Source organism: Myxocyprinus asiaticus, chromosome 25 (assembly GCF_019703515.2).
Source record: "Myxocyprinus asiaticus isolate MX2 ecotype Aquarium Trade chromosome 25, UBuf_Myxa_2, whole genome shotgun sequence".
NCBI lineage: Eukaryota > Metazoa > Chordata > Actinopteri > Cypriniformes > Catostomidae > Myxocyprinus > Myxocyprinus asiaticus.
In genome coordinates this window covers 24,289,924-24,866,639 of record NC_059368.1, presented here as the reverse complement: position 1 = coordinate 24,866,639, position 576,716 = coordinate 24,289,924, and the positions used below count along the sequence as shown (strand labels likewise).

Genomic DNA, 576,716 nt, shown 5'->3' with positions numbered 1-576,716 from the left:
AATTATCATTTTTACGAAGATGACACCCAGATTTACATCCATTCAAAACCTGGTGATTGTGTGGCTATCGCCTTTCTTGCACAATGTATTACTGAGATAAAAAAATAGATGTCTCTAAATTTTCTTTGTCTCAACAGTGACAAGACTGAGGTTATGCTCATTGGTTCACCCCACCAGCTTTGTAAAGCTGGTTCTTTAACCTTAAATATGGATGGCTCTGCTCTGGAGTTTCAAACAAAATTGAAAAATTTGGGGGTGATATTTGATGCAAATTTAACATTTGATCCTCATGTCAAGAATACTGTTAAAACATAATTTTTCCATCTCAGAAACATTGCAAGACACCATGTTATCTTTTTTGGTGGCTGAAAAACTGATCAATACTTTTGTATTTTCTCGTATTGATTATTGCAATGCTTTACTTGTTGGGGTCTCTAAATCTACCTTAAATAAGTTGCAGTATGTGCAAAACTCTGCTGCTAGAATCTTGACTAGGACCAGGACAAGTGATCACATCACTCCTATCTTGTAGTGCTTGCACTGGCCCCTGTCAAGTTTCGTGTAGACTTTAAAATTCTCATGCTTACCTACAAGGCTTTGCATGGTTTGGCCCCTCAATACTTGTCTGAACTTTTAACCCCCTACACTCCAATGCGTGATCTCCACTCCGACGAATCTGTTTTTTTAACTGTTCCTCCTACTCGTCTACGTTCTATGGGTGACAGGGCCTTGTCTTCTTTTGTTCCAAAACTGTGGAACTCACTTCCCTCTTTGGTTAGACATGCTGAATCTTTTAGTATTTTTAAATTTTCTCTTAAAACTCACTTTTTTAGGGTTGCTTTTCTGTGATTATTATATGATTATTATTGTATTCTTTTTAAACTGTTCTGATTGCATGTTTTCTTTTTCTTTTTTGTATTTCAATGTATTTGAATTTTTCTCTTGTAAAGCGCTTTGAGATGCAACTTTTAAAGGCGCTATAGAAAATAAAGTTTTATTATTATTACTATTATTATGGATATAAATAATCAGATGTTTATCGAGAATGGGTAATTGAACTTTAACCTTGAAACCGTCATTAAATCTAGTTTACATGAGGGAAATATTGCATGCCTGTTACCGCGTGGTTAACTTGCATCAAAACAACTTTTTTTATGTCAGTGAGTGAGTATGTCAGTACAGTAATTTATGCTGAGTCATAAAAGCCTTTATTGCAAAAGACTGTGTTGATAAATAGGTTTATAGTGCATTTTCAACATGTTGTCTGCTGAGTTCAGTGTGTACAGTGTGGTTAAAGAGCGCTTTCGGCACCTCATCTCATCTCTCACACCGGCTGCAGGCAGCACGGAGCACCGCTCACATAGCTCACGAGCCCAGGTTAAACTGTAACCTGAAGACACAAGCTATTTCTGAAAACTGGATAATTCTGCCTTCGGAGGCTGTATAAGGATCGATTAAGGTAGGATGAAATAAGGTGCCTTTTAAACTTTTCAGAGAGTTCCATTCATCCAAAAGCACTGTTGTTTAAACCATTAACTGATAAGGCATCTGCCTACATTTTCCGATGCAAACAAAGTTCCTATAAAACAGCCCTAAACAAACAAAAGTGTAGTCCAGATTCTGGCATCCTCCTTTGGTGCTGTTTATTCTGTTGTTTTTGCTATTGAAACGTGCGTGCAAATAACGTCAGAAAAAAATGGTCGCTACTAGATGACATCACTACGGTGGTTCCTTTTGTGAATGTGAATGCAACAGGGGAAAATTCTCCTCGGGTGTTCTGTTCCTTGTAAAAGTTCTCATCTAGAAAATTACTATGGGAAATGTACCAGGACTGTAGGTGGGTAAGTGCCTAGAACAGTATGATGTGTTGTTTATTGACTAACATTTGTATAGTCACATTAAATATAGGACTGTATATTGACATCATAGTGCTTTTTATTTATTTCAATGTGTTACAAATATGACATACCTTTATACAGTCTGGGTGTTAAGAATTTAACAACATCCTATGTGAATTTCCAGTTTGAATGTATCCAATTCAATAACTGACAAACCCCACAAGTGTTATATTCCTGCTCTACCCCTTCATCGCAGCTTGACTTTGGTGAAATGAAGCCATGTCACTTGAAGGATATAACTTTATTGAATGAAAAATAAAATTTTGGCAGTGGTAAGTGAACAGCAGTATAACTTTTTAAGATTTATAAATAGATATAAAAATGTTGCAGACTACTGTTTCATCCCACAGCACAGGACACTGAAGGTATATGGAATTTTGGTCCCAAACATGTAATCACGGTCATACAGTGACATCACACGAAACTATTTTATGCATCTATTTTATAGCTTTCTCACCATGTCAGAAATTCTATCATTTGCATCTATTTTCATTTATCCTAAGGAATTGTAGGAGAAACATCTGAGACAAAGTATATTCAGCTGTGAAAAAAACAACCTTTGAGCAATACCATGTTTCTTCTTGTAATCTAGTACACATACATACACTGTATATGCACACATAGAGTATTCTGAACTTTTAGAATAAAAGTCCTTATCCTTAAGATCCTTATCTTTTTGACCAGAGAAACCCTTTGGGATTTCATGATCTCCATCTCCCCCTCTCTCTTCTCAATACAGAGATAAGTCCACACTGTCCACTATCCCCTGATAGCCGTGTCTCCTTGGTGTCTATCTCCTTTAGATACATTTCTGCATGTCATTTAAAACTTTACCTTTGAACAAGCACTCACTTCTCACATGTCACATTTGACAGGTCAATCACAGGATAGCAACACTATTCATTAGAAAAGACAGCTCATTGCACTCCCTCCATCTACTTCCCTCACAGCTGTGTGGTCGCTGTGGAGACGAGGAGAGATGGTCTGGTCTGAAGTACCAGGGATGGGTGACGTACAACAGCCACAAACAAAACACCCAAGAGAGAAGATAAGAGAAGATGGCTCATTAACATGCTCACAAACAAAAAAAAAAACATTTGTAAAATTCCAAATGTAATCCCACCAATGAAAATGATATTTAACAGCTGCTTACCAAACTCTAATGGCAATTTTTCTGTCATCTCTCCACATTTCATCTTTATTTCTATAATTAAACAGGTCTATGAGGAATTTAAGGGTCAAGTCTCATGATTAGGCCCCTATTGAGGTCAGCAAGCTTTTTTCTGACTCTGGACAGGAGACCTTCCAAAGAAAGAGCATGGCAGGAGAGAAAACTATTCTTTTTTTCTTTTTCTTTTTTTTTTCAATTATACATTGTAAATTTGTATCTTTTTTTTCTTAATTTACAGTATATACATTGTCAGTTGTAGAGTTACTATTCTTCAATAAGGAAATTCTTGATATTGTGATGTTATTTTGTTTCTCTAAATAAACACTTCCTGTGCTTCCTGTAGATCTACATCTAAATTTCCATAACTTTCTTCCTGTATCCTTTCCTCTTTATTCCCTCTCTCTTTTAAATCACTGTGAAATTTTCTAATTTCTCTGGTCTCGTCTTGATTTTCAGTTCATATATTGCACTTATTTTCTTTGCCATTTCCTTTCTTACAATTCTCAATGGTCATGCTTTCCTTCTTTTGCCCATTTACCTCACAGTTTTAAATCTCCTATCAGAGAATCATACTCCTATTCTCTCTTTCTCACCTCTCTCTCAGTCTTATTGGTCTTGTTGAGATGAAATCCCCATGCTGGGGGGTCTGACCTGTTGGCTGGCCTGAAGAGAAACTGACTCCAGTCTGTGATATCCCACTGATTTATGATCAGTACTTCCTGCCCTGAGCTTAACCTGCAACATTAAAACCAAACAAGCAAAACTGTTGGCAGAAAACCAGCATTTAGATTTTTCTGGAGCCATTTTAAGATTTAGTAGAATGGCACAATGGATTTGGCACTCATTTCTACTTACATTTCCATTTATGTTGTCTTGCATTATCTTTCCTTCTCATGATCTCATAAAGTATGCCCTTTTCTTCCATACTTTCATTCATCACCTCCTTTCATTCAGTTAGTCACTTATCTAAGTAATTTTTCCACTCTCCCTTTATCTTTATTCTCTGGTTGGTCTGTCCGATGTCTTTGGCACAGTGGGCTTCAAGGTTAGTGTCCATGGTTGTTGCTCCATAAACTAACCTTACCCCGACCCTCCAGGGTCAGAGGTCAAGACAGCATAAACAGAGAGACATGTGGACCAGCCCATCAGTCATGCAGCATCCCATCACAGTTGAGCTGGAACACCCATCTTTCCACATCCTGCTAAACAGAAAGGCATATGACATTCTTCATGAGGGACCCATTAATGTTCCCTATAGGCTCCAAAGGATCTTGAAGTTGTGGAGCCGCCCAGTAAGATTGGGAAATACTGACACAACGACCATATTCATATCCCGTAAGGAGATTTGTACGCCCAGTTATTAATTTGGAAGCAGCCTGTTCTGTTTTCAGCATTCCAAACAAAGCATTTTTATAAATGTGCTGGCAGTCCACTGTCCTGGCTCAGAGAAAGAGGGGTCTGGTGCTCAGAGAAAGAGGGGTCTGGTAAAGTCATTGTTCATAACTGACGAGCTCTGAAACGTTCTACCATTACACAAGGGACATATGAGGAGATAGCAGGGCTAACACCAATACTAGAACCTGCCCACACAAGACCCTCTGGTGGACACATCTTTATCGCAGGACACACACACACACACACACATGCACACACACATACACACAGATTTGTTTCACTATGTTAGTGAGGACATCTCCTAGACGCAATGGGTTTAGTATGGAGGCAATGATATTTTCTATACATTAACCCTGCCCCTAAACCTAACCCTCAAACATGTCGTAGGAGCTCTTTATATTATTGCGACACCTGCTTTTCAGCACTCTCTCGTTATAGAGACGTGAGAACATTCGTTGTGCAAGAGAGCTACCGCTTGTGTGGAGTTTGACCACGTTTTGTGCACATGTGAGGACTGGGTATGTAAATTTAAAATTGATCATATCTTATTTTATTATTTATAGCCTAGAGTGTTTTCCAATTAAGTGAACACGTGTAATGAGAATTTTATTTATACATGTCTTTAACGCCTGATTAAAAATGCATAAAATGCTTTGAGTGTTTTAAGCAAGTACACTAAAGCATAAATGTGGGAATGTTCTAAGCATGTATTAAGGTGATGGATGCTGAAGCATATGGGTAGGCTAATGCCCTGTTTGTATTTTCATTTGGATATTAGCCTCTACTGTATTTCATTTCTGTATTTCATTTTTGTATTTCGTTGTACCATATTTATTATTATTTTTTATTTTCTTTATTTTATTTTTAATTTTTTTAAACAGCCATCAGATTAAACCCCCCCAGAATCATTTTGTATCCTGTGTTGATTATTCACAACCCACCGGCTACATTTTGAAAGTTTATTTTTATTTTTCCTTTTGCACCCGAGTTCAAATCATATCACTGTAATATGATTTATCTAGAGGTAAAATATGTTCTGAACTGTGTGTTCATTTTCCTAGCTATAGCCACTTCTACTCCAGAAAGAAAGAAAAAGGCATTGTTTTCTCTATTTATGAGCCACCTTTGACTTTGAATAGGGAAAGGTGGTTTTGTTCTGCAGACATTGTTCAGCAAATTTTCTCTATAAGACAACAGAGAGACTATAAAACATGTTCTTTCTAAACACAAGTTGCCTGTCAGACTTGGAGTCTGAAACAAATTCATGAAGGTCCATAGGGCACACATTTATTACTGCACACATAAAACCAGCCAGAACTTTGGGCTAGGTGTGAGTGTGTGCACACCATTCAGTGAAAATCCTATAAAACCCAATTTGTAAAATGAAATGCATCTTATAATCAGGTAGAAGGTGTTTCTACCCATCACACATAAATTGTCACTATTGTCTTCCTATTAGGCTCATAGTATTTGAAACGGAGCCCTTATCGCCTGGCTCTAGATGTTCTCGGGCTCTAATTGGCTAATGGGTATTTTACCCTGAGTTCAACTCTCATCCTGTGGCAGCGGGCTGATGTTCAATTACACCCATGTGGGACGACTCGGCAACAGCCCAGGGAGGTCACCGGGTCATTACCCTGACAACCAAAGATTAATGGGGTGTTTACCTCAGTTGGTGAATGACCAGTGTTCAAATCTGTCACCACAGAATCATATACAACACTCTCTTGCTCACTCTCTCTCTTTCTCTATCTCTCTTTTACTCACACGGACACTGAACACTTTAACAGAGGTGTCAGATCGACAATAGTCCTCCGGCAAAAGTAGCTATGTGAAATCTTGGGCAAACAATGATGACATAGGAAGCAACACAAGGTTTCACACACAGGGAACATACACGGAATATACATCTTTATCACATACCCCAAAACCACACATACACATTCCCTGAGTATAGTTTAAGTACCCTTACTAATAACAAACTGTAAAAAAACACTTGTACAACACTTGTAGTGCATTCACTAATGTTTATTTGTTTATGCATGTGATCTGTACTGTAGATGTGATCTGTTTGTGTAAATGTTAGGAACGTAGTAACATGCTGTTTTGTCTCCTTTCTCTGTCTGTATAAACGATGACCCTTACCCTCAGTGATGACTTTCTCCTTCTCAAGGCCTAATTCACGCTTACCATCAGTGGCTCCGTCCTACTGTAATTTAGAGCCAGACTGAAGCCATGGTTATCTACAACAAGGGTTTTCAAACTTCTGATGATAAAGACACCTAAATATAATTATACCCTTGTGAGGGATCCCCTTTCTAAAATATGCTCACTATTAGGGTAAGGTTAGATGTTAACCTGAAGAGAAACATTTGCAAACTAATTCAAATGTATCTGTATAGTGAATTTCACAATAAATTGTTCCATAGCAGATTTACAGAGAATGTTGCCTTACAACTAGTGAGTAACTGAAAGTGAGAGTGGTGAGGGAAAAATATGACTGTATAGAATAAAATAATCAAGATTAATCTCATAATTCACAACCAGTCTTTAGAAAGCAGAATGAAACACTAATGTCAAGTACAGTAAATTTTAACTTTCATACATTTTTTAAATACATTTTGGTAAAACTTTACAGTAATGTTCCCTTTGTTAACATTTGTCAACACAAATTTTTTTTTATGGCATATATTAATCTTGGTTAATTTTAGTTTATAAAAATACATTTGGCCATCGTAGTTCACGTTAGTTCATGGTGCATTAACTAATGTTACCATATACGAATTTTAATATAAACACTTTATTAGTATATGAGTATACTAATAAATAAAAAGTAATTTAACTTTTATTCAAGAACAATAAATGCTGTAAAAGTATTGTTCATTGTTAGTTCATATTAACTAATGTAGTTAACTAATGTTAATAAATTGTAAAGTTTTACCTAAATTTATTTCCTTCCCCCCTCCATCTGATATTTTCTGCAGACCACCTTATTTTGTGGCCTCCTAGGGGGTCTCTGGACCCCAGTTTGAAAACCCCTGGTGTAAAGATGCGCCACATCCATTAAAAGACTTTTGAGCCATGTATCTTTAATAGTTAAGTTGCATGATTATTTTAGGTAAAGAAAGTGTTTGTCTGAAGCACTGTGGTTGAAATTCACGTTTAAATTTGTTGCATATAATTTGCTTTAAATGGAAAATTATGATCATCTATAAAACCTCACGTTGCTTCAAACTCAAAATCACGATCACTAGACCAACTACAAATGGAATAAACTACTAAGTTTTAACTTCTCAAATGTATAATTTATTCTATATATTTATTTATTTTTTGCTTTAGTCACTTAGTAAGCCAGGATTACCACTAATGCACCTTCTTAAAAAAAAAAAAAAAAGGTGCATGACGCCCCTGATTCACTGTATATTAACCGAGGACATCAAAACTAAAACAAAGCCAACATCACTAATCAATGTTATCTAGCATCTCTGAAATCTTAGAGTAGTTTTGCCCCTTTAGTCAGTCAACCATGTAGCATAATATTCTAAGCATAATGGCAACTATCATATCTGTCTTTCTGAGGTGGCCAAGTCATGAATTTGTGACAAGTTTTTCCAGATACACTGAATGGAGCCTGGAGCCTCAACCCCACATCTAGACCATGCTGTGGGACATGTGGTCAGGGACTGTTGCCAGCATTGAGAAAAAACTAGAAGTGAGGTTTTAGGGGAAACCATTGTGAAGATATTGATTGCTAATCTGGCCCAGGGGATTTTTAGTTTTTATTAAGTATTTCACCATAAGACTCTGTACAACATCGTTACAGAACAACTGAACCTCTCAGAAGGAATTTATGACTTGATACTCCAGTTTCTCATATTAAACTTTAACATGCTTGATGTACAGTTGGCCATTTATTTAGTAATATCAGATTTATGGTGTCACAATAGTGTTAATTTAGGGTAAACTAACCAGTTACAACCAGTCTGGCCCTGTGGGGTTGGGTGTGGAAGCTTTGATGGATGATATTTCATGGTCGGTTTGTGTTTTTTCTCAAGGAAAATATGCAGATTTGTTCAGTTGCAATGAATGCTTATTTAATTAATCATGTGTGAAATGCCCCTCTAAAAGCAGGTCATGGCTAAATGTCAGTTTTTCATGGTAAAGGTTCATTTACCCAGTATATCTGATTAGCCAGACAATTGCCATTTGAGTTATTGTTTTATTACTGTAAACTTGCACACACTTACAATAAAACAGTGACTTCTTATTCAAAGTATGTGTTGCATGTCAGATTTTTTCCATCAAGGTACTCACACACATGCACACATTTCCACTATTCTTTTTTACAGGCATATTTGGGCTGTTCCATTTGCATAATGGACATTGGAGAATGTTTATACATTTGGTCTTGCTGAAACACTGACAGAGAATGAGAGACAGAATGGCTGAAAGGCAAACAGCAGAAAAACATGGAAAGACAGCATGGTATGGAGTAAAATAGAGAAATTAAAGGGGTTGGAGAGAGGTGAAGTGGTGGACGGATGGGGAGAGAAAGGTGGAGTGTGTTTTAACAGGCTCCAGATGGAGAAGTCTAAGCCACTCAGTGTTCTGAGTGATGGCTCTCCAGTGAGAGAACTGACCAGTGCCTGAGTCATAACCCATATCAGGGGCCCAATGAGCCTCACAGTCCAAACACATGCACATACTCATACACATACTCACACACACACTGTGATATACAAAGCAAATCAGTGTCAACACAGTATTTAGCACTCAATAATCCAGCAGTAAACTGCGAGGCTGTGGGTTACAGTCAGTACACATACACAGTTGTAATCAAGTTACAGCGGGTTTTTGTGTAGTCATGCTAGTCTTCATGTGTCTGTCCAAGTAGACAAGACACAATGCGGAATATTCCTTCAAATAAGATATTTGAAGGAAGGACATCAAATACGGCAGGTTAAATTCACGTCACACGTCACCTCTGTCCTTCGGAGCGTTTGCACAACGGCAAGGCTAATCGTGGTCTGATTAATGTGTATACATGCTGGACAAAGCCGAACTACAATTTTTATCTAGGTCTGTTAGTCCGACTTTGCAAAAATTGGACTGGTAATATTTTAGTTGGACTTCAGCGCTTACATGACATTTTAAAATTACGAATTATTGTTTCAGTCCCACTGAAATCAAACTTTCAGAGTGCATGCAAACGTACAGAGTGAGTTTACCACAGATAAGGGATGTTATTAGGCACAGTTCAAAGCATAGAATGTAAAACCCCCTTTCCTGTGGTAAAATCACTTATGCAAGGCCTCTAGTGGCTTATTGCATTTATAAACTTCAAAAGCAGCTCATCCAGAATCGGAACAATCCATTTTATCATGTGCATTTTATATTTGTGATTGGTAAATTTGTTTCTTTTTCCCCCTCCTCTTCCTCTTTTACAGAGGAAGTGTTCAAAGCACTAGATTGAGTCAAAAAGAATTTAGTTGAGAAGCCGAAAACCCACAAATCCATTCAATATTTCCCCAATTATAGTCCTTCTTTCAGCTGTCACTGATGCATATGAAAAATGGAGATGATTCGCCCTCTCATTAAAGAGGATTACAGCAGAAGTCTGTGTTGGTCTGTGTCTCATTTCAAAGCCCAGAATAAATCTCTGTCCATACTGAGATAAGGAACTCCCTTTCTCTCCTTCTGTCTCTCTCTCACACACCTTTGCAATCACTGTCATGCAAATTAGATTATAATTTTCTGCAAGCACAGATGGCATCGCCTAATTTTGCTTAATTAAAAATCGAAATAATACAAATACTATATGTCTGCTTGTGTTTGTGTTGCGTGAGAGAGTGTGTCTTTGTGTTTGCAAGATCTAAGTAGACTAAATCGTTGTCAACAGTTATTTGGGGAATGCATGGTATTTTCACAGGAAAAAGGGATCTTCTAAGTCGGGTCACCTCTTATCATGAGAGCCTGCGTGTACGAACACCCACTTCTTCAGGAGAGCAATGTTTGGGCCACATTACCATCTATGCAATCTCAACTTTGGGCCACACTGCCATCTACAGAAACACAGGTCTGTACTTGCTCTGCCTACTTTGACTTTACTAATTTTGTTCATCTCTATTTACTAGAATGATGATGATGATGATGATGATGATGATTATTATTATTATTATTATTATTATTATTATTATACAAGCGATATCACATGAGCAAGAATGGTGTTGTATTGAATATCAACACGGCATTTATCCGTCCACAGAGACTAGGCCACAGACAAAAATTTTGTTTCTGACCAAATCTGGACAGTTAGTTTATATATTTATTCTCTGCACAAATGAAAATAGTTCCAAAAGCCTTTTCAGTCTCTTTGACTCATATGTCTCTCTTTATTCCCATACCTCAACTGTGGATTGCCAATGACAAGGCACCATGTTAACTTTGAACTACCTGAGGCTTTCAGCATTCACAGAGGACAGAGACGCTGACATTTTTAGGATATCTTGGCTGAAATATCTGAAGTTAAAAGCTTCACAAAAAATCAAAACTGAAAGTTAATCACAGTCAGATAATAAGGGAAATACATAGGAGCTGTGTGAAATGGAATAAATGACTTTTTGAAGAAATTGCAAGCAAATGGATGAATGAATGAATGAGGTACACTCAACATGTCCATCTTTTAATATATATATATACATGCAATATGCTTCTCCTGCATAAACATATGTAATAGCTGTCAGCAGTTTACTGCAGGAGATTTCTGTGTAAGCATTACAACAACATGCAGAGCAGTAGTGGAGGTTTGTGTCTCCAGATGTGTGTGGGTGCTTGTGTATACGCACGTGTGGTACAATGACAAATATTAGTTTAACAAAAGGCACAAGGGTCTGAAATTCATACACAAAATGGAAAGAGACCTAGATAAAGAAACAAAGGAACATAATAATGGACAATTTTGACTATAATCTCTCTTTTCAGCAGAGGGGTTGTTCAAGTCCTAGTGTAATAACACAGTTGCTTTAGAATTCCCAGTATGACTTTTTTTCCCCCACACTTGTGCATTCACTATATCCAATATTTAAACATATGCAGATACAATATTTCATTATTCATAGCAGATTCTGGCCTGCCAAGCGTAAAATGTTAGAAATAAAAGTAGGCTGTGACATTACCTGCCTTGATGTCATATTCTGCATTAGGCTCACAAATGCCATTCTTGAATTATTTTTTCCATAAACAGTCATTCACAAACAAAACAGTAAGAAGCTCAGTCATAAATATAATATGACTCACTAAAAATAGACTACTTTCTGAGGCTATCTTACTCTACCTTGTGAATTATAAATGCATCCCTCATGTTTAAAGAGAAGGAGGTGTGTGTTTTTGGAATGGAGAATGTCTCTTTTTATCAAAGAATTGCAGAATTCAAGTCAGCAACGTTGCACCTTTTAGTAAGACTTGGAGCTACTGAAAACAGGAAACCAACTAAAAACACATTCTGTACTGTAAGTAAAGCTTTGTGCTATAAAGACTAGCACAACTTCCTTTGCCAAAAAGAGATTATAGTACAAAATACATTGTAATGAATGAACAAATGGATGAACAAATGAGTTGATCATGATCCTTTGATCACCTGTGAAACCTTAGATCACTCTGGAATATATTTGGGATACCATTACTCTTCCAGCTCACTGTTAAATGGTTAAACTACAGGTGATATCACAAGGTCCCACATACAGTGTGTGTGCAGGCTGGACTCAAACCTGAGCAAACATGGCTCAATGTACCATAATTCTTTTCTTTTTAAGGTTTTTATTTTTTTATTTTTTATTTTTTTGCTCTTTTGGATAGGGAAGGTAGAGAGATACAGAATAGAGAGGGAACAGGATCGGAACATGTTTCATGCTGGATTTAAACCTGTGTCACCTACATTAGAACCATGGCTAAAAGTGTTGTCACTCATTTATTTTGGAGGCTTTTTTTTCTTTTAATGGATAGAGACAGAATAGAAAAAGAAAAGAATCGAGAAAAGTCATAGACTGGTCTCAAACCTGCATCACCTATATTATCACCACAGCTGAATGTGTCACCCTTTTTCTTTTTTCTTTTTTTTTTTTTTTTGGATAGAAAAGACACAGAATAGAGAGGGAATACAGTAGAATTGGGAGATGTTGCATGCCGGATTCGAATCTGTGTCACCTACATGAGCACCATGGCTCAATGTGCTGTCACTCTTTTCTTTTGGGAGCTTTTTGGTTTTATTGGATAGAGACAGAAAAGATAGGGAATCGATTCGGGACATGTTGTAGACTGGACTCAAACATGTTAGCACCACAGCTTAATGTGTCTTCACTCTTTTCTTTTTACATTTTCTTCTCTACTTTTTTGATTAGAGACAGCAGAGAGATACAGAAAGGAGAGGGACTAGGATTGGGACATGTTGCATGTTGAATTCAAACTTGCATCACCTACATAAGCACCATGGTTCAAGGTGTAGTCACACTTTTCTTTTGAGGGCTTTTTTTGTTGTTGTTGCTTTTATTGGATAAAGACAGAAGAGAGAGAGACAGAACAGAGAGAGAATAGAGTCGGGAGACGTCATAGGCTGGATTCAAACCTGCACTACCTATATTATTACCACAGCTCAATGTGTAAGCTCTTTTCTTTAAAAAAAATATAGAGACAGTAAAGAGATAAAGAATAGAGAGGGAATAGAATCGGGACATATGCATGCTGGATTCAAACCTGCAATTAGGCCTCTGCAAATGATCCAAATTGCAGCAGCACACCTGGTCTTCAACGAACCCAAGAGAGCTCATGTTACACCCCTTCTTGTATCTCTACACTGTCTGCCGGTTGCTGCATGTATCAAGTTCAAGGCTCTGATGCTGGCATACAGAACAGTTACTGGGTCTGTGCCAGCTTACTTACAATCATTCCTGCTTAGCTACATTCCCACCAGAAAGCTTTGGTCTGCTAATGGGTGACGCCTTGTGGGACCAATGCAAAGAGGCACCAAATCACTTTTCTGGACTTTCGCCTTCACAGTATCGCAATGGTAATACGACCTTCCCAACTCCACCCGTAAAGCGGACAACCTCTCTGTCTTCAAAAAAGATTAAAGACTCAAATTTTTCATGAGCACTTGACCCTACACTCAAAAATTAAATAAATAATTAAAAAAAAAATTCTTGTTGCACTTTCATTTCTGTCTTGGCTAGTACTTTTCTAATGCAATGGGAACTTTGTAATGCAGCACTTTTCGTGTTACTGTCGCCTTAAGATGAATCCCTTATGTTGTATCCATCATCATTTTCTTAAGTCATTTGGATAAAAGTATCTGCTAAATGCATAAATGTAAATGTAAATGAACAAATTGATCAACTACATGAGCACCAAGGCTCAATATGTCATTAATCTTTTCTTTGGGGGGGCTTTTTACTTCTATTGGACATAGACATAATAGAAAGGGAATAGATTTGTGACATTTCATACACTGGACTCAAACTCAGACTAAGATCGGGACATGTTGCCTGCCGGATTTGAACCTTCATCACTTACATAGCACCATGGCACAATGTGTCGTCACTCTTTTCTTTTCAGGGCTATTTGCTTTTAGAGGATAAAGACAGATTTGAGAGACAGAACAGAAAGGGAATAGAATCCGGACACATTGTAGGCTGGACTCAAAACTGCATCACCTATATTATCACCACAGATCAATGTTTCGTCACCCCCTTTTCTTCTTGGGGGTGTTTTGCTTTATTAAATATAGACTGTACAGAGAGAGAGAGGATAGAGAGGAAATGGTATTGGAAATCGGGACAAGTTGCAAACTAAATTCAAACCTGCATCAACTACTGTACATGAGCACCACAGCTAAATGTGTCACAAGAATGTGTGCCAACCACTACTCCACAGCTCTAACCTCAGTCCCTTCTTATCCTGCTCTCCATCTCAATGATCTGATCATAGACAAAAAGGCTAATGCAGGGGCCTGGGTAGCTCAGCGAGTAAAGATGCTGACTACACCTGGAGTCGTGAGTTCGAATCCAGGGCATACTGAGTGACTCCAGCCAGGTCTCCTAAGCAACCAAATTGGCCCGGTTGCTAGGGAGGGTAGAGTCACATGGGGTAACCTCCTCGTGGTTGCTATAATGTGGTTCTTGCTCTCGGTGGGGCGCGTGGTGAGTTGTGTGTGGATGCCGCGGAGAATAGCATGAAGCCTCCACACGTGCTATGTCTCCGCGGTAATGCGCTCAACGAGCCACGTGATAAGATGCGTGGATTGACGGTCTCAGACGTGGAGGCAACTGAGATTTGTCCTCCGCCACCCGGATTGAGGCGAGTCACTACGCCACCACGAGGACTTAGAGAGCATTAGGAATTGGGCATTCCAAATTGGGGAGAAAAGGGGAGAAAAAAAAAGGCTAATGCAGTTCACAGTATTTCATGTAAGAAAGACAAAAAAAGGGAGAGATATAAATGAAAAGTATTTATCTTTTTCTGCATGGAAACTGTCCTAAAAACAGCATCCTGTTTTTCAGCACGAACATCCCCTTGAATATCTCTGTGCACTCTGGAGCCTCGGATAAATATTTTGGCTTCCTCTAAAATATCTAATAAAACAGTTTATAATGCTTCCCTTGTGTCTTACACAGGAAGGATCTAAAACATTTCAGCCCAAAAAAAAAAAGCAATAAAATACACAGAGGGAGAGGGTCAGAGCATACCTTGTGTAAATATTTGAGTCTCTGTAAATCCAGGATCATTTCTGTCCAAAAGATGATTTAGCGCTTCCTGTGATAAGCCTTCTGTCTCACCTCTTTCTGCTGTTTTGAGGCGACCGTTCACCTCTACGCCCAAACAAGAATAAAATACTCAAATGACCTTTCGCCAGTGTCATGCACTACAGCCAAGACATAATTTAGAATTTGTCTGCAATTTCAAACACCACTCAGCAATACATTTTTCACAGTCAAGGAACTATCAGGAAGTTCTTTTTTTTTTCTTTTTTTCTAAAGATGTTATTAAAAGCTAAACTTTCAGTGGAAAAACTGTTTAATTTAACTCAGAGAGACAGGTGATGCCTTCAATAAATGATAAAATGCCTTCAAATATCCTATCCTTGAAAAAGGGGAATAAGATATTGCACTTATGATGAATTGCATTTAGTGGGTTGACGATTTCTGTAAAACTTTCTTTTAAGAGTTACAGCTAGATGTCATATAAATATTGATCACATCAGAAAATTGTCCATCCACAAGCTCTATTAAATGTGACTGTCAAGGTTGCCAGTGTTCCAAAGCTTTTTGAGTGACTGACTCATGAGCATTTAGAAATATTATAATGAATGAGAGGATAGACAGATGGAGACACAGACACAAAGAATGTAGAGATAAAGGCAGAGAGAAGAGAGGGATGACAAAAGGGAGAAGAAGAAGAGATCTGGACTGATAGGGAGAAAAGGGGAAAGAGAGAGAGTCCTCTAGGCCACCTGCTGTCCTTTAGTGAGCCCTGTGCAAAATTTCTCCAAGACTCACTTAATAGAGAGAGAGAAAGAGAGGTGGAGAGGGAAACCTTCAAAGACATCAAGCGTCTCTCATCATCGCATGCACGTGCACAAACACACGCATCTATGAGGGTCGGGTGGCTTAGAGAGTCTTAAGTAAGCTGCATCAATGAATGAATATTTATGCTTTGTTTTGAGAGAACGATATTTATTTATTCATTTGACAGTGGGCCATGGTTATGAATCTGTATGAAGAGATATGTTACATAACACAGACCAGAGCTGAATTTAGGAGGGTGAATTCCTGTGACAATGGGGTTGGATACCTGCAACCTGCAACATGTGATTTGTATGTTGGGCACTGCTCGTGTTAAAGGAATAGTTCAACCAACAATGACAATTCTGTCATCATGTTGTTCCGCAATGACTTTCCTCTGAGGAACGCAAAAGGAAATGTTAGGCAGAATGTTCAGTCTCAGTAACAATTCACTTTCACGTGGATAAAAGATGCAATGAAAGTGAATGGTGACTGAGGCTAACATTCTGTCTCCTTTTGTGTTACATGGAAGAGGGGAAGTCATACAGGTTAGGAATAACATGAGGGTGAATATATTATGACAGAATAACATTTTTGTGTGAACTATCCCTTTAAAAGTTGTAATATAATATTTCCCTATAATAAGGGCTTATAATACCTATAATAAGAGAGCTCTTAATGTATTGACTTACAAGTCATGCACTATAGTAAAAGTGTTTAGATGTCATAAGACAGCATTGTTTGAGGAACAGTGTGGAAAGTGTCTCTGAACTGATAATCTGCCATTTTACTTGTGATTTGTGTAAAAGGGAATAAAAATCATTGTTGTTGTAGCACCTCAATTAGTGTTTATTTCACCAGGAAACTGTTGCGATACCTAAAATGAGCCACTTAAAAAAATATAGGTATAGCATATATAGGTTGTTGCTATGCTGTTGTTAAGTTGTTTTAACTCTGTTTTTAGCACATTGCTCTGCAGTTGCCAGGGTGTTCTAGGTGGCTGTCAGGTTGTTGCTATGCTGTTGTTAAGTTGTTTTAACTCTGTTTTTAGCACATTGCTATGCAGTTGCCAGGGTGTTCTGGGTGGTTGCTTATTGTGCCAAATGAAAAGAGCCCACCCCCACAAGTCTCTTTTCTGGTCACTAATATGACTCAACTCTCTCCTTCAGTGTTCCAATTTTTATGGACTGTGGTGTTCATTTACACTCATCCAATAAATATGATAATTCTGATGTGACCTGAATGTGCCATTAAAGGGATAGTTCATTTAAAAATGAAAATTCTCTCATAATTTTCTCACACTCATTCGATCCTAGATGTGTATGACTTTCATTTATTTTTGCAGAACACAAACAAAAAAAGATTTTCAGAAGAATATTGCTGTTATGTAGGTTAATTCAATGAAACTGACTAGTGGTCAGACCTTTAAATCTCCAAAAAGCATATAAATGCAGCATAAGAGTAATACAAAAGACTCCAGTGGTTTCATCAATGTCTTCTGAATGGATCCAGTTGGTTGAGAATAGACCAAAATATAACACCTTCTTCAACTATAAATCTTGACATTAGCAGTCTTCTTGGTGATCAGGATTTCAAGCTCGATTACACTTCCTATAGAACCATCTAGGGCTCTGCGCATGCAACAAGCACTAGAAAGTGAAATCAAGCTTGGAATCATGATCATGCCTAGAGATTGCAATGGCAAGATATACAGTGAAAATGAGTTACAATTTGGTTTGTTCTCACCCAAAATCGACTGAATCACTTCAGAGGACATGGATTTAACCACTGTAGTAGTATGGATAACTTTATGCTCCCTTAATGTGCTTTTTGTAGCTTGTCTGACCCCATTCACTTGCATTGAATTGACCAATAGAGCTGAAATGTTCTTCTAAAATCTTTGGTTTTGTTTTGCAGATGAAAGAGAGTCATACACATCTGGGATGGCATGAGGGTGAGTAAATGATGAGCACCACCAATCAAATAAGTTGCCATGGGTTTAATGAACTGTTCCATAATTTATGCAATTTACTTGCACTTTTGACACTTAAGTAAATTTAAAATCAGTTACTTTAATACTTTTACTTAAGTCATTTTCTCATGAGCTACTTTAACTTTCACTTGAGTCAATTTCCATGAAGGTATTTTTACTTTTACTCAAGTATGACAAATGGATACTTTATACAACACTGGATACACACAATGAAGCGTCTGAGTGTCTGAGTGCAGTACTCATGGAACGTCTCTCATCCAATCAGATTTGAGGTCCGGAACTAAATGTTGAATATACTGTACATATATATATATATATATATATATATATATATATATATATATATATATATATATATATATATATATATACCCATGAGGATTCCAATATGGAAATCAAATATGTGTTATTATGAAGTGCATCAGTTGCACCATTCATACACACTGCTCTCTGCACTTCATCTGATGTGGTCATGTGCTATGTATTGAGAAAATCCCTTGTTTATAGATTATGATTTACAGATTAATAATACCCACATAGTGCCATTTATTGCCATAATACACAATCACTACTGTTGTTGAATGTTTGTTTTTCTTGCTTGATTATGTACCCATTGTGCAACCTGTTATGCAACAATTAGAAAACAATCAAATTCTATGTTATGAATGGCGGTATGAATGTTTAAGGATTGTGTAAATGCCTGATTGCGTGAGTGTGTGTGTGTGTGCATGATTTTCTAAAGTTACTTAATTCTTGTGTTGAAACGGGTTTCCCGAACAATCTCCCCATCATCAATTGGTCGGACAAAAAGTTAGCCCCGCCCCACACTCACTTCATTGGTTAAATCATTGTCTCTGCGTCGGGGTGGTTGGGGTGCTCAAACAAACAGAGCATTGTTTTGATTAGGGACTAAAAACGGTAAAGGAACGAAAAAGAAAACCGAAAATGAACACTTTTTTTTGCCCTTTTAATTGTTCCGGAGTGAAAACATTTCTATATGCTGGTAACTGGTTAATAACCAGTTAATTTTGTTCCAATTTTTTTTTTTTTTTTTTTTTTTTTTTCATGAAACCAAAGACCAAGGGGTTTACCACCATACATTTTTGGAAATACAACACTTTCTGTTGCCTGGAAAAATAAAGCTTCTCTCTTTTTAGTAGAACATGAGCATGTGGTTTGATTACTAAAGGGCACTGCTAGTTTAAAAACCAAAGTTAAAATAAAAAAATATATATTTTTACCCACAAAAGGGGACGTTTAGTCCAAACGCGTCCACGCAGTGTGTTAGGCTATTAATTGATTTTGAGGCCAAATGAATATTATAGATATTTAAAATATTTTTGGAGGTAAGAATGCATTTATTGTGGGATGGTGTGAATGACACAGGATGAAAAAGAGGGATGATATAAGAAAGGTTTGGAGGGAAATGTCAAGTAAAAGAGAGATGTGGGTAGGAGAGATATGGGAAGTAATAGACGGATAGATGGATACTGTATACAGAGAGATAGGCAGAGGTTTCTCTCACTCTCTGGAGCATGTGGAATGCTCAGACAAGATCAATTATTGACCAGACATCAGGCTATTAGCTGTCAGATGCAAACTTTGCCCAGTGCACTCTAAAAAAAGAAAGAGAGAGGGTAAGAGAAAGCCAAAGAGGAATCACAGTTCTCTTGTGCTATTTTCTTCCATTAGTGGATATGAGGAATGAGTACTTAGACTAATTCCATAGAGTTCAGCAAATAACTTTATACCCCACTGGCATCTTACATCACTGAGCTTGATGACACACACAGTTTTCAGTCTAAACAAGTCCACACATACACACCAGCCTTTTCAAAATATTCTTATAATGCTCTCAGTCTCACACTGAGAAACAAGACTAATGCCTGAGGCACAAGAACACATCTGAGTTTGACTGGACTGACGTCAGTGAACGAATCCGTAGCTCTTAAGCAGAGCTTAATAGACTTACCCAAGTGCCAATAATATATATCTTTGTCTTCTGCTCAATTCTTGCCCTTCTCATTACTCTCTATAATAGTTTAAAAGGCATTTTATACAGAATCTAAATCAATCACAAACTACTGCTGCATCTGCCCTGAATCAAATGCTTTATCACCGCAGGGCGATGTTTAATCTTCATCTTGGAGGGCCTGTTCCCAGAAAATCTCAGCTGTAAATCAAAATGAGCAGGAGAAATTTGTCTAAAAGAGGAAAAAAAAAAAACTCTCCTCTCAAAGGTGTCCCTGATGGGTAAACACGAGCCATGCATGTGCTGTAGTGTTTCATTATTCCCACAATGCACCACAGTCTGTGTCTCTTAGGTATGCAGATCTATGCTGGAACAGGCAAAATATAGGCTACCAAAATATGCACATATGAAAGTTAGGTCATACAAAGAATTTGAGTCATGCTGATTTACGTTAAGGCAAGAGGAAAAGTCTCACCATGTATTCAGTCATTAAAAGAACATTTGGAAGTCAAAATGTCTAATGCCCTGACCAAATGCAACAAACATATAATTCATAGAAAGGTTCATAGAAAATATTCGCAAACACTTTCTCGAAACAAAATTATTCATACTGAACCTGATGTCAAATTTTTGTTATCACTGATTAAAAGTTTGGGTACATGAATAAAAGTAAAACGATTTTATTTATTATTTTTCCAATTATTTATTTTTTATTTATTAATTTATTTACTTTCCTTTATTTATTCTTTATTAATTTACTATTTATTTTTATTTATTGAGTATTTAGTTTTTTTTGTATTCAAACAGTTAAAGCAAAAATCGTTGCAGTATGATATTTCATGATATGTTGATTCCCCTGAAAATTGTAAAAACTGCAGCACTATCAACAAATTGCTCTGTTTGTTTGAGCATCCTGACCAGCCTGACTCAATAACACAGAGCTTATTCACAACAGCGACATCTTTGATTTTTGACGGGAATGACAACGAGGCTGTAAGGGATAGACATACAGTCTGTTCAATGGACTTTATTGTAGTTTAAAGTGGATTGTTCCATAAACAAAACATTGAAAAAATATTTTTTCAAGCGCACTCAGTAGACAAAAAACTCCAGACAACATGAGTTGTGGAAAAATCAGATGTCATCTAGGAGCTTTATACCATGTGTGCCATTGAAGAGATGGAAGTCTATCCCTCACAGCCTCGTTTTCAATGATGTAAAAAATCAAAGATGTTGCAACCGTGTATAAGGTCTATTCAACCAACAGCAAGACATGTGGGCGGGACTATCTGTTTTTCCGACCAATGTCAGATTGGGGGATTGTTCTGGAAACCTGTATGGAAAAAAAGGCATTATTTTATTTAGTATTTTTCAATATTTATACTTAGTGATGCTAGTGGCACAGAAATGACAATGTTTGGGTGTAATCTGATTACAAAGTAATTAGATGCTGCAATCTAATTACTTTTAAAGTCAAAAAGTAGTTTGACTTAAATTCTTCTAATCAGATTACAGTTTCTGACTTTCAATAAAGGTGATTACTTTCAAGAATATTACTTGGGTTAAACATATTTCTAAAATAATATTATTTATGTACTGTATAATACATTTAAAATATAAAATCGTAAGTGCATATGTATGTTTGCGTTTCTGTGACAGCTAAAGAGTGACTTTGTTGGGCTGACAAACAAACATTTCTGTGAAAACTAACTTGAAAAGTAACTTGTAAAGTAATTAGTGTAGCCGGTGGGTTGCAAGGAAAAAACATGGATACAAAAATATCTTTCAGGGATTTATTCTCATTCAGAGCATTTTATACATTTAACACATGCTTAAACATGCTTAAACACTCACTGTATTTTACTTATTTTTAAACAGGCTATATGAACCTGTATAGCAATTTCAAAAATACCACTCATTTTTCACATGTAACACGTATTACACCTATTCACTAAACTGGAAAACACTGTGGGCTATAAATCATTAAATAAGATATGATTAATACTAAATGTACATACCCAGTCCTTGCATGTGAACAAAAATGTGGTCAAACTCCACACTTGCAATCCATATGCATCCTTCAAAAATAATTCATAACACTCAATTTTAACATACAACTCTTCTGAGCACATATTTAATGCATTTTATAAGCATTTTTTGTCAAATTTGATATTTACCCAAGTACTGTCAAACAATAAACAAAACCTTTACCTCACTTGCACAACTTATGTTCTCAGGTCTCTAACATTAGAGAGTGCTGGAAAACAGGTGTCGCAAAACTCCGGTTCTTAAAGGGGCCACGTCCAGTTTATGATAATTTATAATTTCATGAAATTTCTCCACTTGGCTACATTAGTAATCTGATTATTTTTGATGAAGCTACCAGTAAAGTAATCTAATTTCATTTAGTAAAGTAATTAATAATTTGTCATGGATTACTTTTGAGTAACTTACCCAACACTGGAAATTACACATTTAGGCAGCAAGGGTTGCCAGTCTGTCCAGATAATGCATTCATAATGCAAAACATGAATCATGTCAATGTCTCAATTCTTTGTAACACTTTACAATAAAGTTCTATTCGTTTACATTAGTAAATGTATTAGGTATCATAAACTAACAATGAACAGTATTGTTTTACAGCATTTATATTAGTTAATTTATGAAAATACAACAGTTTGTTGTTAGTTCAAGTTAGTTCACAATGCATTAAATACTGTTAACATATAATTATTTTTATTTAAAAAGAATTATTAGTATATGGCAATATTAATATTAACCAAGATGAATAAATGCTGCAAACGTATTGTTCATTGTTATTTCATGTTAACTACTGTAGTTAAGTGAACCTTTTTGTATAAACAAATACAATCTAATTGTAACGTGAAACCCATTTTTCTTTAGAATTCTCTCTCTAACTCTCTCTTCTAAAATGTATTGTTATTACATCACAATTATGGACAGTATCATGCCATAATGTGACTGAAGGTAGAGTATGTTTTGAATGACACAGTGCCTGGAAATAAGGGGTGCCAGAGTTGTTCTAGGGTAGAATAACAATAAGTAGTTGCATGTCTGAATTCTGGAGTTGTCTAGAAGCTTCCACCTGGCCTATTGAGAGATAAGCAGCTGTTACTCACCAAGCAACTGATTGTGATGCTTGACTGGTGATAACAGATGTTCCAGTACCACAATATTTCACCACTATTCAGACCATAAAAGCACATTATATCACATATCAAACATTATAATACTGTATATCTGTCTGGAATAACTATATACACAAATTCATATGACTTCTGTTCGCATTCAGAGCATACACAAAAAAACATATCTTTACTATGCAGGACACTTAGTCCCTCTTTAATCTTACTCACATCAACTTTGTACTACTTTGTATCCTGTTATCTCTCTACTGTGTGTGTGTGTGTGTGTGTGTGTGTGTGTGTGTGTGTGTGTGTGTGTGTGTGTGTGTGTGTGAGTGTGTGTACCCACGGCCAGACAGTGCACATAAATCCTGTTGTCTGTCTGGAGCGATTGACCATTTTACACATTCTGGCTCAGTGCTACAGAGACAAGCTGTGAGGAACATTGTGCCCTTAAGGAGGTTAGAAAACTATCAATACATATTTAATAAGTTTGTTGGTAATGTGTCAGTTTGTGAATGTCCCAAATCTCACTCTATATCATAGTTATTTTAAAAAATGTCTATACTTTAGAGGGCCACATTTTTGAAAATGTTGTTACTACTACAGTGAAACATGATGAAAACAGGAAATATTCAGCGGCCTATACTAGTTAAAAATGCTCATAGATCATATAATAACACTGTGTATATGAGGTGTTCTTATTCTAATGTAGCCAAGTGGAGAAATTTAATGTAATTTAACTCTAGTCATTAATTGGATGTGGCCCCTTTAGTCCTGCTTTCCAGCACTCTATCTAGAGATATGACAAACATGTGTTGTGCAAGAGAGCTTCCGGTTTTGTTTGCCATTTGAGAATTCTTTGGGTAAATATTAAATTCTACACAAAATGTTGTTAAATTGCATTAAATATGTGTTCACAAGAGTTGTATTTTAAAACTGAGTGTTTGTTATGGGTTATTTTTTGAAGGATGCATACGTATTGCATGTGTGGAGTTTGACCACGTTTTACACATGCAAGACTGGGTATGTACATTTAGTATTAATCATCTATTTAATCAATCTTATTTAATGATTTATAGCCCAGAGTGTTTTCCAAATAAGTGTAATACGTGTTATATGTGAAAATATGAGAATTCTATTGTTTTAAACTGTTGTACATGTCCTTAAAGTCTGGTTAAAAATGCATAAAATACTGTGAGTGTTTAAGCATGTGTTAAATGCATAGAATGCTTAGAATGATTTCAGCAAGTACTTGAATGTATAAAATGCTGTGAATTATATAAGCATGTATTAAGGTGATGTATGCTGAAGTATATGGGTAGGCTAATGCCTTGTTTGTATTTTCCTTTTAAATTAGCTTCTACCATGTTTCATTGTATCTTATTTCATTTCCATATTCCATTTTTATATTTCAATTTTTGTATTTTCTTTATTCCTTTTTTTCTTCTCTTTTTATATAATACGGCCCCATCAACCGTATGTGACGATACTGCGGGATGAGAAAAAAGAGAGAGCACCTGATTCCATGGGGGTACAGTCACATATCCAGTGACTTTCTACAAGCAAGAAAAGAAGTATATTTGTCGAGCCGAGGAGGGTGGGGCCAGGCTGGAATGACGCACGCCCGGTCCCCAATCAGCCTGATGGGGCGCGCGAGGGATAAAGGCGGCCGGGGACAACAGTTCGAGAGAGAGAGAGAATTACAGGCAGCTGTACTGTGTGTTTATGGTTGTGTGTTTTCGTTTAAGTTGTTTAGTAAATTATTATTTAAGTTGTCAAGCCGGTTCTCGCCTCCTCCTTTCCACTGAACCCCCTTACAATATTATACAGACATTTGGCAACATATCTTTTGGTTTCAAAGACTGATTAAGAAACTTTGTTTTGCCCACAAGTGAACTGACACCATTGTTTTACTGAGTTGAACTGAGATCATTTGAACATTTCAAAATGTCTCAATCTGATGATGATTGTCCAGTATTACAAAACAGTGATGATGAACATGGCACAGGTAGTAGTATGCATGATGTTCAGGGTCAGATTCAAGAAATCATGATGAGACCATGGCAGCTATTGCCAATTTGAGTAGAGAGCCAATCAGGTCTTATGTAGGTATGCCAAGTGAGCATCACATTAAACCATTTAGTGGTGATTTCAGCAAAGATGGGAGACATGTTGATGAGTTCATTGAAGAAGTAGACAGGGTACTACATGCTAGAAATCAGACCACAGAGGAGCAGTTAGACCTCATACTCTCCCTCTTAAAGGGTGCAGCCTTAGAAGAGGTCAGATTATGGATGGGGAATGAACCAAAGCAACCATGTGACCTCACTGTGTGCCTGAAAGAAGCTTTTTGAGAAAATGCAGTGTTTACATTGTTTACATTCTATAGCTGTAAACAAATGGAAGGCGAGGATTTTCGTGCTTACTCTCATGCTTTGTCTCAAATTATTATTCTATCCTGAAACAATCATCAAATGCCATATCAAATGTGAATTTGGTAATCCGAGGTCAGTTCATTGAGGGGAAAAGGGACACAGCCCTTAGAAGGGAGCTCTTTAAGCTGGTGAGAGACAAGCCGCAGTCAACACTAAATGAAGTGCGATTTGAAGCCCTTATGTGGTCTCTGGAAGATCCTAAATCTCTTGTCGCAAAATTAGTCAGCAACAGAAGTGTTGTGTCGGAGACAGCAGAAGCTCAGTGCGCTGCTGTTGGTATACCTGAAAAAAACCCTGCTACACTTGAAGAAGTTTTAAAAATTCTAGAAGAACAAGGAAAAGCTATAGGAGAGCTAATAAAAGCTGTCAAGAAACTCACTTTGCAGTGCACTAAGTCAGAACCAATGGCTAGTAAACCCGAGATGCAGCCAAGGTTTACAGATGATGGCCAGCCAATATGTTTCCGGTGTAATGGTGTAGCTAAGAGGTGTGTGAAGAAAACAAACAGACTGTCACAGAGAATGCTAAATCGTCAGTGCAGCAGGGAAACTTGCACCCTCGCTTGCTGTGAGTCAGGCAGTGTGAGAGCAGTCCATGGGCAGCCTGGGAAGAGAAATCGGCCCTGGATTTTACATAGAAACCGGCCCAAAAGTTGTTGAGCGTGGGGTGTCGCTGACCAAAAAGTTGTTAAGGTGGGGGGGGTTGTTGCTGTAAACCTATTCTGCATATCACAGCCCCCTTCAGCATATCGCGATGCTATTTTGCGCCCCTCTTCAGCCAGTCGCGGCCCATTTGGCATTACGCGGCAGCCCGTTTCAGCTGATCACCGCCTGTTCGGCACCGTTTGGCCCCGTTTCGTGGCCAGCCCACCGGGAAAAGTCACGGTTCTCCCTATGGCTAGTCCACCCCTGGGGCAGTCCATAGACTCAGCCAATATCTATATTTGTTATGACGACAACTTAAGCATGCTGAAGGAAAATGTCCTGTAGCTAATCTACAGATCAGTAGAGTAATGGCCTCTTGTTTACTTGATACAGGAAGCCAAGTCAGTTGTATTTCTGAGAGTTTCTATAGAGAATACCTGTCTGGGGATGATGAAGATATACTGTCTACAACAGGCTGACTGAAGATTACAGCTGCCAACGGTTTAGACATACCTTACCAAAGTTATCTTGAGTTGGAGGTTGAAACCATGGGTATTACCCTACCAGAATGTGGTTTTATAGTAGTCAGAGACTCACAAACCTCTTCTGCTGTACCAGCCCTCATTGGCATGAACATCATTAGCAGATGTAGACAACTGGTTCATGCAGAGTTTGATACTATACCCTAGGTGGAAAATTGCTGTCTGATTGGAGGGAGGCATTTCAGCAGATGCAGAGTGCCTGCAGTCAACTTTATGCTAAGCTAAAATGCTATTTCTAGCCATTTTACATGCACATGTTACCAGGCACAATCATTTATTTATTTTTTTATCAAGAAAATTCATGTTGGTAATTCATTTTTCTAGTAAGACCTTTGATATTAGGGCAAAAATCATGTTATGTTAAAAAATCAAGTATATGTTCAAAATGTATAATGTGTTACAAAAAATAAAGGCTGCTAATTAGAGAAGTGAAGCGTGATTTGTTAGTGATTCACCAAGGCAGATTGAGAGAAGCTCAAAAAAAAAGCCAGGGAATACACCGAACACAAGGCTGCTGAGAGACTTGCACCTTTGACCTGTACTCCCACAACACCACAATTGAGGGGAGAATCTGTTTCTGAGCAGGCTGAGATTGTGCATTCTGATCCTGATTTTGTTGTGTTAGAAGAGGTCACATATCCTAGTCTGCAAGAGACAGAGAATTTGAACCCTGACAACCCTGTGTCAGCTGCCGAAGCCCTTATAGGTGAACCTGTACTGATTTCAGGGAACATTGAACAACAAGGTTTTGTACCAGACAGAGTTGAGTCTAGCAATGACACAGCTCCTAAAGTGTCTTGTCCAGAGAGAGTTGAGCCTGACACTGGCACAGCTCCTAGGGTGTCTGAACCAGAGATAAAAAAAAAAAAGCCAGTAACAGCACCAAGAAGAACAATAAGAGCCAATGCTGGTATACACTCAAACCCATTAAATGAGCCAAAATCAGCATGCGATATTGTTTCACTCAGTCCTGAAGTCTAATCTCAGGTGTAAACAAGTCTGGGAAGTGTGTTCTTTACAGAAGCTGTTAAAGAAGTGAAAATATGTATTAAGTCATCAGGGACAATGACTTTTAGCAGGGGAGAATGTAGCCAAGTAGAGAAATTTCATGTTATTTAACTCTAGTCATAAATTGGACGTGGCCCCTTTAATAGTGTTGCTACACCCACTTCCCAGCACTCTCTCCTGTTAGAGATGTGAGAAGCATGTGTTGTGCAAGAGAGCTCCCGGTTTTGTTCGTCATTTGAGAATTCTTTGGGTAAATATAAAATTCTACACAATTTTGTTAAATTGCAATAAATAAGTGTTCACAACAGTTGTATGTTAAAACTGAGTGTTTGTTACGGGTTATTTCTGAAGGACGAATATGGATTGCATGTGTGGAGTCTGACCACGTTTTACATGTGCAAGAACTGGGTATGTACATTTAGTATTAATCATATCCAGGTTTGGGGAGTAATGGAATACATGTAATGGGATTATGTATTTAAAATACAAAATATAAGTAACTGTATTCCACTACAGTTACAATTTAAATCATTGGTAATTAGAATACAGTTACATTCAAAAAGTATTTAGATTACTGAAGAAATTACTTTGCATTTTATTGTCATTTGTTTCATTTAATATTTAGTCCTTTCAGATGGAAAACATTTATACATATAAATGATGCGATCCAAAGATTTGAGCAGCAGTGAAACACTTTCTTATGAAGTGTTACATTCATACGAGCAGACAGAGAAGTACGTTTGAAGTAAGTTTGGAGCAGAAGAAATATAAATAAACCTTGTGTAAATTGTCAGCTTTACACTAAGCTAAAATGCTATTGTTACCAGGCATGATAATTTTTTTTATCAAGAAAATTCATGTTGCATCATAATTTCTTTTTTTCTAGTAAGACCTTGGATATTAGGGCAAAAATCATATTCTTGATAATAATTTTTGTACTGTTTTCCTGTAAAAATATCTAAAATCCTTAAAACAAGATCAGTTTGATTTATCTTGTTTTAGAAACAACACTGCATAAGATATTTTGTTTTTTTTATAGAATGTATTTTTAACATGTGTCTACCAGTGCTGAAGAAGCAATCCAAAGTATTTAGAATACGTTACTGACCTTGAGTAATCTAACGGAATATGTTACAAATTACATTTTACAGCATGTATTTTGTAATCTGTAGTGGAATACATTTCAAAAGTAACCCTCCCAACACTGATCATATCTTATTTAATGATTTATAGCCCAGAGTGTTTTCCAAATAAGTGTTATATACGTATTATATGTGAAAATACAAGAATTCTATTGTTTTAAACTGTTGTACATGTCCTTAAAGCCTGGTTAAAAATGCTTAAAGTGCTTTGAGTGATTTAAGTATGTATTAAAGTGATGTATGCTGAAGCATATGGGTAGGCTAATGCATTAGCCTCTACCATATTTCATTGCATCTTATTTAATTTCCATATTCCATTTTTGTATTTAATTTTTTGTATTTTCTTTATTCCTTTATTTTTTCTTTTTATAAAATATGGCCCCATCGACCACTGTTTTTTCTTTTTTCTTTTTAATAAACAGCTGTCAGAATAGGACCCCAAAAGATATTTGGTCACCAGGGCACCAGTGGCAGTCCTGGATTTGTTTGTGCACTAAGTGTGGTAGTACATGATCAAAGAAAAAAATACTACAAAAAGTGTTTTATATCTGTGAGCTCAGTGATGATTTTCGTTTAGAGTGTGAGTTGTCCTGGGGTTAAAATTCCAACCTAATATACAGTTTTTAAAAACACGGGAACATTACATGTTGTTACAGAATAATCTGGAATGTAACGTCTCGATTTTAGTTTTTTATACTACTTGTGCAGCTTAATTATCATCACTATTTAGATACAATTTATTAATTTGCTTTCGGGAATTTGCGCTCAAGATGGCATGAGTCATGCATGTTTGTTACCGATCAGAAATTATATTCCAGTAATTTTAATGTATGAAGTGCATGTTTGTGTGTCTTTTTAGCAGTACTGTATGATAATAGAATGTGTCTAGACTCTGGTTGTAATTAGTATTCTCAGCTGTGCTGTTAGCTTGTCACTAATTAAGGCCATCATTATCTAAGTAAGACAACTAACACCCCACAAACCCTCACTGTGCTTAGCGCTGTGCTAATACTGAATACCATACAGCCCACTGGACTGAAACAGAGGCTCAGCAAGCAAGATCCCATGGCAACAAGTGCCATGCTAGCAGGGATGTTGCTGTTCGTGTCTGTCTTTTTTCAGTTGTATTTCTGCCTGCCTGTCATCACTGAGCCGAGCTGCATTAGCATAGTAACCAGGGCATGAATAAAAACTCTAAAGAGTCATTTAACAATACACAGAAGGGCTGACTGTGGAAAATGCAACAGCATTATAGGTTAATACAAGACAAAAGGTTAATGAGGCATTCATTACACTGTTGTGCAGTGCAGTGGGAACAGTATATACAAGTTTATCCCTGAGGTGAAATCCCACTGCAACAGTTTGATTAGAGTGTTACTGAGCACAGATGCCAAAGGGTAGACTTACAGCTCCTTTTCTCATAGTGACAGAGGCAGTAGGTCATTGAAAGCATATCAGGGTGTTCTCTCTGTACTTGGTGATAATACATACTTTTGTTTTTGCATGCAGGCCTATGTGAGTGAGTGAGTGACCGAAGGAGAAATAATCCACTTTTTGCAGATGCGGGTCGAGGCTGTGAGGGATAGACTTACAGTCTCCACAATGGCACGAACGGTATAAAGCTGTAAACTCATGTTGTCTGGAGTTCTTTGTAAACTGAATGTTCTTGGACAGATTTTTTGTCAGTGTTTTGTCTGCGTTATAATCCAAAAACACTTTAAACTGCAGTACAGCCCACTGAAGAGACTGCAAGTCTATCCCTCACAGCCACATTGTCATTCCCATTAAAAATCCAAGATGGCGCTAGCATGAATAAGGTCTATTCATGAAGCAGTAAGTGAGAAATACCTGGATGACCTACCATTTCCGGTGACTTTCTGAAGTGTGGATCGACTGGACACTTAAGGTGCGTTTCAGTCCACTGTGTCCCTATGCAGTGTTCACTGCTCCCTACTGAGCATGGGATATCTGTTGAAGTTAACTTCTCTTGACAAAATTTGTTCATTTGAAATACCCTGATATGTCAAACACAGACGACGCTTGAGTCATGCTGATCACAGGGTTCAAGAAAGATGACACAATATACTGGTGTAAATACATATACAGTAAATGTACAATGAATAACCTTACATCCATATATACATTTGTATAATACATCCACGTGTATACTTATAAAAATATATTGTTATATATTTAAATTAATATATTTCTCCAGACTTGTAACCCATAAGTTTAATGACTGTTGCATATATATATATATAAATGCTTATTTAGCAGTACCTTTTCCGGTATACATATCTTGTCTGCTATTCACACATGCAATTGTTTTCCGTCTTTTATCCATATTGCTACTATTCACACATTAGCACCAAAATGCAGTTAAAAACTCTGTGATAAGAGAATCTCTAACTGTTCCAGTAATCTGTCAACTAATTTTTAATCCAGTCATTTCAAGAGTAATTTTTGTTTCAACATGTCAAATTTGGTGACATTTCTTTCCACAAGGTCGATAACCACGATTTTCAACTCCTGCATCCCAGGCTTACAACAAAATGTTGCAGATTAATTGGATCTGCTTATTCAGAAATTTTTGATTGTCTCAAACCTTTTAGACAGCTGACTTTTAATGTCAAAGTGTTAGAAGCATGCATGCTCAAATCATTATTTCATGGCTCTGTTCACACAGTGTCAGTTTACCAATTTTATAGTAATGTTACAACTTTTTATGATGGCAAATTGCTGCCAAAATCTGGGGGGAATCTGTCCCTCTCTCATTATATTAATCCTATATTCTTTGACCACTGAGCCCTCAAGTTATTGTTACCATAGGAACAGCAAATTTTGGATCATCCAGAATTTTGTTACACAAGCAAATAAACATGTAACTACCAATTTGGTCTGTCCTAGCCCTGCTAAGATTGGGGACTTCCTTTATGACCAGGGTTTAGGCCCTGGGGATTCATGAAGGCAATGCTAGGGTATTGTTGACTGATATACAGTATATTTCTAAATGTATTTAAATGTATCTTTATTTAAAAGCCATGTAAGAGGTGTTATATTGTCTTTGTTTCATTCAGTTGATTCTATAGGATGAAAATCCATCATTCAACATGGGAAAATGTCTCTCTAACAGACAATGGCGTGACAAATTCAGGACATTGAAATGGATGTAAAGGCAGTTGAAGGAATATTCCAGATTCAATACAAGTTAAGCTCAATTGACATCATTTGTGGCATATTGTTGATTACCACAAATTTTTTTTTTTACTTTTCCCACTTTTTCTTAAAAAAAAAAAAGAAAGAAAAAAACTAATTCCATTGTAAGTTAATGTGGATAATCCGTAACCATTAAAATACACACTGTTTTAAAAGTATGGCCACAAGACTTAAACAATATTAGCAAGTATGGCCATAAAACGTCCTGGTTACTTTCATATCCTCCATTCCCTGATGGAGGGAATGAGACGTTGTGTCGATGTAGTGACACTATGGGTCACTCTAGGGAGCCCCAAACACCTCTGCTTTTTGAAAAAAGGCCAATGGGAATTGGCGAGTGGAATTTGCATGCCACTCCCCCGGACATAGTGGTATAAAAGGAGCTGGTATGCAACCACTCATTCAGGTTTTGTGCTGAGGAGCCGAGACAAGGTCCCGGCCATTTCAGCGGGTAGTTCAGTGTTGTGGCAAGAGGGACACAATGTCTCTTCCCTCCATCAGGGAATGGAGGCTAAGAAAGTAACCAGGACGTTCTCTGTCTGTCACTCACTCGACATTGTGTCGATGTAGTGACACTAGGGGTCCCTATACAAAATGGCACAACTAGCTGAACTGTGTTATGTGGACTGGCGGTGCAAGACGGGCAGACAGCTGTGTGCCTTGTAGTCAGCACACCAGGCCATAACGTAACCTCCCCCAACGCTCTTATGAGCATCGAACGGTCCTTCGGGAACAAGTCGACCACCCAACAAATAGGGACAGGCTAGCCCAGCCGTGGCCTCTTTTCCTCTTTTTTCTCCCCAAAAAGAGTGGAATTTGTTAACCGACTGGGGTCCATAAGTGTCTACGTCGGGGGGTGTCACTCCCAAGGGGAAGACACCGCAGAGACCACACCCCACCCAGAGAAGGGGGGGGGACGTATTTGAGTGGAAATACATCACATGGTCTTACCGAGTCCTGTCGGAAGTATGTCATGTGGAGAAGTCCCATGGTAGGTCCTACCCGAGGAGGGGGGAGTTTCTACAAACATGGTGACCGGGGGCAGAGGGGCCTCTGCCCAAGGAAGTCGCAGTTTACCAACAGGGAAACGATTTAGCGGAAGATGTCACATGGGGTCACCTACGAGGAACCAGCACATGTGGAGCACCTACCCCAGTACAGGGCCTATTCAGCACACGTACTGGGCTGGCAGCGAGTTTCTCTGCAAACTCGTCTGCCACAGGGCTAAGGAGGAAAAATCATCCAGGGATCACAGCTTGTGAACATGACTGGGAGTCAAAAGCACACGTCTTTACCTCAAGGGAGGGGAAAGGCACTATGCGCAAGCAGTACACCCAGACAGCTTTCCCAGAACTTTCCTGCTCATACCTGAAAATACACAGGAAGAGACCAGCTCAACCTGGAGATTGTAGAACCTCGCAAAGGTGTTGGGTGTTGCCCAGCCGGCTGCTCTGCAAATGTCTGCCAAAGAGGCACCAATGGTCAGGGCCCAGGAGGCCGCTACACTCCTAGTAGAGTGGGCTTGTAACCCCACAGGGGGCGGCACATCCTGAGAATGATATGCCATCACGATGGTGTCAACGACCCAGTGAGGTCACCTGGAATGTGAGTGGCTCATAGCGACTTGAGGTGCTGCTTACTCCAGAGAAGGAACGGCGGGTGAGTTGTGACATGCAACGGGAGCATAGACCGCCTTGATGGTTGATGTATGCTACCATCGCCGTGTTATCCGTCCGGACCAACACATGCTTGCCCTGGATCAATGGCTGGAACCTCCGCAGTGCGAGCAGTACTGCCAACAACTCGAGGCAGTTGATGTGCCAACGCAGCCGCAAGCCAGTCCAGGAGCCGGCGGCTGTGTGTCCATTGCATACGGCACCCCAGCCCATCTTGGAGGCGTCCGTCGTAACCACGACGCACCTGGAGACCTGCTCTAGGGGAATCCCTGCCCGTAGAAATGCAAGGTCGGTCCAAGGGCTGAAGAGGTGGTGACAGATTGGCGTGACGACCACGCGATGTGTCCCACGGCACCATGCCCGTCATGGGACTTGAGTCTGAAGCCAGTGCTGAAGCAGTCTCATATGCATCAACCTGAGCGGTGTGGCGCTGAAGATGCCATATACCCCACGAGCCTCTGAAAAAGTTTCAGTGGAACCGCTTTCCACTTCAGTGGAACCGCTTTTGGAATCCAACTTCAAGCCGAGAAAAGAGATGCTATGAGCTGGGGAGAGCTTGCTCTTTTCCCAGTTGACCCGAAGCCCCAGTCAGCTGAGGTGCATGAGCACCAGGTCCCTGTGCGCACACAACTCATCCCGAGAGTGAGCTAGGATTAGCCAGTCGTCGAGATAGTTGAGGATGTGGATGCCCACTTCCCTTAGCAGGGTAAGGGTTGCCTCTGCGACCTTCGTGAAGACGTGAGGGGACAAGGACAGGCAGAAGGGGTTGTACTGGTACACACGGCCCTCGAAAGCAAACCGCAGGAAGGGTCTGTGTTGAGGTAAGATGCGTCCTTGAGGTTTACCGCCGCAAACCAATCTTGATGCCAGACGCTCGCTAGAATGCGTTTTTGCGTCAGCATCTTGAACGGGAGTCTGTGCAAAGCCCGGTTCAGTACTCGCAGGACCAGGATTGGTCACAACCCACCGCCTTTGGTACAATGAAGTAGGGGCTGTAAAACCCCCTCTTCATCTTGGCCGGAGGGACAGGCTCTATTGCACCCTTCCTTAGAAGGGTAGCGATCTCCGTACACAAGGTAGCAGCGTTCTCGCCCTTCCCCGAGGTGAAGCGGACACTGCTGAACCTGGGCAGGCGCTTGGCGAACTAAATCGCATAGCCGAGTCGGATGGTCCGGGTCAGCTATCGTGACGGGTTGGAAAGCGCAAGCCACGCGTCCAAACTCTGGGCGAGGGGGACCAAGGGGACAATCATATCACATGTTCCAGCGGGTGGGTCCTCGTGGCAGGGCAGAGCCTGAGGCGCCACGTCGAGGGGGCTCGAGCCTTGTGGACGTGCTGAGTCCAGGGACATTGAAGCACTCACCTGGACCCTGCCGCCCACCATATGATTGGCCGAGGAGGGGGGAGGAGGAATATTGTCCCCACAGTCTGTCGGAACCAACCCGGTGTGGGCATGTTTGTGCCACAGCTGGGCACGCAGGGGCAGGGGGTCCACCGCTGGAGCGTCAAACCTGCCGAAATGGGATGGTGACGGCGGTCATGACGACGGCTGTGCGCACCAGACATGTGACCCAGGAAACAAGAAAACCACTCTTTTGTCGAACTTTTGGGTACCGCAGCCTCTTGGGCATGCGGCAAAAAATGAAACAAAATATTCTCCTCCCGGCCCTCCACCGGGGGATGGAGTGGTCTGTTCACCAGCTCCAGAGAAGCGGGTCTCCTTGTCCCTGGGTCATCTCCTCGTCCCTGCCCGTCTCAGGGGCGCTTCGAAGCCTTCCTCGGGTTCTTGGCAGCTTGTCATGAGACGGGTGGCATCAGCTTCCTGCGGTGGGCTCCACGCCGGGGCCGGGCCACGGGGGTGAGCTGCGGCAGAGCCGGTATTGTTGCTGCAGGAGGACGCCCTTGGCGACGAGCAGACAGGGTGTGGGGTCTTGAGCCGCGCCGGGGCAAGATGTGTTGTATAGCCTCCGTCTGCTTCTTCACCACCGAGAACTGCTGGGAAAAGTCCTCGACTGTGTCGCCGAACAGGTCAACCTGGGAAATGGGGGCGTCAAGGATCCGTGCCTTGTCAGCCTCTCTCATCTCGACCAGGTTGAGCCAAAGGTGGCGCTCCTGGACCACCAGGGTGGACATCCGCGCCGTGACCTTCGTCGCCTGGAGAGCGAGGTCGGTCGCTGAGCGCAGTTCCTGCATCAATCCCGGGTCAGAATTACCCTCATGCAGCTCTTTTAGTGCCTTGGCTTGGTGTACCTGCAGGAGAGCCATGGTGTGCAGGGTGGAGGCAGCTTGTCCAGCGGCACCATAGGCCTTAGACGTCAGGGACAACATAAACCTACAGGCCCTGGACAGGAGCCTCGGGCGCCCATGCCAGGTGGCGGCGCTCTGCGGGCACAAGTGCACCGTGAGCGCCTTATCCACCTGGGGGATCACCGAATACCCCCTGGGCGCCCCACCATCGAGGGTAGTGAGAGCAGGGGAGCTGAAAGACCGGGATCGGGTAGTAAAAGGTGCCCCCCACGATCTTGTCAGTTCCTCATGCACCTCCGGGAAGAAAGGGACTGGGGCTGGGCAAGGCCGTGAGCGGCACTCTGGGCCCAGGAACCAATCATCGAGCCGCAAGGGTTCAGGGGAGAGTGGAGGGTTCCATTCTAGCCTGACGCTCGCACCCGCCCGGGAAAGCATGTCTATCAGCTCCGTGTCGGCCTGAGACTGGGCGACCATACCTGAAGGAGGAAGCCCAGCCGAAGCCTCCACATCAGACTGGATGAGCCCGCTCTCTGATGCTGCGCTCGATAACTCATCGTCTTCCCGGGCTCCGAATAAGAGGTCGAACTCACCCTGAGACAAGCCGGCGGACTAATCCGAGAGCCCGACTGGGGCAAGTGAGCGTGCTGAGGAATGGGAGGTCCGTGGGGGGTTACCCGGCAGAGGTGCTCCCATTGAAGTCCCCAAATCGCCCCCAGTGCTAACCAACGTGGCCTCATACCCATAGGTAGAAGGACCAAGGCAGGGAGCCGCTGGGGTGGCTTGCATTCTTACGAAGGCAAGCCACAACAGCAGCATTGCCATGGTCATGTTCTCGCAATGAGGACAAGACCCATCCACGAACGATGTCTCCACGTGGGCAGCGCCCAGACACGTAAGACAGCGATCGTGGCCGTCAGAAGCGGAGAGATATCGACCGCAACCAGGAATAACACACAAACAGAAAGGCATCTTTAAAAAGACGCTCCATGTGTGCTGCTCTTTTAGAGTTGAAAATATATTCCTTTAGAATATACTCTTTTCTTTTGTTCTGCCAAAGCGCCCAGGGGCATTCTCTGCACTCCACGGGTGCAGAGGGGGAGAAGCCACTGAAATGCACTGTAAATCCAGCAGTTTAAGGTGAATGGTAGAGAGAAATTGAATTCAGTGCACTGAATGCAACCATTCGGCTCCAAAGAGAAAATCTGAATAAGTGGTTGCATACCAGTTCCTTTTATACCCGTATGTCCGGGGTTGTGGCATGCAAATTCCAATTGCCAATTCCCATTGGACTTTTTTCAAAAAGCAGAGGTGTTCCCAAGGGTGACCCCATGTGTTACTACATCGACACAACTTCGAGCACAGATAGGGGACAATATTAGCATATTAGAAATGTTAGCATGATTTTAGTGTGACAAAATCGCTTACTAACCTTTTGTGTGAAGTTATATCCAATTTTACAACTTTATATATATATATATATATATATATATATATATATATATATATATATATATATATATATATATATAATTTGGCTTATGATATTAATTTAAGATATCACAATGTTACCAACATTTTTTATCAGGGTGTCCCCTGCTCAGTGGCATAATGTCAGATGATTTAAACTTATAGGCAGTTCACTCTTTCTCCCGCTCTCTCTCTCTCTCTCACTTTTTCTCACTCACTCAATCACTCGCTCATTCACTCACTCACTCTCTCACTCACTCACTCACTCTCTCACTCACTTTCTCTCTCAGTATTGGATATTTTCATTCAACACTGCACAAATGCCATTTAATTCTGACATTTCAGTCATTGATCAATGCTATTTCTCACAATGACAGAAAAGATCAGTAACTGTCAGCACAATGTCTTATTTTCTAAAGAAATATTAGGGACTTAGCATCATGTAAGCTAATAATTTCACTTTTGAAACCCTTCCAAGGACACATGCTCCCTGCCCCGTCATGCACTGTCCTGTCTATGTATGTGTTAAAAGGGGAATGATGACAGCATGTTCCCTAGAGACCCATCACTGCTGTCAGCAGAGAGCAACAGGAAATGCTCATTCTTTGACCTACCAGTGGAGCCTTTCAGAGTGAACAGAGCCAGACTGTTGGTAAAGAAGACAGAAAGTGATTCATGCACAAATCTCACTCTCTGTCTCTCTCTCTCTCACTCTCTCTCTCTCACACACACACACTCACACACACACACACACACACACACACACACACACACATACACACACACGCGCGCACACACACAAAAATTATGTTTTTGCGTCAACCTCCTTGCATGTTCATGACAGCTTAATGAGGTTAGATTTATGAGTATAGTTTTTTAAGGGAATGAGTTCAAATATTTCAACAAGTTTATGTGGTCCAGTAGGGACAGGTCTGCAGAACGATAGATTATTCTTTGACTTTAGTGAAGACTCACATGGACAGGAGAAGATCAGTCTGATCCAAGATCATTATACCTGGAAAGCACCCATCAAGTCTCACTGTAACAGCTTACTAGACCTATAAGAAAATCACTCAGGCAAATGAGGCTAATGATATTACATTTAGATTACATTTATGCATTTGGGAGATGCTCCCATCCAAAGCAACTTACAGTGCAAGGTATACATTTATCTTTTAGTGTATTCACTGGGTGTCGAACCCATGACCTTAGCATTGCATTTCGTCTCCTGATACAAGCTAACTGTGCAGGCCTTGTCAGTATAAATCTTGAGGTAATAATACAAGTAAAACATAGTACACAAACAAAACAAATGTAGAGTTAAGACACATAAATATTGCAAGGGGTAAACAAATACGTTTTTTATTTTTATTTTTTTTTATATGTACTATTATCTAATATATATATATATATACACCGATCAGCCACAACATTAAAACCACCTGCCTAATATTATGTAGGTCCCCCCTCGTGCCGCCAAAACCCACATCTCAGAACAGCATTCTGAGATGATATTCTTCTCACCGCAATTGTACAGATGGGTTATCTGAGTTACCATAGGCTTTTTCAGTTCAAACCAGTCTGGCCATTCTCTGTTGACCTCTCTCATCAACAAGGCATTTCTGTCCACAGAACTGCAGCTCACTGAATGTTTTATTTGTTTTTGGCACCATTCAGATTCAATTCTAGAGACTGTTGTGTGTGAAAATCCCAAGAGATCAGCAGTTACAGAAATACCCAAACCAGCCCTTCTGGCACCAACAATCATGCCACAGTGAAAATCACTGAGGTCAAATTGTTTCCTCATTCTGATGGTGGATGTGAACATTAACTGAAGCTCCTGACCCGTATCTGCATGATTTTATGCACTGCACTGCTGCCACACGATTGGCTGATTAAATAATTGTATGGTGCCAAAAACAAAAAACATCCAGTGAATGGCAGTTCTGTGGATGGAAATGCCTTTTTGATGAGAGAGGTCAACAGAGAATGGCCAGACTGGTTTGAACTGAAAAAGTCTAAGGTAACTCAGATAACCGCTCTGTACAATTGTGGTGAGATGAATATTTGTATTTGTATTTGTAAGATGAGTATTTGTGATGATAACGATCACATTGCTTTCATGTACTTACTTTTTTTAATCTCCATATATGATATAAGATCCATTTAAAAATTTTAAAATAAAGAAGCATTTCCATCCCAGAGTCCGATTACAGAAAATAACTGGTTTAATTGTGGCGTTATATCCTTGTGGTTTGAGTAGGATGATTGAAGCGTCCACTTGCGAGTCGTGACACAATGCAATGTAAATAAAACATAGAGATGGAACTGTCCCAGTGTCTACAACTGTATTACATTTACAAACAGAAGATGAGCATGCTGCAGTAGTGAAAACAATGACATTAAACACTTAAACACGGTCTCTTCGGACTTGAGTTGAGCACTTTCATCCTTTGGGATAGTGAACAGCGTGCGCAGCTCCTCATGAACTGGGAAAACTTGGTACTGATAACACACATGGTGAAGTGCTGTGTTAATCCAAAGAAACAATTAAATGGCTGATGTTTACTGCCAAGTGCATCCAAGTTGGCAAAATGTCTTTAGAAAAACTGCGATCATCCATAGACAGACCGATTGGCGGATGTTTGGTTACGCTACTATTCCGTGCCGGATGTGATGACATGCGGACTGTGATAAAGGCCTTTAGTGGAGTTTTCTCTATTACGTAAAACACCGGTATTCCCCCAATGCACGAGCGCTTATACGAAGAGGTAAGGGACAGTCAATAATTTACACTGGTGTTTATAAATGAGTATGGTTTATTGTGTATGTGCTTTCCCTACTGTACTCCCGGAAAGTCTATCTGATGTTTACTTCTTGTTCGGCTCCATCCGATGACGTGTGTTACCCCAGTCTGTTCACGGACATGTGCACTCTTCAAAAACCTGTGAGAACGCTGCTTATGTGTTTACATGGCCAGATAAGTTGCGTTCTCTGGGAGAAACCTAGGTGTGTTAAACCGCTTTCTCTTAATCCCTTAAGTGACGTAAGGAAACCCACATTCTCATTTACATGGCGTTTCAGAGCGCCGCTTTCTGCAAAAACCCTGAAACAGTTTTCTTAAGTGCATGTAAACAGGGTCAGTGCCACTTACAGGTACGGTACTTCACGTAATGTTCCATGTCTTGCACTGTCTGCCCTTTTGTCCCCACCTCTTGTAGGAAGATGAAAGACAAAGCACCCTGAAAAGCATCCATCGATAGCCTGTGGGGAAATGTGTAAGAGCACACTGTGGCAGAGAGTAATCACATCTCAGAGCCTGCTCAACTGACAACTTTGATAGATCTGCACCACTTAATATTACAGTGGAATTGACAGCAAAATGGACAGAGAGAGGGATTAGGAAAAAGAGAGTAGATAAAACAAACTGAAGGGAAATGGAGGAACAGAGGGAATAAGGCGAGGATGAGAATGTTTGAAACTGTAGGACTCTGCATATACCTATGCATGGAACATATTCATAGGGTGAGTAAATAATGACAGAATCTTCATTTTTCTGTGAACTTCTCTTTTAAACGTTGCACTCTAGTTTCCAGAACATATGTTTTGTCTATTGCTCTGCAATGTGTAAGTATTTCACAAAGCAGTCTACATTTAGTTGCCTTAGAAACAGTGATTTTATGAAATCACCAAGAGCCTAAATGCCCCCTGCATACTCTCAGACATGGCTATTTCACTCTGACTCACACCAATTAGGATGACTCATGCAGCCACATAAAAAGCTAAAGCTCTGGCACCGAACCTTTGCTTGCAACCATTTTGCAGTGAATCATGTAAAAATTGTGGTGTACTTAGGAGGTCTTTAGAAAGGCTCTGAATGAGAGGGGGCAGGACACAAACACTTACCAAGTGGATGATGAGCTCTGAAATCACTCAAGCTTGCTTCTTGTGATTAGTGGCTAATTAACAATAATATAATGCAATGTGCTGAGCTACTTTATGAAGAAAACAGGTGCAGAGTAATGAGTCCTCTTGCACCATATGTTTATTTAATCTCCATCCATAATGGAGTAGTTATGAAACCATTGAAAACAGTACTAAGTTTTAACATAATGAGTGTCGAGGATGTCAAGTTTGATGGTACGAGAAGAGTATTTGAGATTATCAAAATACACTACATGGCAGAAAGTATGTGGATACCCCCTTCTAATAAACGTATTTGGTTACTCCAGTAGTAACATTGTGGCACAGGTCCCTTCTCTGTTCCAGCATAACAATGTCCCTGTGCACAAAGTGAGGTCTGTAAAGAAATGGCTTCCTGAGTCTGGTGTAGAAGAACTTGACTGGCCTGCACAAAACCCAAACCTGAACCCCACTGAACACCTTTTGGATGAACTGGAATAGTAATAATCACTGATGCTTGTCTAAAATTAGGGCTAGGGGAAAAAATCTATTCTGTTACAAATCGCGATTCTTGAGCCAAACGATTTTAAAATCGGTTTCCTGATTAAAAATCTATATTATTTTTTTTATTTTTTATTTAATAATAATAAATACAAAAAAACAAAAAACAAAAAAAAAACATGTAATGTTTAGCTTAATGCTACAATGATTAATAGATAAAAATAGGAAGCTATATTTGTGCAGAGTTCCACACTAACAGGTTGAGTTCCACACTAACTCTGAAAAGTTTTGTCTCTTTAATTCTTTACGTTTAGTCCTTTAATGCACAGCTGCTACAGCCGTCAGGCACCGTTTGTTCACTGTCGGACGTCCAATCCTCCGCTGTGATCAATGTTCCTGTTATTATGCATTATAAAAAAGTTTATTTGAGAGGTGTTGTGGAGAGTAGTTGTCAGAAGTCATTCTGTAGATTCTTTCTGACACTGCTTTAATAAATATTTTAGTTGTAATAAGGCTTAAACTGTACGGCGTAAACTACATGCCACGCCCCCGCAATATTTATAATCTAACAGCCAGGGTATTTATGTGCAGTGGCGGGTAATTTTGCACATTTACCAGCCACTGTCGACAAGAAATACCATTAGACACAAAGACACGTGCTTGAGGAAACACACCTGATTATATTTCAAAGAACAGAAGAAAGAAATGCCGGTGATGAGCGTGTCTGATTTGCTTTTTTGTTCAGAAGTTTGGTGCCCACACGCGCAGCGCAACCGTGTGTTGCGGAATATGCGCAAATGGTGAGTTCTCTTTTTTTCTCTCTTTTTTTAAAAAATATTTTTAAATATTTAAGTTAAAATTAAATATTGTATATTTATTTGTTGAATACAAAAGGACACAATGCAGCATTATACATGGGTTCCTTTGCACTAACTAGCTCAGATAACGCACTGACTGGTTGACTGGTCGTTTTAAACTGGTAGTTTTACACTTTCCTTCCTTTTACTTGCAAATGATATATTACATTACAAATGAACAATTGTCATTTCAGACACAAATGTTCTTCAATAGTCATTTCTTTCTGAGAAAAATGAGTTAAAGTTTTTTTATTTGTTTATTTTTTTATTTTATTTTTTTTATCTTTTTAAGAAGTTTTTATATCAAAACATCAAGTCGCAATACTTACAGAATCGCAATATACATATTGAATCGGCTAGGAAATATCATTGTAATATAGATTCGGTAAGTCTATGGCAATTCCCAGCCCTAGTCTAAATGGTAGCAAGTTCCCAAATTCATGTTACAACGTTTAGTGAAAATAAAATAAACTAATGTTCACGTTTATTAAGACCTTTTAGTAAAACATAAAGGCCTCAGCATACTTCCTACGAAATTGAAGAATGAACGTGTGTGACATTTAGAACAAAACAAATGCGTTTTCTTTCAGGAAAACTTCTAATTGGCTGCTAAACACATTCTTACTACCATTGGTCCAGGTCAACGGTAGGTGTGACCTGGAGCTCCACCTACTTTGAGGTTGACAGCTAATTCCTGTTTAGTCAGTTAAGACCAGTCAACATGAACACAGTTCAAGGTGCAGTTCTTAGCGAGCTGGTGCGCACTTACCTACATCTCTTAGATCGTCCGCGTAGAGACATTTACCAAGAACATGTCATGCAATTTTCTTTAATTAGTCTACAAAAAAAAAAAAAATTAAATCTATTTAAATACTCAAGTGCCCATTCACTCTGCTATTTGATATGCTGCTTTACTCGTGTGCCGTCTGCAGCACATGTCTGCCTAAAGTAAGTTATGCCTATCATCATTCTTTTGTCTGTATTCTGCCCATTAACACTCTTTTATTCACCAATCTTTGCAGCAGCATCAGTGTCATTATATATTATATTATGGCTGCTTATAGGGTGTTAGCGCATTAGCACCATGAATTCAGAATTTGAACAAGGCAAATTATGCAGAACCTAAGGAACCTTCTTCTCAACATTAAATTACTGTAAAGGGGAGTAAAAACAATTATCTGTTGTTTTTAAACTTTGCCTCTGCCTTCCTCTAAACTGATCCCTCCACTGAAGATAATGATGTGAATCAGGCACAAGGTCATAGAGTTTAGGGGTCATGTGCATGTTGACAAGGTGACAGTACGCAGAAATGCACACTCTGCCTGCGATGTGGAAAAGTTTCTGAACTCTGACCCTGACTTTGTGCCATGCTGTGGTTGGCTGACCTGATGTCTCAGCTTGTTGTCTGATCACACATTGCCACATGTGCACACAAACACACATAAATATATTCAAGAGAAGCATTACTGTTAAAGCTGCACTACGTAACTTTGTGCTCTCTAGTGACAGCTGAGGTTGAAATTTTAAATTGCAAGCAATTTGCGGAAGAACACTTTACGCCCGTCGTGTTTCAACACTACAGCTCTGGCGGATTAATCTCATGATTTGAGCATATTGCCTGTGTGTGATCATGACTGGAAGATATTTAGAGCCGGAGTCATGATGTGCTATGATTATTGTCATGATTATTCAAGTGTTTTATTTACTATAAATGTTTGTATTGTAGTACATTTGTCACGGCTCCGGTGAGTTTGTCTGTTTGTTCTGTGTGTTTTGTTGTTTTCTCTCCCTCATGTCTCACAGGCGCTGCCAGCATGCATGATCAGTGTTTCCATGGGAACACTCCCCGCATGTCGGGAGTGTGGTTGCCTTCCAGTTTGCTGTACGCATGTTCTCTGCGCTCACGAGACTTCAACAGAGGACTCCTTATCTCTGCCCGCGTGTCGGGAGAGTGATTGCCTTCCAGTCTGCTGGCCGTTGTTCTCTGCACCTCACTACACTTCAATGGAGGATTCCTACGAATCTGCTCCTGACTTCCACAATGCACACACTCGCCTACAAACACACTATTCACAGATTTTTCCATTGCATGGCCATGGTGGGTATGCATCCTCATACTCCTCCCCGCAACTGCAGCCGGTGCCGGGATCCTCAGTCTTCGCCAACACAATGGAAGTTGATATTTATGTCACTCTCTGACAGCTGCTCATTGACCATTTATTTTCTCTTGATAGAGAATGTTTTGTTTTTGTGTTCAGTATAGAACTGTTCAGCCGTGACGTCAATTTGTAGGCAAACCCGGAAGTCTAATTCGCCATGGGTTTTTATAATGGGGTTTCTGAACTAGTGTAAAATAAGTTATGTGGTAAACATTACTTGACGATACGTGGACGTTTTTATTTTACAACATAAATTACACCCTGTCATACATTAAACATGAATTTTGAATCTGCCATTTGTTTTAAAATAAAAAGTGTGTAATTCAATAAGTCTTCAAAATTCACGTTTGAGGTATGACGGTGTGTAATTTATGTTGTAGAACAAAACATCCACTTTCATCAAGTAATGTTTACCACAGACCTTATTTTACTCATAAGTTCAAAAATTATTAAAAAAAAAAAAATCCCATAGGAAAATCTAGAGTAAACCCATGGCAAATTCTCTTCCGGGTTTTTTGGCCTACAAGCTGAACAGCTCTATTGTCAAATCCATGTTCCTTTTCTTGACTTCAAGCTCAATCTTGTCCCTTTCATGCTCTAGTGCAGCAGCATCCACACCAACAGGATGGGCCATATGCAGATGAGTTTTCAACACACCTGGTGTATTGAAAGTGCTGACACAAGTGCTTATGCCTGTAGTGTCTCAGCAGCAGATTTTCACTGGGGCAACTGTTTTTTCAGTACCTATAGTACACTTCATGAACAATACTCTCAAGGTAGATCTGTATAGAAAATACACAAATGTGAATGGTCAGGTTAATCAAAGGCCAAAAATTAATTAAAAATAAAACAAACAATGATTTAATTCATACATTTAAAAGAAAAACTGCTGCACAATTACAAAATGCCCTTATATTATCACTGATCCTTATCTCCTCAGCCTTTTTAAATAAAGCAATCCAACAATTGTTGGGTAATTCATCAAAATTCAACATTTTATATCCACTAATGCAGTGGTTCCCAACCCTGTTCCTGGAGGCCCCCCAACACTGCATGTTTTCTCCCTTATCTGACACACCCAGTTTAACCCTGCATCTGAATATCCATACTTCCCTACTATATAGTATGCCAAAAACAGTATGCCAGTGGAGTAGTATGTCCAAATCCACAGTATTCATAAGACAGTAAGCGAGAAATGCCCGGATGACCTACAACTTCCGGCGGGAATCCGAAGTGTGGATCGGATGAATACTTTCCTATCCCACAATTCATTGGGAGCTGGGAACCACTGCACTGTTGTTTTATCTAATTAACGTTTAATACTTTGCAATCAGTGGGCCACACTGTTGAGCAACTGCTCTTATACTGCACTATTTTTCAAGATCCCAATTATGATCATAAAAAGGACAAAGAAAGCACTCAGTACAGTATACATATTAGAGACCCAACAGATGCAACACAAGATATCCAAACACAATTTAGAAGTCCACCGAAAACAAGACAAATACCGCAATATTTAATGCAGGGTTAAAAAAATACGTTTTCTCCAGAAGAGTGAAGCTCGGGTTAAACATTGAGGAATGTGGATAACTTACAAATAAAATGCATCATTGTCTGTAGTTTTCTAAATAACCAACATATTAAGAAAAAGTGTCACTTAAAGAAAGAGCAACAATCAAACACACTCACCATAATTATTCCACTGGATTCTTGTTCATGTGCTGTCTCTTCTTTGCTGAACACTTCCAGTTCTTTCTCCCGCTTTAAACAAGTGAAGCTGAGGTTGAACTCCAGGCATTTGCAACCGTCCAGGCTGGGGGTGTGGCTTAGCGTGAAAGAAAATTATGTCCTCGCTCACCAGAATATAAAAATATGCTGATTTTTTTTATTTTTTTTTATGTATAATTTAGTTCAATAATAACAATTCAGTTATCTTGCGCAGCAGCTCTATTCTGTTTGTACTGTGAATTGATGAAAGTTCATTCAGAGGCTGTTAATGCAACTTCACAGTAAAGTTCTTCCTGCAGATTTGTACCAAAATAAAGGTTTGATGGTTAACCAGACCCCGTAGCAATGGTGTGTACAAGTTAAGAAATGATCAGGCCTACTGAAATATTACTTTTATAATAAGAATCATCATCATATACGTGCGCATAACAGGGTGAAAAGATGGCACCAGCATGTTTCTCTGCAAGCCATCATCTTCTGTCTGTGTGTTCCGTTAGTTTTAGCCAATTATCGTCCTATTTCTAAACCTCCTTTTCTCTCCAAGGTATTGTAGAAAGTTGTTTTCTATCAACTTTCTTCTTTTTTGAAGGAGAATTATAGTTTGAATAGGTACCAGTCTGGATTTAGAATACAACATTGAACAGAATCTTCTCTTCTGAAAGTATTGAATGATCTGTTGCTATTTGCTGACTCTGGGAATTGTGTTATTTTAGTTCTTATGGGTCTCAGTGCGGTGTTTGACACTATTGATCATTTAATTCTGTTGAAATGCCTTGAGCAGTGGGTTGGTATTAGGGGATCTGCATTAAATTGGTTCTCATCCTATCTCAAGGAAAGAACTTTCTCAGTAGACATTCGAAATTTCTCCTCTTCATCAGAAGCCATCAATTGTGGGGTGCCGCAAGGTTCTATTTTGGGCCATATTTAGCTTTTTTGCACATGCTTCCATGAGCCACCATTTTTCCAAAATATCAGATTTCCTACCATTGTTATGCAGATGACACCCAGCTTTATCTTCCATTAAAATCATGTATCACATGACCTGCAATCACTGTTCGACTGTCTTAGAAACGTCAAAAGTTGGATGGTGGACAATTTTTTTCGGTTGAATGATTCTAAGACAGAAGTCTTAGTTTTTAGTCCTCCAGAGTTCACTGATAACATCATCAGGAGCCTGGGTTTTCTAGCAAACACTGTATGTCCACAAGCAAGAAACTTAGGTGTCATCTTTGATTCAGCAAAGCTGGTTTCTTCCATCTTAGGTCTATTGCCAAGTTTAAATCGTTTTTGTCATTTAAGTAATTGGAAACTGTAGTTTATGCCTTCATTTCATCGAGGCTGGACTACTGTAATTCACTGTACCTAGGAGTGTCTCAATCTTGTCTATCACATCTTCAATTGGTTCAAAATGTTGCTGCTAGACTCCTTACAGGGACAAGGAAGAGAGACAGTATTTCTCTTGTTCTGGCCAGCCTGCCTTGGCTTCCTGTTGAATACAGAATTCAGTTTATGGTTTTATTGTTTGTTTTTAAGTCTTTGAATGGCTTTGCACCGCAGTATTTATCTGATCTCCTCTCCCATTATCAGACCCTTAGGTCTTTAAGGTCATCAAACAGATTCCTGCTGTCTGTTTCCAGGCCCCGCCTAAAACTCAAGGGTGACCGTGCATTTTCAGTTGCAGCCCCTCGCTTGTGGAATAATTTACCTCCTTGTGTAAAACTATCTCCTTCCATTTATGTTTTTAAATCCTCTCTTCAAACACATCTTTTTTCAGTATCTTACAGATCTGTGTAGGTGGATATGTGTTAGTGTTTCTTATTTATGTGTACTTGATTGTTTTATTGTTGTAATAATTTTGTTGTAATCTGTGATTGTTTTATCAATCTAATTGTACAGCACTTTGGTCAGTATTTGCTGTTTTTAAATGTGCTTTAGAAATAATTGATTGATTGATTGATTGATTGATCATCATATTGCTGTTGTTGTTATTATTCTTATTATACAATTGTAAGATTTTTCAATTGTATAACAATTATAAAGCAACTAACAATTATACAACTGCAGCAAAAGCTGAATTCTGTTGGAAATGTTTTAAGCACAGTAGGCACGTTTTTTAAATCTAAAAATCCCCAAAGAACACAAAGTTTCTCTTCAATGTCCTAGTAAATAAGTGGTTAGATTTTCATCCAAAACTGGGATTTGCTTTCTCCAATGGGAGGGCAGTTCCTCCCTTACTGGAACTATTTGCGGGAATAGTAAATAAGATTGACTTAAATTAATAGGTTTTGTTGAATTAACGTGCAAAGCATTGTTCACAAAACTCATCTTTTTAATTTTATGATAAAAATCTGTGGTTAGGTTGAATAAATCAATAAATGATTAAAAGTACTTGTACTGAATTTTTAATGGATTTTTGCTCAACCCAACACAAAAAAGATTTTCAAGTTGGGTTTTTTACAGTGTGTGAATATGTGGTTTCCATAAGAAACATGCTACATGCAATGTATACTTTCACAGAAAATTAATAAGTCTCTAAAGCATGAATAATTCAGAATACAAGCTAACTTCTAAAAAGTAGCTAATACTTCCGTCCATACATTATTATTTCATAAGCTCAAGTTTTTCACAACAAGGACAGTATACAGTATACATGTATACTATATGTTTGATACAAGTTTATATTAGAAAATGTTTATAAATTTTTTTTCTGAATGTTTGAAAGTTTGATTAAAGTTTGGTCTGTTACAATTTGACACATTTGTCCATTTTGCACATCATCAGGTAAAAGATATTATTTTTGTTGACTAAAACTGTACTAAAATGAATGAATATGACATGTCGAAATGTCACATTCAATGTCGATATTTTTAAAGGGCATTTTTATCAAAATACAAACTATATCTAAAATGAAAAACTCTGAAACAATTAACACTGGTACAGCCTCAGTTGATAAAGCAAGTGAAACGTCCTTGTTACTTGCGTAACCTCCGTTCCCTGATGGAGGGAACAAGATGTTGTGTCAATGTAGTGACACTAGGGGTCACTCTTGGGAGCCCAAAACACCTCTGGTCTTTGATTAAATGTCTACCGCCGCGAACAAATCTTGATGCCGGATGCTCGCTAGAACGCGTTTTTGCGTCAGCATCTTGAACGGGAGTCTGTGTAAAGCCCGGTTCAGTACTCGCAGGTCCAAGATTGGCCGCAACCCACTGCCTTTCTTCGGTACAGTGAAGTAGGGGCTGTAAAACCCCTTCTTCATCTCGGCCGGAGGGACAGGCTCTATCGCATCCTTCCGTAGGAGGGTAGCGATCTCCACGCGCAAGGTAGCAGCGTTCTTGCCCTTCACTGAGGTGAAGTGGCTGCCGCTGAACCTGAGCGGATGCCTGGCGAACTGAATCATGTAGCCGAGTCGGACGGTCTGGATCAGCCATCGCGATGGGTTGGAAAGTGCAAGCCACGCGTCCAAGCTCTGGGTGAGGGGGACCAAGGGGACAATCTTGTCAGACGTACTGGCGGGTGAGGCCTCGTGGTGGAGACCGCCGCTGGAGCGACAAACCTGCAAAAATGGAATGGTGGACGGTGGACATGATGACGGCCGTGCACACCGGGTATGTGCCCCAGGGAACAAGGAAACCGCTCTTTTGCTGAATTCTTGGGTACCGCAGCCTCTTGGGCATGCGGCGAAATTAAATGAAAAGGCAACAAAAGATTCTCCTCCCGGCCCTCCACCGGGGAATGGAATGGTCTGCTTACCAGCTCCAAAGCAGTTGGTTTCATCGTCCCTGGGTCGCCCGTCTCAGGGGCGCTTCGAAGCCTTTCGCGGGTTCTTGGCGGCTGACCATGAGACGGGTGGCATCTGCTTCCTGCGGTGGGCTCCACGCCAGGGCCGGGCCACAGGGGTGGGCTGCGGCGGAGCCAGTGCAGTCATCGCAGGGGGACGCCCTTGGTGAAAAGCAGGCGGACTGCGGGCTCTTGAGCCGTGCCGGGGCAGGATGTTCCAGATAGCCTCCGTCTGCTGCTTCACCACCGAGAACTGCTGGGCAAAGTCCTCGACGGTGTTGCCGAATAGGCCAACCTGGGAAATAGGGGCAGCAAGGAACAGTGCCTTGTTGGCCTCTCCCATCTCAACCAGGTTGAGCTAAAGGTGGCGCTCCTGGACCACCAAGGTGGACATCGCCCGCCCGAGAGACCACGCCGTGACCTTCGTCGCCCGGAGAGCGAGGTCGGTTGCTGAGCGCAGCTCCTGCATCAATCCCGGGGTGGATTTGATGCAGGAGCTGCATCAGCCATGGAGAGCCATGACGTGCAGGGCGGTGGCGGCTTGTCTAGCGGCAATGTAGGCTTTGGCCGTCAGCGACGACGTAAACCTACAGACCTTGGACGGGAGCTTTGGGTGCCCACAACAGGTGGCGGTGCTGTGCGGGCATAGGTGCACCACGAGTGCCTTATCCACCGGGGGAATCGCTGAATATCCCCTGGCCGCCCCACCATCGAGGGTAGTGAGGGAGGGGGAGCTGAAAGATCGGGACCGGGCAGTAAAAGGTGCCTCCCACGACCTTGTCAGCTCCTCGTGCACTTCTGGGAAGAAAGGAACTGGGGCGGGGCATGGCTGTGAGCGGCGCCACGAGCCCAGGAACCAATCATCGAGCCGCGAGGGTTCAGGGGAGAGCGGAGGGTTCCACTCTAGCCTGACGCTCGTGGCTGCCCGGGAAAGCATGTCCGTCATTTCTGCGTCAGCTTGTGACTGGGAAACCGTACCAGAGGAGGGGAGCCCAGCTGAGGCTTTCGCGTCCGACTGGACGAGCCCGCTCTCCGATGCTGCGCTCGAGAGCTCATCACCTTCGTGGGCTCCGAACAAGAGGTCGAACTCGCCGTGAGACGAGCCGGCGGACTCATCCGGAAGCCCAATCGGGGCAGACGAGCGTGCTGTGGAATGAGAGGTCTGTGGGGAGATACCCGGCGGAGGTGGTCCCATTGGGGTCCCCAAATTGCCCCCAGTGCTAGCCGCACTGGCCTCATACCCGTAGGTAGAGGGACCGAGGCGGGGAGCCGCTGGGGTGGCTTGCTTTCTTACGTAGGCAAGCCGCGACTGCAACGTTGCCATGGTCATGTTCTCGCAATGAGTACATGATCCATCCACGAATGTTGTCTCCGCATGGGTAGGGAGACATGAAAGACAGCGATCGTGACCATCAGAAGGCGAAAGATAATGACCACAACCAGGAATAACACACAAACGGAAAGGTATCTTTAAAAAGACGTTTCGTGTGTGCCGCTCTTTTAGAGAAATATACTCTTTTATTTCTGCCGAAGCACCCAGGGGCGTTCTCTGCAGTGCACCAGTGCAGAGGAGGGAGAAGCCACTGAAATGCGCCGTCAGATCCAGCAGAGGTGAATGAACAGTCAGCTCAGTGAACATCGACCGTTCGGCTCCGAAAAGAAAATCTGAATGAGTGGTTGCATACCAGCTCCTTTTATACCCGTATGTCCAGGGGAAGTGATATGCAAATACCACTCGCCAATTTTCATTGGCCTTTTATCAAAGACCAGAGGTGTTTCGGGCTCCCAAGAGTGACCCCTAGTGTCACTAGATCGACACAACGTCGAGTGAGTGACAGATAGGGAATTGTAATAACACTGTAATCTAAAGACATGAAACGAGGATTCAGTAATGATGGGGATAAAATATACTTTATTAAACATGAAAATAATATGCTTAAATATGCAATATAACAATGACAAGAAGTCAATTTCAGAAGTTGTAAACATGCACAGTATCTTCACAGCACAACGTAGATACATCACGATCGGTAAACACATGGGTAATATTTGATTCATAAAAGCATTACAACCCTACGAGACAACATACTGTATCCAAGCATTATAGCAGGTAAACAACTTCGCCAAACGGATAACAGATAAACATCCATCCAGAAAGCAGCGCTGCTCCCCTGGACTGTGTGATTGTGACTGAATGAACTGAACTGAACAATGGACATTACGTAATGACGCAAAGAGGAATAACATAAGCCAGCAATTTCGCGCCAATCCGACCCGACAGCTCAAAATACAAATCATTTTTATAGGCTTACTGTTGTAAATCAGGGGTAAGGTAAGGACATTGTTTTGGACACTGATTGCTGATGTACTTAATCAATACTGGCAATTTGTTCATTTTTAACCAAAAAATCTTACATAGTGCAGCTTTAACCATCTAGTGTGTAATAAACAGGATTCAGCTAATGTTTGTGTGTGAACAAACTTAAGCATGCAGGAATATGACATCAACTTACATTTAGAACTCTACACGTTTAGAAAAGATACATTTGAGAGCTTTCTGGAATGCTTGCTATGCAAATTTGCTTATCAAGTCTAGCAAAATATACTGTATGAAAATTGCCTTAAAATGCTATACTACCCACTATTCTCCATTTGCATTTTGTTTCTTTCTGTTTATGTGACTAGATTTCCAAATCCTCCAGACAGAATGAAATGTGAGAATGCCAACTGGGGAGACTAGGACCAAATCCCTGGATTTATTAGGAACCATTGCTTAGCAACAAGATAGAGGTAGAACTGAGCAACAATGACCAGGTTAGACAACTCATTACGGCTGGCAGACTGGATGTGTACGTGGTCTGGGTATCATTTTGTGTATGTGTGTCTAAGCTAGTGCAGGCATGCATACGTATCCGTCTATTGTGGTATTGTTTTTCTTTTTCTTTTTTTTTTTTTTTTAAAGCGTAGTCTTATTTAGATGACAAGGCTGATTTCCATTTCATTCCAACATTGCTATATTTGTTGAACTCCACCTGACACACACAGACTTCTACATTTGTTTTAGATGACCAAAATAGATTTGTTGATCTCACTTTCATTATAGTGCAATTCTTGTTGAAATTACTCAAATAGATTTCATGATCTCACATCCATTATAATACAATTCTGCTGTAAAATGAACCACTGCTACATTTTTACAAAATACATTTATAAATAGTCTCTTCTTTGGAGCTGAAATATATCAACCACTTAGTAGAATGTGGATGCACAAATATCGGCATGCTAATGGGACATACAATCTGAGTCTTTAAATGTCCATTACAATGATTTATGTGTGAATGTAAAAATGCATTTGGTGTGTGTGTTCATATACAGAGCAAAACAAATAATTTGATCACAATGTATGACGTATGAGCCTATAAATGTTTTAATTGGTTCTATCATGTACAGCATTTTCTAGACAGCCCCTAAAAAACAATACTTCTAAACTCAGACTTCTAGAATGTGTAAGTGTTTTATATATCTCAGACATAAAGTTTGACAACAGTACGGGTGCAAAATATGCATAAACCTGCTGCCACTTATTTCTCTCTTTCTCATCAAATTACTTACACTCAAATAAATGCCCTTCTTTCCTTGACTTTTGAGATATACACACATGCAGTATAGACAAACGCAAACACATAGACATGCACAGCATTGCACTGTTATGCAACCTTTAGAGGAAAGGTTGCACCAACACTGCTCACAATAAGCCCTTGATCAGCAGGAGAGCGGTTGAAGATCTCTCAATGGGAGTTCGGATAATCAGTGAGTGGAAGCTGAGAGTCCGAAGTGGATGGTTAAGCATATTAAGGAGGCAGCTCTGTTAATGAGGTGGTTGGATCCAGTCCTATCAGAGTAAATTGTTTGCTTTTAATAGATGACAATCCTTGATTAAAAACCAACGGGACAAATGACAAATGTGACGTCTTCCAGGAGCTAAATAAACCACCATCTGTTCAGCCATCTTTCTCTTCATCATAAGATGCTCGGTTTGACCACCGACTCACTCAGTATCAATGGCATGATCACTTATTCTCTTAATGAAAGTCAGGAAATGCAACAAAATTGTTCATGTTGTCTAAATGATCTCTTTAACATATTTTCTTTCTGTTGTTGTATGTATTGAATGACTAAAACAATGCACACTTTCATGCTGATGTAATTTGATCTGGCTGCTCGATGTTACTGTATACGGATTCCAATCCAAGGAGCCCAAACATCATGTTTGTAAACCTATGCAACATTTACCTTTTCCAAACTCATTAGAATTATGCAAACCAGACTGAAATTCCATATGAAAAAAAACAAAAAAAAAACAACAACCTTCAAATGCTTGAACCTTCTACAACCAACCTCATTCCAGAACACAATAATGGATACCCATGAGTCTTTAGGAAAGAAGTCAGAAAGAGCAGAGCTGATGGTTTGATATCTGGATATGCCATTTTTTAGATAGATTGTGAGTGCACAGGAGACGATTCAGCCAATAGGAGGTATGAACAGGCACCACATGGGACAGAGGGAAAGAGAGAGAGAGAGAGAGAGAGAGAGAGAGAGAGAGATGCTTGTTACAAAATGGGAAAAAGCTTTTAGTAGACCTAACTACCAGACCTCCCTTGATGTGTTTCCTGTTTCCCTGTTGTGTGGTTGTGCTTTATAAATAACCCATAAGACTCTCTCACAATGTCACACAAACTCTCTCAAAGCTCTTTTGTTGTTGTCAAATTATAAGATAAATGTGGTACATAATCATGACTAATACATGTAGTTCTAGGATCAATTTATTGCTTCTCAATACTTGAAGTAGTTAATATCTTCTAGAATCAGAATATTCATGAAACAGTGTGTCTTCCCTATGACCTTCAGCTGTTTGTAGTCTCAGTCTCTGGTTTACTTTTGCACCACAGTTACACTGTCAACCTGCTGTATAGTATTTTTTCCCCCACTGCATTTTTTGCAGACTGCATCTGCAAATGTGGTAAATCCAATACGTATGTAAAAACACATTTGAGATCAGAATTTATTTATTTATTTTTTACATTTGATTTTGGAAACTTACAAATGTGGAAAAATCCAATACGTAGGTAATATCTGATGGCCAGGGGGAACTAATTTGACCTCCCATACCTTGTCCTAACCTGGACCAATCAGCACTTAATTTTGCTTGTCTTTGCTCACCCTGCATGCTAATCAATCTGATGGGTGATACTGTTGTTCAAGAAAATGTGTTGTCGACCCCTTAAATGGGTCATGACATGCCTTTTATTATTATTTTAATATGTTCCTTGAGGTTCACTTATAATATCAGTAAAGTTTTTTGCACAAAAAAAGTCATATATTTGTAAAACATATTTTGCTCATTTTCCACCCTCAATCTGACCCTCAGTCAGAAACACTTGGTTTTGGTGCTGCTTCTCCTTTAAGACTTGACAGTAAACACCCACTGTTATGATTGGCTCTCTGCTCTTGACTGACCTGCTCTCTCTCTTTGCCATCTCACTGCTCACCACTACTGGGCGGGGCTCCAGAAGTGATCAGATATTGTAGGCGTTGTTGTGGAGGCGGTCAGATGCAAATGTCTGAAAGTATAGAACGAGTTGTTTTAGCTGCTTGGTTACAACAAATGCTCTTTTTGCAGTGAGGTGGAAGTTTTGAATTCTGAAACATACAGTATGTTTCCATAGTTCACTGACCCCTAATATGTCAAAAAATCAAGAAAAATGTTGTTCCTCATGTCATGACACCTTTAAAATATTTAAAAGCAAGGACATGCAAAATAATGTTGTATTTGGTGGCTAAGCAATATAAGAAGTACTACTAAATAGCTAATTAACAACGCAAGATGACTAGAGTGCTGTAAGCCTACTCTGTCTTGGCAGGGTATTAATGTAAACACAGTCGGTTATATCTCAATATAAACAGGCAGAACAAAAAATGGATGCATGAAAATATAGGACCTGTGCATTAGGACTTGCAGTGCAAATGCGCCCTTGGAGAGTCACAGAGTAACATAGGGGAGGCTTGAAATGGAAGTTGTCCTGAGAATGATGGAGAAAAGGGTGTCTGGAGCCAATTAAAACAGACTCTTATTCTCATTTATAAGCAGAAACAACAACTAAGTGCTCAAAAGGCGATAAAGTGGTGGACAGCATGGGCGGCCAGGGGCGTGGCCAAATGAGAGATGCACAAAAGGACATAAAAATGATGAAAAAATCAGGAACACCTTTCCTCATTTTTTAAAACTTTTTCAACTGCCCAGTCAAGATCTCACACACACACATCTTTCAGGGGTTTAGGAGGTGAAGGCTGGTGTCGAAGGTCACATATGTTGACTGACCCTGCTCTTTGACATCTTTGAGGAGATGTCATACATCAAGGGGATTCCTTCATGTCAAACTGAGACCTTCTTTCACACAATATCTTTTTAGTGTGTATTTGTGAGAGAGAGTTTCTCATAGCATGAAGACAGCACTCAGGGGCTAAGCCTTACTTACTGTATACAGTTGAAATCAGAAGCCATTAAAACTCCATTAAAACCAGTGGTTCAGAAGTTTACATACACTAAGTTAACTGTGCTTTTATGCAGCTTGGAAAAATCCAGAAAATGATGCCAAGCCTTTAGACAATTAGCCAATTAGCTTTTGATAGGAGGTGTACTGAATTGGAGGTGTACCTGTGGATGTATTTTAAGGCCTACCTTCAAACTCAGTGCCTATTTGCTTGACATCATGGGAAAATCAAAAGAAATTAGCCAAGACTTCAGAAAATAATTGTGAACCTCCACAAGTCTGGTTCATCCTTGGGAGCAATTTCCAAACATCTGAAATTACCACATTCATCTGTACAAACAATTGTACGCAAGTATAAACACCATGGGACCACACAGCCATCATTCTGCTCAGGAAGGAGACGCATTCTGCCCCTAGAGATGAACGTAGTTTGGTGCGAAAAGTGCAAATCAATCCCAGAACAACAGCAAAGGACCTTGTGAAGATGCTGGAGGAAACAGGGAGACAAGTATCTGTATCCACAGTAAAACAAGTCCTATATCGACATAACCTGAAAGGTTTGGAGCCACTGCTCCAAAACTGCCATAAAAAAGCCAGACTACAGTTTGCAAGTGCACATGGGGACAAAGATCTTACTTTTTGGATAAATGTCCTCTGGTCTGATGAAACAAAAATTTAACTGTTTGGCCAAAATGACCATCATTGTGTTTGGAGGAAAAAGGGTGAGGAAGAACACCATCCCAACCATGAAGCATGGGGGTGGCAGCATCATGTTGTGGGGGTGCTTTGCTGCTTGAGGGACTGGTGCACTTCACAAAATAGTTGGCATCATGAGGAAGGAAATTTAAGTGGATATAGTGAAGCAACGTCTCAAGACATCAGCCAGGAAGTTTAAGCTTAGTCACAAATGGGTCTTCCAAATGACCCCAAAAATGAACCCAAGCATACCTCCAAAGTTCTGGCAAAATGGCTTAAGGACAACAAAGTCAGGGTATTGGAGTGGCCATCACAAAGCCCTGACCTCAATCTGATAAAAAATTTGTGGGCAGAACTGAAAAAGCATGTGCAAGCAAGGAGACCTACAAACCTGACTCAGTTACACCAGTTCTGTCTGGAGGAATGGGCAAAATTCCAGCAACTTATTGTGAGAAGCTTGTGAAAGGCTACTGTAATGCTTTGGGAAAGGACAATGCGAGAACCGAATTAACAATCAACAAAACGTTAATGAGACACCAACATAAACTGGAAACACTGCAACATAAACACACACACACAGAGCGGCCACATCTCTCTCTCTCTCTCTCTCTCTCTCTCTCTCTCTCTCTCTCTCTCTCTCTCTCTCTCTCTGGCATCCCTGGCTTTTCCCTTATCTCCGTCCCACTGATTAGGCAACTCAGCACCGGGTGTGCATCCTCACGGCCCGGCCATGCCCTCCTCCTCGTTACACTCCTCCACCGTCCGATTCAGGCCAGGGCACCATCCGGAGGAGAGAGAGAGACAAGGAAATGCTCTTTTTTGGCTCCCGCGGGCACACCAACCACCCAGTCCTCAGCCGCTCCTCTGCCCCCTGGCAGACGACAGCCGGTCCTCCGTCCCCTGATGGATGACAATGGCTCCTCCGCTTCCTGGCAGATGGCACCGGTTCCTCCAGCTCCTGGCGGACAGCAATGGCTCCTTCTTCTCCTGGCGGATGGCAGCGGCAAGTTCACCTGGACAGCGTGCCCTTCCTCCTTTCCCGGGTTTCAGCACCAGGGTGGCAAATCATGTTCTCAATGTGGAAAGGAGGAAGCGGGGACTGGGTGAAAAATCCACGTCAGACATTTAATAAACACTTTTCAGCAATTCACAAAAGGTTTGCTTTTCAGCACACACACCACACTGACATGCAGACACACACAGACAGCTTTGTGCATCTCTCCCTCTCTCTCGAACTGCGGCTATAGCTCCACCTTATCCATCTCCCAGCTGATTGCAGTCATTCTCCCCTAGCCATCCCTCATCGCTCGGCCACGCCCCCAGCTCGTCACATACCCCTATCACCCGACTTAGGCCAGGGAGCCATCCGGCCTAACTTACTCCCCCCATTTCTGGAGGGGAAATATTGCCCTTTCTGCCCATCCCTCTGCCGGATGGTTTTCCCCGCTTCCTGGGAACAGGACAAGGGGGAAGAGAGAGCAAGATAGAGCGAGAAGGGGAGGGAGGAGGGAGAAGAGAGAAAGAAAGAGAGAGGGATAGAGAATGAGAGAGAGAGGAGAGAGAGAGAGAGAGAGAGAGAGAGAGAGGGGAAAAAAACAGGACAGTCCCCGTACACGCCACCAGACGGTCCTCAGTCCACTGTACTGCTTCCGTCCGCAATGCCGGGCGATGGCACTGGACCCCTCAGACATCCCTTTCGGTTGCCGGTTGACACAGTGCTCCAGCACCACCGGATCGAGCACTCCCTCAGCGTCACGATCCTCAGTCAGCAGTGAGGACTCCTTGACGGCGTATCTTCATCCAAATTCCTGGGTTTCGGCACCAGTGTAACAGTTCGGGAATGGACGATGCGGGAACCAAATTAACAATCAACAAAACTTTAATGAGACACCAACATAAACTGAAAGCACAGCAACATAAACACATACACACACACAGAGCGGCCACGTGTCTCTCTCTCTCTCTCTCTCTCTCTCTCTCTCTCTCTCTCTGGCATCCCCGGCTCTTCCCTTATCTCCCTTCCACTGATTAGGCAACCTAGCGCCGGGCGTGCATCCTAACGGCCACGCCCTCCTCCTTGTAACAGCTACCCAAAACGTTTGACCCAAGTTAAACAATTTAAAGGCAATGCTACCAAATACTAACAAAGTGTATGTCCACTTCTGACCCACTGGGAATGTGACGAAAGAAATAAAAGCTTAAATAAATAATTTTTACTGCTATTATTTTGACATTTCACTTTCTTAAAATACAGTAGTGATCCTAACTGACCTAAGACAGGGAATGTTTTCTAAGATTAAATGTCAGGAATTGTGAAAAACTGAGTTTAAATGTATTTGGCTAAGATGTATGTAAACTTCTGACTTCAACTGTATATACATTACATAAACACAGACTTGTCCAGACACAAACACAATATAGTTTCATAGAATCACGTTAATATAGCTACATTTTTGCTAAATAAATTTTATGTGGCTTGTTGTTCATTTCACAGCAGCTTCCTGGTGATATGAACACTAGAGGCATTTCAACAATGAATTTTATTTACTTTCACACAAATCACATGCCTAACGGCAGATTAACAGTTCATAAAAATGTATTTTTCACCCTTTTCCTTACACAATCTAGCTTACTGCATGACATCAAATCACTTTCACTATAGAACCTGACTTGTAATAAACTACACTTACAAGCTTATTTGAAAATGACCAAATGCAATGCGAAGGACCGGGATACGAGTCCAGAAAAGTCACAAGTCGACGTGTGAGCTGAAAGTGTCATAGAACAGCCTGATCTCATTAACATTCCATAAATTATGTGCTTCATTACTAGTTTTGCAACAGTTTCCCAGTGAAATGTCCAATGGGGGCCATCAAAAGCGAGTGAAATGGTGTCATAATCAGACAAGGCTTTTAAGATGAATATTAGATGGAGTAAAACATACCTCCCTAACCTAAAAATGTAACCTAAACCTAACCAATAGGGATCTAAAATTAAATAAGAGGTAGTCACAAAACAGACATCCTTACGGTTAACCAACATCTAAACCTTATCGATAGTGTCCAAAAACAAAAAGCAAATTTTCTGAAACAACCACGTCATCTCGTGTCGCTTTTTGACACTTTCGTTGCACGTGTCAGCTTGCTTGCTTGGCTGGGCTCGAACCATGTACTTTAGAGTCCAAAGTCCAACACAATCAGGTGAGCTACCACGGAACCTAATCACATTGGAATAAGTGTGTAAATGCAGGTGGGTCTGTAAAACAAGCATTAAAATATATAGTTTTTCTAATGATGTGTTATAGTAAAAGTGTTTTGATATCATAACATAGCAGTGTGCGAGTAATAGTGCAAAAAATAAATGTTTATAAAGTCATAATCAGCCATTGTCCTTGTGATTTCTGTGAAAAATAATAAAATGCAAAGTTGTTGTAGCATCTTTAGTGTTAATATCACCAGTAAACTGCGGTGAAACAGAATTCGACACGTAAAAGTCAGTTTGCTAAAATGTAGTTATAGTAATGTTCATTCTATGAGACTTGGTTGTCATAGAAGCACCGTTGCTTCGGCCATTGCATTTTTCATCTCACATTTGCTTTTTATGACACTATAGGTTAGGTTTAAGATTTTGGTAGGGAAGTATGTTTTGTTGATTTAAAACATGATAGAGCATTAACCTTTATAAAAGGAAGACCATTTTTTAGATTTGATTCTGGATAACAGTTCAAGATTAAAAACCACTTTTTGGTGAATAAACTGAATAAGAGCAATATACACCTGGATTGAAAAGGAATGAATCACTACACTGAAACAAAATTGTAAAAAACCACAGACAGGAAAAATCACCCATAAGATAATTAACCTTCCCTCTGAACACCATGTGTTCTCTTTCTCTTTCTGCATCTCTTCTTTATCTGTTACCTGTATGTCTGTGCTCCTCTGTTTATTATGATTTTTCTTTCTCCCTCTTATTCCACTTGTAAACATTCCTGATAAGTTTCCCTTTATCTCTTAGTCTTATACTCTCTCTCAACTTTTCCTTATTCACTACATTTCATTCCTTATTTCCTCCCTCGCTAAAGGAAGAAATGATGTGTTATTTTAGCTGCAGTGTATAAGTGTGTGTGTGTGTGTGTGTTACGTAATGTTGCTGAGCGAACATGTTTCTGTCCGTCAGAGTTGTCTCGTGGGATGCAACCAAAATGTCACTCGATCCCCTCACTGTTCCCTTCGGTGTCTATTCAGTATCCTTCAGTTCCTGACATTTACACTACATACTAGAACCTTTACCACATCTCACATGAGATACACACACAGAAAGGGAGGAGGTGAGGACTGAGGAGATGGAATCAGGTAAAAGAAAGCGAGAAGCAGGCAAACATCAGAGAATAAAAGATGCTTCTAAAAAAACTGGCTGCAGAGGAGAGGAAACCTACATAAAGAAAACACGGGTACGACTGATCAAGAAAGAAGTAAAACTGGGAAAGGTGTACGAAAGGGATAAAGAGACAGAGGAGGGATAGAAAAATATCCCTCCTCCCCAGGGACTCTATCACTCTCTCTTTGAGTCATTCATTTGACTGATAAAAGAGCCCACTACAAACATCAAAACAAAAATAGCATAATTTATGCAGCACCATAAACTTAAGGAACATAAATAAAAAAAAATAAAAAAAAACATCACCTCTGTGAGTAACAGAGCAAACATATGAAGAGTTTAAAAGGCTAGATTGTTAAAAGAAGCCATTTAGATTGTGCACGTACGTTGATATCCTTGCAGCCATGAGACATATTTATTGGTACAGATCTACTGAACAGTCACAGTCATTAAATAAAAAGCACTGTCTTAGATCAGTTACACTACACCCCCACGCACATGTACATACTTGATGAGTTATCTACGGTATAAGCTCTCATGATCTATATGGCAACTGGTAGGTCAAAGCTTGAAACTTGATGTACATAAACACGTACATAATAAGAAGCATGCAGTGGTGAACAGAGCAATACAAAAGAATCAGAAATTGAAAGTTTTTCCAACTGTAAATAACTCTAGAATTATTTGGGATCCAAATGTAAAACCAAAGGGTATATTAGGTGGACACCTAAATATATGAAGTTTAAAATCAAAAAGTGATCAGATAAATCATATATTATTAGAATCTAATTTAGACTTTCTCTGTTTATCGGAAACCTGGCTTCATGACAATTCTCCATCAGCTGCTTTAAATGTCCCGGGTTATGATAATTACAGGAAGGATCGAACCGAAAGGAAAGGAGGGGGAGTTATGATTGATGTGTGTAATGTCTATCCGTTGTAATGAGATTCTAGGGCAAAATCCTACTGATCTAGAATGTAGAGGTTTAAACATGATTTTATCACCTCAGATGTCCTTTAGACTTATAGTGATTTATTGACCACCTGCTTTAAATAATAGTTTTTATGATGAATTTAAGAAGGTATTATGTCAGTGTGATTTTAAGAAAGAAGTTATTGTTATGGGTGATTTTAATTTAAATTGGAAGACAAATCTTTGAGGAAGAAGCTTAAGTAAATCGCTGATGGTTTTAATTGGTCCAACTGATCAAAGGTCCAACACGAATAACAAGTAGCACTAGTTCTCAGATTGACCTAATATTTAGTATTAGACCGGAGAGAATTATAAAGTCATATAATATGATAATGGGGTTGTCATAATATGGTACTTATATCTAGAAAATTATCTAGCAAGCGATTTACGACACATGCCAGTAATAAGGAATTCTTCGGTATTCCAAAAAATAAGCAAGATGGTTTTAAAGTAGCAATAAAAAATACTAATTGGGAAGATTTATTATCTAATACAGATTTAGAAATAGCTAGTCAAACCTTTACAGAAAAGTTACAATCGTCATGGTTACTGGTGTAACCTCCATTCCCTGATGGAGGGAGCGAGACATTGGTGTCGATGTAGTGACACTAGGGGTCACTCTTGGGAGCCCGAGACACCTCTGGTCTTTGATAAAAGGCCAATGAAAATTGGCGAGTGGTATTTGCATGCCACTCCCCCGGACATACAGGTATAAAAGGAGCTGGTATCCATCAGGGAATGGAGGTTACACCAGTAACCATGACGTTCCCTATCTGTCACTCACTCAACGTTGGTGTCGATGTAGTGACACTAGGGGTCCCTATACAAAACGCCACAAGGCTGAACTGTGTTACGTGAACTGGCGGTGTGTGGTGGGCAGACTTGCTGTGTGCCTCATAGCCAGCACACCAGGTCGACACGTAACCTCCCCCAACACAGTTATGAGTGTCGAACGGCCCTTTTTGGGGACAAGTCGACTACCCAAGGATAGAGACAGGCTTAACCCAGCCATGGCCTCTTTTCCCCTTCTCTTTTTCCACTCCCTAAAAAAGAAGGGGGATTATACGACTGGGCCACCAGGTCTAGTCGGGGGGTGTCCCTCCCAAGGGGAGGGCACCGTGGAGACCACACCTCGCCCCAAGAGGGGGGTATTTAAGTGGAAGAATATGTCACATGGTCTTTCCAACCATGTGGAGAGCCTTCAAGATAGATCCTGCCCAATGGGGGAGGAGTTACTACAAACATGGAGACTGGGGCAGAGGGGCTCTGCCCAAGGAAGATGCAGTTTGCCAGCAGGGAAACGAAGTAGTGGAAGATATAGATCGCATGAGGTTAGCCTTACAGGGAACCGCCACATGCGAAGCACCTACCCCAGAACAGGGCTCTTAGCGCGTGTACTGAGCCGGCAATGAGTCTCTCCGAAAACTCGACTGCCACAGGGCTCGGAGGAAGTCAACCAGGGAACAAATTTTGTGAACACTACTGGGAATTAACGGCACATGTCTTCAGCTCAAAAGGAGGTTGGAGACGCTATGTGCAAGTGATACACCTGGCCAGCTATCCCGGGCTTATCCGCTTGTGTTGCGTGCCACTACCTGGGACGAAACCGGTTCCACCTGGAGGTTGTAGAACCTTGCAAAGGTGTTGGGTGTTTCCCAGCATGCTGCTCTGCAAATGTCTGTTAGAGAGGCACCTCTGGCCAGGGCCCAAGAAGCCGCTACATCACGGGTAGAATGGGCTCGTAGCCCTACCGGGGGTGGCATGTTTTGGGCGAGATATGCCATAGTTATGGCGTCAACGAGCCAGTGGGCGATCCTCTGCTTGGAGACAGCGCTTTCTTTCCGCTGTGCACCAAAGCAGACAAAGAGCTGCTCAGAGACTCTAAAGCACTGTGTGCGATCCAAATAGATGCGTAAAGCACGCACCGGACACAGCAACGACAGGGCTGGGACTGCCTCCTCCTGGGGCAGCGCTTGCAGGTTCACCACCTGGTCACTAAAAGGGGTGGTGGGAACCTTGGGCACATAGCCCAGTCGGGGTCTCAGGGTCACGTGAGAATAACCCGGACTGAACTCCAGGCACGTTTCGCTGACAGAGAACGCTTGCAGGTCACCTACCCTCTTGATGGATGTGAGCGCAGTCAGGAGGGCAGTCTTCAAGGAGAGTGCCTTAAGCTCAGTTGACTGCAAAGGCTCAAAGGGGGCTCTCTGTAGACCCTGAAGAACTACGGAGAGATCCCATGAGGGAACGAGGTGCGGTCTGGAGGGATTCAGCTTTTTCTTTTTATCTTTCGGGTGGCAGACCACTTAGGTCTTCCGCGTCCCGTCCAGGGACCAGACATGGAGATTCCAGAGGTCTGGGTGCGGGTGCCAGAGGGTGCCCCATCCCTGAGAAAGAAGGTCCTTCCTCAGGGGAATTCGCCAGGGGGGAGCTGTCGCGAGGAGCGTGAGGCCCGAGAACCACGTCTGGGTGGGCCAGTAGGGTGCTACCAGGATGACCTGCTCCTCGTCCTCCCTGACCTTGCACAGAGTCTGTGCAAGCAGGCTCACTGGGGGAAATGCATATTTGCATAGGCCAGGGGGCCAGCTGTGTGCCAGCGCGTCTATGCCGAGGGGAGCCTCGGTGAGGGCGTACCAGAGCGGGCAGTGGGAGGATTCTTGGGAGGCGAACAGGTCCACCTGTGCCCGTCCGAATCGACTCCAAATCAGCTGGACCACCTGAGGGTGGAGTCTCCACTCTCCCCTGAGGGAAACCCGCCATGATAGCACGTCCACTGTAGTGTTGAGGTCGCCCGGGATGTTAGTGGCTCACAGCGACTTGAAGTGCTGCTGACTCCGGAGGAGGAGACGGTGAGCGAGTTGTGACATACAGCGAGAGCGCGGACCACCTTGGTGGTTGACATATGCTACTGCTGCTGTGCTGTCCATCCAATCTAACACGTGCTTGCCCTGGATCAACGGCCGGAACCTCCGCAGGGTGAGCAGAATTGCCAGTAACTCGAGGCAGTTGATGTGCCAATGCAGTCACGGATCCGTCCAGAGGCTGGCAGCTGCATGCCCATTACAAACAGCACCCCAGCCCGTTTTGGAGGCGTCTGTCGTGACCACGACGTGCCTGAAGACCAGTTCTAGGGGAACACCTGCTCGTAGAAATGAGAGGTCAGTCCAAGGGCTGAAAAGACGGTCACAGACCGACATAATGGCCACGCGGTGTGTCCCATGGCACCATGCCTGTCTCGGGACTCGAGTCTGGAGCCAGTGCTGAAGCGGCCTCATATGCATCAACCCAAGCGGGGTGGCCACCTCCGAGGATGCCATATGCCCCAGGAGCCTCTGAAAAAGTTTCAGTGGAACCGCTGTTCCCTGTTTGAACGCCTTCAAACAGGCCAGCACCGACTGGGCGCGCTCATTCGTAAGGCGCGCCGTCAAGGAGACTGAGTCCAACTCCAAACCGAGAAAAGAGATGCTCTGAACTGGGAGGAGCTTGCTCTTTTCCCAGTTGACCCGAAGCCCTAGTCAGCTGAGGTGCGAGAGCACCAGGTCCCTGTGTGTGCATAACACGTCTCGAGAGTGAGCTAGGATTTGCCTTTCGTCAAGATAGTTGAGAATGTGAATGCCCACCTCCCTTAACGGGGCAAGGGCAGCCTCTGCGATCTTCATAAAGATGCGAGGAGACAGGGACAGGCCAAAAGGGAGGACTTTGTACTGATACGCCTGACCCTCGAACACGAACCACAGGAAGGGTCTGTGTCGAGGAAGGATCAAGACGTGAAAGTATGCATCCTTCAGGTCTACCGCCACGAACCAATCTTGATGCCGGACGCTCGCCAGAATGCGTCTTTACGCCAGCATCTTGAACGGGAGTCTGTGTAAAGCCCGGTTCAGTACTCGCAGGTCCAAGATTGGCCGCAACCCACCGCCTTTTCTCTGTACGGTCGCCGAGCACAGTTCCTGCATCAAATCTGGGGCGGAACTACCCTCGTACCCTCGCAGCGGGGCGGAGCGTGAGGTGCCACAGCACGTCGTTGCCGTGCTGAGTCTAGGGACATCAAAGCACTTACCTGGCTCCTTATGACCACCCCCCGAACAGCCTGGGACGGGGGAGGAAGAGGCTTGTCCTCGTAACCCGTGGAGGCTGCCACATTGGGGGCTGCTGTGTGCCACAAGAAAAAGCCCGTGGACGGTAGTCATGGTGACGACTGTACACACTGGGTATGTGACCCAGGGAGGAAGGAAGCCGCTCTTTTGCTGAACTGTTGGGTACCGCAGCCACTTGGGCGTGCGGCAAAATCAAACAAAAAGGCAACAAAAGATTTTCCACCCGGCCCTCCACCGGGGGATGGAGTGGTCTTCCTACCAGCTCCACGTGAGTGGGTTCCCTCGTCCCTGGGTTGCCCGTCTCAGGGGCGTTTCGAGGACCTCCGTGGGTTCTTCGGCGCCGGCTGTGAGACGGGTGGCGTCGGCTTCCTGCGGTGGGCTCCACACCGGAGCCGGGCCAAAGGGGTGGGCTGTGGTGGAGCCGGTGCAGTCACCGCAGGGGGACGCCCTTGGTGACGAGCAGACGGGGTGTGGGATCTTGAGCCATGCTGGGGCAGGATGTGCCGGATTGCCTCCGTCTGCTGCTTCACCGTCGAGAACTGCTGGGCAAAGTCCTCAATGGTGTTGCCGAATAGGCCCGCCTGGGAAATGGGGGCAGCAAGGAACCATGTCTTGTCGGCCTCGCCCATCTCAACCAGGTTGAGCCACAGGTGGCGCTCCTGGACCACTAGTGTGGCCATCGTCCACCCGAGAGACCACGCTGTGACCTTCGTCACCCGGAGGGCGAGGTCGGTCACCGAGCACAGTTCCTGCATCAAATCTGGGGTGGAACTACCCTCGTGCAGTTCTTTCAGCACCTTGGCTTGGTGGACCTGCAGGAGAGCCATGGCGTGCAGGGCAGAGGCGGCTTGTCCAGCAGCACTGTAGGCTTTAGCCGTCAGAGACGACGTGAGCCTACAGGGCTTGGACGGGAGCTTAGGGCGTCCACGCCAGGTGGCAGTGCTCTGCGGGCATAAGTGCACCGCAAGCGCCTTATCCACCGGGGGAATCGCCTTGGCCGCCCCGTCATCGAGGGTAGTGAGAGCGGGGGAACTACGGAGTCAGGGCCGGGCAGTGAAATGTGCCTCCAACGACTTCATCAGCTCCTCATGCACTTCCGGGAAGAATGGCACTGGAGCGGGGCGCGGCTGTTTTGAGTGGTGCCGCGAGCCCAGAAACCAATCATCGAGCCGCGAGGGTTCAGGGGAGAGCGGAGGGTTCCACTCTAGCCCGACGCTCGCGGCCACCCGGGAAAGCATGTCCGTCATTTCGGCATTGGCCTTTGACTGGGTGATCGTCCCCGAAGGGGGAAGCCCAGCTGAGGCTTCTGCGTCTGACTGGACAAGCCCGCTCTCCGATGCTGTGCTCAAGAGCTCATCATCTTCGCGAGCTCCGAACAAGAAGCCAGACTCGCCGTGCGACGAGCTGACAAACTCATCCGGAAGCCCGATTGGGGCAGACGAGCATGCTGGGGAATAAGGAGGTCCGCGGGGGGATACCCGGCCGAGACGATCCCATTGGGGTCCCCACATTGCCCCCAGTGCTAGCCATGCTGGCCTCATACCCGTAGGTAAAAGGACTGAGGCGGGGAGCCGCTGGGGTTCTTACGAAAGCAAGCCGCGACCGCAACGTTGCCATGGTCATGTTCTCGCAGTGAGAACATGAACCATTCACAAACGCTGCCTCCATGTGGGTCGCGCCCAGACACAAAAGACAGCGATCATGACCATCCGAAGTTGAGAGAAAACGACCGCAACCAGGAATAACACACAATCGGAAAGGGATCTTTAGAAAGACGCGTCTTTAAAAAGACGTTCCTCTTTTAGAGAAATATACTCTTTTAGAGGGGAAAAATGCTCTTTCAGAAAATATATTCTCTAGTTTTTCTGCCGAAGTGCCCAGGGGCGTTCTCTGCAGTGCACCAGTGACTGACGACTGAAATGCGCCGTCAGATCCAGCAGAGGTGAATGAACAGTGATATTCAGCTCAATGAGCATGACCGTCAATGATTGGTTGCATACCAGCTCCTTTTATACCCGTATGTCCGGGGGAGTGGCATGCAAATACCACTCGCCAATTTTCATTGGCCTTTTATCAAAGACCAGAGGTGTCTCGGGCTTCCAAGAGTGACCCCTAGTGTCACTACATTGACACCAACGTCGAGTGAGTGACAGATAGGGAACTACAATTAGTGATTTTTCAATGAAGATGAAATGTAATTACAAGAAGCAGTCCTCCCCTGGGTGAATGATAATATTAAAAAATGAATGAAGGAACGGGATACTGCTTTAAAATTAGCAACAAGATCAAAGATGGTCCATGATAAAAATAAATTTGTTATGTTAAGAAATAAGGTAGTAAGAGGATTAAGGAAAGCAAAGGCATATTTTATTTTTATTTTTTTATCACAATTATTTAAAATGCTCATGGTAACTCAAAAACTATATGGAGACAGCTTAAAAAACGAACTGTCAAAATAATGTTTAAAAAAGGCCAATTGAATTAAAGATTAATGATAAAATTTTACAGAGCCCGACTGATATTGGCACAGGCCCTTAATCACTATTTTATTGAGTCAGTGGATAAAATAGCTCAAAGTTTCACAGCACAACCTTATTTACAAACAATTAATGCTAGTGAGACAGCTTTGGTATTAAGAGCAGTAACTAAGTTAGAGGTTGAAAGAGTAGTCATGTCTCTTAAGTCCTCAAGGGCTAAGGATATTTATGGTATGGACACATTTTTACTGAAACAAATTAGTTCTTCAATAGTTAATCCTCTAACACACATCATAAATGTTTCATTAGATCAAGGGATATTCCCTAATTCTTAGAAGCCAGCGGTTGTGGCTCCTATATTTAAGGGAGGCAACCGTCGTTTAACTTGTAATTGTAGGCCCATTAGTGTCCTACCTACAATATCAAAGGTTTTTGAAAAACCGGTGGCCAAACAAATTATTGATCATCTTAATAATAGTTCTTTCCAATTACATCCGATGCAATTTGGTTTTAGGGTAAATAATTCAACAGAAACTGCTACATGTTACTTTATAGAAAAGGTGAAGGCATTAATGGATAAAGGTGGAGTGGTAGGGGCTGTATTTCTTGATTTAAGAAAGCTTTTGATACTGTAAACCATAATAACCTTTTGAATAAATTACTCAATTTTAATTTTTCGATAGATTTTGTAAATTTAATCAAATCTTACCTCTCTTCCCGTTCTCAGTTAGTAAAAATTGATAATTTTAAATCTAATTCATTATGTCTATCAACTGGTGTTCCACAAGGGTCTATACTGGGCCCAATTCTCTTTAGCATGTATATTAATGATTTACCCATGGTGTGTCAACAATGTAATATTCTAATGTATGCTGACGATACAGTAATTTTCACACATGGTAAAAATGCAGAAGAGATTGCAAATAAGTTGATAGATGTTATGGCAGAAGTTACATCCTGGCTCAATCAGTGTTATCTGAAATTAAATGTGTCAGAAACAGGCTGTATGTTCTTTTCTAAAGGATTTAGTGTTGATATAAAGCAGGAAATTTTTATTTCGGGAGAGAAATTAAAAGTTGTTTCAGAATGTAAATACCTAGGGGTTCATCTGGACTCCTGTCTTGGTTTTAAAACCCACATAAAAAGGTTTGTAAAAAGGTCAAATTTAACTTGGTTAAACTTTAGGTTTATTGGAAATTTTTTATCAAATGAGGCTGCAAAGATATATTTTCACTCCATGATTCTTTCTCATATCACATATTGTCTGACAATCTGGTCTAATACACATTTCATAGTTCTAAAACCATTGGAATTATTATACAAACAAACACTTAAAATTTGAGATAAAAAACAATTTAGTCTTCACCATTGTCACATTTTAAATAAGTCTAACTTGCTTAGCTGGAAAAACCTTATTAAGTTTTAAAATGTTTGTTTAGTTCATAAGATTATGTATGGTTTAGCTCCTCCTCCTCTGGCTGATTTTATTCATTTTAAATCTATTGAAAACAGAGTACTAGAGGTGCAGCTAGAGTGGACTGCATAATTCCACGTAGGAAATTTAATTTGGTCAAGCTGTTTTTTCATTCAGAGCATCACATCAGTGGAATTCCATACCACAATCAATTAGAGAATGCACATTGTTTAACTCATGTAAGTATAATTTTAAGAAATGGCTTCTTCATAATCAACAATGTGAACATTAATGTTGCTCCCTCTATTATTACTATTAATAATTTTATTATTATTATTTAACCCATAACAATACCTTGTCTTTTTTCTCTCTCTCTTTTTATATATATGTATATATATTGTCTTTTTGTATAACATGTTTAATTGTATTTTACAGAGTTGTTTACAAGTTCTGGCTCTATTATTGTTGTTATTGTTTTTCTCTCTTGTTTCTTTTCTTTTTTCTAGTTTTAGGCCTAAAAACATCTGGCAAAGGGACTACCAATGAAAACTAGCCTTCGGGCTAATTTGGGTGCATGAATGTTGCTTAATGTACACTGTCCCTTCTTGAAATACATTTTTAAAATAAATAAATGAATAAAAATAAGCTGTGCTTATTATTCTGCTTTAGGCAAGAAATATCTGTATGTAAGAGATCAACACAGAAATTGCCAAAGAGAAGGAGAAACAGAGAAAATGAACTGGAGGCAGTCTATGAGAGGAAGAAGCCAAAATATGCTGATCTGGCCACCGAGAGCAGGGAAAATGGATGGAGGGCTGACACTTACCCTGTGGAGGTTGGGTGTCGTGGGTTTATTGGAAAATCAATGCGGCACCTGTTGAAAGACATTGTTATCTTTTGATCAGCATTGAAGAAGTCTCTGATAGAAATGGCAGAGAAAGCAGAAAAACTGAGTTTCTGGCTATGGTTAAGAAGGAAGGATGAAAAGTGCGGTGTGCAGAATTGAGAAAGTAGGAATAGGGAACAGTTGTGATATGTGGTAAGGTAGTAAGTAGAAAAGGAACGGGGTAGGGATGAATTATTTCCGCTGACCCACTCTGTCCTTATCTGGGGAGGGATTGAGTGGGGAGCGAAACCATGCCAAGCTAGTCTCATGACTCACCTCTCACATCGCTCTCCTATTTAATCTGTTAGAGGAATGGTTTAAGGTAGGGGTGCACCGATCGATCGGCCACCGATCTAAATTGGCCGATTTTTGTCTTAAATCCATGATCAGTGATCGGGCCGACTGTGCCTAGATTTAGGGCCGATCTTTTTTGCAGCACGTATACACTGCTAGTCTAATGAATGAGCACTTGCTCATCCCTTGAAGCATACAGTGTGGCCACTGGAGGGTGAGTTGTTGGTAATTCTAAGCATTCACAAATGTAAACTTTCAGACATGCTGTAATTTAGATGAATATGCTTGAATATGCCCATCGTATATGTTTTAAAACGTGTAAAAAGTACTCTCAATATCTCATCAGTCACTCATCTCAGCGCTATTCCCAATTTAATTGAGGATCCCAATTTAAATCAGACTAATGTTGGTCGCAGTGCCACTAATAACAGATATAACTGTGTAACACTTCCCTGGTAGCACAGGAATGAGGAAGCGGCAGACAGCATAACAAAAACCGTCCACAGCGTATATTTATTTTAGATTTTTGCTTTTCAGCGATCTTTTCCAAAAACAACATAAACACACACAGGTCTGGGTCTCTCTCTCTCTCCCCTCCGGCGATCTGGACTGCCCTTTTATCTCTCTCCAGCTCTCACTGCAACGCAAAACAGCTGTTAGAGATAATTTCCCACAGGTGTCAATCCTTACCGCACTTCCTCTCATGGCCTTGCTCTCCACAGATGTCACTCAGCAACGCCCCCATCTCCACAAACTGTTTAACCTTAAATAATAGCACTGCCTCGTCACACATTTGCTTAATAATTAGTGATTTGTATTGCAACAAAATGCCAAAGGCGGTAAGCAAATCATAAATACTAATGATTTCTCACAGGAGCAGTTATGGAGCTAGTAATAGACAACTTTCTTATTTTTGAACATATCTCTGCTGTGTGTGATGATCTCATGGTTTTTACTGGTTGCCAGTATGTCACAATGATCTTTGATATTGACAGCAGAACTATTCATAACTGTTTTCAATACAAATAAATGTTGCAATTCACAATTAATGTAATTTTACTGTGTGGGGCATAAACATAACTGCAGAATATAACTTGCAAAAGTGTGGCTAAGGGCACTTTTTATTTTTAAATCAATATCGGCCGATCTTAGTGTTAAAAAATCGGTGATTGTATCACCCTCAAATTTCCTAATCGGTGCACCACTAGTCTAAGGATAGGCACTGGACAGGTGGTAGGCAGAGATTGATAGCTTGCTTTTTTTAACAGAGAAGAGGCTGTAGGAGGACATAGGGTATGTCTGCCCATGGGGGGAGGGGTGTGTAATGAACCCTAGTTGTATGGTATGTCTCGACGGGAAAGGAGCAATGTCTTGATGGGAAAGTAAGAACGAGAGGCAATCGAAAGGATCCGGTGTCCACCAGGGACCCACCACCAGGAGATATTCCGGGATTAATGGGACGAAACATCCATGATAGGTGGCTCCCGGCTGATGACCCCATAGTTGGACAACTGAAGGCACCGGCGGATATGTGGCAGCAGGTTTAGACATCTACTTTTGCATCTGACTCTCACTCACATACATGCGTGAACAGATGAGTTAGGGGACATTCACACTGAACGTGCTTTTTGCACGCATCTAATCTGTTTTCCCATTGTTTTCCTATGTAAACATATGCTGGACCAATGTTTTTGACTGTTGTATCGCATCTTGCTGTTTCTCCAGCGACTCATGGAGGATCTGCACTTTTTAAACACTGTGTCAAGTTAAAAAGAACATCACATTTTCAAAAACGCATGTCGAGACACCTGCGCTCTGTTTCATTCTTTGCGCTGCGTCTAGATTTTTTTAGCGAAGGTGTCGCATAGATTCAACGTTCCGAACAAGTTCAGGCTGCATAGAGGGGACTGTTGCATTGTTTCATATTATTCCAGATTGTTCTTCACCAAGTAAAGTTTCAGCACATAAATGGTAAGGCAATGCTTTTTTCCCTTCTGCTCTAATGTACTAAAGGACTGAGGAGTTTAGACCCATCTAGATGTCTTCATATTCCTTCAAACTAATGTGATGTACCCCCACAGCCCCATCATAAGGCTACACAATGTGTGCAAATATTTGTGTCTTTGTATGTTTATCGATTAGGTGAAATAAAAATATAGAAAAACATATACAGTTTCTAATGGATTGAACATGAAATGAGAGTGTACTGCAGATAAACTTTGCAAAAATTATGTAAGCATTCAATTAAGGTTCCATGTGTTAGGCTTAAAACAGTTTTCTGTTTCCAAGGTGCACTTCCCTTAATAAGGAAGTAGTTACAGGAAAGTGTACAGAAAGAGTAAGAGAAACCGGTAAAGAGAGTGAAAGAGATAATAAAATGTAGCTTAGTCTTCAGTAAACCTCAGTATATATAAAAGAGTAAGCGAGACATACCCGTATAACCAATGTTTCCGGCGTGATTCTGAAGTGTGGATTGACTGGAATATTTACTATCCCATAAGGCCTCAGGAGCTGATGAGACGTCACATTCAAATTGCTGGATTTAAAAGAAAGGCGGTAAATCCCAAGGCGGATGGCTTTTCGAGAAGTGTGTCCTTCATCAAATACAGTACATACTCTGACAGTGTACGATTTCAGATTCAGGGATCGATATGCCATGGTAATTTACATGTTTTTGTGTACTATTTTGATACTCTTTTGGTTGTAAAATGTACCTGCAGTACAGAGTCGTTCACAAGATGCACACACAGGTGTTGAAGATCTTCTTCATTGCTAACAAACGATAGAATGCATTTGTATGTTATCTCTCAACAGATTGTAGATAAATATTCACATAATCCAGCATTTTTTTTTTATTTATTTGTGTGTGTGCGTGTGTGTGTGCGTGTGTGCGCGTGTGTGTGCGCGTGTGTGTGTGCGTGTGTGTGCGCGTGTGTGTGCATGTGTGTGTATTTTTTGTTCTCTGTGTTCTAAAGTGCCCGTTACTGTTTTGCTGGGAGAAAAAATGTTCCAAACAATTTAGTACATCAGTATATTCGGACTGAATTCTGAACTGATTTAGACCATGTAGAGGTGTTTGGCTGATTCACTGAAAATAACAGACTCAAAGCATGTTTAATTTACGAATCGCGTTTGACAATATGCTTCGAAACAACAGATGGAAAATACTGGACAAACGACTTGATTGCTTTAATATTGTAAGGTAAATGTAATGTTAGCATTTGTCTACACTTGTCATATCTCGTTTTAATGTCAAAGTACCATTCTCTAGTACCATTGGTCTGGTTTTATTTAATATTATGCTATTCTGCACACTGTGAAGACCTCTGTATTAAACTATGTGTACAAAAGTACGAATCGCATCAGGCACTGATTCAATAAGGGACACATTATTTCATATTTCAATACATGACTCTCCCGTGTTATAAAGGACGAATGGCAACCTTAACCTATTCAAAAATGAAAGTATGTATTATCTGTTCATGTAGTGACAGTCGTGTGAATGCTAAGTGACTATAAGCATTACTCACCAGGTTTGCACCAGTGAAATGATGTTGATGTAGTTTTTTCCTCTTAGTCAGAGAGCTGTCTACATGCGTACCTGTCCCAGATGCATACCTGCTCCACCTCAACACCTGTTTCTGTTTGTCTCATTTGGAATTGCTCACACTTCACCCAGTCAGTGCAGAGGTTGAATTAAAGAGACTGTAAACAAAGGAATCTTAAAGCAACATGTATAGGATGATCATTTACCTTGAAAAATGTTCTCTCTCTCTCACTCTCTCTGGTGCATGCTGGGAGTTTAGGGAATGTGAGCGTCTCACAGGTCAGAAGAGCGTTTCTGGGGGTAGTTTTCTTTACTATTCTCGTTTATACATATATTATATATATATATATATATATATATATATATATATATATATATATATATATATACAGGTGCATCTCAATAAATTAGAATGTTGTGGAAAAGTTCATTTATTTCAGTAATTCAACTCAAATTGTGAAACTCGTGTATTAAATAAATTCAGTGCACACAGACTGAAGTAGTTTAAGTCTTTGGTTCTTTTAATTGTGATGATTTTGGCTCACATTTAACAAAAACCCACCAATTCACTATCTCAAAAAATTAGAATACATCATAAGACCAATAAAAAAAATATTTTTAGTGAATTGTTGGCCTTCTGGAAAGTATGTTCATTTACTGTATATGTACTCAATACTTGGTAGGGGCTCCTTTTGCTTTAATTACTGCCTCAATTCGGCGTGGCATGGAGGTGATCAGTTTGTGGCACTGCCGAGGTGGTATGGAAGCCCAGGTTTCTTTGACAGTGGCCTTCAGCTCATCTGCATTTTTTGGTCTCTTGTTTCTCATTTTCCTCTTGACAATACCCCATAGATTCTCTATGGGGTTCAGGTCTGGTGAGTTTGCTGGCCAGTCAAGCACACCAACACCATGGTCATTTAACCAACTTTTGGTGCTTTTGGCAGTGTGGGCAGGTGCCAAATCCTGCTGGAAAATGAAATCAGCATCTTTAAAAAGCTGGTCAGCAGAAGGAAGCATGAAATGCTCCAAAATTTCTTGGTAAACAGGTGCAGTGACTTTGGTTTTTTAAAAAACACAATGGACCAACACCAGCAGATGACATTGCACCCCAAATCATCACAGACTGTGGAAACTTAACACTGGACTTCAAGCAACTTGGGCTATGAGCTTCTCCACCCTTCCTCCAGACTCTAGGACCTTAGTTTCCAAATGAAATACAAAACTTGCTCTCATCTGAAAAGAGGACTTTGGACCACTGGGCAACAGTCCAGTTCTTCTTCTCCTTAGCCCAGGTAAGACGCCTCTGACATTGTCTGTGGTTCAGGAGTGGCTTAACAAGAGGAATATGACAACTGTAGCCAAATTCCTTGACACGTCTGTGTGTGGTGGCTCTTGATGCCTTGACCCCGGCCTCAGTCCATTCCTTGTGAAGTTCACCCAAATTCTTGAATCGATTTTGCTTGACAATCCTCAGAAGGCTGCGGTTCTCTCGGTTGGTTGTGCATCTTTTTCTTCCACACTTTTTCCTTCCATTCAACTTTCTGTTAACATGCTTGGATACAGCATTCTGTGAACAGCCAGCTTCTTTGGCAATGAATGTTTGTGGCTTACCCTCCTTGTGAAGGGTGTCAATGATTGTCTTCTGGACAACTATCAGATCAGCAGTCTTCCCCATGATTGTGTAGCCTAGTGAACCAAACTGAGAGACCATTTTGAAGGCTCAGGAAACCTTTGCAGGTGTTTTGAGTTGATTAGCTGATTGGCATGTCACCATATTCTAATTTTTTGAGATAGTGAATTGGTGGGTTTTTGTTAAATGTGAGCCAAAATCATCACAGTTAAAAGAACCAAAGACTTAAACTACTTCAGTCTGTGTGCATTGAATTTATTTAATACACGAGTTTCACAATTTGAGTTGAATTACTGAAATAAATTAACTTTTCCACGACATTCTAATTTATTGAGATGCACCTGTATATCTATATCACCTTGTTTTTTTCCCTTTTTCTTTCTAAATGTTTATGTATAGTTTTTAATACTTAATTAGATTTTTTTTATTATTTGAAGAGTAATAGTCACCAGGTGGAAGTTTTTCGGCCTCGTGGCGGAGGGCTGGGATGGAGTTTTCCTCTCTGTCATTCCGCCATGGAGTCAGGTGCATACCTGATGCTGGTGCGGCGATTGGAGGACAAATAGGATTTGAATACATTGTATCTGCATCCAGAATGAACAAGGTCATGGTGGTTTTCCTAAAGGACCAAAGTTTTGTTAGTAAACTCATTGTAAGCAGCGTTTGGGTAAGTGGAGCTTCTGTTACTGTTTCACCACTGGTATCGCAGTCGACTAGGGTAACAATATCTAATATTCCACCATTTATTCCTAATGCGTGCATTGAAAATGAACTACAGAGGTTTGGAAAAATGGCAAGTGGAATTAAATTGATTCCACTTAGGTGTAAAGATGAAGCGCTAAATACGTGTGTTGTCTTTTAGACGGCAGATGTTTATGTTTTTAGAAACACCGACGCTAGATATCTGGTTCCATGTTAAACACGAAGACAAATCGTACATGATCTATGCGAGCACCAATAATTTGAAATGCTTTGAGTGTGGTAATATCGGGCAAAAAAAAATGGCATGCCCACACAAAATACAAACAAAAGACAATACCAGCTAAACAAATTAAGGTGAACAGGCGGATGCTGGCGAAGCGGGGGATGCAGATAAAAGTAAAGAAACAGAGGCAGACAATGAAACTGAAAAAGACGAGAGTGTAAATAATAAACAGAGCACTCATGAACAAAGTGACTCTACTGAAGATATAGGACAGAAGGTATCGAGAGAAAAGAAATCAGGGGGAAAAAGGAGAAAAAAATAATTGTGATGAGGAAGATAAAAGGAAGAATTGTGAAGTGGCAGGGACGAGTGATGTGAAAAAATATCTTGAGAGTTCTGCTGGTACTGATGTAGGTACTGTTGAGAATCCAACTAAAAACATACCTCTGTCTCAGCTCTCTGAAAGCACTGATGTGACAGAAGAGATGGCTGATGATGTTTTTCTTTCTGAAATGTCAGATTCCCTCCAATTATGATGGGGATCAGTTATATACTTTGAACGAGATTAATAATTTCCTTGATGCAACCTTCGGAAGACAAGTAGAAGTTAAGCATTTTTTGTCTGACGTGAAAAGGTTTTTGGTTTCAGCGGTCAAGATACAAGAGATTGTTAGTTATGAAGAGTTAAGTAGAAGGAAAAGATTCCGATTTAAAAAAAATTGTAACAAAACTGAGAAAAGAAAAAGCTTTTGAGAATTCTTTATAATTTATTTATGAAGAAATCACAAGGGGTGAGCTATCTGTTTCTTTTTGTCTTGTCCTCTTTATTTTTCCTTTTTCTCTTCTTTCATGGAGAGCCTTAGAATAGGATCCATTAACATCTATAGGGGAAGAGATGGTAGGAAAAGAGCAAGTTTGAATGAATACATACAAAATAAGAATTTTTATGTAACATTTTTACAAGAGATGCACAGTGATGTGAAAAATTAAGTGGAATGGAGAATGGGGTTAAGAAGTGATTTATTTATGAGTCATGGTTCGAATGTTAGTGGAGGAGTTGCTATTTTATTTTCAAAGAAGATTAATATAACCACTGTGTCTGTCAATTAAATAGAAAGAGGACGAATTTTGGCTGTTCAAGCAAGTATAAATGGGTTTGTTTTTGTTTTTATTAATGTTTATGCACAAAATATTGGAGCTGAGAGGATACATTTTTTAAAAAAGCTACATGGGTTTAAAAAAAAAAAATGTGATGAAAATATTTGTTTGGTTTTAGGGGGTGATTGGAACTGTATGCTAAATTTTACTTTAGATTGAAATGGAGAAGAACCTCACCTCTCTTCTGCCAATGTTTTACATAATGTTATAAGTAATTCTAATTTGGTTGATGTATGGAGACTACAACACAGTATACATGGGTAAAGTTTTCTCATGATCATATTAGTACTGCCAGGTTAGACCATTTCTATATTAATAAGAATAATAGTAATATAATTTTAAAACATACAATTTGTCCAAATGGGTTCTCTGATCATCATTTATGTATAATTGAAATAAATGTAAAGAAGTCACAAAGTCATAGCTATTATTGGCATTTTAACGTGAAACTGTTACAAGATGTTCTTTATTGTGAAAAATGTTATGCTGAGTGGAAAAAAATAAAAAAAATAATTATGATGACATTGTTCAGTGGTGGGATGTATGAAAGACACAAATTATAATATTTTGTCAAAATTATACATATAATACAAATGGTAGGATCAAAAAAACTTTTTGAACTTGAAAAAGAGATAAAATAGATTGAAAGTGAGTTAATTGTTGGAGATACTGTGACAGTTGGGAAGTTGGAGAAAAAAAAAAGGCTTTAGCCACATTATTTCATGAGAAAGCAAAAGGAGCTTTAATTAGAGCTTGGTTTACATCTTTGGGAGAAATGGATGCACCAAGCTCCTCCTTTTTTAATCTGGAGCATAAAGAAAGAGAGAAAAAAATGATTTGAAAGATGTAAATGGGAATTTGACTTCAGGTCCTAATGAAATGGCTTTTGATTTTTATATGGACTTATTTGGAGAAGGACAATGTGATGTCAGATGCATGGAGGATTTACATAAAGACTTACTTAAACTTTCTGATGAACAGATTAAACAGCTTGACTCTGCCCTCCAGCTAAAAGAACTGTCTGAAGCAGTTAAAAAAACTTTCAACTGGAAAATCACCTGGTTTAGATGGACTTCCAGCTGAATTTTATAAACAATTCTGGAACCTACCGAAAGATGATCTTTATAAATATTTTAATTATTGCTATCAACAACATGAATTGCCTACTAGTTGTAAAAGAGCAGTTTTATCCTTATTACCCAAAAAAGGTGATCTTGGAATGCTGAAAACTGGAGACCTGTGGCTGTTTTATGCACAGACTATAAAATTTTGGCAAAGTGTCTTTCAAATAGGTTGAAACCTTTTTTAGAATATACTGTCAATGAAAATCAAACATATTGTATCCCTAACAGAACCATAATGGACAATTTGTTTCTTGTAAGAGACATAGTAGACATTGCAAGTATGAACTGTGAAATTGTTGGAATTTTTGCAATTGATCAAGAAAAAGCGTTTGACCGAGTTAGTCAATATTATTTGTTTAAAACGCTTGAAGCTTGTGGGTTTGGTCAAAGTTTTATTTCATGGATAAAAATGTTATATAATGATGCATCTGCAATGTTGATAGTGGGGGGTGGGCTTAGTAGGCCTATTCCAGTGTTAAGAGGAATTAGACAAGGATGCCCATTATCAGGGATGTTGTATTCATTGGCCATTGAACCCCTACTTTGTAAATTAGGGAAAACACTACAAGGGTTTTCAGTTGAAAGAAATGTGGATAGACCTATTAAGTTTGTTGCATATGCTGATGATGTTACAATTTTTATTAAGGATGAGAGAGATGTGTCTGTTTTAAAAGAAACATTGAATGTTTATGAAAATGCTTCAACAGCTAGAGTGAACTGGGAAAAGTGTGAAGGCTTTTTCTGTGGAGAAATGAAAAAAAAAAAAAAAAAAACACCAGTACTCCCAGGAGGTGTTAAGTGGAGTCAAGAGTGTCTGAAAGTTTTATTAGGGACTGAAACATTTGAAATGAAAAATTGGGAAGGAATGGTGGAGAAGATGTGTAGCCGGTTGTCTAGATGGTCGTGGGTGCTACCACAGCTTTCCTATAGAGGAAGAGTTTTGGTTACAAATAATCTAGCAGCTTCGGCACTGTGGCACAAAATGAATGTAATGGATCCCCCAAATTATATTGTTCATGAATTACAAAAAAGATAAGTGGATTTCTTTTGGACTGGAAAACACTGGACTAAAGCTGCCATTCTTTTCTTACCAGTAAATGAAGGTGGACAAGGATTAATAGACATCAAAAGCAGAATTAAGACTTTCAGGCTGCAGGCAGCACAAAAGTTGTTGTACTCAAATGGAAGGTGTTGGACTGACACCGCAAAAGCCCTGTTACACAAAGTTGATGTTTTTAAATATGATTTGCATTTGTTTCTAATTAATCTAACAGAAATGGACTTAAAAGACAGGTCTGCTTTTTATAAAACAATGTTAAGAACATGGACTTCAAACTTTCAAGTGAAGAGAGACCTGTCTTACTCTGAACACTGGAAAAACAATGAACCTCTTTTTAATATCCTTTACTTCAAGCAAAAGTGCTTAATACAAAAAGCCTTTAGAAAACAATGGCAAGAGCTGGATGCACAAGGATAATGGACTTAAAAAATTATGATGAGTGGAAAAGCCCTGAGGAAATGTGTAATCTGACAGGAAACAAGTCCGTCAGATTCATGAAACATGTAATGGATGAGATTTTCTCTTTTTTTCCTTCTGCTTATCGACAAAAGTCAGGAGAAGAGGATTTGAACAAAGAAGAGAATGAGATACAGGGGGAGATTTTTCTTGAACTCAATGTTTCAGCTTTGGTGGAAGAAGATGAAGAGGAGAAGCGATCTATCTACAGGGGTCTGTAGTTGCATGTAAGTGTGTTTATTTCATTGTTTTACTTTGTTGAAGAGTGGTATTCATTGCTAGACTTGTGCTGTTTGTTTACTGTTTTGAACTCGCTTTGCTTAAACATGATGGTGTGTGTGCTATATTGTTTTGACTTGTTCCAGGGTATTCACTGCTAGAGTTAGAGTTGTTTGTCCAGTGTGTGTGTAAAACTATTATTGTTTTTAGTGTCTATAAACAGTGCTTCACTTGTTTTAGAGTATTATTTATTGCTAAGTGCAGCATAACTTATTTGCGGTGTACTGAAGTCGCGTTTGTTCCCGTGCTTGTCACCTCACGCGACCCTTAGTTTCGGTTGCCCAAGTGACTAGCTTTGTTGTGCTAAGTAGCATTAAGGCGTGTCCTGCTTTTTTTCACTGAACGGCTCGTTAACATCGTGTATATATTTGACTTGAATGCTGACGCGGAAGTGGCAGCGGAAGTGGTAGCCCTCGTGTGAAGACCTACTTGTGTAAAGACCAGAGAGTCTTCCTGTGCGAGTCCACCGAGCAAGGACACCGACAAGGTGCCACTCACCATAGCACTTAAGTATCTTTTAATTTGATCTCTTTTGTTATTTTCCTTGTACATACTAAACATGTCTATTTCACGAATAACATATGCCTTCAAGCACATCCCTGTTATATGTTACAGACCATTTACACGTTATAGATGCAAGACAAAATGCAACCCACACAACCTATGGCCACTTTGCTCTTCAGCACCTGCTCCGCTCTCTTTCTCAGTGGGACTCTGGAACTGCCAGTCAGCTGTGAACAAAGCTGACTTCCTTCCAGCCTTTGCCACACAGTCCACCCTCAGCATCCTGGCACTGACAGAAACATGGATACGTCCAGATGATACAGCAACACCTGCTGCTCTCTCCAACAACTTCTTCTCTCACACCCCTACACACCCGACACACCGGTAGGGGTGGGGGAACAGGTTTGCTCATTCATAACAACTGGTTACACAAGTAACCATGACATTCCCTATCTGTCACTCACTCGACGTTGTGTTGATGTAGTGACACTAGGGGTCCCTATACAAAACGCCGCAACTGGCTGAACTGTGTTACGTGAACTGGCAGTGTGTGATGGGCAGACAACTGTGTGCCTCATAGCCAGCGCATCAGGCCGACACGTAACCTCCCCAAACATAGTTATGAGTGTCAAACGGCCCTTTGGGGACAAGTCGACTACCCAAAAGATAGAGACAGGCTAGCCCAGTCGTGGCCTCTTTTCCCATTCTTTTTTTCCACTCCCTACAAAAAGGGGGAATATCCGATTGGGTCGACCAGGTCTAGTCGGGGGTGTCCCTCCCAAGGTGGAGACCACATCTCACCCAGAGAGAGGGGGGATATTTAAGTGGAAAATACATCACATGGTCTTGCCAAACTATGTCGGAAGTATGTCATGTGGAGAAGTCTCATGGTAGGTCCTACCCAATGGGGAGGAATTACTACAAACATGGAGACTGTGGCAGAGGGGCCTCTGCCCAAGGAAGACGCAGTTTGCCAACAGGGAAACGAATTAGCGGAAGATATACATTGCATGGGGTTGCCTACAGGGAACCACCACATGCGGAGAACCTACCCCAGAATAGGGCTTTAAGTTAGCACATGTACTGGGCTGGGAGCGAGTCTCTCCGAAAACTCGACTGCCACAGGGCTCGGAGGAAGTCAACCAGGGAACATTTGTGAACACTACTGGGAGTTAATGGCGCACGTCTTCAGCTCAGAGGAGGTGAAAGGCGCTATGTGCAAGCGATACACCTGGCCGGCTATCCCGGGCTTTTCCGCTTGTATTGCGTGCCACTACCCGGGCTGAAACCGGTTCCACCCGGAGGTTGTAGAACCTTGTAAAGGTGTTGGGTGTTGCCCAGCCCGCTGCTCTGCAAATGTCTGTTAGAGAGGCACCCCTGGCCAGGGCCCAGGAGGCCGCTACACCCCTGGTAGAATGGGACTCATAGCCCTACCAGGGGCGGCACATCCTGGGCGTGATATGCCATAGCTATGGCGTCAATGAGCCAGTGGGCGATCCTCTGCTTGGAGACAGTGCTTCCTTTCCGCTGTGCACCAAAGCAGACAAAGAGCTGCTTAGAGATCCTAAAGCTTTGCGTGTGATCCAAATAGATGCATAAAGCACGCACCGGACACAGCAACGACAGGGCTGGGTCTGCCTCCTCCTTGGGCAGTGCTCGCAGGTTCCTAAAAGGGTTTGTGGGAACCTTGGGCACATAGCCCGGTCGGGGTCTCAAGATCATGTGAGAGTAGCCTGAACCGAACTCCAGGCACGTTTCGCTGATAGAGAATGCTTGCAGGTCTCCTACCCTCTTGATGGAGGTGAGCGCAGTCAGGAGGGCAATCTTCAAGGAGAGTGCCTTAAGTTCAGCTGACTGCAAAGGCTCAAAAGGGCTCTCTGTAGACCCTGAAGAACTACAGAGAGGTCCCATGAGAGAACGAGGCACGGTCTGGAGGGGTTCAGCCTCCTGGCACCTCTCAGGAACCTGATGATCAGGTCATGCTTCCCTAAGGACTTACCGTCCACTGTGTCGTGGTGTGCTGCTATAGCGGCAACGTACACCTTCAAGGTGGAAGGGGACAGCCACCCTACCAACCTCTCTTGCAGGAAGGAAAGCACCAATCCGACTGCGCAACTCTGGGGGTCTTCCCGTCGGGAAGAACACCACTTAGTGAACAGATGCCACTTAAAGGCATACAGGTGCCTCGTAGAGGGGGCCCTAGCCTGAGTGATCGTGTCTACCACCGCTGGTGGTAGACCGCTTAGTTCTTCTGCATCCCGTCCAGGGGCCAGACATGGAGATTCCAGAGGTCTGGTCACGGGTGCCAGATGGTGCCCCATCCATGAGAAAGAAGGTCCTTCCTCAGGGGAATTTGCCGGGGGGGGGGGGGCTGTCGTGAGGAGCGTGAGGTCCGAGAACCAGTAGTGGGCCAGTAGGGTGCTACCAGGACGACCTGCTCCTCGTCCTCCTTGACCTTGCACAGAGTCTGTGCAAGTAGGCTCACTGGGAGAAATGCATATTTGCGCGGGCCAGGGGGCCAGCTGTGTGCCAGCGCGTTTATACCAAGAAGTGCCTCGGTCAGGGTATACCAGAGCAGGCAGTGGGAGGATTCTTGGGAGGCAAACAGGTCTACCTGTGCCTGTCCGAATCGACTCCAGATCAGCTGGACCACCTGAGGGTGGAGTCTACACTCTCCCCTGAGGGTAACCTGCCATGACAGTGCATCCACTGCAGTGTTGAGGTCGCCCAGGATGTGAGTGGCTCGCAGCGACTTGAGGTGCTGCTGACTCCAGAGGAGGAGAAGGCGGGCAAGTTGTGACATATAATAAGAGCGCAGACCGCCTTGGCGGTTGACATATGCTACCGTTGCCGTGTTGTCTGTACAAACTAACACGTGCTTGCCTTGGATCAACAGCAGAACCTCCACAGGGCGAGCAGAATTGCCAGCAACTCGAGGCAGTTGATGTGCCAACACAGCCGTGGGCCCGTTCATAAGCCGGTGGCTGTGTTCCCATTGCAAACAGTGCCTCAGCCCATTTTGGAGGCATCTGTCATGACCATGACACGCCTGGAGACCTGCTCTAGGGGAACGCCTGCCCGTAGAAACATGACGTCGGTCCAAGGGCTGAAGAGGCAGTGACAGACCGGCGTGATGACCACGCGATGTGTCCCGCGGTGCCATGCCCATCTCGGGACTGGAGTCCGAAGCCAGTGCTGAAGTGGTCTCATATGCATCAACCTGAGTGGGGTGGCCACTGCTGAGGATGCCATATGCCCCAGGAGCCCTCATCGAGCCGCAAGTGTTCGGGGGAGAGTGGAGTATGTCATTTCCGCATCAGCCTGTGACTGGGAAATTGTCCCTGAAGGGGGGAGCCCAGCTGAGGATTCTGCGTCTGACTGGACAAGCCCGCTCTCCGATGCTGCGCTCAAGAGCTCATCAGCTTCGCAGGCTCTGAACAAGAGGTCGAACTCGCCGTGAGACGAGCCGGCGGACTCATCCGGAAGCCCAATCGGGGCAGACGAGCGTGCTGGGGAATGGGAGGTCTGCGGGGGTATACTTTTGAAAGCAAGCCGCGACCACAACGTTGCCATGGTCATGTTCTCGCAGTGAGTACATGAACCATCCATGAATGCTGTCTCCGCATGGGTCAAGCCCAGACACGAAAGACAGCGATCATGACTGTCTGAAGTTGAGAGGTAACGACCGCAACCAAGAATAACACACAAACGGAAAGGCATCTTTAAAAAGATGCGTCTTTAAAAAGACGTTCCGTGTGTGCCGCTCTTTTAGAGAAATATACTCTTTTGGGAAAATATACTCTCTTTTTTCTGCTGAAGTGCCCAGGGGCGTTCTCTGCAGTGCACCAGTGCAGAGGAGGGAGAAGCCACTGAAATGTGCCATCAGATCCAGCAGAGGTGAATGATCAGTCAGCTCAGTAAACATCGACCGTTCGGCTCCGAAGAGAAAATCTGAATGAGTGGTTGCACGCCAGCTCCTTTTATACCCGTATGTCCGGGGGAGTGATATGCAAATACCACTCGCCAATTTTCATTGGCCTTTTATCAAAGACCAGAGGTGTCTCGGGCTCCCCAAGAGTGACCCCTAGTGTCACTACATCGACACAACGTCGAGTGAGTGACAGATAGGGAACCTAATTTTACATTTTTTTGCAGTTGGTAATATATTAACTGTTATATATTCAATTATTTTATTTATTTATTTTTTTATTTTTATTTTTATTTTTATTTATTTATTTATTTATTTTGTACATTAATATGTTTGTATGTGATGATGGTTGTTAATTGCAAAATAATGTTTTAGAAGGAAATTTTTTTGTATAAATAAAGAAGTATAAACATTTCTCTCTCTCTTTCTCTCTCTCTCTCTCTCTCTCTCTCTCTCTCTCTCTCTCTCTCTCTCTCTCTGTCTCTGTATAAATGTCTAGTTTGTGTATATCATGAATAATGTATTTAATCAGTGCATTGTCCCTGCATGCTGCTACTCAGGGTTAAATTGCAGAATGCTTGATTGAGGATTATTCCTCTTGATGAAGGTTAAGAACCAGCTGTGAAGTGCTGAAGAAAGAGTCAAGTTCAAGTGTCCTAGCTCACATCAAAAGCAGTTGATCATACACCACAAGACTGCAGAATCACCCGTGCCCTGCCTCTGATCACTGTAAAAAAATATCCTGGAGCAATGTTTTAAACTGAAAAGCTCTCCCTTAAGTTTAAACTAAGTTTATGACTTAACTGTCTCTCTTCACAAGAGAGCTTCTGAACTTTTGAAATTTCTGAAACTATAACATGTTGTTTGCGATTTAAAACCATTGTAAACTGCTGCCAGATTAGCAGGTACATAGACTTTGTTCTGTTGACTTAAAGTGCTGTTCAGTGAGCTCTGACTGAAAATTCTCTCATTATTTTCTCACTCTTATGCCATTTATGTATGATTTTCTTTCTTCTGCAGAGCACAAACAAAGATTTTTAGAAGAATATCTCAGCTGTGTAAGTCCATTCAATGCAAGTAAATGGTGGCCAGAACTCTGAAGCTCCAAAAAGCAGATCAAATCAGCATAAACATAATCCATTAAACTCCAGTGGTTTAATCAATGTCTTCTGAAGTGATCTGGTTTAGGGTGAGAACAGACCAAAATGGATAACTGTTTTCACTGTACATCTTGACAGCAGTCTCCTTGGTGATCATGATTTCAAGCCCAATTACACTTCCTATAGTGCATCTAGCGCTCTGCGCATGCATCAAGCACTAGGAAGTGTAATCGAGCTTGAAATCATGACTGTGCCTAGAGACTGCAATGGCAAAATGTACAGTGAAAAAGGAATTATATTTTGGTCTGTTCTCACCCAAAACGGACTGGATCATTTAAGAAGACATTGATTAAACCACTGGAGTCTTATGGAATACATTTATGCTGAATGTATCTCCTTTTTGGAGCTTCAAAGGCCTGGTCACCATTCACTTGCATTGAATGGACCAACAGAGCTGAGATATTCTTCTAAAATTCTTCGTTTGTGTTCTGCAGAAGAAGAAAGTCATATACATCTAGGATGGCAAGAGGGTGAGTAAATGATGAGAAAATTTTCATTTTTGGGTGAACTATCACTTTTAACATCACTGTTTATGTGGGGTAATTAGTATTCATTCAACACACAGCATCCCATATACATGTGGCTCCATCAGTAAGCAGCTTTCTCCACAGCAACGTAATTTTCCCACGACGCTTGTGTAAATAACACAGATGGCATCCGAGGAAGACTTCACAGAGTTGCTGCTGTGCTTGTTTCCTTCACTTACTATTGTGACCTGCGGCTGAATTGCAATGCAGTATTGGGGGTTTCCCTTTTTAGGCCCTTTCCCACTGGTGGTACTAAAGCCTGTTTTAGGTACTTTCCCCAGAACTAGTGCTTTTCGTCGCTTTCACACATGAAGAACTATAGCTCCTTGAAGCTGTTTTAGGGTACATTTTTAGCTCCTACTCTGGGGTAGATACTTTTGGGGCGTATAGGGACTGTGGGAGGTGCTGTAGCCTGTAATTGTTCAAAAACCTATGATACATAAAGCATTGAGAAAGGAGAGGAGTTCACAGCTGACATTAGTAAACAAAATAGCTGCTAGCCTGCTACTCAGAGGATTGCTTTAATTTTACAATTCTCCTAATAGAAATAACATTAAATCAACACAGTATCTATAGAGAATCACCCATTTCACATATGTGTTTATGTGTGCGTGTGACTTCACGGGAGACACGCTTTGAGTTTTCATCTGTACTGTGTGACTAGACAGAAAATAAAGTGATTTCTGCATTACTGCATTGAACTTTTCTGGGATGACGGATATAAATAATCAGATGTTTATCGGGAGTGGGTAATTAAACTTTATTTTACACTTAACTGTCATTAATTCTAGTTTATGTGAGGGAGGTATTGCATCCCTGTTACTGCATGGTTAACTTGCATCAAGACGTCTTTTTTAAGTCAATGAGTGAGTATTTCAGTACAGTAATTAATGTTGAGTCATAAAAGCTATTATTGTAAAAGACTGTTGATTAAAGGTTTATAGTGCATTTTCAACATGTTGTCCGCTGAGTTCAGCATGTGCTGCGTGCTTAAAGAGCGCTTTTGCCACCTCATCTCTTCTCTCACTCCGTCTGAAGCACAGAACACCATATGCACCCTGTTTAAAGCTGGCTCTACACTTTTTCAGGTGTTCGCTTCATTAACATAATCACTGGCCAGGCAGAGGGAGACAGAGCGCCCATTAGCAACTCTCAGCGGGAGTTGTTAATCATTTGACTGTCTGGACTCCCAGATGAGTTAATGCCTTGAAACACTGAAAATACACATCCGGCTTGCTTGAAATGATCACTGGCTCTGGGTGGGGCAGGAACACGCCACCAAGGCAGTGACCATTGAGTGCAGTTCATGTATAAAGTGTTTTTTTGTTGGAGGACGGAAGCTATTTTTTTTCTGTAGAATATGCATGCCATCTGGAAAGCGCTCTTGGACGGTGCTTTTGGAGAAGTTAATTGCTCTTTGGAGTCAGTACGTACTGTATATTTGTATGACATATCTCATAAGTCATTTCATGACAGACCATTAAAAGAAAAAAGTGGTCAGAGATCGCTGCCAAACTCAATGTACATGGTAAGGAACCGTTTAAATATACAATAACGATTATGAGTAGCCAGGTTGTAATTAATATATATACTATTGCTGTAGTGATAAGGCACAGGACATTGTAAATGTTTATCGACCTGTTTCATTTTATTGTTTAGGGGTGCAAACTACTCTCCTTTCAGCTAAAGACACCTTTTCTGTGGCCAAATTGTCCCTATTGTTTGGTAAAATGTCTACATATTCCTTATTAAGCTTGAACACTTTACAGAACCTTTAAATATAACAACAAATCCATGGAAAATGTCATGGTTACTTGTGTAACCTCCGTTCCCTGATGGAGGGAATGAGACGTTGTGTCCATGTAGTGACACTAGGGGTCACTCTTGGGAGCCCGAGACACCTCTGGTCTTTGATAAAAGGCCAATGAAAATTGGCGAGTGGTATTTGCATGCCACTGCCCCGGACATACGAGTATAAAAGGAGCTGGTATACAACCACTCATTCAGGTTTTATGCTGAGCAGCCGATATAAGGTCCGGCCATTTCAGCAGGTTGTTCAGCGTTGTGGCAGGAGGGACACAACGTCTCGTTCCCTCCATCAGGGAACGGAGGTTACACAAGTAACCATGACGTTCCCTATCTGTCACTCACTCGACGTTGTGTCGATGTAGTGACACTAGGGGTCCCTATACGAAACACCACAATTGGCTGAACTGTGTTACGTGAACTGGCGGTGTGTGGTGGGCAGACTACTGTGTGCCTCCTAGCCAGCACACCAGGTCGACACGTAACCTTCCCCAACATAATTATGAGTGTCGAACGGGCCTTTTTGGGGACAAGTCAACTACCCAAAAGATAGAGACAGGCTTAACCCAGTCGTGGCCTCTTTTCCCCTTCTTTTTTTCCACTCCCTAAAAAAGAAGGGGGATTATCTGACTGGGCCGCCAGGTCTAGTCAGGGGGTGTCCCTCCCAAGGGGAAGACACCGCGGAGACCACACCTTGCCCAAAGAGAGGGGGGATATTTAAGTGGAAAAATATGTCACATGGTCTTTCCAACCATGTGGGGAGTCTTCAAGGTAGATCCTGCCTAATGGGGGAGGAGTTACTACAAACATGGAGACTGGGGCAGAGGGGCTCTGCCCAAGAAAGATGCAGTTTGCCAACAGGGAAACAAATTAGCGGAAGATATATAATCGCATGGGGTTAGCCTTACAGGGAACTGCCGCATGCGGAGCACCTACCCCAGAACAGGGCTCTTTGTTAGCATGTGTACTGGGCCGGCAGCGAGTCTCTCCGAAAACTCGACTGCCACAGGGCTCGGAGGAAGTCAACCAGGGAACAAAGTTTGTGAACACTACTGGGAATTAATGGCGCACGTCTTCAGCTCCAAGGGAGGTGGAAAGCACTGTGTGCAAGTGATACACCCGGCCAGCTATCCCGGGCTTATCTGCTTCTGTTGCGTGCCACTACCTGGGACGAAACCGGTTCCACCTGGAGGTTGTAGAACTTTGCACAGGTGTTGGGTGTTGCCCAGCCCACTGCTCTGCAAATGTCTGTTAGAGAGGCACCCCTGGCCAGGGCCCAGGGAGCTGCTACACCCCTGGTAGAATGGGCTTGTAGCCCTACTGGGGGCGGCATATCCTAGGCGACATATGCCATAGTTATGGCGTCAATGAGCCAGTGGGTGATCCTCTGTTTGGAGACAGCGCTTCCTTTCCGCTGTGCACCAAAGCAGACAAAGTGCTGCTCAGAGATTCTAAAGCTCTGCGTGCGATCCAAATAGATGCGTTAAGCACGCACCGGACACAGCGACGACAGGGCTGGGTCTGCCTCCTCCTGGGGCAGCGCTTGCAGGTTCACCACCTGGTCCCTAAAGGGGTGGTGGGAACCTTGGGCACATAGCCCTTGTCAGGGTCTCAGGATCACGTGAGAGTAACCTGGGCCGAACACCAGGCACGTTTCACTGACAGAGAACGCTTGCAGGTCACCTACCCTCTTGATGGAAGTGAGCGCAGTCAGGAGGGCAGTCTTCAAGGAGAGTGCCTTAAGCTTGGCTGACTGCAAAGGCTCAAAGGGGGCTCTCTGTAGACCCTGAAGAACTACAGAGAGGTCCGATGAGGGAACGAGGCGCGGTCTGGAGGGGTTCAGCCTCCTGGCGCCTCTTAGGAACCTGATGATCAGGTCGTGCTTCCCTAAGGACTTACCATCGACTGCGTCGTGGTGTGCTGCTATGGCGGCAACGTACACCTTCAAGGTGGAAGGGGACAGCCTCCCTTCGGCGCCACACCTCTGCTTTTTTGAAAAAAGGCCAATGAGAATTGGCGAGTGGAATTTGCATGCCACTTCCCCAGACATACGGTATAAAAGGAGCTGGTATGCAACCACACATTCAGGTTTTGTGCTAAGGAGCCGAGACCAGGTCCCGGCCATTTCAGTGGGTAGTTCTTGCGTTGTGGCAAAAGGGACACAATGTCTCGTTCCCTCCATCAGGGAACGGAGGTTACGAAAGTAACCAGGACATTCCCTATCTGTCACTCACTCGACATTGTGTCGATGTAGTGACACAAGGGGTCCCTAAACAAAATGCCACAACTATCTGAACTGTGTTACGTGAACTGGTGGTGTGTGACGGGCAGAACACTGTGTGCCTCGTAGCCAGCACACCAGGCCATCACGTAACCTCCCCCAACGCTCTTATGAGCGTTGAATGGTCCATCAGGAACAAGTCGACTGCCCAACTATAGGGACAGGCTAGTCCAGCCGAGGCCTCTTTCCTCTCTTTTCTCCCCAAAAAGAGTGGAATTTGTTAACTGACTGGGAGCCATAAGTGTCTGCATCGGGGGGTGTCCGCATTTCCCTTCATCGTCGAGTTGAGACAGAATGGCTCCTAATCCTACTGGGCTTGCATCAACTATGAGTTCAGTGCATTTTGCTGGGTCCAAATATGACATGGTGGTGTCAGAAGTAAGTGCTTTTGCATGATCCTCACCCCAATGCCATGAAGTTCCTTTCTTAGTCAGCTCACGAAGTGGTGCGGTATTGGTGAAGAAATTTTTGATAAATCATGAACAGTAGCTCGCCATACCGAGAAGACTTCTCACTTCTGCTGGATCTTGTGGGTTACTGGCTTGGTGAATGGCTGCGACTTTCTTTGGGTCTGCTGAAGTTCCGTCAGTTCTAAAATTACGTGCTCAGTAGCTTAGTCTCCGTATATACAGTACATCCGGTGAGTGTGTCACACAAACGTGGTCCCATCTTCACAAGAAAGGTTTATATGCACGCTTTGCAACCATTGTGCATCCTCATCGCCACTGTGGTATTTTCCATTACCTTGTGTGCTTGTATTTGTCTAGGAGAACATTTGATAAAAGAGAGATGCCCAGTATTTACATGGACTGTGTTTGTACTTAAGGGCTTAATGTCACAAATACATACATTGCACGTTGCATTCTACTGTCACGCCATCTACTTTCTCTTTTCACGTCATCTACATGCTTATATCACTTATGAAATTTAGCTCATCACAAACAACTCCAAACAGATTCTTCAAGAGTAAGCTAGAACCTAGTTCTATTGGAAAGTCCTCATCATCTTCTCCTTCATAAATCAATCAAGGTTCAATAAGCATTCTTTATATATATACCAATAAAACTGGTTCTAGATTGAATGGAGGAGAAAACTTTTATTTTCTGATTTCTGATTATTTGATAAGGTTTTCTTAACTGTTTGTTTGTTGCTGTCCTCCTCGTGTTGCATTTATCAGTGCAGGAGAAATGTTGAGATATCTCAGGTGATGTTTAGAGACAGTCGCCACACTCCGCTGCTAAAATGGGACATTTTAATGGAGGCTATTTCACATCTGCCACAGAGCTGTTCATCACACATCAGTGGAGAATAACACCGCAAAGAGATCCCTTTCTCTCGATTTCACTCACTTCTTCCCTCTCTCTCTCAGAATGTCTCTCCAACTCTTCCCCCCTTCTCTTTGTTGTAGGCACAAGTTTAAATTGGAATTCAGAAAGAGTTTTATCACCTTGACAATGAGCGTATTAAACTCATGCCGCATTAAATTTCAGGCTGAGTTGGAAAAACTTTCCCTCTCTCATATTCACCTGCCTGAATGTATTCAATCGTTGCTTTAGTTTGGCAGCTTCCTTAAGCTGGTGCTTGACAAAAATGCTCAGAGGGTTTGATGAGAGGGAAGCAGAAAAAGAGAGAGTTGCATGGGAGTGTTGGCTGCTCTGTGTCGCGTTCAGAGAAGGCAGTCAACCCTTTGTCGTCTTTGATTAAAGCTCATTTGGAATATGGCTAATGAGGAATGGTTTTAAACAGTGGGGTTGTGAAAATGGCAAAGGGAAGTGAATTGAATTTGCTCAATAGAAGATTTAAGCTCTACTGCAGTCTAATTGCTCTAATGAGTTCTATAGCTCTACGCGTGTATGTTTATAAACAGCTATATGAATATCAAAAGTCATACAGCAAACACAGAACTTTTCCCTATTGTTATCATGTGGTACCCATTTGGTTACTGTTTTGGAAACAGTTTCGAACGTTCTATGAGCCTTCTTTTTAGATTTTTTTTATTTTTTATGACCATAAACTAATTACTGTTAGCTGGGTGATCTGCAGAAGGTGAAACTCAGACTGATTTAGACTGATTTTCATGACTGGGTAATTTATTTTACAGTGTTTTAGACAACTCCTTTTTTAAACTTACAGTACATGTGCAACTTATCTAAATTATTAAGATACAAATTATTATATTTTGTTATTATTTTTCATTTTTGGGAGGTGGCTCTCAAAATCCACTCAAAAATATTTTGGGGGCACTTTGCACATGCCTTGATGTGCATATACCATGTTCTCAGCTTAGTTAATGACATAAACTGAAAATCTCTGTAAAAATTACAGTAGGTTTATGTATCTCACAACACCTTGGGGCCAACCACTGAAAAGACCACGTGGCTTCAATGACATCACTTGTGTTTCTCTCGATCGACTTATTGACCAGCTGTTTATTATGTTACAATTTCATTGTAAAAATAGCTGCTGCCCACAACCCATCACATCTGTCATTCATACTCAGTCAAATCAAAACCCCTTCAGCCCCTGCTCTAACATACAGGATTAGTCTCTAGACATTAGATTACAAACACATTGGGATCTGCAAGCTATATGTCTGAGTTTGACACTTACACTTAACCTTGTACACAGCTGTTGAATCACACAATCTCATGTCAAAACAGCTATTGCTACTTGCTTTTTTTATGCTAATGATAATCGTCAAGAAGACAGTGGTTGGGTGATTCTTGTGAAACCTATGAAGAAAATGTCCCCATCCTATTTTACCCAAAAATCTAAAGAAAGAAATAAGAAATTATATATTGTAAATAGAAAATGAAGCCTATTTTTAGGGGCATTAAGATTTTTACATTATTTTAATGACTGTTGCAGTATACACATTTTAACCCCCTCTCTCCACAAACACCTTTTAACACTAAGATATCAGCACAATACAATTTACTTATTGCATAATGTATGAGAAACAAATGTTATTCTATGATAAACATAATTTCTATTTTTTAAATACTACCTTTTCAGCGTACAGTGCTTGTTTTATCTCCTTTTGTATTGTATGCAATGTACAACACTTAAGTGTTTTGACAAACAAACACACATATATGTTTGTATGTATGTAATAGCAATCTTTTAATAGACTGCTGCATACTGGAAGTGCAAAAAGTTCCAGCCCACCAAAGTGAGTAGAAATTCGTTAAGCACATCAATGCGTGGTTGGTTCTTAGAAAGATCTCTTTGAATGGTGAATGTATCATTGAATATTTTGATAAGAGTTTTTTGCATAAATTTGGTTGATTCTTATTTTTGCTTTTATAGTTTTGTGTTGTTAATGGGTTTATGATTTAATTATACACTTTACATTAAGGTTATATACGTTAACACATGCACATGTAACGTATTACATTCCAAATTTGGTTTCAAGAAATAACAATGAATATTTTTTCACACATTCTTGGAATTCTTAGTTTATGTTAATTTATACATAAAATATTGTTCATTGTTAATTAATGTTAGTTCTTAATGATGTTGCGTTATTCATTTTTAATATTAAACTGTATTACTGTATGTAGAAATTGACATATACCATGATTAAAAATGGTGTTAATGTTAATTTTTCATGTTAATTAACTGTGTAATGTTAACGTATACACACGACACAACCTTATTGTAACAAGTTACCAATATATTTAATAAAAATGAATCAAACAATACTTCCATGAATAGACTATCTAAATGTTAATTTTATCATGTTCTTTCTCAACTACTCCTAAACTAACTTTTCTTCACTAAATAGTAAAAACCTTCCCTCTTTGTTCTCTTTATCTGGCTCTGTCTTCACTGGTGATTGAAATCTCAGTACAAAAAGCAGGATTTATTTATTTGTTGCAAATATTACTCCATGTTGCTGTAATTAGCTATCATTATAGGGCTTAATTGAACTTTTTCTTGGTTCAAACAGTGCATTTGTGAGTAAAGTTGTTTCTTACAACACTACCATCAGAATATTTAAAACAGAACAATTTGGTGATTTTATTTATTCATTATTCTTAATCATGTTATTCTGTATGACGTGAGAACATTTATCTTATTTTCATTTCAAATAGAGCAATAGAAGTTTTGTTTCATTCTTTTTCTTTCTACCGACCAATGATGATTCTGAGAAAAGCGCCCACAGCATATTGATGTTTATGTGGGATTCAAAGTTTAATATAAACCTAAAACTAAACAAAGTTTTAGGACTTTGAACGTTTTAAAACAAAGAAACTTTATGACATAAACTTAATCTGATATATAAATAACTAATCCAGTTAATTTGTGACATTGAGCATTTTCATTTACAAAAGGTCAGACTTCCTAGATTATAAATTCATTTAGATGTTTTAGTTCAAATTCTCACTCAAATTATTATGCTGATATAATTTGTAATGAAAAATATTTATACACATTAGAAAACTACAATATAGAAGCCTTTTCACGAGTGGTCTCTGATTTTTGGACCTCACCTTATGTCAACAAGATGGCTGGTACAATGTTACTGGAAAATATCTGCGACATCTGCAGTTTTGCAATATTATTGTTGTATAACTATTTCTAATATATAAACACTGAGTAATAGAGATGGAAGTCTTTTTTTTAGAAAATTAAGTCTTGTGGGGGAATTCATTATTAAGTAGATGAGTAGAACTGTTTATCCTACCGGGAAAATCCTCTATGTGATTATATATATCATTCCATATATCAGTCTCTGCTTGCAACTTTTTCAGATAACGTTAAATCTGCAAAAACCTCCTATTACCAGAACAAGATCAACAGCACCACAGACACTCGCAGCTTGTTTAGAACATTCAACACACTTCTCTGTCCTCCCCCTCCACCACCAGACACATCACTGACAGCAGATGTCCACATTTTTTACTAATAAGGTTACAACCATCAGCAATACATTCTCAGCACAACACCCTGTCAAACACCAGTCTCCTGTATGCAACTCTTCTGTCTCTATGTTCTCTCCTCTGACTGACACTGAGGTCTCTAAACTCCTCCTCTCCAAGCACCCCACCACCTGTTCCCTTGACCCGATTCCTTCTCACCTTCTCCAGGCCATTTCTCCATCCATCCTACCTGCACTCACACACATAATTAACACATCTCTACTTACAGGCACTTTTCCCAATACATTTAAGCAGGCTCGAGTAACCCCGCTGCTGAAGAAACCTGCACTTAATCACACACAAATAGAACACTACAGACCAGCCTCTCTCATCCCATTCATGGCAAAAACACTTGAAAGGGCAGTTTTCAATCAAGTCTCTGCCTATCTCTCACAGAACAAGCTGCTGGATGACAATCAGTCAGGCATCAAAAATGGACACTCCACCGAGACTACCCTGCTGTCTGTCACTGAGTCGCTGAGACGGGCGAAAGCTGAATCCAGATCATCCGTCCTGATTCTGCTGGACCTTTCTGCAGCCTTTGACACAGTCAACCATCAGATCTTACTCTCTACCCTCTCCTCGCTGGGCATCACAGGAACTGTGATTGACTGGTTTAATTCCTATCTCTCAGGTAGGTCCTTCAAGGTAGCCTGGAGAGGTGAGGTATCCAAGCCACATCAGCTACTTACTGGGGTACCTCAGGGATCAGTGCTTGGGCCACTTCTCTTCTCTATATACACAACATCACTGGGACCCATCATTCAGGCACATGGTTTCTCTTACCACTGCTACGCTGATGACACGCAACTCTACTTGTCTTTCCAGTCCAACGACACCACAGTGACTGTTCAAATTTCTGCCTGCCTGGCAGACATCTCGGCCTGGATGAAGGAGCACCACCTGCAACTCAACCCAGCCAAGACTGAACTCCTTGTCTTTCCAGCCAACCCTGCTGTTGAACACAACATCAACGTGCAGCTGGGTGCAACTACAGTAACGCCTTCCAAATCAGTCAGAAATCTAGGGGTAACCATCGACAACAGACAAAATTTCACAGACCACATCTCAAAGACCGCAAGATCATGTAGATTTACACTCTACAATATCAGGAAGATAAGACCCTTCTCTCTGAACATGCCACACAACTGCTTGTCCAGTCACTTGTCATAACTAGACTGGACTACTGTAACACTCTCATTACAGGCCTCCCTGCATGTGCAATAAGACCCCTGCAAATGATACAGAATGCAGCAGCACATCTGGTCTTTAATGAACCAAAGAGAGCACATTACACCACTCCTTGTCTCTCTCCACTGGCTGCCGGTTGATGCACATATCAAATTCAAGGCTCTGATGCTGGCATACAGAACAGTCACTGGGTCTGCTCCAGCATACCTAAAATCATTTATGCAGAGCTAAGCGCCCACTAGAAGCCTGCGGTTGGCTAAGGAACGTCGCCTTGTTGTACCAACACAAAGAGGCACCAAAACACTTTCACAGACTTTCAGCTTCATCACACCACGTTGGTGGAACGACCTTCCCAACTCCATCCGTGAAGCTGACTCTCTCTCTGTCTTCAAAAAATGACCAAAAACACATCTTTTCCATGAGCATTTAACCAGTCATTAAAAAAAAAAAAAAAAAAAAAAATTCCTGTTGCACTTTTTTTCTGTTTTGAATACTATTGTGATGCTAGTGAAACTTTGTAATACAGCACTTTTCATACCACTGTCTCCTTAAGATGATTCGCTTATGTTTTCCTCTTTTGTAAGTCATTTTGGATAAAAGCGTCTGCCAAATGAATAAATGTAAATGTAAATGATTAACGGGACAGCAGAGTTATGTCTGAGTTGACCTAGCACATTATTTACTATCATAATTATCATCATCTTTTTTCTTGAGGATAGTGTGTCTCAAAGGAATATTCCAGATTCAAAACAAGTTAAGCTCAATCAACAGCATTTGTTGATGCATAATGTTGATTATTAAGCATTTACAATGGAAGAGAATGGGGCCATTTTTGGAGGGTTTTAAGGCAGAAATTTGAAGCTTATAGGGTCAGAGATTAAGGGTGGCTCAGGGCAAAAATGCCACCAAAAGTAAAAAAAAATATATATATATATATGCCCCTGAAATTCAAATAGTGGGGGCAAAAGAAAAATTCCCCTTAATGGAAAAGACTCTTTTTTTGACTCTGAAAGCTTAGAATTAAAAAAAAAAAAAAAAAATGCACTAATTGTTCTGTAAAAAAAAATTATTATTTGAACTGTAAAGTTGTTTAAATTGTCGTTTATCAGAATTGGGTTGACAGCGTTACATCGTCATGGCAACAAAGTTGTAAAATTGGATATAAATTTACACAAAAAAGGTTTGTAAGCAATTTTATCGCTCTAAAATCATGTTAAAAAACATATTGTTTACATCTTGTGGCTACTTTTGAAACAGTCTGTATTTTAACTTTTACTGATTTGCCCCCATTCACTTCCATTGTAAGAGCCTCACTATAACCTCGATTTTTGCTTTTTTTAAAGAAATCAATCAACATTATGCCACAAGTGCTGTCGATTGAGTTTAACTTGAATTGATGCTGGAATATTGCTTTCAGACAGCTTGAGTGTGAGTGTGAGTGTGTGTGTGTATGTGTGTGGTGTGGGCGGGTTTAGGTGGTTTACGAGGACTTTACTTTAGGTTACAAACTGGTAATTAAAAGGGTATTATGCTATAAATGTGGTTTATGAGGACATTTCTAGTGTCCCCATAATTCAAATAGCTTAAAAAACATACGAAATGATGTTTTATTGAAAATGGAAATGTTTTTTGTGAGGGTTAGGTTTAGGGGTAGGGTTAGGGTTAGGGGATAGAATCTATAGTTCGTACAATATAAAAATCATTATGTCTATGGAGAGTCCTCATAAACCACAAATACCAACATGTGTGTGCGCGGATGTGTGTGTGTGTGTGTGTGATCGGCGATTGTGATTGTGTGACATGCGTGCATGGGTGGATTAGTTGTGTAATCAGGGGCACCACAACTACAGGGGTGCCAATTCAGGGCTGGCTAAAATAGAAATAGAATAGAAATTTTAACCCATTAAGTTTTGTTTCTAGCACTTTGAAAACTGACGCCTATTGCAACAAAGAACATGTAAAATGAGTCTGGTGTCTACTTGCGGCTGTGCTCAAGAGTCACGAAACACAATTTAATGCTCTTCTTGCTCATCAGCAATGAAATAAAACAGGTATTGTTTCAGTTTGCCCATACTGTAAGTCTGTGAGTGTTTGATGCTTGACTTATAGAATGAGCTTAAAGATGTTGAGTTTTTTTAATCAGAAACACTGAATTCATCATGATTCTTAGAGAAACACCATGTGATGTGTTCCTAATAGACTATTCATAGTGTTTTTCAGTGGTCTTTTATTGAACAGTACAATGAATTCAGTAAAATTAATGTTAAAAAACATTTAATAATGATATATATATATATATATATATATATATATATATATATATATATATATTACAAAGCAGGAAATAAAAAATCTTTTTTAGAAAAATCTTCTAAAAAAGTTTTAGAAATGGCAATATAATTAAAATAGCAATTTAAGATAATGAATCTTAACATGAATATTAGTAGTAATAAAGTTGTCATTATATGAAATGTATAATGGATATGGTATTGATTATTTGTACTCTCAGTACTCCTTTATGTTTTAGTAGCTGTATTTGTTAAACACTAAACAATTAAGATAAGGAAGTTTCAAAGCGATTTAAATTTTCACATGCTAAATATTAGTCTCAGTCTCAGACAGTATACCCATTGAATTCCCAGAGAGCATGGCAGCAAGCATGATGCGTATTGCATAAAAAATGGCAAGAGCTGGTAGAAAATCCATTCTGATTGGCTGGCTGCAATGTAAGTCTTTAGAGACAGGGGTGCACAGAATTTATCAATTTATCAGGTAACAAAGTCAACCTGGTCTCTGTAATGTATTGTGCATGTGAATCTATACCATGTATTACGGTAGTTTCTCTGTACGGAGAGGGTTGGCTATAGAAGTGATGAAGTGTAACAGGAGAGTGAGTTCAGAACGTACTCAGCAGTAAAAGAGTCTGCAGTGAAATGGATGTCCGTGTTGTTCCTCTGAACAGCAAAACATAACAGTGCGACGAGGTGGTTTTGTAATCCCCTATGCTTAGAAAGAGCAAGAAAACTCAGAAAACTAAGAAAATAGAGTAAAAAGGATTGTTGTTGCATAATTAACTGAGTACTGTAAAAAACAAAAAAACAAAAAAAAAACATAGAGAAAGAATAAAATACAAAGGAAATAAAAACAAGGAAAAGGAAAATGGCCACAATAGTACCTGAGTTTGACAATACTAAAGGGTATTTTGATACCTATTTAGAGAGAATTGAGCGATGGATTGCAGCAAATGAAATTGATAGTGACAAAAAAGCAGATGTGTTCCTGAGTGTTTTAGGACCTGTGGAATAAGGTCTCTTGAAAAGTCTTGTCAAGCCAGCAAAAGTAATCAACTTAACATACCGGGAAACCAGACCCTTTCTGATCATTTCAAGCCCAAGCCACTTCTGACTGCAGAACACTTTAGATTCTGCCAACGCAGCCAAAGTCCTGGGGAAACAATATTGGATTACATTCTGGCACTGAAACGTTTTGCAAGTTAATGTGAATTTGGAACATTTCTAGATGATGCTCTCAGGGACAAATTTGTCTGTGAACTCTCGGGAGAAGTTTATCACAGAAGGTTACTGTCAGAAAAGGACCTTACTTTTAAGAAAGCCTGCAATGTTGCCCTCGCATTAGAATTAGCGCGCAAGGACACCAAGGAACCATAAAAGGCACAAGTGTGCATAAGGTGCAGAATGTATGTTGAGGCAGAGAGAAATACAGAGGATGTGGAGGTTCTCAGTATAGTACCAAAAAAGGGGGCCAGCAGCAACCTTTTAACAAGCTTAAAAGCAACTGTTACTGTTGTGGTGGAGGCAACCACCATCCCACAGAATGCCATTACCGCAATGAGAAGTGCCACAACTTTGGGAAAATTGGACACTTACAGCGTGCATGTAAGAGTCACAAAACACAGCATTTAGCCAAAGCCTAATAAGTGTCAGGCGACATAGACACAGTGAGCAGGGGATGATGAACTGTTCAAGTTATTCACGGTCTACTCTGCACCAGACAAGGAGGATGGCATTTATATTCAGATAAATGGCAGAACAGTTAGCCTGCAACTAAACACAGGAGTGTCTTTGTCTTTGATCCCAGAGGATATCTATAAAGACAAATTGAAGGACTGTAGGTTGCACCTGACTTCCGTTCATCTGGCTTCATTCACTGGGGACAAAATCCCTGTGCTGGGTGAGCTCAAGGTTCCAGTCACATATGAGGGACAACAATGATCACTCCCATTGATTGTGTTCAAGGGAGACAAACCTCCATTGCTGGGGTGTAACTGGCTCCAGAAAATATCCTTAAACTGGAAGGAGATCTTCAGTTTGAGAAACGTGACACTGGTGAGTGTTCCTTCACTCTCTGACGTACTTGAAAAACACAAAAAGCTGTTTGGAGATGGATATGGCGAGATCAGTTGCTTCAAACCAAAAGTGAGGTGCAAGAAGGATCTCAACCTATCTTTCACAAACCAAGGCCGGTTCCGTATGCTCTTAAGGAAGCAGTAGAAAAGGAGGTTGATCGTTTGGAGAGGAATGGAATTATCTCTCAAATCAGAAGTAGTGATTGGGCGGCACCAGTAGTTGTTGTGCCAAAGAAAGACAAGACACTCAGACTGTGTGGTGATTATAAAGTCACAGTGAACAAATGCATTCTCGCAGAGAGATACCGCTACCCTATACAGAGGATCTTTTCGCCACTTTGGCTGGGGGAAAAGTCTTCCATAAACTTGATCTGTCCTTTGTATATCAGCAGCTTGTGTTGGACACTGAATCCGAGCTGTACCTTACCATAAACACACACAAAGGCCTGTTTAAATACCATTGTCTTGCTTATGGAATTTCCACAACACCTGCAATTTTCCAACACACAATGAGGCAAATCCTGCTGGACTTGAACATGTAGTGTGTTTTATGGATGATATTCTGGCCTCTGCGCCATCTTCTGAGGAACATCGGGTAGTACTGGACAAAGTGCTATCACGACTTGAACAACATGGAGTAAAAATGAAGAAATCAAAATGTGAATTCCTCTGTAACTCTGTGGAATACTTGGGATTTAGGATTGATGAAAAAGGGTTGCATCCAACTGAGAGCAAGGTGGAAGCATCGTGAAGGCCCCGCTCCAACAAATATCTCAGAATTAAGATCTTTTCTGGGTCGTTTGTACTACTACGGAAAGTTCGTGGCAAATCTTTCCACATGGTTGGACCCACTTCACAGATTGTTGCAAGCCAATGTAAAGTGGCAATGGTCTCTAGAGTGTGCCCAAGCTTTTAATGCCTGTAAACAGCACCTGTTGTCAAGTAAGTGGCTAGCCCAATATGATCCCAAGAAACCACTAAGACTCACCTGTGACACCTCTCCATATAGCGTCTGAGCAGTTATATCACGTGTTACCTTCGGGTGAGGAACACCCCATTGCATCTGTATCGAGGACTTTAACAGCAAGTGAGCAAAAATATGAGCAGATTGAAAAAGTGGCCCTGAGCATAGTCTTTGGTGTCAGAAAGTTTCACAAGTATCTGGACGTAAGTTCCATCTGCTGACTGATCATAAACCTCTTCTTGCTATCTTAGGTTCCAAGTCTGCCATCCCTACACTTGCTGCTCTCCATATGCAACATTGGGCTTTGATTTTGTTGGCCTATGATTATGATATACAGTACAGACACTCTTCTGATCATGCAAACATGGATGGGTTGTTACCATGTGTGAAAACCTCTACAGGAGGGAAGAGGAGACTGTGTTTTAATTTTCACGCTTACTGTAGATGAATTGCCCATCTGCACAAAGGACATCACCACAGAAACCAGGAGAAATCCTCTGCTATCAAAAGTGTTGGACCTAACTTTGTCTGGATGGCCCAGTCATGTCACAGATGAACACTTGAAACCTTTTCTTGTTAGGAAAGACCAGCTCTCACCAGACCAGGGCTGCATCCTGTGGGATTCGAGAGTAATTCCTCCGAAGTACAGGGAAAGACTGTTGTCTGAGCTGCATGAGATCCACCCAGGTATAATAGAATGAAAGCATTGGCAAGAGGATAACTCTGGTGGCCAGGGCTCGACCAAGACATCCAAAACTTCATAAGTAAGTGCACTCCATGCGAGTTGGGGTGAAACCAACACCCCAGCCACCTCTTTATCCATGGTCCTGGGCAACAACATCCTGGGAGTGCATTCACGTTGACTATGCAGAAATAGACAAGCAACACTTCTTAGTGATTGTGGATGTCCACTCAAAGTGCATGGGAATTTTCCTCACTCAGCTGACCAATGCAGAGAAGACCATAAACCTACTGCATCATCTCTGGGCTTCCTATGGATTCCCAAAAGAGCTGGTATCAGATAATGGCCAACCTTTCACTTCCAGGGAGTTTAAGGAGTTCCTAAGCAACAATAGTGTGCATCATGTTTTGTCACCTCCATATCATCCAGCCACAAACGGTCAAGTCGAAGGTGGTACAAACCTTCAAAAAGGCACAGGAAAGGTTATGAGTGCAGTCTGTAGCACCTCATCTGCTTCTGGCTCGTTTCCTGTTAACCTACCGAAACACTCTACCCACAGTAACAGAACCAACACCTGCTGAACTGTTTCTGAAAAGACAGCCTCATACTCGGCTCACACTGCTAAAGCCAGATATGTCTGCTGTAGTTGTCGAACACCAAATGCAGCAAAAGAGAGCTCATGATACACATACATGATACTGAGGTTGGCCAGAAAGTGATAGTGCGGAACAGTTGACACTCAGATTGTGCCTGGGTTCCAGGAGTGATCTTGTTCAAACATGGACCTCTCACATACCAAGTAAAAGTCGGAGATCTTAGTGTGAAGGTACATGTTGACCATTTACTGTCATCTAATATACAGGACAGAAAGGCTGAAGCGCTACAACAATTGTGTGTTTTATTGACTTTCACTCAAATCATGACTCTAATGGCTGATTATGATTTTATAAAGACTTATTTTCTCTCTATTACTCAGACACTGCTATGTTATAATATCGACACACCTTTTACTCTAATGCATCTTTTGAAAAACCATAAATTTTAATGCTTTACTACAGACCCACCTACGTATATACACTTATTCCAACATGGTTAGCTTGTACGTTAGCTCACCTGATAGGGCATCTGACTTGGAGTCGGAGAACCAAGGTTGAATTCCAGCCATGAGCTGAAGCTGATACGTGACACAAAATAGTCATAGAAGTGGCGCGAAATGAGGTGGTTGCTTCAGAAAATGTTATTTTTCATTTTGCTTCTGCATTTTAAAACACTAATGGTTAGGTTTAGGCATTGATTTGGTAAGGATGTCTTTTTAAAACATTAATTTATATTTTAAAACACTATTAGTTAGGTTCAGGCTTTTAGTTTAGGGAGGGTATGTTTTAAAAACATTCATCTAAAATTCGGCCCCGGCTCCACCTCCCCAGCCATAGCGTCACACATCACACACCGTGTTTTTGGTTTGCAGGACCCATCCACACACAATGCTTTTAATAATCTTTTAAATGGCCAATTGGTTCTCAGAATCAGTGGATGGGTGAGGCGGGAATGAACCGCAGCCTCCACTCTATGCTTTACTCCTCGAAATTGAATGACGGTAGTCACTACCGGATATTTGTAAACATCCCCATGCACACACCTCACCATCACCTTGTGTTTTGTACCCAAAGCCCCGTCATGAACCAAGCCGTGAAGGATTGAGGTTTGATTACAGCCCGAATACACCAGGGCTTGGTTTTTACCAGTATCCTGTATGTTCCTGCTCGACCGGGGGCAGACTGTGGCATGTCGGGGACCCGAATCCACATCTCCACCTCCATTACCAGTCGGCGGTCTTGGACGCGATCCGGCTTCCCGCCACTCTGATAGTCCGGTCCAGGCTTCCCGGCTGCACCCTGGCAGCAGAGACATCAACCTGGGAGGGATGATGGAGAAGGGTAGGGGAGGGGGCTGGTGCATGGTGCAGCCCACGAATACAGGGTGCCGGTTTCCGGGGAGTGGGTATAGGGTGAGAGGGAGGAAAAGGAGGGGCAAGAGGAGGGGGAGGATAAGCAAGAGAGAGAGGGAGAGAGATCTGGACTGTGGCTCGCCAGCTGGACGGCATCATCCACCGATGTGGGGCAATGGCACTGGACCCATTCCGCTGTTCTTCGGGGCAGGCAAACAGTTAGCTGCTCCAGCACCATCAGGTCAGCACCCATCTTCGGCAGGCATCACAGAGCCACTGGACAAAAGTGAACGGATGGCCGGCATTGCTCAAGGTGAGGGAGTGGAATCGCTGACAGTGTTGTTCAGGGCTATGGCCAACCCATTGCAGGACAGCTTGACATGGTCCAGGCAGTCCTCAGCTGGTTGTTTCTGCACCACGACTGCAGGTGGAGGGCCCATTGGGTTCGTGGCCAGCCTTAGGTGGTGGCCAACTGCGGTCCTGGGACATCTTTGGAGCAGCAGCTATGGCTTCATCACTGCTTCTGGGGCCACGGGGAGGAACTGCCTGGAGCTAACCAGCTCCGCAAGACCTGCTGATCCTCGGATTGGGCTTGGAGGAGCACCTGGAGGCAGCGTTCTTGCACGAGGAGGGCTTGGTGGTGGGTCTCCCAGGGTATGGATGACTTCATCCAGCAGTCACTATGGCGACCAGTCTTCTTCCTTATTCCTGGGTTTCGGCACCAGTGTAGATGGTCTGCACTTATATAGCACCTTTTAACCTTAGCGGTTCTACAACGTGCTTTATACTGTGTCTCATTCACCCATTCACACACACACACACTCACACACCAATGACAGCAGAGCTGCCATGCAAGGTGCTAGCCTGCCATTGGGAGCAACTTGGGGTTCAGTGTCTTGCCCAAGGACACTTCAGAATGTGGAGTCACGTGGGCCAGGAACTGAACCGCTAACCCTGCGATTAGTGGACAACCCGCTCTACCACCTGAGCCACAACCACCCGGAGGATTCAACAGTAAGGAAGCAGGAAGCGGGGTAGCAGTCCAGGTAAATCAAGCTTTAATAGGTTTTCCCAGTCTAACAAACAGTCTTTGGCTTTTCAGCTTCACAGCAGGGCATTTACTCTTCAGCTTCACAACAAAGTATCTACTTTAGCCTTAGTCATAAGAGACAACATAAACTCCTAAATATTTAAATTCAGCAGTTTTGCAGCATTTAGCTTCACGGAATGTCAGGTCTGTGTGACTGGGACTCTCTCTCCCTCACTGCCATTTCAAGCACATCTCCGTCGTCACTGTAATGAGACACAGGTGTTACGTATCATCAATCACCAGGTGATGGCCCTTACCGCTTCCTCTCTCCCCAGTGACAGACACGACCACGTCCCGCTCCACAAACATCCTTTTGTGTTCCGCAGAAGAAAGAAAGTCAAGCAGGTTTTGGAACAACATGAAGGTGTGTAAATTATTTTCAATTTTCTGTAAACTATTCCTTTAATATGCACGTGTGTGTGTGTGTGGGTGTGTGTGTGTGTTTGTGTGAGTGTGTGTGTGCATACGTTCTCCCTTGTGTCCATATATGTTAGTGTATTTGTGCTTTTTATTGGCTCTGGCAGATTTACATTACATTAAGTTCATTCGTTTTCATTTTCTTACTACCATGCTACATTGATACCTGTCTACTGTATATGGAAACACTCCACTAATTCTGAAAATGGAACAAGCAAGGGATAACTGCCCAACACACACACACACACACACACACACACACACACATTTTTATTCTTTTGTTTAACCTTGTTCATTTTACTTTCCTCATGCCTCACCATTTCTCTCCATCACTCATGTTTGCCTTGTCTTGTCTTTTGTATAAATTATCTTGTTAGAAACCCCCAGTGGTTCATATATCTCTATCTATTCATGTTTGCTTTCCATATTCAAATCAAGTCAAGTCAAATGTTTTTGTATAGCGCTTTTCACAACAGGATCTGTGAAAAGCAGCTGTACAGGAAATTAAGCTATAACAGAAAATTAATGAATATAATGCCTATATTAGTTATTTATGTTTGGAACTATTAGTGGTTAAAATTAGAAAACTAAGTGTTGTGGGTCAATGATTAAACAAAATGATTTCGTATGAACTATAAGTTTTAGTGTTAAAGTCCTTGAAGTCATCCCAAATTAACTGAGGAAATACACGTAGATGCATTGTCCTTTGACTTTGGCCGATGAAGGCTTTTGTTAGTGGTTAATTCATTTTCTATGTAGTTAAAGAGAGTGGATATAATTCTGAGGTTTAGACATGGAAAGAAATAGAATAAAATTAGCGTAGATGCCATTCACTTTAAAGCAGGGTGAAAGAATAAGAGAAGTGTTTTCGGTTCCAGCAGACCTAACTATGGCAGCATAATGATGAATTGAGGGATAAATTAGGTGTATGCCTGGCTGAATAGATAAGTCTCTAGTCTAGACTTAAACTGAGAGATTCTGTCTGAGTTTACGTACCCTGCTAGGAAGACTATTCCATAGTTTAGGAGCCAAATATGAAAATGATCTCCCTCCTTTTGTGGATTTTGATATTCTCTGTATTGTTAACAGGCCGGAGTTTTGCGATCGTAGTGAGCATGATGGATTATAGCATGATAAAAGTTCACTTAATTACTTTGGAGCTAGACCATTTAAAGCTTTTTAAGTAATTAACAGAATTTTAAAATTAATATGAAACTTAACAGTTAGCCAATGTAACACAGATAAAATGGGGCTGATATGATCATATTTCTTGGTTCTAGTTAGTACTCTCGCTGCTGCATTTTGAACCAACTGAAGTTTATATATTTGCAGGACATCCACCTGGTAATGCATTGCAATAATCTAGTCTTGATGTCAAGAATGCATGAATTAGCTTTTCGGCATCAGAAGAAGATAGCATGTGTCGTAACTTAGCAATATTTCTGAGGTGGAAGGATGCAGTTCTACAAATATTTGAAATTTGTTTTTCAAAGTTTAGATTAGATATTCCACTTTTGCTTTTATTTCTCACTCTCAAGTTCTCTTCATCCATTTTCCTTCTTTCACTCTTTCATATAAAATACATCTGCTGTCTCTTTCTTGTTTTGTGTCTACTCATGTTGTCATATGCTGAAGGTGTTTGGCTGTAGCTCAGTCTGAGCCTAGATCACTGAGAGCAGATACATCGATTAGCCTGAGCTTCTCTCTGTACTCTAGGTAAACGTAGAAACATCTCAGCCTTTACTTTCTATCCCTCTCTCCTGCTAATGTGTTATCATTAAATGTCATCATTAGGTCTTCATATTAATTTCTTCTGAAAAATGAGAATAGCTAATTTTCTCATGTTATCTCCTCTGCTGTCCCTACTGAAAAGTCCATCTTAGACCATCATGAATTTCAATCTTGGTCCAAGCTGGTTAATGTTGGTTAGTGCTGGTTTACTAGTCTAGCTAGTGGACCAGCATAGCTTAACTAAGTTGGTGTCACTGATGTCGCTTCAAAATGGCAACTCTCATTGAAAATGAAGGACTTCTGGTCGCTGCAATTGAGAGAGAGTTAAATAATGAGTTAGAATTGACAAATAGAAGTTTGTGCAATAGTTCTTCGCTGCATCACAAAATGCAGCAGGGCCATTCTTTTGCCCACTGTAAAAATGTGTATCTATTTGTGTGTGTGTGTGTGTGTGTGTGTTGGCTTCAGTATGAGTGATTGAAGTCCACACACCATTAGAGCAAGGAGAGCAAGGAGCCGTGAACCTCCACTCTGACTCATATGCCACTTCTCATTAAACCTAGACACACAGACACAGGAAGAAAGTCTCAGCCTTTTTTCCTTTCAAATGAAGGTAAAGAGAATGGGTTTGTTCCAGTACCTTGTGTGCTGCCTCACTGTTGACTACCTACATAGGCAGCTGCATTCTAGGATAGTCTACCTTGGGCATTGTAAGATGGAACCTGGTAAGTGACGGATTTGGATCTTTGAACATAGGCAACAGTGGCAGCTGGTGCTTTTCAAAAGAGGGGAAGTCAAATCTAAAAATATCCTTTCAGAACCAAAATAAAATACCCAAAAGCACGACTCCAATGGGGTTCTATGGGCCGTGCATACGCTAACTCCGACAGACATAACCATGCCGATACCATCAGCGGAAGGAACATTGTGAAAGTGTTGTATGCTATTGCACTTATTACCTAAAATATTGAACTCTAACAATAATTTTATAGCCAAGTGGAGAAACTTCATGGAATTTAACTCTAGTCATAAATTGGACGTGGCCCCTTTAAGAGTTTTGCGACACCCGCTTTCCAGCAATCTTATGTTACACATGTGTACTGGTTAGAGACGTAGACTATACGTAGTGCAAGAGAGCTCCCAGTTTTGTTCATCGGTTGAGATTTCTTAGGTAAATATCATATTTTACACAAAATGTTGATAAATTGCATTAAATATGTGTGCACAAGAGTCAAATGTTAAAATTGAGTGTTTGTTATGGGTTATTTTTGAAGGATGCATATGGATTGCATGTGTAGAGTTTTACCACGTTTTACATACAGGCGAGGACTGGGTATGTAAATTTAGAATTAATCATATCTTATTTAATGATTTATAACCCAGAGTGCTTATATATGTGTTATACTGTATGTGAAAATATGATAATTCTATTGCTTTAAACTGTTATACATGTCCATAACACCTGGTTAAAAATGCATAAAATGCTTTGAGTTATTTAAGCATGTGTGAAATACATAAAATACTGTGAGTGTTTAAGCATGTGTTAAATGCATAGAATGCTTTGAGTGATTTAAGCAAGTACTTACATGCATACAATTCTGTGAATGATATAAACATGTATTAATGTGATGTATGCTGAAGCATTTGGGTAGGCTAATGCCCTGTTTGTTTTTTCTTTTGACATTAGTCTCTCCCATATTTCATGAACCATATTTCATTTTTGTATTTTATTTCCATTTATATATATGTATACGGCCCCATCGACCGCTGTTTTCTTTTGTTATTTAGAATAAAGAATAAAACACTAAAATATATTTTTTTATCCTGTGGTGATTATTTTCAACCCACCGGCTACAATTATATGAATTATAAGAGATTATATGCAATGTGATAAACATGACATTGCACAATTTTATTGAAATTTTAAGGGAAGCCATGCGTCCCATGTAGTCTTAAAACAATCACAACTGATAGGCAGCAACTCCACATACAGTACCACACAAGTACTACTTCGGATGGTAGACTCGACTCACAATTGGTTATCCTCCCATATAATTGAATTATTACCTCAGTGAAGAGTGTCTGGAATAAATATACATCTTAAGCTCTTTATCAGCAGCGCGCAAGTGCTAGCAGACATATTACACACTACCAACCATCATACTGAGTGTACATTATTAATATCATTATATATGGCTGCCTAGAGCAGCAAAAGACTATAAAAAGCCTGGATAAATGCATTCACATAATAATAGAATAATTACAGCTTCTTCACAGCATAGTGTATAATAACACAGGGCATGTACTGTAGGGATGTGTGGGTGAGTGGGATACGTCAAGAAGAGACTGCATTCATGGTTCAAAGATGTCAGCTCTGTGATGATGGGAGTGCAACATGAAGGGTTCCCTGCCCTGATTACATCATTTATCACCTCTACACACCACCAAATGTGTGTAAAAATCACCTTTCAGCATGACAATCTTCACGTGTGAATGTGTATAGGGGTTGAAGTGAATGGAAGAGACGTACATAGAGGAAAAGAAAAAGAGAGAGATTTTCACTCTGTGACAAATGGTAGTGAGCTGCCTTGCTACTTACTGCCTACATAGGCAGCTGTCATTTAAGGCAGCATGCTAAATGTCAGAAGTAACTGTTTTGGAACACTCAACACAAGCAGTAACATAAAAATAGTACCCCTCACTCGAAGTGCACATTGGCAACGTGAAAGGAACAGTATTCTATTATACTCTAAATTGCACACATATTTGGGGTAAAATCATCATTTTTAATTATTTTAAACTGTTTTTGTCAATACTTTTCATTTTTTAATGAATTATAAGTCTAATGATATTCAACATTTCTCATGCTTCGTCTGCCTTCTTGGATATTTTTTTTTTTTCACAGAGCTTGTCGCAATTCTCGGATTGCCTTGGAAGGATACATGCGATGCTTCCTTAGAATTTGGTAAAAAAAAAAAAGGAAAAAAAGTATCTTCGGAAGCATGCAGCATGATTTAGTTGGAAATGAAGTGCGCCTATGATGCCTTAAAAAATCTGCCTAAATATGCAGCTCACTAGGTTTTGGAATAGAGCAACAGCGTAACAGTCAGGGTCTGGAAGAAAAAAAATCTAACTAATTATATATTTGAAGACTATATATCTGGATATTTTCCAATAAAATGTAAATATATTGTTTCTATACTTACAGTATAATCAACAACATAAAATCAGTAGGTTTATATACAGTATTTCTATAATTTTCAATTCAGTTATGTCATTTACAATGCTTCAATGGATCGCAGTTCCCTCATTAAAGACGTTAAGTACATAGTCTTGTACCTTTGTCTTTACAACTGATTTTCAAATAATTTTTTGCTTCAAATCAAATTTTGAAATGTTGTGATTTTACCTTGGAACTGTTTGGTTTAGTTCATGGCTTAGAACTCTTTTCATGAAGGATTTTATGAAATCCCTACTGAAAAAAAATAATGAGAAAACACCAAGACCACCAAGAACCAAGACCTCTGAAAAATTGGGTGGGCACTGATATGCTCTATTGTTGGATTTTTTTGAGTTCCCATTTACATCTGTTCCATTCCCATAAGGCATCTCTGGTACCCTGTGGTCAGTCTATGCTGTTTTAGCTTATCTATCATGGTGATAGACTGCTTGATTGCTCAGTGTTTGAGCATGTACGTACCATCTGATGGATTGTGGTGTACTGTGTTCCCATGGGCTTTTCAACAGTGCAGAGTCTCCCTTTCCTTCACACTGAATGCTGGAGTTCCAATATGACTGGAAGCTTATTGGTGGAGGTGGAAATGGCTATGATCTCTGATTGGCTATGATTGAAGAATGAAAAGATACGGTTGCGTGGATGGTTGCGTCTTTTGATCAGGAAACTTCCCGGGCCAAAGATCAAGAGAGAACTTGGGTTATGCTAAGGTAACAGGTCATTATGTTTAAATAATTCAAGCAAGACCCATTTGCCTATTCAAGCAATGCATAACCTACTCCCAGTCAGAGCAGAGTAGTACCCATACCTCCTGTGGATTTTCATAAGAAGTACTCTCTCAAACACAGAAACAACAAGACAAACTCACAATTTTGGGCTAAATTACTCTATTTTACGAGTGGCTTGTCTCACCACCATGTTCTGTTTGTTCGATGACTTTCTTCCCGAAGTGTTCCTCATGCATATTCATATGCAAAGCATCATTAGCATTGCAGCTATGAAATATGTATGCTGCATAAAGCAGAGAGCAATGGCTGCCCTTTCACATCCAGAGTCACTGGGGAGGGAGGTGAGGTAGTGTTTCTTGAAAAGTTCGGAGACACTTTATAAGGCTTTTGTGTCAGAGCTATAGTGGGACAGCCAAGTAGTTCCAGACTTCATAAGAGAAAAAGTGGGGGAGAAGGATGGAGGGTAGCTAAGGGCAGACTGCACTGTCTCTGTTTCTGGTAAGACTTTAAAATGTAGCCATGTAAGTTCCAAACTTGTATAGGGATTTTTAGACTAGATTAGACTGAAACAGCACTAGATCTACCCAGACTGATTTACTTTTCATATTGACTCGAAAGTCTGATATGAATCAGATTTGTAATCTGATCTGCATCAAACCCATTCTGACAGCTTAGTGGATACTAAACTACTTTGAACGTAGTGATTTAGGTGCTAATCTAAATCAAAACTGTTTATATTGGCACAGACAATTATTAGAATAGGACACTTTGAAAGGAATAGTTCACCCCCCAAAAAATTATTTACTCACCCTCATGTCATTCCAAACCTGTATGACTTTCTTTCTTCATGGAACTCAACAGGAGTAATTTTCAGTAATTTATTTGTCGCTCTTTTCCATGCACTTTCAATGAATAGGAACTGAAGTTTTCACGCTTTTAAAAGCCAAAGTCCCAGAATTAAAAAGAATGTAGAAGTGAGGGAAGAGAGGGTTGAGAAAATTGACTGTGAGTGAGTAAACATATAAAAAGAGGAGAATTTATGCATAAGAGACAATAGTGGAATAAAATTAAATGATTGAATTAAAAAAAAGCAGACTGCAAACTGCAAACTACTTCATTTGAGTAAGGCAGCAGGGAAGATTGAATATTAGAGTAAAACAGAAAGGAAAGGTGCCTCCTGTCTCCTGTCGAAGATCTTATAGGAGGCTCTCAGTGTGTGTGTGTCATTCTCTGCAGGGGGGTCAGTGAGGGAATGATGAGGGTGACAGCGGGTCACCACACTGCATCATGGGAAGGTGGGGAGTTTTTCATTGTGCTACCACATAAAGTCACCTTGAGTGTGTGTATATGTGTGTGTCATACAGTAAAAGATCAGCTGCATCATTTTTCACCATTGGAATATACTGATACATACAGGCACATAGCAATGTGTGCAGACACACAGTTGGTTTCAGTAACCATGCTATCACATAAAGATTTAAAAGTTAGAGGATGAATTGATACTCAAAAGTCTTATCTAACTGCTTTTGTTGATTTAGAGTCAGACAGTTGAGTTTACCCCTAAAGAACACAGAAATCTGCAGCGGTTTATCCTTAAAAGTGGATTTTGTGATGCACACACACACAAACACACACTAAGGACATTTTAATGGGATATAATAGCATACCAAAGCATGAGGGTTAAGTGGGCCTGGATGTACTTTCAAGTATGCAGTTACGTGTGTGTGTGTGTGTGTGTGTGTGTGTGTGTGTGTGTGTGTGTGTGTGTGTGTGTGTGTGTGTGTGTGTGTGTGTGTGTGTTTGTTGATGCAGGATTAGGGATTGGCATGTTGTAATAAACTGGGTTTCTGTGACAGTTATGTCCAACTTGCACTCACTTATGATCTAACGACTCAATGATTCAAGTTTCCACAAACATACAAATACAATACAAAAACAGCAGCATTAATGAGCAAAATACAAATATAGTATTCATACAAGCTGCATCATAATTATTACAAAGCCCTGAATGAAATTTCAGAATGAAAACATTCAAGTACTCCATTTCACATTAATCAAACCAGACAGTTATAAAACTGTTTTTTGTAACATCTGTTCAGTTATAGCTTCCTTTCTAACTGTCAAATTTGATTGATTACTTGCTTTTTCTAATACCTCTCACACTCTTCTGTAACACTCAAAATCAGCTATTTTCATATTATTTCAGTGCATTATTTGATGTATGGTGGAATAACCACAATCCTTCCCAACCCTTGATTCTTCCTCTGCTTTCTCTGGTTCCAAATAAAATAAAGTAAATATACAAAATATTTTTCTATAGTTTCTGTACATTTTGACATTAGGAATTTTGCTTAGTTACATATAGGCTATTATCAAATATTTTTTAACACAAAATATGCTTAACATTAGAACTTATACAATTAAACTGTTTGTATTATCTAAAAAGTACAGTTTGTGTTTGCTGGCAACTATACATTGCAATGAAAATATGAATGAAAGTTTCGGCATAGCAACTTGCAATGGTAAAGGAAGAGCTTTCTTCTCTGCAATGTCATCCTATTGAAAACCATAAAAAATACCAGAGATGGTAGCTAGAAGGATATTGGGGAGACTTGATTAAATGAGTGAACCTGAAAACGGCTAATAATTTTCCTTTTTTATGAATGTTCAGGACATCTTATGAAACCGGAATGGCAGCCACATGTGCCCTTCAAGTGGAGTCAGAAATATCATAATTATGTGTTCTGAACACATGAATGACCCAGCGAAGTCGTATTTACAAGTGAGAAACTCAGAATTCTAGATGATACACGAGTTGCCGAATTGTGACTGTGGAAGGAGCTTGTTGGAAGCAACGGTTCGGAAAGTTATTTTGATTTCAGTCCTTTCTTTTTAAATAATATTAATATGTTATATGTGACAGTGAACTAATGACTCACCCTTCATGATTTGTTTTAAGAAAATTAATTAATAATTTGAGATAACATGGATTAATACATCATACAGGTTGTGTAAAAGTGATGCAGGTGTGTTCGGTTATTCTTATCCACTTGTACAATAGAAAAAAAGAGCTTTTGCCATTGTTCATTGTGTATTTGTTTAAGTCTGGCATCTTCCGTATTTTGTTGCTCTCTTAGACGTGTGACATGTCATAGTAAATATAATGGTAAATAAATCGGAGAGCTGCTAGAAAAAACATCCAGGCCTACCTTGCATGGTCAAGCCTATAGACGATTGAGAATTTTCTCTGGTACGGTTCCTACTCCAGCTGGGGAGGAGACCAGTGAAAACAGGATAGTCAAGCAAGACTAATGGTTGCTGAGTGTTATTGCTCTGACAAGGAGAAACACAAAAGGGTAATAGAAAGTGTTAAAGGACCCACTTTGGAGATTGTCAAAGCTGTGAGATCTTCCAGTCCCAATGCTTCTGCACTGGACTGTATTGAAGCACTTGAAAGTGCTTTTGGCATGTCTGAGTCCGGGGAGGACTTGTACTTTGCATTCTGCTTGCTTCAGCAGGAGCCTGGAGAGGCCTTGTCTGATTTTCTCCTTAGGATGGAGCAGTCGTTATCTTTGGTAGTGAAATGCAGACAGAGCTCAAGTACAGCAGTTGCTTAGGGGTGCAGCTGAATCTGATCTGATGTTGCTGAAATTGAGACTGCCTGAGCGAAAAGAGGACTTGCCCACCTTTCTGAGACTTCTCAATGAGATACGTGAGGAAGAAGAAAACGAAGCAGCTAGGCACAAGCTTAGTATTAACAAGCTGGAGAGACCCTCCAAAGATAAATTGAAATCGGCCCATACTGAAATGACGGGTCTTAAAGCCAAAGTAAGAGAGCTGCGGCTGATGCTTGGTGATGAGTGTAATCCCCAGGTGCCGGCGAAGGTAGTAGAGACTACCAGAAAGCCTGAGGTGAAAACCGTCGATCAACACCTAGATACAGAGGTGCAGGCTCTTAAAGCTCAAGTGCAACAACTACAACAGCAGTTATCCGTGTTGAGCGTGGGATATAATGTCTCATATATCCCCGAGCAATGATGGATAAGTGCTGTCCCACTAGCATGACAAAGGTCGACAAGCAAGAATAGTGGGGTTTTTTTCTGCTATAGGTGCAGGGAAGATGGGCACATAGCCCTGAGATGTCAGGCCCCGGAAAATCATGTGCTGGTGATTCAGAAATTGCTTCACCTTTTGCACAGATCCAAAGAAGGAAGAGCCGTAGCAAGCCAGAAAGTATCTGATGCTAGGGAGAATGTTGGGTTTGACAAGAAAAGCCAAGTTGAATCTGTTGAGGCCAGTTACCTTCCAAGGGGCCTGGTGGGTCCATTGTCCACCATAGATGTCAAGGTGAATGGTCAGCCATGTGCCGCGCTACTCGATAGTGGGTCACAAGTGACCATTGTCTTTGAAAAATGGTATCTGAGACACCTACCTGACGTGCCCATACAACCTATTGAAGGGCTGGCTATCTGAGGGTTGAGTTCATCCAGCTACCCCTATAGGAGCTAAATAGTGGTGGAAATGGGGTTCCCTGCTACCCTTGTGGGGGCAGCAGAGACTATATCCGTCCTTGCTTTGGTTTGTCCTGAACCAAGTGGGCCTAACCAAGTACTGGTGATGGCGGGAACCAATGCAAGTCTTTTTTGCTAGAGATTAGCTGAGATCTGTAAAGGGGCAAGGAAGGTGAAGTTAAGGGAAAAAACTACTGACCCCTCTGACAAGCCAGTTGGGGAAGTTAAGTGGGTAGTATCGACTCCCCTTGTCAATCCCCAGAACAGAAAGATGTGTAGTTGGGCACTTTGAGTTTTTGAAGCCCCTAGGGAAGGATATCTACCTAGTGGAGGCTCTCTCTGATGATGTTTTTACTAACATCATCAGTTAGTTGCTAGTTACTCCGGTAGTGGTCCCATTTTCTGCTGTGGAGGCAACCAATTTCAGACTGCTGGTGAAAAATGAGGTGAAAGAGAAGTTGATAACTTCAGGGACTGTGTTAGCTCGAATCTTTGCTACTGACATGGTGACTGAGGCACAGAAAGTTCTGGAGTCAAGCATGATTGTTGACCCTGCCATTTTTTACTTTGGAAATTCACCCATTCCTGAAATGTGAAAGATGAGACTTAGACGAAAGTTGTTGGAAAGAGGATCTGTGTTTTCGCTGAATGAACTAGATGTAGTTTCACATTCGCCTATGTGACTCCAGGCCTTTCCAGGAAAGGTCGCGGCGTATTGCGTCAGCTGACATAGACAATGTTAGACAGCATTTGAAGGACTTGTTGGCAGCAGGGATCTTGAAAGAGTCGAGGAGTCAGTATGGGATGTGAGAATGTGCATAGATTACTGCACTCTCAATAATAGAACCATCCCTGACCAGTACACCACTCCTAGAATAAATGACCTATTGGACTGTTTGGTGGGAAGTCAATGGTGGCTATTATCAGATTGCCATGGTGGAAGAGGACAAAGAGAAGACTGCTTTCATTTGTCCTTTAGGGTTATTCAGTTCGAGCGTATGCCCCAAGAGATTACGGGAGCCCCTGCCATGTTTCAGCAGCTCATGGAGAATGCAGTGGGTGACATGCATCTATTGGAAGCCCTTGTTTATCTGGATAATATTATTGTGTTTGGACGGACCCTGGAACAACATGAGGAATGCCTCCTTAAGATCCTTGACCATCTAGAGGAATGTGGTCTAAAGGTTTCTCTTGAGAAATGCCAATTTTGTCGACCGCAAGTAAAGTATGAGGGTCACATAGTGTCTGCAGCAGGTATAGCCACTGACCCCGCTAAAGTGGCGGCCGTCACCCACTGGAAAAGGCCCAGTGATTTAAAGTCACTTCGTTCCTTCTTGGGCTTTTACTGGGCCCAGACAATCAGTTCAAAACAATAAAGCACTTTCTGTAGCGCAGCAATCAAACCACCATATTTTCGAAACATTAAAGGAAATGAATCGGCAACATGATCGCCAAATAAAAATAAATTACATCCCTACAAAATACCCTCCCTATAAACAAAACAACACTGAGTATCCTTATTTAAACTGCGATAATCCCTGCTTAATTTAAAGAATGAAAGAAACATCCATGCCCGTCACTGACGAAATGCTACCCGACTGCGTGATCTGCTCTCTCAACTACAGATTTACAAGCGCTCAAATTCAAACGCGGGACACTAGCCCCATCTAAGGTAAGAATTGCAAGCACCACAACTATAAAAACAAGCCCTAGTAGTTCGAGTTGTGGCCGAGGCAACGCTCAAGCCGCGACCCTCTGTCATACGACCGGCAGCATAACCTGGGATATCTTTACGCCCCGACAACAAAGGAGAGACCGCAACCGCATTCATGCTTCCTAAAATTACTTCCTCCCTAGTATCCCGTATGCATGCTCAACAGTGCCCTACTGGGAAAACAATTGATCATAGAAAAAAAAGCAATCGCTGACAACTGTCACACTCTCCCTCCCATGGAGAAAGGGTCCATAGGGTTTCTGAGATATTACAAACTACAGATGATCATGAACAGAATAGTAGCTTCACATTGTGCACAAGTACATTGACTACAAAAAATGGAAAATAAGACAACCAAGGGCAGAATTTTCTCAAAACTATTAAAACCTTACAAAATCTTCATCTTCTGCAAAAATTCTCAAGACCCTTTCCTTTTCCCTGTAGCCTAATTCTGCAGCTGAGGGGAAGGAAGGCTTCAAATTGCAGACATGCACTGTACGCAAGTCTTCTCCATTGTCCTCACAAACAATGCAATAGTTTACCGGACCTAGTTTTTCTACAATTCGATATGGTCCAATCCACTTTTCAGCAAATTTGGCTGCAAATGCATGAGAGGCCTTGGAGAGGGGATGTGCTCTCATCCAAACCCTGTCATTCCTCATATAGTTCACATTCCGACGACCAGTATCATAGAAATGTTTCTGTTTCTCCTTAGCTCTACAGAGTTTTTTTTTTTTTTACCATCTATTGTAAATCCTTAAGGACTCTAAGACAATCTATGTTGGAGGCATACCACTCCAACCCACTAAGTGGGCACTTTGGCCATTATAAGACACAAAAAAGGCTAATGGAAGTTGCGTTTTGGCCAGATATGTGGAGGGATATATCAGAATTTGTAAGGAATAAGGGTTAAAGCTGTGTGCCAACACACTCGACTTGAGGAGGGTGTAAATTTGCCTCATAGACTGGTAGACCAGTTAGGGGTCCCTCCAGATGGGATTCCTGTGGCGTATGCATGTCCTACCAGTTTGGAGCTGGGTCCTTTGGAATAACTGAGTAATTTTGACTTACGGCGAGCACAGGACAATGATCCTGTCATCAGTGTTGTAAAGCGAGAGGTGGCAGGAAAAATAACACTCTCTGGTGAAGAGTTCTGATCCAGAGGTAGCATTGTTGTAGAGGCAAGGACCAAAATTGGTTGTTTCTAATAATCTGCTGTTGTGGGCCATCTAAACTCACTAGTTGTGGCCCGTTAGACTTGGTTTGTATAGATTTCCTCTCCCTAGAGCCTGATTCTACTGGTATTGCTAATGTCTTGGTAGTTACGGATCATTTCACTTGCTATGCACAGGCATTTCCCACAAGAGATCAGCAAGGTATGACAGTGACTAAAGTTTGATATTTTTTGTTCATTATGGTTTACCTGCTAGGATCCACTTGGTTCAAGGGCGTGATTTTGAGTGTAGGCTCATTCGGGAGTTTCTCAAAATTTTGGGCATTCAAAAATCCAAGACAACTCCCTACCATCCACAGGGTGACCCGCAGCCAGAGTGGTTCAACCGGATCCTCCTTTCAATGCTGGGAACCCTGGATCCGGTAAAGAAAAATCGGTGGAGTCAGCATATCAGCCTGTTAGTTCATGCGTGCAATTGTACACAAAATGAAGCGACAGGTTACTCACCTTATTTCCTCCTTTTCGGTAGGGAAGCATGCCTGCCGGTGGACATTTGCTTTGACCTTTCTCCTCATGGCCAAGATACAATCAGTTGTTTCCAATACATGGAAAGAATGAAAGCTGAGTCCGGCTTGCGTCCAAAACTGCCTTCAGAAATCATCTGAAAAATAAGAAGCTCTATGATAAGAGAGTAAAGCACCAAGTTTTAGAAGAGGGAGATCGGGTGCTGATCAAAAACTTGGGGTTTCAGGGTAAACATAAGCTTCAAGACCGGTGGAACTCTGTTCCCTATGTTGTGGTCAGACAGCTTCCTAATTTGCCTGTGTATCAGTTGAAACCAGAGAGTGGAACAGGCAGGGAGCGAACCTTACATAGAGATAATTTATTACCGATTGGTGAGTTTGTCAGGCTTTCCAACTTTTAAGAGACCCCGAAAGCACCTCACAAGCCGGTTACATGGTTTGAGTGGGTTGGGAGGAGACAGCAAGGAGGGTGGCGAGATGAGTTGGACGTTCAACCTGGTGAATGGGGTGAGAGAAATATGAAGAACCCTCTAGTTCTGAGGAAGAGGGGTATTATTTCTACCTCGAGAATAGGAGGGATGGTGAGCATCCTGTGAGTAGTCGGTCAGATCTGAACGAGTCTGCACACTGTAGTAGTGAGGAGGATGATTTACCCAGTGAGGGGGACTTAAAATCTGTCACTGAGGAAGGAAAAGTGGAGCAGGTGGAGATAATTAAATCTGAGCATGGGGAATCAGAATTTGAAGGCGGAGAAAATCCTGCTTCAAATGGATGACAAGGAAACTTTCAGTCCACGTAGGCTTAGGCGAAAAGTGAAGCCCGTTCTTAGGCTAAGCTATGATGAACCGGGGAGATCCATGGACCACCACATTACAGTAGTCCATCGTGGTTTGGTCATTGAGATTAGTTCAGGAACTCAGTGGAGTGAAAAACCTGTATCTGGTGGTAGGGGCAGAACAGTTTCTGGTACGGTCAGTAAAGAAACTCAAAGACTGCCTGAGGGTAGATCTCATGTGGACATGAAGACCGTTAGAAGGGGGAGAGTGTAACCCCTAAAAATTATTTTGAGCATATTTATTTTTTTATAATAAGGAGTTAAAGTTGTATAGAGGGTCGTGAGGAAACGGGTGTTTTATCTCTTTATGAAATTCCTCTTCCTGAGGAGTTTGGTGGAAGTGTACAGGGGAAAAATTTGGTTTATGTCTAGCAAGTTAGGTTGCTGTCCAGTGATTGGATGAGTTATTGACAGACAAGTGCCTTTGTCGTATCTCTTTGGAGGAGGGGTGGGGGAGAAGGAGTGTGGGAGAGCCTGAGAGGGTAAGATGGGGAGAGAGACTGAATGAGGAGAGGAGATAAAATATTGCTGTAAAAAGAGAACGAGGTTTTAATGGTGTTTTGGGCCATGAAACACCTGTGCTTGATATTTAACGCACATTGACATAATTGTACAACCCGTGCTTTTATTAGTGACGAGTGTTGAGTGTGGTGATGTATATGAAGACTTGGTGAAGAGAGTGAGAGACTGTTTGAAGCAGAAGAGTTGAGTATTTGAGAGACTTTAACTTGTGACAGTTAGTGTTCACATCTGTGCTAAGAATCTACAGTACAACTGAATCAACTCGATCAGAGAGAGACTTGCTGATTTCTCACGGACCACGGATCTGAACAACACAAGATAGCCCATTGAGCACCGTGAGCTCAGTCGGTCCTCTGGCAGCGAGGGAGTGAAATCAATGGCAATTTCACCACTGTTTGCTGGACACTGGTTCAACCCTGGACATTGAGGTAACTGATAACTTTAATTTTGTTTGCTTTCAGAGCGAAGGGGCCAGTTTGTGTTTTTTCAAGGCCACACCGATCCTGAGCAACGTTCAGGCCAGCTCCAAACGGGTGGGGTGTGTGAGTGAGTGTGTGTTTGGGCCAATGTCTGTTTAAGTTTGTATGTTTTGACTGTTTAGTTTAAATTTGAATGTATTCAGGGGTATTCTCCATTTTGACCTGTAAAGTGTGGGGTAAATATAGGGAGTTAGTTTATCATTTGTGAAAATGTGAGATGGAATTAATCTGTTTGAGATTCAAATGGCTGTTCATTTGACAGTACCCAGAGTATGTGAAGAGAAAACAAAAGGCTTTTGGCATTTGATTTAATGTCCTTTATTTGTTTTTGAACATAGTACATATACAGTATTGTTTTCTGTTTCATTTATTTATTTATTTGTTTTATTTTCATCCATCCTGTGTTTTTTGTTAAAAGCCTGTTTATTTTAATAAAAAATGTTCCTGGTTAAATCCCTGTGTCTGGTATTGGTTATTTTAGAGCAAATAATTAATTGGCTACACTAACCACACAGGAGACAGTACAGGATCAAATATAGTAGGTAAAAGAATCCAGGACCTTTCTCAGGGCCAAGCTTACTGTGAGGTCAACCGGTAAGCGAGAAGGGGGCTACATAAAAAATGCCCAACTCAGGGGGCCTGGGTAGCTCAGTGGTTAAAGACGCTGGCTACCACCCCTGGAGTTCGCTAGTTCGAATCCCAGGGCATGCTGAGTGACTCCATCCAGGTCTCCTAAGCAACCAAATTGGCCCGGTTGCTAGGGAGGGTAGAGTCACATGGGGTAGCCTCCTCGTGGTCGCTATAATGTGGTTCGTTCTCAGTGGGGCGCGTGGTGAGTTGGGCGTGGGTGGCGTGAAGCCTCCACATGCGCTATGTCTCCGTGTCAATGTGCTCAAAATGCCACGTGATAAGATTCGCGGGTTGACGGTCTCAGACCCGGGGGCAGCTGGGATTCGTCCTCCGCCACCCGGATTGAGGCGAATCACTACGCGACCACAAGGACTTAAAAGCACATTGGGAATTGGGCATTCCAAATTGGGTGAAAAAAAAAGAAAAAAAAAAGAATGCCCAACTCAAAGGTACGAGACTAACGGCATCCACCTATGACAATAAAACAGGATCTAGAACAGAATTTCAACTTGTAAACTCCCTTATGAGTCATATACCTGCAGTACAGGCTAATCTGTTACACTGATTGCATTGTCTCTGGGATCAGTCTCACACAAAGCTGATTTTAGATTAATTTTACTTGTTTACAGCACTAGCAAAGTCATTTGAGAGCTGATTCCAGATTGGAGGCTTAGCAGATTGGCTATAAACAAAGAGTGTTAGCACTGAGCTCCTTTCAAAGAGAAGAATTTCTACTGGAAGTTCTTAAAGGTCTTAACAAACACGTCTCAGCAGTATAATTTGACGATATGTTTACTGATATACTGCTTTTTTTCAAGGACACTTAGAGTGTACTTGACATTATAAAACATAGTTTAGTATATTGTAATTTATGGATTTTTAAATGAAAATCCAGGAAGAGAAAGTTCATCTAATCGTGTCTATCACAATGCAAGGGTATATAAACTTGCACTTCCCTCATTCATTAATGAAGTAGACGATTCAGGGCGGTATTAAGAGATTGAGTCGAGTCTCATGCTCTTCATCATGGGCATTAAGCCAAATAATGTATGTTTACTATTATCTCACTCAGTGATTAAATAAAAATTTGGTTTTCAGTGAATTAAACTTACACGATTCTACTGTTCAACTTACTGATAAGCACTCTGGAAACCTTCTGAAATGGAGCCATGTACAGGTCTTAACATGTAGTGCATTCCACTCCAAACAAGCATATTCAATCCAAGCAAAAAACATTTGACAATAGACTTTTTTGACGATGACTAACATAGTCTCTCTTATTCCGTCATATATTAAGTCTGTCTAGTGCAGGCACCCCACCAAACAAAACATATCCAAATCATCAAATGAAGCATGCAATGGCAAGATCAACCGTTTCTCTCTATCAGGTGTCGTTGGATGGGTGTAGGCTTCTAGATAGTGAAAACAGGCATTAGTGGAGTATTTAGGGTGCTTAGAAAACTTGTTAAGGTTATGTTCAGGGATTTTACAAGGTCATGTCCTAACTTGCAAAAAGCAAGTGCATACTTTTGTGATGTTACCATTGAATTTGACAATGTGTGTCATGTGTGTGCGTGCACACATACACAGAATCATTTTCATATTTACTGTAATTCCTTTAAAAATGTATTGTGTGCTAATAGGTTGTAGTACTTAAGTGACTTTTGGGCAAAGTGACTGCTGTCCTCCTCCCTGCCGGGTTTGGGTGGTTTACAAGGACATTTTTTTAGGTTACAAACTAGTAATTACAAGGGATTATGCTATAAGTGTGGTTTATGAGGACATTTCTAGTGTCCCCATAATTAAAAAACATACTAAACGATGTTTTTTTTATTTTTTATTTATTTATTTTTTTGAAAATGTACAAATGCAGAATGTTTTTTGTGAGGGTTAGGTTTAGGGGTAGGGTTAGGGGATAGAATATATAGTTCGTACATTATAAAAATCATTATGTCTATGGAGAGTCCTCATAAGGATAGCCACACCAACATGTGTGTGTGTGTGTGTGTGTGTGTGTGTGTGTGTGTGTGTGTGCGTGTGTGTGTGTGTCTGTATCTGTGTCTGTGTGAGTGTCTCTGTGTGTAAACCATTTCCCGGCCCCACCAAAGCAGGTTTGGGCAGTTCTCGTATTTACCTGCCAACTGCTTTAGCTCTGCCTTTTCCCTGTCATTTCCTGTATCAGGTGTGCTTATGTGTGCGTCAGTAGCTGGCATTCCAGAGCATGTAAGGAAGGCTGGGGGGCCTCTGGATTAAAATATTCACTGGGCGACTACGAGGATAACTTTAACACCATACTGGACCCTATTTACCAGCACACACCAGGCAATTTTAAACACATCGCCCCTGGGACAAAGTCCTCTTTCTTTTTCTTTTACTTTCTCTCACTCTTCCTCTCCCCCTCTCGTTTTCCATCTGTCGGAGCAGTTGGATCACCTGTTCAGGTAAGCGAGAGGAATTGACTAGTCTGCGTATTTTTACTGAAGCAATTTTCCCCTCAATACCAAAATACTGATCTATGTATGATAACCTTTTACTTGTTGACTCAGCACAGCTGTGGAGAAATGTTCTTTGTGTAGACAGCAACATGAGCCATTTGCAGTCATAATGCCAGTGAAAATGTGTGTGTGTCTGTGCACATGCATGCATGGATATATGTGTGTGAGTGTGGCAAGTGGTGTATATATTCATATAATTACAGTATCACATACTGCACATATTGATCAGTGTCATAATTTTTTTCGATGTTTAGCCGGCAAACCCAATTGCAAGTCACCTGTCAGTGTTCGTGTAGTGTTTTTGTGCCCTTTTTTTATTTTATTTTTTATTTTTTATTTTTTTATTTTTTTTTTGCTGTATTTGCTGTTAGCTCATATCTTTATTGAATTATACCGCATATTTGGCTTTTCTTATTGCTATCTGTGATTCTATCAGTGATAGAACATTATATAGTGTCAAACATAATGAGTCTTTTCAACATGCCATTTATCTATATAAAGGAAGTGAAGTTTTAATAAAAGGAGATGATATAACTAATAGGTGATTTTTCAATTAGCTGATTTTCCATAAACTGACTCCATGGATGACTTTTCTTTCCCCAAAACTAATTGGACACTATAGCCATACAACAAAAATTATAAGGATTCCTTTGCATTAGATAATAAAATATTACACCAAGTTGCATTCATTTTAAAGAAAGAGATTATACCCTTAAAAGCTACAGTATGCATTTCACAAAAATAATTTTGCTAGGTTTCACATTAAAAAAAAAAAAAAATACATGATTCATAATTACATTTTCTGGTTGTGAAACATTAGTAGATTATGTTCATAGTTAATGTGATGAACAACACCTGCTAGAACACCTGTGTGAACTTGTGTGAAACTGACTTGATACCTCATACCAGATGCCACTTGTCTCGATATTTTGTTATGTAATGCAATAAAATTCGTACATTTTAATTGTTCAGTTGTGTTAAAATACATTTTGGGGCCATTTTATGTTATTCAGATGTAAAATCAGTGGAACAAATTGAAAGGAGAAAGAGAGCGAAAGAGAAAGAGAAGGTGACTGAGAGAACAACCTCAAAGAAAACAAAAACAAAAAAACAAAGGTGGGCTGAGGAGGAAGAAGATGCAGAGAAGAGGCTAGGTAATCAGAAAGGAGAGGGGTTGCTAGATAAAGAGGGAAAAAACGGAGGGCTATGTATATTTAAATATAAGAACTTATGTAACTCTCCACACGCTACCATGGAGACTCTTTGGTGTGAAGTTGTGGTGTGCAGTTCAGTTTCCTTCTACTACATAGAAATATACTGCCTCTTTTCTCAAATTGGTGTTTGTCTAAAAAGTCTCTTTAGAGATATATGTTTAATTGTTTGTTGTTATTGGCCTTATTTTCTTGTCTGAAATTCTCTCACGCTCTGAAATGCACAGAACGCCCTCTCATGCTTGCACTCCTGTCAACTCTCTGTGAGTGTTATTTCTGGATGTAGCTATGCTCATTAATAACCATAATTTCCACTATATAGTCATTATATTTGTGTTAATCATTTGCTTTATTATAGTGCATTTTTCATAAGCTATAGGACTGAAAAGTTGAATGGTTAAATAAAAAGGGAGCCCCAAGGCTCCTTGTTAGGTCCGATTATTCTTTATTCTGGGTTCAAGCTGTAAACAGTGGGCATCCAGAGACTCAGTAATGCTGTGGAACGTATTTCTAAAACATGTCTGAACAAAGCATGGTGAAGTCAAAGACAGATCCACAGCAGGATTGAGAGCAAAAGATCCACCCTGAGCTTTTTCTCTAAGTGTTGCCTGTTTAAAGAATGTAAATATTACCAGAAACACTTGTGGTTCCTCAATGAGATGTCTTATACTATTACTGAATATAGTTGCTGTAACTGTTTTTTTCTTTTTTTTTTTTTCTTTTTTCCTTAAGTAATCCAGAACTGGTGTAAGTACAATACCAAGGAGGTCTTTAATACCTGGAGAAAGCCAAATTTAATGAAATATACAAGTATATATACATATATACAGAATATACAGTATATATTGTATATGCATTAATTTCTTCATTATTGCATTGCTGTGCAATTGTTTGATGGGAAAGTGTGTTTGTCTATGCTGAAAGATATAAAAGTGCTGACCCATACACACACAGAAGACCATTTTTAACTGAAGCTGTTAAGGAAAGGGCTGATTAGGCAGAGAGTTATACCATTATTAAACTGTTAACACACACTACATTCCATTACTTATACACATCCCAGGTGTGTGTATGTATTTATTCAAGAATTTTTTTTTTTCAGTATGTCATTAAATATTGAATCCACTGGATCTGAGATCAAAAAGCTGAACTTCGTACATGCAGTGTGTGTGCGGGTGTGTGAAGCTTTCCTTTGATTGTGCAGTTGAATGTCATTAACACTCACTACGCTTGGAACACATTTACCACCGTTTTCCTCTGGGCTAAAGGCCACTTCAGAAACAATTTTATCTCCCCAGTGAGAGTATGAGAAAAGGAGGGGGAGAGAAAGAAAGAAAGAGAGTGTGAGAGAGAGAGAGATTTTTCGCTAGAACTGCCTTTGTACAATATACAGGAAGACAAAAGAAAATGGAAAATTCAGATAAAATGAGAGCCTCAGGGGAAAAGTGTGTGTGTGTGTGTGTGTCCAGGTATTCCCTACGTTGTAGGGACCAAATGTCCCCACAAGGATAGTAAAACTTGAAATTTCTGACACTGTGGGGACAATCAGTTGGTCCCCATGAGGAAAACGGCTTATAAATCATACTAAATTATGTTTTTTAAAATTAAAAAATGCAGAAAGTTTTCTGTGAGGGTTAGATTTAGGGGTAGGGTTAGGGGATTGAATATAAAGTTTGTACAGTATAAAAACCATTATTTCTATGGAGAGTCCTCATAAAATATGAAAACCCAACGCGTGTGTGTGTGTGTGTGTGTGTGTGTGTTATAACACAATAGCATACTCAAGCCATATCGTCAGTCTGAAGGATCATTAAGGAGATGATGATTTAGGGAGAATGAAGGGTTGCCAGGTATATAACTGTGTCCTTGGGAACATTCTTTATGGGTGTGTGTGTGCTCCTCTATTGTGGTTAAGCTCTGATCAGATTACAAAGTGGAGGACTGTAAAACTATTCTCATATATTCACCTGCAATGAACTGTGATTCAAGGGTTTCCTCTTCAAATTAACAACAAAAATGGAGGAGTCATTTTTAAACATTAATACACAGAGATGGAAAGAGACAGTGTGTACATACTATGTCAGTAGCTGTGATTGTCCTTTGCGAGACTGAGTGCAGACAGATTTTTATGGCTGTAATAACACAACACTCTAATTGTGCCTATACACACTCATGCTCACATTTGATTGTGCTCTGTGTAATACAACATGTGTGGAGATTCACTTTGGTCTTCCTTATGAGCACCCTGACCACTGGACTTTATTGACCAGATAAACTTTAAGCTGTCTATAAGGAGTGCACTTGTACATTCATAAATACACACTCATGATTCTTTTTTCTTTAATTTGACTTTTGTTGTTTTTATACAGTATATGCTATTTGATACATATATAATGTCTTATCCCCTAACCCTGTCCCTCAACCTAATCCTCACACAAGCTTTTTGCATTTTTAAATTTTCATTAAAACACTATATAATATGTTTGACAAATGTACAGTACATCATGTTGGCAGGACCTCACAATGCAGGTGATTACATGTTTTACTGGTCCCCACAATGAAGTCACACAATTGTTTACTTGACTATCTCTGACTATCTATGAGGACTTTTTGTTGTTTTTACAGTATATAAAGCTAATTATAAATACTACAGAATGGACAAACCCAACCATACCGCTAAAAGAAAACTCCAAAACGACATCCTCAAATTAAGCCAAGCAGAATTTTATGACTGAGATTGTTATTGACAAAACTAAATTACTAAATTTTTTGAAGAAAGTTTGAATAGTGCTTGCCATGGCAAAACTTGCTGCCACAATGTCCCACCAAGGGCCTCAGAACACTGTGACAAGTCAAAAGAGTCCACCCCCATGTCTCTATGATGTTCTGGTGCCAAGATAATGCTGGGGCCCCTAGGACCCCCTGGGGCCAACAAAAAGCCTTTTGTATATGTCAAAAAGTGTCATAAGAGTGCATCCATATATGTCTATGATATTCTGGAGCTGAGTTATTGCAGTTTTTGAGTTATTGTTACATGAAATGCTTCAGTACACTGTCCCGAGTCAAAAGAATCCACCCCAATGTCTGTAGAATGTATGGTGCCGAGAGATGATGTTTTGGGTGGTTGATATGGCATTACTTGGTGGCTGCCAGGGTGTTGTTGGTGGTAACTTGCTAGGGTGTCACTAAACTTGCCTTACTGCCCCAAGTGAGAAAAGGTCACCCCATGTCTCTACAATGTTCTGGAGCAGATATATGGCATTTTGGGTGGTTGCTAGGATGTCACTAAACTTGCCTTACTGCGCAATGTGAAAAGAGGCCATCCCCATATCTCTTTATTTCTTTTTCAGAAATACGAGTACTCTGGTCTCTTTTTAATTTTATTAATTTTTTGCCCACTTGTCAAATATCATACAAGTCAAAGTTTTGGCGGAAGAAGAAGAATTGGGTTAGGGATTTTGCAAAATCCCTAAACGAAGATCATAGAAATAGTAATAGTGGTGCTTTGCTAAACAAGCAATACTAATTGTGGTTCGAAACAGCTACTGAACGCTAACCTGAGCCTCTGGAAAACTTCGAGAAAAATGCTAGCTAGATGCTCATCTCTGTAACCATGCTAAAAAAAATCATTGACTTTATGACATGATAAAATTTCAGTCTCTTTATTTTTTTTTTTTTAATGCCAATCACTGTTTTAAATGACTGATTTATTTTATTATGAATCTCAGGTGCTTTATTATTATTTCTGTTGGCAGTGGAAAATAAGTTCAGTCTAATATTAATTTGTCTGCCAACTCAGGAGAATAAAGAAAGAATAAACGCAATGAGGAATTGGCAGAAAATATAAATCATTTGTGCCATCCTCATTTTCCTAAACTGTATGCATGTGCCTTTGGGTGTGTGCAACTCACCCTTCCAGCAAACACAGCTAACAAGATTATCATGTGGACACACCTACTGGCCATAAATGACTCTCAGATCCTTTTCTTTTTGTGTGTGCTCCTCCCATGCAGGTGGATGGCTCAAAATGCAACCTGATACAACAAAGCCCTCCTACCACAAAGAATCACCACCTCTGTAGTAGTGCTACAACCATCTTCACCATATCTACCATTAAGCAATGAGTGATCAGGAAGAGTCGGGTGCCATGGCAATGCCCATTTGTGGTGCCACAGGGGGCACTCCCACCTCCCCTCCTCCAGACCTATGTCACATATGTGGACAGCGCCATCTACAGGAGGAGAACCATGAATACACCTATAAGGAAGAGGTAGACGATGACCTCATGTGCCACATCTGCCTTCAGCCATTAATCCGACCCCTGGACACACCCTGCGGACACACCTACTGTCAAGAGTGTCTGACAAACTTCCTGCTAGAGAGTGACTTCTGCCCTGTGGACCGCACCCCACTGATGCTGCAGACCTGCCGTAAGTCCAGTCTGCTGGTCCACAAACTGCTGGACAAACTGAAGGTGTCCTGCCCATTTACAGAGCACTGCACTGAAGAGCTTTCCCGTGGAGAACTAGAGGGACACATCAGGAGCAGGTGACAAAATCACTCTCAGAGCCGTCTTTGATGTGATATTAGTGAGCTTAACAATTGAGCTTCTGTTAATGACATTTGGGCTGGTCATAAACAGATTTAGAGGATGACAGCTTGAGACGCACAATGTGATTTAGCCAAGTAGAACATATTTCTGGACCAGCCTCCTATGTTGGTCCTTGAACAACATTCCCTGCTGAAAAGGTCACCTTTGGCCAGTATGAGTGCTGGTTTGGTGCAGGTTTAGTGGGTGGACAAGTATCACCATGCAATATTTTACGACCAGCAATACTTTGCTGCCGAAGGTGGTCACCAAGGATATCTTGCTGGTTCAGGTAGTTAAGAAACCTAGTGTGGACACCAGCACACTAGCATCCCATGCTGGTGTTCAGAATCCACAACAGAATATATGCTGGTGACCAGCAATTTTCAGCAGCGTTGCTATCCAACAATTATACCCCTAACTGAACCTTAACCCATGCCTGCAATCAGAGGAAAATGATAAGTTGAATAAATTTTGTTCAAACCCCTATCCCCATCAACCAAATCTTAAAAATGTATTGGTTTATAGGAATGTTGCTTCCGGGACCAACAAGAATGTTTATCCAGATCACACTACGCAGCTTGCAACACAATACTGTAATTGTTGCCAGAGGACTGTAATAGAGTCACCAGGTCTGTGGTTTTTAAGAAGGTTTTACAGTCAAAAATCAATTGATTTGTTTTGAATCACATTTTCAGTAAATAGCCATCTGTAAACCCTGCTAAAAAGACCAACATAGCTGGTGACCAGCAAACTGAATGTTGCATTTTGGATGCTGGTGTGGTTGTTTCCCCACCATGCTTTTGAAAGGTGCTGTAAATGATTTTTTATGAAATTGCATCATCCCTATTACCTGTCAGATATCACTGAAATAGGTGCCATGAAATATCACATCTGTCTCTGTAACAGCACTAGGCTAGGTAAACAGCGCGGTAAAAGATGTCTGCAGGCTGGGGTCAGATCCTTTGTTAAGCAAAAGGAAACTTTCTGCCTGTCAATCATTGTATGCTTGCAGGGCATTCCATATACATATGCTCGTATAAGTGTTGATACAGTGTCCTGCTCCCGTGAAATACTCAGGGTTCCACAGCTAAATACTCAGGGGTACCCATCGCCCTCCATCTGCTCCAACTCAACGGTCTCTTTTGTGTCTGTGGGCATGCACGTGTCTTTAAAGTGCCGGGTCTGGTGGATGTTCAACTATGGCTAAAACTGCTTACAGCACCTTTAACTCGATTAACCAGCTAGATTAGCCAGCTCTATAATAAAAGGCATGCTGGTTGACCAGCCTCACCAGCTAAGTCTTGTTTGTAAACCTCGTGACTATGCTGGTCCACCAGCTAGACCAGCAACAAACCAGCATCAACCAGACTGGACCAGCATGTTTTGGGGGAACATGATGGTTTGGTACAGGAAAGTTTAAGGTTTTTAATTTTATAAGCAAGTTTGATTTGTCTGCTTGCACAGAAATTGTTTAAAATGACTCCTGTGCTGATGAATTGAATTCAGACTTCAGTATCTCATCGGCATTCATAAGACAATGTTGATTCATTGTCATTCATAGAAGACTCTTGTCAGTGATTCTCCACAATAGAAGACATGTGTCAAGCACATTTCCACCTGTGTGCACTTGTTTGTTTATTTCAGAATATTCTTTGTTCTCTGCTCCTCAGAGGTAGAAACCTCAAAGTGACCTCTATTTAACAGATTAAGATATCTTCCACCTCAGTGCCTTTAGGGACTATATGCTAACTAATGCTTTTCATTGGAACGCTCTCTCACTCTCTCCATTTTCAGGATGGTAGAGTCTCTCTCGTTACTGTGGACTGTGTCTGAGTCATTAGCACACCATAGGCCTGAGGGCCTCAGTTGAAATTAATTGCATTTTGTTACTTACGTTAATGGAAAGTTTCCCTCTCATTTAAAATTCCACTTACGGAAACATAATCAACTTGCCCTTTTCTCAACCAAAAAAAAAAAAAACACACACACACACACAAAAAAAAACAAAAAACACTCACTCCTTTCCATTCTATTCCTCCTCTCCCCTCCCACATCCCTTCTTTCTCCTTTTAAAGCTGGGCTCTTGGGTTGTCAGTTAATCTTTCTTTGTCTTTCTTTTCTGCTTCCTTCTTTCTCATTTGTGGTTTGGAAGCTGGTGGTAATAGTTGGTCCAGGACTTTAAAGTGGGATATCATTCAGAATGGGACGGGACTTAAGAAGAACCAGCACTTATGAGGACCAGCCAAACACTCTCTCTATGTAAGAATTACCTTACTTGCCTTTATATATATATATATATATATATATATATATATATATATATATATATATATATATATATGCTGTTGGCTCATGTTATCTGGCTTTTTACTGCTTACAGAATGCCACTTGAATTCATGCATATAAATTCCATAACTGAAGAGCGTCTTTCAGTGCCAGCTGCTACTGTGTTTGTCACAGCATTTGTGGTCATGTAATGTTAAAGCGTGAGGCTTCCTTCACACTGGTGACTTATAACAGTGTGGTGAGAGGATATGGTGTGTTTAGTAGGCTTTTGATGGCTGCTTGTGGATGCTTTGATGTTTTTTGTAGTTCTGAGTGTTATTTGTGTTGAAGCTGTTTGTGACTTTGAGTTTTGTACAATATCTAGAGGTTTGTGTCTTGCTTGTTGTCTCTGCCAGCTTACGTTTGTGTTTGCAATTAAGCATGTCTAAATGCACGCTGTCTGCTTGTGTCTGCATGTCTTTGGTGGTGCATGAACTTTCCTGGAATCATGGTTTTAATCAGGGTGGAGAGGAGAATGTTCTGCCTCAGGCTGTCCTTGGGCTCTCTTACAAGTACATGCAGCATTGATGGTGCCACATTCTTTACTCTCGTCAGATCATATTGTTTGATTGAAATGCTGTAAAATTTGGGGACCTATGAACTCAACCATTTTTGTTTGATTATGAGACTGATTTATTATCTGTTTAGAGAATGATTGAAAGATATGGTTGGAACTATAATAATTCTGTAATTGGACAGCAGAGTGTGGTTGCTAAAGTAGATACTCCTTACCAAGCAACCAAATTGTGAGACAAGACTATCTATCTATCTATCTATCCTACTAATCAACTAATCCATCCATCCATCCATCCAACTGACCATCCACCATCCATCCATCCATCCATCCATCCCACCAACCAACTCACCATCCATCCATCTGTTCAGTCAACTGGCCATCCATCCAATCAACCAACTCAACATACTTTCATCCATCCATCCCATCAACCAACTGGCCATCCATCCATCCATCCATCTGACCAAGCAACTCACCATCCATCCATCTGTTCAATCAACTGGCATTCCATCATCCATCCATCCATCCATCCATCTATCTATCTATCTGTCTATCTATCTATCTATCTAACCAACTCCATTCATCCATCCATCCCATCAACCAATTGACCATCCATCCATCCATCCATCTGACCAAGCAACTCACCATCCATCCATCTGTTCAATCAACTGGCATTCCATCCATCCATCCATCCATCCATCCATCCATCCATTCCATCAACCAACTGACCCTCAATCCATCCATCCATCCATCCATCCCACCAACCAACTCACCATCCATCCATCTGTTCAATCAATCATCTATCTATCTATCTATCTATCTATCTATCTATCTATCTATCTATCTATCTATCTATCTATCTATCTATCAACTAATCCATCTGTCCCATCAACCAACTGACCATCCACCATCCATCCATCCATCCATCCCACCAACCAACTCACCATCCATCCATCTGTTCAGTCAACTGGCCATCCATCCAATCAACCAACTCAACATACTTTCATCCATCCATCCCATCAACCAACTGGCCATCCATCCATCCATCCATCTGACCAAGCAACTCACCATCCATCCATCTGTTCAATCAACTGGCATTCCATCATCCATCCATCCATCCATCCATCTATCTATCTATCTGTCTATCTATCTATCTATCTAACCAACTCCATTCATCCATCCATCCCATCAACCAATTGACCATCCATCCATCCATCCATCCATCTGACCAAGCAACTCACCATCCATCCATCTGTTCAATCAACTGGCATTCCATCATCCATCCATCCATCCATCCATCTATCTATCTATCTGTCTATCTATCTATCTATCTAACCAACTCCATTCATCCATCCATCCCATCAACCAATTGACCATCCATCCATCCATCCATCCATCTGACCAAGCAACTCACCATCCATCCATCTGTTCAATCAACTGGCATTCCATCCATCCATCATCCATCCATCCATTCCATCAACCAACTGACCCTCAATCCATCCATCCATCCATCCATTCCACCAACCAACTCACCATCCATCCATCTGTTCAATCAATCATCTATCTATCTATCTATCTATCTATCTATCTATCTATCTATCTATCTATCTATCTATCTATCAACTAATCCATCTGTCCCATCAACCAACTCACCATCCATTCATCCATCCATCCCATCAACCAACTGTCCATCCATCCATCCATCCATCCATCCCACCAACCAACTCACCATTCATCCATCTGTTTAATCAACTGGCGTTCCATCCATCCATCCATCCATCCATCTATCTATCTATCTATCTATCTATCTATCTATCTATCTATCTATCTATCTAATCAACTAATCCATCTATCCATCCATCCATCCATCACTTGCACACCCCTCTTCATGGCTGAATGAACTGTTAATCTGGAGGGGGTGGTCATTGCCACATGCTCTACCATTGAGGCATAAGAACAATGATAGATGGACCACCCAAGCCTATATCTCCCCCTCTCTCCCATCCCCGATGGTTTGCCCCAGCTCTCTCTCTCTTTCTGTAGAGCATGCTGCAGTATAAGTTAGAGGCTGTGTTGCTGTACTCACATATACTCTCTCTCTATCTCTCTCTCTCTCTCTCACATTCACAGCAGTGTGTGTGCTCATGAGCGTAAATCCTCTTACTCTTGGATGATGCCCAGGACAGATTAGACGGCGACGCAACCATTTTATCTGACCAGTGTGCCAGAAAATGCTGCTCTATGTCTCCTCTTCTTCCTCTACCTCACCACTCTCTTTTCTTCTCTACCTTGGCTGCCATCACTCCAGTGCACCTGCCTCCTCATCTTCTTGAGTCTTTCTTCATCCTGCACTCTGCTCTCCTCCACTGGCAACGCTCCCAGTCCTACCTCTCTACTCTCTCTCTGCTGCTGGTGTTCTCACTGTCTATTGATGAGATGACCGGGCTAAAAGCCTGAGGGAGGCAAGAACAAAAAGACAACAAAAGAAAGGAAAGTGGAGGGACAGAGGAACAAGAAGAAGAAGAAGAATAGATTCTTTACATGAAGATAAGGGGGGGGTCGGTACAGTCGTAAAAGTGGATGAGAAAGGGACAGAGAGGAAGAGTGATAGGTTGAACTGCACTCAGCCCAGAGAAAGCGAGAGAAAGCCAAAGAAAGAGAGAGGGAACAGTGGGAGCCCTGGAGAGAGGGGGTCATGAAGGCTCTGCTACTGTTGGTTCTGCCCTGGCTAAGTCCAGCAAACTACACTGACAATGTGGGCAACCTGCACATCCTCTACTCCGAACTGTGAGTAACACACACATCAGCTCACCGCAGTGTGTGTGTGTGTGTGTGTGTGTGTGTGTGTGTGGGTGGGTGGGTGGGTGGGTGGGTGGATTTGTTTGGTTTACAAACTGGTTACAAACTGGTAATTACAAGGGTGTTATGCTATAAATGTGGATTATGAGGACATTTCTAGTGTCCCCATTATTCAAATTGCTTTAAAAAACATACTAAACAATGTTTTTTTGAAAATGTAAAAATGCATAAAGTTTTTTGTGAGGGTTAGGTTAAGGGGTAGGGTTAGGGGATAGAATCTATAGTTCGTACAATATAAAAATCATTATGTCTATGGAGAGTCCTCATAAGGATAGCTGTACCAACATGTTTCTGTGTGTGTGCATGTGTGTGTGTGTGTGTGTGTGTGTGTGTGTGTGTGTGTGAGAGAGAGAGAGAGAGAGAGAGAGAGAGAGGCCATACATCATTATCAATGACCTGCATAAATCCCATTTTCTTAATCTCTGTCTCATCTTTTTATCTAAAAAGATACATGCATTTGTGCATGCATGCCTCTGTTTGTACATGCATAACTGTATTCATTTGTATGTTTTAATTGTCTAGAAGGTTCTAAATATATTATCGATGTCTAGTGTGTTGTTTTGGAAGGAAAGATGCTTGCCCTGGTTCTTTGTAGTGGTTGTGCAACTTTAGACAGTGGTTAGGTGGTTAGGGTTGTGTTATGTAGGTTTTGTTTTGATGCGACCAAGCAGTGAGGGAGACTGCAACATGACTAAGATGACCTAGTGTGTCTCTGTGTGTGCACAGGTGTGTTTTTGCAGTAAATAGGAAAAACTGGATTTTAAAAGTGTAATAAAAATGTTCTGGGTGTTTTTATTATCACATACTGTATACATATGTTGCTATGGAATTTTCTTTTTCACTGCACACATACTGCACACTCATTAATTTGCAAAAAGGACTGAATGTACAGAAAGACACACACACACACAGCTTTATTGCCACTAGCCACGCCATTCAGAAAATCCAAGCACAGTAACTCAAACATGCACTGCATATTTGACAACAGCACATCCAATTGATCTTAGAGCTTCACGCTACAATATTCAATCACAGGATTCTCTTTGAAAGAGTAATATACACACATACATTGCAATAAACACATTGCAATTCTCACATACTTTATTGTGCATTGCACTATTTAGAAAAGCCTTCTGCATTCACTGTGAAGGTGCTGCGGTTGTGTGTTTGGGTGAAAGCTGGTTATATTGATCCTGAGTTGTTGGCTGGAATGCAATTGTGCCCTGTAAGTGTGAGTGTATGAAAGCCTGAGAATAGTACAAAAGACTACATTACAAATCCCCTCTCCTTTAGAGTCTAGACAATACACACACAGCACAAACACACACATATTGGTGTATACAGAACTGAACATAAAGGAAATAAGAGAGGGTTGGAGAGGAAAAGGACAGTGAGGTGTTTTCAGAGCAAAAAATTAGGGATGAATGGTGAGGAGACAGGGAAAGAGAAGGTAATTTCCTGGACCATCTGTCCATGCATTTGTTTGGCTGTGATCTCAGTGGATGAGGACTTTCACCTCTTTCGCCTCCTGTGTATGTGGGTCACCGTGTGAGCTGTGTTGTGTGATTTATGTCCATGTGTTTGTGTATCTGGGTGCCATCGGTTGCTATGCCATCTCGGATGCATTAAAAAAGGGAAAAGAAATGGAATGGATAGGAAATATGCGGTGTGTAGTCTGTTTTTTGTTTGGTTTGCAGAAGAACGGAAGCATGGTTATTCATCTTCGTCCTATTTAATGACAGAAACCTATTCTCATTTCTTCCTCACACTCACAGGCTCTTTTTTTTTTCGGCCAGTTGTCTGTTGCTTTGCCAGAATGTCTCTCTTCATTTTTTTTTTTATATCATTATCTATTCTCTGTCTCTGTCTCTCTGTTACTAGCAGTTGTCTTACTTGTTTTCTGTAGTGCTTGGTTGAACATTCACTCATCGATAAAAGTATCTTACTACACTGACCCTATAATCAATTAAACACAAAAGCAAAAACACACTTTATTTTTCAATCATAGCAAGGACTTTCCATTGACTTTGATTAATTTAAAATTTTCTATTAAATCTAATGACATTTCTTAACCTTAACCCTGTCTAACTTTGCCCCTAAATTTTACTCTAAACTTGCAAAACCTTTTTGCATTTTTACATTTTCATTTTCACAGACACTATTTAGTATGTTTATTAAACTCTTAGGAACTGTTAGCTGGTCTGCACAATGTAGGTGAATTTAGGTTTTACTATCACACACACACACACACACACACACACACACACACACACACACACACACACATATGGGTTCTCTCTCTGTGCTTGAGTGTGTAGGCTCTGAAAAGTTTAGTTTCCATTCTGCCAGCACCGATATCCTAAATGTTTGATCTTTGCTGAGGCTGTGCTTTCTCCCTTTGACTGCACAAACACACACACACACACTCACACACACACACACACACACACACACCTGGAGTTGGACACACTTGGTTCGACGCCCTTTGACTTGATTAGCTCTACCAGTCGACACCTCAATCTGTCTAAGACCCAGTTTACACCTAGTATTACAGTTTTTCTCAGTCGTTTTGGCTAATTTTTTTAAACAGTCTTAACATTCTCTAAACTGTAAGTGCAATTGTCACAACTGTTTTATGGGACATCACAACTCTATTGCATGTCTGCAAAATGTAGTAACTTACCCAAAACATTTCATTCATGCTTCAAAACCTAGTTATTGTGTCAGTACATTGACCAATGCCACCAAAATGAAAAGATATTTTTTGTCATCATGTGAGCCGTAATGGTCAATATGATTAGATATTTTTTCACCGTGGCAGTCAACCCTGGAAATGTTTGTTATATACAAATTTAATTTTTGTTCTACTTTTTTTGTTGACACTAACTTCTTACTTATACAAGAATATCAGTTTTGTGTAGCTGAATGGTATTATCACACTGAGCTTTTTAGAGACCGATTTCAACAGTAGGTAAAAGTTTACTGGGAAAATTCAATACTGTACAGTACACAGAAAAATGATATGCAAATTTGTATGTATTTTTGTAGCAATGTGTTACATGTAAATAGAAAATTCACATTTGCATGTCCATTTTTACACATTTCTTACATGTAAAGCCATATATAGTAAACAGAAAATTGACACAAAATGACATCCATGCAAAAAAAACAAAAAACAAAAAACAAAAAACCTGCAACAATGAAAAAACCTGCAGTAGTTCTGTAAAAAAACAATAAATTCTCTTTTACCAGTAAGGTGGGACTTCCTTTCTACATCCATTGACTGTTGGGCACTAGAGCTCCTTGGTTGGGCGTTCCAATCTCTCCCATTCATTTTAATAGAGGTGGCCCCTCTCTCATAAATAAATAGTCTCTGCTTAAATGCGTATCCTGTGACAACTTGAGCTCAGATTTTGTGGGGAGGGTCTATGATATTATGACAACATGCATCAATCACTATGTTATTGTGTTAATGCATGATATTAAAGCACAACAATGTCACAGAAGACAAAGAAAGCAAAAAAAAAAAAAAAAAACAGTGCACAGTTTCCCCCAGATACATCTGAAATTTAATCTTTGCACAAACGCAACATTTCATAAGATCTTGTAGCTCTTCGGGGTTCCTGTAGCTCAAATGGTCATGGGTTTGATTCCCAGGGAATGCACAAAACTGATAAAAAATGTATACCTAGAATGCACTGTAATTCACTTTGGATAAAAGCATATGCCAAATGCATAAATGTATATATATATATATATATATATATATATATATATATATATATATATATATATATATATATATATAGATGACATTGATTTAACCACTGGAGTTTGATGGATTACATTTATGCTGACTTGTTTTGCATTTTGAAGCTTCAAAGGCCTGGCCACATTTTTGGGTGAACTAACCCTTTAAAGGAGCTTCAGAAGTTCATGCTTCTCAATTGTGTCCCTGCATGCTTTTTAAAATTTTCCAATAAGATGGTTATTTCCTTTTAAAGCTGCTCATAAACGGCAAAATTTTAACTCTTGTTTTAGCTCAGTGGTTGCACAGGTGAGGGGTCACACTTCACTGCCGTCTGGGACTCATTCAGGTCAGATAACCGTTAACACATAAAATATGATATGGTCATATGCGTTTTTGACTACCTTTGTATGTGGTTTCTGTGATCCGATCATAAAACTTTTTAGACCCTGTTTACACCTGTATTTAGCGCTGACCCCATGTAAATGGATTACCCGAAATGCATCTTAATGCCAGGTGCAAACAGGGTCTAAAAAATACAATCTTCCCTTTCTTTCTCTCTCTCTCTCTCTCTCTCTCTCTCTCTCTCTCTCTCTCTCTCTCTCACTCTTTTTCTGTCTATATATATATATATTTATCTCTCGATTATTGCCGTTCTCTCATATGCTTTCAGATGGTTAATTAGACTTTAAATTAAACACTAATCCCCTCTTTGCACTGTTGCAGATGTTCTGTATGTGTTCTCAGAGGCAAAATACCTGATGAATATTAGGCTATTGCTAACACTGCAGGCAATTTAAATATAGCCAACCTCTCACTCTCTTCCTATCTGATAATATGTGCTGCTGTCTCCCTTCGAAAGTGTTTTGGTTTCAAATGCTTTTATGCAATGATGTGTTGATGTATCTTGTGCATTACAAGAGTGTACAGGTATGGGGAGATGTGCCTTTATGTGTTTGAGTACTGTTGGATAGGTCTGTACATGCTTTATCAGGTGGTATGTGAGGAAAATACACTGATACACCATTTCCAAAGGCAAGGTTAAGCACTATTAAACTCTATTAAACATTTCACACTGACTTTTTAGCCATTTAAAGGAGTGTGATGAACCTCTGATATCATGAATGCTCTGTTAAGTTACCCACCTCAAACAGAAAGTGTGAAAGTGTTTAGATTAGTACTTTAGAGGTAGGACATCACACTTCTTAAGGGCTCGTCTCAAAGTTATGAGTTCTCATGCCCCTTTTCACCATCAATATGCCGGTGCTGATTCTGGAGCAAAATGGCAAACTAGCCGCAAACTTGCCACACATTTTCAGCAAACTGATGAAAATTAATTAAATTAATCAGTGGTGAATTTGCAGCAAGGTTGCAGCAAATTTGCAATGAACTCTCGATTTTTGTAAGGGTGGTATCCAATCTGGAACCACTGATGTACAGGACAATGTCTGCACCAAGTAAAGTTTTCAGGGCAACAACAACTCAGTCTGGCATGACTAACACAAATCAAAACTAGATTGCACAAAACTACATCACTCCCTTTACAATCAACAAATCTGATTACAATGGAAACAGCCAATGCAACGTTGCGACATTCTAATTTATGCATTTATGAATTTATTTACAAATATATGTGTGAATTGATTGTTAGGAGGTTAAAATATGTTCTCAAAAATCATAAGACTTGTAAACAAAGACCTTGATGTGGAATGTTTATTTGTTGGCATGTCATGTTGGAACAGTCATTTACAGTACTGACTTGTTTTGAAAATGAAGGCCAGCTTGTTGAATTCTTTGTGCTCTGACTCATGTGAATTTGAATGAGAGAGGCTGGAAGGCTGATTGCTGTCAGTGCTAGATGATCATGATTATGATTTGCTTACTTCTATCAGGTTCATATTCTGTTTAAGCAGGGAAAAATCATTGACTGGGGGTGGGAGATGGTATCAGATTCTGTACTTGCATTTGTGTGTGTTTGTGTGCAGAGGATGCCTCTGGTAAGACATCAGCATGTCGTCATCAGGGTGACACATACATAGTGAGAAAAAGGGCCATTGCTGGGGGCCCACGTGTTGCCGTACTGACCTTATTTTCATGAATAATGAGCTGATGACAGATGAACATGCACGTAAGTGGTTTGTCCTGCGGCATCCACTGGCTCATTCAGTGTCCACATAACCCATCTACTCATCTATGCCAAGGTACATAAAAACAACACGCTGCACAGAGAGAAGCAAAGAATTGTGCATTGTAAAGAACTATATTCACTGAAATTGACGTTACACTGGTATGTACTGTAACTTTATTGTCACTGGAAGTTAAAAAAAATGCAACCTTCATGTTGTTCCAAACTCGTATGGCTTAATTTTTTCTGTGGAACACAAAAATAATTCTCTATATATTATCTAGGCTGCTCTTTTCCATACAATAAAAGTGTATGGTGACACAGCTGCCGAGCAAGATTTTCAGTGAAGAACGACATAAATTTTAGTCTGTTCCTCATACAAAGGTATCATATGGCTTTAGAAGACTCTGAATACAGTGCGTGAGTCACATGGATAACTTTTATGATGCTTTCTGGAGCTTGACAGAAACTGGTACCCATCCACTTTCATTGTATGGAAGAGAGCAGAATGAACATTCCCTAAAACTTCTCCTTTTGTGTTCCATGCAATAAAGAAAGCCATATGGGTTGTAATGACACAAGGTAACTAAGTGATGACAGAATGTTAATTGTCGGGCAAATTAACCCTTTACAATTAGCTCTCACATGCACATACACTTTTAACTGGTGCAAGACTGCAAAATCAAAGCCATTTTTAGCAAATGAAAATAATGACCTATATGTGACGGCCATATTCTGCTCTGCAGAGTTAAATTCTGCCTCTGAGCACTTTCCCTAGAGAGCAAGAGTTCAACAGATTGTTGTACGTTAACTGTCTGTTCTGCGGTCGCTCTGCAGTTGTTTTGCATCCTTCTCATCAAGTTAATAATGATGAGGAGCAGGGAGAGCAAAAACTGTGTTGCTAATTCGACAGTTTAGTTGCATCTGAGACAGAGAGTTGGCAGTGTCCTTTTTCCTGCTCAGCACCTGAGCTCAGGACCGGATCTGCACCTGGGATGTGTGCTCGGAATGAGACAGGAAGTGAAATGTGTTTTTCTTTCCTGCATGGTCAGGAAATACATATGCTGTGTCCAAATTAACATACTTTTTGAGGATGTAGTTTGATGTATAGTTTACGGTGCCTTGAAGTGCTATCGAAATCATAAATACAAGTTTACTACTTGGAAGCTGCAAATGAACACCTCTTCAAGTCGTACTTAAGACTGGGAAACTCTGAGACAATTTTGATATCTGATTTTCTGAATTGGGAGGAGACATAAACTTTCAACGTGGCAGAGGACAGTACGGTTTCTGTAAGATTATTTTTTTCTTTTCAAAATGCACCATATCACTTGCCTTTTAAGTCTAATACATTTACGTATTAAAGTAAGCAGGTGTGTAGTATAAATACATTCCTGGATATACTACACTGACCATGTTGGCATTGTCCTTTGACCCGTATGTTATTCGACCTGTGACGTAACAACAATGACTGCAAAAACAATTAAAATTTAACCACGAGGAACAACTATCTTGGTACCTATAGTGCACATACACTTGAAAAGAGCTGCCTGCTTTACAGTTCTCCATCTTTTTTATTTTTGCAACTTTTCGAATCTGATGGCTCCTTGGCTCATTTTGCTTAATGGAATAGCTATGTTTCCACAGTGCAGAATCTCCGCAAATGCAGTATGTCATCTTGGTATTGCTCGCCTACTGTATCATTATACTGAGTATAGACAAATCCCATTATTTACAAAAATTTCAGCACATGCGCAGTATGTGGTGGCTGAAAGCCGGTAGACTGTTGTGTTAGATTTGACACATTAGACGATTAAACTAAAGTATGATACAAAATCATCATAAAAACAGACATATTCTTTGCTATACAATTATTATAATGATAAGAGTTAATAACAAACATTTAATAATATTCACTATAAATGTTTGCAGCAAAGCCGTGACTTGAAATGATCTCCTCAGTCCAGTCAGCACTGTTGATGGCTTAAAGCCACAGCCATCTACGAGAGCCCTCTAAATCATTTTTCAACAACGGAATCCGAATAAAGTTTACTGCTTGCGCACAGTTTTTGCCACCATTTTTATTCCATGAGTGATGTAAGCAGTGATATTGCTAAAGGATTGGTCTATAGGAACCAAGTTAAGAGTATAGGGTTGTAGCTCTCTAATGACCAAATTGTGAATAGAAGTGGCACTGTTGGATGGTGTCACTTGTCCGATATAGTTTTTCAATAAGGGAATTTTTGGTTAAAGTGTCACTTACTTTTTGTTCCTGAAAATTTCATTTACTTCATATGGATTATTGGGGCATCATATTGACTTTTTTCATACTGTGTAGCAGGGAAGTAAGCATGGACATAGGGGGTGATGTTCAGGAAAAAGATTATGGGATATGGGATATGAAACTCATCCCACAACACACAGCAAAAATACACACGCAAAAAACTAATGTGCGCTATAGTGTAACAGGCAATGCCCGATGCCTTGTCGTCACCGTGGCACACTCTGAAAAGGACAGCATATGAGAAGATATCTTGAAAACTGGGCCAAGCAGAGCTGCTCAGTTTAGCTAAAGTGTGAATAAACAGGAGATTGCAAGTCACACGGAGACACACACACATAAACCAAGTGACCCGCAGCTTTAAAGCATCTTTTGCACTCTTCGAGTAGATAGGCTATGTATATTTTAAACCCGCACTTAAGCACACACTCATTCACCAGCATACAAGTGCACACAACCACACACACTTCACACACATCCTCTGGGGAACAAAGGCATCTATAATTTACTTTAACCATTGAGGTTTCTGTACTGTCCTTGGCTAGTTGTGACTAAATTTGTGCATGCAAAGAGCACACTCTCACCTCTTTCCACAGTAAGCAAAAAGCATTATGTCAAATGAGTAGGATGTCCAAGTCATAGTCTAAAGAACATAAGACACAATGCCAAAATGGTGGATGTAATACAGTGATTCTCGACCTTTTTTGACCCAAAGGCCCAAACTGTCCAAGACAGTACTCAGTCTACTATGTATTGACAAAAAAAGTTTGATTGTGAATTGTGAAAACAAAAAACAAAAAACAAAAACAATTCTCTCAGTAGTGCATATGACAAATAAGATAACAGTTTATCTTTTCTAGGCCTAATTGTGATATAAATTAAATAATGTTTAAATAAATACCATTTTAAATAATTTTAAATCATCTTGCGGCTCACTTAGAAGTATTTCAGCACTGATTTATGACTGTATGTATGCTACACACCTGTATGCAGTATCTACAGAGCGCACTTCATTAATTGTCAAGAAGTATTTTCTTCTTGAATTCAGTACATACTCTGAAAGTACAGGAATTCGGATGCACTCTTAGTCTAAAAAAAAATTTCCCCCATGAAATGCATGCTTTGTGCACACCAGAGACCAGATCAGGTGAATCTAACGACTCAGACTGAGCACAGGTCTCTATGTTAACTGCTCATAGGAAAACACATTCCAGTACTATCTCCTCCTGCTGCCTTACACACATTAGAGATCGTGAGGAATAAAGTCAATGCGGTCGCTCAGGTGGTGGTGGGGTGGGGGGCAGGGTTGTAGAGGGATGAACATAAATCTGCTGCTGTCTTCATCCTGCTGTTCTAATCAGAGAGAAGAAGAGAGAGATATGGGAGGGTTAGGGAGGAGTGAAAAAAGGTCTAGAAAGAAGGTATAGACAGGAGGAGAAGGGGAGACACCACAGCAGATAAACAAACAAAGAGAGATCACGTGAGATAGGGAGGTCTGCTAACTGTCCTTGCAGACTGCGGGTGTGACATCATTGGTTGGCTGAGTGGGTCACATGATACAGTTTTATAGGACATGGGGAGAAGGAACCTGTTCACAGTGTCAATGTATGTGTTGGTGTGTATATCGGTGTGTTTAGTACCCAACAAGTGATGTCAGCATTCACATGGGAGGGCTAAAAGTTTTTTTTTCCAATGCCTACATGTTTTTTTTGTTGCACTGTACTGGTCTTACTCTATCTTCCTTCTTTTGTTAATGTATTATCTTTCATTTTTGTTTGAATCATGTGTCTCTATTTATGTCTATGTTGCACACTCAGGGATGCAATAATATGTCTAATTAACAATAACTTGTTAAAGGAATAGTTCACCCAAAACACAAACAAAGATTTTTATAAGAATATCTCAGCTCTGTTGGTCCATGCAACGCAAGTGGATGGTGACCAGAACTATGAGTCTCCAGAAAGTACAAAGGCAGCATAAAGGTCAAGTCAATTCAGTCAAATGTATTTGTACAGCACTTTTCACAACAGGCATTGATTCAAAGCAGCTGTACATGAAATTATGGTATAACAGAAAATGAATGAATATAATGCCAACATTAGTTATTTATGTTTAGAACTATTAATGGTTAAAATGACTAAACTTAGTAAGGGTTGTGGGTCAATGGTTAAAGAAAATGATTTTGTATGAACTATAAGTTTTAGTGTTAAAGTCCTTGAAGTAATCCCGAATTAACTGAGGAAATACACGTAGATGCATTGTCCTTTGATTTTGGCTGATGAAGGCTTTTGTTAGTGGTTAATTCATTTTCTATGTAGTAATTTTTTTTAATTATTATTATTATTTTTTAAAGAGAGTGTTGTCTATCCTTTGACCAAGTTGATATAGGTAACATTCAGTGAGGAGCATCACAGACCGAATAGAAGCTTGTGGCAGGTAATTTTGGTGAATTCCATCCTGAGCCCATGCTTCAGACAGAGGCTCATGAAGAATACCATGTCTTTGAGTTTGCTTCAATTCATCCTCTGTCAAGTCTGTCTTAGTAGACTGAAGTGAAGTATGGCTGGCACATGCTGCAGTTGGTCATCATCTCTCAGTGACACAGTGGGAGTCGGACAAAAGGCAGGATCAGAGATGGATCTGGCAGGCTCTGGTAACCTCGGGATATAATCACGAGGTTTAGACAGGGAAAGAAATAGAATAAAATTAGCGTAGATGCCATTCACTTTAAAGCAGGGTTAAAAAATAAGAGAAGTGTTTTCGGTTCCGGCAGACCTAACTATAGCAGCATAACTGTGAATTGAGGGATAAAAATTAGGTGTGTGCCTGGCTGAATAGGTTAGTCTTTAGTCTACACTTAAACTGAGAGAGTGTGTCTGAGTTCCGAACACAGTTTGGAAGACTGTTCCATAGTTTAGGAGCCAAATATGAAAAAGATCTCCCTCCTTTTGTGGATTTTGATATTCTCTGTATTGTTAACAGGCCGGAGTTTTGCATTTGTAGTGAGTGTGATGGATAGCGTGATAGAAGGTCACTTAAGTGCTTTGGAGCTAAACCATTCAAAGATTTGTAAGTAATTAACAGAATTTTAAAATTAATACAAAACTTAACAGGTAGCCAATGTAACGCCGATAAAATGGGGCTGATATGATCAAATTTCTTGGTTTTAGTTAGCACTCTGGCTACTGCATTTTGAACCAAATGAAGTTTATTTATTAAACCTGCAGGACATCCACTTAGTAATGCATTACAATAATCTAGTCTTGAGTTCATGAATGCATGAATTAGTTTTTCGGCATCAGAACAGATAGCATGTGTCATAACTCGGCAGATCTACAAATATTAGGTTAGACATCAAATATAACACCTACATTTTTGGTTGACATTACAGTACATCCATCAAGAGTCAGATTATATTTTAGGGTCTTATTTTTTTAGGTTTTTGTTCCAATAATTAGTACTTCTGAACTGTAGAAGGAAATTTCTAGCCATCAACTTTCTGATATAACTTATACACTGTTAATTTGGAAAATTGTGAAATTTCATCGGGTTTCGAAGAATTATAAGGTTGGGTATTGTCGGCACAACAGTGAAAACTAATTCCATGGTTCCTGATAATGTCTCCCAGAGGGAGCATATATAGGGAGAAAAGCAGAGGGCCTAAAACTGATCCCTGTGGCACTCCATACTTAACTTTAATTTGATCTGACAGTTCCTCATTTACACAGACAAAGTGGTAGCGGTCAGAAAGATAGGACCTAAACCATGCTAATGCAAGTCCACTAATGCCAACATAATTCTCCAGCCTATTCAAGAGAATGTTGTGATCTATCATGTCAAAGGCAGCACTAAAATCTAAGAGCACTAGAAGAGAAATGCAGCCACGATCAGATGATAAGAGCAAGTCATTTGTAACTCTGATAAGTGCAGTCTCTGTACTATGATGGGGCCTAAATTCTGACTGAAATTCTTCATATATACCATTTCTCTGTAAAAAATTAACATAGTTGGGAGGACACTACCTTTCCCGTTTTTTTTTTTTTTTTTTTTTTTTTTTGGCATAAATGGGAGATTTGAAATCGGTCTATAATTCTCCAGGATCAATCTGTGGTTTCTAGATAAGCGGTTTGCTAGTTTCACTTGCACATCTACATACACCATTCTGTTATATGTCCTATTATTTGTATGTCTGTTTATATTCTTACCTTGTTTTATATTCTGTGTCTCACTGTAATGTCCTGTGTGCACTTTTTTCTCCTATGACCAAAAAAAAAATAAAAAATTATTGTGTATGTGAGTACACTTGGCAGTAAAGCTCATTCTGATTGTGATTCTGATAACTGCCAGTTTAAAGTTTCTTGGGACATGCCCTAAGGAATGAGGAATTAATAATATTATTAATTAATATTAAACTAATAATTAATAATATGTGAATGGAGAGTGAGATCAGGAGATGAGAATGGTAAGGATCATCACCTGGAAATGATTATCTCTAACAGCTGTTTGTCATTGCTGTGAGAGTTAGAGACGGATTTAAGAGTGGCCAGACGCCAGTGAGGAGAGAGAGAGCTACCACGCACCCACAGAGACTAAAGTGTTTAAAGAAGGGAAGTTTTCTGTTAAAAATAAAATACCTTTTTGTGTTGGAACTTGCCGACTCCCGCTTTCCAGTCTAAGATTTATTCCTAACCAATTTAGCCACAGTACTGAATAAACATCTAGAATTGTTGTGGTTATTTTCTATGATTTTCCTCAAATATGTAGACCTGGCAGTTTTAGAGCCTGTCTGTAGTTAGAGACACTATCCTTTTATGCACCGCAAAATACCTCTCATTTTGTATTCTTCCAATTACACTCCATTTTCTGAGTATTGAGACAAATCTGGAAGATTATTAGTGAAGCTATCTTTAGTAGTTGAAAGAATAGTTCTACCTGAACGATAACATTGTGTAGATTGAGTGACCTTTGCTAAGCGCAGCATACAAGAGATGAGGTAATGATCTGAGCTATCATCGCTCTGCAGCAGAATTTCTATATTATCAACATCAATTCCATATGACAAAATTAGATCTAGCCTATGATTTTTGGAGATGGGTTGGACCTGTCATATTTTGTCTAACCCCAACAGAGTTGAGAATATCGATAAATGCTAATCCCAGTGTAAAATTTTGTTATCTATGTGGATGTTGAAGTCACCAATCTCTATCCACAGCAACTACTAGATCTGACAGAAAATCAGAAAATTCTCAAAGGAATTCAGAATATGGCCCTGGGGGTCTATATACTATTGCAAGAACAAAAGATTAAAAGATGTTTTTAGTTATATCTGACGATGTCACATTAATCATTATCAGTTCAAAAGAATTAAACTTATATCCAGACCTTTGAGTAACACAAAATATCACTGTAAATTGTAGCAACACATCCTCCTCGACCTTTCAGATGAGGCTCATGTTTATAACAATAATCTGAGGGAGTAGACTCATTTAAACTAATATATTCATCTGTTTTAATCCAGGTTTCAGTCAAACAGAGCAAATCCAAACTATGATCTGTAATAATTTCATTTACAATTAGTAATTTGGATGAATGCGATCTAATATTTAGTAGCCCTACCTTTATATGATGTTTATCTTAATTTTTTTTTGTTATTTTCAAGTTTGACATCAATCATAATTTTCTAAGTGACTTAATGAGGGTTTTGTGTTTGGTAGTTTGGGGAACAGACACAGTCTCTATATGATATATTAGTGATTCATAATGTGATGCCATGACTTACAGAAATTGTTTGTTGTTGTGGTGGTGGTGGTTTTTGATCATCAGGGATTTGAGATCGATGTAAATCCCTCATGTAATTGTTGTTGTGGTGGTTCCTGATCACCAGTGGTTTGAGATCGATGTAAAGAGGTGTAAAAAATGCATGCGGTAAAGCAAGCAGTTTATGCTCAATAAAAGTTGAAAGGCAGGTATGCGCTGTAAATTGCACGTTGTTGTATTGCGTTAAAGGTATAAAAGCTGAAAAAATGGAAGAGATTAAAGATTAAATGCTGAAAATAGAAGGATAAGCAATGCTGAGCAGGCTAGCAGGCTACAAACACGAGCACTAGCAGCAACAGGAACAGGAAACAGCGTCACCACAGGAAACAGCGTCACAGCCCATGAAAAGTCATTCACAAGACTCTAGTGGTTAAATCCATATCTTCTGAAGCGTTCTGATAAGTGTGGGTGAGAAACAGATAAATGTTTAAGTCCTTTTTTTTTTTTACTATAAATCTCCACCTTTGACCAGCCAGGACCAGTAGGTGGTGATATGCACAAAACATTTTAATTACCAAAACAGAAAAGAAGAAGAATGTGAGAGTGAAAGTGCAGATTTTTTTAGTTAAAAAAAGGACTTAAATACTGATCTGTTTCTCACTCACATTTATCATATTGCTTCAGAAAATATGGATTTAACCACTGGAGTCTTATGGATTACTTTTATGCTTTTAATTTTTTTGGAGATTAAAAGTTCTGGCCACCATTCACTTGCACTGAATGGACCTACAGAGCTGAGATATTCTTCTAAAAAACGTTCTACATTCCTTCTTTGTTTTAGACATAGCAACATTAGCCCAAGCAGTGGCGTAAGTTTGGTGCAAAACTACCTGTTTAACTGAACATAGGAAATGGGGCAGTGTCTGAGGAAACCTTTTTTCGGAAACTCATTATTTTTGCATATTTTTCCATTTGATGCAGAAATGAAACACTGCACCTTTAACATATTCACATTATACATTAATTTGCCCTGGAATGTAGACTGTGAGTGAGGCTTTGGATATAGGTTTCATTTTTAAAAGGTCAAAGGCCACAGAGTTCACAAAAGGATAATGGGGGAAAAAAACAGGTTGTGTACTTAAAGAAATTCGAGGGGATTAAAAAATGCTCTATATAAATGAGTATTCCAGCTATTCATTCGTCTCCCTGTCTCTCCCCTCCTCTGGTCTCGAGAGTTTACCATGAGTGTGTAATCCCCAGACAATGAATTACTTGACGAGAGTACATCACTACTCCAAAAAATCCCAAGAAAAAGATTTGTCTCCTTCTCCCTCTTCCTTCCAGTCTTTTGCTTCCTGAAATTTTTACTTTTCTTAATCCAATCGTCTCTTCTACCCACTGTACTGATGCTCTGATCTTCAGGCCCATCAGCAGATTCACTACAGATAAGGAGGAAGACACCTCCTTTGATAAACTTCACAAAGACTGATTAAAGTGTATTTATGTGTGTGTGGATCTGTGAGAATGGCTTTCAAGAAAAGCATGGTAGTGTAATTAGAGAGATCAGAAAGACCCACCATCATCAATTTCCCATGCGCCAGCTGAACAACTGCCATTGGTATAAGTGAGAATGCTAATGGTGTGCAGTATCACATCCACTTTGTCAAATGCAAGCTGGGTGCAGGGATACCCGCAATATCCCGCAGTGCTCTGAGATTTCGGGAGTCAATCAGTACTGAATGTGCTGTAGTTTTGTTAGGAAACGATTTTGTGCTGGTGCAGCGTTGCGTTGCAATGCTGTCTGTCAGACAACAAAACTCTCTGCCTCCGAAAAAGCTCTACCTCTGTAACTGCTGCAGTGTGCGAGTTTGTGTGTGTGCAGTGTTGCTACTTAAAAAAGCACTGATTGCATGTGGTGATGGCATGATTTAGTGTCTCTCTCTTGCTGCTTCTCCGTGGTCCAACAATGAGCAATGATGATGGCATTTCTGTCCTCCTCTCCTCTGTGGTGTGTTTGTGTGTGTCAGTCGAACACTGAGCTCTGATTATCTTGCTGCTTGGGTCTGGATTAGCAGGCTTGCAGTGGAGGAAACCAAGGGGGAAGGGATAGAGGACTACATATTTTTATGATACCACTGCTTCCCTTAAGATGAACAGACTTGAACATGTATGAATACACTAGACATGACGTGCATTTGACATGACGTGCTTCTTAACATATCCAGGGTGTTGTACATAGATGGAAAGTAGTATTAATAGGTATTAACACAGCATTGTGTACACCTGGACACAGTTTTTCTTGGTTGTTGGCAGACAGGATGTTCCAAGCTTCTTGGAGTACTTGCTACATTTCTTCTATCTATTTAGGCTGTCTCAGTTACTTCTGTCTCTTCATGTAATCTCAGACTGACTCATTGATGTTGAGATCCGGGCTCTGTGAGGACCATACCATCTGTTTTAGGGCTTCTTGTTCTGCTGCTATTAAATTCTATTTGCAAAGGGAATGTTGAAATCTAAAATTTATATTTTCTACTGATACATTAAAAGCAGAATATATATAACAACCATTTTAAGACAAATGTTTTTGTGAAAAATATATTGCACCTAAGACTTTTGCATAAAAAATAAAAAAATGTATTAAAGCACTATTTAATAGTTTAGACTAGACCATGTCTAAAAATGTGTTTGAGTCATTTAAACAATAGATATATGTAATTTTAATTTCTTGTTTTATTTTCTCAAAGTTTTATGCTGTCATAGAAGTTGATCAGTAGTGGATTTTGACAATACCGATAACTAAGCTGGTGGAAAGGGCTGATGACCAAACAAGCAGCTTAATCAAAAACATTTCTCACAGTAAAGCCTTTCCTTACTGTGACAGGCACAGTTATAGAGGCTACAAGAGTACAAAACAAATAAAATCCCAGATGCAGTTTATTTTGCAACCAAAATCCCAATAATAACCATAAAATCTAAAATTAAGATTTGGTTCATACCTCAGGACTTTTAACTGTAAACAAGCCAGAAACACACTGAGTTCTTTTATTTTGAAAAGTCTGTGCTCACACAAACACAGATGGGAAACAAAACATGTAACCTTAATGTCTATAATGTATTACAATATAAACACTTTAAAGTACATTGTCACAGGAAGCAATTCATCAACAGCAGATAATTATTCATCAATAGTATATCAACAGCGATCAGGAAACAAAAACAGAATTTTCCCCTTTTCTCTAGTGACACGGTCAGTCAAAATAAACATTAACATGAATTTATGATTAATATATCTATGTACCAACAAAACCTCTTCAGAGCATGATTTTTTTTTGTAACCTTATAATGAAATGAATTATAATTGAAAAACATTTTTACTACCAGTAATTATCGCTTAGATTTGTGCCAATAACCAAATAGCAACTATCGGCGATATAAAACTGATATATTGATCAGCCTCAAATAACTTACATTTACATATTTGGCAGACACTTTATCCAAAGCAACTTACAGTGCCCTTATTACAGTGACAATCCTCCTGGAGCAATCTGGAGTTAAGTGCCTTGCTCAAGGACACAATGGTGGTGGTTGTGGGAATTGAACCAACAACCTTTTGCTTATCAGTTCAGTGCTTTAGTCCACTACACCATCTTATCACCCAGAGGTATGTCACCATATGTGTCTGTCACTGTGACTGTGTGATGAATGACAGAAATCTCACTGACAGAAATTACTGATTGTCAAGTCAAGTCATTTTTATTTGTATAGCACTTTTCACAACACACATCGTTTCAAAGAAGCTTTACAGAAAATAATGCAGAAAATGAAATTGTAATATCTATAAAGTCTTAGAGTCATAATTTTGTAGTTTGATTAAAATATGACTGTAAATTGTGTATAAAAATAAATAATAAAGTAAATAGGTCAATAATAATTGTATTTAGAACCACAGTGAGCACATGAAGCATCCCATGTCTTACGGTTGGAGTTGGCATCAGATCGTCCTCTGAAGTCCATAGTAGTAGACTGAAGTGATGTATGGGTGGCACAGGGTGCAGTTAGTCATCATCACTCAGCGACACGTAGCAGTGGAGTCTGACATCAAGCAGGAACAGAGCTGGATCCAGCCAGCTCTGGTATATGAATCCTGAGGTTGAAACAAAGAAACAAATAAAATAATATTGGTATAGATGCCATTTAATTTTTTGCTGAGTTATAGATTATGAGAAGTGTTTCTGGTTCCGGCAGACCTAACTAAAGCAGCCTAATTTTGAGTTTATGGATAAATTAGGTGTATGCCCAGCTAAACAGATGAGTCTTTAGTCTAGACTTAAACTGAGTGAGTGTGTCTGAGTCATGAACAGTGTTAGGAAGACTATTCCATAATTTAGGAGACAAATAGGAAAAGGATCTACCTCCTTTAGTGGATTTTGATATTCCAGGAACTATTAACAGGCCAGAATTTTGCAATCGTAATGAGCGTGATGGAATATAGCATGGTAGAAGGTCACTTAAGTACTGTGGAGCTAAACCATTCAAAGCTTTATATTTAGTTAACAGAATTTTAAAATTAATATGAAATTTAACAGGTAGCCAATGCAACAACAATAAAATGGGGCTGATATATGATCATATTTCTTGGTTATAGTCATTCTGGCTGCTGCATTTTGAACCAACTGAAGTTTATTTATTGAACTTGCAGGAGTAATGATTACAATAATCGAGCATTGAGGTCATGAACGCATTAATTAGTTTTTCGGCATCAGCAACAGAAAGCATGTGTCATAACTTAGCAATATGTCTGAGGTGGAAGAATGCTGTTCTACAAACATTGGAAATTTGATTTTCAAAGAACAGATTGGTATTAAATATAAAACCAAAGTTCTTTGCTGTAAAAGACGACGTAACAGTACATCCATCAACTGTTGAACAGGAAAGCCAAACTCAAACAAACAGTCAGTCCTCTGCAATATTACTAGTCTTAAAATATGGTTGACACGTAATGTGACACACATACATAAACATAAGTCTCTATAGATCTTCTTCAGTTCAGGAATAGAGCCTAGCTTCTTGTTCTGATGGAAATATATTTGTTTGTGTACATGTATACTAGTAATGTGTACTGTAATACTAGTGCATCCCAGACTTAGAGCTGTGCTATTTGGGTTGGTTCAGGATAATCCATTCACTCAAAAAAGGATTGGAACATTGATCTGGTTTTGATGAGTTGGATGTGTTTTTATGTCTGTAGTTGAAGATGTGTTCTGGATTTAGTGAGGGTGTAAGCTGTAAGTAGCCAGTGGAATTTTCTAGAGATTAATTATATTATTGTTGAAGAGGAGTGGTGCAACATATTATTTTTGTCAGTTCATTATGAGGTCAAGCTGGCCAATGGTTTACATTTTCACTGTCAGAATAGTTTTGCAACTGCAACTGAATTTGACAGCCAGCGATCACTATAATGTATATTTTTGTTGTATGTAAAAGAGATGCTGTAACATTTTCATCAGCATATGTACTGTATTGTATGTTTCATAGGGGGAAAAGTCATACAAATTTCGAGTGTACATGACAACAGGAACTTTTTTATTTGGCTACAATAAACTTACTTATTAAAGATACAAATACTTTTATATAAAGGTTGCTTTCAAAGTCCACTTGACATCAGTTTAAATGGGCATTCTGCTTATTTTAGATTAAGAGAGGGTCCCATAGAGATGCAATCAAGGAAAAGAAATATGATTGAGTGAGGAAGGAAAATAATAAACAAAAAGAAAGGCAGATAGCAGAAACTGAAGGCTGGACAACAGAGAAGCGTGAAGAATGCATTAGAGTAGGAGTTGGGGGTCGAGTCCAGGAAAGATCGAAAGAACGAGACAAGTGTGAGTGAGTGAAAGAAGGACTGGAACATGGGGAGAGAGGGATGGAAATGTTCATGAGAGTTGTTAATCTCTCACTACGTGCTGCTGTGTGCCCTGCTGCCCATCCATATGGCTGTGTGTATGTGTGTGAGAGAGAATGAGAGCAAGAGACAGAAAATGAAAGAGGAAATTGGGGGCAATAGGAGTGAATGACACATTCCAACATTCATATAACAGGATGGTTTGATTAAACAAAAACCTCTGCATTGCTATTATAGTGGCTGGATGTTGTAAGTGCGGTTTCAGATTCAGTGTGTGATGGCAGCACTGTCAGGAAGACAAAGATATGGCTTATGGCTTTAGACCACAGATTGCTGCTTTATCTCTACCAGGAAAGCCTATTTTAATTAATATCAGCCCTAAGCCACTTAATGAAGGAACAGATAAGACCACTGTGTCTCCCTCTTTCTCTCTACACATACAGTATATACACACTGCACAGCACTGTTGTTGTGATGTCAAAGGTATAGTTCAGCCAAAAGTGAAAATTCTGTCATTTTTTACTCATGTAGTTTACTCATGTAGTTCCAAACACGTGTGACCCGTTATCTAGCAGAATGTCCAAACTCCGCTTTGCCATACAATGAAAGTGAATGGGGACCAGAAACAGTCATGATCACATTTCACTTTCATTGTATGGAAATGAGCAGATCTTGGACATTCTGCTAGATAGAAGGTCATGTGGTTTTGGAAAAGCGTGACGGAGAGTAAATGATGACAGAATTTTCCTTTTTCGGTTGATACCTGTACCTTTAACACAAATATAACACAGAATTTGTATCTCTTTTCATTATTCATTTCATCATTTCATTTCTTTCAATTTTCTTTAATGATACATTCAAAAAACCCTTCATTCTCTCATCTTTTCATGACTTAATTTCAGTGAGGTTTCTCTTTGGTCCTCTGCTGGAGATTTGTAACACTGCTGTGCATAAATTCAGTTCTGTGCAGTTAGCACAGCTTTGGGGCTAGTTCAAACAGATGCCGCCTCAACTCTACCAACCTATTACATTTAAGCAGAGATGTTAGTACAGCCAGCTTAGGTTATGCATTCAAATAATGAAATATGGATATTGAAAATGACATAAAACAATACATAGAAATGGTATTTCAGCTGAGTTCTTGACAATTCTTACTCTGGAGGAATGAGTGAACTTGTTTCATTATCAAATTAGATTTAGAAGTGTTTGAACGGCTGCCATTGATGAACCCAGGTACACTTACCCTTCATTTCATTTGAGAAAGTTTTTACACACAATTTAATTTCATTCATTCAAATCAAGTCAGTCTCATTGAGCCACTTTAATTTTGTTAAAATAGGTCAGTTCAATGTACTCAGTGTTTTAACTCAATTTTCCTATATAAACATAATTAATTATACTACTCATTACTACATGCCAGGCGAGCGAGTGTGAGGCGAGTCAAATGGTTGCGCTGTCAATTTGATAGCAACTGCTTATAGCATTATGCAGTACTTGATTCACTAAGCACTTGAAAGTGAAAGTCCATCCTCAACCTAAGCATAAACGCCAATCTTCACCGCAATGGTAACTCACAATATTCCAGCCTAACAGAAGCTCTTTTTAAATACCAATAAAATATAACATTAACAAATCTCCTCCTGTTCTCATCTTGCTCAACCATGCATAAAATAACACTTTATTTTAATATTTGTTCACCCCATCCAGTCCCATGCAAAGCATGCTGGGAAATGGAAATCCCCTGCCCAGTTTCATTAATGCTACAAAATGTATTCATGAAATTGATTTTTAAAAATTTAATTGGATTTAATGCAATGAAATCAAGTTGAGACAAAATGTTCTAGAATTGTGTTACTTTAGTTCATTTTAATTAAGTAAATTGAACAACCTCCTAAAATCCATACAAAATACATTTCATTGAATATTGACCACCTGGGAGACTACACTGTCTGTCTGTCTGTCTATCTATCTATTCTTTAGTCTGCACATAGTTAGTTTTTATTTAAGTTTTATTTTTAGTATGTTTTGGCTTCCAAAACTAAAACGTTTGCTGATATCATTTAAATATGCGTCATTAATTTTCTCAGGGCAGTCTTGTGATACCGCTCTCCAGTAGCTTTTCATGTCTAATGAAGGCAGATTGTAAAATGTTATAATATGCTGTGTATCAAAAACTAATATTAGTAAGATTAATTTGAGGTCATTTTTTATTTTATTTGAGTTGTTTTGGAGTTGTGAAAAGTATTTTAGTTTAGTTAGTTTAGTTTTTTCAACCATGTTCTACTTTTATTTCAGTCAATGAAAAAGATTTCAATTACATTTAGTTTTTGTTAACGAAATTAACACTTTCACCAAAACAGGATTTTATGTCTGCCACCAGCCCTGTAACAGAATCAGGGTGTAGGTAGCCCTTGTTCCTCTAGAGCGGTTATTGAGTTTGCATACCTGAGAAACTCCAATCAGTGGTCAGTAGTAAGTGAGATATACGGCCACTGTCAAGATGAAGCTCTCTCTCTGTCCCCCTTCCTCTCTCTCTCTGATATAGGTTGTAAGGGTGTAGACAGGCATGGATACTGAAACAAAATGCTTTATTTTTAACCAAGTCTCCAAGGCATGGCATCTCTCTGGTGTTGTACATACAATATTTTTGTCTGTATGTGTCCATCCATTGATTTATCTCTTCACAGATGGCCCTCAGAGACATTTCTGCTCCAATAGCGGCTGTAATGGTAGTACCATTCACAGTAGAATCATTGGAGCTGATTTTAACTTTTCTTGTTACCTTTTGCCCACCTTTTTGTGTTATTTCTGAGCCACTAGTCTCACCAAACAGATTTGCAAATAGAATGGCTACCTTTGATCACCCAAACAGATAGTTATGCCCTAAGTTTACACCACTGGTTGAGGCAATGGTGCTGTGTTGGTCTGTGGCCTTTATTCGAACAAACATAGTGCCACAGAGCCACAGTGTTTACACTTTTTAGGGAAATTAACTTACAGATAGCTTACTCATTATAGTTGTCTCTGCATATTGAGCTGGGATAGGAGAAATGAAGATATCAAAATATTACACACTTCACCTTTAAATAACGTAATTCGGAAGATTACTTTGATTTTATCTTTTCAATGCAATGAGGTCTCTTCAGACATACTGTGTACCGCTATGTTTCTAGAGCTCAGACATTCAAAATGGAGAATGCACCTGTGACCTTGTATGAGGGTTTGCACGTGTTTGACTAATCATGAACTGATGGTTTATTGGTTTGTCAATATAAATCTGTGTGTGCACATAGTGGCATTTGAGGAATGCTCTTGAGTACAAATACTGCATAAGCTGCCAGTCTATTTCTGGTTCCAGTCATGCTGTATGTAATTTACCCTAGCGCCTGCCTGTGTAGCGTGTTTGTTTGAGTGCAGTTAGGTCATAAAGAGATAGCTTTAGCGCATGATTAGTTTTGTAAGGCAGAGCATCTCATTTCAAAGGTGAGCTGTTTTATAGTCTTTTATGTTTGTTTTCCATGCTTCCTAGGGTGAAATGTGTTTGTTTGTTTGTCGGCTTCCAAATCTGGTCTCCTCTATGACAATGTAGCATAATACAGTATATCAGCACCGCAACAGTATACACATGCACAGATAATGTAGCAGCAGATGCAATACTGAATAAACGAAAAAACGTCAGGGCCTCGGTCCAAATACACTCTTTTTTTTTATCAAAGTGATTATTCAGTCTCCTCTACATGACTTTGCTTTCCTAATTGGCATGCAGATGATGACATATTCATTGTAAGGTACTGTATCTTGCTGACCTAGTTGTTGGTACATGTGTATGTGCTCTTACAGGTGTAAAGGAGCATCACACTACGGCCTCTCCGCTGAGAGAAAGCGGCGCTCTCAAGAGGGGGATTGCACAGACAGCACCTCGGAGCTCACTTTGGCAGCATTGCCTGGGGACGGCTGCCCCTCCTCTGCTATCACCCTCCTATCAGATGAGCATGGCCTGGTTAACCCCGCCTATGAGCCCAGTGTGGAAGACAACAGCCAGTCAGGGAGCACCACCAGCCTGGCAGCACGCAGTTGTTCAAGGAAGAGTGAGTGTGAGTGCGCACATTATGTATGTGTGTGGGTGTCTTTGTCTGTGTATTAGTGTGTTTTGTGAGCCTGAATTAAAGTTCTACGGTAATAAAAAAGAAAAATGCCCAAACACACACGTTTTTTGAGGTTTTGTCAGATTTAGCAAATGTAAGAATTTTGTCTCCAAAGTAAAGCTAAGTAAACTGACTCACATTTACACTTTTGCACACACATATGCATTTTAACTATCAGTCTTTCTCTTTCTCTCCCTCACACATACTGGAACAATTAATCAGATAAATGCCATTTGTGCAGTCACCCTTCAAGCACCATTTATGTCATTTATACAAAAATCAATTCAAATTGCTTGTCTGAAAAGTCTCAGATGAGACACTCAATTGACATTGCAGTTAAAGAAACAAAGCATAGATAAAGTAAAACAGTTCAAATATGCCTTATGAATACTTTATGAGGCCTTTTCCTGACCTCCACAAAGTAGTTCAGATGTGTTTCATTGTCTTACGTCCCCTCAAGAAACTTGAAGCCCTCAGAATGGGTACAATAAATGCAGCTGCACCAGCATTTCTGGCTTTGGGACTAGAAACAGTATGACACTGCTGCTGAACAAGCTGTCTGTCTCCAGCCCAGGCAATGCCACTGTCAGAGCTTTGTCCATCAGAGATAGAGAGAGTGAAAAAAGAGTGAGAGACATATAGAAATAGATGTATCGAAATGTTAAAGAGGGCAAAACAATGCGTAAATAAGATTTAGGCAAGCATTACGTTTTTTGTTGCACTGACGTAAGGTTAGGGATTTAACAAATGTCTTAAACTTCAGTATGTATATTTGGTAGGAATGATACCTCAAATTATATAGCTTATTTAGGCATTTTTACCTGTTGTAAATACCGACACTTCCTTTTTTACTCCCGCCATATTGAGTGTTCCAATTTCTCCCATTCATTCTAATTCGAGTGGTCTGTTTTAGTTAAACTGTCTCTACCCTAACACAGAAAACCTTACACTAAAACCTAAACGTAACCTTAAAAGTAGAGACCACAACAAAGTTTTTTACTTCTTTGCAAATGTAGCATCTCAGATGTGATGTCAAAGACACAGCATGGACAATTTCTGGGGCATAATCATTCGCACTCTCAGCATGGGGGAAGGGGGAGTGTCTAGGGTGGGCACACACCCCCTTGATTTGCCCTTGACTTCCGATCAACGTTGTCCTGTCAGCCCATCCCCACCCCAAACCTACAAGTACCCCACAAAGATTGCACCCTAGTACCAGCCCAGATTGCAACACATTAAAAACTACTCAAAACACCCTTGAAACTGGATAGCAATGCATGACAACCACCCACACCTGAGCATTGTGGCTGCAAGTTATGGACGTGTAAGCACCACTCATACTTTCTAGTTCTATTTTAATTGTCTGAAACTTTCTTCTGCAATATTTGAAGTTGCACAGACATGCAGAAAAAGTGGTCTGCACTGTTCTATGCTGATTCAGGTCTGACCTAAAGGAAAGAGCACTGGCGAAAAAGACGTTTTGATCTTACTGCAGTGTCCACAATACAGCAAAGCTGCCTGTGAAATCACCAGGTGCTTCTTTCTCAGGTTCATCGCTTGAACTGCAGGTGCAATATATTTTCATGCTCAACAGCAACCACTAACAAAAAGGAGACCGCTTGATTGGCTAATGTGTGATGACATTGTAATGTATGTCCAAAAATCTGATTGGCTGATGAGGGACATGTCCAGACATGTTTATGCAGAGAAGTGTGTCTCCACTTCTTTTTCTCTCAGTTCCTTCATCTCTCTGTTTCTTTCACTCACAGATCGTAACTTTGATCGAACATCGGTGCGCAGTCGGTCTTTTCGCCGCTTGAATAGAGCGTTCAGTGTCCTGAGGAGGACCAAGAGTGGGACAGCAGTGGCCAATGAGACCACAGAGGAAAGAGACAACCTTAGAAATACCAACATACCACCAGAGGGTGAGTGTGTGTCTTTCAATTGCTAGCCTGTTTAACTTTTTCATTGTAAAATTGGCATGACACTGTATTTTGTAGATATTTACTGTAAGTGATCCTGTAGCTCAACTGGTAGAACATGGTGCTAGCAATGCCTAGATTGTGGGTTCTATTCCCAGGGAAAACACATACTGATAAAGCATGTAACTGAAATTGAATAGCCAGTTAGTATAAATGCAAATGTACTTTAGTACAGTGGTTCTCAACCAGGGGGTTGGGACCTACTAGGGGGCCTCAGCATGCTTCCAGGGAGGCCTCAAGATCTCTTAAAATATGATAGATTATAATTCAACCTACTGAAAATGCTAAAAAAAAAAAAAAAATGTATTAACTCCCTTCAACAGCTTGCTTTTATGAAGAATATACTGTTCTAGACATTTCTGGAATCACAAGTTTTAAGGAAATATATTATAATATAAATATCTAACATGGGGGGCCTTCGAATATTTTCTCTGATAATGGGGGGCTTTGGATTCAAAAAGGTTGAGAGCCACTGCTTTAGTAGGCATGTATATAGATTGACCAAACAAATTAATTTAAAGTGTACAAGGCATTATATACAGGCATTTCATACTTTATTGTGTTGTAATTATGAGCACAAGGACCTTAAATGTTCATAAATATTTAAATATCACACTGGTACTGTTATATCTCACAAAACACAAAATCAAAGCATGTTCTTGGCCTCTGGGAATGGACTTTGAATGTCCTGACATCTATTATCATTCAGTAACATACAAAAAAATATCCGTGGATAATAAAGGAGAAAGAGAGCGTGTCAGAAGGTGACAGTCTGGTTTGGGTCCGCTCAGCGCCGCAGTAGCATATGGTCCTTTAATAATGCAGATGGAGCCTGAGGAGACTTGACAGAGAGAGAGAGAAAGACAGAAAGTAAATGAGACAGTGTGTTGTTGGGGCAGAGGGACTGGACAGAGGAACTTAGTGACGATAAAAAGTGAGTTCGAGGAATGCTTGCTCCTTGATAAAACATAGAAAAAGATAATGGGGCGAATTCACTTTCAATTCACATTTGTGTGTGGTATTTTAGCACAAACAATCTGAGAGCCCTATTTTAAGAGTGCTAGTGCTAAGTGCAGTGCTATGCCATAAGTTTTCAGCTCAAATTCAGTGGGTATGGCCATGAACTTTTGGTATTTTCATGCAAGCATGTACTAAGTCTAGGCAAAAGTGGGTTTGGCAAATCGTGCATTCAGTGCGCTAATGGGCTGGGTCAAGTGCAATTTATTTCTTACAGTAGGTTCTTCTCCAGTTATTGAACCGCCTGCGTACTGTATAGTCCATTCCCTCAAGCACCAGTGATATAAACAAAGACAGCACATTCATAAGAAGTTGGTAGTGTAAATGAACTGTATGCAATAAATTAGAATAATATGCTTAGAAAATGTTGTTATTATCAGGATTTGGATGGATGTTCCGTTAAATTATAGGGAATGTAAGTATTATTCATAATTTGTATCTACTGACACAAAAATCATGGCTAGTATTAAAAGTGATTGTGTCTGCATGAACATTTAAATTCATTTATTGAAACATGAAAAAATTAAACCAAATATATTTCAAACGAACCGAAAACATAATCAAAATAAAGAAGTGGTCAAAAAAATCATACCAAATCCAAAATTTTACTCTCTCCAACTTTTTTCACCGGCACCTTTTTCAGTGAATTAAAAATCATTCAATGACAACAAGTGGAAAAATACCAATGCAAATTAGATCATAAATAGAATTGAAAAATATAAACAATAATAATTGAAAAATAAACCATGACCAATAAATAGTTTAACACAAATCTCATACATTTTGTTTCATAAGAAGGCTACAACTGTAATTGTCAGGGACTTAATTAGATGTTCCACAATATTTTCAGAGTTTGGACATGAACTTTATTACCACCTGCTGGTGGAATATCCAAATTGCAAATGCAGGAACTGAATTTAGACTTTGCGCTGAAAACAGACCTGCTTTTAAAACATCTTAGTGCAATTTACCTATTTCTAAGGAAAATAGCAAATTGCTCTTCACGGCACTTCATTAACATACAATACACCCACAGTTTTCGTGCATACACCCACAGAAAATTGTGCTAAGGATTAGTGCTCTCATGCTGTGCTTTGCACACTCCCGAAAATAGAGTGCTGAGTCTTATTCACTAAACACCCGCGATCTAGCTTAAGCAGGCACAATTAACATTACGCTTTTACTGCCCGAGGAAAGCAGGCGATAAACTGAATTTTATTTAAAATAAATGTTTGTGTATGTTTTCTACCGAACATGGCAGAAGTAATTAATCAAATAATGGAAAAGAGTGTAATAATCTGGCATATATCCGTAGTCAATAGCACTTTCAGCATCTTGATATGATTCAGGTGTCTGGATCACAGTAGTGGAGTGATGCTGTACAGTCGCAGCAAAGTGTGCCAGATCGCAGTGGTCTGCTCCATCCTCCACTATATAGCGCTCAGAACAGACACACAAGATCAGGAATTGTGCTGTGTAAATTGTGTTCAACACAGATTTGTGTGCACGTTTGCAGCACTGCCTGATCTGCATAATGTTTTTAGTGAATCGGCACAAAATCAATGCAGACAGTGTATGCAAATAAATGGCACATTTACTGGATGCAATTCATTTTTAGTGAATTCACCCCGATCAGTTTTATCAACCATTATGCAATTTTTGCCATTTAACTATCAAAGTTATATTCAGTTTATGAATTACAATGCCGAGTGTGCCTCATAAATTTAGAACAAAAGTCTGTATTTGCGGTGGACATTTTAAAGCTAATAAGTGTGTGCAAGAGATAAAGAATGTTGCAAAACTCTTTACAGATTCATTCCTCATTAAAGCTAAATGAAAAGTGAGCCCCTTAAAAAGACTTTATTGAAAAAGGTGACATTACAGTGGTACAGTGTTCCTGGCACTGACAATGTCAAGGTCATGGGTTTGACTCCCAGGAAATATGTATACTGATAAAATGTATAATATGAATGTAAGCTGTTTTGGATAAATGCATTCCAAGTGTAGAAATGTAAACATTACACTGCTGTTCCACCTTCAAAATCTATATACATATATTTTATTATATTATACATATAGTATATACAAGTATGTATATCTGTTTGAGGCCAAATAACAACTCAAATTAAATTTGCAGAAGCCAACTCAAAATTGTAATTGTAACCAGTCACTAAACTTTTTTAGTTGGCTTTTTTTTTTTTTTAAGTGTGTGTGTTCGTTATGTAATACCCCCAGGTTGCTGTAGTAATGAGCTTCACATTCTCTCTCACTGCAAGCAATCAGAAGAGGAGAAAATATTGACTTTGAAAGTGAGGAACTACAGATTGATTGTGGAGAACAGGGGATACGAGAGAGAGAGAGAGAGAGAGAGAGAGAGAGAGAGAGAGAGAGAGAGAGAGAAAGTTATGGAGAAAGGAGGGAAAGACAAAGATAAGGAGAGACAAATCACTGGGATCATTACCAAATCCAGTTGTAGTTCATAGTCTTTAGCACAATGAGTAGAGGCACAGGTGCAGTACAATTCTGTCACCCATAACAAATACAGCACAAACATTTATAATATTAAATTTCCATAACTCTAGTTCTGTGGCTACATTTTTGTTTTAGATTTTTGTCTATTTCCTCAGGCACAGATTAAAACCAGTCTGACATTTGATTTCACCCTTTCAAGTGATTTCTTTAGCCCTATTCAGACGGAACTAGTTTTCTAAATGACGTTTGAGTTACAATTATTATAAAACAATGTCTGTGATTTCATGTACTGATTCGGACAGTCCATGTTATTACAGAGGTGGGAGTGTCTGTTTTCTAGATGTGGGTGTTACAGAAGGTTGAACACATCAACTTAGGTGTTAAAATTAATGTATCTTTTAAACGTTATCTGTTTAAATAAAAAATTACTTGTCATTTAAAAATGAATTTCAAATAACTATTTAATTGATAGATTTAATTTTAATTTATTAATTATGCATTATACATTACTTATTTTAAAAAGCCTATTAAAATGAACTTCATATGAGTTTATAAAAGTGGCTGCTTATCATAAACCCACTGAAATATACAAGACTTATCAGTGACTTATCTAATTATAACATTACGTAATTGATCGGAGAAATTAAGATGAGTATCTTGTCTGACGCTGATTTTACAGTGGCCAGTCTGAGCAATTTTTGTGATTTGGCTCTCATTGTTGATTTTATTTTCTTATTTTTTCGTCAGATGGCAAAAAATCTATATCCATATTGAAAGGCGCTGCAGGCAGAAGATTGCCATGCATAAATACAATCTTAACGGTAGTTCATGCAGGTCAAAATACATGAGGAGATGCATTGTGAAAATTCAATATCAGCCATCACAGACATTCGCATTCGGGATATTGAATTTCTCAGAGGACCCTTGACTTAACCGAAAAACAGTAGGTAATTTACTATGCAATTTTTACAGAGGTTGTGAGAGAAAAACAGACTTTCGGATGAGATTAAAAGCACAAAGAATGTCTGTGAAACACGAATTTCCCTGACCTCCTCAGGGAAAACTAGTCCTGTCCGAATTGGGCTTTTGCTGAAAATCCTCTTTAGTTTAGGACCGCACAGCCTCTACAAGTAGGAAATGAGCCCTCTGTGTTTTGTTTGTGAGGCTCTGATGAAATTAATTCATTGCTTGTTTGCTACAGATGTTTTTTTCCTCTTTTTACAGTATGAAGTAATGTTTGGATCGATTTTTGTCTGGAGAGATGCCCTGTTTACCACCCACTCAGAAAATGATGATCATAGATACTGATCGTAGATACTCTCTCTCTCTCTCTCTTAGTATTTGCATTACCTCAGCTGCATCATCTCATCCCCGATGGAGAGGTTACCAGTATTAAGATCACCAGGGTGGATCCTTGTGAACCACTGGCTATCAGCATTGTCGGGGGCAACGAGACCCCTCTTGTCCGAATCCTCATTCAGGACATCTACAGAGAGGGGGTCATTGCTCGTGATGGAAGACTGCTGCCTGGAGATATGATCCTCAAGGTGTGTATGTGTTAGGCAAGGGTATAGCTTGACATTTTATCCAGAGGGGGCTTTTTTATTGTCTGTAATAAATGGCATGTTATATTGCAGAAATATATTCAAAATATGTCCTCTTCAAAATATGTTAAAAATCAATGTAATTCACCCAGCGCTTATCAGAAATTCAATCTACTTACCTGGCTGCTAGTAGAAGAGATCACCTTTTACTGGAGACTATGTCATAACTAAAAGATTTATGATTGATTAGATTGATTGATTACAATAGATTAAAAAAAAAATAAATAAAAAAAAAAAAAAAAAGGATGCCATAAGGCTTTACACAGACTACAACAGAGCACACACTGAAAACATAAACTAATTTTAATTGTGGTAAAATACTACACTGCCCATAATTCTGAAGTGAGATCCACCAATCAGAGAACATGCTGTTGGTTATATTGGAAACATATTTACCCCTGGCTTCCCAGCTTTCACACCCATGGTGTTAGGCTGAGAAAAGAATGACATAGAGAGAGGAGACAGATCTGACTTTACGTCATTGTACAGTAGGAGTGAATTGTCCTGGTCATGATAGCACATGTTGTCATGGGCTCTACCATCTGTTGTGTGCAGTGGGTATTGTGAGGATTTTTTTTTAAAGCTCAAACCTCAGAACTGGAGAAAGTATCTACTACCAGAGCCATGACCTAGCATCTAATGCATGTCCCAACACATTGAGCTCTTGTGCCAATATAGGCAACACAAGTTTGAATCCGACTCGCAACATTTCCAGATCCCTTTCCCCTTCTAACATTCCCATAATTTTTTGTCCTCTCTTTACTATCCTCTAAAAGTTAAAAAGGCTTAAAAAAATTTAATAGCTCTTTTTTTTCTATTGTTTCCTCCACCTCTCTTTGTCTCACTCTATATCTCTCATCACATCTCATCTCATCCCATCTCCACCTCCACCCCCCTCTCTCTCTCTCAGGTGAATGGTATAGACATCAGTAATGTGCCTCACTGTTATGCCGTGGCAGCTCTTAAGCAGCCCTGCACACTGTTGCGGTTGACTGTACTGCGGGAGCAGCGCCACCGTTACCGAACCCACCACCACTCCCCCACCGAGGCCTTCCCCACCCATACCACCACCATCCGAGATGACAGCCTACACGTGGTCCTCGTTAAGAGGGCCCCAGACGAGCAGCTGGGCATCAAGCTGGTGCGCAGGCCAGAGGAGCATGGCGTCTTCATCTTCCATCTACTAGAGGGGGGGCTAGCCGCCCTTGACGGAAGACTGAGGGTGGATGACCGCGTGCTGGCTATCAACGGGCATGACCTGAGATATGGTGCCCCTGAGCATGCCGCGCTGCTTATACAGGTGAATAGCATTGTTGGAGAGGTTAAAGGTAAAAAAATTTTTATTAAAACTATTCACACCGAGTGCAATGCAAATTTTCATCAGACCTGAATGAAACTGAATGCAATCAGGTCATTCAGGCTTAAAGCAATATTTTACCTAAAAATAAACATTATGTCATCATTTTGTCACCCTCATGTTGATTCAAACTTTCTTTCTTCCATGGAACACAAAGGGAGATGTTAGGCAAAATGTTATGGTGACTGAAGGTAACATTTAGCCTAACTTCTCCTTTTGTTTCCTACAGAAGAATAAAAGTTGGAATTGGGCTTAGGAAAGATAACAGATTTTTTTTTTTTTTTTAAGGTGAACTATCCAATTAAATAGTGGTTTCATGTGTGAGATAGTATAGCAAATGCATGGTTTGATATGTATATCATTGTGGTGGGTCTTGCTGGTCTGATGGTTGTTATTCAGCTTGCTGCTTCCTGTCTTGTTCAGATTGGTCTCGAAGGAGCCAAGATGGCCACTCACAGCAAGCAGTTTCTGACATAGATTAACTACGGGCAGGAAACTGATTAAATTAGTCCAATTAGTGCAATAACAAGCTAGACCTACTCATTTAAGAGATAGCGACAGAGCACTGAACTCCCAAGAACTCCATGGGCCCACAACGTGAGTGTGTGGGTATGTGCTTGAGAGTTACACAAGCAACAGAGTTGTCAGATTTTTCAAAGCTGTGGTTCACTCAAATAGAACAACAGGAATGGATGAGAAAGAACAGGAAAAGAGAAATCAATCTAAAAGAGAAAAACTTAAGACCATTCCCTTTTTACAGCATACAGTTCCCAAATCTCCATATATATTAGTTCTCCTTTAATAAGTACACACTTCTTCTTAGACATAATTACACATTCACACTGAGTTGGAGCTGTAGGGCATTAGCAGTCATCACAACATCTGGTAATTGTGGTTCCTAGATTTCCAGAGAGTAATGAGACATTACACTCACACACACACACACACACACACACACACACACACACACTTGTCTCTTGGGTATGAACAATCTATTTTGAATTTTAAATGTTTTAGTGCTGCTCAGTCCTTTGGGAAGTTGTTGTCCTCTGTTTGCTCTCTGGTGGAGTCGAAAGATTTAGCAGTAGATGGCTAATGTTAGCCTAGCATTCACCCACTGTAGCATTGTGCCAGTTTAAAAACACCACATGAAATTGCATGGCGAGTGCACTTTTCTGTCCTGTGTTGCTGTATTTCCAATTGAAAGAAAGTTTTGGGTGGGAAATATTGAAGGGCTCGTCCATTTGTTTTTACATAGCCAATAGGCTTTAGTTACATCAGAGACATGAACCATGAACCATGATTTGCTACGTACTTGCGGCAGACATCTTTGACCAATGCACAACAGTTTCTAGATGTTGTGTCAAGTTAAAAAGAATGTAAGCAAGCTGCATTCTCTTCTATTCAATGTCCTGCTCCTAGCCTTTTTTTAGTGCAAGGATGCATTCGGTGTGAACAGCCCAAAGACTGTTCATTTTAAATGTGTATCTCTCTCTCTCTCTCTCTCTCTCTCTCTCTCTCTCTCTCTCTCTCTCTCTCTCTCTCTCTATATATATATATATATATATATATATATATATATATATATATATATATATACTGTATATCATCGCTGTATGATGAAAAACACATATCTCCAAAAATAAATAAATAAATAATTCTGGAGCATGGAAGAATGTTTTCTTTATAAATGAATCGAAAATAACATAATTAGTCATCCTTAGAACCATAAATCGAATTTTATCATTACGCATCTGTTAGTGAAATGTTTTATATTTTAATTGGACTTTTTGTTTTTGTTTTTTAATTTTGTTAGCGAACGTGGACAGACATGGTTTTCTCATCGTAAATTCCAATGGCGCATGTTCAGTGACAGACTCGAGTCTTACTGTTCTTGTTCCCAGAACTCAGTTGGTGGGTTATCAATTGCTAGAGAATTTATTTTTGGATATAATCTGAGATTTCACTTACTATTTTAGATCTAAATCAGTTTTATGACTAGGGTTTCTATTCCAGTTGTTGAGTGGGCAGTTCGGTCTCGAGACGCGTTTTCCGAGTCCAACGCATAAATTGCGTCAGCTTTCACTCGCGGTTTTGCAAAGATGTAACTCTGGCAACCGAATATGGCTGTTTTCAAAGAACTCTCATAGATTTGGAGGAAGGACCTAAACACAGGTGGTGAAATAGAAAACTCTCATAAGGGAGAACAGAACAAAAAGCTTGACAAAAAAAACAAAACAATAGCAAACCAAATATAAACTGGAGCTCACTGGAACAGACTAACTAGACAGGGAAACAAGCAAAACACAACGATCTGGCAGGGCAGACGAGACAAAGGAGAAATGAAATAGAAAAAAGAACACTGAAGACAAGTACTAACTTATTGAAGACAATAATACTAATGAGCAGTGCAAATTAGCGCTGCCATGACAACGCTGATTGTGCTGCTAAGTGGCACCTGTGAGAAACACGTGGGAGACACAAACACATGGGACAACCTGACAGATGGGCGGAGGAGACTGTCACAATCCTGCCACAACAAAAATAAAACGAGACCAAAGTGTCAGGATCATGACAGTCCCCCCCCCCCAAGGGACAACCCTCAGGTGTTCCAAGATCAAGAAAGAACAAAACTAGACAAAAGACCAGACAACGGGATGGGAGGGTGGGGGAAACAGGTGGATGGCACAAAATAACACAGGACAGACAAGAAAAAACTTGAGACCAAGCAAAATATACAGGGAATAAAGTAAATTCCAGGGAAGAACCGGCGGAACGGACCAGGGTGGCACCAGCAGGACGGACCAAGGCAGTGCAGGCAGAACAGAACAGGGCTGCACCAGCGGGACAGACCAGGTAGACACCGGCAGGACTGACCAGGACAGAGCCGGTGATATGAACCAGGGAGGAGCCGGTGGGTCTGACCAGTGCGGCGCCAGCGGGATGGACCAAGGCGGTACCGGTGGAACAGACCAGGACAGTACCAGCGTGACAGACCAGGACAGTACCAGTGTGACAGACCAGGGAGACACTGGCAAGACAAACCAGGACAGCGCCGGCAAGATGGACCAGGGAGGAGCCGGCGGGTCAGACCAATGCGGCGCCAGTGGGACAGACCAAGGTGGTGCCAGCGGAACAGACCAGTGAATAGCAATTTGGCTAGGTGTGACTGCTAGACTTGGATTGGCTGCTAGATTTGGCTTGGCTGCTTGACTTGGCTTGGTGGCTTGACATGGCTTGGCTTGGTGGCTTGACTTGGCTTGGTGACTTAACTTGGTTTGGTGACTTAACTCAACGTGAAAGCTTGACTGGACGAGAAGACTTGACTGGACATGGGAGCTTGAACAGGCTCGTCGATGGTCACATGGAACTGGACAGACACATCAACGGCCACAGGAAACTGGACAGGCTCATTGATGGCCACAGGGAACAGGACAGGCTCATCAATGGCGTCAGGAAACTGGACAGACTTGATGACCACAGGGAACTGGACAGGGTTGTCGATGGCCACAGGGAACAGAAAAGGTTTGTCAATGGCCTCAGGGAACTGGACAGACTTGGTGACCACAGGGAAATGGACAGACTCATCAACAGCCACAGGGAAATAGACAGGCTGTGCAGCAACCGCTGTGGTTGGGAGCGCTGGTAGTGACTGGGAAACAGCCTCTGTGGCTGGGAATGCTGGCAGCAACTGTGGAATGACCTCCGTTGTCGTGAGCACTAACAGGGGCAGGGGAATCTTTCTCCTACTCCTCCTCCGGAACTTGGAGCAAATGGATGAGATGTCCGCCTCCGGTGGGGGAATGACATCGTCCTCAGACTGGAATGAAGAATGGAAATCTCCCGAGACACAGGCTGTAACGACCGCATCCCATCTCATGGCCAGCCTGATAGTCTCGAGAAGATCTCCACCCTCACCCTCATATGGGACAGAGGACCTAATGGGCTCATTAAGACCTTCCCTAAAATGCTCAATCAGGCAGACCTGATTGTATCCCAGACCCGAGGACAATGGCAAAAGCTCAAAAGCATACCCCCACACAGACTTATCCTCGTGCTGTAGCCCGTAGAGCTTCTCGACCTGCGCCACTCTCTAACGTGCAGGAAAACCAGACCTGGGGGAAAAACAAAAACTCATCTCTGCTGGGTCCAAGGTTAGCCAGATCATTCTGTCACGGATTTGGAGGAAGGACCCAAACGCAGGAGGCGAATTGATGTTTTATTAAACAAAGAAAAACAAAATACAAACAGAAAACTCTCACGAGGGAGAACAGAACAAAAAGCTAGACAAAAATAAAACAATAGCAAACCAAATATAAACTGGAGCTCACTGGAATAGACTAACTAGACAGGGAAACAAGCACAACGATCTGGCAGGGTTGATGAGACAAAGTATAAACTAAATAGAAAAAAGAACACTGAAGACAGGTACCGCTGATAAGCGCGAAACAGCGTTGCCATGACAATGCTGACTATGCTGCTGAAGCAGCTGTGAGAAACACGAGGGAGAGAAGAAAACACAAGCACATGGAACAACCTCACAGATGGGTGGAGGAGACTGTCACAATCCTACCACAACAAAAATAAAACGAGACTAAAGTAGCAGGATCATGATAAGAACAAGAGGAGATATTTTACCTTGGTGGTGGTGTTATAGATAAGCTGACTGACTCTGGCTTCAAGTGACAGCCGGACAGCTGAGGTAGTTGACGCTCTTCAAAACATAATGGCGGAACATATGCGGTTTTGATGGACACTTCTGAAAGCCAATGGAGATACTTGTTAAACAGATAGCCTGATTAAACATCTTTTCATTGGTCTTTCGATGCACAATTCAAACAGTAGGCATGAATCGTCATTCACCGCATTCCATCTATGGTAAAATGTCAAAATTGGCAAAAGTGGAGAAACGTGTTTTTCATCGGCAGCGACGATATATATACTCTCTCTCTCTCTCTCTCTCTCTCTCGCTATATATATATATATATAGTACAGTTGTGCTCAAAAGTTTGCTTACCCTGGAAGAAATTGTGAAATTTTGGCATTGATTTTGAAAATATGAAATCTTTTATTTAAGGATAGTGATCATACACTATATTGCCAAAAGTATTCGCTCATCTGCCTTTAGATGCATATGAACTTAAGTGACATCCCATTCTTAATCCATAGGGTTTAATATGACGTCGGCCCACCCTTTGCAGCTATAGTTGTTTATGGGAATTTTTGACCATTCTTCCAGAAGCGCATTTGTGAGGTCAGACACTGATGTTGGACGAGAAGGCCTGGCTCGCAGTCTTCGCTCTAATTCATCCCAAAGGTGCTCTATCGGGTTGAGGTCAGGACTCTGTGGGCCATGGGGCCATCCCCAAACTGTTCCCACAAAGTTGGGATCATGGAATTGTCCAAAATCTCTTGGTATGCTGAAGCATTCAGAGTTCCTTTCACTGGAACTAAGGGGCCAAGCCCAGCTCCTGAAAAACAACCCCACACCATAATCCCCCCTCCACCAAACTTCACAGTTGGCACAATGCAGTCAGACAAGTACCGTTCTCCTGGCAACCGCCAAACCCAGACTCGTCCATCAGATTGCCAGATGGAGAAGCGTGATTCGTCACTCCAGAGAACACATCTCCACTGCTCTAGAGTCCAGTGGCGGCATGCTTTACACCACTGCATCCGACACTTTGCATTGCACTTTGTGATGTATGGCTTGGATGCAGCTGCTTGGCCATGGAAACCCAGTCCATGAAGCTCTCTACGCACTGCTCTTGAGCTAATCTGAAGGCCACATGAACTTTGGAGGTCTGTAGCGATTGACTCTGCAGAAAGTTGGCGACCTCTGCGCACTATGCGCCTCAGCATCCACCGACCCTGCTCTGTCATTTTACGTGGCCTACCACTTCGTGGCTGAGTTGCTGTCATTCCCAATCGCTTGCACTTTGTTATAATACCACTGACAGTTGACTGTGGAATATTTAGTAGCGAGGAAATTTCACGACTGGACTTGTTGCACAGGTGGCATCCTATCACAGTACCACGCTGGAATTCACTGAGCTCCTGAGAGCGGCCCATTCTTTCACAAATGTTTGTAGAAGCAGTCTGCATGCCTAGGTGCTTCATTTTATACACCTGTGGCCATGGAAGTGATTGGAACACCTGAATTCAATTATTTGGATGGGTGAGCGAATACTTTTGGCAATATAGTGTATGAAGCCATTTATTATCACATAGTTGTTTGGCTCCTTTTTAAATCATAATGATAACAGAAATCACCCAAATGGCCCTGATCAAAAGTTTACATACCCTTGAATGTTTGGCCTTGTTACAAACACACAAGGTGACACACACAGGTTTAAATGACAATTAAAGGTTAATTTCCCACACCTGTGGCTTTTTAAATTGCAATTAGTCTCTGTGTATAAATAGTCAATGAGTTTGTTAGCTCTCACGTGGATGCACTGAGCAGACTAGATACTGAGCCATGGGGAGCAGAAAATTACTGTCAAAGACCTGTGTAACAAGGTAACTGAACTTAGATGAACTTATAGATGGAAAAGGACATAAAAAGATATCCAAAGCCTTGAAAATGCCAGTCAGTACTGTTCAATCACTTATTAAGAAGCGGTAAATTCGGGGATCTCTTGATACCAAGCCAAGGTCAGGTAGACCAAGAAAGATTTCATTCACAACTGCCAGAAAAATTGTTCGGGATACAAAGAAAAACCCACAGGTAACCACAGGAGAAATACAGGCTGCTCTGGAAAAAGACGGTGTGGTTGTTTCAAGAAGCACAATAAGACGATACTTGAACAAAAATTAGCTGCATGGTCGAGCTGCCAGAAAGAAGCCTTTACTGCGCCAATGCCACAAAAAAGCCTGGTTACAACATGCCCGACAAAAACCTTGACACGTCTCACAGCTTCTAGCACACTGTAATTTGGAGTGACGAGACCAAAATAGAGCTTTATGGTCACAACCATAAGTGCTATGTTTGGAGAGGGGTCAACAAGGCCTATAGTGAAAAGAATACCATCCACACTGTGAAGCATGGTGGTGGCTCACTGATGTTTTGGTGGGGTGTGAGCTCTAAAGGCATGGGGAATCTTGTGAAAATTGATGGCAAGATGAATGCAGCATGTTATCAGAAAATACTGGCAGACAATTTGCATTCTTCTGCATGAAAGCTACACATGGGATGCTCTTGGACTTTCCAGCATGACAATGACCCTAAGCACAAGGCCAAGTTGACCCTCCAGTGGTTACAGCAGAAAAAGGTGAAGGCTCTGGAGTGGCATCACAGTCTCCTGACCTTAATATCATCGAGCCACTCTGGGGAGGTCTTAAATGTGCAGTTCATGCAAGATGACCAAAGACTTTGCATGAGCTGGGGCATTTTGCCAAGACGAATGGGCAGCTATACCACCTGCAAGAATTTGGGGCCTCATAGACAACTATTAGAAAAGACTGCACACTGTCATTGATGCTAAATGGGGCAATACACATAATTAAGAACTAAGGGTATGCAGACTTTTGAACAAGGGTTATTTAATATTTTTATTTATTTTTTGCTATGTTTTGTTTTATGATTGTGCCATTCTGTTATAACCTACAGTTGAATATGAATCCCATAAGAAATAAAAGAAATGTGTTTTGCCTGCTCACTCAGTTTTTCTTTAAAAATGGTACATATATTACCAATTCTCCAAGGGTATGCAAACTTTTGAGCACAACTGTATATATAATGTGTATAATTACTCATTTCAGCTTTTAAAAATATGGACTCTAATGGTACATGCTATGGATTCTGTAGGCAAGTGAGGACCGTGTCCACTTCATTGTGTCCCGTCAGACTCACATCCCTACTCCAGACATCCTGCAGGAGGCACCGTGGAACATGGAGGGACCACCACCCTACTCACCTGTGGATATTGAGCAATCATTATTGGTGGGTTTCAAACATAGATTCATAAACATTAGCAGCACACTCTCTTTATTTCCCATCCCTCTACACCACTTTACTAAAGATTCTCTTATTGGGGGAAAAAAGATCTGAAAGCCTGTTACTTCCACATCAAAGAATCGAGCAATCAGACAGCTTACACACACTCACACACTCCACTGAGACAGCCGTCTCCAAACCTATTAACGGAAGAAAACCCAGTAGGAGAAAACACAGCCATGGCAGGGTGGATTTCAGTGCGTCCTCTAAATAGGATTTTCTGCTTCTCAATATTTGTGCTGACAACTTTCCTTGTTCTACTAAAACTCAAATTCACAGCTATTAATTTCTCTTTCATTTTTTCCCTTCCCTTTTCTTTCTTCTTTATCTCTCCACCACTCTCTCTATCACTTTTTAACCTCTCAGTAAGTCTTGTTAATTCTCATTTACACACTTTGATAGGTGGAAACACACTGGCTTCACATTGTCAGAAGTTTTTCACTCTGTATTAGACATGGCCTAATACACACTTTCCCCAGCGATAAGCCCCATACAGTAACTACAGATCTGATTTGCTGTAGCCCAAGGCTCAGACTAAATATAAACAGCCCTTTTATTGAACTTTAATAACGCCTTTTAGTAAGTTAGAGCTTAGTGACTGTGCTTGTTGTTTTTGGAAGGGATCCAAGGCTGAATTTGTCCATGGTCAGTAATATCACAGCATCCTGTGCAAGCTCACCAGTTATTACAAACACACCCACAAACAGATGCTTCGGGATGTCATGTTTTCAGATGCTGTCCGCTTAGTTGGAGCGTCAGAAAAGTGTGACTCCAAAAAATTGGAACTACAGGTCACAGATAACCAAACCTCACAAATACACACATATACATACACTCTATTTAGTTTTTGTGTCTCCACTCCAGGACTCATGCCAGAAGCCTGCATGTTACGAGAAGACAGTGACTCTGTTGAAGGAGCCGCATGATTCGCTGGGTATGACGGTTGCTGGTGGGATGAGCAGCAGGGGGTGGGACCTGCCTGTTTACATCACCAATGTCGACCCCAACGGAGTGGTGGGACAGGAGGGCTCAATCCGCAAAGGTAAAATCGCATATAGTGTGTTTAACTAATTCAGACACAGCTAAAGGGGCGTTACCCACATACAGGGATCTGCAGCGGCAAAGCGTCGGAAGTCATTCATTCTCAATGAGATTTGGCGATTTCCGGCAACATGAGCGACAGTGTCCATTGCTGATGCAATCTGGGTGTGTCCAGCAATGCAACAAATTTGAGAAAAATGTAACTGTATGCAAATGAGCAGTAATGCGATGCAGTAACTATCAACTACCATCAGACTACCATTCGTCTTCTGTGAAGTAAAGGAGCTGAGTGCAGACAAGATGCATGAAAGGTTTATGTTACTGTGTGATTTCACAAAGTTAATGAAAAGTTCAAGTGACTGAGTAATTTCACTGTCTTATTTGATTTGTCTCTGCCCACATGCAGGGAAATAATAAAAATTAAAAAAATGATGCAGGAATTGTTGCCATTCCAAGTGAGTTTGATTCATTCATTGATATATTGTTCGTCTTGTTCTTGAAATGATGCGTAGAGCACTGCTGCAATTTACATACAAATACTGTCCCCTCTAAAATGTAAATTTTTAGCAGCAATAAACTTTGTCAAAGTAGAATGACTTCGGATCGTTCACACCAAACATGTTATTGTGTCAGCTGATTTGGATAGACATAGATTTTTTTTTGTTTCGCTACATCTTGCCTTTTTTCAGTGTCTCGCATAGGAGCGCCACTTTTAGACTTGTTAATATAGAATGACTTACAGGACAATTAAAAATTCACACAGAATGCTTTTCACACCAAATGCGTCCATTTGGGCTGTTTTTCTACGTTAACATGCACTACACCCGTGTTTCCCAACCCTGTTCCTAGAGAGCCCCAAACACTATCCATTTTAATTTTCTCCCTAATATAACATCACATCTGATTCAACTCATTAGTCAAGTACTCCAAGACCTGAAATGGGTGTGTTAGATAAGGGAGACATCTAAATAAAATATGTACTGTTAGAGGGCCTCTAGGATGAGGACTGGGAAAAACTGCACTAGACGGACTTATTTGACCGTTGCACCGTGTCTCACAAAACTTTTGGAAGATGACGTGTGGAGTTCGAAAAACATTTTGAGACACCTGCAATCTGTTCTATTCATTGCACTGTGCATCTTATTTAATGCGAATGCATTCAGTCTGAACGCCCATTTAGAATGTAATAAGAATGAAAATAGAATCTTATGTTTTACCAGCAATACATCTGATAAACATTTGTGATCAAATAACATTTCAGCGACCAGCAATAGGAATGTTTACTAGCGACCCACAGAACAGCAACCTGGCAACCTCCAGCAATAAAATTGTTGTATGTGTGAATGGGACACAACAATGCCACACACACCTGTTTCCAAGGTGCCCCTCTGATCTTATCTCCCTTACACACTTTGAATGCGAGTACACACACAAACAAAGACACCTGCTAATACATATGTATAACTATCATCAGTTCTGCAAATATATGCATATAACACTAGAAAATAACAGACTTGTACAACAACACACTCCTACTCATACACACTGCCATATCCTTCTTTCTATCATACACACTTGATACCAGCCCCCAGTTGAGCATATGGAAATTTTATCCTTTTTATTTCTGTCATATGTGACATGCATGTAGGCGTGTGAAGGCACAGGAGTGATCATGTGCAGGCAGGTATATGGAGGCCTGTGTGTGTGTTTAAATTGTGTCTATCAAATAAAGACACACACACACACACACACACACAAACCAAGGGGTTTAGTCTTTATTTGCTGTATTAAGATAGATAATGGTGTGGTTTGTATGTTTTTATGAGACTCATATGGGCAAGAGAGAGAGAGTGTGTGTGTTTGTGTGAGTACCGTGTCTTCCACTGTATTTCAGTATGTGATCTCTCTCCCAGTTCTGAGTCTCTCACACACATCTCTCATCTCAACCTCAGAGGTGTGTCCGATTCTGTCTCTTTTCTTTCACTTTTTCTCATCTTCAATTGCTTCCATCACCACACACTGTACTTCAGAAAAATAACAATTCTGTATTCCAAAAGAAAAGAACAAATAATTTGAGAGAGACAATTCTTGTTAGTTTAAAGGGATAGAAAATTCTCTCATTGTTTACTCACCCTAATGCCATCCCAGATGAGTATGAATTTGTCTTCTGCAGAACACAAATTATGATTATTAGAAGAATATTTCAGCTCTGTAGGTCCATACAATACAATGGGTGCCAAAATTTGTATGATCTAAAAAGCACATAAAGACATTATAAAAGTAATTCATATGACTCCAGTGTTTTAATCCATATCTTCAGAAGTGATATGATAGGTCATCATCTTCAAAACACCTCTGCAGTGCAACAACCAATCAGTAACAATCTTTTGATCTCTCTATAGTAACGTCGCTATCCCCGTCTCCTAGGTGACATCCTGCTGAATGTGAATGGGGTTGACCTGACGGGTGTTACTCGGAGCGAGGCTGTGGCTAACCTGAAGAACACCTCATCCCCGGTGGTCCTGCAGGTGCTGGAAATGAGACCCCCGAATGAGAGCTCACTGGACTGTATGCCCCCACTGCATTCCCCCTGTGCTCTTTCACCCTCATCTCCAGGAGACATCAAACTACCCCCGCCTAATGATGATTACGCTCCCCTCTGGGTGTCGTGGCTCCAGCTGCCCAGGTACAATGAGAGGAATACACATCCTTTCCAACATAAAAAGAAATGATAGATTCACCATATTTACACAGGGTGTGATGCACTTTATATTGCTCTCGACTTTTGAGTAAACATAATATTTAATTTGACACAAAGGTAAACAAAATGGTGAGGGATAGAAGTACCGGCTGTTCAATATGTAAGGGATAAGCCAGTCAGCAGCACAAAATAGCTAAACCCCGACAACATAAAACTTGTAGCATCAAGGTGTTTATTTAGCAATAATGACCAGCTAACTGTACATTATTCCCCTTATTACATGACTACTAACCAAATAAGTAAATAAAGGGGCAGGAAATATTGATTTAAGTTGAAATTATTTTATTATATGTGAAGAAAGAGTGCAGATTGATACAAGAGACCAGAACCTAGCACACTGGAGATTGATTGCCATGGAATATACGGTCAAATTTACAGTCAATTTTAGCAGTCATTATACAGTTATATTTGACTGCAGAATCCCACAATTGACCAATCACAATCAAGTATTTCAGAGAGCCCTGTAATAAGCACTCCTAGTTATTTAATTTTAATAGCCCAGTTAGTACCATTGAAAATTTGCAGAAAGGCACCCAGGTAGACAACAGTACTACAATGAACTGATTGTACTTTTGTCCTTGATAGCCTTGTTTTATTAATGTCAAACTCAATGTGTCTTCACTCATGGTTTCCCACTCATGTCCTCCTTCCCTTGTCTTATTTAGTATATTCTTCTCCCTTCCCTGTATTTAATAAATGTATAAGGACTTATTTGCTCTGATGGAGTGTGACAGTTTTTAACAACTTGCCAAATTATTGCGTATGCATAACAATTCAAAGTTTTGGGTGGGGAAAAAGAAAGAGAGACAGGATAGGAAAAAAAGAGAAGGATTAAGAAAAGAAAAGAGAGGTCTTCTCTCTTTTCTGAAAGAGGTTTAGACATTTCAAAGCGTGACAGCTTTAAAAAGACCCTTGAAATAGACCTTTGCACATTCTTTCTACCCCATTCCCTGAACTTTTCCTTCATCTCTTTCTTTCCCATCTCTTTCGTTTATGTTCCATCTCCCTTTTGACATCATCTCATTTCTCCATCTCAAGTCCACTCACAAACTGAGCTCTGAGCTTTCATGCTGTTAGCTCTCAGACATGGTTGATATACAGCCTTCAATATTTAAAAAATCCCCACATAGCAATATAGGTATTTGCAAGTTTTTCAGTGTTGCTCACCACATAAAAGTCACTTTTACCACCACAGGATATCCATAATCTCCTTAAAAGTGTATTTATGGTGAATTTTCTGTCCATTCCAGGCATCTATATGGCTGTAAGGACATTGTCCTCCGCAGGAGCACGTCTGGCAGCCTGGGTTTCAGTATTGTGGGTGGACAGGAAGAACTCAACTGTAACCAGTCCTTTTTCATACGCTCCATAGTAGAGGGCACGCCCGCCTACAATGATGGCAGGATACGGTATGGATACCTGGAATATCTAGTATCTAATTTTTAAAGGGATAGTTCACCCCCAAATGAAAATTCTGGTTTTCACCCTCATTTTGTTTCTAACTCATTGTGGAACATAAAAGGAGAAATAAAGTTGCAATGAATGAGGACTGGAGCTTCCAAGCTTCAAAAAAGCACCATAAAAGTATCAAAAAAGTAGTCCATGTGACTTGTGCTATATTCAAGTCCCACCAAGATTTTGCAGCACTTTTTCCCCGATTATCGTGGCCAAAAATGACTGAATTTACTGCGGCTTTGCTCAAAAATGTCGATGCCACTTAAGCCGTTATTTTATTTGTATTTTTTTGCATGTGTTATTTTGCAGTGAAAACTCACAAATAATCAAATTATACTTGTATAATTTGTGTCAATAATGGTATAAGTGCAATTGCTTATAATTATATAAGTGCATATTATATGCAGCTAGCAAACAAAAAATAATAGACACACACAATACATTTAGGATGTGACACCAGTGATGTGGCTAATATGAGTTCAATGGAAAACACTTAATTATTTGTATATATAATTTTAAGCCTCAGACAATGCAAGTAAACATTTGTAAAGTTAAAACAATAGACTTGCAATAAAACTGTAAACTAAAATAAGAAATGAAGATTCAATATTAGGTCTGTTGCATCTCAAGTTCACAATCATTTAATTTTACAGCGATTATCTGAGAAAACTGTGATTATTGAGCACTTCAAATTTGATTTGCATTGTACTATTCAAATAAATGATGTTTAAGCATATAGAAATGCCAATCATGAGCACGCTTCATGAATGTTGAGTCTCATTTTTCTCATGCAACAGTACACTATGTGAGCACTACAAATTAATTGAGGCCTTCACCAACCCACACCTCAGACCATTTATAGCAGCTGCTAAAGAGCACGTGAAGATTAAACCATAGCTGAGATGTACGCGCACCATTTAAAAGTTTAGAAAAGCCTTTCCACAGTGAACGCAAAACTTTCAGTTTTCACTTTAACATTCATAGAAATGTTCTTGGTTGTTGTGGGTTCATTTACACAGGGTTAATGACACGCATTGACACAGAGGAAGAGATGCTTACTCAGTTCATGTGGATATGATAAAATGGTGGCTGTGCAGTTGGACATGTCTTGACTGCTTAAACCTTTTCGAGCACTTGTTTTGCTGCTGTCCATATGGAGAAAAGCAATCGAAAATCAGACAAAACGGCAAGCTACCGCAAATAATGCGGAGACTGGTTGAATTAGCATAAATCGCAAATTCCTGGAGGGACTGATATTCCAAGTCTTCTGAGGCCACACAATTTGTGTAATAAACAGACCAGAATTCATCATATTTGTCATATGGACCACTTTTACAATGCTTTTGTGTCCTATTTGAAGTGTATAAGTTCCAGTCCCCATTCACTGTTACTGCATGGAAAAGAGTTTTCCACAGTACAAAGTCACACGAGTTCAGAACAACATGAGGTTGAGTAAATAATGACAGAAGTTTCACTTCGGGTGAACTATACCTTTAATGATGAAACATAGGCTTTATGTAGAACACCTATAAATAACGGCCTAGTACATAGCTAGTGCAATTTATTAAATGCTATTTTTGATCTTTTGTTCTTTATTCTTTCCCTCTCATACTTGTCATGACTCCATGTTCTGAAACTTCATCCTTCTGGCTCTTTCCTCTTCTCATATCAGATGTGGGGATATACTGCTGGAGGTGAACGGGACGAGTACCTGGGGAATGACACACACGTCTCTGGTGCGCCTTCTCAAAGAGCTTAGGGGCCGGATCACTCTCACCATTGTTTCATGGCCTGGAAGCCTGTTATAGGACAACTCTGCATGGGGGAGGGGCTTAAAACTCAGGGGTGGAGCTTATAATACAGACCGTATAATGACAACAAATGGTGTATTTGAGTATAAAAGACTTCATTGATAGGCGGGGCTTATTAAATGAACTGCCCCAGGAAGCGAGAAATGACAAATGGACCTCAACCAGCTACTAGGAGCTTGCACAAACTCTACAGATGAAGGCTGAGCTAATGATATGACTCCAGCCCCAAGAGGCATGTTTATCAAACAGACTCCAAAATCAAGAGTCGCTTTAATGATTTCCCAAGGCATAGAGATGATAGCTGGCAATGAGAAAAGTGCATGACAGGAACAACCTGTCCAGTTTTTTGTGGAAAGTGGAGCTACTAAAAGGCTGGGAGGGTCTAAAACACAAAATAAGGATAAAGGAGTTGGAGAATCACTCTGATGATACATTGAGGAGTGTGTCTGTCAATAAATGAGTCAGAAATAGTTGTATAAACATTATGGGCACTGTGCTATAGGTAGTCATATTGTGTGACTCTTATATTGTTTCTTCAAGGCAGGGATAGGGGAGAGAAGTTTGTGAGGAGTTGGACGATAGGTGTGTGGTATATATAGAGTCTGGGTGGAGGACACACACGTTGCCAATCCCATTAGTTTTACATGTTAGAAAATGCATTGAAGTGGATGCACATTTCTTAAATATAAATGTTGGTATCTATAAAAAGATAACGAAACAAACTCAAGCACTTGTTCTGTGACTAATATAACTTTGGTTTCTTTTTCTCTCCGTTCCTATGGCTTTCGGATTTCAGCTTCGTTTCGTTTGTTCTGACACATTTGCCAAGTCTATGTTGGTACGTTTCAGATGCTGTTGCGAAAGAAAATAAACTATAGTGAATAATAATAAAAAAGAATAGCAACTGAAATAAGAAGACAAAGCAATGTTCATAATCTATTTTAAAAATGGAAGATAAATTATAATGCTTATAAAAACGTGATATTTTGGCAGCCTTGCTGATTTTTTTTTACTTTTATGTAAAGGAGAAAGTGATGTATGAATGGCACACTGTGTGTTTCTGAGAGAGAGAGAGAGAGAGCGAGAGAGATAGTGAGTGTGTGTCGGTATCATTGTGGGCATCTCATGCTTTGGCTTGTGCAGTATACTGTACATGTTGTTACCTTTGGTTCAATGATCAATAAAGTCATTCTACAAGGAGACTTTTAGTGTGAGAGTTCTTTGCGTACACTGTGTATGTGTGTAAATAAGAGTGTGCAAGGCAACCTTGACTGAAGGTCATTACAGCTGCAAGCGTTCTCTGCAGTGAATCATGGTTCACACACATTTACATTCTCTTAATCATGTTTATAATGTTTTTGCTTCAACAAAATTAACATTTGGCACAACAAAAATATCATCTTGTATTATCAAAACAACCTTAATGTTGTTCAGTTCATTTTAAATTAATAAATAAATGTATAAATTAAAAACAGTGTACCATTTGGACCACTTTTTTCTATTTCATAAATTATATTTTCAAGAAAAAAAATCTTAAATTGCTAAAAATGTAACATAAATTGGCAAATCAAGTTTTTGGCATCTGATTAGGCAAAATTCACTTTCAGTTGGTCATTCCTCAGGCTCTGACTGGTGAATGGACTCATTGGTCAGCAAACAGGTTCACCAGCAAGTTATTCTGTCACCTCTGACTGGTTCTCCTGGTCTGCACTGCACTCCTCGCTGGGCTCCCTGCTCTCTCGGTGATGTCTGGAGCGTTTGTGCCTGTTTCTCCTGTGGCTATCTGTGTCACCACTTTCATGACGCCTCCTACTGTGGCCACTAATGAAAAAGACAGAAGGAAGGCGGTGGGGGCACATTCACATGATACATATAATAGTTATTTATGCCCTCTTTAAGGGTACGAAGCATGCTTGTATGTGTGTATTGAGTGTACGCGTTACCAGTGTCAAAAACTTTTTGTTTTTATTTAAAGAGCAATATCTTCCTCCCCGGCATTGAATTTATGTGGTATTTTTTTGCCTTTTTGAGGGCATATTTTTCTATCTAACTATATAAAACACACAGTATGTCGTATTTGTATGTAAAATTGATTTCTGTGTGTTACCTGCGTGAGGATCTGTGTTGTTCATGCCTGTCTCCGTGTCTTCTCTCTCGACGTCTGTCACTCTCTCCATCTCTTCCGGAGTTTTCTCGATACCTGTCACTCCCGTAATGACTGTGATCCCTGTGCCGAGACGGGCGCTCCTCTTCACTGCACACAAATGCATATGCACACACTCATTAGTAATGACAGAAAATAGCACACCTTGTCAAACAGACAGGCTAATTAATAATCTGAGAATTCACAGATTCAATGTATTCTCCCCTCTCATGTTTATATAAATATACTTGTGTTTTCATTAACCCTAATCAATCAATGCTGCCTTATTTTATATTCCTTTATGTCTCTCACACACAGTTTGCTCCCAATCTCTCTTACTTACTCACCTGACCATATTTACATGCACAATAATTTCCAATTTAGGTCCATGTTTTGATTGTCTTTATTCTGAAAAAGTGGTTTCCATTCTCTAACAATGGAATTTTCCTGAATATATTGTATTCAGCATTTTCCTAAGGTCACGTCCACACTGATTAGTTTTTGTTCAAAAACGTATTGATTTTTTCTACGTTTACACCTCTCATTCACACTGAATGGCATTTTCCTCCACCAAAAACAGTGTGTTTTGAAAACGCTCTCCATAACTACATACTTTGGAAACCGATGATGATATGAAACTGAAAATGGAGGTTTCAAAATGAAAAAGATTAGTGTGGATGTGGACTAATATGCTACGAAGAGATATGCTCTGTTCTCAGAAATTCTCTTGCCAATTATTACGCTGTATTTTTTTGTTAATTCTGCATAGTAATTTAACTCTTTTATTTTCATTAATGTCCTCAAAAATAGCACACAACAGCAAAATAATTGCTAAATGTATGTCATAAGCCTCCTACAGTGTTTTTACCCATCTGAATATTGTTGCTTTCTTTTAATGCTTGTTAAAAATAACTGTCTCTTCCTCACTCAAGAAATGTGTTTCTTCAATAGCTTGATTTTCACAACTGTCTTTATCTAATTTCACCCAGAACCCTTGCTTGGACATGCAGAGATATAAGTAAATGCACAGTTACAGGGGATATTCCAAATAAAGTATTCAGTGGTTACTGATCTAAAATTTTGATTACAGGCCAATGCCTGCTGTCTTATTCGGATTTCCAGAAACCGGAATATTGGCTTTATAGTTATGGCAATCAGGTAAATGCATTTACATGATGTTTACATATAATACAATTCTGATAAATACCTAAATATTCTTGTGTGTGTGTAAGCGCAGTCAATGGCCTCTGGCTTTCACACTGAAACGATTCAAGCTGCAGCCATAATGATGTGTCCTAATGAAAGTAAGTGCATAAATACTTACTACATGTTACACAGTAAATGAGAGACAGAGAAAGGCAGGGAGACAGACTCAATAATGTGATCAGTCCCTCTGTAATTAGCAGAGACATTTGAAATCTGCGTCCCTCAGGTGCTATGTTATGGATTAGTCTTGGAACCACTAATTAAATGACAGGGGACAAAAGAGCTCGTGGGGACAGTGGTATGTGTGAGGGAGTCGAGAGGCTGTGTGTGTGTGTGTGTGTGTGCGCGTGTGTTCGTCGTGATTGCTCCAGAAAGCAAAATGCTTTTGTTACAATTAAGTAACTGCTACATTTTCTCACTCATTGTTGGCTGTGCTGAAAGGCCAGCATGCATCTGTGCTGGTAAGTCGCATGCTGTTGCAAATCCCTCTTCATGCTATAAATACTGATAAGAACCATGCACATGGTCCTTTGGGACTTTGTGAATAAATGCACCATGAGCAACACATTATATGACTGAGTGTTCGTGAGTATGTGTAGGTGTCCTGCCAGCTGGACTGAAGACAGGCCTGTCCTCTCTCTAAGCCACAGGAATGAGATCATATCTAGGAGACAAGTGTTCGCCAAATGTCCAACCAGTTGCTGAGAGTATTACCAGCCAGATAGAGAGAGGAAATAAAACATGAGCAAGTGAGAGAAAGGGGAAAGTGAGAAAGTGTAGCAATTTGTCTCTCTCTCTTTCTCAGTCTCGGTTTGGCCCCATTTACACTTAGTACTAACATCCATCTCAGGTGAACTGATTACAAGTAGACAGCATTAAATGCAACTGTAAATGTGGTCCAAAGCGTTTTGTGATCCTATGATCCTAGTTAAAAATTCATGTTTGTAGTGTAAAAACTACAAACATCCCAGACAACAGTAAAAGGACCATCTACTCACTTGTCAATCAACCATTGCACTAATACAAGGGTTTTAAACATATATTATCAGTAATCAGGTTTGGGGAGTAACGGAATACGTGTAACGGGTTTACGTATTTAAAATACAAAATATAAGTAACTGTATTCCACTACAGTTTCAATTTAAATAATTGGTCATTAGAATACAGTTACATTCAAAAAGTATTTTGATTACTGAAGAGATTACTTTGCATTTTATTGTCATTTGTTTCATTTAATATTTAATCCTTTCAGACGGAAAACATTTATACATATAAATGATTTGATCAAAAGTGCATTTGAACAGCGGTGAAACACTTTCTTATGAAGCATTACATTCATACGAGCAGACAGAGAAGTAAATTTGAAGTAAGTTTGGAGCAGAAGAAATTGAAATAAACCTTGTGTAAACTGTCAGCTTTACGCTAAGCTAAAATGCTATTTCTAGCCATTTTACATGCACATGTTACCAGGCACGATCATTTTTTTTTATCAAGAAAATTCACATTGGATCATAATTTCATTTTTTCTAGTCAGACCTTTGATATTAGGCCACAAATCTTATTCTTGATAATAATTTTTGTATTGTTTTCCTGTAAAAATATCTAAAAATGCTTAAAACAAGATCAATTTGATTTATCTTGTTTTAGAAACAACACTGCATAAGATATTTAGGTTTTAAGAGAATGTATTTTTAACATGTGTATTTTGTCTTACTGTACTGGCAGAGTTTTTATAGTCAAAACAAGTGAAAAATCTACCAGTGCTGAAGAAGTAATCCAAAGTATTTAGAATACGTTACTGACCTTGAGTAGTAGTGGAATACATTTAAAAAGTAACCTTCCCACCCTGTCAGTAATATAGGAGCTTGACTAAAATGACAAATGAGAATTCAGCTCAAAATGCCATGTCTGCAGTAAATTATTTTTTTGAATATATGGAAGCAACAGTAGGCCAAGTTGTGTTTTTTTTTTTTCCTTTTGTGCACAACATGCAGTAACACACTGAAAAAAAAAAAAAAAGAAAAAGAAAAAAAACTCACAGTGGATTGTTGTCAGGAAATCACAGACGGACACCAACAAATCTGATCACAAGTGGTCTGAAAGGCATGTTACTAGGTGTAAATGCCCTAAAAATGCATCTCCCGTGTCCACATATGACTGGATTTTGTCAAGGGCAGAGTCTTGGATTTCATGACAGCATAAATCACTTACTATCTCACTGTGTTACTGCATGTTGAAGTTTAGAAAAGTTAGCACTCTGTTGCTCTCAAATGTACCTGAATGTTAAGCTAAATCTACACAAGTCTGTTTTCATTTTAAAACCTTTTCATTTTCCTAACATCATTGTTGTCCAAAGTATTCAGTTATGGAGAGTGCTTTTGAAAGGCTCTTTTTTCTATGGAGGAAAACGTCATCCTAGTGTGGATGAGATAAATAAACGTAGCTAAATCAATGCATTTTCTAAAAGATATTAGTGTGGCTCTGGCCTTAATCTTGCCACGAACCACGAATCTTGCCACAGTCGAAATTCTCAAAGATATTTTAGTATTAAACCTTATGGTAAATGCATAATTCAGGTCTTTAGTGACCCGGAACCTCATTCCATGCCCTTTACCTCATCCATTTTTTGGAGTTATGCCCCAAAATCTTAAGTGTTCCTCAACCTCTCTCATGAATAGTGTAACAATAAAAAAAATAAAAAAAAGACATTGATAAGCCAAAACATTATGACCACCTGCCTATTATGATGTTGGTCCTCCGCGTGCCAACAAAACAGCGCCGATCCGCCAAGGCATGGACTCTACAAGACCCCTGAAGGTGTCCTGTGGTATCTGGCACCAAGTCGTTAGCAGCAGATCCTTCAAGTCCTGTGAGTTGCCAGGTGGAGCCACCGTGGATTGGACTTGTTGGTCCAACACATTCTTCAGATGCTCAATCGGATTGAGATCTGGGGAATTTGGAGGCCATGGCAACACCTTGAACTCTTCATCATGTTCCTCAAACCATTCCTGAACAATGTGTGCAGTGTGGCAGGGTGCATTATCCTGCTGAAAGAGGCCTCTGCCATTAGGGAATAAAACTGCCATGAAGGGGTGTACCTGGTTTGCAATGATGTTTAGGTAGGTAGCAAGTGCCAAATTGACGTCCACATGAATGGCTGGACCCAGGTTTCCCAGCAGAACATTTTCTGCTTTAACAGTTTACCCAAAGCATCACACTGCCTCCACCGACTTGTTGTCTTCCCACAGTGCATCCTGGTGCATCACTCCCCAAGGTAAACGGCGCACACATACATGGCCGTCCACATGATGTAAAAGAAAACGGGACTCATCGGACCAGGCAACCTTCTTCCACTGCTCCAAGGTCCAGTTCCGACACTTGTGTGCCCATTGTAGGCGCTTTTGATGGTAGACAGGGGTCATCATGGGCACTCTGACCGGTATGCGTCTACGTAGCCCCATACGCAGCAGGTGCTATGCACTGTGTGTTGTGACACATTCCTCCCGTACCATGATTAAAATTTTCTGTGACTTGTGCCACAGTTTGGACCAGATGGGATAGCCTTCGTTGCCCTCGCGCATCGTTGAGCCTTGGCCGTCCAACACCCTGTCGCCAGTTTGTCCCTCCTCGGACCACTATTTGTAGGTACTCACCACTGCTGACCTGGAGCACCCCACAAGCCTTGCTGTTTCAGAGAAGCTCTGACCCAGTCGTTTGGCCATAACATTTTGGCCCTTGTCAAAGTCGCTCAGGTCTTTACTCCTGCCCATTTCTCCTGCATTCAACACGTTGACTACGAGAACTGATTGTTCGCTTACCATCTAATCTACCTAGACCTTGACATGTAGCCTTGTTAGGAGATGATCAATGTTATTCACTTCACCTGTGAGTGGTTATAATGTTTTGGCTCAACAGTGTAGGGTTATTAGAATAGGGTAGGGTTATCAGAGACCCCGGATATGTAAGTGTCATAATATATAGTATATATTTTTGCTTCCACAAATCTTTTTATTCATACAGTATCAAGTTTAATGTCGCAGGATATCTATTTCTTTGTTTATTACAAGACAAATGAGTATTATATGCATAAAAATGACCACTATATTACGTAAATTGTCTGTACAACAGTGGTGAACTATCAGTATTCCATATGCATGTAGCCGTGTACACATACATATTATACATGCTATTTGTTCCTCAAGGTGTTGTTTCAGTGTTTGACTTGATTTACCTTTGACGAAGCCATTTGACAAAGAAGCAACATGGAGCTTATAAGTAATGTGTAGCTTGATATCTGTTTTACAGCCGTCTCAAACAATTTTAGTGCGATGAATAGTGTTCTATCATTTGCTGCATCATCTCTTTGATATATGAACAATAAAACATTAAAATATAACAGAATATATTCTATTACATTATTTTCTAATTGTCATGAAAATGCTTTGAAATCGTTACACTATCTGGGCATTTTATAGATCCATTTGTGATAGATATACAATGTACGCACTAGGTCACTAAAGACGCGAGGTTTGTAATAATGTTTGGTGAAACACCAATGTATTTAAGAGTTAAATGAACAGAGGTGTGCTTCAAATGATCTATCTTTATTTATTTACATGTTAATTTATGTGTTAATTTAGCAGATGCTTATATCCAAAGCAAATTATCTGTGCTAATATATATATATATATATATATATATATATATATATATATATATATATACACACACATATATATAAATAAAATCTGTATATGCCTTGTTTTTGCACAATGGTTAACTGACAGTTTAGTAGGCGGTTCTGCACTGCTATCCGGAATGCATCAGAGCGGATTAGCATTTAAATAACAAATACGATGTGGCCACATGCGTTTTCAACTACCTCTAAATGGTTTGAGCGATCCCATCAGAAAACGTTTTGGACCCCGTTTAAACCTGTAGTTATAACTTTTTCATGGTTACTGTAGTAAAACCATGGTTATTTTTCATATAACCATGACACGCTAAGCACTAGAGAACAATCTCCCGAAACTGGAGTTAATACCAGGTTTAACGTAGCCATTGATGTGCAGGTTCTCTCTGTGTATGGTGGAACATTAAATCATGAGTATGGCAGAGAGTGCTGCAGTTCACTCAGCATGTGCTGGACAGATTGATTGTGCAGGTTCTGTGTGGATGTTGTATAAAACAGTGATGGAGAACACAGTTGTTTTGTCATATATAGCAAAGAGAGAGATGGTTTGAGGGCTCTAATGAATATGTTGGTCAGTATGCTCTCTGCTTTCTCAGAGCAACAGCACAGGCGCTAAGCTGATAACACATTTTCAAAGCATTGGCATGTGTGGGAGTGTGTGACAACTTCGGTCCTAGTTTATGTGGTGCCAGGCCAAACATGCGTGTGTCCTTGCACAGCCCCAGCAGTGAGTCAAAGAACTCATGTTGAAATTTGGCAGTCATTTTATTCAGCATGCTGTCAAAATCAAAAACACTCTTTGATTAAAAAACCAACCCTTAAGGCATGAGAGAGGATATTCCCATCCAGAGTCCAGATACTGAGATATACCCAGATTCTTTCTGAATCTCTCCGTCCCAAACACATTATCCAACACAGCAAATACAATCCTTCATGGACAAACACAAACAACTAAATCATTAACATAAGATTTCTTTGTGTCTACAGTACATTCAGAAAGTATTCAGACCCGTTCATTTTGTTTTACATTTTATGTTGCAGCCTTATGCTAAAATGCTATTATTATTATTTTCACATCAATCTACACTCCATACCTCATAATGACAAAGCAAAAAACAGATTTTTGATAACTTTGCAAATGTATAAAAAATAAAATAGAAAAAAAATGAAATAATCACATTGATAAAAGTATTCAGAGACTTGAAAACTTGAAATTTAGCTCAGGTGCATCCCATTTATCTGGATCATCTTTGAGATGTTTCTACACTTTGATTGGAGTCCACTTGTGTCAAATTCAATCGATTGGACATGATTTGGACACACCTGTTTATATAAGGTCTCACAGCTTAAAATGCATATCAAAGCAAAAACCAAGCCATGAGGTCAAAGGAACTGCCTGCAGAGCTCAGAGACAGGATTGTGTCGAGGCACAGATTTGGGGAAGGCTACAAAAAATTTCCGCTGCATTGAAGGTTCCTAAGAGCACAATGGCCTCCATAATTCTTTAATGGAAGAAGTTTGGAACAACCAGGACTCTTCCTAGAGCTGGCTGCCTGGCCAAACTGAGCAATCGGGGGAGAAGGTCCTTGGTAAGAGAGGTGACCAAGAACCCGATGGTCACTCTGGTTGAGCTCCAGCGATCATATGTGGAGATGGGAGAAACTTGCATTTTAATTCAAGTAAGACAGGTTTATTTTAATTCATCAAGAGAAATAAAATGGTTGGATACAAAACAGGTTTGAACCGTTGTCACAGCTGCTGACAGGTTGAAAATCACTAGCTGCAAATCCAACATTACTGACGTGATATTTGCAGTGAAATCGTGAAATTTATCTTCACATATATCGAACCGTTTGTCTGTACAATCAGAAAACCCTGCAGATACAGTGCAGACATTTGGAAAAGTTCAGTCTAGACACATTTTTCCCGTTTAGATCGGAAAATGAACTTGGGTTACAGATGTAATAAAAATGAGTTTTTGGGAGACCACTCTCTGTAAAAACTCTGTGAATTTAAATGCACCATTTCACAGTAATGTGGAAAAATCAGCGTGACAGTTGTAAAAGCAGCACAGGAACAGTACATGTTGAGGGAAATCTCTTTCAATTTTGCAAACGTTGACCTCTGAGACATTGGTATATGACATGCTACCCGCAGAATTAAGGAGTGAATTCAAATTGAAACTGAGCTGTAGCCTTGCATGCCATATCCGCGTTTAACAGCCTGCATTAACTGCTTCAGTCAGCACTGCACGAGCTAGTGGCGCCATCTAGCAGCTGTGTGTGGGAAAACACTGAGATGACCCAATGTTTATCATTTTACAATCCAAATCCCGAAGCTTGATTCCTGCCCCCCACTTTGCTCGGTACATTTTCCTGCGTTTTTGTGCTTAGCCAATCACATTCCTGCTTGCAGAAGGACAACCATTACTGCAACACTCAACCGATATGGGCTCTATGGCAGAGTGGCCTCCCCTCAGTGCAAGGACACTAAAGGACTCTCAGACTGTGAGAAACAAGATTCTCTAATCTGATGAAACAAAGATTGAACTGTTTGGTCTCAATTTCAAGCGTCATATCTGGAGGAAACCAGGCACTGCTCATCACCTGCGCAATACTATCCCAACGGTGAAGCATATTGGTGGGTAGCATCATGCTGTGGGGGTGTTTTCCAGCAGCAGGGACTAGGGGACTGGTCAGGGTTGAAGGAAAGCTGAACACAGCAAAATACAGAGATATCCTTAATGAAAACCTGGTCCAGAGCGCTCAGGACCTCAGACTGGGCCGAAGGTTCACCTTCCAACAGGACAATGACCCTAAGCACACAGCCAAGATAACAAAGGAGTGGCTTAGGGACAACTCTGTGAATGTCCATGAGTGGCCCAGCAGCAGCCCGGACTTGAACCCAATCGAACATCTCTGGAGAGACCTGAAAATGGCTGTCCACCGACTGTCCTCATCCAACCTGACAGAGCTTGAGAGGATCTTCAGAGAAGAATGGCAGAAAATCCCCAAATCCAGTGGTGCAAAGCTTGTAACATCATACCCAAAAAGACTTGATGCTGTAATCGCTGGCAAAGGTGTGTCAACTAAATACTGAGTTAAGGGTCTGAATACTTATGTCAATGTGAAATTTCATTTTTTTCTTTTTAATAAATTTGCAGTTACCAAAAAATCTGGTTTTTACTTTGTCATTATGGGGTATGGAGTGTAGACTGATGTGGAAAAGCATTTTAGCATAAGGCTGCAACACAAAATGTGAAAAAAAACGAAGGGGTCTGAATACTTTCTGAATGCACTGTGTGTGCATGAGAGAGGATGGAAGTGAAGAAAAAGAAAGAAAGGGATATCTGGTCTCTAAGAGAGAGCATGTGTGCCATCGTAAGTGTGACAGACCAGTGTGGTACCCAGCAGTTCTACTGCCCTGCTTTAATCTCAGCTCTCTACTCATGTGACCTGCTCACACTGTATCTGCTGCCACCACAGCACTGATTTGGTCAGAATGCTTGCATGTGTGCACAGATAAGTGTGAGGTTAAAGGGAGTAAAATATGGATCTCATATGATTCAAGTTAACTTACCGACTCTGTAATTGGTCAAGGTAGATGTGTGTTTGATTGGTCCTTGACTAGGTTTACATGGACATCAGAAAGCGACTTATTGCAGGAAAGTTGCTTGTTGCGAAAAAGTGCCATTCCCATTTACATGCATTGTATAAGCGGCGTACTTCCATATACATGCAGCATAGTCAATAAGCAGATTTCTCCACAGCAATGTAATTTACCTGCGATGCTTGTGTAAATAACAAACATGGCATCAGAGGAAGACTTCGCTATTTTATTCTCCATTGCTTTGCTTTATTTCCAGATATTTCAGATTTGTTGCTATGTTTCTGGGATTGTAAATGTGCAATACTGGGTATTCATGCTTACGTAAAACTCTGGGATTCCCCCCCATGTGTGTGTGTATGTGCGAACATGAGGGACAGTCGATATTTTACATGAGTATGTATAAATGGATATAGATTATAGTGTATGTGCTTTTTCCACTGTAATCCCAGAAATGCTGAATACTTTCCGCTGTGTTGATTTGTTGTTGTACTCCATCCTATGATGATTATTATTCAGTCTGTTAACGCATATGCAAACTTCTCAAAAACCTGTATGAACGCTGCTTACGCATTTACATGGCCACATAAGCCGCGCTCTCCAGGAGAAACCCAGGTGTGTTAAATCGCTTTATTTTTATCCCTTAAGCGGAGTAAGGAAAATGGTGTTCTCGTTTACATGACGTTTCAGAACACCACTTTCTGCAAAAACCCTGGAATAAACCGTTATTTTTGTTATTTATTTTTTAGTGCATGTAAACGTAGTCACTGTGGTTTGATATTATGGCTCCATTTTTAAGGTCTATACATCTTAATGACCCTCTGCAATTAAAACTGAACTTTTGTGTCTTTTAGTCCATGCTTGTCAGCTCTGAGTCCATTTATATTCTAGTGTACTGCTAAAAGTTGACAAATTACTTTTAGCATATGTACACATTAAAAATGTACAGTCTTTCTCTTCTAGGAAAATATTGGATTCATTCTGCACTCAAGGGTGCAGTGTATATCTCGCCAATGAAATTACTGATGAAAATGTTCGTTGGCAAAGAATATTTTGATTTTGCCAATGATAACAAAGATGCATCATGACAATAATTAAAACAAACTGTTGATGAAAATATAAAAAAATGTATTAAAATAATCCAATCATAGTATGTTGGCGATTTCCCCGTTTGAGCTGCGTAAACTGAAAAAGCTCAACACCAGTAAACTGCTTAACAAACGGGTTAAGTAGCTCACTAAAACATATTTTATTTAGGCTGGAACACATCCAACATACAGTATGTACCCACTCTTTCCTTCTTTCATGTTTAGCTGACTCTTACCTTTTGTGGTCTTGTGAGGAGGGACTATGCTCACGATCCATTTCTCTGTACCTCTCTCTCTCCCTCTCCCTCTCTCTGTCTTTCCTGTGCCCTCGCTCTCTGGTTTTCTCTTTCTCCTTTTCTCTGTTCCTTTGTTTGCGGGCATAATACTCCCATGCCTTGCCATTGTCGATCATGCCAGGCCAGGAAGACATGCCCACTGCAGGTGAGTACACACCTGGAAAAAACAGGAAAGACTGCAATGAGATGATTTAAGATGCAAGTATAAATCCATATCCACTGATGCCCTTGATGTGTGTGTATAAGTATAGGCCAGGGGGTTTAGCCCCTGCTGGTTGATGTCATAAGTACACCATATCAAAAACATCTTTTTCCATTGATGACAACTCAAAAGTTGATTTGTTTGTATCCTGAGAATATTTATATATACATATATAATATATTTAGCATGTTAATACATCTAAAAGGGTCTGATATTTTACAGTACACTAATTGCATGCCAATTTCCAAAAGACTTTGTCAGTTGAGCTGAAAAAAAAAAAAAAAAAAAAGAAAAAAAGTACAGCAGGTACTGGTCTGAAGGTACAGCATTTCCTTTTTTTTCTTCTTTTTTTTTTAGAGCACATTTTTGCTGAATTTTCAAACAGCAAATCTGAGACAGGTGGCAGGACAACAGCTTACTAATACTGTAACAACTATTGCTTTTTCTCACTTTCCCTCACGCTCTCACAAACACACATACACCAATTCTGACAATCACAAAAAGCTCACAGTGACAATAGTTGCTTCAGCCTCTTGAGTAAGCCCAAATCATTACTACATGCAGAGGTTAACAAGGCCACAGCAGACTGTCTGACAAGCTCATTTTTCCAAATTGTGTGTGTGTCCTTGTTAACCTCTACCTGCAATAATGATGTGTGCTGGACTGCATTGAAAATGCTTGCAGTGCATTTCTATGTTCAGTGGCTGTAACCATATCCCTCCACAGTTCTATGGGATGTACGTGTGTGTGTGTAGTGTTGATGAGAGAGTTGAGAACGTTAATGCTTTGTATGCAGTTCCACCCGCTGTAGCCGAAACACTGACACTAACCAACCCCCAACCTACACTCAAATCAAATCACTTTTATTGTCACACAACCATATACACAAGTGCAATAGTGTGTGAAATTCTTAGGTGCAGTTCCGAGCAACATAGTAGTCGTGACAGTGAGACATGTACAGAGTGCTGTGATTTGTGAAAAAATTGTTTGTATGTGGCTGTCTGACTGTGGGTAACTGTGTTTGTGTGAGCAGAAATGGTTGTTTTCACTCTTTTGATAGGTGGCCCAGGGTGTTTGATGCTCCAATTAAGATGGTTCGAGTGCATGGGCCAAATTCAATATTTTCTCACTGTTCCCAACAAGACTTATGGAAAATCCACTAGGAAATGTTCCTCAAACACAGACATAAACACATACACAACAGCATTAAGAGGTTTCCCTTCCCACACACTCACATTATTCAGGGGCCAATGAAAATTCTAAATGTGCCATTATAAAGTTTATTTCATTTTCCATTAGTCCCAGCAATAGGGCTGCTCGATTATGGCAAAAATCATAATCAAGATTATTTTGGTCAATACTGAGATCACGATTATTTAACACGATTACTCATTGACTTTGGAAACATCATGCATTTACTGAACAAAAAAACTTGTCTTTTTAACAGTGGATTTCCTTGAACTTGAAATGTAAACTGCACTGGGTAGGGGAGGAGGCTATTGTCAAATGATAATTATTTTATGTTACGTATGGTAGTCAAAATAAAGGAAAGCCTCCATCGCTACCATTAACAGCATAAGAGATCAACTTTTTCATTGCAGCAAGATCTACCATGTACAATAAAGGCTATACATTATCAAAATACCAAAATGTCAGTAATCGGTAGTGCAATTTAAATAATATTTTGGAAAACAAGCCAAAAAAACAACTTATTTTGTTCCAGTGTATAATTGGCTAAGACTACACTCTCACTTCGAGCCATCTTTAACTCACAAAAAACAACCTTTCTCTTCTTAATAGAGCTGTGTATCACCAGTGAACACGACACATATATTATGATTCACTATGTCGCGAGCCATCACGTTATAATCTAGCTGCAGCAAACGCATGCGAGTGATTGAAGATTCAATCTCTTCCCCGGTCAATTCAAGCAACTCATAGACGCAGCGCTGACCGCACAGTGAAATGCCAATTTCTGAGTTTATTTTCATAACCAGCTTCCTTATTATTATGCTTTAAAGATATAATGCCGGGGTGTTTCATTGCGAAAAGGAATGCGGCACAATAATCATTTTATCTCCATTATCTTGTTTTCATAATCGTTGGAAGCCAAAATCGTAATTGTAAATAAAATTTGATTAATCACCCAGCCCTACCCAGCAATGCTTCAAATTGTGACCTTAAACTTTCAAATCACAAAAACTATGTAAAAAGGATACTGATTAGGTTATAACTGGAATAACACCAAAGGTGATGAGGTTCTTTAAAACATATGTAGCCAAGTGGAGACATTTCATGTAATTTAACTCTAGCCATAAATTGGACGCGGCCCATTTAAGAACCGTTTTGCCACACCAGTTTTCCGGCACTCTCTCATGTTGCGCATGTGTGCTGGTTAGATACGTGATAACATACGTTGTGCAAGAGAGCTCCTTGTTTTTTTTCATAGTTTGAGAATTCTTTGGGATGCATACGGATTGCATGTGTGAAGTTTGACCATGTTTTGCACACATGCGAGGACTGGCCTCTACCGCATTTCATTTTCGTGTTTCATTGTACCGTATTTCAGTTTTTGTATTTTCCTTATTTATTTTTTTTAAATACAATACGGCCCCATCGACCACTGTCAATTTAACTCAAGATTGAAAGTGTGGTGCTTTCACAGACTGAGTTGAGGTGAATGAGGTCTTATAGAGAACAGCAGCTCTGGAGGCAGGCAGTAAATAAACTGGTTCTGAAGGTCAGAAGTGTACTGTGCGATATTCATACCTGCAGGGAAGGGGTAAGGTGGGGCTGAGCGTCCATCATAGCCTCCAGCCAAACGTCCACTGCTGTGATGTAAAATGCCAAGTCAGAATTTATCAGTTAAACATCAATAATATATATTCATGCAGGGATAACATGGATTGTCAGGTTTTGCTAAAACTTGTGGAGATCATGGCAGCTTCTGTGCATATAAATAATTGTAAATTCTAAGAAATACTTGTTGAAATTCTCAAATTCAAGTACATTTTTCAATGTAACTTTTCACTGAAATAAATATGCTGAAAATTAATTTGTAAATAAATATATATAAAATTCAAACACAAACAAACATAAATCACATTCATATTGCATGTCACCTGATGACCTTTGACATTTCTTTTTGGGGGGGGGGGGGGTAGTGGTGAGGCATGCAGTATGACTTGGTACATTTAGCCCAAGTTGACCCAGGACAATCAGTTAATAAATGAAAGAAGAATGTTTAATGAAAAAAAAAAAGAAAAAAGATTACATTTACATCTGAATTAAAAGGGTATAGAGCACCCAGAGCAGCATGACCCCATTACTTTTAACATACAACAAAGAGAAAGGAATAAATAGAGCATAAAAAAAGAGGCGAAAAGTATGGGATAATAAAGGGGTAGACAGAACTTTTTCAATGATCAAAAGACTTCCCTCAGTTTCAGACCTCAATTTCCTTATTGTTTGATGTTACTGGCATCAACTCAAAGTGCAGCATGTGCCCGGTAACCTGCCAGGAGTGTGACTACTGTAAGTGTGTGTGTATCTGTGTGTAATAGCAGATACAACTCTGGCAATCGAGCCATTGATGATCCATAAACCCTGGCTCTCCACCCTGCTTCCAGGGCGTTCTGCAGGAGTTAACGTAGAGTGTGTGTGCGCGAGTGTGTGCTTAAGAGAGAAATCGAATCCAACAGGACTCCTTGTGGTCAGGTGTTAGTTAAGATAAGTGCACTGATTCCATAAATATCTCTGGAAGAGATGCTGCTGCTGTTCTGGATTCTCTTTCCTTCTGTCTCTCTCCCTTCCTGTATCCCACTTCCTCTACCTCACTCTCTCTTCTCACATGCTAAGCCTTTCTACATTTCAAATTCAACCAGCTTCAAAATACTGTATCTTTCCTTTATTACTCTCTCATACTTTCCATCCATCTACGCTTTGCAGAGTAGAACAGACAAACGGAAAAGAGAGGAAGGCATTTTTGATAATCAGTGTTAGATGATCTGGCAGTTGCAGTCTCATCTCACCCCAGAGGCAAGCCTTAATTAGCGTCTGCCTCATCAAGACAGCTAATCACTGTAGAGTTTGGCCATAGTGGCCTTGCAGTAATGGCTGCGCATAGACCCTGCCCCTCCAGTAGGCTGTACCAAATAACTCTGGTGAGTAAATGCATCAACAATACAATTATTACTGATATTCCAGAATATTTGCTGAGGGAATCGTTGACATATTTCCATAAAGTAATAAAACTATACTGGATGTGGATGCCAAGCCTCATGACATCTAATCAAACAAAGCACTGAATGCAATCTGCTTTCAATATAAAATGATCTTCTCTTGTTTAAAATGTTTGGGCTGCGAATACTTTTTGATGACTAGAGAGCAAGGCACGATGCAATTAGTGCTGACGGATAGGTGGTGTGTAGCTGAAACAATCTCCCAGAGAGCCTTGTGGGCCATGGGACTCCCTCCATTTAAGGGGTGTCCCTCAGGGCTATGTATTAGGACCTTTTATGTTTACAACATACCCTACGCATGTGAAGTGTATGTGTGAAAACAAGTGTGCACATAAAAGAAAGAAAAAGGAAAAAGTTTTTGGAGTGTTCGCACAAGAGGAAGTGATTCATGAATTATGCAGTCATTGGTTGGCAGGGCTCAGACGAACGGAAACTCCTCCAAGGATGTTTGGACTTGGCAGAGAGAGTGAGATGTGAGGAGAACCATTCTTTAAACAACAGAAAAAAGGGACCAGGAAAATGGAGGGAGCTGGGTCAAGTGAAGGTGAAAAAAGTCAGGATAGAGATAGAGAAAAAGAAAACAAAAATAGAACTGGTTAACTTCTACAACCAAGTATAAGACACCAAGATAAATTTGAAATTAAAAAAAAAATGGAAATGTGTTATTTTTGTGCCACCACCATCACCAAATGGAATTGCAAAAAAAATAATAATAATAGTAGTAATAGTAAACAGTTTTAAAAAACAGGATTCCTGAACAATCTCCATGTCTGCAAATAGTTGGTCAAATATATAGTCATGACTCAAACTCATGGCATTGGTTGAGCCTAAGTTTGCGATTACGAGCTGGTCGAGATGCGCAAATTAACAGTAATGATTTGAAGTGCCACAGAGCCACAGTGTTTGCACTTTTCAGGGAAATCAACCTACAATTTACTTACTAATAGTAGTCTCTGTATATTAACCGCTCTACAAAGGCAAAACACAGTAACCACACCAAACACTGAGAAAAATGACTTCAACGTTACTTGTTTTTAGTGTAGATTTTCTAGTTACTGCAATGTTCACACTCTGTTTTCTCTGAATCTGCGCCTGGTTGCACCAAACCTCTCTGTCGCAAAGAGACCCAATTTCCCTCATAACTCAATTTTAGTATTGTAGTTGCTGCATTTTACTTGGTTTCTGCAGATGAAGATGCCTGTCAAACTGTGAGCTGGAGGGAATCTAGTAGCAAAGTGAGTGGGGGGAGACAGACAGACCGAGATTCTGCTGTTTGTCTTGGGGAGAAAGTGAAGACAGTGAGCACAAAGGGAGGAAGAGTAAGATGCAAAGATGGATGGGGAGTCCTGGATGCCTGTAAACAGGAGGCCAGAGGCACAAACAGGGCCACCCTGTCTTTTTCTCTCTCTGCCTTATTTGGCCTTTGACTGGATCGGTGACAGCTTTTATACCATATTTTAGTCCTAAGAAGATAAGATGTGGCGTCAGAGAGCTGAAAGGCAAATAAGTACATGTACAAAGAGACAGATACACAAACACACAGACACACACTAAACCACCTTCAAGACATGTTTGCTAACTCCCAAGCACAAGGATGAACTGAATAATCAGGATCAAACTGAATAAGTAATTCTGTGTGTATGGAAGATAGGCAGTCACAGTGGATTAACCGAAGCAGATGGGAGTTTAGTGCTTTTGTCTTGATATCTCTTCTTCTAAAGTCTGGGGCGAAACTTTAATGAGCTGGCCTACATACTGCACGTATAGTAACAGAGACAAAAGTAACGACTTTGACAGAGAGAAAAAACCTTTTGTAGTTGCAGCCTAGTTTTACTGTCCCATAATGTCAATGTAAGCTGCCAATCACAGTTTTAGGAAGTGTCCATCGTCTCTGTCGTGAGGGACAACAGATGACTTTTTAAAACTTACTTTAAAATATACTTGAACTCTCTTTTTTTGATCTCATGGGCATCTTTTTGTCCTCAGACCTTGTTTAAGTGATACTTGCTTTTAGTACAGACTTCTTTCTTCTGTGAAACACAAAAGATGTTAAGCAGAATGTTAGCCTCAGTCACCATTTACTATCACGGCATCATTCCATACAATGAAAGCAAATGTGGACTGAGGCTAACATTCTGCCAAGCATCTCCTTTTGTGTTCCACAGAGAAATAAAATAATACAGGTTTGGAACAACATGAGGGTAAATTAATGATAACAGAATTTTCATTTTTGGGTGAACTATCCCTTTAATGATTAATAATGATTAATAATTAGTCTCTATCCCTCTTTTGCTTGCTCTACCTCTTTGTCTCTCTCTTTCTTTCACTGTTTTTGTCTCTCTTTCTCTCCCTCTCTTGCCTGTGTAGTGACCAGTGTTTTCGTTCACACTGTCTGCTACATCTGCTCTGTCTCCAGCCTCTATATGGCACCAACCTAGACACATACACACAAACATGGTCCATATATCATATACAAACCCTGCTATCCTGCTATGATGCTGACCAATCAATCAACAAGAAAAAACACTTTAAAATAAAAACACTTACCTATCTGTTGTTGGTCTTATAGGTGGAGGAGCCCCAGGAAGTAGAGGAAAACCTGAAAAGGCAGGCATAAACAGATATAATGTGCATAATGATACTGTGTAATCAAAACTATCAAAATCAGAATCATAGCACTATCACTTCCTCTATTGTTTAAAGGGATAGTTCACCCAAAAATGAAAATTCTCTCATAATTTACTCACCCTAATGCCATCCCAGATGTATATGAATTTATTTCTTCTGCAGAACACAAAAGACGATTTTTAGAAGAATATTGCAGCTCTGTTGGTCCATACAATGCAAGTGAATGGTGACCAGAACTTTGAAGGCCCAGAAGACAGTATAAAAGTAATCCATACGACTCCAGTGGATTAATTAATGTCTTCTGAAGCAATACGATAGGTGTGGGTGAGAAACTGATCAATATTTAAGTCCTTTTTTTAACTGTAAATCTACACTTTCACTTGTACATTCTGGTGTGGAAGTGACTTTCACTTTCACATTCAGCCACCTACTGGTTTAATTAATAGTAGTGAGATGAATAGTAAAAAAGGACTTGAATATTGATCTGTTTCTCACCCACACCTATCATGTTGCTTCAGAAGATGTTGATTTATTCACTGGATTTTATGGATTACTTTTATGCCTTCTTTTTGTAATTTTTGGACCTTCTGAGTCCTGGTCACCATTCACTTACATTGTATGGACCTACAGAACTGAGATATTCTTCTAAAAATCTTTGTTTGTGTTCTGCTGAAAAAAAAAAAAAAAAAAAAGAGGGATTGCATGAGGGTGAGTAAATAGAGCCTTTCCCACTGGCGGTACTAAAGCCTGTTTTAGGTACTTTTCCCTGGGACTAGTACTTTTCATTGCTTTCGCACCCAAAGAACTATAGTTCTTCAAAGCCATTTGAGGGGACATTTTTAGCTCCTACTCCGGGGTAGATACTTTTGGGTCGTATAGGACTGTGGGACTGTGGGATGTGCTGCAGCATATGATCGGACAAAACCCTGCATTGAGAAACGAGAGGAGCTCCACAGCTGCCATAGTAAACAAACTAGCTGCTAGCCTGCTACTGAGAGGATTGTGTTAATTTTACAATTCCCTTAACAGAAATAACATATAAACAAAGCATCCGAAGAGAATCGCCTGTTTCACATGTGTATGTGTGTGTGACTTCATCAGGAAATACGCTTTGAGTTTTCATCGCATCTGTACTGTGTGACTTTACAGAAAATAAAGTGAATTCTGGATTACTACATTGACTTTTTCCTGGGATGATGGACATGAATAATCCGATGTTTATCTAGAGTGGGTAACTGAACTTTATTAAACACTAAACTGTCATTAAATCTAGTTTACATGAAGGAAGTATTACATGCCTGTTACTGCGTGGTTGACTTGCATCAAGACATCTTTTTTTTAAGTCAATGAGTGATTATTTCAGTACAGTAATTAGTGTTGAGTCAAAAAAGTTATTGTAAAAGATTGTGTTGATAAATAAGTCTATAGTGCATTTTCAACATGTTGTTCACTGAGTTCTGTGTGCGCAGCATGGTTAAAGAGCGGAGCCCCGCATGCGTGGCTCAGGCGCCCTGTTTAAACTGAAGACACAGGCTATGTCTGAAAACTGGAAAATGCTGCCTTTGGAGGTTGTATAAGGATGGATGAAGGTAGGATGAATTAAGGTGCTTTTAAAACTATTCAGAGAGTTCCATTCAACCAAATGCACTGTTATTTAAACCATTAACTGATAAAGCAGCTGCCTACATTTTCCGATGCAGCCAAAGTTTGTATATAACAGCCCTAAACAAACAAAAGTGTAGCACCAATCCTGGCGTCCTCTGTCTGTGTTGTTGATTTTGTTGTTGTTATTGTTGCTATTGAAACGCTCATGCAAATAACGTCAGAATAAAAATGGCCGATACTAGATGACATCACTACGATGGCACTTTATGAATGCCAATGCAACAGGGGTAATGTCTCCTCAGTGTTCCGTTCCTTGTAAGAGTTCTCATCTAGAAAGTTACTAAGAGAAAAGCACCTGGACTGTAGGTGGGAAATGGCCTATTGATAAGATAATTTTTATTTTTGGGGGAACAATCCCTTTAACTATGGCCCTGTGCCTATGGCTGAATCACAGCTATGCTGATATTTGGTACAACAGCACTCTTGCTTGTGTGATATTGTGTACATCAGTCACATGCAAGGCAGTAACAAGGATAAAACATTTTTTACTGTCATTACAACAATGTGGGTTTGTGTTTGGGGGGGGGGGGGGCTTTTCATTCATATGAATTAATTTATTCTAGCATGTGTGTTTGTGTCTATGGTGAGATGTCTTGACTTCAAATGACTCAACACTGTTTATGGCTGAACTGAACAAACCCAGTGGCGTCCAACTTTTACTGCCCTTGCTAACTGAGATGTTCCCCCCTTAAAAATATTTGTGGAACAAATGGGCCTTCACAGCAAACCAGAAAACACACTCTCCCTCGCACTGAAGACACACTTATCTGCTTTGATCGCACTCAGCAACAGACACACAAAATTTAGTGCACATCTGGGCACCATCCCCCTTTTGCTTTTCTACAGACCCCTGATGGGAACCAGCTCCAAAGGAAAGCTTTCAACAACAACAAAAATGACGGAAAAAAGGCTGAAAGAATAACAGTCATTTGAGAAACACAGAAATCATGCAGCTCTGGTTAACACAGAACGAGGCAGAGTTGCGACGTCCCCTCCAACACATGCATACGTGCACACAGAGCCTTGCAAATCATCTGTGTAGTCCTTGAAACTTCAGAATCTTCTAAGGAAGTATGTACTTTGCCCTAAATTACTCTTTTTATTTTTAAAGTCTGCCTGTGGATGCTATGCTAATTTATTTCAGAGATCTGTTACAAGCGCTAAACAATAGTAGTGAACTTTAATAAGATCACAATCTGCCTCTCAAACTACTGCACACAAAGAGATGCATCCACAAACACAGTTTCTGTGTCATCTGAGTTTATCAGTGTTCATTACTATGTACAGTATGTCTTTTTGTGTTAAGGTGACCATTTGTACTCTTTTTCCCAGACATGCCCATTTTTTCGTACCTTAAAAAAAAAAAAAAAAAGCGTAAAAGTTACATCTCTACAGTTAGGCCTATCACTCTGTGTATTTGATACTGCACATCAGTTTTCAGTTTAACCATCTTTACGAGTCCTAACCTGATTTTTCTGATGGAAGAGCTCTCTCTCTGCTCGCGCGCTGTATGTATGTGTGTGAGAGGGCCGGAAAAATCAATAACGCAACAATGTAAGTACACTTTTAAAAGTATGTTTCCCAACACTTGCTTCATCAGACTCTTGCAACACTTTGGTATTTTTAATAACTGAAACATTTTTAATAAATTATTTTTAATAAACTGAAATAACTGTTGACTATATAAAGTCGATATCAAATAAACAATGTATCAGGCAAATTAGAACTAATATGACCTGTGTCTCTATTCACATACTATCCATACTAAATATTATGTAACATGCACAAAACATCAGCCAAAAAATTCTTCAGTGAAGTACACTTTGGAACAGCAAGAGGACAGAAAAGTGTGAAGTGTAGTGGTGTTGCAATGATTTTTTTATGGCACCTTATCATGCTGATGTATTAAAGGGATAGTTCACTCAAATGTTAAAATTCTCTCATCATTTACTCACCCTCATGCCATGCCAGATGTGTTTGGCTTTCTTTCTCCAGCGGAACACACACAAAGATTTTTAGAAGAATATCTCAGCTCTGTGGGTCCATACAATGCAAGTGAATGGTGATCAGACCTTTGTAGCTCCAAAAATCACATAAAAGAAACATAAAAGTAATGCATATGACTCCAGTGTTTAAATTCATATCTTCAGAAGAAATATAATAGGTGTGGGATTTGGAGCACCCCCACTCCCCGGTCCATAGTGTCCTCTTTTTGGACAACCACAATATGGTCACCCTATTTTGTGTGTGCATGGAAACTAGTCTTGTTTGATATGTTTGTGGCTGTATACTTGGCAGGCTATGAGAAGACTAATGAATTGAGGGCTAAATGCACAAGTGTGCTTGTGTATGTCTTCTATAGTTGTTATCTCCATCTTTTCTTTTTCAAAAAAAGAGGTTGGGAATTGTTTCATTTCGGGAGGATAGAGCTTTTACTGAAAAGATATATCATGTAAGTTTACAACCATTAATGTCCTCTAAAATAATCAAAAAGTGGATTACTGGACCCTTTTTGTACAAAAAATATTTAGACTATCAGTACAAAAATGTAAAGTACAAATTTAAAAGAGTGATCCATAATTATTATTTTTTTTAATGATGACTGGAACGAGAGAAAAAAAGCCTTCTCTTTTTTTCTATCAAAACATTCCTTTCCTAACAACTGTCTCTCTCTCCATCTCTCTCAACAGCTGGGTCATTCAGCACATTTCCAGTGTCACAATTCTGCTGGCATAGCATTTTTTCTTTCTTCCCACCCTGAGCTATTTTTAGCTGCACACAGCACATTAGCAACACAAAAGGAACAGCATGGCCGTAACGGGACTGCGATATCCGCAGGGGGAGAGAGCCAGAAAGAGAGGTCTATAACTTAAAGACCAAAAGGTGGAGTTCTATAATAAAATGAAAATGGCTGGTTTTGAATTAAAGGCTAAACTTCAAAGACTGGGCCTTTCCGGGAAGTTTGAAATTTTGACTGTATTAAAAGGATGAGAGGGTCCTGAAAATGGGGTGGAGGGTGAGTGAGTCTATCTATGAGAGGTCTGAGCATGCCAGAGGAGGGGTGGCAGGATTTGGCAGAAGGAGATTTCTGATAAGGCTTTGAAGAAGAAGAGCAGCAGAGTTAAGAGATTTCAGCTATGGACTTCCTGTTTAAAGTGTGGCTGAGGAGCATCTGATCAGGAAGTTGGAGGAGCAGACAGCCAGCAAGCCTGTGCCGCAGAGAAAAACCTGGAGAGAATCACACACACCTGGATTCAGATGCTCCTGCTCAAGCACATGTGCTGTCAAACTCCCACAGAGACACATGCACACTCAGTATTTACTTGTTGTCAAATGAAACATACACAGCTGGTTTAGCACCTGAACTCTCACCTTGAACCTTCACATAGAGTCACCTAGGATGTGTCACAAAACCGTGTGAGGCACCTACCTAAACAGCATTTTTGGACATCACAGGGCATTTCAAATGTACTTATGATGCTTCAAAATGCTAATTAGGTAAGGTCACTAAGTTTTATGAAACAGTCTTAGAGTGCTTTATATGTAACACTAACACAAACAAAAACTCAAACACTAGAGATGTTCCAAGTTCAAGTCAAGTAGGTGTGGGTGAGAAACAGATCAATATTTAAATCATTTTTTATCATAAATTCTCCTCCCTGCCCAGTAGAGGCAATATGCATGAAGAATGTGAATCACCAAAAACAGAAAAAGGAGAAAGTGAAAGTGAAGGAAAAAGGACTTGTATATTAATCTGTCTTTCACCCACAACTATCATATAATTTCAGAAGATATGGATTTAACCACCAGAGTCATCTGGAGTACTTTTATGTTGCCCTTATGTGGATTTTGGAGCTTCAAAATTTTAGGGCCCATTCACTTGCATTATATGGACCTCCAGAGCTGAGATATTCTTCTAAAAATCCTCATTTGTGTTCAGCAGATGAAACAAAGTCATACACATCTGGGATGGCATGAGGGTGAGTAAATTATGAGTGAATTTTCATTTTTGGGTGAACAAACCCTTTATGATACCTACCTTTTGGAGCAGCCTTCGCATCGGGAGCGCACCTATAGTGTCTTAAAATACTGCCTCCGAAGGACACTCACTAGGTTTTGGAACAGACTCTTTCATTTGGAGTACAAATCAAGTCTCAAGGCATTTGCTGAAAAGTATAAGAGGCCGTTCAAATGAAGGCATTCCTGCGCTAAACAAAGCTAGATGCAGCAAAACGAATACAACAGAATTCAGGAGTCTAAAACTTGATTTTAAAAGTTGACGTACAACGTGGTGCTCCTGTGTGAGACACTGAAAAAAAATCAGTGAGATGTGGCGCAGCAGTCAAAGACGTCCATATAGCGCATGTTAAATAAATAAATAAATAAAGCATAGATCGGAGCAAAAACATGCTCAGTGTCAAATTAGTACAGTCTCAAGTCACAGGATAACAGATGTGTGTGCTGATTCAGTGCAGTTTGCTACAGTATAACTTCCAAAAATAACCTTTATGCTTCAAGTGGACCAATAGCACATTTGTCAAACAGGAGATTAAGGTTTTCTTCAACCAACGGACCATGACAAAACAGCAGGTTGCGCAACATGGGTGTGAATCGATCACGTCCTGGTTACACGTCACCATGGCAACCACAGATTCCCTACGGATGGCCATATGTACAGTGCAGTGCAATGAAAACACATCAATATAACCTTTGACCTCCCTTGGACTCTTTGAAAGTGTACTGCTCTAAGGTCCAGCAAGGTCCAGCTTTATCGACCACATGGAACACAAACTTCTCCATGAAATAAATTCACAAAAGCTCTTATATTATTTGTACATTATACATGTGTGTAAAATGTATTACAATACTAAAATAATAAACAAATATTCAGAAATAGCATGAAAATGTGACTTATGTGATTTATCTGTTAATACTATGAAGGTTATAAGATTAATCTGATATGCATTTAATACACTGGTTACTTATTAAATTACAAATCTGTGACCATGCTTTTGTCTATTGTGTGCTGGGTGTTTTTGGAATTATTCTAATTGAGAGTTTTGCTCAAGGACAAGCTGAAGAAAAACCCACAATGTTGTAGCATGTACACGCTTATACGTCACTACAGAGCACGGGCCAGCCGCTTTTCTGCTGACATAGTGAGTGTGAATGAAGATTGTTGCAATCACTTACCAGGTGGTGGTATGAGGGGGGGTGGAGGGAAAGGTGGAGGTGGAATATTTGAAGGAAAAAAGGGCGACAGCTTTGGCGAGGATAACTCTGTGTCCGAAGAATGCTCCGAAACAACCTAAAATATATCAAATCATGTTGTGTCCATAATCCACACACTGCCAAAAATTATTTTCATACTAATCTTTTAATAATAATAAAAAAAAAAATATATATATATATATATATATATATATATATATATATATATATATATATATATATATATATATATATATATAATTCTGTCAATCATCCACATCTTCCTCTCAAAGGAGATGATAGGCCAAATGTTCAGTCACAGTCACCCCTCAGTTTCTTTGACCACGTTTACATGCACTTAAGAAAATGTTTTATTCCAGGGTTTTTGCAGAAAATGGTGTTCTGAAAGGACATTTAAACAGGAACGCCATTTCCTTACGCCATTTAAGGGATTAAGAGAAAGTGGTTTAACACACCTGGGTTTCCCCCGGAGAATGCAGCTTATTGTGGCCATGTAAATGCATAATGTGGCATTGTAACAAATGTGGTGTTGTTACAAGTTTTTGAGATGTGCGCATGTGCGTGAACAGACCGGATAACAAACGTCATAGGATGGAGCCCAACAGCAAGTCAACACAGTAGAAAGAATTCAAGATTTTTAGGAGTACAGTAGGAAAAGCACATACACTATAAACTATCCCCATTTATACACACCAATGTAAAATATCGACTGTCCCTCATGTTCGCGTATATGCGCTTGTACTTTGGGGGAATCCCAAAGTTTTACATAAGAGGGAAGCCCCACTATTGCAGCGCAATGCCCCTACAAGTCCTGATAGCAATGACAGCAACAACTCTGGAATTTCTGTAAATGAACCGAAGCAATGGAGAATAAAATAGCGAAGTCTTCCTCGAATGCCATGTTTGTTATTTACACAAGCGTCGCAGGGAGATTACATTTCTGTGGAGAAAGCTGCTTAATGACCGAGCCACATGTATACGGGAGTAAAGAGAAAGCCGCTAACACAGCTCATGAAAATGCATACACCGATTTCGAGCCATAAGCAGCTTTCTCGCAATAAACGGCTTTCTGGTGTCTATGTAAACATGGTCACTGTATGGAACAAAGATGCAATGAAAGTGTATGGTGACTGTACTTGCAAAAATTGGGAGTTTATTGCAAATTTGCCTCAAACTTGCTGCAAATTCACCAAACTATAAAATGTATTTTTTTAGCAAAATTTTCCAAATAGTTACCCGAGTTTATTTTTCTTGATACACTGGCAAATATAATAAAAAATAATAATCAGGATACATTCTCTGAAAACATATGATATAACATAATATAATACAATACAATATGATTAGATATAATATAATATATAATTCTCTCATTATATTATGCAAATTTGCTTCTCAAGTAAATGTGTCTTGTTTTAAAGATGTTTAGATATTTTTACTGGAAAACAAGACAAAAAACACTTCATGACACACAAAATGATTTTATGCAGTGCACAGAACACACCTGGATGTTATTTTCATCTGCACTGTGACGTCTTCTGCCTTCCACTCGACTGATGGTCCCTGTCTGTCCTTCGATAACATTGATCGAACCGCTTGACTTGCTGCACAGACACATACACATCAGAGCTGAATCATTACCATGTCGAGTCCATATGTGTGAGCAAAGAGGATGATATGTGCTTTGCACACTAAGACATTTCACTGCCAGCCATTTAATGAACACAGAAACTATACTGGTCCTTTAGCATTATATGACACTTGGCACACACACAAACATATGCAACCTCAGTCGACACCATTTTCCTGCTGATCTGGGAAATCTCCTCTCATGTGTGCAACACAAATATTTTTAGCTCATGTACACGCAGCAGTTACACATTTACATGAATGTGTGCCATGCTAGTCGTCACCATTCATAAATGTTCAAGTCCCCTGAAACAAGGCTTCAAACACATACACTTAAACAGTCACGCACAAATGAGCAAGGCAATAACCTATTTCAGTCACAAAAAAATCATCAAATAAAAGAGAGTGCATTACTACTGCAAAAAAACAAGCGTTAGCAACACGGTCAGCCTGTCTGTCTATCTCTTGCTCTCTCACTTCCTCTGTCCTGTTGTTGAAGTTTGGGAGGGCATTAAAGCTAGAAGTTGACACACTTCCAGTGTTTCACCTACTTTTAGCAGACACAACATCAAATTTAAATGACTTTCCCCATCCACTCTCTTAACCCCATGGGCTGAACTCATACTAAACACACACACACACACAGAATAAGTGCTACCCTCTTATGATTTTATGATGAAAAGGAACAGATAAAAAATGTACACACCGCAGCCCTGGGGCCGGATTCATGAAAATGTTCTTACGAAAAAAATTACCAAAGTTCTTAGGATAAATGATAAGAAGTTCGTAAGAACGTTCCTAAGTGCAATTCTTGAAAAATTCACAAGTTCTCAAATATTTTCTTAAGAACATCTTAATTTTATTCTTAATAAAAAGACAGGCTTTGACATTGTCTGATCAGCCTGCTAATGGGCTTGCCTTGTCTAATAGCCTACAACAAATTCAATACTTCAACACTGGTAAATTGTAACGATAAATGTATCTATTAACTTTCTTCTTTTTCTTTTTTTTAAGTACCTCACAATTTTTTGAATGTAAAGTGCATGAGATGCGTTAGTTTAAGGACATTAACTGTCAAAGGAGAATTTACTTGCTGCTAACCATTTGATAACCTTCAATTTGAAATGGAAGAAAAGAAAAGAAACAAAAACTTCAGACAAGAGCTGAGGAAATTACTGTAAGGAAAAAGTTCTCCTTGGGAAGCTTGATAATAATATCACTTCGGAAAGTACGAGGCGGGTAAATGGGAAAGGGTGGCGGAGGCTGTATCCGCTGTGCCCGACTCTGATAGGAATGTGGATGGGACATGAAAAAGAAAGTCTCAGTTTTCTAATGTTATAATTATTATGTTTCTATGAACTCTAAGTCATGCTGGGGGTTCCCCGAACTGAGGCAAAGGAGGGAGGAGTGTGATGAGGAGGAGGGTGGGGCCCGGCCCCCAATTGGGCTAATCAGCCGAGAATAGAGATAAGTGTAGCAGAACATGGCAGTTCGAGAGAGAGAGAGCCACACACAGCTGCAGTGTGTGCGTTTATGTTTTGTGTCTTTTTGTTGAAATTAAATATTATTTTGACGGTTCAGCCAGTTCCCGCCACCTTTCCCAACCTTAACCTTGTTACAGACATCTGAGCAAAAAAAAAATTCTCTTGATTCTGAGATAACCTTGGAGGAGATTGGCAAGGTAATTAAGGCCTTGCCTACACTTTTTTGTCTCCACTTTTGCTAGAAGTTTATACGGAATCAATAAAGAATGGAACGCTTCCGCCAACCATGACACAAGCCCGGATCAGTCCGATTCATAAAAGGACAAAGATCCAAGCGAGTGTAAGAGTTACCGTCCAATTTCCCTTATCCAGCAACACGTTCAAATATTCTCAAAAATTTTGGCTAACCGATTAAGTAAAGTTATGACATCTCTTATACATATAGATCAGGTGGGGTTTATTCGGGGCCGCTGCTCTTCTGATAACATTAGTCGTTTCATCAATATCATGTGGTCAGTGGTGAATTATCAGACTCCAGTCGCTTTGACGCCGAAAAGGCGTTTGAAATGGTAGAATGGGATTATCTTTTTAAGATTTTGGAAATGAATGGGTTCGGGAATACTTTTATTGGATGGATTAATGGATTAATTTCAGATTATTTTACTCTGGATAGGGGCACCGGCAGGGTTGCCCTCTTTCCCTATTATTGTTCTGTCTTGCCCTGGAACCATTAGCAGCCGTGATAAGAAAGGAGGATGATTTTCCAGGGGTGGTGGCAGGAGGTGTGGCACATATGCTTTTGCTTTACGCAGTTGATATTTTATTATTTGTCTCTGACCCTACTAGATCTGTGCCTTGCCTCCACGCCCAGTAACGGCTTTTCAGCGGGGCGCCTTCCAGTGGCCCAAACAGGGCATTATGTATTTGGGTATTTTTTATTTCCTGTAAATTTGTGCGATTTAGTTAAGAGTTAATTTTGACCCTTTAATAAAAAGACTATCGAGCGATGTGGGCAGGTGGGCTTCATTACATTTATCTATGATTGGGAAGGTTAATATTATTAAAATGAATTGTATTCCAAAATACCTGCTACAATCTCTCCCTATAGATGTCCCCCTCTCTTATTTCAAGCAATTTGATAGCATAATAAAGTCCTTCATTTGGAATGGTAAACATCCCAGATTACATTTCAGTAAGTTGCATAGGCCGATTGACAAAGATGGGCTAAGCCTACTCTATCAAAGAGGCCTTTCTATCAAACTAATCAGAGAAGTTACACCCTGTTATCTCACATTTGCACTTGGTATGGACAAAAGTGTCCAGAGTGTTTAATTCAGACATTTATTTAAATGTAGCCTCAAGCATATGTCTGAACCCAAAATTATGTATTAATAACTCACCTTTCTGCTGGACAGAGTGGATTGAGAGGGAGGTTAATATGCTCGGTGACCTATATGAGAGTGGAGTGTTGAGATCCTTTGAAAATATGGTTCAACATTTTGGGATTCCCATATCTCAGTTCTTTAGGTATTTACAGCTGCGCCACCTGCTCTGTATTGTTTTTGGGAGTAGCATACACCGCTCTAAAGAGGCAGATACTCTGAGAGTGGTGATTACTGCTTTTGGAAAAGGCCATGAGGCATGAGTGTATTACTCCCTGCTAATTCATAGTCTGGGGGACAGAGCTTCAGCTTCTCTCAAAAGATTATGGGAGAAAGATTTATACTTGGTATTGGAGGAGGGAGTGAGAATTCTAAAAAACATAAAGTCTGCATCTAGAGATGCAAGGGTGTATCTTATGCAATTTAAGATTTTACATTGATTCTATTGGACCCCCTCTAGATTGTATAGGCTTGGTCTGAAAGACACACCCACCTGCTGGTGATGCCAATCAGAAGATGGGGACACAACCCATGTTTTTTTGGTGGTGTGTTAAGATCCAAGAATTTTGGTTGAGGGTTCAGAGTTTTATGTTTGACGTATTGGGCACTCAAATTTCATTTTGCCCCAGACTCTGTATTTTAGGCGATGGGGCGGTCATTAATATAGGGGATAAATATGTAAAAAAATTGGGTGCTAGCCAGTGTTATGATCGGCAGACAGATTGTTTTAAGGGGATGGAAGTCGGCTGGAGTGTCCTCATTTCAAGAGTGGTGCATAGAGATGGGGAGGGTGGCGGCCTTCGAGGAAATGTCATGTAGAAGGCTGGGAAACTTAGATTTATTTGATAGGAAATGGGGCAGCTATTTGGCCTCTTGGAAGCTCAGGGAGGGGCAGTGGAGAGAGAAGTATAGTTTTAAATGTGTGTGATTATTTATTTATATATATATTTTTTTGTGTGTATACTCATGTGTGACCACAGGGATGTTTGTTGAGGGTCAGGGTGGGGTTGGAGATTGGGAGAGGTAATAGTGGGGGGTTAAATGTTGATTCTGTGAATATACAGTATGTTTTGCTTTTCTTTGTCAATTTTGTGAATCAATAAAAAGTGTTAATCAGAAAAAAAAAAATGTCTTGGTCTAAAATAATATTTCTACGTAAACAGCCCACTGCGACTTCAGACTCAACATGAAAAACCCAGTAAATTCATAAAACATCTTACCTTTTAGGATTTAAGAAAACTGTGAAGTTATCCTAACTTTAAGATGTTATTTACGACGAATTTTAAGAAAAATATTTTTGAGAATTTGAATGCTTTTGAATTTGAAATAAAGAACTTTCTTAAGAAGTTTATTCAGGAATACAAAATATTCTTAACTTTTTTCTTAAGTTATCAATTAAGAAGGGGCCTGGGTAGTTCAGCGAGTAAAGACGCTGACTACCACCTCTGGAGTTTGCGAGTTCGAATCCCAGGGTGTGCTGAATGACTCCAGCCAGGTCTCCTAAGCAACCAAATTGGCCTGGTTGCTAGGGAGGGTAAAGTCACATGGGGTAACCTCCTAGTGGTCGCTATAATGTGGTTCGCTCTTGGTGGGGCGCGTTGTGAGTTGAGTGTGGATGCCGCAGTGGAGGCGTGAAGCCTCCACACACACTTTGTCTCCGCCATAATGCGCTCAACAAGCCACGTGATAAGATGCGTGGGTTGATGGTCTCAGACACAGAGGCAACTGAGGTTCATCCTCCACCACCCGGATTGAGGCGAGTCACTATGCCACCACAAGGACTTAGAATGCATTGAGAACTGGGAATTCCAAATTGGGGATAAAAAGGGGAGAAAATGTGTTAAGAAATAAATTAAATAATAAGAAATTTCTTCTTAAGAACGTTTCGTGAATCCGGCCCCTGGTTCTGTAGTCTGAGCTCATTACACACTTTGCATATTTATCACTCTACATCATCATTGCAATACAAATTGTAAGCAGACTTCTCTATTTAGAGGAATATTTTGGGTTCAATTTAAGTTAAGCTCAATTGACAGCATTTGTGGCACAATATTGATTACCACATAGATTAATTTTGACCTGCCCCTCCTTGCATGTTAATATGATTTTAGTCTAACAAAATCACTTACTAACCTTTTCTGTGTAAATTTGTATCCAATTTTACAACTTCATTGCCATGACGATGTAATGTCAACAAACCCTAAAACCCTAAAATGACTGTAAAATTACAATTTAAACAACTTTACAGCTAAAATAATACATGAGTTCTAACAGAAGAATTAATGTAAGTAAGTGCTTTTAAAAAATATTATAAGCTTCACATTTCTGCCTTTAAACCCTCCAAAAATGTGCCCCATTTACTTACATTGTAAGTGACTCACTGTAACCTCGATTTTTGCTTTTTTTTTTTTTTTTTTTTTTTTTAAAAAGTAAATAAGAGGCAAAATGTTAGTGTGTGACTGACAGCCTCAGTCATCATTCACTTTCATTGTATGGGAATAAGATGCAATGAACGTAAATGGTGACTGAGGCTAACATTCTGCCTTTTTGTGTTCCACAGGTTTGGAACAACATGGGGGTGAGTAAGTGATGGCAAAATTTTCATTTTTGGGTGAACTATCCCTTTAAGTCTGTCTCATTAACACATTATGCAGACAAGCTGTATCAGAAAACTCAATATACAAAGTCACTTGAACTGAATTATGGTGCAAAAACACTGAATTTTGATGCAGCACGACAATCCTTTTCCATGCAAGATAGAATGACAATTTGCTAAGGCTTGTTTCATTCTGAAAATGCCACCTCATGCTCTGTGTTTTTGAACTGGTTGTACTGTGACTGACTCCTGCATCCTGTCTGTGTGTCAAAGTGTAATATTAAAAAGCTGGAGTGTTGCTTTACCCTTGAATGCTCCAGTTCATACGCATCCCCCAGAGCGAGGCATAACCTTCAACTGATCGAGGAGAAGTTCAAGGAACAGTTGATTAAAAGTCACCCCCACTAACTCCTGCCCAGGACCAAAGGCAGTCTGGACCACCAGGCCTGAACCATGGGGTGTGTGTTTTATTTGTGTCGCCTCAAATATAGAAAAGTAACAGAGAATTATCAGGATGTTTCAACAGTCAGGATGTTTTCTTCAGGGAAGAATGGAAAATAAGAGCTGATAGAAATCAAGAGCTGAGAAAAAAAAAAGGTGAAAGAATTAGGGAAAACAGGGATGATGATGATATGCATATGGAGGGTTTGGGACAATCCAGCAGAAAGCCATTATGACCGTAATCATGCAGTTACATGTAAAAGGGCTGGCACGAACGATAAACAAAACTGCAGTTAAGAGCCAAACACCGCCTGTATGCCAAACAATTCAATTGCACGTGATGCTAAAAGATAAAAAAATAAAAATAAAAAAATACAGAAAACAACAAAGGAAAAAACAAAAACAACATTGTTAAGCTTCTTGCCATGCTACAAATGTACAACACCTGACAAACAAGGTTGGTCTACAGATGGTGATATCTGAAAGACAACATTTTCACTAATGAGGCAAAGACTGACAAGGACATAGAGGTATTGAAAGCATTCCTGTAGCTCAACTGGTAGAGCATAGAGCTGACAACACCAAAGTCCTAGGTTTGATTCCCAGGGAACACAAATAGTGATACAATGGCCTACTTTGGATAACAACAATCTGCTGAATACATACAGTAAAAGGGCATACTTGTGTATATTAGATTCATGCATTTATAGGATTTTTACTTCCTTTCGAACATGACAGTAGACAGATAAACAGGAAATTATGGCAGAGAAAGAGGGGGAATGGGATCCAGACATGACAACAGCTTCACTCAAACTTACATCCTTACAAGAGCACCACATGCAGTCGACTACAGTGTCTATTATGGTTATATAAGTTAATGTGGGGGTGAGATGATTTGATTGGTTAATGTAGGCCTGTGACTTTGTAATAGGGTATAAGGCAGGGGTCGGCAACCTTTTTGACATGGAGTGCCATTTTTTTTCTGGTCAATGGCTGTGCTCGCGTGATTAACTGAAAGTGAAGGGCTGGCGGATCGTGATGTGCGGATGGCTTGCAGGCGCTGTTGGGTAGCCTGTACTGCAGTCTCGTCACATTTTTACTTTTTGTTTAGCCTCCCATTCAGCTCATGAAAACATGCTGCCTGATCATGAGGAAGGATTACATCAAGATGTAGATTGGAATGCAGGTGCAGAATTTATATAAATAAAATAGTCTACTCCTCTCTCGCCGTTGCTGGCGTGCCAGTGATTACCCCTCTGTGTATCAATGCTGGCACACGTGCCATAGGTTGCCAACCCCTGGTATAAGGGGTGGTTTGATGGGTTAAGATGGGTGTATTTGATGCAGGGGTGAGGCACTCACCTGGATGAGTATTCTAACAGATCATTAGACTTCTGATGCACCTGAAGGAGAGAGAGAAAGAAAGAGGATTAGCTATGTCCCAAATGACACACTGTACACCAGGGCTACTTAACTTCGGAAAGGTCAGGGGCTGCAAAGCTGGATCCTTGTACCCTCAAGGGCCGCACACTTATTTTTTATGATTTTATATATGTTTTTATACTTTTTTATACTAAGAATGTTGGAATGTTAGTTAACGTGATATTTCACCTAAAAATTTAAATTCTCTCATCATTTACTCACCTTCATGCCATACCAGATGTGTATAACTTTCTTTTGCTGAGGGGGTCTGGGTAGCTCAGCAAGTAAAGACGCTGACTACCACACCTGGAGTTGCAAGTTCGAATCCAGGACGTGCTGAGTGACTCCAGTCAGGCTTCCTAAGCAACCAAATGGCCCGGTTGCTAGGGTGGGTAGAGTCATGTTGGGTTAACCTCCTTGTGGTTGCTATAATGTGGTTCTCGCTCTCAGTGGGGCGTGTGGTGAGTTGTGCATGGATGCCACGGGGAATAGCATGAGGCCTCCACACGTGTTAGGTCTCCGCGGTAATGCGCTCAACAAGCCACGTAATAAGATGCGCGGATTTACAGTCGCAGACGCGGAGGCAACTGAGATTCGTCCGCCGCCACCTGGATTTAGGTGAGTCACTACGCCACAACGAGGACTTAGAGCGCATTGGGAATTGGGCATGCCAAACTGGGGAGAATAGGGTAGAAGAACCCCACCCCCCAAGGCAAAATGATTTGTTTTTTTAAGAAAAAAATATATCAGCTCTATAGATGAAAGACAGATCAATATTTAAGTCCTTGGCTTTTTTTTTTCTATAAATCTCCACTTTCACTTTCAGATGTGAAAGTGAAACTAAACAGGCGCAGCATGTGACTTACAGACGTGACAGTGAAAGTGGAGATTTATGGTAAAGAAGTACTTAAATATTGATCTGTTTCTCACCCACACCTACCATATAACTTCTGAAGACATGGATTTAACCACTGGATTATGGATTACTTTTATGCTGCATTTATGAGCTTCAAAGTTCTGGCTATCATTCACTTGCATTGTATCGACCAACAGAGCTGAGATATTCTTCTAAAAATCTTAATTTGTTTTCTGCAGAAGAAAGAAAGTCACACATCTGGGATGGCATGAGGGTGAGGAAATTATGAGAGAATTTTCATTTTTGGGTGAACTTTCCCTTTTATTAATTATTTTAAACATAAGAGGTGTAATAGTTCGATTTTCTGATAAAGATCAGTTCTGTTGTCACTGTGACTGTCAAATTACAAAGACCATAGGTGTGCAACATCACATACACCAGAGATGTGTTCAAAAACAAGATCGATATATCCAATATTAGCACCAAAGCTCCTTCAGTGACAAGTCATAAAGATTTCATCCCCCATAGAGTTTTGCGCCGAAGTAGATCACTCAAAAAGAATTTGCGTGAAGGCTTCTCAACGCTGTCACTGCAGGAAAAACTGCAACTTGAGTTGAGAACTCAGTGACATCAGCCATTCTCAGATAATATTTGTTGTTTTTTTTGTTTTTTTTAATTAATGTATTTGTAACATCCTCTTGCAGTTGAATTCCATCTCTAACGTGATTCAGCAATGTAGAGAACTAGCTTAAATTCTCATGAAAATGGACACCTCACAATTCATACAGATTTGATAGGCTGCTGATAAATATGATGATGATAACGTGGGCCGCAAAAGATCGCTCGAGGGCCGCATGTGACCCGTGGGCCGTGTGCTGAGTAGCGCTGCTGTACACTATGCACTTACAATATACACTGTGCACTCAGCCATGTAGTGTATGAATTTGAAAAGTGTAGTATTGTCCCAAATGGAACACTTAAAATTTTTAGTACACGGAAGCATTCGCCATTTAACAGCTGACAGAAATTATGTTTCAAACACATGTAATGTGTTGCTGCTAGCTTTAGGGCATTATGTCCCCTTCAAGTGGAGTAGGAAATATCATAATTACAGGGTACTAACAAGTTAGAAACTCGGAATTATAGATGATACACGAATTGCCGCATGGGATGTTGGAAGAGGGGTGTCGACAGGAAAGATGATGGAAATGAATGATTTTGCAAAAATATTTAAACTTCTGTACTTTATTTTAATAATATTAATTTGTTATATGTGACAGTCAACTAATGACTCACATTTCGCGGTTTATTTTAAGCAAATTAATGAATTAATCTGTTAGATACCATGCATTTATAAATCACATATGTCGTGAATAAGTGATGCAAGTTTATTCTTTTATGTCAATTCACTGGCACAACAGGAAAAGAGCTTTTGCCTTCATCAGTTGTGTATTTCTATAAGTTTGGCTTCTTCCATATTTTGTTTTCAACTTGAATGCGTGACATGTCATTGTAACAAATTCCCAACTCGGAGGAACGAGCTTCCCAGGTCCACTTGAAGGCAGCATTAGCAAACCTCAGTCCAACACTTGTATCTTAAACAATGTACATATTCAGTGTGTGGTGATGGTAAAGCATTCAACTTACATTTGTGCTGTCTTCACTGAAGTGTCTCCATTATTTACAATTGTTTTGTCAGAGTAGCAAGGTAGGTAACAGGTAACTCCGCCCCTTCTGCTATATACAGCAAGCCGCAAGCTCTAAATGCATTAAATGTCCAACATTCCACACTCCGTTTTGAGGGTTAAATAAGTGCATCATCCGAGAACTTGTAGTACACTTCTTTTGTTGCATTTTCAGTGAAAACATACTGTACTACTCGCACTACTTAAGACTTTATAATGTAGAATAGTGCAGAAGTGTGCGGTTTGGGACACATGTATTGAAATTTATACACCAGAAGCATCATGCACAAAGCAAAGTGGAAACAGAAAGCTGAGAGCGTGGTAGGTGAAGTGGCTCAAGTTAAAAGGAATAGTTCACCCAAAAATGAAAATTCTGACACAATTTCTCACCATCATGTCATTCCAAATGCTCCTGACTTTCTTTCTTGGAAAAATGTGAAACTCAAAAGGAGATGTTTTAATGAATGTCACAGACAGTCTTCTCAATACAATGGCAGTGCTTACTTTAAACTAAAGTGTTCACGTGAGAACTGGTATTGTTTTTAGTGCTAAAGTCACTGAAAAATGACTTAAAGGGATAGTTCACCCAAAAATGAAAATTCTCTCATTATTTACTCACACTCATGTCATCCCAGATGTGTATGACTTTCTTTCTTCAGAAGAACACAAATGAAGATTTTTTGAAAAATATCTCAGGTCCATACAATGCAAGTGAATGGTGATCAGACCTTTGTAGCTCCAAAAATTACATAAAGGAAACCATATGACTCCAGTGTTTAAATCCATAATGTAATAGGTTTGGGTGAGAAACAAAACAATTTGAAAGTCCTTATTTACTTACCACCCACACCTATCATATAACTTCTGAAGACATGGATTTAACCACTGGATTATGGATTACTTTTATGCTGCCTTTATGTGCTTTTTGGAGCTTCAGAGTTCTGGCCATCATTCACTTGCATTGTATGGACCTCCAGAGCTGAGATATTTTTCTAAAAATATTCATTTGTGTTCAGCAGAAGAAAGAAAGTCATAGACATCTGGGATGGCATGAGAGAATGATGAGAGAATTTTCATTTTTGGGTGAACCATCCCTGTAAATTTCAGGTTATTTTTCATCAAAATCTATCGTATGCCTTCAGAAGACTAGGTATATGAAGCATGGGCTGCATGGACTTAGTTTATTAAACTTTTGTGTCCTTTAATAAGCTTTAAAGTGATGCACTATCCACTGCCATTGTATTGAGAAGATACAATACTCATTAAAACTGCAGGTAAATTATGACAGAATTTTCATTTTGGGTGAACTATACTTTTAATGCCATATTCAGCTTCATAACCAGTTGTCAGTTGTTAGTGTCTTGTGCAAGAATGGTATTGTGCTAATGTTGCTTTTGACAACTCTTGACAACACTGAGAAAATGTGCAGTTGCTCTCCTGGTCCATCTCTGATTACAACGGTCTTAACGGTACCACACTGTCTTTGTAGGGCGTGGTTTTAAAAGAAGGACAGTGTTTCATTTAGTGGCTAAGCCTGGCGGGAGTTTTAGAATGGATAAGATCACTTACAGCACTTTTAAATAATTATAATAATTAGCACTAGACTAACTTACCTTTTGCTTATAAAGACTTTTTATTGTTAAAAAGAGTTTTTAGTTTTTCTTTGATCATATCTTATCTTGCCTATAGCACCAAGTGAGCCTGGACTGCCACTGGTGCCCCCCCCCCAAAAAAAAAATAATTTAACACCCATTCTATTAAAACAGGAAATCTGAAACAGCACCAAAAACTCTGTCACAGTTCACAATTAACATTTCAAAATGAACCATCGTGAGATGGGAGACAGAGTATTTCAGATAAGTTAAATGTACCATTATTTTGCTGGATGACCCCAGGCTCAAGATCTCTAGACTCATGCGCAGCCGTCTCTGTTTGTCACAGTATGCCTTCCAGGTGTCCTCGTTAAAACCATAGTTAAAGTAATCAGACAGATCTGCCCCTGCGTTTATGCACAACACGAACTGTAAAAGTGTGTACTTGAGAAAAATATAATCAAATTTAAGTTACACTAACACACTTCACTTGTAATGTTAATGCAATGAACTGAACCTGGCTTCCTCCATGGCTTCTCCTCAAAGGACTCTACATCCACCTCCAGGAGATTGCCCTCAGCATTCAGATCCAGCCCTCTGGACTTAGAGCCTGACTCACAGTAGATAAGACATTAGAGGATGGAGTCCCACACACAGATCAAACAAAGCCTTGAAAGATGTCCTAAAAAGGATTCTCTGCAGTACATTTCAGTCAGGCTTACACTGACAAAGTTTTTCTTCAGGAATGCATTATGGTGATTTAAGAAACATATATTTACATGTAATATGTCTGTGTGGGTACTTTTTGAATTTGATTTCTTGATTTTCTAACCAAATAATAAAACAAAATGAATTAAATAATAAATGTTATTTGCTGCACAATTTTTTATGTATTTTAATTACTGTAAGTTCCTCTAAATGTTAAATGTTCAAAAAGAAATGAAAAAAAAAAGAGACAAAGTGGGTATGGTGCTACATTACCTGATACAGAGGTCTTTATGTTCAGACTGATGGAACTGGATTCAAATGACCTACAGATAAAGCCACATAATGACCATTAAGTATAACTTCAGCAATGAGTCAGCCACAGTACTTACCTTAAGGTTTAATCAGTATCTCTGTGTGATGTGAAAAGACTTGACATAATGAAACACATAACTAAAGCTTTCTAAAATAGTTGCCTGTCTTAAAGCCTGTGACTGGATTACTCACGAGCCCTGGGATCCGCCCATTTTAATGCCACCGATGGTCACACAGACATCATCATCACTGTCTGATTCACTCTCCTTTGTGAAAGAAAAACAAAATGGTTGTGATGAAGTTTAAAAATAAATGCCCAACATTTTCACTAGCATGAATTAAATAAAACAAAAAAAGCTTTTTTTTCTTCTTTTTTTTTTTTTAAGACATACTTGGTAACTGAGTCCAATCACACCATCCACATCACCAATCAGGGCACTGAGGAAGTGAGACATATGTTTAAATCGATAGATCACCAAAAAGAAAATTCTGTCATCATTTACTCACCTTCAAGTTGTTCCAAACCTGCATGACTTTCTGTCTTCCATGCAACACAAAAGGAAACTGGGACTGACAGCGTCAGACACCATTTACTAACTTTGCATATTTTTTACATACAATAAAAGAGAATGGTGATTTAGGTTGCCATTCTGTCTACCATCTGTTTTTGTGTATCACGGAAGAAAGTCAAATGGGTTTGTAAAGACATGAGTGAGTAAATGATGAAAGAATTTACATTTTTAGGTGAACTATCTCTTTTACCAATTACATTTTAAACATACACACTGAAAAAAGTTATTTTGTGGTGAAATATATATAGCAGAAAAGATTAAGTACTTTCTACATTAAACAAGTTAAAGCATGAACTTGAAAATATTAAGTAAATTCAGAATTTATACTCAGTTCAAACATGAAAAAAATAATGCTCTAGCTTGTAATTAAATATTATTTATGATTGTTTATCTTTACAATGTGTAATCATGTACTGTATCAATCTTAAAGTAGAAAACCTTGTCATATTTATTCGAGTAAATTTTACTGGTAAATAAAATAAGTTAATTATACTTAACTTTTCAATGCTGGTTTTCACAGCATGCACCCGGCTTGAATAATTAATGAGCTTAGATGGTTTCACTGTTTGCAAGTTTATTTACACAGTTTTTATTGTTGATTTTGCTGTTATATTCGTTAACTTCTTGTGTTAAGAAGTCTGAAGTTTGTTTTCTACTCAAAATTAACTGTACATGATAAAATAAATAAATATCTGTTGATTGTTACCATCATCGTGTTTTGAGCACCAAGTGTTGAGGTCTGCCTGCGCAACTCTGGATCTTGTTTCTATTGCCAGTAATGCAAGTTGATGTTGTCTAATTGACTACATACTGAGCATACTTTAAGTTTTCCTGTAGAAGGCTTCTGGATGTCATGTGGTACTTAATGAAATGTGTGTTGATAAGGAAAGTTCAAAATGAGAAATGCTCTAATGAAATGTTCATTTAAATTTTAGAAAGTTTAAGTACCATGTATATCAGATTTGTAAGTTAAAGTTACTGTATTGACTTAAATTACTATATTAATTAAAATGTATTCACTCACTTTATTCAACATTATGTCAAAGTAGACTTTACTTCATTTTCTTCCATTAAAATGTACTTAGAAAAACTGTGCAAAATTTTGCTAAATAAAAATTAAGTAAATCTTACAAGTAATTTTTTCAGTGTAGTTTCCTGACAACATAAATTTACTTTAGTAAATAAATAAATATTCAGTTATAGCTTCAAAATAGAGAAAGCTAAATTGAGATATGGATTTTTTTTTCTTTCCGGATTTTATTAAATAGCAGTTTGGGAAGAAGTTATATATTAATATTTTATTCTTACAGTAAAACATGAATTCTTAATGAGTTTTTGAAGGTTTATTTTTAGCATTGGCTAAGGTCAGTGTTGGGTCAGGTGTGAGATCTGCAGGAAAAACTTTTTTTTTTTTTTTTTTGGATGCACAGGCTATTTCATCTTCAACTGTCTGATTTAATCACTTGCACTAATTGATGCTACAAAACAATAAAAAGGCTTTTACACTCAGCAAATATGGGCAATGAGGGGGATCAATTTACAAGCACATCTTTAGCTGCAGGCCTACATTAGTTTAAGTGAGGCCTATATCACTGTGGCCTCATCAGGCTTATTTAAGGCCAGTGCAACGTGAGGGAAAAAAACTCGCTTGGGTTTGAGTTTTCCTCTGACTCTAATGAAGGTGAAGCAATCCAACCGATGAAAAACGCTGCGTTGACTCCAAGAAACAGCTAACGTGTCACTACACTATGCTAGGAAGTTGAGAAATAAAACAATGGTTAATATTCCTTTTCGTTCCTACTCGAATGAGCACATAAGAGGAGCTTATATCAGCCTTGTGCACATACAATGCTTCATGTACTGCTGAATTTAACAAGCATCCAAAGAGTTCCATCAGACACGCATGGCTTGATGTGCTTTCTTAGCCTTTTTCTGAAGAGGTGTATTGGCACAGGCGTGCCATATAACACTAATGTGCATGCACGGTCATTACTAAGCGGTGAAACGGGCATTAAATGTACACGCTTCATTTGTGTCAGCCTCTCTTTCTGAATCGGCAAGCAACTCAGTCTTGTACACACTCATTTTAAATGCAAAATGGCCATGCACATTGTGAGGGGCAAAGTGACCTGAAAGTGGCAATACTGACATTGCCAGCAGCAGAAAATACCACCAAAACTGTGGAGAGATTGAATGGAAACTTGTGTGTGTGTTTGTACTACGGACATGTTTCAGATTACATGATTATGTGGCACATTTGTAAATGAAAATCAAATCAAATGTGACCATTTCATTAGTCTAATAAAATGCAAGCAGACATGCTTGAGATAATTAACAAATCAGCAGCCTGATTAAGGCTAGGCATAAGATGCTTCATACTACAGTGAGCCAATAAAACATTGCAATAATGAATCCAGAGGTCTTTGCCCCAGTACAGCTTCTTATTTATACATCTGTTCACCTGGTGTCAAACCAGTACTCTCTGGGCCACAGCAACCATTCGAAAACTTTCGAAAAAATGTATCACATTTTGGGGGATGATGAATACTTTTTAGGGACTATTAATGTGTCTCTGATGACACTAAAAGGGCTTTTCCACCATCGGGCTGAATGGTTCTGACCACGGTGAGGAACGCTTCCAGTAGCATTTCCACGGTTCGGCAAGGTACACTGTAAAAAAATATCTGTAATTTTAATGGTAAAAGACTGTAAAAATGCTGCACTGCAAAAGACCCCACTGTCAAGCTCCTGAAGACACCATGGTCATTGGCCTCATCCACGACAGTGACAAGTCTGCATACAGACGGGAGGTTGATCAGCTGGCTGTCTGGTGCGGTCACAACAACCTTGAGCTGAACACACTTGTGACGTGGAGGAGGGCATGCCCGGCCCCCAATCGGGCTAATCAGCCGAGGACAGGGATAAGTGCAGCGAAATGCGGCAGTTCAGGAGAGAGAGAGAGCCACATGCAGCTGCCATGTGTGCGTTTAGGTTTTTGGGTCTTTTTGTTTAAGTTCCTATTAAAATATTACTTTGATTGTTCAGCCAGTTCCCACCTCCTCCTTTCCCCATTTGAACCTTGTTACAGTATTCAAAACAGTGGAGATGATAGTGGACTTTAGGAGAAATCCCCCGCACTCTCACTCCACTGATTTGGTTCAGCCACCAAATCATACAGAAGGAAACTACAATGGACAGTAAGGGCTGCTGAGAGGATTATTGGTGCCCACCTGCCCACCCTCCAAGACCTGTACATCTCCAGATTGAGGAAACGTGCAGGTAGAATCTCTCTGGACCCCACACACCCTGCCCACTCCCTCTTTGAACTGTTGCCCTCTGGCCAGCGCTACAGAGCACTGAGCACCAGAACATCCAGGCACAAGAAGGGCAGTGGTAGCTCAGCGAGGGCAGTGGTAGCTCAGCGGTTAAGGCTCTGGGTTACTGATCAGAAGGTCGGGGGTTCAAGCCCCAGCACCGCCAAGATGCCACTGTTGGGCCCTTGAGCAAGGCCCTTAACCCTATCTGCTCCAGGGGCGCCGTATCATGGCTGACCCTGCACTCTGACCCCAGCCTAGCTGGGATATGTGAAAAAGACGAATTTCACCGTATATGTGCAAATGTATAATGTGTGATAAATAAAGAAAATTATAAATTAATTATAAAATTATTAATTAATTATAAAATTATAAGAACAGTTTTTACCCTCAGGCCATTTTCCTCATGAACAATTAAACTGCCTCAAGACTCCCCCACAGTGCAATGATGTAAATACATATCTCATGTACATATGTAAATTCACATATTTAATTCAATAACTGTACATACCTCTACCTACACATACATTACCACTTGCACATGTACGTATGTCATTCTGTTATATGTTCTGTTATTTGTAGGTCTATGTATACTCTTACCTTGTTTTATGTTCTGTGTCTAACTGTAATGTTCAGTGTGCACGTTTCTCCTATCACCCCAAAAATATTCCTTGTGTACATGAGAACACTTGGCAATAAAGCTCATTCTGTTTCTGATTCTGTAATTACTATGGTGATTAACAATACATTATAAAGTGAAAAGCAGATTTTTACAGTTTCATAAGGTTAATATATTAAGTTTATAATTAAATAATATAAACGACGGTACTGCACAGTAAAATATACCGTAAAACATCAGTTTTAAATTGTAAATTTTACAGGTTGTTCTGTAACGATGTTTACATTTTTACTGTATTTTTTTGCATAATAATTCAGGCAACCACAGCTGCCAGTTTTTTTTTTTTATTTATTTTTTTTTTTTAAATAACATGATTTTTTTTTTTTTTTTTGTGTATGATTACAAACTGTTCTCGGCCCAGATTTAAAGGAATAGTTCACCCAAAAATGAAAATTCTCTCATCATTTACTCACCCTCATGCCATCACAGATGTGTATGACTTTCTTTCTTCTGCTGAACACAAACAAAGATTTTTAGAAAAATATCTCAGCTCAGTTGGTCCATTCAATGCGAGTGAATGGTGGCCAGAACATTGAAGTGCAAAAAAAGCACATAAAGGCAGCATAAAGTAATCCATATGACTCCAGTCGTTAAATGGGTGAAAAATAGGTCAATATTTAAGTCCTTTTTTTCCTATAAAATGTCCTCCTTGCCCAGTAGGTGGAGATATGCATGAAGAATGTGAATCACCAAAAACAAAAGAAGAACTATTTGGAGAGAAGAGCACTTAGGTGGGCTGTTTCCTTTCTTGGCACGGTTAGCTTGCTGTGCTCAACCACGCTGGTGGCATGGTTTTAGTATGTGTCGACTAACGATTGTCAATTTGCCAATGCCAAAGTAACTCAGTTGTTTCTAGTTAGCTGGCCAAGTTCACTTATATTTGGGTAAAGTTAATAAAAGTTCATAAAAATTAGTGTATGTTTATTGTTTCCTCATGATTTTATGATGATGGTTGTCAGGGAGGTAGATTACACTAGCAAGCTCATTAAAATAATATAACAATAAATGTCCTTTTTAGCTAGTCTGGGAACTTTTACCTTTCTGTGTGTTCGTGTCTGGTGGCATACACATTTTCTGGACATTAAATGTAGTTGTGAACGGTGTAACAAAAGAAGGACAGTGGGTGCTGCTTCGATAAAAGGCCAATGAGAATAAAATATCAGAAACCATCTACCATGTGTATACCTCACTAAGTTGCTTTACAAGATTCTCATTGGTAACTCATCTGGACACATGAAGACATTTATTTGGGCACACTCACCTGAAGACTTCCTTTTCTGTACTCTCTCCTTCTTCAAAATTATCATCTATTTGTGATAAAGAGGTAGAAATCAGCACACAGCACAAAACTTGTGTTTTAACAGAAACAGACAAAAACAATCTCAGTTTTTTTAGTGTGATTGAATGTTAGACAAAAGTTTAGGAAGTGCATAGTTATGGTTATAGTTGTTTTTAAGGACTTTATATGAATAATGTCAGATTCAAAAACCAAAACAACTGTGGTTAGGTGTTGTCTTCATTTAAAATGCTGCCAGTTTAAAACTGAATTAACCCATCAATCAACTCAGTACAACAAAATTGAAATGTAGGTACTCTGTGTTATTATTTTAGTTGATGTTTCTTCTCACTAGGTCTTTATTGATCATGTTACTTGTCATTTTCTTTGTAATCAAGCATTTGACATTTATGAGATCACAAATTGGCACATAACACCACTGAAAATGTTTAGATCACTATAATTCACATAGCTGAAGTTAAAGTCACATGTCTAGCTTTGCTTAGTTTGAAAGTGTAACATTAGGTACATGGTGTTATTATGTTAGGTGTGTGAAAATGTATTCATGCCATATGCTCCCAGCAAGGGTTGATTTGAAAGTAAATGTTATGAAACGCGTGCAGCTGGAAAAATAACGGTCTTCTCACTCTAATGTCATTAACGTAGGGTCAGACCCCTGCTTAACGTGTGCTTTTGGTTTGTTAGATGATGGACAGGTGCTTATTTAGCTTATTCATCACGACAGTTTTGAAAGTTTCACCACCACCAGTGTATTTATTTCTCACCTCCATACAGCCAGTCCGTCTCATCATCAGCACTATCATCAGCTGTTTTCTCTACTTCTTTTGTGGACATGGTAATCACGACCGGTTTTTACGCCTTGCTTTAAGAAAAGAGGCTCAGTTGCAATCGGCGATTTACCGATTTTATTACTCACGTAGTGCAAGAATAGTATTTTCGCTGTCACAGCTGTCACAGTGACACGCTGCGTGCTGGTGCGGCAGGTGCGCGTAACCAAAAAGACACATCTCACTTCACGCGCACGTGTGGGGAACACGCAGGAAGTTTCAATATCATCACAGATTATGATATTATTTTCTGTATTTATTTATTTGGTTAATTATTTAATTGAGACTGATATGTGTACATTTGATCAGCAACAAAATAAGCAACATTTAACGAAAAAAAATTATACAAATGCTGTCATATTTTTTATGTTATTGTAAACATCGGCATGCAAACGTCAAATAAAAACAACAAAAACAACATATTCTGACAAGAACTAATTGTGTGAGTTAAACGCAATGAATGGACATTGCGTTTTTTTTTTTTTTTTCACGTTTCAAAACTCCCAGCTTAGAGTTATACTATGACGTCTAATAATCGCGACGCCCCTGGCCACGTCACCTTTGAGAGACTCACATAGTGGGTTTGTTTTGACAGTGAATGACAGTTTTGCTGTTAATGGTGCTGCGATTCGTTTGACAACACCGGTTTTGTGAAAATATGTTGCCTACAGATGCCTTTGCGTGTTTCCCCGGTCAGACGTGGGAAAAGGTGCTGTCAAAAGTGAAAAAGTCCGTTGTTTTCATGGATGACCGGTGCTCGGAGAGTCTGCACTGGAACGGTGGAGCTGCTCTTCTCTTTGAGGCTGGAGCTCGAAACATCAAACAGTTCTCCAGCTTTGAAGCAGGCGGACAGAACGAGCCCAAAGCTGTGTTTGTGGTCAGCACCGTGCTGAAAGGTAGAACCGCAGACATTATCAAAGACATCATTTCCCTCAGTCACTTCCAGTACTGTGTGGTTTTCACAGCTGTTCCTCACTCCATTCACCTGCTTGCAAATAGTGTGACCAGTGATCTGGAGGGGAACCCGGTGTTTGAGCAGTTTGAAGAAAAACTGTGCGAGTGGATGGGTGATATGAACTATACAGCTGAGGTCATGTATGCTCCTGTGGTCTTTGCCCCCCTGACACAGCAGCTCCACCTCTTGCCTGCTTTTTCTGACATCTTCCCCTTACTGGAAGTTGACCTTGATGCCATCAATGAGAAGAGGCCGGAGAAAAGACGATTTGGGAGTCTGATGGATGTGGATATGCACTCTCTCCCACCTGAGCTGCAGATACAGATTAAAACTCTTGCATCGGTACTCAATGCCCTGTTTGAGTTCATCAATACCCGTGAGGAGAGCTTTTCAGTGGGCCCGATGAGCCGTCTGATTGCAGGGGAGCTGGCCAGTCATCCACTGGCAAAAAACCGGAGGAAGGCAGCCCCCAACAAAGCATCAATAGTGTTTGTTGACAGAACTCTTGATCTTACAGGTGTGGTGCAATCTGTCAATATATAGTCAGTAATTAGTACCTAAAAGGATAGTTAACCAAAAAATGAAAATTATGTCATCATTTACTCATTCAGCCCTCATATTGTTCCAAACCCATGTTACTTTTTTCTTCCGTGGAGCACAAAAATAGATGTTAGTGCAGTATTTTAATCCTGAGCTCCAAAGGTTGCACAGAAGCTGCATCTGAAGTGGCAGTTAGGTGTATTTACATAGACTATTTAATGCTACTCAGAGCAGGCATAAATGCATTTACACAGCAGGTACAATTGTATCAATAATGTTACGAGATTTTTTTTTTTTTTTGATATACAATTATGAAAATATAAATATGTAACAAATTAAAATATGAAGCTACATTATGAAATATATGCTCTATTATGACACAGAACCAAAGCAGCATTAGAACTGCCTTTGATAATACGACTGAAGTGGGTCAGAGCAGGCTTAATATAGTCTGGCTTTTATGCACCATTGCATCTTTACACAGAATTTTGAGAAGGCTTAAAGGGTTAGTTCATCCAAAAATGAAAATTCTCTCATCATTAACTCACACTTATGCCATCCCAGATGTGTATGGCTTACTTTCTTCTTCAGAACACAAATTAAGATTTTTAGAAGAATATTTCAGCTCTGTAGGTCCATACAATGCAAGTGAATGGGTGCCAACATTTAGAAGTTCCAAAATGCACATAAACACAGCATTAAAAATAATCCATAAGACTCCAGTGGTTAAATCCATGTCTTTTGAAGTGATATGAAAGGTGTGGGTGAGAAACTGATCAGATGTTAGTTAACCTTGAACTCTGTCTTTCTTTCTACCTATAGGGGCCGTGGGCCACCATGGTGACAATCTGGTTGAGAAAATATTAGCCGTGTTGCCACAGTTGCCAGGTCATGTGACTGACATTCAGGTGGACATGCTTGAGCTCACACACCTGAAGCATGCAGCTAATACACAGGGTGTCCTGGCACCTGGCTCCTTGGCACAGAACCAGTAAGAGCATGTACACTGACATATACAACACATTATTATGAGGCTACTGTACTGGGTCAGTCCATCTCAAGTGGTCCAATACAGGTTGCTTGACCATTTTTAATTGTCCACATTTTTTTTCTTCTTTTTTTTTAGTGATTATGTCTATGTATTGGTATTGCAAAACCACCAGATTTTTATTTTTATTTTACTTGGTTTAACCACGACGGCCATCTTTGTGTCATGGCACAAAGTTATACAGCCGTTTATGGAAACCTCAATATCTCGGCTCAGGATGGTCCAAGCTCCTTGGAACACATTACAAGGTACATGGACATATATAAACAATTTGCAAATTATTGTTCCTTAGACTTGGAACTTAAGTCCTAATGTAATGCTCAAGATTGCTCAAAGTTATAAATAGGAAAATTAAAAATGGTCAGCAACCAACTTTACAAATATTGGACCACTTGAGATGGACTGACCCTACTGTGAGTGTCAATAGGCAGCCAATGGCTCCCTGAGAGCAAAATGTTCAGGATACAGAAGGATATTGTCACGAATCATTCACTCACTATCATATTGTTTCAGACCTGTATGGCTGTCTTTGTTCTGTGCATCATGAAAGGAGATGCTGGGCGGAATGTTAGGATCAGTCACCGTTCACATTAATTGCACCCCCCCCCCCCCCCCAATACAATGACAGTGAATGGTGACTGAGTCTAACATTCTGCCTAACATTACCGTTGTAATCAACAGAAGATAGAAAGTCATATGAGTTTGGAAGAACATGAGGGTGAGTTTTCATCTTTGGGTGAACTATCTCTTTAAGCAGGGCAATGCACTCAGCGACCTCTTGGTAACGTCCCGGGTCAGGTTTTACTTGAATTGGGAAAGTCCAAAATATCCAAAGCCAAATTAAGTGATTAAATGTTAGAGCTGGGGTGGTTGTGTGTCTAATATTTACTGATTTATGATGTGAACTCAAAATTTGCAGGATCATGCCTAAGTAGGTTTTATCTTGAAACTGAAGACTCTATTGGAATTGTACCTAAAGGGAAATGTCCCTACAATTAGTGTACTGTAGTTTGGTTTGGATCAAAAACCTCACTACTGGTAAATGAAGGATTACAAAAATACATTGCATAATCGCTGTTTTTTTCAAAGTCTGTCTGCTCACAGGAGGAAAGATCCAAAAGAACCTTGGGTCTTGGTTACACACATGTTGGCACAGGAACAATGCCAAGCTGAGCATTTTTAATGGTGGACCACCAATTCTTTAGTCATCATAAATGTGTTTATTTGAATTTGAATAAAAAAATGGGTTTGCTGGAGCTTTTGCCGATTTCATTTCCTATGGGGCAGGATGTGGTAATGAATGACCCTGTGTTTCTGCTGTTCTGTGTGATTTTGTCCCGCTGCTCAATTGTTTACTTTATTTTTGGTGAACTCGTTCACTGTCTGAATGGAAAATGTTGTTATTAAATTAGCCCAGTCATGCGTTTGAGAGTTTTTGCTGTGTATACTGAAATATTGCCTTTTTTTATTTTTTGACATTAGTGAAACCTTGGGCAACTATCATAATAACAATATCAAATAGTATTTTTTTGTTGTTGTGATAATTCATGCCATATAATCTAATTTGTGGTGCAGTATCCTCTGACTGTGTTGTAATCTCCTCTCATCTCATATTGGCACCAGATTCTCTTGATAGAGGATTATGTTTGAGATTTTTTGAGGCAAGTTGTGTAAGCGACAACGTCAAAACTGAACCTACTCCAGCTGGAAGTCAAACATGGAAACCCATACTCTGTTTACAACCTATTAGGTCTAAACCACTTGATAGACTTTAGGGTTTGTTTAAGGAGGAACTTGTTTCGTATGACTGTTTCTTTTCCAGACAGGGATTCATAAAGCACATTTGCCTGTGGGAATATTCCAGATTCAGTTAATGGGTTAGGAAAGGACTAGACGATATGGCTGCAAAAATTATATCTTGATCTTTTTCAGCTTATTGACGATTTTCTCTCTCTCTCTCTCTCTCTCTCTCTCTATATCTATATATATATATATATATATATATATATATATATATATATATATATATATATATATATATATATATATATATATATAATCTATATATATATATATATATATATATATATATATATATATATATATAATCTATATATATATATATATATATTATACACACACACACCGTACTGTGCAAAAGTCTTAGGCACAAGATGTTTCACAAAATTATTTGTCTTAAGATGGTTATTTATAGCTTCAGCTTTAGTGTGTCAATAGGTAATATAAATGTTAGACTCACAAACATTACATTTGCAAATAGAAAAGATTTGAATAGAAGAACAGGGAGCCCTGCAACAGATGTCATGGCCCCCACAAAGCCCCCATTGAACAATGTGTCAGTCTGAGATTACATAAAGAGACAGACGTAATTGAGACAGCCTAAATAGATAGAAGAACTGTGGCGAATTCTCCAAGAAGCTTGGAACATCCTATCTGCCAACAACCAAGAAAAACTGTGTCTAGCTGTACCTAGGAGAATTGGTGCTGTTTTAAAGGCAAAGGTGGTCACACCGAATATTGATGTAGCTTTTTTATGTTTAATGGACTTTGTATGACATTAAGTGATAAATGAAAACTATTTATTTCATTATTTTTGAAGACATCCTCATTATGCAACATTTTTCACAAGTGCCTAAAACTTTTGCACAGTACCATATATATATATATATATATATATATATATATATATATATATATATATATAAATACACACACACACACCAACCCCTAACCATACCTTACAAAAATTAACCATGGTTTTACTATGGTAACCATAGGATCGCCATGGTATTTTCCTAGTAGAATCATAGTAACCACAAAATTAAACATGGTTATTATTATCTACTATTAGCAACATATTACTGTAGTAACACTGTGGTTAGGACATCTTAACTATAGTTTCCACCAAAAAAACATGGTTACTACAATATTACTGCAGTAAAACCATGGTTAATTTTATCCGGATCAAATCCTTCTCTCAACTGCTTGACCTTGCTGTGTCCAAATCACTGCAAGGAGTTGCTTTTGTTTATTACTCTAAGTAGTATTACAGGAAATATTAAGAGTAGAGGCATGGGAACATTTTTGAAAAGAGGTGGGATTCGAACCCGGATCTCCAGCGTGACAATACATACACATACCGTGGTTACACCCAGAGCAACTACAGCAGCATATGGAGGTGCAATTTGTCGTAAAATGATATGTTACCACCAGACTATTGGATAGCAAATAGTCACTTAGTTATCAAATCACTTAATCCATTTAATGTCTAACCTGTTAACCAGTTTAAAGTCTCTGCGAAAAATTCAAATATGCCCGCCTTCATTTGACATTTGATCGGCAGTTGACCCCAAATAAATCTGTCCTAACTGTCTTGAGTTTGGTCTGAGCAGTGGTGGGCGGAGTTAGTGTAAATAGCCTCTGCCAACAAGATGGGCTATTTGCACTTAGTGTAAATAGACATATAAATATATATATGACACTGCTGGTCAAAAGTTTTGAAACACTTGACTGAAATGTTTCCCATGATCTTAAAAATCTTTTGATCTGAAGGCGTATGCTTAAATGTTTGAAATTAGTTTTGTAGACAAAAATATAATTGTGCCACCATATTAATTTATTTAATTATAAATCTAAAATGTAATAAAAAAATTATTTTTTTTTTTAAATTGATGACTTGGACCAAATAATAAAGAAAAGCAGCCAATAAGTGCCCGATATAGATGGGAACTCCTTCAATACTGTTTAAAAACCATCCCAGGGTGATACCTCAAGAAGTTGGTTGAGAAAATGTCAAGAGTACATGTCTGCAACTTCTAGGCAAAGGGTGACTACTTTGAAGATGCTAAAATATAACACAGTTTTGATTTATTATGGATTTTGTGTAGTCACAACATAATTCCCATAGTTCCATTTAGGTTATTCCATAGTTTTAATGACTTTACTATTATTCTAAAATGTGATATATACAGTATATATATAGTATATATAAATATATGATAATTAAGTATTTATCCTAAAATGACATTCAAAATGTTTTGTTTTGTTTTTTATCAAAGGAACCATTATTTCAACCAAACCATTTTAGACAAGTATACTGAAAATGTATAATGCATGAAATAAAAATCTAAAAATAATTTTTCCTTATATTCTCACTAAATGAACACAAGGAAGAACTATATTTAATCATTTTCATTTAGATGCACCAGTTGAACAATACAGTAACAAAAATCAATATTTACCTACATGTATTTTTAAGGTGTGCAGAAACTACAATTTCACTCACTTTTTAGAGCCATTTGCATTTTATAAAAACACAATATAATACTGAATTATTATTATAATGAGGATTATATATTTTTTGTACAGTAGTAAAATATTTTTGTCATATTTACTTCACCTGTTGCTTTATTTTGCCGTAACACTGAAAGTGCAGTGTGTATTTGACAGTTTGCAATGTTGCTCATTACAAATCTGGTGAAACACTATCACCACCTCCTTTTCTGTGATACTGTGCCCCATTTTTCAGATTTTAATAAAAACTTGTAGCGGTTACAACAGTTTGGAATTGCATGAATGTGTGAACCTGCAACGCTTTGCTTTCACAATGCACGTGAACCGTACAGAAAGTGCTAAAAACACTGTCATGATCCCCAATACTTAGATTTTGATGTTATTTTGATGAGTTGTGCAGCCCTGAAGGATCATGAAATGAGTATAATGACACACTCTTTAGGAAACGTTGTTGCGAAATAAAAAGCACACTACAATCTTCACAATGTTTACGATATTGCTAAAGCTTCACCTGCAAAATCATGAATATTCAATATATCGCCCAGCCGTAGTTAACTTGGGAACCCATATATAAGCTATGCCATTGATTGAACTGCAAATTCCAGACCCATGCTGCCCAGTTGATCATGTCTGCATTGTGGGCTCTTATAAAAACCAGCATTCTATTTATTTGCCATTTTGGCTGTCTCATTCTTGTTGATCAGTCACTGCAGTTGGAGGGCTTTGAAGTTATTGTTTTACCTTCACAGATGCAGACACATTTACAGAACCACACATGCTGTATTCCAAGCCCACATCCTTTCACAGCCATTAGCTGGTTACAGTAGCACCGCAGTGCTGAGTACAAACACACTCTTGAGGCCTCCAAGTAAATATACATGAGTTCGCCATTAGCTAGATGGTGTGGAGGCAACTCTCCATTTGGAGAGATTTTTGTTACTGCACATGTATGTAAAGGTGCATTTACCATGGTTAAGAGATGGTTTCCATTGTTTTTGGCTTAAAGGGGCCATATTTCACACTTATGCTGCATTTTTTTTTTGCTTGTGATCCACCTATAATGATGTGCAGGGCAACACCCATTCTATATTGTAAAGACTATGTACGTCAATTACCAGATCATTCTCCTCTTAGACTGTAGTCACAAGTTGTTTCTTGACAGAATGTCAACAAACAACATGAAGGAAGGTCTTGCGGTCATTTTTTGCCATGATTTGCACAGAATTGGGGAAAAAGCATTAAAAAAAACAAAAACGGAGGAGACAGTGGTTGGGGAGACGTGGGCAGCAGTTTAATAGGGTTGTTTTGGATCCAGCATCCCTCTGCATTTCCTCCTTGTGCTCTTATGCTCTCGCATTTTCATTTGCTGTTAGTCAGTGCTGCTCTCTCGGTAGTCAGGACGGTGCGCACACCTCATGACTTGTCGGCCAGAATTCAAACCCTAGATATAGGCTGTTGTTAGGCACAGTGTGCAGTATGGGTGTTGCACAGTCATATGGTGTACAGCATCTTTGCTGTTACTGTATTGTGTATTTTGACTGGCACACTGTGTTTACCAATCAGCATTTAAGACTGGAAATATCCATTTTACAATAATTATCATTTAATGTGACAAACTTTTCTCTCACTTCTCTCTCGATATCTTATTTTTTATCCTTTATTTTGGTTTTTAGAGTGTTCGTTATTGCAGTGTGGGCTGCATTGAGATAATAGATTTTGTCTTGTAATGCTGTTTTCAGTTATCTGTTATTACTTGTGTAGGCGTGTGCGCAAATCACCTCAGTATGTGCACATTCTGTCATTCTGGCATGACTTGATGTGCACATTAATGGATGTTTGTTCATGTTTGAGTGTATTGCAGTGTCACTACATGTATGTGCTGGCAGTTTTAATCTTCCTTAGAATTTTTTCTCCTTTCTGTTACTCAAAAAAAAAAAAAAATAATAATAATAATAAAATAATTATATATATATATATATGTGCGTGTGTGTTTTTTTTTGCCTAATTTTTCCATTTCTAAACTGGCTCACTCTTTAAGGCCCAGTTTATTCTCTGCTGAAGCTGCCGCACTCAGTGGAGGAGAACCGGTCCAGTACTTGCCACTCAGCCAAGTCTTTTCAATGAGATTGTGTGTATTTCTAGCTTGAGCTCAGCGGGGAAGCCAGTCACAAGCCTGGGGTTTGTTTAGAGAGTCTAGACAGGCTCCAGGCAAAAAAAAAAAATGAAGCTTTTGATGCATTCTGACAGAGCCCATCTGATCCTCAAGAGAAGAACTCAACTCCCCAGACTCATAATGTCCTTAAATGGATGGATGTTGGCTCTGCTGGATAACACCAGCGTCATTCATTTCTGACTGAGTTTTGCCAGCCCAATATTAACAGTTCAAAGAACATGCACAAGATCAGGCTGCATATATCAGACAAATCATCCAAACAGATTTTTAATGCTTTTTTTCCTCATTACTCCACTGTTGGAGAGACCTAGCTAATTGTTTGTTTGTTTGTTTTTAACATTTTCTGAAGAAAATAAGAATGGTGCTTGCCCATGCAAAACTTGCCTCTACAATGCAAGGATGTTGTGAGTGATTGCCAGGGTGATTACTTACTAGCCAAAGTCAATAGAGCATACCCCAAGTCTCTTTTGATATTCTGGTTCCTTTTTGTGGCTTGGTTCTCTCCTTCAATGTAAGTTTAGGGGAATTTTTTTTTCTTCTATCTTCTGCTAGGAAAAATTCACAAGTCCAATTGTTTAGAAAAGTAATAACACACCTCTCCTCAATAAGCTGCACAATTTATGGTACCATTCATGTCTGTAGCACAAACGGTTTGGGAAGAGTTAGGGGCTGTTCAGACCAAACACGTCATTGCGCTCAAAAAGCTAGATGCTGTGCAACCAACAGGGCAAAACACAGGTGTCTCAAAAAGTTATTTTTAATTTGACACGCAGTCTATAAAACAGTGCGACATTGCGCAATAGTCAAAAGAGCACGGTCTATCATGTTTACATAGTGCAGATGGATGCAAAAATGTGTTTGGTGTGTACGGCTCCTTGCATAACGGAGTAGTCTTTTTTTTTTTTTTTTTCTCCCCTTTCCTCCCCAGTTTGGAATGCCCAATTCCCAATGCACTCTAGGTCCTCGTGGTGGCGTAGTGACTCGCCTCAATCCGGGTGGCAGAGGACGAATCTCAGTTGCCTCCATGTCTGAGACCATCAATCCGCGCGTTACCATGGAGACGTAGCGCGTATGGAGGCCCACACCCCATCGAGAGAGAGAACCACACATTATAGCGACCATGAGTAGGATAACCCAACGTGACTCAACCCTTCCTAGCAACTGGGCCAATTTGGTCGCCAAGGAGACTTGGCTGGAGTCACTCAGCACGCCCTGGATTCGAACTCGTGACTCCAGGGGTGGTAGTCAGCGTCAATACTCACTGAGCTACACAGGCCCCACGGAGGAGTCTTTAATAATTAGGCTTAGGTGTTGGGTCAGATTCCTAACCTTGAGTGTGAGAAATGGTAATAGTGGTGCTTGCCTTAGCAAACACCAGAAGTTATAATGGTTCTGACTTGGTTTTTATGGCCCTGCCCAGCAGTGTTGATGCTGGCATTGTTCCTGTCAGCTCAGGTGAATTTAATTGGCATTGTGTTATTCTAGCCTAGCTTAGGCTCTGAAAAATATTTACGAAAGGTTTTATTTTAAGTTCCTAATGGTGGGTTGTGTGTCTAATTTTGCCTTCTTTATTGTACAATGTTTCCCTTTGTAATTGTAGGCTCTGTTTCAGGGTCGTTGGATTTGGTGTTGTTACGGGTGGAGGTTTCAGGCGTTGCGACCAGCGTGGGCTGCTGATAGGAGACTTTCTCTTTCTCGGCTGTGAGAACCCTGGCTCTAATAACAGTCTGGTTTTACACTGTGCCTATTCAGGTCTGACTCCAGAAGCTTCCAGATCTCTGTGTTTTTAGTGTGGTTGTGGGAGAAATGTGAGTGTCTAATGGAAGCCTTGTCTGCTTATGTTTTGGTAGGTTAGGTTTGAAATCCGTTCTTCATGAGGACTTGAATGTTCTTTTGAAATGGTAGCGTGTGCAGTCTCTGGTGGGATTGATTGTGCTGTGTGTGAAATTTCGGTTATTGAGGATTTCAGTATTTCATGTCTGATTAGCTATAGGAGAGCTGTTTCTTGCCCTGATTTAATACAGCAATCAAACAACCTGTCTCTTTGCATTATTTTCCGCTCATACATATAGACAGTTGCAGTTGGGCAAAGATTTTGTTTTTTGACTTGTAGATATTGTTTGTGTGTGTTGGTGTACATACTGTACATGTGCATAAAAGTAAGCGAAGTGTTTGAGGACATTTTGTTAGGTTACAAACTGGTAATTACAAGGGTATTATGCTATAAATGTGGTTTATGAGGACATTTCTAGTGTCCCCATTATTCAAATCGCTTAAAACATACTAAATTATGTTTTTTTGAAATGTAAAAATGCAGATAGTTTTTTGTGAGGGTTAGGTTTGTACAGTATAAACATGTGTAATAGGTTGTTCTTGGTATTGCAGTAGAGCCGTACTGCTTTGATTTTTGTGTGTGGGACACTTAAACTATGTATATCCTGGCACAAAGTGGTGTGTGCTTATGTGAGGGTGTGTAATGCACCCTTCTTCTCGCTTCTACCCTATGTTTTACAGATGTGTACACCACTGTGTTCCCTATCCTTCCACCATTAAACCCTTAAGTTTTACTAAAACTGCTCAGCATATCGCCATAAAGGTGCTGTGTGGGAGAGGGCAGTCACAGAGAAATGGACCACACCCCACTGTAAGGAAACATCATCAACTGCGAATGTGCACATTTGTTTCTCCCTTCCACTACAGAGAAAAGCCATATATCTCGCACACAAAAGAGAGAACTTTGACATCTGTCACTCATTTTGACAGATTTGAACAATGACCACAGTAGCATGTCAAGGTGAGAGTCTGCACTGTATCATAGGTTATCATGAGAGACAAAAAAGAGATTAATACATGCAATACAGTCCCCAGTGGACTGTGTGTGGGGCAGTAATGATCTTTGAGTGTGCCCTCATTCATTGTGTGTTAAAGGTTAGCACATGATCTCTGGGATTTATATTCTGCTCAGGGAGTCTCACATGAAATAAAATGAGTCACAGATGAGAAAGATTTGTGATGTGTGTTTTTGTTCTCTTTTGTATGGTAATCAGTTTGTGTGCCTTTTTTAGATTTACATCTCATATATTTTTAGCTTTATTTTAAGATTTGTCAGAATGAATTTTATCTTTATGGAGATGATAGACACTAAAAATGGCTGTAAACTTTAATTGAATTATTCAAAATGCCAATCAAACAGTGAGCATGGTTACATTTCAGAGTCCCATCATGTCCTTTTAGCCATAATGCCGATGCATGTTTGTATGTGCAGTCTGGCATTTATAAGGACAGACAACCACAAAATTGACTAAGCTACATCACACTAAAATAAATGGTGATGCCCTTTTAGAGACCTTTAACAACATTTGCAACAAAGAAGCAGTTTTATTGCTAGATCACACAGAGCCAACTTTAAATACCTGTTAACTCAAAGCACTTGCAAAAGCACATCAAACAAATCCAACAGAGACAGCTGCAGTTATCAATAAAAACCGCCAATTGCATAATCTAAAAGCCGGAACAAACCAATTTATGAAAGTACAGACTTCCTTCGCATTCCATCTCCTGTATTTCTCCAAATGATGCTTACATAATAGTCGGTGTCCAATCTCTTTGAGACGGGTGACATTTGTCTTTGAAGTGAAATGGCAATCTTACTTTGGAGAGATGGAGATACTTTTCAGAATTATGAAACTTTTAGCGCTCTTTTTTTTTTTTCAATTTCCTCTGCTCTTTTGAATCAGATATGAAAGGTGAAAGATATGTCATTTCTGCACCACTAGAGTCACCAAATGGATTTGCAAAAATAATGTCATCTGAAATTGTTCGATCTAAACGAATGCTATTAGTTGTGCCATCCCTCACCTGTCAATCAACCCTGCGCTTAAACGAGAGTTTAAACTTTGCCGGTAGCATGAGGCTTTTAAAGAAGGTGGAAAAGCAGATGCAGTACATACACAAGCATGAGAACTTCACAGATGATCTTATGTGTGTCTGATATCAACATACAGAGACACTGATGACAAGCACACACATCTGAAGCCCAGTTTCTCCACTAAAGCAATGGAAAATTCTGCTTGAAATGTTGTGTTTGTGCTTAGATTCAATTTCAGCTGCATCTGAGAGGAACAGCACAGTGGTTTTGTTTGGGTTTTTCTTGTCTTTTCTGACTTTTAAACAGTGTATTACCATGCAGTAAAACACTGACAAAGTGATATCAGAGACCGTCCCCTTGAAATCCAAACACAAGTGGTCACAGGAGGCTCATTTAAACAACCAGGTGTAAACAGTAATATGTCTCGCCTGACCACATTTGATCGGATCACCTGAGACATACTGTATCTTAAGACTAGGTGTAAACGGGGTCATAGTTGCGTCTGCATATTACACTGAGATAGTATTTTAACATTGAAAAATTACACACATCACCTTTTAACAGGAGATACTTAGATTTTATATGGGTGTTTCGGGCACTTTTAGTTTAGCTTTTGCATCAAAAGCTTTTCTACTTCTAGAAAGTGAAGTATCATTAAAACATTTTTCACACTCTTTTTTTTCTTTAATTTGTCTACTAACAATGTCCAAAATTTTATGTACATGCACCACATAAAATTTGTCAATTTTGGCTTTTTTTTTAAACATTTTTTACCATTTCTTTCTTATGTAAATTCCCACCACAGTGTCATTTCCACCATTTTCCAAATTCTGTATTGTGTTTCATACAATTTAGTGGTGTAAATGAAGTGATGGAAAGGACGTTTACATTTGTCTTACCATTGTCTTGTTATGGCTAGTTTCATAGCTAGCATTTTCTGTGTCCTAAATGCATAAAATAAAATACAAAAATCATACTTTTTGCATTCAATAAAAAAAAAAAAATCTTCTCAAGCATGATCTTTGCTGACACCTGTCGACTGGGTAAACAAGTACACTAACTTTTAAAAAACTGTTATGGGCCAAAATTGTTTGGTGTGATGGAAATGACAGCACAACTGCAACATTTAAGAAACATTAGAAATCGGTTTCAAACAAAATTTAAATAGTTTGTTTATTTCACTCTTTAGATTATTTTTAGATTATCATAGTTTTAAACATGTAATAATTTGTATTTTTATAATGGATTTTCATAATTTAATATTGAAAGTCTGGGTAGAAAAAAGTAAAAAAAAAAAAAAAATCAGCACCTGGGATATGAAAGTGCCCGAAGTTGAAGAAACAACTTCAGGATGTGTTCACACTCCCATGTGCATGCATCCATGTGTACTTGTTTGTATTTCTGGTGATAAATTAAGTTTTTTTTTTTTTTTTTTTGGTTGCTTTGTATTTTTTCTTAGTTTATTTGTATCTTATTATTGAGTTTATTTTTATCAATGTTATGTTACAGATTCTAATGAGCACGTGGAGCATCTGGCAGGTCTCCATGTGCATGTGTAAGCATATGTGTGTGGAAATGTAGTGTCATTAGTCCTGGAAGTGGGTGTAATGGAGAAGAACTGACCTAGTTTGCATGCTGCAAATGATTGAGATTTTCGTAATGGTGTCTGGAGGTTGTTTGTTTCCCATTGTTAATAAACACGGACCCACCACCCACTAAATCAGTCTGCCCATCACAAGAATTATAGCATTTTAATGGCACATCTGCATACAACAGCGGGTATAAGATTGGATCCATATTTATTTGGGATTTTCTGTTTCTTTAAAGTATGAACACGTTTGGTCGCTTTTTGAGTCTGTGCGTGTATGTAGACAGATTTTAAGGCATTCAAGAATACTTACTCAGTTGAAGACCATTCTAAACTGCTCAGTCATGTTTCCAGGAACCCTCAACTTCCCCTACCACACATGCACACACTGGACAGTACAGGGAGGTCATAGGGGGAATGGGTAATAAGTATTAAGTCTCAAATAATCTTTGCAAAGCAACACTGCCCTCCATAGGTTAGAGGACTAATGCAGCACACATGCATTCACACAAACACATATATACAAACTCACTGAACCCCCTTGTCAGGACATATAGCCTGGGGAACACTGCAAAAGAGAAGAGGAGAGGGGGGAGGCAGAGTAAAGAGGAGGAGGGAGATTTGGTGCTAAATTGGAACCATACTGCCCCTCCAATGCATTCCAAGCGGACCCCTCGTCTTCCTGGAATACATGCCGAGTCGACATACACACACATGCACACACAGGGTCCAGTCTTAACTCTGGCATGTAAACCATGCTTACCATGTGTGCATCTGTTTACGACATGCAAAAGCAGATCAGCCCCATTGCTCTGGACACTACTTACCGACATACAGCATACTTGACTGCATTTCAAAGATTTGTAGATGCTGAAGTTTGCTGGAGTTGTCTAAACCCCTGGACGTCTACTGGCTCATTAAAGATCTTTTAATAGGTGCACGCAGTAAGTTTTTGCTCGTGACGTGGATGCAGCATTATTCAAAATCCATAGTTTTCAGTGACGAATGCCACTGTAGAAATTCACTATTCACAATCAACCATGATTATTTTAATCCAAGAGTAAAAGTGACCAAAAATTTGATTAAGCGAGTAGTACTCAGGGGTCGGTTGCACCAGCTATACGTATGTTAGAACTTAGCCTAGTTGTGGCGTAAATGGGCACTAAGTCACAGTTTATGCACAACTAAATATTTGAGCATTTCACCATTAAACCTAGGTAGAACGTAACCCTAAATATTAATGGCAGACTCCGACCAGGAGTAACGGTTGGAATAAAAAAGCAGAATGATATTTAATGACATCAATGAGCTCATGTTTTGCATGACAGGCTTCAGTCCTTTCGACATATATGATGGTGTTGGCATTTACACTCGTTTACGTTTACGAGAGAGAAAAAACAAAAGTACTTTTAAGCGGCTCTTCAGCATGAAAGTGTTCTAACGGTGCAGTTTTCAGGGTGCATCGCCCAGTGTCAAGTTTCAACACATTCAAAATATATATAGGATATTAAAATGAATAAATGTCTATTTTCCAGCCTGTTGTATTAGTATTTATTTATCACCCCTCATTTTTTTTAGATACAGTTCCTATATATTGTTATTTATACAGTGCAAATATACTATTTATTAAATCTACTTTTATTACGTATCATATTTAAAATGGGCATATAATTTATAACAGCTGACAGTTACGTGAGCAGACAAGGTTTGAACATCAACCGTAGCGAGAGAAACTGAATTTCACGGCTTTTTAACACTTCTGTGTTCAAATTTGAAGGCTGCTTATTGGATAAATACGGGTAAACGTCATATTATGCGACTACGCATTACTTTACGGAGAGCTTATGACCTACTAGTTAAGTCTTGCCTTAAGAACAGGTGGTGCAACTGAATTAAGCACTGACTTAGTTACAAACTAACTAGTAGTTACTGAGCACTTAGTGTGAACTTTACGTCCCAACTTACGTGAGAATTTACGCACAGCTGGTGCAACCCTACCCAGATGGTCATGTGATTCTAAAATTGCAGCCCCCATGAGGACGCCCCTGCCCCATGTAGAATAAAACAGCTTTTATAAGGTTACTTATATGACTAGAGTCCTCATCTCATGTGAGTGCTCATGAGTTTATACATATGTTTCAAAATTACAATTCATTTCTTTAGGAGTAAAAATGTTTTAATGAGTTTTTAATGAAAAAATAAAAATAAATGACTGAGTGCACCTTTAAAGAAGTCTGGAAGTTCACAAATGCAAGTATGGGAATTGTGCAGTGACCAAAAAATGTATCTTATATTTTAGGTTCTTGAAAGTTGGCATCTTTTGCCAGATTACAGCTCTGCACATTTACAACTTCATGAGGTATCCTCCTTGGATGCTTTTTTAACCGTATTAAAGGAGTTGCCATGCATGTTGGACACTTGATCCCTGCTTTTGTAGTCTGTCCAAAAAAATCTGTTTTCTTCTTTTTTTTTTTTTTTTTTTTTTGCAAGAGTCTGCAAGCAAGTGTGACCAGCCATCATGTGATTTTATTTTTCTTCTATTTTACCTCATTTTTTTTTTCCGTTGCTCTCTCGCTGTCGCCTTTCTCATTTTCGCAGATGACCGAGAATAGAACACTATTGAGTTATCTGCAACTCTCTCCACTCATGATTCCCGACTCAAGTCTGCACTTTAGAACAACAACCCTCATGTTTATTGTGCTGGCTTTTGCCCTCCTTTGACTTGTTCCCCCTCTTTTTGTCTCATTTTTGGAGTAATGGAGTCAGGCCTCTCTCTAGCACTGCCAAAACTCTGTCTGGAACACATTACAGCTGTGATCCAACACATGGCAACTGTTAGAGAGAGAGAGAGAGAGAGAGAGAGAGAGAGGAAAGCAAAAAGAGCAAAAGGAAAAACAGAGCAAGTTTAACATTTGGTTTCAGTGTCAGTAAAACACCCCCACCCTCCGTCGCTCGCCATCATTTGTCTGCCCTCTCCCTCGCTCTTGTGATTTCTGCTCCTTTGTTTCATGTCCTGTACCGTCACTTTCTCCATCTCCTAACCTTCATCTCCTCCTCTCATCTTTTCAAGAATGATCTGCTTATTTTTTCTGCTTTATTCTGCAATGCTCATTTAGCCTGCTATCCTGCTTGTGCAACCTCAGTCAACCTTTTTGAATGATCCAGAAATCCTGCGGCATGTTTGGTCTTCAGTGAACCCAAAGAATGCATGTCACTTCTTTGTTGTTCTCACAGTACATCATGTTAGCATGTCGAACAGTCACTGGATGTGCACCTTCTTACCTCTGATCGCTTCTACAAAGCTGTATTCTTTCCAGAAATCTGCGAGTCTCGTGAGTGGAGTCTCGGTACCAACACAAAGAGGCACAAAATCACTCTTTCGAACCTTTACTGTATATTCACTGTAATTCAATGGTGGAAGGATCTACAGTACACAATTCGGTTAGAGATGCTGAATCACTCTTCAAAAATGGCTAAAGACTCAATTCTTCCATGAGCTCTTTCTACTCTCTACAAAAAAAAAAAAAACAACAAAAAAAAAACATTTCTTCTCATTCTATTGTCTCACAGTGCATCATCTGAACTTTTGTAGTAGCTTGTTCTTTTTGTTCTATTCTGAGCAATTCTGGAACTTTGAGCACTACTGTGCCCCTATAGGGTGAATCGCTTTTGTTGTATTATTCCTCATTTGTAAATAAAAAAACATCTGTTAAATGAAATGAAAATGTAAATACACTATATTGCCAAAAGTATTCGCTCATCTGCCTTTAGACGCATATGAACTTAAGTGACATCCCATTCTTAATCCATAGGGTTTAATATGACGTCGGCCCACCCTTTGCAGCTATAACAGCTTCAACTCTTCTGGGAAGGCGTTCCACAAGGTTTAGGAGTGTGTTTATGGGAATTTTTGACCATTCTTCCAGAAGCGCATTTGTGAGGTCAGACACTGATGTTGGACGAGAAGGCCTGGCTCGCAGTCTTCGCTCTAATTCATCCCAAAGGTGCTCTATCGGGTTGAGGTCAGGACTCTGTGCAGGCCAGTCAAGTTCTTCCACACGAAACTCGCTCATCCATGTCTTTATGGACCTTGCTTTGTGCACTGGTGCGCAGTCATGTTGGAACAGGAAGGGGCCATCCCCAAACTGTTCCCACAAAGTTGGGAGCATGGAATTGTCCAAAATCTCTTGGTATGCTGAAGCATTCAGAGTTCCTTTCACTGGAACTAAGGGGCCAAGCCCAGCTCTTGAAAAACAACCCCACACCATAATCCCCCCTCCACCAAACTTCACAGTTGGCACAATGCAGTCAGACAAGTACCGTTCTCCTGGCAACCGCCAAACACAGACTCGTCCATCAGATTGCCAGATGGAGAAGCGTGATTCGTCACTCCAGAGAATGCGTCTCCACTGCTCTAGAGTCCAGTGGCGGCGTGCTTTACACCACTGCATCCAACGCTTTGCATTGCACTTGGTGATGTATGGCTTGGATGCAGCTGCTCGGCCATGGAAACCCATTCCATGAAGCTCTCTACGTACTGTTCTTGAGCTAATCTGAAGGCCACATGAACTTTGGAGGTCTGTAGCGATCGACTCTGCAGAAAGTTGGCGACGTCTGCGCACTATGCACCTCAGCATCCACTTACCCCGCTCTGTCATTTACGTGGCCTACCACTTCGTGGCTGAGTTGCTGTCATTCCCAATCACTTCCACTTTGTTATAATACCACTGACAGTTGACTTTGGAATATTTAGTAGCGAGAAAATTTCATGACTGGACTTGTTGCACAGGTGGCATCCTATCACAGTACTACGCTGGAATTCACTGAGCTCCTGAGAGCGGCCCATTCTTTCACAAATGTTTGTAGAAGCAGTCTGCATGCCTAGGTGCTTCATTTTATACACCTGTGGCCATGGAAGTGATTGGAACACCTGAATTCAATTATTTGGATGGGTGAGCGAATACTTTTGGCAATATAGTGTATATTTACATGAAGTATTTCCTTAGGCTGCCCACCCCCTGCAATGGAGAATAAAGTAGTACATTTTGTCACTATCCTCATCAAGAGTGTTTCTGAAGTTTCTACTGCTTTATTAACATGACAAGCAGCATTTAAGCTGGAACACACACACAATCCAGGAGCTGATTAAAGGTAGGAAGAGGAGGAGCCAGTGATGATAAACAGAATGATGATGCATGATTAGGACATGTCATAAGGGTAGTTCATTTGGTGAATGAGGAAAGCTTGCTGAAAAATTATTGTAAAGTTGCTTTAGTTCAGAGCTGTTTATTACTTATAGATGGTTTGGAGATTGAAAATGATAAACAGTCAGCAGAGAGTGAAGAGATGAAGGGGCCGTTCACACAAGAAGTGTTTTTGTGTTCAGAAACAGCTAGATGCAGCACAGTGGAACAGAATGCAGGGGTCTCGACAAGAGCACATGTTCTAGCACACGTTATCATTGACCAACAATTAAAAAGTAGGGACCAAAAGAATGTATCTTGAGTGAAAAGCCTCTAACGTGCAATCAAACCAATTCCACCAATCATGGTCATTTATGGATTTGATTTCAGTAGACATGGATTTCTTGAACATAGTGTTCATGGAGTGAGTAAACTGACAGTTGCTTCTACATTTAGTTTATCAGTAAACCTCTGGTCTCATATTCCCATAAACATTGGCTTTTGGTTTGTTTGTTTGTTTGTTTGTTTTTCCCCTTTGTGGCCTAGCAGTAGTGGTACATTCTAGGAGAGAGCTTTTGAAAGTTCTTGTTCTGTTGGCTGTATCATTTTTGCCACCCCATTGAGACAAATAATCACAACCACAACTCACCCTGTGTGTTTAGTTGTGAAATAATGTGGGTTGATTTGTGTTAGTTGAAACATATTTATATCTTATGAAAGTTTGTTATTCTCTATCTGTGAGTGATGCATCAGGATTATGTTGCAAGGAGTAGCCTACCATAAAACTAATTTAACTGAGCACACACAATGATTGCCGTAAATACGCAAATAAACAGGTACCAGATAATTAATTAAAGTGTATTGTCATTTAATTCTCATTCAAATCAGCATCACTGATATATAATATAGAACTGGATTGCTGATGATGTCAAAACAGTGAAGCCACTGCGCCGCCATATTGCTATGCCCAAACATTCAATGTCCCTACTGACTTAATATGAAAATATCTCATTTCAGTGAGTAAACATTAGTCATTCAATCACCGATTTTATATCTGAAATCTGCATGTACATCCCTACAATGCAAATGTTCTACACATGTAATTATTTATTTATTTAAAGTCTGAATTTTTCCTGTTTCTTGAAAGCCCGAGTGAGTTATGTGTATCTGTATCAGACAGTATCCACCGCTAACAAACTTCAGTGGCGAACAGATCAGCTGAATGTAAACAAGTTCACTGAAACTGAGGTAAGAGACAAACAGACATTTTCAGACTTGTTTATTGTGAACATTGAAGTGTTTGTTTGAGTTACTTGTTTTATGTTTTCATCAAAAAGTGCCTTTTTCTCACGGTCACTTGAGTAAGAGCACCACTCTCTCTCCCTCTGTCACACGTGCAGCGGGCACGCAGAGGGTGAGGGAGACACACAAAGCTGGTTAAAATTAAAATGATACGCTAGGTTTAAATGGCAAATGAACACGTATTTATGACATGTATCCATGTATGACTACAGGGAGCACTTCAATATGAAAACAAGCAAATCCCAGGCATTTAAGGCGATTTAGAAATCCTGGTCTGACTTTTTTAAAGCCCCTTTTGGGGTAAGGACGTATTGTCACCCTAAACAAGCAGATATTACACCTTTTCCTACTTGCATTTAAACTTGTGAACAGTTTTGTCGCTTCCTTTGGTGATTGTTGTGCTGCACTGATAGACTGAACACCAGGGCAGGTGAATGCTCTGACGTCGCGATCCTCGTATATCTTCTCCCTCGTAACGAATATTATCTAGAAAGAGCAAATTAAACATTAAACATGATTGTCACTAGAGGGCGAAATGCAACTGTCGTATCCGCAGGTTGGAAATGGTGAAATGGGATTTTTTTCATCTGTCAGTCACTGATGCTCTATGAGAGTTTGGGCATACATGCCCAAATGCGCGAACACTTCCGGTGGCTTCACCTCCAGCTGGCAGTTTACCGTTGCATCAACGATCCATTTCTATATATATATATATATATATATATATATATATATATATATATATATATATATATATATATATATATCAGTGATCAACATACATCTGTAATACAGGCACATTTCTGGTTCATATTACATTTGATAAACTTAAATAGCATCAGTTAATAGTTTCCAAAAGTTTTTCAAATGAGTAGCTTTTAATTAATTAGCTAACAGTTCCAAGTTAAAGATAATAAAATAAATAAAAAAAATAAACTTTTTTGTTTATTATTATTTTTAAATTATCATTATCAGTAATGGGCGCAATGAGCTGTGAATTATTGGTTATCGGTATCTGCCCAGAAATCTCATATCAGTGCATCCCTAATTTCATTGTGTATGGATTGATGACTTGTTTCTAAATCACTGTGATGTTAGATGTTTATTATTATGAGTATTATGGATAATCATACAAAAGTGTCATTTTATTATTATTTTTTCCCAATTTGATTTTGACAGACATATTCTTGGCTCTTAAAGTTACATTGCATTTACATTTATGATGTTTATCAGTGACAGAGGCTGACCGCCAGCTCACTTGCCTGTTTTCCACATGCAGGTCTGCCACAGCAAGGTTGCTATGGGAGACAATGTTGGTTGCTAAGCAAAAAGAAGCAGTAATGGAGGTGAGGAGACAACTGGTGGATGCAGCAAGCAAAGAGAACCTGCCAATCAAAATGAGTCTGGGTAAGACCACTGTCATTTCTAAAGCTGGTAGCCACACAAAGACACTAAGCAAACATCAGTAATTACTCACTGATTATTGATATTCAACAATGAGCAGAAATCCAGAATGTTCTGAGCTGCAACAGAGTTTGGTTAATTAGTTAAGGTTCATTAACCCCAAGCACACTGTGATGTGATGAACTTTTAATTGTTTTTTGATAAAAAACTGACAAAGAGTATGAATGCAGTGTTACCAGTCTGTACTTTAGCTTTACTATAGTTTTATTAAACCTTTACAGGAGGTTTACTCACAGTGTGTGTGTGTCTTTGTGGTTATTATTATACAGAATACACTACAACAATCCAAGAGAACGCTGTGTATTCTAAAACTTTTTCTTTTTCTTTTTTAAATCTATGGCCATGACAAGTATGATGAACAATAGAGAGAGAGAGAGAGAGATAGAAAAGAAAAGATAAGATGAGAATGAGAATGAGATGAAAAGTGACATTCAGTGGTTTTGAGTCAAAGACCCACAGCGCACCCTACAGACAGCAAGCAGCCCTTCTGCTATGGAGATTGCCCATGTGGCCTCTGAGGAAATATGAACCACATGCGGGATCACAAGCTCACACACACATATGTTCTAGAGGTGATCTGCTGCTCAAAATTTCAGCAATTGAGTCCGAAATGAGGGGTAAAAATACGCACCAGCATGTAAGAAGTTCACCACCCTCTTAAGTACACACAGACACACACACAATAACAATAATTAGTGTGAATAGCTGTAGTGTGTTAGAGAGAATTTAAGAGTAGTAGGGTAACAGAATTGTGAGGAAAAGCTAAAGGTTTGGAACACGTACTGTGCAGTCTGCATGTTGTGTATAGTTTTAGTTAGTTCAGTTTTAGTGTAACAGTTTTTCACCAGTTTTAATTAGTTTATCAGTGTGCTAACACTTTACAATTAGGTTCCATTCCTTAACATTATTTAATGCATTACATATCATTAACTGACAATGAAAATTTTGACAGCATTATTTTTTATTAATCTTGGTTAATGTTAGTTTACAAAAATACAATTGTTTATTGTTAGTTCATAGTGCATCTACTATGTTAACAATTCCAACGTTTGATTTTAACAGTGTATTAGTACATGTTGAAATGAATTTTATTCAAGATTTTAAAAATGCTGTAAAAGTAGCTATTATACATTGTTAGTTCATGTTAACTAATGTAGTTAACTAATATTAACAAATGGAACTTTATTGTAAAGTGTCACTGGCAGTTTGTATTGAACAGTTTTTAATCAGTTTTGAATAGTTTAGTTCAACACTTTTAGTGTAACAAATTTTCTACAGTTTTAATTTTGAAACTAAATTCTACAGTTTACTTCAGTCAAGTAACTCCCAATTAACTAGTTGAACATCTGGTGGAAGCGCATGCACACGCTCTCAGTGACGGTTCGTTTGACCGCAACCCTGATCTGACTCGCACATTCATTGCAGGTCATCTCATTAATGCTGAAACATATGCAAACAAGAAAAACCATTAGCTGTTTCTCTGTGTATTTAAACATTTATGTCAAAACCTATAAGCAATTGTCCTTCTGGTTGTTTAAGAGGGAGGGAGGGGGAGGGAGAGAGAGAGAATGAATATATTAAGATGCCAATATGGGTTTGTGTAGCTAAACACTGTTCTGGTTCACCAACAGGCAAGGCTGTTCTCACAAAGCACACACTCTCTTACAATAAAGAAACTTCAGCCAACCATTCGCATTTGATCACAGTTATTTCCTGGGTCCCCAAGCCAACAGAACTTTTACAGCACCAGAACAATCATACTGCATATCATACAGAACAAGGTTCACACACACAAACTCGTGCTTACACACTTTGTTCAAGTTATTTCCTTGTAATGCAGTCACAGCTGTTGTAGATTTTGTTTTGGTTTATCATGTAGCATCAGATTGCCTTATTCTGATGGGCTGTGTCGTAAAATATGAGTATATGCTCTGGTGGTCTTTATTTTTGCATTTACAGTATGTGAACTCTGGTGGTCTTTTTTTCGCTTTGTGAATATGAGTGTGCTGGTCTCCTTGTGCATACTCTGGGTCATTGCTTCCCTGTATGTGTTTATGTATGTTCAGCCCTAGTTTCATGGCCATGTGACGGTTAGTCCTCCGTGGTTTTTCCCATTTCTCTTTTGCTCCTTCAGTTTAAGGTCTGGTTGGAGAATACAAGACAGATCTTGCTTGAGGGTTATCCCATCTCTCTCTCTCTCTCTCTCTCTCTCTCTCTCTCTCTCTCTGTCTGTCTGTCTGTCTGTCTGTCTGTCTGTCTGTCTGTGTGTGTCTTGGTGAAGTTATGCCCAGCATATTGTGCTGAGTGATTCCTGGGTATTTTGCCAGAGATTTCTTAAGCTGACTCAGTCTACAATAGCCCTTTTCAGTGTTTGGACATTTCTGGAACAAAATCAATTTTCTCAACATTTTTTATGAGCTGGCAAAATCCGATTGGTCTTTCTAAACAGTGCCACCATTTTTCCTAACCCAGCCACACACAGAATGTGGCTGTATAAATCAGAAAGACTACAGTTCCCCTGATTCATTGCATACAAATGAGCTTTCAAAGAGTTCATTATTGAGCAAAAGGCTTTATGGGATTAATGGTTATGCCTTTTTGGATTAACCCGACTGTCTGAAATAAAGTTTTTCATTTCGCCAGTTGTCAAACTGTTTTAATATTCAGCTACTCTCTGCCCTTCAGAGATTTTTTGGCAATTCGTTTGTTGCAGTTGGAGAAGGTTCTAGATCTAGACTAATAAAACCAAACCATCACCTGACTTGCACAGCAGATTTTATTGCAGTTCTGGAGGTCAGTCATCCCCCTTCACCTCCTAGAGTTTAACTTGTATGTGCAACAGCACTGTCCAGAGAGAGTTTCCTAATTCTAAACCCAGCTCTGTTCCAAAACCTAGTAAACTGCCTCACTGCCTACTGCCTACATAGGCAGCTGCCTCTGGCGCCACACTAGCGTCTGCCAGCGGGAGGTTGTTAATCACTTGACTGTCGGGACACCCGGCTGAGTTAAGGGCTTAAAAAACTGAAAAAGCACATCAGGCTTCCTTGAAAAAAATGTTGTGTCGCCAGGGCGGCTCTTGTGTTCTCTTCAAGTGACCAATGACCTTCCTCTTTCACTGAAGAACTGACATCTTCACTGACAACTGACATGATCGCACTCAGATGTATATCATCACAAATGCTGATTGTAATCCACAGGGATTCTGTCACCAGGCGTTTTTTCCTTTGTTTATCTAAACAAACACTAAAACGACTAATGAAATCAGAAAGTGCAGGCACTAAAGTCTGTTTTTATTGAACATAATTTCTTTACTCATTGAAAGCTGCATACGGACATACTGTACACAATCTACAGCAAGCCTTGAGGGAATAAATACACAACCACACACTTTCACAAGAGAAATTTACATCATGAATTGCTTCCTAAATCACTCGATTACAATTGTTTATGCTCACGTGTTACTCTTGTTGTTATTTTGGTGAGCTCCATGTTACAGGGGTTCAGAGAGAGAGAGAGCGTGACAGTGAGTCGGTATGTTTGTCACCCCTCCACTATTTTGTATCGGTAAGTGTGTCATACCTCCGACTGAAGAGAGCGAGATCTCTGCAAAACAGTCCGCATCTGTGAAACCCTTGGCCAAAATCGTGTTGTTTTGAGTCTGCTAGTGTGACTCCAGCTTAAGGCAAAATCCTAAACCTCATATAACCTCATACAGCAAGTGTCTGATTTGGGAACGGTTTAGATGTGCACCAAAACACACCATACAAATGGCATTCTGCACGGGAGACTTAAAGGGATAGTTTACCCAAAAATGAAATTCTCTCATCATTTACTCACCCTTATGCCATCCCAGATGTATATGCCATTCTTTCATCTGCTGAACTCAAATGAAGATTTTTAACAGAATTTCTCAATAAAAAAATTGCATAAGTCAGCATCAAAGTAATCCATAAGACTCCAGTGGTTAAATCAATGTCTTCAGAAGTGATATGAGAGGTGTGGGTGAGAAACAGATCACTTTCACATTCTTCTTCTTGTGTTTTTGGTGATTCACATTCTTCATGCATACTGCCCCATATTGGGCAGGGAGAAGTATTTCTAGCAAAAAATTACTTAAATATTGATCTGTTTCTCACCCACACCTATCATATCACTTCTGAAGATATGGATTAAACCACAGGAGTTATATTGATTACTTTTATGATGACTTTATGTGCTTTTTGGAGTGTCTAAATTTTGGCACCCATTCACTTGCATTGTATGGACATATAGAGCTGAAATATTCTTCTAAAAATCATTATTTGTGTTCTGCACAAATTATTTGTATTCTCTATTGATGTCAAATAAGTATGTGCACACAACACGCACATTGGACAAGCCAGTAAGAATGCCGGTAAAAGTATTAAAATGCAGTATGAAGTCAGGTTAATGGACAAAAATCTATGTGTGCTGATCTGTTTTTGCTTAAACAGTTTATGACCATAACCCTAATAAAAGAACACAGTTTAAGGTGTTAACATGACCTTACAAGTTGCTGGCTTATTAAGTACAGTTGTGCTCAAATGTTTGCATACCCTTGGAGAATTGGTAATATATGTACAGAAAACATGAGTGAGCAGGCAAAACACATTTATTTTATTTCTAATGGGATTCATATTCAGCTGTAGGTTATAACAGAATGGCACAATCATAAAACAAAACATGGCAACAATGAAAAAAATGAAATGACCCCTGTTCAAAAGTCTGCATACCCTTAGTTCTTAATACTGTGTATTGCCCCCTTTAGCATCAATTACAGCATGCAGTCTTTTGTAATAGTTTTCTATGAGGCCCCAAATTCTTGCAGGTGGTATAGCTGCCCATTAGTCTTGGCAAAATGCCTCCAGGTCATGCAAAGTCTTTGGTTGTCTTGCATGAACTGCACGTTTGAGATCTCCCCAGAGTGGCTCGGTGATATTAAGGTCAGGAATCTGTGATGGCCACTCCAGAACCTTCACCTTTTTCTGCTGTAACCACTGGAGGGTCAACTTGGCTTTGTGCTTAGGGTCATTGTCGTGCTGGAAAGTCCAAGAGCGTACAGAAGAATGTAAATTGTCTGCCAGTATTTTCTGATAACATGCTGCATTCATCTTGCCATCAATTTTCACAAGATTCCCCGTGCCTTTAGTGCTCACACACCCACAAAACATCAGTGAGCCACCACCATGCTTCACAGTGGAGATGGAATTCTTTTCACTATAGGCCTTGTTGACCCCTCTCCAAACATAGCGCTTATGGTTGTGACCATAAAGCTCTATTTTGGCCTCGTCACTCCAAATTACAGTGTGCCAGAAGCTGTGAGGCATGTCAAGGTGTTGTCGGGCATATTGTAACTGGACTTTTTTTGTGGCATTGGTGCAGTAAAGGCTTCTTTCTGGCAACTCGACCATGCAGCTCATTTTTGTTGAAGTATCATCATATTGTGCTCCTTGAAACAACCACACCGTCTTTTTCCAGAGCAGCCTGTATTTCTCCTGAGGTTACCTGAGGGTTTTTCTTTGTATCCCGAACAATTCTTCTGACAGTTGTGGCTGAAATTTTTCTTGGTCTACCTGACCTTGGCTTGGTATCAAGAGATCCCCGAATTATCCACTTCTTAATAAGTGATTGAACAGTACTGACTGGCATTTTCAAGGCTTTGGATATCTTTTTATATCCTTTTCCATCTTTATAAAGTTCCATTACCTTGTTACGCAGGTCTTTTGACAGTTCTATTCTGCTCCCCATGGCTCAGTATCTAGCCTGCTCAGTGCATCCATGTGAGAGCTAACAAACTTATTGACTAATAAATGGCTTCATATGATCACTATCCTTAAATAAAAGACATTGCATGATCAGTCATATTTTCAAAATCAATGCCAAAATGTCACAATTTCTGCCAGGGTATGCAAACTTTTGAGCACAACTGTATTATCAGTGTAAGATTGCTCATAAACGCGCTCAGTCATTGTTTCTGCATTTTAAGTGTTATATACAGCAGTGACAGACCATGCATTTAAGTCTTGGCCTTCAGTGCGATTCATGCCATTAAGAAAACACCGTTTCATAATTAATAAGACCATATGCCTATGAACATCATACATTACATCACAGTCAACTAATAATACCAATTGACATTACACGTCCACACACGAAAGCCAAAACCAAGGAGGTCTAATAACAGGAAAAAGCTATCTAAAAATATTTGTGATTTAAATGTTGCTTGTAATAAATCTAGTTTCGAAAAGGTACACATTTACTTTTCAAAACTTGAACCGATACTGAATGCTCCAGCCAGCCTAATTTACACTTAGAAAACTCCTGATGTTGCTAGAAAAATGCAAAAAGCAGTTACCAATTTAAATCAGCCTTCCTTTCCTGTTTCATCTCGGGTTTTTAAATCCATAAGGATCTCTTTTTCAATGGCGATAGCAACAGATATACTTGACCTCAGCTGGATCTTGCACTCTCTTCCCTTACAAATGATGTACATCGCTTAAAGCATGATTGTCTCAACAGCTAGAAGACCTCAATTGGGACATATCCTAAAGATCGCACCCACCAAGAACAAATAAATCAGTCTGATTGGCTGATGAATCTCAAAATCTTACTTTAGATTCCTATTCATTTGCACTGTTGAGGGATTCAGTGGAAATTCTGAAGGCCTAACGAGATGGAGCTCAGACTCATGCGCTTCTTCGGTTAACAAGCTCGGCTTCAAGCATGCGATGTGAAACAGCCATCATGCTTCGCTTGTAAGCATCAAGAAATAAATTCTGATTGGATCAACTTGAATTAAAGGTCAAGATGAATTAGGATTGGAAAGCGATTGAAAATACATGGGCAAAAAGGTGAATGAGAATGAAAGGATGAAAACATATTTATTTACGAGGCATGTTAGGCCAGCAGAGAAGGCTTTGCTGGCCCTGAGAATTCACCACTGATATATGGAATTCCCATTGGATTGGATGCTTCCCAAGAAGTATGGTTAGAAAATACTAAAGAATTATGTGATTGTGAAATCTGGACCATAATGAGGTTGGAGTCATCTTGTGATCTTGTCATCTTAAGAAAATTACCCTCAGGAGAACCACAGGGCTCTGTGCTCGGCCCACTAATGATTTTATCTCTGACTGTAGTCTGTGTGTACTGTATGTGTATTTGGCTGGGCAAAAGCAAAGATTGGCTGCATTGAAGCACAGGATATACTCCCACATCTGGTGCTGGTTCAGAGCATCAACATGGAGAAGTGGCTATATGCGTTAATGTAAAAAAAAAAAAAACTCACCCGCAAACCCTCTGGGTCCCTCAACCCCCTATGACTCTTTCAAACCCCACCTTTTTTAATTCTTGCTTGTCTGTCTTTTCCAATCATTTGTCTTCACAAATTTGAGTGAGTTATAATGTTACAGTATAGGACACAGTTGTTAATCATTTTCTTTGTTTTGGATTGAAGATTCAATTGTTATCATCTGCTGTTACACTTACAGTATGTTATTAGACCAGTATTACATGGCAGCATATTTAGTCATTTACTTTATTGGCTTATAATTTTAATGCATATTAATGAATATGTTTGTTAAAGAGGCATCTTGACGTCTGTTCTCTCATTCACTCGTTAACACGCACATAAGGGTGAATACATTTTGATATAATTTTAATTTTTTGTGTGAACTATTCCTTTAAGAGAACTGCAGGGTCAGTGAGGATGTGTTTCTGTGTTGGAGTGTTTTCGTCTGAACCGTGACAACTTTATAAATGAGCTCAAAAGAGACTGACCACATACAAACACATCAGCCTAAATCAAACACACACTTAAATTTTTGGCTTGTATCTTGTACATGAGGTTACATTACCAAACAACGTGCACATATCATTCTCCCAGACGCACTGTCTCAACACCCACAGAGAAAGTACCCCACTTTTTCCACCAATAGGCATGGATTGGTGGAATGGTGTGGTTTGGTTGTTCGTTTGTACAGCAGTGTCTGCTAATAGTGTTCATTTTCCGAAGATAAAATTCTATCCTCTACCTCTAACCGTGTGCCTGTCTTAGTTCAGGTTACAATGTATTTAAGTGAAACTTACTAAAAATCCATGCAGTATTTGATAAGTTTTGGGAAATTCGAATAATTTTAGTGAATCAGTTCGTTTGGACCATTTATTTCAATGAACCTGTTCAAAAGAACAATTTGCAGATTTGTATTTACTTCGAAGTGTTGCCAGAAATCAAGTTTTATGACATGGTTCTAATGCGGTATTTGATGTGTTCTCGTGCAAAAAATTTTGACCGCATTACTTAAAAGAAAAATTTGTTTGCAATGTGAACATATTTTTTTACCCATTGAAATTTCACATAGGAAACAAAAGTTTTAAATAGTGGTACATAATATACTGTATAGTTTTTTAAAATTATTTATTTAAATTGCAACAACTAAACATTTGCACACATTCACAAATAGATTTGACACTCATTCTCAATGTCATTCTGGATGTAATATTGAGTCATATCCTCGTAATAATATTATGGTCTTCTATGGTATCACAAGTGGGATTGAGTTTATGACAGACACACACAAACATTACATTTATGTAAATGTTGTTTCTTATTTAGTTTCTTATTAGTTCTTAATGGTAGGACATAGGCTGATTTGAAATTTACTTTGACCTAAGTCCCTTTCATGGCAAGTCAGTCCACTCGGTAGCCATCTTTGGAATGGGTATTTTCAATGGATACAAGCGGAATGAAAGTACAGCTCCTATCTACTTGAATGGGGAAAGACCGAAATCTCCAAAATGGTTGGTCAAGATTGCGATCAAAGAACATATATAAAATCAGCAGTAAAATCTGACAACAGTGGTATTATAAATTGCGCTTCTTTATATCAGATCATGTAAAAAAAAAAAAACAACAAAAAAAAAAACGCTATTTCTCAGGCTGGTCCAGCTAATGCACCTTCGCAATATTGAGTCGAATGATATCTGTATCTAAAAGGTGATTGGCTCTTTTACCTAAAAGGTGGGTCTTCCTGCACTGTATCCACCATACTGAGTGTTCCATTTTCTCCAATTTATTTTAATACAGATGATCCTTATCGGGCTAAATAGTCACTGCTTTGACGCCAAAGAAATACAGTAATTGAACATAAACACTGAATTAAGAATGACTTATGAGCTGTATGTTGTTTTGTGTATCTGTAGAATCCACATAACTTGAAAACTGTAAGATACCGATGTTTTTCTCTCTCTTTTAGGGCGGGTCACAGCCGAACAGCTCAGTTCATACGTGCAGTTGTTTCGGGACAGTGTTGGAGTGCTAGAAAGTCACAGTGGAGTTCTTCAGCTGGGACTGGCTGCTGCTCAAACCCTCCGTCACCCTGCCCTCTCACGCTGGGATGCCTGCCTTGCATTTGAGAGACTCCTTTTGCAGGTTAGCCAGTCATATATCTTGCTGAACTGTCAATAACAGGCTATAGAGCTCTGATATATGACATCCTAAATGCAATATGTCACACATCTCTGTTGCCAGCGATCTCTGTGGATCTTTCTCTCACTGTCTTTCTCTTTGTCTATATCTCTGTCTATGCCTTTAAAGGACAATCGATACTTGTTGAAACAGCACCTTGAACCCCAATAGAGCATTAGAAGTCATCTTAAATCAGTTTTCACAATAGAAGTGTACAGGTCAATTATATATAGTTTAAAGATATTTGTTATAGCACTCTTCTCTGTTCTTCACTGTTCTGTCAGAAATTGCGTAAAGCTCATTGACTTTTAAAAGATTTCAGAGAATGTATTCCAGCCATTCTATACATCTCCAGTTCATCCATCCATTCATGCATGCATCCATCCGTCCCTCACACCAATCAATTAATCCATCCATCCAACTCATCCATCCAATCAACCCATCCATCCATCCATCCATCCAATCAATTAATCCATCCATCTGTCCAATCAACTAATCCATCCATCCGTCCATATTTCCATCCATACATCCATTCATCCTTTTATCCATCCATTGCCGAAGCAGTATTTGCCTGATGAATGTTTATAGGGGTATTATGTTGCTTTAAATATCAGAATATCATGAGAGTACTATGAGCATCACTGTATATGTAGTATTTTATTAATGTGATATGCAGGTCTATCCAAGTATAGAGGACTTTCATCTTAATGATTGTATTTTGCAGTTTGTTTGTTTTTTTGGCACTCTGCTTTCTATAGTTTACGCCAGTGTGTACAGGTGCAGACTGAGTGAGTGGGCTGATGCCGTAAACAGCCTAACCGGCAAAATAACAGGCCACCACTCTCAGTAAACACACTGTGTTTGTCTTTGGGGAAAAAGAGAAATTATTTTAAGCATCTGTACACATACACACAGACTCACCGGACATGCAACACATACACACACACGTTTAGTGTTGCGTGGCAGCTTGGATTAGAGTACTCCAGTGGGTGTTTAGTTCTCTTAGGGTGCAAAAGTGAAAAGGAAATGCTTTCAGTGAGGCCTGTCTGGGGCGGATACATGCGTGTGTGCATCACATCTCAGGTCAGAGGTCAAATATGCAGAGGACAGTGGGAGTGAGTGACACAGGGGTGGAGAGAAAGGACAGAGACCTTAATAGGAAATGTAGAAAATAGTGAGCCGATCAAGAGAGAGATGTGAAGAAGAAAGAGCTAAATTTAAATTTTTAGAGAGATTTTGAATGTATACTGTAGATACGTATACTGTATAAACGTATTGTAATGGTATCCTTAAAGGTGCAATATGTAACAATTTTCATGTAATATTTGTCTTTTTTTTGCCAATGTGTGAATGGCTTGTAATGCAACTTAAAAAATGAGCCCTTCCCGGACTTCCTAGGTTGCCAAATAAAGCCTGTAGGCTGATTTTCATGCGAAGGGAGCGGGTCGCTTTTGCCGGAAAAATCCAAAGGATGTGACGTTTATGCGTGCTCCCGAGAGCCTTGTCTCAGTGCTTCTCTTCTGCTATTCAACAGCGACAACAAACTGCAACACTAGGTAACGTTATCTTAGAGATGGAATCCAGTAAACGTCCGGCTCCCAGCACAACATCGACTCCTACACAAAAAAAAAACATTTATCTACTGAATCCCATCTGGCTAAGTGGGAACGTGATCGTGGTCGAGCGAAAACTAGAGTGAACATCGGCAGGGCATTTGATTCCTGGGGGGACCTTCGTTCGGCTTTGTGGATCAAAACCGACCCTGAATTGGCGTTCTTCTTATTGGACAGGTAAGCTTACATAACTGCAAAGCATGTGAAATATAGTGCCATAAGGATTGATCTGTGTAATTTTAGCTAACTTGATCTTGCCTGCTAACGCTGACAAATTGTAAGCTACCTTGCTTCGTAACTTTCAAATAATTTAAACGATCTTCTCTTTATGCTAAAGTCAGGTATGCTGATTCACAGTAACTGACATAAACAATGTTAATCTGTAATTATTCATCAAGGTAAACTACAATAACACATGAAATGAATGCTAGACAATGTTCAAGATAATGCAAAAAGACCCATTCATTAGTGTAACGTAACTTGGTTATACAGAAAATATATACATTCTATTATTATAAAACAATAGAGCATCGATATATCAAGATGTCAGTTGTGATGGAATCACATCAATATTGAATTGTGTCAACATATTTATATTGTACAGTCTATTTTATAAACAGCTACTGTCATCCACCAAATTTAGCTAACAGCTATCGATAAAGCTGGCTAGCTAGCTAATGCCGACATAGGCTATCGTATAAATGCAGTCAGTGTATCATTCAAAGAAAAGTGATCACATCAAACTACAGTCTCGCATAGTCAGACCTATGTCCACACTTTGTTTTAGTCTTGTTCCAGCACTGGAGAGTCAAATATAATATACAGTCTCAAAGTTTGTAGTAAAACAATCATAACTGTGTAATTTTAATTATGCTACCTCATCTGTCAGCATGATGCCGGTGAATCACGTTCAGTCACTTTGTGCGTTATGTCATTGTTTTGGCTGATGCTCACTCGCTTGCGTCCCTATAGAGTGTGTGCACAAGCAACAGGTAGCTGGCTGCAGTTCACTTAATGGCCACAGGTGTCATTAATAACAAGGGTTTCTGAATCTTACATACTACACCTTTAATTATATGTCACGAAACGAGGTGTTTGAGGGAAGGACCCATACACAGATTAGAAACAATGAGCTTTTATTTAAATAAAATGAAAACAAACGTAACCAAAAAACTCCCAAAATGGAGTTTGTGAAAACCAAACTAAAAACTTGAACTGACAGGGAAAGTAGACAGAAGACACGAGCACTCAACGACAGGAGAGAACGAAACATTCCAGCACAGGACAGCATACACGAGGAGCAACAATGAGCTTTTATTCAAATAAAAAGACAACAAACATAACCAAAAAAAAACTCCCACAATGGAGAAAAACTTGAACTGACAGGGAAGGTGGACAGAAAACACGAGCACTCGACGACAGGAGAGAATGAAACAATCCAGCACAGGACAGCATACACAAGGAGCTAATATAGGAAGAGAAATAAAACAGGTTAACAAGGGGCAGTTGAAACAAATTAACTAATAATGAGCAGACAAGGAGGCGGGGTATGACTCAAGATTTAGAGACATGTGGCAATACGGAAACAAAACAAAGCCACACGCTCTCACAGACACAAAAACATGAATGGCACGAGCGCATATCACCAGAGGCTACAAGGCAACATGCGGCCATGCCAAACGACAGACGAGACACGACATTTGTGTGAGGGTTCAGCCACAAATAAACAGGCACCAAGACAGAAGCGGCCAAACCCCAGCACAACATGACAACGGACCACGTCCCGGACGCGCAGCGCAAAGCGAGCACAACGCGAAACGCGCACCGAGGTCGCGAGAGACAGACACAAACAATTGACACAAGTGCATGCCACAAAGATGACATAAGAACAATGCACTCGTGCCAATAAACAACAAGACAAGAGAATGCATAACAATGCCAAAAGGGCGAGCCATGCATTCTCACACAGTCTAGACAAGACACTAAACATGAGTGTAAGAGTTCAGCCACAAAGACAATAAAAACATAATCAACAGAAGTGGCTGAACCCTGACATTATTTTGGCAAATAATACACCTTATAAAAGGTGGGATGTTCTTGTGAATACCACTATTGTAATCATTTTAACACATACCTTTTAATAGTCATTCCTTTATCCAGTATAAAAGATTAAAACACATGATCAACATCGTCACCATGGAAAAAGGCCTTATCATTTATTATAACATCCATGAAATGAAAAATCATTGCAATGTATAAGGAATTCTGAATATTTCTAGAATGTACTGTATTAACAATGTGTTCATAATGCATTATACTGTACAACCCCAATTCCAAAAAAGTTGTGACACGCTATTGAATAATGCTAATAAAAATTTAAGTGATTGATTTGTAAATTATATTCACCCTTTGCTATACTGAAAGCACTACAACTACACATTATATGATGATTTACCTTGTGAATTTCATTTTTTTTCTTTTTTTTTTTTTAATGTACAGTAATTTCAAATCAGTTGATTGCAACACGCTCCAAAAAAGTTGGGACAGTCGAGTGTTTACCACTGTGAAACATCACCATGTCTTCTAATAACACTTATTAGCATTTGGGCACTGAAGACACAAGTTTAGTTTAGAAAGTGGAATTTTCCCTCATTCATCCATTATGCAGGTCTTCACTGCACAATTGTACGGGGTCTTCATTGCCGTATGGGGTGCTTCATAATGCACCACACATTCTCAATTGGAGACCGGTCAGGACTGCAGGCAGGCCAATCTATCATCCACACTCTCTGCTTACACAGCCATCCACTTGAAATCCGGGCAGTATGTGGTTTGAAGCTATCCTGCTGTAAAATGCAGGGATGTCCCTTGAAAAGACTGTGCTGAATGGCAGTATATGTTGCACCAATATTTTTACATTTCTGTCTGCATTCATGGTGTCACAGATGTGCGAGTTACCCATGCCATGGGCACTGACACACCCCTGGCCCTTACAGACACTGGCTTTTGGACCTGATGCTAATAACAGCTTCGATGGCCCTTTTCCTCTTTGGCCCAGATAACACGACAGATTTGTTTTTCAAAAACGTTTTTGAAATGTAGACTCTTCAGACCAAAAAACACAGTTCCACTGTTCTACTTTCCGTCTAAGATGAGACCGAGCCCAGAGAAGTCGACAGTGCTTCTGGACAGTGTTGATGTATGGCTTCTGCTTTGCATAGTAAAGTCCTAACTTGCATCTGTGGATGCAGCGGTGAGTGATGTTGACTAACAAAGGTTTACTAAAGTAATCTCAAGCCCATGTTCATGATATCCATTAAAGATGAATGCCGTTTTTTAAGACCGTGACATCTGAGGGATCAGAGATCACGCGCATTCAGAAATGGGTTTTTTTACGCACTGAGATTTGACAAGATTCCTTCAATCTTTAAATATGTTGTGCACTTTAGAGGGTGAAATGCCCAAAATCCTTCCAATTTGTCTTTGTGGAAAATTGTTCTCAAAGTGCTGGATTATTTGCTGAAGCATCTGGTGGCAAATTGACAAGTCTTGAATGATCCTTGCTCTTGAAGGAATAGGCTGTTTTTGGAGTCTCCTTATATACTATGACACAATTGCCTCACCTGTTTAACACCTCCTGTTTCACATCGCCTTGATATTTCAACTTGGTAAATTGTTATTAGTCTTAAATTGCCAAAAAAAATAGTCTCAACTTTTTTGGAGCTTTTTTTTTATTTGAAATTACTGTACATTTAAAAAAAATAAATAAAAAAAATAAAAATAAAATTTAAATTCACAAGGTAAAACATCATATAATGTGTAGTTGTAGTGCTTTCAGTATAGCAAAGGGTGAATGCAATTTACAAATCACTCCTTTTTGTATTTATTGTCATTTTGCATACTGTCACAACTTTTTTGGAATTGGGGTTGATTGTACAGACACCAAGTAATGTGTTATCCAGTTTTTTTTAGAGAGTTTTCATAATATCTTAATAAAAATTCTAGAAAACACAGAAAAGAATGTTCCAGACTAATATCCTCCCACTCCGTTATTAGTTTTCACAGACTTTTTTGATGGACTTTCTGGTTCCTGTGGCTGTAAAGAGATCAGTGGGAAAGCTCAGCCCCATAGGAACTCATTAAATCGAATCAGGAAAAACATTAGGCAGAAACAGGCGAGAGGGGCCGCATCAGCCAAACCGCCAAAGAGCTAAACAGCAATCAGCGCACAAGCTTATAAACCGCCATCTTTCTAGTGGGAATCATTGCTCTGTGGAGAAAAGTGGGGGAAAGGTGTTTACCAACATATAAAACATTATGCTAATCACTTGTTTGGGACCAAACTATATAAAATGAGGCAGCACAAATGCATGCTCTATTTTTTTATTTTTTTTATTTTAAAGAACATCAGGCTTCTGTTTAAATTAACTGGAAGTGTTTGGAAAAGAGATGAATTAGAACTTGCAGTGGATTGTGGAAAAGTTGTAGGAACAATCTAAAAAGTGGCAGGCGGTGAAGGGGGACATTATATACATTATTATCTTGAGTATTAATTAGGTGACATATTGTTTGGTTAATGGTTGCAAAGTCTTTTAAAGTAATTTATGTGGCCAACTGCAATTATCTTTCTTCACACAACAGCCAAGCATAACGAAACTCTCAAAATACAACTCTGCAAATGAGGTATTATGTATAAAAACTAAACTAAAACCTAAACTTTTATGTATTTTATAAATATATGAAGCTTTAAATATATTTATATATATGAAAAATAAAAATATACTGTATATTTAGCCCTCAATGTCATTTAGAAAGCTCTATGAGTATGATTGTTTCTGCATGTTAACTACCCTCTGTGTGTCTGTATGTGTGTGTGCATCCTTCAACCCTTAATATTCTGTAATCATAAGGCTGTCTCTGGGACATCAAATATCTGCATTCAGCCTGGAGCGTATCGTGCTAGATTCTGTTTGCACTCTAAACACCGGCTGTAATGGGATTCCTGATTTTCCTGAGGTAATAAATAAAATGAGCTCTCTCAGCCTTGTTTATTATGTTTCTTTTTATTTTCCATTTGATGTTGTTTTTTTTGTTTTTGTTTTTTTGCTTATATTTGCATGCTGGATTTCTGAAACCAGAGGGTGAAATCGTGTTATTGAAAATGGTGGCATGAAACAGGCTCATTCTTCAGGTCTGCGGCTACCCCCTCTTTCCCTCCTGGGGTGCAGTACGGGAAAGCTGGTATATTGCTTTGCTCTGGTTAATAAAGGCACCCATCCAACCAGACCAGTCGTGGCTCAGCCTAATACTGCTGCACTGAGATTTCCCCATAATGACAGACTATGGAGGGAAGATGGAATTGTGCCAACAGATAGCGCTATTTATTTCCACATTCAAAGACGGCAAAAAAAAAATCTGTGCTGAACACAATTTGCAAACCGCAATTTGAAGGCCGGTTCTAAGTGCTAGGTTGTGGAGGATGTTGAGAATTAATAGTTTTAAAGGAATAGTTCACCCAAAATGAAAATTCTGTCATAATTTACTCAGCTTCGTGTTGTTCCAAACACATATCACTTTCTTCTGTGGAACACAAAAGGAGATGTTTTAATGAATATCACAGCCCATCTTTTCAATACAATGGTAATGGATAGTTTTTCACTTTAAAGCTAAATGAAAGGACCCAAAAGTATCATAAATGTAGTCCATACAATTCCTGCATCATATTCCAAGTCTTTCTTGGTGAGAAAGAACCCGAAATTTCAGTGAAAATCTTGACGTCCATTGCACGTTCATGAGTGTTATGAGAGAAGCTGGTTTACAGTATGGCTGGGTATTGCCAGCCACCTCATGATACGATACATATTGCGATGCACATGTCACGATCCAATATATCGTGATACTTCACAATATTTTGATTTGATTTGATTTTAATCACAATTTTTCAATTCTAATTCATTTGGGTTTATTTCAGTTATAATACCAATTTTGCTTACATACAGTATCCTTCTGGTACTCGAGCGCGACTGCTGTGTGCATTTTATATTTCCCTTTTTGATTTGTTACTATGCAAAAAAACAAAAGAAAGAAAAAAGGAAAAAATATTTTGAAGAGCAAATAGTTTTCCTAAAAATGTATGGTCTCATATGTGGACAGTGGGACTAAGTTGTGAAATTTTAAATTACACCAAGCTATAGAAAGTCAGATTGTTTCTAATTAAATTGTTTATTATGGTTCCAGGAGTGTTGGCTGTTCATGTTTTTGAGACGTTACAGAAATTACAGTTGATTTTCTGTAAAGCTGCTTTGGGACATTGTGTACTGGGAAAAGCACAAATGTAAAACTATACAAATAAAAATTATTTGACTTTATTTGTCTTTTATGTTACAATATTTTCTACTTTGGCAACAAAATCTCAGACCCCGTTTACACCTGGTATTAAGATGCGTCTCGGGTGATCCAATCACATGTGGTCAGGTGAGACACATCGCTGTTTACACCTGGTCACTTAAATGTGCCTCCTGTGACCACTTGTGATTGGATTTTGAGGGGAGGGTTTCATGACGACATACTATACATCAATTACTATGTCAGTGTTCCTGCATGACATTAAAGTGCAACAATGTCAGAAGAGACAAAGAAAACGCAAAAAAAAAAAAATGGTGCGCTATTTCTCCCAGATGCAGCTGAAAATTAATCTAACCACAAAAGCAACATTTCGAACAGAAATATCCATTATTTTAGTGAATTACCTATATTAACCTGAGCTGCAGATGTTTGTGCTTCTCATAAGTGTCCCTGCATGTTGATATCTGACACACTGAAGAAGATCCGTGAAGTTCTCGTGTTTGTGTTTGTATCCGCTTTTTTACATTTTCCAATCTGACGTTTATTTCCTTTTAAGCCGCTCATAACCGGCAAAGTTTAAACTCTTGTTTTAGCACAGCGGTTGATTGAGAGGTGAGGGGAGGCACTTTGCTGCTGCTGGGATGCATTCAGGACGGATCACTGTTTACACATTAAATGTGATGCGGTCAAATGTGTTTTTCACCACATTCATATGTGGTTTTTGTGATCCGATCACAAAACGTTTTAGACCCGTTTAGACCTGTATTTAGCACTGACCACATGTGATCCGATCACCAAAAGCGAATCTTAATACCAGGTGGAAATGGGGTCTCAATGTTCTCACTTTGCACTGTCAAACAAAAAGTGATAGCCAGTGCTGAAGCATTTTACTGATCAGAAATTAGCATAATTAATTTGATTCAATGTAATGGCCAGCATTGTCCAATCACTGTCAACAATGTTAAAATAAAGTGATACATTATAAATTCTGAATCTATGTACTGATTACCATTGTCCCATGTCTGCCAAACATGTTGAGTGGTCCAAACATCATCTGCAGACTGAAACTGAACTTTTTATTGGAAGTTTGGTGCGTATGCACTTACTGCATAGAAAGTTTTAGGATGCTCCCTTGCTCCCTATTAAGTGAACGACTTAACCTCCAGTGTGCTGTTTGTCTGCACTGGTCTCAGAACAGTTTGAAATGCACCTTATTTTCATCCTAATGCCGTATACAGCCTCTGAAAGCAAAATTTTTCAGCTTTAGGATAAACCCATTGATTCTCAGTTTGATAATGCACCGTGGATATAGGATTTCTAAGGGAAAAAATAGTCCTATAGTCCTCGCCTGCATTCAGTGTGAATAACAGCATACCATTTCGTGATAAATCAGTGATATTTTCAAAATGGCATTAGATGAAACTAGAGACTCTAGTCTTTTGACTCAAACAGGTTTCTTACTATACAGTATGTAGTTTTGTTGCCGTTTCTCCCAAAGACAAGCTCTGCTGTGATCGGCGGCATTTATATATTTTTTGTCACATGACTCGGTGCGCTGAAAGTTTAACCCTTTAATGACAGCCCAGAGTGTCCTGAATTGAGATCAGTCAGTTTGAATTATGTATAGCGAAGACAAAACAATGTACGCACATCAGAACGCGGGGTTGCACGATGGTATGAAAGAAAATCTCTATCAGCTTATGCTGTTATTATTTATACAGGAGACCTTCTAACTTGCTAAATTAAGGAAATATTAAGTTTACACATTTTATTTTATCATTAGTTTTTTCATCATTTTTTTCACATTTGAACTTTTTACTAATATTCACATTCCATGTATTCTATCAATAAATATGAAATTGCATATACTGTATTACATTGCATATTTATATTTTGTTCCATATTTGTTGTTAACATGCATCATTTGTACTATTTGCAAGTATTTACATTGATATGTAGAACAAGTGCTAAAACGATACTGTCTCTACTAAAACACTGAGTGAAAAATTACCAGCCAGTGGCTAATCACAGACATTTTAGTCCAATATGCGAGTGATTTACTTGCATTCTTCTTTATTAAAACACTGGACATGATTTGAATACCAAATAACAAATAGTTTAATATAAATATCAATACATGAATCTAAAGTATCGATACAATATCATGAGAAATAGTATTGTGATATATCGATATTTGATTGAATCAACACAGCCCTAGTGGGTCGCGTTTTTATGCAAGAACTTGTTGTTTAGTGCTAAAAACCCAGATTCTCTTTATCCAAAATTCATTAGACTGCATGTTCACATTCATTAGGGTCTATTTATTTGTTTTAAGCTTTTTACTCATGCATCCCATGTGGGGTGGAGAATTTACAAGTGCTACAGACTGGCTAATATATAATTTAAAAACAGGAGTTGGCAGGTGGCTGTGTCCTTGCAAAAGCTGTGGCCTTGCCTGTATTTAATGACAGTAATGCTCTGATATGTTGACTGTTGCTATGAATTTTGACAGCTTGGGTTTCTTTGGTTGCTGCTTTCTCACTAGGATGTTTTAGGGGACAGCTAGAGTAAATATCCCTGAAACAAAGCCATTGCCTGAGGAAAGGTGGACATCGTGCCCTTGGGTCTAGCATGGCTGGTGGACAGCATACACACTGAGCCCTTGCAGGGGGAATGTGTGTGTGTGTTGCTGGGTAATGTGGTGTGGTCAAGGTGAGCTGTCAACAAGTACTCTCTTTCACCCATTCCCGTTACCTCACAGCCCAGTATACTCTATGTGTGTGTGTTTGTGTGTAATTCTATTCGTACTAAATGTCAGTATCTTTCAAAACACTTGCATTATGCTGTCAAACATGCAATTTAAGTGATATAAGTAGTTTTTGGTATATAAGTGTAACTATATATAAAACCAATTAAATTTTCTGAAGAAAATTGTCCCTTGATATGGCTTAAGTCGAATGATTTTAAGGATCATAACATAAGCTTGAACTGTGCAGGACAAGTTAAGCATCCAAGTTTAATAATTGGTGTTAGGGGTTTGTTCAAAATAAGTATGATGAGTAATACGTAGTAATACTAGTGCTTGCTAATGCGCCACTAATAATTAATCGCATCAAGTATATGCAGCCCTGTCTTGACACATTTGTTTTGTGAAAGTCAAAAACTGTGTTTTTGAAAGTGTATGTTGATACAGCAAGGCTTAGTTATTGGTTATTGACTGACTCAGATGTTTTTTAGATGGTTTATGTCACTAAGGTCCTTCAGAGGGCAGTGGTATGGGTGGCTTACTGAAGATTTGATTAATTGTGTGGTAAATGTGTTCTTAATACCACAGTAGTGGACCTGTGACCTTTGACCTACTCCACCCCCCACAGACTCATGAATTCATTCAGACTCTTTTAAAATGCTTGAGTTCAGTTTGAGGCCAGTTTACTTATCAGAATTCTGTAAAAGCTTCTGCTCTGATCTCTGTAAGCTCTTTCTGTCTTTCTTTTTCTGAGGTCTGAATCCTTCTGTCCTCTAGGACTGCATTGAAACATAAGTGTTGATAATTTTCCTTTGATATTGTAATTATGATATTAATTTAAGTTAAAATGCTTAATTTGTTTGGGACAACTCCTTGCAATATTGTATATGTTGGCTACACATCCAAAAACTGAATTTATTTTATTGCTATTTTATCTCTGTAAATCACAGTATGACCATACTATAATGATCCCATTCCATTTTAATCACTAAAGCTATGTAGTCGGCAAGTTTCATGCGACTGTTTAAGCCCACAATTCAGCAGTCTAGCTTTGTTGCGTCGCTCGCTTGCAGTAGGTATTAAATCGCACACATTATATTTCAAGTTTGTGGCGCAACATCTTGCAAGTCCAAAATAATATCCAAATTACTGACAATGCTTTTCGCTTTGGTACTATAGCTTATTTTCATCTCTTGTCCTCTCTTTCATCCTCCAGTATAAATGCCTACACTCACATATACTGTACACACTCACATTATTTGTATTTCAGGTCACTTACAGTATTTTCATGTGCCACTGTGAACTGAAGTAATTGCTCATTAGGACCATCTGTCGTTTTTCAGACTCTAGACTAAATTAAACACCTCTGATTCACCATTTCATTCATGCGCACAAGTATGTCTGTGATTGTTTACAACGAACATGTCTAAGATTGGTTCAACTGCTGTAAAAAAATAAATAAATAAATACATGTTCTAAATAGGAGAGTGCGACACAATAGAAGTAGACTCTTTTAACGATTAGGTAGGCTAATTGCGTCAACCATATTTTAATACATCGTGAAGCCTTTTCATCCTCAATATGTAATCTTGACTGGTATTCTATTGGCTCACTCCTGGACAATAAAGAAAAATTAAGCTCTCAATCTCATGTTTCCAGAGACAGTCTTTGTACAGACACGTCAGGTGCCGAAGACATCTTTTTGTTTTCAGAGAGAGATGGATAACACATTTATGCTCACAGTTAATCTGCATCAGTGGCTCCAGGCCATCATTAACATGCACGCAGACAAAGTTATGGCCCTCACCTTTGTCCTCTGAACACTTAACCCACCCTCAGGTCAACCTGCTCCCCATTGAGCGGAGCCTACTGCCTCATCCTGGACAATATCTGACTATCCACACAGAGTTTCTGGACAGTTTCTGGGCTTTGTGACTTTTCTAACACAACAAGCATGTTTTTCCTCCCACGCATATGCATGCAATGATCGCTGTGGGAGTAAACCACGTGCCGTTATTCTGGTATAAATGTGCATCTGGCTCTGATGTTTACGTGGGTGCGAGTGTATTTTTGACCCAGTGTCCAAACACCCTTGTTTTTTATACTTCCCGGTCTGAAAGTCCATATAGAACCCTAAAAACATTCCTTAGATCTACTCACCCTCTCCACAAACCCGCCCCCTCTGGAGCCGATGGAGCCCTGGAGCCAATCCCAGCTTGTAAGGGGTTTGGCCAGAAACCTTACGCAACTAGGCGAATGCAAACGCAGATGCCTGGCCAATAGTCCAGTTGAACATACTTAAAGGAATAGTTCACCCAAAAATGAAAATTTGCTGATAATTTACTCACCCTCAGGCCATCCAAGATGTATCTGAGTTTCTTTCTTCATCAAACAGAATTTAAGACTTTTAGGATTTCATTTAACGCCTCCTCCTTTAAACAGTGCAAGTGAATGTACTCCATTTTTTGACGGTCCAAAATGCATATTTAGGGTGCATCAAAATAATCCACACAACTCCAGTCGACAAATAAAGTTCTTCTGAACGCAAACGATTGATTATTTTGAGAAACAAAACAATACTTATATACTTTTTAACAAAAAATTTTAGCTTCCGTACATCTCTGTGACGTGCGCTCATGAGAGGGATGACGTAAGCTCGTTGGTAAGGTCACGCGTCACATGGAGGAGGAGTCAGGAAGTGCGTCATTGTTTACAATAGAAACTTGCACAGAGCACAGACCAAGCACCGTTCACAAACCAAAACAGTCCAAAACAATTTCAAAACAATATAAAATAAAATAAAAAATCATTTCCAAATAATAATAAAAAAAATTTAAAAAATTAAACAGTGACACGCTTCCTGACTCCTCCTTTTCTTTTTGTTTTTCTGTTTCAAAAGTGGCTTTTTCTTTGCAATTCTTCCCATAAGGCCTGCACCTCTGAGTCTTCTCTTTACTGTTGTACATGAAACTGTTGTTGAGCGGGTAGAATTCAGTGAAGCTGTCAGGACATGTGAGGCGTCTATTTCTCAATCTAGTACTTATCCTCTTGTTTAGTTGTACATCTGGCCTTCCACATCTCTTTCTATTCTTGTTAGTTGCCCTTTGTCTTTGGAGACTGTAGTGTACACCTTTGTATGAAATCTTCAGTTTTTTGGCAATTTCAAGCAATGTATAGCCTTCATTCCTCAAAACAATGATTGACTGACGAGTTTCTAGAGAAAGCTGTTTCTTTTTTGCCATTATTCACCTAATATTGACCTTAAGACATGCCAGTCTACTGCATACTGCGGAAACTCAAAAACAGACACAAAGACAATGTTAAGCTTCATTTAACTAACCAAATAGCTTTCAGCTGTGCTTGATATAATGGCAAGTGATTTTCTAGTACCAAGTTAGCAATTTAACATGATTATTCAAGGATAAGGTGTTGGAGTGATGGCTGCTGGAAATGGGGCTTGTCTAGATTTGATCAAAAATGACTTGTTTCAAATAGTGATGGTGCTGTTTTTTACATCAGTTATATCCTGACTATACGTTGTGATCAGTTGAATGTCACTTTGGTGAATTAAAGTACCAATTTTCTTCCGAAACAGCAAAATCTGTTCATTATTCCAAACTTTTGTCTGCCAGTGTATATATAGAACTGGATCACTGATGCAACGGTAAACTGTCAGCTGGAGGTGAAGCCACCAGAAATGTTCGAGCAGTTATCTTGGTATGCCCAAACTCTCATAGAGCGACAGACGAAAACACCCCTGTTCCAACTTGAAGAGCTTTTCTAAAATTATGCCGAATCGTGTTCTTTTAGGAGCGATAAGTAACCAGTTCAGATGCCCCAACATACAAATTTGTGGCTATCATATTGAAAATCATTAACGTCAGCGAGTGCCTTTTTAAATGATTATGCATGTCACTAGTAGTTCTGTTATATTTGAAGGCCACTTTGCATATACTGGAGGTTACTCAAGCATTTGTGTCATCTTTATCAAAGTACATTTTAGCCACTTTGCCCTTTCTGTGCAGAGTCATTGGTGAGTTTCAGTGGCAGGAGTAATTTATCTTAATTAATAAAGCGATAACTGATTGAACGATTCAGTAGTATTCATCAGGAAAGAGCTGCCTGATTGGTCAGCGAAACTATAACTCAACCCTTGAAACTAACCCTAACAAATCAGGTAGAGCTTTTCTTTTGAAAATGTATGAGTTTTCCCCTGCTATTCTACGATTTGGAAATCCGCCACCCGCTGTATGTTCTACAGACACGTTTTATAAATCACATGAGAAGTGATAAGTCGACTTGGCTGGCTAGTAGAGTCCTCGCCATCCACCCCAATGGAGCAGCCGCGGCCATCCGCCGGGGGACGGAGGAGCCCGGCCGCCTGAGAGCGGAGGAACGGCCGCCGACCGCGAGGGGAGGAGGGGCTCCTAGCCGACTGCCTTGAGCAGTCAGGGCCGCTGCCAGGGGCGGAGGAGACCCCTACCGGCCGTTAAAACGTGGCAGGGTCAAGAGAGGACCGCCGAATGCGAGCGGGGAGGGGCTCCTGGCCGACTGCCTGGAGCAGGAGAACCACTGCCAGGGGCATGGGGAGGCCCCTACAGTCCACCGAAAACACGGCGGGGCATTCCGTCTGCCAGGGGCTGGAGGACTGCCTCCAATCCGCCCAGGGAGGTGCGGCTGTCGTCCACTAGAGGGTGGAGGAGTGGCTGAGGACCAGGCTATGGTGTATCGGAGATCCGGCGAGTAAATTTTTTTTTTCCTCTCTCTCTCTCGTCTTTCTGCCGCTGTCGCTCCGTGTTGGCCTTTCCCTCTCATTTTTTGTTTTTTTTTTTGTTATTGTTGGTTTTTCCCTCCCCTTGTAATCCTCCCAGGTCCGAAGAGGTGGGGATGACCTGCCGGCAGGAAAGGAGGGGATGAACGTCATGCCAGGGGCTCCCCGGCCTGAAAGAATGGAGGGAGGAGTGTGGCAGGGAGGAGGGCGGGGGGCGGGGCTGGGTCATGATGCTGCACACCCGGCCCCTAATCACTACGAGGGACAGAGCTCTTGGTATGGGTACTTTGGCGGGAGCATGGCATAACAGTTTGAATGTACCCTTCACTAAAAGTCTTGTAAAAGGGCCCTTTGTGAAAAAATTCACTTTCTTTTGTTTGGAACGACCCTTCGAATGGCGTCCCCTTCCTGAAGTGCCCTTTAAGGTTGCAAAAACTTGTGTTTATGGAGAACGGATTACTGCCAGAAACAAGGCACAACCCGTTTACTCATTACAGGAAGCTCTGATATCTCTTGTCCTCCCTCTCGCTGTCCCGTATAAATGCCTACACTCACATATACACCCTATATATTCTGTACACATACATCTACTTGTATTTCTAAAATGAAGAGGACATATTTAAGATGCTGCACTATTTCTAGGTCACTAAGCAAATCTGTGGCATTGACCATGTTAGCTCTTTTATACGAAAGGTCATATTTCCTAGCTTCCATTGAAGCACACAAGATGCTCTTTGGAACATTCTCAAATCATGTTGGAGAACATGGATCTTCAGGTTTTGCACAAACTAGTGGGGTCCATGGCAGATCAAGGACATACTGTCATTAAGGGTAACATACCAAATACTAAAATTCATGTTAATTTAATCAACTTTTCACTCAAATTATTATGCTGATCATTTTTACTGGAAAACAAACTACACTGAATTAGAAAATTGCAAAATAGCCAAATTTTCAGTGTTTTTAAAAGTCACTTTTAAACCCCACTGTACTTCAACTGACCACACACTGTCTGGCTTGACATCTTTATACTGTAAACTTCCATAAACACACAGATGCTTGCTCACAAGCACTCTCTCTCTCTGATGGACACTCAAAATTAACACACTTCTTCGCTCCCACACCTGACATTCACAGACAGCTGTGTTTGTGAATGTCACATTCTGTGTGCAAATGTTTTTTCTGTGTCTTTGTATATGACCTCTGCATATATGGCAATATATTTGTGTGTGTTTGTAACTAGGGCTGTGTTTAAATGTCTGCTAATGTAACGCAGCTCATTGTACAAAGTGTTTTAAACAGTCCCTAGCCATTAATGAAACATCTAAAGACACTTCTGATCCTAATATACTTATGCCTGCTTTCCTTAATCAAGTTCTCAAACCACAGTCCCTATTTTATCATTCCATTCCTTGTTTAACAGTGAACTCTGTCTGGATCACTAATCCCTCCTGCATTTCTTGGTAGTATTCAACCGATTGTTTTTTCAGTGTTAAAAACAAAGCAGAAAATGTGCATTACAGTATTTGTTGTTCGATGATTCTGACCATTTAAATAAAAAGACCAAATATCAACCAAAAAGCTTCTGCAACAAATATTAATAATAGTTAATGGTAATCAATTACATGATCCAGAATGATTACATCAAGAACAGTCATTTCATTGTTCTGGCCGATATACTATATAAGTCTTTCAGTATTTCTCAACACTCATTGGCTGTCAGACTGCTTTCTGCTGTATGTATGAGAGTCCAGCATATCTGCAATGAAAGAACTGACATGTCTCTGGGGCTCAAGGCTCATTGATTTGAAATGAAATGCCTCCTACAGGGTACTGAACTAAGACCTGATCAGAATGACATTTACTCAGACAAAGATGGAAAAAGTTCAGCTTTGAATGTCCAATAGAAACTACAGTTGTACATACATTATCATTTCTATTTGGGATGGGGATATAGTGTAGCTTTTACAGATATATTCATTATGGATTGGGTATGGTACTTTAGAAGATCTATTCTGAACTAATTTATTGTCAACACTTTCTATGAAGCCTGTACAATGCATTCTAAAGATATTCTTTATGCATTTATAAAGATTTTCATGCCCTATAATACACATTGTAATTTGTCATATATTTTCATAAAGAATTTTAATCACAATAAGGATACATTATAATGCATTATAGTATTTTCCTTCTCATTTTACAGCTTTGTACCCCTTAATCATAGTAAAGTCACTGTATCGCACAACCACAACCATGCCTTATTGCATTAATATAACTGCGGCAACATCAGTATGTGCAGTGTTTAAAATACTGTAGTTACTTTTATTAATAGTAATAATTACAATTAAGAAGTACTCTCCTGAGTCACATGATGCTATGCGAGTGGAAGCAGCCTAGTGGCGAGCTCAGCTACACTTTGCTGCAACTATCCTTTCAATCAATATTACTCAATGAGAACTGATTTAGTTTTGATTGATAAACTGCACTGGGAGTATAGGATGTCAAAGAATTCTAAATTGTCGGCCTGTGGAGACATTAAAAAGCATTTACTGTCACAAGCATCTGACGCCTCTCGAGCAAGATGGTGGGGATCCATTTGGTAATGACAGCACGCTTCGGGATGTCGGTCAAGATACTGCGAATATTTATGCAGCGCTTATGAAAATCTCGACCGACATGGAGGGCCTTGTGGAAATAAGCCGAATGACTGCATCTATGGATGCAAAAGTTTCCACCCTGATCACAAGAATGGACGAGGTTGAAAAGCAAATTGAGTTTCTGGAAGCAGCCGGAAAAGAGCCGCAGACTAACCCGCCAGCCACAAAACTGATGTGGATCAGGTATGGGAAAAACTAGAGGATATGCAAAATCGAATGTTCATTTCATTGGAATCCCCAGGGAAAAGGAAGGTCAAGATATGGTCAAGTTCTTGGACGGGCTTATTCCGAATTTGTTCAACACAGCGGCCATCATCTGGAAATAGAGTGTACGCACAGAGCTCTCGGTCAGCTTCCCAGAGCGGGTGACAGACCCCAATCCATACTGGCAAGATTCTTGCGGTTGGCAGACAGAGACTTTGTTTTACGTGCGGCAAGGAATAAAGGCAAGTTGTGCTGGGAGGATTTCAGCTTTATGGTTTTTCCGGACTCTGCCAGTGCTACACAAGCGAAATGGAAGAGGTTCAAAGAGTATAAGAAGTTACTTCATGCACATGTGATGTGAGCTTCACATTGCTTAACCTGGCAAAGCTGAGAATTGATGCAAAGAATGGACGTAAGACTTTCACATGCCAACGAGAAGCTTTGGCCTTCATTAAATCAATGGAGTGAGTGGGTGGCTTTGCCCTCACTGAATCAGCGATATGGACTACATATCGTGTATTTTGCTGATGCAGTCTGAGAGGGTTTGTTATTCGGTTGGTTGCCCACTGTCTCTCTCGCTCTCTCTCTCTCTCTCTCTCTCTCTCTCTCTCTCTCTCTCTCTCTCTCTCTCTCTCTCTCTCTACCTTAAAAAAAAATCCTTTATTGGCTTATTGTTGATTTGGCTTATTATTGTTTATTTGTTTATTTTGTGGCTTTGATGTTGTTATTTGCCGGGGCCTATTTTATTGAAAACTTTCATGTGCAGTTCAATTGTATTGTGTATGTAAAATAATAATAATAAAAAAAAACACCGGACTGAAGTAATCTTTTAGCAATGGTGTATCGTAGGGTCTCGTGAACATGAATGGACCGTCGGATTTCCGGGGGATGGACACCAGTTGACACTATGATGTGTGAGGTTTAAGTGCATTTTTTTCTTTTCTGTGGGTTATTAAGGATTTTATGGTTACATCAATGTTGAATTGTGGTCTATATAATTTAGCCTTGGGTAAACAATATTTTTTGTATGTCAGTATGTCACACTGTAGTATAGGTAAAATGTTTCTCTTTACGTGAAATGTTAATGGGCTGTGGAACCCTATAAAAAGAAGGAAGGTTATATCTTTTCTTAAGTGTAAAGGAAGCTGAAAAACTTGGTAGGACATGGGGTGGGCATGTGTTTTGCAGTGCTGGTTCGAGTAAGAGCAGGGGAGTCATCACATTGATTAGTAAGCATTTTCAATTTAATTGTCTCAAACAGATTGAAGATAATTTAGGAAGAGTCATTATTGTTTTGGCTGAAATACAGGGGCAAAATCTTATTTTTACTAATATGTATGCACCCAACGCTGATGATCAGAACTTTTTTATAGATCTCGAGGGAAAGTTACAAGCAGCTGGGATCCTCCATGATATGGTTTTAGCTGGAGACTATAATGTTTTAATGGATCCAGTCCCTGATCAAAGTGATGCAAAAGTGTATAGACCCAGTTTAGAGCAACATTGACACTACAGAGGATGTGTAAAAATCTTGGTCTCACAGACATTTGGAGACTTCTGAATCCATCTGGGAGGGACTACACCTTTTTTCATCAGTTTGTAAGATTTACTCTGGAATAGATTTTTATTTATTTAAGTCACTTATTCCATTTTCCACAGGCTAGAATCACGGTAATGTTTGTTGGGAGATGGGGTGGGGTTGGGGACTGGGAGGGGGATAGGTAATTAATGGGGGATAATGGTTGACTCTATGCATGTATATTTTTTGCTTTGTTCTGTTATGTCTGAGATTCAACCAATAAAAATTTTAATCTGAAGAAGTAGTCTCCGAAGTAATATAGTTTATTAGTTTACCTGTAGTATGGTTGCCAAGCAACATAACAACTTGACACATTAATTTAGAATTCAGCTGATGTGCAGGCTATTTGAATGTGGCTCATCCAATCAAAATTAGAATCAGAACTATCAATTTTATAAAAAATTTTAAGCGATTTTAGCATTCTGAAGCTTTCACATGACTGAGTTATTGAATTAGCCATTCCCCCTCATTCCATAACCCCACCCTCTAAAGATTATTTTGAGACCAAAACCAAGCAAAAGAGCAGCATTGTTTGTTCCTGTGGCTGCCAGATTCAACAGCCACAATAGCGCCCTCAACTGACAAACAGTATGAATCATAGTCTCAGTGATCCGCTTCAAATGCAACGCTGTGAGAATGAGCAAAATGACAGGTGAAAAGCGTTAATGTCCTCGGTCAGCGGACACATTTTTTTTGCTATTTACAAAGTCTACAGCTGTCACAGAGACAGTGAGATATCTCAGGACACTTATTTCAATAATATCTTTTAAGGGAGTAGGAACATTTTTTGCATACTTTTCCATGAAAAAATTGCTTACAGCACCTTTAAATGTATTGTGCCTGATTACAGTTATTACAGTAAGGCCAAACATTTAGACATAAGGTATTATTATTTATCATACATAAAGAATACGTACATAGTACATTTTATATAGTCTTCATAAACAGTGTTAGCAAACACATATGAATCTAATTCACAAAAAAATACACAACACTGAACACACAACTGTGCTGGAATATACATGCCAAACAGATAAAAGACATGTTAAAACAGAAAACACTCAGGCTTGAACAGAGACCTTGGGAAATATGGTTATATATTAGTATGCAAGTCTCACTAAATGCCGTTGTGCTTTAATAAAATGTAGTAAAGTTTAGCAGAAGGATCCTGTACGGTTGTGTGAACATGAGCAAATGCACTTCTGGTTGAAATGTGAAAAGGTGCTCAATTGTAAATCAGGTCAGTGTGTGTATAAATGTATTCAGTGGCTTGTCAATCTATACCACCACAACATCTATGTGGCTGAATTTGTCAAGGTGGTCTGTGTCTTTTCACCATTTTATGTGTCTGCGGACACGCTGGCGTCAGACTGAAGCAGGCCTGCTCTGGAGCTCCAGACGGACACGACTGATTCAAAGAAATCCGCCACAATGCCGTGCTTTCACTCTGAATTGTTAGTCTGTGAAGACAGAGAGCCTTCATATAAAGTGGGTTTCAAGTTCCTCAAAGGGATAGTTCGCCAAAAAATAAAAATTCTGTCATGTACTCACACTTATATTGCTCCAAACACATGATTTTTCTTCCATGGAACAAAAGGAGATGTTAGGCAGAATGTTAGGCCCAGTCACCATTCACTTTCATTCATCTTTTTTCCATAAAATGAAAGTGAATGGTGACTGGATCTAAATCTTTCTTAACATCTCCTTTTGTGTTCCATGAAAGAAATTCAATTATACAGGTTTTGAACAACATAAAATATTTTTTAATTTACATTTTTTTGATGTTCTATCCCATTTAAAGGGATAGTTCACCCAAAAAGAAAAATTCTCTCATCATTTACTCACCCCCATGCTATCTCAGATGTGAATGACTTTCTTCTGCAGAACACAAATGAAGATTTTTAGAAGAAGACTCCAGTGGTTAAATCAGTATCTTCAGAAGCAATATGATTGGTGTGTGTTAGAAACAGATCAATATTTAATCCTTTTTAACTATAAATACTCCTCCCTGCCCTGTAGGTGGTGATATGCATGAAGAATGTGAATGACCTGAAACAAAAGAAGAAGAATGTCAAAGTGAAAGTGGGGATTTATAGTAAAAAAAAGGACTTTAATATTGATCTGTTTCTCACCCACATCTATCATATCTCTTCAGAAGATATGGACTTAACCACTAGAGGCATATGGATTACCTTTATCCTCCATTTATATGCTTTTTGAGCTTCACATTTTTGGTCACCATTCATTTGCATTGTGAGGACCAACAGAGCTGAAACATTCTTCTATAAATGTTCATTTGTGTTCTGAAGAAAGAAAGTCATATGGGAATGACATGATGGAGAGTAAACAATGAAAGAATTTTCATTTTTGGGTTAACTATTGCTTGAATGTACATATTGTCTAATATTCAGTTTCTCTGGTGAGGGAAAAGCAACCCTGTGATTTTGGTGAATAATTATGGTTTTCTTTAAAAGCCCAGTTTTTTTTTTAGGTTCATCAGAGTCACAAATAGTTTGGTCAAATCATGCATGCACAAACGTACACACACATACTCTAAAATATTTAATTATTCCCAGATTCAGATACTGACATCCACCTTAAATAATTTGTCACCATTGAACACAACCCTTCTTTGTCCTGTCTCCACCTTCCACTAGTAATCAACAAGCCTTAGGCTGTGTGTGAGAGATAGAGAGATATTAGAGTGTTGTGTCATAGTAATGGGTTATCTAGGGTCAGTTGCGGTCAGTGAGACACAGGGTAATTTTTCCCATCACATAGATTAACTAGATTCGCGAGCATCCTGGTAATTTGCTCTTGAGCACTTTTAATTGGACCTGCAGTGCTTGAGTAATGTAATTAATTCTGATTAGTATATAGGGTACTGTGGCTTTAAATAAGAGGCTAAACAAATGGACTGGCTACTGGTTCTCAGAAGTCTGTACTTGCACATTTTCATAAGAGGAGCTTGCTTGCTTGTCTTGTGTGTTTGCATCTTTAAAGGGATAGTTCACCCCAAATTAAAATTATGTCATCATTTACTCACCCTCTTGTTAATCCAAACATATATGACTTTCTTCTGTGGAACACAAAATGAGATATTTTGAAGAATATTCAAGCTGTTGTTTTGCCTACAATTAAATCATATTAAGACCATGAGATTTCAAGCTCCATAAAGGACAAAAAACACTATTAATGTACCATAAAAGTAGTCCATACGACTTATACACTAAATTCAAAGTCTTCTAAAGCCACAGGATAGCTTTGTGTGAGGAATAGATTGAAGGAATAATAGATCAAAAACAAACATATGAAGTTTGAAAATGTGCATGCACACAAATGAGATTTGAGGGATATGGTGCAGGTCAAGATTGTTAGTCAATAACAATTTTATATGGCTTCAGAAGACTTGGAATAAAGCATACAAGTTTTCTAGACTACTTTCATGGTACTTTTATGGAACTTTTTGTCATTTTTGGAGCCTGTCTACCCTGGTCACCATATGCTTTTGTTACATGGGAAAGAAGCATGAACATTCTTCAGAATTTCTCCCTTTGTGTTTAACAGAACATACGATTTGGAGCGACATGAGGGCGAGTAAATGTCATGATGACAAAATATTAGATTTTTGAGTGACGTATTCCATTAAGAATGTTTGGCTATCTTTGTTCAAGTTTTGCTGCTTTAGAAGTGGCACTCATGTTGTATGTTTGTGCACTGTGATTAACATTTATGCTGTCTGGTTTTCAGCTTGGCGTGGCACTCATGGTTTCTGCGTTTGCGGAGAAACACAAGTGCCGGAGAATGAACGCCACTTTGATGTTGTTTCTCTTTCGTTTCAGTCTTTGTTTACTCATAAATTTGGACTGCCTTCTTTTGCTGAGGTGGGAGAAAATCAAACTCATCTGCTAAATAAGTTTTTGGCACTAGCTTTCAACCTCACTCCTCCCACTCTTTGGGCTCCACCCACACAAACACACACTAACTGTGATTGACAGCGAAACCCAGAGGAGGTGGAGAGGCCTCAGGCTCTGTGCTGGTGTGTCTGGAAGTATTTAAATATTCCTTCTTCACTGTTAGTCTGCACTGGTGAGCCCCTCTGCAGCATCCCTTAAAAAAACATCGCTTCATTTACTTATGAGAGACGTTTGTGGTTTTCATGTCATGTTTGCCTGATGTGCCTGTTCAAAAAGCCTGGGGTCAATATTTTATTCTCCATCTTCCGTTATTCTCCTCCTCTTCACTCTCGGACTCCTTAAAGACCCCATGAAATGGTTTAATGAGTGCAGTTTTCAGTGTTTACATATTTCCAATTGAAAAATTGTATGGGACATATAGAAGGCCTTGTCCTTTAAAAAAAATATATAGCCTGGAGTCTTGTTACGTCAATGTTAAGTAATGTAGTTAACTAATGTTAATGAATTCAACCTTATTTTAAAGTGTTACCACTCTATCTCACAAAAGACATTTCTGAAGGTATCTCTCTTCATTCTGAATTCCCTCTCTCATCTCATCCCTCTCTCTCTGTCATACTACATATCTATCTCACCCCCTCATTCCTTCCCACTTACCCATTATCTAATTGACCTCTGTAATTAGAGACACTCTTGCTCTTCCTATGTGGTTTGAGAGGCCCGGACAGCACGTCAAACGGCCAGCATCTCATTCTGAGATGTTTTCAGTCATAAACACAGATTTGATGCAGGGCTAAGCGTCAGTGCCACATGTGTCTGACATCAATTTGTTCTCCATTTGTGGGGCGTGGCTCCACAGCTAAACATGATTTCATGTTCATGTGTGTTTTTGATATCTGTTGATATCTGATATCTATTTTTTTCTTTCTTGCAACCCTCGTAAAGACCAGAAAAGGAAAGAGCGTACTAAGGAAATAATATAAAGTTAGATATGCATTGTGAGTTTCCCACACCCGAGATTGAGGAGAACTCAAGTTCCCTCTTGTTTCTCCTTTGTTCTCTCTCTCTCTTTTGTCATTTAGGGGTAGAACAGATGAATAGTGCCATGTGTGTTTGCATGTGCTGTTGTTTTCCATGGAAAAGAGGGGAAAATAAAATGAATGAAAGTAACCCAAACGAGGCCAACACACAACCGCTAATTATGAAGCTGTTTGAGGAGGGGGCGACGGGTCCAACAAACACTCTCCATATGCATGTCTTTCTTTATTTCTTTTCTTTATTTTCTTTTCTTTATTTTTCATTGGTTTGATCTGTTGTTTATATGTACGGTCACAATTTTAAGTTTATTTGACAAAAGCAAGACATCACAACTTGTTTGTCAAGGATAGCATAATAAAGTCTTATAATATAGACTTACTTCCATTGTGGTCCTTGTTATTAAACGGCATTGATGGCTCATAATACTCAGGCATTGACAGCTAATGGCACAATATAAAAAAAACAAATATACATATATAAAATATCACTACTATACATAAACATCAGATGTACTTCAGATGTAGTTCTACATTCTTGCTTTGGTCTGTTCTATTCATTTGTTTTCTTTTTGTTGATTTGTGTTCTTTCATGTTTGTATATGTATACATTTGTCACTGCGTATCATGGCCTGTTCAGTGATTACAAATGAGTCAACACTGCTAATCAAGTCCTTCAGTGGTCAGGATAAATGATCATTCCTTCACCTCTGTCCCTATTGAAGTTGATCTCATCCCCGTAAATTCTTACCAGCGACTGTGACAATGTTTGGACTCTGAAATTAAGTGTGTGCGCGTTTAAGAGTGAGAAAAAGACTTACTCGCACTCTTTTATGCAATCTGTGAGTTTGTTCAATCGTCAGTCATTTTTAGTGTGTGTGTGTGTGTGTGTGTGTGTGTGTGTGTGTGTGTATGTATGTGTATCTAAGTGTGCACATCATTTTAGTCTGGAATGGAGAACACATATACCCAAATTATATTAGGTTCATTCAGCACTTTTTTTTTTTTCTTTTTGAAGGTTTTGCTTCAGTCTCTTTCATAATGATATTTTACTGTAGATAACTTTATCTGTCTTTTCCTCTGTTCTGTCTGTTATATCAGTTCATTGGGTGTGGGACAGACAAGATATAGTGTGTGTTTACTGTGTTGTGGGACTTGCTGTCATTTTTCTCAAATGCCCAAGACCCCTTACCACACACACACACAGAGAGAGAGAGAAAGAGAAAGAGAGAAAAGAGTTCAGACAAAAGTCATTTATTTAATTTGTTTATGGTTTGATGAGCTGCTCAGAGTGGCTGCTAGACTTCAATTTAGAGTGAATTTTGGTTATTTTTTCTTAAATGATTACAACATTTCTTGTCAATTGAGCATTTAGAAATAACTGAAATTCGTAGTTATCCGAGAGAGGCGGGAGAAGGGATTACAGGAATATGTTGGCCAGAGCTCCAGTGAGGTTTGAATGAATTTTCTTTTTCTTTTCTTTTTTTTATTTTTTTTTTATGAGGATGAAGACTTTTAATGAAGTTATTACATCCTTTAAGAGTAACAAAAAGACCAGGAGAGCAATAGCGGACAGTTATTTATTTTCTTTCTTTCTTTCTTTCTTTCTTTCTTTCTTGTTTAAACAGAGCTAAAATCATACATTTATTTTTATTACAGTGTTGAGCAGTTTGAAGTGGCTGTTATACTTTTTATTGAGTTGATTTTAGTGATCTTTTCTAAAACTAATACACTAAATTCATGCTCGTATTGAGAAATGAGAAAGCAAAAGGTCATAAGGTATGCAATAGCGAGAGAGAGAAAGCTAAGTAAGGGATTAGAGAGCAGTTTGACGAGAAATGAAGACAAATAACTCTCTATTTCTCTTTAGCTGTTTAACTGGTGTTGTTTTTCGCTGAGCTGTTGTTTCTCATCTCATGGGAATGTTGGTTTGCGTATGGCTCTGTTGATTTTGTTTTAAGTGCTGTATTGTCCTGCTGTCCTGACCAGTACTCCCTCACCCTATCAACACTTCACTCACTCAACCTCTGTGACAAAAATCTCCCAGGAATATTTCCATAGCCTCTGGCCCCTCCCCCAGCTTACCTGGGCATGTTTTAATACCTGATAGGGCACCACAAATATAACAGAATGATAAATGATTCTCAAGTTAATCATAACACGTGTGTTGGTGTATTATTTGCAGTACATCTAAAGTAAAAAGCTTGGTTCCTCTGAGTCATCTTCCATGCCACGCTGAATTCCCACACCGTGCTTACCACAGCAGCTCCATGTGTCAGTCCAAATGCTGTACTGACTTTGCATATTGAGCAAATAGAGTGAGTGCAGAACACACACTAAACAGACTTTCTGCCCTTCATCAGCCCTGGAAAACACATCTCACTTTAATCAGCACAGACTCAGAGAGCTGATATAACCAAATATTTAAAGGGAAAGTTCACCCAAAACTGAAAATTCTGTCATCATTTACTTACCCTCATGCTGTTTCAAACTTGTATGACTTTTTTGGTTCACGTGCAGCCCATGAAAGCTTTAGGACACAGTTGCACAGGGATTTATTTATTGCTGTACTTGTGATACAGGGGCTATTGGCTCTATTTATTCTAATGCATCTCTTTTTTGCAATGTTTGTTTGTGTAAAGTCTACTTCTGCCTATGCAAATAAGAGCAACAGAGGTGTGGCTCAACAGTACTTTACACTTATGGCTAAAAAGGGCTGTCCCCTAAAAAAAAAAAAAAAAAATATATATATATATATATATATATATATATATATATATATATATATATATATATATATATATATATATATATTCTTAAACAGGGTCTTGTTTTCTAGTAAAATTTGCTAAACATTCTTAAAAGATACATTTTACCCAGAAGCAAAATTGCTTCAACTTGTTTTCTGAGACTGTTTCTTGAAGACAGAATTTTTTTTCTTGTATAAAGCTTTTTGTAAAGGTGATGTGTGTAATTTTTATAAGATAAAATACTTTTACTTTTCGAAGCTTATGCAGTCAACTAAAAGTAAGCCATTCCTAGGTTGTTTCCCTGAAAAGTGTTAACATTCTGAATCTGTGGTTTACAAAACATTGCTCTGTTTGTTTGAGTTGCCCGTCCAGCCCGACACAGCAATATTGGCTCAACCAATGATGTGAGTTTTGTGGGCAGGGCTAACTGTCTGGCTGACCGTTAACAAAATACGGGAAAACTGTTTGGAAAACCTGTTCAGGAGAACAGCCATCATTTTTGCAAGTCTGTTTAGTGATGCTAATGGCACAGAAATTGCACACTTAACCTTTCAGATATTGTTCCAAAAGATAACAAACCAAAGATACTCTTTAGGAATAGAATAATTGCAGTTCTTGAATCTGAATCTACAGTTTGGAAACAAATTGCGTTGTCTCCTGATCCCACACTCCAATCAAATAGAGGCCAAAAAAGGCCACTCTAGAACATTTCTCTCATTCATTGAACTCATATGTAACCAAAGTTGGACTCGTCTTGTTTTTGGAAGAGTAAAAAAAATGTCTGATGCAGAATGGGAGATGAGTGGGAGATGAAGAGAAAACAGACAGACTGATTCACCACGACATGCTGATTTTGGCTTCTGTTTTCAGCTGTTCTCTCACTTTGTCTCTCTCTATAAATGATAGCAGAAGATGTCTGTACTTGTTTAGCTAGCTGTGCCATGTGATAGTCATCATTTCAGCAGTTTGTCGTTGTTTACGCATACATGTGTTAGAGAGGGTTTGTGTTCCTCTGTTTGCCTTCCTTTTAGAATCTCGTACCTCCCTGGTCAGTTTGAACCGTATGGTGTTATGAAAAGAGTATTTAGCGCTCGTGAAGAGACAAATTCTGCTGTGACTCTTTATGACTCATCAGCCAACTGCAGATGCCGGGAACAACTGACCAAATTTCCCAACACCTCTCTACACCAGGAGGATGTATCCCCCTGAGCAGGGCCGTTTGTAGGCATAGGCGAACTAGGCAGTCACCTAGGGCGCCAGAATAGTCTGAAACGGCCCTGCCCCTGAGACATCCCTGTGATCATCACACTCTCTCCTGCTCTCTCCTTGAGTAAAGTCTTAATCATAAAGGTGCTTGTTGCTTTATTGCCCTAGGGACACAAATTACCAGGAAATCAGAATTACGTTTCAAAGAGTGAACTGTGTTTAACATGTTGACTCAGTAATACACTAATGCAAGACATGTTCCTGGATCAACATCCATGTTGGTTCTGATATAACATTTCTATCATCTTATCGGATTTTATGGATTAAGAGAGGAGTAGGTTTATGGTAGGCTTACCCTGTTGAAAAGACCAGAATTGCTGGACACATCATATGTTGTGTTTTGGATTCTGGTCCACTGCATTGGATGACGCTGGTATGCTGGTGTTTCTCCCGGCTTCTTAACTAACCAACCTGGTCTTGTAGAATCATGTTGGCTCGTAATGTTTTTTATTCCTTTGCACACAAATCATGAGTAAAAAGGCAGATTATCAGTTCATAAACACTTTTTGCCCTATACCTCACACAATGCTATCTTATGACATCTAAACACTCTAAATACTTGTAAGATCAAATTGCGCGGAAGATCAACTGATAGAGCGTTGCACTTGAAATGCAAAGGACCGGGGTACGAGTCCTTTGAGAGTAAGCTTATCGACATGTGAACCGATAGTGTCAGAGAAAACTCTATAAAGCATTAACCTAATTAACCTCATATGTTGGGAGAAAAATTTGACTTGCTTTTAGCTCCACACAGTGCACATTTCACCTGGAAATTGCTGCGATACGTGTCAGGAACCACGTAATAAAATTTTGAAAAAATTTGCCTCAGCCACTTAACTTTTTATGAGATCAGACTGTAACTAGATTTACCAACAAGCTTCCCTTTGTCAACCAGCTTTATCAGAAAGACCATACTTTGCCGGAGAACAAAGTGGCTATTTAACACTGACCAGCATAAACCAGCTTGGAGCAAAATGGGAATTCATGTTGGTCTAAGTTGGTCTTTTCAAGCTGGTTTGGTCTGGGGTTAAGGGGTTTTGAGCAGCATTCTTATGAACCAGTCACTTCTCTCTGATCTTAGCTATGGTTAATGGTTATAGTTAGTAATATGGTTAGAAGTCTGTTTCTTTGATAAGAATATTGTTCCAGGACCAACAAAATATGTTTATCCAGGAACACGTCCTTCTTGGCAGAATCACAGTGACTGGAAGGGTATGTATGAACTGTTGTATGGAAATTGTGTGTTTGAATGAGTTTTCAAAGTAATTTGATGTTTCCTGAATCCTGTGTATACCTGACCTGACTCAACTGATTGTAAATGTTTGGACATTTCAGTTTGTCTAGTTGGGTCTGAACACGTCAAACAAATGCAGACAAACAGACACATATTTCAAATTTTAATCCTCAGCACTGTTTTACTAACCCACAAAATATGCTCATATACACACACAAAGTACATGTTCAAACACACACACACACACACATATGGTGCAGAATGAATTTTAACTCTACGTGGTATGCCGCTGCCACCTACAGACCATTAGTATTTGAACCTCCAAAACCAATTCATTTCAAGTGCTTTACATACTTCTGCAAAAATGAAATTTTTCCATTTGTTTATTAATTTTTTTTAACTCATTTTTTTTTGTATTATTACTATCATTATTATTATAAATGGTCTCCATCCTCCTGCATCCATCCACTGGAAGAGTGATGCATTGGTTTAAAAACACTCAACAGCACTCTTATTTTGAAAACCGGTTTCCTCTCATTATGCACACACACACACCGGACTCAAGCCTCTGCCTGTGTGTTAAACACACAAACTGAAATCAGATGTTGAAGTTTAACCCCTCACATCATAGGCACATATATGTGTCTTTGTGTGTGTCTGTGTTTTAAAGAGTAATGTTTTGTTAGGTGTGTTTTGGTGTTCCAGTCTGTCATATTAGTTCATAGTCTGCTAGCAGCAATAGTATGTTTTAGCTGTGTGTGTGTTTGTGTGTGTATTTGTCAGATTTTGTGGATGCTGCTATGAAAGATGCTACAAATGAATGAAGCCAAAATGAATCACAAACCACTCAAAACACAAAAATCTGCAGGCACACTTATGTAAACGCAACACACTTAATTGACATTTTAAAAATGCAGAACGTTTATGTGCAAAATGTTCTCTGCTGTAGTTTTGAGCTTGTCTTCAATTTGGATTAACTGAAACTTGTTTTGGAAGCTTATTTAAAATGTTCTGCACTAAAACAGCTGTAAAAAAAACATTCTTTTTATCTTTAGATACAAACAAGTTTATGATATTTTATTTGCTTCACCTTATCTTTTCAGTTTTTTTTTTTTAAGAAATTAGAATATGTTAGCATTTTACTGTTTTAGCTATAAAACGGATCAAGTAAGCGAGTAGATGTATGTTTGAAAATGCACATGTGTGTTTGTTTGGATGTGGTTTCAGAGTCATGTAATAGCGACCATCTTATGGTCAGCGGTGACACTGCAGGGAATGTGGCCTGTCAACTCTATTCGTGTTTTTGCTTGTGTGTAATTTCTCTGTAAAAAACAGTATTAACTATATGATACTGTCAGCATAACCATAGAATTACAGGGAATAGAGAGGGGGTATTGTCTGGTATGAGAGTGTGAACTGTATTTATTTGTTCGGCTGTGTGAGAGAAAGAAAGCACAAGAGTGTATTTGCATACTGCAACAAAAACTACATTACGCTGCGTTGATTGTTTTTCATACTGCATTGTTCACAGCTAACGAGACATAGCACTTTCAGATCACAGCTGGTCTAGTCTGTCTTTATCAGATGGTCTGGACTTACAAACCTGTGTACCTGTGAAATGTACAAGACTTGGCAGTATGTTTATTTTTAATGTTCCAAACCCTAGTGAGCTGCCTCATTGCCTGCTGTCTACATAGGCAAGTGTACTCAATACTTCAGCAACTGAAAAAAAGACTACATAATCGTTTTTGAAATAATGACTGGTTTTATTACACGGAATATCTTAATTGCATGCTACAGCTTCATTGTTATGGAATAAGATAGTTAGGGACTAGTTGCTATGATGCACAAAGCACAATGTTTTCACAACAAGTGTTTTTCGCGCAGCGTACAAACAAGCAAATTCAGAAAGCCAAATTGCAAACATTAAAAAAGTATAAAGTGCGAAACTTACAACTTGCAAATCTGGTTACTGTTGTTGTGTGTTGTCAAGGTGCTGAATGAGAGAAGAAGATATCCAAAGAGATATTCAAAGTAGAGGATCTGCTTTTATGGTGGAGAAAAATGCTAAGCAGTACGAGAAACTCTGAAGTCCATCATTCCAGTATGTGTGCGTATGTGTCTCTGAATCTCTGAAAACCGATAAAGCACATTTCATAAAAAGCCACTTTTTTGGCCACTTTTATTTTCGGAATAATAACATGAAAAGATACAAATGTGGTGACCTTTATGTATACCCTAATGCTGGCAATATTGTTATCTATGTGAGCTCTGGGTGATTGCAAATGTGTTTTACTGTTATTTTTATTACAGATTTATATTAATGCATTGTTCATTTATTTTTTTTTCCCCAAAATAACAACAGTTTGTTCAAGTTAACTTATTTTGAAACTGTTCTTGGTAACATATGTGAATAAAACAAAATATGCATTTCATGTGCATGTCATACAATTTGTACATTATATTTTAATTTGCAAGTAATCGAGTACTTGTTTTTTTCTGAATTAGAGCCCACGACTACAAAATTACTCAAATGCCCATCTCTAGTTTTAGGTAGTGTTTTAATCAATGTTAACTCACTCATGTGATGTACATAAGAAACTCAAATTTTCAGTTTCGATTGAAATTGCACTCTACTCAGCTAATACTGACAGTTGATTACAACACAGTAAATCTGACGTTAGCATACTGCTAAGCTAGCAACACAAAACTTGAATAATCATAAAACATACATAGCTTATTGGATGAATTGGTGCATTTTTAATTAGAAGGAACTATTTTCATCGACAATTTTCAGATGTTAGCACAATATATTTGTAATCAGTATTACTGTCAACTCCATACACCCTCTTGGATAAAACTGTTCAATGAACACTTTAGGCTAATTTATACTTACTGGGCGAACAGGCTTCACTTGGTTCGCCTACAAATGATGACGAAGTGCACTGAATTTTTTGTTCTGCCAAGGTGTTAGTTTGGTGAGATTTCTCCTGTTCGGACTCATCTCTGAAATTCTTGACCAAAGAGAACTTGGCTGGTCGAAGAGCGCTGATGATTGGTTAAAACTTTTCGTGGGTGTGGTTTGGACGTGACACTTTTTATTTACAATCGCACGTGCCAGCTGAGGAGTTGTTACCTAGGTTACTAAAATGGATAACTTTGAAGCCCGTCTCTCAGAGATTGTGCAGAAATATACTTTTTTATATGATTCACAGCACAAACTTCACAAAGACCATGACAAATGCGTGGAGAGAGATTGGAGTTTTTATGAACTCAATACAAATAATGTCCGCCAGAAATGACAGCCTTCTGTGACGTCACCCTCAACGACCTAATTTTAATACGACGCCACGCTTAAGTATAAACGCCAGCTTTGTTCGCCGAGGGTGTGTTTGTTCGCCCAAGAGAAAAAAGTTTGGCCAAAGTATAAACCAGGCTTTTGTCACATGCTTACCTACCCTTACAAAAAATCTAGAGTTCTGGCAAACTTGCTGCGACTTGTCACTCATTATTTACACATGCAAATAAGCTTGTGATTCACCGCAAATGTTTGCCAGAAGTTTTCTATTCACCAGTAGCGGTGAACCTGCAGCAAACCTTTGGAAACAATAGACAATTTGCCGCAAGTTTGCCGCAAAGCTCATGTGCATGTGAAAATTATCAGTGGCGAATTTGCAACAAGTTTGCAGCAAATTTACAATGAACTCTCAATTTTTGTAAGGGTAGACAGCATTTTTCTGCATAGGTGTGGTTGAATAGCTCAGTAAGATTTGAAACACAGCCTATGTCTTTGTGTCTACAGTATCATTGCTGTGGCTCTGTGTTTCATTTCTTGTATGGGAATATAACTGTTTTGCATGTTAGTATATCAAGGTGACCCGGTCTATCCTGCGCTTACAACTCATGCGCACACACACGCTCACAAAGTGGAGGAGGGCTAGTGTTTAAAAGAAAAGATTCATGAGTGTGTTTTTACGTAAACTTCCCTGACATGGGCCAGACCATCTGCCTTTACCTTTAAGAGGACATCCATCAGCCGTATTATCTAACATTACCTTTAAGAGTGTCTCATTAACCGCACAGTTATCTCTCGCTCCGTTTAAACTGCCTACGTACACTCCATTCATCTCTTTCTTTCTTTCCCACTGCCCCTCTTTAATTCCTCCTCCACATCTTTTTGTCTTTTTATCCTTGTGCTTTACTGTATATTATACTTTTATTATCTTATTTCCACTCTCCTCTTGTGCATTAAGTTCTGTTTCCATTCATTCCTTCTTCATCTGTTCATCTGTTTTTCATGCCATCTTCTCATCTATCCTTCCGTATCAGTATTTCTCTGTAGATAGATTGAAATGTGTCTCAGTGTCTTTCACTGTTCTCCTCATTTTTAACCATGACAACCAAACACAACTGATGCAAACAACATCCTATTTTACATTCAATATTCAACAGTTCAGCAATCAAGGGTCTTTGTTTATTAGACTCAACTCAGCTGATTTTTGCTCATTGCATACAAACAGAATACAGGATAGTGGATTAATGCAAAAAAACGACAATATACATTCTTTCAATAATTTACATAAAAATACATTGAATAGGTGTAACATATTATTAATTTGCTTAACCTAATGCAGCTGGATCATGAATCATTCATTCTAGGGTTTGAACCAGTTTTGTAGTAGTGTCTGAAGAGGTGGGCATACTGTGAATTTATGAAAGACCCAAGAAAGAACAGGCTTCGCATGGTTCGCCTACAAATGATGACGAAGTACACTGACATTTTTGTTCTGCCAAGGTGTTATTTTGGTGAGATTTCTCCTGTTCGTGCTCATCTCTGAAATTCTTGATCAAAGAGAACTTGGCTGGTCGAAGAGTGCTGATGATTGGTTAAAACTATTCGTGGGTGTGGTTTGGATGTGACACTTTTTATTTACAATCGTACATGCCAACAGCTTTTTTACATTGTAGCTAAACTGAGTGTAGTATTGTCCACGTTAACACGTTATCTTATATTAACATACAGTTGAATTCAGAAGTTTACATACACTTAGGTTGAAGTCATTAAAACTAATTTTTTAACCACTCCACAGATTTAATATTAGCAAACTATAGTTTTGGCAGGTCATTTAGGACATCTACTTTGTGCATTACATGAGTCATTTTTCCAACAGTTGTTTACAGACAGATTGTTTCACTTTGAATCTACTTTATCACAATTCCAGTGGGTCAGAAGTTTACATACATTAAGTTAACTGTACCTTTAAGCAGCTTGAAAAATGATGTCAAGCCATTAGACAAATAGCCAAATAGCTTCTGAAAGGAGGTGTACTGAATTGGAGTTGTACCTGTGGATGTATTTTAAGGCCTACCTTCAAATTTAGTGCCTCTTTGCTTGACATAATGGGAAAATCTAAAGAAATCAGCCAAGACCTCAGAAAAAAAAAATTATGGACCTCCACAAGTCTGGTTCATCCTTAGGAGCAATTTCCAAATGCCTGAAAGTACCACGTTCATCTGTACAAACAATAGTAAGCAAGTATAAACACCATGGGACCACGCAGCCATCATATCGCTCAGGAAGGAGATGCATTCTGTCTCCTAGAGATGAATGCAGTTTGGTGTGAAAAGTGCAAATCAATCCCAGAAAAACAGCATAGAACCTTGTGAAGATGCTGGAGGAAACAGGTAGACAAGTATCTATATCCACAGTAAAACGAGTCCTATATCGACATAACCTGAAAGGCTACTCGGCAAGGAAGAAGCCACTGCTCCAAAACCAACATAAAAAAGCCAGACTATAGTTTGCAAGTGCACATGGGGACAAAGATCTTACTATCTGGAGAAATGTCCTCTGGTCTAATGAAACAAAAATTGAACTGTTTGGCCATAATGACCATTGTTATGTTTGGAGGAAAAAGGGTGAGGCTTGCAAGACAAAGAACACCATCCCAACCGTGAAGAATGGGGGTGGCAGCATCATGTTGTGGGGGTGCTTTGCTGCAGGAGGGACTGGTGCACTTCACAAAATAGATGGCATCATGAGGAAGGAAAATTATGTGGATATATTGAAGCAACATCTCAAGACATCAGCCAGGAAGTTAAAGCTCAGTCACAAAGGGGTCTTCCAAATGGACAGTGACCCCAAGCATACCTCCAAAGTTGTGGCAAAATGGCTTAAGGACAACAAAGTCAAGGTATTGGAGTGGCCATAACAAAGCCCTGACCTCAATCTGATAGAAAATATGTGGGCAGAACTGAAAAGGCATGTGCAAGGAAGCCTACAAACCTGACTCAATTACACCAGTTCTGTCTGGAGGAATGGGCCAAAATTCCAGCAACTTACTGTGAGAAGCCTGTGGAAGGCTACCCAAAACTTTTGACACAAGTTAAACAATTTAAAGGCAATTCTACCATATACTAACAAAGTGTATGTAAACTTCTTACCCACTGGGAAAGAAATAAATAAAAGCTGAATAAATCATTGTCTCTACTATTATCCTGACATTTCACATTATTAAAATAAAGTAGTGATCCTAACTGACCTAAGACAGGGAATGTATTCCACGATTAAATGTCAGGATGGTTATTTGTTTTATTTGTGTACTATTATGTGCTTTTCTGTGTATAGTGAAATTCAGAAATATAAATTGAAATTATTTGATTTCACGAGAAAAAGGCAACACAGACAGCAGTAAAAGGCAAAAAAAAAAAAAAAAAAAAAAAAGAGCATCAAAAACTAGCAGGGGTGCAATAACATGCAGTATTTTTACAAAGTTGAATTGCATGAGTTACATTTAAATGTATATATTTAAAAATTTACGTTTAGCAGGAAAATAAATTTACAATGCAAATTATGGTTATTCCAGAGATGTTTATGCATCAGACGCTGGAAATGTCCCACCCCTTACTGAAACGGAAAATATTATTGTTAGCAAATGAAAGCTGAATGAAATGACTTTGATCAGGTCTAAGGAGGCCTTTACAGCCTAATTGATGATATGAGTGCTACTCCCAGTCTGTAGTCCACTAAAATCACTTCACCAATTATGTCTTTCCCTCAGCTCCTCTGTATGTTCACCTATCACAGCTATTTGCTGCCTCTACAGGATAAGAGCAGGCCCTGTGGTCATAAAACCATATCAGATCTGAGATCTGCTTCAGCTCTGTATATAATCCTATTAATTAAGATAGGGAAGCCCAAAATTGGCCTTGATCTGGAGTCTTATGCGCTCAAAAAATATATATACTTTAACTCAATTCAATTATGGACAGTGGTTCCACACAACCAAATTAGTTTTTATATACATTAAAGGAATTGTTTTAATCTATGCAAACTCCTTGTGTTGTGACAACACAACTGATTGAGGAAGAATATATGTGAAATAGCAATGTCCTACCAAATCAATTTAATCACTTCCCTGTAACTTAAACTGGTTACGTTTCTGAACATGTTTTGGTCTATTAAAATCTCCAAATATTTTTCACTTAACCAAAATAAGAAGATTTCATTCAAACAATTCATTGAAATCATGGACAGTGGTTCCATCCAATTAGTTCAAGTTACTTTAACTCAATTGTTTCTATTTAAAGTTAGTCCATTCAACAAAGCAGTTTTTTTGTGATTGTCTTGTAATGAGTCATAAAAAGACAACAAAGATATGTAACAAATGCTCAAACTGTATTTGTTAAACATAAGTGCAATAAACAGTGTTTTTAGTCTGCCCAATCATTACATGCAAAAGAGTCATTAGACTTGTGCAAATGCATTAGCACTGAAGCTGAAAAACAATGTAATATTTTAGAAAAGTCAACAAATGTAAATAAGCTTTATCCTCTTAAAAAATGAAATCAAAAAACATGCTTGAGGTCAGAAATGACAGTTGTCAGACTCTAATTTAGGCTTGGAACTTGTGTCTAAAAAATAACATGAATCTTGTCAGAAATCACTTCTGGAATATACTAGACACCACTTCTACTGAAAAGTAAAGATACGCCAAGCACCCTCCAAGAAATAGGCAGCTTGCAGATCTACTTCCTCCAAAACCAAATTTGAACAAAGAACATGTTTGCTCAAAAATTACTTTTAGAGCCATCAGACTTCTTAAGAGTCAATACTTCTAGTGCAAACTCATCACTGAAGCTGAAAATGACTTTTTAATTTCTATAAAGGTAAATAATAGTTCTCAAAAATAATACTATTAATAAAAGCCAACACAAAATCCTACAAGTCAAAAAGTACAGATTGCAGAGTAGTATTTATGAACTGGCATCTGACAATTATCAAATGACAGGTATCACTGCTAGAATCTACTAATCTTTACTGAAAATTACAGATGCACTGAGCACCATTCAGGAAATAGGCAGCTTGCAACTGTAAGCTTCTTCAACAAATTTGAACATGGATAAAGTTGGACAATAGTGTAACCCACATTACAAAATTGCACAACAAAACGGCAGGAATGTCAAACTATTTCCATTTTCTAAAACTTGCCATTTAAAGGTAACTAATCAAAACTTATTCCAGGAACAGTCCTTACAATAGCACATCAGAGAAGAGCTTGGTCTTCAGTGTTTGCGCTATATTAGATAGCTTGTTGCCATCTTGCTCCAGAAATAACTTTTACAGTACTTCAAATGTGTACCTGAGTTCAGGAGGGTAGCTCAAGTTCAGTGCATGTATCAGTCTCAGCAACATGGCTGTGGCATATGGTACATTGTTGAGGTCCTGAAGAACTTACCACCAATACCACTCCAACATCCGCTGGGCTGTCTTCGTTGTCTGCACCTTCAACGTTTATCACATAGATTCCCAAGACAGTCTTCTGGATTGCCTCCTAAGTGCTGGCTACATCTGTATCCTACAGAGGATAAATAAAAGTATAAAGTACTCCTAAATTCCTATGTATTAACTTTACCACAGCATTTAACATCCTTGAAAATACAGCAACATGTAAAAGACACATGCACTCACCATATACTCCCTAATAAGGTAGACACAGAGAGATTCGAGTATGCATTCTCTCTTCTTATCAATGTCATCAGTTTAAAGATGCAAATACCAAATAATATTAAAGAATTATAGCCTTTCCCTTTTTTTTTCTTTTTTTTTTAAATCACAGGCACATATTTTAAAAATATGACATTTTACTCTTTGCCCATCTAGCCATTCATCTATCACTTATTACTTTGCCTGATCATTTCCTCTGTAATGGAAATACAGGCAAGTTGGAATTCTAACAGATATTGTAAATTGTATGTCAGTATGATGATCAATGAGATATTTAACAATAAATTTAATTATTCACATTTAGAGTTCAAAAAGGACCGAACTGAACTGAACACGAAAAAACATACCATTTTTTTACCTGGTGCTTCTCGCTCTGGCGCCACCTCCTTCGCACTGTCTTCATCAAAAGCGATGGAAATCGCCACATCCGTTTTTTTGAATGGCAAAATTAAACCCATTACGTTAGTTTAAAGACTGATAATCAAGTATAGTGGAGAGTTAAACAATTTAATTTAATGAAGCACAATACAATAGTGTTTTGGCGGAAAACGAAATATATGTGTGTTATTTTAACAAAACATATTTGGGTAAAAGAAACAGTTTCACAAAACCCATTTTTTGAGTGTGGGCTGGTCATACAGGATGCATTCAAAAAGCAACACAGGTGAATGAAATAGAATGCAGAAGGCCTTGAGATGTGTCTTTAAAAGTTTAACTTTTTTTAACTTGATACAATGTCTTTTTAATGACACTGAACAGCGAGACTCATCACCACTATGACATTAATCTAGCACATGTATACATCGGCCCCTTACTCTGAGAATGTGCACATTGAGTTATTTTTCATACATAATTTTTTATGGTAATATCCCAGCCTACTATGCTGACAACTATAAGTAAGCCATTTGTTGTTTGATTTCACCAAAAAGTGTAAACACTGCTCTGTTGTGTTATGAAAACATTGCTTTGTTAAGTATTCCAACCAGCCCAACACATCAATGTTGGCTCAGCCATGGGCATTAATATGGGGCGGGACTATCTGTATAGCTGGCTAATGGCTGACAGGTAGAGTGTTCAGGAAACCTGTTTAAAAACAATAATTTTCACCATTTTCTTTAGTGACATTATTGGCACAGAACTTACACAAGTATTAAATGCTTAGTAACTCAAATTAAGATATTTCTGTTTTGCAAGTTGTTCAATGACTCTTTTTTTTTTTTTTTTCAAAATGAATCCAATCCATTTGATGCACTGTTTCTCTCAATAGCCCTGACATCAACTTGAGGCAGGGATGGTTGTGTGACAGGATCAAACAGTGTTCCACATACCATCAAGCTTCAGGAATGTTGAGGTTGAGTGGCCACTCTTGACAACACACCATCTTTATTTTTCTTCCTTGCATGCCATTGTTTTTAGGATTTGTAATGCTTAAACGAGTGTGTTTTGTCTTTTTGAGACAAACGGTATTTTAATGCTAATGACTCACTAAGTAGTGACCTGTGACATTCTCAGTTAGGACATTTTTGTCCTGATGGATGATATCATAGTGTAATTTTTTTTTTCCAGATGTGTGGGTGGGTGTGTGAGTTTTTACTGCCTTCTGATTGTTTACACTCCTCCTTTCATTTGAGTCTAAATGGTCTCTGCAGACTGAAGGGATGACTGATTAACTTTTTCTATTTTATTTGGTGTTCCTAAGGTGTCTGTCTTTTTGCAAATTAGTGCATTGCAATATTTAATCTTAGTAGTATTTTTGTGTGCGTTAGTGTCATATAATTGCAAATCTGCTTGACTTTTTTTGTGAAACAAAAATAAAGGATTCTGAAGTCAAATGATAGCTTGGTGTGAGGAATAGACCAAATTACATTGGACAATATTCTCTTCCCCTCTTGTGAGCTGTTAACTCCAGAACCACTGCAACTGGATCAGTCATATTTGGGATTTCGAGTCATATGGACTGCTTTTCTGTGTTTGTGTTTTTTGTTTTTTAGCTATGAGCTGTCATTGTATGAAAAATATTGCATTAAGATTTTTCAAAATTCTCATGTGTTTGACAGAAAACTTTCATTTTTGGGTGAACTGTTCCTTTAAGGGGAGAAAGAGAAAAACCAAAGATCTTGAATGAGCTCAGCTCCTGACCTCTTTCAGTGGTGTCCAGTGTGGCTTTTAGAATCTCCCCTGACTTACTGACATCATGCTTTTATATGTGGACCTTATTTTTGGCCAGTTGTATCTTCTCAGTGAAGGTATTCTTAGGATATTTTGTTTTTACAGCTCTACCACATAAAAGGCTTCAAGCATCAAACCTACACACATCAACATCATTCCTTTAGCTCTATGCCTATAACAACAGTGCCCCCCCCCATAACAGGCCCCATCTCCCATTATTTTACCCCAGAGTCCCTGCTGCCCTGAGGGCCATAGAAGGGCTCCATTGTATGGACAAACTCACCTGGTTTTGGTTAGTGCCAAACTAGGTACACTCTCTCTCACACACTCACACAGCAGGGTCAGCACCCTCTAGAGGCCCATCTGGAGTTTATTTCCTGTCTGAGACAGCAAGACATTACAGGCGTGGTCCGACAGCCTCACGTGAATGAACGAGAAACAAAGGGTAGGGCTAAACTGCACAGTCAGTTTCAGTCACTAGCTGATGAGACCTTTATTTTTTCATTTTATTGATTTATTTATTTTCAGTTTAGAGAGTTTACATTGAACACATTTATTGGGCCTGATGTGCTGAGCAGGCTAGCTTCTATTCTAAAATGTTCCACTTCCCATTCAGAAATCTATGAATCTTTGCCCAAAAATGAGACAGAACACCCTTACTGTATACACCGAGCAGCCACAACATTAAAACCACATGCCTAATATTGTGTAGTTCCCCCTCGTGCCGCCAAAACAGCGCCAACCCGCATCTCAGAATAGCATGACAAAGATGAGATGCTATTTTTCTCACCACAATTATACAGAGCGGTTATCTGAGTTACCGTAGACTTTGTCAGTTCGAACCAGTCTGGCCATTCTCTGTTGACCTCTCTCAACAACAAAGCATTTCCATCCACAGAACTGCGGCTCACTGGATGTTTTTTGTTTCTGGCACCATTCTGAGTAAATTCTAGAGACTGTTGTGTGTGAAAATCCCAGGAGATCAGCAGAAATACTCAAACCAGCCCATCTAGCACCAACAATCATGCCACGGTCCAGATCACTGAGATCACACTTTTTTCCCCATTCTGGTGGTTGATGTGAACATTAACTGAAGCTCCTGACCCATATCTGCATGATTTTATGCACTGCACTGCTGCCACACAATTGGCTGATTAGATAATCGCATGAATGAATGTTGATGCCAGACGGGCTGGTTTGAGTATTTCTGTAACTGCTGATCTCCTGGGATTTTCACACACAACAGTCTCTAGAATTTACTCAGAATGGTGCCAAAAACATAAAACATCCAGTGAGCGGCAGTTCTGTGGATGAAAATGCCTTTTTGATGAGAGAGGTCAACAGAGAATGGCCAGACTGTTTCGAACTGGCAAAGTCTACTGTAACTCAAATAACCACTCTGTACAATTGTGGTGAGAAGAATAGTATCTCTGAATGCTATTCTGAGATGCAGGTTGGCGCTGTTTTGGTGGCACAAGGGGGAGCTACAAAATATTAGGCAGGTGGTTTTAATGTTGTGGCTTATCGGTGTATAGCATTCAGATACAGTAAGTGATAGTACAGCAGTATATTGAATAGAGTGTGTAATTTCTGTACCACTAGTTTCACCAAACGAAATTGCAAAAATAATGTTTCAAATTGGTTCTCTGATCACTTCCCCATGTTCCATTAATGGAACAAACAGAAACTCCCTGCCCAAACTCCCGCCAAAGACCTTTATCACACTTCCACTTTCGCAAAGCGGAATCTTCCGTTTGTAGCATTTGACAACTTCCGTCGCAGTCAGTGGCAGTGCCCATAGCACAGAGTGTATCTTAATTCATTAGATAAATGCAAGAATATTGTAAAAAAAAAAAAATTCTTATACACATTAAAGATCATTAGAATAAGTATTCACAAAAAACTTATAATATAAGTAAAGATTATACAAATTATGAGCAATGATAATGATTGCATTGCTTTCGTTTACTTTTTAATATAATCTTCAGGTATGTCAAATATTAGGGAATATTTCCATCCCATAGTCTGATTACAGAAAATAACTGGATTAAGTTACTTCCGAGCTAATGTATATCCTCATGGTTTGAGTGTGATAATTGGGGAAGCGTTCCCTGGCGACCAAATCCATTCATGAGATGTGAATGCAATGTAAATAAATATGTAATTAGATGAAAATGTCACAGTGTCTACAACTGTATTATTTTTAAAATTCAAATGGGACATTAACATTCTGCAATAGTGAAAACATGTTTATGTTTAACAATCTTAAATGCAAGATTGGTTTTCAATGTGGTCTGTTCGGACGTCAGTTGAGTACATTAATCCTCTGGGAGAACCTGGGTGAACCGCAAACACTTTGTCCTGATAATCGCCTCGCTCAGCTACTTTTGTACATTAAAATAAAAGTTGACACACATAGTGAAGAGCTGCGTTAAGCCAAAGAACATTTTTTTTTGGCAAGTGCATCTAAGTTAGTTTAATTCATTTATAAAAAACTAGCTATCACCCATTGACAGTACTAAAGGAGGAGGTTTCAATTATGCTACTATTCGGAGCCAGATGTGACAACACGCAGACTGTATGAAGGTCAGTTGGTTGAACAGATTTTGCTAAGTCAGGCTGGTCTGGACTCAAACAAACAGATCAATGCCCTAGTCTAGTGTTTACACTTTCTGGAAAGTCGTCCTACAAATGGCTTACTTGTTGTCTCTGTTGCCTCTGCATGTTAGGAGTAAGTATTGTAATATCGAAAAGATTGCACACTTCAGCTTTAAATTTAATCTTGTTTACATTGTTTACCAAGGCATTTATACCTAGTTTAGTGAAAAGAGTCATGTATAATAGCATTTATCAATAATTACAGATAATGGTTATAATAGCATAATGCCAATAGTGCTCCATTAGATAATTGTGGTTAATAGTGGCACTAATATGTAACGGCGGTGTCTGCTGTTGATAATTGTTTCCTATGATAGAGTTAGCACCATGCTTGCCTTTTTCTATAGAAACTAAGCCAAAGACTGCCATTACACTGATAGTTTCTCCTACTACACTAGGCGTTTTACAGAAATACCACACCACTTCTTGTTTTGGTTTATTTGATTTTGTTGATGAATTGCATTCTGCATGCTGTCTTTACTGAGAAATACTTTAACTGGTTTCTGTCCAACCATTTAACTTACCTGCATGTGTCCTGCAGATCTCATACTGCTGTTTTTGGGTGGTTATCTAATAGTGATTTAAATCTGCATTTTTATTCATGGACAATTTCAACAATCCAAACCAGACACTTAATTTCCTGTCCTGGTACAACTAACACCAAATTTTATACTGATCTTCAAGGTCGTTTTCATAAACATAGCCATTAACTGCGTATAACAATTAGTCTGACTAACTAAAGACGCCAGAGAAAGCCTGATGCATAAGACAAGTTCACAGCTGTCTTTAGTAAGACAGTCTAATTGACATTGCATTGTGGTAAAAGTAAGACACTAAAAATGGCCGATAGTGGGTGTTCAACACAGTTTTCCTTGGCTGAAAATATTTGCTTATTAGAAGAATGCAGTGCCTCAAAATTGATTGTAATAAACAAATTTAGTGAATTTAACCCAAATAATAATAATTAAAACAATTTAAAAAAAAAGTTTGTCACCATCATAGAAGTCAAAGTCTTCTACAAAGTCTCAACTCAAGCCCCTTTCAGCCCTCAACTGAAGCCCCCACCAGCTCAGCTCACAGTTATTTTCCATGGCAAAATAGAATGTAAACAAAAGTTAGCCTAGGGATCTGCTGTCTTTTTTTGTCTTAAATTAGACAGATCAAATTTTTTATGCAACTGACTGAAAAAGTTAAGAACAAAATTTTAGACAACTAACTTGTAAGACTAGTCTAAAAGCAGCTTTATGCAACCGGCCCTTTGTGATTTAAGTGTTGTGAAGTGTAGGGGTGGGAATCAACAGGAACCAGGTGATACAATATTATCTTTATTTCTGGGTCGCAATACAGTAATATTGCGATTATTTATGTACTGTATAGTGAATTGGGATTGTGTATTGGGATTCAGTCATTACCCTTACTTAATTGAATTGTAGAAAGTTTTACAAGTAATTTATTAGTCTAATTTATTTAGTCTTTCATTCAGATTAAGACAGTTTCATTGAGCCAACATAATTTAGTCGGATTAGGTCAAATTAATTTACTATAGTAGTTTTACTCAACTCCATTAGGTTCATCAAACTTGATTTACTAAGGTTTATTTGATACATTTTCTTATGTTGGACCAACTTAATTTATTTCATTAATAATTTGTATATGCCAGGTGAGCAAGTGTAAGGACAGTGAAAATGTTGTATTGTCAATACTGTTTATAGAGCTAAGCACTACTTGAATCAGGTATCACTTGAAACCTAAGCACATGTGCCATTCTTCACCACAGTGGTAAGCCCCAATACTCTAGCATAACAGACACTCTTTTAAAATACAAATATAACAGAACATTAAACATTAACAAATCTCTTCCTATTCTCATGTTGCTCAAAAATGCATAAAGTAACACTTAATTTCAACACTTGTTCTCCCTATCCAGTCCTATGCAAAGCATGCTGGGAAATGGAAATCCCCTGCCTAGTTTTATTAATGCTATATTAACACCACAAAAAGTATGCATGTTGTCCCAACTCAGATGGATTAAGTGAACTTCAGTTTTACAAATTTAAATGGATAGAACGCAATGCAATCAAGTTTTGACAAAATGTCCAAGAATTGTGTTGCTTTAGTTCATTTTAATTAAGTAAACAGAAGAAGCAGAAAAATACACACACACACACAATTGTGCTCAAAAGTTTGCATACCCTGGCAGAAATTGTGAAATTTTGGCCTTGATTTTGAAAATATGACTGATCATGCAAAAAAAATATTTTAAATTTTTAATCTTTTATTTAAGATTAGTGATCATATGAAGCCATTTATTATCACATAGTTGTTTGGCTCCTTTTTAAATCATAATGATAACAGAAATCACCCAAATGGCCCTGATCAAAAGTTTACATACCCTTGAATGTTTGGCCTTGTTACAGACACACAAGGTGACACACACAGGTTTAAATGGCAATTAAAGGTTAATTTCCCACACCTGTGGCTTTTAAAATTGCAATTAGTGTCTGTGTATAAATAGTCAATGAGTTTGTTAGCTCTCACGTGGATGCACTGAGCAGGCTAGATACTGAGCCATGGGGAGCAGAAAAGAACTGTCAAAGACCTGCGTAACAAGGTAATGGAACTTCATAAAGATGGAAAAGGATATAAAAAGATATCCAAAGCCTTGAAAATGCCAGTCAGTACTGTTCAATCACTTATTAAGAAGTGGAAAATTCGGGGATCTCTTGATACCAAGCCAAGGTCAGGTAGACCAAGAAAGATTTCAGCCACAACTGCCAGAAGAATTGTTCGGGATACAAAGAAAAACCCACAGGTAACCTCAGGAGAAATACAGGCTGCTCTGGAAAAAGACGGTGTGGTTGTTTCAAGGAGCACAATATGACGATACTTGAACAAAAATGAGCTGCATGGTCAAGTTGCCAGAAAGAAGCCTTTACTGCGCCAATGCCACAAAAAAGCCCGGTTACAATATGCCCGACAACACCTTGACACGCCGCACAGCCTCTGGCACACTGTAATTTGGAGCGACGAGACCAAAATAGAGCTTTATGGTCACAACCATAAGCGCTATGTTTGGAGAGGGGTCAACAAGGCCTATAGTGAAAAGAATACCATCCTCAATGTGAAGCATGGTGGTGGCTTACTGATGTTTTGTGGGTGTGTGAGCTCTAAAGGCACGGGGAATCTTGTGAAAACTGATGGCAAGATGAATGCAGCATGTTATCAGAAAATACTGGCAGACAATTTGCATTCTTCTGCACGAAAGCTGCGCATGGGACGCTCTTGGACTTTCCAGCACGACAATGACCCTAAGCACAAGGCCAAGTTGACCCTCCAGTGGTTAAAGCAGAAAAAGGTGAAGGTTCTGGAGTGGACATCACAGTCTCCTGACCTTAATATCATCGAGCCACTCTGGGGAGATCTCAAACGTGCAGTTCATGCAAGACAACCAAAGACTTTGCATGACCTGGAGGCATTCTGCCAAGACGAATGGGCAGCTATACCACCTGCAAGAATCTGGGGCCTCATAGACAACTATTACAAAAGACTGCACGCTGTCATTGATGCTAAAGGGGGGCAATACACAGGTTTAATAACTAAGGGTATGCAGACTTTTGAACAGGGGTCATTTCATTTTTTTCTTTGTTGCCATGTTTTGTTTTATGATTGTGCCATTCTGTTATAACCTACAGTTGAATATGAATCCCATAAGAAATAAAATAAATGTGTTTTGCCTGCTCACTCATGTTTTCTTGAAAAATGGTACATATATTACCAATTCTCCAAGGGTATGCAAACTTTTAAGCACAACTGTATATACAATACTGTGCAAAAGTCTTAGGCACTTAAGATGTTTCACAAAAACGTTTGTCTAAGATGGTTATTTATATCTTCAGCTTTCGTGTGTCAATAGGAAATATAAATTTTAGACTCCTAAACATTCCTTTTGCAAATAGAATAGAAAAGATTAGAAGAACAGGGAGCCCTGCAACAGATGACATGGCCCCCACATATAATTGTGCCAACACATTAATTTATTTCATTACAAAACTAAAATTTATTGAAAAAAAAAAAAAAGGTTTTTGAAATTGATGACTTGGACCGAATATTAAAGAAAAGCAGCTAATAAGTGCCCAACATAGATGGGAACTCCTTCAATACTGTTTAAAAAGCATCCCAGGGTGATACCTCAAGAAGCTGGTTGAGAAAATGTCAAGAGTACATGTCTGCAAATTCTAGGCAAAGGGTGACTACTTTGAAGATGCTAAAATATAACACAGTTTTGATTTATTTTGGATTTTGTTTAGTCACAACATAATTCTCACAGTTCCATTTCTGTTCTTCCATAGTTTTGATGACTTTGCTATTATCCTTAAATGTGAAAAATAATAACAATAAAGAATGAGTAACTGACCCTAAACTTTTGACCGGTGGTGTATTTAAAGTGAAAGGTAAGATTTTAAAGTGAAAAAATGACTTTTTCCTCACCCACACATATTGTATTGCTTCAGAAGATATGGATTTAAACACTGGAGTCTTATGGATTACTTTTATGTTTATGTGGTTTTTGGAGATTGTGGTTTCACTTGCATTGTATGGACCTACAGAGCTGAAATATTCTTCTAAAAATCTTCATTAGAGTTCAGCAGAAGTCATACACATCTGGGATGGCATGAGGGTGAGTAAATGAAGAGAGAATTTTCATTTTTGTGTTAATTATCCCTTTAAGTGCTGAAAGTCCTGCTGTACAGTACTTCATTGTAGAGCCATTGAAATAAATCATACCAGGCAAGTCAGTGTCAATAAGAAAATACAGTGTGGGGGAATAGTGTAATTTGATTTCAGCGTGTTTATCATTACACTTAAAACTTTCTTTTAGGATATGTGTGGACATCCTCTATACAAGTTATAGAGTTATAGACTTTAATACATAACTGCAGTGCAATATGTGCATCCAAGGTTTTTTAAGCCGCATGTTAACAAACCAATGTTTTATTTTTTTGTTCGTTTTTTTTAGCCAAGTGCTTCATTCAGCCAAGATCTCATTTGGTTTTCAAATATTTCTACATTCTTAATGAATTTATTAATCTGAAGACTTCTAATATTAGGAATTGACAGAGAGAGAGCGAGAGTGAGAGAGAGAGAGAGGAGCTCTCAAATGACTGAGAGATAAGTTGTGACAGGCTTTGTCTTTCCAACATTTCTCAATTCCTCACTCTTTTTTTTCCCCAAGCATAAGGAAAAACCCCTGGACACTGTTGGGGGAAATAATGGGCCAAATCACTATGTCAACAGCAGTAAATTTGATATTTCTGCCTATTTCTTCTGTGTGTATGTGGGTTCACATATGTGTGTCTCAGCAGGTTATTTTATGAACAACCCAATTGGCTGAACATGACCCACACATAGATGTCAGGTGCTCTTAAGAATACAAACACACACCATTAGATCCCTGAACACAGAGAAAGAGTTTTAAAAACACGTTACACACATACTTTACACTCAGACAAGTACAAACATGTTTGCACACTCACAATTCACTTAAATTACAAATGTTCACATAAATAATTAGCATGTAGGACTCCCGATCATCTTTTAAATGCAATCTTTGTTTAAAAAAAACACATTTCTATATAAACATGCACAAGACAGACATGTTTTGCCCATTACATCTCACTGTTTCTTCAGCATCTCCATGCCAAGTTTTTAAGACAGTGTATCACGTTATATGTACTGGAAAACTTTCATTCTGGGTCTGTAGCTCTTCCACCACTAAATGAAGCAGAAAAGAGAATGCCTAAGCTCTATTTCATAAATATTTGTGTCAAGGATTCTATGTGGTTTTGATTTCACAATGTAAACGGATAAAAATATGTTCAGTGGTTGACACTGATGTGAGTAAAGTGCCTTTGAGGGAGTTCTCTCTTGTTTCCCTTTAATTGCAGTCATCTTCGGACATGGATCAGGGCTATGATGCAGAAATTTTCAGAACAAGACCGGATGTGCTGTTTGCATGAATGTATGCCATGCTGTCACTGTGCCGACCGATCATACATTCGTCATACACACTCATTCGTCATGGTGCCAACATAGAGCTTGTTGCAATAAAGGCTTTCCTTTAACAGTTACTTTAACGTCTAACAGTGAGTAAATGATTTGATGATTGGAAATTTAAATCAAGAAATGTCATTTACTTTGAGAAATTCAGTTGATTATCCACTTTTTTTTTCTTTTGTTTTTCTTCAGTGGCCTTGGTTCCACAAGCATTTTAACCATTCATTTTCTCAACAAGCATTACAAAAAAAAAAAACAATCAGTAAAGACTTCTAAGCCATGAACCAAATCAACCAGCTCTGAAATGAATCACAACATTGCAAACTCTGATTTGAGGGGGAAAGAAAAATACAAAGATACAAAGAGACTGTGTACTTAATGTTTTTTATAAGGGAATGAACAACAATCTCAGGAATCATTGGCAATAATGTAATAAAAATATGTGAGTACAATAATATAAAACTATTGATTATATGCATTGATTATAATCATAAAAAATACAAATCCTGAATGTGGAAGTGTTCCACGATTCGCCTGTTTCAGTTTCCAGTGTTTTCACTCACATCTGCGTAAATTCTTAGTGGGTAATGTAATGTTTAAAGTATTATCTCATCAATTAAAGCAGGTAACGGTCTGAAATTACTTTTTATCCGAAAGAATAACACACTTCATAAATTCACTTCTATAATGGTTTGCTCAAAAACTGATTCAGGTGGGCTGCTCATGCTGGGAAGGAAAGATGGCACACGCGGGGGGCTGGTGTGGCTGAAACTCGTGGTTAAGTGTTTTGGAATGTATTGTTTGATGTCTCTTGTACTCTCTGGCTCAGAGGAAGGATTTTTGTAGTTTTCAGATATGGGATTCTGAGGCTAGGCCAGTTCAGCTCAGGGAGGGGAGAGACCGTGTTTGTGTTGGGCAGAACAACTCTGCTAAGCTCAATAGGGACATTTTTCATTGCAAATGAAATCCATCCTCAAGGTTATTTGATTTTGCTGGGTTTGAATACACACATACAGGCGAACACATGCTAACACAAGCAGAAATTCATCCTCACACTCACAAGTACACACAAAAACATGTTGCTCTTTATCTCCAGAGTCTGTCCTCATGTAAACTGAGCATTTTTTTTGTTTTTTTTTCCTGTTAAGAGTTGAATCTATTCTGATATCTTCCCCAATAGACAGATGGGCAGAGCACAACAAAACCATTATTTGTGGAAACTTTTCAGGGTCATCTGCAGTTCACTACACCTTGGTTGGGAATAAATACTTGACTCTAATAAACTGTGATAGAAGAAAATATTTTCACATAATATAAGTAAATACTTCACCTCACAATTTAAGATTATATTGGATATTGTAGCAGAACCCATCCATAAATGTGCTCATTAATCTGACATAGCTATTCGTTTATGGTCAGAATGAATTACTTCTCCCTTCAGGCCTGATTTGCTAAAGAATTGAACATATGTAAAAGAGGAAAATAACAAGTATGGGAGTGAGTGCAGTGAAGACGTGACAATGAACGATCATGTCATGGAAATGACTGAAGCAGAACTTTTTAATTCCTACTGGATAAATGTCAGCTGTGGTGTGATATAAGTGATATTACATTTTTAATAATCTCAATAGTGCTGATGAATGTCTTGTCTCTGTTCTTTAGGCCTTGGGGGACTCCGACCTGGCAGTGGTTCTGAAGCAACTTCTCCCCCTCGTAAAGTCCAGTGAATCTGGTACAGGTTCTGACTCTAGTTCTGGCTCTGGACTGGGTTTTGGTGAGCTGAGCGTGGATGATCTGCTGGTGCTGCTGGTTTATGTGTACTCTTTGGCCCAAGAAGCATGCCCAGGTGGCCCTGAAGAGGACAAGCATGTGGAACGGGTGGAGAAGGAGCTGATTGGAGCACTAACACTTCGCCTGACCCAGCAAACCAGTTTAAGCCCTCTGCTGCAGGAGATCACAGGTTAGTGGTGGAACACTGGTTCAGCATTGTCTCAATACCACTATGCTAAAGCAACAAGCCACAAGAAACTGTGTGAAACAGTGAACTAATTTGCATCATGCTTAACAACCCACCTATGTAGTATCATTGCAATGCAAGGCTTTGAGTGACTTATTGCTTTTATACATTGGCAGGAACAGCATTATTTTAAGGGGATATTTTTGTAATTTTGTTCTATGTTAAAAGACTCTATTCTATCCCATCTTAATGTGCAGAGACAACTATAATTATGCCATTCGTGGGTTGATTTTCCAGCAAAGTATCATCGCTATGGCTCTGTGTTGCTTTCAACTTTGCTCTGTTTGTTTAAGCCTGGCATAGCAACATTGACTCAACCAGTGGTTTGCTTTGTGACCGGACTACTTGTTTGTGTTTGCAGTGTTTGGGACCTGATTGCAAACAGTCATTATTTTTGCAATTTTGTTTTTTTATTGCCACAATTGGCACATAAATTACACACTTTGTTTATTAGTTTGTAGCAACATAAAGATGCACTCCAGATGTCATCTTGGACTTACACTGACAGCTTTCAAACACAATCATTTTCAGTTAAAGATGCCATTGTTGAAAGGCACTATTCACAGTCAGCCATGATTAATTTAAGCCTTAAGGGAAAGTGTTGAATAACAGAGCAGTTACTGAGATTAAGTGAGTAGTATACTGTTGGTTTTGTGATCGTAACAGAGCAGCCCCCATGAGGGGACCCTCTCCATGTAGAATAAAGCAGCTTTTATAAAGTTATTGATATGTCTTCAGTCCTCATTGCATGTGAGTCATCACGATTATATGCATATGTTTCAAAATTGCAATTAATTTCTTAAGAAGTACAAAGGTTTTATGAGGAAAAAATTACTGAGTGCACAATTAATATAGAATAAATTAAGTTAATATATTAGAGAATATAGAATTGAAATTAAAATATAGAATTGATTTAATGTATGGGTACAGTTGTGTGTGTGTGTGTGTGTGTGTGTGTGTGTCTGCTATTTTATGACTTAACTTCAAAAATGGCTTATCAAATCAGTTTTATGACACATCTACAGAACTACTTAATGTTGCTTGTAAAGTGCTGGCACATTATCATCACAGAGATTCCACAACATTGAGCAACATTTCATGAAGCTGCCATACCCAGGCCCTCAGTGCAGCACACCAGAGATTAGTGCTGTAACATTTAACCAACATTAAAACAACCACTGCCCCAACCACTGCACAGCTGTACTGACTTCCCCACTTCACAACAACATACATAAGCGAAAGATGAACACACAGACAGATAATTCAACTAATATCCTATAAATGGGGTTGTATAGCGTAAGTGTTTTTGTGGTTCTAGTTGAACTGGGCTGGTAACCAAAAGATTAGAGATTGCCCTTTTGAAAGACACCTAATCTCAGTTAGCTCTAATGGGATTGTTCCAGTAAGTGTACTTTGTCACAATGAATACAAGCACCAGCTAAAAATGGCAAAATTTCAAAGACTTTAAGGGTTCAGTAGAGATGGCCCCAGCACAGAGCATAAAAACAAGAGAAACTCAGCACCTTCTGTTAAACCAGTGTTTCTCAACTTTTTTTGCCCAATGTCCTACCCCTAAAACCCCATCAGTAAGGCTCAAGGACACACAAAATGTGTCCAAAATTGTGTTCCTTTTGACTGGTACTATGCTCTATATCATTTAACGTTATGATAAAGATACATAACCATTATTGCGATGGTTAACTTTTAAACTAAACAAAAGAAACATTGATGTTTTGAATAGAAGAAAACACCAAAAGTGCTTTCTAATCGACTGTTAGGGTCCTCTGAAGTGGACTTCACACAGTATTCAGCCATCTTAAGTGAGATTCTAATCTGAAGGGAGCATTTATGGTCAGTTGGAAGGGCACTCCAAATGGCATTGGGAATAAGTGTATATCGATACATCACTTCACAGGAAGTTCATTGCGAACCATCAGTGTAATTGGTGTGGCTTAAATTAACACAAAAATAAAAGAAACAAAAGGAGTTTGAGACAGTTGTGTTTTAATGAAGCCTAATTCACCTCAGGTGTGCTTTCTATGTGGATGTGTGCAAGTCTAACGATTATCATGACAATTGGTTTTATAACAGTTAAGAAGACACACATATTAAAACTTAACCACATAACATTTTTATGTACTGTATACAGTTGTGCTCAAACGTTTGCATACCCTTGGAGAATTGGTAATATATCTACCATTTTTAAAGAAAACATGAGTGAGCAGGCAAAACACATTTTTTTTAAATTTCTTATGGGATTCATATTCAACTGTAGGTTATAACAGAATGGCACAATCATAAAACAAAACATGGCAACAAAGAAAAAGATGAAATGACCCCTGTTCAAAAGTCTGCATACCCTTAGTTCTTAATACTGTGTATTGCCCCATTTTGCATCAATGACAGCGTGCAGTCTTTTGTAATAGTTTTCTATGAGGCCCCAAATTCTTGCAAGTGGTATAGCTGCCCATTCGTCTTGGCAAAATGCCTCCAGGTCATGCAAAGTCTTTGGTTGTCTTGCATGAACCGCACATTTGAGATCTCCCCAGAGTGGCTCGATGATATTAAGGTCAGGAGACTGTGATGGCCACTCCAGAACCTTCACCTTTTTCTGCTGTAACCACTGGAGGGTCAACTTGGCCTTGTGCTTAGGGTCATTGTCGTGCTGGAAAGTCCAAGAGCGTCCCATGCGCAGCTTTCGTGCAGAAGAATGCAAATTGTCTGCCAGTATTTTCTGATAACATGCTGCATTCATCTTGCCATCAATTTTCACAAAATTCCCGTGCCTTTAGAGCTCACACCCCCACAAAACATCAGTGAGCCACCACCATGCTTCACAGTGTGGATGGTATTCTTTTCACTATAGGCCTTGTTGACCCCTCTCCAAACATAGCGCTTATGGTTGTGACCATAAAGCTCTATTTTGGTCTCGTCACTCCAAATTACAGTGTGCCAGAGGCTGTGCGGCGTGTCAAGGTGTTGTCGGGCATATTGTAACCGGGCTTTTTTGTGGCATTGGCGCAATAAAGGCTTCTTTCTGGCAACTCGACCATGCAGCTCATTTTTGTTCAAGTATCGTCATATTGTGCTCCTTGAAACAACCACACCGCCTTTTTTCAGAGCAGCCTGTATTTCTCCTGAGGTTACCTGTGGGTTTTTCTTTGTATCCCGAACAATTCTTCTGGCAGTTGTGCAAACTTTTGAGCAAAGCTGTATATATATATATATATATATATATATATATATACAGTTGTGCTCAAAAGTTTGCATACCCTGGCAGAAATTGTGAAATTCTGGCATTGATTTTTGAAAATATGACTGATCATCAAAAAAAAAAAAAAAACTGTCAAGAAGCCATTTATTATCACATAGTTGTTTGGCTTCTTTTTAAATCATAATGATAACAGAAATCACCCAAATGGCCCTGATCAAAAGTTTACATACCCTTGAATGTTTGGCCTTGTTACAGACACACAGGGTGACACACACAGGTTTAAATGGCAATTAAAGGTTCATTTCCCACACCTGTGGCTTTTAAAATTGCAATTAGTGTCTGTGTATAAATAGCCAATGAGTTTGTTAGCTCTCACGTGGATGCACTGAGCAGGCTAGATACTGAGCCATGGGGAGCAGAAAAGAACTGTCAAAAGACCTGCGTAACAAGGTAATGGAACTTTATAAAGATAGAAATGGATATAAAAAGATATCCAAAGCCTTGAAAATGCCAGTCTGTACTGTCAGTACTGTGAAGCCAAGGTCAGGTAGACCAAGAAAGATTTCAGCCACAACTGCCAGAAGAATTGTTCGGGATACAAAGAAAAACCCACAGGTAACCTCAGGAGAAATACAGGCTGCTCTGGAAAAAGACGGTGTGGTTGTTTCAAGGAGCACAATACTTGTTGACCCCTCTCCAAACATAGCGCTTATGGTTGTTACCATAAAGCTCTATTTTGGTCTCGTCACTCCAAATTACAGTGTGCCAGAAGCTGTGAGGCGTGTCAAGGTGTTGTCGGGCATATTGTAACAAGGCTTTTTTGTGGCATTGGCTTCTTTCTGGCAACTCGAACATGCAGCTCATTTTTGTTCAAGTATCGTCGTATTGTGCTCCTGAATATATATATATAAATTAAACTATATAAATATAAGTTAATATATTAAACATGATTGCATGTGGCATGATTGTTGGTGCCAGACGGGCTGGTTTGAGTATTTCTGTAACTACTGATCTCCTGGGATTTTCACGCACAACAGTTTCTGGAGTGTATAGAGAATGGTGCTAAAGACAGAAAACATCCGGCAAATGGCAGTTCTGTGGACGAAATGCCTTGTTGATGAGAGAGGTCAATGGAGAATGGCCAGAATGGTTTGAGCTGGCAGAAAGGCTACTGTAAGTTAGATAAACCCTCTGTACAATTGTAGTGAGCAGAATAGCAGCTCAGAATGCACAACACATCGAACCTTAAGGCGGATGGGCTACAACAGCAGAAGACCACGTCAGGTTCCACTTATTTGTTTGTTTATTTGTTTAGGGACAATTCACAATAAATGTAACAGTATTAGCTGGAAGCTAAATTTCAACTGCAGTCCCTCGGCGGCAGTTGCAGTACTGCCCTGGAAAGCCATGTGTAATCACAATTGATCATTAATAATAATAACAAGAAGAAGAATTACCCTACACAAAGTTCTACAAATGCCACATGTACAGACAACATATACAACATAATGCAATCCACAATCACATCAATATACACAAATCATACCAGCTCAATCTAATGATCACATGACTGTTTTCTTTCAACCAATTTTTAACACCTAAGTATTTTTAAAGTACTACACTCTCTAATGTTTCTCGGCAGGGAATTCCAATATTCTACTGCTCTAACTGAAAAAACTGATCTACCAAATTTTGTTGATCTATATTTATAACAATCACCTCTAGAAGAGGACCTAGTCAACATTGTAGCAGTAGTGTGATGCGTTACAAAGTGTTTGAGAGGTGGTGGGGCAAGATCATGTAAAATCTTATATAGCAACATTACATTAGCCATAAACCAAAAATGATTAAAAGTCAGAGTTATGTTTTCTAATAATGTTGCAATGGTGGTAAGAATTCATGTTCTTGTCTAGTACTTTAAGTGTCTGTTTATACAATCTGTACAGAGGTTTCTTAATGGTACAGCTAGCCTGAGACCAGGTTGTGACACAATAAGACAAATGCGACTATATCATTGAATGCATGTATAATTTTGCTGCATCAGTGCTTATTTGATTCCTGATAAATTTATCTGATTAAGATTATATTTTACAATCCCTATGATTTTCTTAATGTTTTTAAAAGTTAAGTCATTATCAAGAATCACATCTTAATATTTAAAATGTTGTACCACTTCCACACTGTAAAATCTAATTAGTAAGACCTCGGTTTTGCATGCTTTTTCTAAGTAAACATACTTATTTGTCTCAAGTAAACTGAACTTAATTTTTAAAGTACCGTTAACTAGTTACAAGTAAACTTAACTCATCTGTGATTAAAATATCATTGTGTTGATTAAATTATTTAAATTGGGTTATAACATGTATTATACAGTGTAAAGGAATTTATGACTGGACTCTAGGTTAGCCACAAGGCACATAGAATTCTACTCCGTACTTCTCAGTGCATATAAATCTGAACTTTTGTAAAGTACATTTGAGTAAAGAAGAATGGCTTAAACTTAACAGGCTCCAAGCTCACCAGAGGTAATACTAATCACCCTCATGGTGATTTCACAAAAATCTCTATTATAAACCAGCTACAACAAAACAATAACAATAGTCATAAGAATTAAAACTATATACACTGTACATTTTTAAACAAAAAAAAGTATTCTTTTTCTGCATAAGTAAGTTCCCTTGTTTTAAACAAACATACATCATTTATTCAAGTGCAAGGGCTTATAGGTATTCCACACAGCCACAATTTTGTACTTGATCATTTTGAGTTAGTAGTAGTCGATGACAAAGTTTAAAGAATGTATATATTTGAGTAATGATTCCAAAATGTGACATTTCAAGTATTGTTTAATTTGGACCACTTCAATGTTTTTATTAATGACAACTTCAGGATTTAGAGAGTAATGGTAACTTAATTAAAACTAGTAAGAATAGTACAAACTTAAGCTCAAGTTGAGTAAACTATTAGTTTGCAATATAAGATTACTATTAGAATTTACAGTGCACTCGCTGACCTTTCACTATGATCTCAGGTGGAGTAATATAATTCTTCTTAAAAGATAAATACATGCAAACTGTGTTAGAGACATTCATTGTCAGACAAGAATAATTCATCCAGTCAACAATTTTTTCCATTGTTACTTTAAGTAAAGATGTAGCTTGATGTTTCGACTTTGCATGTACATAGATGACTGTATCATCTGTGTACATCTGCATTTAACCCTTGGAGCAACTGACAGTAAATCATTAATATTCTGTATATACTAAACAGTAAGGGGCCTAAAACTGAACCTTGTGGAGCCCCTATTGAACAATCTGAAAAAGAAGACAAAAGTCAATTGATGTTGTCTATTATCTAAATAAGAGTATATCCATTGTATTGTGTTTGGGGATATATTATTTGTTGATAATTTAGACAGCAATTGATCATGATTAACTGTATCAAATGCTTTCTTTAAATCGATAAATACAGCGCCAACCACTCCACCCTTGTCAAGCATGGTTTTAATTTCTTCCAAAAAATAACAGTTAGCTGATTCTGTGGAATGTTTTTCATGAAAACCAAACTGCATAGGGTGGAGAGGATGTTGGCCCGTATTTAAATGTGTTATTAATTGATTTGCTACCACCTTCTCTAATATTTTAGATAATATTGGAAGTATACTAATGGGTCTGTAATTAGATAGTTCACAAGTATCGGCAGTTTTATAAATAGGAGAAATAACGTCTGTTTTCAAACTATCAGGAAAAATTATTTATTAAATGTGTAATTGGAGCACAAAGGGATGTAACATTCCTCTTAATTAAATTAGAATCAATCCCATATATATCTTTAGCCTTGGAGTTATTAAGTGATGCAAGAATTTTCATAACGTCTTGTTCAGTGACTTCAACAAGATCTAAAACAGGACAGGTGTAATCTGGAATTGTAATCAATCTTTCTTTTTTTACCAGAATTGACAGCAAGTTCCCTAACTGAATTTTTAAATAAGTGGTTAAAAGATGTTGCAATTAGTTTTTCATCCAGTGTTGTGTTATTTATCATAAGTTCATATTTAAAACCTTATATTCTTTTTTTGTAAGTTTACTAATATGCTTCCATAGCAATTGACTATTTCCCTTAGACTGTTCCATAAAAGTTATTAAAAAAATTAGCCTTTGCCTTTCTAAGTTAATTTACCACTTTATTTCGCAGGTCTTTAAAGAGGCGCATTTCAGAATTAAGTTTAGATTTTAAAGCAATTTTTAATGCAAAATCTCTTCATAAGATTCCATATCTGGTTAGTTATCCATGGAAGATTTACTATTTTGCATCTATTAACAGATTTTATACTAAATTTATTTTTAGCATTGTTTATTACACTCATATCTAAACTATTCCAATCCACTTGTTTCAACCCCTCATCAAACTTAGGTAAATCTTACTTTGGTATTTAAAAAAAGCTTTTCCCTGTTACAAATGCCCACCTAATAGGCCTTTAGGTTTTGATCGCGGGTCCCATATGATTTTTGCGAGATTAAGTGTTTGTAATAAATTAAGATCATACCATCTTAGAATTTATTCTTGCCATTTTACTCTGCATATTTGATCAAGTTCATAAGTTTGTTTTTTCAACATTCCTCATTGTTGTCGATCTCGACCGTTGTTACTGCAAGTTCTCCTCTCCATGTCCACGTCAGCTACCAAAAACTTCACACTAACTGTTGTCTTCTGAACTCTGTTGTGCTCTTCTCCGGAACAACCATCCACATCCACACCACTGTTCCCCCGATTCATCGTGACCCAAGAATCTCTGCCCATCGTGAAGTTCAGAGACAGCAGGAGGATTAAAAAGATGCATAAACATGCACTCTGTAACATTTACATTGCATATGCATACCTGCACAGAAGAGATTTTCATCCCGCCATCATCATCGTCCTTGTTGTTAAAATTGCGTTCGATGTCCCACACTAGATCACAATTCTCCAGACTCAATGGGCTCTGACCAATAGTTGTAGAGTAATTAATATTGCCTTTATCGACACAGTCCATAAGATCTCTATTTAAAATATGGATTTGTACAGACAAGACTTCCTCCTTGTTTTTAATATATTTGGCCTTAATTTCATCAGAAGGACCAGGACAAGGGTGGATATCACTAGATAATAGTAAGTACAAAAAACAGTCAAAGTACTACTGTTAGTTTGATGCTTTGTCCCATAATGTGACCGTTTGATATGACTAAACAATGCAGGTTGAATAAAAATGGTGATGACAACGTTTTTCCCATATCCAAAATGTTTGCCTTCATTTGTTTGAACAATCAAACTGTTTAAATAAATATCCCATGCTTCAATATTCATCTTAAGATGATTATTTAGAGAATTCACTGGTTTGGCATTTAAAAATGTGCATATAAATATTTAACATAAAAGCGCAAAGCTAACACCACACCTGCCTCCATACCGGGCACACCTGCCTGCCGCCATGTTGTTGGTCTTGTCAGCCAAGAACAGAAAACTGAGGCTGCAGTGCGCCTACCATTTGTGTACCTCAGCAGAAATACAGATTTGTCAGACCAGGCGATGTTTTTCCAATCATCTACTGTCCAGTTTTGGTGAGCCTGTGCCCTCTACAGCCTCAGTTTCCTGTTCTAAGCTGACAGTAGTGGTACCCGGAGGGGTCTTCTGCTGCTCTAGCCCATCCGCCTCAATGTTCGACATGTTGTATTTTCAGAAATGCTTTTCTGCATAGAACTGTTGTAATGTGTGGTTATTTGGGTTACTGTCACCTTCCTGTCAGCTTGGACCAGTCTGGCCATCCTCCTCTGACCTCTGTCATTAACAAGCCGTTTTCGCCCACAGAACTGTCGCTCACTGGATGTTTTTTGTTTTTCGCACCATTCTTTTTACACCCTAGAGACTGTTGTGCGTGAAAATCCCAGGAGATCAGCAGTTACAGAAATACTCAAACCAGCCCGTCTAGCACCAACAATCATGCCACGGTCGAAATCACTGAGTTCACATTTTTTCCCCATTCTGATGGTTGATGTGAACATTAACTGAAGCTCCTGACCCATATCTGCATGAATAAATGCATGAATAAGTAGATGAACAGGTGTACCTAATAAAGTGGCCGGTGAGTGTATAAATTTACATATATACATGGAAGGTTATTTATTGTATGTATATTGTGTCATCTTACTTGAACCCTGTAATCTGCATGACTCAAGAGTTGTCTGTGTTTGATGATGCTGCAGGGTATAATTTATAATTTAATTAATTTATAATAATTTTATAATTATAATTATTTATAATTTATAATTATAAATTATAAATAAGGGTAATTATAAATAAGGGTAATCCAAATGAACTAATTTTGTCAAGTGAAGTGAACTTGTACTGATTTTCCATGCTCAGTGAGTAGGGAGCAGTGAATACAGCATAGGGACCTTGCGGATTGGAAAGCTCCTCAAGTAACTTCCATGTAGCTTCTACCTTTAAAGAGACACCTGAGTTTGTTTGTCTTTCACAAGTTTTAACAGTGGTGGAATTGTATCTGATGTTGTAAGAGAGAAATGTGATAGATTATTTGAGATACTTGTATTGACAGCACTTAATTTTATTATTAAGTCGATTTTTGTTTTCATTGGTTTAACAAAGCAAAAGCAAAATCTTTCAGTGTAACCCCTGGAACCTGCTTAAAAGGATAGTTCATCTAAAAATAAAATTATATTATTATTTACTCAACATTATGTTGTTGCAAACCCTTGTCATGTTGTTGTTTTTTCTTCCGTCGAACACAAAGGGAGATGTTAGGCATAATGTTAGGGACTGATAGCTTTTTACCTCTCCTTGTATGGAAAAAAAGCAGCTTCAACATTCTTCAAATTCTCTCTTGTATTTCATGGAATAAAGACAGTCATATGGTTTTGGAATGACCTGAGGGTGAGTAAATGATTGAGTTTTTATTTTGGGGTGAACTATACCTTTAAGTAGCCCCTGGGGCACACATACCCCTGGTTGGGAATCACTGCATTTAACTACAGCACATGGGTAAAGGGAGGATGAGAGGGAGGGTGAGGAAGATGATGAAAAGAGAACTGGTTAAGAGGCGAGCCAAGATGATGCAAAACGGATGGACACAGAGTAAAAGAGAAAGAGTTGAAATGAATGAAGGGAAACACCTCTGGCTTCTATCTTATTTTGTCCCCAGGAATGCTCATTCACCACCATCTCACACCATCAGTCACAGACTCACACACACACACACACACTTTGCATGGTGGAATTTGCTTCGAAAGTAAAAGATTAAAATCTTTGATTTACTTTCTCCCTCCCCCTTTCCTTTTTTCTTGCTCTCTACTGGTTTGGTGACAGCTGATAGAAGCCATCTGATTCTGTGGTCCACATGAGAGCCTTTAAACCTGATTTGTCTGCTTTGTGAATACAGGTATGAACTCGGTACACTCTGTGCACTTCAAGCCAACTCAGTCCTGAGGCTTTAGTTGCTTAGAGTCTTTTGCGCTTGGCGCCTACATAATGTTGTTTATTCAAGGTTACATGGAGGTTTCTTGAAACAGTGTGCGTTTGGCATAATTTGAAACATGACTCTTTCCAACCTTGAATGCTGCACAGCCCACACAACACACTGCTCTCTCTCTGTGTGGGTGTGGGTGTGGGTGTGGGTGTGTGTGTGTGTGTGTGTGTGTGTGTGTGTGTGTGTGTGTGTGTGTGTGTGTGTGTGTGTACTTGGCTGTAGTTAAGGGACAGATTTGTCCCCAGAAATATGCTAAATCTGACTAAACCTCCTCTTGGGGACATTTGAGTGTTTTGTTTTGTTTTGTTTTGTTTTTTGTTGATCTCTGCTCCTCCAATTCTGTTCTCTTAGCTTTCCCTCAGGCTCAGCTACACTCAATGGGGGCCAGGGCTTGTTCTTCTTATGCTCCAAAATTGTGGAACTCGCTAGCAGTTGATATTAGAGAAGCACAAATTCTTGCTTTATTTAAATCTGGCTTAAAACATATTATTTCAGGACAGCTTTTACTTAATCATTTTATTTTTTCTTTCTGTTTTATCATTAACTAATTTTGCTTGTTTATACAGCCTACTCTATTTGTTTTTATGCTTTTTATTCTTATATTCTTGTTCTTTTCCTATATAAAGTGCCTTGAGGAGCTACTTTTAAAGGTGCTATATAAATATACATTTTATTCTTATTATTCTTATTATTATTAGTAGTAGTAGTAGTAGTAGTAGTAGTAGTATTGGCTGTGTGAGAAAACAAGAAAACGCTGTATACAGAGGTAGGAAGGGATAGGGATGAAGGCATGTCCAAATCCAATGTTCGTGTCACATCCTATCTACTAAGTACCTTCATCTGATCGATTTTTGAAGGCAGCATAGATGTATCCTTCGCTGCCTGTGAAATCCCACAATCCTGTGTGTGCAGATCTTCAGCGGTTGAGCTCAAGATAGAAAATGGGGTCGAAGAGGCAGTTGATAGCCAGTTTGTCTATAAATGTATGATTATTTCCACTTTTTCCAACTTTTAATTCCATTGCTAGCAAGAAAGTAGTATTGTAGTTATTAAATATATGCTTGGTTAACGCCAAAACAATCTTGATTTTGATCTAGATTAATAGTCCTTTGTGGTTCAGTTGGACTGAATAAATGCTGGTATTCTAGCAACACTGTGACATAGTGTTTCCTCGGCAGCCTGTCCGAATCCAGGTACCTACCAGGTACACTGTCTGTTAAGTCATTGACTGATAGGTCAGCAAGGCAACAAGGCAGCTACCTTAGGATTCAGACGCAGCCCTTGTTTTTTTTTTTTTTTTTTTTTAATTATAAATAACTTTGTATGAAAACATTAGAAGTCTATGATTTGTCCCCTTTTAGATACCTTATAAATGTGTGTGATTTTTCTGTGTGCAAGTATGTGTATATATGCTTGCTTTACTTCTGTGATGGTTTGATGCTCTAGCTAAAGTGAAATGCAAAGTGCCTATTAGGTTTGGTGGACACACCCTGAGAGAGTCGCCATCAGCATGGCCTTCGCAAATGTATAATAGATGCTTTTGCAGCAGTGGTCAGACTGGCATGTGGTCCTCCATCTTTACTACACCATTTTAATTATGTGTGTGTGTCAGTGTGGTTGGAATCTATGGTGGAATCAGAGCTTTTAAATTTTACCGATGTTTCCATACCTGTGGGGTTACAGCATTACGATGGTTGGAAAATATGCCGTAACTTGAGTTATTGAGTGCTGATTTTGGAGCTGAAAGTAGCAATTGTGCACAGAATTCTGAGATCCTGTAGCTCTACTAGTAGAACATGCCACTAGGAACGCCATGGTCATTGGTTCGATTCCCAAGAGCATGCATATAGTGATACAAGTATAGCTTGAATGCACTGAATGCCGCTTACAATAAAAGCATCTGCCAAATGAAAAAGTGTTAATGACTCTCCAATTTTATTTTACTTGCATTCTGACAAGAAGGAACTTAAGTCCTAAAAGTTTATCACATGTACTCTTTTCTTTATCTCTTTCTGCTTTCTTTTTCATTCTTGCCTTTCTTTACTTTTCTTGCATTAATGAAGAATGCTTTGGCTCTTGCTAACTTCCTGTTCTGCTTGCCTGAGGGGCCCCTCTCACCCTCTCCCTGTCTTTCAAAGCATACAACTCTTTCATAATGTATACACTTGCCTACCAATTACAGTGCCAAAATACACCAGGTGTGTCCAGGAAAATGTATGACCTGTCTTTGACATTCATTTGTAGGAGTCTATGAATGTTTGTGCATGTGTGTGGTTGGTTGCACGTGTGATGAAGCTTGTGGCATATGTTTTCATCATCAGTTTAACAATGCAATTATTAAACAATGAAAGAGCATGCAGCTGTGGCTGGTGTTCTTGGACCAGCGCTGTGCATGTGTTCAATGAAACATACTGTATATTTATTTTTACATTCACCTCAGTTGAATTAGTTTAAATGGAAAGAAGTCTCAGTTTTAATTTTTTTTTTTTTTTTTTTTTTTTGGTGCCATGACACGGATCAGCTTGAAACTTGGTCACCATGGTCTCTTACACCACACACACACACATGCACATTTACATACCTGTCTAAATGAGAACATAACATAGACTTATAAAGCTAATTAAAATGTACATAGACAAGCCCTTACCCTAAAAGAAAACTTTTTGTGTTGTTAGATTTGTAAAAAAAAACAGTATTAACTTTAATTATGAATCAGTTTTCCAATTGAGGACATTCCCAAATGTCCCCAAAGGGAGGTTTCACAAATTGTAAATAAATTCACACACACACGTGCACACACACAAATACATGCTATCATGTATTCAGCCATGGTATGCATGGAAAATCCTTATTTCAGATCCAACCTATTAACAGAAAATCAGCAAAGAAAGAAACCCACACTCGAAGTTCAACATGCCTACACACACAATCGCACTTAAACGGAGAGCTTCAATAACAGGACGTGCATCCCAACACAAATACACACCATAACACCCTTTCTCAGAAAATAAACATACAGAGGGTGAGAGTTAAAACAATTCACATTCACACACAATCATATGGGCTCACACACAGGTCCTTCTCAGAGAAGGTGGATTACAGCGTGTCATTAGACAGCAGAATTATAGAGGGGCAAATGGTGTTAGTGGCACACTGCACAGCTGTCTTTCACTATGTCTGCAGTCCTGTTTACCAACATCAGCTGTCCAGTCAGTCAGTCACCTCAAACTGCTCCCTCTTGAGAAAAGGTGTGGCCAGATTAATCTTCAGCTCATATGTCCATCTATTAATCTTTTTGTCTGTCTGTTTATCTGTCCATCCATCTGTATTGAAGATCCGAGGTTCAAAATAGAATTTTTAAAACTTTAAAACAGAGACATTATGATGTCAAATTAATGAGAAATCATTAAGATTTTGCACAATGTTAAAGTCACTAATCTAATAAGCAAATGTCTGATACTGATGTAAACTCCTATCTAAGAAGTCAGATTTCCTTGCTTGCATTGAAGCACACAAGATGCTCTTTGGAACATTGTCAAACCAAGCTGGGGTAACATGGATCATTAGGTTTTGCACAAACTTGTGGAGTCCATGCCAGCTTGAGTGCCTGTTGTCATTAAAGCAAAATTCTTAGAAAATATTAAGAAATGCTCAAAAAAGAAAAAAACAATTATTATTCAACTTTTCACTCAAATTGTTACTCTGATCATTTTATGTGTAATTAAAAAAAACTGCATTACATTAGAAAAAATGCTAAATAGTAGCATTTTCATAAGTGGACCTAAGGGGGTTGCATGTCGGATACATCTGGCGGATGACACATATCCTAAAATTTGAAACCATTATTAGCTATGGTTGTATTCACACCGCCACCACTGTTCGTCGTATGGTGATGACGCCCAGCTATAACTTCAGAGGTTGCTCAAAAAATTTGCCATGCCGCAGAGCACCACTCGCATAGTTTTCCATTAAAATACATCAAAGTTGACCCAAATCATCAAGGAACAGAGATAATTTACTTTTAGCCATGGCTAGAAGATGCATATTGGCTATTTTTTAATGCAATCTTTCTGTTTTTGCAGTTGCGTTTTCTTTTTTCATACAACAACCTGCAAACTCATTAATGTCACTTTGTTCATCCTTGAAGAAGTGCAAAAACTTTCATATGTAACTTTTTCCTGTGCGGTTATTAGATGCACTGTTTTGGACTATCACCACACTGACATGTCCATTGTGCAGTAACTGTGCATTGTCCTACCCTTGATGTTGCGTTGTGCGAGACACTTTAGACTTTTGAACCCCACTATACATATAACAGGCTGTGTAATGCTTAGGTACATACAATACACCGACAATGTGCTGTGTAAGCAAACAAAAATCTAAATCATAACCTCTGTCTAAAACAAATAGAGCTCACCATTTCTCCAGCATCCGTCACTTTCACAGGATTTGGCTTTATTTGAGATTCCGTTCTCTGCTTTGTTTCTCGCATTAGTTTGATCTACAGAAGTGCAGGGCTGTGTTTGGTGCAGCATGTTATTATGATGTTATTGGAGTTCAGTGCTGTCATCACTGAGGGCTTGTGGCTTCACTGAGCAGCGGGTGGAGAGTCAGAGGTGAGGCAGTAAAGTGTGGGCTGAAGCAGAGTTTGAAAAGCAAATAAGAACTGTGAGAGATGAATTCAGCAGAGGATGGATAGAAAAAGAGATCTAAGACAGATGAGTGTTGGCGAGGGGTGTCGATTCTGTACAATCTGAAAGAGAACGTGTCTGGCTCTAATTGCTGTCAGTAACCTGTGTGTGTTTGTCTCTGGTTTTAATGAAAGCACGAAACAATGTTTATCTAAGCAAATTTCCCATTTCAGACTTACATTGTAGGAAATGTAGTCTTTACTAGAGTTATTCACAGCCAACTCCTTATCTGATACCTGAGCTATCACCACTGCTATGAAACAAGAAATATTATTGATAAGAGGCTCCCTGCTGGGCTGAAACAGCAAATGTAATTGGATGACCTCAAAGTCTTTTGGGTTATACTGAGATTGTTATTTGTGGAGGTGCTGACTGTCTGTAAACAGGGTGCACTGTTGCTGCTACCGTGACTTTTTATAGAATTGGATGGGCCCCATCAATAAATAAAACTTCAAAGACTGTTTATAGAGCAGTATTGTCTGAATTAGGAACTGATCGGTAGCATGTGAATCGTAGACTTGATTTTTCACTGGCTCAGAGCTTTGAACAGTAGAGTAATAGAAACAGAAATGCTGCTGTTCTTTGGTATTGACTATGATTAATGATATTGATTGATATTAATGTCTACTGGCCACATCAAGGTTTAAAGTCAGTATGAAACAACATTTGCAACATATTTTGTTCAATAATGTTACGTTCGAGTGAAACAGGATTTTTAATTAGAAAAATGTTGGTCTGGACTTAAATCGTATCTGTTGGGAATTGACTGGGTCTTGGGAAGTGGTGACGGTTTGGAGGGGAGGGGTTGAAAAATGCCAGGTTGGTTTTAGCCAAAACTGAAAGTTGTTTCAGAAGAAGAGCAGGTTCTTACATTTTCATGAAGGATTGTGCAGACAAACATCTTTTTTTCTTTGGCATAACGTGCATGTGTGTTAAGAAAGTAACACTTTTGACTTTAGCAAGTTATTAAATGTTAAAATCTTTTTAAATTGATTTTAGTCTGAACCATGACGTAACAATTAGTGCAGAATTACGGGATTGTGAAGCTCATGCAGGCAATGCAAGTTCAAACCTGTTTTATGTCCTTTCCCAATCCTGTTCTCTTCTCTTCTCTTCTCTTGTCTTCTCTTCTCTTCTCTTCTCTGTTTCTGGCTGTCACTGTTAATTAGTAATGGCAAAAAGGCCAAAAGACAAAAAACAGTCCATGCTATGTTTTTGACTTTTGCATTATAGTTGCAGTGAGACTATTTTAAGGAACAACGTTCATTCATGATGCTGAAGTATTTCTAGAAACATGCCACCAGCTTTAGTATCTTAGAGAGTTAGAGAGTGTTAGAGAGTGTTAGAGAGAGGAGAAAAAAAGTATTTTTTATGTCTGCAAAACTTATTAAAACACTTATAAATACACACATAGACATATTATGGAATGCAGCCAAAACCAGCAGAATAAAAACATATGCAAACACACTTAAATATTTACATTTCTGCATTCCATCCAAGCACACACACACATACGCACATGTATGTACAGTGTAGAAGTGTCATATGTTTACGCATTGACCTGAAATGTCCAGTCAGACTCATAAACACATACACAAAATCTTTATTTCCCTCCCTTTCTGCCAAGATGTTTACTGCCAAATCACTATGATTTAACTGCATACATACAGCAAAAACACTCAAATCCCACTTCATCCTCTCAGCCAAGAGCATTTCATCCTCCACAAATACACATGTTAAAACCAGATACACACACACTAAAGAAATTGCATCTAGGATCTAGCACAATCACATAGTGCATAGGAAAAAACTTTTCTTGAGATTAAATTTTAAGTTATCTTACACTCATCAGTGTGAGAATCATAACCAGCAGGGATCACAACCCCCGCAGGAGAATTCTGGGAGGTCTCTCCGGAAATGTGGCATATGTGGGTGTCTACCTCTGTGTACCTGCCCTCATTTTCTCACAGATTTTTCGTAATCTCTGTGTGGCCTCATACGTGTCTAATAGAGTGGATTTGTGTGTTTGTTTTGGTGAGCTATCAGATATCATACGTATGTTGTTTAACCCATGACATGTCGCATCTTTATGCATGTTTGTGGCATTCTTGTTTTAAATTTCCCATTAATAAACATGATTTTTGAGACAAAAAAGATCAGTCTTTCCTCTATATATATTAGTGCTATTGGTATGCGGTTAAAAGGTGGCTGTGTGCATGATTGGTCAAATGCACTTAAAAGAATGTTCCAGGTTCAATATAAGTTAAGATCAATTGACAGCATTTGTGGCATAATATTTATTACCACAAAAATTAATTTTGACTTGCCTCTTCTTTTCTGCTTCAAAAAAGCTCAAATCTGGGTTACAGTGAGGCTCTTACAATGGAAGTGAATGGGGGCCAATTTTTGAACATTAAAATACTCCCTTTTTCATAATTATAGCCACAAGACATAAACATTATGCATGTAAACATGATGTTAGTGTGATAAAATCACTTACTTAATTTTTCTGTGTTTTTTTAGCTTTTAATTTTATAGCTTCATTGCGATCATGATGTCAACAATCCCTGAAACGACTGTAAAAATGACAACAGATTGTAAAAATGTAACTGAAGAATTAATTTAAGTGCTTTTATAAAATTATATGCTTCACATTTCTGCATTTAAATCCTACAAAATTTGTCCCTAATCACTTCCATTGTAAGTGAATCACTGTAACCTTGATTTTTGCTTTTTTTAAAGAAACTTTTTTTTTTTGGTAATCATCATTATGCCACAAATGCTGTCGATTGAGCTTAACTTGTATTGTCTCTATAATGTTGTCATTTTGATCAACCAACAAAATTGGTATCGACTTCTGAAGCATTGATATGTGACGAGCCTAGTATGTAGGTACAGTCATGGGAAAATAAAGTACACCCTCCTTGAATTCTATGATTTTACGTATCAGGACATAATAAAAATCATCTGGTCCTTAGCAGGTCTTAAAATTAAGTAAATACAACCTCAGATGAACAACAGCACATGACATATTACACCATGTCATGATTTATTTAACAAAAATTAAGCCAAAATGGAAAAGCCATGTGTGAAAAACTAAGTACACCTTTGTGAGGGAAGGAGGTCACTGGGACAGGAAGGTTCAGGTCTCAAGTGAGCTTTTAATCACAAACTTAGGGATAACACAGTCACAACTGGCACAGTAACTTCTTCAGCTTCACAAACTCTTTAGCGTCAAAGGCTCCTAGTCACAGCCTCTTAATCATCACAAAGTCTTTATCACAACTCTTTTAGCATCACAAACTCAGTAGCTTCACCGTGAGACTCTCGTGCCAGACTCTTTCTCTCTTCTGGCGGTGACGTGGCTGTTTATATGCCGCTCTCCCCAAGCTCACTGGAATTAGAGACAGGTATTAGACATAATTTAGCTCAGGTATAAGCGCCCTTACCGCTTTCTCTCTCTCTGGACGGGCGCTCGACCGCGCCCCCGCTGCCACATACCCCCACCGCCCGACTCAGGCCGGGGAGCCATCCGGCTGTCTACCACTCCCCCCCATTTCTGGAAAGGAAGTCGGCGACAGCCATCTGCGCCCCCGGTCTGTGGACCACCTTGAATTTAAAGGGCTGGAGAGCCAGATACCAACGGATGATCTGCGCGTTGGTATCCTTCATGCGGTGGAGCCATTGGAGTGGGGCATGGTCCGAGCAGAGGGTGAAGGCCTGCCCCAGCAGGTATTAGCGGAGGGTGAGGACCGCCTACTTGAAGGCCAGACACTCCTTCTCCACAGTGCTGTACTTTCTCTCCCTCAAGGAGAGCTTGCGGCTGATGTACAGCACCGGGCGTTCCTCCCCCTCCACCACCTGTGAGAGTATGGCCCCCAGTGAAATTGAAATTGAATAAATTATATAAATTTCTGACATTTAAAACATTTGTTACTAGCTTCTCTGATTAAAACGTGACAGTATCACTGACCTGACCATAATGACAAATTCCTTTAGTCCTAAGAACAAAAATCTGCTTTCATAATATAGTTAACCCTTTCCATAATATATGTCAGTGCAGATTGATTATGCTTGCTTGAGCTACATCAAAATTATGATAATAGTACAAATTTACTTTGGAGAATAGAATTCACAAAATAATTATAATTTAAGAAAAAACTTTTGTGCAATTTAATTTTTGACTGAAGTCTTATTGTTTTTTTTAGATATAGCCTTTGTGACAAATTACCCATGTGACAACTATCCCCGGCCTTCGCTATAATGGGGGGCCAAACAGGTAATAATTAATCTGAATATAAAGTTATAAATCTGAATGTATAATTGGAAATCCTGAATATATTTAGCTGTAAATAAGAATGTATTGGGCTGGTTTTGATATCTCACCATACATTGAATTTCATAGTTTGGAGGAGGATTGTGTGGGGGAATTAACCTGCATGTATAGATTGTTACTTGATTGCATAATTACTTTCTGGTTACCATCAATTGATTGTTCATAATGTTGATTTGCGTTCCCATTTAATAGAGTCTAAATTCTTAGTTAATTCTGTTTTTACATATGTAGAGAGATTTCTGAAGAATCATGTCTTTATTGTGTCCAGAGAGTTTGGGGTCATGGAGAGCAGAGTGATGTTGTCTGGTTTGTGTTGGCATGGCAACACTCCTTCTTGGAGTGTGCTCTGAGACAAGACATCCCTCATTCAGTGGCCCTTTCATCTCTGTCTGTCCCTCTTTCAAGGGCTTTCCAGTTTGCATTTCTTTTATTGCTTTAATTTCAGTGTGTGTGCAAATATATTTGATGACAGTGGCTTGTGTCTGCTCTTGGTTTCTACAGAGGAAATTAATAGTCATGCTTTAATTAGAGGGAAATTAAAAATCTATTTTTTTAATTAAAGGAAATGAAACACTTTTCAGCTTCAGGACAGAAAACACAACCAGACAAGCTCACTGATTGGAGGTTTTGATGACTCTTTATCATCCAATCACCTGCCTGCAGGATATGTCAGTAACATTTGAACTCTGTGTATGTGTGTCCTTACATTCTGGGGACGAGCCAACGGTCTTATTGAAAAATGTAAAATTGCAGGTTTGTGTGAGTGTTAGGGGATAGAAAATATCATTAGCTTGTATAAAAACAGTAGAAGTTAATAGAAAGTCTCCACCATGATAAGAAAACAAATGTGTATTTTTGTGTATAGTACTGTATTTTCATGCACTTAGCACTTATTTGTGACAGGAAGCTGTGCAGCTCAAAGAGTGGCTTTAAACAGTAATCACAGCCACAGGGGTCACTCTTACTCGCATGCATACACACAAGAGTGAGGGAACAGTCCCTGCTGTCTCACACACAGCCAAACACACGTCCACATTCACTCCTTTGGGAATAGTTAAAATTGCTCGCTCACAATCCAACACACTAATACACACACACACTGACTTTTTGTCCTCTCTTGGGGTCTGTCATGCTGGCCCCTGACACACGCCTGTGCATGTCTGTCTGTCCGGGTCACTACAGAGATGTAACCTCTTTCTTCCTCTTTTTTTCTCTCTCCGTCTCTCTCTGGCTTAGCATTGCAACAATTGTGCATTCAATCACCATTTTCTGGTATTAAACATCAACTCTGTCCATCCCTCAGTTGTTTGTTGCCAGCCAAACAGTGATTTATACAATCTTCTTGAGTTCTTTGATGTCTCAAAAACTTTTATGTCCCCAATAACTGTGTGCAAACATCTGGATAAGAAATGAGAAAAGTCCTCTCACTTTCAACTGCTTTTATTTTCACTTAACATGTGTAAATATTTGTATGAACATAAAAAGATTCAACAACTAAGACATAAACTGAACAAGTTTCACAGACATGTGACTAACAGAAATGGAATAATGTGTCCCTGAACAAAGGGGGGGTCAAAATCAAAAGTAACAGTCAGTATCTGGTGTGGCCACCAGCTGCATTAAGTACTGCAGTGCATCTCCTCCTCATGGACTGCACCAGATTTGCCAATTCTTTCTGTGAGATGTTAGTCCACTCTTCCACCAAGGCACTTGCAAGTTCCCGGACATTTCTGGGGGGAATGGCCCTAGCCCTCACCCTCCGATCCAACAGGTCCCAGACGTGCTCAATGGGATTGAGATCCGGGCTCTTCGTTGCCCATGGCAGAACACTGACATTCCTGTCTTGCAGGAAATCATGCACAGAACAAGCAGTATGGCTGGCGGCATTGTCATTCTGGAGGGTCATGTCAGGATGAGCTTGCAGGAAGAGTAACACGTGAGGGAGGAGGATGTCTTCCCTGTAACGTACAGTGTTGAGATTGCCTGCAATGACAACAAGCTCAGTCTGATGATGCTGTGACACACGTCCCCAGACCATGACGGACCCTCCACCTCCAAATCGATCCCACTCTAGAGTACAGGCCTCAGTGTAACGCTCATTCCTTCGACGATAAGCACGAGTCTGACCATCACCCCTGGTGAGACAAAACTGTGACTCGTCAGTGAAGAGCACTTTTTGCCAGTCCTGTCTGGTCCAGTGAAGGTGGGCGATGTTGTTGCCAGTGATTCATAAACACTCTTTTACTACAGTGATTTGTTTATCATTTTCAACCCATTCTAACTTATGCTTCCATGACTATAGACCTTATTCACATAGTGCCATTTTTAATGGGAATGACAATGAGGCTGTGACAGATAGACTTACAGTGTCTTCATTGGGCTGTACTGCAGTTTAAAGCGTTTTTGGATCATTCCACGGACAAAACATTGATAAAATATCTGTCCAAGAACATTCAGTATACAAAGAACTCCAGACAACATGAGTTGTGGAACATCATATGTGATCTAGGAGCTTTATACAGCTTTATACCGTTCGTGCTACTAGATAACTTAATCTTGATGACATATTTAAATCTGCAGAATTTGCTAAAACAATGTTCAATACCTCACAAATATCCAAAAGATCAAGTTTGCAAGGCATAAAACACATGTATTATCTAATCAACAAGTATAAGACACAGTGGCAGTGTAGCACTAGTCCGATAAGGCTAGTGTCAGTTACACCAGCTGGACTGAAACACTGTCACACTGGCCTTGGCCATTCGTTCTTATTATTGAGGCCTGACTAAATAATATCACTATATTTCCAAAGTCTTGTCTGCTCAGTTGGCTGTGGGTGCATGGCATACATGCTCCTAGTGAAGCTCTGCTATGGGAACAATCTTTGTTTTATCAAAGAGCCTTTTTATGGAGAGTCTTTTAAAACTGTTTGCAGTGTTCCTATTTTTTTCTCTCTCTCTTCTGTCAGCTTGTGGAATTTAATTCAGTATTTCCCATAGCTGCCATTCTTAGACTTCTGTAATGAGTGGCAATAGCAGGGAAAATGGCAAACTTTCGTAATCTTTTTTGGTTTAGGCGAAATCACTGTTGGTTTTTATCACTGTTTTGTTCTGGTTGTTCAGATGTGTGTGTTTGAGTCTTTCACAGCACTGGGCTCCAGATGGAAGGCCTCCCGTTGCTCGATGTTGGCCGGGTCATTTCCTGTTTGGAGGTCTGGTGTTAATCATGGCCTGAGCCAGGGGGGAATGGCCCCTATATTCTGCTCTTCTTTTCACCTCCCATTCTACCATTCTAACCCTGCCTCCTTTTTTTTATGCTGTTTGTGTATCTGTTTGCTTCTCTGCTGTCCCAGTGCACAATCATTCCTCTCTTTCCAATCCACCAAGTTCACCCACAAATGAAAATTCTGTCATCCGTTAATCAACCTCTTGTTGTTCCAAACCCATATGACTCTCTTTCTTCTGTGGAATACAAAAACAGATTTTTAGGCAGAAGATTAGTCACAGTCAACGTTCACTTTCATTGCATCTTTTTATGTATATATATTTTTTTTTAACCAAAGTTTGGAATAACATGAGGGTGAGTAAAGGATGACAGAATGTTTATTTTTGGGTTAACTGCACCTTTAAATTGTCATGTTATCCTCTTCTTTCCCTTTCTCTCTTACCCGCTTTTTATTCTATGCAGGGGTAGCTGCCCCTCTCTTTTCTTTTTTTTTCCTTTTTTGTTCTTTCCTTTTGATCAGCTCTTCTCTCTGCACCGATGGTTAATAATTAGCTATTTAAGGTTACTGATTGATTAGTGTTTAATTGTTAATTGCCATGACTTGTTCACTGATAATGGTGTGGCTGTTCGTAATGGGGCTATTTTATTATATTACATAGTGTAGTCCAACAGAGATTTACTGATGAGAAACCTGAACAATGGCACGCTCCAAGCGCTGGGGTTGACTGTATATAACAGTACAGACTGCCTTTCTTAATTTAAAAGTTTCCTGTCTCATTTGTCGCTCCTTTTTCCCTAACACTCCATTGTTTCTCCTGTATGAATGATTTGGAAAATCTGTGAACTTCCCAGTAAGAATGGAGTATGAAAATGAGGAAACATTCCCACCTTAGTTACAATGATTGTTACGCCATTGTTTATGTGGTCATAAACTGTCGTCATTTAATGGTGTTTCATATCCAGGTTAGGGGCCTGTTCTGCCTCATTCTGGCAAACACATACTTTGTGTGTATTTTCCAGATCTTCATCTCTCTCTCTCTCTTTTCCTAGCTTTCTCTCTTTCTATATCTTTCTCTTTTCAGTATATCTTTCATTCTTATCTTGAGCAAACATGGACCACTGCCTTGTCTCTTCATGTGTCTGTCACTCACACACACACACACACACACACAAGGTGGTCTTCACCCTTTGATCCACATTGCTGCTTTCCATCAAGGTTCGTGTATGAGTTCACCACTTCAGCTCAGATAGTGTTTGTATGTCCACATACAAATAGGCTTCTTATTATTCTGTGCTAGAGTATAGCTGTTAATCTATTACATCTCTTTTCAACTTCATTTTGTGTTCAGAATTTCACAACCAGGCAAAAGTATCAGTAATTTGCCTTCTCTACTGTCATCTTGTCTCTTTTACAGTGTCCATACTACTGTGTTACACATACTTCTTTTAAAATTAATTAATGGTCGTTGCTACCATTGCACATGTTTAATATTGGTATTAAATATAAAAAATACATCACTGGTTAATTGCTTGTCCTTTAATGCGCTATAGACATGAATGATACCTGAATGAATTCTAGCCATTTGGTTGACAATAAAAGGGATGAAGAAATCCCTTAGACTTACATTGAAGAGGGACACACACTATATCTAGGGAGCAGAATATCATAGAGAACTTGGCTATTACGCAACCACATCCTGGCAACCATCAACAGCACCTTGGCATAGTTGTGGGCGACATTTGTATTTGCAAACATCACTCTCAATTTCTTCAGAAAATCTATTTACTATATTATTAATACTAAAAGCAAGCTTATTAGCAGCTCCTTAAAGTAATTACATAGTAAATACATTGTCATTAATTTGTAATAATTGTGTAGTTACATTGTAACAAGCAATGTAAATTCTGACTACTGTTTTAACAGGAGCAATCCTGTTGTTGAACACTATATCTGCTTCAGTCCACTGAGAGACTTAAACAAAAGAGTACTTAAGGTTTTACTCTGAAGAGTGATTGTCACACACCTCTACAGCTTTAGAGGTGTGTGAGCCGGTTGCACGAGCTATACATATGTTACAACTTAGCCTAGTTGTGGCATAAATGGGCACTAAGTCAAAATTTATGCACTACTAAATAATTAAGCGTTGCACCATTCACCAAATGTAGGACATAACTCTACATATAAAATAAATATATGTGGCAGCCTCCGACCAGGATTAACTGATGGAATAAAAAAGCAGACTCATTTAATGACATCAATGAGCTCATGTTTTGGTTGACAGGCATCAGTCCTTTCGACATATATTATGGTGTTGGCATTTACACTCATTGCATTTATGAGAGAGAAAAAAACGTGCTTTTAAGCGGCTCTTCAGCATGAAACCGATCTAATGGTGCCATTTTAGAGTGCGTCGCCCGGTGTCAAGTTTCAACACATTAAAAAAAATAAATAAATAATTATATATATATATATATATATATATATACACACATACATATAGGATATTAAAATGAATAATTGTCTATTTTTCCAGCCTGTTGTATTAGTATGTATCACCCCTCATTTATTTTAGATACAGTTCCTATATATTATTATTTACACAGGGCAAATATACTATTTATTAAATCTATTTTTATTACGTATCCTATTTTAATGTCTGGAAAACCAGACTTTTAAATATAGCATTTTATGCAACGACTGGAATTGTTCGGTTGAAGGGGGTACCAAACTGTGAATCCTGAACAAAACAGTTTGGTGAATAAATGTTTACACGCTGACAAGGTGTGAAAGTAGCTACATGATTAGCTAGTTAGCTATAAGTTCATTGCCAAGGAGAGTAAAAGATGGACTTTATTTACTTTCCGGCATTGCATCTCACCAACTAGGTAACAGCAAAGCGTGAAATCAACACTCACCACACACAATCCACTACCGCATCATTGTCTGCTGAGCTGCAAAAAGTTGCTCTGATGTTTACCTTTCAATCTGCTACATTACTGACTGCACTGACAAACTATAGCTGGCTAACAGCAAACAGATGTGATAAACATGAGTGACATGGTTGTCAGGGAAAGGGTTAATGTTATATTAGTTATATAAAATGATGGGGTCATTTTTTATTAACTTTCCAGTATGTATTTCACAAACTAGTTAGCAATTTAACGAGAAGAGACCACTCACATCCGCACCATTTAACTCCACCCTGTCTACAGAACCACCGTCAGCTCAGAGTCAGCTCTGTAAATAATGGAGTCGGAGCGCACTCTGCTGGACAAACTATGGTATAACACCAATTCTAAAGCATTGTTTTCTGCATTATATGTTCTGAAAAAAGTTATATCGATATATTGGTCGGGCACTGGTGCTGACATACAGTACCATCCAACATCACTGGGATGTTTCGTTGTTTATATCACTCTACTTCTCTGTGTTTGTGGCTTTCCAAATAGTGGTGGGCATTTAAATTCATTGTTCATTTTGATTTCATTCTTTGATTCGTTCAGTGACCATTTCTGGAGATTGCGTATTTACGCCAGTATGTGGCGACAAACGAATGTCTTTTTGTTATGAGTGAGTCATTTAATCATTGACACATTGACTTGTTTTTCATTACTGAAACAATGCTACGTTCACCACTGAAACAAAAGAAGTAATCATGTACAATTTGTTCACGTAAAAGATTTGTTCAAAAACAATCATTCTTCAACCTGGTCTCAAAGTGAAACGTAACTCTATATACATTTTTGCAAAACTTGTTATACGTGTCTCCAGGTACAGTTCCCTGCAGTTTCACAAGTGGCCCTACAACAACTGTGTGTTTTGTTCACTTTCACACAAATCATGAGTACAGTGGCTGATAATGACTTTATAAACTCTTATTTTTTGCTCTATTACTCACACAGTGTTGTTATTATTAGTGTTGGGTAAGTTACTTTAAAAAAAAAAAAAAGTAATCCACTACTGATTACTAATTACTTTTTTACAAATTGTAATTAGATTACTAATTACTTTGAAGTTACTTTCTAAAACCAGTCAAACCTGTAAAAAAACAAAAACAAATGTGACACTAATAGCTTTTTTAGTACTTTAATATTGACTGAAATATTAACCAAATTACAGCAATATGACAAAGACAGCAACCAGGCTAAAGAGATCCAACGCATTTCTAAAAATGCAACTTAACTTTCTTATCTCAGATATGCTGTAGTTGTATCTTCAGGTATGTGTGTGTGTGTGTGTGTCCACTATCTACATCCTTCTTAGCTGTGTGTGGCATGTATGTGTACAGTAAGCTTGTTTACCTGTGTTTGTGTTGGTGTGAAAGACAGAAAAGGAATACTAATGAACTGAAAACATATCTGAAAACCCATTTGCAGACAGCTTTGATAGTAAAACTATTGTGTATTTGAATGCTTGATGTTTCTTTTCGGTGTGCATTTACAGGTTTGCTTGTGTGTTGCATCATGTATGTGTGTATGTACAGTATGTCTGCTTGTGTGTGTACATGTGCAGAATGTGTGTGTTGATTATCTCCCTGCTTGTGCTCGGACGAATTGAGTATCTTTTATCACTTGCGCATCTGTAATGCTATAGCATTGTGTTTGTGTTTTATTGTGTACAGTACATAAAGAACATAAAAAGCAATTTGCTTAGCGACGTCTTTTTCAAGACGCCGTTCTGCAGATGTTTCCACCTTGTGAGCGATATATCCCACTGTCAGACGGGAACAAGCGCTGTTTTCCATATACACCCGAAACCGATCCCCTCTCCTTCCGCAGCAGCTGCAGAGGGACACACGAGGGAGGCGCGTGAGGATGGGGTAGAGCGTGGAGATTTGAGGTGGATTTGTCAGCGGCCCATCCTTGCTTGCCTCTCTCCTCCAGCCAGGGCTGGGAGCATGCTGATACAGAGCTCGCTGAGATTGATTGTGAGCGCATGAAAACTTGAAACGCTTCACTTTCATTTTCAATTTGAATAAACAACTACACTCCACTGCATCCATAGTAACACGGCTCACTCTTCTGCCATCATCACAATAAGTGTCCTCTATATGCCATGGTGGTTTGTTAGAGCGCATGCTCATTAGCTGACACAGCAACACACACAAAAGTACCAACATAGGAACTTAATACATTTTAAAATGCATTCTACTTAATTAATATTATTGTCTTAGCAATAAATGTGTAATCCAAGGAACTTTTATTCATGTCTGTAACTGTATCAGATTACTTAATTTTGCTAAGTAATACATTACATTACTGCATACCGCAAAATGTAATCAGATTACACCGAACATTATTTATTATATCAGTACACTATTAGTATAATGTATCATTTGAAAAACAATACATTTTAACGCTTGTATTACACACCCACCTACATTTACACACTTATTACAACATGATTAGCTTACACAGTAGCTCACCTGATAGAGTGTTGGACTTTGAATTTGGAGCCCGCGATACAAGCCTGACCAAGAACGCAAGCTGACACATGAGATGAAAGTGTCATAGAAGCAACATGAAATCATGACCTTCAGAAAGTGTCATTTTCATGTCGCTTTTGTATCTTAAAATACTATTGGTTAGGATTAGGGTGTTGGTTAAGGGTAAGGATGTCTGTTTTCACCTCTCATTTATCTTTTTGAACACATTTGGTTAGGTTTAGGCTAAAGTTTTAGATTGGGAGGTACGTTCACTCATTAAAACATCCATCTCAAATTCACCTCGTTTGGTTACAACATCTTTTCAGCCCCCCTCTGGACATTTCAATGGGAAACTGCAGCCAAACATGTTATACAGCATGTCATTTTCATCTGCAAAAATGTTGCCATGGTCACATAAATGTCATGAGATCAGGCTGTGATTCTTTCAGTAGTGAGTCGTTCACTACTGAAACAATGGAAGTGAACGAGAAAGATTTATTCGCTTAAAATATTTTTTTAAAAACACTGATTCTTTTACACCACTGAGTCGTTCACCTCTGAAACAGTAGAAGTAAAGAACAACTTGTTCACGTAAAATAGTTAAAAAACACTGATTCTTTTATGAATAAAATAATTATAATTATAATTATATTTATTTATCACATATTATACATTTGCACATATACAGTGAAATTCTTTTTTTCACATATCCCAGCTAAGCTGGGGTCAGAGCTTAAAACACCAGTTCAAAAGAGAAAATGAATGTGGTGTAGAGAACTAATTGACCAAATGTTGTCTGATACGTGAGTAATTTAATATTATTTACAACCCCAATTCTGAAAAAGTTGGGACATTATGTAAAATGCTAATAAAAACAAATAGGAATGATTCGTATATTCTATTCACCCTGTGCTTTATTGAAAGCACTACAACAAAACATTATTTGATGTTTTACCTTGTGAATAATCTTTTTAAATTATTATTATTTTTTTTTTTTTAAATATACACTCATATAAAAAAAGATTGCAACACGCTCCAAAAAGTTGGGACAGTTGAGTGTTAACCAATGTGTAAAATCACAATTTCTTCTTATTACATATTTTGGGCACTGAAGACACAAGTTTGTCAAGTTTCATCCATTATGCTTGTTTTCATCTGCGTAGTTGTACGGGGCCTTCATTGCTGTATTGTGCTCTTCATAATGCACCACACATTCTCAATTGGAAATAGGCAGGCCAGTCTAGCACCCGCACTCTATGCTCACACAGCCATGCACTTGTATTTCCGGCAACCAAGGTAAAACATCAAATAATGTGTCGTTTGTAGTGCCTTCAATACAGCACAGGGTGAATAAAATGTACAAATCACTCCTTTTTGTTTTTATTAGCATTTTCCATCCTGTCCCATCTTTTCCAGAATTGGGGTTGTACTTGTTTGTTGAACTATTGTGTAAAAGCAATATCACACTTGCAGTTGTGTGAATTAAATCATTTACAAATGAAAGGTACTTTATCTCATTCGGTTCTTTTCTTTTTATTTGAAACTTGATGGACGCAAACCAGTTAGATGAATAAACCAAAAAGATAAGATTATTCATAACAAAGGAATGATAAGTCTGGCATCAATGCAAAAACAGCTGCCGTAACAGAACTCAAAACAATAGACTCAAAAACAGTAGTAAATTACAAATTCTGACTGGATGAACCGGGTTCAAAGTCTGGAGACTCTACAAACAGTATACTCTCTCACTAAACACAAGATCAGTGCTTGTGTGTTCCCATTCAGCACACACACACAAACACAATCTAGGATACACATCCGCTGACCAGCTCTCAACCCAGAATCTCACTGGCAGCTTAGAGTCATGGGACACTGTCTATTGTCCAGAATTGCCAGTAGAACCAATTTCCCAGGGCATGATGGTGTGTTTGTGTGCACACTGTTTCTCTAACCCCCTTCATTAAATTTAACTGCCTTAGGCTAAGGCTTAAAATGTTTTATAAAATGTTTTTACCCCCTCTATCCATCAGGCTCGGAGCATTGCCGGAGTGTGTTGTTTTTGCTGTGTTTTGGTGTGTGTGTGTGTGTGTGTGTGTAGATGTTTCTGTGCTAGTGTTTTACCTGTAATTTTAAAGTAGCCATGAACCTGTGTGTCAGTAGTCTTTGAGCTGCAAGCAACAGGAGAAAACTGCTGACAACGTCTGTCCTTCATTAAGTGTGTGCACGACTGTCCGTGTATACTTGTGCAAAACTTTTTGTGAGTTTGAGACCATGCAGAACATTTAGTTTAATAAATATTCATTAGACCTCAGAGCCATTTATATTACTGCTAAAAATGATGTACCAAAGAAATGTAGATGTCATCCTGAAACATTTAGCACGAGGATCATTTGTCATGCCAGGGAAGAGGTTATAGAAGTAGATACTGTAGCTACACACTAGCACCCAGACTTGCTGACCATTAGCCCATCATATGCCATGTCTTCATGTGTACAGTACAACCATTTGTGTGTTGTTTGTGCTTCTATTAAGAAGACTCTAATGACAAAAAGATCATACGTTTACAAGCGTAATAATAATTTTAGGGAATGTATATCAGAGACCATATTCATATTCTAATCATCTGTATTTTTATGATAATGCCAGTATTGGTAGTAGACAATATCAGACCTTTCTAATTCAAACACTGTAGGACTACTCATTTTCTCTGCCAGGTTTCAAAAATACTAAACAATTAACTGTAAATGTTTTGATGGCTTATTTTAATTGAAGCATGTAATTTCAACTAGAGTAAATGGCATTTTTGTTTAAAACCAGCCAACAGTAGCTCTTTTCTCTGTTTCTCTCTCTTTTTGTACTGATGTTAAATGCCTCATAGCGAGTTGTGAAGCGAGTTATTTTCAGCTGTACAGGCAGTAATACAGTGAAGAGAAATGCATATTTTATAAACGGTACCCCCCAATCCAAACCTCAAAACTAAACGTAACCATCAGTAGACTAAATATGTAATGTTAAAGGGAAAATGCAACCTCAAAATTGCACTTGTCACTGATTTTGCGAACGTGATTACTTCCTGGTTTCAACATGGGATATGTGCCCGGTTGCATAAAGCACCTTAAGTGAAATTCTCCCTTAAGATTGCTCTAAAGTTTCCCTTAAATTTAATGGTGTTGCAGAAAACAACCCTTAAGTTTCACGGGTCTTTATAGGTAAAATATCATAATCCCCTACAATTTCCCTTAAATATTTATTTTTTACTTAAGTATTCCCTAAAGTGTTGCATAAAGCCCCATTACTGCCATTTTCCTAAGTAAACTTTAAAGGTAGAAAAACTTCACATTAAGTGTTGGCTAAGAGTTACAAGGTTTCTAAAAAAGGAGAAATGGCTAAGTTTACAGAACCAGTTGAAGAATTGGAATTGTTCGGTTGAAGGGGGTACCAAACTGTGAATCCTGAACAAAACAGTTTGGTGAATACATGTTTACACATTAGCTTCCACTCAGCTGCAAGCAATGAAAGTAGCTACATGATTAGCTAGTTAGCTATAAGCTTTGTCACAGAGAGTAAAAGACAGACATTGTTTATTTTACTTTCCAGCATTGCGTCTCACCAACTAGGTAACAGCGTAGCATGAAATCAACACTCAGCAGACACAATCCACTAACTGCATCATTGTCTGCTGAGCTGCAAAAAGATGCTCTTATGCTTACCTTTCAATCTGCTACATTACTGACTGCACTGACAAACTATAGCTGGCTAACAGTAAACAGACATGAGTGACATGGTTGTCAGGGACAAGGTTAACGTTATATTAGTAATATTGAAAAGGGAAAATGATGGGGTCATTGTTTATTAAGTTTCCAGTATGTATTTCACAAACTAGTTAGCAACTTACCGACACATTGCTCAACTCCGCCCTGTCTGCTGAGCCACCGTCAGCTCAGCTCTGTAAACAATGGAGACGGAGCATGCTCTGCTGGACAAACTACGTAATGACACCAATTCTAAAGCATTGTTTTCTGAATTATATGTTCTGAAAAAAAGTTTTTCATATCGGCGCATATCAGTAAAATATACGCAGATACCGATATATCAGTGAAAGGCTAATATCGGCCGAACGATATATCGGTCGGGCACTATTAGTCACTAAAATGAAAATAAAAAACAGTAAAAAGTTAAAGTATTCTTTGTGTTAAAATTGCTCAAATGTCTATATCATAGATCCGTGGTAGGGACATGATGAACATGTCCATGGTAACAGTAGAATTTTGTTATGGTAAAACCTGGCTCACTGTAGTAAAACCATTAACGGTTTTCCTTACCTAAGAGAAGTGTCTAAGGGATTATATGCAACATCCTTAAGTCATTCCCTTAATTAAGGGGAAATAACGCCTTAAGTGTTACACTTAAGGGAAAAACTTTGCCCAAAAATGAAAATTTGCTGATAATTTACTCACCCTCAGGCCGTCCAAGATGTATATGACCTTCTTTCTTCATCAGAACAGGATTTAAGATTTTTAGAAAAGTATCCTAATAACATTTTATTAGTGATTAGTTTTTCACAAAAACGAATCGATTCACTTCAGAAGACATTACTTGATCAGCGGGAGTCGTGTGAATTACTTTGATGCTGACTAAGTGTGCTTTTTGGACCATCAAAATTTGGTGTCCATTCACTTGCATTGGTTGCAATGGAAACCTGGGAAACTTTTCTAAAAATCTTAAATCCTGTTCTGATGAAGAAAGGTCATATACATCTTGGATGGCCTGAGGGTGAGTAAATTATCATAAAATTTTCATTTTGGTAAACTATTCATTTAAGGTGCTTTATGCAACTGGGCACTGAACCCGGATCTTAAACACTACTGAAGTGATGCGATTCTGTTCACACCACAGGGGAAGGCATATAGACGCTAGAGCTGGTGTAAACATATCTAATCGGAGATGCCTTTGTTGGCGAGTCGGCACAATGTGGCCGATCCTAGGGTACCGGAACTCTCGGAAACAACATGCCGACTTCCTGTGTGATCACATTTGACCCAAAAGTTTACATCAGAGTTGTTTGGCATCCCAACAAAAAACCAACAACAATAAAAAGTACTGTCCAAAAACAACATATCAAATTATTGCTGTTCACATTTTCTGGCTCTGTATGAAAAAGTTCATAGAGATACATTGTGTCGTTTTTAAGTTTTGTTGTGACAAAATTTCAGACTTCATGTCAATAAGCCTTAAGACCTGTTTTTTTTTTATATAAACCTGTACTTGCACGCACTCTTAACTTTCATTGTTTATAAATCTGATCAGAAAGTTCACATTACATTACATTTAGTCCTACATCATTCAACTTACATAACCACAAATATACATACTCATTATCTATCTTTGATTCTCTCAAACGTACACACAGAGGAAAGATCAAATGTTAATCATGTCTTTTCATCAATCAGACCACTGTCTGTCCTCCCCATGGTCAGGAATTAATGACTCTTGCCTGCGGATGCTGCTGTGGCTCTTTGATCCATCTACTCTGTGATGCTGATACTCACAAGCGCATTTTCACACATTTCCCCAAGAAAGTATGTCTTGTGGTTGCCATCTTCCATCTTTCTGTTCCCTTCCTCTGTCTCCCTCAACACCATAAAGATGTAATGCCAACTCTCCATTGATTTGGCAAACACTACTATGAAACTCAATTTAATACTTTTGTATTTGCAATAACTCACAGTGTGTTTTTAGAGCCCTGTTAACATTAGTTAACAACATTAGTTAACATGAACTAACAATGAACAATACTTATTAAGCATTTATTAATCTTAGTTAATGTTAATTTCAACATATACTAATACAATTTTAAATTAATGTGACGAGGAGGAGGGCAGGGCTGGGCCGTGACTACGCACGCCCGGCCCCCAATCGGGCTAATCAGCCGAGGAGAGGGATAAGTGCAGTGGGATGCGGCAGTTCGAGAGAGAGAGAGCCACACAAAGCTGCCTTGTGTGCGTTTATGTTTTGATTAAAATATTACTTTGACTGTTAAGCCGGTTCCCGCCTCCTCCTTGCCCATCCTAACCCTGTTACATTGGTGCCGAAACCCGGGAGGGAGGAGGGATGCGCTGTCATGGAGTCCTCGCCACTGCCATCTGCCCAAAGGAGCAGCCGCGGCTGTCCGCTGGGGGACAGAGGAATCGCTGCCGGCCGCCTGGACGTGGAGGAACGGACGCCATCCGCGAGGGGTGGAGGGGCTCGCTGCCGGCAGTCTGGAGCAGTGGAGCCGCTGCCAGGGGCAGAGGGGCTCCCTACCGGCTGCCAGAACGTGGAGGGGCATTCCATCCGCCAGGGGTCAGAGGACTTGCTCCGGTCTGTCCGGGGAGGAGCGGCTGTCGTCCGCCAGAGGGTGGAGGAGTGATCGAGGACCAGGCGACGGCGTGTCTGGGAACCGCGAGCAAGTTATTTTCTCTCTCTCCTCTCTCTCTCTCACTGTCTCTCGCCTTGCCCTTTCCCTCTCCTTTTTTTTTTTTTCTCCCCTTGTCCCCCTCCCCAGCTTTAGAGAGGTGGGGAAAAGCCTGCCGGCAGGCGAGGCCAGATATTTAAGTTTAAATTAAAATATTACTTTGACTGTTCAGCCGGTTCCCGCCTCCTCCTTGCCCATCCTAACCCTGTTACAATTAGTTAATGCATTATGAACTAACATGTACTAACAATGAACAATTGTATTTTTATTAACTAACATTAATAAAGATTAATAAATGCTGTAAATAATATATTGTTAATTGTTAGTTCATGATACCTAATGTATTGTAAAGTGTTACCGAAAAATCAAAATAACAGACTAAATAAAAAAAAGAATTTTTTTTTTTTTAACTTTTTTTCGGCAATATTTTATGCAAAGTCTAAAACGATGGGGGATTGCTGTACATTCTCAGACACTGTGTGCAGTAAATAGTCTTCTCTCTTTCTTGGACAAAAAATGGTTTTTCACCTATTTGGTGACACCCTCAATGCGGCCTCTCTCACCAGAGTCTTAATGGGGAGAGTAAACGGCAAGTGAAGAGTGTTTATGAAAGACGCACTTACCTGCGGTGAGATAGATCCTGTATTTCAGGGTTTTGTGAAGATGTGGTTTTGAAGTGGAGTGTATGGGGCTGTGCACACAAGTGTGTGTTTATGTGGGTGTAAAAAATGTAAACAGGACTGATGGAAAACATTCACACTACTCTGACATATAGATACACTTAAATTACTGTTATTTAAATAAATTTACCACCTGGTTTCAAGCCGGTGTCTGAGTGGATTTAGAGTTTAAATCAATATATTATCTATTTGTAATCATTAGTTTAAAAAAAGATCATCATTAAAATAGCCATGCTCACAAATTAATTGAAATTAAAGGCAGACAATTCAGTTCACCCAAAAATAAAATGCTTTCATTTACTCACCCTTATGTCATTCCAAACCGCGATATGTTAAATAGGGACTGTCAGCATGCACTGAAAGTGATGAAATAAAGTCATACAGGTTTGGAATGTCATAAGGGTGAAGAAAGGATGACAGAATTTCTTATTTTTGACTGAACTATTCTTGTATGTTTTAAAGTTGAAAAAATGTTTTTTACATAGTGCACAACTAATCAGTACTCATTAAGGAAATATTTAATTATAATGTAAACATTTCTCCACCTCTAACACCATGTTTTGTTTTTCTGACGCAGAGAAGGCCACGCAAACTTTGAACATTTTTAACCTGCCATGTCATCAAAACATAATGGATAAAATGATGTTCATCTCATGCGGATTGAGGGTGTTTGTGTGTGGTTTGGTTTAGCAGTGAGGCAGAAATTCATGCTGGATATTGGTGAAAAATCTGTTAGCAATGCCAGAGTCTAGTCCTACAGAATAGCCCTGCAAAATCCTGATGACAACACCCTAAATATGCTTCATGTCTTACTCCAGGGAACTCGCACACACACACGCACACAGAGAGAGAGCCCCTGCTCTTACCCATGTTCATATTTCATTTCAGCTAGCAGGGGTCATCATAGCATACACATTCATATGCACACACATACTCTCTTATGAAAACATAGAGAGTGCAGTTCACATTTCACTCATGAACATTATACTCAAGGCCGAGCCAGAGGATTCAGCCTCAGATCACATTACACACACACACTTCACAGCCCTCATCGGCTAATTAGTACATCATGTCTGATTACACACATTCACTCACTTTACTGATGTGTGCTGCAGAGATGTCTTCAAATAGGTCAACAGTGTCCAAACTTAAAAAGTTCATACTCATTTTTGTTTTTTAGTGTTTGAGTCCACTCAAAACTGGAGTTAAAAGATTGGAACAATACTAATGACTGATTCATGTTAATAACAACGATTACATTTCCCTTGTCTTGTTCCAAACCCCAGTGTTTTCTTTCTTCCGTGGTACACTATTACTAAATATTAAAAAACTATTAAAATCATGATTAGATTTTGGGTTTAGCTAAGGGGTTAGACTTTATGTCTAGGTTTAGGTTTGTTTTAGGGGTTAAACTATATTTGTTACTTTATTTTGGGAGTAAAAGTCAACTCATACGATTTCTAACGATTTCACCACCTTGTTACATTATAATGACTTGTCATTAGAACCGAGTTGGAAATTAATTGGTCAAGAAGTGTGTAAACCCTGTGGTGTTTTCCTGTTGTTATACAAAAGCAGATAGGACAAATTCTTGCAGCCGGCAAAACAAGATGAATTTAAAGTCTAATTTTTATTGAGAGAAATTATGGTCAGATCCTTAAGTAATATGCATTTGGATCTATAGCAAAATCAGGCTGATCTCACAGTGAAATCAGAAACAGTGGGTTGACGTTAGCTAAAATCAATCTGTACTTACTGAAATGTGAAACACTGCCCCCAGTGGCCAAAGCGGTAAGTGTTTTGTTGAGCATATGGGCACGTGTAAACTCCATTTTCTGGCAAAATGTCCACAGAGGGGTGCCAAAAGAGAGTTGTGAAGTGAGCTGTTTTCAGCTGAAGACTGCATATTTTATAAATTCAACCCCCCTTCCAACCCAAATCTCAAACCTAACCACACTCTTAGAAAAAAAGGTTCTTTGGGGTTCTATATAGAACCTTTTCTTCTAAGAGTGCATCAGTGGAGTAAAAATGTAATGTTAGTGGGAAAAATGCAACCTCAGAAACGCGCTCGTCACTGATTATGCAAATGTAAAACTTCCTCGTTTGTAAAGTAGTTTAAGAAAATCTATCTGATCTCTGTTTCCCAAAGACACTCAGTCATTTATGAAATTTCTCACACTTTCTTCACTTAAATAAACATCAACATGTATCTCAAACTGTGAGAATGTTACTGAGTTTGTTTGAGTTGAAATCAGGACAGAAAGTATTGAGAAATAACACAACAATCTTTTTCTCAGGGCTTTTGTGTTTCATGGAACTGTTCTCACGATAGAAGAGAAAGATTTTTGTGAAGAAAGAAAGGTAAGAGAGAGGGTGTAAAAGGACAGATGGAGTGCAAGATAGAAATGGATAGAGAGAAACGGAGTGAGGAGAGGAAATCAAGACGGAGAGGGCATGTGTCTAGAGAGGCACATCTGGGCTGCATAGTGCTTGGACTCATTTCTTTCCTTTTTTGTGTTATAAAAGAGAGAAGCAGGACAAAGCAAGACTGACATTAATCTCCCTGAGGAAAATTAAATAAAACAGCCCAATTTTACTTCAGGGTGTGTATGTGTGCGTAAGGGTGGGTGTATGCCTCTGGCTTGTATTGCATGGTAGCGTGGGGGTGGCCAGAATGAATCTTACCACTGGTCGGCCCCCCCACCCAGATCCTTAGAGCCACAGCACCCCCTTGTGATTCAATAAAAACTTAAGAATATCACTCAAGCATTCCTATGAACTGTCAAACCCATACCTGTATTTCGTTCTCGTTCCTGGCTTTTGTGCTGGGGTTCTCGTATACATTTGTTATGTATTTTACTTTATGTATTTATTTATTGCCATTTGACTAAGTATTTTTCATTTTCAAGCTTCTTTATGTGCACAGTAATGTTTGTTGTTATTTTTAAGACCATTTCAGCAGTGTTGACGGTACCTGTTTTAGCCTGCAGAGGGTAGTACGATTTTAGCTCTTACAGCAATTTGTGTAAAGAAAAGAAAGTTCATCTCATCTTCCTGAATTCTTCTAATTCTCTATTAGATGAGAATTAGCCAGTTAGCACATACAAAGTGGCATGTGTTATTTTCATCACCAAGTGTTGATATGTTCAGTGTATGATTAATGCATTAAAAACCTCTAGCTCTTATCGTGGACTATTTTAATTTGACTTTTTACATCTGAATCTGATTTAAAGTTTGTCTGTGTTCATAGTAACTCAGAACACATCCATGACTAAAGGAAGGTAATAAATGCAAATTATTGTAATAACATTGTAATAACATACAATGTTATAAGATGTTTACAACTAATGCATTTATCATTCATTTATCAAGTGGTTTTACCACTTTTTAACACAGTCGATGTGTGTGCACACAAGTGTATTAAAATGTTTTTCCATGAACGTAAACAGAAAACAGAGGCTCTTAAATAAATTGACATGCTACCTGTCCCATAATGTACTAGAGTATTTTTTTGTATGTTAAGCAGGGCAAGAAAGAGAGCTGGAGACACTGCAGATGGATGGATGAATGAACACAGAAAAGGAGAGCTTTTTTAGTTATAATACAGGGTGGAACAAGACAGGATGTCATAAACATGTCTTTCAGTGTTGTCTCAAAGGACAGTGTGTTCATTCAGAAGTTCAACACCAATCTTTCTAACACTCACTCATACTGTTGTGTATGTGTGTGTCTGTGTGCGGAGATATGCTTGTTTTACTTCAGGAGCATATGTTTGTTGTCTGGGTATTAATAGGAATTCCAGGTGTCATTTAACCCAGATGGAGAAAGAGCATTTCCCCCAAAACACACACACATAGATTCATGTAATGGACCTAAAGACGCAAAGCAGTTACTTCATCTTCGATACTTAATCACTACACAGGGGGCCAATGCAGGAATCCTCACTTAAAACGTAAAATTCCTCACATGCTGATGGCGATATGAAGACACCATAAAAACAACTAATTTACTTTGCAGATCAAATAAAAATCAATACTAATTAGTGAATTTTAATTTTCTGAAGATATCTTGGCTTTTGTGTGTTGCAGAATTTAAAGAGATAGTTCACCCTAGTATTATACTAAATTTCTGTCATCACTGACTCACCATCATGTTGTTCCAAACCACTTTGACTTTTTCCTCCTTGAAACAGAAAAGATTTTAGGCAGAATGACAGCCTCGGTCATAATTTACTTATTTGTATGGTAAATTGATGCAGTGCTAACTTTATGGCTAACATCTCCTTTTGTGTTTACATGTAGAAAGAAAGTCATACAGGTATTGAACAATGTAATAATGAATAAAGGATGACAGAATTTTCATTTTTGGGTGATCACTTTTAAAGTTTAGGACATTATTTGTACTTCTAAAGGCTGAAGCCAGAGGGCAGTGTTTAATTTATTTATTTATTTATTTATTTGTAGAATTTTTTTAGTTCAGTTGGTGAAGTTTTTTTTATTCTTTGTTTCTTCAAGACAAATTGAGCTTTTTATTGCTGATCTTTGCACATTGTGATGTACAAATGTACAAATACTGTATATATCTACTCATACATAGGCTTCCCATAGGTCTTGAATTATCTACACAATTAGAAAAAAAAAAAAGAACTGATTGTACAGCTGTAATTATTGCATGCACAAACTCATGCAGATACCTCTAAAGAAATTTAAATTAATTTAGGCCTACATTTGTGATCTGATTGGAGACGTACTGAGTTTTCCTTTAGGGGGCGATCAAACCACATTAGAGAATACAATCTCAGGTTCTTTAAGTTCATTAAGTAGCACTGTTCAAATAGTGTTTGAATACTTCATATTGTGTGTGTATTAGTGTTTAATAAAAGTGGTATTTTTTTAATTTACTATATTAATATGAAAGCATCATAATGTTGCTGTGATGACTTTGTAATAAGACCTTCACTTAAAGTCTAACTTAAATCATAATACCTGCATATGATAATAAATGATTCGTTTACAACAAACCATTTAAATATAATAGTTCCATTTTGGGATTTTAGGATTTCAGATACGGGTCACAGGCTGAAAAGGGTTTCATTGGGCATCTCTAATCAGGGAAGTGTTTATGTGTGGTCCTGATTAATTATCATTGTGTCAAATGCATATGGGTACTACATATCTGTTTTTATTATTGTCAAATTATATTTACACTGTAATGTACGTCACACTTGTAAACGGAGGATAGCTGTTAAGAACATAAATATTAATATACATGTAACAGGTTACACCAAATCCTGCCCATGTTAACACAACCAACTTATACATATACCCGCATATAGACACTCACTCTCTTTACATAAATGTACACTGTATTTATGTAATTGTTAGATGAATGGATTAACATACTGTGTATGACTGTATATGTATTTATTGCTCTTTCTCACACTCACAAACACTTCATCGTGATGCAGCAAAAGACCTTTGGCACGCTGTAGTCCATAGTTAAAACTCTCATAGCTGAGGAATTCACCTTGTCCGTCTTTGTTTACAGGGCATTTTTAAACACACCCCCATGACAGCATTCCTGTTGCTTTGATCTGTTGTCATATGGTAGTTGGGAGTTTGTGTGTGCATGGAAGGCCCAATCTCCAGGTTATGTAAGAAACTCATAACATGCCTCACATACTGATAATAATGTGATATATGGTATTGCCCAGCATTTGTGACGAACACTGCTGACACACACACACACATACACTCACTGAGCACTGTATTAAGAACACTATGGCCCTAATAAAGTGCCCAACATTGTCTTCTGCTGTTGTAGGCCATCTGCCTCAAGGTTCAACATGTTGTGCATTCTAAGATGCTATTATGCTTACTACAATTGTACAGAGGGGTTATCTGAGTTACCGTAGCCTTTCTATCAGCTTGAAACAGTCTGGCCATTCTTTATGGACCTCTCTTATCAACAAGGCATTTCCTTCCACAGAACTGCCATTCACTGGTTGTTTGTTTTGTTTTTGGCACCATTCTGAGTAAATTCTAGAGGCTGTTGTCCCGTCTGGTACCAACAATCATGCCACGGTCAAAATCACTGAGATCACATTTTTTTTCCCCATTCTGATGATTGATGTGAACATTAACATAATGCATAAAATCATTAAGATACCAGTATCTGAATGATTTTATGCATTGCACTGCTGCCACACGATTGGCCGATTAGATAATCGCATGAATAAGTACAGTAGGTATGCAGGTGTTCCTAATAAAGTGCTTAGTGAGTGTTTAATTGCCTCACATACTTAACTGGACATTCAGTCTTGTTCTTTTCAGACTTTTGCAGGGCCACTGGCGAAATTGCAGTTTTCCACCACCTCGTATATACAGTGTTTTTTTTTTTTTTTTAAATGAAGCTTCCTTGAAGTTGTCTCATAGATCAGTAAGGGCTCGACATTAATGCTTGTGGGACAGCCACAAAAACATTATAATCCAATATTGAATGAATTTATCAGATCAGACAACTAAATACTCATTCAATTTGAAACAGAGTACAGTGAATGGTACAATGTAGGTCTGCATAGCTACAGTACATTTATAAATAAAGCAGTGCCTGCCCACTTTTTCAGCCGTCTGGGTTCTGGAAGTATTTTTTCCATTCATTTCTTCCAAAGACTTTTTATAAAATCTTTCATAAAAGAGATCTAATCTATGAAACAAAACAACCAGCTCCGAGGTTAATCACAACACTGCTTTTGATTTGAAGCAAAAAAGTATTTTATAATCTGACAGAAAGACAAAGCTACAAGACTATGTATTTACCGTCTTTCACAAGGGCAAAAACTACAATCCCATGGAGAATTGCGAATGAAGTAATCAAATATAAAACGATGGAAATATATAAAACTATTGCTTTATGTTGTTTATTACAAGTATAGAAACTATATAGTTTATGCTAATTTAGAAATATTCTGATATATATACAAATATATAAATAGTTTGAGGGTGAAGGGAGAATGACTCATTTGCGGCATTTACAGTGCATCATGTGAGTGGTGGTCGCTTCCGGGGTTGTTTGGTGGGCTTTGTTGGCCGCAGTTCTCTGATTGGTGGATCATTCTCTGCTGGACCATGGGCAATGTAGCTGATCACCTGGAACTCCACTATTAAACACAACTTTTAAACAATGAAGTTGAAATAACGCAGATTTATGGCTTCAACAGAAGCATAAACTATCGATTAAACAACCTTAAAGCTAACAGTAGGTCTGTCTTTAAAGGTTTGAAATTATCAGTAAAAATCTATTTGTCTATGGAAAAAATTAATGGGATTTTTACTTCTAACTTATTGTAAGCTGTCACACTTTGTGTTAGAAATGTGTACTACCATCTGACATGATCAACTGTGTGTCCTGTGACATTATCACCAAACAATCAGTTTAATGTCCAACTATGTGCGCAGTGGCTTTGCCATAAAATAAAAAATAAAAAAAACGTGCATTTAAAGTAGACTAAACTTCTAGCTAAATGTGTACAGTAGAATCAACATATAAAAAAATATGCAGCATTTCCCCAAGAACACTAAATATCCAGTTACACGTGCCGTGTGATATCATCAGCAAATTATCTGTGGCTTTTACCTCAGTAATACTTGATGTCCAGCTACACATGGACAACAGTGGCATCATTACCAAAAAACACTGCTTTTACCCCAAGTACACTAAAGTCTAGCTACACGTGTCATATGGCACTATCAACAAAGTATACAAATTGTCCCCTCAAACAATGGCATCATTACAAAACAGAACATTGCTTTTACCTTAAGCACGCTAAATGTCCAGCCACACATGCCTTGTGGCGCCGTTACCAAATAACAAACACATTTTTTTACAAAAAAACAAAATGTTCAGATATCTCTGCACAGTGGCATCATTACCAAGAAGAACTTGCCTTTTACATCAAGTACACTAAATGTCTTGCTACACGTGAGCAGTGGAATCAAAATCAAACAATCTGCACTGTTTACCTAAAGTACACTACAGTACATGTCCAGCTATACCTGCCCTGTGGCATCATAACAAATGAATCTGCATTTGTTTCCTCAAGTACACTAAAAATCTTGCATGTGTAGTGCAATTAACACCAAACAATTAGCAGCTTTTCCTTCAAGCACACCAAATGTCTAGCTACATGCACACACTGGAATCATCTCCATACAGTATGGTGCTTTTTCTTCAAGTGAACAAAATTCTGTTTACAAGAGATGTTTTGGTACTTTGTCTATTGATCATCATGGCAGCATTGATTCATCAAATGATGATCTAATGTTGGAGAAGAACATTTAAACCAGGCATATTAGCAATTTTAGGAACCAATTTGGGTAGCCACAGTAGTGCTGCATCTTCTACAACCATCTGTCAGAGATGGAAAGTTTGCAAGTAAGGGTGTGTATGGTGTGTGTTTGTGTGTGGGAGCTACATAGTGTAACCTGCCATAATTGAGGCTCTGTGTTATAAATATGCATGTTAAAAATACTGCATACTGCCTCTGTCTCAGATCTATACTTCCTATCAAACTTCGCCTTGAAATAATACAACTGCTGAATACACGTATCCACATCACACGCAACTCCAGTTATGAAGGAAACAAACCATTTAGAGATAGCGGTGAACACCCAGCCAAGGTAAATTAGCTACAAGTTTTCCTGATAGAGAGAGTGTATATTATCAGGGGCCACGCACTGAAGGTGTGTAGGCACTTATTGTGTCTATTTTTTAATTATTCTACCTCCATTATGTTAGTTAATTGCAGCAGATTGAACCATGTGGTTAAACGTTGTGAAATTGGCACAATCATTGCAGAGGGATTGAACAGCAGTCTGACAAGTTTTAGTTTCTCTCACTCAAACCTTCGAGAGCAACCATAAGCGCAAACTTGGATTTGGACTCTTTTGTCTATTTATAATTTTTTTAAATAAAAAAACACAATTCTTACGTCATCTGATTCCTTGGCTGATGCCATGTTCAATGAATCTCACTTCAGTTCCCAACCACTTTATTGGCCACCACCTTGGATTTTCAAACCACCTTTTTTTTTTTAACGCATCCCACAGCTTTCATCAGAGCTTGAGCAAATTTGTGTCAGATAATCCTGAGACTATGCTGGCCTAAAGTTGCAAGATTTTGATAAACCAAATGGTTCACATTTCACTAGTCAATGAATACCCAGCTGTCTAAACAGCATGATTACACAGGAAATCAACATTTTACATAAGAATATTCTTGCAACATGAAATCAACCCCATTTAGCTGAATTACTGACAAGTGGCATTCCCTATCAGACTTTTTTGCATCAATTCAGATGTGTTCACCTTTCCCTCTAGTGCTGCTGATAGTGTGTTGCACTAGCAACTTCTAAGACACAGATTTTGGCTGCACGGAAACAAGGAAGTAATCGCGTTCACATCAACAATTGTGAGCGTGATTGGTAGGTTGTATTTTCGCTCTAAAATTGCATTTTTATTCCACTGACGGTTAGGTTTTTGGGTTTGTGTTGGGGGTAGAGTTAATACAATATGTGTTCATGTTGACTGCATTACATCATTTACAACAAAAGTACTACTTGCTTTTGGCACCACTCTGTAGACATTTCACCTGGAAACTGGAGCTCACATGTGCCCATGTGTTCAACAACACTTACAGCTTCAGACACTGGGGGCAGTGCTTAAAATTTTGGGAAGCACAGATGGATTTCAGCAGCTGAACTTTCAAACCACTGTTGTAAAATTCACAGTGCGATCAATCTGGTCAAAAAGTTAAAAAAAAAAAAAAAAGATTAGCATATTCCAAACCATTTTCCCATTACATGCCAACAAATTTGACCATTAATATACCAATCAGAACTGAAGCGGCATCTTGCTTCTGCCAATTCTCAACAAATTTGGCACAGATTATTTTCAAGACATATCGGGAGAACTTTTCTATTAGTGGCTTCTTATTCAAAACCATTGCAGTGCTCTTGTGTATGTAGTATCTCTTATCAGTATCTCTTGTTGTGTAATGGCACCACAAAGCTGTGGCTGGTCTGGTTCAGTGTGTGTGGATCTTGGCTGATAATCAGAAGGTTGCAAGTCCCTGGGTTCAGTCTTTGTAAAAAGAAAAAAAAAAAATGCTCTTGACTTATTCAGAGCATATGTGTGTATTTTTCTTATGTAAGATCACTCTTTGGAATGAAATGCTTGCCCTACGTCATGATCCAATTCAGAACACTAAGACCCATAGTATACTTTGTGTGCGTAATTGTTTGTGTGTGAATGGGGACAGGAGAGGTTAAGCTCTATTTCCTATACAATGTCCATGTATGTGGTAATCAAGCATACAGACAGGGCTTTGTGATCATATGTGTGTGGATACCTGAACGGTATAATTGTCTTGGTGTGTTGTTTAGCTCTCAAAGGTTTGCACAGGTTCTCTCATCTATATATGTGTACACACAGACCTGCATTAAATTCATTTTTCCTTTGCCTTTATTTTTAAGTTATAACTCAGATTAGCACTTTAGATGTGGGATTTGGACAGACATTTTTTAAATAATGTTTAAACAAGAGTACTGTGCAAAAGTTTTATGCACTTGAGAAAATTCTGTAAATCGAGGAGGTTCTGACATTTTTTAATTTATCAAATAAATTCATACAAATTGCAGAAAAAAGATAGATAGATAGATAGATAGATAGATACAGTTGCGCTCAAATGTTTGCATACCCTTGGAGAATTGGTAATATATGTACCATTTCTAAAGAAAACATGAGTGAGCAGGCAAAACACATTTCACTTATTTCTTATGGGATTCATATTCAACTGTAGGTTATAACAGAATGGCACAATCATAAAACAAAATATGGTAACAAAGAAAAAAATGAAATGACCCCTGTTCAAAAGTCTGCATACCCTTAGTTCTTAATACTGTGTATTGCCCCCTTTAGCATCAATGACAGCGTGCAGTCTTTTGTAATAGTTGTCTATGAGGCCCCAAATTCTTGCAGGTGGTATAGCTGCCCATTCGTCTTGGCAAAATGCCTCCAGGTCACGCAAAGTCTTTGGTCGTCTTGCATGAACCGCACGTTTGAGATCTCCCCAGAGTGGCTTGATGATATTAAGGTCAGGAGACTGTGATGGCCACTCCAGAACCTTCACCTTTTTCTGCAGTAACCACTGGAGGGTCAACTTGGCCTTGTGCTTAGGGTCATTGTCGTGCTGGAAAATTCAAGTGCGTCCCATTTTTTAGTCACAACCTAATTCCCATAATTCCATTTCTATTATTCCATAGTTTTGATGACTTCACTAGTATTCTAAAATGTGAAGAAAAAATAATAATAAAGAATGAGTAAGTGACCCCAAACTTTTGAATGGCAGTGTACATATGGATCAGCCACAACATTAAAACCCACTGACAGCTGAAGTAAATAACACTGATTATATCGTATACAATGGCACCTGTCAAGGGGTGAGATATATTAGGCAGCAAGTAAACAGTCAGTTCTTGAATTTCATGGGTTTGAAGCAGGAAAAATGGGCAAGCGTAAGAATCTGAGCGATCAGTGCCAAATTGTGATGGCTAGACGACTTGGTCAAAGCATCTCTAAAACTGCAGGTCTTTTGGGGTGTTCCCGGTATGCAGTGGATAGTACCTAGCAAAAGTGGTGCAAGGAGGAAAACTGGTGAACCGGTGACAGGGTCATGGGCGCCCAAGGCTCATTGATGCGCGTGGGTAGCGAAGGCTAGCCCGTCTGGTCCTATCCCACAGAAGAGCTACTGTAGCACAAATTGCTGAAAAACGTAATGCTGGCCATGATAGAAAGGTGTCAGAACACACAGTGCATCGCAGCTTGCTGCGTATGGGGCTGTGTAGCCGCAGACCTGTCAGTGTGCCCATGCTGACCCCTGTCCACCGCTGAAAGCACATACAATGGGCACGTGTGCATCAGAACGAGACCATGGAGCAATGGAAGAAGGTGGCCTGGTCTGATGAATCACATTTTCTTTTAGATCATGTGTACGACCAGGTCCGTGTGCATCGTTTACCTAGGGAAGAGATGGCAGCAGGATGCACTATGGGAAGAAGGCAGGACAGCCGAGGCAGTGTGATGCTCTGGGCAATGTTCTGCTGGGAAACCTTGAGTCCTGGCATTCATGTGGTGTTACTTTGACATGTACCTCCTACCTAAAGATTTTTGCAGACCACGTACACCCCTTCATGGCAACAGTATTCCCTTATGGCAGTGGCCTCTTTCAGCAGGATAATGCACCCTGCCACACTGCAAAAATTGTTCAGGAATAGTTTGAGGAACATGACAGAGTTCAAGGTGTTGACTTGGCCTCCAAATTCCCTAGATCTCAGTCCAATTGAGCATCTATGGGATGTGTGGATCAACAAGTCCGATCCATGGAGGCCCCACCTTGCAACTTACAGGACTTAAAGGATCTGCTGTTAACTTCTTGGTCCCAAATACCACAGGACACCTTCAGAGGTCTTGTGGAGTCCATGCCTCGATGGGTCAGAGCTGTTTTGGTGGCACGAGGGGGACCTACACGATATTAGCCAGGTGGTTTTAATATTGTGGTTGATCACCTCAACAAAACAAAACAGCGCAGCAATAGAATGAGAGCCGCTCACTTAGGAGGAAGCACAACAAAAAACAGGAATCTTGAGACAGGATTTTCAAAGTTTCCACTACTTTAACTTGGCACAGCATCCTAAAAATACATCATTTATAACACTGAATACCAGTGAGATGCTCCAAACGTGTCCATCTGAGGCACGCACATGTACATAGAGCGACAATTACAAATAGCGCAGACGGAACACAAGAATGCATTCTGTGAGAATTGGACACATTGAAGAACTTAGATTGATGTCAAATATACACTGGTGGCCAAAAGTTTGGAATAATGTACAGATTTTGCTCTTATGGAAAGAATTTGGTACTTTTATTCACCAAAGTAGCATTCAGCTGATCACAATGTATAGTCAGGACATTAATAACATGAAAAATTATTAACTTCAGAACAACAACTTCTTAAACTACTTCAAAGAGTTCTTATCAAAAAATCCTCCACGTGCAGCAATGACAGCTTTGCAGATCAGGTCAGTTTGTCCAGATACTCAGGTGACATTTCACCCCACGCTTCCTGTAGCACTTGCCATAGATGTGGCTGTCTTGTCGGGCACTTCTCACGCACGTTGCAGTCTAGCTGATCCCACAAAAGCACATTGGGTTTAAGATCCATAACACTCTTTTCCAGTTATCTGTTGTCCAATGTCTGTGTTTCTTTGCCCACTCTAACCTTTTCTTTTTGTTTTTCTGTTTCAAAAGTTTGAAATTCTTTGAAGAATCTTTGCAATTCTTCCCATAAGGCCTGCACCCCTGAGTCTTCTCTTTACTGTTGTACATGAAACTGGTGTTGAGCAGGTAGAATTCAATGAAGCTGTCAGCTGAAGACATGTGAGATGTTTGTTTTTCAAACTAGAGACTCTGATGTACTTATCCTCTTGTTTAGTTGTGCATCTGGCCTTCCAAATCTCTTTCTGTCCTTGTTAGAGCCAGTTGTCCTTTGACTTTGAAGACTGCAGTGTACACCTTTGTATGAAAGCTTCAGTTATTTGGCAATTTCAAGCACTGTATAGCCTTCATTCCTCAAAACAACGAGTTTCTAGAGAAAGCTGTTTCTTTTTGCCATTTTTGACCTAATATTGACCTTAAAACATGCCAGTCTATTGCATACTGTGGCAACTCAAAAACAAACACAAAGACAATGTTTAGCTTCATTTAATGAACCAAACAGCTTTCAACTGTGTTTGACATTATGGCAAGTGATTTTCTACTACCAAATTAGCAATTTAGCATGATTACTCAAGGATAAGGTGTTGGAGTGATGGCTGCTGGAAATGGGGCCTGTCTAGATTTGATCAAAAATGACTTTTTTCAAATAGTGATGGTGCTATTTTTTTTACATCAGTAATGTCCGGACTATACTTTGTGATCAGTTGAATGCCACTTTGGTGAATTAAAGTACCAATTTCCTTCTGAAACAGCAAAATCTGTACATTATTCCAAACTTTTAGCCACCAGTGTAGGCTTGTTCAATGATATGAGAATAAAACAAACAATATATTGAGTTCTTTAGCCACTTTTGTATTGTCTAATCAATGATTTATTCATCTGCCACAATAATGTAATTTATTTCAAACTGAATTTCAATGCGTATAATATATTTATTACAGGTCCTACATATTACATTCATAAATATTTGAATTATTATGCATTTTTTATATGAATATCCTTTATTTTGCAATTAATTGCTATTAATTTGATTCATTAATCGGCATGTCATGTAATTAATTTAATTAAAAATGTAATCATTTGACAGCCCTAATAAATGTAGATTTATATATATATATATATATATATATATATATATATATATATATATATATATATATATATATATCCTACTGAGACCCAAATGAGTGTATTTTTCATTTCCCTTTTTGATTTGTAACTAGTAGCCCCTAATAAACTTGCAAAATAATTATTTTTTTTTAGAGCTAATAGTTTTCCTAAAAATTGATGTCCTCATACAGCATGGGGACAGAGGGACAAAGTTGTGAAATTTTAAATAATACCAAGCTATAGAAAGTATTTTATATATATGTATATGTATATATATATATATATATATATATATATATATATATATATATATATATATATATATCAAATTCTTTATTATGTTTCCAGGACTGTTGGTTATTAATGATCTGTCAAGCTGCTTTGGAACAATGTGTATTGGGAGAAGCAAAACATTTTTTTAAAAAATAAAAAAAATTATTTGACTTGATTTGACTTTTATGTTACAATGTTTTTGTCTACTTTGGCACCTGAATCTCAATGTTCTCTCTTTGCACTGTCAAACAAACAAGTGATTGCCAGTGCTGCAGCATTTTACCATTAATTCTTATTTAAAGTAATGGCCAGCATCGTCCAGTCACTGCCAACCATGTTAAATTATGATGATTACAATTGTCCCATGTATGCCAAGCATGTTGAGTGGTGCAAACATCTCTGCAGCCTAAAACTGAACTTTTTGTCATTTGTTAGGCGTGAATGTACTTGGCTGCATAGGAAATCTATAGGATGGTCCTTTGTTGTCTTGCTCCCTATTTAGTGAATGGCTTAACCTCCAGTGTACTGTCTGCCTGCACTGGTCGCAGAACAGTTCTAAATGCACCTTATATTCATCCGAACTCCATATAAAGCCGAAAGCAACAATTTCCACTTTTGGATAAACCCATTGATTCTCAATGTGATAATGCACAGTGAATATCGTATTTCTAAGGGGGAAAAAAGGCCTATAGTCCTTGTAAGTAGTTATTGTACTTAACAGCGTGCCGTTTCGCGATAAATCGCTCAAATTTCCAAAATGGCATATCAGATGAAACTAGAGACTCTAGTCTTTTGACTCAAACAGGTTTGAATGTAAAAACTTAATGAGGTTTCTAACCATATGTAGTTTTGTTGGCATTTCCCTCAAAGACAAACTCTGCTGTGATTGGTGGCATGTTGTTATGTCACATGACTCGATGTGTCAAAAGATTAACCCTTCTCTGACAGCCCAGAGCGTCCTGAACTGAGATCAGACCGTTTAAATTAAATTAAATTATGCATAGCATATAGCGAAGACAAAACACAATTTTCGCACAATCCAAGTCACAAGAGGATAAATATGTAATATTTGGTGTGACCACTCTTTGCATTTAAAATAGAACCAATTCTCCTAGATGCACTTGTGCACAGTTTTTCTAGGTGTTTGGCATGTTGATTGTTCGAAGCATCTTGGATAACTTGCCACAGTTCTTCTGTGGCTGTCCCAGTTGCTGCTTTCTCTCCATCTTTTTTGCTTGCAAACACGCATCACCTGCTGATAAATACCTTTAGGCTATGTCTTCGTATCATAAAGTGAAGGTTGAATAAATCATTCTCACTCATCCTCTTGCTCTTCTTTCTTTTTGTGTTCATCTAGCTCAACTGGTAGAGCATGGCATGGCACTAGCAATGCAAAGGTCATGGGTTCGATTCTCAGGGAACACACTTATGCAATGTGTACCTTGACTGCATGATAAGTCGCTTTGGTTACATGCATCTCACCAAATTTAATATAGCCAAAACTCTTCTCTCTATCTTATTTTCTCTAATTTTCCCTCGTCCAACCATGCTTATAAAAGGATTATTTTAAGTCTCTCATCAGGGCCAAACGGTTATGGTTTAAAGGATTAGAGTGGCAAAAGTAAAGAGGGTTGAAATGTTTCTGCCGGAATTCTCCACTTTCCCGGTTAGCAGTTTAACTTCAAACCAACACCAGTTTCCTGTTTTCGTTCTTTGTTCTTGATCTCAAGACAAGACCTTTAAGAACTATACAAAGGAAATCCTTGGTCTTGACCTTGTCTTATGATTTCAGTCAACTCTAGTGTCTAGAGTTATTTTAAGGATATCATACCAGCTGACAGTTACTAGCTATTAAACTATTACTAGTATTAGTGTACATTAACAGTCAAAAGTTTGGATACACTCGACTGAATTTGTTTCTCATGATTTAAAAAAACTTTTGCTCTAAGACTTGTGCTTCAATGTTTAAAATGACTTTTGCAGACAGATTTGAATTGTGCCTGTGTATGAATTTACAGTATTTATAAAACTTAAATTAAAAGTTTGATTGGATAGTGAAAAAAGCAGCCAACAAATGACTAACATACAAGAGAATTCATTAAATATTATTTAAAAAGCTGTGGATCTATGTTTGTGTTCCACAGAAGAAAGTAAGTCATACTAGTTTAAGAAATTATAAAGGTGAGTAAATGATGAGAGAATTATCATTTTTGGCTGAAGTATTCCTTTAACGCAATAGGGATCCTGCTTTTGCGGCCCATGAGCTTTCCTAAGTTTAGTAGCCCTGATCTAGTCTCTAAAAGCCTGGGTAAACTTCTTTTTTGTGTGCTCAGAATCGGATCATGCTCAGTTGACTCCATTGCCTTTCAAAGTATACTCTTCTGACTGCGAACGAATATAAATGTGTTTGACTCATGTGCACTACTACTTTTTTGTGAAACTCTTTTAGTACAGTCAACGGCAGCCATATGCGCAAACGAATGCGCATAGACAAGGACTGTCCATGTGTCGAGAAAATCTTGGCAGCACACGGACAGAAATTTGCGTCACGCTTACTCTGCGCGGAGCGATCAGCATCGCGGACAACTGAAGTAAACTTTCACCTGAAGGGTGTCTATATCTATGGGTGGCTACTTTGAAGAAACTCATATATTACAAAGGTTTGATTTGTTTAATGTTATTTTTGTCATTGCTTAATTCTCATGCTTCCACTTGTTTTATTTCACAGTTTTGTAGACTTCACTATTATTCTAAAATGTGGAAATTAGTAATAATAAAGAATGAGTTGGTGTGTCCACTTTTTGACTCACAGTGTACATTGTGTCATAGTCTTGATCATGGTCTTGACTGTTGAGGTTGTAGCCTAAAAGTAGGCCTTGAGAGACCTGTTTTTAGTTATGTTCTTGGCTGGAGTCTTGAACTCAGTTGTAATCTTGAGCCGCATGGTCTTGACTATAACAGAATGGATGGCATGTCCAGATAAGGTCAGTGGAGTGCAAGAACCATGAGTGCCAAGTAGACTGTAATTAATTTTCCATTCTGCCAGTCGGGTGATTGAACAGACGGTACAGTCACAGCCCCTGGAGGTAAACACATTGACGACAGCAAAGAGGATTTTGGACCAACACAGGATGTAAAGAATTTTAATCTTTCCCATGCAAAATCGCCCAGTTTATATGGCTATCACTGGGTCCATTCTCACCTCATTCATAATTGTTTGACCCATCCAATCCTTTATACAGCAAGTCAAAGGTTCAGGAAGCAGTCAAGTGACATCATTAAAGACCCCACACTTTCTGGTCATCACATCACATTTTTCAAGCACTACCTCCCAAGAAGCAATTCCAAGCCATCATAGCAAAAATAGCCAGGTACAAAATGTTTTTCTTTTTCCATTGCACATGCCCTTATCAAGAGCTGAAGTGTATATGTCTTATAAAAGGACACTATTACTCTTTTGACATTAGAACTCTGGAAATACAGGCACTTTTCACACAGTCATTCAGGCAGTTACATACATTTATTATGTTTATATAGATGTTAGACTTAACTGAAATTCACTTCAAGTAATGTATAACATGCCAAAACATTCCCATACAATACACAACTGCAACAATATGTACTACAATTTACAATTTTATTACCTTCAGACTTCATAACCTGTTATGTTAATGGTATATTTTATGTTAATCTTGGGAACTACTTACCAGGTCAAATTACTAGTTCAAGTAATACTTGGCGAATAAACTCTCTCTTCACAGTCTCCAAGGTCTGAGATTTGGTCCTGCTGCCCACACATAGAACTCCTTCAGGGAGAAACTATGGAAAAACCTGCCTTAAACTGTTACAAGACCCTTGGTGGTGATGAAGTGAAAAGTATGGAATGTTGGAATATAATTTGCCACCTCTGGAATGCCGAATAGAAGCCAGCACTGCTGTTGATTATTTGAAGGTGTTGAAGACTCCTGAAGCTGCTGACAGAGCTGGATGAATAACATAAGATTGTTGCCAAGCTTATGGAATGTAGATGGCATTTGTCTGGGAATCTCATAAATAAGTGTGCCATTTTTATGATTTCTGAAGTATTTTCACTGTGCAGGAGGAAGGAGATCTATCCAGTAGTAATATTTTGTTCGTGAATTAATCAGTCTTTTTGAACAAATCTTTTAAGTGAACAAATCATTCTCGTCATCTCCATACACTGACTATTTTTCATTCACTGACGTCTCTCCTTTTTGAAGCCAGTGAGATCTGCTGCTTTTCATGCCTGTAAAGACTGATTATAGCACGAGTCAATAGCATTCAAGTGCACATTCTGAAGGAGCATGTCATTGGTTCAGCCCATTGAACGAATACGCCCCATCACTGAACTATTCGGTCATTTGAATCTGAACGAGATGAGAGGTTGTTTGTGATGTGAATGACTCGTTAACGAAGATCTGCTGAATGTATGAACAAGAGGAGGAGCTCAATGTCATTCGTTCAGTTCAGCATGTGAGTCAGTCATGTTCAACAAGGACAGACAGTCATGAAATGCACTTAAGATAAGTTTATAGGTATACACAAAACATGATTCCTAATTTATGAATGTGTAAAAATGACTGAAGACGTACAGTAAAAATGTCCAAAAAAACATGATCTACGGATGGAAATGTTGTGCTTTGATTCACAGTGTAAGATACTTTGGCTTTTCTTAAAAATTTTCTTTGACTTGGTAATAATTAAAGGTGCAATATGTAACAATTTTCATGTAATATTTGCCTTTTTTTGCCAATGTGTGAACGGCTTGTAACACAACTTAAAAAATGAGCCCTTCCCGGACTTCCTAGGTTGCCTGTTAAAGCCTGTAGACTGATTTTCATGCGAAGGGAGCGGGTTGCTTTTGCCAGGAAAATCCAAAGGATGTGACGTTTATGCATGCTCCCGAGAGCGTTGCCTCAGACAGTAGCTTCTCTTCCGCTATTCAACAGCGACAACAAACTGCAACACTATGTAACGTTATCTTAGAGATGGAATCCAGCAAATGTCTGGCTCCCAGCACAACATCGACTCCTACACAAACTCAGAGTAAGCCAAAAAAACAAACATTTATCTACTGAATCCCATCTGGCTAAGCGGGAACGTGATCGTGGTCGAGTGAAAACTAGAGTGAACATCGGCAGGGCATTTGATTCTTGGAGGGACCTTCGTTCGGTTTTGGGGATCAAAACCGACCCTGAATTGGCGTTCTTCTTATTGGACAGGTAAGCTTACATAACTTCAAAGCATGTGAAATATAGTGCCATAAGGATTGATCTGTGCAAGTTTAGCTAACTTGATCTTGCCTGCTAACGCTGACGAATTGCAAGCTATCTTTCAAATAATTTCAATGATCTTCTCTTTATACTAAAAGTCAGGTATACAGGATAAATTTAAGCAAATACGCTGGTTTCTTATTCGTAGTACAACATATGACATTCAAAACATACAATAGTGCAACATAACTGCAGTGCAACAGTAAACTGTCTGGTATAGTTCGGTAGTATGTAGCTGTGTGTGTGTATCAGTATGCTATGTTAGCTGATAAGTAGTTTTAGTTTAGTCTCAAAGTTTGTGGTAAAACAATCATAACTGTGTAATTTTAATTATGCTACTTTATCTGTCAGTGGATCATGCCGGTGGATCACGTTCAGTCTCTTTGTACGTTATGTCATTGTTTTGGCTGATGCTCGCTCGTGTCCTTATGGAGTGTGTGTGTACGAGCACGAGCAACAGGTAGCTGGCTGCAGTTCACTTAATGGCCACAGGTGTCATTAATAATAAGGTTTCTGAATCTTACATACTGCAACTTTAAGCCCAGCATTTGACAAAATATAGGAAAATAAGACCTGTCATTTGTGGTGAAAACGGTTATGGTGTTTATTTAAAAAGTGTATTCGTACATTTGTAGACATGCAAATTCCATCTGTCTTCCTTTGTCGTGCTTTTAAAGACTGGCTTTACTGTGAGCCAGTAGCTTTCGAGAGCGGGCTGTGAAGAGGCATTTTATTGGTTGGACACAATGAACGAATACACCCCTCACTGAACTAATTGGTCATTTCGTTTGTGTCATTTATGAACTGAATGTACTGGTAAACTCGTTTGTGACCAGATAATTAGGATAAGGATAATTAGACTTGTTCTGGTTGGAAATGACTGCATTCGGTTCAATGCAATTACTTAAAAGACGCCATTTGACGCCATCTGCAGGCACAAAGGCGTAACGTTGATATGGTCAGTGAACGAATCAATGAACGAATCTGATCTAATCTTTTTGGTGAACAGAATCAAAAGAATTGAGTCACTGAAATGAATCAAAATCACCACCAGGTTATTGGTTTTGTAGAGCACTTGTCAATCATTCTTAGTAATAAGTATGGCTTGTGCATCTACTAATTTTTACTAGTTGACTAGTCATCCAGCAAAGTACTCGACTAGTCGGTGGATCAATGTTTACCTTATGTAAACAACTCGCAATACAGCGGTCTTTGTTGTTTCTTGCAAGTCCAGTGTTGTGTTAATGGAGAATGTTTCATTTACATCTACATTTATTCATTTTGCAGATGATTTTATCCAAAGCGACATAGCAAGCAATATGTCATACAAAGTCAACAATTTCTGCTTTAACACACTGCCAAGTTCTCAGAGTAGCTAGAGTATTACTAAAGCTAGCGCAGAAGAAAAAGACAGACAAGGAAAGTTTTTTATTTTTTTTTATTTTTTATTAATGATGCAAGTCCTCTTTAGTTGATTGTTAACCAGATGCGCTGCTGCATTCTGGACCATCTGCAGCAGATTAATAGTGCCAGCTGAGAGGCTGGCCAAAAAAGTGTTACAGTAGTCCAGTCTTGAAATGACCAGAACTTGAATCAGAGCCACGCAGTATATTCAGACAGGAAAAGTCTGATTTTCCTGATGTTGTAAAGACCTGCAAGACCGTGCAGTTGATGAGATGTGGGCGGTGAAGTTCAGCTGGTCATCAACCACCACTCCCAGTTTCCGGGCTGTCCTAGCTGGCTTTAGTGTAAATGAACTAAGATGAATAGTGAAGTTGTGGTCAACATACGGGTTGGCTGGGATCACTAGGAGTTCTGTCTTGGTAAGTTTGAGCTGAAGGTGGCATTCCTTCATCCAGGCCGAAATCATAGAGAGTAAAGAGAATGTGTACAGGCAGCTTAGATGATGAGGGTGAGCTGGCATTGTCATGTCATGTCCCACCCGCTTATAGTTCCTGTCAGCCTTTGCATGACACTTGATTAGTTCCGGGGTCATTCTGATGTCCGCAGCGCAAGTGCGGTTCTCTAATAACATACTTTGTGAACAATTTATCTTCACTTTTGCATAATTTCAAATATATTTTGGGTTTTGGTTGACAGTATACTGTATAAAACTAATGTCACACAGCTACAATGGAATGTCATTTTTTGGACAGAGGAAACGTCCTCCTATATTGTCACCTAGCAGCACAACTGAAGTCATGTAAACCATAACCAGTCAACATAGACCCGACACATTGACAAGTGGAAGAGCAGATCAACTAGGTGACAAGTTGGTGCAAGCCCTAGTGATTATTGTAGTGTGTAATTTTTGCAGTTTTAAGAAGGCAGCAGCTCTGTGGATCCTTCAAATAGCGCACCTAACGTGCAGCGTACAAGACTCGACTCGCAACTGATTTCAATACGTGAGAGAAACGATGTGATCCTCTAATGAGCATAAATACGCACAGCGCACACATTTTGGGTGAAATAGTTGGTTTTGTGTCATATTAAACAGTTATTTATTCATACTTTTCAGTATTGAATGAATTATAAGTATATTCTTAATCAAAATTTCTCTCGCTTCATCCACCATCTTGGATTTTTTTTCCCGCCAAGCTCATCACAGTGCATTCTGGGATCGCCTACCCGGGGAAGGATACATATGATGCTACCTTAGAATTTGGCCAAAACAAGATATCTTAGGAGGCAGCATAATCAAGATACCTTTTGGAAAAGCTGTCGAGTCGGGAGCATGCCTATAATGTCTTAAAATGCTGCCTCCGGAGGATGCTCACAAGGTTTTGGAACAGACTTTCTCTCTCTCTCTCTCTCGTACACACACACACACACACACACACACACACACACACACTGCTTCTAAAGCCATTTCTACTCTCATAGCACATTTTTATGCATTGGCCATGATTGTGTATATAAATGGAGTTATATAATGCTCTGTTAAAGATTAGAGCTGGAAGAATGTTGCATGACAAAGTGGAAGTTAGAGTCAGCATCAGTATTAGTAACAGTATGGGAATGTGTAGCATTTTTCTGTCATTTAAACAGTTTCCTGAGCCAGGCTTAGATTAGTCTTGTGTTTTCCATTGGATCTTGATAAGGGGAATAGTGACCAAAAGCTGACTTTTTACTGCATATTTAAAAAATTTAATTATGTCTTAACCTCTCATATATTTAATTCCCATGACTATGCTTTTCAACAGCTTGTGAACTGTATAAACTTAAGGATTCTTGACCTCTGTCATTAGCAAAAATGTATATTGCATGTTTGGACTTGGTTAATTTTCTTGAAAACTGTAAACTCTTTCTGTTGCGTTATAAAAAATTCCTCCGTTTGTTTTGAGTAACCCCTTTCATACTGACACAATAACATTGATTCAACCAATGGTGTGTCTGTATACATTTGAATATTAAGGATTCTTGACCTCTGTCACTAACTAAAAAGTATCATGCTTTTTGGGACATTTGCCATGATAATACCATGGTATTCTTTGTAGTAACTTGGAGCACCTTGTACAGTAATTACTATGGTACATGAAAATGGTTATCATTCAGGACCATGGTATATATCAAAGTACCCTGGTATTGCCATCTTATACCATCACTGTACCGTAGTACTTTTTTAGGTGTGTTGTACTTATAAATTCATATAAATGCATTTATAACCATTCAATCATGTAATAATTTAGTAATATTGCATTAGACTTGTAATAATGTTATATATTATAGTAATACACATTAAATAGCGTATACCCCTCAAACAGTGTCCACCTCAGCATACTGCCATTCACTCTGCTAACCACTGCACTCGTGTCTTACTCTGCCTTTTACTTTCCAACAGTGCTTTGTTTGAATTTCACCCAGAGCGTGCAGCTCTGAATTCCCAAGTCTGAGCTAAAATTCCATTGCGGATTAACATTATACAGAAAAGTTCTCTTTTTATACCCGGGTCAAGAAGACAATACATAACAATGCACACACACAAGCACACACATATTTCTGCTCTTTATCACCTTTGCTAAAATAGAATTTGAGTTTGATTACTGGATCAAGCATTGCTATTAATAGTAACAGAGTCTGCATTTCTCTGAAAGAGGCAGGAGACTGAATGCTTATGTGACTGACAAGGGGGGGAATAAGGGAGGATTGAAGAAAGGAAGGAAGTTTATTGAGGTGTCTACATTCCACCAAGGAACGGCTACCTGGAAATTTGGAACCATTTTTAGGAGTTGTCAGGGAGATGGCTCTGTTTAGTCCCATCTAATAAAGTTTATTGGGAGTTGGAGATCGTTTTTAAATTGATGTCTGTGGGGGGTTCTTTTGTTCAGTCAGTCTCTTTCCTCCAGCGCAGATTACTGGGTTTGTGATTCACCATTGTGCTATTTGAATAGACAGCTCATTGCATTAAATAAACAGGCAAATTAAATCAAAGATTCTTCACATTGAATCACTATGCAGTTAAGAAATTAAAGGAATATTCAAACAAATAATACAAAATAAAAATTTGGTTACAGATGAGGCTCTTTCAATGAAAGTGAATGTGGCCAATTTTTGAAGGGTTTAAAGGCAGAAATGTAAGATTTTAATTTTATAAAAGCACCTACATTAATTCTTATTAAAACTTGTGTAATATTTGAGCTGTAAAGTTGTTTAAATTGTCGTTTACCAGGATTACAGGTTTTCGCGTCGTCATGGCGTCATGGCAACAAAGTTGTAAAATTGTATATAACTTTACACAGATGCGGTTAGTAAGTGATTTTACCACACTAAAATCATGTTAACACACAAATTGTTTACATCTTGTGGCTGTACTTTTGAAACAGTGAGTATTTTACCATTTATGAATTTGCCCCATTCACTTCCATTATAAGTGCCTCACTGGAACCTCGATTTTTGCTTTTTTAAAAGAAAAGGAGGAACAAGTTCAAATAAAATATAGTAGTAATCAACACTATGTCACAAATGTTGTCGTTTGAGCTTAACTTGTATTGAAACCAGAATATTCCTTTGACGTAAAGTACCATAAAATGGATATAGGCAGTCAAAGTGTGCTACATCAAAATACAGTAGTTGTTTGATCCATTTGTTTGGACATACTTGACCAAAAAATCATGGTCACATAATTAAGATTTCACGTGATTTCCCAATTCTGTTTCTGTTAGTTCATAGTTTTGATGACTTTTCAATATATAAATGCACTTGTTAAATATATGCACAATTCTAAAATGTTACTAACATTTAGTAATAGTTAGTAACTTTATTTTACATCTTGTGTGTTTGAGTGCAAATATGTAAAAACTATGTGTGGTATTAGTTGACACATTCAGTCGTGAATTGTGGTTTAATAAAACCAGCAGCACTAATGCAGTCAATGCATCATTCATACTCCCATATAACAGACTTGTTCCAATTTCCGTGTTCTGAAAGACTGATGCTGTTTTACTCTGTTGACGCATACAGGGCTAACTGATGTCTCCCACTGGCTTTGTTACAGGCTGACTGCAGCATTTGTGTTTGTGAGTGTGCATGAGAGCCACGACTAATATCACTTTACCCCATTTATCAGCATACTCCATTAAGGAGGCTACATTACACATACATCTTGGTGTACGATGTGTATTCGCTATAGTGAGTTCTGCGCAAGTGACACCTAGGTGACCTCTCTCATTAGATCTCATTAGGAGTGTACTAGTGCATATTTTGCACACTGATTCATTTAACAGAGGGTGTTTGTTTTAATCACATGCACCTTTTGTTCTGTGCTGTGTTTGGCATCTTTATAATCATTTGCCTTTTCTCTCTCTGCTTGTTGTGTACTCTGTTATTTGGGTAAAGCAGGCAAGCATGCACAAGAAGATCTAGGCAATTTGTTTGTGTTTAGGAAGTAAATCTGTTCTCCTGTTGGTATAGTTCAATACACAAACAGAGGATTTCGCACATACACATACACACTGTATTTATATCAAAGGCACGGGTTGCGTGAGAGGAGAATGTAGGGGATATGCACGTGTGTGTATTCTGCCTCTGTTCTCACACCAGCACCTGGCTGTGTCACAGAATTTGTTGTTGTGATCACCATTACCATCTAAACCGCAGCCAACGCCCAGTCACACCACCTCACTGTTTCTTTTGGCACATGGTCGACCTTTTGTGGCGAAATGTAAACACACACATGCATACTCAGTGTCTGCCGCATATTACTCACCAGCTGAGTTGTAAAATGCAACTGTAGATGCAAGAGATGAACTGTGATGAGATACTTTTATCTTTACTGTATGCATTATTCCACATTTGTGTTATATTTTTACAGTTTTGTTTCATATTTTTTTTTCATAGTTTGGGTTAATGCTGGGAAGCCTGATTCATTTTAGTAAATCAATTCATGCTGTTGGTTTATTTCCATGAACGTACTTATGTGTCAAAGAATGCAGAGGCAGGACCCAAACGCAGAGTTGAAAATTAAAAGGGAATTTATTTAATAACAACAGGGGCAAAACACAAACCAAAACTCCCACAAGGGGGAAAAACAAATATAAACTACCCCGAAGGGGAAAGGGTAATCCAGGCTGGGGCAGAGGGAAACAGGACCGACCAGACCGAAACAGGAACCAGGTGGGAGAAACAGGAGACTGACAGGACCGACATGAGAGGAACAAACACACCGGAAACAAGATGAACTGGCACTGGACAGCAAACACAAGGAGACTAAAATAGGGAGAGAAATCAAACGGATTAACAGGGGACAGGTGAGGCAAATTAACTAATAATAAGCAAACAAGGATGCGGGGTATGGAGCAAGACAGAGAGACACGTGGCAATACAGAAACAAAACAAAGCCATGTGCTCTCAAAAGACAACAAAACATGAGCATGGCATGAGCGCACATCACCAAGACAATAAGGCAATATACATCCATGCCAACTGACATAAAAGACGAGAGAATGCGTAGCAACGCCAAACAAAGCGATGGCACGCATTCTCACACTAAACGAAACCTGAGCGAGGCAAACACCACGCGTTGAACGCAACAGACGACAAAAACAAGACAGGACACCTGTGGGAGACTTCGGCCACACACACATCCGACATCTTAGACCGAAGTGACCAAACCTCAGCACAACATGAAGACAACTTGCGTCCCGGGCACGCAGCGTGACGAGAGGCGCACCCGTGTTCGCAAGAGACAGACAAACTATTATGTGAGTGCATGTTGCCAAGATGACATAAGCGCGATGCACCCACATCAATAACAGACAGACATGGAGCACGAGTGTCTGGATCCTGACACAGACCGAAACCGAACCAGACAGGAAGTCTGGATCCAGACAACATGCTCCCGACATGAAGCAAGCCAGACCGAAGAGCGCACGGCAGAGAATACAACCAAAACTGTGCACTCACAAGACAGACATGGGATGATGATGCCATGGTCCTGTCAGTCAAAACCCCAGACTGACAGAGTGACAGGATCATGACACTTATCGATGCTTTGCAAATTGCTTCAAGCAAAACATTACTTACTGCTCATCATGCCGTACCATGTAGGGCAGCAACGAATGACCTCCACTCCTGTCTGTTTTGGGCCAGCCTCTGAATGGTTCCCCAGGTGTAATGCACTGCCTTAAGATAGCTATCCACTGTTCTACACCAAGTGTTCTTTGGTCTTCCTCTCTTATGTTTCCCTTCTGGTGTCCAGTGAAGGGCAGCTCTGGTGATGTCCCCATGGTATTTTCTGATGACATGCCCAATCCATCTCCATTGTCTTCTTGTGATGATAGTGTCCATGTCTTACTGTAGGGGAAGTGACCTAATTAAGCCCACCCAAATCTACGTTTTACATGTTTTCTTATAGAAATGTTAACAGCCTTCCACTAAAATGAGTATTATATTAAAGATTAATCTCTCATCTAAGCACTCATGTTATGTTTTGTCATAAACTGACAAAATTGAATTACTTTATTTAAAGGGGACGTATTATGCCCCTTTTTACACAATGTAATGTAAGTCTCAGGTGTCCCCAGAATGTTTCTGTCTAGTTTCAGCTCAAAATACCTCACAGATCGTTTATTCTACCATGCCTTCATACCCCTGTTTTGTAGCCTTTTTCCAAACGGGCTGTTTTTGTGTCTGTAGCTTTAAATGCAAAGGAGCTGGAAGTGGAGTGTGCCATGGATACGCCGGCAACAACAATGCAGAACAGTTAAAAAATTATAAATAACACGGAGAACACACTAAGTCAGTCATCTTACTGTATTGTGCATAACAAAGGTTGAGTTATGAAATATGAAAAACAGCTATAGTTGTCGTAAATGCCACTATCATTTCATAATTGTTTTTGAAATAATGACCGGTTTTATTACACGGAAAATCTTCATTGCATGACCACTCAAGCGGGACTGTGGAGGATGCCAATCAGTTTATATTGTAACAGAAACAGAGCTACAACTTAAGTGGTATGGAATAAGGTAGTTAGGGACTAGTTGCTACGATGCACAAAGCACAATGTTTTCACAACAAGTGTTTTTCGCACAACGTGCAAACAAGCAAATTCAGAAAGCCAAATTGCAAACATTAAAAAAGTATAAAGTGCGAAACGTACAACTTGCAAATCTGAAGTTGGGTCACGGAGAGTTTGTATCGATCCATCCTTGATCCTTTGATTTGAAGCAAATCCAGCCTTGTGTTGACCATTGTTGATGAAGCAGTTCGAGTTAGCACAAGCGGCTCTAGCAAGGAGATAAATACGGCAGACTGTGCGATGCTCGCTCAGGTTTTAATGAGGGCGGATCTAAGCTACACGGGCGGATCTCTTCGCCAGCCGTGGGCGGTATCTTTCCCCTTTTGACATCATAAGGGGCTGCAAACCTGAACGGCTCATTCGGAGACACTGTTTTTTATTGATGGGAAAAGGAAAGAAATGAGGGGATGGTCTTTTACCATAGTTTGAGGTTGTCTACACACACTGGGGACACATAATTATGTAAAAAAAAAAAAAAAAAAAAAAAGTGGATTTTGCATAATATGTCCCCTTTAATTGCATACGCGAAAAGTCCTGAGTGGGCTTATATGTCAGGACTCCGGTTTCATTCCCATTTTTATGTGCCTCTTCCCTCTGTCCTTGTGCTTATTTCCCTTTTGTTTTTGTTTTTGTTTTCTGTTACCTCGTGGTGATCGCTATCTCCCAGCTGATTGCACTCCATAATCAGCGTGATCACTCACACCTGTTTCTCCTCTCCCTCTGATTTTCTCCCCTATTTATTCTTCCTCTGTCTGACACTCTCTGACATATTGTCTAGTGCTGTTGCCTTGTCAACTCTAGCCTCTTTATCTTGTCAAGTCAAGTCATGTTGAGTTTGTTTAGTCTTGTTAATGCCAACTCTCTGTCCAGTTCTTCTACTCCCCATTCCTGTGCCTTCCTGGAACCCTCTCTGCCCGGAATTCATCCTCCTGCTTGTTCTCCTGGCTCTGAGTTCGCCCAAACCTTTGTCTTGGTTACCTCATTGGACTGTTTGCCCCTAGATTTTGTTGTTGATTTTTCCTGTATTTTTTGACTTTCATTAAACAGTCCTTCATTCAGCTCCACATTTGTTTCTTCTGTTATATCGCCTGACATTATAAGGAACATGTGTACCATTTAAGCCCACATGTGTTCTAAATAATCCCACTATCCTTTTAAAAATGTAAATGCTTCACATTTTACTAAATAAACACCTCTATTTTGATTTTATTATTATTATTATTATTATTATTTTATTTAGACCTCAAACATCATTACCAGTAAATGAAATATTTAATTTCTGAAACTGACAGTCATTATAATTTTTTTCTCTGCCTATTCATTTTCTCCCTGCAATGAAAATAGATTCAGTATGTAGAGTTGACAAGGAATTCAGTTGAATATAAGGTTCAATGGGTTATTTGCTCAGTGAATAAACAACACTATGTTTTACAACGTAGAGCATGTTTTTTTTATTGTTGTTTAAACAAATAAAATAATTATTCTGCTTTTAAGCTATGAGCAAACAAGCTTTTCAAAGGCACTGTTCCTTATAAGCCCACATGAAAAGAAAGTTATATTTTTGGATTATAATTACAGAGAGCACTAAATCTTGTTTTGAGCTCGAAAAGCTTCTTAAATATTTTCACTTAATGTGGTGATCAGCAGTTTTTTCTTTTACTGCATCTATCTTTGTGACCATCACTCAAACAGTGTCCTGCACTAGCTTCAGATACTCTTCCTTATTCAAACAAAACATTAAAAGAATCAGACATTACTAAAATAATGTTAACATATATATGTATATACATACATACATACAGTACTGTGCAAAATTTTAGGCACATAAAATGTTTCACAAAAATATTTGTCTTAAGATGGTTATTTATATCTTCATCTTTAGTGTGTCAACAGGAAATATAAACTGTAGACTTCCAAACATTCATTTTGCAAAAAGAATACAATAGAAGAACAGGGAACCCTGAAACATATGGCTCCCACAGAGCCTCCCACTGAACGCTGAGTTAGTCTGAGATTACATGAAGAGACAGAAACAATTTAGACAGCCTAGATAGATAGAAGAACTGTAGCAAATTCTCCAAGAAGCTTGGAACATCCTAAAACTTTTGCACAGTACTGTGTGTATATATATATATATATATATATATATATATATATATATATATATATATATATATTATATTTATGTATATGTGTGTGTGTGTGTGTGTGTGTGTGTGTGTGTGTGTGTGTGTGTGTGTGTGTGTGTGTGTGTGTTTACTTAATGTGGCTTTACTTTTGAAACAGTGTGTATTGTGTTGTTTATGGATTGGTCCCATTCACAATTATGCCACAAATGCTTTCGATTGAGCTCAGCTTGTTTTGAACCCGGAATAGTTCTTTAAAGGCACAGCACCAAATAACTGCCTGTTTAATACTAAGGTTCAAAGAAAGGGTGGGAAATGGTCATAAAAATTTAATTAAAAATGGTTTTGCAAAAACCTTAACTAACATAAGTGGTCCTAAGGAGAAAACATTCGATAAAGATTTTATTAAGATTCCATAAAATATATCATGTTTTTTAAGAAATGGTTTAAACCTACACAATCAAGGTAACACTCAACAAAATGCACATATTTTAGCAAGTAGTTGTCTTTTTCCCCCCAAGATGCCTTGATATTCCTCAGGCATGTTATATTTACCGTGCCTTTCGATCTTCTGGAGAAAAAAACAAACATTCACATCTGAATCTGCCTGCATCCCTCCATCCTTATCTCCCATTGAGTTGACAAAAGCAACAGAGTAATAGAGACAAGAGGAGAGACTCGAGGCTAAATAGCATGGCATTTGGTTAAGAAAACAAGCAAACCAAAACAAACAGCTAGCAGACTATTTATGAAACAAATTTATATTTGGGCTGACATTGCGTAGGGTCATAACACTCAGATAATGCCCTGAGAGAAAGAGAGGTAGAGACAGATAGATGAGAGGAGAAGCTGAGTCATGCACTCATCCCCTTTTATTTGTGAGGTGTTTTGATATCTTGCTTAAATCAGGATTTCTAGAGCCACCTAGCAGAGATTGAAAAACCTCTTCTTTGTCTCTCAGGTACCAGGAATAACACCTTTGGCTGCTTAAAAAGCGCAAATTCAAAAGTGCGAATGGGCTTCCAGCTCTCAGACAGAATTAACCCGCTTATCCTTATAAATATTAATACCAAATGTAGATTATAGCATTATACAAACACACACATATACACAGAGGGCAGTTTGTGTTGGGTTTTACCCGATAGGTATTTGTGGAGTGGGTTATATAACTCCAAACACACACAATCTCACACACATACACAGACATAGTGTCTTCTCAAAGGGCACAAAGTGTTCTTAGAGCATAATTTTCCTTTGGCACTTTAGAAAGCTCATCCATCCACACAAAAAAAGACTGCAAGAGCCATATATGTCCTGTTGCACTGAACACAGACTGACACATTTACAGTAAACATACTGCATGGCTTAAGTGAGTGTATGCAGAGACCCGCCATGAAGCCTACAGCTTTAGAAGCCTAAATTAATAGTTAGTCCTAGTCTCACAATGTGCTGAGAGGCATTGCATAACTGCTGAGTATGCATTTGGGTGTTTCTTCAACTAAGGGCACTTTTGGCCCTATGAACTTTAAGAAAAGAAACTTCTTTAAAACAGCCTTTTCATGCTATCACTAGTTCATTTAATTTGTCTACTAACAATGTCCAACAGTGGGTACACATGCATCACAGAAGAATTCCGTCATTTTTATATTTTTTCCCCCCACCCTGAATCAACAAATTTTGTATCCACAACATCATTTTTGAAATAAAATAGCAGTCTTCTTTGTGTTGCAAAGGCTCATTTTATAGTGAGCACTTTAAGTATCCTAAATACACACCAGTTACATTAAATCTTCTTGGTTGAAAATGACGCTCAAAAATATTATTTACCTTGATTTCTCTTTGTTTTCCCACTTTTAATTATAAGCATGCTATCCACTGACACTTTTGTCTCCCTGGTACTGTATATACTAAGTTTTGTACTAATTTTTGAAAAAACTTTAGTGGCAAAATTAGAAAAAATATTAATTAAGGTGGAAATGACACCACAACTGAGGGACAGTCATATTTCAGCATGATCACTTGGAAAGTCTGCATAGAGTTCCAGTACCCTAGGATCAGCTACATTATGCCTACTCACTGAAAAGCGGCATCTCCTATCAGTAGGGCTGGGAATCGTATGGAATTTAACGATTCGGTTCCAATTCCTCTTAACGATTCCGGTTCCTTAACGGTTTCAGTAACGATTCCAGTCTTTCTTTTAGTACTTTTTTTAAAGAATTATTTGGAAATGAGAAATGCAATTCTTCTTGTATTTACTACCCTTTGCTGCCTGTTACCAAATAATGAGATCATTTCTACAGAGCAGATATACCAAATCAGAAATACATTTAATACAATTCTTGTAAAAGGTGTGTTTGCAGACTTTTTAGAGACATAATTACAATCCAATAATAGATACCTAACTATATTTTAAATAAATAAATCTAAACCAACTAGAAATGTGATGGCATATTTCATTAATTCATTTATTATTTTATAAAATTCCACTTTTTACAACAAAATTTGTGTATCTTTAACTATACATTGTCATATGAACAACAAGTCAGTAACCGCACTGCTTGATTTAATAGAGACACAGGTCATCATTAAATAAACAGTAACAGTTCCAGAGACAGTTTAGACTGTGTTTTGTAGCCTAATGTTGTACTACTGACTGTAGAAATGTGCTGCTGGAAACACTGTCAGAGACAGTGTTTCCAGGACGGTTCAGGACGGTGTTCCAGCTGTATCGGAAAATTGCATTCAGGAAAACCGTTAACGGCACCGAAAGTCACAAAGATCATACGCTTCCGGTATTTTTTAAAGAATGGAACTGGTTCTGAGCAAGAACCGGTTCTCGGTTCCTATCAGACATTTTTACATCAGCTCCAGTGTGTTAACTTTCCCTTGTGGCGCCACTGGAAGCACGTCATATCAGCAGCGCAGGAGGCTTGGGTTCAGGACCTGCGTTGAAACAAATCAAATCAAATCACTTTTATTGTCACACAACCATATATACAAGTGCAATTGTGTGTGAAATTCTTGGGTGCAGTTCCGAGCAACATAGCAGTCGTGACAGTGATGAGACATATACCAATTTACAATAACATCAGATTAACACAGCACAATTTAAACATCTGTTATACACATAATTACACACAACACAATATACAAATAATAACATACAATGTACATTATACAATACACACAATATAGAATACACATTATACAATTTAAAAAAAAATAGTATATATAGTATATTTAAAATGTACAGTAGGTTGTATTGTACTGTATTGACATTCAGGCTGTCGGCTGATAGTCAATTGCCAGTGTGTTGTTAAGATAGAATATAATTTATGACAGTCCAGTGTGAGATAATAAGATTAATAAAGTGCAGTGCTGATGTATATTGATCGTGGGAGATCAAGAGTTCAAAAGTCTGATTGCTTGGGGGAAGAAGCTGTCATGAAGTCAGCTGGTGGGGGTCCTGATGCTGCGATACAACCTGCCTGATGGTAGCAGAGAGAACAGCCCATGGCTCGGGTGGCTGGAGTCTCTGATGATCCTCCGAGCTTTTTTCACTCACCGCCTTGTATATATTTCCTGGAGGGAGGGAAGCTCACCTCCGATGATGTGTCTGGCAGTTCACACCACCCTTTGCAGGGCTTTGCAGTTGTGGGCGGTGCTATTGCCGTACCAGGTGGAGATGCAGCCAGTCAGGATGCTCTCTACAGTGCTGGTGTAGAACCGTGTGAGGATGTGGCGGTTCATTCCAAACTTCCTCAGCCGTCTCAGGAAGAAGAGGCGCTGATGAACCTTCTTCACAACGGCCTCAGTGTGGACAGACCATGTGAGTTCCTCAGTGATGTGGACACCCAGGAACTTGAAGCTGCTGACTCTCTCCACCAGTGCTCCATTGATGGTGATGGGGCTGTGTTCTCTTTCTCTTCTCCTGAAGTCCATCACAAGCTCCTTTGTCTTACTGACGTTGAAGGAGAGGTTGTGCTCCTGACACCAGCGTGTCAGAGTGTGCACCTCCTCTCTGTAGGCTGTTTCATCATTGTCAGTTTTCAGACCTACCACCGTCGTATCATCAGCAAACTTAATGATGGCATTGGAGCTGTGTGTTGCCACACAGTCATGTGTGTACAGGGAGTACAGGAGTGGGCTGAGAACACAGCCCTGTGGGGCTCCAGTGTTGAGGGTCAGTGATGAGGAGATGTTACTGCCCATTCTAACCACCTGGCATCTGCTTGACATGAAGTCCAGGATCCAGCTGCACAGCGAGCTGTTTAAGCCCATAGCCCGGAGTTTCTTATCAAGCTTGGAGGGCACTATGGTGTTGAATGCTGAGCTGTAGTCTACAAACAGCATTCTCACATAAGTGTTCCTTTTTTCCAGGTGGGAGAGGTCAGTGTGTATTGTAGATGCAATGGCATCATCAGTGGAGCGGTTGTTGCAGTAAGCAAACTGCAATGGGTCCAGTGATGGAGGCAGCACAGAGCAGATGTAATCTCTGATTAGTCTCTCAAAGCATTTGCTGATGATGGGAGTCAGAGCAACAGGATGCCAGTCATTTAAGCAAGTGATTTTGGATTGCTTTGGTACAGACATAATGGTGGATGTTTTAAAGCATGTGGGGACTACAGACAAGGAGAGGGAAAGGTTGAAAATGTCCGTAAAAACACCAGCCAGTTGGTTCGCGCATGCTCTGAGGACGCAGCCCGGAATGGCTTCTGGACCCGCAGCTTTACAGATATTCACCCGTCAGAAGGATCGGGTTACATCCGTTACAGAGACGGAGAGTGAACTAACCTCTGTAGCTTCGGCCGCGGGAGCTCTCTCTGCGAGGGCGGTGTTATTTCCCTCGAACCATGCATAAAAAGTATTTAGCTCATCCAGGAGGGAGGCAGCTGTGTTCACGGCAGAGTTTTTATTCCCTTTAAAGTCCGTGATGATATTAATTCCCTACCACATGCTTCTAAAGTTGGTGGTGTTAAATTGTCCTTCAGTCTTGTTCCTGTACTGGCGTTTTGCTGCCATAACTGGCTTGTTTATGCTCCTTCGCATTCCCGGAATTAAAAGTGGAGGTCCGCGCATTAAGTGCCGCGCGAACATCGCTATTAATCCAAGGTTTCTGGTTCGGGTAGATCCGTATTGTTTTGGATGGAACAACATCCTCTACGCACTTTCTGATGAAACACGTAAAGTTATCAGCGTATACCTCGATGTCATCATCAGAGGCGGACCAGAACATCTCCCAGTCTGCGTGATCAAAACGGTCTTGTAGCATAGAGTCTGATTGGTCCGACCAGCACTGGATCGTTCTGAGGGTGGGTGCTTCCTGTTTCAGTTTCTGCCTGTAAGCGGGCAGAAGCAGAATGGAAGAGTGGTCCGATTTGCCGAATGGTGGGTGGGGGAGGGATTTGTAGCCATCCCGGAAGGGAGAGTAGCAATGGTCCAAAACCCGGTCCCCTCGTGTGTTGAAACTAATGTGCTGGTGGTATTTTGGTGCGACTGATTTTAAACTGGCTTTATTAAAGTCCCCAGTCACAATGAATGCGGCCTCAGGGTGCACAGTTTCCTGCTTGCTTATAATCCCATACAGTTCCTTGAGTGCCTGGTCTGTGTCGGCTTGTGGCGGGATGTACACAGCAGTGATAATGACCGCTGTGAATTCCCTCGGTAGCCAGAATGGTCGACACAGAAGCATGAGAAATTCCAGATCAGGATAGCAGAAAGACTTGATAGAATGTACGTTCCTCTGATCACACCAGGATTTATCGATCATAAAACATACACCACCACCTCTGCTTTTACCTGAGAGGTCTTTCGCTATGTCCGCTCAGTGCATGGAGAACCCCGCGGGTTTTATGGCTGAGTCTGAAATCTCCGCAGACATCCAAGTTTCTGTAAGGCAGATAATGCAGCAGTCCCACGTCTCTCGTTGGAAAGAGATCTGCGCTCTCAGCTCGCAGAGCTTGTTGTCCAGAGACTGAACATTTGCCAGTAGAATACTGGGTAGCAGGGGTCGATTTGCACGATGTCTTACTCTGATGAGAATGCCGGCTCTGTTTCCCCTTTTCCTTCTGCGTTTCCGCGGCCGGGCAGCCCAGACAAAGGGCTCCGCTGGCGTGTTTGTAAACAGCGGGTCAGCATTGAGGAATTTGAAGTCCGGTTTACGGTGTGTAATTGCAGAACCAATGTCCAAAAGTGTTTGTCTGTCGTAGACAATAAGGCAGACAACATCCAAAACAAAAAACATAAGAATTGTAAACAAAACAAACAAAAAACTACAATGTTGTTTCGGAGCTCGCAACGCAGCAACCATACTCGGCGCCATCTTGAGTCCAATGAAGTAAACCAGGAAGTAATCGTGTTCGCATAATCAGTGACGAGCGCAATTCAGAGATTGTATTTTTCCCTCTAAGGTTACATTTTTCCTCCACTGATGGTTAGGTTTAGGGTTTGGGTTAAGGGGTACAGTTTATAAAATATGCATTGTATTATATCCTGTATAGCTAAAAACAACTTGCTTCACAACTTGCTTTTGGCACCCCTCGTGGACATCACACCCTGAACACAAAGCTCACACATATGCCCAAACGCCACTGGGGGCAATGTTTCACATTTCGGTAAGCACAGACTGATTTTGGCTTGAAATGGCATATGTTTATTTTACTCTTAGTTTATGTTATAATAGTTTATAACATTTCATAATTAATATTTGTAATAATTCTGACTTCTATATGTGGTCAAATGTATCAAAGACAGTTTTAATGTGATCTTCAGATATCAAAAAGTAAAATGTTTAGATCTGTTAGTTCGTTTTAGCAAAAATCAACTGCTTGCCTGAAGAGTACAGAAACGCCCATTGATATAAATAGCAAAAAGGTTAATAATGGAGTATGCGTCCATGAAGAGGTCAAGTCATACTTATAACTGAGTTGCTCATGGAATGCAAGGAAATTTTTGGGACTCTTTGTTTAAATAATATGAAATATTTTCCTCATGCCATTTTCTACCAGTGACTATAAGAGTGTCATGGTGCCCTGTAGCACATTATGTTCTCTGTTTCACATTAGCATACCAATTCTCTGAAATTCTTTCCTAGATCAAAAATCCGAAGGCCTTTTTTTATTATTTACTTTGACCAAGCACTCCATATGTTACATTTCAGCTGTTGTTTAGGTGAGAACATTAGCTGTTATTAGCATTGGTACATGTTGGTCCCTTGTCTAAATCTTCCATCACAGACCTCTGAGCTGATGGATCACTCGTAGGATCTTTCCCATCCTGTTTACTTACATAAGTCTGTTGCTCCAGCTGGTCATGCGTCTGTGGTCAGGACTACGGGTTTGGCAGGGCCAAAGGGGTTTGACTGGCAGAACTGAATGTCTTATTTCTCATGTGCAAGTTTATTTGGATCTGGTTGAGGGATGGGTGGCTGTCTCATTACCAAGCATTCCACAGCACGCACAGGATGGTGTGCCAGCCTCACCCACCCATATTGCTGAAGGTAACAGCATGCTGACGTTCCATCCTCTATTTGTCTTCTTCGAGTCTCTCTTTGCTTTCAGCACCATTACTGCTACTGGAATGAAAATAAAGTTTGTTTATGTCGAACCACTTTGTTCACGTTTTCTCCCTTTTAATGAAAGCTTGACTTTCTTTTTCTCCCTTTCCTACATTGGTCTCATTTCCCAAATTCTGAATTCAGGGAGTGCAGAATTATGGTGGGGAGATTAGGGAGGTCTGAACTCAAATTTAAAACAAATTTGAGTCCCCGCAAAGTTAGTAAAAACTATTAAAAGTGCATATGTTTTTTTTAAATAACGTTTCAGTAATCATAGAAGTCAGATTACAAGTGAGTCAAAGTTTTCACTTGGCAATAAATAGATGCTTGCAAACTGAAATTGCTGATTTGAGGAGGTAACCATAGCAACAGCACTCGTATAACAGATGAGTTAGATGCAGTACAACTCATTTAACAGAACGCAGGTTGTTAAACGTTTTAAAAAAAATAAGTTACTCCTGCACAAGATGCTCAAAAACAGCTGGACGTGGTGCAACGGTCAAAGACATTGGCACGTCTACATAGAAAAACAGTGAAAAAGCACAAATTGATTAAAAACGCCTACGGTGTGAATGGCCCTTAAGACTGTACATCGACAAAGCTGTCATTTTTTTGTAAAGATTTACATGGAACAAATATACCACAAACATTGCACAAGACGAACCTGAAAAGATTGCACCCTGAAAATTACCTGTATACATTTTATTTAGGTTTTTAAGGTTAAGGTTGACCCCCTGAAAGTCATTGTATAATTCACACACTGAGTGAGTTCACATTAAATTTTGATTAGTTCAGGAGCTGTTCCCTTCCAATGAAAAGAGCTTTTGTCCTCTGATTCCCCTTCACCAACATAATTCAATCTAATGTACAGCCCACGCTACCTCCTAACAGCACACACACACACACACACACACACACACACAAACACACAAATAACATAGACTGTCTCTGTTTCTGTGCATGTGAGAAAGACTAAATGTCTTGTGTGCATCTCCTCATGAGTTCTCATTACTGAAACAGTTTCTTGGCAGTTGGATGTGAGAAACGGAAAGAAACGAGACAAAATCAAAACTCTCGATCTAAATCTTTAGATAACGGATTGCCTGACTAAATAGAGATAAAGCCTAGTCTTGGCTCATAAAAATGTATCAATCTGGAACCACAGTTAACGATGTGCCAGAACTAAGCTTTACTGTGTGAAGGAGTTGCCACTGCCAAGTCTTAAAACTACCATACTATTGTTCCTGGTTCTTCCCATTTTTATCAAGAAATCCTTCCAAGACTCCCAGAACATCACCAAGTACAGGATTTGGATCAGGTTTGAATTTAGATCTTAGAATGCTAGAACAGGGATTTTCAAACCGGGTTTCGGGGACCACGAGGGGGCCTAATAGGGACTGCAAATAAATTTCAGTTGAATTAAAAATATGTTTATATTTGTAACACTAATCTAGTAATAGTGGGGCACTAGACAGAAAAATAGCTATATTGTCAGTTTAATATTTTTTATTTGAGTTTTTTTTTCTCCAGATTTATATAAATACAATAATGTTGTATATAGGCCTATACAATAGCCCAAGTAAATAATAAATAGTATAGTCTGTTCCAAATATAAAAAAATAAAAAAAAATAAAAAAATTGCAGACATGTACTCTTGACATTTTCTCAACCAACTTCTTGAGGTATCACCCTGGGATGCTTTTTAAACAGTACTGAAGGAGTTCCCATCTATGTTGGTCACTTATTGGCTGCTTTTCTTTATTATTTGGTCCAAGTCATCAATTTCAAACACTTTTTTTTTTTTATTATTAAATTTTAGTTTTATAATTAAATTAATTAATATGTTGGCACAATTATATTTTTGTCTACTAAACTAATTTCAAACATTTAAGCATACGCCTTCAGATCAAAAGATTTTTAAGATCATGAGAAACATTTCAGTCAAGTGTTTCAAAAATTTTGACCGGTAGTGTGTGTGTGTGTGTATATATATATATATATATATGTATATTAGTCAGTTTGATATAAAGTAAATATTTTCCAGATATAATTTCATCATTTGTTTAGGCTTCAGTACAGTGGCAATATAAAGCCACATATAAAATATTTTTATATTTTGCAAACAACACATTTTTATAATATCACTATTACTGTTTTTCACACACAGTTTCAATTGGTCTTCATACATGAAAATATATAGCTGATTTTATTTCTCAGGAAGGGGGTCCCCACAAGAGTACCATCATATTTGGGAGCCCTTGGCATCAAAATGTTTTAGAAGTGCTGTGCTAGAAGATTTGACCACCAGTCTGAGTCTGGTTCTGTGTGTTGCCTTTCAAGAAACTGATTGGCAAACCTTGCATTACTTTGTGGGGACCAGTCTTCATGAGGAGACGAAAAAAACAATAGAAATCAATGGAAATTCCCCACCATTATAGAAAAACGAACGTATTCGTGTTCTTGCTTGCATATAAAGTAATAACATGGAATTTGGCAGTCATTGTATATTTAAATCATGCAATTTATGACATTGTGTATATCTCCTCAATAAACATACATTTCTTTATGTGTCGTCAGAAAGAAAGAGTGATTATTATATTTACACTACTGTAGTGTGCAGACACTAACTCTGTCCTCTATATCTGTGTGTGTAGGAGCCTCCGGTCTTGAGGAACTGACAATGGAGCGAGCTCACTCTGCTCTGGAGAGTGTATTTGAGACGCTGAGGGGAATCGGTCACGCCCGAGACCACCTAAAGCAGTTCAGCTCTGTGTACACTCCAAGTGATGGAGTACACCAGGTCAGTGACCCCCTTGTGGCAAATATATAAAATATAATTTATGTTTCTCAAACATGCAAAGGCAGATATTAGAGTTTAGCTGGCCTCCCTACAACTTAAACGCAAAAGTGAACTTCACAAAACCAGATCCATGTAACTGATATCTTCCTTGTATTCATTTTTTATTTTTTCAAAGTTTTAAACCTTGGAAATACTTGTTGTGTCCAGGGTTCAAAAATAAACCCTTGCCAAGAACCAGATGTGAGAGTAAAAATTGACCTGGGTGAGGAAATGAATCTGCAGTGGCTCATCGGTTGGCTGGTCACTTTATTTGGAACATATTGCATGATTATAGTCGAATAGTAAGTGACATGAGCGATTCAAATCGTAGACATACCGTCTACTAAAGAAAACGTGTGTCACGACTCACATGTCTGCTAAAAACTTTTACATCAGTGGAAAATCAGAGGTTTTTCCAGGATGCCAGGGAAGTTTTTCATGTAGCAACACATATGTGGAAGACTTCTCACATTTAGCCACCAAAATAAAATGTGAGGAATAAAATCACAATGTGACTTCATGTTTTTGTGACAAGTGAAGTTTCACTGAGAAACTGGTTGTTTGTCATGCATATGCAAGGAAAAAAAAGCTACTGTAAATAATTCTATTGTCAATAATAAATAATGCAAAATATAGTTTCGTGGTTGATAAGAAATATTTGTGGTCTGGAAATGATCTTACCAGATCCACATCCACCAGGTGTGACAGGTGAGGCTAAACGTTTTGGACCCTGCTTGTATCTAAACAATACTGAGCAAAATGTATTTGTGATTCATACAGATATTATACACATTTCTTCATATATGGCTAAAGCTAAAGAAAAGTCATCCTACAGTTTCCGATTTCACAGTGAAATCTGTCTGGGTTGGTCACTTTACATGTGACTGTCAAACAGTTTCTTCCTTTCTGGATGGTTCTTGGCCAGAATAAGCTGCAATGACGACCAGACTTTATTCCCCAAGCTAAAGTCTGGCTACGTGAGACTATATGACTAACAGTCTGCACTTTTTTGCTTTATACATTTTTAGTAGGGATAATATTAGAACATTTTGTTCTAGTGTTTTTCATCAAAACTATTTTTTGTTTTGTAATCTTGTTTTTGCCCTGGAAAAAATAGTTTGTCAAACACTGTTGTGCTAGTATGAAATCACGGGAAAAACACTGTTGGGAAGAAAAGCTGTTTGGCAGCTGTTGGCCTTCTTTAGATATTTGACCCTTACAAAGGCTTTGAACCGCACTAAGTAATAAAAATGTTAAACTGGCAGTGGAAAATGCTATGTTGACTTTGGAAATACATTTAATGAATGGGGAATGGACAAAATGTAAGTGCTGGAGGAATATAAAAGCATTTTGACACTTCAAATCTGTGTGTGTGTATATGCATGTCTTTGGTTTCCCTTGATGACATCACTTAATTTGCAAGGTTGTTCTCTTAGCTATGATTAGCCACAGGTTAAAGATGAGATTGTTCCATAGAACACTGCAACAGAAGGCTCAACTGGTTAATACAGGATTATTTGTCTTGGCACTGTACAAATAGTTGTATGGGCATTTTTGTTTTACTGTTTTCCATTAAATAAAATTCCTTTGAAACAACCATCATCAGAGCAGCAGTGTGCCCACTCGGATGCAGTTTCAAGCTGTTTCCCGATCCCATTCATCCCAGTCTCTTCCCAATAGTTTCCTGTCATTCTTCTCTGCCCTATCAAAATGCCTAAATAAAATAAAAAGGGGTAGTTCACCCAAAAATTAAAATTCTGTCATTATTTACAGTTGAAGTCAGAAATGTATATACACCGTAGCCAAATATATTTAAACTCAGTTTTTCACATTCCCTGTCTTAGGTCAGTTAGGATCACTATTTTAAGAATATGAAATGTCAGAATAATAGTATTATTTCCTCTTTTATTTCTTTCATCACATTCCTAGTGGGTCAAAAGTTTACATACACTTTGTTAGTATTTGATAGCATTGCCTTTAAATTGTTTAACTTGGGTCAAACATTTTGGGTAGCCTTCCACAAGCTTCTCACAATAATATGCAAGAATTTTGGCCCATTCCTCCAGACAGAACTGGTGTAACTTAGTCAGGTTTGTAGGCCTCCTTGCTCACACACTCTTTTTCAGTTCTAATCAGATTGAGGTCAAGGTTTTGTGATGGCCATTCCAATATCTTGACTTTGTTGTCCTTAAGCCATTTTGCCACAACTTTGGAGGTATGCTTGGGGTCATTGTCCATTTGGAAGACCCATTTGCGACCGAGCTTTAACTTCATGGATAAAGTCTTGAGATTGCTTCAATATATCCACATCATTTTCCTTCCTCATGATGCCATCTATTTTGTGAAGTGCACCAGTCCCTCCTGCAGCAAAGCACCCCCACAACATGATTCTGCCTCCCCCATGCTTCACGGTTGGGATGGTGTTCTTTGGCTTGCAAACCTTACCCTTTTTCCTCCAAACATAATGATGGTCATTATGGCCAAACAGTTAAATATATGTTTCATTAGACCAGAGAAAATGTATTTGTCCCCATGTGCACTTGCAAACTGTAGTCTGGCTTTTTTATGGTGGTTTTGGAGCAGTGGCATCTTTCTTGTTGAGCAGTCTTTCAGGTTATGTTGATATAGAACTTGTTTTACTGTGGATATAGATACTTGTCTACCAGTTTCCTTCAGCATCTTCACAAGGTCCTTTGCTGTTGTTCTGGGATTGATTTGCACTTTTCGCACCAAACTACATTCATTTCTAGGAGACAGAATGCATCTCCTTCCTGAGCGGTATGATGGCTGCATGGTCCCATGGTGTTTATACTTGCATACTATTGTTTGTACAGATGAACATGGTACCTTCAGTCATTTAGAAATTGCTCCCAAGGATGAACCAGATTGTGGAGGTCCACAATTTTTTTCTGAGGTCTTGGCTGATTTCTTTTGATTTTCCCATGATGTCAAGCAAAGAGGCACTGAGTTTGAAAGTAGGCCATCCACAGGGAAACCTTGAATTGACTCCAATTAGCCTATCAGAAGCTAATTGGCTAATTGCCTAAAGGCTTGACATAATTTTTATGGTATTTTCCATGCTGCTTAAAGGCACAGTTAACTTAGTATATGTAAACTTTGACCCACTGGAATTGTGATATAGTCAGTTAAAAGTGAAACAATCTGTCTGTTAACAATTTGTTGGAAAATGTACTCATGTCATGCACAAAGTAGATGTCCTAAACAACTTGCCAAAATTAAAGTTTGCTAATATGAAATCTGTGGAGTGTTTAAAAAAAAATGTTCTAATGACTTCAACCTAAGTGTATGTAAACCTCTGACTTAAACTGTACTCATGTCATTCCAAACCTGTTTGCTGATTTATTTTTATTTTTTCAAGTACATTTTTCAAAGTAAAACTTTTTGCAGCTCTAACCATACAACAACTGGGGGGTATCAAGCTCCAAAATAATCCTAAAATTAGTCCATATGACTTTAGTCCATATGTCTTGTGCACTATACAGTCTTCTGCTGAAACCAGACAATGGCTTTGTGCAAGGAAACAAACTTAAATTTAAGTCCTTATTCCCTGATTATCTTGTCCTCCCCTGAAGCTCACGTTAAAAATGGCCATCGTGTTCTGTTACTACACAGAGCCAATGCCATGTTGTTGTCAGTGAAGCCAACACACCATTTTTGAATCTGGGTGTAGGCTAGACGCAAACTTCGGCAGAGCAAAAGATTATCAGTGAATAACAATTTAAATATCAGTCTGTTCCTCAAACAAAGCTTTCGGGTGGTTTCAGAAGACTTGAATATATCACACAAGTTATATGGACTACTGTAATTGTGCTTATTTAGTGTTTTGACAGACCCTGGTCATTATGAACAATGGCTGTATGTCAAGAGCTGTGTAATAATTTGTATGCGTAATGAACATTTGTTCTGAAACAAGGCAATCTGAGAATAAAGGAGAAATAATCTAGAACAGAAGAGAACAAGGACTTTGTCTTTTAATGTTTTCCCATTTTGTGTCTCTTCATTGGTGGTCAGATGTGTGTGTTTGACACACATCAGTCATAAATAGTTTAGAGTGTACATGTACTGAGACACAGACTTGACAGCTTTTCCACTGTCATACACAAAAGCACAGACATCAACATTGAAGCTCACACATCTAAATGTGTGTTTTTACACAAATACACACATAGCACCTCTCTAGTGGCGGATGCTAAACAGATGAGTTAAATTGGAGAGGTTTGGTACACTGCGTGACTTTGGCAAGACACACAGTCCAAGAATGTTCCTTGCTAATAAATTCTGTCATCATAACTCAGTTTATATGTAGTTTGTGTCTCACAAGTGAGAGCTATTCACTGAGTCACTTAGGCAAAATGTAGGCCAACAGCATAGTTAACACACATATCCAGAACAAAGAAAATCTCTTTAGATTTTCCTTCTTTTCTGTGACATAACCAATGAGGACACAAGATAACGCTATTAGAATTCTGTCTACGAGCAGATCAGCAGGATAGATTCTCTTGACAGTCCACCTCTCTACCAGACACAGGTAAAGTCCATGCAAATATATGAGTCACTCATCTAAAGAGTAACATGAGTTTCAATATTTTTTTAGCCTACTAATTTGAAGAATCTTTTATATAACACTTGGTTTATTTTAGAGCTATTATATAAATGACTTTACATCATCAATGGTCTATATTTATCTAAGCAATAGATGTATTTAATTATTTATTTAGACACTTTTTATGACAGAACTTGGTGAATGGAACATCTTGTCTGATCACATGCTGTTTGACTTATGATGCATCATGTACTTGGCATATGTATTTTTAGAAAGGATTTGGTGATTTGATTCACTAATCTCTGTTTTATGCAACGTTACTATAATCTCCATTTTTGCCAGATGATTTTTACGTGCCACTTTCTGTACATTTTGCTGCAGTTTCCTGGTGAAATTAACACTAGAGGTGCTATAACATTGTGACATCATATATCAGTTTCTGTGAGGACACGTACATTCCTACTTGGACTTATTTAAAATACAGCAATGAAAAACCATGGTTTACAGCAAAACTCAGGCAGCTTCGTCAGGCTAAAGAGGTAGCTTATAGAAGTGGGGATAAAATATTGCATAATCAGTCTAAAAACACACTGACAAAGAAGATTAGATCAGCTAAATTAAGCTACTCTGAATAGCTGGGAAACAAGTTTCAGCTAACAATTCTGCATCAGTGTGGAGTGGCCTGAAAGACATTACCAACTACAAGACACCATCCCCCAACACTGTAGGGAATCAACAACTGGCTGACGACCTGAATGTGTTTTACTGTAGATTTGAAAAGCTCAGTCTCACACCCCACACCCGCTCTGACATTCACTTCACACAAATATCAACACTTCCTGCAACCCCCATCCTCCCCCCTCTTGCTACTCAACCTGTACTTAAGATCTGTGAAGAGGATGTGTGCCAGGTCTTCCAGAAACAGAAGACAAGGAAAGCACAGGGCCCAGATGGTGTTTCACCCACTTGTCTAAAAGCCTGTGCTAACCAGCTGGCTCCCATCTTCACATAGATCTTCAACACATCACTGGAGCACTGTGAAGTTCCCAGCTGCTTCAAACGCTCCACCATCATCCCTGTCCCAAAGAAACCCAAGATTGCAGGAATTAATGACTACAGACCTGTCGCCCTGACATCTGTGGTCATGAAGTCATTTGAGAGACTGGTGTTGGCCCACCTGAAGGACATCACTGGACCTTTCTGGATCCCCTGCAGTTTGCCTATCGAGTTAACATGCCGGAGGATGATGCAGTCAATATGGGACTGCATTACATACTGCAACATCTAGACAGGTCAGGGACTAATGCAAGGATCCTATTTGTGGACTTTCACTTCCAGCACATGTACAACCAGCACTGGTGCCCCACAGGGATGTGTGCTCTCCCCACTACTCTTCTGCTTGTACACAAACGACTGCACTGCCAAGGACCCCTCTGTCAAGCTCCTGAAGTTTGCAGACGACACTACAGTCATTGGGCTCATCCAAGATGATGACGAGTCTGCTTACAGAAGGGAGGTTGAACGGCTGGCTCACTGGTGCAGTCAAAACAACCTGGAGCTGAACACGCTCAAAACGGTGGAGATGATAGTGGATTTTAAGAGGAACACCCCAGCATTGACCCCGCTCACCATTCTAAACAGCACTGTGGCAGCAGTGGAGTCATTCAGGTTCCTGAGCACTACCATCTCACAGGACATGAAGTGGGAGACCCACATCGACTCCATTGTGAAAAAGGCCCAGCAGAGGTTATACTACCTTCGCCAGCTGAGGAGCTTCAACCTGCCACATGTGCTGCTGATCCAGTTCTACTCAGCAGTCATTGAGTCTGTCCTCTGCACTTCTATAACTGTCTGGTCTTCAAAGGATAGTCTGGACTGCTGAATGGATTATTGGTTCTCAGCTTCCCACCCTCCAAGAACTGTACACCTCCAGAGTGAGGAAAAGGGCTGGAAAAATTGCCTTGCACCCCATTCACCCAGCACAATACCTTTTTGACCTGTTGCCCTCTGGCCGGCACTACAGAGCTCTGAGCACAAGAAGTGTCAGGTACAAGAACAGTTTCTTCCCTCAGGCCATTCACCTTGTGAACAGCTAAAACTGCCCCCAATACTCTCCATTGTGGCAATACAATCATGTGCATATTCAGCTAGTTGAATATAAGTTTATTTTTGACCTGGTTGCTTCAGAATGTATTTATTTTTTTTTTTTTTTATTTTTTTTTTTTTTGCTTTTCGTGTCCAATTTGCTTTTAAAACACTATCGTTAGGTTTAAGTTTTGGTTAAGAACAAGGATGTCTGTTTTGTTCACCTCTCATTTGTCTTTTAGGACACTATATGTAGGTTTAGGCTGAAGTTTTAGGTTGGGGAGTTACATTTCAGTCATTAAAACATCCATCTAAAATTCACCTTAAAAGCCTTGTCTGCCTACTACATCATTTCACTTGTTTTTGGCACCCCCCACTGGACATTTCAAAAGGAAACTGCAGCCAAACGTTTAATGAGTGCAACAGTGCCTGCCCACATTTTCAGCTGTCTGGGTTCTGGAAGTATTTTTCCTATTTATTTTTTGCATAGGCTTTTCATAAAATCTGCTGTAAAAGAGTTGTAAATCATGAACCAAAGCAACCAGCAACGAGGTGAATCATTACACTACAAACTTTGTTTTGAGGCAAAAAAGTGTTTGAAAATTGGACAAAAAGACAAATGTACAAGATTGTGTACTTACCGTCTTTCACACAGGCATGAAGTAAAATCCCATGAAGTATTACAAATTATGTAATTAAATAAAAAATTATGAGAACATATAAAACTATTGATTATAGATTGTTGATTATAAGTATAGAAACAATCCATTTTATGTTTATTTCAAAATATTCCGATATGTACAAATATATTAATAGTTTAAGGTTGAAGGGAGGCCGACGCAGTTGCGTCATTCACAGTGCATCACTGGAGTAGGCATCGCTCCTAGGCACGTTTCGCGGGCTTTGTTGACCGTGGTTCTCTGATTGGTGAAGCTTTCTCTGCTAGACCATGAGTAATATAGTTGTTTACCTGGAACTCCGCTATTAAACAAGATTTTTAAACAATAAAGTTGAAATATCGTGGCTGATGGCTTCAACAGAAGCATTGGAGCTCATGGTAGGTCTTTAAAGGTTTATAAATTATCATTGAAAATCAGTTTGTCTATGGAAAAAACATATGGGATTTTTACGTCCGGAACCAGACTTGCATGTAATTTTGGTTTGCAAAAAAAGTTGCCATGGTCACGTAAATTCCATGAGATCAGGCTGGTCTTACAGATGTATCTGAATATGCTATTAGTATTAAAGAGTTTTCTTTACTGATAGGTCTACTTGTTCGTTTTGTAGCCAGTTTTTGAGACCATGTCTCCAAACACCAATAGGACAATTGTTAAAAATAAACATAAATGCAAATTCGAGAGTATTTGTTACTTTTCTTGGGTTAGCAGTCCCAGTTAAATGTAGCGTTGAACTTGCCACAATAAAGAGGTCAACCAAATGTAGAACTGCTTCAGAGATTTCAAACACTGCAAAAGTGTAAAAAAATTCTTAATCTTTGTTTCTTTTTTTTTCTGTCTTTTTTTTTTTTTTAGTAAAAAAATAAAACTATACACCCTTAAAACAAAATGCATTTACTTGAAGCAAAATTGCATATTACAACTTGTTTTCAGAGAATATATCTTGAATTTGTTTTTTTTGTTTTTTTTGTTTTTTTTTTTACTTGTTTCAAGCATAAACCTCGCATAATTTTCTTACATTTATGCTTAAATCATAAAAAGTAACTATGACAATGGGGTAAGAAAAAGAAACTTCTGAAATATTATCTTAATGCAAGTTTAATGTAAATTAATGTACATTTTATCTTGCTTTAAAGAACATGAGGAATAATATTTCCCTTGATCTTTTATCATACAACAGGTCATTGTACTATAAAAAATATAGTGTAAGTTTTAGAATTCAAAACTTCCTCCTCAATGCAAAAAGAGCATGTGTTGAAACCATGCTGTCAAAATGACTCGTTCTCTACTTCCTGGAACACTGTGTTAGACATTTGCATCTGACTGCCTCCACAACAACACATCAACGCCTACTTTACCTTATGGCATGTCAGTCAAGAGCAGAGGGCTAGTCATAACAGTGGGCATTTCCTGTCAAGTCTTAAAGGAGAAGCAGCACCAAAATGAGCGTTTCTGGGTCAGAATAAATGTGAAAAATTATGTTTTACAAAAAAAAAAAAGTGTGTGTGTGTGTCCAGGTATTCCCTACGTTGTGAGGACCAAATGTCCCCACAAGGATAGTAAAACCTGACATTTTTGACATTGTGGGGACAATCAGTCAGTCCCCATGAGGAAAACAGCTTATAAATCATACTAAATTATATTTTTTGAAAATTCAAAAATGCAGAAAGTTTTAGGGGTAGGGTTAGGGGATCGAATATAAAGTTTGTACAGTATAAAAACCATTATGTCTATGGAGAGTCCTCATAAAACATGAAAACCCAACGTGTGCGTGTGTGTGTGTGTGTGTGTGTGTGTGTGTGTGTGTGTGTGTGTGTGTGTGTGTGTGTGTGTGTGTGTGTGTGTGCAAAAAACTACTAATATTAGAAGTGAACCTCAAGGAACATGTTAAAATAATAAAATAAAAAGATACAAAATAAAAAAAACAGTCATGTTTTTTAGTAGAAAACAAACAGACAAATTTCAACAAGACACAAATACTGATTAAGGAAAGTTTTTGCAGTCTACTTCTCAGGATCTCTGTGTAAAAATGAATCAACCACTATTTTATTTCAAGTTTGTAAAATCACTGTTTGTTTCATTGATTCAGCCATAGATTATACTGTATGCAGTGGATTTTCGCTTCCTTGACTTGAAGAGATAAAAGTATCTGGGCTTTAGTAGATATATTAAAGGCATGAAGTGGTGTAGTGAAGAGTACTGCATAATAATACATATTTTTTTTCTGTTTCTTTATGGTTTATGTATTTAAATTAAGCTGCATCTCCCCCTCATCTTCAACAAGTTATACAGCTCAAGTGTTGACAAACACAGAGGCCTGTGATGTCACTGTCACTGTGATCTGGGAAGGTAAATAATTGTTTTGTGCTGGTGCTAATGCAATTAACTGATTTGTTATGAGTTTGTAATAATTGGTGGTGTGGGTTCTCAAATGACTCATTAGATGACTAAACATAGGCTATACGTGTTCAGTGTTATTGGAAATGTGGATATTTTTCCATTCAGGTTGTGTCATGACAACATACGTGTGTGTGTTGAACAGAAGTTCCAGTGTTGTTGAATAGTGTGCTGTTGACTTTGAGTTGTTTTTTCTGCCTGATGTGGGGGAGTTTAAAGGTCAAATGTGATTTTATTTATCATTTATATGCTTCTGTTATAAACAATCTGCCGCTTCCACCATCTGCCCTTATATGGACACATCCAAAGTGGGAGGGGCTAATAATGGGCAGAAATTCATCACTCATTTATGTTCAGAGCAGAATTGTCACAGTCATTAGCAATTATCCCGTTTAGAAAAGCCAGGAAGTGCTGTCTCTACAGGTACATGTTTGATGGGAAAAGAAAGGTTGCAAGGTTATCACATAGTCATGCCTGACAGACAGACAGACATCACAAGTGATACTTGAAGGCACATTAATAGAGATGCGTCTCTGTGTGTGAGAGTTTGCACGTGTGGGACCAGGCATCATGGTCATGAATATCACCAGGTATGAAAAAATTTAGCCCTAGGTGTAGATATCAGGGAAAAGAGGAAGATTCATGAAATGACTGGAAATCTGAATGTGAGTGTATTTGAGCACATCAGGTCATGTTAATCTTCTGGAATGCTGGAGCATTTCATTGCATTCAAAAACCATCCAATGATGATACTGATGTGTAAAACGCACTTTATTGGGCACAAAAATTAAACTCAAAGGTTTATCTTTTGAATTACAGTAATTTGTAATGTTCACTCTCAAAGACAGGTATGGCTCCAGCTTTAAGATGTAAGGGGGTGGTACAACATTACAGGTAAAAGAGCTAATCACCTTTGAGATACAGACATTGCTTGTCAGTCAACTCGAAAACATAAACATAAGTGCATTAGCTGAACCAGCCTGAAAATAGTGTGTTGGGGGGGGGTTAGTGTGATCTGAGCAAAAGAAGTATAATTAATTAAACCATTCTTGTCAGATTTTACTGCTGATTTGAAATATGTTCTTTGATCGTAATCTTGACCAACAGTTTTCCCCATTCAAGTAGATAGGAGCTGTAATTTTATGCCGCATATTTACATTGAAAATAGCTGCCTGGGAGCGTTCCAAAGATGGACACTGAGTGGACTGACTTGCCTTAAAAGGGACTTTGGCCAAACTCATGATTGTTTGAACTAGAGCACTTCAAACCTTAAACTATTACTCATATGCATATTGTTGATAAATGTGCAAAAAGCAATATTTCCCTTATTAGAGGGATATATAGACCATATTCACAGCAGCGCCATCTTTGATTTTTGATGGGATTGACAACGATGCTGTGAGGGATAAACGAACAGTCTCTTCAGTGGGCTGTATTGCAGTTTAAAGTGTTTTTGGATCCAAGAATATTTAGTAGACAAAAACTCCAGACAACATGAGTTGTGGAAAATCAGATGTGATCTAGGAGCTTTATACAGCTTCATACCATGTGAACAGGGTTGGGGAGTAACGGCATACCTGTAACGGGATTACATATTTAAAATACAAAATATAAGTAACTGTATTCCACTACAGTTACAATTTAAATCATTGGTATTTAGAATACAGTTACATTCAAAAAGTATTTTGATTACTGAAGAGATTACTTTGCATTTTATTGTCATTTGTTTCATTTAATATTTAGTCCTTTCAGATGGAAAACATTTATACATATAAATAATGAGATCCAAAGTGCATTTGAACAGCGGTGAAACACTTTCTTATGATGTGTTACATTCATACGAGCAGACAGAGAAGTAAATTTGAAGTAAGTTTGGAGTAGAAGTAATAGAAATAAAACTTGTGTAAATTGTCAGCTTTACGCTAAGCTAAAATGCTATTTCTAGCCATTTTACATGAACATGTTACCAGGCACGATCATATTTTTTATCAAGAAAATTCACGTTAGATCATAATTTCTTTTTTCTAGTAAGACCTTTGATATTAGGGCAAAAATCATATTCTTGATAATAATTTTTGTATTGTTTTCCTGTAAAAATATCTAAAAATCTTTAAAACAAGATTAGTTTGATTGATCTTGTTTTAGAATCAACACTGCATAAGATATTTAGGTTTTTCAGTGAATGTATTTTTAACATGTGTATTTTGTCTTACTGTACTGGCAGAGTTTTTATAGTCAAAACAAGTGAATAAATCTACCAGTGCTGAAGAAGTAATCCAAAGTATTTAGAATACGTTACTGACCCTGAGTAATCTAACGGAATACGTTACAAATTACATTTTACAGCAAGTATTCTGTAATCTGTTGTGGAATACATTTCAAAAGTAACCCTCCCAACCCTGCATGTGAACCACTGAAAGATGGTAAATCTATATTCCTCACAGCCTCATTTTTATTCCCGGTAAAAATCAAAGATGGCGCTACTGTGAATAAGGTCTATAAGATTTAAGATAAGAAGTATATTTTTCTGCTCCTTTTTAAACATACTCACATACACCTGTATATACTCGCACACAATCATACATACAAATTCACACACATCTGCTTAACATTTATCCACCCCCTTGTTGTAACACACACATACACACACACACAAATGAACACCCAAACAGTGTAAATAGCTTCAGCTCTAAGATCTGGATCCATGTTGAAATGAACAATAGTGCTATTTCTGTGCAGTGTGGATGGAAGTTAAACATTAGGGGCAGATTAGAGTGGCCCAGTGCTATACGTTCATATTCAGGGAAACCATGAATCATCACATTACTGAGTGTTCAGCTCTGCAAGCCCCCGCTGTTGTTGCATCTGCCCACAGATAATAAGTGTCCTAAACAACCCTCACTTTTAAACCTGCCTTTGTCAGCTCCCACAATCACACACTACACAGCAAACAGAACATTACAGGAAAAGTAATTAAATTTTGCTTTGGTTCTTCATGTCATCTTGCAATGTTCTTCTCGTAAAATAAATTGTTTGGTAATGTTTTTTATGGGTTTCAATGAACAAAGAAAAATAACAAGACAAACTTGATTGGTGAGCATAATCATTTACATCTTTGGTGTACCTCAGGGTCCAATACTGGGTCCTCTCTAGTTTTCATTCATTTATTTATTTTAGGGCCGTCAGTCGATAATTATATGATTTGGTGATTATTTAAACCACAATTAATCACATAAATATCAATATTTGGTGAGACAGGCTCCCTATTAAATATAATTTAATATATGACAATAAATATAGCGATTCAAATTTTTGAAATATATTTCATTATTGTGGTAGACAATTGATTAGACTACAACAAGTGGCTTTACTATATACAGTATTGTTTATTTTATTTCCATATCTTTGACTTCTTTTCCATATATTTTGGCATATATCCCTAACCTTACTATTGGCCTTCTCTGCACAGTAATCCATTTTCAATTGAGTTTGTCAGTCTCTCACAGGACGTGATCTGTCTGTGCAATTTAAAATGTTTGTCTAGTGTATGTGGTATATATACACATGCATCATACGGACGCTCTTGGAGCATTTCACTTTGGTTGCATCTCGTGTCAGTGTCTCACACCATAAACACACATTTTAAGAGGATTTGTCGAGTTTAAATTAGATTGAAACTTTGAAAAATGCGTCTCAAAAGTGAGTCGTCTGTGAAAGGCTCCGTATTCATTATTTGCCGTCTGCTCTCGTTGGTTTGATGAGGTGTATTGCCTGTACAGCCCAAGTAGTTCCAAGGACAGCCTAATGTCATGTCCACACTAATACATTTTCATTTAAAACTCATCTTTTTCTCTACATTCTGGCCTTCTGTCTGCACTGAGACTGTGTTTTTGTCAGCAAAACAGAGCTTTTTGAAAACGCTTTCCCAAGTGGATAAATTTGAATCTTCATGTTGTAGTGTGGACTGTGAAATATTTGTTGTCATGTGACGCAATCATGTGATCCATTTAACCAAAACAATCAAGATGGCATCCCGTTTTATAGCGGCGCTGTTGTGCCTGATATTAAGTTTGATAGCATTGTTAAAGATAAATGTTATTTTGTACAACATTCAAATTGCATTCCTTCAAAGGCGACAGGAAGTTTAGTCAGAATTGGTGTCTGGTGATGGAACACGAGGACAATTGCATTTCAGACCGTACAAGCAACTGCGATTTTATTTGCATGCACAGTAAGGGGATTTAAGCGTTTTCATATGTTTCAGTGTGGATGAGCAACTTTTGGAAAACACTTGAATACGACAGTGTGGACGGAGTGTGTTTCGAAAATGAAAATGCTGTTGTCAAATGGATCTGGATAAATGTAGACGTAGCCTAAGCTGAGCCTGCCCCCTGCTGACTGCGAAACACAAAATCAACAGTGCTTATTACTTGATTAATTGTGTAAAAAAAAAAAAAAAAAAATGCATTAAATAGGGGGGCATTGATCTGTGAATAGAATAATATTTCTTCAGTATTTTAAAAGCATTTTCTTGTTTGTCACTTTAAATTATCCCTGTATGCTCAGTTACAGTTTTTTCTTGTTTTACTCTTTTTTTTTTTTTTTTTTTTTCATATTCTAAAATGCTCACAGCTGTAAAAATGTACCGCTTCAGGTTCTCTTGAATAAGAGTCTTTCAGAACAGAAAGATTGTGCTTTTTTGCATACTAATAGGTCTATTGAAATCAACATACGCTGTGGGGTACCTGGGGAGTGTTTGTGTGGGAGTGGGAGAATAATAATTTCTTTGCAGTATGTTTTACATAATTCTTAAAACCTCAAATACAGTAAGCTGTCATTTTCCTCTGCTTTGTATAGGCAACGTATCGCCCATTCCTTAAGCAGGTGCTTGAGGAGATCTTCGACCCAGACAGGCGCGAATGTCCTGATATAGAGCACATGTCAGGGGGGCTCACTGACCTTCTCAAGACTGGCTTTAGCATGTTCATGAAGGTAACACACACTCAACTTCATACCTCCTAACATGCAATAATGCAAATATTACCTAACAAATACACTCAGCTCATTCAGCACACCAAACCTTCCTATTTTTCATCTCATCAGATAGGTCTGATCAACAGCTCAGCGTTACTGTGAAAGCCACAAATGCATACAGTACACATGCTTTCTGAAAGCACATTTCAAATCTGTGATTCAAAATTTTATTGAAACCTGGAAATAAAATGATTTTCAAACATTTTAAACCAAAAATGTTGACATGAAATATTTAAGATTCTGCACTATTTCTGAGTCAACTTACCCTAATCAAATAAGCAAATGTGTGATATAGACCATGTAACTCCTTTTTATAAAAGGTCAGATTGCTTCTGTTAAAGCGCACAAGATGCTCTTTGGAAAATTCTCAAATCATGCTGGATAACATGGTCTTCAGGTTTTGCACAAACTTGTGGGGTCCATGCAAGCTAGAGTGCAAGCTGCCATTTAAAGCAAAAGCAAAAAGCAAAAAAACAAAAGCAAAATAAAAATAAAATAGAAAAAATTGCAAGAAATTATGAAATTCATGTTAATATTTTTGCAATAAAATGTGTATTTAAATTTGTTATACTTATAAAAATGAGTAAAAACATTGTATTAATTAAGGAAAAAAGCTAAATAAAAGCATTTATTTTATTAGTGGTCTCAGACTTTTGGACCCCACAAGTGATATTGTTCTATTGTAAAGACTTAACTCAAGAGTGGTATTCCTACACTTTTGCTTTGATTTGATTGATCACAGACCACCAGCAGGTTATTTTGCAACTTTATCTCTATAAAATCTGTTAAAATGTAATTTTACACATTGTAAACTGCTAACTGGAACATTATACAGCTAATTATTTGTGCTTGTGTATTTATACAGTAGATTTGCCTACATTTAATGCTCTGTTGTCTGAATACAACAGTCTGGGCACCCTTACCCTCTGTGTCACTGTGTGTAAAGTGTTTAAGTGAACTTTATATATGCATGTGTGTGTACAGTATATACACATAAAATGTGTGTGTGTTGCCTGATAATGTGCTTTCCTTATGTATGGCACACATGGCTTGACATACCATCCATTGCACTGTCTAGGAGTGTGTTTGTTATGTTGATGGAAGACAGAATAATCAGGTATGCTCAAAGAAACCTGTAAGAATTAGCAAACACACTTTCAATGAGATTCTCCCTCATTCATTTGTTATCTTTCAGTGTGTACCCAAAACCATGCACATTCTCTTTCCCAAAGGGACATTATTACAAATGCAGTCTTATTATTATTCTCTCTCTGTTACATGTTTTTCCATGCAAGTTTAGGGTCCAGAGTGGCACGTGGCAGCACAGCCCAGCTCCGGATGTGGCTCCCTAATCGCCTGATTATTATTCGAGGCTCACTTATTCATGCAGCCAATCACAGGCTACCATTTTATCTGGCCAGCCTGTCACATACAGCAGCACTCCATGTGCCTGAGCAAAACTCACTGAAACTGAGCATCAGCATGTGTGCGAAAGCGTGCTGGTGTGTGTATGTATAAAAGTGTGTCCATGTGCCATTTGTGTCTTTGAAAGTCCAGTGTTGCACATATGTGTGCCTTTTCTGAAGGATATAGTCCTGCTGTGGTTGTATGGAAATGTCCACTGTTGACCCTGGCCTCCAACTGAGCTTTGAATTACCTAATAATATAAACACAGACAGAGACAAAGCGAATGAGCATGAGTGATAAAGGGACTGTAAATAAGTTCAAAGGAAATGATGAAGGTACTATAATTTCATTAGCTAATTCTTAGTACTCACATTAATATCCTACATTTCAAAGAGCTTTGATTTCATTATGCTTCTCAATTTCATTTCGGCCCAAAAGCCTTTGTGATCCTCTGTAGTCTGTGTTTGCTAGCAGTTCAATTAATTTATTTGCTAATATTTCATTTAACTGAGAATTTATCCTTGAGTTACTTAGGTTACCTTCCGTACACTTATAAGTACAGTTCCCCCTGTAACAACCTGTGGTACTGCCCAAAGGCACAATGGTGGTAACTCACAGATTGCCCCTTGCGGGATTCAAACCAACAACCTTCTAGTTACCAACCTAGAGGTTTAAACTGTAGGGAACATGAACATCGAAAACTGCACCTGAAATAAAAGAGATTTTAGATTAGTTGTAATAGACTTGATATGTAAATCTTCTTCTTAATACTTCTCTTTCCATGCAGGTCAATCGGCCCCACCCAAGTGATCACCCTCTGCTGTTTCTCTTCCTGGTGGGTGGAGTAACACCATCAGAACTCCGCCTCATTCGTGAAGTTGTCTCCACCCATAAATCAGGCACTCAGGTGGGAAGTCACACCCATCTTTTCTTATTATAAACGCAAGCATTATATAGCCTTAAGTATGAACCTCTCTTACCGTACAGTGGTAATTGACATTCTTGTGAATCTAAAAAACATCATTAAATGAAAAATCGACAATGATAATGTCAGGCCAGAAACTCAAAAGCCTACAATTTGTCACGAGCTATACCATTGAGTATGTGTTTTATACATTCTTTGTGTATATCTGTACATGTGTGAGCTTGAATGAATAGAGAGGTAACTGGGGAGAGGCAGTACGAAAGGGTTTTGTTGATCAAAGTTTGATGTCATGAATGAATAAAAAATTATGAAAGCAGAGAAAAGAATAGATAGAATAGAAAGCCCACACATAGCCTGACCCAAGCCCACAGCGGTGCTTGTTTGTGTGTGTGTGAGAGAGAGAGAGATTTTTTTTTTTTTATAATTTTGGGTGTCATGTTCTAAATGAAGCTGAACCAAACCTGAAAAAAATAAGCTGTTCTATTTAGATGTCCCAGTGTGTGACGACATTCTATCAGGCACTTTTGAATGATTTTTTTTATTAAGTTCTCAAACAAGCCAAATCATCTTTATCTTTCCAGCATAGAATACAAAGCATCTTCTTACCTCAGTCCATGCGTCAGCAGGTGCAGTCCTATTCATCTTCAATGCCTTGCTAACAATATGCAAAAGATTAGTCTCATAGAGTTTATTCTGACTTTTTCTGGACAAGAACTTCCTATTTAAACAGGAAAAGACTAGCTGACTGAGTAACCAACCAGCTGACCAACTACAGTTTAGTTTCTTTTTTTATGTGACGTTAACGGGCGAGTAAATCAAGAAATCAGAATTTCTTTCCATCCAGAAGTAATAAGTCTGTGGTAATAAAATAAATACTAATTATTTCACAGACATGCTGCACCAGCCCAAAGTTTGGACACACCTATATTGTTCTTTGTGTTTACTATTTTCAACATTTTAGAATGGTCTCTCCTTAAATTGGACAATTCCGTCATAGGCTCGGTAATCTTTGGATATTATTGCATGTTTAACTATAATTTTAATCGTTGAAAATATTCCCCTCTCTTTCAAAAATAGACATCCAAACATTAGAACGGTCACATTACACGTGAAAGCCAATGGCATTTGACGTCATAGCTGTCGGAACGCTTCTTGAGACGGCAATTTTTTAATGTTTACAGTACGGGTCAGGAGCTAAATGTTACGGCGGATGGGAACGATTATTGAATAAAGACTTACATTTATAACTGTTTCTTACACTATGCGATCACACGGCATCAGAAGATCTGGAATATAGCGCACCTTTGAGGATTACTTTTATGATCATTTTATCGTGCTTTTATAGGTTTTTGAGCCGCAACTGCCTTTGTGTCCCACGGCAAAGAAGTGATGACAGAATTTTTAAATAATTTAATTTTATGATTTAGCCTTGAGTAAAGTATTAGAATGCTCCAAAATTTGCACAGAGTGACATTTAAAATACAGACCTAGCTTCAGTGACTTTTCGTCATGAGAGTGTGTTGGCAGGGCACTTGGTTGCTTTTCCTTCACTATTCGGTCTAACTTGTTCATTAAAAAAAATATATATAATAATAAATAATTAAATTGCATGAACCTCACAATCTTTGGCAAATCCAGTGCTTAGTTCTTTCTCAAAGGCACTCTGTCACTTTCATCCCAGTTGCCCTGTACAGTATTTGCCGTACCTAAGGGTGTATAAAAGAGCAGTTTCTACCCACAGAAGTGTTTCCATTTGTAACTGTTTCTGTTTCACTGATTTATATGCTGTTTTCACCCATCAAGAGTTTGTGCTGGGCTGCTGAACTATCATGGATAAGAAATACCAGAGAGGGTTCAATCAATAGACAATTTCAGGATTAGTGTGTTTGTTTGCTTGTCTGATGATCAGACTCCAGGGCATACAAATGTGTGTTGACTTGCTAATCTATTTCTTTTGTCTTTTTACAGGTACTTGTAATGTCCACTAGATTGCTGAGACCTTCCGATGTCCCTCGGTTTCTCTTCAACACTGACAGGCTCAAACCTGATATTGGAGTGTAAAGGGACTGACCACTCACACAGTTCTCTGGCTGTTAGATTCAGTCCAACCTAAGTTTGTCTTTTGTGTGTCAAGTTCAGGTATCTAAAACATTGGATATTTGAGATCATTAGGAGGATTTAAGGAATATACAAAACAAACACCTGTTTTAGTGTAAATATCACCACATCCCATTCCAATATTTTCTCATTTCATTGTATGTAACCATTGACCCTATTTTCCTTTAAATAAAGCTTTGAAGATTGGCCCTATACTTGTCTATGTGTGTATAAGCATGAGTGCAGTGTGTAAATCACTTCACACGGTCACATTTTGCTCTCTCATGGATGTCTTAAAGGGATAGTTCACCCCAAAATGAAAATTAATTTACTCACCCTCATGCCATCCCAGATGTGTATGACTTTCTTTCTTCAGCAGAACACAAAGATTTTAGAAGAATATCTCTGCTCTGTAGGTCCATACAATGCAAGTGAATGGTGATCAGACCTTTGTAACCACTGGAGTCTTATGGATTAGAAAGTCATACATATCTGGGATGGCATGAGGGTGAGTAAATGATGAGAATTTTCATTTTTAGGTGAACTATTACTTTAACATGCACACGGTCACTTATTCATAGTGTTAGCAAGAGATACAACAGATTGTCAAGTTCATTTCATAATATCAGCAAGTGTTGAAGCTCATTTCACTCCTCTTTTCACTCAGTGCTGTTGTTGAGCATGTTATTAAAGAGACAGTGACAGATGGAGAGGGGACAGAGGTCAAAAAAGGGTGGAGATTTCTTTTAGAGTGGATCTCTCTTCTCTTCGGTCACTTTCACACACAGAATTGTTTTTCTATTATAGGTGAGACTTTCTTTTGACTTCTGTTGTTTTTAAACTGAGCTAATTATATTTTCTATTCCCTAATCCTAAACCTAAAACACATTTTAGCATTTTTACATTTTCATTAAGACGTTATTTAGGATGTTTATTAAAGGAATATTCCAGGCTCAATACAAGTTAAGCTCAACTGACAGCGTTTGTGGCATAATGTTGATTACAACAAAAAAAAAAACTAACAAATTTGACTCGACCCTCTTTTTCATTACAAGTAGCAAAAATTGAGGTTACAGTGAAGCACTTATAATGAAAGTGAATGGGGCCAATTTTTGAAGGTTTGAAAGCAGAAATGTTAAGCTTACAATTTTAAAGCACTTACATTAATCTTTCAAAACTTGTGTATTATTTGAGTTTTAAAGTTTAAATCATCATTTTTACAGTTATTTAAGGGTTTACGTCATCATGGCAACAAAGTTGTAAAATTGCATATATAATTAAGGTTATAAACATAAGGTTAGTAAGCAATTTTATCACACTAAAATCATGTTAACATGCATATCGTTTACATTCTGTGGCTGTACCTTTGAAAAAGTGAGACTTTTGACTTGATGGACTGGTCCCATTCACTTCCATTGTGCCTCACACTGTATCCCAGATTTTTGCTTTTTTTTTTTAAGAGAAGGAACAAGACAAAATTACATTTTGGTTGTAATCAACATTATGCCACAAATGCTGTGGATTGAGCTTAACTTTTATTGAACCCGGAATATTTCTTTAAGCTGATTTCCTTGCAGGGACTGTTTGCTGGTTCAGGTTTTAAAATCCTTCTGTAGGCAAATCCAGACCCATTAACACACTTTGTAACCTCCATGTTCTGTAATGAACAACTAAATGAAGTTTTGACTGACTGAAGGAATGATTTGTGTGTACTGGTGTTTTGATTGAATTAATATCAGACTTAAATTCAGAACCAATAAAATATATATATTTTTTTTAATCTTTATTTCCAATCCCAAAATGAACAAATAAATAAATTACTCTGAGCTTCAGCCCCTTGGCATTTTTTAAAGTGCATTTACAAAAAAAAAAAAAAAAAAAAAATCTTCTATTCCATTGTAGAAAAGTGTCTCAAAGCACAGTTTTACACAAAACCAGGAGAAACATTTTGGCCTTGTACACAAGAATAGTACTGTTGACAGAGCAGGAGATAAGCACACACACTTTTTGCTTAGCTTGAGTGCCTTGTCCTTTAACAATGCCTGCATTCAGACTGTCTCTGCAGTTAGAGGTGAAAACCTTTACCAATTCCCTCCCTACCAAGACTTTCAGAAAAGCAATTCTTAAAATAGTCAGTTACTGTGTTCTTCACAATCTCTGCTGCCATGAAAGCATGTCTAAAAGTCCACAGGTAAGGCAGAGTGAATATAATAATGTATTAATGTGTTTCATTCAGTTCCTTTCAGTACAAGTCTGTCTTTGCACGGTTCCTATTCAAGGCCACATGTCCCAGCGACACAAGTGTCCACTCGCACTGGGTTGGTCATGTGGAAAAGTAAAGTTCACCAGGCTGAGGTCACTACTTCTCATTTTTTTTCAGTGTCCATGACGTAATCAGAGGTCAAGGGTCCAGGGGCCTCTGTTTGTAACTGGTCTGCCGATCAACAACGAAACTCATGAACTTCAAAGGAGCAAGACCTATACATTCAGCATCACTGCTCTTGAGACCTTCTCCCTCTCCTCAGAGCTTCCTTTCTCAAACCCACAATTTTTCAGCCGCTTCTCTGGCTGTCATTCAGGCCACCCCCTCCCTCACCCCTTCACACGGACGTGACAGTCCGGACCTTGGCAGAGAGCACCTGTTTGAAGCGCCTCTTCAAGTCCTGCATGTTGGGGGATTTGGGCCGGGGGATGAGGGGTGATTTTTTCTTCTCTGTCCCAGATGAAGCTGCATTGACGGGGGTCTGAGACTGCATGAATGGAGGCTGCAGCTTAGCCAGATCCATGCACAGTCTGTGGAAGGCACCATGGACCTGGTTATAGTCCTCACTAGCAGACACCTCATAGAAGGAGCAGCCTAACGCCGAGGCCAACAATGGACCTTCTTGAATATCCACCCGTCTAACATGGAGGAGATCAGCTTTATTGGCTACCAGGATGATCGGCAGGGTGGACGATCTATCCACATGGGTGCGGCTAACAAGCTGGTGGAGCTGTCCAATGAGGTCGAAGCTTCGGCAGTCTGTCACAGAATAGACCATGACTACAGCGTCTGCCCATTGAATGGAGCCTGCCAAATGGTCTGTGCAACTCAATCCATTACCATTTACCTGAAAATAAATGACAATGAAATTAGCCTTTTGACAACCCACAATTTCTGTAAACATTTCTCAATTTAAAAAAAAAAAATCTCCATTTGGAATCACATTACTTCAGTTATGCAACACATCTTGTTAGTCTATGTTTTCTTTAAAGGGATAGTTCACCCAAAAATGAAAATTCTCATCATTTACTCACCCTCATCCCATCCCAGATGTGTATGACTTTCTTCTGCTGAACGCAAAGATTTTTAGAAAAATATCTCGTCTCTGATGGTCCATTCAATGCAAGTGAATGGTGGCCAGAACTCTGAACCTCCAAAAAGCACATAAAGGCAGCATAAAAGTAATCCATACAACTCCAGTGGTTCAATCCATGACTTCTGAAGCAATATGATAGGTGTGGGTGAGAATTAGATTAATATTAAAGTCCTTTTTTTACTACAATTTCTACTCCCTGCCCAGTAGGTGGCGATATGCACAATGAGAAACGCCAAAAACAAAGAAGAATGTGAAAGTGGAGATTTATAGTAAAAAGTACTTAAATATTGGTCTGTTTCTCAACCACACCTACCATATCGCTTCTGAAGACATGGTTTTAACGACTGGAGTTGTATGGATTACTTTTATGATGCCTTGTGTGCTTTTTGGAGCTTCAAAGGTCTGCAGTCACCATTCACTTGCATTGTGAGGACCAACAGAGCAGAGATATTCATCTAAAAACCTTTGCGTTCAGCAATAGAAGTAATACCCATCTGGAATGGCATATGGGTGAATAAATTATGAGAGAATTGTCATTTTTGGGTGAACTATCCCTTTAATCATAGAATATCGATTAGGCGCGTGCGTTCTTATGAAAACGAAGCGGAAAAATTATCGTTCGCTTTTGACTGTTGTTACAAGAAACTTGGCCAATTAGCCTGCCAGACTTGGAGAGTCTTTCACCCCAGTCCGAAAAAAAGCCATTCTGCTTTTTCATTCGGTTTTGGACGACTGCCTGGTTTAGTCAATGAGCCTTGTATGCCAGACTTGGCACTAAAACCTCTGACTAAAGACATCTTGAGAGAAGTCGCCTGTAATTGAATGAAAACCCATTCTCTAATTTTGAAAGCGGGAGGATAATTTAAAAGGGTTGGTCTACTGTAACTGTTCTAAGGTGCTTATTCATATCCCTAAACCCGCTGAGCGATGCTGAAACAGCAAAACTTCCTAACCGCAGCTCCAAATATCTCACACAGCGCTTCCCTCAACGGGATGCCCCCACACAGAAGTTAACAGCAGGCTTCCCACTGGCCAAAAACCCGGAGAACACAAAAGAAAGGCTAAGACAAAAGGCGAGTATGCGCTCTTTCTACACATCTCACCCATGAAGAAACAGCGTGGGAAACACGGTTGACGCTATTTTTTATACCGGACTCGACGTCTTAAACACGCGGCGCTAGTGCGCGAGACGCTGTAAACAACCGGACGCGACGCAACTCTCAAATACGCCAGCAGTCTCGCGCCTATTTACATGAACACTTTTCTTTACATGAAAAACAGCACTGACGAACGCAAAATGTGGCATTAAACCCTATTAGAAAAAGACAGCTTGCATCGAGCACACTTACTTGAACTCCAGGTGTGTCTTGAACTTGAATGGCCACTTGTTCTCCGTCTATCTGCACCTCTCTGGAGTACAGGTTGCCTGTAAAGCAGCAATGCATACTTTAATATGTTGACAACATCGCTACAGTCAGTGTTGGTATGCTTAACTCAATATCAGATGGGAAAACTCACCAACGTTTCTCTCGTAGTCGCCGATAAACCGCTTGGTGAGGAAACGAACCACTAGCGCTGAACAGAAGAAATACATTTGCATGAATACCTTTGATTAGAAGATACTAGATTACTATAAGCTATGTCTGTGCCAATAAGCTTTACAAGTGTTGTAAAACTAGTTCACAAACGTACCGGTTTTCCCAACCCCGCTGCCTCCGATCACAGCGATCTTTATCACCCGGTTGGACGGGCATTCAGCACTCGGGTACTCCGCAATGGTTGACATGTTCTGGATCAGACGCATTTTGCCAAAGAAAGTTTACTATCCAAACTATAACGAAATATCCAGAGACACCCTAAAAAATAATGTCAAAGACGACGTCAGCCAACGGCATATAAACAGATTTAGCCTATTACTGGTGATAAAATCGGTAAATATTCCAAAACTCCTCTTCTAGCACATTTAACCACACCGACACTTGTTTTGTGAGCAAAACACTGAAGCTTGGCTTTCTTTATACGGCCACCGAAGTGCTCAACTCTGATTGGCTCCTGCAGACAACGGGCACATTCTCTGGCTCCGCCCATTACTTCACGTGGATTTGCGAGCTGTGCTTTAAGAATAAAGGGAAGAGAGAGGGTGGGTCCCACGCGAGCAAACTGACAAAACACAGCCTTTTTCTTTTGCAAAGCTGCGCCAACAGTCGCTGAGGAAGAAAACGGGATTTTGTGTTACCGGGAGACATGAAAAATGGAGGCTTTGAAATTGTTTTTTCTTTCTTTCTTTCTTTCTTTCTTTCTTGTTTGTTCTTTAACCCATGCAAATAAGCTTTTGATCAGCATCGCCTCAGGACCTGTAAATAAATAAATGACTCTCATTTCTTTCTCTTCCTCTCTCTTAGATTTTCAGATTCAAGTAGCTTTATTGTCGAGGTATAAATACATTACATTGCGAAAGTATTAGTAATATTATTTATATATAAATATGCAACTTAAAATAATGTAAAAATAATATTAATAATAAAATAAGAGTAAAAATTATAACAGTTTATCTTTTAAAAATTCTTGGTATTTTTGCCTTTTGCACTGCATATTTCATTAACCATATCTCATGACAGTGACATTGTGTATTGTATTGTGCTGGTAGACTGCCTGTTTTGTTTTGTTTTCTCACCATCTGTATTTTCTACAATACATTTGTTTTTTCTAAAATCTCTGTATTTTGCAAAATGGTATATTTCTGTAATGAAACAGTGCATTGTGGTAGCTCACCGTACATACAGAAGATTGGCCATTTCACATTACAAGTAAAATTGTTTGACGTGATTTTAACCAGTGTTTAAATGAAGCACAGTATGAGTCTTGGTGTACAACCAAATGATTTGTTATGGACCCTTTTCACAGACTGTGATGACAGGTTTACGCCTTATTTAGCAGCTTAAATCTAGCAAACTTTTAATTTGTTATTTCTTTTATTATTATTATAAATGTATAACATTATACTTTATATTACCCTGGAATTAGATTTAAAAAAACTAGTTACCACAGATGTAAAGAGGTTTCTAATACAGCTGCTTTGATAGTGACAGTAAATTTGCCATCTTCCTTCTTCTGGCAGTCGTAGTCTATTGCTCACTATTTTTTCTTCTGTTGAAAAGTTGTAGAAACGTAATAGTGGCATTTTTCTTTTGATGTTGGAGCAAATGTGTAAGCAAAAATTATATTTGCCGTGGTCTCCCATTCACTGCTATCGAAGTTTACCCTGCAATCGTGTACCTCCACGCTCCAAAACCCAGAAGTGGAAAGGGCCCATTGCATTTGTCTGTGGGGGTATTATTTGTCTTCGTCCAGTGCATCAGGCAGGCCCAGTTTCAGATTTAAATCTCTGAGGGTGCTTCTAAATTTAGTGGGGGTGCTCTAATAGTTGGAGAGAAGATGCAATAAAGTACCAACGTTATTCAGTTGAGGGTGCTTTAACCAGTGGCGTAACTTGGATCTTGCGGGCCCCAGTGCAAAGAAACTGTCGGGCCCCCTCCTTGAGTTTGGTCGTTTTTTATCACCCCTCGGGCCTGCAGTCATTTTTATGGTTTCTTTTGGTCGACCGTTGCAGGCCCCCTCTCACCCCGGGACCTAGGGCAGCTGCCCACCCTGCCCTACCTCTAGTTACTCCCTTGGCCTTAACGTCTGTGACTGTGTGTAGCACCACCGTAGAACTGGACCTGATCCAGAGACAGATTATAAATTTATCTCTCACACATTTAATGGTCCTTATTTAGTACAGTGTGTTAAAGTGTTGGTAAACATTGTAGATAGAGGAACTGTATAAAAATAATAATAATTTGTTACATTTATATAGCACTTTTCTAGGCACTCAAAGCACTTTACATTGTATAGGGGGAATCTCCTCAACCACCACCAGTGTGCAGTATCCAACCGGAAGATACGACAGCAGCCATAGTGCGCCAGTACGCTCACCACACACCAGCTATTGGTGGAGAGGAGAGTGATGTAGCCAATTCAGGGATGGAGATTATTAAGGGTCCATGATAGATAAGGGCCAATGGGGGGAATTTTGTCAGGACACCGGGGTTGTAAGAGTGTGTGTCATTAGGGGGATGCTTATTGACATCTCTCAAAGAACCCCTTGACTGTTGACCCCCAAACAACTTATACATGCAACTACACCCATTCTGAGTATCATCCATACAGACTTAAAACAATTATATTGAAAACAACAATTTTAGTGAAATGGTTAGACATAATTTTCAGCAATTAGTCATATGGAAAGTGCACAGGCCTACTCAGCCATGATGCGTTTGAGATAGCCCTGTCACTAACTTAGCTGGAGGGCTGTGTGTTTGTGTGTGCCATGCTCATAACATTTAATGTCAGACTATGTGACTAATTAAGACACTGTTTCTGCATCTGAAGTCTCCCTGATATTTGGTCTTGCTGTGTGTGTGCGTACATGTTTTATGTCACTGTGCTGTAGTGTTTTGAGGTCATCAGATTCAGATCAAAGTGTGACCATGCTTTTGAACACATCCAGCTGCATCCATAATTAATATTTTCTTTCCCCTTCTAAACCTCCTTGATTTTATGTGTATGTATAATTAAAAGGGTAAGACTAATTTAAGTGTGCTCTATAAACATATTCTTTGTATCAGAGAAGTTTTGTCATTACCCCCAGTAACCCTCATTTTTCCCCATTCTTTTCTCTGTGTTTGTTCCAATTTCTCAAAACTCTCCTCCAACCCCCCATCTGTCTTTCTCCTGTCTTTCGTCCACACTCATGCGTTAGCCTATGCAGGTATGCTGGCAGTTGGCTCTGTGTGATTATGAGCTGGTATGTATATATGATAAGAGGTATGATGACAGGAGGCCTTTGCTGAAATGTGATACTGATGGTACTGAATCGTCAACAGACAAGCCCTTGCAAGCTATGGGCCATTAACTCACAGAAACACAAATACTCACCTTAACCAGCTCTGTTAACCACATCAGAGTCACTTAAATTAGTGTATGGTATGTGGTTGAATGGGCACAGTGCATAAAAAGGAAACTGTTACAACTATGTGTGCATGTATACTTTACTGAAATTAATGAAGGCATAACTCTTTTCTTTGTCCACACAAGAGTTTTCCTAAGTCATCTGTTAACATTAAGCACTATATATTTTGGCTTTTGGCTATGGTGTCAGCATGATTGTCTGGTGCTGAGAAAGAAGTGGGGAAAGAACAGAATGATGGAATGTGGAGATGGGAGAATGAGGAGCAATATGCTGCGCCGCGATATGCAGAAAAGGTCAACGAACCCCCACCCCCCCCCAACAACTTTTGGGCCAATTTCTATGTAAAATCTCGGGCCGATTTCTCTTCCCAGTCCGCCCCTGTTTAAAATTAAATGTGTTAACTAATGCAATTAATCATGCCCCCTGATTGTGCATAAATTCCTTGGATAGATTTACAAACTCAATTGCAAACTGTTTTGCTGTGGACTGGTTTGGAGCAACATTAAGGTGAATAAATACTGACATAATCTTTTTTTGACTAACCCTAACTATGCCTTTAATACTGAATTTCCATTTGTGTGCTGCTGAAGTCAGATATCATACTGCCAGGGTTGATTCACTCTATTATTCCACTTCCTAGAGAATTACAAGTTCTGCTGACTGTCTCTTTCTTGTCATTAAGGGAGAACGGAGAGATACTGTACGGTGAAAGGTAGCTGACACTTGACATGAAGAATCCACATCAGGAGAGGTCTGGGTGCTGGGAGATGAGCAGGGAGGTGTCACTCACACAGCGGAAACAACAGTGGAAGGTCAAGTCAGTAGTGGGGTAAAAGAGCCTCTCCATAGGGGGCCAATTAGTGAACCAGGGGAGGTCTGAGTGGTAAGGACAGGTATTAGATATTAAGAGAAACAATATGAATGGGGAATACATGGTAGTCACAGAGTGAGAGGGTCTTAGCAATCTAGGTTAAGTGTATGAGGTGTTCAAAGGATTTGGTGTCCACTTGACATACTGGAATGGCCTGATTAAATGGATCATCGGCCCGCCCGCCCCAATACTGCTGATACATACTGTATATCTAATACATACTCTCCTTCACATTAAAGCAATAGTTCACTCAAAAATTATACTCTCTCATCATTTACCATAATGCCGTCTCAAATTTGTAGGACTTTCTTTCTTCTAAGCACAAAGATACTGTATTCACAGATGTATGATTTCTTTATATTCATACAATGCAAGTCAATGGGGTCCAAAGCTTTCAAGCTCCAAAAACATCATAAAGGCAATCCATACGACTTGAGTGTTTTATTCCATGCGTGTACTGCACTTTGTGCATGCGTCAAGCGCAATGATGTGTAATAAGAGCTTCTCTCATGAATGCGGAAAGGAGACGGCTGTTAAATTTTGGTCTGTTTCTCACTCAAAACTAATTGTATTGTTACAGAAGATAATGGATTAAACCACTCGCATCATATGGATTACATTTATGTATTTTATTGGAGCTTTGAATGTTAGGGCTCAATGTAAATAAATGATAATGTTAGCCTCAGTCCCTATTCACTTTCATTGTATGGGGAAAAAGATGCATAGACTGAGACTAACATTTTGCCTTTTGTGTTCCATGGAAAAAAAGAAACTCATATGGGTTTGGAACAACATGAAGGTGAGTAAATGACATAATTTATCTCTTTAAGGATCCAACAGCACAATTAAACATGTAGATAATCAATTTACAGTTCTTAAATTCTGTGTCTGTGAGTTTCACCAAGCTCCAGTATGCAGGTGCTCACATTTAGCTATTGCAGCTAACTACATTATTCATTGTAAAATGGGGTAACCTGCAATTGTTACCTTAAGGAGCTATTTTTTTTATTATGAATCTTACCTTTAAAATTAGCCTTGGTGTAACCTAATGTATTCAGGTTGATTCAATAATGTTAAATAATATTTGTCTAAGGGAGGTTAGGATGAAGGAGGAAATGTCTGGCTTGAGTCCAACAGGGGTGTCTGTAAGAACACAGAGTCCAGTAGTGCAATTCCATTTGAACACTTTTAGTCCATTAAAGCAGGCTGAACAAAGCAGATGAGGAGGGAGTACATAATGTGTAGTTTCTAGACAAGAACAGAAATACAAACACCTGAATCAAGATAAATCTTGAATGCGCGCGAGCACACACACACTGCAGAGTCTCATTCTATTGTGCATCAATGCAGGCATTTATAAATCAGGAGCCATTAGCACAATGCTGCAGTAATTGGTTAATCAACAGAGGGCATATACAAATCAATAAAAAGCTAATTGGAAAGAAACTAGAACTAACGAGCAAATGAAATTAGAGCATAACCAAGGGAGAGAATTGTAAGCAATGACAAAAATAAAAGGAAATAATAATCTTTAATACAACTTGTGACTTGAATCCAACTCCCAAATCAAAAGTTAATTTAGATATCACATGAAGCACAATGCTTTTTTCAGTGTAGTAATCTTTATTTCATCTGTTATTGTCAAAGTCATAAACATTACACCATTTTACATGATGTAGTTTAGCATATCATTACATTAGCAATTAGCATTAAGCTCATCAGAGTGCTATGTAAAGCTGAAGATGCTGTTGTTGTTGTTTTTGTTGTTGATAAGGGATCATTATAAGAACAAACATTTTGTCAGGCTACTGAACAGCTTTTCCCACAAAACTTCCTATAAGAATGCCTAAGATCAGCTGATAACTCTATTCTTCCATGCTGTTTACCTCACTCACAAGACCATTAGCATCTCAACAGCTTTTGGAAATTCTTTCACGTACTTCTTTTCCCCCTCCACTCTGACAAAGGATGAGAGATTGATTTTTCTCATTGAAATTCACTCAAACATGTTTACTCTATTTGCATTGGTCTGCATGTCAACACACTGGAACAGGCTGAGGATTTGAGGAGAGAAAAAGTAGGGAGGGTGGGGGTGCTCGTATTGGTTTCTGAATCTCAATGCCCCACAAAATACACACACACTCTGAGGAATGTGCCTCAGGCTTGTACAGTATTGTGTCCTGGGAGCTCAGCAGGGCAGTATTGCATTCACATACCTGAACAGAGCTGAAGCGTATACAGTAGATTGTGCTAATAGCTCTTAACCAGTTTAATAGGATTCACTCCACCTTATCCACATGTGTGACACACAAGAGTTAGGGTGCCTGTTTATTTGTTGGCATGCCTACATTTATGCTATATGAGAGCATGTGTTAAGAGTACATGATTGTTGCCTACATTTAAGTGAGGACCAAAAGTCTGAGATCACAATGAACATCCTAGATTCAAAATCCAAAATTAAACCTGGAAATAAACAAAGCTGTAGAATTGTGAAAAATCTAAAATAAAGACATGTTTTTATGGAGTAAAATGTGTAGGAAATATTGAAGATTCTGTTTTATTTATAGGTCACTACAAGCAAATTTTTGATGTTGACCATGTTAACTTACTTTTACAAAAGATACGATTGCCTTGCTTCCACTGAAGCACACAAGATACTCTTTGGAACATTCTCAGATAATGCTAGGAGAACATGGATCATCAGGTTTTGCACAAACTTGTGAAATCCATGCCAGCTTGAGTGCATTCTGTCATTAAAGGAATATTCCAGGCTCATCACAAGTTAAGCTCAATCGACAGCATTTGTGGCATAATGTTGTTGGGTGCTTCGTTCAGGAGCGGATTTGGTTATTAGCAATAATTAATAATGATCAAAGATAATTATTAATTATTAAAATCAATAGAATGTTGATTAGAATCAACATTAGCTTTTTAATCCATTAAATCAACAATCATCAAAGGTAACTATCAATTATCAAATTCAATAAAATATTAATTATTATCAAATATAATTATTAATTATTAAAATCAATAGAGCACTAATTAGAATTAACATTAGCTTATTAAAATCAATAGAACATTGATTAGAATCAACATTAGTTTATTAATCCTTCAAATCAACAATCATCAAAGATAACTAACAATTATTAAAATCAATAGAATATTAATAAGGATTAATATCACCGGGGCACCACCCTGGAATCAGGGACTAATAACCAGACAGTATAGCAGTCTCAATATAGGATTGTGTGGGGATGGGGGCGTGGTCATGTGTCTGTCTGTGGGAGAGAGAGAGTGGTAAGGCTCCTCACCTGGGTTGTAATTATCTCTAACACCTGTCTCTTGTTATAGTGATGGCGGAGGGATACTTAAAGGCCACCAGCTCACCAGACAAGAGGAAAGAGAGTATGAGATTGATGCTTACTGATGATCTGACTGTGTGGTCCAGAAAAATATTATTTTTGTTATCTGATTGAGTGTAAAGACTGTATTAAGTACCGTGAACCTGAGGCAAAAGGAAACTAAAAACCTTGCCTGCACTGCTTCGTTGTCTCCTGTCTCCTCCATTGCCCAAAGGAACTTGTTACACTGGTGCCGAAACCTGCGAATGTGGGCGGAGAGACTGGTTAACGGCGTCTGCCCGTTTAACACGTGTCTCCGCTGGTACGATAATTTAGGGACAAAGCTGGGCTCTATCGCAAAGTTATCTGCTCACCAAATGTGTGTGCGGGTATGTTTGTGAGGGGTCGTGTGTGTGTGCGGTTAGTACGAGAGATAGAGAACAGAGTGATGGCACCGATTGTGGGAGAGAAGGAAACCATTAGTTTTATCACTCAGATACACAGTGAACGACTCGTAATCCGTCCACCGCGGTCTTTGGTTCTTTAATGGATAAACTCAGTGTGCCGGTCTCACCCGCGATGGTAGAAATGCTCAAACAGTCCAACATGGTTGGATGACATCACAGCAAATCTAATTCATGGTAACAGTAATTTAAATTAATACCTTGAGTATTATTAGCAGCAATGAGTGGACTCGGCGGTCCGTAAACTGTACAAGCAGTAGCCTTGATACACAAGAATAACACACTGTAATAATCTATCTCTGCCCAGACGTAAACCTCTTCCTTGAGTCGCGTGAGGACGCAGGTAGAATGTGTGTTCGTCCGTCACTTGACAAAATTCTCTGGTCGGATGAAACAAAGATTGAACTCTTTGGCCTGAATGGCAAGCGTCATGTCTGGAGGAAACCATGCACCGCTCATCACCTGGCCAATACCATCCCTACAGTGAAGCATGGTGGTGGCAGCATCATGCTGTGGGGATGTTTTTCAGCGGCAGGAACTGGGAGACTAGTCAGGATCGAGGGAAAGATGAATGCAGCAATGTACAGAGACATCCGTGATGAAAACCTGCTCCAGAGCGCTCTAGACCTCAGACTGCGGCGAAGGTTCATCTTCCAACAGGACAACGACCCTTAGCGCACAGCCAAGATAACAAAGGAGTGGCTACGGGACAACTCTGTGAAAGTCCTTGAGTGGCCCAGCCAGAGCCCAGACTTGAACCCGATTGAACATCTCTGGAGAGACCTGAAAATGGCTGTGCCAATGGCTACCCATCCAACCTGATGGAGCTTGAGAGGTCCTGAATAGAAGAATGGGAGAAACTGCCCAAAAATAGGTGTGCCAAGCTTGTAGCATCATACTCAAAAAGACTTGAGGCTGTAATTGGTGCCAAAGGTGCTTCAACAAAGTATTGAGCAAAGGCTGTGAATACTTACGTACATGCGATTTATTTTATTTTTTTTATTTATTTTTTTGTATTTTTTATTTTTATTTTATTTATTTATTTATTTATTTATTTTGTGGTTTTTTTATTTTTAATAAATTTGCAAAGATTTCAAACAAACTTCTTTCACGTTGTCATTATGGGGTATTGTTTGTAGAATTTTGAGGAAAATAATGAATTGAATCCATTTTGGAATAAGGCTGTAACATAACAAAATGTGGAAGAAGTGAAGCGCTGTGAATACTTTCCGGATGCACTGTATGTAAGCCTGCCTTTGTCTCTATTTGTGTACATGAGGCCCAGCAATGTTGTTTATCCCAGAAAATAAGTTTCTTCTTTTCTTTAAAACAACAACAACCAAAAATGAGGTTAATGTGTGACACTTACAAAGGTGAATGGGGGCGATTTTTGGAGTGCTTAAAGTCAGATATGTGAAGCTCATAATTTTATAAGCACTTACATTAATTTCTCTGTTTAAATTTGTGTATTATTTGAGCTGTAAAGTTATAAATCACTTTTTATATTAAACTTTTCACTCAAATTGATAAGCAGGTAAAATAATTTGTCATGTAAAAAAAAAGCAAAATAGAAATATTTTCATTAGTGGTCTCAAATTTTTAACCCCATTATCTTTATATCTTTTAAAGGAACAGCATGTGTAATCTATGGTGCATTTGTGATTATTTGCAAGTTATGTGCAGGCATAATTGTATGTGTTGTGAGAGGGAGAGACTTCTGTGTTAAACATTGGGATTATCTTGTTTTCTTACTCTGTAGGTTTTGCCTTGGCACTTGAAAGGCTGGCGTTTTAAATAGATTTCCTAAGAAAATGACAAAACGAAAAAAAAATGCACTTTTACTGAGGAATTACACACACATCCCTGTAAATGGACTTAATCAGAAAATTCTGGAAAGCTTTACAATAGCTCAGTGGAAAGTCAGCATTATTACTAAGTCAGAAATACATAAACAATAGTCAAACGCACGTGCCAGTAATCTTCAACATTCCTGTATTCAAACATGTTTGTCTTTTCACGATGACCTCTTAAACGTACAGTAAAAGCATGCATGCAGACACAAGCAAAAACCTGGTCGTTCTTTGATAGTCATAACTTTCCCTTTATTGGTGCTTAGAAACAAAAAACACAACACTTTTAAAGAGCTTGTTTTGCTTGTTTGGAAGATGAGCTTGAAATAATTAGCTCCGCAATGAGAGATATTCACAAAGACAAAAGACATAAAGATGCTGAAAACATTCTCCAGTGCTGCTTGAATGAGATGCATGCAAAGGATAATACAGTATGTCGGTAATCATCCATAACATTTTTTGTTAACATAACACTTATGTAGAAAAAAAAAAGCATGGGTAATTTTCTGTGATTTCATTTTTAACTACCAATTTAAGGCATTGTGTGCAGGAAAAACATGATTGGCATCAACTACTTTAACTCTGAGAGCTCTGTTTTGATAATATCAACTATGACAGTGTTGTGAAGAACAGTCAAAGGTTATCTGCGTGGTACACATTAAGATATGATCAGAGACAGTAGGTTGTGCCGATGAGCCACACATTCACATGTTCACAGTCGTGCACAGTGCACATATTTTGTTTTGTTGTTCTTTGACTATTACTCTCTCTTCGCTTTTCCTTATAAATTAAAATGCTGCAAAAGATGCTTCACACACCCACATCTTGACATACGCACACAATTAATCGACCCACTCAGCTTTTGAAGCTCATATTTGAGTGAAGTTCTGTGTCAGACACCCTTGTCATTTGGTTTAGCCCTCGGGAGTTGATCGTCTAGACAGTTTTTACTGCTCCGGCTGCTGGGAGATGGCGAGAGAGAGATGGGATGGGAAAAACTGCTTTAATTGTGGATTTAATTTTAATTTTAATTTGGTTTGTGGGTTGCAGGCCTAAATACCAGATGAGATAGAGTGAGAGAAACATCAGGGGATTCATAAGCAAGACAGAATAAAGTTGAAGATGAAGGAGTAAAAGGGAGAGCTAATATAAAGACAGGATGAGAAACAGGACAATATCAGGACAAATTTCAAAGCATATTTAACAGGGCAGGTCACAGTAGTGGCGTAACTTGGATCTTACAGGCCCTATTGCAAAGCAGTGGGGGTTGTTGACATTCCCCCTTTCGCCATTGAAACAGTGATGGTTCTCACCGTCGGGACCACTGTCACCCCCTGCACTGCCTGTAGTTATGCCACTGGTAACACTCTAAATTCAGCCCAAAGAATCAGGACAGGTGTAATCTTTCAATTCTTGCTGCTTTAAACACAACTGGGATCATGCAGTCACTTTCACTGTGCGTGTGACCTGTGATTTATACACATGGAAAAAAGGGTTATGTACCAGTCTATCAGTTCTAAGAGTCACTCTGTTTACTATATGCATTTGTTTGTGTGATACAGTATGGCCCTTATGTCACTCTGATAGCTTTGTGAGTGTTGTGCATGTGAGTGTGTGAGGTCAAGACTTTATTTTGAGCTGCATGCATAAGTCAGACTCATCTTAATTTGAATACAGCGACAGTAGGTTGAAAGTTCTTTAGATGAAATCGGTCTGTGCTTATTGAAATTCAAACCACTGCCCCCAGTGGCCAAAGCCGGAAGTTTTGTTGAACGTACGGGCATGTGTCAGCTCCAGTTTCCAGGTAAAATGTCCATAGTTGAAAAAGAGTTAATACTGTCAACAGGAAAGCATATTTTATAGGGCTGTCGATTAAACACACTAATTTAGTGTTATTGATTATATAAAAAATGAAGCAATATTCATGCCACCTGACCCATATGTACATTTCATAATGAAAGTAGGTATTTTCCTGTCATCTGAGCAATGCAAACTTTTACAAGCTGCGTCAGCAGAGGGCAGTCAGCGCGCCTCAACAAACCTCACAAGCAGCACAGCCACAGAATGAGAGCCAGGACAATTTCTTGACAGCTGGACAAAGCACACTAGAATGCAGGGATCTCGAGACGTGATTTTCTATGTCTACTTTTAACTTGACACAGTGTTCTAAAAATGCGGAAAACCAGTGAGATGCTCCAAAAGCATCTGCCTTTCACATAATGTAATGTACATAGGCCGACAATTAAAAATAGCAACCTAGTCTCATAGAATGAACGGTACTATAACTATGACCTGTGTGCCGAATTCTGTTCGTTGCAGTGTCCTGGTGAAATTGATACTAGAGGCACTACAACAACTGTGTGTTTTATTTCACACAAATCACGACTACGACTACAACGGCTAACACACTATTACTCTATTACACTGCTTTGTTATGATATTGAAACACGTTTACTATAACGTATCATTTGAAAAATTATACATTTTAACGCTTGTATTACAGACCCACCAACATTTACACACTTATTCCAATGTGGTTAGCTTCCGCGGTAGCTCACCTCATAGAGTGTGGGACTTTGGACTCGGAAGTACGAGGTTCAAGACTTGCCATGCACACAAGCTGACACGTGAGACGAGAGTGTCATGGAAGTGACACAAAATGACATAGTTGCTTCAAAAAATGTGCTTCTCATTTCACATTTTGTTTTTGGACACTATCGGTTAGGTTTAGACAGTGGTTAAGGGTAAGGGTGTTTTGAATTTAACTCACGTTTAATTTTAGATCAATGTTTGTTGAGTTAGGTTAAAGTTTTAGGTTATGGAGGGTACATTTTATTCATTAAAACCTCCATCTAATATTCACCTTAAAAGCCTCGTCTGATTAAGACACCATTTCACTAGCTTTTGTTGTCCCCCACTGGACATTTCACTGGGAAACTGCAGCAAAATGTGCAATAAGGCAAGTAATGTTTTTGGGGCAAAAATGTTGCCATGGTCACATAACGTTCATGAGACCAACCGGAAAAATAAAGCAAGAACTCAACCCATTTTGCAATTAAATAAATTAATTGCAAAATGGATTGCTGTCGATTATGGGCTTATGTTCAATGGTATATAAGTAAAACAAACAATATATTTCCTTTTATGTATACTGTATATGGAGATATATATTTTACATATTGTGACGAGGAGGAGGGTGTGGGCGGGCTGTGATGGTGCACGGCCAGCGCAGAATCAGATGATCAGTGGGAGAGCAAAATAAAGGGAAGCCGGAGGCACCAGTTCGAGAGAGAGAGTGACGCACGCGGCCGCGTTGCATGTGTGTCCTTATGTTTATGTTTGTTTTATGTTGAGTTTATGATTAAACTTTACGTTGACTGTTCAGCCGGTTCCCGCCTCCTCCTTGCCCGTCCTTATACTGTTACACATATATATATTATATTTATAATTATTTAAATACTATGTATTATTTATAGTGAATTATCTTTAGTTGGGGGTCTTTCACAACAAATATTGATATGAGCAATTCATTGTGATTAATTCAATTAATTAATTGCCATGCTGTGTAATTAATTTGATTAAAAAATGTAATCAGTTGACAGCACAAATATTTTATTAATCATACTGCCTAATCCTAATCATCAGTGGAATAAAAATGTAATCTTAGAGGGAAAATGCAACCTCCAAATCATGCTCATCATTGACATTAATCAGAAGTTGTGTGTGGGTATATTGAAGTTAAACCTTAACAATGACAAGACCTACCAAATGTTTGTTGTAGTTCCAGGATATTTATAAAGGTACAACCTTGGTATGTGATCATGGTAATTATTCAGCACCATGGTATGTATCAAAGCGCCATTGTATTTATTTATTTATTTATTTTCAGTACTTTTGTAAGGGAAGTTTTTAGATGGATGTGTGTTTGCACACATTAGACATGTGTATGTGTAATCACGTTTCAGATGCTATTCTTGTGAGTTATGTCTGTGTATCAAGTGTTTTTCCATCCATATCATGACTGCCTTCGATCTATGTGTGAGTGTGCACGCTTGTTTCTGTGTGTTCGTATGTGTAGATGTGTGTTTTAGTACATAAGCATTAAACTGCTGTGTGCATGAGAAAGTGTCTGGAAGAAGTCATCTGTCAGACATGAAAGACACTGTGTAGACGCTGCACAGACTCAGGATCCTCCTCTCACAGTGAGACATAAATCAGACTCTGCACATTATGTTAGAACTGCACAAAAAGTCTGCTGTGATAATGCATATGTATGATTCGTTTCTCACAAATGACTTCCACAGGCTTTCAAGGATTAACATCCTCTGGTGTGTCCGTTTATTAATGTGAACAGATTGTGAACAGTCACAAAGTGCAGTGCACTTAGCCACCTCTGGAACATTGGTTGTCCTTTTGTTTAATTTATTTGTTTATTTCTTTCTTTATTTTATTTGGCACGGAAAGCTTTTTCAGATGAAAATGAGGTGTGTACTGTGTGTATTGATTGTGAAAGAACACTCAAAGGATCATAGTTTGAGATCATAGAAGGGAAATGAAATATGATTTTTATATTGTGATTTACGGTATTTGGCAGTTAGGAGCTATTAGTCACATTGTGTCTTGATTGCTGTCTAATTGGGTATACACTTGAGTTCACTTCCGTGATGATAATAATGCCATAGTTAATAAGATTTCTCTTTTACAGTTCAGTTTTCATGTAGGTAGACAAAGTGGGATCGGTGGCAACGTGCTTCTAAAAGACCTTTATTTGAAATAAATAAATATACAGGTGAAAAATTGTCATCTGGGCAAATGTGGAACAGTAAGGGGTGTGGAGTCCTCTTTGTGCCTAGGAAGGTAAAGATGGGGAAACTTAGTGGGCCGGTAGGTTTGATATTTGGCACAATACCATATAATATTTGTCCTCCTTTTTCTTGAATGGCAGCACACAATCGACCTGGCATGGACTCTTTGCAAAACCTAATGATCCATGTTATTCAGAATAATTTGAGAATGTTCCAAAGAGCATCTTGTGTGCTTCAATGGAAGCAAAGAAAGCTTAGCTGATTTGTGACCTAAATAGGGCAGGATCCAAAAAATATATTTTTAATTTTACAGCATAACATGTATTTATGATTTTTTTTGAAAATCCTAAAACTTTGGTTTAACTTAGATTTTGAATGCCAGATTTTGAATGTGGACTTTTGAACCCCACTGTGTCAAGGTTCAGTTGAAGAGAGGGCGAGGGCTTATAGAAAGTGAGATGATGGGCTTTATTTAAAAAAAAAAAAGTTTAAATAAACAAAACAAATAGAAACAACCCCAAAGGCGAAAACTCGAAAGTCCAGGGCAGAACACTACAGGACAGACTGGGTTCGATGCTCCGGGCTAGAATCGGCACAGAGGGCAGGACAGGAACCGACACACAGGAGAACCTAACAGGGTGATAAACCACAATAAACTGGCATAAGACAAAAAACACAATGGGAAAGAAGACGAGGGAAAAAATCAGGAAAGTAGGTGAAGCAAATGAACTAATGATGTAACAAGGGGCGGGATCAGGAGAGACAGGAGGGCACATGGCATACCATGTGCTCACAACAAATACAACAGACAGGACAGAAAGAGCACATGTCAGTAAAGCCATTATTGGCCATGTGCTCAAAACAAAGACAAGACATAGTTGCACGAGTGTCCAGATCCCGACTCAGAAACAAGACCGAACCAGACCGAAGAGTCAGGATCCAGACACCATGCTCTGAACATGAGACACAGACTAGACAGAAGAGCACATGGCTAGGAAAACAACCAAAGCTGTGTGCTCACACAGAGACATAGAACATACCTGTCATGATCCTGTCACCACAATAAACCTGACTGACAAAGGTGACTGGATCCTGACATTACCCCCCCCCCCCCTTAAAAGGACACCTTAAAAGGGAAACATAAAACACCAAACACAGATACAAAAGCAAACTAAACACAGACCAGGGTGTAGCAGACAGAACCAGCTAAGGGAGGGAGGGAGGGAGGGTGGGGGAAACCAACAAAGGCGGCATTAATTAAGGGGTGGGGTCCGGCAGCCTGGTAGGAGGGTCAAGGTAAGGGGTGGGTCCGGCAGCCTGGGATGTAGCACCAGGTAGGGGGTGGGGTCCGGCGGCCTGGGAGGAGGGTCAAGGTAGGGGGTGGGGTCTGGTGGCCTGGGAAGAGGGTCAAGATAGGGGACAGGGTCTGGCGGCCTGGGAGGAGGGTCAAGGTAGGGGGTGGGGTCCTGCAACTAGGGAGGAAGCCTGAGGGAGGGGGCGGTTTCTGGTGGCCTAGGAAGCAGCTTGAGGAACCGAACGGGGATGAGATCAGGCAACCTAGGGACAGGAGTGTGGTCCGGCAGCCTCAGGGCAGGGATGATGTCAGGCAGCCTCAGGTCAGGGATGAGGTCTGGCAGGGGCTCTGTGAATGGGGCGGGGACAAACTGGGCGATGACCATTGACAAGGGACCGGACTGGGTGGCAGCCGCTGTCGAAGGGTCAGACTGGGCAACAGACACACTGGGCAGGGAAGGCAGGGTAACAGCCACTGGGGAGAGGTCAGGAACAGCCACAGGGAAAGGTTCAGGGTCGGCAGCAACCGCAGGGGAGTGATCCGGATTGGCGGTAGCCACAGGGGAGAGTTTGGGGCCAGCTTCAGCTGCAGGAGAGAGTTCAGTAAATACCATTGCCCAGACTCAGAGGAGGGTGGTAGCCAGGTAAGAGATGGTAAGCTCAACTGGCATACCAACCTCAACAGATGGCAGTGCGGGCAGTGTTCGACCTCCATGGCCGAGGACACTGGCAGCAGCAGGTTAATGGCCTCCATGGCTGAGGACGCTGGCAGTGGCAGGGAATGGACTCTGTGGATGAGGACACAGGCAGCGGCAGGGGAATGGCCTCCGAGGATGCTGTTAGCGCCAGGAGAGCAGGAGCCCTTCTCCTCCTCCTCTTCCGGATGGTCGGCAGCACTGTAGTGGGAACAGCCACCACCTCCTGGTGGGCGGCAGCGGGAACGTCCGCCGCCGTTCAGGTCACGCAGGTCTTTGCAGTTCTTTTTCAGTAACGCCGAAGAATGAGCCAGGACCGTTCTTCCTCCTCCTTCTCTTAGAACGGGTGATCGGAGGGCTGGGGATCTGGCTGACCACGGATGGGAGGGTGGGAAATTCCACATAGGGGAGCTCTTCCTGGAGCGGAAGTCCGGGCTCCCCATGATGGAAAATGTGGTAAACAAAATACTAGAAGCCCAGATTCCCCAGCTTTTCCATATCCTGCTGGCTAAGAGGCTGATTGAGGCAGGTGTTAAAAACCTCTTTTAAATCAGTCTCAATATAGTCCAGCTCATCCACTGCAATCAGAAAATCACAGGCAAAGTCCCTCACGTCCGCATCCCCCTGACAGACCTTGGGGAGGTGGACGAGCCGGACCATAAGCTGACGGGTGGAGTAAGCGCAAGTGGGAAGTGGAAAAAGGAAGATGCCCATCTTTTGCTGAGTCCTCTGTTAGCCAGATTGTTCTGTCAATGTTCAGTTGAAGAGAGGGGGCGAGGACTTGTAGAAAGTGAGATGATGGGTTTTATTTTCATTTAAAAAATAAACAAAACAAACAGAAACAACCCCGAAGGGGAAAACTCCAAAGTCCAATGCAGAACACTACAGGACAAACTGGGTTCGATGCTCTGGGCTGGAACCGACACACAGGGCAGCGCCTGTGACATAGACATACATGTGTGCCTAATTTTAGTGCTCAGAGGAACTAGCCACAGTTCCACAGTCTGATGACAATTAATTTGATCCAAAATGAAGTTATTTCAGTTCAAAACTGGGATTTGTATATACTGTACATTACCAATCATTTGTTTGGGTAAATAAAAGATAAAAGCATTTTCTATTCAGAGTGCTGGTAGAACTCTCTTTTATCTGAGAGAGATCTTTTATCTGAATGATGACCTCTTGGCAAGCAGTCCATAATTTGAACTCTATGTCCTCAATCTTATGAAGAAACAAACACACTTAAGAAGCCCAGCTAGATACTCAAAAATTGAGAAGCATAGGAAGAGGGTGGGGAACGAGACTCAACAGATGTTAGGGATGACTCAGGATTTTGTTTATGTAGGCATTAAGACCAGACAATATCATTCACTGTGAGTGAGTCTAGGACAGCAGCAGTCTCACTAACAGGTTCTACACATGTGGACTAGACAGACAACACCCAAATGTAAACTCTATCTCTATCTCTCTCTCACTCTCTCACTATTTTAGTGTTTTATCATGATTTGTAAAATAAATAAATAAAAAATGCAGGTTAAAAACTGATGTTATATTAACATCAGTTAATTTACCTTAACATATAACAGGTTTGTGTAACTTTTTTAGTTTATTTGGTGCTGTACATTTAGTAAGTACACTAGACCAGTGGTTCTGATCTTGGGGGTCGCGACCAAAAATTTATTAGCATTGTTAGCTTCTGCAGTTGTTTATTGTTAATTTTCCTATTAAGTCTGTCATGTTAATATTTATTTTTTTGCTAAATTTGTCATATGCAGATTATGTTGGGCCTAGGCAGTTCATGGTAATATTGAAAAAATCAAAATGTTTGATTTTAAGGACATTTTTGTTGACTTTGTGTAGACAGTTTTGGTACTTTGAGTTTCCACTTTATGTCTAATTTGAAATCTGGGTCTTGAAACTGAAATTCAGATACGCATACACACGCACACACAATAGATCATGACAACTCACACTTTAACACCTTATTCACAAACCCCCTTCCTCCTTTCAGCATGAGGGTGGTACTGACGTTGATGCAGTGCCTGAAATTTCTCTGTCTCTGTCTGTATTCCCAAGGTCACTCTCTGAATGGGTTTTTGCATGTGTATGTGTACAGGTGCATCTCAATAAATTAGAATGTCGTGGAAAAGTTCATTTATTTCAGTAATTCAACTCAAATTGTGAAACTTGTGTATTAAATAAATTCAATGCACACAGACTGAAGTAGTTTAAGTCTTTGGTTCTTTTAATTGTGATGATTTTGGCTCACATTTAACAAAAACCCACCAATTCACTATCTCAACAAATTAGAATATGGTGACATGCCAATCAGCTAATCAACTCAAAACACCTGCAAAGGTTTCCTGAGCCTTCAAAATGGTCTCTCAGTTTGGTTCACAAGGCTACACAATCATGGGGAAGACTGCTGATCTGACAGTTGTCCAGAAGACAATCATTGACACCCTTCACAAGGAGGGTAAGCCACAAACATTCATTGCCAAAGAAGCTGGCTGTTCACAGAGTGCTGTATCCGAGCATGTTAACAGAAAGTTGAGTGGAAGGAAAAGGTGTGGAAGAAAAAGCTGCACATCCAACCGAGAGAACCGCAGCCTTATGAGGATTGTCAAGCAAAATCGATTCAAGAATTTGGGTGAACTTCACAAGGAATGGACTGAGGCTGGGGTCAAGGCATCAAGAGCCACCACACACAGACGTGTCAAGGAATTTGGCTACAGTTGTCGTATTCCTCTTGTTAAGCCACTCCTGAACCACAGACAATGTCAGAGGCGTCTTACCTGGGCTAATGAGAAGAACTGGACTGTTGCCCAGTGGTCCAAAGTCCTCTTTTCAGATGAGAGCAAGTTTTGTATTTTCATTTGGAAACCAAGGTCCTAGAGTCTGGAGGAAGGGTGGAGAAGCTCATAGCCCAAGTTGCTTGAAGTCCAGTGTTAAGTTTCCACAGTCTGTGATGATTTGGGGTGCAATGTCATCTGCTGGTGTTGGTCCATTGTGTTTTTTGAAAACCAAAGTCACTGCACCTGTTTACCAAGAAATTTGAGCATTTCATGCTTCCTTCTGCTGACCAGCTTTTTAAAGATGCTGATTTCATTTTCCAGCAGGATTTGGCACCTGCCCACACTGCCAAAAGCACCAAAAGTTGGTTAAATGACCATGGTGTTGTGTGCTTGACTGGCCAGCAAACTCACCAGACCTGAACCCCATAGAGAATCTATGGGGTATTGTCAAGAGGAGAATGAGAAACAAGAGACCAAAAAATGCAGATGAGCTGAAGGCCACTGTCAAAGAAACCTGGGCTTCCATACCACCTCAGCAGTGCCACAAACTGATCACCTCCATGCCACGCTGAATTGAGGCAGTAATTAAAGCAAAAGGAGCCCCTACCAAGTATTGAGTACATATACAGTAAATGAACATACTTTCCAGAAGGCCAACAATTAACTAAAAATGTTTTTATTTTTTTTATTGGTCTTATGATGTATTCTAATTTGTTGAGATGCACCTGTATGTGTGTGTATGTGTCATAGGAAGTGTGCTGTGCATAGGTGATTGATTGAACAGTAAGTCCCTGATGCATAGGAAATGCTTACAAACACACCTCCATGCACTGCCGCACACAGGTACTCTACAGTAACGTCACTTAATGACTTAAGACCGTTAAATCACATCATAGGAATTATCGTTATTCTGATGCCTACGATGTCCTCAGATTTGTGCAGTGTTTCAAAGTGGCAATTTCACAGGCTTTTATTAGGTCAAATTTAACTTGAAAATGCAATTTTGAAAATAGAAGGTAAACAAGCAAATACAATGAAACGTCACTGTTTACACAAGTAACCCTTGTTCCGTGAGTAGGGAACAAGACATTGCGTCAGAGCTGACGCATTGCGTACCCCCCAGGAGGTCGCAAGGACTGAAGCGATGTAGAATAACAGCAATTTCTTGGCTGATGGCACTTTAGCGACGCCCCAAATGGAACATGGAACATAAACATCCTCTTGATGCCATCTCCTCAGAATTTCTGCAAGAGGCACGAGCCTAGGCATTAGCCAGGGAGTATAGATACAGTTGGCAAGGAGACCCCGCCCACTCGTGGGGGAAAGCAAAGTGTGTTAACATAGTTACTCATACATTCCTATGAGGAAAATGAGGAGAAATGTCCAATAGATTTGGCTATTTTAACATCAAAAAACATGACGAAAAGCTGTTTTTTACACTTCTAACAATGCCAAAAAACTCAAAACTACAAGTTGTTGAGCCATAAAGTAGTTTCTGTGCAGCGCCAGGCCACCCCAAGACAGAAGTTTACGTTTATGACATTAATATTTTGTCATTCGATTGATATCTTAAAACATATTTATTTATACCTTTTAATATGATTGATGATTAATGAAATTACACATAACACATAAAATAGCTAAAATTTCACATTTCACAGCAACTTTACCAGAAACCCCATTTACTAAACATTTCGCCAAACTGAACTTGGAAATGTTTGATTGATTAAAGCATGGAAAACAATAAGCAGCACTCCACTTCGATCATGTCAAGTTTTCTCACGTATCTTGTCTTGTTTTATGGCATTAACTCATCGTTATGTCTCTGCTGGAGCCACTGTTGTGATGATATGATAATCGATTTAGTTTCGAATCCGTTCATATGTTTCCCAAATACATTAAAGCACGTATTCAGCATTTGGTCAACTGCAGCCACAGTGCTCTTCTTTAGGCTTCTATTTCTGTCGGTTGGTGGGCAATAAAAAATCAGTTTTGGGTTTTTTGGCATTATTTGTAGCACAAAAAACTATACAACAGCTTGTCGTCATATTTATCGTTGTTAAAATAGCCAAATTTGCTGGATATTTCTCACCTTTTTCATCATAGGAATGTATACTGTGGTAATTAGGCTTCGTTTCCCCCATGCTAAACCATGCCCATGTCTCGTTCTCTACTCATGGAACCAGGGTTACATACATTATGTAACCAAGATGTTCCCTTTCGTAGTTCATTTTGATGTTCCTTCAGAGCTGACGTATTGGGAAATGTATACTTTAACGCCATATGCAGGGGTGGCCTTTGCCATTTCATAAACCAGTTGGAGGCCCCCCTCACCTCCTGAAAATCGAAAGTCTTCGGTTGTTGCTTAGCATCTCTACAGAACTCTGTGAAGCAGATTCATCGGCGGAAACGCATACAGGCACCCGGATGGCCACTGATGAGCCAGTGCATTGATGCCCAAAGGGGCCAGGGGGAGAACTACAGAGGACAATGCGACGTTTCACTTGAAGCGAACAGGGCCATGTCTGCTTTGCCAAACCTCCTCCAGATCTGTTCCACACTCTGAGAGTGTAATGTCCATTCTGCAGGTCTCAGACCATGCTTAGACAAGAGATCTGCCCCTAATTTCGGTGACCTGGGAAGTGTATAACTCAAAGAGACAGTACACTGTCCCATGCTCACAGGAGAGTATGGTGTGCCAACCTCAGCATGACACAAGAGCGCACCCCTCCCTGACAGTTGATTTAAAACGCCACCATTCTGTTTTGTGTCTCAGTGCTAATTGCACCGCCAACAACGGCAGACAGTTTCTATGTCAGCTGCTGTAGGCTGGAAGACCTTCGTTCACAGCGCCCCAACCCACAGAGGCGTCTGAGATAACCACTTTGCGGGTACAAGCCTCTTCCAATGGAATGCCCGACTCTAGAAAGCGGGTCTGTTTCCATGGCAACAGGACTCAGCAGCTTCAGTGTCACTTTGAAGGGACGATGCGCTTCCCTCAGCAGATGAAGTCCTGAACAGGCCCAGGGGAATGATAGCAGATAGCATAATCATGCTTTATCATTCGAATTACCAATTTTGATACCGTAAATATACATGACATTTAGTATGGATAGTATTTGAATAGAGACGCAGGGCTTGTTTCTCCCCTCACGGGGCCTGACCTGTGTTCTTCTTCATTGTATTTTCTGGCTTTTTCGCCATTGACATTTGGTGTATTTTTATCATTATCATTATCATTTAATCATTAATTTAAATCTCACTGATATGTAGTATATTTGATGTTGACTCGATATAGTCAGCATTTTCCATTAAAAATGACAATGTGTAGTAAGTGTGAGTCTGATGAAACAGGTGTTCTATTTGATAGCTCGCAGAGTTGGGGGATGTACTGTACTTTTAAAAGTGTACTTATGTTATTGATATTTCTGGTTGAGAGTGGCAGAGCACTCTTGCGATCTCTCTCGCTCATACACATACAGCATGTGCAGCGAGCAACAAGCGGGCGATCGAGAGAGAGAGAGAGAGAGAGTGTAAAAAAGTACTTTGTAAGAGTGTGCTCTGCCGCTTTCAGCCAGAATAATCACATAAGGACAAGTAAACGTGAAAAAAAAACTGATACACAGAACCTATATACAGAATCTATGTAGAGAAACTGTAGTGCACAATAATATGAAGACAAGGCCAAATCCCGGATATTTTAGCCAATTTTGAAATCTCGGCCGGATGCTTTTTTCAGGTCTGAAAAAGAGGACATGTCCAGAAAAAAAGAGGACATATGTTCACCCTTTGCTGTTGTTCCAACAAGGCTTTTTAATGAGCTTAACCAGGAAGACTTCTTTGGTTTTACCAAAAAAAATGTTTTAAAAACATACTGGTTGACCAGCTTCACAAGATTGGTTTTGCTGGTGAACAACATGGCTACACCGGGAAAGATAGGAATAGGGAAGACAGCATAGATGTATCCTTCACTGCCTCTGATACTCCACAATCCTGATCTCCCAGTTGTGGTTCAGTGGTTCGATGGCAAAATGGGATCTGATGGAGTGTTTGAAAGAAGTACATTAATTTCAGGGCAGTCTCATAAGCCAGTTGTCACCATAGATCATTTTTTACAATAATTCCATCACAGTCTCAGCAATCTTCGGATATTATTACGCATTAACTGTAATATGTTTTATTTTTCTTAGAAATACAATATTTTATCTACATTATACTATCAAATTGATATTTTAGATCCCCTAAAAACCTACCTCAACCCTAAACCTAACCAGTTATCAACAATATAAAACGTAATAGATTACATTACACTACTATATAGATATTTTGGAGCACCTAACCTGACCTCTCCACCTAAACCTAACCAATTCTCAACCATATAAAAGATGTATAAAGCAGATACAAGTATAGTCACAATAATGTATTCAAAAAATAACAAAAAGCACTATAAAAGTATTCCAAATGCCTCATGCTGCATTAATAGAAGTCCTCCAAAGTCACATTATAGCTCCATGTGAGGAACAGAGTAAAATTAAAGTTTTAATTGCTGAAATATTTCACTAAATATTAGCATTATTTATCTCTTAAGCTCACATGACTTTGTGAGACATGACTTTGGTGCCTTTGAAGAATCAGAATCAGAATGAGCTTTATTGCCAAGTATGCTTACATACACAAGGAATTTGTCATGGTGACTTCCAGTGCAAAGAGAATGCAACCATATATACATACATACAAATATATATATTTAAACATATATACATACAGTGACATAAAAATAAAAAAATAAGATATAACTGATAAAAAAAAGAGAAATATACAATAGAGCAATATTGTTGTTTGAATATTTTATACACAGATATACAGTTATGTACAGGTGATGTAATGTATTGAAGAAGAGGTAGGACATGTTAAAGAATATAAATGAAATATGGATATAAGTAGGAATGGATGGACTGAATATTGCACATGGTTGTATTGACAAAAGGAAAGTATTTGGGGGCAGCTTCTGTTCATAAGGTGGATGGCCTTTGCCTGGCTGTTCTGGTACTTAGTGCTCTGTAGGGCCGGCCAGAGGGCAGCAGTTCGAAAAGGAAGTGTGCTGGGTGAATGGGGTCAGGAGTGATTTTATCAGCCCTTTTTGTCAATCTGGATGTCTACAGTTCTAGCAGGGTGGGTAGGGGAGCGCCAATAATCCTCTCAGCAGTTGTACTATCCTTTGAAGTCTTCTTATCTCTGACTTGGTAGCTGAACCAAACCAGACAGTTATAGAAGTGCAGAGGACAGACTCAATGACTGCTGAGTAGAACTGTATCAGCAGCGCCTGTGGCAGGTTGAACTTCCTCAGCTGGCGAAGGAAGTACAACCTCTGCTGGGCCTTTTTCAAAATTGAGTCTATGTGGGTCTCCCACTTCAGGTCCTGTGAGATGGTAGTGCCCAGGAACCTGAATGACTCCACTGCTTCCATAGCGCTTTTCAGAATGGAGAGCAGGTTTAATTTTGGGGTGTTCCCCCTTAAAGTCCTCTATCGTCTCCACTGTTTTGAGCGTGTTCAACTCCAGGTTGTTTTTACTGCACCAGACGGCCAGCTGTTCAACTTCCCTTCTTTATGCACTCTCATTGTCATCTTGGATGAGGCCGATGACTGTAGTGTCGTCTGCGAACTTCAGGAGCTTGATAGAGGGGTCCTTGGCAGTGCAGTCATTTGTGTACAGGGAGAAGAATAGTGAGGAGAGCACACATCCCTGGGGGGCACCAGTGCTGATTGTACATGTGCTGAGGTGAATTTTCCCATTCTCACTAGCTGCTGCCTGTCCATCAGAAAGCTGGTGATCCACTGACAGATAGAGGCAGGAACAGAGAGCTGGATTACTTTAGTTCTTAGGAGAGTGGGGTTGATAAAAGCTGAACTGAAGTCAACAAATAGTATCCTTGCATAAGTCATTAAGTTCTGTGATGTTGGGTTCTTTGGGACGGGGATGATTGTGGAGCATTTGAAGCAGCAGGGAACTGCAGGGTCCCATATAAATTTGGTCCATTTCTAGCCTCTTATTCTTTCAATTGTGCACGGGCCATGAACTAAAGTATAGACTGTATCCTAATAATAATAAATGAGATAGAAGTACTGTATAAAAAGAGAAACATAAAAGAGAAGAACACACTACTGACACATTGCTCTGTTTTATAGAGTAGAGTAGCTTTTGCAACAACAAAAAAACTAACAGAAAGTGGGGCAAATAGACAGACAGACAGACAGACCTCTTGAACCTCATGAACTGTTTATTCAAAAATGCTTGAAATGATTCAAATTCAACAAATGCTGACACAATCAGCTGGTAAAAGAGCAGGAAATAGGAAGGACAGAGACGAGATAGAACTAGAAGAGATGATTGAGAGAAAAAGGAGGTCAAAGCCAGCTGTAAGTGGGTTATGAAAAACACATGCATTTAGATACTAACCAGGGCTGCATTTCCCAAATGCATCACAAGATTAAGTTGATCGTAGAGACCACTGGCGCCAATGCTTTCTATGATCTACTTAGGCTTACGATGCTTTTGGGAAACGCAGCCCAGGACAATATACTGTATAATGAGATACAAAAGTCTCAGACCACTTTGAAAATCTGGATTTTTCTTTGTTATTTGAACCTGGAAATAAGCAGGAAGTTTTTTGAAAATGTAAAAAAAAATATATATATATATATATAATATAATAATAATAATAATAAATATATATATATATATATATATATATATATATATATATATATATATATATATATATATATCAGTAGCGGGCCATGCATTAAAAGTCTAAGCCTTCAGTGTGATTCATGCCATTAAGAAAACACAGTTTCACAATGAATAAGACACCCTATGCCTTTGGGCATCATACATTATGCCACAGCTAACTAATAATACCAACTGACATTTTAAAAACACGTCCACGCACGAAAGCCAGAACTTGAAACAACACTGAATGCTCAAGCAAGCCTAATTTTAATTGCAGCATGATTGTTTTGTGAAATGAGCGTCTCCCAAACAGACATTCAAAAATCATAATTTTTCATATGAATCTACCAAGGAGGTCTATAATACCTGGAAAAATCTATCTAATAATATTTTAAATATTGCTTGCAATAAATTTAGTTTCATCAGGGTACATGGTTATGCTGCATTCCATTCAAGTTGGATGTGGGATATTCCTACTTTATATCTCCGACCATAAATTCATTCCATTCCCCGATATTCGGAACTGCAACGCTCCCGTTAGCTTAGCAGGCGTTTGACTCTCATTAGAGATGTCTCCTAGCAACCCAACTGATAAACAATGCTGCAGCGCTAGCATTTGTGCTTCAGGTGTACGATTATCAAAAGAGATTATAATGTTTTATACACCTGTTTCTGCAGGCGTTTGTTAAACAAGTTTAATATCATGTAATGTGGAAACAAACTCATTTATCGATATTACTTAATAAAGTGAATGTTTATCACTTACTTTGTATATCTCCCTGAGTGTCGACATGTTTGTTTGACATCATGCCCCTGCATCTCGGCGAAATCGTAGTTGAGAATTTCTACACGAGCCTACAAGTTGTAATTCTGACTTCAAGATGCATTCCATTGCACTTTTCCTTGTAGGAAGTTGTAAAATCTGACTTTCCGAGTTGAATGGAATACAGCACTAATTTTCAAAACTTGATCTGACACTGAATGCACTTAGAAAACTCCTGATGTTGCTGTAACAATGCAAAAAGCACTTACCAATTTGCTTGAAGTGAAAATCAGTCCTTCTTTCCTGTTTAATAAATTAAGTAATCACACGGTCATGCAGAACATCTCGTGTTTTTAAATCCATAAGGATCTTTTTCTCAATAGCGATAGCGGCAGTAATGACAGTCGACTCGTCAGCAAGATCTCGCGCTCTTTACTTTCAAATTACGTCACTTAAAGCGTGATTGTGTCACTCAAGGCCAGCTAGAAGGCCTCAACCGGGACATATCCTAAAGATCACACCCACCAAGAACAAATAAATCAATCTGATTGGCTGATGAATCTGACAATCTAACTTTAGTTGCCCATTCATTTGCACTGTTGAGGGATTCTGTGGAAATTCTGAAGGCCTGAGGGGGTGGAGCTCAGACTCACACGCTGCTTCGGCTAACGAGCTCAGCTTTGGGCATGTTATTTGTGAAACAGTTGTCACACTTCACTTCATCAAGGAATCAATTCTGACTGGATAAACTTTGTTTTTCTATATTTGTTTGTAGATTAATTAAGAGTGGAAAGCGATTAAAAATACATAGGCAAAAAGGTGATTGAGAATGAAAGGATGAAATATATTTATTTATTTGGCATGTTAGGCCAGCAGAGAAGGCTTTGCTGGCCCTGAGAATTCGCCACTGATATATATATATATATATATATATATATATATATATATATACCTGTATATATATATATTGTAAAAGGATCTTAGTTCGTGGGCAATGGAGGAGTCAGGAGACAATGAAGCAGGTTCAAAGTCAGTCTTTTAATGTTCAGCTTCACACGAAATTGACGGTAACCATCAAAACAAATACGTCTCTAACTAAATGAAAGCAATCTCTCAGATTGTGGTGTTGGGCTCGCTGGTCACTCTTTCCCCTGAATCATATCTCAATGGTAACCACCGGATACTTGTAAATGTCACCATGCACACACCTCACACTTACACATTTATTTTTATCCAATGCCCTGCCTTGCACCAAACATTGGTGGATCGAGGTTTGAGAACAACCTGTATCCACCAAAGCTTGAAGTGTATCCCCTTTTACTTTTACACACCTGCCCGATTGGGGGCGGCCTGTGGTGCGTTGGGGATCCAGACCAGTGTCCCCACCTCCATCACTGGACACCGATCCTGACCATAATGGCGCTCTCCTCCAAAGCCGGGTTTCAGAACCACTGTAACGGGGTAAAAGGGAAAGGAAGAGGTGAGAACCAGCTTGACAATATAAATAATAATTTAATGATTAACTTAAAGCAAAATAACACACACACACACACACACACACACACACACACATAGGGCAGCTGCCTGTAGCTCTCTCTCTCCCGAACTGCCGCCTCTGGCCACCTTTATCCCTCTCGTGGACTTGATTAGCCTGATTAGGGGCCGGGCGTGCATCATCACAGCCCAGCCCTGCCCTCCTCTTTGCCACATACACTATCGGTCAAAAGTTTTGAAACGCTTGACTAAAATGTTTCTCATGATCTTAAAAATCTTTTGATCTGAAGGCGTATGCTTAAATGTTTGAAATTAGTTTTGTAAACAAAAATATAATTGTGCCACCATATTAAATTATTTCATTATAAAACTAAAATTTAATAAAAATAAAAAAAAACAGTTTTTGAAATTGACGACTTAGACCAAATAATAAAGAAAAGCAGCCAGTAAGTGCCCAACATAGATGTGAACTCCTTCAATACTGTTTAAAAAGCATCCCAGGGTGATACCTCAAAAGTTGGTTGAGAAAATGTCAAGAGTACATGTCTGCAAATTCTAGGCAAAGGGTGACTACTTTGAAGATGCTAAACTATATCACAGTTTTGATTTATTTTGGATTTTTTTTAGTCACAACATAATTCCCATAGTTCCATTTAGGTTATCCCATAGTTTTGATGACTCTACTATTATTCTAAAATAAAAACAATTGAATGTATACAAATTTGTGAAATTGACCAAGTCAAATCCTTGGTATAACAGGTGAAATTTCACAATATGCTCTTTGGAATATTCTCAAATCATACTTGGATATCATGGATCATCATGTTTTGTACAAACTTGTGGAGTCCATTCCAGCTTGAGTGTATACTGTCATTATAGCAAATGGGGAACATACCAAATGCTAAGAAATTCTCAAATTGATGTTAAATTTCCAATTCAACTTTTAATCAAATTGTTATGCTGATAATGATAATATGATTAGTAATTGATTTATTTTTAATTAAATGAGAAAAATACAAAATAGAAGCATTTTCACTAGTGGGCTGAGACTTTTGTACCCCAGTGCAGTTAGAGAAAATAAATGGGGCATGGGATGAAGAAAAGACCAGATGAAAAGTATAGGGAAAGAAAACTGAGATTAGATTGAAAGATTTATCACAATTTCTTATAAATCAATGTCACATTAATGCATTTCAGTGTAAATACACACAGGTCGACACTTAAAATTCTTTCATTGTTTATGTTTTTGACATGTGAAAGTAGGTCATGAATCCATCTGTGAGGGACTAGAGCATAATGAGTCACTAAACTGAATGATTAAGCAAATTGTGAGATGTAAAAACTAGCATCCACAATTGGTGGTGGCCAATATGACAGTTTAGCGTTGAGTTACAAGGTGGTTTGATCAGCTTTGAGCAAAGTTCTGTGAAAGGCATCCCAGATACATTTGTTTATATAATGATAATCATTAAAGTTCTGTCACTCTTTTCATTTCTGGGTTATGAAAAGTAAGTCAAATTGTCTCATGTATGCTAACACAGAGACCCAGAATCAATTGGCATTTACGGATTCACAACACATAAATGCCCCTGACAAAGCCCTGGAAATCAGATACCAGCTTTATTTTTAACAATCAAATTGCTTAGGCTCAAACACAGTCAATCGGAGTTGAGAATGCAAACACAGAAAGCTTTGAGCAGGGAGGGGAAATTGCTTTTGCTCCACTGCACTTCATAGTAACTCAGAGTTTCAGAGTGACCTAGATGAAACAATAATATTGGAGTGACTATTTTCACTAGGTGTAAATAGCACCTGCCACACAGCATGACTATTTGCATTCCAATAGTATGGTAGAAACAGAAATTGAAGAAAAACTCTTGTCACTACAGTGGTGATGTACTATATTCATGTGGACGACACAGGTTCAATTCCACCTTTTGTCCCACCTTTTCCCATCCTGTGTCCTGTCTCCACTCTTAACATTTCCTTTAATACTACTTATAATAATAAATAAAAAATTATATGAAAGTGATTTGGTCACTGTGAAGGTCAGGGTGTTGAGAGACAGGTTTGATCTGTGTAAAATTAACCATGGTTTTACTATAATGCAGCAATATTGAATAAACATGTTTGTTTGTTTTTTTTGGCAGAATCCATAATTTTAATGCAGTTAACCATGGTGTTAATACAGTAGTATAATGTTAATGGAGTAAGCATGTTTAATTTGGTGGTGACTATTATTTTACTACAAAATACCATGGTGATACTATGGTTATTGTAATAAAACCATGGTCATTTTTGTTAGGTTAGGGTTAGGTTTAGGGGTTGGTGAAGAGTGTCTGTGGAACTCTAAATTAACACAGTAAACACACAACAGTGATGCCCCTATACTGTATGTTAGTATTTAATTGGGGTGCAAATAGTTTCTGCCACTATTTGCACTGGAGTGCAAATAGCATCTATCCATTTTTGCACTTACTGTAGTACAAAGAGCCTCTGCTTAATGTCATGTTCTCTTTTTATTTTTATTTATCTTTTTTGTTGCCTTAAATTCCAGGTTTAACCAACCAATTGTATACAAGGCAAAATCTAATAAAACATAGCAAAACTATGCTCTTTATGGTGCAGGAGTAGTATACACATCTGTGGTAATGTGGGCATGGCCGAGCGACGTCTGTGAGGAGAACGGTAAGGATTGACACCTGTGGAAAATTATCTCTAACAGCTGTTCTGTGTTTCAGTGAGAGCTGGAGGGGGATAAAAAGGGTGCCCAGACTGCCGGAGGGAAGAGAGAGAGATGCACGGAGCTGTGTGCGTGTCTGTGTTGGTGTTGTGATGCTGAAAAGCATTATGTGTTGGTTCTGCTGAAAAGCACGATTTTGTATGTGTACACTGAAAAGTGTTGTGATTAAAAGATTCACGTTGGAGTGTTCACCTGGTCCCCACTTCCTCCTTCCGTAGAAAGGCAGAGGTTTGCCACATTGGTGCCGAAACCCGGGAACTGGAGGTGGAAGGTGCCGTCATGGAGTCCTCGCTGCTGGCTGAAGATCGCGACGCTGAGGAGAATCCCGGGTTTCGGCATCACTGTGATGAATCTCTTGATGGGTTGTGAAGGAGGAAGCGGGAGCCGGATAAACAATCCACAAGTCTTAATTTGATACACTTTTCAGTACAAGCACCTAAGGTTAGCTTATCAGCCTCATATAAATGCACACACTGGACTCTGCTGTGTGCGTCTCTCACCCCTCCGGCAGTCTGGACAGCCTTTTTATCCCCCTCCAGCTCTCACTGAAACACAGAACAGCTGTTAGAGAAAATTTCCCACAGGTGTCAATCCTTACCGTTCTCCTTCTCCCAGCCTCGCTCTCTACAGACGTCGCTTGGCCATGCCCACTTCACCACAACATCATAATACAGGTGTTTCATAACTGATATTGTACAGGTTCTAGTGTCAATTTACAGGCACAAGCATGAATACATTAGAATACTGATGGCTATTCTCCCTTGAATCACACAAAACATAAGTAAACACTCTCTCTACAACATTCACTGTTTAACTGCATTAGTTTGATGTTAATGTCACAGTGGTCATGAAATCACGCATACACAAATACACAGTGTTTTTATAGCGTCAGGTCACACAGCAGGGCACATGTAGATGGATTCCAGACAGTTCTTGAGAACACTTTATCTTATGGTCGAAATACACACACCTCAAAGCTACACTGGATTTGACATGCCCCTTCAATTCATTTTAGGCCATTTATATGCTATGCTAATGTCCCCCTAAAAGTTGACAAGACAACTTTTAGCAGATACACACATTTAAATATTTATGATGCATCTTGCGCTCATGGGTGTCTCCAGATTTTTGTCCAATAACATGCTCTTTAGAATGAGAAGGTCCATCCCTAAATACCACCTATACTCTGGACAAGCAATAGCAAGTAGCAAATCATGGTTTACAGCTGTGATGTAAACTAAAGGCTATCCAGTTTAAGAAAAAAAGAAAACATCAACACAGAAAAAAAAAACACCCAGCCTTTGTCAACTGTTATACACATATACAAAACAGTATGCTTTAAAATGACCCTAAACAACCTCTGCAAACTAATCATCTCATCCTGTATCTGACTGTTTGCTCAGCCGAAACTAGGGCTATAAGTCACCCAAGGTTTTTAATAAAAACCATGGTATCAAGTATAGGTCTGATTATGCATCAATCTGAGACAGTATGCAGTTATTCAGGCTATTCAGCCACTTACACATGTATTCTACACTTACATACAGTATACTTACAAGAAGGAAATGCTCAACATTGTGTATAGCACAAAGGCACAAGCTACACTGGACATATCCAGTTGTGTGTGTGTGTGTGTGTGTGTGTGTGTGTGTGTGTGTGTGTGTGTGTGTGTGTGTGTGTGTGTGTGTGTGTGTGTGTGTGTGTGTGTGTGATCTAATTTATGAGTCTTAAATGACTGGTTTAAACCATTAACATATACACAAAATAAATGGACACAAAGTCCACCCCATTCTGTCTGAGCACTGGGTAAAAATAATCAGAGTAGTAATAATAATGGTAATTTTGTTGTTTATTGATTTAGGCTACTCTTCTTCTTTTAAACTGTTCCTGAAAGGAAATATACAATTTAGTCTTTTAGTTATATTTATTTAAGCAAGATTTTTTGTTTCTGTGTGGGCCAGACTAACATTTCCATCAGCGGTTGGTCAGATTCCTCATGCATCTGTTGACCATCCTGCAAGATATATTCCTACTGTGACTTTTTTGTTGGCCTTCATTAGTACAGTCAGGATTCTAAGCTACTGATAAGATCTATTTAACAAATGTAGTTATGTCTACTGATGGTTGCTATACACAACAAGTTTTGTCTGTATACTGTGCAATACTGCACAACACAGGGCCATACATAAGGCAAATATAACTGACCCAGTAAATACGCATAAATGTGTAATGAATGCCACTGTGTCCAATCTAGATTCATTACAAAACAACACAATCAAAACAAGGACTTCTGCTCACACTAAGGTGCAACCTGAATCTACTACAACATTAGGCTTCAGTAAAAAACCTCTCAGTTACATGAAGCATAACCCTGGTTCCCTGAGTGGGAACGAGACGCTACATAGTTGCATTGGGACACGCCCTGAGTGTCACGTGGCCCGAAGCCCTTATACAATCACACAAATGTATTGGCTGATGGGGCTTAAACTATGTCACGGGCTCCATAAAGGCTTCACGGCATCGAGCCAGATATTCTGCATGAAGGCACGAGCCTATGCAGCTGCTAGAGAGTATGGCCAGTTTACGCAACATCCCGTTCCCACTCAGGGAACCAGGATTATGCTTCACGTAATCGAGACATTCCCTTTTGTAGGAACTCGAGCGTGTAGTCATATTGGGAATGATAAATATTCACACCGTGTGATCAATAGCTGCCAACTGTCTACGCCCATGTGGCAAGCATATAGCGGTGCACAAGTGAGCTAAAGCGTCTGAATAAAACAGAGAATTATGAGTTTATTCCTGTTCCAACAGAGAGAACCTGGAAAGCAGGAGTCAAACCCTTGTCCGGATTATAAAATCTAACAAATGTATGCAGAGAGGACCATCCTGTCGCCATACAAATGTCCTACAAGAACGCACCTCTAGCCAAAGCCCATGAGGATGCCATGCTCCTTGTAGAATGAGCTTGAATACCCGAAGGTGAAGGTAAACCGTGCACTTCGTAAACACTTGAAATTAGCCATTGAGACAGTCTTTCCTTGGACACTGAAACCAAAGCACACAAACAACTGCTCTGACTTATGCCACTGGCTAGTACAGTCAACATAAACTCACAGCGCCCGAACTGGGCAAAGAATATGCAATCTTTAATGCTCCTCAGACTCAAATGGGGGAGGATAGAAAGCCTGAAAATTAATAGTTTTAAAGCTAAATGATGTAGAAACGACCTTGGGCAAATAGCCCAAATGAGGTCTTAACACCACTCTTGAACACCCTGGTGCAAAATCCATACGTAAGGGATTAACCAACAGGGCATACAAATCACTAACCTTTTTAAATAATGCCAATGCCACCAACAGGGCCATTTTAAGAGTCAAATGGAGCACCTGAGAGCACCTCCAAAACAACAGATAAATCCCAAAAAGGAACGCGGATGGGACGAAAAACGCCTAAGCCTGCGTACCCCGTGCATAAAACGAGAGACAAGAGAATGTCTACCGACAGAGACTCCATTGATAAGCGCATGCTCAGCCGCTATAGCGGCAACATTGACTTTAAGCGTTGCCTGGGCAACCCCGGCCCAAAACACTCATACAAAAAATTCAGCACTGTACCGACAGGGCAGTAAATGGATCTTCACCTCGCTCTGTACACCAAGAAGCAAATATATGCCATTTGAACGTATTAAGCTTCCTAGTTGATGGAGCTCTAGCATTCAGACCACAGCAGGGGATAACCCATGATTCAAAAGAGCACCCCGTTGAGGTGACTTCCACAAGTCTGGCTGGGGGTGCCAAATGCTGCCCCAAGCCTGAGACAACATGCCTGTTCTAACTGGAATCTCCCAAGGCACTTTCTCTAGGAGAGAGACCAGAGTCGCAAACCACACTTGAGATGGCCAAAACGGTGCCACTAACAGAAGCCAAACCCAATCCTCCTGAACTCTCTGCAGAACTGTGTGCAGCAGACTGATTGGTGTAAACACGTAAAGATGCATTGTCGGCACCTGATATGCCAAAACATCAATCCCCATCAGTGCCAGGGGCTCGAAGCGAACAGATCCACTTCCGCTCTGCCGAACCTTCTCCAGATTTGTTCCATAATCTGAGGATGTAATGTCCACTCTCTGGGCATCAAGCTCTTGCTGGACAGGAGATCTTCCCCCAAATTCAACTGGCCCGGAGCATGTACGGCTCGTAGAGACCATACATTGTCCTGTGCCCACAGAAGAATGCACCATGCCAGCCTCAGCATGGCATGAGAACGCACTCCTCCCTGGTGATTGATATGGGATACCACTGTCCTGTTGTCCGACCGGATAAGGACGTGGCTGTCTTGAATCTCCGGGTGGAAAAATGTTAACGCCAGCAGCACCGCGAACATCTCCAGACAATTTATGTGCCAATATTGCCGCTAGCTGTCCAGACCCCATAGGCTGGACGACCCTCATATACAGCACCCCAACCCATGGATGAGGCATCTGTCGTTATAACTTTGCGGCGACACACCTGTCCCAATGGAATGCCTGACATCAGAAGGTGGGTCCGTTTTCATGGTAACAGAGTTCGGTAGCACCCACACGTCACTTTGAAGAGACAAAATGCCTGCATCAGTGGTTGAAGTCCCTTTGTGGAGTTCATCCAGCACTGAAAAGGTCTCACATGCAACATGCCCAAGGGAATCACAGCGGAAGTCGCGATCATGAGCCAAAAAGCCTATGAAATGTTCTCACAGGGAGAACGTGTCCTACTCTGAACATCGCTAGACACCGGCAGAATGACAGAACGCGAGCTGGAGACAGACGTGCCTGCATCGCCCGCGAATCTAGCTCCACCCCTAGAAACAGAGTCTGTTGCCTTGGCAACAGGACACTCTTGTCTAGGCTTACACACAGCCCTAGATTGCTCAGATGGCTGAGAATGACATCTCGATGTTGGGCAGCCAAAATTTACGGGATCTAAGTATTTCCGTGGTCGGAAGCTCACCACACATTAGAAAACTCAGAGGCCGATTGATTCGTAATCCTGGCTGAATAAGTTTGATCCTAGGACTTCGATTGCACCAAATCAGAAGCTCGTCACAGTTATTTGACAGCTCCTTCATTTAAATCCCTCATAGGCTTGCAAAACCGCCAGCGTGTGCAAAGCCAAAACTGCCTGGCCTGAAGCCTGTTAGGCCTTACTCAAGAAGGATGATTTTATTTTGCACGGCTTCAAGGGAAGAGTAGGCCTTGATTTTCATGTGGTCACTGAAGAAGGAGAGAGATGGACAGCCAGTGTCTCTTCCATCGCCAGGATCTAAGTATTTCCGTGGTCGGAAGCTCGCCACACATTAGAAAACTCAGAGGCCAATTGATTCGTAATCCTGGCCAAATAAGGTTGATCCCAGGACTTCAATTTCTCATGATGGAGGTCCGGGGAAAAAGGGAATGGCCTACAAGGCATAGCTGCATGCTGACCACCTAAAAAACAGTTTGATTTACAATCCTCTGACAGTGCTTCATCCGGCCAGTCCAGGTGCAATTTTCCACTGCATGTGTAATAACCTCCAGCAATTCCACATAAATTGCAGAAGGTCTGGAAATCCGACCACTATGAGGCAAGGCTTCAGCCTGGCCACTGGCAAGATCCTCAGAATGCGATGCCGCCATAGCACCATAGCATCCTCATCCTCAGCACCGAAGTAAACTGCAGTGCATGCCTCAGGGTTAGGATGCAAATGCCCACGTGTAAACTCCACGGGAGAACATCTAGCCAAATCCGGGGAGAGTGACAGAGAGAACCGTAGGTCGGCCTGCTGCTCAACTCCCATCTCCTCTGCATCTGCACCAGCCTCCCACGAGTCAAATGGCCGTGTGGTGATGGCAGATGTGCGGTCTGCACCAGCACGTGGCTTGACCGAATTTCCAAAGGAGGCGAGCCTTTCACGGAGCATCCTGACATTCATTAAATCACATTGTGAGCAATCCGAACCCTCCAATGCAGCCTCCGCATGGTGAAAACCAATGATGAACCATGTGCATGGAGGTAAGCACTTCCTAAATTCCATCCTGTGTTACCACTCAAAAGTTAAAATAATAATGATCCTCGCTTCGACATGAGTCATTGGTACAACACGGGCCAGATGAGACTGTGCACTGAAGAACAGAAAATATGGCTTGATGGCATGAAGCGAGCACCTTTATGGAGCCTGTGACGTCAAGTCATTTTTATCGTTTCAAAGCAGCTTTACAGAAAATCATGCTTTAACAGATAATTCAACTGTAATATCTATAAAGTCTTAGAGTCATCATTGTGTAATTGTGAATTGTGTATAAAAAGAAATCATTAAATAGTTAAATAATAATTGTATTTAGAACCCCAGTGAGCAAGCCGAAAGGCAACTGTGGCAAGGAACACAAAACTCCATAAGATGTTGGTTAATGGAGAAAAATAACCTTGGGAGAAACCAGGCTCACTGTGGGAGCCAGTTGCCCTCTGGCTAAACAGCATGAATATAATGCCAATATTAGTTATTTGTGTGCAGTGCAAGTCATGGTTTAAAATTTGTAAACTAAGGAAGTGTTAAGGGCCAGTGTTTAAACAAAGATTTTGTATGAACTGTAAGATGAATGACTAATGTCTTAGAAGTCCATCCTGGATTAACTGCAGAAGTTCACATAGATGCATTGTCTTTTGTTAGTTGGTTGATGAAGGCTTTTCTTGTTGGCAATTAATTGGTAGTCTATGTATTCCATTTCAAGAGTGTAGATCATCAATAAACAAAGTGATGCAGGCAGAGATCTATCAGGTGCATCGCAGTTCAACCGGCAGGTCATTTCGGTGAGGTTTGGTGGGGTCCATCCTAAGTCCAAGGTTCAGGCAGTGGCATACGATGTCTTACAGTTGGAGTTGGCATCAGTTCATCCTCTGAAGTCCGTCGTAAAAGACTGAAGTGATGTCTTGCTAGCACCGGCTGTAGTTTGTCGTCATCACTCAGCGTCACTTAGCAGTGGAGTCCGACACCAAGCAGGAATGGAGCTGGATCTGGCCAGCCCTGGTAACCTCGGGATACGAATCCCAAGGTTGAGACAGGGAAACAAATAGAATAATATTAGCATAGATGCCATTCAGTTTATTGAGTTATAGATTATGAGATATGTTTCTGAGAAATGTTTCTAGTTCCCACAGACCTAACCAAAGCTGCCTAATTGTGAGCTGATGGATAAATTAGGTGTATGCCCAGCTAAATAGATGAGTCTTTAGTCTAGACTTAAACTGAGTGAGTGTGTCTGCGTCCCGAACAGTGGTATGTAGACTATTCCATAGTTTTAAAGCCAAATAGGAAAAGGATCTACCTCCTTTTGTGGATTTTAATATTCCAGGAACTATTAACAGGCAAGAATTTTGTGATCATAATGAACGTGATGGAATATAGCGTGGTAGAAGGTCACTTAAGTACTGTGGAGCTAGATCATTCAAAGCTTTGTATATAGTTAACAGAATTTTAAAATTAATACGAAATTTAACGGGTAGCCAATGTAACGACAATAAAATAACGACATATTTCTTGGTTCTAGTCAGCACCCTGGCAGCTACATTTTGAACCAATTAAAGTTTGTTTATTGAACTTGCAGTACATCCTCCAAGTAATGCATTACAATAAACTAGTCTTGAGGTCATGAATGCATGAATTAATTTTTCGGTATCAGCAAAAACTCTTCCAGTTGTCTATAAATCCTATGCTATTCTCCGGACACCACTCAGACATCCAGCTGTTCAGTGAAACTAATCTATTATAAACCTTGTCATCATGATGAGCAGGGAGGGGCCAGAGCATTTTACAATGTTTTGCAAGTTCACAAACCTCTTTAACATTATCTTTAGTGATCTCTGACTGGCGAAGTCAGACATTGTTAGTACCGACATGAATAACAATTTTAGAAAATACGTTTAGAATTAGCCACACAATTTTATCTGATGTCAGACCTCCAAGCCCCCGAAATGCATTTAACAATAGTGGCTGGAGTCTCTATTTCCACATTCCATACAATAGAATCACCTATTACTAAGGATCTTTCAACATGATTCAATTGGAATCCCTAACAGGAACGGGAGAGTGGTGTCGCATTACTGAGCGAGTATGCCACAAAGATGTCACCTAAATGCCCTGCTGTGGGGGCTCTACAGCTGGAACCATAGTGTGTGTTGCTCGTTGTACTACCCGTATCCGAAACAGTATCTACCAGCTAATCTTTATCACTGACCTCCACTAGCTTTCAGATGCGTGTTTCTAACTCATTAACCTTCTCCGTCAGCCTGACTAATTCCTTAAATTTATCACATGTAAATCCCTCACTGCTGATGGAAGAAGCTTTCATAAACATGTTGCATGCAATGCAGGAAGAAATAAAATGAGCGGATGCCATGACTTACTGCACTTGTTTGTTGTTGTTGTTGTTGTTGTTATAGTTGTTCTTGACACAGAGGAGAAAACGAATGCATGCAGTCGAAACGCGAGATGTAGACAAGCAGGGAAAAAAAGAAAAAAGAGAGAAACGGTGCACGCTGTAAAATACACACAGTTGAAACTGTACAAATGCAGAAAAAAATTAAGAATGCGGTAAAATGGCAAAGGATAAAACGATGAACATATAAGAATAAGCAATGCTAAGCAGGCTAGCAAGCTACAAACACAGACTCGTGCAGCATGCCGGCAGCAACCGGAACAGGAAGTCGTAGACGTAGCTCCCTAGGGGCGTCGCTTTAGCACCATCAGCCAATAAACTGGCATGATTGTATAAGGGCTTCAGACCACGTGACACTCAGGGCATGTCCCAATGTGACTACACAGCTCGAGTTCCTGCGAAAGGGAACTACAAATAAATTACATTAGAATCATAGATTGTTAAATTGTATTTGATTGTAAATAGTAAAGCAAACAGTAAGAAGAGTCTAAGTGTATTTGTTAATAATCCACAAATCTGGAATGCTCAGTGTCCACTTTAGGACTCAAAGGTCTCATGACTCAATGCGGTTTTCCCTTTAGTCTGCTACTTTGAACAATCAGCATCTGTGAGAAGGTACAGAATGTAAAATCAGAACCACATGTCCAACATACACAAAGTCTGTAAGTAAGTGATTGACAGAGGTTGCTAAACCTACTGTGTTTTGGACTTTTTGAAACTCTTACTTTCTATGGCCAGACACTTTAAAGGATATTAGTTTCAAAGCTTTTGTTAATTAAAACTTACATTAAGGCTGTTTTCACACTTGGTTTGATTGCTTTGTCTGAACCCATGTTCGATTCCACCCTTTCCCCCTGCTGGACTCATTTCACATTGTACTTTTGGGTCCAAACCATGGTACCTTTGCATCATCAACATGGGTACAACTCTGAATACTAGTCATAGCTGTTTAGCATTGATAGATAACGTCTAAGATGTAGCTTCACTCTTTTATTCATGTTTTTGTCTCTTTAGATTTACCACCAAAACTTTAGACACATAGAATGGCACAATATGAGCACACGGGCACTCAATATGTTCTGGTACCTTTGAATCGACCCCTTTCTGCTGAGTTAGCCAGAGGGGAACTGGCCCCCACAGTGATCCTGGTTTCTCCCAAGGTTATTTTTCTCCGTTAACCAACATCTTATTGAGTTTTGTGTTCCTTGACACAGTCACCTTCGACTTGCTCATTGGGGTTCTAAATACAATTATTATTTGCTTATTTATTATTAAACACAATTTACAATCATATTTAATCAAACTTCACAATGATGACTCTAAGAATTTATAGATATTGCAGTTTCATTTTCTGTTAAAGCATGATTTTCTGTAATGCTGCTTTGAAACGATGTGCGTTGTGAAAAGTGCTATACAAATAAAAAGGACTTGACTTGAGTTACTGACAAACGGCATCTCCTATCAGACATTTTTGCTTCAATTCAAATGTGTTTTCCTTTTCCTGAGGCGCTACTAATAACCTGTTGCGCAAGCAGCTTTAGAGTTCTGGCCCCACTGAAACCAATAAGTAATCGTTTCACATAATCAATAATGAGTGTGATATGGAGGTTACACTGACAATAGGTTTAGGGTTTTGTTAATGGCGAATGGTTAATAAAATATACATTTCTGTTGACTGTATTGCATCATTTACTACTAAAACCAACTCACTTTACTCACTTTTGGTGCCACTCTGTGGACATTTTCCCTGGAAACTGGAGCTCACATGTGGCCATACGTTCAACAACACTTCTAGCTTTGGCCACTGGGGACAGTAGTTATAATTTTTGCCCTACTGTCACCGAATTCACTGTGCGTTCTGTTGTGAAAGCGTACTTGCGTTCATCTGTCATGGATGCATTGCAAGAGATGTGGAAAATGTGAGCTGCTCTCTAAAGGAAATGTATTTACATGCAGCTATGCAAAATGCATTACATTATAATAATGATGACAGGGAGCATGCAAAACTTCACATTATACATCATCAAAAGTAAATCATGTCTGTGATTGAGTATAGATTGTTTTCATACCAACTGAAAACTGTACCGGAGTTAACTTGAACCCAACCACTGACCACCTTTTCTGTACTTGGTGCAGTTCACTGGTGTACACTGAGTTCAAAAAACACTTTCAGACCAACCAACCAACCTAACTGAACACTGATGTCAAACAGGGTCTGCTCTGAAAGGTCTCATGTGAAAGCACTCTAATGTAGCTTTACATTATATTTTTCATTTACTTGCTTAAACCATGTTTAAAAATCTCGGTCACATGAACCATGTTAGGGCTTATTGAAAGCTTAAAAGAATAAAAGTTTCATGCTTCGAGAGGAAACCTGGTTCGGCTCCAGCGGAGAAACAGTAGAGCTGAGTCCAGTTTGGGGAGGGGGGGACACAGTTTAAAAAATAGTATGGCAGCTATCCACGCACACAGCCTTTCTGCCCAGAGCTCAACCTCTGGTAGAGCAAGAAGAAGTGAAGTGTGTGTGTATATGTCTGACTGCGATCCACTGAGTGAGATGTTTTATTTTTTTCTTGAGAAACGTAGAAGGAATATACATAATTAATCTCTTTGTTCCATCATTGACCTGGAGAAGGTCAAATGTTTTTTTCTCAGTTTACCAGCAGACTTCAAAGGGTTTGAAAAAACTGTGGGTTGAATTGTACAGTGATCATCATTTATGTGAGAGCATCACAAAGAAAAAGATACAGGGGGTTGAGAAAGGGAAAGGGGAAGTGGTTGAGTGTTTCTGTATTTGAGACAGTGAGAGATTTTATTTATATGATAGTTGATAGATCACACTGCTCTCTGCACTCCTCACATATAAACATACATGATGAAACTAGTCTGGATTTGTCTAAGGGTGATGGGGGGATGTTGTGGGGAGGAGTTGGGCCATGCCTACAAGAATATGATTGGATAGGACAGCGCACCAGCCGGCTGTCTTCCACGTCCATGTTTGGTTGCTTTGATGTGACCCAGATGTGAAATGTGGTTCAAGGTTGGATGGGATGGGTCACATTCATGCAGAGCTGCATGCTTTTTGGCAGAGAGAACTGTTCCAGGGAAAGGGATTTTCAGGGCTGAATGACTTGGACAGTTTTCAGCTGAGGGGAATAACAGGATGTTTGGATAACACACACGCACACAGCAGTGCAAAACTACTACCCTCACCAAGGGGAGCCACACCATGTATGAAAGTAGAGCACAATGTTCTCTGCAGACTTTTGGGTTTGAATATCATGCCATAGTGGAATGAAGTGCTGAACTACACAAGTCTGATGGACAAAAAACTGGAATTTACATTGTGCTTTTTTTTTTTTTTTTTTTTTTTTTTTTATACAAGTGTTAAATGGAATCAAATGTTTATTTTCCTTTCTGTTAAGAGCTGAATTGGCACAAAAAAAAATTTTTTTGTCTAGATGAGCAAAACGCAAAATTGCTTAGCTTTAATTCAGTCCAGCCAGTTGAAAACTGAATGAACCTACAGTATATGGAGGGCACAGTGTCTACAGACTTCTTAGTTGCACTTTATTTTACAGTACGTGTACTTTCAGTATACTTATAGTGTACTTATCCAAGAAAGTACTGAGTAATATTTAGTAACTACATGTACTTAATATAGGTTATGGTTAGGGTTAGTTTTAGTGTTAGCACCAAGTAATTACTGTAGTTGTTGTAATTATATAAAGTGCTACCGACTTTTTAATTACCAACACTTACGTCCTTCCTTGAATTAAAGAAGCTTTTTTCTTACAATGGATGTTTTGCAGAGATCCACTATTTGCTTAAAGTTTATTCAAATTAAAAAGTTTATTCAAATTAAAGTTAAATAAATTTTCTGTCATTATTTACTAATCCTCATGTTAAGTCATTAGTGTATGACTTTCTTCCATGGAACACAAAACATAAGGCAGAATGTTAGCTTCAGTCATCATTTACTTCCATTGTGTTGCGAGTGAATACTGAATAAGCCTAACATCTCCTTTTGTTTTTCTATGGAAGATAGAAAATCACTTAACGTCTCCATTATTGTAGCATTTGAAATAAAATGTCCTCTTTCTCTTACCGTTTTTTGCATGCTCCTTTAATAAGAATGACATATTTCATAATGCAGAAAAACTGTAACTAATGAACCAATCTGTGTAATGGAGTTATTAATCACCTCTGTGCCAGAAATTGCATTTAATCTTGGCAGAATGTTAGATAGCCAAACTAGAGCGTCATTCTGTTAACATCAAGGTTTTTAGTGTCGTCACTTGTCAGTCAGAGCAATTAAAATAGTCTGAATCTTTTTATAAACATATACTGTAAGTGCAACTGTGAGTTGTTTTTAGAATTATATATACTGTGTGTATATATATATATATATATTGCATGAATAGTGATATTTAACATGAAAGCAATTTCCTACACTATATGTATCTATGGAATGAGTTTCACGAATCTTGTTCATACTGGTTTCAGGTTTCTTCACATATTAGAGAGGAAAAAAATATTAATATTCACCATTCAGTTTGTCATCTATGTCGGCTCATACTGCATGTAGCACTAGCCAATAGACCACTCTAAGATAAAGGTGGAGGGCAGAGCACTGTGTAGAAGGGACAGAGTGCTCTGAACAACAGAATGACAGGCGCTGTTTCCATGTGTGGTTAATGTGAGCAGTTGTGCTATGCAGCTGAGGCCCCATCATCTGTAAGCACTGTTCAGATATCATTTTTTAGATATGCCTTAATTTACTCTATACTCTCTATTGGGAGCACTGATATATTCTTTTCGAACACTCAAATAGACACTACAAAGGAAAGGTGTACAAAGTACCATGGATTGCATGAAGGCTGCCGTGCACTGCAAGTCCTCAAGACCAACCAAGAGTATGACAGTTTCTCATTCTCTTCTAACATGAGAAGTCCTGTTGCTGTAACACTTACATCTGCATTCACTCCACTCTTATATCGTGGTTTATTGTAGGACCATAGTGCTTGGTGTTCTCATTTCAATGCTGTTAATTAATTTGAGTCATCCAATCATGCACCTCTTGCAAAAGGATATCTCATTGATAACCATAAAATAATGTTTTAAGCAGCACCTTTTGCCTCAGCTCAAGGTCACATCACAAACAGTGAACAAACATTTAAGACACAAATGCAACTGACAGACATGGAAAAACACATCATGTGAAAAACAGAAGTACCTACTGCTAACTACAGCCTATCTCTGCATTAAGGAATGACTTTCATCTTAATAAGAGTGAAGAGTTTTGGGACCATGACACTGAATGATCGATCACCCTTTGAGAAAATAGGAAATCTAGGGACGGCAAGCTTGGAAGACCTGCAAGCTTTACCTCCTACATTAATTTCCTTCATTAGAGAGTTTCATGAGCCACACTATCTTTTGTGTTCAAGACAAGTAATGACAAAAAGGATCTTTCTTCATTTATTGGGAACCAGCCATACACAACTGTATGCATTATTTATAATAGAAAATGCACTACTTACAACAAAGGTTATCCAAACATAGCAATACAATCAGCACCATTCAAATCAAACCATCTGATAGTTGCAGTACCACATTAACCAAGATAAAGATTCGGCTGGTTAGCTTCAGCAGTTGGCCCCTGCTGGTAGATGCCATAACTACACATTTATGCAAGCAAACAGTGTTTTATTAAATGGCCATGCAAAAGTAGCCCAAATACACCAACGAATCAACAATATTTTTTAATATTAAACATAGGAATACAGAGTGATCGGTCACATGGCATTTAAGACTTAAACTGTCTCTGGAAGTGGGTGCCCATAAAGCAACACGGCAGCATCCCAGGCTGCACACTGCAGCTGAACAATTGTCATTGAGATGATTGTGAATGTACTTTATATACACAAAAAAAAGATTTACAGTTACCGATTTGTGTGAAATTGATGTGTAAATCTTAAAAAATAGGCCAAAATATTATTTTTATTTTGTGTAGACCTCTTTGCATTCACATGTCCCAGAGATAAAGCTGTCACCAATGGTATCTGTAGAAACAAGAGGGTAAGGATTTTCAATTTAAATTCAGACAGGACATATCACAATTTGCTCAAGTTAGCATGTGACAATTTCATATGAATGTGTCTTGCGACAGGATCCAGGCACAGAGAAAGGACCTCTGACCCAGGTTTTAGCAAGGGGTTACTGTACCCCCCTGTTATGGCCACTAGAGACATGGACAGCCTCCAGTGGGCAAAGCATAGAAGGGATCAAGCCAACAGCAGACTAGTTTTAGGAACTGCTGCAATTCAGAGAGACACCATATACTTAAGTTAATTGCTCACCTAATGACTGTGCTCCTCCATTTCTCCATCTTTGCATTTCATCACCTGAAGAAAAACTTTGGATAAGCAACGATCTTAACACAAACTTAAATATTCAATTTAATTTTTTTTAAACTGTTTCTCCCGACAGGATCCGAAGCAAGGAATATTAAGCCAATACTTCAGGTTTTTGAGAGAATTATTCTACCCCCCTGTGTTAGTCATTCAAAACAAAAGCAGGTCTTGAATGGGCAAAAAAGGGGCCAACTGACAAAACCAGAAAAGAAATGGTATGTCAAATACTTGCCAGGTAACGGTTAGCGAATGATGCGATGGGTGAAAGGTGCCATGCATTGTTCCTGGCAGGCTACTCAGCCTTACAGGCTCCATATGATTAGGACATCTGCTGCATCCCAGGAACAAACTGAGACATCTTTGTACAACAGGCAGAGAATGACTCCTCTGCATGACTCTGACCTCAAGGCCTTGCAAACATCGGAGCCTAGACATGGGTAAAAAAACTGAATAAGTAATAAACTTAACCATCTTCACAAATGAGCAGAATTTAGCATGAACCCCAAACTTGAGCTTCTCTTTGACAGTCTCTGGAGTAAAAAAGGCTGCTAAATTGTCCGATATTTGGAGTTCAATATCGGCACATATGCTCAATGTTTTTAGTCCTCACCGGTTTCATTTCCCCTCTCTCTCTCCTCAACAGTTCCTGTAACTTTTTAACTTTCTAATCAATAAAACTAATATCATTTATTGTCTGCAAATATGTGAATACCTTGTTTAAACAGATGTAATTCACGAACCTTTACTAAACTTGAGCAAATCCAGCATCCTGCCAGATGGGCAGGTTTTAATATTTCTTTATCTGCTGATCTTCTGGGATTTCACACAACAGTCTCTAATTTACTCAGAATGGTGGCAAAAAAAAAAAAAAAAAAAAAAAAAAATAAGAAATTCTCATCCACTGAGGGGAAGTGCTTCATGTGTGCTATGAGTAAGCGTCATATTCACTGTATGTACAATTGGTTTGATTCGTCTTTTCTGAGAAAATGCGATTGCTAAAGCGCACATGCCATAGGGAAAGTGACTATTAAGCCCAAGTACCATAAAAGCCCAATTACTGTTTTATTTTGATATTTAAAAGACAGCAAGAGAAAGATTTGTTGCAGAGGAAGTGCACATATTTGTTGGTAACCTTTTACTTTTTATTTGGTGTCATTCAAATGTTTCATTCTTGAGTTATTTGGGAGCATATGCTACCACTGATCAGAAGCAATTTAGGAAATCTCCACTAAAAAAAAAAAAAAAAAAAGCTATTTTTCTGGAGTCTGAACAACAAACTGGGTGTGGAATGATAAAATTAAATTTAAATTGAGATTACAAAACAAAAGCAACTTGATATTTATCTTTATTTAACAGCAATACTTTGTATTTGAAAAGATGGACTTGAGTATCTGAAGCTAGTGCAGGACACTGTTTGAGTGATGGTCACAAAGATAGATGCAGTAAAAGAAAAAACTGCTGATCACCAAAACAAGATTTAGTGCTCTCTGTAATTATAACTCTTCATGTGGGCTCATAAGGAACAGTGCCTTTGAAAAGCCTGTTTGCTCATAGCTAAAAAGCAGAATTATTGATTAAGCACCAATACCAAACATGCCTTATTGTAAAAGTGTTTTTTATTCAAGAAAAAAATTAAGTTTACACCTTGACTCTACTAGAAATTGAGGTTTAATTTCCCATTGACCCATATTGTTCCTAATAAGCCCACTGAGAAAATAACCCACTGTATCACATTAAAAATTAACCTAATTCATTGCCAACTACAGAATCTATTTTCATTGCAGGGAGAAAATAAATAGGCAGAGAAAATATTTGGACTGTCCAAAATGATAAAGCTTTCTGGATTCAGATATTAAATATTTCATTAACAGGTTATAATGTTTAAATCTAAAAATTAATCAAAATCTAGGTGTCTTAGTAAAATGTGAAGCATTCACATTTTAAAGGCATAGTGGGCTTAAATGGTACACATGTTCCTTATAAGCCCACTCCAGGCTTTTCACAATTGCAATTAAAGTAACAATTTTGTCAGTTTGACGAAATATAACGTGTTTAATCTACGATTTAATACTTTTATAGAAGGCTTAATTGGGTTACTTCCCTTACATGGTTGCTTGACTACTGTGTGCACTCTTTCCTTCGTAATTTATGAATTATGTACAAATAAGTTGCTAAAATTGCATGCCTAAACAGAAAACAATTGAAGTGCTCTTAATTTTTTCCAAAGTTAAAGTAGTGTGAAATGTTGACTCATAGTGCTAAAGGGTTTAAGATATTTTAAACATATAACTTACTATATTAAATTGTGTGATATATTAGCATCATATCAGCCACGCTTCTCTCTGGATATCGGCATTGGTAATTTAAGAAAAAAATCATATCGGTTGACCACTAGTAAAAGATTGAAAGTGTATCTTTTGTTAGTCACTGAGGAAGCACGTGGCTGTTACTTCTGAAATACAATCAAGAACCAGCCTTACTTACCTACTAAGACATAACTACTAAGGCATAGTAGTTAACTAGCCTCTCTTCAGTCGGGTGGTTCAGATGACAAGTATTGGGGTTCAGATGGCCAATCTATAACAAAATATAGCAAGGTTTAAATTTGCATCGGCAGGCGGACAGGCCGCACATTCACCACGTGCAGACAGGATCTCGCGCCATACATGGACTTTATATAAAACAGCTTAAAACAACAGTAATCGTGAAACGCATAAATGTAACCACATTTTATTTTTTAACACACTTTTATTTGACGCCAAGAAATATTTTTATATCCTCTATCGAACCTTACACAGTAATCGTCCCACCATAATAAACAGGTCAAATTTGTACAACATAAATTTAAATCTGGTTGTTTTAATACCTCAACGGAAAAAAGGGTCATACTTCCATAATAAAACAAATGTGCAACCATGTAATCATACACACTCACCAACAACCACACTGCATCCGCTCATGCTGTTTGCGTCTGCTCTGTCTGAAGATCTCTGGAGAAGAGAATGAACACGTGTGAGCAGAGCGAGGAATCCTGGGATATTTAAAGAGACATTTTCTAGCGGTAGAGAATGAATGACAGAGAAGATGAGATAAGATAAATCTTAAAAATAAATAAAATAAAGGTAGAGGAACGTTCACATACTATTGCGTTGAAACGCTGTACTTAAAAGCACACTCAGCTTTAGAAATTGGCTTTTTATATATTCCTTTAAGCGGGATATATAAGTATAAAAAAATAATTTTCAATAGTAAACCCCAGATCAGAATTGAATTTGTGGAAAAGAAAAATACTTGAAAATAGAACAATATATATTTTAATGATAATATTTGCAATATTAATAATGTGATGTGAACTGCAAAGGGACAATACCTTCGGTAGTCCCAAGACTCTCTATTCCTCATTCTATTGGCCAAAACGAATCCTCGAGCGAATGTGTTTCACCGTTCATTGGTGAGTCAATCTGTCAATCAAGTAGCGCAGCGGTTCGTGTCGTAAACAACAAATGCACCAATCCCGTCTCAGTGGGCGGGGTTTAACCGCTAATCCAGGATGTTAGTGTGCCGTCTATTACGTGCATCTAGCAGTGATGTTTACAATAAATATAGTAGGCTTTGCTGTTTTTCGTTGCAGTGACCATGAATGAAACAACTAGATGAACGTGTTAGATGTTTATTTTCGCATTGGTTGCGCTTTGCATGAGCAGCGGGGATTGAATGGTCACTGATTGCTGTCCTCGGTTGGGATTGCAGCTTGGCCTGACAGTGCTGCTATTACAGTCATGTTTATTTTTTCATAACGATGGCTGCGAGGGGTACCTTATAAACTAAATGACTGTCAGAAATATTGCCTCCATTTGTAATATGGTAAGTATGAATGTGTGGCAAGCGCGCTGGCTAGCTCTTATGTAATGATGATGATGATGGTTGTTTGCGTTCACTCACAGTCAGGTGCATGACCTCATTTATGGCTGATGTGTACATGAATCACCCTTTTATTTAATGCATCTATCATCACTAGACATATTTACATGCTCAAATAATAGACCAGGGGTGGTGGTGTAAGACAAAAATAGCTTTGTTTCAAAGGAAAGGCTAGCAGTATCAGTGATGCCCTCCTTGTGTTGAGATACAGCTTTCTTTAGATTTTACATTATGTAGCTGAGATGTTAAACTTTTTTTTCCCTCCAACCTTTTGAAAATCATTTTTAAGAGAAATCACAATTTAAGAAATAAAATATTGGGGTAATATGTGTTTAAAGGTCTATGTAATGATAACTAAAAGGTAAGTGGGATGCTTCCTAAAATGAAATAGCTGGATACTGTATAATATATCCAAAAAAATCTATTAATTTGTTGATCATTTTGTGATAAACATCTTCCTTTAACATGACCACTGCTGTAACAATTAACAAGTCTTCTCAAACCTTGGAGAGCACAGAACTGAAGAAAAACAGTTGCACACAGGTGACACATAGTTTACCATTTCTGTTTACTATAACTAATTTTAGTGCTTTGCATGGTTGAACAATTTCTATGTATTTTATCGGCCAACAGTGTTCTACACTTTTGTGCTTACTGTCTCTGTTGTGCCCTTTTTGCCATTTTGGGGGCTTAACATGTAGTAGGCTAAAAGGAACAGAACTAGTGTTTTTATGTAATACTACAGTGCTTCAGTTTCATTGAAGCATTGTTGTTGGATATCTGTAAGCCTGCATATTTCAGTGACTGAAACTGGCCTGAAGTCTCACAGGCAGCTGTTCATCCTCAAATAACTACAGGTGGCGTGTCAGTCAGGGCTAGATGTTGTTAGGAATATGAATAGTGAATTATTGCCAGCATGGCAGGGCTCAGACTTAAGGTCTGACTACTGCTGCTGGTTATGTAACCAGTGGACTGACAGGGTTCATTTGTTCATCATTTTGTGTGTTTTGGGGGCCTCATTTTGTAGTGGCTCACTGACCACGGGTACAAGGCAAGCTAATAAAATGTGCTTCTTCATGTCTTCCATGTACAGTACAGTCCTGCTTAAATTACCACGATTAGTGTGTGTTTGGTGTGCACAGCTGCAGACCTACATTTCAGTTTTATTACATGTCTATTACCTGTGCTGCAAATTAAGAACATGCTTTTATTACCTGTGCTACAGTTTGAGATTACCTGTGCTGCAGTTTAAGAACATGTGTCTATAACTTGTGCTTCAGTCTGAGAACATGCATCTATTACCTGTGCTTTAGTTTGAAAACATGCGTTTATTATGTGTACTTTAGTTTTAGAACGTGTCTATTACCTGTGCTTTAATTTTAGAACATGCGTCAATAATCTAGCCAGAGGGGAACTGGCTCGCACAGTGAGTCTGGTTTCTCCCAAGGTTATTTTTCTCCATTAAACAACATCTTATGGAGTTTTGTGTTCCTTGCCACAGTTGCCTTCAGCTTGCTCACTGGGGTTATATATACAATTATAATTAAATACTTATTTTTAAACAATACACAATCATATTTTATCAAACTACACAATGATGACTAAGACTTTATAGATATTACAGTTTTATCTTCTGTTAATGAATGATCTTCTGTAAAGCTGCTTTGAAATGATGTGTGTTGTGAAAGGCGCTATACAAATAAAAATGACTTGATTTGAATAATCTGTGCTTCCGTTTTAGAACATGCATCAAAAATCTGTGCTTCAGTTTTAGAACATGCGTCAATAATCTGTGCTTCTGTTTTAGAACGTGTCTATTACGTGTGCTTCAGTTTTAGAACATGCGTCAATAATCTGTGCTTCAGTTTTAGAACATGCGTCAATAATCTGTGCTTCTGTTTTAGAACGTGTCTATTACGTGTGCTTCAGTTTTAGAACATGCGTCAATAATCTGTGCTTCAGTTTTAGAACATGCGTCAATAATCTGTGCTTCTGTTTTAGAACGTGTCTATTACGTGTGCTTCAGTTTTAGAACACGCGTCAATAATCTGTGCTTCAGTTTTAGAACATGCGTCAATAATCTGTGCTTCTGTTTTAGAACGTGTCTATTACGTGTGCTTCAGTTTTAGAACATGCATCAATAATCTGTGCTTCAGTTTTAGAACATGCATCAATAATCTGCGCTTCAGTTTTAGAACATGCATCAATAATCTGCGCTTCAGTTTTAGAATATGCATCAATAATCTGTGCTTCAGTTTTAGAACATGCATCAATAATCTGCGCTTCAGTTTTAGAATATGCGTCAATAATCTGTGCTTCAGTTTTAGAACATGTGTTAATAATCTGTGCTTCAGTTTTAGAACATGCATCAATAATCTGTGCTTCAGTTTTAGAATATGCATCAATAATCTGTGCTTCAGTTTTAGAATATGCGTCAATAATCTGTGCTTCAGTTTTAGAACATGTGTTAATAATCTGTGCTTCAGTTTTAGAACATGCATCAATAATCTGTGCTTCAGTTTTAGAATATGCATCAATAATCTGCGCTTCCATTTTAGAACATGCATCAAAAATCTGTGCTTCAGTTTTAGAACGTGTCTATTACCTGTACTTCAGTTTTAGAACATGCATCAATAATCTGTGCCTCAGTTTTAGAACATGCGTCAATAATCTGTGCTTCAGTTTTAGAATATGCATCAATAAGCTGTGCTTCAATTTTAGAACATGCGTCAATAATCTGTGCTTCAGTTTTAGAACATGCATCAAAAATCTGTGCTTCAGTTTTAGAACGTGTCTATTACCTGTGCTTCAGTTTTAGAACATGCGTCAATAATCTGTGCTTCAGTTTTAGAATATGCATCAATAATCTGTGCTTCAGTTTTAGAACATGTGTTAATAATCTGTGCTTCAGTTTTAGAACATGCATCAATAATCTGTGCTTCAGTTTTAGAATATGCATCAATAATCTGCGCTTCCATTTTAGAACATGCATCAAAAATCTGTGCTTCAGTTTTAGAACGTGTCTATTACCTGTACTTCAGTTTTAGAACATGCATCAATAATCTGTGCTTCAGTTTTAGAATATGTATCAATAATCTGTGCTTCAGTTTTAGAATATGCATCAGTAATCTGCGCTTCAGTTTTAGAACATGCGTCAATAATCTGTGCTTCAGTTTTAGAATATGCATCAATAATCTGTGCTTCAGTTTTAGAATATGCATCAGTAATCTGCGCTTCAGTTTTAGAACATGCGTCAGTAATCTGTGCTTCAGTTTTAGAATATGCATCAATAATCTGTGCTTCAGTTTGAGAACATGCGTCAATAATCTGTGCTTCAGTTTTAGAACATGCGTCAATAATCTGTGCTTCAGTTTTAGAATATGCGTCAATAATCTGTGCTTCAGTTTTAGAACATGTGTCAATAATCTGTGCTTCAGTTTTAGAACGTGTCTATTACCTGTGCTTCAGTTTTAGAACGTGTCTATTACCTGTGCTTCAATTTTAGAACATGCATCAATAATCTGTGCTTCAGTTTTATAATATGCATCAATAATCTGCACTTCAGTTTTAGAACATGCGTCAATAATCTGCGCTTCCATTTTAGAACATGCATCAGAAATCTGTGCTTCAGTTTTAGAACGTGTCTATTACCTGTGCTTCAGTTTTAGAACATGCATCAATAATCTGTTCTTCAGTTTTAGAATATGCATCAATAATCTGTGCTTCAGTTTTAGAATATGCATCAATAATCTGCGCTTCAGTTTTAGAACATGCGTCAATAATCTGTGCTTCAGTTTTAGAACATGCGTCAATAATCTGTGCTTCAGTTTTAGAACGTGTCTATTACGTGTGCTTCAGTTTTAGAATATGCATCAATAATCTGCGCTTCAGTTTTAGAACATGCATCAATAATCTGTGCTTCAGTTTTAGAACATGCGTCAATAATCTGTGCTTCAGTTTTAGAACATGCATCAAAAATCTGTGCTTCAGTTTTAGAACGTGTCTATTACCTGTGCTTCAGTTTTAGAACATGCATCAATAATCTGTTCTTCAGTTTTAGAATATGCATCAATAATCTGTGCTTCAGTTTTAGAACGTGTCTATTACCTGTGCTTCAGTTTTAGAACATGCATCAATAATCTGTGCTTCAGTTTTAAAATATCCATCAATAATCTGCGCTTCAGTTTTAGAATATGCATCAATAATCTGCGCTTCCATTTTAGAACATTCATCAAAAATCTGTGCTTCAGTTTTAGAACATGCATCAATAATCTGTGCTTCAGTTTTAGAATATGCGTCAATAATCTTTGCTTCAATTTTAGAACAAGCATCTATTACCTGTGCTTCAGTTTTAGAACATGCATCAAAAATCTGTGCTTCCGTTTTTGAGCATGCATCAAAAATCTGTGCTTCAGTTTTAGAATATGCATCAATAATCTTTGCTTCAGTTTTAGAACATGTGTATATTACCTGTGCTTTATTTTTAGACCATGCATTTATTTTCTGTGGTTCAGTTTGAGAACATGCATCTATTACCTATGCTTTAGTTTGAAAATTGACGTTTGTGTGTACTTGTATGCAATGCATACCCATCTATGTGCTTTGGCAGGTTTCATAGTCTTCGCAGAAACAAAGACAGGCTATTTGGCGATTGGCGAAAAGAAAATGACCCCTATTTAAAGTCAAATGTTGCCAAAGGTACCTTCACGTTGTTTAGACAACATAATGGCACTTTTTTCAAAAGCCTTTGAGCTCAGAGTATTTGATAGCCCTTATGAATGAATGCAGTGCATTACTTGACCGTTGCTAATTATTGTAACTGAAAAACCTTCAAGCTCTGAAGTCTCTGTTAGACAATGCTTGATTTATATTTCAAGTGAATGGGTAGTAAAGAAAAAATTGGTAGCCAGAAATTAAGTTCTTAGTGGATTGCTGTCTCGGGTCATTAATACTGAAATAGACAATGCACAGGCTAATTCCCATCTTTCAACTGTCAGTCATCCTCTTGACTCCCCTGGTTTATGATTTAGATCTCTGTCTCAGACCTGAATTGTCTAACTGGATCAAACTGTGATGGGTGCAGTCATTCTTTACCTGTTGTGTTCATTCCAGAGTTATTAGAAGATACTCGAGTTATATGTTGGGTCAAAAAAGATTTTCACAATTAAATTTAAATGGATAAAGAATTAATAAAGGCTGAATATGAAGATGAAACAGGGGTAATATAAACAGTAGATATAGCTTAAATCTTATGATCAGCAAATCCATAATTTAATCATCTGTCAGTGATTTCAGCATTACTGGAACTGAAAAACTCAAACACTTCCTGGTTAGTAGTTCTATTCATTATTAAGGCTTTGCATACAACGGCTCTTCCTGCCACAGAGCTCTATTACATCTTCAGTGGTCTGTCACTCAGCTGTTGTTAAATGGAACCTTCACTAAAACACTTGATACTTTGAGAGTATCAGTTTAAATGGAATTGACTCAAATTATACCTGAGTGCCCACTGCTCTTTGCAGAGTTGACCTAGTTACTATGAAGTACAGTTATTTCCAGTTATTTGTGTTGGAAAAACTAAAGAAACCTTTTTAGAAAACATTAGATTGTGATCTGTTTGGAAATCTTATTTTCTTTTATTTTTATTTTGTATTTTTTTCATATAGCGGAGCAGTCACTGGAGCATAATCTGATCTATTTTTTTGTTTTTTGGATGAACTATTTTAAACTTACTTGTGAAAATCAGTTGTTTATTGGGTGCAGAAAAGGCAGAAAGTGTTCTTTGGGCTGGTAGCCAGTCAGTCTTATAAACACTGTTAGGCTGATATTTCACTGTTTTATTTCCTCCCTGTCGCAATCAAAGTGCAAAAATGTATGTATTAGAGCCATAGTGCACACTTGGTCTTTTGAAGCATGAGAATAAATGTTTTATATAAAATGAAAGGTGGTGTAATGGAAAATGTGTAATTACATCTCTCAGTTTTTCTTTCTCTCCTCTCAGGGCACCAATGCCTCTGCTCTGGAGAAAGACATTGGCCCAGAGCAGTTCCCCATTAATGAACACTACTTTGGATTGGTCAATGTAAGTATTACACCACATTACACGGCATCTAAAAAACGCTGAGCTCCTGCGCAAGATACTGAAAAGACACAAGACAGTGAGACATGGCACAGTGGTCAAAGATGGGCAGGTCAGGACAGGTCAGCTTGACAAAGCAGAATTTATTCTGGCAGCCATTAGCTGCAGCTGGTATGAATAATGAATATTATGTTACTGTTCAGTCTAACAAAGCTGAACCTTTGAGGTCATGCTGCCTTTTGTTTTCAGTTTTAGTAGAACAGTAGTTACAGTAGTATCTCACTTAGTCGTCAGGAGATATTAAAACGGATACCACAAAAAGTAGGTCACATTTTGTGAAATTTAGCGGCATAATTATATTTCTATTGTCATTTATTTAGATGTCTGCCTGATCTAATGAGTTTAATTTCGAGGGGGAATGCTTTACTGCTTTAATTTTAACCAAGGATTTTAAGACCTTTCATTACAAGGTTGCAATAAAAAGCATTAAAAAATTGCTGCTTTATGAGAGATTTGATTATGACCAAATCAAATGGTGTGTCTTTTGTGGTATTGAAGCCCATGGAAAGCAGTGGTGTCATCGGAGGCATGACCTTGTGGTCCGCAGATGTGCTCCGAGACATTAGCCGTTTTTCCACCATTGGGCAGAAACGGTTCTCGCTGTAAAACTGTGCCAGTCTGGGCCATTTGGCACGGTTATGGTTTTTCTTTTTCCACTGTGGTGCTGCAAAATCAGGATTATTACCTACGTCACAAACACAACAGTTGCCGATATCATGAGAGGTTAACATTTGAGCGAGTTCATTCATTATGTAGGATGATCACATATTCCAGTTTTTAGGGCTGCTTTTTCCCCTGAATTTTCCCCTGCCAAAGCACTGGAACGACCACTTCGCAAAAAGGAATACAAAGAAAAAAAGGTGACAGGTTAACCATCAACCTTTGTTTTGACATGAACACACAGAAAGATAAAAGTTCCCAGACTAACTAAGGACATTTATAGATAAAATAAATGTGTAAGATATTGATATATTATATACGTTTTATTGAGCTAACTAGCGTTATCTACCTCCCTGACAAAAAAGGTGTGTAGAAAAGTAATGTATTGTACTAGTTAAACTATTATCATAAAATCATGAATATACACTAAACATACACATTTTTTTATTAACTTCTAAGCGCACTTAGCCAGCTGTCTAGAAACAACTGTGTTACCCTGGCACTGGCAAATTGGCAATCGCTAGTCGCCACAAAACCATTCCACCAGTATGGTTGAGTACGGTAAGCTAACTGTGCTGAGAAATTTAGCTGAGAACGGTTTGTACTTGCACCGTGTTGTACCGTGCTCAAGTTGAAATGCTACTGGAATGTTCCTTAGCACGCTCAGAAACATTCGGCCACATGGTGGAAAAGAGCTTATTGCACCGTAGTGCTCATTTGGGTAATGGGGTTTGAGTCTAGGCCATGTCCTGTCCCAATCCTGTACCCCCCTCCCCCACTCTTTTACACATTGTTTCTTGACATCTTCACTTTCACTGTCAATTAAAAAATAAACAGCATGACAAAAATAACCCTAAAAAGTAATAAACGGCGTTTTAAGGGGCTGTTCACACCGAACGCGTTTTTGTGTACGCCATCTCTGTTTTTCAGTTGTTTTTCTTTGTAAACGTGCTAGCTGGATGTTTTTGACCGTTGTGTTCTAATGGTTGGTCTCAAGACACATGCATTCTGTTATATATGCGTTGCACTCTGTCTAGATTCTTTTTTAGTGACAGAATGTGTTTGGTGGCCCCTAAAAGTCAGAAGTTAGAAAAAGAAGCAAAACAATGTTCTGTTGTAAGGGCAATAGTGAGTGCTGCTCTTTCAGCTTGTGCAGGTCATGTTTTTAGAGAGCATTTGATCCAACATTATACAGTGCGTTCATAAAGTATTCAGACCCCTTCATTTTTTTTCACATCAATCTACACTCCATACCCCATAATGACAAAGCAAAAACAGATTTTTGATAACTTTGCAAATTTATTAAAAAGATAAAACTGAAATATCACATTGACATACACTACCGGTCAAAAGTTTTGAAACACTTACTCATTCTTTATTATAATTTTTTTTTCTTCACATTTTAGAATAATAGTAAAGTCATCAAAACTATGGAATAACATAAATGGAACTATGAGAATTATGTTGTGACTAAACAAAATCCAAAATAAATCAAAACTGTGTTATATTTTAGCATCTTCTTTGCCTAGAATTTGCAGACATGTACTCTTGACATTTTCTCAACCAGCTTCTTGAGGTATCACCCTGGGATGCTTTTTAAACAGTATTGAAGGAGTTCCCATCTATGTTGGGCACTTATTGGCTGCTTTTCTTTATTATTTGGTCCAAGTCATCAATTTCAAAAACTTTTTTTTTTTTCATTAAATTTTAGTTTTATAATGAAATAAATTAATATGGTGGCACAATTATATTTTTGTCTACAAAACTAATTTCAAACATTTAAGCATACGCCTTCAGATCAAAAGATTTTTAAGATCATGAGAAACATTTCGGTCAAGGGTTTCAAAACATTTGACCGGTAGTGTATATAAATTTGTGAAGTTATGAAAAATCGGGTTTTTGCTTTGTCATTATGGGATATGGAGTGTAGATTGATGTGAAAAAATAAATAAATAATTTTTTAAAGCATTTTAGCATAAGGCTGCAACATAACAAAATGTGAAAAAAAAATGAAGGGGTCTGAATACTTTATGAATGCACTGTATTTTGTTCAGCCCTTGATTTGCTTTTAGCATGGAGTTGGTAGTTGGGATTTGTCTCCCTTGATCATGTGTGAGTCTGTTTACATGCACACCAATACGCTGATAACTCCTAAAACTCAGATCTCATGTGCCCAACACGTGCGTACATTGGATAAGCCGGTTAGAACCTTGGTAAAAGTGTTTACATGCACACCAATACGCTGATAACTCCTAAAACTCAGATCTCATGTGACCAACACGTGCGTACATTGGATAAGCCGGTTAGAACCTTGGTAAAAGTGTTTACATGCGATGCGAAATTGGCGTAACGGGCAAAAATCTACCAGTTTCGATCTGTTTATTCTTTAGCCGTTTATGATCTTACACCGATAAAGGAAAGCCGTGCAATGCCTTTAAATGACCACACACTTCTATTAAGAATAATCGGTGTAAAAACGTGCATGTTAATGAGCTCAATGTCTCGTCTAGCTCCACATTTGAGTGCAATCTCTGTGTTTGATTGATGCTCACTTCTTCACTGGCATGCCTCAAGCATGTATTGTTCCATATTTATCTCTTATTTTCAAAGAGTTTTTTAATTGCATCCTAAGTGTCCTTTGTTTGTTTCCTGCTCAAAAAATTGATTAGCTCATCCAAAATAATTTCTCTCTCCTGTCTCTTTCTCTAGTTTGGGAACACGTGTTACTGTAACTCAGTACTGCAGGCTCTGTATTTCTGCCGGCCATTCAGGGAGAATGTGTTGGCATATAAAGTCCAACAGAAGAAGAAGGAGAACCTTCTCACCTGTCTGGCTGACCTCTTCCACAGTATCGCCACGCAGAAGAAGAAGGTTGGCGTGATCCCTCCCAAGAAGTTCATCTCACGTCTACGGAAGGAGAACGGTGAGGGAACCAAGAAGCTTGACCTGCCACCAAACTCACCTCCCTCAATGAATGTCACAATGATTCTACTCTTACTTAATATTCAGTTGAACTGGGATCTGTTTATAGATCTTAATAAGAGTAGGCATGGGTCAGGAAAGTTGACTAGACGTCCAAGAACTGACAAGGCAATTTATTAAGTCTAATTCAATTTCATAGCATTAATTTACATAGATTTGTTAGCTTTAATATTTTTCGTAGCTTTGATTGAAAGGGGATGAATTGAAGCGATATTTCACCTAAAAATGAAAATTCTCTCATCATTTACTCACCCTCATGCCATTCCAGATGTGTTTGACTTACTTCTGCAGAACACAAATTAAGATTTTTAGAAGAAAATCTCAGCTCTGTTGGTCCTAACAATGCAAGTGAATGGTGTCCAGAGATTTGAAGGTCAAAAATGACAAAGAGGCATAAAAGTAATCCATATGATGCCAGTGGTTAAATCCGTGTTTTCTGAAGCAATATGATAGGTGTGTGTGAGAAACAGATCAATATTTAAGTCCTTTTTTTACTATAACTCTCCACCTTTGACCAGCCCCAACCAGTAGGTAGCTGAATGTGAAAGTCACTTCCAAACCAGAATGTGGAAGTGAACATGTAGATTTACAGTTAAAAAAGGACTTAAATATTGATCTGTTTGTCACCCACACCGATCATATCACTTCAGAAAATATGGATTTAACCACTGGAGTTTTATCTGACCTGTTACTCGTCTGATGTAACAGCACTTCGATGCTCTGGGGCGCAGTCAGAACTACATTTTTTGCTTCCTTGAAGGACACTGCTGTGGGAGGGGATGCCATTCGAAAGCTTGTTCCCCAGGAAAGTGAAAAAAAATTTTTCTCAAAGGGCCCTTCCACAAGACTGTTAGTGAAGGGGACATTCATACAGTAATGCCATGTTTCCTTCAGAGTACCCACTTCAAGGGCTCTACTTTTCGGAGTGAGTAGGGCATAGGGAGGATCACTTGCGATTGGAATCTGCCCCCGATCTGCTATAGCGCACCCTCTTAAAGGCACCTCCATTTAATTTTCTTTAATATGCCCACGATTTACAAAAAAAAATCTCATAACACATCATTACTCTTATTGTGAGATTATTATGAAATTTTAATTTTGTTTTATTTAACTATTTTAATTTAATTTTTAAAATTTCTCCACTTTTACTGGACGACCAAAAGGGCACCTTTAGATTTGTGAATGAAAGGGGCAGGGGTTTGCACCCCTGTGGCCCCGTTCAGTGCACGTCACAGACGTGCATTGTATAACAAAATATCAAAACACGTTTCATTTACAGTATTTTAAAGATATATTGGAAAAACACTTTTTAAGCATAACATTTCACACACAAAAAAGTGAGTTTCAATAATTAAAAAATATATACACTACCGTTCAAAAGTTTAGGGTCACTTACTCATTCTTTATTTATTTTTTTATTTATTTATTTCACATTTTAGAATAATAGTAAAGTCATCAAAACTATGGAATAACATAAATGGAACTATGGGAATTATGTTGTGACTAAACAAAATCCAAAATAAATCAAAACTGTGTTATATTTTAGCATCTTCAAAGTAGTCACCCTTTGCCTAGAATTTGCAGACATGTTCTCTTGACATTTTCTCAACCAACTTCTTGAGGTATCACCCTGGGATGCTTTTTAAACAGTATTGAAGGAGTTCTCATCTATGTTGGGCACTTATTGGCTGCTTTTCTTTATTATTTGGTCCAAGTCATCAATTTCAAAAACTTTTTTTTTTTTTTTAATTACATTTTGTTTTGTAATTAAATAAATTAATATGTTGGCACAATTATATTTTTGTCTACAAAACTAATTTCAAATATTTAAGCATATGACTTCAGATCAAAAGATTTTTAAGATCATGAGTCAAGTCAAGTGACCCCAAACGTTTGACCGGTAGTGTATATATAATTTTTTTTCTTCCAAGTTAAGACACTTTCTGGTTGTCAAACTTAATGTGATGAACTAATCCTGGGACTAACTTAATGTGTTGAACTACACCTGTGTGAACATCATACAAATTAATTGATTAAATTAATATATTATTGTGACTTAAGTGTGCAAAAGAGTTTAAAGAAGTTTTGGAGCCACTGTATTTGATTAAATGCAAAATCTGTTTTCTCCTGGTTTCTAATTCAGCAGCTTATGCAAAAGCTATTTGTGACATGTTAACATGATCTCATAGTAGACTATTTGAACTGCAAGAGCTTTAGAATACATGAAAATCCAACCTGTGCACACCAACAGTAAGCCTCTGTGTAATATGCTGAATGAGAAGCAGGTGGAAGAGATCAGGTGTATGTGTGTATATTAGGGATGGGCACGAGTACTCGGACGTGGCAGCAGTGATAGATCATGAAAACGATGATCGATGGTGATCATGTATGATGTGACTTTTCACTTAATTTGAAATTCAGTGACAATTACCTGACAACTAAATACAAACGTTTCAACGTTCGCATATTTTTTTAATTTTGAGATTGATTATGTTGTGATATTGAGGGATAAATTGATTGTCAGAGACGTCTCATAGCAACCAAACTGATCTACGATGTTGCAATGCTATCGTTACGATCAAGGGCATAGATTTCAGGGGGGATGGGGAGGAGGTAACAACCCCCCCCCCCCATAATCAAATCAAGCAAGTACCACTCCTGAAATGGGGGCGCTCCAGCCGACTTCCATCCCCTTAAAACAATTTGTCTGGCGATCATGACACTGGTTAGGACCGTTAATGGATATTATTTATTAAAAGTGAATGTTTGTCATTGACTATAAACTTCCCTGCCCTGGGTGCCGAAATGTTTGCGTGAAGAAACACACACCTGCATCTCGACGAAATGGGAGTTGAAGAGTTTCCAAGTTAGAAGTCTGATATAAAGTGTCATTCCATTGCACTTTACCCAGTTGAAAGGTGGAAATTCCGACTTTCTGTGTTGAATGGACGCTTCATAATTCATCACAGCAACAAGAATCGCGGCTTTCCCCACAGGAGCGAACACTTGGGGAGACACCAGGTGTGTGTGGCAGTGGACTCAACGCTCTGTGAGTGTTTCAAACAGCTAGACAGAGCGCAGCTAAATGGAACAGAATGCAGCATCTTCAAAACTGAACTTCAGCTTAACACGCATATTAAAAAAGCGATGGTTATGGCATCTCCTGTTAAGCCAAACGCAGTTTGAAAATAGACGGTTCAGACAGTCAATATAAAAACTGGTGTGCCCTTACTAAGATTACTACGGTAACCTGAAGGAAGAACAGACAGACATGTGTTGTGCACTTTTATTGAGTTGGGCAGCGAATCTACACATACAGGTGCATCTCAATAAATTAGAATGTCGTGGAAAAGTTCATTTATTTCAGTAATTCAACTCAAATTGTGAAACTCGTGTATTAAATAAATTTAATGCACACAGACTGAAGTAGTTTAAGTCTTTGGTTCTTTTAATTGTGATGATTTTGGCTCACATTTAACAAAAACCCACCAATTCACTATCTCAAAAAATTAGAATATGGTGACATGCCAATCAGCTAATCAACTCAAAACACCTGCAAAGGTTTCCTGAGCCTTCAAAATGGTCTCTCAGTTTGGTTCACTAGGCTACACAATCATGGGGAAGACTGCTGATCTGACAGTTGTCCAGAAGACAATCATTGACACCCTTCACAAGGAGGATAAGCCACAAACATTCATTGCCAAAGAAGCTGGCTGTTCACAGAGTGCTGTATCCAAGCATGTTAACAGAAAGTTGAGTGGAAGGAAAAAGTGTGGAAGAAAAAGATGCACAACCAACCGAGAGAACCGCAGCCTTATGAGGATTGTCAAGCAAAATCGATTCAAGAATTTGGGTGAACTTCACAAGGAATGGACTGAGGCTGGGATCAAGGCATCAAGAGCCATCACACACAGACGTGTCAAGGAATTTGGCTACAGTTGTCGTATTCCTCTTGTTAAGCCACTCCTGAACCACAGACAACATCAGAGGCGTCTTACCTGGGCTAAGGAGAAGAACTGGACTGTTGCCCAGTGGTCCTAAGTCCTCTTTTCAGATGAGAGCAAGTTTTGTATTTTCATTTGGAAACCAAGGTCCTAGAGTCTGGAGGAAGGGTGGAGAAGCTCATAGCCCAAGTTGCTTGAAGTCCAGTGTTAAGTTTCCACAGTCTGTGATGATTTGGGGTGCAATGTCATCTGCTGGTGTTGGTCCATTGTGTTTTTTGAAAACCAAAGTCACTGCACCCGTTTACCAAGAAATTTTGGAGCACTTCATGCTTCCTTCTGCTGACCAGCTTTTTAAAGATGCTGATTTCATTTTCCAGCAGGATTTGGCACCTGCCCACACTGCCAAAAGCACCAAAAGTTGGTTAAATGACCATGGTGTTGGTGTGCTTGACTGGCCAGCAAACTCACCAGACCTGAACCCCATAGAGAATCTATGGGGTATTGTCAAGAGGAAAATGAGAAACAAGAGACCAAAAAATGCAGATGAGCTGAAGGCCACTGTCAAAGAAACCTGGGCTTCCATACCACCTCAGCAGTGCCACAAACTGATCACCTCCATGCCACGCTGAATTGAGGCAGTAATTAAAGCAAAAGGAGCCCCTACCAAGTATTGAGTACATATACAGTAAATGAACATACTTTCCAGAAGGCCAACAATTCACTAAAAATGTTTTTTTTTTTATTGGTCTTATGATGTATTCTAATTTTTTGAGATAGTGAATTGGTGGGTTTTTGTTAAATGTGAGCCAAAATCATCACAATTAAAAGAACCAAAGATTTAAACTACTTCAGTCTGTGTGCATTGAATTTATATAATACATGGGTTTCACAATTTGAGTTGAATTACTGAAATAAATGAACTTTTCCACGACATTCTAATTTATTGAGATGCACCTGTAATGACAAAATATGATGCATTATATTTCGATTATGCAATCTTTTGTACGTTTTGTAACAGATTATTTTATAAAAGCCTATAATAATGAATAGACAATACACTGGAACAACAAGACGCAATGCAGCAGCCAAAGACGTTTGTCAGACATGTTATTATATATACAGTTATGCACATGTCATTGCCCCTCAAGTACTCGACAAGCACTCAAGTAATTAGTCCGAGCATTCGAGTAGACAAAATGACCAAAATGCCCATCCCTAGTGTATATGTGTGTGTTGTGAGGGAGAAGGGAGGGATTGTTGTATAAAAGGGGTTTGTTCTTGTGTTTCATTCCAGAATGCTCTTATAATTAATTAACAATACAGACCTTTATCAAAGAGACTTCGCTTCACCAACTACACACACTCGCACACACAATTGCCTATATGATTGCACATGTTATGGCATGTTCCCACATCATGCCCATGTGTGTGTCTGTGTTAATTAGAGCTGTTCTCGGTTCGTTCTTGTATTCGCACTTAACATGTTGCAGACAGACTTGTACCCTCAAAGAAAGTAATTATATAGTCAATGTAATTATAGACTTTGAAAGCTCACATTTGCTTCTTTAATTGCCTTAATTGTTTCTTCTTAATATTTCACAGCACCTGTTTATTGGAATATGTTCAAAGCTGTTAGAAATGGACATGTAATGTTCTTCAAATCAGTGTCAAATTTTACTGTGTGCTCTAGAAATAATCACGAGATAATTACATTTTTGCATCACAACCATTTGTGTGGTTGCTACATTGTAAAAAAAAAAAAAAAAAAAAGCCTGTCAAATTTTTGTAACTAACAAAAAACACACACCAAAAAAAAAACTAGCACCTGTGGTTGACAGAAATTCAATGTAAACATACAGTACATTTTTCTGGAATTATGAAATACATGTAAAGGGCATTTTGGTGCCTGTATATTTTACAGTTAAATTGAATTAACTTAAATAATGTGAATATACCAACCTGCTAGAATGATGAAATCTGCTTTGTACATTAAAATACTTATAACCACCATAATAATCCTGGTGGTAAAATAGAAGGCCACATGATGACATTCCCTAATGGATAGCTGAAGTAATGCTATAAACATTAACCAAACAATATAAAATGTAACAGATTGTTCTAATGTACATGACTGATAACTAAAATAAGAAAAAAATTTAACTATTTAAATAAAATATGATCAAATGTAATGTGACACAGGAAGTTTTTGGAACATCTTTTTATTGTTTTCACAATAAATGATAAGGGGACTACTTTTTATTTACAAAAACCTTAATTTATTGTGTTGTACGTGTGCTTTTACCATATATTGTAAAAAAAAATATATGGTAATTTAAGTTACAGTTAACTAATTTACTGTACCTTTTTAACTTTTTTCTGTTAAGATTATGTTTTTTTGTTTTACAGCTTATATTATGCTTTCTGGCTTCTCCTACAGACCTGTTTGATAACTACATGCAGCAGGATGCTCATGAATTCCTGAACTACCTGTTGAACACAGTGGCTGACATCCTTCAAGAAGAGAAGAAACAGGAGAAACAGAATGGACGACTAAAGAACAACGGCACTGCCATCACCACGGACACAGAGCCAGAACAGAACAAGATCGAGCCCACCTGGGTTCACGATATCTTCCAGGGAACACTGACCAATGAGACGCGCTGTCTCAACTGTGAGACGGTATGAGCTCTGTCTGTGTGTCTTGTTTCATGTCATGTTGCATAAAGTGTTCACAGTGTGACTTCATACACAAATGCAAACCTTGATGTATTTGTTTAAGATATCAGGACCAATATTCCCTCAAATATATGTGATTATATATTTATTTCAATAATATATCATTATTTATAATAATTAGTAATAGTTAATTAATTTATTATTTACACATTTATTACAAAATAACGAGATACAGAATATACTCTATGGTTAAATTAAATGTAATTAGTAATTTTATTATTTTCATATTATTAGTAGTATTTTTATTATCTAGAGACCTTACATTATTGTCATTGTTCTGTTTTGTTTTCTTGTTAAAAAGAGAAAAACTCAAGATAACTTGCTGTCGATTAATACAAATAAAAATGCATGGCCTTTGTGGGCTTCTGTATGTGCAACTATGAAATTAAAAAATCTCTGTCTGCAAATTACTCAGCGCTCTGTATTTCCATTCAAGATTTCCCACAGCTTCAGTTCCATGCTGAATAATTCAATAGACATTCAGAGGGACTCCAGTTGAAACTGTCCATTTATTTAGCTCTGATTCAAAAATGATCTAGCTTTTTCTCCACATAATTTTGAGTCTGTCATCTACATGGATTTTTCCCCCCATCTGCTTAAGAGCAACATCAGGAGTGTAAAAGTGACATTAATCGTGGCACTTTTTTGACAAAAGCACCATAAGTGCTCTTATACACTGCTTGATCTTGGTATTCAGCAAAACGTTTCTGCCTAAGTGGAAGAAACCAGTGTCTCCCTGCTGTCTGGCCCACTTTTCTATGTTCCCTTTTGATTAATCTACTTTCTACTTGCGTTAACACACTACCACTCACTGCAGTCAACAACACCTGAGTGCTAACACACCGCTGCGCACACAATTACATCTCTGCATTATCGTGTCCTCGCACAAATCTTCCTGTCATATAAAATAAATTCCAATTAATAAATCAGAGACAGTTAGTTCAGCAGAGTGCAGCCTGTTCACCTCAAAATGCTGAGCCTGCCCATAGAAGGGGGTCATCTACATGCCTTGATAAACAGCTCTGAAGAAAATGAGTTCCTGGTAACTTTCTTGAAGAAGCTTGGCTCTGGTTACAGGTCTGAAGAGGTTTGTGATCAGGGAATAGGAGTGCTTACGTGTTTGTGGTCTCGCAGAGATTCTTGTTCTGAAATTGCTTACGCAGGCTTTTCTCTCTGTGTAAAGTGCTTTGTGAACTTACATCACCTCTAATTTTCTACAGGTCAGTAGCAAGGATGAAGACTTTCTGGATCTGTCTGTGGATGTTGAGCAGAACACTTCAATAACACACTGTCTCAGGTACATATACTAAAGTCAACACTCAAAATAACATGACAAAAATCATGCATGCCGATTTACACAGCCCATCCTCTTCCACTGTGTGTTTCTTCAATTACTTCAACTTTTAGTATGTCCCAGGGGTTGATTTTTATTAAAACTTTACAGATTTCAATTTTTGTCTTTTTGCCACTAGGCAGTGATATTAACCCTGTTCTGGAAACTTTTTACCTAGCCTTTATAATTTACTTTTCCTTCTTTTCAAATGCCATTTATGTATAGATTTTATTGTTTTACCCTTTCCCCAGAGCCATACTTGAAATCTTAAAATATGAAAATCCATCATATATATATTAATTACATTTTTAAAACTTTGAAAATCCAAGAAAAGTGCTTAATAACCATAAACCACATTATTATTTATTGTGAAAAATATTTATGTAACTTAAAACTTTCTCTTATTCCAGCTTAATATGCAGAGGTTACTATAAGTAAGCCATTCGTAGGTTAATTTTCTCAATAACTGTAAACACTGTCTCTGTAGCGCTATTAAAATTCCTCTGTTTGTTTTAAGCGACTTGTCCAGCCTGACACAACAACATTAACTCAACCAATGACATAAGTTTGGGGTTGGTCTATCTGTTTGTTCAATCAATGGCAGGTGGTGGCTTAATCGGAAAGCTGTTTGAAAACAATGTTTAACTTTGCTGTTCCTTGTGGTGGTGAAGAAATTACACACTTAAGCTTTAAAAGCAAAAAGAAATAAATGATTGTCTTTGGAAAGAAATGGAAAGTAAATACAAAATATTGAATTGAGACACAATTAAGTATAAAAATGTTAATTATTTATATAATTTTTTTTTAACAAATTACAACTTTCCCTCAGTTGTGGTGTCACTTCCACCATATCCAACAAAATCTTTACGAAAAGTGCCCATAGTTAATATAATTTGTTCAAAAAAATTTTTTTTTTGCCTTTTCATATGTTTTATGATAGTCATTGTAATTATTGTCTAATGGCTTTTACAGGGGCTTCAGTAATACAGAGACCCTGTGCAGTGAATATAAATACTACTGTGAGATGTGCTGTAGCAAACAAGAGGCCCAGAAACGGTCAGTGTGAGCAGATGTGTGTTTGAGATGTACAGTATGGTGCAGGTGTATGCGTGCCTAGGATTTGCTTGTAATCCTGTGTATGTGTTTCAGTATGCGTGTGAAAAAGCTGCCCATGATCTTGGCTCTTCATCTGAAGCGGTTTAAGTACATGGAGCAGCTGCATCGGTACACTAAACTGAGCTATCGCGTGGTGTTTCCATTGGAGCTTCGCCTCTTCAACACCTCCGTAGACGCTGTCAATCTTGACCGCATGTATGACCTTGTCGCTGTGGTGGTCCACTGTGGCAGGTATGAAAACTGTCAAACACAAACCTGCAACATATTAAAACAGTATGTAGAACAGTATGTTATTTAGGTACTTGATGCCATTTGTTTTATAAAAATTTATCATATAAGCAGTTTGAGTCTCAACACTGTGGTATGAACTGTGATTCTTAGGTTATGGATAAATTAGGTCTAGTGCCAGAGTACACTATAATGGTGATGATGTTTTTATTTATTTATTTATTTTGTGAAAAAATAAAAGGCATTTGCAATTGCAACACATTTAACTTCCATACTGTGATGAATTCCGGATGAAGCAGAATATCCAGCAGGAGATAATGTAGCTTGGGACTTTCATCGGAACTTTCCATTGGCATTTAATTAGATCATGAAAAAGTTAAACATATTAAGCTAGGAGAAAGTGTGTACATTTTGTTGAAAGTTTTTTTTTTTTTTTTTTTTTTAGAATAGATGAAACTGATGAATCATACACAACAAGACCAGGGGCAATTCTTTATAAATGAAATATATTTCAGGTTATCTTTAAAAACTTGAATGAATGCTGACTTTTGTTTACATTTCTATGAATGCATACAGTACAATTTGTGTATGTGTGTGTGTGTGTGTGTATTAGTGGCCCAAACAGAGGGCATTACATCACCATTGTGAAGAGTCATGGCTTCTGGCTGCTGTTTGATGATGACATTGTAGAGGTATGCACCTTTATGTTGTATATAGACAATATAAAATCACTTGCACATAGATCATCTCGTTTCTGTTTTCTTCTCTCTTTCACCATCGCTTTCTCTATACATCCTTCCATTTTTCTCACAGAAAATTGATGCACAGGCGATAGAGGAGTTCTACGGTTTGACCTCTGATATTTCCAAGAACTCAGAGTCAGGATACATCCTGTTCTATCAGTCCAGAGAATGAAGGAGTAGAGGGGGAAAGGGTAAGGGAGGAAACAGAGAAGAAAGGGTCAAAAGGAAGGGTATACATAAAGATAAAGGTTTTGACATTCACTAGATTCCTTTTCCACATCCTTACCCCTTTTACTCAGGGTCTCCAGCTGAGACTGAGTGCCAAAAGCCCTCTGTTACCCATTTGCCAATGCTACATCTCCCATTTTCCCAATCTCGCTGCACTGTGGGAATATATATCTTCAAATCTGACCCTCACGTCAGTCACCTGCATCTGGAAGGCACTTTATAGACAAACACAATTAGTAACATAAAAGCAACACAACAAAAACCACAACATATTGAACTACAATACTTGTGAAAACTTGAAGGAATCAAAAAGCTACAAAAGGAGCAATGGCAACAATGCTTCTCATAGACTGTATTGAGTCCTGGTACTTTACCATGAGTCGCTGTTTCTGTCCATTCTGTGCCCAGGAAAGTGCCTCTCACCCTGGGTATTTGAAAACCAGGAAGAGGATTTCTCTCTTGATCCCTTTCTTAAAAGTCAGGGATCAGGGACCCCATTTAGGGTCACTTTAGAGTTTTTGTACTGTGATGCGCACCCATTTGTCTCATTCGTTCAACTTTTCAGAGACCCCTACCTACCCTCAGTTGCCAGCCAGTCAGCACATCCTAGTTCAGTCCTGGTAACTGAGCTGTATGCACTGTGTTACAATTAGCTTTGGATTTAGGTATGCTAAATGAGAATTTTGACTCCAAGCTGTCTGTAACACGAGTTTTTGTGGGTGTATTTCTTATGCAAGGATTTAAATGCGTGCATGTGTTAGTGGTCGACCTATATCGTTTTTTTTTTATTGTTGATACCAATATCTAGAATCTAGACAACAGTGGCAAATATAATGGCAAGGAAAATAATACAAATTAAAGGTTTTATTCTACATGGAGAGGGTCCATGAGGGCTGCCATGTTAGGATCACATGGCCAGCCAGTACTACTCACTTAATCTATGTAAGCAGTAACATGCTGATATTGGACACTTCCACTCATGGATTAAATTAATCATGGCCGACTGTGATTTTCTACCATTTCTATAATGGCATTGGTAACTGAAAATGATTGCGTTTGAATGATGTTGCATCTAGGGGTCAGTGCAAGTCCAAGATGTTTAATGATAACAAATAAGATTTAAATGTACACTTATTTTACACAATATTTAATTATGGAAAAAAAAAACAATTTGCAAAACAGAAAATGTGCTTTGACAAGGCTGTCGATCAATAATATCAGAATTGCCAAATATCAGCCAACTAATCGGCCTGGCTAATATATCGGTCTGTCACAAGTGTGTGTGTGTGTGTGTGTGTGTGTGTGTGTGTGTGTGTCCGTATATAGACTAGACTCCTTTTTATTCAAAAGTAGAAGCACTCATGTAACCAAGTAGATGGTTTGAATTAACTGAAGTTGATCCTGCCCCATCACTTGAAAGAGAAAATTAAAAGAAAGAGCTGTCCTATTAAAGGCTTGTTCTCTTCCAGTAACAAAACTAAAGTGCAGAAACACAATGCTGAAACGCTGCTTTCCTCACCCTCTCTGTACTTACTGCATTCTTTTCTAACACTGTTGTTACCTAACTTGCTCTGTAGGTAATGGCCTTACATTGAAGTGTGCATTAGCAACCTTGCAGGCAGCTCTGGTTTAGTTTGTTGTGGTTTAGTTCAGTCTAGCTTTACTGTTGTGTGGTACATCCAATCTTTTGAGCTGAAATCTGCCTAGCCCACCTGATGTCTTCCCAGTTAGACATGAGTCAGTGCTTTTGTCCTGTCCAAATGATAGTGTACATGGCCACTGAACTGTCAGCTTTATTTCCTTGATAATGAAGAATACAGTAGGATTCTATCCATGATTGTTCTTTTTGTTAAAAACGCTTAACCTTGTTTGTACATTTCTGTATTGGTCAGCAGTACAGTACAGTGGCCGGACTCAGAGTCATTACTAAAATTCACTGGGACAAACTTATGTTTATATGTGGGCCCCTTTCTACCCCAATGAGTAGATATCTTCATTCAGTATGTTTACATGCACTTTAAAAGTTCAATTTCAGTCAGACTAAAACAATAATTTGTCTTTTGTAATTGTCATGTAAATGCTTTAGTCTAACTGAAATTGTACCAGTTTGATTTTTGCAAAGTCGGACTAAAAGACCTAGATAATGCAATTGTAGCTTTGCTTTGTCCAGAATGTATACACCTTAAACGGATCACAATAGGCTTCGTCATTGACAAAGTTCCTTTCAAGTCAAGTCAGTCCTCTTTGCTGCCATCTTTGTAATGCTCCCAGGCAGCTATTTTCCAAGGATACGCAGCATAATATTACAGCTCCTTTCTACTTCAATTGGGAAAGACCAAAATCTCCAAAAAGGTTGTTCAAGATTAATCAAAGTACATTTAAGTACAGCAATAAAATCTGACAACATCAGTATCATAAATTGTGCTTCTTCAGCTCAGATCATGGAAAAAATGCTGTTTTTCAGGCTGGTCCAGCTAATGCGTATGCGAGTTCCTGAATTGGCTGACAGGCAATATCTGTATCTAAAAGGTCTTTGGCCCATTTAGCTGTAAGGCGGGACTTTTCTGCATCTGCCAATTTTCAATACAAGTAGTCCATCTTGGGTTAAATAGTGCATGCTCACATGCTCCAAAAGACAGATGTGACACCCAACATATATTTAACCCACCGTATTTTCCTCTTCCTTCAAATATTCGATTCCTTCGAGAAATATTTGACACATTGGGTCATGTTTGAATAGACAGATTCATAGCCCGACAACGCAAAAACCTACTGTAGCTCGATTACAATTGCGCATGTAAACATACTTACTAAGGACCTTTGTGGGGCCCCCTAATCACAGCTCACGGGACAACATTCCTGATTGTCTCCCTCTCGCATCGCCTCTGCCGAGCTTCTGCTCTGTTCATTTGTTAGAAGCAAGGTGACGTGACATTTCATTTTAGCATTGCTGTGAGGTCATTTACAGTGATCTGAGAAGTTTTGCAGTGTCTTTTTATTTGGGTTTTGTTTGGAGAAACTTGAAATAAAATGGCAGCAGCCCTGAGATTACTGTAATATGCTCACTAAAGCTCAGCTTCAAAGAATCTGATATGATGTGGCTGTTACTATAAGAACATGCACACAATTATTTCAACTTTGTGATATGAATGGCATTTATTTTAGATGGCTTTTGCTATTTAAGATTCATCTTCATATAGAGAAAGAACTTTGAGGAACTTTATCTGAGAAGATAAATTACAGGAACATTAGGGAAACTTAAGCCTGACAATTGAGGTTTGAAATAAATTTAATATTTTGATATGTTGGGGTTTTCATTTTGTAAATATGTGAAAGAGAGTGGCTTTAAACTGTCACAGAAGGACGTTGCCCTCAGCAAGGTGCAATACGGGGAAGTGATGAACATTCCATGCTATGATCTCATTTTACACTGATGTTTCTACAATTTTTTTTTAACCAAGCTCTTGTAATAGAAACACTAACAAACACTTGGTACTCCCATTCATTCAGTGTAGAGCTTTTGAAAGACCATGCTGATTTACCTGGGATCATAGAATCACGCTACTATACCTACATTTTTGCAAAATGATTTTCACGTGGCTTGCTGTATGATAGCGGCAGTTTCTGGCTAAAATGGACGCAATAGCTGCTAAAACAATGACTTTGACAAGGGCAAACTATCATTTCATAAACACTGTACTTTTCATTTGCTGTCTTATGACTTCTAAACACTTTTACTGTAGCTCATGACTTGTATGGTGACATTTCAACAAATGTTGACATTGTTCAGTTGCTCAACTGATAGAGCATTGCACTTGCAATGCAAAGGACCGGAGTACGAGTCCCGAAGAACACGCAGCTTGACACAAATTGAATGTGTCATAGAAGCACCACAAAATGACATGGTTGCTTCAGCAATTGTGTTTTTAACCTCACATTTGCTTTTTCTGACACTTTCAGCTAGGAGAAAGATTTTGTTGATTTAAAAATCTGTTTGCGAGAATTTATTTTTTAGCACCACTCAGTGGACATTTCACCTCAGATCTGCTGCAATACGTTCAAGAAGCCATGTAATATATCATTTTGTAAAAATGTCACCACAGTGATTGTTTTTTTTTTTTTTTTGTTTTTTTTTGTCATGAGATCAGGTTTTTGTTTGATTAAGATATGTTTAATAGAGTTGTTTACCATTTTATTGTCTTTGAAATGGTGTTCTGAGTAGATGTAGCTCTCGACTGAAATACATGATTTGTTTGGGGGTTTTGTCCATTCACATTCACAGCACATTCAGCACAGATATTTCAACATAATAGTAGATTAAGAGGTTTGAAAATAGGAGACTGGTAAACAATTTGATGTTTAATGACAATACATGGAGGTATCTAGATTTGATATTCATCCACATTTTCTCAAGAGTGTGATCTAGGTCTGTATTACCTGTGATTTCAAACTCCTCTAGCACATGGTTTGTTACATTGTAACAACAATGTAATTATAGGTTAATGACACTCTACATGCAATATACAGCTCTGGAAAAAATTAAGAGACCACTGCAAAATTATCGGTTTCTCTGGATTTTCTATTTATTGGTATGTGTTTGGGTAAAATGAACATATTTGTTTTATTCAATAAAGTACTGGCTACATTTCTCCCAAATTCCAAATAACAATAACAATAAAGATGCAGTGTTTTCAGACCTCGAATAATGCAAAGAAAAACAAGTTCATATTCATTTTTAAACAACACAATATTAATGTTTTAACTTAGGAAGAGTTCAGAAATCAATATTTGGTGGAATAACCCTGATTTTCAATCACAGCTTTCATGCATCTTGGCATGCTCTCTACCAGTCTTTCACATTGCTGTTGGGTGACTTTATGCCACTCCTTGTGCAAAAATTCAACCAGCTCATTTGTTTGCTTTGTTTGTTTGATCCATCTTCCTCTTGATCACATTCCAGAGGTTTTCAATGGGGTTCAGGTCTGGAGATTGGGCTGGCCATGACAGGGTCTTGATCCGGTGCTCCTCCATCCACACCTTGATTGACCTGGCTGTGTGGCATGGAGCATTGTCCTGCTGGAAAAACCAATCCTCAGAGTTGGGGAACATTGTCAGAGCAGAAGGAAGCAAGTTTTCTTTCCCCAGATCATCACCGATCCTCCACCAAATTTCACAGTGGGTGCAAGACACTATGGCTTGAAGGCCTCTCCAGGTCTCCGTCTAACCATTAGATGACCAGTTGGAGGATCGGTGATGATCTGGGGGTGCTTCAGCAATGCTGGAATTGGGCAGATACTTCTTTGTGAAGGACGCATGAATCAAGCTACGTACAAGGTTATCCTTGAAGAAAACTTGCTTCCTTCTGCTCTGACAATGTTCCCCATCTCTGAGGATTTTTTTTTCCAGCAGGACAATGCTCCATGCCACACAGCCAGGTCAATCAAGGTGTGGATGGAGGACCACCGGATCAAGACCCTGTCATGGCCAGCCCAATCTCCAGACCTGAACCCCATTGAAAACCTCTGGAACGTGATCAAGAGGAAGATGGTTGGCCACAAGCCATCAAACAAAGCCGAGCTGTTTGAATTTTTGCACCAGGAGTGGCATAAAGTCACCCAACAGCAATGTGAAAGACTGGTAGAGAGCATGCCAAGACGCATGAAAGCTGTGATTGGAAATCAGGGTTACCACCAAATATTGATTTCTGAACTCTTCCTAAGTTAAAACATTAGTATTGTGTTGTTTAAAATGAATATGAACTTGTTTTCTTTGCATTATTCGAGGTCTAAAAACACGGCATCTTTTTTGTTATTTTGACCAGTTGTCATTTTCTGCAAATGAATGCTCTAAATGACAATATTTTTATTTGGAATTTGGGAGAAATGTTGTCAGCAGCTTATAGAATAAAACAAAAATGTTCATTTTACTCAAACACATACCTATAAACAGTAAATCCAGAGAAACTGATAATTTTGCGGTGGTTTCTTAATTTTTTCCAGAGCTGTAGATGTATGAACACTGTAACAACATAATGTAAGACTGACTATGCTGTGTTTGTGTTTGTTAACCTTATTTTCTTCTGTTGTTGCTTGACAGACACTGACTGATTATTAGGAAATTATTTTGCATACAGTTTCCCATTGTGCGAGCAAAACAAGCAAGTCCTCTTTGTGCTATTTCTCAGCAGAGTTTAAAAGGAGGACTGAATATTTGACTGTATGTTTTATTAGACCCAAGACCATATTTCTCTCCCCATGCTTGCAGGTTTTTTAATTTATTTTGGCTTTTGTTTAATCAAACAAACAGAAACGTGCCAAAATCTTTCCTTAAAACTGGAAAACAAAAGAGATATATCTTAGCAAAATTTCACTTGAAACTGTATATAAATATTATGTAGACAAAGGGTGAAAATGGAACAACTCATAAATTAGGAAACTTAAGTTTTTGTATTTAATATTTATTTTTCCCCTCTTTATAAAATAGAGTAAATCTTTAGCTATTAAAATGTTTTTGTGTGAGGGGCAAAGCCATTTGGCATCATATTTCACATTTATGCATTTGGCAGACTCCTTTATCCAAAGTGACCTACAGTGCATATATTTGATCAGTTTGTGTGTTCCCTGTGAATTGAACCCATGATCTTGGCGTTGCTAGTGCTAGTATACCAGTTTGAGGCTACAGGAATATTTCAAAACAATGCCAATGACAAACGATCAGATAGTGTCTCACTGTACCTGTGTTCACCCCTATAAATTAGAAAGAAATTATATTTTTAAAACACTAGATGAATCTATAAATAATGACCTATTACTTGCATGGGGAGGTCAAGTTTGCAAATGTGAAATAAAACCCTGAAGACAGTATTTGACAGAAACGGTATGGTTTGGAAACTGTTTACAAACCTGGAACATTTTGAAGGAAATTCTATAGAGTTAACTGTTTCCATGGCAAATGCTCTGTTGAGGTTTTAAAGAAGTACTGTAACTGCTTAATGCTGTGGACTGAATCCCCACACATGTACATCTTGATGTATTAAGTGGTTAATGAACCTATTAGACTGTCACTTTACACAGTTAAAACAGTTACACAACTTGTATGCAAAAACACACCTGTTTGTTTTGTCCTCTTCCTATGTGTGTATTTTTTTTAGGTCCGAAAAAAAGATGTGTAATGATGTATGTGTGTGTTTGTGTGTCAGAGATAGAGAAATACCAGGACTTAAACAAATGGAAAGTGTGATAACTGTAAGTGCACTTTATAATAGCAGAACCAAAAAGGTTTCTGGTAGGAACTGGAATCCTGACAGATTCATTTGGTTTATTTTCCTCTCCTCAATAAATTAAAATGCAACTTTACCAGCTCGGGCTCAGCAGTGCTTTTTTATTTATTTGTTTGTTTGTCCTCTGTGTGTTCTTCCTTTAATTATTATCCTGCTTCTTGTTGCAGGATGTTATTTTCTCTTCTGTGACTAATTAGTGTGTACAAAGACACAAAGGGCCTTGGGCAGAGAATGAGTGAGGGAGAAGAATAGACTCATCAACAGATCGAAATGATGGGAAATGAAGAGTCTGATTTACAGGAAGCTCCTTTATGTACCTAAAATGCTGATGCATCAACAGCAACACACATTTTAGGGATGCCATTAGGAAGATTTGTGACTTCTTTTGTTTATTTGTGTGTGTGACACAAGGGAGATGGTTGACGTCTTTACCCTCATTAAACAAAAGAGCACCCACGACAGTGAGGTCATGTTCTACTAGAAAATCAATGTCTTTTGTTGTTATTTTTTTGAGTGTGTGTTGCAAGACCTCAACAGTTGCGTATACGTGTGTGCATCATATTATGTGCGTCACATACTGATCATCATGAAAAGTGAAGTTTGTTTAGGGAAAATGGTGTGAGGAAATGTGACCATGTTCACACATCTATTGCTTTTATAATAAGCTTTATTCCTTTTATAAAAAGTGTGTTTTCGGAGCATCACCTACATCAAAACTTCTTCGTATCGCTGTGTGATGGAGGAATGTTCTCATCCAGGGGTGGCATGCACCTAATTTTTTGAGGGAGCATCAGTGGCAGTCCTGTCTCACTTGGTTGAATAGATGAGATATAATAAACAGTAGTTGAATAATAATGATAACTTTATTTGAATAGCACCTTTTAGCAACTTAATACTGAGTACTTCACAATAAATAAATAAATAAAAAACACAAAACATAACACATTCACATAGAAGTAGTAAAAGCACATCTGTACAAATGAGTTTTTAAACGAGACTTAAAAACAGACACAGATTCAGCAGATCCAATATCCCAGGGTAGGCTGTTCCATAATTGTGGGGCCTTCACAACAAATGCTCTATCACCTTTAGTTTTACTTTATTTTGGAACAACTTACAGTTCATGACAAGATAATCTAAGAGGTTTTAAAGGGATAGTTCACCCAAAAATGATCTTTTCAAAAATTATTTATCTTTTTTGCACCAAAAGCGATCATGTTGCTTTAGAAGACATTCATTTAACAGCTGGTGTCGTATTATGACGTTTATGCTGAATGTCTGTGATTTATGGACCTTCAAAAGAGAAATCTCCATTCACTTGCATTTTAAGGACCTACTGAGCTGAGATATTTTTCTTCAAAAGTGTTCTGTTGATGAAAGAAATTCATACACACCTGGAATATCATGAGGTTGAGTAAATAATGAGAGAATTTTAATTTTTGGGTGAACTATCCCTTTAATATTTCTGCTAAATATTCAGGTGCCAAGCCATGTAATGCTTTATAAGTAATTAATACAATTTTGAAATCAACCCTAAAGTGGATAGGTAACCAGTGCAAAGTGGCTAAAATCCTAGTTTGTGTCAAAAGTCTTGCTGCAGCATTTTGCACTGATTGTAGCCGTGCAATAGTACGTTGATTTAAAGTTGAAAACGGCATTACAGTAATCCAAGCGAGATTACATTAAGGCATGTAGAAGCTTCTCTGTATCCCTAAAACTCTTCTAACCTTGGAAATGTTCCTTAACTGACTTAACTGGTCCTTTCCTTAAAATTTGATTGTGTTGTATTTTACACTGAAAAAATAAATAAAAATAAATTGGCCCTTGAAAAGGAAAATTTATATATATATATATATAAATTTGGAGCCTTTTTTTTTTAATCAAGTAGAATGAGCATGATTAGATCTTGTTGGAATTACTCACTTTACCTAAAGCTGAATTATGTAACTTTTTCTGTGTTAAAATACAATCTCTTATCCCAGCTGAATGTGCAGAGATAACTGTAAGGCATTCGAAGGTAATTTTTCTACAAAACTGTAAACACTGTCTCTGTGGTGCTATAAAAATCCAGCTGACACAATAACATTGACTCAACCAATGTCGTGAGATGGGGGTGGGATTATCTGTTTGATCAACAGTTGACGGGTGGCGTAGTCAGAAAGCTGCTCGAAAACAAATGTTTATTTTTGCAACTTGGTTTGGTGGCACAAGTGACACAGAAATTACACACTTCAACTTTACTATATAGTAATTTAGCCATTATAAATAAAAAATAATTAGTACGTGCAACTCATATATCTCAAATAAAGATAAATCAATTTCACCCAATAATATGTAAATTTATTAAACCAAGAACAATTGTGACTGAACCTAACAGCCAGTGAGTGTGATCACCATGCATTATCGCTGCGTGGAAAAGAACATCTTGACATTTGTATAATAACTCCTTTATTGTTGCACAGGAAAAGGCAATGCGGGTTTCAAGCAACAAGTGTGGGTAGGTTAAAGAGTTTTCAGTTTATAGCAAATGATTTGCAGAAAGTGACTTGATTGGACTGACCAAATGTTGATATATGAATGCAATTTTAGACAAACGCTTTGTTTTTACCTACAATAATTGCACTACACAACTATCAAAGATAAGCCAATAATTTTTTGAAGTTGTATTCAAAATCTACTTTTGTCTCTGTTTGAATAGGCATGACAGTTCTGTTCTCATTTGTCCATCATAGAATTCATCACCATCATCATCCATAATTCAGTTTTCTTCTATATCCACTTGCCATTACCCACAGGTGCTGCTCTTATCTTCTTATTATCGCTCCATTTCTCTGTGCTTATTCATGATATTTTTATCCTCAGATGATCTTCTAACTGTCTATTTGACCCTTCATTCACATCAGTCTCTTCATTCATAATCAGCTCCAATTCTTTTTTCAGAAACTTTTACAAACAAATGCAAATAAGCTGCATTATGTGTGTTTTTTGTGTGAATGCACATAACATTGTATAAAGTGTATCCTTGAGTCTCCCTTGTCTGGCGTGTATGTATAAGCATTTGTCTGTGCTTGAAGCATCCAAGCACCTGAAGAAATGTAGCCTTGTAGAACCAGACTTGGTCCACAGATGACGTATGTCCTATTGAAAGCTTCCTGTTGACAGAGGAAATCATTCTGCCATTGAGCAGCATTAACAGTGTCAGGCCACTATGTACTTTATTTGCCAGTCAAGAAGACTGAAAAATATTTTCAGGAACTAAACCACACTTAAACAGTTTCTCCGAAAATAAGCTTGCAACATAATTCTCAACAGGAAGTCATTTTAGACTGAAAAGTGAATTTGATACATCCATTATTATCAGTGGTGGACTGTCTGTGGGGCAGGGGTGAAAAAATAAAAAGGGCAACAGCTGCATGTGGTGGGGCACCAGCGTGCAGAAAATCGTGATGCATTTATGGTGAAACATTTCCAAACCCTGGTTAAGATTAAAATTGTTTTATTATGTGACTCAGATTTTAAGTATAACTACTACACCTCTGTAATAAAAACACACAGGAAACTATTACCTATTTAACCATTTATTTCACACACACACACAAGTGATGTCACTCAGAATGAGCTGTATATTGAGGAGTTTAGTCAGGGTAGGGAGATAGTCAGGGTGGTGGAATCAGAGTAAAATTCTTCTTTTGGCCATGTGTTTGTAAATATCAGTGACCTCGTTTGGGTCAACTGGGATGTCTCTCTCAATGGATAGCAGCAGTAGATCTGACAGCCTGCCTTCCCCACATCTGTTCCTTGATCAGCTTCAGTTTAGAGAATGACCGCTCTTCTGAAGTGGTTGTCACTGGCAATGTGGCATATATTTTGAGGAGCTGATTCAGGGTAGGGAAAACTGTGTCCACACCATTGACTTTAAGGCACTTTAGCATTTTCTAGCATGTAGGGCAGCCTACATGGCACTGCATCACATTATCTCCATTTGAAGGGCACCCACTAGGACACATAATGACATTTCTTCACACATAGGGGCACCCAGAGGGCACTTCACGTTTTCTCCACTGGAAGGGCACCCTGGAGGGCACTTTATCACATTTTCTCGCACACTGGGCCACCGTCGAGGGCACTTTGTCATGTTTTATCTACCATAAGGGCATCCAAGAGGGCACTTTTGCTGCATTTGTTTCTAACATAAGGGCACCAGGGGCAATCGCCTTAAAGGTAGATTAGACAAAGAATGCATCATAATTCTCTGTCTTGTTTTTTAAGTTATTTTCTCATCATATATTAAGTGAGTTTGTAAGGTTGCCTGGATCTTTTAGGCTGTTACATTCAAGGCTGTTACCACCATAACAATTAAGGGGAACATCCCACCCAATACAACATGATCACACTGGAAATCAACATGTTGCTTCCGAAAATTAATGTATACTGAAATCAACCCTATTCTGTCGAATTCCTAAAAAGCGTCATCTCCTTATCAGACATTTTTGCACCATTTCTGTGGTCACCTTACCCTCTAGCGCAGGCATGGGGAACGTCAGGCCTTAGGGCTGTATTAGGCTCATGAGGCAATTTGAGAAATAACTTGAAAAGCAAAAAAATTTCCTTGATTCAGTTAAATGTATAAAATTAAAATTAAAATAATGATTACAAATAATTTTAAATGATAACAAAGCAAAATAATGTATAATAGACCTTTTAGTGTTTTTTCTTGGTGCGTGAGCACATATCAGAAAGCGTACACTAATTTTAACCTACAATCAGAAATTGCAAGCAATTGTATGGCCGTGAATAATTTCATAAATACTCAAATGGCCCTTAATGGGGAAAAAGGTTCCCCACTACTGCTCGAGCAACCTCCAAGACACGAGTCCTGGTCTCATGGGAAACAGAAAGTAATGCTGTTCACTTAAACACTAGCGAGCATGATGCAGAGGTAGAATTTTCCCTCTAAGATTATATTTTTACTCCATTGATGCTTAGGTTTAGGGTTGGGATTTGGGTTAGGAACTAGGGTTAATAAAATATGCATTCCCCTTCGACCTACGGTTGCCAAATTCTCAGTGTGATTATCCCACTGTCTTTAGCATTTGGTCTTTAATATTTGGTTATATCCTTGATTACATGTGATGCAGATGAATAGACAGACTGTTTCAAAAGAATACTGTTTGATTAAAGTTTTTGAAAGTAAATAGCAGTGGCGGCTGGTGCCCAAATTTTCGCTCTGAGCCAATGCGCGCACATTTTTTTGTTATGGAGGCAGAAGGATTTATCAATAAATCCAAGTCCAGACGTAATTGCGTTTTACACTGAATTCTCTTTTATACTTTATATTATTTAATGCCAATATTAAACAAATTACAATTTTACAAACGTGTGTGTGTGTGTGTGTGAGACAGACATCTTATTTGTGCAGGAATTTTGCGCCCTTCTATCCTTCTGAGTGGCAATCTTCTCAGTGACCCTATTACTGAAGTCAGGAATGCTTTTGATGTTTTTTCTCCATGGAGAGCATGGCCAGAGCATTCAGCATTTCACAGTCAATTATCTTTGATAAAAATGTGCCTATTCTTATCCACCTCTTCACTGTGCTTTCTTACCCCAATTCTGTGGCCTTCGTCCAGTTGCAAGGCTATGTTGACTCTGCCAAGGTTTGCTAGCTTGACACTATTGTCCATATGTGCTCTTGTAGACTCATGTTTCTTCTTTCTCTCTGATAAATTTTTTAGGTACCTTAATCCTAAAACAATCCATGTTCCATCTGTTCCCATCGTTTTAAAAAGTAGACATGGAAACCAAAATAAGGCATTTGCATGACTACATCCAGCTAGCCAAGCCTTTCTGCTGTACCAAGTACAGGAGAAACATCGTGTGTATGTTTTGCTCTTTTCGCTAGCCTGTTGTTTGATGTTGATCTGGGCCAAGCTCTTTTAACCGTAGTTTCTCCACCAAAGTTCTCCTCCCAAATGACTTTTGCTGAAGAGATCTTATTGAATTTGGGGGCAGACTGGGCAGCTGAGATCCTGCTCCTGTGTCCGCTGATTGGCTACATTTCTTTTGCACATGTGAATATCTTGTGTCGGCATTGGTTGGCACTGCTCCACCAAGGGGCGCTGGAAAAAGCGCCCCAAGCATGCGCAATCGGTGGTGGTCAGGACTCTTGATGAGAGAAGGGATGAAAAGGAAGCTAATTTTCCCACACATAATGATTTATATTTTATATATTACACATTATTATGCATTTTAAACACACACATACTTAAAATAAGTTTTAAAAAATTACTTTAAAATGTTTATTTAAAAAAAAAATTAGTTTCATGAACATTAATCATGTTCAGTTTATCATAACATTTACTTTGTACCTATGAGAAATCATTACACACTGTATATGCAGTGAGTTTCCTGCCTATTGGACAAAGGCGTCCAATTATCATTATTATTGGTAACTTGTAGGGTGTTTACTGATAGATAATGGAAGAGAGATCAGATAAATGGAGAAGTGCAGTCTCTTTTAAAAAAAAACAATAAAACAAACAAACAATCGTCTTCCTTATGGATAAAAGAGAGCAAAGCGGGATGATTCACCCTCTAGGCTGAGAATGGCAAGAAATGCATCAGATTGTGAACTATGGATAGTATAATAGAGAGAGAGAAAGAGAGGGTGTTTGATCAGAGGAAATATCTGGGGTTGGCTGAGGACAGAGGGAGGAAATGTGTATGGCAGTACAACTGTGGTACATGAAAATTTCATTGAGGGTTCTTGTTTTAATTTGGTGTCCTTTTTTGTGTTCCTTGGCATAGAAGTCTCGAGGTCTAATTGAAATCAATAAAGTCCTGAGACCTCTTGGTTTTTAAGAGAGCTTTTGTTTGCGTATCTGTGAGTGAGTGAATGTGCACACAATATCAGGCTTAATGTGTTTGTGTGCGTGTGTGTGTGTGTGTGTGTGTGTGTGTGTGTGAATGGGCAGGTTTCAGTGGTTTACGAGGATATTTGTTTATGATACAAACTGGTAATTACAAGGGTATTATGCTATAAATGTGGTTTATGAGGACATTTCTAGTGTCCCCATAATTTAAATCGCTTAAAAATCATACTAAATGATGTTTGTTTTTTTTGAAAATGTAAAAATACAGAAAGTTTTTTGTGAGGGTTAGGGGACAGAATCTATAGTTTGTACAGTATAAAAATTTGAGCTGTGGAATATAATCATTTTTACGATGCATTGCGATGCTGACATGAACGATTCTGCATCGATGCATAAAAACAAAAGAATCGAATTTTAAAAAATGTAATTAAATATCATATACAGTATATGCCGTACTGTTTTTAAATAAAGTAGTCTAATTAAATATTAATAAAAAAGTTGCCTATGTCCTCCCGAAGCAAAGCACTTGCGTCTGATGTTCGTAGACAGGAGACATGGTGGAGGGAGAGCAGCAGCCGGTGCTTAAAAATTAGGGTGACCATATTCTCTATTAGCATAACAGAAATATATATAAATAAATAAAAATGTCCAACATTCTTTTGAATGTCCATGTACTAAAATAAAATATTTGATGCCATGAGTGTACCTTCATTTACTAGTATAATTATTTTGAATGGTCATGGAAAATGAAGCAATGTGATAACAATTTTACCTGGTCACAAAAAGTAGTCCGTTAATTTACCTGAACTTTCACCTTTTGCTGACCCTTTATGCTTCGCAGAGCTAATGTGTGCTTCTAAATCACTTGCACCTTTATTAGCAACTGACACATAAGTGCCAGCTTTACATGTCATATATTCTGCTTCCCACGGATCTCGACCTGGATGAAAGCATGGGATTTTTTTTTGCAAATCTTCTGTAAATTTGCACTTTCGTTTGGGCATTGTTTCCACTCAGCTGTCATTTGCTGCTGCTGTCAAGCAACTGTTTGATGCTGAACACAACAGCGCTTCGCGTGTGCATGGAGAGATTGACAGGCAGGAATTTGGCCAATAATTGCTGCAAGCCTCTTATAATTGACCAATTGGTGTGCGAGAAGGCGGGACTTACACAGATGGATTAAAGCAATGCAAATATGCGTGCACACACAATGAAGTATTAGACCAGATGCACATCATAATGCAACTAAAGCCAAATCACGGACATTTTTGCAAATTTAGAAATCCCAGCCGGATGCTTTTTTAAGGTCCAAAAAAGAGGACATATTGTCACCCTATTAAAAATGCACCTAACTTCTTGAAAGCAGATATTTGGGCACATTTTGGTTTTTACTAAGATAAGTAGAAAAATTAGCTTGATAAAAAATATGCTGTGCGCAAGACATGTCAAACCAAGATTAAATACTTCGGCAACACAACAAATATGAAGAATCACATCTCTCTTTTTCACCCAGAGCTAAAGTTAGCACCAACCCCGCAAAACGCAGCTAATCAGCCAACAATACAACAAGCAATGGTATCAAATTTACTTCAGAACTCCGAAAGGACAAAGATCACACAGTCCATGTGTGTGTGTGTGTGTGTGTGTGTGTGTGTGTGTTGTTTCTGTGTTTTTCCAATGAAACATTCTCAGAAACACCTAAAATAAAGACCTACAGCTCCAGACCAATGGCTTTACATGTGTTTTAAAAGTGAACTCAGTAAGTTTTTGTTACTTAAAAAATGTAAAGACATGAATAGCACTTTTTAGAAATGTTTAAACTGATGCACACTCAAACCCAATAAAAGCTGTTTAATTTTACATTGAGAAGGTCGTCCCCTTATGGGTGCTCCCATGTTAACAGAACATGACACTGTGTCATCCAATTAACCGAGTTACTACCACTAATGACAATAATAATTATAATTTTTTTTTATGGTGCTTTCAGCCAATGTTCAAACATAAAAATACCTGTAAACAGAACAAGCAAACCAAACAATAAAACAACAAACACAATACTGTATACTTACTACAAACAACAACAGAGCCTAAGTCAACATATAGTCCAGAGTGATGGAATAGTATTGATCAGCAAGAATGTGATCCACCTGAGAGTCCAAACAGAACGAGTGCAAGTGGAATGATAAAAATGTCCCTGAATGAAAAAAAAAAAAGGTCCTTGCTGGAGTGATGAAACAAACCTCTCCAACCTGCAGCTTTTGCAGTGCGGATAACAGATGGATGGCGCGACTCGGATTAAGCAGCAATTGGGAACACATGAAGGTCTGAGTTGCTTGCGAGTTGCGCAGGGTTGGGGAGTACATGTAACGGGATTACGTATTTAAAATACAAAATATAAGTAACTGTATTCCACTACAGTTTCAATTTAAATCATTGGTAATTAGAATACAGTTACATTCAAAAAGTATTTAGATTACTGAAGAGATTACTTTGCATTTTATTGTCATTTGTTTCATTTAATATTTAGTCATTTATGAAGAAAACCTTTATACATATAAATGATTTGATCAAAAGTGCATTTGAACAGCGGTGAAACACTTTCTTATGAAGCGTTACATTCATACGAGCAGACAGAGAAGTACGTTTGAAGTAAGTTTGGAGCAGAAGTAATAGAAATAAACCTTGTGTAAATTGTCAGCTTTACTCTAAGCTAAAATGCTATTTCTAGCCATTTTACATGCACATGTTACCAGGCATGATTACATTTTTTATCAAGACAATTCACACTGGATCATAATTTTATTTTTTCTAGTCAGACCTGTTATATTAGGGCAAAAATCGTATTCTTGATAATTTTTGTATTGTTTTCCTGTAAAAATATCTTAAAATCCTTAAAACAAGATCAATTTGATTTAACTTGTTTTAGAAACAACACTGCATAAGATATTTAGGTTTTTCAGAGAATGTATTTTGTCTTACTGTACTGGCAGAGTTTTTATAGTCAAAACAAGTGAAAAATCTACCAGTGCTGAAGAAGTAATCCAAAGTATTTAGAATAAGTTACTGACCTTGAATAATCTAACGAAATATGTTACAAATTACATTTTACAGCATGTATTGTGTAATCTGTAGTGGAATACATTTCAAAAGTAACCTTCCCAACCCTGGAGTTGCGGTAGTCCGGTCACAGTCTGCTGCGGCACAACACATAAAAATTAGTTTGGATTGAATCTAAGAATATCCAATATACAAATGTGTGTGTTATATGACGAAGTGGTGGTGGAAGTGCCACTGTTGCAGCATCAATTCCAATCTAAGGGTCAAGATTTAGCATTGCCCATTTAGTCCTTCAGGCAGATGCCATAACTACACCATCTAGACCCAAAAAGCATGTTTATCTATTAGCAGCCAAACAAAACTAGTCATGTACTCTGATGAAATTATTTTTTACAAACAACATATAATTCTTAAAAAATACACACACATACTGTATATATACACTCACCGGCCACTTTATTAGGTACACCTGTTCATCTACTTATTCATGCATTTATTCATGCAGATATGGGTCAGGAGCTTCAGTTAATGTTCACATCAACCATCAGAATGGGGAAAAAATGTGATCTCAGTGATTTCAACCGTGGCATGATTGTTGGTGCCAAACGGGCTGGTTTGAGTATTTCTGTAACTGCTGATCTCCTGGGATTTTCACAAACAACAGTCTCTAGAGTGTAAAGAGAATGGTGCGAAAAACAAAAAACATCCAACGAGCGGCAGTTCTGTGGGCGAAAACCTTGTTGATGAGAGAGGTCAACGGGGAATGGCCAGACTGGTTCGAGCTGACTCAAGTTTTTTAACTGCAAAAAAAGGTATATTGTTATCAAGTGCTTTTGTCTTGTTTTACATTTAAAATGCTCTACAAATCCTTAAAACAAGATACTGAGACTTCTGAGACTTCAGAAGCAACATATAAGATATTTAGACTTGCTTTCAGAGAATGTATCTTAAATATAAGTGTATTTTGTATATGAGTGTATTTTTTTCACTTATTCATACTTCTGCCAGTGCAGTAAAGACAAAATACACTTATATTCATGATACATTCTCTAAAAGCAAGTCTAAATATCTTATATGTTGTCTCAGTATCTTGTTTTAAGGATTTTTAAATCCTGCTTCTCAGGGGAATGCATCTTTTTTAAAGGATTTTTAGATATTTTTAAATATTAAATGTTATATTCAAAAATTTGTTCTTCTGCAGTATAGCTCCTAAAGTAAATGTACGTAAGGAGTTTTATATATTTATATTGGAAAACAAACCAAAAAAAGACAAATCAAAAACCAATTTTTTTGCATTGTATAATGGGCTAAGACTACACCCTCTCGCCTTTTTGCTCACTTGATTTCAATCCATCTTTAACTCTAACAAAAACAAAAAACAAACTCTCTTCTTAATATAGCTGCGTGTCGCCGATTTTCTTCACGATGAGATACACACTGTGACACATACAGTATATTATGATTCACTACGTCGTGAGCCATCACAACATTATAATCTAGTTGCAGCAAGCGCACGAGGAATAAGCATCTCCACGCGAGACAGTGTATCAGCCGGGAGAAGTTTGAAACTCTCTCGTGCTGTTTTTCACGCGACTCATTTAAGCGGCTCTGACTGCATAGAGAAATGCCATTTTCGGAGTTTGTGCTTATTTATACAACCACTTCCTAATTATTTGAACTTTAATAAAGGATGCATTAAATACAGAATATAACGGCGGGGTTTTTCCTTCTTAGATGCTCTGACAGGCAAGTTTTGCTCAAGTGGAACGCCAGGTGCAGCTCTGCATTTATTTCACGTCACAACAGCACTGCATCTGTATTTACTTCTTTTGTATTTCTGTATTATAATTCCCTCATACTTTGCAATCTACATCAGCTGAATCTGTTTGGAAAGTTTGGAGTGCGTCTGGACTGTGAGCTGTTCTTTCTTCCTCAATCAAGCGTGACCTGCAGTGCTGCTCTCCCACGTCATCATTAACGTTTCAAATTATCTCATGTTGTGTTAAATGAGATCAAATGACTATTCAAAAAAAGAGATTTTTGTAGACAATTTTTTATTGTCAACGTTGTCGATAATGTCAACTAATTGTTTCAGCCTAGTTTTCTCTGTATAAAAATAGCCGTCTGAGCGGGTCCCCCACAGTATTTCGTGTAGCCAGTGTTCTGACAATCTGTGCTACCTGCTCAGGATGTGCTACCAGCAGTAAAAACAGTGATATATAAAGTTAAAACATGGGTAGCACAAGCCAGGAGTCAAGGGAGAACCTGTCTGTATGTACTACAACAGCATGAAATGTGTTAAAAACATAGGTAGCACATCTTGTCAGGCAGATAATACCTATCAGGATATGCTACTAGCATAACTATCAGATATGGTGTGATATGGTGTGAGGCTGTGCTAAGCCCTAACCCTACCCCAAACCTAAAACTATGCGAATATAGCATTGGTAGCACATCCTGATAGGTAGCATATATTTTCAGGACACCGGCTCAAGAGTTATTCAATATAGAAACCATTCTCTCCTCCGCCATCTTAAATATTTATATCTCCTCACAACATGAGACTTCGGTAAAAAGAAAGCACATTCAGTATTTTTTTGTTTACTCTGTCTGTTGTGTCTCAGCTGTGAAAAGTCTTAATGCTGAAGCTGCTAGTTTAACCGTATTTCCCAGCTGCAGAAATGTTGTAGTAATCCGATCGATCACGGAGTGAGAGACAATGCCGTTGACTTCAAAGAAACTGCTTGCTGACTGACGTGTGCTGACTCAATGCACGCCAAACTTAACTGGCTCATAACACACAAACATTGTCTACTGTCACCACCTGCTGCCTCAAATCTTTAATGTCACAGGGAAAAATGAAAAGACACACATACTGTAGCTCTTTTACACATTTGCACTGCTCTCTTACACTAATTTAGAACAGCACGAACATAAGCGGAGTGATACAAACAGTGAAGCATCCAAGTGTTGATGCTCTGAGACATCGGTACTCATGGAACGTATCTCGTATTGTGGTATTGACTTAATCCCTGTACTTAAAAGTTTATTTACAATGAGAATGACCTCACTTTTCACAGTAGTTTACTCTGAGTTAAGTGTACTGTGGAACCGCTTATTGTAGTTCTCATCCATTTTGGTGCAATCAACTGTTCTCTGTCCCCCACTTTGCTCTGAACATTTTCCTGCTTTTTTGTGCTTAGCCGATCACATGCCTGCAGTAGGTGGCTGGTTGTGAATGTGAAAGTGTATATTTATAGTAAAAAGGACTTAAATATTGATCTCTTTCTCACCCACACCTATCATATCGCTTCTAAAGATTTAGATTTAACCACTGGATTATGGATTACTTTTATGCTGCCTTTATGTCCTTTTTGGACCTTCAAAATTCTGGCCACCATTCACTTGCATTGTATGGACCAACAGAGCTGAGCTATTCCTCTAACAATCTTAATTTGTTTTCTGCAGAAGAAAGAAAGTCAAACACATCTGGGATGGCATGATGAGGGTGAGTAACTGATGAGAGAATTTTAATTTTTGGGTGAACTATCCCTTTTAGGGACTGAGAGTCCCCATTCACTTTTTACGGTATGAGAAAAAATAGCACTCTTTAGAAGATTCTCCAAAATTTCTCCTCATGTTCCAAAGAAGAAAGAACGTCATCCAGGTTTGCAACAACATGAAGGTGAGTAAATGATGGCAGAACTTTCATTAGGGTGAACTAACCCAAGTTTAAACCATAATATTAAAGTTAATGAATGGCTTGGCTGTTAGTTTTTGTGCACCACTTGATGTTTCAGACATATTACCATGCTTCTTAGAAACTAATTACACTAATTTCGTACAGTGACATAAAAGTTACCACTGATGATTTACTACGGATGAACAGATCTCATCAGTCACGAATCACATATATCGCACACTTTCCCCGAATGCATTCCAACCAAATACAGCTCTATAGTTAATGTCGCTATTTTGAGTCAGTGTGATCATTTGTAGCACATTTCATCATTGCTGCAGTCATATGTCTTATCTGTGCGCCTTCTATGGAATGCTCATTGCTGTATCGGGCAGCTTTCAGTCCTTACTCATAGCTATTTCTGTGCCACTCAAACATACGCAAACATAACTCTGCAATGATGTGGGGAACAAGGCTATATATAGCTCGTAAGCTCATGGTTTTTGGCTCTGAATTCTTCTGCACTTCCTCTGAGCACACACTATTGAGAAAGCTCCAAAGCCATCATTTCCGATTGCCCTTAAGCATTGAACTTGCTCTTGTCCAGAGTGTCTTCTCTTGGCATTTCCACTGGCTCATATGCACCATCTAGAGGATAAATTGTGTACTTTGCCTATTTTTGTCATTACTTTTTACTATTTTAGGTCACCATTGCAGCTGTTGTGGATTTGCAAGATATGTACTACAGGATGATTTTGATCTTATGAGTTTAACCCTCATGTTGTGTTTAAACGTGGTTAAGAACTTTTATGTTTGGGGTAAATTACTTAAATTCATAATGTTAAATGACATTATAGAATGACATGTCCAGTCTGCAAAGGAAAATAATTGATAATACTAGCAAAATCACAAGCAATACTTTGTGCTGCTTTTTAGGCTCAGTTTGTTGCATTAAGTCATATTTGTTTAGTCTTGTGAGAAAGTGCAAATGGATTCACTGTATTTAGGAAAATTATAACAGTTATTATGTTTGGGGTCAGTTTGATCACAGTCAAAACAAGGTTTTTACATATTTACTGTATTAAAAAACAAGAAACATTTAACAATAATCCAGTGATACTAATGTTCATTGATATCCAGTGTTCAGTCCTCCTCTGTGCTACTGTGCACAAGATGTATGGATCTTTTGAAAATGTATGTTTATTGCATCTGAAAGTGGTGCCTTTGATTCATGGTTGTAAAAAAAAAAAAAAGAAAAGAAAAAACCTGTGTTTTGTACTTACTTAAAGAATGAAAAATTGGATTACATTCCAGGAGTTTTCTGACAATTTGTAAATGTGACTCCAAAAGAACAATGTCCCAAATGAGAGCAAAAATGATTCAGTGAATTTCAGCACAATCAAGCTCAGTAGAAAAAATATGGTGCAATGAAATACGGTAGAGGCTCATGTTAAAAGAAAATACAAACAAGGCATTAGCCTACCCATATGCTTTAGCATTCATCACTTTAATGCATGCTTAAATCACTCAAAGCACTTTATGCATTTTTAACCAGACTTTAATGACATGTACAACAGTTTAAAACAATAGAATGCTCATATTTTCACATATAACACGTATATAACACTTATTTGGAAAATACGATTAATACTAAATTTACATACCCAGTTCTTGCATGTGTAAAACGTGGTCAAACTCCACACATGCAATCCATATGCATCCTTCAAAAAATAACGCATAACAAACACTCAGTTTTAACATACAACTCTTGTGAACACATATTTAATGCAATTTAACAACATTTTGTGTAGAATTTAATATTTACCCAAAGAATTATCAACTGATGAACAAAACCTGGAGCTCTCTTGCACAACATTTGTTTTCACGTCTTTACACGAGAGAGTGCTGGAACGCGTGTGTCACAAAACTCCGGTCTTAAAGGGGCTATGTCCAGTTTATGACTAGAGTTCAATTAAATTACATTTCTCCACCTGGCTACAAATATAAAACAAATGGTGTACTGTGTTTGTAAACACATTATTTATGTTGTTTTCACAAATACTAGTTTTCTTCATATTAGGAAAAGCTGTTAAATATAAAGCATTCACAATTAGTCAAAAAAGAGATTTTCAGAGGCGTGAAACACTGAAAAGGGAACAAAAGCTCAAAAAAAAGCTCTGAGAGAAAATGCATGTTGGGGCTTTTAACGTACCATGTCCTTAAATATATATATTTAAGACATGGCAAAGTTGCTGTGGGGTCAATTTGACCCCAAACGTAACAGGAGAGTTAAGAATTTATTCTGCATGTACAACATTTTAGGGAGATATTGAAATGCTGTATCGATTCCAAACGTGGCATCATTTGTGTATTAAAGTGTGTTTATGAGAAAAATTTAAATTTGCTAGCAACTTATGTAGATTTTGTAGTTATGATCGTTGTTGACAGGGCCAGCACATCTCACATAAGAAGTTTGCACCTTTTTGTCCATGGCTTATTTGCAGATTTTACATTTATAGTTAAATATTGCAACCAGTACGTTAAAAGTTTGGGTGCACTGATTCTTTACAATTGTTCTAAAGTGTGGAAAATGGTACAAGTAATCAAAACTGTGAAATAATACAAAATGAAGTACAGGAACTATGCAGTGGCCAACAGATGTTACACAAAGCAAAACTATTTTATATTTTACATTCTTCAAAGCTGCCCTTTGCACACTCTTGGCATTCTCTCAACCAACTTAATGAGGTAGATACCTGGAATGATTTTCTAACTGCTTTGAAGGGGTTCCTAAATAAACTGTGTACTTGTTGGCTGCTTTTCCTTGCACTCACCAGTCCACAGGCACGATTTACAAGACTAATTTCAAGCATTTAAGCCTTTAGATTATTTAAAAAAAAAAAAAAATAATAAATAAATAAATAAATAAATTTTATTATTAACATTTTTTATTGATTCAACCATTAAATATCAATAGCAGATCACACATATATAAAATCAATATATAACCCCCACTATTCTTGCATCTTAACACATCCCCAAAAGACATGGGTTGTGTCTCCATCTTCTGATTGATATCGCCAGCAGGTGGGTGTGTCTTTAAGACCAAGTCTATAAAATCTAGAGGGGGTCCAAAACAACCCTTGTGTCTCTGGATGCAGATTTGAAATTTGTTTAGATTCCCAGCCCACTCTCCCTCCTCCAATACCAAATTTAGATCTTTCTCCCATAATCTCTTAAGAGAAGTTGAAGTTCCGTCTCCCAGACTCTGAATTAGTAGGGTGTAATACACCAATGCCTCATGACCTTTTCCAAAAGCAGTAATCACCACTCCCAGAGTATCTGCCGTTTAGGAGGGTGTAAACCACTCCCAAAAACAGTACAGAGCAGGTGGCGCAGCTGTAAATACTTATAGTACTGAGATCTAGGAATCCCAAAAAGTTGAACCAAATTTTGAAAGGATCTCAACACTCCATTCTCATATAGGTCACCGAGTGTACCCCTCCCAATCCACTCTGACCAGCAAAAAGGGGACTTGTTGATGCATAGTTTGGGGTTCAGCCATATGCTCGAGGCAACATTTAAAAAAATGTCAGAATTAAACAGTCTGGACACTTTTGTGCATACCGAGTTCAAGTGCGAGATAACGGGATGTAACTTAGCTTCTCCGATTAATTTGATAGAAAGGCCCTGCAGTGGCGAAATAGGGGCAAGAACTTCCTGTTCTACACAGAACCAAGGAGGGGCTCTCTCAGGTGGAAGCGACCAATGAGCCAAATGTCTGAGTTCGAATGCATAATAATAAAATAAAATCTTGGGTAGGCTTAGCCCATCTTTGTCAATCGGCCTATGTAACTTATTGAAATGTAATTTGGGACGCTTACCATTCCAAATGAAGGACTTCGCTACGCTATCAAATTGCTTGAAATAAGAGAGGGGGACATCTACAGGGAGAGATTGTAGCAGGTAGTTGAATTTTGGAATACAATTCATTTTAATAACATTAACCTTCCCAATCATAGATAAATGTAATGAAGCCCACCTGCCCACATCGCTCGAAAACCATTTTATTAAGGGGTCAAAATTAACTAACTAAATCACACAAATTTGCTGGAAATAAAATACCCAAATACTTAATGCTCTGTTTGGGCCACTGGAAAGCACCCGGCTGGAAAGCCGTTTCTGGGCAGTACGCTGTCAGTGCCAAAGCTTCAGACTTCAGACCAATTGACTCTGTATCCTGAAAACTTAGAAAAGGAATTAATAATTCTGTGGAGGCAAGGCATACATCTGCTCGGGTCAGAGACAAATAATAAAATATCATCTGCGTAAAGCAAGAGTTTATGTGCTATACCTGCCGCCACCACCCCTGGAAAATCATCCTCCTTTCTTATCGCTGTTGCTAATGGTTCCAGGGCAAGACAGAACAATAATGGGGAAAGAGGGCAACCCTGCCGGGTGCCCCTATCCAGAGTAAAATAATCTGAAATTAGTCCATTTGTTTGTACCGCCACTACTGGGTGTCTATAAAGTAACTTAATCCACCCAGTAAATGTACTCCCGAACCCGTATATTTCCAAAACCTTAAAAAGATAATCCCATTCTACCATATCAAATGCCTTTTCGGCGTCAAGTGAGATGGCAGCGACCGGAGATTGTTCATTCGCTACCGACCACATGATATTGATGGGATGCCTAATGTTATCAGAAGAGCAACGGCCCCGAATAAATCCCACCTGATCTATATGTATAAGAGATGTCATAACTTTACTTATTCGATTAGCCAGAATTTTTGAGAACATTTTTACATCTAATTGGATCAGGGAAATTGGACGGTAACTTTCACACTCGCTTGGATCTTTGTCCTTTTTAAGAATCAGACTGATCCGGGCTTGTGTCATGGTTGGTGGAAGCTTTCCATTCTTTAATGATTCAGTATAAACTTCTAGCAAAAGTGGAGCCAGTTTTGTAGCATAAGATTTGAAAAACTCAGCAGCAAAGCCATCAGGCCCCGGAGCCTTGCCTGTAGGTAAGGCCTTGATAACCTCGCCAAGCTCCTCCAAGGTTATCTCAGAATCAAGAGAATTTTTATTGCTCACACGTCAGTTTAGGGAGATCTAATGGTTCCACAAAGTTTCTAATATCTTCATCAGTAGACGAAGATGTGGAACTATAGAGATCAAAGTAGAATTCTTTAAAAGCATTATTAATATCAATGGCCGAGGTAAATATTTCACCACCAGCAGATTTCACTGAGGGAATGGTAGAAAAAGACTCTCTCTGCTTTATATATCTAGCCAAAAGTTTTCCTGCTTTGTCCCCCGACTCAAAGTATGACTGTCTTGCCCTGAATAACCAAAACTCCACCTTCCACGACAAAATAGTATTAAATCTGTATTTCAATCGAGTCAATTCTCTGAGGCCATCGGATGACAAACGGCACTTCAGCTCTGCTTCAGCATTTTTAATATTTCCTTCCAACTCCACGAGTTCTCGTGCTATGGATTTTTTGATGAATGAGGCATACTGTATGATCCGACCCCTAAGAACTGCCTTAAGTGCCTCCCAAGCCACGCCCACAGTGGATACTGAGGACCAGTTGGTCTCCATATAAACACTGATTTCAGTCTTTAACATTTGTTGGAAATCAGGATTTTGCAAAAGGGACACATTAAGGTGCCAACTATATGATTTCTTTTTCTCTGTATGTGGCAACACCTCTAAACTCACCAGGGAGTGATCTGAGACCAAGATATTTCCAATTGAGCAATCCACAACAGATGAAATGAGGGATTTGGATATCAAAAAAAAAATCTATTCTAGAATTAATCTTATGGACTGATGAAAAAAAATTATAGTCTCTAACAGATGGGTTCAAAAGTCTCCAAATATCTGTAAGACCAAGATTTTTACACATCCTGTGAAGCATCAATGTTGCTCTAGGGGATTTACACACTTTTGCTTCACTGTGATCAAGGACTGAATCCATCAAAAGATTAAAGTCTCCTCCCAATATTATATCATGATGGGTGCCAGCGACTTGCAACATCCCTTCAAGATCTATAAAAAAGCCCTGATCATCAGCGTTAGGCGCATAAATATTAGCCAAAATCAACCTTTGCCCCTGAATTTCAGCTAAAACAATAATGACTCTTCCTAATTTATCTTTAATCTGTTTGAGAGATTTGAATTTTAGATGTTTATTTATCAATATAATGACTCCCCTGCTCTTACTTGAGCCAGCACTAAAGAAAACACGTCCACCCCATATCTTCCCAAATTTTTCAGCTTCCTGCGGGGAAAGATGTGTTTCTTGAGGAAACACTATATCGTATTTCTTACATTTAAGAAAAGAAATAACCTTCCTTCTTTTTATGGGGTGCCCCAGACCATTCACCCCCAACCCCTTCCATGTGGAGAGAGATAGTACACTCATATTAACAACTGACATATTGATATAATAAAAAAATTTAAAAAACTGTGTGTCAAAAACTAAATTATACAGACCACATTCCCATTAGTGAAACTATCAAACCCTGAACTTCCCCCCGAACAAAACAAACAGAAAAAAGAAAAACGTGCGCATTAACCCCGCGTACGAAAGCGCCAACCGGCGACAATCCCTCTAAACTCAAAAGGTCCATGAACGCCCTCAAGCCCCCACGACAACTTTGCCATCAGATTGCTCAATTTTGCCTCACAAATTTGTGAGGCAAAATTACATAACAGAAAATACTTTGTAAAATAAACCCAGCCAATAGGAAGAATGAACACAAAGAATGTGTAGATTCATTCACAGAACTGTCTCAAAGGTGTGACCTTCCACAAAACAAATTCCAGCTGATATAAAACATTCAGATATGTTCAGTGAGCTGGCTGTTATGAGTTCAACGGATGACGTAATCATTAAAACTCAACAAAACAAACTACAGCCAGCAGGAAGAATAAGCATGAAGAATGAACAAATTATTCCACAGCTGTTCCAAAAGAGTGTTATTCAACAGAACAAGCTCCAGCCGCTAGGCGGAGCCAACACAAAAAGAAACAAAACCGGCATCCCGGTTCCCCGGATGGTCGAGTCAATTCACTCGGAGGCCGCATAAAAGTACATACCATGACTTACACAATCCGTCAGCTTTATAAAAGACATCCTTTGTGTGAGCATGTGGATATTTTGCAGTCATCCGTAGTGTCCACTCTCAAACTAGCCAGGAACTTCAATGCAAAAGTAATCTTCTGTCAATGCAAAGGTTTCTTTAAGGAAAAGTGTTATTCACAAAACAAGCTCCAGCCACACAGCGGAGCCAATGCAAAAAACCCAGAATGTCACCCAGCTTCCTCATGAGTAATTACAGCAAGTCGACCCACTCACATGAGAAACATCCAACGGTTTACTCAGCCATTGATTCTATAAAAGACATTGCCTGATTGGGACATGTAAATACTTTGCGACCGACCTTCGTTTCTATTCTCAGTTTGGCCGGAAACATCAGAGCAAATGAGATCTTTCGCCAATGTAAGAGTTTCTTACATTCCTTGAACCGATCACGTTTCTCTCTTGTCGAACTCGCAAAGTCCGGGAGCAAGAAAATATTATGGTTCTTCCAAGAAAGCTTTCCTTTGCTCCTCGCCTGGCGCAACACAAGATTTTTATCGGATGATCTCAGAAATCTGGCCAGAATCGGTCGGGGCCTGTCTCACTCAGGAAATCTGTGAGCTGGGACTCTGTGAGCTCGCTCGATTTCCAGCTTGTGGCCTGTTATGTCAAGCAGACTCGGGGGAAAAACTCGTCTAGGAATTTCACCATATCTCTGCCCTCCTCATGCTCAGGAATTCCAACAATTCGAACGTTAGTCCTGTGGCTTCTATTCTCAAGATCTTCAAGCTTTTCAAAGAGATGTTCCAAATCAACTTTGGTCGCGGGCGGATTAGCGGTTAATTCCCTCTCCGAAGATTCCAGAAAATCGATTTGTCTCTCAACATCAGTCACTCTTGTAACTAGCTCAGATAATTTTATTTCCATCACCGTAATCGATCAACTTATTACAGCGAGATCCTCCAAGTCAGCAAGAATCTTCGTTAACATCACCGACATGTTGGACAACTGACACTGGATTCCTTCTCCCGCCGCGCAATCCAAATCGAGTCCCCGGTCTGTAGGCCTGTCAGGGCTTTCATCCTGAACACGTAAGTGTCTTTTAATGTCTCCAGAGCCCGAGGATTTTTACTTCTTTGCCATGTTTTACATCAAAGAGCAAATGTGTAACTGGGTGTATTCAAATTCACCAGATTATAACATGAGAATAATTAAAAATTTAGCAAAGTGCGCAGAGCTCGTCGCTCACACATCTGCCCCTTGCATGGCGTCACGTGACCTATAAGCCTTTAGATTATTAAGGTTTTACACATCAGTCCACTTTTTAGTCCCAGTCTGCCCCTGGTCATATATACAGTAACTTATAGGTAAAGGAGGATGGGGGAGGGCTGATAGTAATCCAGTCCTCTGTTTTATTCTATAACAGATATTCATTGGAAATTCAAAGATTATGGAAAAATCTTGTACCATACAATGAAAGTGAATGCTATCTGAAGCTAACATCTACATAACATCTTTTTTGTTCAACAGAGGACAGAAAGTCTTGGAAGATTTGGAACAACATGAGGGTGAGTAATGATGACCAAATTCTCATTTTTGGGTGAACTATCCCTTTAAGTTTCAAATGCAGCTTTAAAGGTTTATTTCCAACACTATTTATTTTCATTCTTGCATATTACATAGAGTGACATGGCGGTGTAAAATAAAGGGAAAAATAATAGTGTCCCAGAGGCAGTGAAGTGGAGAGAGTTTTGGCAGAATCATTCACTATTTCATCTTTAAGTCACAGGAAATGGATGTGACCCAAAAATCAGGCCAAAGAAATATACAGAGACCCATAAAACTGCACTAGTTAATAAGGAATTCATTTGTTGCTGGCACTGTCATTTCTAACAGTGTAGGTTTGAGTGTTTTGTAGAAGAACAAAGACGCCAATGTGAACACCTACTTGGATGTTAACCATCTGAGATACCTGATATTTAACAAAAACACAGACAAATTGCACCAATTCGTTTTAACTGCTTCATAATTGGCGCCAGAATTGAGACTGTTGGGTTGTCATAGCAACACGGATCTTGCAGCCTTGCAGGTGTTCTGTGTTGTTCTGAACTCTGGTTCAGCTCTGTCCTATACTGAGCCAGAGAAAACAGCACCCCACCCATCAGTGTGTTTGTGTTTAGGCACTGGGCCTGCTGCTGCACTGAACCACAAGGTCAAAATCTGATCCATTCAAATTAATGTTAACACCCTCTGAGAGCCTTAAAGGGATAGTTCACCCAAAATGAACATTGGCAATCACCCTCATGTCGTACCAAACCCATGAGATTTTATTTCCTCCGTGGAACACAAAAGAAGATGTTATCCATAATGTTAGGGACCCTCAGGTTTCCTGGGTGGTTGCTAGAGTGTTGCTAAGTGGTTGATAGTGTGTTCTGGGAGGTTGTTTACTGGCCCTAGTCAAAACAGCATCCCACCATGTCTTTATGGTATTGTTATTTTTAAAATGAAAAGATGGAATGATAATTGGATTCACTGATTAAAAAAAAAAAAACTTAAATGAAAGCCAAGAAGCTCTACCTATCAAAAGTAGCCTACCTTTAAAAACTTAAAAACATAATCATTGATACTCCCTGCTGAAAATACCAGCATGGTTTTTCACCAGAACATGTAAAAATGAGAGTTAAAATGGTAATCCAGCTTCACAAGAAAGACATGCTGGTCAACCAGCCTCACCAACTAAGCTTTACTGGTCTCCCAGTTAGACCAGCATCAGACCAGATCTTACCAGCAAAAACTAGGCTGAGCCAGCCTAAGCTGGTCTATAGCAGGGCCTATAGCCTCAAACACATCAAAACACACACATAGACATATGTACACAGTACGCAGCTGAACATATGAATTCTCTAAACAGGCCATTCATCTTGGGTGACATGCACATGCATGGAGTCTGCAGCTAAGAAAACACAGGCAACATGTCTCCCAATGTCTGCATATGCAGTCTTTCAGTGTTTTGTTTTTGACTCTTTTAGCTAGGAGAGTTTATTGTACTTGATCAGAGTTTAATGTGATTTTCCATCTTGCTTTCTAATTTTTAAGACTACCCGAAATAAACAACTTTACAACTCAAATAATACTTGAGTTTTAACAGAAGAATTAATGTGTTTTTATAAAATTATAAGCTCCAACAATTTACCCCATTCACTTCCATTTTAAGTGGCTCACTGTAACCTTGATTTTTGCCTTTTTTTTTTTTTTCAGAGAAAAGGAGGGACGAGTCAAACTTAGTTTTGTGGTAATGAATATTATGCCACAAATGCTGTCAATCAAGCTTAACTTGTATTGAACCCGTAATATTCTTTTAAGTGTGACTTAAGTGTCAAAAAACTTTTTGAGGCAACTGTACATTTTTAACACTTTGTCATGATAACCGTAACTCCACAGACTCACAATTTTGCAGCCATTCTGATCTTAAACAGTTCTCCAACAGCAGGTAGCCATATGGAGCTATGTGTTCTTTGTCAGAAACCTCATTGATATGGACAAGCCCTGCGAGCATTAACTGTGAACACTGACCGCCTTGCTAACAGAAACATTCATTTTGCAAGTCTCCTTGGGGAGTGGTGTCACCGTGACAATATAAGTGATCTTTGCCTTTGACCGCATCCAACAGCCTCCAATTCCTTTTGAATTCTATTTCCAGCAATACAGCTCTTGTGAGTTGTTTGTCTGAAGGCTAACTCTTAAACAGCAGTGGCTTTATTCAGCCACTATGTGAGCCAAAAACAATCCCACTCTAAGGCTGTTAGTCTGCTCAATATTGTACTTACCATCACAAAATATTCATTAAGGTGTCAGAGCAGCCCTCCATTACAACCACACTGCTTCCAAAGGGTTCATCTGAAGTTATATATTTAGCCATCTAGTAGATATATGGCACAGAGAACTGTATTTATGGCTAAGATCTGGATCTGCACTCAAGGCTGGAGTTTAAATGGAGTACTGACACAGATTTAGGACCAGATTTCCCAATTTTATTGTCAGCTGTGAGCATTTATATGGGCAGTATGAAAACTGATCTTAGATCAGCAATTCTACAAAATTGCCTATCCTATAGTACAGAGATTGAAAGAATGTGTTAAAGGGATAGTTCACCCAAAAATGAAAATTCTCTCATCATTTACTCACCCTCATGCCATGTCTTTTTTCTGCAGAACACAAATGAAGATTAGGTGGTTAAATCCATATCTTCTGATGCAATATGATAGGTGTCGGTGAGAAACAGATTAATATCCTTTTTTATTTTCAATCTCCACCTTTGATCATTCTCAACCAGTAAGTGACTGAATGTGAAAGTGAAAGTGTAGATTTTCAGTAAAAAAAAAAAAAAAAGATATGGATTTAACCACCTAATCTTCATTTGTGCTCTGAAGAAGAAAGAAAGTCATACACCTCTGGGATGGCATGAGGGTGAGTAAATGATGAGAGAATTTTCATTTTTGGGTGAAATTTTTTTTCATTTTTTAACTATTTTATAAATTTATACTGGAAGTCATATAATAATGTCCAATACTCTGGGTGGGCCTGGGTCTAATTTGGGTGGGCCAAGGCCCACGCTGACCAAACCTTGGCTACACCACTGGTAGTATGTAACTATTACAAGTTGTCATTCAGTCAATTCTTTTATCCAAAGAGTACATTAAATGGACAGGCTCCTTGAAACAAGCTGAGGTGAGGTGAGGGCACAATTGGAATAGCTCCTGGACCACTCATTAGTGTGTTTGAACCTGTAACTTTTCGAAAACTTGTTATAAAATACATTTTAGATCAAGACCAGTTTTGATGTGGGCACAGAAAATAAGTTCTGACTTAATTTTCTTTTTTATCTGCAGATTGTTGCCATCCACTGTCATGCATGCCACCATCCAGATCATTCCAACTCTTTTAGTGTATGTGATCCTTCAGACACAGTAAGATTAATTGTGTTGATTTGTGTCAGTTTGAAAAAAATTAAATATTTTCCCTTTGTTGGTCGCAGAATCTCTACTGGCAGAGTGTTTGGTGACTAACTCAGTTTAGTCAGAAACTGTCATTGTATTTGATAGGAAATTACATAGGAAATGTCCTAGATGTGGTTTAATACCTCCGCTTGCTATTCATCAAATTGCCATGAATGAAAAGCCTGATGCAAATCTGATTGCCCTCTAAGTAGTTAAGCGTGTTTGTCAGCCAGAGTTAATAACTCATATTAGAGTTCTCCAAGAGATGTGTCAGGGTATATAAGGACATTAGAGGAAAAGAAATGACAAATGAGAGAAGCTCCTCACTATTACTATGAGATGTTACATGGCAGGTTTCCAAGTATGTCTGTGTTTGGCATAGTATTGAAACAGTGACTCGTGAAGGCTCTAATATGGAGTGAGGTTGCCATCAAGAGTTGACGTTTGGAACTGCATCAAGTATTTGCATGTTTTCAGTAAAATAAGCAAACCCACAGACTGGAAACATTTCTCCAACGTCCCTCAAATGTTCCCCAATCGCCTTGCTCACACTCCACTGTGAAACGTAAATAACCTCACAGATGGGCTCCCAGTCCTGCTGTAAGGAAATGCCTTTAGACTGATTCTGCTCCAGAAAACTCTGCGTGTCTAAATGTATTTGTGTGTGTGTCTGATTGAGTGAGTGGAACTGAAAAGGTTATGCAGAAAGGACAGCATGTATGCTAGTGGAGCTTTCTTTTCCCATTGTTCCTGCAGGTCAATCAGAAGAGCATGGCACCAGTGATACTGGTAAAATTTATATCTTCAATGCAAAGGTTGCCAAAGGTATTTGCAAAATGAAGAAATGTAAATAAATAAATGAATAAAGTGGTAAACTGAAACACTTCTGTTAAAGTTATATGTGTTTACAGACTTCTGAATTCTGCAGGTCTCAATAGGATGTTGTCATGTGGATGTTGTAATTACATCCCAAATTGTGTTTTTCACTCTTCTATGCCTATAAATTTTTCTGCATGCCGTTCCGTCTCACGCATGGTCAAGCATTAAGTCTGTCAGTGTGTCCACCTTTTTCCTGAACAAGTGTTCCACGATTCATAATGGATACCTGTTTTCGTTTTCTAGTCTCCAGTGTTTTCACTTGCATCTGTGTCAGTTTTAGTAGATGATGTGATTTTTAGCATATTCAATTAGTAAAAATTATCACAAAAAGGCAAGTAGCCCCATTGTGCCAATACTTCAGAGAGTCGCAAAGACTGTCTTTTGACAGAGCCCCACCCTTCAAAGTTTAAAGAGTGAGTGGATGATGTGAAGCTATGGCCCAAGATGAGATACATTGATATCATTAATTACTTCAAGTTGTTATGACAGCCAACAACTGCACTGGATGAGCCTGAACTCATTTTTACTCCATCTAAATTGTTGTTATTCTCCATCTGGAATGCTTGGGTTGGTAGTTCTTGCAATGCTTCTTATGGAGACCAGAACCTGAAAACAATCCAGCTGCAAGTGTAACAGTAGCCAGCTGGTACATGATGTAAACCTCACCCTCCTGGCCTTAAGAGATGCACTAGCAACTTAGGCTAGAGGCCATGGCTTTTTTTAGTCACCGATTCAAATCCGGCTTGGGTGGGTTGAGATGGACTGGTGACACAAGTACAGTAGAATTATCAAGTCTTTGCCCAGTAGTTAGTCAGGAAAACTGTGAATACTCTTTTGACAGCAAGCCCATAATATACGGACGTGCTCGACACATGCACCTATGTGATACTCTTTTATTTCAGTCAGTGGCAGGTGCATATGCAGGCAACATGCTCAGACATGGATTGTCAGCATGTCTAGAAAAACTTGGGTGCACACGGACTGTACACATGTTCTGTACTGCTGATGACGGAATTTGCATCAAGCTCACTCTGTGCGAGATGTTGCGGCTCGCTGAAAACCAAAGTATATATTTTTTTGCCACATCACTTCAGTTACTGATTCAAGAATTTTTTGGTACATTTTAATTGATGTCCTTTCTTTGAAACAGTCTCTCTCTCTTTCTCTCTCTCTCTTTCTTTCTCGTGTGTTGTTGTTGGTGTAAAGGAAAGCTGGTAATCTTGAATCTTTACAACAAGAAAACCAAAACAATTTCATTCATTCTTACAGATCCCAATCTAATGTTGTTAAAAACAGGCCCGAGACAGTGGAACAAACCACTACCCTAAAATTAGCATCAGCAGCCACAACATGGAGTTTAGCCTTGGTATCCTAAATTTAATATGGCTGTTTGTTATGAGCCCACAAAGTGCTTAGAACTGTCATTTGTAATCAGGATTGGCTGTAACGGAATACATGTAATGGCATTACGTATTCAGAATACAAAAATGAAGTAACTGTATTCAGCCCCCGTTACATTTCAAACACCTGTATGTAGAATACAGTACTTCTCTTATAATGAACACAAAATAAGGCATAAATCTTTTTTTCTTGTCAATCAAGTGAGAAAATTGATTGTTTTTCTGAACAGTTTTTGTGAACAGCGCAGATGCGAGCTGCAAACGCGTCTTCTCACTCTCTCATCCCCAGATCAGCAGCAGCGTGACTGCAGCATTGCCAGGGTTTCATGACAAATATGGCTCATTTGAAAACACAATTGCGGGTTGTGTTTTTTGGATACTTTAAAAATGGATCGCGGTCACCAAAAGGTCTGATGGAAGGCGTTAAATTATAGAAATGCAATGTCTTATTCATGTATAATGATTCTCGCATTTAATATAGCAACCGCACCGGCACATCTTAACAATCAGCGAGCTGTCAGCTTTACAGCAATATCAATAGAGTCGGCAAAGTTATTTCCACAAATAGAACATTCGCGCACATGATACAGTGATTCCCGCGATTTTTGCTGTGTAAATACATTTATGCAGCTGCATATGCAGCTTCTGTGTAAAGGTGGAGTAAAGACGGCCTGCTCACAATAAGAATTTGGTGAGTCACATCCACATCATTGTATTCACCATAGTATTCAGTATTCAGCCCAGAATACTTTCTTAATGTAATCCGCCCAGCCCTGTTTGTAATACATGCTTAACCAATATGGTGGTGGTTTCCTGTGACTAGTGCAAGAGCATTTCCATTAAAATCCTTTGATTCTTTCAAGTGGATGACAAAAGTAAAACCAAGAACAAGAAATAAACAGAAATACAAAACACTCGCTCACCATCACCACTTTGTGCTACTTTGTAATAGCTGATTAGTAATGTGGTTTTAGCATGATTGTTTTTTTTTTTTTTTTTTTTTTTTAAACCTTTTTCCTTGGCATAGCGCTTAATAAACTTGTGCTTTAATGCATTTAAATTCCAATAAAATCTGCAAGTGTAATCTGGTCTGTGTGAAGTAGTGTTAAATGTACTTGAATGACCTAATCAGGTCTTGACCTAAATTAGGTGCATCTCACTACGAAGGCATTTGCCAGGTAGGACGCAGCCTTTGTAAGTAATGGTACGCAGAGCATCCTCAGCTTATAATTAACTTCACTTAAACGAGATGGCCTTTGTAGGACAAACAGAAACAGAACGTATACCGGTTGCTATGCCTATGACTGCACGCATCGCTCCCAAACTGCACAAACGCTCCGAGTGATAAGGGAATATCTGAGAGAAAATTTAGGAGAGGATAATGATGTTTTCAATCCAACAAATGGATTTTGCGGCTGTACTTTTACACTTACTTTATAATACTTTATTTACATCATACTGTATGTTATTATAATTTTACATATTATATAAATTTACTCCTGTCTACTGAGGTACTTTAGCTTGGGTAAATATATCTCCTCTCCTCTTCCGAAGTTTAATCACCAAACTCAGTGTACTACCCAGATCTATAAACCAGAAGTTGGGGCGCACTAACAAAGCCTTGTGCTCTGCTTTCCATGCAAGTTTCAAATTAGCCTGGTCCCTAAAAAGTCTCTTGAGTGCTGTAAAGAAAAGAGACTCACACCTGGACGGTCTCCACTGCAGATTGGCTCACTAGTGAACCACTGTTTTTCCCATCACCATTATTTTCCATATGATTGCTATAAGTGCAGTGGTGAGGGGCCAATGCTAACTGCTATCATGTGCAACAGGTTGTGTTTGGCAGTGGCTGTGTTACTTACCTGGGCGTGCACTGTCCCAATAAGCTGACAGCAGTGCCTATGATATCCCCATGATAGTATGGAAATTATTTTTAGCTTCTTTGAAAAAGAAGAAAAAAAACAAAAACACTCTTTGCCTAGATGCAGCTCTGCACACTCTAGGCATTATTTATCTCAACTAAGATCCAAAGCATCCAAAATAAATAGATATATAAATAAACTGTTTAATGGGTTTACACTGAAATTCATATATAAGCACAAGCATTTCAAGCATTTAAATGTATACTTCTCTCATCATTTACTCACCCTCATGCCATCCCTGATGTGTTTAACTTTCTTTCTTCTGCTGAACACAAACGGAAATTTTTGGAAGAATATTTAAGCTATGTAAGTCTTCACAATGCAACTGAATAGGTACCAAAATTTTGAAGCTCCAAAAACCACATGACCCCAGTGGTCAAATCCATGTCTTCTGAAGCGATATGATAGGTGTGGGTGAGAAACATATCAATATTTTGGTATAATAGTTTTGGGTGAACTATTGCTTTAAGCATATTAAGTTCATGAGAAACATAAATTCAGCTAAATGTTTCCAGACTTTTTAAGTCTTACCTCTTTTCATTCCCTCTCTATCCATTTCCCTCTTCTTCTCCAGCTTTTATTTTTATTAAATTGCCCTGCCAGTGTTATTTTCTCTTTATCCAACTAAACCCTAGTTCCTTTCTAAGAAAAGAGGCCCATTGTAACCTTTATTTCAAAATGAAAGAGGTCTAAGAATCAGAACTTCAAGTGGACCAGTTTCTGATCTGGATCTGTCATGGTTTATTAAACCATGTCTAAAACACTTGTGCATGTGTGACTTTACCACTGAACCACATCCTGTCATTACCATTTCAGCATATTTGACTTTTTTATGATGTGCAAACAACAGGCTAGTGAAAAACATTTTTTTTTTTTTTTTTTTTTTTTTACATTTTCTCGTTTTCAAAAATTCCCCACTGTTGAAGCCAAGTTGCTCAGCTCTAACCATATCCCACTTTATTTGGGTGAGGAACTGGTCTCTGTGAAGTGTGACAAATGGAAAGAAGAAACATTCCTATAAAAGTCACGGCTGGGTGACAGAGCTCTTTTTTGTTACAGCCCCTTCTCCAGTTTATAGAAACCACACAATAGCTTCAAAGCTTTTCAGATCATGAACAACTGGATGGGGCAACATTTCTAGAGGAGAGGAGGTGGCTAAATGAACACTTGCGAAAACTAGCAGATGTGGAATGAAAATACAGAGAAAAGTTTCACCATGTGGACCGAGTGTGACCAAAGATTTAGTGTTTTATGAAAGACATTGACCTTCACTGAGAGAAAGGAAGATGTCTGTTCCTTGGTGGAGTTGGACCATGACCCTGCTGGACCGGGCAGTTGTCACGGTTAACTGGGTTTTTGTTCACTGGCACTTGTCTAGCACTAATAATGTTCTTGCAGCCAAGGTATATTGGCTGATGTTTGATATAACCTCATGGTCACGCTTCAGAACAGCCATGGCTGAACTAGGTTTACTGTAGTAAACCATGGTTAATTTTCATAAGGAATGGATAAAGCTATTGCGAGGGAACCCAAACTAATCATGAAACGTTAAACGGAGTGACTATTTGCACTCAAGTGTTGCTGCAATGGTGTAGTGTGTAAAGACGGTGTGGATGTGCTCTTATTAGGTGGATGTCCCAAATTTTCTCAAAAGTACTGTTCATTTCTTTACAGGAAAAACATTTTAACCAGGAACAAAATACTGAGTGCACCAAAGCAAAGAGAGAATGTGTGTGTGTTTCAATTTATAAAATGTTCTGCTGGCAAAGAGGCCACTTTAAAGGCAGGAAATGTGCCTCAAGTGGCCATTAGCTGTTTTAGAAACTTTAAAGTTGCCACGGAATCAAAATTGACCCTAATTATTTTTTTATACGTTACTGGTCTTATTGTGAACGATTCATCCATGCATATTTGTTTTTTAATTAAAAAAAATTACCTCATAATATTTCATGAAAATCAAATAACTTGCTTTTCCGCTGATATGACTGACTCTTCTCTGCTTACATATGAGAGACCGCTCAACAGTTAAAAGTTTTTAGTCAGCTTTAACCCGCCCCTTCAACAGCCTGTCATGTACACAAACCTGGTGTCAAAGCTGCAAATGCATAGATAAAGAGGAGGTTTATTTTCGACTGTTTCCCTCTCAAAACTCTGTTCCATACCCCAAGCACTTTGGTTTCGGGTCCGCTGGCTTGAATTTTTACATTTTGAAGAAGGAAGAATAATGGCAAATTTGTGGTTGTGTTCGAGGCATTTCACACCTGAATGTTTCCGAAGGTGAACATTTCTGATTGAAACGTGATTAAAAGTATTGTAATTTTTTACTCGCTTATTTCTCATTTATCTCCACTGGACTTGCACAACGGCTCCAACCTCATCCTAAGCGAAGACCGCAATGTGCTGTGTGTGTTTGTGGACCAATGTGGACTGGTTATGTGTTAATGTTGTCATTTAAATCATCATTCGGTTCTCAAGTCAGTCGAAAATGGGGCTGATATTGACATTGTTTCTAAGTTTCCTTGATAACTGCCTTTGACATGACATTGAAATGATGGAAAGAAGTGCATGTGTGTCTGTCTGTCTCTGTGTGTGTGCGTGCGTGTGTGTGTGTATGTATGTATGTGTGCGTGCTGCGACGTAAACTAAAGCCTATTGGCTTTTTTTTTTTTTTTAAAGGGATGAGCAGTTCGACATGTCCCACCCCCACTTTCTGTTTCAGTAGGAAATACGATAACACCAAACAGAACTGTGCTCGTCAAGGCACTTCATTGTGACTTTAAAGCATTTGATGGTCTGAATGCTGCACTTGGCCTCAGGTCTGAATGGGTTTATCACATGCTGAACATCAAAGCTCCAACCTCTCAGGTTCAAACTATGACCACTGTAAATGTCACACACCACTGACCAGCCATACACCACAGGTGACCTGTTACTTAAGCAGCAAATCATGGAATTGATTTTCAGGGCCATTTCATAAAAACACACTCAGTAATTTTACATGCACTTGAAAAGTTCAGTTTCAGACAACTTCACATCTAGGCCCATATCATAAAAAAAAAAAAAAAAAGAAAAAAAAAGAGGACTATTTTTTGCCACCATGTTTTAAATATTTTGGGCATTTTTGTCATTTTCCGTGACATTTTTTGCCCAGAGCCCTATTTAATTTCTGACCCTGATATGTGCCTTCGATGCAAGGGCTAAGGGTGTCATTTGGGACAGGACCCCAAAGTCCCATTCAAAAGATCTTTGTGTTTTACTCTTTGTTTCTCAGCTGTGTGGACGATGTATTTAGATTTAAAAAGAGTTCGATCTTAAAGGGATAGTTCACCTTATCATTTACTCACCCTCATGCCATCCCAGATGTGTATGACTTTCTTCTTCTGCAGAACAGAAATGAAGTTTTTAAGAAGAATATTTTAGCTCTGTTGGTCCATACAGTGCATGTAAATGGAGGCCAGAGCTTTGAATCTCCAAAAATCACATAAAGGCAGCAATAAAGTAATCCATACGTCTCCAGTTATTTAATCCATGTTTTCAGAAGAGATATGATAAATGTGGGTGAGAAACAGATACAAATTTAAGTCACTTTTTACCATAAGTCTCCACTTTCACTTTCACATTTTACGTTTGTTTTTGGCGATTCGCATTCTTCGTGCATATCGCCCTCTAATGGGCAGGGAGGAGAATTTATAGTAAAAAAGGGCTTATATATTTATCTGTTTCTCACCCACACCTATCATATCGCTTCTGAAGACCTACAAAGAAGAGACATCCTTCTAAAAATCTTTGTTTGTGTTCAGCAGAAGAAAGGAAGTCATACACATTTGGGATAGCATGAGGGTGAGTAAACGATGAGAGAATTTTAGTTTTGGGGTGAACTATCCCTTTAAAGGCTGGTGCAGTGCCTTCATATCTGAGGATAAAGAGCAGAAAAAGTGGACAGGGATAGTCGATGAAAAGTGATTGTTAGAAAGATGACCAGTTGAATTTATGTACTCAGTACAATGGAAGGATATCCCTAAACATTTTCCACCCTTTTTCAAAATTATGTCGGGAAAGCACAGTGAGTTACAGTGAGTGAGTTACAGGTCCCTGAAGAGCTTACCTTTAGTGAACAAGCAGGAGGTCTCTGTGGTTACATCCCCTGCCTCTCAAACCACAAATAACTGTGTGGGTAATCATTCCTCTGAATGTAAAATGTTCTGTTAGATGAACTTGACCAGGCCTGGTAAGACCAGGCACTGCTGACCCACACCAAATCACACCAATATTTTCCATAAAACCCCTGTAAAAGCATTTTGCCCAAGTCCAGCCACGTCTGGGCTGTTGTTTCCATCATGCAAATCCCAAACATGCATCCTGGAAGTATTTTTCTAAGAACCCCCAGGGAAAAGGCAGGAACACAAGAGGTTGGAAGGCTGCAAAAGGTAAAGACACCAGCTCCCCATGGGTGACTGTGATCACCTGAACAGCCCTCATCTAACAGAGGAAACGCCAGAGGAAGTATTTTTATCTTACAAAACATTGAACTGTGACATGTAACATTAACAAATGTTGGAAATTACAAACCTTTCCAGAATATACTGTGGTCTGGAGCGTCTAACAGCTATATTTCCTCATGTCTATTCTTTGGCTTGTGTCAGCAGACAAATATTGTTCCTTACTCATTGTAGTCAAAAGTATTTAACAAAATACATAAAAGATACAGTCGGCAATGTGTCATACCCTGAGGACTTGGTTTAGCGTGGGGGGAAAGCGAAGCCTTTTACCATAGTTAATCATTAATTCTTATGAGTAAAAACAGGGAGAAATGTCCGATAGGTTTGGCTATTTTAAAGGGGTCAGGACATGCTTTTTTAAATATTTTAATATGTTCTTTGAGGTTCATTTATAATATTAGTAAAGTTTTTTGCACAAAAAAATAAAAATAAACAAAATTGTAAAACAGGATCATTTTCCACCCTCATTCTGACCCTCTGTCAGAAACACTTGGTTTTGGTGCTGGTTATCCTTTAAGACTTGACAGTAAACACCCACTCTCATGATTGGCTCTCTGCTCTTGACTCCCACTGTGCAAAGGTGCCATGGTTTGTTCCTGGGAGGCAGCATATGCCCTAACCCCGTCCCCACCCTAATCCTAACCAAATGGAGCCTGCCAGGAACAACGGATGGCACCTTTCTCCCATCACGGCTCTTGACTAACCTGCTTTCTCATTGCCATCTCACTGCTCACCACTACTGGGCGTGGCTATGGAGGTGATAAGGTAAAGTAGGCATTGATGTGTCGTTTGGAGGCATCAGATGTAAATGTCTACCACAGTGTGACATCACAATGTGGAGAAAGTAGAGAGAGTCATTTTGGCAGCTGAGTTTCAACACATGATCTTTTTGCAGTGAGGAGGAAGTTTTGAGTTCTGAAACTTACAGTATGTTTTTATTGTACAATGACCTCTTATGTTAAAAGATCAAGGAAAATTTTATTTCCTCATGTCATGACCTTTTTAACCATGTACTAAAAACGGTTCAAGGAAAGAAAACGAAAACAAACTAAATTATTTGCATAACATAGCCGAAAATGGGAACAAAGACCCTTTCAATTCTTTCAAAGCGAAAACTTTAATAACCGGTTAATTTCGTTCCGATATATATATTGCATGAAATCAAAGAACAAAAGGTGTACAAAATTCCCTGCTTCACGAATGCACAAGGCAAAGCAGTCTGTTTAGTTTTAGCGCATGTGCACTGAAGTTTCAGTTTGGCAGCTTCACTGGGAAGAAGTTGCACAGTCTTGGTTATTTGTAAAAAAATAAATAAATAAATACATGTTTTCTTTTGTGTGGTGTTGCTGTGCATTTATGACCAGGTGAGTGATAATATTTATAACTGTTAATGTGTAACAGATAGTTTTACCTCAGAAACATTTCTATGGTAATTACCATAATGTTCATTTACTCAACAGATCTTTAGGTATTTACCATCAAAAATGTTTCTCTTCTCAAGTTTATTATTTGACACTAATATATATTGATACATCTGCAAACAAATACATTCACTAGTGCTTAGTCAGCATATATGCGCATAGGTATTATAATGAGCGTATCTGTGCAGAGATTGCACGCTTGTGTAACTGGACACCGCTAATCAGCGGCAGCAATGAAAGACTTACTTGCTCTTAATATGTCTGCGTAGTTGCTCATAGGATGCAGAGATGTTAATGTTCACTGCTGTAAGATACAAGTTTCTACATTTATTTAATTATTTACTAACAGTATTATTGTAACATTGGGTTCATGGAGAGGAAGACAGGAGACACAGGAGTAGATTAACTTTCAAGCTTTTATTGGAGACACAGGAGTGGACAAATCATACAAAGAGTCAAACAGGAAATCACACTGGAGTGGAACATAATTCATAAGTCAACTAAGCAACAATTTAACAGTGTAACAATAAAAGAACTGACAAAGGAATGAATAAAACTGGAGGGTATTTATACACACAGGCGCTGATGAGGAAATGGAGGACAGGTGAGGAAGATTGGGAACAGATGGCAGTGATGAGGGCAGTGCATTATGGGAAGTGTAGTCCAGGGGAAACTAAGGATGATACAAAAAACATATCAAAATAAGAGTCCAACAAACAGAACAGTGAATAACTGTAACATTACACCAACCCCAGCCTTCTTGCTGACTGTATCTATACAGTACATGGCTAATAGAAAACCTGCCAAGCTATACAACATAACATAAAATCAATCTCTGCTGGTATTATAATGCTAAATCCTAGTTAATATATATTAATTCAGGCAAAAAGACTGAATATAATTAATTTGGTAGACTGATGGGTCTGGCCACACCTGCAGACCTACAAATAACTCCTCGAAGTCAGATGTGAGAAGATGGGATAAGCGTTACACCGAGGCCTGTACTCTGGAGCGGGATCGATTTGGAGGTGGAGGGTCCGTCATGGTCTGGGACAGTGTGTCACAGCATCATCGGGCTGAGCTTGTTGTCATTGCAGGCAATCTCAGTGCTGTGTGTTACAGGGAAGACATCCTCCTCCCTCACGTGTTACTCTTCCTGCAGGCTCATCCTGACATGACCCTCCAGCATGACAATGCCGCCAGCCATACTGCTTGTTCTGTGCATGATTTCCTGCAAGACAGGAATGTCAGTGTTCTGCCATGGGCAACGAAGAGCCCGGATTTCAATCCCATTGAGCACGTCTGGGACCTGTTGGATCGGAGGGTGAGGGCTAGGGCCATTCCCCCCAGAAATGTCTGGGAACTTGCAAGTTCCTTGGTGGAAGAGTGGGGTAACAGCAAGAACTGGCATATCTCGTGCAGTCCATGATGAGGAGATGCACTGCAGTACTTAATGCAGCTGGTGGCCACACCAGATACTGACTGTTACAAGGACACATTATTCCATTTCTGTTAGTCACATGTCTGTGAAACTTGTTCAGTTTATGTCTTAGTTGTTCAATCTTTTTATGTTCATACAAATACTTACACATGTTAAGTTTGCTGAAAATAAAAGCAGTTGAAAGTGAGAGGACTTTTCTTTTTTTGCTGTGTTTATTTGCACCCTTAATAAAATACTAACATACACTATAGGAGCATCACTGCAGTGTGTTTATTTAGAGTCCCACATACACCCTAACCCTAACCTTCCTTTACAAAAATTAACCATGGTTTACTACATTAAACATAGTATCACAATGGTATTTTGTAGTAAAATCATAGTAACCACAAAATTAAAACATGGCTACTATATTAACACCATATTACTGTAGTAAAACCATGGCTTTCACCAATAAACATCCATATGACAAGTGCGTTATATTCCAAGCTTTCTGGGGCCATACAACAGCTATGTGTTTAATGGACTACTTTTATTGTATTTTTATAATTATTTTTTTTCCCTCTTCGCACCTTGACAGCAGTGGTCAATATGAACTGTTTTAGTATGGAAGAGAGCAGCGTTAGGATTCTTGAAGAAAAGATTGTGTTTTTCTACTGGGAGGAAAAAACAATGAGGGACAACTTGAGGGCAGTAAATAATTTTGTATATTTTTTTTTTTGTTTGTTTGTTTGTTTTTTTTTTTGTTTGTTTTTTGATAGCCAACTGACACAGTCATGTCATTTTACAGATACATCAATGATGAAAAGAAATTCAAATGATATTAATATTTTCTTTGAGACAACACAAAAAAGAAAGAAAAGATGACTGAAACAGGCAAATTGCCAGCAATGCGGACACATTGTTTGTCTTGTACTGTGTGAACTTTAAAAATACATATAACTTTAGAACCAAAAGTGATACAGTTTTGGGCCTTTATCGCATTTCAAGCCTTTATTCAGAAAATTATTGCATTCAGCACCTTTACTATATTAAAGGACCAAAGAGGACCATTATATCTGTGACCTCAACAACCGTGACCCCCCCACCCCCAAAATGGTTTCTATTATTTGTCTCCTAGATTATAGATTATTTCGGGCCCATTCTGTAAACTTCGCTCTCAAGGTCCAAATGATGATCTGACGAGCCTCACAAACCTACAGCAAGATCGCCGCATAGTGTCTCAGCCTGATTCTCTGTAAATCATGTTGTTGCCAGTCCTTTATTTAAACCAGTCAATCCAACTAGAAATCAACCTAAAGAAAAAGCAAAACAATAGGCAATGGTCTGCATACTTAGATTTTGGTCTGGTCCTCACACAAAGCTTTCATATGGCTTCAGAAAACTAGGAATATTGTTAGTCTTCTATGAATTATACTTCGGTGGTGCTTTTGTGTTCTTTTTTTAAAGCTTGAAAGCACCAGTCTCCATTCATTGTAATTGCATGGTAAAGAACAACCACTACAGTCTGCAAAATTTTTCCTTTTTTGTTCCACGGAACAAAGTCATATGTTTTTTTTTTTTTTTACGACATGAGGATTGTCATTTTTTGGTGCAATTATTGCAATTACTTAAAAGCCTTCCTCAGTTTTTCCAAGCCAATATCATTTTAAAAGATTACGGTACTTATTCATTTATTTATGCATGGCAGCTACATACAATATACATATAGTATATATAGCCAGCTTTATATATAAAGCATATGCTTATCTATCTAGCCTTGGTCTGCTGAGAGGTCTCAGATCTCAGCCTCCTTTAATACGAGCAGAGAAGGCACACACAGAAAACAGTTCAGGTAAGGCAGCAACTGGGCTCGAAATAACCCCTAATTGGGGTATTTCTAGGACATAGAGCAACATACAGTATTTGTATATTTCAGGAAAATTATGATAGCCTCAGAGTATGAGTTCATGCTCCGCCTGCCTGTATTACTGGTCCCTCGTCCCTGCATTATAATTCACCAGTATGACTTGGCCTTGCAATCATTCTGCAATTACATCGCTTTATACTCTCTTTTTGGCTCACCATAAGACAGCAGGATGTTATCCGGTACCATAGCAACTATATAATGCGGCTTTTATTTGCAGTCAGCAAATGGATGTCTCTTAAGCATAATGCCTCTGTAGCTGGCACATTGAAGCATGTCTTGTAATCACGGGGCCTACCTAACAATTGATCTTATTCCATGATTCCACTCTAAAAACTTTCCATCTCCATGGTCAGAAATAAATAGCTAGATGCTTTTTAGAGTCCTTACCAAATAGAGGACAAAACAGACATGTTTCCTTATCTCCTAGAGAAATCTAGTCAGATTAATGGCACCATTGCTTTGTTACGTTTACGAGCAAGGGACATAGCTAAGTTTTTATCTAAATGAAGTATGTCTGTGGTGACAGTATAAAAGTCTCTCTTTGTAACTACACGTCCTTCAGAAATGTTTGTATCCTCAAAAAAAAAAAAAAAAAAAAAAAAAAAAATTCATTTATTTTACTGCATGTGTTTTCATAATCAAGTCCCTCAGTGTCAGTGTCCTCTTCGGTGAAGTGGAATTTGGGTGGCCCCTAGCGGTGGCAATTGAAATTTTGCACAGAGAGAATAATGTTTGGACTTGGTGTCCTTCAAGCTTTGAAGACAATTCTAATGTCATCATAATGTAACTTTTTGTTATATGTACTGAATATTCATGGATAAACATCATTTTTAAAGAATTGTTAAAAAAAAAATGTTTAAAAACTTGGCAAACATTGGCCAAGGAAATCTCAATTTTAGGTTTATTTTGATCATTTTTGGCATTTTATAATATCTTAACTGAATTACAACCATTTCTGATTAATTCTGCTTGCCGAGCATTGCATATTGCCTTTTCCAGCTGTCAAAATGGGCCCACTGTGCATGTCTGTGTTAATCCATTCCATTATCACTTCTCAATGAGAACTAAGTATGTGACACGTGCACAGCAAAAGAACCACCTTGGATATACCAAACCAAAATGTTTACATACATGTCCAAAAATGATTACAAATCCTTTAATCATTTTTACTGTTTGTTTCTTTACTCTGTTGAATTGCCTATTGAATCAGATCATTTTGTCAGATGACTATGTGAAAGTTAATCTTACCTTGCAGAACTTAAAACTATCACACTTTAGTTCTACTAGTAATTCAGCCTCACACATTTTGTTCAAAACACATTTTAATTAATGATTTGAGACAACAGATTCAACTTTTTAAAAAAGTACTCTCCTTGACAGAGATTTAAAAAGAATGTCAAAAGTAGGGAAATAGGCTGAGCACCAAACCATACTGTGAAACTGAGAATTTGTACGGCTGTGTTCACCATTGCTGTTAGATACACAGACCATTCTTTAGTATGGAAGTAAACTCAAACATTTAGCACCAAAATTACAAGATAATAAAACTGACAGTAGCCAACCAAAATAATGGCCTTAAACTGAATGCGTACAATACAGCCTTGTGAAAGATTATTTTATTGTCTACATAAAAAAATGTTGAGTACTGTTAGTCGAAATGAACTACAAAGATGAAACAATTAATGAAAATTCAGTTTAAACACTATCAGCTCTGATATTAAAGTAATGACAGAAATACAGTACAGATATCAATGCAAAATAGCTAATGAATGCTTTTCTCCAGCGAATATGAACAAAAGTGCTGATGTTCAGGTGTGACTTTTTCAAGACCTAAAGGACAACAGAATTTATCTAATTTATCATTCCTGCTTTAGAGAAAACAAAATCCAAATTGCACAAATATATGAAAATACACTGCATACAAAAACAAACTGAAAGTATAGCACCTTAAAGAACTTGCCCAGTTATCATACAGACAAGCAAAGCACCTTAGCCAGCACGTTTTCTTCTATTAAGTAATGAGTTAATACTTAGATAGGTGCTCTCTCCACTTTGAATCACAGATTATTATAATGTATATCCATGGTGCTGATCTAACACATTAAGGTTTAACTGGCCAATCATTTTGAGCCCCTGCAATGTGCCATCACCATAAAATATTGGAGATCACTCATGAAATGTTAGGGTGCAGGTTATTCTTGTAAACAGTGCTTTATGCTTCAATGAAAAATGACTCAAATCAAGTACAGAGTAATTTGTAAAGATACTTGTTTTTCCATTGTTGTACTTCTTCCACCACTTAGAAAGGAATATTTTAAAGCTGAGAAATATTTTATGTTGTAATTATTCTGTTGATAACATATAATGCAGCTTTTAAGCAATTGTGGTCTTTTTCCAGTGTAAACCGTGTAGAGGTCAGATATATGAAGTTTAAAGTCGACTACTTGAGAGACGTCCAGGTGAGGGACTTCGACTATGGCTGGGCATCTGACACATAGAAAGAGAGGACTTAAAAGTCATCCACAAAGCACCAGTTGGCAAAATCACTGTTATTAAATAATTTATGGAGAATTGATTTAGAAAATAAATTTAAGGAAGAATGTTTTAAGTAATGGTACTAACCCTCAGACTCAATGAGGAAGCATGTGCAAGAGAGATATGAAGAAAATGTAACTAATAGACACTAATAAACTAATGATAAATTGTGGACAATGTATTTATTGTTTTCCTGGTTCACTTCTAGAAAGGTTCATTGGAAGACTGACTGCCTGAGATTTCAGTCAACACAGAAACTCACAAATGTGCGGGTGGGGCTTCCTGAGCGAGAGCGAGAATGAACAGGACTGGAGCTACGACTCCTGCTTCTCCACTAGAGAAAAACACATTCATCCATATATACATCATTTTTAAACTCTTTAACTAAAGTACAAGTAATTGAATGAAGCTAATCAAAATTAATTCAACTTTCCACTGAAAATCTGCAGTAGCTTGACTCCTTAAAGGGATAGTTCACCCAAAAATGTATATTCTATCATTATTTACTCACCCTAATATTGTTCCAAACCTGTATGTGTTTCTGTCTTCCATGGAACGTAAAAGGAGATATTATGTTAGCATCAGCCACCATTCACTTTCATTGTATAGAGAAAAAAAGGTGAATGGTGACTGTATTCTCCCTAACGAAAATAAGTCGTGCAGGTTTGGAACAACATGAGGGTGAGTCATTTTTGAGTGAACTATCCCTTTAATACTTTTTTTATAGCTTTTCTTCTAATCCTATCAGGTATGTGTATGTCATGACTAGTGCGAATGCTATTTTGATTGATTTTCTCTGAATGGCTTCCACATACCAGAGCTCCTCTCCTGGTGACTGCTTCTCCCTTCAGTATGACAGTGTCGCCCTCCACCAGCGCAGGCCACACATGATGTGCCACCAGTGGAGCAGTAAACTCAGAGTCAAAACTGCGCCTATACCTGAGATTGAGAGAAAGAGTGTGTATGGGTGAGTGTCACATGTTTGTATGCTTTTTGTTCATTTCTTGTCTTTTATTTTGAAGTTTAGTTCTAGTTTCTGTCTATGTCATGTCATTGGTTGTTGTGTTATCTTGTTTCCCTGGTTCCAAGTTTACTTGTGTGTGTGTCTGTGTGTCTCCATTTGTTTTTGTTTTTGTAGAGCATTCATGAAAGTCTCAGCGTAATGTGCATCTCAGTATGCTAGATGTTAGTTTTAGAATCAGAATCACTTTAATTTGCCAGTAAGTGTCAGGTACAGGAATTTGTTCTGGTTACATTTGGATTCTGTTCAACATAAATGACAAGTGTCCAGTTGCGAAATAACCCATAAAGGGATAGTTCACCCAAAAATAAATAATTCTGTTATAATTTACTAATCTTCATATTTTTTCAAATCCATTTGACTTTCTTTCTTCCGCAGAATGCAAAAGGAGATGTTTGACAGAATGTTAGCCTTAGTCACCATTTACTTTCATTGTATGGAAAAACGATGCAATGAAAGTGAAAGTTGACTAAGAATGTCATTCTGCCTAACATCTCCATTTGTGTTCCACAATATAAAGAAAGTCCTACAAGTCTGGAACAACATGAGGGTGAGAAATGATGACGAATTTCCATTATTGGGTAACTATCCCTTTAAGTAAAAAAAAAAAAAAAAAAAAACTAGTTATGGTTCTTTTTTTTCTTTATTTATCCCGTTTTTCTCCCCAATTTGGAATGCCCAATTCCCACTACTTAGTAGGTCCTTGTGGTGATGCGGTTACTCATCTCAATGTGGGTGGAGGAGGACAAGTCTCAAGTTGCCTCCGCTTCTGAGACCGTCAATCCACGCATCTTATCACGTGACTCGTTGTGCATGACACCGCGGAGACTCCCAGCATGTGGAGGCTCATGCTACTCTCTGTGATCCAAGCACAACTTACCATGCGCCCCATTGAGAGCGAGAACCACTAATTGCGACCACGAGGAGGTTACCCCATGTGACTCAACCCTCCCTAGCAACCGGCCAATTTGGTTGCTTAGGAGACCTGGCTGGAGTCACTCAGCACACCCTGGATTCGAACTCGCGACTCCAGGGGTAGTAGTCAGCATCAATACTCGCTGTGCTACCCAGGCCCCTAGTTATGGTTCTTAAGATCACTGAGGGTTTTTGAACATAGGAAGGGAATGAACATAACTTACATGGGATGTTTTACAAGCTCACAACAAATATAGTGTAAAAAAGGAAACATTACAGTGTAATAATTTATGGTATGCACAATACTTTTAGCTTCTATTTTCCTTCTAGTTTTGCTTTGAATATGAGTGTGAGTTTGTGTGTATGTGTGAGGGCATATAATTGTTGAACTGCACTGACTTCACGTCACTGTAGAGTTCTCCATCCGAGCTGAAGGCCAGGTCTAGTGGTGGGTCCAGAGTTTGCATGGCAAAGGCTATTCGACACGCCTCCCTAATGAAGCTGCTGATCAGAACAAAGTCCACCTCCGGAGGGAAAGAGATGCGCGGGTTTACGTTCATCGCATTTATCACGTCCTAAGACATGGAAATTGGACAATTACATTATACTGTATGTCACTTAACAACTGTAAAGGAAACTTCTTTCAAATATACAGAGAACATTTCTGGGCAAAGAAAGGTTTAAGAACAGTTTTTGAAAAAGCAAGGGAAGAGGATTTAGATTAGATATTTATTAAAAAACATTTAATAAATAAGCAAGCATCCCACAGTGTTTTATACTCACAGTCTAGCACATATAATTTGAAATGTTTCATTTGAAATAAAGATCAAATGAAGTTTTGTGAGGTGTGTGAGATTTATTTTGTTTCTGTTTATCTAGAATTTCAAAATGTGCCCCATTTTTAATAATTAAAAAGGCTGCGGTGTTGCTGTAGTGGAGGTCACACATACATTAACACTGGTCTGCACATCATACAGGTCCAGATTTCTCACTATGTAATCCACCACTGCATCCTCCAGGCTCTCAGGACCAATGTGAGTGGAGGAAAGTGTCTTCCTCACACGTATTTTAAACTGCCGATAGGCCAGTTTAGCAGCCTGGAATGATTCCTATTGAAAAAAAAAAAAAAAATGGTTACAACATCTTCCCTGCTGATTAGATAGTACAAAGAATATTACAGTCAATCAAAAGGATTGTTTCTCATTTGACAAATAAGAGAGGAAATGTTTTGATCTGGCAGCAATAATAAAGAAAATTCTGAGAAATGTTGTCTAATCTTGGTTCAGGTTAGTTTAAATAGAATAACTATTACATATGGTGTTTAATATGTTTTATAACCTATAAAAAAGGGTCATAACATTCATACTGTCACAGGGCTGATAATAGATTCTTACCAGTATTCTTAAGTACAACAGCAGTTTTCTGCAGTGTTGTTGGTGTACTTACCACAACAGCAATGAAAATGATCTTCTGGACTGTTTCCAGGTCATCTATGTATTTGCGAAGGAGACTCTGGGATTCCAGTCTCTCTGTGGCATACATGTCTGAGAAACGGGAGACCAACCGGGCGTGCCGAGAGGAACTGGTGAGTTGGGCGCGTGTAGGAGACTCACCCCTCACAGGGCTAACAGAGCGACTCCGGCGGGGAAGAGGACTAGGTGAACAGCTCCTGATTAATCTGGAAATGAGAAACAGTAAGCTTTGACAAGAGGAAGAGAAGAAGTTACATAGACATTTACAAGCACTAGAACTTTAGAATTATTATTTAAAGAAATATTCCGGGTTCAAAACAAGTTAAGTTCAATTGGCAGAATTTTTAGCATAATTTGGATTAGCACAAAAAATTATTTCGACTATTCCCTCCTTTTCTTTAAAAAAAAGCAAAAATCAAGGTTACAGTGAGGCACTTACACTCTAAATGAATGGGGCCAATTTTTGGAGGTTTTAAAGGCAGGAATATGAAGCTTGTAATTTTATGAAAACACATTAATTATTCTGTAAAAGACATGTATTATTTCAGCTGTAAAGTTGTTTATTTTTATGGTCATTTTAGGGTTTATGCTGTTACATCGTCATGGCAACGAAGTTGTAAAATTGGATATAACTTCACACAAAAAGGTTAGTAAGATATTTTATCACACTTAAATCATCTTAACACGGATATTGTTTAAGTCTTGTGGCTATACTTTTGAAACAGTGTATATTTTAACATTTACGGGTTGGCCCCCATTCACTTCCATTGTAAGTGCCTCACTGTAACCCAGATTTTGGGTGAACTATTCCTTTAATTACAATTGACTCACTCTGCCTTTAGATGTAGTATTTCATCCTCTGTGGCTAACAGGGTGGCTGCTGATTTATTCTTTGTAGAATCCAGTTCATTTTTGCTCTTTTTCAAGAATTATTATTTTTTTTTTTTTTAAGTTTAAATACATTTTTGTGGTAATCAACATTATGCCACAAATGCAGTCGATTGAGATTAATTTATACTGAACCTGGAATATTCCATTAAGGCTTATTTGCACCTAAAGAACAGCACCTTTCAGCTGTGTGTGTACATGGCAAACGTACCGCTCCTGCAGCATGGTTTTCTCAGCAGTGAGGAAAGAGACCTCATCATGTAGGATTCTGACCTGCCTCTCATAGTCATCCAGTACTTCAACCTTTCTCTTATACATATCAACCTGATTTTGAGCTGCTCGCAACCTGTCACACACACATTTCCATAATTTAGCAAACATCTAAATATTGAATTCCCAAACATTTCACCTACTGTTATACAAATGAACACTCAGTATGACTCATAAACAGCACCACAACTGTCCAGGAGACAAATAAACAAACATGTACAGTAAATAGGAATTTAGACTTAAAGGAATAGTTCACCCAAAATGAAAATTCTCTCATCATTTACATCATGCCATCCCAGATGTATTTGCTTTCTTTCTTCTGCAGAACACAAATGAAGATTTTTAGAAGAATATCTCAGCTCTGTAGGTCCATACAATGCAAGTGAATGGTGACCAAAGCTCCAAAAAGCATATAAAGGCAGCATAAAAGTAATCCATACAACTCTAGTGGTTTAATCCATGTCTTCAGAAGTGATCCAATCACTTTTAGGTGAGAACAGACCAAAATATAACTCCTTTTTCATTGTACATCTTGCCGTTGCAGTCTTTAGACACGATCATAATTTCAAGCTCAGTTACACTTCCTAGTGCTTGACGTATGCGCAGAGTGCTAGTTGGCGCTAGGAAGTGTAATTTGGCTTGAATTCATGATCGCCAAGGAGACTGTTGATGTCACTATTTATAGTGAAAAAGGAGTTATATTTTGGCCTGTTCTCACCCAAAATCGGTGAAATCGCTCCAGAACACATAAATTAAACCACTTGTCGCATGCATTACTTTTATGATGCCTTTATGTACTTCTTGGAGCTTTAAAGTTTTGTTCACCATTCACTTGCCTTGTATGGACCTGCAGAGCTGAGATATTCTTTGAAAAATCTTTGTTTGTGTTCTGTAAAAGAAAGAAAGTCATTCACATCTGGGATGCATGAGGATGAGTAAATGAGAGAATTTTCATTTTTGGGTGAACTGTTCCTAATTGACTCACTCTGCCTTTAGATGTAGTATTTCATCCTCTGTGGCCAAAAGGGTGGTTGCTGATTTATTCTTTGTAGAATCCAGTTCAATCTGAGTGTCGGTAAGTCTGGGAATAAATAAATTACACAGTAACTTTTTTATTTATTTATATTGAGAGTCTTTGGGCAAGTCATGCTTTCTACTGTATGATCAGGCCTAGCTAGTTATAAAAGTGAACAGAATTTTATGTTAACAGACATTCCTGAGTCCTGTATCTATATAGAATTTTAATCTGATTTAGACTTGTTCCTAGAATTGTTACTGACTCCTGTTTAACGGAGTCCAACTCGATCCGTGTGGAGCACAACAGATCTTCTATGTTCTGCATGTCACTCTCATGAGCAGAGGACAGTTCACGGATCTTCCGATCTTTTTCCACAGACTCCTAATCAGCCAACACAGAAATACACATACATTCATGCAAGTATATCTACAGCAGTATGGCTCAGAATCATAAACTATGTTCAAAATGCAATACTAGCTTACCACTTACAGTACTAAAAAATGTACAGCTTTATACAGGCTGCTATATTTTTATTATTGTAAGTGAAACAGTTGGCATTATACAACAATAAATGTTCCAAAGAGTAGTATGCTACATTGTTGTCACATGACATCAGTACATTGCATGTGAGTGGCGTTCAGTTATCACCAATCAAAAATGGCTTAACTTGTAGCAGTCCGATAAAATAATGCTTAAAAACTCACAGCTATAATTACTTCTGGTTCATTCATCACCCTGAAATGGAAGGTAATCTATTGTTTACTGCACATTTTGGCAAATGCAGTAGGTCATCCATGTATTCCATGCATATATAAAATTTGCACTCTGTGCTAAGTATACTATATACTGCAGAGATAGTAAGAGCAGCATGTTAATATACTATTCTGGGAAAAACAATTGTTTCACTCATGAACATAACCATGCTATGATGCTATAAAAAACACAAACTGCTGTTGCTAAAGAAATCAGCAAAGAATTCTGGCTTAATCCACTGACCTGAATGAGGCTGAGGCTGGTATCCGTGGAGACGGATGAAGCCGCTATGGTGAAGCAGGAGCCAAGCCATGGTAAGAGGCGAGATTTCAGTGTGTCAGCCCCTGCATAATGCCCCCCTGAAGCAGAGAGAGGACAGAGAATCTGCTTTTTATAATACACGTGTTATACTTTTTTCTTCAACAGACATTAAGGAGTAACTAGATTGAAAATTTTGTGGACAAACTTTAGGTTGGCTTTAAAAAGCCTAGTCTGAAAGTTTATAGATAGATAGACAGACAAGCTGTGTCTCATTTTGAAGGCTTTGTGCTAGCTAGGACGTGTCCTTTGAAGGCTGCAGTGTACCGAGCGTCCTCTTTTACAGTAAACAAGCCTCATTTAAACGAGACACAGCCAATGGGTTTTGGTTGCTAGGGTGCGCTAATGATGATAGACAGACAGACAGACAGACAGACAGATAGACAGATAGATAGATAGATAGATAGATAGATAGATAGATAGATAGACAGACAGACAGACAGACAGACAGATAGACAGATAGATAGATAGACAGACAGACAGGTAGACAGACAGACAGACAGACAGATAGATAGATAGATAGATAGATAGATAGATAGATAGATAGATAGATAGACAGATAGATAGATAGATAGATAGATAGATAGATAGATAGATAGATAGAAAGAAAGAAACAGATAGAGACACATATAAATATTGTATTGATATGGCAATATTGTAAAAACAGTCATTCAAGTAAACCTTGATTGAATTTGATAGAAAAAAAGATTCGATAGAGTGGCCCAAAGCATATTAAAAGAGACAGATAGAAATAGAGATTTGATAGAAGAGCAGCCTAAAGCATGTTAAAGCCTTCTGTTGGTGGCTCAGATTTGAGTTGGAGTTTGAATAGTCTTGGCTCATCTGAACATTCCATCAATGTAAGTGAATGGGATTTTTCAGATTTTTGATCATCCGCTGTGGGAAAACCATAAGTTCGATCAATTAGAAAAGATATAGCACACTATTCGAGATCAGTCTGAAGGTATATGCCGAGCTTGGTGCGTGTACTGTAGCTTGAAAGCTCTAGGAGGAGTTAGTGTTAGAAACTGTAGTCTCAGAAGAAGAAGAAGAATATTAAGTTTAAATAGTAGTTCAGTAGGTTGGCTCTTTCAAGCCAACCTAATAACCATATTTCAGTGTTGAAGTGCCTGACTCTTATATGACACAACTATTTAGTCTTGCTTATTCAGTTTGCTGAAGAGACTGTCAGAATTTATTTAATGTAGAATGGGAATAATGGTGAAAAGAAAGACATCAACTTTTTGTACTGTATGCAGACCAAGCAGCATAGACACCTGCATAGTGTACTTGTCTTGCAGTTCATATTCTAAGTGGAATGGAAGACTGCAGAGTCACAGGGAAGACGTAGAATAAATATCATATAGAAGACAGGAGGTGGGAACAGGAAATTCAGCCATTGATATGGTAGGGTGTATGAGACATTAAATATACAGTACTGTGCAAAAGTCTTAGGCACATTATATTTTTCACAAAAACATTTGTCTTGAAACGGTTATTTTATATATTCTTCTTTAAGTGTACATCAATAGGAAATATTAATTTTAGATTTAAATAGAATTAAATAGGAGAAGATCAAGGAGCCCTACAACCAAGGGTGTAGCCAGGATATTACTTTAGGGTGGGTCTCAATAAATAAAATTATTATTATTATTAAATTTTTCTTATCAACAGAGGTGGTGCATTCAAACAGTTCTTTCACACTTTCAGAAATCAGAATTTATGCATTTTTAAACTATTGTGTAAATGTATATTTGAAGTCAAAGAACAATCTCTAATATTCTGAGTGGGCCAGGGTCTAATTTGGGTGGGCCTTGGCTACGCCACTGCCTACAACATATGGTATGGCCCCCACAGAGCACAGATCTCAGCATCATTGAGTCAGTCTGGGATTACATGAAGAGACAGAAGCAACTGAGACAGCCTAAATACATAGAAGGACTGTGGCAAGTTCTTGAAAGAAGCTTGAAACATCCTATCTGCCAACAACCAAGAAAAACTGTGTCCAGGTGTACCTAGGAGAATTGGTGCTGTTTTAAAGGCAAAGGTGGCCAAATATTGATTTAGCTTTTTTTAATGTTTACCTGACTTTGTATGATGTTAATTGATAAATGAAAATTATTTATGGCATTATTTCTGAAGACATCCTCACTATGCAACATTTTTTACAAGTGCCTAAAACTTTTGCACAGTACTGTATATGAGAAAAAGAGGGGTAAATCAGCTTGTTACCCTCCTGTGCTGTAAGGTTGAGTATGGTGAACAATTGACCCTGAATTTTAGAAGTGAGCTCCACAAGCTCACAGCACCGATTCAGGTTCTGGTCACAAGAGAACACCTGTTAGAAAAGATGAACAATAACTGTTAAAAGACAGCAAGTTAAAAGGATAGTTCACCTTAAAATGAAAATGAATGAAAAACATACTGGTTTGGATTGACAAGAAGGTGAGTAAATGATGACAGAATTTTCATTTTGGATGAACTACAGTATCCCTTTAATATACAACTTCACAAGCAGCACCATTAGAAAGGTCCCTGTCAGAACGGCATCATTTCCTGATCAGGCAGCATGAAAAACAATGGATTTTATGTTTCCTGTCATTAAAATAAATTATTTGTCCATTAGGTAAACAAAAACAACTTAATTTAAAGGAATTTAATCTGGGTTCAATACAAGTTAAACTCAATCGACATAATTTGAGGCATAATGTTGATTACCATAATCAACCTTATTCACGCTAGCGCCATCTTTAATTTTTAATGGGAATGACAACGAGGTTGTGAAGGATAGACTTATAGGCTCTTCATTGGGCTGTACTGCAGTTTAAACTGTTTTTGGATCGATCCACGGACAAAACATTGATAAAATATCTGTCCAAGAACATTCAGTAAGAACTCCAGACAACATGAGTTGTGGAAAATCAGATGTGATCTAGGAGCTTTATAGAGCTTTATACCGTCCGTGCCATTGAAGAGATGGTAAGTCTGTCCCTCGCAGCCTCATTGTCGTTTCCATTAAAATCAAAGATGGCGCTAGCGTGAATAAGGTCTAATGCCAGTCTGTAAACGTTACACTACTACCTTTTTCAAAAGTATTGCCACAAAATGTAAACAATATGCATGTTAACATAATTTTAGTGTGATCAAATCTCTTACTAAACCTTTCTGTGTAAAGTCATACAATTTTACAACTTCGTTGCCATGACGACATAAAGCCATAAACCCTAAAACAACTGTAAAAACAAACATTTACAGCTCAAATAATCCACAAGTTTTAACTGGGAGTTCATGTAAGTGCTTTTCTACAATTATAAGCTTCACATTTCTGCCTTTACACCCTCCAAAAATTGGCCCCACATTGGCCTCACTGTAAACTCGATTTTTTGCAGTTGAAATGAATGTTTGTGATAATCAACAGTATGCCACAAATGCTGTTGGTTGGGCTAATGAAGCCGCAATATTCCTTTAATGAACAAAAATGTGTGGTTTTATGTCTCAAAACTTTGAGAACAAAAATTCCACAATACAAGAGTTTGTAAGGAAATTTACGAGTCTTTCCCATTCAGCACCTTTTAGAAACCGAGCTTGACGGGAGCGCGCACGTTTTCTACAGCCTATCAGAACTGCCCGGAAATGGAGTCCGCGTTGTCCTGACAACTAGCGTCCGTAGAAACCAAACTTTGCAGCAAAATCTATGCAATAAAGCGAATATTCTAACGTAGACCTATTGTTACATAGATGCATTGCTGTGCATTTAAATTCGCTTAGCAACTTTTGGTACAATTGTACATCCCCTTTCCAATTTATTATGTCTATGTGTACTGTGTGCAAAACTTCAGCCAGAAGGCAGTTACACCTAATAGTGTATACATTTAGTCTCAAATATCACAATATAGAATTACTAAATCCTGAATTTGTACACGTGATAGATAGCATATACACAGTACACAGAATACAAACTAGAGTATTAAAATAAACATTTAGTAGCCTAAACTGCAACAGTATGGTGGCTGATCACCGATTAAGGGCAGTTTGAATAATTGATGCCTTACATGGTAGTCTTTGTACCAGGCTTCCAGTTTGTCCTGCAAAACACCATAGGGAGATGAGTTTACCAGTCTTCGTAATGTGTCAGACATAGCTGCAGAGTTTAATCCTTCTGCTTCAGGACGTCCCAGTGCAGTTAATCCAGCAGCGCGAGTGCGCGCTTTGTTTTTATACTGCTAGTAAAAGCCCACCATTCACACTCTTGACTTTCCCTGAAACCATGGACGCGCTTTTAGTTGTAGCAACGATATTTGGTATTTCTCAGTTTGAGGAAATATAGCCGTGTGAGCAGCCTGAGATGGAACTAGATCTTCAAGATGCTCTTTTTTTACTTGACCTCTTATTATGTTACTCTAGTTTCTCTATCTGAAGGTGAAACATGGGTCTCAGTGATGAAATCTCAAACTGTCAGTATATATATATATATATATATCACATGATATCTGTTTCTTTTTTTATTACAAGAGAAGTTAGTACTATATTCATACAAATAAATACTATAACACACTGATTTTCTGTGCAACAATGAATTATCCGTATTTTATATGTGTGGACAGATACATATTATACATGCTATTTCTTACTCCGGTTGGCGCTGATGTTTCAGTGATTGACTTGATTTACATTTGACATTGCTATTTGATGAAAAAACAACATTAAAAAACTATAGCAAGTATAACACATGAACAGTATGGCATTGTCATTTGGGTGTACAATTATTTGGGTGTATTATGTAGGTTGTGCATCTATTTAGACTCAATAAATGCTTGAGAATAAATATATGTGTAACTTATGAGTAACTTATGTGTAGATTTTGTGTATCTTATGTGTTAGGTGTTGCTCCATATGTTTTTGTCAGCCAGTTGCATCTCATGAAATTTCAGTGTGAAAGTAATGAATCCTGTTCTAGATTTGTCCTGATTTGTTGCATTATCTCTTTGAATTATGAAAAATGTAACATCAAACTATATAAAAATATATTTCATTCTATTATTTTCTAATTGTCTTGAAAATATTTTTTAAAATTATACACTATCTGGGCATTTTGTAGATTCATTTGTGATAGATATACAGTAAATATCAGGTCATTAAAGACCCGAATATGAGTGTTTCATGCTTTTTAGCTACTACATCATAGATACATAAAAGATGAAAATATAACAACACAGTACAAAAAAAAAAAAAAACAGTTTGCTCAATATTTGTTGTACAACAGTTAGTTCTGGCATTCATATCTTTACTATATTTATCACTCCATGTTTATGGCTATCAAATAGTGGTGAGGATTTTGATTCCCTTTTTTTTTTTTTTTTTTTCATGCACTGATTTGTTCAAAGTCCATTTTTGGAGATTGTATATTTACACCAATAGGTGGTGACAAATGAGCATCTTTTATGTTATGACTGAGTCATTCAATCATTCATTGCATCCAAAACCACGTACTGTCACAGTATGTACTGTATTTGATTTGTATTTGAAGGACAGACTTCTCGAAATAATCCGCTCTGGCTCTTACAACTGAGTATCAGAATCAGAATCAGAATGAGCTTTATTGCCAAGTATGCTTACACATACAAGGAATTTGTCTTGGTGACAGAAGCTTCCAGTACACAACAATACAAAAACAGCAACAAGACATAGATAATAATAAAAAATAAAAAATAATTATACACATACGTACAGATACACACATACATACACACACATACGTAGTGCAAATCTAATACAATCTGTTATCCGTTATGTACAGTGCAAATCTTCTTTTTTTTTTTTTTTTCAGAGGAATGTAATGGCAGAAGAGGTTGGATGTGTTGGATAAGTATAAAAAAGACTAAACTGTGTATTGCACATAGTTATTGCTCAATGGGGCAATTTAACTGTTCATGAGATGGATAGCCTGAAGGAAAAAACTGTTCCTGTGCCTGACGGTTCAGGTGCTCAGAGCTCTGAAGCGTCGGCCAGAAGGCAACAGTTCAAAAAGGTAGTGGCCAGGATGAGTGGGGTCCAGAGTGATTTTTCCAGCCTTTTTCCTCACTCTGGAAGTGTATAGTTCTTGAAGGGGGTGCAGGGGGCAACCAATAATCCTCTCAGCAGTCTGAACTGTCCATTGTAGTCTTCTGATGTCTGATTTTGTAGCTGAACCAAACCAGACAGTTATTGAAGTGCAGAGGACAGACTCAATGACTGCTGAGTAAAACTGTATCAGCAGCGCCTGTGGCAGGTTGAACTTCCTCAGCTGGCGAAGGAAGTACAACCTCTGCTGGGCCTTTTACACAATGGAGTCAATGTGCGTCTCCCACTTCAGGTCCTGTGAGATGGTAGTGCCCAGGAACCTGAAAGACTCCACTGCTGCCACAGTGCTGTTTAGAACGGTGAGTGGGGTAAATGTTGGGATGTTTCTCCTAAAGTCCACAATCATCTCCACTGTTTTGAGCGTGTTCAGCTCAAGGTTGTTTTGACTGCACCAGACAGCCAACTGTTCAACCTCTCTTCTGTATGCAGACTCATCGTCATCTCGGATGAGGCCGATGACAGTGGTGTCGCCTGCAAACTTCATGAGCTTGACAGAGGGGTCCTTGGTGATGCAGTCATTGGTGTAGAGGGAGAAGAGTAGTGGGGAGAGCACACATCCCTGGGGGGCACCAGTGCTGATTGTACAGGTGCTGGAAGTGAGTTTCCCGTGTCTCACAAGCTGCTGCCTGTCCGTCAGAAAGTTGGTAATCCACTGACAGATAGACAATGGAACAGAGAGTTGGTGTAATTTATTCTGGAGTATAGCTGGGATGATGGTGTTGAAAGCCGAACTGAAGACCACAAAAAGGATCCTTGCATATGTCCCTGGTCTGTCCAGATGTTGCAGGATATGATGCAACCATCCGACTCGTGGTTCAATGCCTTTCTTTTAAATCCAGCATTTTGAACAAGACGTCTCCTCAACTCCAGAGGCATTATGGGATCTTAAAGTGTTCAGTCGATCCACACTTCAGAATCTCACCAGAAATAGTATGTCATCCGGGTATTTCTCGTTTACTGCTTCATGAATACTGAGGATTCTGACATACAGTACTTCTACACTGGCATACTGCTTTTGGCATACTATATAGAAGTGAAGTATGGATATTCGGACGTGGCAATTAACTTATCTGATTTGTTAAAAAACTAAACAATGGAGATGAACGAGAACAATTGGTTCACTTCAGAGATTTGTTCAAAAACACAGATTCTAGTTCAACAACAGAGCAGTCTAGAGAGAAGAGTTGTGCTTAATGCTTTGGCTTCTTTTGAAACTATTTTTGCTGGCAGAAAAGTGATGCACAAACTAACTGGCCAATTTTTGTGTGAAACTTAAATTATTTAGTATTAATTACTTGTTTGTTGAACTGTTATATTAAAGCAATATCACACTCGCAATCGTGCTGTAGTTCTGTTTATCAGAATGGCTGTGTGATAATCACATTCGTGCTGAAATACGGAACAACAGCATGATTGCGAGTGTGATATGTAAGAGACAACCAACTGGTTGTTATTGCAATTTATTACACGGCGCTCTGGAATACTCAGTTCTGATTGATCAATTGTGCCATTTAGCGGTCTGATATCTTTGAGTGACAACCGCACATGATTTGGACCCCAACACAAAGAATAATAATAATAACATAATAATTTTAATCAATAATTATTTACAAAATAAACACCAACTTAGATCTACCAACCAAGGTGGATTTTAGCTGTTCAGCAATTTATTTCTTGTTACATGATTACATAAATTCACTGAAAACCTTTTATATCAATATTTTAAATTTTTTTATTTTTTGCTTCGTGTCGGGGTCCAAATCACCAAATCATGCGGTTGTCACTCAGAGATATCAGGCTGCTAGATGGCGCCATTGACCAAACAGAATTTAGTATACCAAAGCGTCGCGTAATAATGTTTTTAATTCAAATAAAACTGAAACACTATATCTTGGAAACAAAAAGAAAAGAAAACTTATCTGAAAAGTTTTCATAAAAAAGCACGTGATTTTTGTAATAAATCAAATCTATCTGCTCTGTCCAGTCTTGACATGAACGGACCTTCTTTATTTGTACTTTCCTTATATGGCGAGTCAGTCTATTTGATTCACAACAGGCTCTTTATAGCAAAGGAACAAACCATCTAACAAAATTCATGCCCTCTGTAAGTAACTCAACTTGAACAGTGGCCCATATTCTTTAGAGAAGCACATTTTTCAGTATAAGTATGTTTAAACTTTATAATCCATATGTTTCGATATTTGTGATTATTGTTGTGATAACGGTGTTCCGCAGTGGTTCGCTCCTCGGGCTGTGTGAAGCTGTCAAAGGCCGGACTGTGATCGGGGAGAGGGAGGGTCAACATGGCGTCGGAGCAGGTTTGTTTTGAATGTGAATCCATTCTGTCAATACATTCTTAGCGTCAAAGCGCTTCATATGTAATAACGAAAAACTGCAACTTTGTGACGATATCTTTTGCATGTCTGAGAATACGAATGAATATTTATGAGCGATTTAAGGAAAAAAAATGACTCATTATTGCAGGGTTTCATTTGCCTCTATATTTACTGTTGTTTGAAAAGATACATAAATGGCGATACATTAGTATTTCAAATAAAATAAGTATTTTCTGCGTTAATACGTATGCCCTAATTTATTGCACAGGAAGGAGTGCGTGTCGTTTATTTTTAGGCATACATGAAGACAGCAGGACTCGTATACCACACACATACATTCCTGAGACAGCAACACTGGGTTTCTTATTTAGCAATTAATAATAGTATGCATGTGTGTCTACTGTTAATGCATTCTTAAAGAAGATACATGTGGTTGTGAAAACATCTGTAGAAATAGGGAGACATTTGCGATAGACTGAAGTGTGACAAACATATGCCACTTAATACATTTAAAGAAATCATTGTACTCTCATCACATGTAGTTATTTGAAAATTCCTTGATGAGACATGAAGTGACATGATTTTAAAATTAGTAGACTGTCACTGTCAGAATGTCTGAGCACTATACCATCACTTTGGAAAAACATGTCTTCTAAATGAATGAAAGGGTGCTTCTTGTTGGTGTACATCTAATGGCAGGACTCTTATGCACTGTCCTGCAGTAACATATAATAATTGTAATATTCTAATCTTCCTTTTTCCTTATTTCCACAGGAAATCTCAAATGTGCCAGTGAAGAAGTCCATGAGGGAGAAAGCTATCGAGCGCAGGACAGTAAATAAAGAGCACAACAGTAATTTTAAGGCTGGATATGTTCCTATTGAGGAGGAGAGGCTCCACAAGACAGGATTGAGGGGTCGCAAGGGCATTATTGCCATCGGCATAATCATCCTACTTTTTCTGCTTGCTCTTATTAACCTCATTGTGAGTTTATTGATTGTTTGTTGTGCCTGTGATGTGAATATATGATACTGTAAGATAGACTTTGTCTTTTTACACGATGAGTTTTATACATCTCTACTATTCACTTTACATCTACTATACAGAGACACACACTGTATGTTCAAAAGTCTGAGACCACATTGAGTATCCATAGTTTTTTTCATCTAATCTTGCAAATAATCTTAAAGTTTTGGATTTTGAAAAATGTAAAACAGGTCACTAATAAAATGTGAGCAAATTTGAGACATTGACCTTGTTAGCTTTCATTGCTTCCACTGAAGCTCGTAAGATGCTCTTTGAAACATTCTCAAATAATGTGGGGATAACATATACACTATATTGCCAAAAGTATTCGCTCATCTGCCTTTAGACGCATATGAACTTAAGTGACATCCCATTCTTAATCCATAGGGTTTAATATGATGTTGGCCCACCCTTTGCAGCTATAACAGCTTCAACTCTTCTGGGAAGGCTTTCCACAAGGTTTAGGAGTGTGTTTATGAGAATTTTTGACCATTCTTCCAGAAGCGCATTTGTGAGGTCAGACACTGATGTTGGACGAGAAGGCCTGGCTCGCAGTCTTCGCTCTAATTCATCCCAAAGGTGCTCTATCGGGTTGAGGTCAGGACTCTGTGCAGGCCAGTCAAGTTCTTCCACACCAAAATCGCTCATCCATGTCTTTATGGACCTTGCTTTGTGCACTGGTGCGCAGTCATGTTGGAACAGGAAGGGGCCATCCCCAAACTGTTCCCACAAAGTTGGGAGCATGGAATTGTCCAAAATCTGTTGGTATGCTGAAGCATTCAGAGTTCCTTTCACTGGAACTAAGGGGCCAAGCCCAGCTCCTGAAAAACAACCCCACACCATAATCCCCCCTCCACCAAACTTCACAGTTGGCACAATGCAGTCAGACAAGTACCGTTTTCCTGGCAACCGCCAAACCCAGACTCGTCCATCAGATTGCCAGATGGAGAAGCGTGATTCGTCACTCCAGAGAATGCGTCTCCACTGCTCTAGAGTCCAGTGGCGGCATGCTTTACACCACTGCATCCGACGCTTTGCATTGCACTTGGTGATGTATGGCTTGGATGCAGCTGCTTGGCCATGGAAACCCATTCCATGAAGCTCTCTACACACTGTTCTTGAGCTAATCTGAAGGCCACATGAACTTTGGAGGTCTGTAGCGATTGACTCTGCAGAAAGTTGGTGACCTCTGCCGCTCTGTCATTTTACGTGGCCTACCACTTCGTGGCTGAGTTGCTGTCATTCCCAATCGCTTCCACTTTGTTATAATACCACTGACAGTTGACTGTGGAATATTTAGTAGCGAGGAAATTTCACGACTGGACTTGTTGCACAGGTGGCATCCTATCACAGTACCACGCTGGAATACACTGAGCTCCTGAGAGCGGCCCATTCTTTCACAAATGTTTGTAGAAGCAGTCTGCATGCCTAGGTGCTTCATTTTATACACCTGTGGCCATGGAAGTGATTGGAACACCTGAATTCAATTATTTGGATGGGTGAGCGAATACTTTTGGCAATATAGTGTATCTTCAGGTTTTGTCTTGTCAAGTTCATGCCAGCTCGAGTGAATGCTGCCACTAAAGCAAAAAGTGAACATGGCAAATAGTCAGAAATTCTAAAATTCATTGAATCAACTTTTATCTCCAATTTTTATGCTATCAATTGTAATGTATAATTTTGCATTAAATTAGAGAAGTGTAAAATAAATCACTTTTATTGGTGGTCTCACAATACATTTTTACGTGCTGTAGCTCAGTGTAAACATTGTAAATATGAATGTTCTCTACCTTCGTCTTTTAAAGATAACGCTGGTGATATGGACAGTGATACGGATAGGTCCTGGAGGTTGTGAAAGTATGGAGTTTCATGAGAGTGGGCTGCTACGCTTCAAACAGAAGACTGACATGGGAGTGGTCCACCCACTGCACAAGAGCACGGTGGGCGGCAGGAAGGACCAGGACCTTATCATCACAGGCAACAGTAATCCAGTCAGTTAACATAGTGTCTGACTCTGTCTATATGTTGAACATTATTGACAAATCTTTATTGTCTGTGTGATTGTGAGACAAAATGTATTGATTCTGACTATTGTGTGTGAGTTACAGGTGGTGTTCCAGCAGGGCAACACAAAGCTGAGCGTTGAGGAAGGCAAGACGTCTATTGTCAGCGACTTGGGCATCTCATTCACTGATCCCCGCACTCAGACCACTTTCTTCAGCACAGATTTTGACAACCATGAGTTCCACCTGCCCAAAGATGTCAAAGTTCTCAACGTGAAGAAAGCTTGTACTGAGAGGGTGAGCGTTTCCACCCAACCTCGAGGGTGCGCTAGACAAACCATATCTAAGCAATATTGCGAGGTTGATTTTGTTTTTATATACAAGTTCAATAAACAAAAAGTTACAATTGAGTAACTTACATTTTAGACACAGTATAGCCAGTTAGTTTGTTCATTTTTGTTCCGCCATGAAAAGCAGTTCCAAATGAAGTCAAACCAGGATCAACCTTTGCATGTCGCAGAGCAACACACAAACTGGCAGCCTGTCTGAAATGCTACGAACACAGACAAACGGAGTGATAAAAACAGTAAAGGGTCCAAGAATTCTTGGAACGCCACCAATTTGATTAGAAGACTGGTACTAACATTATATAATCATAATCTTAATACTTGTTTATACTTTCGGCTGGCACCGCAGTGCCCTGCTCGCACTGCTTTCGTCGTCCCAAGGCATTTATTTTTGATGCGCACCGTGGTTGCACTCTTCAAATTCATCCAATCTGATTGAAGCACTGTGCGCGCACTGCGCAAAAAGTTACAAAAATTGCCATGTGCACGACCGCACGAAATGGAGCTTTGCGGAGGCCAGGCAGCAGCCACGATGACGTTACTTTGTGCCTGCAGACCCTTGTGAACAAGCACTGTGTATAAACCAGGCTTTATATAGGCAAAAATCTGAATAATTGAGTAGGATACTACAGTGCTGCACATAAAGTGAGTAGCTTTATGAAGTAATGGTACCTAATCACTTTGCACAAATACCTTACTTATTGCAAATCTCTCGACATCAATGTTGACCCAAATGTCACAACAAATCTTACAGTCTTGATATATGATTTTGAGGTTCTTTTGATTAGACACATAAAAGAGGTTTGTTTGTGTAATGACTCAGTGCCATTTTTTGCAGATCACCAGCAATGCATCCTCTGACCTCACTATCAGAGGAGATGGTAAAGCCATTATTCGTGGCAATGAGGGCGTGTACATCATGGGCAAAACTGTAGAGTTCAGCATGGGTGGGGACATTGAGCTGAAAGCCGTAAGTAGTTAAAAAGATTAATGACTCATTAGTCTGATAACTGATAGGTCATTGGGGAGTGTGAATGCATAAAAAGTATTTCTTCATTTTATTTCAAATAACCTACACACTGGTGGCCAGAAGTTTGGAATAATGTACAGATTTCGCTGTTTCGGAAGGAAATTGGTACTTTAATTCACCAAAGTGGCATTTAACTGATCACAAAGTATAGTCCGGACATTACTGATGTAAAAAACAGCACCATCACTATTTGAAAAAAGTCATTTTTGATCAAATCTAGACAGGCCCCATTTTCAGCAGCTATCATTCCAACGCCTTATCCTTGAGTAATCATGCTAAATTGCTAATTTGGTACTAGAAAATCACTTGCCATTATATCAAACACAGTTGAAAGCTATTTGGTTTGTTAAATGAAGCTTAACATTGTCCTTGTGTTTGTTTTTGAGTTGCCACAGTATGCAATAGACTGGCATGTCTTAAGGTCAATATTAGGTCAAAAATGGCAAAAAAGAAACAGCTTTCTCTGGAAACTCATCAGTCAATCATTGTTTTGAGGAATGAAGTCTATACAATGCTTGACATTGCCAAAAAACTGAAGATTTCATACAAAGGTGTACACTACAGTCTTCAAAGACAAAGGACAACTGGCTCTAACAAGGACAGAAAGAGATGTGGAAGGCCAGATGTACAACTAAACAAGAGGATAAGTACATCAGAGTCTCTAGTCTGAGAAATAGACGCCTCACATGTCCTCAGCTGACAGCTTCATTGAATTCTACCTGCTCAACACCAGTTTCATGTACAACAGTAAAGAGAAGACTCAGGAGTGCAGGCCTTATGGGAAGAATTGCAAAGAAAAAGCCACTTTTGAAACAGAAAACAAAAAGAAAAGGTTAGAGTGGGCAAAGAAACACAGACATTGGACAACAGATAATTGGAAAAGTGTGTTATGGATCTTAACCCCATTGAGCTTTTGTGGGATCAACTAGACTGTAAGGTGAGTGAGAAGTGCCCAACAAGACAGTCACATCTATGGCAAGTGCTACAGGAAGTGTGGGGTGAAATGTCACCTGAGGATCTGGACAAACTGACAGCTAGAATGCCAAGGATCTGCAAAGTTGTCATTGCTGCACGTGGAGGATTTTTTGATGAGAAATCTTTGAAGTAGTTTAAGAAGTTCTTAAGAAGTTTTATTTATTTATTTATTTATTTTTTGTAACAGTAATTTTCCACGTTATTAATGTCCTGACTATACATTGTGATCAGTTGAATGCCACTTTGGTGAATAAAAGTAACAATTTCTTTCCATAAGAGCAAAATCTGTACATTATTCCAAACTTTTGGCTGCCAGTGTATTTAAAAAAACAATGTATGTATATTTTGTTTGTCTTTTTTGTGTTCAGGAAAACAGCATAATTCTGAATGGCTCAGTGATGTTCAGTCCGTCGCATATACCAAACTCCTCTCTTGGGGTAGATCTGTACTTCAATGAAGGTCTGGAGAGGTATAAACTTTGCATGTGTGCAGATGGGACCCTGTTCAGAGTGCAGGTCAAATACTCCAACATGGGTTGCCAAACCTCCGACAACCCTTGTGGAGCAGCACACCTATAAAAGAGACAGGAATACCACAGAAAAACACATACACATGCTAGAGTGAACTACCAGAAGTAATGTGTTTTTTTTTTTTTTGGTATATGCATTTACACACACCACTATCCTCAGAGAAAAACTGGACAAAAGTTATAAAATTAGTGTGAACAAGAAATATACGAAAAAGTCTAAATCGCCTCACACTACCACCCACCAAGACAGTTTCTACTATACACCCACTCACTTTATTGGAGGTCCCAGAAACACACACACACACACGCACACCTCTACAATGATAATCACTCTGCTATAACCGTAAAACCGGCCCAGCACAAACGGTCCGGTTATCTTTTAAGTAATAGCTTGGCCGAGAGTTCCCTGTGCATTATCATTGGCTCATCTCAGTGTTTTACAGCCTTGAAGCTTCCAACTTGCACCCTTCACTGCATGTGCTTTTATATATTGTATCACAGCAGAGTAATTTAGGCCAGTATTTTTCTGAGCAGTATGACACACTTGTATGATCCCCTCCTGTCATTAATAACCATCAAATGGGCAGAGAGGAATGCTGTTTGATTGGTGTAGAGGTTTGCCGCTTGTGTCGATGCTATTGTCCTGCACTGTATTAGAATATTCAAACCAGTCCTTTTTTATTTTTGTAAATGTAGTTGCATATACAGTGCTCTGTATGAGGGCAGCTTAGAAGGAATTTATCACTCTGATCTGTCCATCAAGACCCAGATTTTACATTGGGCATAAAGTGGCAACCCTACAAAGTATCAAAATTGTTTATTGAACAAAAGTTAACAAAAAATAAAATGTCTTTAAAATTCAACCTTAAATTTACTTTTTGAAAAAAGAAGAAAAAAGAAAAGAAAAAGAAATTATATTAATGTGACACTGTACTGTAGGCTGAATAGGACAGCTGCCTTTTTAGACAGTATTACATTGTGCTTATAGTTTGAATGAATTTGGTTTTGCAACCCACCTGTCTAGATATTGTGGTTTTCAAAGACTTTTGGAGGGGATTATAAATGGCCTAAATTATGAAAGTTAATTTGTCATTAAGAGTTTTTTCAGTGTTGGTTTTTATATCACATTTGTTTACTTTGTCGTGATTTTAGCCTTTTGTCTTAACAAATATGTGTATTTGTAACTTCATGAAACAGTAGATAGTTATACATCACTTTCGGCACATGTACTGTTACCTTATCAGAGTGCCATGGATTAATGAGAAATTATTATTATTATTGTCTAATAACATGTTCAGAGGTGTATACCAACAGCATATCTTGTAATAGGATAAAAACAGGAAATATAGATGGCATATATTTATCTCAGTGTGATATTGTGTGCAAAATAACCTTTACTTGGCCTGGTTCATCTGGGTACATGTGTGATATTTATTTTTTGTCTTTTTTAACAGTTGAGTACTGTTGTGATGTTCCAACTTAATCATTACTAAAAATCACCTGTGCTTTAGAGACAATTGTGGCTTTCTTTTAAACTCTGCAATGGAGTAGTCTTTTGTGTGGTACTGTTCTGAATGCATCTGATCTCTATTATGTTCACATGGTTTACAGAGACTTTCTGAAAGAGTTTATTGTCAGAAGTGTTTGTCACAACTCTTGTTTTGAATGAGAGAAAAATAAAGATTTCATATTGCAATTGTCAATAAAGAGAAATGCAGATTTTGTTTGAAAAGTTGTGTATTGCGATTGCTTTGACTGTCGGATTTTTAAAATATAACAAATATTAAGCATTGTTTTGCCATTGCAAACTATATCACATGGCCACTGTGCTAAGATATTAATTTGCTTGTCAATTATTAAGTGAAGTAAATGATTAGTTGACAACTGAAATCACTCCAAGAGCAAGGCATATTAATGTAATTCTTTTTTTATTCTTCTCATTTAGTCGACAATACAATTACATAAATATTTGTATATTTTAGTAAATAAATACATCTTTTGTTATATGAAAATGACCTTTTCTGTCATTAAATGCTTGGGAGGGAACAAACATTGGTGAGACATTAACTGAGGCAAGTGGAAAGATTGTTCACTGTGTATATGTGTGTCTCAGGTGCCATAACACTTTTCAGACTTTGATCTTAGGGAAGTTGGAGTAAAAGTCAAAGAATTTGTCAGTCACTTTCAGTATATTGTTGGTAATTATCCAGAGTGAAAGTGGCTGAGTGGAGCACTGATACCATAGAAAGGTTAGTTTTGAACAAATACTTCACCTACAATGATTGTTAACATATTTTTCATGCAGTGTATCTGTTAAACTTCTTTAAACTATTAACTTAAAATTTCCCTTAGGCTAAGGCAAGTAAAGAATTGTTTAATAATTTTGATCTGTTTGTGTGTAACTTATTGTTCTGTGGCGCAGTCTAAATAATGGATTTCTCTGGAATTTAGTAAAGTCATTAATGTCTTCGTGTATACAGTGACTAAGCCATAATATTCTGTCATTATGCACAGCATCAATGTTGTCATTTTAAGACTTCCATTGTCTCTTGTTGTGTTCAGGGCTGACTATAATGTCAGCATACAGCTCAGTGCTTGGTGTGGCCGTGTTGCTTCTCCACTTGTGGGGCGCATACACCTTCCCCACATCCAATGCCTGTCCTGTTCCCTGCCTGTGCCAGGAAGATCCCCTCCTTAACTGTTCTTCTCTGGGCATGACCCGGGCTCCCACACGCATTCCAGCAACTGCAGTTTCCTTGAACATATCCAATAATGCCCTGCGTTCATTGACTTCTCTCAGTTCTGGTCATGTGAAATTGAAGGGACTCCTGCACCTCTGGGTGGGAAGTAATGCTTTGCAGAGTCTGTCTCTTTTTTCGAGGAAGGAACGATTAGGCACTAGGACCCTGTCAAGTGGAGAGAAAGAATGTACGACCTGGGCTCCTGACCTTCAGTTACTGTCTGCTGAAAGAAACCATCTAAAAAACCTACCAAGGGGTATGTGCACCAGCAGCATTTCAGTAGACATACTAATATGTTACAATTAGTAATGAGTATGCTACAATGTAAACAATGGGAACCTGCGGTTGGTATGGGTTGATTTTTTTTATTTTTATTTTTTCCTGTGGTAATCAACATTATGCTACAAATGCTGTAGATTGAGCATTATTTGTACTGAACACAGAACATTCCCTTGATCTAACACTTAAAATTACTTAAAATAATATTTTTTTTTTTAATAATTTTTTTTTTTTCAGTTAACATTCTCACTTTAAAAAGCAGTATTTCTGTCCATTAAACATCCTGAAAAAATGTATATTCAAATAATACAGGTCAAACTCTCTTAGCCTACTTAAGAATCCTTGAAGTTTATTAATCATTAATTCATTAATTTCTTTTAAATAATAATTACCTCTGCAAACCGTCCAAGGTGGCTCCAGCTAATACTAACAAACACAATGGAATCCATTCTAAAAATCATCTAAATATCTCTCTACTCTCGCATTTTTGTGAATCACAAGCCTCTCTCCACCCTGTCATAAAAGACTGCATCATCAGTAGAACTTTGCCCTGTGCGATTATGGGCTATTCTGCAATGTTAAATTCCATTTAAACCAGTCAGAGGATCCACCCTCAGGAAGTTAAAAAATCACCTGTGATGTAGTCACAAGGGATGGGCGCTTGCATTCCAGTGCCTCATAACGGGCTGTAAAAGGGTAATAATGGTCTAAAACACATTTAAGAGTTCTTTATTACGGCCTTGTATTTTGTCCAACATACAAATAAGTGCTATCATGGGTTTGTCCAGAGGTGTATTACAGTACACACGGTAAAAATGGTAACCTGCGACTGTTACTTAACCCTTAAAAATAATTTTGTTGGTGTAACCTAATGTATTCTGGTTCATTCAGTGATTTTAAATAATATTTTGGCTTTAATCAAACCAATTTAGATGTTAACACATAAAGCAAATTTTAGGTTAACATTTGTTTCAGTACTAGGTGGTAGGCTACAGTGTGCTTTATAATACCATTTAACAAATCCTCCCTCTCTGTTTGAATTTAATAGAAACACTACAAACATTTTGTTACAATCATCCAGCATTGGAGAGTCAAATAAAGGGTCTAAGAAATGTTAGAATTTGGGGACCACAAGGCAAGTTTTGTTTTCGTTTGAATATTGTCTCCTAAGTTTTTTATTTTTATTTATTTATTTATTTATTTTTTACATTTTGCCAGCAGCCATTTCACCCTGCAGCTCTTGCTTGATTTCCCTCTAAAGCTAAGCAGGGTTCAGCCTGGCCAGTACCTGGATGGGAGACCTCCTGGGGAAAACTTAGGTTGCTGCTGGAAGGGGTATTAAGGAGGCCAGTAGGGGGTGCTCACCCTGTGATCTGTGTGGGTCCTAATGCCCCAGTATAGTGATGGGGACACTATACTGTAAAAAGGCACCGTCTTTCAGATGAGGCGTTAAACTGAGGTCCTGACTCTCTGTGGTCATTAAAAATCCCAGGACACTTCTTGTAAAGAATAGGTGTGTAACCTTGGTGTCCTGGCTAAATTTCCCCCATTGGCCCTTCTCAATCATGGCCTCCTAATAATCCCCATTGATTAATTGGCTCTATAACGCTACTCTCTCCTCTCCACCAATAGCTGGTGTGTGGTGGGCATTCTGGTGCAATATGGCTGCTGTTGCATCATCCAGGTGGATGCTGCTCACTGGTGGTGGTTGAGGAGATTCCCCCTATACAACGTAAAGCGCTTTGAGTGCCTAGAAAGGCACTATATAAATGTAAGGAATTATTATTAATTATTTTAATCCAGTGTTTCAGAAATGGGAATTTTAAGGAATGACTAATATTAAATTTTGTAATAATTAACTGGAATTCTGGTCCAAGATATGATTGTAACTGTTGATAGCAAGCTTAACACTAGGGCATTTTCTGGAGGATTTTTATGTTTTAGGAGTAAGTGAAGTGTCTGCTTTGAACTGCTCTTTTGTTTAAGGTTTAGAGGGACTAGATCTCCCTTAGATCCTAAACAAAGGCTTAGAGCCAGGTTTTAAATTGTGTTCCCTAAACTAAGTTTAAACCCTAAGTATCCAATCCAGGAGCCTTCAGGCAGCCTTTGAGCACTGCAAGTTAGAAAAGATGATGGTGTCTCAGTTTCTTTCAGCTCTTTATAATTCAGAGCACAGCTTCTCTGTGTCTCTCTGATAAACTCCTGTCCAGCAGTCTCTAAAGTCTAAGCTCAGCAGTCAACATGTTTCTTAAAATAGATGAGAATTCTCTGTCTCTCTTCCTTGACAGGCATACCACAGCCTTTACTGTCAGTTTTATGACACAAGCCTTCCACTCTGAATGACAAGCATTTTGGATGTTCTGGTTTAGCACACATCTAAATCATTATAAATTAAATTTAGGTATAAATAGTCCTAATATTATCTTGATCAACAACTTCATGTTTTCTAGTTCATGATGACGAAATCAAGCATTGTTGCTGCAAGAGGGTAGTTGTCATAAAATTTCATGAAATTTGATGACATTTCAAGCAGTTTTAGAAGTGTCCTGCTGCAAAGCAACATGCTATAATCTTAAAGTATTTTAAACAATTTCTTTCCCAGTTGTTATATAATTATTACACATGCAGAATTTATTACCTCATATTAGTTGAATACATAAATACATTGAATACAGTATTTTACTTTTAAAAATTAATGTGACCTTTTGAAAACAAGTGAAGGCAAAAGTTTATTAAAAATAAAGAAAATTATATGGTGAAAATACAGGAGCTAATACACTAACTAATACATATGTGTACATTTATAACTTAAAAATAAGTTCATGGACTTATATGTCAAGTACCCAAGAACCTTCCTGGCTAGTACAAGTGGAGATTCATATGGTACTCTTTAACTATGCAGCAGTGTCCAGTACTATGTTAGGTGCAACAAAATATTGTCCCAACCAGGTACTAGGTACTGCTGAAATGTAAGTCTGAGTGCAGGGAATCACTTGACTTGTGTGGGACAATCAATACCCAGAGCCTTGACCTCCAAAAATTAAAAGCACTTGTAGGTTTATCTTTCTGCTTTGTGAGGCCCTCTAAAAAGACATCTTATCAGACAATCTGATATCCCATTTCAAAGATTATTTTCAGCCATTTATGCATTATCTTATTTTGGATTTTAGCCAAGAGTGCAACATACATATAAACGTTACATCTAGGCCATGTACAGTAGGTATTATGACATTATCTGGACATTATGGCACAAACTAATTGCAAAATATTTCTGACTTTGCAACCTAATTTTTAATGTATACAACTCCCTGACCACCAAAGTGTGCATTGATATTTTACTAGATAGTCTATTAGTGTATGGTTGTTAATCATTGCATTGTATGTTTACCTTGTCATTAATATTTCTCCACCAGGCCTGAGTTGTGTGAAGTCTCTGCAGATTCTTCAGCTGTCTTACAACCAGATATCTGAGCTAGTCCCTGCTAACCTTGCCAACTGCACTCATCTAAAAGAGCTGTATCTCCAGCATAACCGTATCAGAAGCATTCACCCACGTGCCTTTATAGCCATAAAACATCTCAAGGTAAAACCACTTCAAAACTGTTACACATATATTTATGTTTAACTTTAATATCCATCTCATGGTATTGTCCTATTTTCCATGAGTAAATCATTATGAGCTAGAAGTAATTTGTAAAAAAACATTTTGGAGTGTTTTCCCTCTAGTGGGATATTATAATTAAACCAGGGTCTTTTCCGAATGTGTTGCCATTTCTCAGTAGAAAAAAACACGTAACCTGGTCTGATCAAACAAGCTCAAGATAAGCATAAATAATCTTTTTCCCTAAGGAATTCAAATGCTGCACATATACAACTGGCCCTCTAAATCAATAAATAAATCTTTTTTAGTCATGCACACATGCATTCATACACCTTTTGGGAAAAGAAAAAAGCATGCAATTTACACAATACTGGGGTACGGGAATGGCTGGGAGAAGCAGAAACAGGGCAAAAGAGAAAACAAACTACAGTGATTAATAATGTCATAAAGTAGATTGCAACTGCTATTATTGGTCAGTTATACTTAATTGTGCTATGGAGGATTATAATAAATGGACACGGCAAAACTGTTTTCCAAAAACTCTCTTTTGACTGTCTATAATTAGTTTTCATTATAGACTCTGTAGTTATGGCATATATTAAAACATCTAAACAAGTTAACATAAACAATTACATCTTAACTAAAGCTAAACTTTATTCTTGAGCAAACTTCTAACGTTATCTTTGACTTACCATTCCATTCAGGTCCTTGATCTGAGCTATAACCTGCTGGCCACCATACCTGTCCCTGCCTACCAGTCTTTGCGGAACCTGAATGCCTTGGTGGATGTCTCCTTCAACAAATGGATGTGTGACTGCAACTTACAGACATTAAGGAGATGGATAGGCTTTGATGTGGGTGATGCTTCCTGGCAAGTGGTGTGTGCTTCTCCACCACAACATGCTGGAAAAGATCTGCTTCATCTGAAGGACTCGGACCTCACTTGTCCAACACTTGAATACAGCACATCCGCTCACTATCAGACTATGATTGTTGATGAAGGGATGCAAATATTAATTTCCTGCAGTAATGGCAGTCAAGGTGTTACTTCTAACTCTATGTATTCTATGACTCTTAAAAGGATAGTTGACCTAAAAATGAAGTTATTATTTTATCAAATTTATGTTGTTACAAATAATGTCAGACTTTTCATTTTTGGGTCAACTATCCCTTTAAGTATACCACCACACTTTATTTTTTAATTTATTAATGCAAAACCTGTGCAAACAATTTAAGCTCTGGTCGACATTTGGTCATAAATTCCCTGTTGTTATTGCTTTTTTCTTTTTTTTTTCCAGATTACATGCAGTTTCATTGGTCCACTCCACTTGGCCAAGTAACGGATAACCAACCAGGGCTTCTAATTAAAGACATCACAGAGGAGCATGCAGGACTTTACGTATGTGTTCCGGGTCTCCAAGGGAAGCACATATTAGTTTTTGATCTACATGTCTACAAAAAAGGCAGTGAATCAAGGCTACGTAGGGAAGCACCAGCTATCACAGATGATAGTACTGGGCAAGATGAGGATATGGATGTGCAAAGGAATGATGGTGTTGCACGGCAAGGGACAAGGCTTGAGTCAGATTTTATCCTTGCTGTCTGTCTCTCTGTCATTATCACATTCATTGTAGCTTTTATCCTTGGTGTTTTTTTGAGACCACTGCTGGACAAATTATGGATAAGAATACAATCCAAGAGGCAGTCTACTCCTTCTCCAACAGCCTCTAGAGTGTCTTCCTCTGGATCCCAGATATATGTGAATGAGGGGTATTCTGAACAAGATGACCAAGAACGAGAAGTGAGAGTGGGTTCGAGAGTTACATTTGGTGGAATCACTGAAGTGGAGGAACAAGGGAGTAATATGCCTTATTATGTCACAGTAGAGGATGTCCAATCAGATGGTTCCTCTGAAAGCAACACAGAGGTTGAGTTTACATATGAGAACATACAGAAAAAGAATGGGAGACAGCAGGCCCTTGAGATGGAGGATCATAGAGGAAGAGCAGACAGCAGTAAAAGCAGCTCATTACAGGAGGGCGAAGTTAATGCTTTAGTGATATATGGTAAGGCATTGGCAGCCAGCTCAACCGAAGAGAGGCCAAATGCTCAAAATACAAAAGTCATGGACTTTGAGCCAATTCCAGATGCAGATGACATTTCCCAATTAAAGAGAAGAAGCAGTTCATCAGCATCATCACACTCAAGACAAAGCCAGGAAATTAACTTTTCTAAGAAAATAAGGGATTCCACTGAACAAAGTGTTGACCCTCCTACTGTCAATATATCTGCAAATGAAACAAATATAAAGGGCAGAATACCAGGATTTACAAAAGAGCCATTTTCAGAATGGTTAACCAGACTGACAGAACAGAATGTTGATGATTTGGATCGAGAATTGTGGAATGACAATGAAGAGAGCTTTTCTTTCAATGAAGGGTCTGAAAGATCAAGTATCCAAGATTTCTCCAGCTCTGTTTTAGGACACCCATTAAAAGACTATGACACATGGAGGCAAGGCAAAGCAGAATCACCCTCTGACAAAATAAACTTGGATAAAACATTTGGTAAAGAAGTTTCTGTTGATTTTGTACAGCAGTTTGAGCACTCTGAGATACTTAGCTCTAATTCAAGTGAAAGTGGTGATAGTGAAGGTGGACCAAACAATTATATCGTAAACCCAGAGGAAGAATTAGAGATCCTGAATGAATCAGACACAGGGAATGGTGCGAATCTTGTCACTCTAAACAGATTCAGTACTCTTGAAGATGTCACTTTAAATGAAAACTCACAACCGGGTGCTGGCATTCTTATCAGACAAGAGACCATCACCATAGACCCTTCAGACATAAATTTGACTTTTCCCCATGGAGACAGTGTTGAGGAGAGGATGCTTATTGATGACCCCCAGAAGAAGAGGAAGGATGTGAATGAATTATTTGTGAACACATCAGGAAAGAATTATAGTCATGAGGGGCTTCCACTATACCATGTCCATCCTGTCTATAGGGCCAATAAAAACAGACTGAATAGAGACTATGATATTGATAGATCAAGTACTGAAAGTTCAAGTGAAGATGAAGAGCAATTTACAGAGTACCCAAGAAAATTAGAGGTTAAAATAGAACCTGGGATAGAATCCATCACACCAAGCAAAAACTCAAACAACGTCCTCAACCTTGATATTGATAACTCCTCCAGCAGCACAGATGTATTTGAGAAGAAAAGTACCAAAGGCCTAATGGGACTAAGAGCATTAAGTGCTTTATGGTTTAACAGACACGAAAATGAAACCGAAAACAAGAATGTTCAACCACAAGTCCAAACTGGGTCAACAACAAATTTAGATGTTGGAAGAACTGTAGGATTTACTGGTCCATCTTTCAACAGGCAGACAAAGTTACCTGAGAAAACAGTCCAACAAACCACTAATGAGGACAGTTTCTTTGGCCACATTGGGCTATCTTTTGATCAGTTACCAAGACCTAAAAAATCCCTTTTGTTTACAATCTCTGATTCTCAATCACCAAACCAATTACCATCTCTTCCCTCAAAAGATACAGAAAATGCACATGAGGAAAAGGCAGAATCTGAATCCAGAGGAATGAGTTCCTCATCTGAGGCAAATATCAATATCAGTGCAAATAATGAGGACATTTTATTTATGCAGAGTTTATCCCTTGATCAGCTACCAAAAGTGAAGAGATACATTCAGTTCTCAGATTCTGATCCTCAAGCTCAATTGCCATCTCAGTTGGTAGCAACCATAGAGTCCAGGAGATCCAGATCCTCAACTGAAGATAATGCCAAACAAACCACTGAAGTTGAAAAAGTGGGTGTATCTTATGAAGGACTTCCGAAAGTAAAAAGATACATTGAATTCTCAAGCACTAAACCTTATTCCACAACACAGCCTTTGAACAAACAATGTATTTCACCTGTAGTGGCCGAACCCCAATCATGGTCAAGTATGTCATCTGAAGATAAAATCAAACCTACATCTAAAGGAGACAGTTTCTTCGAAGAAATAGGTGTATCTCTTGATAGAGTGCCAAAGGTTAAGAGACACATTCAATTTAATCAGCATGAATCTTACTCTCCAACTTTATCATCTTCACCTCTTTCATGCAAGAAACCTGAGGCAGTGGTGGAGACAATTTCAAGCACACCTATCAAGTTGGATGTCAAAACTGATCCTAAGGACAATAATTTCTTTGGCCAAACAGGTGTGTGTCTTGATACTGTGCCGAAGGTTAAGCAATCTATTCAGTTTAAACAGTCCAAACCTCATTCTCCAGCTCTGCCATCATTTTCTACTGCTTCAACAAAGAGGAATGTCACACCTGAGACAGAAGTTAAATCCCAAGCTAACATTGATGCATCCCCTATAGACACGAGCTCCTTGATGCAAATAAAGGTATCTTCTAATACAATTCCGAAAGTGAAGAGATACATCCAGTTTAGGCAGTCTGAACTTCATTCCCCAACTCTGCCATCATCACCATCCTCAACCAAGAAGGATGTTATGTTTGAAGCCAAGAGATCTAGTACATCATCTGAAGATGAGGAGGAAGACAACTTCTTCAGGAAAATAGGGGTGTCTTCTGATGGAGTTTCAAAAGTAAAAAGGCACATTGCATTTAAACAGTTTGATCTTTCTTCCCCATCTCTGTCAGTAACCAGTTCTGCAACTAAAATTGAGGCCACAACTGAGGCAAGAATACAATCTATTCAGTCTAGCACCTCTAAAGATTATGTCAGATCTCAGAATGATGGCGATACTTTATTTGCTAAAATTGGATCATTAAAGATCATTAAATCTTTTGATGGTGTACCAAAGATAAAGCAATATCTTCAGTTCAGGGGACCTGAACCTCATATACACCAAACTCAGATTACATCTCTTCCTTCAACCTCAGGGGTAGTTAGACCTGGGATAGTGGCAACTGAGTTCATGGGAACTAATTCATCATTTGAGAATCATGGCAATCCTACAGCAAAGAAAAATGGAGAACTAGGCATCTCTCTATATAGAGTACCACAAGTAAAGAGATATCTTCAGTTTAAACAAGCTGTGTCTCATCTCCCAGATGTACCACCCACCTCTTCTTTAAATACACTACATGGTAGACCTGAAGTCAAAACAAAAACAGAATCAACAAGACTGAGTACTTCATCTGAGGATGACATCACAACTACTGAGGAAGATTATTTCTTTGGCCAAATAGGAGTACAAAAAGTTGATAAAGTACCAAAAGTTAAGAGATATATTAATTTCACACTGCCTGAAAGTCATTCCCCTGCTCAGTCGACAACTGCTCTCTCAGCTCAAACAATGGGCATTTCTACAGTAGCTAAAGAAACAAGGAGATTGAGCAGTTCAAGTGAAGATGTTAAACCATCTGGTATTACTAATGATAATTTAATTAGAGGACCAGGTGGATATACTGACAAAATCCCCAAAGTAAAGAGGTACATTAAGTTTAAACAGTCTGAATCATCTTCGTTGGCTCTGTCACCATTTCCACCTTCAAACACAGACAAATACATAAAGGTGTCAGAAACAGAACTGAAGGGATCCAGCACATTAATTGGAGATAATGTACAACTGGCAAGTACAGAAAACCAAACAGAATCAAGGATACTGAGCTCTTCATCTGAGGATGATGTCACAGTAACTGTTAACAAATTCAGTTTGTTTGGGCAAACAGGAGAATCTCTTGATAGAGTACCAAAAGTTAAGAGATATATTCATTTCACAAAGCGTGACAGTCATTCCCCTGGTCAGACCACAAGTGCACTCTCAGCTCAAAGAGTTGGCATATCTGGGTTAGTTCAAGAAACAAAGAGATCAAGCAGTACATCTGAAGATGTTGAAACAAATACTAATGACAATAATATCATTGAAGAACCAGCTGAATTTTTTAACAGCATTCCAAAGGTAAAGAGGTACATTAAGTTCACAAAATTTCAACCTTCTGCGGGTCTGTCACCATTTTCTCCTTCAAGCACAGATAAATCCATAATGGGAACAGAAACTGAATTGAGAGGACAAGGCACATTAATTAAAGATGATGTACAACCAGCAGCTAGAGAAAACCAAACACAATCAAGGAGATTGAGCACTTCACCTGATGATGCCACACTAACTGCTAAGCAAGATGATTTCTTTGTGCAAACTGGAGCACCTCTTGACAAAGTACCAAAAGTTAAGAGATATATCCATTTTACACAGACTGAACGCCATTCACCTGCTCGGTCAACAAGTGCTCTTTCAACTGAAAGAGTCAGCATATCTGGAGTAGCTACAGAAACATGGAGATACAGCACTTCATCTGATAAAGATATTAAACCAAGCAGTAATAATGACAATTTCTTTGGAGGTGTAGCTCTTGACAAAATCCCAAAGGTAAAGAGATACATTGCATTCTCAAAGTCTGAACCATACTCTCAAACTCAGTCACAAGCTGGATCAAATCTTCTAACTCAGCAACTATACCAAAGGTTAAACACAAAACGTGTTGCTCCTGTGGTAAGAACAGAACCTAGTACCTTATCTGAACATGATGTTCAACCCACAAATGACGACAATAATTTCTATGGACAGATAGGCACGTCTTTCAGTCAACTGCCGAAGGTAAAAAGATATGTTGAGTTCAAACAACGTGCACCTCGCCTCCCAGTTAAGCCTTTAGTTATGGAGGTATCCCCTGTCTCAATGAAAAAAGGATCTGCTTCAGTAATACAGATTGAATCTGAATCATGGAGGCCTGAATTTAGTTATAAAGACAACATGATGACAAGACAGTCTATAGACAGATCAATACAACAGACTGGCCTAAAACCAGTATTAAGAAAGTCAGATTTAAGTTCCTTGTCCAGTGACAACAAAAATGTTGTTGAAGATTTGGTTATGAACGTTCCACCAGTCCTTCCACAAACACCCCCACCTCCCCTCGAGCAGGAGGATTCCAGAGAATATCTGAGAGACAATTCTCTAGTGCGTCAAAGGCAAGAACGGAGACGATTACTCCAGCAAAGAAGAAAGGCAATGGATGAATTCAATATTACTTCCCTATCTTCTTTGACACAAGAGGGTGACAAGCAGGACAGTAATTCACTTGTGGATTATGGAGGAGCAACATCATTCCACACAGAACACACTTACAGCAATGTCTCTACAGGGAATACTGTCACCTCTAGACACACAGATGTGGCCGAAGTCACAGGGTTACAGGGCATTAAAACTAAGAATATCTCACAACTCAGGTCAAAGTCGGCATCTCCTAAGTATAAAGAGTTTTTAATTTAGTTTTTTTTATTGATTTTGACAACGTTATGATCCTTTTCAAATCAAAGCTTCGTCAGCTTGTGGTACTAATGGGAGGCTTTTATTGACCTAGTATTGTAAATACACATGTAATATAGCAATGAATATAACCTAAAGTTTTCATTATATAGGCAAAACAATGTATGAATGTTTATAATAAGAATGCATGTTGTATGAAAAAGAATCATTTTCTGTTTTAGCTGTCAACATATGCAGTAGCAAAAATAAAAACCATGTGGGTAATAATCGTACTTAATATTATATCACATAGAATGCCACTATATCTCCTAATGAGGCTTTAAACTGATCTCTTCAGAAAGAAAAAAATAATTTATGCCAAAGGGGCATCTGTACCCAATTAAAACATCTTCCACTGAAGAATGATCATATGGTAAAATCTGTGATATTCGGTCTATGCTTTTCTCATTTTTTTTTTTTTTTTTTACCCTTGTGGTTGAAGCTGGAACTATAGGTGTTAGCATACACAACAGTACTGAAGGCAAAACTGTGTTCTTTCACTTACTTCTTTGAATGGAAGTGACATTAAATGCACAGCACGTCCTATTTTCAGCAACATCTGAGTAATAATTACATTAATTTAGTCCTAACATAACTGAGACAAAAACAGCATTATTTCACTTACTTTGAATGGATATGATATGACAATTTGGCAGTATCAACATGGTCGCCCTTGTCTGGAATTTAGCACATTGGGTCCAACTTTTGGTGGGAAATCATTCAGAATGAACACTGATGGCTTCTATTGATTGCTAATCTCTAAAATGTACTCTCTTTACATACCAGCTTTCAAGCAAACTTAAGCATGACCTCAGGATGATTACAGTTGTGCTCAAAAGTTTGCATACCCTGGCAGAAATTGTGAAATTTTGGCATTGATTTTGAAAATATGACTGATCATGCAAAAAAACTGTCTTTTATTTAAGGATAGTGATCATATGATGCCATTTATTATCACATAGTTGTTTGGCTCCTTTTTAAATCATAATGAAAACAGAAATCACCCAAATGGCCCTGATCAAAAGTTTACATACCCTTGAATGTTTGGCCTTGTTACAATCACACAAGGTGACACACACAGGTTTAAATGACAATTAAAGGTTAATTTCCCACACCTGTGGCTTTTAAAATTGCAATTGGTGTCTGTGTATAAATAGTCAATGAGTTTGTTAGCTCTCACGTGGATGCACTGAGCAGGCTAGATACTGAGCCATGGGGAGCAGAAATGAACTGTCAAAAGACCTGCGTAACAAGGTAATGGAACTTTATAAAGATGGAAAAGGATATAAAAAGATATCCAAAGCCTTGAATATGCCAGTCAGTACTGTTCAATCACTTATTAAGAAGTGGAAAATTCGGGTATCTCTTGATACCAAGCCAAGGTCAGGTAGACCAAGAAAGATTTCAGCCACAACTGCCAGAAGAATTGTTCGGGATACAAAGAAAAACCCTCAGGTAACCTCAGGAGAAATACAGGCTGCTCTGGAAAAATACGGTGTGGTTGTTTCAAGGAGCACAATACGACGATACTTGAACAAAAATGAGCTGCATGGTCGAGTTGCCAGAAAGAAGCCTTTACTGCGCCAATGCCACAAAACTTTTGGCACACTGTAATTTGGAGTGACGAGACCAAAATAGAGCTTTATGGTCATAACCATAAGCGCTATGTTTGGAGAGGGGTCAACGAGGCCTGTAGTGAAAAGAATACCATCCCCACTGTGAAGCATGGTGGTGGCTCACTGATGTTTTGGGGGGGGTGTGAGCTCTAAAGGCACGGGGAATCTTGTGAAAACTGATGGCAAGATGAATGCAGCATGTTATCAGAAAATACTGGCAGATAATTTGCATTCATCTCCACGAAAGCTGCGCATGGGACGCTCTTGGACTTTCCAGCATGACAATGACCCTAAGCACAAGGCCAAGTTGACCCTCCAGTGGTTACAGCAGAAAAAGGTGAAGGTTCTGGAGTGGCCATCACGGTCTCCTGACCTTAATATCATCGAGCCACTCTGGGGAGATCTCAAACGTGCGGTTAATGCAAGACGACCAAAGACTTTGCATGACCTGGAGGCATTTTGCCAAGACGAATGGGCAGCTAAACCACCTGCAAGAATTTGGGGCCTCATAGACAACTATTAGAAAAGACTGCACGCTGTCATTGATGCTAAAGGGGGCAATACACAGTATTAAGAACTAAGGGTATGCAGACTTTTGAACAGGGGTCATTTCATCTTTTTCTTTGTTGCCATGTTTTGTTTTATGATTGTGCCATTCTGTTATAACCTACAGTTGAATATGAGTCCCATAAGAAATAAATGTGTTTCACTCATGTTTTCTTTAAAAATTGTACATATATTACCAATTCTCCAAGGATATGCAAACTTTTGAGCACAACCGTATTAGCACCAGTTTTCCCTTCTTCGCAAAATACAATTCAAATCAGATAAAAATTACTGCACATTTCGTTAATAAACCCCTTTATTTATATTGAATGTAGAGGTTACAGTGAAATCAAACACATACACACACATCCATACATGTATACAGTCAAATGAGAATGCTCACTCCTCTGCATCACATGCTCCCCCAACTAAAGCAACAGTCAGAACATAAGGGAACTCTAACTGTTCAGATCCTCAAATTCTAAGACACTATCTCCCTCAGGCACAAACAGGTGCAAATGAATGGGACTATGACAAGTGTCAAAAGACACTTTACAAATTGATTCTGGCCAGCATGCACAACATAGACTGCTGATGTCTCAGATATTGGGTGCTTAAGATATTTTTCTGCACTTTGAATGTAATTTATGGTGAGTAACCTTCATCCCTCAGCTAAACATCAGCTAACAGATTCTTAAAACAGAACAAAACATTTTAACCAGTAATAAACAATATTGTTAGCCAACATTAGCTCTTTAATAAAGGTTAATAATGATTTTGACTCTGTACTTTGATTCCTTGTTATATGAACAGATAAAATTCCTCATTAAAATTACTGAAGTGCTGCAGTCACACATGAAAGTGGTAGTTTAGCACTTGGTGGAGATGGTGGAGGAGGCAATGCAGAGAAGAACATCTCAACAGATGAGGTTACAGGTGTATTTAAGCTCTAAATACCATCACATGATCATGTTTTTTTATAAAGCGTTAAGACTGCAGATATCCAAATTATGCACAAATAATCCATGTCTACAAATACCTGTACAAAGAAAAATAAGAACCAAAAAAAAAAAAAGTACAAAAATGAAAAATCTCATTCATTCACAAGATGGCTCTAATTGCAGAATGCATGCATGCATTTTATTTCCTTGGTCAAATGTCAAGTTAGCTTCACGCCACAGCCACTGATGAAAATTAACAGTTGTACAAACATAACTAGAATGTTAAGTAGCTGCTAGGCATTGGTCACTATAGGCTAAGGTGATAACATTTTACCACAAGATCTGCAGAAGAGGGTTTGGCCAAAAGAGTTTTTAGGGCAGGATACCCGTTTTTATATATTTTGTGGCAATTAATCACAGAAATCAAAAGTGCACTTTTAACAGCTTTACTTCTTTCTATCACTTACATCTCAGCCCTTTCACCTTATGGCATGTACGGTATAGTTGCATTGCTTGGGTTTGTTCAAGAAATATGCAATGAAATCAGATGTATGATGACGTGATATAGTGAATGTGCTCTGTAGCCCCTTCTCACACTCCTTGGAAAGATGGCCATATCTATAAAAACAGTCATGTGAGCCAAGAAAAGAATACTGGGCTCTACGCTCTACTTACCGTAGATTTTAAAAGGGAAGACATACACATTCACCATATTAGGAAACCTTACACCTGATCACATTTAAAACTTAGTGATTAGATACCACACCAAGTAACCATCTTTAAGCAACTTCCCACTCCATTTCAGATCAAAGGCCAAAGGCTCAGAGAAGACAGGATGGACTACAACATGTAGGTGAGGCTTACGTACTGGCACTGTGAATAATTTCCGTTTCACATTTGTAAACATCTGCAGGAATATTTCATGCCTAGTAAATTTACAGTATGTGCTGGATTTTAACAATGTATTTCAGTACACTGTTGATACATCTGGATAGTCTGGCAGAGGTATGAGCTCCTTCATGTTGTGAGCAGTAAAGCTCTTCTCTTTGATCTCATAATCAATGTGAAGTATGTAAGCAGTGGGATACTGATACAACACTACAGGTAATACTTCACTGTTGCAGCAGAATGTCAATCAGAATCTTGCAAGTGCCGTGCTTGATTAAGTGGCAACAAAATGCATTGTGACAATACACTGTGCAAATATAAAAGATGGCAAAGGTCACTATGTTACTACAGCAACATGCTCTGACTGTCATCATCCTCCAATACAGAAACCAACAGTGTTTGGACCACATCAGCAGAGTGACACTG

The 576,716-nt window shown here is 38.9% G+C and overlaps 8 protein-coding genes, 2 long non-coding RNA genes and 2 other non-coding genes across 24 annotated transcripts in view; 4 read left to right on the top strand and 8 right to left on the bottom strand.

Annotated features, from left to right (window-relative positions):
• Positions 1 to 126,445: 126,445 nt before the first annotated feature.
• LOC127416222 (E3 ubiquitin-protein ligase LNX-like) lies at positions 126,446 to 186,905 on the top strand. Of its 5 annotated transcripts, none has more exons than XM_051655449.1 (11): positions 126,446 to 126,695; positions 131,974 to 132,508; positions 161,900 to 162,147; positions 163,974 to 164,129; positions 169,014 to 169,222; positions 170,190 to 170,579; positions 178,447 to 178,581; positions 179,500 to 179,677; positions 182,104 to 182,362; positions 183,688 to 183,846; positions 185,565 to 186,905. In XM_051655449.1, exons 2-11 carry the CDS (start codon positions 132,081 to 132,083, stop codon positions 185,698 to 185,700), a joined length of 2,298 nt encoding a protein of 765 aa, XP_051511409.1. In that variant the 5' UTR covers positions 126,446 to 126,695; positions 131,974 to 132,080; the 3' UTR covers positions 185,701 to 186,905. The 5 variants fall into 5 exon arrangements, with proteins under 5 accessions (XP_051511409.1, XP_051511408.1, XP_051511412.1 ...); XM_051655448.1 differs by having other exon boundaries at positions 126,447 to 126,695; positions 161,900 to 162,153; XM_051655452.1 differs by lacking the exons at positions 126,446 to 126,695; positions 131,974 to 132,508 and adding an exon at positions 134,673 to 134,810 and having other exon boundaries at positions 161,900 to 162,153.
• Positions 179,703 to 233,643, bottom strand: LOC127416224 (pre-mRNA 3'-end-processing factor FIP1-like). 3 transcript variants are annotated; one of them, XM_051655454.1, is made up of 17 exons: positions 233,437 to 233,643; positions 232,637 to 232,682; positions 227,203 to 227,248; positions 227,003 to 227,076; positions 226,772 to 226,821; positions 226,308 to 226,400; positions 226,070 to 226,197; positions 221,598 to 221,638; positions 214,208 to 214,307; positions 212,665 to 212,779; positions 205,726 to 205,777; positions 201,707 to 201,768; positions 198,676 to 198,892; positions 187,811 to 187,957; positions 187,389 to 187,524; positions 181,809 to 181,843; positions 179,703 to 181,719 (listed from the first exon to the last, which is right to left on the bottom strand). In XM_051655454.1, the coding sequence occupies exons 1-17, from the start codon at positions 233,504 to 233,506 to the stop codon at positions 181,686 to 181,688; spliced, it is 1,446 nt and encodes a 481-aa protein (XP_051511414.1). In that variant the 5' UTR covers positions 233,507 to 233,643; the 3' UTR covers positions 179,703 to 181,685. The 3 variants fall into 3 exon arrangements, with proteins under 3 accessions (XP_051511414.1, XP_051511413.1, XP_051511415.1); XM_051655453.1 differs by lacking the exons at positions 179,703 to 181,719; positions 181,809 to 181,843 and adding an exon at positions 182,250 to 182,385; XM_051655455.1 differs by lacking the exons at positions 179,703 to 181,719; positions 181,809 to 181,843 and having other exon boundaries at positions 187,031 to 187,524.
• Positions 233,644 to 234,058: 415 nt separating this feature from the next.
• On the top strand, positions 234,059 to 413,432 carry LOC127416229 (sec1 family domain-containing protein 2-like). The gene is made up of 9 exons (XM_051655464.1): positions 234,059 to 234,971; positions 235,817 to 235,985; positions 255,750 to 255,877; positions 265,207 to 265,382; positions 317,085 to 317,382; positions 393,849 to 393,994; positions 408,614 to 408,748; positions 410,985 to 411,104; positions 413,091 to 413,432. Exons 1-9 carry the CDS (start codon positions 234,158 to 234,160, stop codon positions 413,181 to 413,183), a joined length of 2,079 nt encoding a protein of 692 aa, XP_051511424.1. The 5' UTR covers positions 234,059 to 234,157; the 3' UTR covers positions 413,184 to 413,432.
• Positions 413,433 to 413,695: 263 nt separating this feature from the next.
• Positions 413,696 to 418,579, bottom strand: LOC127416230 (ras-like protein family member 11B). Its single transcript, XM_051655465.1, has 4 exons — positions 418,271 to 418,579; positions 418,097 to 418,153; positions 417,928 to 418,004; positions 413,696 to 416,329 (listed from the first exon to the last, which is right to left on the bottom strand). Exons 1-4 carry the CDS (start codon positions 418,380 to 418,382, stop codon positions 415,820 to 415,822), a joined length of 756 nt encoding a protein of 251 aa, XP_051511425.1. The 5' UTR covers positions 418,383 to 418,579; the 3' UTR covers positions 413,696 to 415,819.
• A 44,772-nt stretch (positions 418,580 to 463,351) lies between these two features.
• LOC127416528 (uncharacterized) lies at positions 463,352 to 464,296 on the bottom strand. The gene is made up of 2 exons (XR_007893126.1): positions 464,246 to 464,296; positions 463,352 to 463,948 (listed from the first exon to the last, which is right to left on the bottom strand). It is a non-coding gene; the product is annotated as an uncharacterized LOC127416528 (long non-coding RNA).
• On the bottom strand, positions 464,038 to 464,157 carry LOC127416557 (small nucleolar RNA SNORA26). The gene has a single exon (XR_007893143.1). It is a non-coding gene; the product is annotated as a small nucleolar RNA SNORA26 (small nucleolar RNA).
• Positions 464,297 to 464,357: 61 nt separating the features above from the next.
• On the bottom strand, positions 464,358 to 464,479 carry LOC127416556 (small nucleolar RNA SNORA26). Its single transcript, XR_007893142.1, has one exon. It is a non-coding gene; the product is annotated as a small nucleolar RNA SNORA26 (small nucleolar RNA).
• Positions 464,480 to 464,534: 55 nt separating this feature from the next.
• On the bottom strand, positions 464,535 to 467,312 carry LOC127416527 (uncharacterized). Its single transcript, XR_007893125.1, has 3 exons — positions 467,235 to 467,312; positions 466,784 to 466,876; positions 464,535 to 464,726 (listed from the first exon to the last, which is right to left on the bottom strand). It is a non-coding gene; the product is annotated as an uncharacterized LOC127416527 (long non-coding RNA).
• A 524-nt stretch (positions 467,313 to 467,836) lies between these two features.
• On the top strand, positions 467,837 to 496,097 carry LOC127416519 (ubiquitin carboxyl-terminal hydrolase 46-like). Of its 5 annotated transcripts, XM_051655949.1 has the most exons (10): positions 468,178 to 468,763; positions 472,830 to 472,918; positions 474,222 to 474,302; positions 477,729 to 477,942; positions 484,383 to 484,624; positions 485,902 to 485,978; positions 486,987 to 487,070; positions 487,164 to 487,361; positions 487,972 to 488,050; positions 488,172 to 492,993. In XM_051655949.1, the coding sequence occupies exons 2-10, from the start codon at positions 472,907 to 472,909 to the stop codon at positions 488,271 to 488,273; spliced, it is 1,089 nt and encodes a 362-aa protein (XP_051511909.1). In that variant the 5' UTR covers positions 468,178 to 468,763; positions 472,830 to 472,906; the 3' UTR covers positions 488,274 to 492,993. The 5 variants fall into 5 exon arrangements, with proteins under 5 accessions (XP_051511907.1, XP_051511909.1, XP_051511908.1 ...); XM_051655947.1 differs by lacking the exons at positions 468,178 to 468,763; positions 472,830 to 472,918 and adding an exon at positions 467,837 to 468,163; XM_051655948.1 differs by lacking the exons at positions 472,830 to 472,918; positions 488,172 to 492,993 and adding an exon at positions 495,776 to 496,097 and having other exon boundaries at positions 474,201 to 474,302.
• A 41,177-nt stretch (positions 496,098 to 537,274) lies between these two features.
• On the bottom strand, positions 537,275 to 543,988 carry LOC127416520 (mitochondria-eating protein-like). The gene is made up of 9 exons (XM_051655951.1): positions 543,890 to 543,988; positions 543,156 to 543,274; positions 542,861 to 542,956; positions 541,817 to 541,951; positions 540,692 to 540,923; positions 540,196 to 540,354; positions 539,645 to 539,820; positions 538,125 to 538,248; positions 537,275 to 537,643 (listed from the first exon to the last, which is right to left on the bottom strand). Exons 2-9 carry the CDS (start codon positions 543,215 to 543,217, stop codon positions 537,551 to 537,553), a joined length of 1,077 nt encoding a protein of 358 aa, XP_051511911.1. The 5' UTR covers positions 543,218 to 543,274; positions 543,890 to 543,988; the 3' UTR covers positions 537,275 to 537,550.
• Positions 543,989 to 552,172: 8,184 nt separating this feature from the next.
• Positions 552,173 to 560,065, top strand: LOC127416523 (beta-sarcoglycan-like). 2 transcript variants are annotated; one of them, XM_051655957.1, is made up of 7 exons: positions 552,173 to 552,188; positions 552,346 to 552,402; positions 553,195 to 553,404; positions 555,252 to 555,437; positions 555,555 to 555,746; positions 556,635 to 556,766; positions 558,170 to 560,065. In XM_051655957.1, the coding sequence occupies exons 2-7, from the start codon at positions 552,388 to 552,390 to the stop codon at positions 558,377 to 558,379; spliced, it is 945 nt and encodes a 314-aa protein (XP_051511917.1). In that variant the 5' UTR covers positions 552,173 to 552,188; positions 552,346 to 552,387; the 3' UTR covers positions 558,380 to 560,065. The 2 variants fall into 2 exon arrangements, with proteins under 2 accessions (XP_051511917.1, XP_051511916.1); XM_051655956.1 differs by lacking the exon at positions 552,173 to 552,188 and having other exon boundaries at positions 552,329 to 552,402.
• A 14,688-nt stretch (positions 560,066 to 574,753) lies between these two features.
• Positions 574,754 to 576,716, bottom strand: part of LOC127416521 (DCN1-like protein 4) — a 15,019-nt gene continuing 13,056 nt past the window's right edge. The window contains exon 11 of one of the 2 annotated variants that reach the window (XM_051655952.1): positions 574,754 to 576,716. This exon is cut by the window's right edge and continues 666 nt beyond it. The gene's annotated coding sequence lies outside the window, so the exon portion shown is untranslated. The other variant, XM_051655954.1, reaches the window with a different exon arrangement.

Coding starts and splice junctions, on each gene's coding strand:
- LOC127416222 (XM_051655448.1), top strand. CDS start 132,081: ATGAGTGATCAGGAAGAGTCGGGTGCCATGGCAATGCCCATTTGTGGT. Junction 162,154..163,973: donor TTGTTCAAGGAAGAGTGAGT/GTGAGTGCGCAC, acceptor TTTCACTCACAG/ATCGTAACTTTGATCGAACA. Junction 169,223..170,189: donor CTGGAGATATGATCCTCAAG/GTGTGTATGTGT, acceptor TCTCTCTCTCAG/GTGAATGGTATAGACATCAG.
- LOC127416224 (XM_051655453.1), bottom strand. CDS start 233,506: ATGTCCACAAAAGAAGTAGAGAAAACAGCTGATGATAGTGCTGATGAT. Junction 212,780..214,207: donor CAGATGAAAATAACATCCAG/GTGTGTTCTGTG, acceptor GATATATTTTAG/GTTGTTTCGGAGCATTCTTC. Junction 201,769..205,725: donor ATAAGACCAACAACAGATAG/GTAAGTGTTTTT, acceptor TTTACATCACAG/CAGTGGACGTTTGGCTGGAG.
- LOC127416229 (XM_051655464.1), top strand. CDS start 234,158: ATGTTGCCTACAGATGCCTTTGCGTGTTTCCCCGGTCAGACGTGGGAA. Junction 234,972..235,816: donor CAGAACTCTTGATCTTACAG/GTGTGGTGCAAT, acceptor TTCTACCTATAG/GGGCCGTGGGCCACCATGGT. Junction 317,383..393,848: donor TCTGCTGCAGGAGATCACAG/GTTAGTGGTGGA, acceptor CTGTGTGTGTAG/GAGCCTCCGGTCTTGAGGAA.
- LOC127416230 (XM_051655465.1), bottom strand. CDS start 418,382: ATGCGTCTGATCCAGAACATGTCAACCATTGCGGAGTACCCGAGTGCT. Junction 418,154..418,270: donor CAGCGGGGTTGGGAAAACCG/GTACGTTTGTGA, acceptor TCTTCTGTTCAG/CGCTAGTGGTTCGTTTCCTC. Junction 416,330..417,927: donor AAGACACACCTGGAGTTCAA/GTAAGTGTGCTC, acceptor ATTTATTTTCAG/GTAAATGGTAATGGATTGAG.
- LOC127416519 (XM_051655946.1), top strand. CDS start 468,686: ATGACCACTGCTGTAACAATTAACAAGTCTTCTCAAACCTTGGAGAGC. Junction 477,943..484,382: donor ACGTCTACGGAAGGAGAACG/GTGAGGGAACCA, acceptor CTTCTCCTACAG/ACCTGTTTGATAACTACATG. Junction 487,071..487,163: donor AAACAAGAGGCCCAGAAACG/GTCAGTGTGAGC, acceptor TATGTGTTTCAG/TATGCGTGTGAAAAAGCTGC.
- LOC127416520 (XM_051655951.1), bottom strand. CDS start 543,217: ATGCAGAACATAGAAGATCTGTTGTGCTCCACACGGATCGAGTTGGAC. Junction 540,924..541,816: donor AAAACCATGCTGCAGGAGCG/GTACGTTTGCCA, acceptor TCTCATTTCCAG/ATTAATCAGGAGCTGTTCAC. Junction 540,355..540,691: donor TCATTTTCATTGCTGTTGTG/GTAAGTACACCA, acceptor TTTTTTCAATAG/GAATCATTCCAGGCTGCTAA.
- LOC127416523 (XM_051655957.1), top strand. Junction 553,405..555,251: donor TTGCTCTTATTAACCTCATT/GTGAGTTTATTG, acceptor CGTCTTTTAAAG/ATAACGCTGGTGATATGGAC. Junction 555,747..556,634: donor AGAAAGCTTGTACTGAGAGG/GTGAGCGTTTCC, acceptor CATTTTTTGCAG/ATCACCAGCAATGCATCCTC.